The sequence below is a fragment of the Canis lupus genome, chromosome 22, assembly GCF_003254725.2.
Source record: "Canis lupus dingo isolate Sandy chromosome 22, ASM325472v2, whole genome shotgun sequence".
Taxonomy (NCBI): Eukaryota; Metazoa; Chordata; class Mammalia; order Carnivora; family Canidae; genus Canis; species Canis lupus.
In genome coordinates this window covers 45,840,707-46,417,422 of record NC_064264.1, presented here as the reverse complement: position 1 = coordinate 46,417,422, position 576,716 = coordinate 45,840,707, and the positions used below count along the sequence as shown (strand labels likewise).

The window sequence follows — 576,716 nt, the reverse complement described above, 5'->3', positions numbered from 1 at the left end:
ATGAAGAGGACTGAACAAGCTGGATGTGGCTAACTGAGCCACCATCCCCTGTGGGAGAAACCTCGATCCATACTGCCCTGGTCACATGCATTGACAGAGACATGCCTCGCTGGGCTGGAACCTTAAGCTCTGTGACACTGGCCATTGTCTTCCAGATAAGAATTACTTGAGCTGGATGGGCAGTTCAGTCCGGAGTCCCTCTTGGGGAAAAGACGCAAGATCCTTGAGCTCCCTCTAGGGGACAAGCTCTGTAAACTAAAATGGAGGGATATTTTTGGAATATGGCTAAGAGCCTTCTCTAAAACGTCTTGAACTTTTGGACAGGGTTTGGCAAACCACACCCTGTGAACTGAATCTGGCATACTACTTCTTTTTGTATGGCCAGCGAGCTAAGAAAGGTTTTAATATTCCTAAATGATTGAAAAAAGTCCTAAGAATATTTCACGACACATAAAAATTGCACCCCACTTAAGGCTCCGCGCTGGGCATGCGGCCCTCTTAAGAGTCTGTCTCTGGCCCTCTCCCACCTAAAAAAAAAAAAAAAATCAATGGTTTTTAGTATGTTTACAGAGTTGTGCAACCATCCTCACAGTCATTTCCGAGCATTTCATCACCCAGGGAAGAAATCCTGTGCCCACTGGCACTCTCTCCCTAGAGCTACTGGCAAGCACAGATCTACTTCCCGCCTCTGTGGATCTGCCTGTTGTGGACATTTCATATGAATTGAGTCATACAATTTGTGATGTTTGGTGAGCAGCTGCTCCCAGTTAGTCTAGTGTTTTCAAGCTGTATCCATGTTGTAGGAATGTATAAGTCCCACTCTCTCACGCCTTTGTCATTGCCACCTGATGTCCCATTGCCTGCATGTCGTGTTTCACTTGTCTGTTTCTCAGGTGATCACATGTGGATTGTTTGCCCTTTTTAGCTATAGATGGTTTTTTAAATTATTTATAATAGACTTCATTTTTTTTTAAGATTTTATTTATTCATGAAAGACACAGAGAGGCAGAGACGCAGGCAGAGAGAGAAGCAGGCTCCACGCAGGGAGCCCGATGTGGGACTTGATCTTGGGACTCCAGGATCACGCCCTTGGCCAAAGGCAGGCGCTATACCGCTGAGCCACCCAGGGATTCCCTAGACTTCATTTTTTAAAAAACATTTTATCAATTTATTTGAGAGAGAGAACAAGCAGTGGAGAGAGGCAGAGGGAGAGAGAGAGAGAGAAGCAGATTCCCCGTTGAGCAAGGAGCCTGACTTGGGGCTCAATCCTGGGACCTGGAGATCATGACCCAAACCAAAGGCAGACACCTAACCGATTGAGCCACCCAGGCGCCCCGACTTCATTTTTTAGAATAGTTAGATTTACAGAAAAATTGAGCACAGAAAATGTCATAGAAACCCCCCTCTCGGGATCCCTGGGTGGCACAGCGGTTTGGCGCCTGCCTTTGTCCCAGGGCGCGATCCTGGAGACCCGGGATCGAATCCCATGTCGGGCTCCCGGTGCATGGAGCCTGCTTCTCCCTCTGCCTGTGTCTCTGCCTCTCTCTCTTTCTCTCTGTGTGACTATCATAAATAAATAAAAGTTAAAAAAAAGAAACCCCCCTCTCTTACCCCTGTACACAGTTTTCCGTATTACTGACATCCTAAATGAATATGGTACATTTGTTGAGTTGATGAACCAATACTGATATATTAATTAGTATTAAACTCCATACTCTAGTCCAACGTCTTTAGCTTTTAGCTAATGTCACTTTTCTGCTCCAGGATCCTGTCCAGGATACATTTTATTTAGTTGTCCGTCTCAGGCTCTTGTCTGAGACAGTTTCTCCAACTTGTTTTCAGTGACCTGGACAATTTTGAGGAGTGCTTGTCAGTAGGATCCCTGTCTACTGGAATTTATCTGGTAGTCTTCTCGTGCTTAGACTGGGTTTATGGGTTTGGGGGACAAAATCCTCAGAGATAAAATACAGTTTTCATCACGTCATATTAGGGGTAATACTGTCTTCATGATTTATGATTGTTTTTTCTTTTAAATTTCTTAATATATATATATTAAAGATTTTATTTATTTATTTGAGAGAGAGAGCAAGAACACAAGGGAGGATGGGAGGGAGGGGCAGAGGGAGAAGCAGGCTCCCTGCCAAGCAGGGATCCAGATGCAGGCCTCGATCCCAGGACCCTGGGATCAGAACCTGAGCTGAAGGCAGACTCCTAACCAGCTGAGCCACCCAGGCGCCCCTGGATTTATGATTGTTGGTGCTGACCTTGATCACCTGGCTGAGGTAGTGTTTGTTAGGTTTCTACACTGAAAAGTCACCCCCTCTCCCCTTTTCATACTCTACTCTTTGAAAGCAGTTGCTGTGTTCAGCCAAGACTTAGGCAGGCAAACTATGCTCCTCACCCTTTTGTTTTTTCAGTTAACATATTTCCTTCTGAGGGTTTTCACCGCTGGTAACTTTGCGAATAACATAATAAGCAAAAGGTAGAGTTAAAACACCACGGCCCTAATGTATTTTGGGACACAGTTACTGGATGGGTGCTGGCCTTGGCACTAAATTCTCACAAGAGCCAGCTGCACCCCATCCCTCTGTTTCTGACAACTGCTATGTGCCCGTTGGAAAATGTAAGACCCATTGTATAAGGTTAGAAAGTCAGGTTTTCCTTTCCCTTTTTCACCCTGCATGCATATTCTACTGGAAAAAACTGGAAAGCAGGAGGAAGAAAATTGGAAAACCATTAGGTGAGAGAAGTGGAGAAGCACAAGTAGCATCTAGAAGGAGAGTCTGATTTAAGAATGGCTATAGTGTTTCCAACTTTATTCTCTGTTTCATCTTATTAAAGTGTAAATATCTGGGGGCGCCCTGGTGGCTCAGTCAGTTAATCATCTGCCTTCGGCTCAGGTCATGATCCGAGGTCCTAGGATTGAGTCCCAGGTCTACGGACTCCCCATTCAGCAGGGAGTCTACTTCTCTGCCTTTGCCCCTTCCTCCTGCTCTCTCTCTCAAATAAATGAATTCTTTAAAAAAATAAATAAAAATATAAACATCTGTACCAGTGGGTTTGCATCTTCTTTTCTAGCAACTGTCAGAAATCCAGAAGTCCAACATGCAGATCAAGTCCAACATAGGCACGTTAAAGGATGCACATGAATTTAAAGAAGAGCGTCCTCAGTATTCCCAGGATTTCCAAAATGTGATGCAACTCCTTGATAGTCAGGTATGTACCAGCGGGCAATCACTGAAGGAAGGGGCCTGATTGATTGATTGATTGATTATATTTTTAAGATTTTATTTATCAGAGAGAGAGAGAGTGTGTGCACAAGCAGGGGGAGCAGCAGAGTGAGAGGGAGAAGCATACACCCCGCTGAGCAGGAAGACCAATTCGAGGCTCAATCCCAAGATTCCCAAGATCATGACCTGAGCTGCAGGCAGCTGCTTAACCCACTGAGCCACCCAGGCACCCCAGAGGCCTGGTTTTAATTAGTGAAGCAGTTTACAGCAAGCATTACCTACAGAAAAAGGGTTTGTCTCTTTCGCTGACCAAGGAGCTAATTCTTTTCTTCTTATGTCTTAATACATAATAATAGGTGTTCATTAGATACTTGTTGATTGACTAAGAGATATAGATATAGAACAGTTGGCAAAATTGTTTCATGTTTTTGCTAACCTAGTATCAACTTGAATTGCTTGGGATTACCTTAGAGTTTATTTTTCATATTTCAGGTGTAGGTCCCACTTTCAAAAGGCACAGAAAGGCATATGGAAGAACTAACTTTATTTCCAGAGCTTAGATATATGGCTACACTGGTGTCCTGAACGTCTTTGTCATTTATCAAACCTAATGATAGTGGCCCTCTGTAATCAGCACAGCTGTCATTTTGGCAATTTTTGTCATACTAGTTTAGGAGAACATTGTTTTTTTACCAGGAAACAAATAGAGATCAAAGTTTATGAATTCAAAATTTTGTTTAAAGAAAACAAACAAAAATATAAAAATAAAATAAAATAAAATAAAATAAAAAAGAAAACAATAACAAGGGTACCTGTATGGCTCAGTGGTTGAGTGTCTGCCTCTGCCTTTGGCTCAGGGTATGATCCCCGGGTCCTGGGATCGAGTCCTGCATCAGGCTCCCCACAGGGAGCCTGCTTCTCCCTCTGCCTATGTCTCTGCCTCTCTCTCTGTATCTCTCATAAATAAATAAATAAAATCTTTTAAATAAATAAATATTTTAAAAAACAATAACATTTCAAAAAGTACACGTGTTTTTGAAATTAGGACAACTGTCCCTGCTGCTTATTTTGTGGTCCATGTCTTGCCTCCCTCCCCCCAGTCTACTTTCCACCTCGCAGCCAGGCTGACCATGTCACTGTCCTGTCTTACCCTCCCATGGCTCTCTATTCTGCACAGAACCAAGTCTGCAATCCTTTTTTTTTTTTTTTTTTTTAAGATTTTTAAATGTATTTACTCATGAGAGACAGAGAGAGAGAGAGGCAGAGACATAGGCAGAGGGAGAAGCAGGCTCCCTAAGGGGAGCTGGATGCAGGACTCAGTCCCAGGACCCTGGGATCATGACCTGAGCCAAAGGCAGACACTGAACCACTGAGCCACCCAGGGTACCCCCAAGTCTGGAATCCTTAACCAGTAACCAGAGTCCCTGAGGATCTGGGCTCTGTGCCCATCCCCCACCATTCTTGGCTTTACCTTGATGGGTCCAGCTGCACCAACAGCTCATGGTTCCCAGAACACAGCTTTCTGCATTCTGCTTTTGCCCCTGTGGCCTACTCCTTCAGCTGGGGCAATAGCTCTTCTAGAGAGTTCTCCAAGGCCTTGCATTTCTCTAGTACCCCCAAGCAAGAACTGCTCACATACATATTATAGGGAAACTCTGTATTGTCAGCTTCTCTTACCTCCCATGCAGGGCAAAGCTCGTCCCCTAAGCACCCCCCCCAACCGGCCACGGCAGCCCAGCAAGGTCCCTGGCCCATGGTAGGAGACCAGGAATTGTGTCTGTACTGAACTGTTGACAGTTGCTCTCCAAAAGCTTGTCCTTCAGGAACTGAAGGGCCCAGTTATGAAATCCCAAGATCCCACCTAGATTTCTTATTTCCTTCCCATGACCTGTGTTGTTGGTTCAGAACCCAAGGTCTTAGAAACCTCAGTATTGCCTTTCAGCTCCTTAAATTGGTACATTAGCCAATTTATTTATTTTTAAAAATAGTATTTTATTGGAACACAGCCATGCCTGTTCATTTTTGTACTATCTACGGATGTTCTCCTACTGCTAGTAGGAGTGACTGTGTCCTGGGGCCCCTGGAGCCTAAGTAGTATTTACTATTAGCCCCTTTGCAGAAAATGTTTGATGACCCCTTGCTGTAGAGGTTAAGATTAAAACCAAGTGCAAATGTGTTCAAACATGTTTGAGTCTTTATCGTCTAAAAAAAATGCCTGCTAATATTTTACCAAGAAGGTAGTTGGGTTGCATAGGTACCCATTAAAAGGAAGCTTCTGTTTCAAGTAGATTTTATAGTGACCGTTATACATAAATGACTCTTATTTTATGGTTTTGTAGGAAAGCAAGTGGACCGCCCGAGTTCAAGTTCTTCATCAAGAACATAAGAAAGAGAAGGGTCGGGTAAGACTAAGATGCCAATGACCTGTCAGTGGGCCATTTTTTTAAGAGAATATATACATATATGTATATTTTAAATATTTCATTTATTTATTTGAGAGAGAGAGCATAAGCATGAGCTGGGGGGAGGAGCAGAAGAAGAGGGAGGAGCAGACTCCCCACTCAGTAGGGAGCCCGATGTGGGGCTCAATCCCAGGACCCGAGATCATGACCTGAGCTGAAGGCAGACGCTTAACAAACTGAGCCACCCAGGAGCCCCAGAAGAATATATATATTTTTTCCTCTACGACAAAGATATTATTTGTCCACTTAACAAAATGTGTGGAGACAAGTGTGACAAAAATTAAAATTACTTATAATTTGATAACCAGGGATCCCTGGGTGGCTCAGCGGTTTAGTGCCTGCCTTCGGCCTAGGGTGTGATCCTAGAGTCCCGGGATCGAGTCCCACATCGGGCTTCCTGCAAGGAGCCTGCTTCTCCCTCTGCCTGTCTCTGCCTCTCTCTCTCTCTCTCTCTCTGTGTGTGTCTCTCATGAATAAATAAATAAAATCTTTAAAAATAATAATAATAATTTGATAACCACTGTTACTACTTCCTTGTAATTTTTTTGGTCTGTTTTTTATGCCATAAATGTTGCATTTCTCCAGTATGGAAATCCATACATGTAGTCCTACAAATTTTTTTTTTTTTTTTTTTTTAAGCATGTGTGAATGCGCATGTGAACAGAGAGAGGGCCTGGAGAGGGAGGGAGAATCTTTTTTTTTTTTTTTTTTTAATTTTTATTTATTTATGATAGTCACACAGAGAGAAAGAGAGAGAGGCAGAGACACAGGCAGAGGGAGAAGCAGGCTCCACGCACCAGGAGCCCGATGTGGGATTCGATCCCGGGTCTCCAGGATCGCGCCCTGGGCCAAAGGCAGGCGCCAAACCGCTGCGCCACCCAGGGATCCCAGTCCTACAAATTTTGAATTGTGCTTTATAACTCTATATGCTTTTAGCTTAACATGTCATAAACATTCTCCTGTTTTAAAATATTCTTCAAAATCATGATTTTTTAACAGCTGTAGAATGATCTTATGGATGTTTCATAAGTTATGTAGTGATACCTTCATCGTCAAACACCTCGTTTCTAACTTTTTCACACAGCAGGGTGGTGGTCTAAACAGTCTTTAAGAAAGGCAAAGATTGCTCACGTTAAAATCACTTTAATGAGGGACACCTGGGTGGCTCAGCGGTTAAGCATCTGCCTTTGGCTCAGGGTGTGATCCTGGGTCCCGGGATCTAGTCCAGCACCAGGCTACCTGTAAGAAGCCTGCTTCTCCCTCTCCCTGTGTCTCTGCCTCTCTCTATGTGTCTCTAGTGAATAAATAAATAAAATCTTTTAAAAAATCATTTTAATGAAAACAACTTGATGATAATTTGGCTTTTCAGCTGAGTGCGTCGCAGATTTAAGTGCATCACAAATTTAAGTGTGAAAATGCTATCATGCTGGTGTAGGAAAGCTAAAGTACTTTTATATGTGATTTTAAGAGAGGAAAACTTCTGTTTCTTTTTTCACTTTGTATATATTTTGTAGCTCTTTGTTGTCCCCTGTATTTGAGCCCTTCCGGCTGCTATAAAAACATATGGTAGACTGGGTAGCTAACAAACAACAGTGCATTTCTCAGAGTCTGGAGCTCCGGGAATGGAACAGAAAGTGTATACAGTGAGGTGGTGGCTGTGTGTGGGTGTAAGGCCCATATTGATTTCTGCAGCTTTAACCGCCCTCTGAGCTGCAGAGGAGATAGCCAGCTTTGTACCTGATATCTCCATGCGCTTCCTGAATGTAACATTATTCAGATGATGTGTTTCCCCTTTGTTCAGTGGCATCCTGGTCAGAGAGTGAGATGCACGCTTTAGCCCTATCTCTCCCTCAAGAATCAGTCCCCACCATCAGCAGGGCCCTTCACGTGTCTCACATCCATATCCCTCTGCACATTTCCATTGTGCCTCCCTTCCCCGCTGAACCCCCACTGTTTCTAAAGGACCTCGTAACCTGTCTCGGTTCCAACCTACCCCTTTCCCAATTTGTTCTCCAAAGAGCAGATGAGACCATCTGGCTGTTGGCCACCACTACAGCCTCATCCCGATCCTCTCTCGGAACCAACTCTTTCTGACTACAGTAGCCTTCTAGTCACTTAGAGAACATGCCAGCCTCTTTCTCTTCCCACACAGAGTTTTTGCTGCTGGTGTGTCCTTCCATTTGCTCTTTGCGTGGCTGGCTCCTTCCCCTCTGTATTAGCATTCTGTGCCGTGTAGCAGATTACCAGCAATTTGTCATACCACGGCACCCATGGGTTAGGAGGGCAGGCACAGCCTGGCTAGGTTCCATGCTCAGCATCTCACAGCTGCATTCAGGGTGTCAAATGGGCTGTGTTCTCATCTGGGGTCTGCCGTGTTCAGGTTATTGGCAATATGTGGTTCCTTAGGGTTCACTGTAGGATCAGGACCCTCAGCTCCACAACTCACTATTCGGCTATTGACTTCTTTAGGCCTGCAGGGGAGAGACTGGCCTGAATAAGATAGGCCCATGCAGGATGATCTTTCCTTTCCTTGATTCAGAGTCAGCAACTTAGTGACTTTAATTGCAATCTGTCAGGTCCTTTCACACTTGCTGTATTGTGTTAGTTAGAAGCACATCTTAGGGGGCACCTGGGTGGCTCTCAGTTGGTTGAGCGTCTGCCTTCAGCTCTGGTCGTGATCTCAGGCTCCTGGCTCAGCAGGGAGTTTGCTTCTCCCTCTCCCTCTGCCGCTCCCCCTGCTTATGCTCTCTCTCTCTTTCTCTCAGATAAATAAATAAATAAAATCTTAAAAAAAAAAAAAAAAACAGAAGAGGCACATCTTAGATTCCACCCAATCCATGCCTTACTCTGCTCATGCTGCTGTAACAAAGTACCATAGACTGGGTGGCTTTAAATAACAGACATTTATTTCTCACAGTTCCAGAGGCTGGGACATGGCAGGGTCAAGGGTGCTGCCCAATTCACTCCCTGCTAAGAGCCCTGTCGCCGATGGCTGCCTTCTCTCTGTGTCTTCGCAGGGCAGGGAGAGAAGGAAAGAGAGCTCTTCTGGTTTCTTATAAGAGCACTAATCCCATCATGAGGACCCTACCCTAATTCATCCAAACCTAATCACCTCCAAAAGCCCCACCTCCTAATACCATCACATGGGGGATTAGGGCTTCAACATATGAATTTGGTGGAGAGGTGCACAAACGCTCAGTTCATAACCCCGCCAACGGAACAGGATTAATCAGGGCGTGAGCTCTGGGGGTGCATACTTGAGGGCCCTGTAGAACTCTGCTGCCACGGCCCCCTTTGGCCTTGGCCTCCAAGTCACCTGACACCATCTAAGCAGGTAGCCCCCTCCCTCACAGTTCCCACCACTTCACATGTGTAACTCCGATCACTGTCTCCAGTAGTCATATTCATTCACTCGTGGATGGTGTGTCTCTCCAAGCGGATCGCTAGCCCCATGTGGGAGGGCCTATGTCTATTTAGGGCTTTGTCGCATTCCCAGTGTCGACTAAAGTACCTAAAATGTGATTGGTGTTCGCTAAATATTTGAGGAATGAATGTGGAAAGGGGATCGTTCAACCTTGTCTTTATGGATGAAGAAACGCTGATTGTTGGGTTTAGAAAGAGTCATCTGTTGGTTTGAGCACGGTATTTGAACCCCGGGCCCTCTGAAACTCAGGGTCTTGCTTGTCAACCTTGTTGCCTTGCCTATTTGTCATGCTTTAGGCACTGAGCCAGCTCCGGAGGAGAATAGGCAATGACAATGTAGCGCAATTGCTTTTCCGGGAAAACGTTCCAGCTTCCCTTCAAGACCAAGGTGGAAGTTCCTCACCAAAGACACACTTCAGAATGACCAGAGGCTCTTTCCCAAAATATGTATGCGCAGCTCCACTGCCTGAGATTCTGATTCATCCTGGGGTATGCCTATTGTAGGGGGAGGAGCACCCAAACCCCAGATGATTTCTGCTTTGGATCTGTGGTTCGAACCACTACTCTTAGAATTTGAAGTTCTACTTTTATCCTTTGAGGCATTTTATGGTCTTGGTATCTAGGGACAGAATTTGGGCTTCCTTACCAATGGGGATGACGTTTAGTCCTTGCTTCTTTAAAACCTTTTGTGTTCCAGGCAGATGTAGGAACTGTCAGTTCAGTGGCTGTCTGGCAGGAATAGAATGCGATTTGCAGATTTGTACATGTGGCCACTGCAAGTTATGATAGAAAGAATGCCTGATGGTGGTTTTGGAGGAAGGAGGAGAGGCCTTCCCCGACTCTAAGTGAGGGGCATCACCCCATGTATTGGGAGTGTGGGGTTTTTGTGCCGCCGCTAGGCTACGCTGCTCCACTGTCATTCGGTTTTGCTAGTTCAGAAGCTGCTTTCTTCTTCCTTAATTTCTCTCAAACCCTAACAGAGGGAAGGATTCAATCAGGTTTAGTAATCTCTGCCTGAGACCTAACTATTAATTATTCCACATGATTGCTGCCTACTGGTCCTACAATGCACATATTGTGTTTCTCTGTTTAAGGGAAGTTGTGATTGCCAAGTTTTTATTGCTTTACCTGGGTTCTTGGCAGTCTTTTTTTCTTCTTTTTTTTTTTTTAAATATCATCGGTAGGAGTTCAAAGGGAGTCACAGATAAATGATGGCATGCCCTTTTGACTTGACCGAAGACTCCATGGAACTTGGGAGGTTGTATGGTGGTCACATACAAAGGGAAATGATGGGGTTTTGTGCTCTGGAAGAGAAAAAACATAGTACTTGAAATGACAGGAGGTCACAAGAATGGGTTCGAGGGCCACAGACTTTCAGAAATAATTTCTGGCTTTTTCTTGCTTAAACTATCATGTTCCTCACTCAGCGAACTCTTTCCTATGCTTTTCTGGTCACTTCTCAATCCCAGTACCCAAGTGTTAACCTCCCTCAGTTTTTCCTGTGTCCTCTTTCTTCTGGGGGGTCTGGAGTGACACCATATATTGCTGATCCCAAACCTCTGCCTGGAACCCTGGGCATTTTCACTGGCTTTTCCTTTGATTTTCCAGCTCTGTTTCCCAACCTGCTTTGGGGCATTCTTTCCATGGTCCACAAAAATGTAGGGAAGGTTCTTGATAGTGTTCTCCTGGAGGAGATTCTTAGTATCCCCTAGAATATGAAAGACTATTTTTAATCTTCACTCAGGGAACCTTTTCTTTTAAAAAAAAAAATATTTATTTATTTGAGAGCAAGAGAACATGAGCAGGGAGTAGAGGCAGAGGGAGAGGGAGCTGCAGACTCCTTGCTGAGCAGAGAGCCTGATGTGGGGCTCGAACCCAGGACCCCAAGATCATGACCTGAGCCGAAGACAGATGCTTAATGGACTGGGCCACCTGGTGGCCCCAGGAAAACTTTTCAACCTGGCTCAACCCAGTGCTTGTCTAGCCTCCTGAGTGCACAGAGCGTAGGAGTGGGAAGACCCTGCACTGTATTGATTAAGAGCATTAACTTTTTGTTGCCGTTTTGTTTTAAATGTAAATAGGTTTTTTGTTTGTTTGTTTGTTTGTTTTTAGGTTCATAGCAACACTGAGCAGAAAGTGCAGAGAGTTCCCTTATACTCCCTGTTCGCTCTATACACACAGCCTCGCCCATTATCAACATCCTGCACCATAGTGGTACATTTGTTGCATTTGCTAGGCCTACATAACACATCATGGTCCCCCAAAGTCCATACTTTACGTTAGGGTTTACTCTTGGTATTGTACAGTCTCTAGATTTTGACAAATGTAAAGAGACCATTTAGAACATGTAGAGTGGTGTAGCCACCACGATAGCATCAACAGAATAGTTTCACTGCCCGAAAAATCCTCTGCACTCTGCCAATTCATCCCACCCTCAATCCCTGATTTTTTCACTGTCTCCATAGTTTTGCCATTTCGAGAATGTGCTATAATTGGAATCATAGGATATAGCCTTTTCAGATTGGCTTCTTTCACTCAGCAACATGTATTTAAGATTCCTCTAAGTGTTTTCATGGCTTCGTAACTCATTTCTTTTTAGCACTGAATAATATTCCATTGTCTGGATGGACCACAGTTTATTTATCCCTTTACCTACTGAAGGACATCCCGGTTGCTTCCAAGTTTCAGCAATTACAAATAGAGTTGCTGTAAATGTGGGTAGGATTTCATGTGGATGTAAGTTTTCAGCTCCTTTGGGTAAATGCCTGGGACTCTTACTGCTGGATCGTAGGGTAAGGGTATGTTTCATTTTGTAAGAACTGCCTGTCTTCCAAAGTGACTGTACTATTTTGCATTCCCACCAGTGATGGATGAGTTTTTGCTGCTCTCCATCCACACCAGGATCTGGTGTTGTCAGTGCCCTGGATTTTGGCCACTCTAACAGATATGTTGTATTACTTTATGATTTGGTGATTTCTTTTTTTTTTTTTTTAAGATTTCTGTTTATTTATTTGAGAGAGAGCACATGTGTATGTGAGAGAGCACTAGCAGGTGGAGCGACAGAGAGAGAGGGAGAAGCAGACTTCCCGCTGAACAGGGAACTGGACATGGGGCTCAATCCTAGGATCCTGGGATCATGACCTGAGCCGAAGGCAGACACTTAACTGACTTAGCCACCCAGACTGCCCCTTTGGTGATTTATTTCTTAAGAAATAAATTTCTTTTAGCCTGGGACAGGCTACTTGATTGTTTTCAAATACTGTTTACTAAGATGCTTCATGATTTAGTCACTAAATCTGAGAGCAGTAACTTTGCAGCCAGATAATGAAAGTTCGAGTCTGGGCTCATTACCTCCCTCTGAATTCAAGACCATCTACTTTACCTCTCAAGACCTGAGATCCCCCCTTCATACATGGGAAACCTGCATCCATAAGGTTGTGGTGTGGCTACAACAAGATGAAGTGCTTGATGAGTGAGTGTTACAAAACACCAAACAAGTTGGGAAGTGCTGCTTCTGGAGCTCTCTGCACCCCTGGAGGCACACTCGCCACCCCCTTGGCTTGGTTTGCACTTCACCTCCCTTTCCAGGCTGCAGGCCCGGAATGTCCTTGCTCCAGTGACCAAGGTGTCTCTCCCCTCTGCCTAAGCGGCTGGTGAAATTGTTCTAAGAATCTTTGCCTAAATAATTGAAAACACATTCTTCTAGGATTTTTTTGATGTCCAGTATATGATCTTCCCTGACATGAAGTCTCTGAAGATGAATCTATGAACCTTTAGATCTTTCTGTTCTCTGCGTCCATCCCTCCCTCTTCCCTTTCTTCCACCATCCTTTCTCCATAAATATTTATTTATTTTTATTTTTTTTGAACAGGAAGAAATATGCCTTTTATTAGAAGTCTCATATGTACAGGGAAGGCTCTTTCTCACAGCTCACGGAAGGCCGTGAGAAAGAGCCACTGTCGTCCAATCTCCATAAATATTTATTATGAACCTACCAAGGGCCGGAGGTTGTGCTTGGTCACCGGACCTACAGACCTGCATAGCCTACGCCTTGGTACGCAGCGACCAAAGATGTATTCGGTGACTTGATGGGCATAGATAACCTAAAGCCAGCAAAGATCACAGGGTGTGTAGGTACAGATGGCAGGATGGAGACATTTTAACATGCTGTTTGCAGACACGCGCCTTAATTTTTTTTTTCTTTCTAGCTCTTGTCACACATAGAGAAACTTCGAAACTCCATGATAGATGATCTAAACTCAAGTAACATCTTCTATAAGAAAAGGATAGAGGAGCTAGGCCAGAGACTCCAGGAGCAGAATGAACTGATTATCACGCAGAAACAACAGGTATTTTGGGCTGTGTATTGGCACTAGTTTTCTTCAAGCAGGGCAATTTACCTCAGAACGTTCTGTTTTATTTTAGAGCATTCGTAAGTTGGATAAGATAAAGGAGGTAAAATAGCTTCTTCCCTGTGATTGTTTGTAAAAGTCAATCCAATAAGATATTTTTTTCAAGGTATTTAAAATAAAAACTGTAAAGAGCAAGCAAATGTATTTGATTAGAATTTAGAATAAATTTGAAGGTAGAGAAGAATTTGTCTTTGTGCTTACTTTGAGAAGCAGCCCAATCCAAATGCCACTTTTATAAAATGTTTGCCTTCATATCTTTTTTTTTTTTTCTTTTTGCCTTCATATCTTTAAAGTCCATCTGTCCTCATGAAGTGGAGGACTTCATGAAAAGGTTAATTTACTAAATACAGCATCTGTCCATTATCCAGTATGTCCCTATTTGGCTTCAAACTTGCATCATTAAAAAAAAAAACTTTTTCTTTGCAGATTAAAGAATTTACCAGTAAAGCATTAAACAGTGTCCGTGAACCCAAAGGTAGGTAAGACCAGGAACCCAGGGCTGGAGGTGAGGTGGGGCTCCCGGTGGCTTCCAGGCACTAACATGGCATTCCTATGGTGATTTCAATTTGAGTGATCTGTTACCACAATCCAGAAAGTTGAAGAATTTTAAATACCTAGACTATCATCGAATGGTCTTAACATATTTTTTTAAATCAGAATATCGTTAGGTGTGGTTACATGCTTAGTAACCATACCTCTGGGCTGATGTGCGATGCATTGGAGATAGAGTTAAATGCACCAGGTCTAGAGACAGACTGGGCTCAACTCCCGTGCCTGGCGCTGTGTAGTTCTGTGAATGCCTCCCTTTCCGCAGCTCTAGGGGTGGGGCATTAAGAGGCTTCTTATGAGGATTAAATGGGGGAACATATAAAAAATACACCTGTTAGGCACACACTGGTGTGAGCTGTCGTGAATGACCCCAACGTCAGTTACTCTAAAGTACTTGCGTCATTGTCAGCTATGGCATTTGGGGGTTAAGGGTTTGTTCTAAGTGTAGCAGAGGCAGACAGAGACTACTGACTGTAGCGGCGATATAGCCACATACCTCCTGCTCACTCCGGAATGAGTCTAGAAGGGAGACTGGAGTCGGTAGTGCCACCAGGGTCTCCCGATAAAGAATAAAGTTTTCCTTTGCCTGCACTCCTTTCAAATAACCCATGTATTGGTTCCTGCTCATCTCAGGTCATTGAAGGATACTTGTCTACTTGAGGCGGGGGTTGGTAATGGGTGCATGAGCTGCATTTCCTTCTTGTTTCTAGGAGCCCCTGGGAGGCTCAGTGACCTACATACGGGTTCCTTTGTGTTTTGAGATAAAGGTTTGGGGAGGGCCATGGTTCCCTGCAGCTCCTCTTCCAAACAGTGAGAGTTCAGGTAGTTAGCAATACATGTATAATTACTTAGCATAAATATTTGACTGATAATAATTTTAGGAAAAAGTTTTGTAAGGATTTATGTTAAATGTCTTTACTCTGTTGGGTGAGTCACCATATATTGGTGAATTTTATTTTATTTTTTCTAAGGGAAGAGATTAGGATAGCGCTGGCAAAATGTAACCCATTAGCTGATGATTTTTGTCATTAATTAATTTATTTTTTTTTATTTCAGGGAATCCTTTAACCTGGCAAACTTCGGAATCTAAGCCAACTGCCCCAGCTCTACCTAGTAAGTGTCTATAATAGGGTCAGGATCCTAAAGATATTTTTAAAGTGCTAAACCAAGATACAACTTATTTGTAGAGGCTTTCCTTTGAAAACCAATGTGTTTGGAGATTACATATGATCTATTTTGATTCTTGGCTTTGACCTAGCTCCAAAACCCAAGATTGTAAATATCCATGTGATTTTGTGGTGACTTGGGTTAGCCATACCTATTATTTCTCAGTTCACCTAATCAAGGACAGCTATAAATTCTTGGCATTGCCTCAGTTTGTACTTGGGGGTTTCCCAAGGCAATACACCATGTGACGATGTGACTGGTGGCCGTGGCCGCCTCATTTTGGCATCTCTGAGTCTTCAGAGATGACCTAATGTTCTGTCAGCCTCTCACTTGAGGTGGGCTCAGCATGTCTGTCCCTTGGAGCCGTCAGGATTTGGCTATGATCCACAAAGACATAATTCGTGCAGTGTAGAAATGGGCAGATTGTTTTCCTAATAATAAGTAGTTGAAATATTTTTTATTATTTTACTATTCCACTCGGGAAAGTGTAAGGGTGAAGGAAGCTAGGGAGCAGACAGTCCTGGGCAAGAGAGGACATGCGTGTGAACACGGATCTGAGTACCAGGGGAGGGTCCAGGCCGAGGCTGGGCCCCGAGTGACAGTACCACTCGTACTGGCCCAGGACTGTAGTGAGGAAAGGGCACTGAGGAGCCGGTTTGGGAATTTGGCACAATTGACTGGAAAATGCTAATGGTTTTATTCTCTCAGTCTTCTCAGGTGCTTCTGGAAGCCTCTTTTGTTTTTTAAAGATTTATTTATTTAGAGGGAGAGAGTGGGGGAGGGGGACAGAGAGATAGGAAGAGAGAATCTTCAAGCAGACTCCCTGCGGAGCGAGTAGCCTGATGCAGGGCCTATCCTAACACTCTGAGATCATGACCCAAACTGAAATCAAAAGTTAGATGTTTTCCTGACTGAGACACCCAGGCGCCCCATTTCTGGAGGCCTCTTGATTGTTCTGGAAGCTGAAGAGGTTGAGAGGTGCTGCGGAGGGAAGGGCAGTTTGGTCCCAAGAGTAGGGCTGAGGAATAGAAGCCAGGCTTCTATCTTGTGGGGAAAAAAAATACATTTCATACAGGGATGGAAAGGGTAAAAGGCATTAAATTGCTATTGTTCACACTTTAATTATACTTGGCACAATATTGGAACAATCTTGTGTTCTTTTTTTTTTTTTTTCAATCTTGTGTTCTGATAAAACTTTATTTACAAAGACCAGTGGTGGGCTCACATGTCCCATGGATTTATACTCTTGCCAACCTTGATCTAGATTATGTCGGTCACCAGTGGCTTTGGGGGTCTTAGATTTCCAGCATTGTTAGCAATCTGTGCACAGTTAGGAGTTGAATGCTTTCATCAGCAGTCATTGTAAAGACAAAAATGTGTCCCAATGGAGGATGCTGAGGTTTATGGCCATTATTTTTCAGAGTAGGAGTGGAATTAAAGAGTCGTTAATAAGCTAGTAAAAGAGAACACTAACAAACAAACAAACACACGGTCCAGAGACGAATCTCAGGTAAGCATTGCCAAATATTGGAAGGAAGGCTATGGAATCTACTTTTCTAAACATTTTAAAGTAGAGAGAATTTAGTCTCACCTGAATCAGACTTTTCTCCAAAGGCTAGGGCTGAGTTAATGCCTTCTTGTGGTGTGTTCCAGCCCAGTGGTTGGATTTTTAAAACTGGTTCATTGTACATGAATGTTCATACCAGCATAACAGCTGAAAAGTGAACACAACCCAAATGCCCATCAGTTAATGAATAAGTCTATAAAATGTGGTCTGACTGTACAGTGGAATGTTATTTGGCCATAAAACTGTATGCTACTAACATGCTACATACGATATGGATGAACTTTGAAAACTGTATGCTAAGTGAAAGAAGCCAGGCACAAAGGGCCACAATGTATGAGTCCATTTAAATGAAATGTCCAGAATAGGCAAATCCATTGAGATAGAAAGTAGATCAGTGGTCCCCAGGGGCGCCATGGGGAAAAAGATGTGGGGAGTCATGGCTAATGGGCATTTTCATGTGATGAAAATGTTCTAAAATTAGGTAGCAGTTATGGTTGTACAGCGCTGATTATCCTAATTGTGTAATTAGAGTTGTATATTTTATGTGGAATTGTATGCTTTAAAAGGGCAAATTATGTTGTAATAAAATAAAGCTGTTACAGAGTATGGGTTTAGGTTAGCTGGTGGTTGTCGTGTGAAACATTCATTCTTTATGATATCTATGTATCTTGAGTAATTTGCAGAGTAGTTGATTATCATCAGGTTGAGATGCTTTCATTATAGGAGGGTGTGAGATTTTCTCTTTCTGCTGTTTCAGTGAGTGCCTCTGCCGCACAGACTCTAGATGCAAAACCGAATCTAATGGCACATGGTAAGTTCCAGCTAAGTCTCAGCATTTAATGTGCAGTTTCCGCCCTGAGTCAGAGAACTTATTAACTAAAAGTGCTTCTGTGAGGGTAATTATGGAAAGCAGAATGTGTCTTAGTGAATGCCAGAGCAGTTAATAAAACTGCCATCTTCATATGTATTATTATGGTAAACTGCGAACATACCTACCAAAGTCATAGAGTAAAAAATGTCTAGGTTGCTGGACTCACCAGCAAAGATGTTAACGTTGAGCAGTACTTGGATTATGTATGGTTTTTGGTGGAAAGTAGTGGGTGTTGGGTAAGAAGGTGATTTTCTACTAGATCAGCCAACCAGCACATGCCACAGGGCATATGTGACTGTTTGTATAACTTTCAGTACAACAGCAAGTCACCTTTTTTAAACAAATAGTCTCAGCGATTGATTGGAAAAATCTAGAAAAAACATGTGATGGAAAACAAAGGGAACAGTAGGAACCAGTCCTTGGACCAGGGCGCAAGGGCGATAGTTAATTACGTGATCCAATGGATGGGGTGAATGTGGGTAGCCATATTTTATTTTTATGCTGTTAGGGCGCTTACATTTTTGCATGTATATTTTTAGTACATTGCTTTCCTACGTCTGCTGGACATTAACTGAATTAAGATGCGAGGGGGCCCCACTTTTCTTTTTCTCTACAAATGCTTCTGGAATGTAAATGATTACTTCATTCCGTTTTGCTGTGTAGCTATTGAGTTAGACTTAATTCCACAGTCAAGTCAGACTGTGCATTTAGAAATATTGGGGCTCATATTATCATGGCCTTTTGTAACCATCCTTTTTTGTTCATTGATGGATTCGTGATGGTGTTTATTACCCTTTGCTTTTTTTCTTGAGGTCATCTCAGGCAGGTTAATACCGTTGAACATGTGCTCCCACTATGTAATGCGTAAACTCCTCACTTATTGGGCTTTTTTATGTACAAGTGTTTAGGACATGTAGGTGTCCTCCCTCTGGGCCAGCAGCACAGGTAAAATGTGTGTGGGACCTACGTAAGTTTGCTTTAATATTGAATCACAAGAAAATGTCCCCTGGCAAGTGCTCTCTGTTCATATTCTTTCTGTCAGGTCTAAAGTCTCTCTCTTGCCTTCTTTTTCAGGGTTTATTTTTCTCATGCATTGCTGGCCACTTCTCTGTACTTCAAGGTGTTATAGTTTCTTTTCTTTCTTTGTCTACTTTGTTATCATTAGCCTTTTGTGTGACAGTATAGGAGGACTACATTTCCTTTGCTTCATATTTCTGGCATCCAATAAAGGACTCCTATAGTAGGTATGTTTAGCTGTCTGGAGTTAATTCAAGAGTCCTGACAAATCCATCAGCTCCAAAGCACTGTGTTCCTTATGGACTTTGCCCTGATTGGAGCTGGGCTGCGTGAACCAGCCATGCCCCCTTGCTGGCATCTGCTGGGATTAAAGTGCTAGTTTTAAATGCCAGCCAGACCTGGCATGAGGCCTGCAGCCTTTGGATTGGGATCTGAGCTGATTTGTGAGCATCTCAATGGGCAGGAGCAAGGAGGAGGCTTGTACAGGGACCCACTGACCTGCCCCCCGCCCCCACCCATGGCAGTGTCCCCAACTGTAGGGGGTGGGGGTAGGGGGGTGGGGAGTGTTAGTCTGTATTGCATAACATTATTTAGCTCAGTTACCTCCCAGTCTTTCCTTTTGTTCCATCTCAGAGCCTGATGAGGCTCTTTACCATGAAAACTGTCTTAGGTTGGGTTCCCAGGAAAATAAGACTGTGAGGTGGAGATTTGCAGGTAGATATTTATTGGGCATGCTCTTAGACAATCCCTGTGAGAGAAGCAGCAGTGGGTGGCAGGGGACTCTGAACCCAGGTGCACTGCTGCAGAGGCCTCTGCAGATCTCACCAGGAGCTTTAGAGCTGGGATGGGCTCTTCAGAATTTCCTGGGATTGAGTGATCAGTTATAAGATGTGGGTTGTCCCAGAGAGGCAGCAGGGTATGGGCTGCTCCTTTCCACTCAGACAAAGCAAAAAATAGAAGCAAAAGGTAACAGGAAGGTATTAGATGTGAATGAATGGTGCCCAAGAATTATTGGGCTGAGCATAGGGTATACAGAAGAGATCTGAGGGAAGTAAGGTTGGTTGAGACTCTTTATGGCAGGCAACATGTGCCAGGGTAGTTGTTTGGGCCATTCTTCTGGCCTTACATAGCTGCTGAATGTTCTTGAGGCAGGGCACGGCCGGACGGGAGGACTGGGCTTGGGGAGGCTGAGCCTGACTGGAGTGTACTCAAAGGATTAGAGCTGGAGAGACTGACTGAGGATTGAGAGTGGTGGCCTATGTGAGAGTCGCCACCTAGGAATTGGGGTTGAGGTTTTGAAATAGGAGGGAGCAGACATACCAGCAGTTCCGTGGAACTGGTAGAAAAGTGCAGGTGCTAGTGACCAGGCAAGAATGAGGGAAGGGTTAAGAACACAGTGAGCTCACACTGACGGTGCCATTTAGAGTAGTCTGGAAGATATACCCCACAATTGCCAGCAGGAAGGCACCGTGGTTTTGTGGCCAAGAGTCTGGACTCTGAAGGGAAGCAGACGGTCTGGATTCACAGTTGACTCATGAAGCCATAGGTTTGGGTTTCCTTGTCTGCCAAATGGGAGAACAGTAATGGCTACTATCATGGGCCATGGATGGTAAGGATCAACTGAAGTGAGACCTTTGGAACAGAAACCACTGAGCAAGCACCGGCCAATGTTAGCATCTAGGAGAGGGCTGACAAAGTGTAGCTCGGCCAGCCAGCACCAGAGAGGGCTCGGTACAGACCTGGGAGGTCATTTTCTGGAGGTAATGGTAGGAGACTAACATAAGGATTTTTCTGGAAGCCTCTGGAGAGTTCAGAGGGGAGAGACTCAAGTCTTCGAGTCCGTCAGCTCTCAGCCTAAAGATCTCAACTTAGGACAAGAACTGGGTCACTTGGAGGTTGGACCTGTGGCTTACAAAGCATAAGAACGACAGGCCCTTCACTCCACATTTGGACATCAGTTTGCTAGTTTAGGGAGCTGGGGTCTGGGGTACCTCACTTTCTCAGCCTTCATAGTAAGAGCCTGGGTCCCCCCCTGGCCACAGAACCCCACCATCTTCCCCAGAGCAGCTGAGGTCACAATTTTGATGCTTTGTCTTGACTCAAGTGAAATAAATTCTAGTGCTATCCTTATAATGATAACAAATATGCATATGATGGTTTGGGGAGATTTTATAGAGCTTTTCCTCATAACTTTATTTTTGTCATTTTCATAAAGTACAATAAAGTATAAACCATGTGGGACACCTGGATGGCTCAGCGGTTGAGTGCGTCTGCCTTCGGCCCAGGGTGTGATCCTGGAGTCCCAGGATCGAGTCCCACATCGGGCTCCCTGCATGGAGCCTGTCTCTTTCTGTGTCTCTAATGAACAAATAAATCAAAATCTTAAAAAAAAAAAAAAAGTTAAAAAATGGAAATTAGCTATCCTCCTAAAATCCCTCTTTTCAGCAGTTCAAATTAGTAAATAGTCTATTTGTATAATTTTACTTTTTTAATTATTTTTCTTGAAAGATTTTATTTATTTGAGAGAGAGTGAGTGTATGTGAGAGAAGGCAGGGGAAGAGGGAGAAGCAGGCTCCCCACAGAGCAGGTACAGGGCTTCATTCCAGGACCCTGGGAGCATGACCTGAGCCGAAGGCAGATGCTGAACTGACCGAGCCACCCAGGTGCCCTAATTCTTTAATTGAGATATAACTGATATACAACATATTAGGTCAGGTGTACAGCATAATGATTACAGTACAATAAAATGATTGTAAGTACAATGATACTTGTATATATTGTGAAAGGATCACCATAGAGTCTAGTTAACATCCATCACCAGACATAGCCATGGGTTTTTTTTTCTTTATATAACTTGAAAATCTTGATGCCAAATAACAAATTTGAAAGCACATTTCTGATGTTCCATAGCTGTGGTGCATGGATGGAATTAAATGCTCTTTGTATGATCATGTTCATGCTTCACAATTAAAGTAGGCTATTGTTTCCTAGTAGGCTGTGTTCTGAATGTTCATTGGAAGGCAGTTTATTTATTTTAAAGATTTTATTTATTTATTCATGAGAAACATGGGGAGAGAGAGAGAGAAAGAGACAGGCAGAGGGCGAAGCAGGCTCCATGCAGGGAGCCCAACGTGGGACTCGATCCCGGGCCTCCAGGATCATGCCCTGGGCTGAAGGCGGCGCTAAACCGCTGAGCCACCCAGGCTGCCCTGGAAAGCAGTTTAAAATGCTTTTCTCCTAGTCAATGTCAGGTAGACTGGGTGGCAACAAGCTATCAGAGCCTGTTTACATGCACTTAAATATAACATGCGTTTATTTATTTGTGTATACCTATATATGTGCATATACGTTTGTTGATGCCTAAAGCAGAGTACCAGAAATACCTTTTGGTCAATTAAAAGCTAGAACTTCAGAGTCTCCAAGCTGAAGATGAGTGAAGCATGCACTTTCTCAGCTAGACTTCTGGTTGCATTTTATCCCACGTCTAAAGCCTGACTGTCTGATAGTTGAAACCTGATCTTCCTCAGGAAGGAACTTTCCCTCTGTTGATAGGGTGGCTATTGGCTTTATCCATGCTGTCGGTGCATTTGCCTGTGCGCAGTCACATTACCTGGGAAATCACCCAGAGGCCTCGCCTCCCCGGGCATTGTTCTGGGATGGGATTGGGGACAGCCTATCTTCACGTGTCATCTGTCCGCGGCCTCGCCCTGGTGGCTCTCCAGGAGCAGAAGTTGGTGTTGAACTGTGGTTTAGGGATGCAGAGGTCTATAAGAATAGGGTCCTAGTCCTGCTACTGACCCTGGGGCCACCTGTCCTTCACCTCCTGGTCCTCCCACCTGAAGACCCTGGGGCTAGCAAGAAGGGGGAATCCTAGGGCCTCGGGCATTTTGTAATGTTTTTACCCTTGGGAGTTGAATTAGTTTCATTAATTTTCTCTCTAGCCACCTGATCAAAATATTTTATAAGGAAAGTATTTTGGGGTATAAGTGAAGAAGATCTTTTGTAGTTGTGTCCTTGTGCCTCAAAATCCCATCAGGCATGAGGTTGCTGAGTGACAAACTGGACGCCATCATTTGAAAATATCATTTCCCAAGAGGGGAGCTAATGGAAAATACATGGAGAGAGCAGATACCTGCAAAAGGATCCAGGCCTAACGGACTGCCTGCATTTCCCCCCAGCAAATCCTGCTGTTGTAGGCATGAGTAAAATACTGTGCAACTATAGCTTTCAAAATTGTTTGAAAGGAAACTAATTTTACTTTGCTGTTGTCCTGTTTGTACTATTCTTATTTCTCCTCGTTAATAGAGCAGTCTTTCTCATCGCACATACTGGAGCCCATAGAAGAACTTTCAGAAGAAGAAAAAGGTAACCAAGGCTCCATCAGGGTTTCTACCTGCATGGATTCTATTCAGGTGCTAAAAGCCAAGCCTTGAAATTAGGATCCAGTGGTTTTTATCACAGCATATCAAAATTAGGGGAGACGTTTAGGTTTGGGAGATTATGTTTTTAATCCATCTGTAGTATTCTATCACCTTTATTCCTTTATCATGCTGTTACATTTTCCCCTGCTTTGCTGTATTCTTAGCATGTGAACAAGACCTTCCTGTGTCAGGGAACTTGGGGGAAAAATGTAAGTCCTATGTCAACGCAGATGTTTTCTGGTCTGAAGACAAGCCGACGTGAATTCGTTGTATACCACATAATACAAAAATATTCCCAGCACAGTAATTACTTCTCACACCCTGACTCTATTAGATGAGAGGGTGAACTGCCCAATTCAAAATTATTTTAATAACAAGAAAACCATAGTATTTAAGCTCTCAATGTAGAATACTTATGTGCAGAGTAATGTCTTTTTTTTTTTTTTTAAGAAAAAGAGATTTATTTATTTATTAGAGAGCTCAAACACAGATGGTAGGGGAGGTGCAGAGAGAGAAAGAATCTCAAGCAGGCTCCACACCCAGTGCAGAGCCTGACACGGGGCTCAATCCCATGCCCCTGAGATCATAACCTGAGCTGAAATCAAGGGTCAGAGGCTTACCTGACTGAGCCACTCAGGTGCCCCAGAATAATGTCTTTATGGTGAAATTTGAGAGCTGTCCAAGGTTTGGGAAGATAAAGTTATTGTGGCTCACTCATTTTATTCAGCAGCTCTCAAAATGCTTTTCTGTCAATTTTTGAAGTTTATGAAAATAATTCCCCATTATTAAGAGTATTTTCTAATGCCAGATATGTAATCCTAAAACAGTTATACTTGAATCTATTTATCGTTTTCTCCTTAACAGTGGTAATGCTTCACCATATATCACCTCTTTAGGAGAAAGCAAATTGTTAATATTTATGTGAACTCTGGTTTTACAATTTGTGTTAGGAAGAGAATTAAAATTAAATATTCCAAAAAAAATTAAATATTCCAACAGGTAAATTTTTAATATTTATTGTAACTTCTGTGGTCTCTGGATGACTTTTTCCAAATTATTTTTAATAAGGCTACAAATTGAGAAGTGACTAAATCCAGCACATCCATAATATCTACACGATGTTTATTTTCCATTTAAGATCTTATTCTCTGCAGAATCTATGAAATGTGTCAGGAGGCCCAAAGTTTTGAAATTGGAGTCTCAAGTCAAATGGTTCACACTCATTAAAAAAAAAAAAAAAAGTCAGATTCTAAGAGACCATCCTAACTGTCCATTGTCACCACTCGGGGCCCCACTTCTACCCACTGCATCCTTTTGCCTTTGCTTTTTTTTTTTTACGGTTTTATTTTATTTATTCATGAGAGACACACAGAGAGAGAGAGAGAGAGAGAGAGGCAGAGACACAGGCAGAGGGAGAAGCAGGCTCCATGCAGGGAGCCCGATGCGGGACTCGGTCCCGGGACTCCAGAATCTTGCACTGAGCCATCCAGGTGTCCTTAGCCTGTTTTTTAGAATTCTTCTATCCAGATCATGTAAGGTATGAGTCTGGGATCATTGGCAGCAAACACCATCACTGGTGGTCGTCCCGTACGGAGAATCAGATTGGGAAAGAAAATAATCTTTGCCATCCTCCATGTGTTCAGACACAGCCCTAGTGAGAGACAGGATGAGGGCTGAGGGCCACTAGAAAGCCCTGAGTCCCAAGCACACTGTTACAGAAGCCAATGACCAAATGAATCCTTCAGTGCCTCCACGGAGCCAGCATGCTGGCAGCAGATTAATTACTATCAATAAATTCCTCAGCTGTGCTAACATTTTGCAGATAATGCCTGTCTAGCTACATTTTGGCAGTGGTTCACAAAGCACTGTTGCTGTTACCCAGAAGTAGTGCCCTTACTTTTTGACAGTCCTGGGGAGGCATATTTGATCTTGCTGTTCTGTAGGATATTAGAATGGGAGGGCCAGGAGGGGTCTTACAGGCCATTTCATTGTTCAGAAACTTGAAACACAGGAGGATTGGGAGATTGCTCCAAGCTGTTGATCTTAATTAGGGACAGGGCTGAAACTAAAGTCCAGATTTTCAGCTTTCTGTAGTTTGATGCAAAGAACAAAGGGATCGAGAGAGGCAGGCTGGTCCAGGACTAGGAGGGTGCCTTTGGAGCAGTCTCTTTACCTTTCTGGTTTTAGTGTCCTCATGTGAAAAATGAGAAGATTGCTTACTAGTTGATGAAGTCCCTTCTGACTCAGAAATTCTGTTTTGATTTTTTTACTCTTTGCTTTGTGCTGTTATTATTTGCTCACCTAAAATGGTATGTTGTATGTCTGATATAAATGATCATTTGTGTGGGCTCTTGTGCATTGGCCACCTGCCTGGGTATGCTTTAAATTTTTTATTTAGGGGAAATGCTGATCTCTAGAAAGTTTTGTCCTATTGATCTTGGTGAGCAATATATGCTTTGATTCAAATCTTCAGTTGTGATTGACTTTCCAGGGATTAATTCTACCTTTACATTAAAAACTTTTTTTTTCCCCTGTCCTTTCTATATTCTTTTTCTTGCTTCCACTGGTCAGGCCAGGTCTTGTTAAGAGTCTTTCCTATGAAGAGTTTTCTAATTATTCATAAATGAATCCAAAACAAGTGTCAACATATAAAGTGAATCTGAGGGCAGAGGGAAATGTTTAATTTGCAGTCATTCTGGGAAACTCCTGCACCAGAATGAGCTTGTCATCAGGGTTGAGGATGAACCCAAATTTAGTTCGCTTGACCCGTCCTGGAGCAGTCAGAGCCTGGAGCCTCTCTGGCTGTGTGTCCATGCATTTCCTTTTATATCCTGGGTACTGGCCAAAAAATGCCCTTTGTGTAAACAGGGTGGATAGGTGTGTCTATTTCTGTAGTAGCGCCAGGACTCCCAAGCAATCTCTTGGTACCTCTTCTCGTTTTTTAGCCCTAGATAGTTGTACACTTGATGACTAACCAGCAAGCCAAAGCCAGCGGCACGGCCATGGCTGCAGCTGCGCTCTCTAGATTTTGATGTATTGTTCCTAGGACAGAGTGCTTTTTTTTTTTTTTTTTTTTTTAAGATTTTATTTATTTGGAAGAAAAAGAGAGGATGGGGGAGGGGCAGAAGGAGAGAGATGATGCAAATGCTGATGCAGAGCTGATATACAGCTTCATCCCAGGATCCTGAGATTATGACCTGAGCTGAAATCAAGGGTCAGGCACCCAGTTGACTGAGCCACCCAGGTGCCTTCAGAAGTGCTTTTTTCTTTTTTTAACGTGGCTCCAGAATACTGGAAAACATTGGTGAGAAAGCAGCATGAATGCTGAAAATATAAAATTTAAGATTATTTCTGATTTTTATTAATACATAACCTTATAAAAAATAAATTAAAAAATACATAAGCTTATAAAATTTCATGATTCCAGTTTAGCAAGCTGCAGTGCCAAATTATAGAAAAGCATTATCGTTGTAGGACTTCAGCTTTTATTTAATGTACACACAGTAATTTGACTAACTTTGCCCTAGCAAAACCATCTATTAACAGAAATATTCTTTTTTAAAAAAATATTTTATTTATATATTTGAGAGAGCGAGAGAGAGCATGAGCAGGAGGGAGGGCAGAAGGAGAGGGAGAAGCAGCCTCTCCGTTGAGCAGGAAGCCAGAGGGACATGAGGCTTGATTCCAGGACCCTGGGGTCATGACCTGAGCCAAAGGCAGATGCTTAACCGACTGAGCCACCCAGGCGCCCCTGAACAGTAATACTCTTCACTGCTGGAGTTGAACTAGGGTTTGGAGAATGTCTGAAATGTGGGACATTTTGTGTGCTTATTCTGACAATCGAATGCTGTGGGTCCCTAAAACTCCCATCTACTGTGGTGGGCGAGGCTGTGCCTCAGAATAGGTGGCCCTTGCCACTCCCGCCCTACTAGGTGCTGGCACTCGACATCACCTTTTGGGTGAAACGCCCATGCCCGGAGACTAGACTCCAGAATGGCAGCCCTGTTGTTGCGTTCTCCAGATCTGGCTTTGGATGTTCACGAAGGGTCTGAACAGCCCAGTAGGGAGCCTCTTACATCAAGCCCTCCCTCTGCTTTGACCTAAGACTCCATCCTTCAGGGTCATGTAGCCACACCCCTTCTCCAAACGCTCTTGAACGCAACATTTTATAGGGGGGGAATGAAAGAGGAACAAGGAAAGAAAAGTTAGGAGAATCTGACCAATTATTTTTTCTTTGCCCTTAATTATAGATTGTTTTAAACAGAATATACTTTTCCTAAGACTCTTGTTAACCTCATTTTCACTTTGGTAAATATTTTGGGAGGGATAATTTCACATTTTGAAATTTTATATAAACTACTGAATTTATTAAATAAAAGCCTAACTATTTGATATACATCGGGCTCCTGGGACACCTGGGTGGCTCAGTGATTGAACATCTGCCTTGGGCTCAGGTCATGATCCCAGGGTCCTGGGCTTAAGTCTGGCATCAGGCTCCTCGCAGAGAGCCTGCTTCTCCCTCTGCCTACGTCTCTGTCTCTCTCTGTGTGTCTCTCATGAATAAATAAATAAAATCTCTAAAATATATATATACATGGGCTTCTTCAAAAAATTATACATAAATTCTAACAATTTAGGAAAGGAATTCTTCAGGAAGTAGTAAAATAATTTTAGGTTGAGCCACTGAATTTCTAAGGAATTTGTTTTATCTACTGTGCTTCTATACAGGCATTTCTCTTGCATTATTTTACCTGGTAATAATTTGGTTAAGTGGTCAAGAAAGAGTCTTTAAAGGCGCCGAAGTTTTGAAGCCAACTTAAGACAGTTTTAAAAGTTGTGATACTCTAGCATTATATATTGTGCCGAATGGTCAGAGTCCAAAAACTTTAACACATTACAAAATGCTTGCTTGCTGCTTTAAAGTGGTGTTTTGCCAGTTTCTGCTGAGAGACTTTATGTATTTAACTTTTATAACATACTTCATAAACCTTATTTCAGGAAGGGAGACTGAACAGAAATTAAATAACAAGATCCATTTAAGGAAAGCTTTGAAGAGTAACCCCTGCCTCACCAAGGAGATAAGGAGAGTCCTGGAGCAGAGTTTGCTAGAGAAACTGGAAACTTTGGGGATTAATGCGGTAAGCTCGTTCATTTCAGGAACATTTGCTGGCTGTGTTGTATTTTGTTTTCTTAGTAGGAAAGGATCAGAGAAGAGAAGGGATGTGTGTTCTGTCCTTATGACTCATTCTATCCTGATGGCCCACTTTGCATTGTTGATTAGTATACACACACACACACACACGTATACACACCCCTCTGTGCATTGGGTCCTGGGCACTCACAGCCTGGTACCACTAACCAGTCATGAACACTCTCCTCTCTCTCCCTCTCTCTCTCTCTCTCTCACACACACACACACACACACACACACACACACCCTCTGTCCCACTGCGCTGGGAGCTCCTTTTGAGGCCAGATCCTGTGTTCTATGTTGGGGTGTCCCTTACCTCACATGCAGCAATTAGAGACAAAAGCTTGGTACAGTTTATGCTGACAAACGTTCATGAAATGAAGACCACCCCAGGATAATTAGTTTAACATTTGATTTCTTCAGGATATACGTGGTATTCCAAGTGATCACTTCGGTAGGGTGCTAAGAATGGTAGAATCAGCAAGACATGAACAAGAAAGACATATACCCAATATTCAGCAAATTCGAGAATTCCTTGAACATGAGGTCAGCTGTAAAATTGAAGAGAGAACCTTACTGTCCTTGGGTAAGCCTGTTACCGACTGCCATTTCATTTCTGTGCATAGGAATGACATCCTATCAGCTTTCATAGTTTTAAATGGTTCGCAGACTACTTGATTGGCAAGTCTAATACTGTTGGAGTCATCATTTGTTGGTCTTGGATTTTATTTTTATTTTTAAAAATGCCTATAGTGTGGACTCTAGACCCAAGAGATGGGCTTTTGGCTTCAACTGTCAGTGAAGACAGTATTGTAGTATTTTCTTGTGCTTTTCACTCACTGATCATAAAGGCCATGGAGACTCATTTATGACACTACTATTCCAGATAAGTGCAGTGCTTCTCAAATGGATACCCTTTCAACTGGAGAGATACCAAAGGCGAAACAGCTTCCGCCCCGAAGCAGACCACTGATTAGACAAAGACCTGTCTTTACTGATAGGACGTCTGCTCCAAAGTAAGTAGATTCAATCCTAACATGTCTGTATTAATGTTTATCCTAGTCAGCTTGGGTGGCCATAACAAAATACCACAGACCAAGTGGCTTAAACAACAGAAATGTGTTTTCTCACACTTCTGGAGATTGGAAGTCTGAAATCAACGTGTAGTAAGGTCAGGTTCTGGTGGCAGCTTGCTTTCTAGGCTTGCAGATGGCCACCTTCTCATTGTGTCCCCCACGGCAGGGAGAGAGAGGTCTGATCCGTCTTCCTCTTCTTAAAAGGACACTAATCCTTTATGGGAGCGCCACCCTCATGACCTCAAACAAACGTAATCACCTCCCAAAGGCCCAGCCTCCAGAAAGCATCACCTTGGGGGTTAGGGCTTCAGTGTGTAGATTTTAGGGGGACACAGACATTTAACTCACAACAGTGTTTGCCCCAGCAGAGAGTCATGCTTACAGTCCCTGCCAGCCCGTTACTGGTACCAACACACTTGTTGCTGTTCGTCTGCTTTAGCGTGTGTTCAAAAGCAAGACTCCCCAATTCCATAGAAATTTATATTAAATTACATTATTCACCCATGCTGTTTAGAAACGGCTTTCTGTTGTTTTTTAGAATTAAGAAAAATATCGTTGAAGATCATTTTCCCAGAAAATCTTCAACTATTACGTGAGTACTTGGGAGTGGGGAGAGGGCATTTAAAAAGTTATTTCCACTGAACATTCGTTTTATTGTAAATTAGTATGTGTACCACAATTAACTAAAGCCCTACTTAAAAAAATAAATAAATAAAATAAAGCCCTACTTATTAAACATCATAATTAATTTGTTACTCCTTTGTGACATGTCTTTGTTTCTTTATCAGATTTTATGTAAGTCAAAGCACTTATCATCTTGTGGCCCCCACTAAGAAGTGGGACCACCCAGCATCCTTTCCATCATTCACTTTAGGGTCCCGTAATTTTCAATAAGCACAGTAAATTAAATGAATGATGTTGTCTTTCAGTGGCTGGGTCCCTGATAGTGTAGTCAGATGATATTGTAGTATCTCCGTCCTTGTAGAAGTTGATAATGGCCCTAGACCTTACGTCTTAGGCCTTCTTAGGATACTAAGAATCATAGTCAGTCATAAACAGTATGCCACTGATTCAGTTGCTTACTTGCTAAAGCATGTTTTCTTATCTGTTCAATGGGACAATGCTGCCTTTTTCACAGGACGGTTGTACAAATTAAGAATATATGAAAAGGGTAAAAAAAAAAGAATATATGAAAAGGGGCACCTGGGGCACCTGGCTGGCTCAGTTGGTGGAGCACACGACTCTGGATCTCAGGGTTGTGCATTCAAGCCCCACATTGGGCATGGAGTCTACTTTTAAAAAAATGTAAAATAGATAAAAATAAAAAGCTGTATGTTTAAAAAGGAAAGAGCTTGGCCTCAGGGCGTGGCACTTAATAGGGACTTAATACATTATAGGTATATTATTGTTATTAATTATAAGTGAAACTCATTTTATTATAACTGAATTTCATCATTGACTTTTTCTGGAGACATTAATGCTATAAGTATCTCTTCTTGAGGCATTGTGATATATAGTGGAGACAGTATAAATAAAATATACTGGAGACAAAAAACGATTTATCTTTCAAAAGCACTTTTTGTGTACATAACCTCATAGAAAGAGCCTTATTTCATGGGATGTAGTATAATTAAGTCTGGAATTTAAGTGCTCAAAGAATATTCTTAAATGAATGTACACTGCTCTGAACTTCTATCTCACTTTATTTTTCATTCTTTTAAATTCTTCTTTTTTAATTGTGGGAAAAAAAAAAAGCACTCATGCAACAATTTCCAAGTGCACATGCTACTGTCAGCCTTATGTGCATTCTGCCTAGACAATTGACTTTAATTTTTTTTTTTTTTTTTTTACTTTTTATTTAAATTCTAGTTACTTAACAGCACAATATTGGTTTCAGGAGTAGAATTTAGTGATTCATCACTTCCATACAACACCCAGTGCTCATCCCAACAAGTGCCCTCCTGAGTGCCCATCCCCCATCTGGCCCGTTCCCCCACCCACTTTAAAATGGGATGCTAAGTCATGTGATGAAGCAAATGCGATGTGTAGGTAAAAGCACTTTGTAAAGTGCAGTGCTATTATATGTAATGATACTATTTTAAAAGATGGAATCGTTGGATTGCAGAAAAGATTTCTTTTCCCCAAATCCTGAAATGCAAAAACGGGGCCCCTGCTTGGGTTTTCATTTGTTTAGGACCCCTCCATTCAGTTCAGAGGAAGAATTGGACGCAGATGACTTCCTCCAGGCATGCGCATCCCCAGACCTACTTCCGGTGCAGTCCTCCAAAAGCAACAAGAGTGGCTTTGGAAAGAACATTGTCAAAAGTGATACTGACTGGACCGAGGGAAGTGAAATTGAGGATTCTGATATTTCTCCCAAGCCCACAGGTGAGCTCTGGTTATCGAGAATCTTTCTGGAAATTTTGTTCAGGACAGTGGTTCCCAACTGGAGCATCAAGCCTTGGGAGCAGGAGCTGGGAAAGCACTCAGGGAGAGGATGGGGCTAACCCAACCACCACTGCTGCCTAAGGAAGACACACACACAGGGCTTAGCCAGTATTGATGCTCAAGTGGAAGGAGAGGAAAGAGTTGGGAATGCCTATGTGTATTCATTTCCTAGGGCTGTTGGACCAAAGTCCTACAAGCCTTGTGGCATAAAACAGAAATTTGTCTCCATTCCAGAAGCTACAAGGCCAAAATCAAGGGTGACAAGGTTGGTTCTTTGTGAGGGTCAGGAGGGAAAGATCTAGTCTAAGCCTCTGTCCTTGGCTTGGAGATGACCATCTGCTCCCTATGTCTCATTACATCCCCCTCCCCCTGTTCGTGCATCTGTGTCCAAATTTCCCATTTTTATAAGGACATCAGTCATACTGGATTAGGGACCACCCTAATGAACTCACTTTAATTTGATTCCCTCTTTAAAGGCCTTATCTCCAAAGAAGGCCACATTCCAAAATACTGGGGGTGAGGACATCATCACTTGAATGTGGAGGGACACAGTTCAACACACAAGGAACGGCTGGCTGTTCTCACACTCTGTGCTGCCTTGGGAGATGGGGCAATTCTAAAGGAACATAAGATCCAAGTGATGCACTGTCAATAATTTGCCAAAGGGGAAGTTGGAGTTAAGGGTCATTTCTTAAAAAAAAAAAAATTCTGTTTGATAAAGTTGAAAAATTACATATTTTAAACATATCTGATATAATTAATTTATTATATACAATTTATATTCACCTATTTAATCTGTAAGATATAACTAATTTTAAAATATTGCTTTTGAAAATACCCACAGGAATATTCCACTCATACAGACTACCTCATTGAAATTAAAGTTTCTGATCATCGCTTGAGTGAGACCATCCTTCTTTGATTTAAAATGAACATTTTATTGCTTCTAGTGTAGGGGATCATGATTTTTTTCTAAAAGAAATTATTACATGTATTAATGTAACTTTTTTCAACCACCAAAATACATCAGTTGATTTTAATTTAATAAACATGATTATTTGCAAAGTTCAGACTCTTTCAAAGTGGCTTGTTCGGTTATTTTAGAATCAAAGAAAGATAATGATTTTTTTTTTTAGAACTGTACCTCTTTTCTGTTGGTCACATAGGAACCTCCATTAAAACACTAACTGAAAAAGTTGAAAAGACGGTCTCAAATCACAGAAATGTAAATAAGCCAGTTGGAGGGATTAATGTTGCCGAGGCGTTCATCAAAAAAGAATTAAAAGAAGAACTAAAGGTGAAATCATTTTTGTTTGCTAAATATGCACCAAGAAATTCATCTTTTAACAAATATTCCATAATTGCCCTTCTTGTAGTGAAATGTAAAACAAATATAATTATTTAGTATAGCAGCAGTTGAGATTTGTACTGTATCTAGTTTGCAGTGTTACTGCATTTCTTTCCATGCCATAGGGAATCAAAGATACTGAAATGATAATGGGCAAGAAGGCACCCTGTGCTTACCCAGTTTTACAGGTTTTCAAACTCCTGTCACATGTCTGGCTTGACAGGTATAAGTATTAGGTAGCTTGCACAAAGAAACCTGTGACTGGCTAGAACCTGGGGCCTCAGATCCGGGTCTGCCACATGACCTGGCAGTAGAATAGGGACTTTTCAGTGCTTAGCCTCACTTAGGCGCTAGAGTTGGTGGAGAAATCCATCAGACATGAGGGCGGAGCCTGAGCTCTCCTCCCTGAGTGGAGGAGAGGTCCTGACACATTATGAGCGGTTCCAACCCCCAAGATATCAGAAGGGTTTCCATGGAGGGAGAGATCCTGTTGTATTTCTGGGGGCAGCTCATCTGCATTGACGGGGTCTTTGAGTCATAGTCACTAGTTTCTGAGATTTAACTTTTCTTTTTTTAAAGATTTTATTTATTTATTCACAAGAGACACAGAGAGAGAGAGAGGCAGAGACATAGGCAGAGGGAGAAGCAGGCTCCCTGTGGGGATCCTGATGTGGGACTTGATCCCAGGATCCTGGGACCACAACCTGAGCCAAAGGCAGACAGACGCTCAACCACTGAGCCACCCAGGTGCCCCTAAGATTTAACTTTTGTTTATTGGTAAGTCCAAAGCATTATGTCCTGCTTTCATTAGTTAGTGCCATCAGTGTTGTACAAGCCAAAAATGACAGGAAGTCATCATCATTCAAGAGAAAGCTAATGTGTCTTCCTTAGAAAGGGCGAGGTAGAAATGTGTGCTACTTTCAGATAGGCCCTTGTGGGATGTCACCCTGCAGTTCAATGTCAGATCATCCCATAGGTCAGAGCCTCAAACCCAGCCTCACTCCTACTTGGGGAGCACCCTGTTTCTGGGATTTTCTAAATTTATGGCTGGTGGAGTAGGTAGGAAACCTGTACATCCCCATGGCAAGAAACTAATAAAAGAGGTGGTTCCGCCTGCTTTAAAAACACAGCTTTTTAAACAGACTTGTTTAAAAAGTTAAAAAAAAAAGAAAACACAGCTTTCGCACAGCCTGGGTGGAGACCCAGGATTGAGTTCCACGTCAGGCTGCCTGCGTGGAGCCTGCTTCTCCCTCTGCCTATGTCTCTGCCTCTCCCTCTTAAAATCTTATAAAAAAAACACACACAGCTTTCCAAATTTGTTTCCTTGCTCTCTAGAAATTACCAGATGGGGATCCTCTGAGATTCCCCAACTTCAAATTAGTGTCAGCAGCTCAGTCTAGCCAAAAAATGACCAAGGGGCACTAACATGTGCTGCATTTTTAAGAAACACTCATTACAGGGGCACCTGGGTGGCTTAGTGGTTGAGCATCTGCCTTTGGCTCAGGTCATGATCCCAGGGTCCCCACAGGGAGCCTGCTTCTCCCTCTGCCTATGTCTCTGCCTCTCTCTCTGTGTCTCTCATGAATAAATAAAATCAGAAAGAAAGAAAAGAAAGAAGAAAGAAAAGAAAAGATAGAAAGAAAAAGAAAAGCACTCCTTATTCTCCATGTATTTCTTTCAGTGTGCAGATGTGGATGATGATGACTGGGACATATCATCCTTGGAAGAAGATAAATCTCTGGGGAAAAAAACTGGGCAAGAACAGAAGGAACCTCTACCTGTGAAGAATGAGTCAAATTCTACTCAAGTGCCAAATGCCTGGGGTGCACCTAATCTGAAGGGGCCAAAGGGAGAAGGTTTGCTGCTTTAGTGTCTTGAAGCTCAGTCCATTTTCCAGTTATTTGTTTCATCTTTATAACTATCTAATTAAGCTATGTTAAAATATCATCAAGCAGAAACACTGTTGGTATAACAAATATCTTGATGTTTGCACAAAGCATACTTGTTATATTGTGTGCTTTGTGCACATTTATTCCTTTTTAAAGTCCTTTAATCTGTGTACATATTTAATTTGGACCTAATCTTTAGTCTTTATATTTTCACATTGGTTTTGAAAATGTCCATACAAATATTTTCTTCATGTAGCTGCCTTGCAGAAATTAAAATTTTTGATCCTACAGCTGAATGGGGCCGTTCTTCTGGCAGTCTTCCTGTATTAATCTGTTTACACTATTAAATGTTTTCCTTTATTTCCTTGGAAGAAAGATTTCTCTTGCCACATTGCTGCTAGTGGGATGAATTACAAATGAAACCAAGAGTTGATACCGTTCCTGGATGAGTCCTAGGGTCTGGCTAAGTCCAGTGACTTAACTCTCAATATATTTAATTTTTTAAATTATGAAATAATGATTTTTTAAGATTTTATTTATTCTTGAGAGACATAGAGAGAGAGGCAGAGACAGAGGCAGAGAGAGAAGCAGGCTCCCTGCAGGAGCCCGATGTAGGACTCAATCCCAGAACCCCGGGATCACGACCTGAGCCAAAGGCAGATGCTCAACCACTGAGCCACCCAGGTGCCCCCGATCTGTAGCTTTAAATGAATACGTGCAAACCTCTCCATCTGTCTCTTCCATTTTTAGCAGGATCTCTTGCCCCTTCACTTTGTAAGATGAGCCACTGCTGTGTCTTTCCTTCCCTGCAGGACATGAGTCGTGCCTTTACTTCCACGCTGTGCCCATCGCTAGGTTATCTGTGCTGTCTGAAGTGTTTTTCCGACAGAACCTACCAGGCTGTGCACAGTAGTGACCGTCGGTACACAGGGCCAAGAGGACGCTCGGAATACCTTTCCTTCCTCTTCTCCCCTGGCCCTGAACTCATGCCCCTTCAAAGAAAACCAGTCTAGAGGCAGAATTCAAGTAGAAGTCTCCACGTGGTACGGTTTAGGGACTCAAGATCCTTCTTAACGAACTTCATACTGAAGCTCATCTACCCTGGGAAGATCTGTATTTACCATTTCATTTCCACTGGGCTTCTTACAATTTCATTCTCCTTTCTTTACACCTGTCACTCAGAGTCAGTAACAACAACAAAACGTCCTATTAGCACAGCTAAGGATCCTATCCAGGTGCTGAACCAGGGAAGGAGAGATGCTGAGTGGAAGCCTCTGGACAAGGGTCCCATGAGGGTATCCTGGTTGTGTGGCTGTTTCATGGTCAGATTGCACTGGAGCCTCCTCCACAGCCTGCGGGAGCTGGGTTGTGTGGACTAGCCCGCAGACCAGACACAGAGGGACAGAGGACGGATTCTTCTAGGCCGGTCTGATCATTGAGGCTCCCCTTCCTCCATGTCTTTCTCCCTCCACAGGTCTTCAAGATGAATCCAGCACACTGAAAAGCAGCCTAGTAACTGTGACGGATTGGAGTGACTCTTCAGATGTGTAACAACCAGAGCCTGGGAGTCAGAGGGTCCCGACACCAACAGGATTCGTCATCTGCCCACAAGATCCGAGCACTCCTGCCTTACAGCATTTCCCCCAATAACAAGGAAGCTGACTCAAAGAACCAGGGTCTCTTGAACAGCACCTAATTCAGTCCTGAAAAACAAAAACTTTCCACAGTATTTTGAAGCATAGAGAGTCATTTAAGACTTCTGCTGCTTAAAAGTAATGTGTCATTGAAGTCATAAAAAGTGTTTTCTTCAGAACGGTACTCTAGTGTTTAAGTGTATTTTTTCAAGTAGTTTTTAAGTGAATTTTTTTAAAACTTACAGGTTTTGGTTTGAATTAAAACTTTTTTTTATATATATATATTTCTTATGTCCATTATCACACTGCAAGTGTTTTATTACAAAATTCTGTTAGTACACTTACAAGTGAAATAGTGGAATCAGTGAAATTTTCACAGTAGCTTGGTTATTTTTCATATAGAAGTAAACTTAGAATTATAAAAATATAGCCCATATTAAATTTAAAAATAGGCCCACATTAAATACATTTTCCAGAAATACGTATACCACATGCAGCTTTGAGCTGTTAAGCATGTTGTTATCAAACAATTATTTTAGAACTTTACCATTTCTGCAGTATAATCCTTACCTTGGATATTTTACGAATAAAATGTAGCTGTTTTCAATGTCAATTAATTTATCAGAACATGAATAGAAAAGAACATTGCTGAATTCCTATGTGTATGTAGGTTGGTTTTTTTTTTTTGAATGCCCAACCCATTATTATAAAGTACCTCAAAACTAATTAGTTCTGTTCTTAACAGTTGTCAGTGGTCAGAAAGTTCATATAAACTGGTTTTCCACATTTTTCTATACTTTGTGGTACTATCTGTATTGTTCCCCCTCCAAAGCAACATTTTAACTAATGGTCTGTTGGGTTCTGGATCTCTTTCAAGTAAAGCCCTCCATTACATCATTGTGACTGCGGTTGAGTTATTAAGGATGAGTTCTGAGCTACGCTGACCTTGTTGGTGGGTTAGGTTTGCCCTGTTAGCTGTGCCACACGACATCCTGAACGTACTCATGTTCTACATAAGAGCCCGAATAAACGCCAAATCAAATTTTCATGTAGTAGGACAGGGATAAGCAACACACCCAAGCCACTCTGAGCCTAAGAAGGCACCCGGCCACACTGCACTCCCTCAGGTACTTTTCCAACAGATGTTTATTGAGCTACTTGGGTCTGTTTTGCTTTTGTAGCATGCATCATTCATTCATCAGAACAACTTTGGGACACGGTGATTATCATAATCCTCATCCTGAAGATGTGGAAAATGTAGAATTAGGAAGTAACTTGCCAAGGGGGCATACAACTAGAAAGTGCAAGACCAAGTGTTATCTGGGTCTCCATTCCAAGCTCCGTGTCTGCCCCCTGGTCTTCACACTTGATGGAAGGAGAAATGGGATGAGCTTCTGCTAAGCAGACCCAGTATAGAAATTAAGTTGGCATATCTGTGTCACAAAGGTCACTCCTCTAACTCATTTCTTTAGTCCTACGGCACTGTTCTTAGGGATGTGGTTGTTTTGATTTTGTTTGGACCTTGTATTTCCCCTCACTGATGCACAGCTAACATCTTTGTGGTCCTGACAGAGCTTTCCTGTCCTTTCACCCTGTCCTCCCACTAAATTCTTCAGGAGCTAGAACACGTCAGTACAACCTGAACATCACCTTCACCGGTGCAGCTCTGAAAACACTTGGTTTTAAACACATACTCATAAAATCCTGCCCCCACACAGGGCATCTAAACTTCCTTGTGGCTTTCAGTTCATTTGTGTCCCTAGAAGATATATTATATATTATATATATTGTATTATATACTTTTATATTCTTATATTTACTATTTCATATTTATATAGATTTTTATAGATCTTACATATTATATATTCACATATATAATTTTTTTAGTAACAAACTTGTTCATTTCCTCTTCCCATTGAACATCTCCAAATAATATTTTTCCCTTTTAAGTCTTGCATGGCTATGTTCAATTCAAGTACCTTGAAAAATGGTCAGTCTCTCCATTATCCAGCCTGGTTGTACACACAGGGCCCCCAGAGACGCACCAGAACTTGCCCATCGGTTCTGAGCCAGGCAGGTGCCATACAGGCTCTGGGACCTTCCTCAGTTGGCTACAACTTCAGCCATGACCAGCATCTCTAGCTGGGCTCATGCTGACATTCCAGCCCAGTATTCCAGCTTTCTGTATCAGAGAAGCCTAATCAGCTCTTTAAGGTGGATATGCCAGGCAATGGGCATTGATGTCTCAGCCCCATTAGCCTTTCCTTGAGCGGTTCACTGAGAATCACACTGGGTGACAAACAGGGGTCAGAAAGCAGGGGTCCGGGATCCCTGGGTGGCTCAGCGGTTTGGTGCCGCCTTCAGCCCAGGGCCTGATCCTGGAGACCTAGGATCGAGTCCCACGTCAGGCTCCCTGCATGGAGCCTGCTTCTCCCTCTGTTTGTGTCTCTGCCTCTCTCTTTCTCATGAATAAATAAATAAAAATCTTAAAAAAAAAAAAAAAAGCAGGAGTCATCGCTACACAACCAGTAACCTGTCCATTCAACTCAAACATCCTTTGAGAACTGTCTCAGACTGCCCTCCCACCATTCACAAGACACACTCCTTACACACCTTCTGTTTAATATAGGAAAAGAAACAAGGAATGAGGACAAAGAATGCCATGTCTGAACGATTAAGGAGAGGCTATGTTACAAATACTTGATCCCTCAGTGCTAAATACATGTTCTATAAGTGTATAAAATATATACAAATCCTGTAAATAACCTGTTTATTTTTTATAGAAAGCCTCAACAGAAAATGATTAGAACATTTACATCCATACAATCAGAAAATTCTCCAAATTCATATTTTAAAAATAGTTTGAGTGCGGATTAGAGGAGGGCTTTGAGGGGATCATTGTGTGAACAGTTCACTTTTATAAGACAGCTTGCAGCAGTGCTCTTTTCAGACATAAGCATTTTTATCAAACTGTTTTGAAGGGTTTGTGGTTTTAAAATCTCCTTCTGCACCAGGATACTTTGTCCGAGAAGACAGAACGGATGTGGCACCATTGTATGCATATCCCATCCTGCAAGGCAAAACACAGTTTGGTAGCTCCTATTTTACATGGAAGGCAGAAACCATTCTCCCTGCTGCTGTCCCAGCTAAGTTTCAGGCTCTCCCTGATTACTTTTAGCTAGCTTTCTCTCCTCCTCTATCACGCCCACCTCCTCCCCCACCCCCTAAATATCTCACTGTCATTTCTCAACAGTGTGTCGATGTGAATCTCAGCAGAAGAAACTCGTGGCTTGTTCATTAGTTCAGTTTTACTCGTAAACCTCCTCTTCCCAGACCCTAGGGGACCATAGTGACCTTCATCGGTAATTTCTGCCTATGTGAAAATGATGAGGCCAAGGTGAAGAATATGCCCCACAGTAAGACCTATCCTGCTTACAGAAACGGCTCAGAAACGTAAGCAGGACAAGCTCTGTTTTTTTTAAATTAACTTTAATGAACTATACATTCTATTCACTGTATTATATTTAATATATTTGCTATATGTTCCTTTTACCAATTCTAGTTTTTTGACATTTCTAAGAATCATGTGAGCTATCTATAATTTGCCCTACCTGTAATCATTTTAACAGGTCATGTCTGTCTCTTTTTCATACCTGGGGGGTTTGTTGTTGTCAGATATTGAAAAGCAGAATATGACACCACCAATTATGCAGAGTGAAGCTCCTGCCCATCCAATAAACAAAGCAGCTCCTAATTCATACCTGTGAGGAAGTATTACACAAATATTACAGCTTACTTATTTGGGAGTAAACAGTATCTAAGACTAGTGAGCCAATGTTTATACTAGATGCTCATCATAAACTTTTGCTACTAGAGCTTGTAGGAAGTAATAGCATCTTGCATCTGTATCACGCTTTAAACTTTACCCAGTGTTTTTCTAGCCATCACTTGATTGTATCTCCCCAACTGCCTAAAAGGAAGATGAAGTGATCCCCGCAGGCCAAGCAGAAGCAAAGCCAACTGAAAAGCCCAAACCTCCCAGCTCAGCCAGTATCTTTCCTCTGGGCTCTGTCTGAAGCTCACAAAGCTTTCCATCTATTTATTCTGCTATGCAGGGTAAATTATTTAGCAGACTCCAGTTAGAAAACAGCAGGTAGCTTTTGCTTTCAGCTTAATTCAGTTCAATAGACACGGATTTGCAAATCACATACAAGGTGTTGAAGGATGGCAAAATATTCCAGCCCCAGAGAGGCCACATGGGCATGAGGATTATTTTGAGCTGAAGGCAACAACAGAAAAGCACATACAAGAAAAGCTCTCTGGCCCTTCCCACACACCCTGCAGCAGGATACACATCTTTAAAGATGTTCCCCCCCCCCACCCCTCCTGCCAGGAAGGACTGAAGTCAACCACCAGAGACAACCGTATACCAGGGGGGCATACAAAAGGCACAGGGGAGTCTTCGTAACAAACTTTACTAACTAGTCCTGTCTTCCATTAGTTCCCCCACAGATCTGTGTTCCTACAATTTGCTGCCCCAGAAGCTCAATATCCTTTTCCCTTGTCTTGTCACTTCTCTCTGAGCTTACTGTTCTTTTATTTGGATGCCATAGAAGCCCGAGTTCTAACCAGCCTTTTGAGCATTGGGTACTCCTACACATCTGCATGATGCTCATGTTAACCAACTCTGTTTTTCTCTTGTTAACCTGTCTTTTGTCAGTCTGATTTATACGGTCTTAGCTGAGAACCCAGGAGAGTGGAGAGGGGAAAAAGTTAAGTTTTTCCTTGTCAACAGAGCCCATAAAAAGTCAGTGCTACATACAGCGTTATCTTGCTTCTCACCACAATCTAGTGGGGAATAAATACAAAATAACATCATTTAGTGACCGACAGCTATCTGGCTGGCCACAGTACTCTGCTGATGCCTCAAGCAGATGCAAAGATGAACAAGATCAACAAGACAGCCCCTACCTTGGGTAGGTCCCCACAAAAGGTACAAATAATGCTAGAGTAAACAACAAAAAAAATCATTTACAGTGGAGGGCTAGAGGAAATGGTTTTAGGGGAAGAGCACTCACCGAGAAAAACAAGTAAGGAATGAAAAAAGTATGTCAAAATGTTAGGGCTCTGTGTTTTCATGTTTGGCGATCCTTTTTATGAACAACAGGCTTTTTTGTTTTAAAGATTTATTTATTTGAGAGAGTGAGCAAGTGAGAGAGAGCACAAGCAGGGGAAGGAGCAGAGGGAGAAGCAGACTCTCTGTTGAGCAGGGAGCCTGATATGGGGCTTGATCCCAGGACCTGAGATCACAATCCAAGCCAAAGGCAGATGCTTAAATGACTGAGCCATCTAGGTGCCCCAGAATAGCGTTTTTTAAATAAAGAAGTGATTCTCGAGAGTTTTTGGCCCATAGATTTCCATCACAAGGCAAAAACTGATGGATACTACCCCCAACCTAATGGGGATAAAATGAAGTCCAAGCAGGAGGAGTCTCTTTTGTTCATGCAGAATCCACAGAAGAGCTGAGACAGGAAAAAAAGAAGTGAAGGTAAGAAGGGGCAAGGCAGGGCCAAAGTGGGCTCCTTCCCCAGCCTGTCCCCTGAACCAGGTGCAGGGGCAGGCTTAGGTCTCAAGGCCATACTACACTGCTGAGAGCAGCTGGCATGTACTGCCTGGGCCTGTCCCAAGTTCTGCCTCATCTGTTTCTCTGTGCCGTGTCACTGGCTGAACTCCTGGCTGGGCATGGGTAGGCTCTCTGGTGTGACCGGAATCACAGCAGCAATGGAAGAGTGGCCCCAACTGCCAGCGGGGTGCAATCTGGAAGCAACATTCACAGAAGATCAAGAACGTACAGTCTACTCGCTCATTTCCAGATCTACCTATGGTGACAATTTCATAGCCTGAGCGCACAACTGGGAAGAGGTGATGCACATGATACATGCTGCCCTGGGGTCCCTTCTTTTTAAAAATATTTTATTTAAATTCAATTTGCCAACATATAACGCCCAGTGCTCATCTCATGTGGTCCCTTCTTTTCTCACTCTTATGTTGCCTTTTGTGGGAAACCCCATTGGTTGTTGAAGCAAGGAACAGCCACAGCAGAACAGCTACAGGTAACCACCTCGTCCTGCCTTAGAACACTATGTTCTGGAAACCAAGAAATTTCCCCAAGTGCTCCCAGCAGAGGCAATGGTAGAAAGAGAAGATTGCTGCAAAGTGGTACAAAACACCTTCAGTCTACACACACACAAAAAAAACTGGCCCAAAAGGACTCAAGAGTGAAGTGTACCATTGATAAAGAGCTGACCAGACCAAAAGGGTAAAATTCACTGTCCTATGAAAGATACCTTCATGAAATATCATGCCATACATCTAAGAAGGATATCCTGAATTTCTACAATCAGCCCTCCTTTTATGATGTTTGAATGCAACCATGCATATAAAACAAGCAAAGTGACTTCCCGGTTGTTAGGTGCAGGGCATCTGACCTCTTTAAAACATCTGCAAGTCCTAGGGCACCTGGGTGGTGCAGTCAGTTGAATGGCCAAGTCTTGGTTTCAGCTCATGTCTTGGTCTCAGGGTCATGAGATTGAGCGCCACATCAGGCTCTGCTTGAGATTTTCTCCCTCCCCTTCTGCCCTTTGTGTGTGTGTATTCTCTCTCTCTCAAAATAAATAAAATCTTAAAAGAAACAACAAGCCTGAAAGTCCCATAGTAGTAAGCTGGCACTGGATGCCCATCATGCTGTCACAGCTAAAAGTGAGCACACTGAACATTTCTACTTGTAGGACATTATCATGGGATGACTATTTAATGATACTTTCTGTTTTTCTGTTTTTGTCCTCCTAGAGTTCAGGCTGTCTTCCCTGATGAAACTATGCCTCAGTATTAGTCTTAGTGTAAATAACTCCTGAAGCAACATTCTGAGATTTTTCTTAAAAAAATATTTAGCTTTCTAAAATATGATTCAGTGCTGGGTACCATGGTTGATTAAAAATAAGCTTCTAGGGCAGCCTGGTGGCGCAGAGGTTTAGTGCCGCCTGCAGCCCAGGGTGTGATCCTGGGGACCCGGGATCCAGTCTCAGGTCAGGCTCTCTGCATGGAGCCTGCTTCTCCCTCTGCCTGTGTCTCTGCCTCTCTCTGTGTGTGTGTCTCTCATGAATGAATAAATAAATAAATAAAATCTTTAAAAAAATAAGCTTCTAATTATTAATAGTGGCCAACCAAGGGTGATGGTGATAGAAAATCATAAGCCATGGCTCTTGAGTCATCTCAAACAGGAGTACGGGGTTGGCCAGGCATCCGGCACTTAGCCCGAGCAGCTCTCGAGCCTGCCCTCCATGACCCCCCGTTCCTTGCCCTTTCAAAGCTCCATTCTCCTTCCTTTTCTCAGACACCAGAGGATTTAAGCATCTGGTTTTCAAGTCACCTGCCATTTTTTTTGGTGGTGTTACTCATATTTCTGAAAGACCAATCTTCCGTCAGGATGTCTGCAGTGATAAATGTCAGTGAATCTTTTAAAAACCTCAACTGTTAGTAGAAAGTAAAAATCCGGGGATCTCTGGGTGGCTCGGCGGTTTAGTGCCTGCCTTTGGCCCAGGGTGCGATCCTGGAGTCCCGGGATCGAATCCCACGTCAGGCTCCCGGCATGGAGCCTGCTTCTCCCTCTGCCTGTGTCTCTGCCTCTCTCTCTCTCTCTATGTCTATCATGAATAAATAAATAAAATATTTTAAAAAAACTCACTCAAAGGAGCATGCAAACACATATATGATGTCATCACAAATCAGAATAAATTACTCAGGCAGGCCAAATGTCAGGACTTGTATCTTTCTATTCATTTAAGCTCTTAAAACTTCCTGAAGAACTGTGAGTTTGTGTATTCTTGTTTTTAAATATATTTTCAGGGCACCTAGGTGGCTCAGTCAGTGAAGTATCTGCCTTCAGCTCAGATCATGATCCCAGAGTCCTGGGATCGAGCCCCGTGTCAGGCTCCCTGCTCAGCGGGCAGTCTACTTCTCCCTGTCCCTCTGCTGCTCCCCCTGTTTGTTCTCTCTCTCTCTCTCTCTCTCTCTCTCTCTCTTTCTCTTTCTCTGTCAAATAAATAAAATATTTAAAAATAAGAAATATATTTTCATTTTTCTTTAAGTCAGTAAATACAGATTCTACTCCAAGAATAATATTTCCATGTGAGTTCCTTGTGTATTCTCTGAGAGACAAACAGTAAACAGTACCAGCTTAGAGCTGAAGTCTTTAAGAGACTCCATGTCTACACCAGTAATTTTTAACAGCTGGCTTTTGTGACTCAGTTCTTTCTCTTGCAGAGATGTTTGCTTCTGCATTCTATGGAAAGACACATATAGCTGACCTACTCATCAGGGACTTGAATTCACACCCATCAGTGCTTGTGATCTGTGATCTGGCAAAAACTGGCTGGCATTACTGAAAGCCGGGATTGAGAGAGAGCAATGTAATATCCACTCAAATTTCTTCCAAAGCATGCCTCTTTTGACACTCACTGGGAAGCTTAGTCTCTACCTGGAAATCTTCGTTTTTTGGTAACGCTAAGAAGCTAACTTTAAAACCTCAGAAGATCACCACATTTCAGATGCTCTGCTGCAGGTCTTTCTTTCATTAGCAATATCCTCCTGGCGCCAGACCAGCTTCCCCAACTCAGAGCACACCCTCTTTATTGGTCTGTTATGATAGCCAACATCTTTTTCATTATTCTGAAAAGCTATAAATTTGCTTAGCACCAGACAGATCCACTATTGTCATGGTGAGGACAGAACTTCAGTTCATGGATCAAAACATTGTTTTTAGAGTACCTCAAATAATCCGCTCGGTTGATAGGACTAATCAAAAGCTGCCTGTCTGACTTCAACTCATTTATGTAATTGAAAGTAAATTTAGTAAATAGGGGAAAACTGTACCTCTATACAGAGAAATGAAAACACAGATTAATCACCTAAAAATTCCCACAAAAAAGAACCATAATGTCTAAGGCATTAAAATGTCCTCTGCGGGCAGCCCTGGTGGCCCAGCAGTTTAGCGCCGCCGTCAGCCTGGGGTATGATCCTGGAGACCTGGGATCGAGTCCCACGTCGGGGTCCCTGCATGGAGCCTGCTTCTCCCTCTGCCTGTGTCTCTGCCCCTCTCCGTGTGTGTGTGTGTGTGTGTGTGTGTGTGTGTGTGTGTGTCTGTCATGAATAAACAAATAAAATCTTTAAAAAATAAAATAAATAAAATAAATAAAATAAAAGAAAAGAAAAGAAAAGAAAATATCCTCTGCACTGTTGGGTGAAATCATTCTCATCCATCTGGCTGTGCCTGGGGCCCTAGAGAAGTAGGACCACACCCGGAGGCCTTAATTCTGATCACCTCGCACTTGACCTCATACTTCAGCCCTGTAATCTTCACGGGAATCTGAGGGAATGGATTAGAGAACATCTCTTATTTGCACCTCCTCTTTTTTCTTCCTTGCACCCCAGCCCGTCATGACTTATTTGCCATCCACAGGCAGCTCGTGTAGCCTACCCGGGTCACCACCACAGAAATGACAAGCTGGCATTGTGCTCATCATGTGTTTTGAGATAGACGAGAGAGACACAGCTCTGCTCTCAAGGATCTCAGCGTCTAGCGGGGATGGTCAGATATGAAGCAAATAATGACACCAGATTGTAATGAAATTTAACAGCAGCATCAGAAGAGCATGTTTTTGCTCAGTCCCAGATCCACAGAGATGTGGTTCAAGTAAATGTTTACAACAATAGCTACTATTACCGTCAGCTCACTGTACTAGGATTTTGGTGTGTGTGCCAAGATTTTTTTTTTTGCATAATTATATCCAATCTTCATCACAATCCTGAGAGATAGGTCTTGCTATCTCATTTTACAAGTGAGCAAACTGAAGCACAGGGAAATTTCACTTGACCCATACCTCGGCTAAGTAAATAGCAAAACCAGGATTTAAAACCCAGAAATGTGATTCCGAACCTTAAGCTCTTCACCACACTCCTTCTTCCCTTTATGTATACTTTAGCTACATAAAAGTTTTTATCAGTCTGAGAAGATACAATCAGTGTAATGTACTTTTGGTTGTCATTTCAGAGAGAAGGGAGCTTTCTCTCTCCCCAGCTCACTGCCTTCTCCGTGGCTCACGAGCTCCAGGGTATGGAATTTTGTCTGAATTCCCCTCAGGCTGTCTTCTCACCCGGCACAAAAAAAGGTGAGTGTAGCAATGAAAATCATGGCATGGAGGACTGGGGAAAAAAAAAAAAAAAAAGAAGAAGAAGAAGAAGAAGAAGAAGAAGAAGAAGAAGAAGAAGAAGAAGAAAGAAAATGCAGCACCTCCAAAAACAAAACAAAAACTGGTTAGCAAAAACAAACAAACAAACAAACAAACAAAAAACAAACAAAAAAAACACCTTCTTTAAGACCCCCCGAGGAGTGAAGTGACCTTGCTAAAAGTCACAGAGCCAGGAGCCAGGTCTTTGACATCCAAGATACGGTTTATTTTTTCAGATTCTATTTATGTGACACAGAGAGAAAGAGAGTGAGAGAGAGAGAGCATGCGCACAAACAGGAGGAGCAGCAGAGGGAGATGGAGAAGCAGGCTCCCCACACAGCAGGAAGCCTGATGCAAGACTCCATCCCAAGACCAGCTCCCCCAATTACCACCTGAGCCGAAGGCATACATTTACCAAGGCATATGTTTAACCAACTGAGCCACCCAGGCACCCCTAAGATAGTATTTCTTTAAACATATTGTCCTACTCATTTTAACCAAGAGTGGTAATAGCCAAAATAAATACTCCAGTTACTTGAAAACAACTATCTATCATCAAGTTCAAAGTTTAGAAAATATACCATATATTATCAATGTGAACATTTTTTTTTCAAAGATTTATTTATTTATTCATTCAGAGAGAGAGAGAAACAGGCAGAGACACAGGCAGAGGGAGAAGCGGGCTCCATGCAAGGAGCCCGACGTCGAACTCGATCCCGGGTCTCCAGGATCACACCCTGGACTGCAGGCGGTGCTAAACTGCTGCGCCACCGGGGTTGCCCTCAATGTGAACATTTTAAAATTTAATTCCCCTGGTATGCCATTCTTTTAAAGATTACTGCCTAAAATAAACTTTCTTCAATTCATAGGCTTATATAATCCAAGGTCTATATCACTGCATGCATAGATTTTCTATTAAAGAAGTATCCTACAGGTATTGTCCACAAACATATTCACCCTCATTATTCCACACTCTTCCTCTGGGGGCCCAGTTACTAGTCTGAGTTGTGCAGTGCCCACCCAGCCTGTGAGCCTCCCCACCCTGCTCACAGTCTAGTTGCCCTTCCACAAACCTCTCGGCTAACAGTTCTCTCCCACTGCCTGCAAGATGCCATAGGATTTCACACCCATGGCTTCCCAGGAGGCTTACAAAGTAGTAGCAGGTGCTTCCCAAATGGTGGCTAAAGTAGGATGGGTCATTTAAATAATAAGCATCCACTGATATATGGAAACTTCATGGAGAATTCTCACATTTAGGAAACTCAATATATAGACTGATATTTTTTTTTATGCCAAATCTAAATTGCTCTTCCGTGGCCAGATTAAGATAGACATACATACATTATCTTTCTGTTATGATTTGTCAACCAGGTCGTTCAGAATTCTACGAACGGTATAGCTTCCTAACAGGTAATACTTATTGGTCTTGGTCATGCTGCTGTAGTGAACGCTTTAGATGTGTTATATTCTTCAATCCTCTTAACACTGAGAAGCAGAAGGCACTAGCTCTCTTATCCAGACAGACAACTGCATCTCCCTTCAGATCTCAGAGGGGGAAGGACAGGGCCAGGAACCGAGGGGAGATCTAACTCTGAAACCTGACTCAGCCTATCTGCCGCCAATCCCCCTCCAAGGGCCTGTAAGGCACACAGTGAGTTATCTTTACAGAAGTCCTAATTCTTGCCAAGTATTCAGGGAAATTTTTTAAAAACATCCACAGTATAACTGAATATACTGGTAGCCAAGGTAACTTACAACCTCAAAGAAACATCTCCTGTCCCCAAAGTTACATAGTTCAATTCAAAAACAAATCTGTTGTTTAGCAATGTCCATGCCCTTGAGCGCCATTCATGAGGACATTGGAGGGGCTTATGGGGTTTTCTTTGATTTCAAGTGAGAAATGATGTGCTGAGTCATAATGCTCAAAGTAGGTGCAGTAACTCGTTTGCGCACAAACTGTGAAGTCTGCATAAGAGGACATCCCAGAGGGGACTGTACGTCCAGACAGGAAATTCCTAAGACAATAGATGCTGCCTTGCGACCCCTGAGGGCACGGCCAGCGCTGCTGAGTGCAGGTCAAGAATCCATGTGTGCACAAGTGGGTGTGCACATCTATCTGTGTTGAAACAAAAATATGCAGATGAACTTGGAGCAAAAAAAGCATGGGTCAATTAAAAATGTATCCCACATTTTGTTCAGAATCCTCCACAGACTACCTGAAAGTGTTTTAGGATCAAACCAGGTGTTGGGGGGAGAAGCATATAGGATGGTTCTCAGGAGAAGGGTCTTAAGAGCGTCTATGCATTTGACGGTTTCAAGTGGTTGCAGATCTCTAACTCAGTGCTAAAAACCAGGTGATCAGAAAGAAAAAATTATTCAAGCCTTATTTCTTTTAAATGGTCCCATGCTGGCTTCCTTTCAAATCTGCCTTCTGTTTGAGAGCCAAGCATCTTATGATGGTTATCATCTCTACCAGGCCTCCAACATTTCAGGATCCATCTCTCAATGGCTAACCTTAATATACGACATAAAGTAGTGAGCTGCAACATTAACATTCTCTGTGTAAGGGTCAATATCCTTGAAAATAATAGTTAACATTTACTGAGTCCTTACTATGTGTGATGCATGGTTCTAAATAGCTGAATATTTATTGTCCCCATATTACTGATGAGGAACACAATAGCCAGAAAAGATAAGTAACTTCCTTCATGGTTTCACAACAAATAACCGGCAGAGCTGGGGTTATTCACAGGCAGCCAAGAGGTACTGGATCCAGGTCCTCACTCTTAAACAGTATGTGTATGCTGCCTCCTGTCCCCATTCCCTTAAGCGTATCTCCACCGGCATACTCAGTTTTTCCACTCTAAGGGAGATGCAGACAGAGAGTCGATACACCACGGCTGGCTGACTGACCATCCTCGCTAGAAGTGTCATGGAGCATGGACTAGGCACAAGAGATTCCCCAATCAGCAAGATGTGGTCTCTGCCTCAAGATGCTCCTGGTCTGATTTGGGAGATGGAGCAGTAAGCGCGTGCCCTGAGAACAACTCAGTAGCAGGACACCAGTAACTCGGGGTGGAGGGGGGCGCAGGGTACCTCACCCAGAATGCAGGCCCTGCAAGATGAGCAGGAGTCAGCCAGTATATGAAAAGGAGAGGGAGAAGAGGGTTAGGCAGGTAAAAGTAGAGTCACCAGAAAGCATGGCAAACTGGCAGGAACTGCAACTGCACATGCTGGTCGGTAAAAACTAATCTCAGTTGCCAGACGCTTGATCTCCAAGTGTATTTATAAGTTATGCTAGCATCACAAAAGCACCAGAGCAACTGTGGTGATCTGAAGCGGCCTGTGCCACAAGCAAACACAGTGAAGGCACAGGGTTAACACTTCTCAATATTTAACCACTGAACTGTTTTGTTCTTAATATCTGTCACATCCATGGAAGCCCTTATCCAAGAATCTCTGAGCTCTTTACCAACATCAATTCACTCTCCAAATAATCTCATGAGTGGAGGAAACTTAAATAAACAAACATCCGTAATTCATTAAGGACAAAAGAAAGAAGTCAAATATCTTAGCAAGGTCATGCAGTGAGATCGATATTCATTTGAACTTCACCCAGGAAAATGCATAATTTAGAAAGGTACTCCTTGAATTATCTATTGTTCACCGAACTGGACGGATGACAAGAATGAGAGAATTTATCAGACAGTAGACAGCTGTTTATTTCTAACTACTAAATAACCACAATGGTGGGGGGGAGCCTGGGTGGCTCAGCAGTTGAGCATCTGCCTTTGGCTCAGGTCATGATCCCGGGGTCCTGGGATTGAGTCCCGCATTGGGCTTCCTGCAGGGAGCCTGTTTCTCCCTCTGCCTCTCTCTGTGTGTCTCTCATGAATAAATAAATAAAATCTTAAAAAAAAAAAAACCACAATGGTGAAAAGATTTTACCTAAGTAAAGCTTAAATCCTAAAGTAGAAACTAAATATATGCCATGAATGAGTGCTAGAGATAAAATAAGTCTATGGTTTTAAATACTCTGAAAATAATAGAAAATCCAGGAGGAAAAGGCCCAAATGTGAAAATACCTAAGCCAAAATATTAACAATACCTCATATACTAAAAGAGAATGAATCTAAGATTACAACTCCTTATTTCCTCAATTAGGGCAACTGGTTCAATGCTCCAACCTTGCACGGATTTGAAAAGAAGTTTCTTTGTGTCAATAAATTCTTACTTGGAACAGTTTATTTAAGAAAACAAATCAAGACATTTAGGAAGTTCATGGTTTGGACAACAAAGCGGTGGTGGGAATAACTGAATTAAATTTCATCCTGCTAGGGGGTACCTGTTACCATAAACTTGCAGGAAGGTAGACTTTTTTTTTTTTGGATTTGGTAGGGTTTGTTTTAATAAAACAGGAGGAAGTTGGTTTGAAATCGCCCAAAGGCAAGAGTTGGGAAATCGTTTTCAAGGCTTTGCAGGAGCCCATCCTGAAGTCATAAAACATAATCACAACTTGAATGAAAGCAAAGAAGTAAAACAAAAGCGAAAAAAAAAAAAAACGTGGAAATGCAGAACATGAAGAGTCCGATGTAACTCTTTAAAAGGAACTGCAGCTGCTGTGTCAAGTGAGGGTAGCCTGGGAGAAGGAACTTCCCAAATACCTGGTTGGAGAGGAATGGTTTAGAAATACAGAGCCTGGAGCAGCCAAGGGGATACTGCGTGCATTGCTATGGCCTCCAACCTTCTTCCGGCGACACCAGAGGCCACTCGTGTTTTCTCATCAGTGAAGTGCCTACGGGGTTCCTTGCACATAGTAGGACTGTCTTAGTAAGTCTGTTGATGAGCTTAGTCGTGTTTCTAATTTAGGCAACCAAGGTGGAATGTCCCAGAAATCCACAGAGAAGATTCAATTAATATCGCATAGAATCAGGGTACCTGGGTGGCTCAGTTGGTTAAACAGCTGCCTTTGGCTCAGGTGCTGATCTTGGGGGTCAGCGGGGAGTCTGCTTCTCCTTCTGCCCCACCCCCTATTCCTGTTCCTGCTGCTCTCTCTCAAGGGAATAAATAAAATCTTTAAAAATAAAATAATTCCCTTTAAAACATGTGTGTGTGTGTGTGTGTATACATATATATATACACACATACACACAATATATATATATTGCAGCATCTTAAGAAATACAAAACAACAACAAAACTAGGTTCTGTACCGACTGTTTTCCAGTGCATTTTAGGGCTCAGGTGTGGATCAGCTAGAATTTGCTCAGCAGAAATTTAAACTAGCATACATGACAAGCAGCTGTCTTCACTCCTCCTAAAGGCCAAACACACCCGTGCGGACCTCAGTCATGCCTCCTAGGGCTGTGGGGAGAGAGGTCGCTTAGAGGTAGCTAGTTTTAAGAAGAGTGATGATGATAGCGTTGAGGACAGTGAGTGTGCCCTCTCTCTTCTCCAGTGGGCTGAGACAAAAGAAAGCTTTTCTGCTAATCCTGAAAGGACCAGCTCTGCAGATAAGAATTTCACTTACCAGGCACTGTGTTAGGTAAATAAGACAGTGACGGAATACATGTTTTCTGACCTCAAGGAACTTACTCTCGTGCAGGTCAATGAGGACACCAAAGAAAATCAGAACCTTCCTACAGCCCTACCCTCCCAATCCCAGCCCACCTAGGGCTGCCCTACCCTTAGCCTTGATTCTCCAACACACTCCTAAGTTCATACACAAATCAAGTCACAGGCATTAATGACTAAGTTCTAGCAAACTCCGGCAGAAGCCAAATCAAAATCTTGCTTTAAAGATTTTTTTTTAAAGATTTTATTTATTTATTCATGAGAGACACAGAAAGAGGCAGAGACACAGGCAGAGAGGGAGAAGCAGGCTCCACGCAGGGAGCCTGATGTGGGACTCGATCCTGAGTCTCCAGGATCCTACCCTGGGCTGAAGGTGGCGCTAAGCCGCTGAGCCACCCAGGCTGCCCGCTTTAAAGATTCTATTTTAGAATCTATTTTATTTTATTATTCGGCTCAGGTCGAGATCCGGGGTCCGGGAATTGAGTCCCACATGGGGCTCCCTGTGGAGAACCTGCTTCTCCCTCTGCCTATTTCTTTGCCTCTCTCTCTCGGTCTCTCATGAATAAATACATAAAATCTTAAAATAAATAAATAAAAATAAAGATCCTATTTTAAGGAGCATTTTGGGCAGCTCCATCGGTGAAGCGTCTACCTTTGGCTCAGGTCATGATCTTAGGGTCCTGGGATCAAGCCCTGAATCCGGCTCCCTGCTCAGTGGTGAGTCTGCTTCTCCCTCTTCCTCTGCCTCTGGGATCTCTCTGGCTCTCATTCTCTCTCAAACAAATAAATAAAATCTTTTAAAATTTTTTTTTAAAGATTCTAAGACCTGGATCCCTGGGTGGCGCAGCGGTTTAGCGCCTGCCTTTGGCCCAGGGCGCGATCCTGGAGACCCGGGATCGAATCCCACGTCGGGCTCCCGGTGCATGGAGCCTGCTTCTCCCTCTGCTTGTGTCTCTGCCTCTCTCTCTCTCTCTCTGTGTGACCATCATAAATAAATAAAATTAAAAAAAAAAAAAAAGATTCTAAGACCTATGAAATTAGTTCATTTTGTGTGGATCGCCAATTTCTAGCTTATTAATCTAATTTTCATCTCTCTGTCCTCTACTAAAGGTGTTGATGAAAACAGATGAAGTCAAATTAATTGATTTGCTGGCTTTTAGAGGAGTTTGTTTAAATGAAGTCTATGAATGCCTGACGATGTCACCTGCCACTTTTATGCCTTTTCTACCCTGATGAGTAATTAGAATCCGATCACAATTAAAATTCTCAGGTCTTGATAATTCCTTCATCTGAATGGATTTTATGCAAGCCATGGAGTGCCTTTGTGCAAGGCACCACCAGGGATACAGACCTGAGTGCACTCCTATCTCAAGGAGCTAACATGTTCTCAATATGCAGGGGTATTAATAATAAAGTTTATATTTTCTCTCAGTGTGTTTTGTGAAGGGCCTGTTACTTGTAAATATTACCAATATTTACAAGCTGTATTGCTTTTCAAAGTACCTCACTCTTGTGTTTTTAATTACATAAGGTAAGCTGCCAAACTGTAGAAGTGCTCTATCTTTAAGTCACTTCAGAAAAGAGCTAATAAAAACACCTGTAATGATAAGCCATGTCTTAAGTACTACACACAATTAAAAAACAATCTTAAAAAAAAAGCAATCTTAATAGCTAACACAATACAGTAAAGGAGAACATGGTGTGTCCTCTTTCCTAATCAGTTCTATTATATATATATGTATATATATATATATATACTATATATATATACACACACACACACACACACACACACACACACACTCTTAACTCCCACATTAACTCAATGGGAAGAGTGCTATTATTATCCTGATTTTACAGATGAGAATATAGACAAAGAGAGCAGGTGCAGATAGAATACCGAGAGGTCATTAGGGGGAATGGGATACTTCAGTGTTGTACCAAGAATGTGGAAACGAGGAAAACTTCTTAGAGTCCCATAATCACTGAGCTGCGTTTAACCAAAATCTGAAAGAAAATCAGAAATTCAAAGAGCACCAAACTGAATTAGGTGACTGAGTATATAACAAGCACCGAAAAAAAAAAAGAAAAATCACACAAAGGACAGGCTTAACTTGTGAGGCATTAGGAATTAGCCTTGAGCTTTTCAGGAAGGAAAATGATTTTTTTTTAAGATTTTATTTATTTATTCATGAGAGACACAAGGAGAGAGAGAGAGGCAGAGACACAGGCAGAGGGAGAAGCAGGCTCCATGTAGGGAGCCCGACAGTGGGACTTGATCCCAGGTCTCCAGGATCATGCCCTGGGCTGAAGGTGGTGCTAAACCGCTGAACCACCCGGGCTGCCCTGGAAAATGATTTTTACGAATCTGACAAAGATATCCTTAATTGTCTGGAAAATAGTGACAGCAATGTAGAACAGATAATCCAGAAAAGTGAGCAATGTCTTTAATAAAATAAACCATGAGAAATACAGTTTTGTTGTATACTTAGGATACCAAAACCCAAAATAAAAATGTATCATGTAATGAAAATTATATTTCATTTAAATATCACTAACATGCTTCTCTACTCTTTAGGAGCACAGTCTAGGTTTTCATTTCAATATTTGGTGTCATGCACACCTGTGCAAACCTCATTATCAAACATTAGTTAGGAGAAAACATATAAATCACAACATATTTTTCCAACTCAGGCAGGGGAGTGAAAATTATACTGAGGCCTAAAACAGTTATTTTTCTTTCCTGTTTAATAAGATTTAAAATAGTTTTTAAAAACATACAAAAGAGGGGATCCCTGGGTGGCTCAGCGGTTTAGCACCTGCCTTCAGCCCAGGGCATGATCCTGGGGACCCAGGATCAAGTCCCACATCAGGCTCCCTGCATGGAGCCGCTTCTTCCTCTGCCTGTGTCTCTGCCTCTCTCTCTCTCTCTCTCTCTCTCATGAATAAATAAAATCTTTAAAAAAAAAACCATACAAAAGAAACTCCCAGGATAAAAAATATATATAGCATACAGTCACAAAAATTATGAAATCGAGTATTATAAATCATGCATCTTAGAGCAAGCATACACCTGGTTTGATTTATTCCAATCAGACATTACTGGTTTAGTCTAGGTTCCCGCGTGCATATGAATTCACACATTCATTTTCAAAAAGGTCATACCAAGAGAACCTACTTGGTAAGGCTGTTGCAAGAACAAGATAAAATAACAGAATATTTGGAATGCTCTACTTGGTACACGGTAGGGGCTCAATATGTATTAGCTATTATTTTCATTATATATGCATTTATTATTTATGAGTAAAAGATGCTAAAGACAGAACTAAAAATTCCCTGAAGACTCTTAAATCCACCAAAAAAAAAAAAAATGGATGCACACCTGACCAGCAATTTTAGCAACTATTTTTTTTTAATTCTCTAACACTTGTTCTGAAGACTGAAAGAGAATCATCTGCCCAGCTGCGCATACACATGTATACATATGTGGCTTTCTATAGAGGAATTCTCATGGATGACAAAATACTGCATATATTATTATTATTTCTAATTTGGTATCCCTGGGGTTTTCCCAAGGCAAAGCAACAAGCCTAGGGAAACTATAAAAAGCAATAGCCCATAGTTAAAAAACAACCACTTCCAACACACTGATCTGTAAATGCCGGAGCATTCACCTGCAACCCAGACCGGTCATATCTGGGTGGTGTCTGTGCCACTCCAAGAGTATTTTTTTAAAATCCTGCATCATGTACAATTTCTTTATAAAGGTTTATTAGGTAAAGCTTGTTTAGGAACTAACTTTTTAGTTTCAATATCTGGTGTCATGCACACTTGTGTATATTCTGTTAAAGTATTTATTTATTCATGAGAGAGACAGAGAGACAGGCAGAGACATAAGCAGAGGGAGAAGCAGGCTCTCCGCGGGAAGCCTGATACGGAACTCGATCCCAGGACCCCAGGATCAGGACCTGAGCTTAAGGCAGATGCTCAAACAATGAGCCACCCAGATGCCCCAGAAACTAATTTAAAAGGCTAAAAAGGGGGGGGGGGTAAGATACTTCATTTAAACGTCACTAACAGATTTCTCATCTTCAGGAGCACTGTCGCAGTATCCCTGTCAGTGTTTGAAACCACAAGGGAAACTGGCCCAGATACCAGCACCTGCAAACATCAATCTGGATGGACATCAATCAAGACCAGGTCTTCATTTTCTGTTATCACACATCATCATCCTTTCCTCCCCACCTTACAACCTCTCTTCACTTTCCCTCTACTTGACCCAAATTTAATGAGGTACAGTGGATGAAGTTTAAAGTTTTAAGTTCTGCGCCTTGAGCCTTTTACAGATAAGATGCTATGTTACACCAATGCGGTAATTAAATGCATCTTTAGCCAATGCAGCACATGATAGGTTTACTCTTGAAATGAGGTCATCGAACATTGTCAGTGTATCTCACTTTCATGAGTGAGTGGTGTAAGGAATGTATGTATCTCAATTTAGAAGATTAATTTGCATACATCCCCTATAAGCTATTGAAACATAGCCTGAAACATAGAGACTGAAGAGAAGAGTACTTACTTCTGCTCAACATAGAGAGGATCAAAGAACTCCGTTGTGATTTTGTTTGCATACAGGGAACAGCCAGTCATTGAACATAACCCTACAAAGTATCAGAAGGAAAAGTATCCTGATTAGTGTCATATCATTAAAACAGTGAGGTGCCTTGCTCTGGAGAAAGTTACTATTTACCTGACAGTATGAATACAATCCCAGCCAAACAAGCAATTTTAGCTTTGGCTTTATCTGAGCCTCCGACTTTGGTACACTTCATTCCAAACAGGGCAAAAATGGAACCAAAGAAGCCCAGGCTGACAGCAGCGATCATAAGTCCTCTACATGCCTGGATGTAACCTGCAATTACAATAGGTCATCTACATTAACATAAAACATGTAGCCGTCCAGGCAGAAATCCTCATTTTGCCCTGTCCTTCTGAATGATGGCTCAGTTTCCTGAAAAAATAACCATAATCATAAGATAAACAAAGAAGGAAAGCAAATTATTGTATGTGGAGTGCCTGTTCTATGTTATGCACGTCTAACATAGAACGTCTAAGATTGGTGGATGCATAATCCTCCAGATCCCTTGAGTGGTGGTGTTCTCACATTCACGGGTGAGAACACAGAGGTATGGAAGGTTATAGGGTACACCAGAGATGAGTCAGTAAACGGCTGAAACAGCTTCCATCCAGTTCTGACTACAAAATCCATGTGATGCTCCCCTTCTCTGTAAGAAACTTCAGCTGCCACCATCACCACCCTCCTACTCCTTTGCACGTTGGACCTTTTAAATAGATGTGTGAAGGGACACCTAGGTGGCTCACCAGTTAAGCATCTGCCTTTGGCTCAGGGCGTGATCCCAGGATCTGGGATCGAGTCCCACATCAGGCTCCCTGCAAGGAGCCTGCTTCTCCCTCTGCCTATATCCCTGCCTCTCTTCTCTCTCTCTCTCTCTCTCTCTCTCTCTCTCTCTGTGTGTGTGTGTGTGTCTCATGAATAAATAAATCTTTAAAAAAATAAATAGATGTGTGAATGGTTTTAACATTATAAAATTTATAATCGGGCAGCAAGTCATTCCGATATTCGTGAAAGCTGATACATAAGACCAAGTGAAATACCATCATAAACCGTGATAAGTCTAAATCAAGAAGTATTTTAATGACATTTTATTATTTTTAGGGCACACAGAATACTGGGTATAGAAAAGCACAGTTGTTTACTAAAATAATATTCCACCATTATGAAATTAACTGTGTACATATAAACGGATGCTTTCCAAACACCCTAAAATCTTGTTCTATTGGATTGCCTGCTCATCTGGCCCCACCCGCCTTTTAAATACCTATTCCTATTTGTACAACGAAGGTGGGGTAAACTTCAAGGAGGCTTTTGTCCAGACACTAACAAGTTTTAAATTGATAGAATCTAAACCCATAAACTCTTAGCACATAAAGTCATTTTCATTTCAGCCTGAAACAGCGCCAACATTTCAATCTGAAACAGTGATGGCATATCTCAGGCATAAGTAAATGTTTGTTGACTAAATGAACGTGCATGTACATCAGGCTTACATGTAGAATTAAATTTTCTACTTTGAAAAAAACTCAAATACAGCAAGTCATTTTTTGGTAGTAGTCAGGCAAAGCCCACAGTAAATAATAATTGTAAGACCACCGTAATTACAAATTCAAGAAATGATGTTGGCAGGTAGCCTCCAGGCCATGTTCCTTTGGGAAAGAATAAAATTGTAAGTTTTAATCCTATTGCTAGCATCCACTTTGAAGAGTACACAGAAGATGCTCTGTTCAAATGCAACAAATTTAGACCTCCACAAATGTAGACTGCAATGAAAATGATCTTCTATTTTATGGCATGAACTACTCTCGGAGACAAAATAGTTCCAGTGATGGCAAGACTATCAAAAACATTAAAACAAATTTATTATTAGCACAACAGGATAAAGGAGGCTTATTTCGGTAGCAATAATCATGCTACAAGGCTATCTGGGTCTCGGCTGCCAAATACTGACCCAGGTTTTTAAAATATTTCAACACGCAGTCCCCCAGCCAGAACCCAGGGGGCAGGTAGAAGCATAGATGGAGAGGAAGGCTGTTAGTCCCTTGCCAAATTAAAGACCATCCATCTATCGAGATAACCACAACTGTCTCATCATTTACCACCAGAGCTCCTGGGACAGTGCAGTTTCATTTTTTTTTTTTTCCTGAGATTTATTTTAGTCCATGGTTTGGAGGTATGTTAGCTGCTCCAGTGCAGTCACTAAAGAGACAAAACAGTATGTGGGAGAGGTAGCCTTACATGTACAAAAAAAGTTATCCTAGAAAATGTTACCATTTACTCTAGTAACTAATCGTATAGGCTTTATGAACAGAAAAAGCAGGAGCCTGGCAAAAGGTTAAGTCTCACCATCTGATCATTTAGGACAATGGACTGTGTTTTTCCAGATGTAAATGGGGGTATGAATCTCAAGCTGGTGCATTCAATCCTTAATATGACTTAATATGAAAATGCCAGTACTCTACATTTTCTTCAGCCATGACTCCTAATATTTCTCTCTGAGGTTCTCACTCTGTTCTCCCATCTCAGCTCTCATGCCTGCAGCAGCACTGGTCTCTTGGCACAAGGATGAGAGAAGAAATACTGTTTCTGATGTGGTCAGGTCCTTCTGTACCAACCAAAAACCTGGCCTGGAGGGAGAGGTACCTCTCTCCAGCCTACAACAGTAGCAGGTTGGCAGCAGGCACTTTACCAGCACAACGGGTGGCTAGATTTTCTGAAACAAGAAACAAAGAGCAGGGATTGGGGTTCGGCAGGATAAACCACCCCCTGGTTGCCAGCTGTTAAGTGGAATCCAGGTGTTGCTAAGCCTGGGTTGTGTAAATTAGGAGCTACCAGTCCTGAAAACACCCACAGACTCAGGCCTTAGGTGACTTCCAACAGACTCAGAGTTTATCTTTTGCAAGGCAGACCTCTACAACCTTGCTTTTTAACGTTTCCAGAGGGCAAAACTTGTAAGTAATGCCATCAAGTGAAGTGGTAGTAAAAACCTAGTCAAGGAGGCCATTATTTTTGACAGGTCTAATTTACTGACACCTTTAATAGCTAATTAACACATTAAAGTGCTGAGGCATGAACATATTTACTTAGAAGTTCTCTGCAGTATAATTTATAGTTAACTCTCTTGGAGGAAATGGCAAACATTTCCACTAACAAAAATAGATGGCATGTACTAAAAACAACCTGGCTGAAAATGATTCTCGGATGAAGTTCACATGGTGCTTTGAAAAGAACAGGAGCCAGTGATAAACAGAAATCACTAGCTTGGGGCAGCCCTGTGGCACAGTGGTTTAGCGCCGCCTGCAGCCTGGGGTATGATCCTGGAGACCTGGGATCGAGTCCCATGTCGGGCTCCCTGCATGGAGCCTGCTTCTCTCTCTGCCTGTGTCTCTGCCTCTCTCTCTGTGTCTCTATGAATGGATAAATAAAATCTTTTTTTTTTTTTTTTTTTTTTAGTCTTTTTTTTCAATTTTCACTTATTTATGATAGAGAGAGAGAGAGGCAGAGACATAGGCAGAGGGATAAGCAGGCTCCATGCACCGGGATGCCCGATGTGGGATTCGATCCCGGGTCTCCAGGATCACGCCCTGGGCCAAAGGCAGGCGCCAAACCGCTGCGCCACCCAGGGATCCCAATAAAATCTTTAAAAAAAAAAAAAAAAAAAGAAATCACTAGCTTGTTCAACTGTGAGATTTTCAATTAGTAAAATCCAGCAACTTTAAATTAATGAATTCTGTTTGGAGAAAACCTTCAAGGTGTCCCTTAACAGTTAAGTGATTTCCAAATGATGTGTACCTTATTCTCCATTTCAAACGAGCAAAAATGAAAACATCCACTTGGTGGAGACAATTCCTAGTAGCCCATGTGCTAGCTAGCTGCAAGATAGAAGGGAGACAAAAAAATGTGCTTTTCTTATGCTGGTAGCTTTGTGTACTTTTCACAGATCCTCTGGAAAAAGAGTGGAATGGGAGGAAGGCATGAACTCTGAGTCTCAGCTCTGGATCTCTTATTTACCTTCTGTGTCTTGATTACGTTACCTTATCTTGAGACTCAGTGTTCTCATCTGTAAAACAGTGATAACAGCACTTCCTTCACAGGATGAACGATACAAAGAGTGTCTGGGGTGAGTAGTAAGAAATTCATCAAAGCTACTCTTCCATCATAGTAAGATTGATGCTAAGCAGAACTTGGGGGTGGGGTCTTAACATAAAATTAAACCTACACATTTAGCTTTTCTCAGCCTCATTTTCCTTATAGGGAAAATGAGGGTTACAGCGATACCGCCCCCCAACCCCCAAGGATAAGAAATCAGAGCTTTGACCTCATGTAGAAAACTTGGGGAAATGTCTCCATCATCTGCATCCAAGAAGCTCGTTCTTCCATCTAACACTAAAGAGAGCTGTGAGCCTTCTCTCTTCTTGTAGTCCCTTTTCAATCTAGAGCTTTTGCCTGGTTTAAGGGGAGACCTGGCAGGTCCTTAAAGGACCACAGGCCTGTGGTCTCCACAGCCTACAGTAATGTAGTCTTCTCTGCCACTTCAAAGTAGTGTCAGGAAGTCCACTGTGCAGTGTGATGTTGGCAGGACCTGCCTCAGAACCAACATCCAACAGATGCAGCTGCCCTGGACATGGGAGACAGCTTACAGAGGGGCTTGCTCTGGGAAGGCCAGCTTGGATGGTAGATCCACTCCTCGCTATGTGAAAACATAGCTGTGTGATTAAACCCCCCAAAATGCTATTCTGAGAGACAGAGAAAAAGTGAGGTTTATCACTTTGGGATAGGCAAGGCCTTCTCATGCCACAGAAGGCATAGGCAGTAGGAGGAAATGCAAAACTATGATCATAGTACACATTTCAAAATTCTGTATAAAAAAAGGGATCATAAATTTAAAGACAAGCAATGGGCAGAGACAGCAACATATATAACAAATCAAGGATTGATATCCAGAATTTTCAAAAACAAATCATTTATGGGGCGTCAACCTGCCTCAGTCAGAAGACTCTTGATCTTGGATATTGTGAGTTCCAACCCTATGCTGGATATAGAGATTGTGTGGATAAAGAAATAAACCTAAAAAACAATCATTTAGGGGTGCCTGGCTGGCTCAGTCAGTGGAGCCTATGACTCTTGACCTTGGGATTGGACATCTGAGCCCCACATTGGGTGTAGAGACTACTTAAAAATAAAATCTCTTAAAAAAATCATTTATATCAAGAGGAAACAACAGACTGTGAGCATAAGATAAGGGCAGGTGGGACGCCTGGGTGGCTCAGCAATTGGGCATCTGCCTTTGGCTCAGGGCATGATCCAGGAGTCCCGGGATCGAGTCCCACATCGGGCTTCATGCATGGAGCCTGCTTCTCCCTCTGCCTATGTCTCTGCCTGTGTCTTTGTGTCTCTCATGAATAAATAAATAAAATCTTTAAAAAATTAAAATTAAAAAATAAAAATATGGGCAGGCAATGCATGAAAGAGAAAAAAAAGTGATCAATAAAGACACAATAAGGGCAGCCCAGGGTGGCTCAGCGGTTTAGCGCAGCCTTCAGCCCAGGGCCTGATTCTGGAGATCCAGGATCAAGTCCCATGTCAGGCTCCCTACATGGAGCCTGCTTCTCCCTCTGCCTGTGTCTCTGCTCCCCCCGCTCTCTGTGACTCTCATGAATAAATAAAATCTTTAAAAGGAAAATAAAAATAAAATAAATAAAGACAATAAGATGGTAAAAATCACTGATAAAAAAAAGGAAATACCAATGAAAATCATGATACCATAATTAAAAAAAAATAACAGGATAATATTTTACCCATAATACTGAATGAAAAACTTAGTGAAGAAAATATAGAGAAATAGGCATTCTTATATGTTGTTGGTAGACATTTGGCAGTATAAACTGAACATTAAAATGTGTCATCTACTGACCATTTCTCAGTTTCTACTTTATAGAAATCCACATGGGCCCAAAGAGATGAATATTAATATTTTCAGAACACCACTAACAACAATGAAAAGCTGCAAACGGTCCACTGTCCAAAAATGAGAAAGTGGTTCAATAAAGCAGTCTGTCCAGACTTAGTAACTCTTTTTAACAACTGTGTAGCATTCATTCTATATGTACTGGCTTGGAAAGATAGGTTATTAATTTTAGAACATTGTAGAACAATAAGGAGGATAAGGTCATTTGTGTTTTTTAAAGTCATTTTCTAAACATAATGAACACACATGAAAGGCCATTCTGCAAGCTGGGTTGTATATGTCACTCCCCCTTTCTCTTCTCCATCCTCAACTTCCTCCAAAGCTTCACAAATGAGGGCTATGCCCTCCTCCCTCCTACTACGCAATGTCTCCATGCCAACTCCACTCTCACCTCAGATACATAATGTGACAATTTCACCATTCTGCACCCCAATGCTCTTCACAGAGCATTTATTTCTCGCTCCTCTCTCTTGTTCCCCAACCATCTTACAGAGGAAGCAGCTATATCTGGCATGCTATCTCAGGTAACAATACAGTTCACAGCAGAAGACCCCCCGTAGGACAGACAGCAACCATCAATTCCAAATTCCTGAATGTAAACCACAGAAACAAGAGCCTGCCTGTTCAAAGCATCTACCATGAAATGTGTGCTCTACAAGCACAGGAAATTCAACAGCAATTCTAGGGGATCAACAGGGTCCCAGCTACTACTTTTACAGAACAGGACAAAGACTTGGGTGCCACCCCATCTAAACCAGGTGCATATTCCCGTAGATGGAGGTTCCATCAAACACCACATTGAGCAACAGTTTGCTTTTCATGGCATTCATCATCTTAGGGGAATTAATTCTTGCCTTTTATTGAATCAGCTATGCAAATAAAAACTTGCGGTGGAGTAATAAAAACAAACTTTTTTAAGGAAAGAAAGAAAGCACCTTAAAACTAGAGATAATGCAATGACTATCCTTAACTTTATGCCAGGATCTATTTCATCGTGTGCTATAAAATCCCGAAAGAATGCCTGTTTCTCTATCCTACGACTCGATCAGTCATTCTAACTGGGTTGACACATACTGTTCTAACTGGGTTGACACCCACTGTTCTCTTGAAACTAAAACAGAGCCAGTTTTCTATGTGACCATCTACCCGTTGCTCTAATGCAACACCGTATAGAACCCAACCAAGAGGAACAATGTAGAAAACAATCTACAAAAGAAAAACCGGAGAGAGAGAGACCCGCAGAGCAGATGAGGGACGCCGCACACAGAACCAGGCAGTCTCTGCCACAAGATTCTTGCCAGCCAGGAGTCTCTACCCAGGCGGCACACGCAAGGGCAATTTATTTTCCTAAAACTTGGAGGAAGCATTAAAGCCCAGGAGGACACCTTTGTTGAAGCATGGGGTTGTTTTCTAACTGGGGCGGGGGGGAGGTACTGGGGAGGCGGGGATGGGATGACACTCCCTGCAATATGTTCCTTTTCCCCTTGCCTGCTTTTAACAGAACGAACAAAATAGTTGGAGAGTTAGAACAAGCAAATCTGGCTTCGGCAAGCCGATGATACCACTTGGGTCAGGATCCAGCTCTGTCGGGGAGTGATGGGTGAAGGAGGCTTCGCGTTCCCAACAGTCCCCGAGAGTTGGGGGGGGGTCCCACAATCGTGTCCTCGCCTCGCAGGCCTGCAAAGGTGCTTCCCTCGGCCACCCGACGCCTGAGTCGCCCACCCCACCCAGGGGTGTCCCCCCTCCCGCCCCGAGGTGCCGGGGCTCTCCGGGGCTCTCCGGGGCTCGCGCAGGCTCTGGGGGCCCCCTCGGAGAGGTCCGGCCCGGGAGTCCTGCCGGGGGTTGTGGGGCCAAGAGGGCATCCCGCTGCCTGGCCAGGCAGGAGCTTGGGCCGGGGGCAGGGCCGGGGGGATGCAGACCGTCCAGCGCCAGCATGGAGGGGAAGTCCTTGCAGTTGGAGACGCCCGTGGAGTCGGTGACGCACGTCTTCCACAGGTTGGCCCAATAGGTGGCGGTGGTGATGACCGTGCCGTCGATGGTGGACACCTTCCAGTAGTCGGTGGGCAGCGTGGAGGACACCAGCACCCACCCCGAGATGGAAACCATGAAGGCGATGATCTCCGAGGCCGTGCTCGCCATGCCCATGCCGCCCGCTGCAGCCGCGCTCGCGCTCTCGCTCCCACTGGGCGCCGCGACCCCCGCGCGCCCCGGACCCCGCCCCCGGACCCCGCCCCCGGACCCGCCCCCGGACCCGCCCCCGGACCCGCCCCCGGACCCGCCCCCGGACCGCCCCGTCCAAGGACAGGCGCTAGGGGGCGCGCACGGGGCGGAGAGGGGGGCGGGCCGCCCTTAGGGTCGCTGGCCCGGGTCTCTCCAGCCAGCCGGCCGGGCGCCTGCGCATCCCTCGGCTCCCCTCGCCCCCAGCCCCCGCAGCTCGCGGAGCGGCCCTCCTGGGCCACAGACTGGCAGCCGGATGGATGTGGACAACCTGCTGCGCCCCACCCCTTCCCCATCCCCCCTTCCCCTCCTCCCTCCCCGTCTCCCCCTTCCCCTACCCAACCCCCCCCCCCCCCCCCCCCCCCGCAATAGCTTGGCTTCTAGAGTACAGTGTAAAAGCAGAGCAGAAAAACCCTTTTGTGAGCCCTGAAAGGACACGGTCCGATCACGCCGCAGCCCGCGGCCCGCTGACCTCTATACAGGTTTGCATGCCACGCTCCTCTGCGTGACCCCGTGCGGCCTGTCACGGAGGGATGCCTGCAGCTCTGGGCTTGAAATCGGCCGTGCCCTAAAACCCTGCAGTTCTTTTTTTTGGCCTCGTGATATGCAGAAATTCATCGTAAAGAGGTGCCTGGCATAGGCCTAAATTCCAGACAGCGGCATATGGAGAGCAGAGGCTCCATGGGAGCCTTTGCTGCAGTTTCCATCTTGAATGTTCCAGCCCCAAAGCTGGCCTGCTGGTGCTAATGCACCACACGTGGGACACGCATTTAAGACATTTTTCCTGTGCGAGCGTCCGTTGAAGCTCCCAGTTCGGTGAGTCTGTTCTACCAGCTGATGGTTCTGTCACAGTGAAAACTGTTTTGTATCTTGTTCTACTTTTTTTTTTTTTTTTTTTTTTTAGAACTTCTACCTTTTGCACCTAATTGGAAAATAAACGCATTCATTTCTTCATTGCTGTCTCGAGTTAAACATAAGGATCAGGGTGTACTTTCAGTTTCTGAGGTCACAAACCTGGGCATAAAGGAGAGAACAAAGACACTGGCTTTCCTGTGGGGTTATTTGTTCATTTAAAGTTCTTGCAGTTCTTGGTATAAGCTTTCAGGATTCACTTCTTGCCAAAAGTAACCAAAGGTCTAAAACCAATAAATCAGTCCTCCACGCGAAAGCTAGTTGCTAACCCTCTATTTCACATTGTCATTCATTGTGAAGAGTTTCTCAATGCCTCTTTGTCACTTTTTTCGTAATATCTATATTTTTTTCTCTTTTTAAAAAAGATTTTATTAATTTGATAGAGCAAAAGAGCACAAATGGGGAGGGGAGGGAGAAGCAGACTCCCCTCTGAGGAGGGAGCCTGATGCGGGGCTCCATCCCAGGACCCTGGAACCATGACCTGAGCCAAAGACATTTAACCAACTGAGCCACCAGGCCCCCCGTATTTTTTTTCTTTAAATTTTAATTCTGATATAATTAACATATAGTGTTAATATTAGTTTCTGGTATACAATATAATGATTCAACAATCGTATACTTTACGCAATGCTCATCCCATTAAGTGTGCTCTTGTCACTTTTTGTTTTAATCAAATGAGTATAGAATGAGTTGAGAAGTGTTAGATGTCTATGGAGAAGAGAGGAGGTTGGACAATAGAATCATCAAAATCTACATTTGGAAGGGTCATTGGTGGCCATTAGGATACACTCTAGGCATAGCCCAATTATTCTATTTCTTGAGATAGTATTTGGTTCATGCTCAAACTTCAGGTCCATGGAGTTCAATGCACAGATGTTCTGATTATGTTTTATATTGTATTGGCAGCATTTTAGACAGTTTTTCTATATAATGGGCTCAAACCGGTCTCTTTTTCTTCCACCCAAATGCTGTCATCTGTGCTGAGACAAGACAGGGTAAGTTCTACTCTTGAGCCATGTAGCAGCCCTGGAAGGTGTGTTTGTGTATGTGCAGTCATGCCATGCTTTGTATGAATGAAAATAAAGGTGAATGAGGATGATTTTTAGATGGGTGGGATGCAGAAATGGTTCTACTTCTGTACTGCTCTTGGTCTCAACTTGTCCTGGTATGTCAAGCTTAAAAACAGTTTGGGAGGGGCCTCTGGGTGGGTCAGCAGTTGAGCGTCTGCCTTCAGCTCAGGTCGTGATCCCAGGGTCCTGGGATCAAGTCCCATATCAGGTTCCCCACAGGGAGCCAGCTTCTCCCTCTGCTTATGTCTCTGCCTCTCTCCCTATGTCTCTCATGAATAAATAAAATCTTAAAAAAAAAAGCTTGGGAAGCACCTAGCCAATGTCATCCTTCTCATCTTTGCTGCCTTTCAAATTGATCACCTTTGACTATTAACTACAAAGTATTCACTATTCTTTTGTATGATTTGCCTTTTTTTAAAGATTTTATTTATTTATTCATGATAGGGGGTGGGTGGCAGAGACACAGGCAGAGGGAGAAGCAGGCTCCATGCTGGGAGCCTGACGTGGGACTCGATCCTGGGACTCCAGGACCATGCCCTGGTCCAAAGGCAGGTACTAAACCGCTGAGCCACCCAGAGATCCCATGATTTGCCTTTTTAATGTGCTCTTATCATGTCATTTCTTGCCCTCCTAGCTATTTTCACTATTATTTCTATGCCATATTTTTTTCTGAATGATCTGCCTATTTCTAAACCAGTTTACTATTCCAAAAACACAAAAAGTCATGAACCAGGACATTCTCTATGAAGTTTCCTAAAATTCAAAATTGCACAAATTTTGGTTTTGTACTTAATTTCTTTGTTTGACAGTCTCTTCTTCCTCATGGTAGGTACTCACTAAAGTTATTGATTCTTTTTTTCCAAGACAAAACCCTGAGTCATTTTTGACATGCAAAAAAGTATAATATGTGACTCTGAAGACTCAAGCAGTTCCTAATTTATCAGTAGGTTGGTTATAAATTTCATTGGACCCAAAAGCTCATTGTTTCAAAGAAAGAACTATGAAGAATGGTGCGGTGTTTTAGAGCAGGCCCTGAAAATTTATTTAACAGATTATATAACTTTCCCTCTTGTACTTAAAAAAATCCATAAGCCCAGGGAGACCTGGGTGTTTCAGTCAATTGAGCAGCTGACTTTTGATTTCGGCTCAGGTCATGATTCCAGGATCTTGAGATTGAACCCCTCATCAGGCTCCACATTCAGTAGGGCATCTGCTTGTGGATTCTCTCTCCCCCTCTCTCCATCTGCTCCTCCCCACTCCCACCCCCAGCTCATGCAGGCTCTCTCTAAAATAAATAAATAAATCTTTTTTAAAAAATCCATAACCAAGATCACCATTGCAACATAATTTCCAGAGGAAATAAATTCATAATTCCAACTTGGAACTCCAAGAAAGACTTTCTCTCTCTCTGCTGCATCATCAGACCAGAATCTTTGGGGGTAGCTCTGGTTGTGATTTTTTCCAAAGCTTCTAATGTATAGCCAGGCTGAGAACCACAAGTCTGACTCATTGAGATGCATATATATATGCAAATACACTGTTAATTTAGTAAAGCAGATGGTGTGCATTACAAAGAGAAAGACTATTCATCTCTTGGCTGAAAACTTTGAAAAACAAAATTCTTTTACTGTAGAAACTATAGCCCACAATCTCAACTTCAAAGGGGTTGAAAAGACCTCAAACAGTCCATAAATTAAAACCTGGATGGCAGTGCTATTAGCTCCTTCGCCAGCTAAAACAGGCTAGGGTCGTCACGCCTGTGGATTTGATTCATTTCTTTCACTTTTATCCTTTGTCCATTCTATGAGGTTGGACAACCTAAACTCTTTCTTCCCTAGCACATCCTGCATAATTGCCAAAGAGTTATTTTTTAGAGCCCACAAGTCCCTGACCAAGATGAAAATGTTAACTTCCTCTAATACCTAAAGAATATTATGTAGTGAATCAAGCATTTATTTTATTTTTATTATTTTTAAGGGTTTTATTTATTCATGAGGGACACAGAGAAAGAGGCAGAGACATAGGCAGAGCGAGAAGCAGGCTCTTTGTGTGGAACCTGATGTGGAACTTGAACCCAGGACCCTAGGATCATGACCTGAGCCAAAGGCAGATGCTCAACCACTGAACCACCCAGGTGCCCCTCAAGCATTTATTTAAAATGTCTTATAAGTATTTCAAGCCTATTTAGTCAGAATAAACCTAAATATAGTATAGACAACAACATAATGCCACATAAGAATATTCAGAAAATGAAAATGGATTGAATAGAGATTTTTATTTAAATCTCTAAATAAATGGCCTGTTTTGCTTTAAGATTGTAGAGTCCCCCCCCAAAAAAAATATTGTAGAGTCCCAAATAACCTTTGCAGGTAATCTGCAAACCCATTTATAGAGTACCTTTCCGCTGATAAACGCTTCCTTATTTAGGATCCAGTTCACTGAAATTTTTAATGTAATTATTCGTGACAGTCTGTTCTTAATTGGAATACAAAGTGAATATGGCTCGAAAGTTACTTCTCCAAATTACTCAAAGTAACATCTGAATTAAGGATAATTTGGTCTTTACAAAAAGCTAGTAGATGATTTCCAATATGAAACCTCCTAATTAATCTATAAATTAATAAATTTGACATGGAGACATCTAATGTCCTGAAAAATATTCTGAACCTTTCCATTGTGAGAACCAAACCACTGAGATTAGCATTGAAAGTTATTTCCTTGGCATTATTATGATTATTAAGGAAAAATAGAGATCCCCTTCCCCCCAGGGTTGTTCAATAGGAGTGAAACCAGTTTAGCTGACTGAACAAGAGATTTGCAGAAATTCTTGAGATTCAACTCACCTGCCAAACAACACAGGTGTGCCTTTTAACAACTCAAGGATTTTCTAGGCATCAAATTTGGTTTCAGTATATATTAGCTCCTTCCTAGAGTCCAGGGAGGTGGATGCTGTTAATCAGGTGGGAAGAAACTACAGTCCTGATAAATATGGTATTAACTAAAAAAAAAAAAAAAAAAAAAACTGCCCAGGAGCCAAATATTGTTACACCTTGTTAGAGAAGACATTAATGTCGATACTAAGAGAGTGAAACAGCATATCTGGTTCTTATTCCTTCCATTTCCCCTAAGACTCTCAGTATCTTAATGCCCTACACTAATTCTATGATATTTGTAATCTCCTTAGCATGAAAGCTACAGTGATAGGAGTATTACAGGAATGAACACTCGTGTTTATCACTGCATCACTAACCATATATTTATGTGTCTGTTTATATATATATATATGTAATTTTTCTGCACATTATGAGGAAACAGTGTTTAATTTAGCATTTGGTATCCTCTGAGGCTGTACTGCATCTGAATGTTTTGATGGACCTGTTACAAGTTGGTGATATGTATCTTGTGCATTTGTTTTTCCTGCATTACATTTAAAATGCATTCATTCCCAATTCTAGGTATCTTAGAGCCATCTAAATTCCTCTTGAGCCCCTGGACCGGGAAGCTCCCAGCTGTCTTGGTGCATACCCCTCCAGACTGAAATGACTGTCACTCAGGGATGCTGGAAACTTCCAGTGCTTGCAGATGGGTTGCTTGTATTTTGCTGGTCAGTTAGCATCTCATGGGTCCTAATAAAACCTTCCTGGCTCAGATTGGGCAGCAAGTAAATCTGTGTATTTTGGGCAAGTCCTGTTTTGTTTTTTGGTTTTTGGGTTTTTTTTGTCTGGCTTGCATTTATTAAATGAAGGAGTTGTGCTGGATGGTCTCCAATACAACTTTGAAGTCTGAAAGTCTCTGAGTGATTCCTAATGAACTTGACAAGCCACAGATCAAGTGAACAAGGAGAGAATAGAGGCAAGAGTTTTCCTTTGGTGGACTCCCTGCTTTCTTTTCTATCAACCATCTCCTGCCATTGGTCTCCCTCGGTTCCTATATTGAAAGGGCTCTATGTGTATGGGTGTGTGTGTTGGGGGGCGGGGGGGGGGGCATGAGGATAATGTTATTTATTTTCAATTTCTATTGTTGTTTATTTAAAAATGTGATAAAGCAAGGTAGTTCAATTCACTAATGAAGAAGAGTGATGTAGGGGACCTAGGGCAGACAAGGAAATAGGCAAGAGAAACAAAGGGTTGAGTAGCATGGCCAACAAAGAGGAGAGAAACCAGGAAGCCAGAGGGGGATTGGTCCAAGGGTAAGAAATGGGGTCAGGGGATGTCCAAAGAGAAGTGTGCAACAGTGGGAAATATAACCAGATGATAGTTAAAGGTAAGAAGTGATGGACAGGCTATATGACAGAATAAAGGTAACAGAAATGTAGAGGTGGGGGCCAGGTGAACCCCTCCAGTGGCCAGGAGGAGGAAGGTCATAGTGAAAAAGGAGATGGTGAGTATGGGGGAAAGTGAAGAATTGCGTCCATGGCCCTCACCTTCCCACATGAGTGTGTGTAAGGGCGGGAAGCAGAACATTCCAGTGACCATTACACTGAAGACACTTTTCCCTCTCTGTGGTCCTCAGAATGGAGCTGGTGAGAATTATTTACTCCATAATTCTCAGGAGCACCATGTTGACTGTTTGGCTCACTTCATGGGAGACATTATTGGAAGTTTACAATGAATTCTTTGGAGGTCAAAATTGCAAATTCTTATGGAAACATACCCAGAAGGAAATAATTAATGATGAATTCTTTCAAAATGTAGGGTTTCCCTTATTTTTATCTACTAAAATGTGTATGGGTACCTTTTAAGAACCAGTCACCCATTTAATAACCCCATGGAGTGGGTTCTGTTTTCGTTCCATTGTAGAGATGAGGAAACCAAAACACAGAGAGGTGAAGTCACTTGCTCTAGGACATGGTGGAAGCAGAGTTTAGTCCTGGAGTCACACTCTATTGCACTACATTGCCTCTTACCAACACAACTCTGTAGTTGTGTATTCCATCAATATCTACTTGGTATATGACCAAATACACACACACAATGAATTAAAACAATTCTAGCTAATTTATATTGATCTTTATTTTTCCAGGAGAATGGCTTTTATAATCAGAAGTATTTGAACAGGATACCAAATTTCCTTATTTAATTTCATTGTGTGATTAAGTCTTGTAATAGATGAACTGGAGTTCATGAATCTACTGTTTAACAATATCTCAGGTGATGCTGATTCACTGTATCACAGTTGGGGTCTGGAACACTTCTTAAAATGTATGTGTTTGTGTGTAGACATATGTATGTATATATATGTACCCATACACACACACATTATAAAAAGTTCATTAGAGTACTCTGTTAGTTCTGTTTTTTCCATGCCTTGAGTCCTGTAGTATGCTCTCAGCCAGTTAGAATTTAATGAGCACCCAGCCTTTTCTCTTACTATCCTGAATGGGATGTCTTCTGTGGTGTATTTACCTTGCTGCCTACATTGTTGTATTTTGTTTTCTGATAAAGTTTTGACACACATTAGCTAACAAAAAGTGTGCTACAATAAAACAACAGGGGGCACCTGGGTGGCTCAGTCAGTTAAGCTTCTGCCTTCAGCTCAGATTATGATCCCAAGGTTCTGGGGTGGAGCCAAGCATAGGGCTCCCTGCTCAGTGTGGAGTCTGCTTCTCACTCTGCCGCTGCCCCTACTTGTGCTGTCTTGCTCACTCTCTGTCAAATAGATAGATAAATAATTAATGGAAAAGTGTTGCATTCAGATGTAAAATGCAAGACTTTCCCCCCCTTTTTCACTAGGTACTTCTGGGTTGTTTCTGGAGCAGCAGTATCCCACAGCAGGGCAGGATGGATCTTGTTTTTGCATATCCTCACAATACTTGTTCTAACTATATAATTATTATATTACTTTAAAATCCGAATTTCTCCCATCTCCAAAGTTCATGTGATTATATTTAAATGATATCTTTGTCTTTCAGATTCTGAGGGCATTTAAAGATATGTTTTTAAAGACAGAAAATATAAATACTGAAAAGTTCCAGGGGCACCTGGCTGGCTCAAGCAGAAGGGCATGCAACTCTTGATCTTGGGGTCATAAGTTCAAGCCCCATCATGGGTATAGAGATTACTTAAATAAAACGTAAGTGCTTACTTCAGCACGAATAATAAAATTGGAAGGATACAGAGAAGATAAACATGGCCCCTGCATAAGGATGACATACTAATTCGTGAAGCATTCCGTATTAAAAAAAAAAACCCCAAAACCCACATCCATTAAAAGAAAAGTTCCAGACATTATCCACAGTTACAAGATAAGTCATTATCTGAATATTTTGGGGTCCATTACTATTTGTTGTGCTTCACTGACCTCCTCTTATCTGATTATGAAAGAAAAGCAGGTGGAAAGAGAGAAGTTTGGAGTATTGCACTGACATATCAGAGAAGTAGCTGTGTGTGTGTGTGTGTATCAAAGAAATAAAGAGATGGAAGTAAAAGGAAAACAAGAGTGACAAGTAGTAATAAAGGAAGATGTTCTCTATCTTTTTCAAAGATTTATTTATTTTAGAGAGAGGGGGCACAGAGGGAAAGAGTCTCAAGCAAGACTCCCTGAAGTCCCCACAATGTGGGGCTCAACCCCACAACCCTGAGATAATGACCTGAGCTGAAATCAAGAGTCGGACATTCAACTGACTGAGCCACCCAAGAGCCCTGGATGTTTTTCTCTTTAAAACATTGATTGGGAGGGAAAGAGAAGGGTAGGTGATGATGAAGAGGCTTTTTCAGATGAGCTTGTATGTATGTGTGGAATGAGAAGAGATGCAGGACCACAGACCAACTTCTGCCTCACTGGGCCGCTTCAGCCCTTTGTCTCAGGTATAGAGATTTATAGCATTGGAGAGCTAATGCATCTAAGGAGCAGTAGTTCGTATTTGGGGAAATGAGGAAAAGGGAGAACACAATGACTGAATTAAGGATTAGTGCCATGTTAGCACGACCAGTTCCCTCTTAATTTTTTTTCCTTTAGAGCCAATTGTCCAAGTTTTGGAAAAGAAACTTGTAGCCAGTGTAAGAAGTGAGGACTTACCACCATGAGATGCTCAAATAGCCCATATGGGTTCACTCAATTCTTGCTTCTATTCTGAGCACAGTATTATTCCTTCATGGAAATAATTCAAAAGGTACTTACTGGGGGGCTATTGGGCTCTAGACATCCTTTCCCATGTTGTAGATAAGGTGAACGAAATAGAACAAGATCTCCACCCACATAGAGCTTACCTTCTGCTGGAGGAGGCAAGAATAAGGCAAGAGGAATGGTTAGTCTATCAGAAGATGTATGCTAAGGAGAAAGAAATTAAGCCAGTAGGGAGTGGGGGTGTTCTACCCAAGTGTGTGTTGGGGGGAGATTGGTTTTTAAACTTTAGGTGGCCAGAGGAGCCTTCCCTGGGAAGAGGACTTTGGAGTAGAGACCTGAAAGAGGGGACTAGCCATGTGGCTAGTTTTCTGGGGAGCACTCCCAAAGCAGGAAACACATCTGACTTGTCTGAGCCACACTGGAGGGGCCAGTGTGGCTGGAGCAGAGGAGATGAAGGAGAACATAGTGGAAGATAATAACAGAGAGGGAAGAGGGTCTGTGTATGTGGCCCTGTATGCCCATGTGTGTGTCTGAGTGTCTCTGCATGTGCTTATCTGTGTGTTCATGTGTCTTTATGGGTCTGAGTGCGTCCATGCATCTTTATGTGTTTGAGGGTATATATATATGTGTGGGGTGCACATATGTGTCAGCAGTCGGTGGAGGGCTCTGTAAGTCCTAATATTGACTTTGGCTTTTACTCAGTACACTGGCAGGTTTTCTGAGAAGAGGTATCCAATTTAGGTTTTGGGATCACTCAGAATAGGGTGTTTAGGAACAAGGATACCAGCTGGGATGCTAGCCCCACGATCTAGCTGAATGACAATGGTGGCTCTGATGAAGCTGGTAGAAGTGCGGTGGTGAGAGATGGTCAGATTTTGCATTTGGGATCTCTTTTGAGGGTAGAACTGACAAGATTTGCTGATGACTGGCTGTCAAGTATGAGGGGGAAAGAGAAGCCAAGGAAGACATCAGGGTTTTGGCCTCAGCCACTGGAAAGGTGGGCTTGTTTCCTGCCTTGAGGAAAACTCTCCATGATCGATGATCGGGTTTAGGGGTAGAAAGGAGAGTTCAGGGCAGCTTGGGTGGCTCAGCAGTTTAGCACCGCCTTCAGCCCAGGGTGTGATCCTGGAGACCTGGGATCGAGTCCCACATCGGGCTCCCTGCATGGAGTCTGCTTCTCCCTCTGCCTATGTCTCTGCCTCTCTCTCTCTGTGTCTCATGAATAAATAAAATCTTAAAAAAAAAAAAAAAGAAAAAAGAAATGAGAGTTCAGCTTTAGACACCTTGAGTTAGAATGCCCAGTAGACCTCCAGGAGGAAGAGCCAAGTAGGCAGTTGCATCTACAAGTCCAGAGTTCAGGGCACAGCTTCAAGCTTATAAAGTATGCTCTGGAGCCATCTGTGGTCAGGTGGCATTTCAACCATGAAGCTAGCCCAATCCTCTCAGGCGGAGGGTAGATGGGAAAGACATATTTTAGGAGTTGAGGACAATCCGACAAAAGACATTGGGAAGGCACAGCCATCCAGGTGGGAGAAGACCCAGGGCAGACTCTGGAAGCCCCATGAATAAATTTTTTTGAAGAAGTAGAGTGATTAATAGTGTCACATACTGCTGAGGGGACAAGCAGATGACAAACTGAAGGAGGAAGACCTCCTTGACAGAGTGGTTCTGTGGAGACGGTGGTGCACGCACCAGATGGGAGTAGGGTCAGTGGAGGATAGGAGGAGAGCAGGAAAGGTAAGCAGCTCCTTAAAGAGGAGAGAAATGGTGGCCGGGGCTAGAAGGAAAGTGCATCATGGGGCACATGGGTGGCTCAGTGGGTGAGTGGCTGCCGCCTTTGCTTCAGGGAATGATCCCGGAATTGAGTCCCACCTCAGACTCCCCGTGGGGAGCTTGCCTCTCTTCTGCCTGTGTCTCTGCCTCTCTGTGTCTCTCATGAATGAATAAATAAAATCTTTTTTTAAAAAAGGTAAATTTGAAAAATTATCCAAGTTTACTGCAGAAGAAAAAATCTGAACAACAATAGTTTTACTATTTAGAAGTTGAAAACTGTCATATTTAATACAGGTTCTCCTCAATGATATATCTGTGCTGATAAAATACTTATGAGTATATTACTAGGAGGTTTTTGTTTCAGGTTCATGCAGAGTCATCTTTATAAATGACTTTTGAATGGTAACATGAAAAGAAAGGAATAGAACTGTATGCTGATAATACAGTAGACAGACACACCTCTTTTCGTGGTTCAAAGCAATAGCTGTTTCTATGTTTGATTTAAGGTTTGTAAAGAATTAATAAAAAGATCTAAAGAACAAAGTTGATGTCATGTTTTGCCTGCGATTATTACAAACTGCCACACCTCTAGGATTTGAGACATAAATCTTTCTGACAAACAAATATGACCTAAGTCAACTACTTCCCCACCATACAATTCATCCACATATGTAATCCTATAGAGTTAAGCAATGTTTTGTTTTCTAATCAAAACATTATGTGAAAGATTATATTGTAATTTTTTGACACAGTAAATAAAGCAGCAAATGAAATTTGGTTAAGCAAACTGAATGATATTCTCTTTGTTAGTTTCTGGATTTTATGTACTATAGAGGAGAAACGCAATAAAATACCATTATCTTCATGTTAATTTCCAAATAAGATGGGTAGGATCAAATAAATTAAAGCCCCAATGTTACAGAACTGTGTATACAGTATTATGGGCATTTGATAAATAGTCATTGAATTTAATTTATTGGTCAAAAAGGATGACTTACAATTATCAGATGGAATGCTAAGCATACTCTCAAAAACTATCTGTAAATGTCTACATTTTTATTCTTTCAAGTACATAATCTTTAAATGAAGAGAAAGTCCTATTCTTTCAAATTTTAATCTTGTAACAAATATGGGGCCTTAGTTTACACTTCAAATGATCAAATTAATCCTCAAAGAATTGCTCTTTTAGTCTCTTAAAACCCATTTGTATATACATATATAAATAATATATTTGTCACTAAGAATTTTTTTTCTATAGATGGTTTGGGATCACACAATATGAATTTAGGAAAATGTATGTTTTTTCATTTGTTTTGCTGTTTTTGTTTTAGTAATTTCTACATCCAACATGGAGCTCAAACTCACAACCCTGAGATCAAGAGTCAACATACCTGGGGTGCCTGGCTGGCTTAGTCTGCAGAGCATGTGACTATTGATCTCAGGGTTCTAAATTCAAGCCCCACATTGAACTTAAAACCTTGCTTAAAAAACTTAAAAAATAATAATAAAAGAAATAAATAAAAATTAAAAAATCTTGGGTGGCTCAGTCCATTAAGCATCAGCATTTGCCTGGGATGGAGCCCTGCATCAGGCTCCCTGCTCAGTGGGGAGTCTGCTTGTCCCTCCTTGCTCTCCCTGCTTGTGCTCTCTTTCTCTCTCTCTCTCTCTCTCTCTCTCTCTGTGTGTGTAAAATAAAATCTTAAAAAACCCTGACTTTTAAAGTATATACATTCATATTCTAAATCAAATAATCCTTGTATATATGAAATAATGGAGTTTGAATACAATCACCTCCTCCTGCCCTAATTCCTATTAGTAGCAAACAGAATATCATTTTTATGTATAAAAAATAGTCAATGCAGGGTTATTTTGTTTTGTCTTGTTTTTATCATTACACTTGAGAGCAATGTTTGGAAATAAATAGCCGTGGACTGGCATTTACAGGACCTGGCATCCAGTTCTAGTTCTGTCAGTATTTTGTTCATTTACATTTACCTTGGCCCATTGTGAATGGGTTGAAGAGGTTCTGTAGAATTACGCCTGGCTCTAAATCGAAGGAGGAAATAAAAAATCCAGTAGAATATTGTTTCCTCCTCCCCTTCAGTGTCGACAAAGGGAAAACAAGAAGGAATGGAAGAGACAATGGAATAGAGGAATAGGAGAGAAAGAAGGATTCAAACGAACACAAATGACTAGAGTGTGACGCAATCGTGGTCCACATTGGGAACCGGCAGGAGAGTTAGAATCACGGAGAAACCTTCCTCACCATTCCAGAGATTTACCCTTCATTCTCGAATTTCGCTTACATTTGCTAATCCTTACCCCAGCTGCCCTACTCCTTCCTACTTATGGTCTCTTGCTTATATTTGCCTCTTTTAACTGGAAGCAAAGAACAGTAGCCTACAGCCTGGTCTTTCCAAATTCCTCCCTGTCCCCAAGTGTTAGGAAGGAAAGGCAGAGTGAGTTTCAGTTTTATGGGCAAACAGCCTGATTCCCTTCAATCTATTCTAGGGCATAGTGTCAATGTTTATTCTCATGGCTGGAATTAAACAATTTGTAGAAGGTCCCACAGCAGGTTAATGCTGGAGCCAGGTTTATCATGCACAGCTGCTGAGTTCTCATTGTGCATGTGTGGCCACAGGGCCACAAGGCTGTTCCACGTGGTATTCCAAATCTCACACTTGTCAACTGCAAGTAACTTCCTATGCCCGTGGTTGTGAGCAAGTTTTATTAAACATAACACATTCAAAAGAGCCTAAGTGTCAGAACCTCTAAGCATTATTTAAAAAAAAAAAAAAAAGATTTGAGAGAAAACCTCCAAACTTTATTTTTTTTATTTTATAACCTCCAAACTTTAAAAGGACTGCATAGTTATTTAAGTTCTAAACAGTGTCATAGGTAGTAAATGGATATTGTCAGTGTCCATGAAAGAAGCAATATGCCAAAAAAAAAAAAAAAAGCAATATGCCAACAAACATGAAATTTAACTAAATTACTCAAGCTCTTAAGTTAGAGGTTTGATGATATTTTTATAGGTAACAAAGGAAGCCAACTTTAAGAATTAATATCATTTCTCATTCAAGAGCACTAGCCAACACCTGATTTTTGTTCAGCTTTTTCTAATATTTTCAAATATGCCATGTGTTTCCTATCTAATCCAGACTAATAACTGAGAGGTAGTCTTTTGTAACTTAATATATATCCTTCTGGATTTCAGTGGTAGACCGTTCTTAAAGGTAAATGTCTTTTTTGTTGTTTTTAAATATTTTATTTATATATTCATGAGAGACACAGAGAAAGAGGCAGAGACATAGGCAGAGGGAGAAGCAGGCTCCCCATGTGGGACTCAATCCCAGGACATGGGGATCATGACCTGAGCTGAAGGCAGACAACTACTGAGCCACCCAGGCTCCCCAAAGGTAAATGTTTGTTAAAGGATCAAGATTATCCTTTGAAAGCTGAATAGGAACCAAAAGAATCGTTAAGCATTTAAGCTCGAAATAATGAGCATCTTGTTATTTTCAGTTTTCCTTAAAAAAAAAAAAAAAAGTGTGTAAGTGTTGTCATGACAATATTCTGGAAAGGTAGAAAATACAACATCAATAAGAAATTAAGCTTTTATTACCCATTTACCTTTATATATTTTTACACCTTTATATAATGCAACAGCCTTCTTCTGGATGCACACTTATGACTGAAATAATTTTTTAAACTTTTATTATAAAATTAGATTTTTTAAAACAAATTGATTTCAGCATATGAGTTTTATATCAGTGAATGTGGATGCCTTTTAGAGTCATATACCAACTGGGAAATGGTCATTTCAGAGAAGACATATTGAAAAAATGCTGTATTCCCAAATGTTTCAATATAAATATTGAATGGAAAAACAGATTCAAAATCCAGTCCTATCACCAGCCCCCTCAGGCTCTCTTCTGTATTGTTGTAGGCTGTGTTTGTGTCTTTGACTCCTTCATACCTTCCACTCTGACATAGCTGTCCTTAAACATTTTTGGTGGTTGATTGATGTGGTTTCTATTATTGAAAAGCAAGAGAAATTTTCAGATATGTAACAAAATTTGGCATCATTCAGCAAGTTGAGTATTTAAAAAACATCTTTTTGGTGGAGGCTATAGAGAATGAAATCTAAGGGGGGTAAGGGTGTTGCCATAAGGGGTACAACAGAACAAGGATGTTGGCTATAGCAGGGGCAAAGGAAAAGGAGGAGTCATGGGCTCCCCAAATCCAGAAAATAACTGATCTGGACTGTGCCCTAAAGAAGAAATTAGATAGGAGATTCACAAAAAGAGGAAGCTGGACGAGATGCAGCATGGGAATCTCCAGGTGAGTACACATATCAACCTTGTCATTGGATGATGTGCATAATGAAGGAAGTTTTGGCCAGACACAAGCAGAACTCAATGTGATAAATTATAACTCTGATCATATAAGAAGAGTAGGTATGAGCACTTGGTAATTCTTAGAAATAATTTAGCAATGGGTCTTAGATTTATAATTAAATTAAAACTGGAAATAATGCTTGGTTCTTGTTGTCATGTGGTTCCTTATCCACATGCAATTCTTCTTGGCAAGGTCATTGGTGCATAAATAGGGACCATAAATTTAGATTTTGCTTTCATTTTGTGCTACTTGCGTGTTGTCACTGGAGGATATAGTTGTTTGGGTCCTCATTAGTAGTCCTCAGTGTCCAATCAATTCCCAAAAAAAGTTTCATTGATTCTCTACTCATAGTTGGTTTCATTTTGAGGGCTGGAAGCCAATCAAAATGGTGAGGTTTCCCCAAATACATGTTCATTGTTACTTCCACCAGCAGATTACTAGTTAGGTACCATAGAGAAGCTGTATTTTCTATAACTGTAGAAGCAAGAGTAAGCTAATAAATGCATGGGATTTTCAGATTTGGAAGCACCATCTGGGGAGTGAAGTTCTGCCTTAATCTATACATCTCAGGTACAGAATTTGACTAAGTGGATTTCTGTTAAACTGAACTTTAGCACACCTTTGCTATATCACTTCCCTGAGAAAATATATCCAAGTCATGGTGAGATTCAACCTAAAGTAAGAACTGAGGTCAGAACTCACATTATCCCCTCCATTCAGCAGTCATAGGGCTTCTTGTATGTGAGAACAGCTATACATACTGAGTATTTAAAATATGAACAATTCCAGCTGTGATCAAAACAAAACAAAAACCTCCTGATTAACTATTAACCACTCACAAACAAGGTCTGAACTGTATTACTTCCCTAATTGTTCTTTGAACCCTGGTAAAATGGAAACACCCTAAAATTAGAAGATTGCAAACAAACTGGGTTTTTAAAATCCCACTTAATGTTTAATTTTAAAATGCCTATCTTAATTTGATTTGGCTACCCAAAATAGAAAAATGTTGGCTCCAACTTAGTCTGGCTCTTCTCTGAAACTACTCTTGAAGATGCAAAAGACTCTTAATTAGCACTCGCACAATGGGATTTAATTCATATGCATATGCCACAGAAATAATGTTTCTGCATTAAATTACAGCAGCTGTGAAATTTAACTACTACTAGGAGCCAGCAAATTTTGTGATATATATATTTCATGAGAAATCTGCGCCCTCTTTTGGATAAAAATTGTCAAGACAGTTAAATGTGAACAACAAAAAAAAAAACCGTACTCAATGGCTTAAAAATAAACAGTCTTGTTTTAAAGACCGTGGGAAAGAAAGAGAAAGAACAGATGTTAAAGACATGGTAAAAACAATATTAGCAGAGCTGCAAGGCAAAGATTTTGCACTGCGAGGCAAAAATGGCTATATGAAGAACCCAGAGCTAAGAATCCATAGTTTCTTTTTAAATCAAAATGTGTCAGGGATTTTGCCCTATGTTAAATTACAAAGTAATGTTCATTACCATCAGTCTTCTCTAGAAAACAGTGGCAAGCATTTATCTTCCTCCTGAGACTACAATATTTGTATGGGTAGGGACAAATAATTCTTTGGGTGATCTTTCTGCCTGGATGAAGCAGAGCTCAAGGAGTTGTTTCTTTGAGATTTAGAGAAATATACAAATATATTTAAAAAGAGACCATGGGGGAGGAGAGATTTTGAAAATTTTGTTCATTTTTCTTTTTTTCAACCAAGCATCTCAGTGGAGTTGTCTGTTGTCATGATCTCTCTCCACCATCCCATTGACTTCTCAAGCCAGTGCAATGCAGTTTCCTACTTTTCTCTCTCCAGTGAAACACCACAAGCCAAGGGGACAAGTAGCTTCATGCTATGGGATTCAGTAGATATTTTCATTCCTTACGTTGCTTGACCTTTCTGCACATTTTGACACAGTTGCCCAATTCTTCCTTTGTGAAATACTTTCTTCCTTTGGTCTCTACGACTCTCTTCTCACTTCTGTTTCTCTGCCTATCCATGGTTCTTCGTCTGTCTCCTGCTTATCAGCTGGCATCCCCAGCGTTCTGTGCTTGGCACTTTTCCCTTTTCATGTCACACTCTTTCTCTAGGCAAACTAGTGGCTTCAAAATAGAATTCCCTGACCCAGTCCTGACTCCCAGTCCCTGTTGAACATCTTTCTCTTGGGAACTCATCGGGACTGCAAACTTACTGTGTCCAAAATCAAATCTCTGCTTCCCACCTCCCTCTTCTCCCTTTATATTCTCTGTCCCAACTCATGGATGATATTTGTCTACCACTCTCTCCAGCAAGTAATGATTTTTTTTGATTATTTTTTTAAGATTATTAATTTATCTGAGAAAGAGGGGGAAGGAGGGGCGGGCAGTGCTTGATCTCACAGCCTGAGATCATGACCTAAGCCAAAATCAAGAGCCAGACACTTAACCAACTGAGGCACCCAGGCACCCCAGTCATGATTCATTATGAGTCCTGATGGACCCCTCACTTCTCTGTACTCCACATCACCCCATCTGGTTGACTCTATTCCTAAACCAGTTCTTGAATCATTCTCACCTCTCCAGGCCCACATTACTCTTCTTGATTCTGGCCTTCATCACCTCTTCTATGACTATCACAGCGGCTTCCTAAATGGTCTCCCTGCCTCTCATCTCACCCCTCAAAGCCATCTATCATATGAATCCCCAGGTGGACTTTCCTAAAAGATAAATCTGATGGTTTCTCTTTTAAAGCCCTTTACCGGTTCTCTAGTACTCACAGTGTGAAATCCATGTATTTTATCATGACATACAACACACCCCAGGATCTGCTGCCCATTTCCTGCTACACCTGACTTTGGATACTCACTCTGTTGGGATTATACCAAAACCACTTCAGTGTTCCTGTGCCCAGATTGTCTTGTTTTCTTAATCTCTTTGGAGAATGGCTTTTCATTAACTTTTTAAGATTTTATTTATTCATGAGAGACAGACACACGGGGTGGGGGTGGGGTTGGGGGGCAGAGACACAGGCAGAGGGAGAAGCAGGCTCCATGCAGGAGCCTAACGTGGGACTCGATCCGGGGTCTCCAGGATCACACCCTAGGCTGAAGGCGGCGCTAAACCGCTGAGCCACCTGGGCTGCCCTCATTAACTTTTTAAACAAAACAGCCCTCCTCCCCCGCCAAAAAACAAAACAAAACAAAACAAACAAAAAGACAAAACAAAACAAAACAAAAAAACTCTTCCTCTTTCAGCAGGCCAGTTGTGAGAGCTACTCTCCATTCTTCTTGGTAGTATGCTTCCATTGTTGCATCTAGTACACAGAATTGAAGTTTTTACCTATTTTTCCACTGGACAGTAAGCTATTTGAGAGTAAATATAGAATCTGATTCATCCTCACTGTGGTTTTTATTGTAACCATATTGGCTACCATTCTTTGAATGCCAAGAGAAAAAAAACATAAGGTTTGAAAATATTAAGTGAACTGCTCAAAGCCATGTACCCAGTTAGTTGCAGCATTGTGACTTAATCCTGGGTTTTTTAGGTCTAAAATCTGTGCTCTTTTTAAAATAATGCACTACAAATTGGAGGTTTCCTGGTAATACTGCTAGTACCAATAATAAGTATTATATTATCATGAATCAATAATTCTAAAATGCTATATATAATGATCAGTTTCTGAAGAACTGAGAGTTCAATTCAACAATTTGATATAAGTAGTTCTTTTTAAAAATTTTACTGGGATGCCTGGGTGGCTCAGTGGTTGAGCATCTGCCTTTCAGCTCAGGGTGTGATCCTGGGATCTGGGATCGAGTTCCACATCTGGCTCCCTGTAAGGAGCCTGCTTCTCCCTCTGTGTCTCTGCCTCTCTCTCTCCCTCTGTGTGTGTGTCTCTCTCATGAATAAATAAATCTTTAAAAGAAAATTTACTGAAGACATTCATAAGTTTGACATAAATTTGACAGTATAAACAGGTAGACCAGATGACCCAAAATCTCCTTTCCAACCAAAGATTCTGTACTCTATAAATATTTTCCTTCTTTTGGCTTAAAAAAAGTCTTTCATAAATTTTTTTTTATTAATATGGTAGTCTGGCAGTAACTCATATGGTTGTAACAATATGGGTATTTTTTTCCCTTTCCTATAGAGAGAAAAACAAAACAAAACAAAACAAGAAACCCAACAGTTTCTAGTTTCTATGTATTTTCCTAATGTTACCTCCTATATAACAGATGCTGTGAATTGCTAAGGATATGATTGGAATTAAAAAGGAAATACAATTTATTTGTCATAGAGTTTAAAATCCAGCAGAGATTACACATTACTCAAATGATCCCTCCAGTGACCATATAATTATGAGCTGTTTCAAATGCTCACGAATAAAGGACTAAGGACTACAGTACTCTGAAGCTGTAGAAGAACCTGATCTATGCTGTGTCAGGGAGAATGTCTCTGAGGAAGTGAGCTGGGTCTGAGGCTTGATGAATGAGGTGGAATGCTCAGGTGTGGTGTAGGAGGAGAGCCCTGCCAAAACAGCCAGCAGTCTGCATAGGGATTTGTAGGTAGGTAGGAGGTCAGAGGGAGGTGAGTGTGGAGGGAGGGGTCACGCTGGGGCTAGCCATCAGCACTGCTGGGCCCTGTGTATTTATCCTTCACTTGAATTTCCCCATAGACCTGAACTTTGCTCCATTCTTTGGGGCTACCCAAAGACAGTGTGGACCATGCAGGTAAGATCTAGGTCTTCCATGTCTCTGTGTCTCATAGGGTGTACAGATTGTGAATGCTCAATGAATACTTCTTAATTTATTTGACCTAAGATTCTTCCCTTCTACCTTCTTCTAGCTCTATAACTGGAAGACACTCAAAAATACCAACCTGATTTTTTAATGGATTAAGTAAATTAAAAATAGTCTCAGCAAAAAACAATTCTGCAAAATAGTATTAGGAAAGTAGTGCATCTAAAGATCCCTAGAAGACCAATTCTTTCTCTTAAAATCTTTCCTCTACATTTTCTTATGAAAAGGTATAAATATATAGCAACGTTGAAAGAATTTTATAGTGAACATTCATTGCTATGGATTGAATTATGTCCCCTCCTAAAATTTATGTGTTGAGGCCCTTACATTCAATGTGACTATATTTGGAGAAAGGGCTTTTAGGTGGTAATTAAGGTTAAAGAGGTCATAAGAGTGGGCTAAGTATGATAGAATCGGTGGCCTTATAAGAAGAGGAAGGGTGGGCAACCCGGGTGGCTCAGCGGCTTAGTGCTGTCTTCAGCCCAGGTGTGATCCTGGAGACCCAGGATTGAGTCCTACGTTGGGCTTCCTGCATGGAGCCTGCTTTGTCTTTGCCTCTCTGTTTCTCTCATGAATAAATAAATAAAATCTTAAAAAAAAAAAAAAAGAGGAAGAGCAAGTTCTCTCTCTCGTGTAAGCTCACAGTGAGAAGATGGCCATCAGCAACCCAAGGAGAGAACAACCCTCAGACACTGATCATGCTGGCACCTGATCTTGGACTTCTAGCCTCCAGAACTGTAAGAAAATTTTTGGTTGTTTAGGTTACCCATCTATAGTATTTTCTTATGGCAGCCCAGGCTGATTCATATACCTATATATTAGAGCCACCATCTAGATTCTACCATTAACATTTTACTTACATCTCTCACTATGGTTATTGATTTTTTTTTAAGATTTTATTTATTTATTCATGATAGAGAGAGAGAGGCAGAGACACAGGCAGAGGGAGAAGCAGGCTCAATGCAGGGAGCCCGACATGGGACTCAATCCCGGGTCTCCAGGATCATGCCCTGGGCTGAAGGCAGGAGCTAAACCACTGAACCACCCAGGGATTCCCCTGGTTATTGAGTTTTGTGACCAGTTTAAAACAACTTGCCCTCCTCCATGTCATAAAAATGTGCCCCTATAATTTCTTCTAAAGCTTTAGGGTTTTAGCTGTTATATTTAAGCTGATGATGTACCTCTAATTAATGTTGTGTTTGGTGTGAGTTAGGGGTCAGGGCTCATTTTTCCACACTCTCCAGGTATTTTGGTACCATGTTTAAATTTCCATTAAACTGGGGACACCTGGTGGCTCTGCCTTCTGTGGTTGAGCATCTGCCTTCGGCTCAGGTCATGATTCCAGATTCCTGCAGTTGCAGGCTCTCCATGGTGAGCCTTCTTCTCCCTCTGCCTGTGTCTCTGCCTTTCCCTGTGTGTCTCTCATGAATAAATAAAATTTTTAAAATTCCCATTAGATCGTGTTGGTGCCTTTGCTGGAAATCAAATGCAAGTATGTGCAAGTCTATCTTTTTAAAAAGTATGTCAGTATAGAGCAGTTGATATCCAGAGTTTCTTCTTAAGGATTATCTCCTTATTTAACCTTTACACACCATACTCTGCATGAGAATTACATAAGGAGTATATAATGGATTCTAATAGCCTATTAGAAAAAATGAGAACTTGTAACTTTGAAGTATGAATCAGCTTCTCTTTCTTTCAAGGATTTTACATTCATATTGATAATTGAATATATTAGAATCCTTTATTTGAAAATGGAGACCTTGAAAGTACAAAATAAAAAACTATGTTACTACTATTATATCCTAATTTGAAATTCATCATTTTAATAAAGACCCATTTCCTCATAATGTAGTCTAAAGTGGTTGAATGACAAGGCATGCTTCTGGGAAGACTTTAGTATACGAACTTAGATAAGTGACTTCCTTCCTTCATTTATTTATTTTGTTTTTGTAAAGAAAGAAATATGAAACAGAAGAAAAAAAACTATCTATGGGGACAAATGTTAACTAGATTTGTAGCAATAATTTCACTCTTTTTTTTTTTTTTAAATTTATTTATGACAGTCATACAGAGAGAGAGAGAGAGAGACAGAGACACAGGCAGAGGGAGAAGCAGGCTCCATGCACCGGGAGCCCGATGTGGGATTCGATCCCGGGTCTCCAGGATCGCGCCCTGGGCCAAAGGCAGGCGCCAAACCGCTGCGCCACCCAGGGATCCCCAATAATTTCACTCTTGAATAAATGCAGTGGCTAGGGGTGCCAATTCCTGTGACTCAAAAGTCTGCTTATAACTTCTGATTCCTGAAAAACTTAATAGTCTGCTGTTGTCAGGAAACCTTAATGATAATATAACAGTCAGTTAACATATTTTGTATGTTATATACATTATATACTGTATTCTTACAAAATAAGCTAGAGAAAAGAAAACATTATTAAGAGAATCATAAGGGGACACCTGGGTGGCTCAGTCAGTTAAGCATCCAACTCTTGGTTGGTTTCCACCTGGGTCACCATCTCAGGGTCCTGGCATCAAGCTTCACGTCAGGCTCCACCCTCAGCATGGAGTCTGCTTTAGTTTCTCTCCCTCTGCCCCTCCCTCCCCTCACGTGCTCTCTCTAAAATAAATCAGTCAATCAATCTTAAAAAAAAAAAAAATCATAGGGACCCCTGGGTGGCTCAGTAGTTGAGCATCTGCCTTTGACTCAGGGCATGATCCTGGAGTCCCAGGATTGAGTCCCACATCAGGCTTCCTGCATGGAGCTTGCTTCTCCCTCTGCCTATGTCTCTCCCTCTCTCTGTGTGTCTCTCAATAAATAAATGAAATCTTAAAAATAAAATAAAATTCAAAAGAATCATAAGGGAGGGAAAAGACATTTGTGATACTATACTGTACTTATTGAAAAATATCTGCATATATGTGGACCTACACAGTTTAAACCCATCCATGCTGCTCAAGGGTTGATTATATTTACAAATATTGAATCATTATGTTGTACACCTGAAACTAGTATAATGTTATATGTCAAATAGAGCTCAATTAAAAAAATAGAAAGAGGGGTGCCTGGATGGCTCAGTCGGTTAAGCATCTGCCTTTGGCTCAGGTCATAATTCCCGGGTCCTGGGATCAAACCCTGCTTCGGGCTCCTTGCTCAGAAGGAAGCCTGCTTCTCCCTCTCCCTGTGTCTGGTGCTCCCCCTACATGTTCTGTCAAATAAATAAATCTTAAGAAAGAAAGAAAGAAAGAAAGAAAGTTGTTTTTAGATTGTTCCTACAATACGGTGTTGTAAAGATTAGTGAGTTTCAGGGAAACACTTTTTTTTTTTATAGATTTTATTTATTCATGAGAGACCCAGAGAGGGGCAGAGACACAGGCAGAGGGAGAAACAGGCACCATGCAGGGAGCCTGACGCAAGACTCGATTCCGGGACTCCAGGACCACGCCCTGGGCTGAAGGCAGGCACTAAACCGCTGAGCCACCCAGGGATCCCAGGGAAACACTTTAGTAGAACATATAGACAAGACAGTCAAAAAATATATGGTATGAGATCGTTGATAAACACAAGGCGTTTTCATTGAACATCTTCGGTAGCAGGTATCCCTCCTGGTGTAAAGCTTATAACCAGTGTATTAACATTCTCCTTAATGTGATTTGGAGTTTGGTCTCTGCACTAATGAAGGTAGCAAGAACCAAACTACTCCTTTAGATGGACTACACTTGGGTAGGTGAGAGGAACAATGGATGTCAGTCTCAGGGCCTCTGCTAAGCCTGCCAACACAGGTGAATTTGCCTGCTCTTGACTCCGGTAATTCAATAGCTTCTTTCCTTCCGGTAGGGATTGCCTGGCCACTTACAGCCTGCTATGAGTCTTTGTCCCATGCCACTCAAATGTTGTGGTTTAAACACAAAGAATTTTAACATCCTTCACATCCCAAAATAAACAGCAGCTCTGGAAATGTCATAGGGCTTTTGCTGCACAGGAAATGGATTTAAATAATTCATAGGGCATTATGAAAACTTTCTGATGCCCCCTCTTCCCTCTAGTTTCAAGAATAAGCAAGTATGAGTGTTTGGAAATGTGAACCAAATAACGAACTTTCTAGTTGGTGATAGTGTGCATTAAAAATCATTATATGAATGTAGCCTGGTGTTTTAGTATCTGAAACTTATAAACTGAGTATATATATATATATATATATATATATATATTTTTTTTTTTTTTTTAAGTATAACAAGCTCAGTGTTTTAGACAATAAAAGGGACTTTCCAAAACAATTATATTGGATTTGACTCTAGGATAATTTGCTACGATTATTAAAAGCAGTACCAAATGATCAGATCTAATAAGCTAGTCTTGAGGGACACCAGTCTTTTGCTAAACCAAGAAACATGTTAAATAGAAAAATATTGAAACAAATAATAGAATAGAATCCTAATTGTATCTATTATTTGTATATCAGCCCTGGGTACAACCTGAGATTTCTGCACAATTCATGCAGAGAAGTAGGGAAAGAAAAAAAAAGATTAGCAGTGTCCTACAAAAGACTTTTGGGGAATGGAAAAGGACCACTCGCGCATGAATGCTGCCTCATGAAGCCAAAAACAATAAGAGTTACAGGAAAGTCAGGTGTCTAAATTATTCCAGCCTGGAGGCAGGCTCACCTAAATGCTAAGAACTTTACTGTGAGGGACTAGGTCCCTATGCCCTTGACAATATAAAAAAAATAACATGTTAATAAGGCTAATGGTTCTTAACAATTCCTTTCAAGTCCTGTTTTCTATGTAACATGGCACATTCTTTGAGAAGAAGCGTGTTTATTCACTTCAATTAGTTGGAAATCTCACTTGCCATGGAAGAAATATTTCAGGAGCTCTGAGGAAAACATTCCTAATCGTTGGAAAAGAAAGTACCTCTGACTTACTGGGTGAAGAAATAAATCCATATGCAAAGCAAGAAGAGATTGTAATAGCATCTACTGAATTTTCTTCTCCTGATTATTTTGACTGTTTTTCAGTTAGGAACATATAGATAATAGCATGGGTCTATGTGATCATAGTCACACAAAAATATGTTAGAAAACACTAGGTGTGGGCAGTCATATCTCACTGAACCAACCAGTTCCACATTCAAGAAGAAAAAAATCTTTGTTTCCAGCTTTGTTTCAAAAAGAAATGAAACATGCCAATGGCCATCAATCAGCCATGTATGTTGGCACCTTTTCTAATTCTCTGAACAATCAATTCATGCTATGTTCAAGCTCTAGAGATCAGTCTGTGTGGTGTCTTAATGACCTAGCTAATTCCTCTCTTTGAGTTACCAACTTGTTGAATGAGCCTTTTTTTTCCTTGCCAACTATCCATTTAATAAAATGGCCTATTAACGCAGTTAAATCTCATTGACTGATTTTGCTATGGTGTGTGTTCTTGTTTCTGCCACCATGACCTCCACACTTGGCTGGTGGGGACATGCTCCCTTTCTTTAGAGTTAGCTTCATATCAATTTGACTGTCAGTCCCTTGGGAGAAGCAAATCATCATATTTATTTCTATTCAGGGGTGACTCGGTGGCTCAGTTGGTTAAGTGTCTGCCTTTGGCTCAGATGATGATCCCAGGACCCTAGGATAGAGCCCCACATTGGGCTCCCTGCTCACTGGGGAGTCTGCTTCTCTCTCTCCCTCTGCTCCTCTCTCTGCTCACGCATTCTCTGTCAAGCAAATAAAATCTTTTTAAAAAGTTTATTTCTGGGACATCTGTGTGGCTCAGTGGTTGAGCATCTGCCTTTGGCTCAGGACATGACCCTGGGGTCCTGGGATCAAGTCCCCCATTAGGCTCCCCGCAGGGAGCCTGCTTCTCCCTCTATGTCTCTGCCTCTTTATTTATTCACGAGAGACATAGAGAAAATCTTTAAAATAAATGAATTTTATTTCTATTTGTTCTTACTCATTATCAATATGTTATTTGAATTTTATTTTTTACTTAAAAAATTTTTTTTAAAGATTTATTCATGAGAGAGAGAGAGAGAGAGGCAGAGACACAGGCAGAGGGAGAAGCAGGCTTCATGCAGAGAGTCCAATGTGGGACTCAATCCCGGGACTCCAGGATTAGGTCGTGGGCCAAAGGCAAGCGCTAAACTGCTGAGCCACCCAGGGATCCCCTGAATGTAATTTTTTAGCAGATGGTTCATTCATCTAGCTCTTGGCTTCTTTTAGCTGATACCCTTTTTTGCTTATACTGTATGTGAAAACCAAGGAATATTTGACACCAAAATGTTTGACTCACTTGCATATAATGGCATTATAAACAGTCACATAGAGGAAGAAAAAAGATTTTGAACAAAGTATGCAAATAAGTACTTCACGTACCCTCCAAACATACCTTTAGATCATAGTACTTGATGACAGAATCAGAAAATCTCCATGTTGCCACTGAACTTAGAAGTTAGTAGCTCAGCATATATTCAATTCAACTATAGCTTATGGGCAAAAATCTTCCCTTACAAACACCACATTCCTCTTAGGGTGAAAGGCTGTAATTGGTACTGGATGAAGATGTGCTTTGACTTTGGATACACAGAATTGTGCATGGCTGTAGGGCGATACACATTTGCCACAGACTGGCTGTTTTAGATTAGCACTTGAAACAACAAGGTAGACTGCTGGATAAAGATGATAGACATACATATTTACATTTGCTTCCTCCTGAAACTCCACTAAAAAGTTAACAAGGGTGCGTGGGTGGCTCAGTTGGTTAAGCTCTGACTCTTGGCTTTGGGTCAGGTGAAGCCCTGTGTCAGGCTCCATGCTCAGTAGGGGGTCTGCTTGAGGATTCTCTCTTGTTCCCCTTCTGCCCCTCCCCCACTCTCTTCTTCTCAAATCTTTTTTTTTAATGGTAGTAAACAGAATTTTTAAAAATTGCATAAAACCGGGCAGCCCGGGTGGCTCAGCAGGTTAGCACCGCCTTCAGCCCAGGGTGTGATCCTGGAGACCCAGGATGGGGTCCCAGTCGGGCTCCCTGCATGGAGCCTGCTTCCCTCTGCCTGTGTCTCTGCCTCTCTCTCTCTCTCTGTCTCTCATGAATGAATAAATAAAATAAAAATAAAATAAAAATAAAAAACTGCATAAAACCAACAAGACCAAAGAGGTGGTAGACGAAACAAGAACATAAAATTTTGGAAACTGGAAATAAGATCCACAAATAAGCTGCCTAACAGAGCTGAGACGGTTAAATCTTAAGCTGGCAGTGAGGAAAGCCAAGAAACAACCCAAATTGTATTGTAGAACTGCCCCAATTAGAAGTCCCAGGCATCTTTGGAAGGAGACAGATGTGGGGCTAAAAACAGGAGGAGTAGTTGAAAGTCTATTTAGAAGAAATTTGACACTCATATTTTCTACTCAATCCTACTCAAAGGTTAAATGCAAATGGAGTATGGGATAGTACAGGTACCCAAAGGTAGATGCAGGTCGTCTAGCCAATATTCAGTAAGTTATTCTACAGTCAACAACAATCCAAGAACCTCAGTTGCTTTCAACAATAAAGGTTTATTTCTTGCTCACATTATATGTCACTTTGGATCAACAGACAACTCACAGTATCAAAGAAAATATGTGCAAATCTGATAAGGGTCCAGTATCCAGAATATATTAAGAACACTTACAACACGATAATATAAAGATAAATACCTCAAGTTAGAAATGTACGAAGGACTTAAATAGACATTTCTCCAAAGATAAGTGACCAATAAACACACAAAATGATGCTTGACACCATTAGTCATTAGGAAACGCAAATCAAAACCACAACGAGATACCATTTCATACCCACTAAAAATGGTTGTATTAAAAAAATGGAAAATAGTAAGTATTGGTAAGGATGTGGATTTATTATAATTTTCATGCATGGCTGTTGAGAACCTAAAATGAGGCAGCCACTGTATAAAATAGTATGACAGTCCCCTGAAAAGTTAAACATAGAATTACTGTATGACTTCTCAGTTATTCTCTTAGGAATATACCCAAGAGAACAGAAAACATGTTCATACAAAAACTTGTATACAAATGCTCTTAGCAAATTATTCATAATAGCCAAATGGTGGATACAACCCAAATGTCCACCAACTGATGAATGTAGAGACAACATGTGGTATTGGGAAATTGGGAAGAAATGAAATTATTGTTATTCACAGATAACATATGACTATCAGTATAGAAAATCCAAGAGAAGACACTTGGGTGACTCAGTGGTTGATAATTTGCCTTTGGCTTGTGATCCCAGAGTCCTGGGATCGAGTCCTGCATCCAGCTCCCCACAGGGAGACTGCTTCTCCCTCTGCCTATGTCTCTGCTTCTGTGTCTTTCATGAATAAATACATAAAATCTTAAAAAAAAAAAAAAAGAAAATCCAAGAGAACCTACAGATAAACTATCAATGCTAATAGGAGTGTTAAACAAGTTTGTTGAAAAAAAAAAAAAGTTTGTTGAATCCAAAGTCAACATAGAAAAATTAAATTTCTATGTAAATGCAGCTAGCAGTTAAAAAAATTTTTCTTTTCAGGGCACCTGGGTGGCTCAATCAGTTAAGCATCTGTCTTTGGCTCAGGTCCTGATTCCAGGGTCCTGGGATGGAGCCCCTCAGAGCATCAGGCTCCCTGCTCTCTGGGGAGTCTGCTTCTCCCTCTGCTTCCCTCCCTCCCACTCTAGTGCTCTCTGTCAAATGTTTTTAAAGATTATTTTTTTCCACTAAAAAAAGAATTAAAAATATCAAGAGATTAGAATTTTAAGAGATATGTTCAAGATCTTTTTGCAGAGAGCCTTAAAATATTGAATGAAATTAAAGATTAAAATAAAATATATTATCAGCCTTGTCCTCACTTTATATGGGACCTGGGGCAAGAACACAAAGGAAGGCCTGCATAATCTATATCTAAATACTTAATTATAAATATAGCCAACAAATGACAAATAAAACAATCTATTTTCCTACATTGATGAATATATCATCATAACTACCCGGAAAGTCAGATTTGAATTTTGAGATTTATACTCTTCAGAATTCTGTGCTGGGATGTAGCCCCTGGCTCACAGCCAGAGGCATTCCCTAATCTCACTTTTCTTTCTATCCCTTGCTCCATTTTATACTACCAGGAGGGGACATTCATATGCATATGTGGACACACCAATCCACACACCCAAGCTCCATCCATATCACCTGCACCCCTGACAACCACTTGGCCATCCTTTATAATCCTCAGGAATGAGGGTATATGATTTCTCCGCCTTTAGGAGGAGACCCTAGGGAAGAAGGCGGTGGTCCTACAAGTGAGTGTGAAGCCATTTCGGTAGGAAATTTCAGGATCCTGATACCCAGATTATAGTCTAGAGGAAGGGAGTGATGACTCTGAGCGACATATCCCATTGACTAAATAGACTCTCAATTCCATGGGAAAGGGGCACAATCCACAGAAGGCGGGAAATTGGGGTCCATGGCAGAGGCCTCATTTACTTGAGTCTGAGGACAAAAGGAAACGTAGATAAAATTCAATGTCCTTATAACCTGCAGCCCACTGACAAAGATTTGAGGCAGGTAGAGTATAACACTCCTCCAGGAAACTCCCAAAGGTCTTAATATTAATGCCTTGCTAGTGGGGTGGGGGGGGGAGAGCTACCTTAGCTTGACAATAGCAAGGCCTCCAGTATCCTGGGAGTCTTCTTTAGCATATGAAAATCCTTTTGGAACTTCTCCCAGCCCCAAAGGATATAATTTGTAGTTATAAAAAGTATATAATTTGGATCCCTGGGTGGCTCAGCGGTTTAGTGCCGCCTTCGGCCCAGGTCATGATCCCAGACTCCTGGGATGGAGTCCCACATCGGGCTCCCTGAGCGGAGCCTGCTTCTCCTTCTGCTTGTGTCTCTGCCTCTCTCTGTGTCTTCCATGACTAAATAAAATCTTTTAAAAAAGTATATAATTTGAGTTACACCTCACAATCCTGGGACAGTAGCTCTTTCTGCCCATGGGTCCTGTCTCTGTGCTTTAATAAAACCACATTTTTGCACCAAAGACATCTTGAAAATTCTTTCTTAGCCATTGGCTCTGGACCCCAACACTGCTCCAAAAACACATCAGATAGATGGATGGATGGATAGATAGACAGATTCTTGATGTTAAATAGCAAATCTTTCAATAAATGCTGCTGGGACAATAGGATATCCATATGAAAAAATGAAATAGGTTTCCATATCACATGGCACACATAAACAATTCCAAGGGGATTGTGTGCTTTACGTGAATGGCAAAACAATCCAGAATGCGGGATGTTCTACAAGACAAATGGCCTGGTCTCTTCAACAAAGAAATGCCATTTAAAACAAAACAAAACAAAAAGTACAAGAGAAACCAACGAATACAATTTTAAAAAACTTTGAGAGTCAACCAAATGCAGCTTGTGGACTTGTTTGGATCCTGTTATATATGAAAATGGCATCAGGGTGAGGAGGAGGAGGAGGAGGAGGAGGAGGAGGAGAAGAAGGAGAAGAAGAAAGGAAAAGGAAAGAGGAGAAGGAGGAGGAGAAGGAGGAGGAGAAGGAGGAGGAGGAGGAGGAGGAGGAGGAGGAGGAGGAGGAGGAGGAGGAGGAGGAGGAGGAGGAGGAGAAGGAGGAGGAGGAGGAGGAGGAGGAGGAGGAGGAGGAGGAGAAGAGAAGGAGGAGACTAACTTTTTTAGAAGCTAAAATAAAATGGTAGCACAGTTCTGTATAATTGTATTGAATCACTAAGCCCAAACTAGGTCAAAATAATTCCAAAAGACCTTACCACCCCCAGCTTTTCCAAATCTTCAAAGGCCTGAGGCTAACCTACAGCACCCAGCCTTCCTCCGCAGAGGAAGATGTCTTACAAAATAAGAGGAACTTTGCAGTTAATAGTTCTTGAGGAATTAGTTTTTTAATTTCGAGCCAAATGCTTCTGTAGTCTGGGAAGCTTAAAGTTCTGGCGTTTACTACTGAGATTAAAGGAAATCTTTGGAGATGTGGCTGTCACTGGAACAGAACTCCCTACATTGTATAAAGTAATAGAAATTGGCAGAAGCTTTACAATCACGCAGTTCGAAAAGTTTCTCATGTACCCCTACCACTGAGAGATCAAGACGGGGGCCCACTGGATTTGAGCACAGGTAAGTATTGGAATGTAACCAATCAAGGCAGGGATAATGTGTTAGATTCCATAATGTGAATGAGTCTAGGTTTCCTAATTGTTATAGATGGACAATGGAGTTTAAATTCTAAGGCCATTTTTATACCATTAAGTTTATTTTGAAATTTAGACAAATTGCACTTTAATTTTCTGAACTATGACCATGAAATGGCTAGCATTCTTTTAGTAGCTGTATGATTAAGAAGGTACACTTTTGGAATTTAACATTAATAAAAATTTTAAAGCTTTAAAATAAAAATTCTAATGCCAGTATTAGAAGTTTTTTTTTGCTGGGGATCCCTGGGTGGCTCAGTGGCTTGGTGCCTGCCTTCGACCCAGGGCCTGATCCTGGAGACCCAGGATCAAGTCCCACATCAGGCTTCCTGCATGGAGCCTGCTTCTCCCTCTGCCTGTGTTTCTGCCTTTCTCTGTCTCTCATGAATAAATAAAATCTTAAAAAAAAATACAGAAAAATGAGTTTTGTTTTTGTGGAGTCATCTGATAGAAAATATGTATTTAAATATTAAAAGTTGCTTAAATTATATCTAGAAATCTTAATCTGCTATCATTTCTTTTTTTAATTTATTCATTTATTCATGAGAGACAGAGACACAGGCAGAGGAAGAAGCAGGCTCCATGCAAGGAGCCTAATGTGGGACTCCATCCCCAGACTCTAGGATCACACCCTGGGCCAAAGGCAGGCACCAAACTGCTGAGCCACCCAGGGATCCCCTCATTTCTGATTTTGTTAACATGGTGGTGTCTATCAGGCATATGGATGCACTCATTTGAGCACATGCATACATGTTCAACTATATACACACATACATATGTTGTGTTCCTCAAACTACACCTTGAAGGGAAACACATAAGAGCAAGTCTTTAAGTTTTTATATGCTTTTCATATCTGATTTGCATAGATGATTTCCATATGACTCTTTTACTTCCCATCTTAATCTTTAACTTTTCCCCTCTTTCCTCTCCGCCTAGACCCTAAGATGCTCAGAGTATTTTACAGCATATTATCTTAATTTATATTTAATGATAATGCCTTCTATTAACCCTTCATTTGTGGTCTTAAAACTCATTCACGTGCCTTCAACAAAGTATTGTTCCTTGGGGCAGTTTGGTGCTCTGGGAAGATTTACAAACTAATAGCAAGAAGCATAGTAGCCTGAGTTAGCAGCTTGTTTGTGCCCCCCTCACTACTGTACAGCCTTGGGCGAATTTCTATGCCTCTTTAGCCTCAGTTTCCACATCTGTAAAATGGAGATAATTCAGATCTTTTAAGATCTGTGTGATAAATTGGACCATGATTAATAGCTAACTGCAGGGATCCCTGGGTGGCGCAGCGGTTTGGCGCCTGCCTTTGGCCCAGGGCGTGATCCTGGAGACCGAGGATCGAATCCCACGTCGGGCTCCCGGTGCATGGGGCCTGCTTCTCCCTCTGCCTGTGTCTCTGCCTCTCTCTCTCTCTCTCTCTCTCTCTGTAACTATCATAAGTAAATAAAAATTAAAAAAAAAAAAAAAAAAAAAAAAAAAAAAAAAAAAAAAAAATAGCTAACTGCAGCAGAGACTGCCATAGCAATCCTCCTTCTTCTTAAAAAACTAACTGACCCCAGGGGTGCCGGCGTTGGGGGCGGGGGTGCTCAGTCAGTTAAGCAACCTACTCTTGATTTCAGCTCAGGTCATGATCTCAAGGTCCTAAAGATCTGAGTCCCACCTCTGACAGTTCAGGGATGAGGGAGGGTGGGTCTGCTTCTCTTCCTCTCCATCTCCCTCTGCCCCTCTCCCTCCCCCTTCCCCATGTGCCTTCTCTCTCTGAAATAAACCTAAAAAAAAAAAAAAAAACACGAAAAAACTAAACTAACAGACCCCAGTCTATGATGTTCCTGCCTAAAGTGTGAAGCCTGGATACAGTGGCTGCAACAAACACCTTGGGACCAGACATGAGAAAAAGGCCTAGAGTCATAGAGACCTTGCTTCTGCCTTCTCAAGCCTCTGGACCAGGCCTGGGCTACTAACCTTCAGATTTCTTGTTTGGCAAGAGAAAAATACCTCCCCTGATCTACTAACCTCTAATGAGCTTGCATGATGTCCCTAGCACTGCGCCAAGCACCTGACATGCATCATATGCTCTAACCCGGGTCAGCCCTTCTACAGGAAACTGACGTGTAGAGAAATTAACCAGTTTACACAGTGTCACATGGCTTTACTGATTGCTGTCCTATACTCACGGAGGCCTCAGCAATTGATTCAGTTATTTATTGTCAGAAATATGATACAAGATCACACCCTAAACCAAAATATTTCTTATGACCATCATCTGCCAACAGTTCTATAATTCTGCTTACATCGATATTGCTGAGTTACATAGGGTCCGTTGAGCAGCCACTCTGTCTCAGAGCAGTCACTGGGAAGTTGTACTTTCTAAAAGCAGACACTATGTATGGCATTTTCTCCCCTTAATGGCAGAAATCGGTAAGTAGAGGTTTGGTAAATGTGCTCATGTAAATAATTATGGATATGATCTAAGACAGGGCTTTGGGACATAGCTCATCGATTTTTCTGCATGTTAGAGTAGATCCAGGACTGTTGGAGTAAAATGATGGCACTGCCCTCAAGGATTCTCTGTGAGTATGAAGTAGTGATAAAAACATTGGTTTCTAAACATGTAGTGATTAGGCACAATTCTAACTATTTGAATGCTTATGTTCGTTCTGTCCTCACAAGTCTGGCAAGTAATATAATAATCTCCATCTTTCAGGGGTTCCTGGGTGGCTCAGTCAGTTATGAATCTGACTCTTGATTTCAGCTCAGGTTATGATCTCAAGGTCGTGGGATCAAGCCCTGAGTTGGGCTCCACCCTGGGTGTGAAGCCTGCTTAAGATTCTCTCTCCCTCTCCCTATGCCCCTTCCCACCTGCTCTCTTCTCTCTCTCTCTAAAATAATCATCTCCGTCTTTCAGGTGAGGAAACCAAGGCCAGGAAATGTTACTTGTCCCTCATTTCTTACTTGCTAATAAGTGACAGAAAAGGAATTTGAACCTTAGGAATACATCGTTGCTTATTGAAGCATATATACTCAATCTCTTGGTTGGTAGCACAAATAACTAACCTGCAGGTCTCATTAGAAAACTCATTGCATGCTCTAAAGTGTGGTATCAAGATGCATTGAGAATTTACTAAAGAATATGAAGTATATCCATCTCCTTGACTCAAGTCAAACATGGTCATTTAGGACTACCTTGCTTTGGATCGCTTTAGAGTTGACATGACTATGCTTTGTCATTTTCCAATTGACCTGCTTTGAGGGATGGTACAAAAAAAAAAAAAAATTTTGTGTGTACTGTAATGATCTTGTTGGAAGGGTTTTCTATTCCATCTTGCACTGTCATTATACGAATGAAGGAAGGACAAACAATCCAACATGAACCAAAGAAAAATTGGAAATTATGGACTTATAGAATTGAGAAGTCTGGATGTGCTTTAAGGACTGCTTGCTCCATGCTCAAGCGATGTCAGCAGAATTTTCTTTCTCATTCCTTCTCTTTATCTCGACCCCATTCTCAGATAAGCTCTGCTCCTGAGGTCTCTAAATAGCAGCAGAGGCCCCAGCATGCATGCCTTCTCAGGTGCAAGCTCAAAATCTCTCTCCCCAAAGTGCAGATGGTCTGATTAGCTCTAACCGGATCGTGTGCTTCTCTCTGAACCATCCCTGGTGGCCAGGGGGATGCAATGCATTACATGGACTTGCCTGAGTCATGAACTCAACCCCTGGTTGAGCGGAAAGATGGAGTTATCTACAAGATATGTACCGATCGGGGTGAGTAGAGAATGACCCCCCAGGGGAAGATTGTGTTTAGTTATCAGGCAAGAACAGATGAACACTGGGCAGCAAAATTAGCACACTCTACTACACCCCACTTTATATATCGGTAGGAGCAATTCTGGCTTGATTTCATGGGCACTGACCAGTGTACCTGATCGTGTCCCCCATATGGTATCAAGCTTTCTCCTTACTATATTGGCTGACCCACCTCCACGGACTAAAAAATCTATGATGTGCAAGCGGGAACTTTCATTTTCCTAATATCATTTTTTCCTTATATTTCTTGTCTCATTCATTTATGTTTTCTTTTATATTTTGTATATCTTTATAAGCTACTTTAAAATTCTTTTGGGGGCAGCCCGGGTGGCTCAACAGTTTAGTGCCACCTTCAGCTCAGGGCGTGATCCTGGAGACCCGGAATCGAGTCCCACATCAGGCTCCCTGCATGGAGTCTGCTTCTCCCTCTGCCTGTGTCTCTGCCTCTCTCTCCTCCCCTCTCCTCTCTCTCGATGTCTCTCATGAATAAGTGAAATCTTAAAAAAACATTAAAAATAAAATTCTTTTGGAAAAAGAAATACGTGAAGCCTTAGAGATGTTATTTTTAATATCAGATATGTTAATACTGTCTAAATGTCCAAGCTGAAGATTCCAATAGCTAATATCTTCCCAGAAAAGGCTGGTACAGCTATTAATATGATTCCTATTTATAATTCTACCAGAAAAAATAGAACATATTTTAGTTTCCACCTGGATCACTTATCCTCTATTTGTCTCATTGACAATTGTCTATTTAGCTTTTAAGATTCAATTTATCAACTTTCCTTCCTTGATTGCCCCCTTATCCCCTCACCAGATCCCCAAGGTTAGTGGATTTTCATCCCATCTCATTTCTATCATTTGTTGTAGGAAGAGCTCTCAGAGGGCAAGCGCCACCTTATTTATGTCTGTATCTCCAGCCCCTGGCACAGTGTAGGAATAAGCTCTCAGCAAAAGTCCATGTAAGAAAGGAAAAAGGCAGGGCACCTGAGTGGCTTAGTGGTTGAGCATCTGCCTTCAGCTCAGGTGGTGATCCCAGAGTCCTGGGATCGAGTCCCACATTAGGTTCAGTAGGCAGGGAGCCTACTTCTCTCTCTGCCTGTGTCTCTCTCTCTCTGTCTCTCATAAATAAAATCTTAAAGGAAAAAAGTTGAGAAAAAAGGAAGACAAGGACAGAAACAGAGGAAGGGAGAGAGGGAGGGAAGGAGGAAGGTAGAACTGGTGGATAGATGGATGGAAGGAAGGAAAGAATGAGGCCAGAATGGCTTCAGCACAGGTGACCCTGGGTAAATATGGTCTATGGATGTGGTTAGTCACATATCTGGCAGGAAGAAACTTCCCCTCCTACATGAGTCCTGATTAATTTAATTTATACAGTACAGGATTCATACCATAAGTATGAAGACTGTAAGAAGATAGGATTCCTTCATTGTCCATCTATGCACAAAGATCCAAAGTCATTCTGTTGGCTGCCTGGCAGGTTTAGCTGCTGCCCCAGATAAGTCTTTGGGAATGGCTGAGGGACCGGAATCTTTGTATAGTATTTGTTTTGCCTAATAACAGGGGCTTTAAGGGTTTTTAGAAATTGGTTTTCTCTGGGAATCACTTAAGTTTCCCATTTCCTTGTAAATATTTTTAGTAAAAACATTATCTTCTTGGATTTCAGAAGAAGTTAAAAAAAAAAAAAGCTTGAAAGCATTCACTAAGTAATGTGCTCTTAAAACATAAGCATTTACTGGAAGGTAATGTCCTCTTTAGTGTGAATCCAAACCTCTGGGGAACACAGACCTGAAATCTACTGCTCCTTCTCTGAATCCTTTCTGCTTCAAATGATCTTCAAAATTCTCAGAGGGTTTCACCCATCTGAAGATTTAGAATGTAATGATACTATATCGATATTATGGCTCTGCACCACCTGATACACTTGAAAATATCCTATTACTGTGAGGTGCTAGTACTTTCCTACACTTAGTTGGTATACATTTACAGCAATTCTTTATAGTTTGACATTTTGAAATTGTAAAACATCTTCATTTTTAAAACCTTTTAAAAACAGGCCAGCTACAAATAGAATTTAAATAAATAAAAAGACTGGACCAAAAAAAAAAAAAAAAAAGAATTGGAGGAGATTTGCCCATTAAAAACAAAAAACAAAAAAAACAAGCTTGGGATACCTGCCATTTTCTCATCCAATAGTTCTGCTTTATATTTAATTGGAAGTATAGTTGACATACACTATTATATTAATTTCAGGTGTACAACATGGTGATTTGATAATTACATACAAGATATTTACCACATTAAGTATAGTTACCATCTGTCACCAGACAAACTTATTCCAGTAGTTAATAAGAATGCATTGATCTGCCTGTCAGAAAACTCCCTAGTATTCCTGAAAGGAGAAGCCTTACAAAAACACTACATGGGGCCCCTGGGTGGCTCAGTGGTTGAGTATCTGCCTTCGGCTCAGGTTGTGATCCTGGGGTCCTGGGATTGAGTCCCACATCGGGCTCCCCGCAGGGAGCTGGCTTCTCCCTCTGCCCGTGACTGCCTCTTTCTGTGGGTCTCTCATGAATAAATAAAATTTTAAAAACAAAAAAGCCACCACTACAAAATCTGCCCCCCCCCCAATACCTTGCCAAACCTTCCTTACCCAATACAAACAAAAAATAAAACCAACATACTCCAGGCTCTCCCTCACCTGTTTTAATTCTGATGAATTGAATATTTAAAAATGGGTCAAATAGCAACACAGGACCCATTGTCTTCATGATGGCCAGTAAGGACCACAAGAATTAAATCGCCAAATAAATCACTTTGGCTATTGGAGCAAGGAACTCAACATTTTCACAAGTAAGTCTCTTCCATGTGAGGATTTGATAGCATCTAGTCAGTGCTTACATTTCAAAGAAAAAGAAAAAAAAAAGTTTCTCTCAGAAAATTGAAAGGAAAGGCTTAATTGGGAGCCAAACAGGCACAAGTTCAGTGGAGGACTAGAAAGGAACTCTGTTCTCAAGCCAGCTGAGGTCCAGAGCTTCAGCTGGTGGCAGTGCTCCCTCTGGGTGAGTGCTCCACAAGCTGGCATCAGGAGAGCCACGTGGGGACCACCCCTTCCTGGGTGCCTCCAACCCAAAGGAGAGGGCTGGCTGACATAGTACAGAAGGCGAACCCAAAGTTTCTTGAGTACTACAGATGCTCTTCCTCAGGGATGCTGACTCGTAGCCTCATCTCACACAATGGAGAGACTCACATTCATGCACAAAAAGTAGTCTTCCTTTTCTCTTGTGTGTAATATTTTCCTTTCTTGAAAAATATTGCAATGGGTACAAGTTGCAGCTCTTCCTCGACAGTACGTCTCCTGCCTGTCTACTCCTTCTGTCTCAGAGCAACCCCTGCATGAGTCCATGTGACATCACTTCACACCTCAGACACCATAATGGCCTCCACACTTGCCCCATGGCCCTAAAATTCATTCTCCTCACAGTAGCCCGAGTGAGCTTCCCAATATAAAAATCATCACGTCACACACACCTCTTGCCTGCTCAAAACCCTTCAGTGGCTTTCCAGTTCTTTCGAAAGAACACCAAAAATGCTTTGCCTTGAATTACAAAGGCCAGTATTATGTAATCCATGGCTCATCTTGGCCTCAACCCCCCTAACATGCTCTTCTCCAGCCATCCCCCACAGCTCACAATTCATAGAAGACCCTCCAGGTCACCTGCCTTACTGTCTTTGTACTCTTGCAACTTTGAAGTGTCTAACTGGACTCTTCTCAAACTTCAGGTTCCTTTGAAATGTTACCTCCTTAGAGAACCTTCCACCATCCTACATAAAAATAGCCCAGTTCCACTACCCTGTTGTCGTGTGGTGGTAGATGTTTAACTGCTGGCTGTTGAGGAAAGGGAGAGAATCCCTGATTGCTAGTGCTTATTTCTGTGGTGTAAATACTACTACATAGTTGAAGCTACCAGTGTGAAGCCCCGAGCTGGCAAAATTTCTGAAACATAATAGTCACCTCTTGTGAGCTGGCGTGAGCTGGTTCCAGTGGACCAGCATATTATTGTGTATCACACATGACTGCTTGTTCTATTTATGGCACCCAAGAAAAGCGGTACTTGTGGGGATTTGTTTGTACGTTGGTTGTTTTGGGGGTCTCTAAAGCCTAAAGACAGAGATTGGCATGTAAGGTCTATGAGGGAGGGTCCATCTCAATCCTAGCCCAATTCTATCAGTGCAGTAAGTTTTTAGAAAATATTTATGAGGTGAGGTGCCTGACTGGCTCAGTCAGAACAGTATGTGACTCTTGATCTCAGACATAGGGACACCACCTCCCAGCTCACCTGAAACCACAGGTGGCAGAGAGAAGATGGCACCAGATGTCTGGGAGTGGATGGCACAGGGCTGTAGCTGCCCTGTTCCCCCTGGGAATTTCCAGGACAGCAGCCTGTGTGGCAGAAATGAAGCGACTGTCCCTGGATGAAGTCGCCTACCTCAAAGGGAGTGAAGGCTACGCTCACCCAGCTCTCTCCCTCCATGCCTTGGAATGGGTTGACCCAACACATTGCTCCCATTTACAAGACAGCAAGAAGAGAGGGAGGATGGGAGAGAATTTTACATTAAATGTCTTTTCCTAGCTATACCACTGGCCTGGGTCTGAACCCCACTGAGAGGAATCCTCCGCTCTTTTTCTCACCCATGCCTCCTACAGAAGACTCCTGCACAAAGGAATACTTCTCTGTGAAGCCAGCTCCCTTCATATGACGCAAGTTTCTCAACACTTGTTTCTGTTAATAAACAGACATAGGTTTGAAAGATCGCCTTGTTTCAGGCCTCTTTTTCTTTCCTTTTTGTTCTCTGCCACTCTATTTGTAGGTTTTGCTTTTTTCACGTAAAGAAAAACCCACAATAGCTTGGACAAATGATACTAATCTGTATTTATAGTATCTTATTTTACTTAATGCTGTTTTTGGTTTTTACAGCTGACTGACTTTCGGATGTATAAAAAGATTGGCCAAGGTTCTTGCAAAACTGGTTGTCAAATGCTAAATTTTGTAGATGTTCCAAGAATCTTTGAGCTTTAAAAAGTGAACCCTGAAGTGAAAAATGTTTTATATTTGTCAAGCCTAAGAATTTTATAGAAAATATCACATTCATAGGGTATTTTTATTTTAGAGTTTGACTGCTTTATGTTTTTTAGCTAACACAGCCTTTCTAATGTCCTGAAAGCTTTCTTGTCACCCGTGTTATATATTTGGAGACCTGAGGTTTGAATAAATTGCCCAAGATAGAGAGACAGTCAGTCACAGAGGTACATCTCCAACAAACTTCCATGTCTTATCACACAAATTTCCTAACATAATTTAATCAATTTGCCAATATTGAAAGCTTTCGGGCAGCCTGGGTGGCTCAGCGGCAGCCTGGGTGGCTCAGCGGTTTAGCGCCGCCTTCAGCCCAGGGCGTGATCCTGGAGACCTGGGATCGAGTCCCACATCAGGCTCCCTGCATGGAGCCTGCTTCTCTCTCTGTGTCTCTGTCCCCCACCCCCATCCCTCCTGAATAAATAAAATCTTTAAAAACAAAAACAAATAAGCAGTCAAATGCTCCAGAATCAGTTGTGTGTAGAGATAAGATCCTTACCCTTAAGAGGTTTACCTCCAACCTGGGAAGACAGAAAACATTCTCTAATTGATGCTAATACAAAGAACGGGACTCTTGGGACCAAAATACAAAGTTCTGCAAAATGGCAAAGTGAGGAAGGAATTCACACACATTAAGGTGTGCTCAGAAAAGGCAGGAAAACCAGAGCAGGCTTCTAAAGAAGGCTAGCATTCCGTGAGGTCAGTAGACAGGGAATGCATGCATAGGCGAGAAAGGGGAAGATGGGCTGAAGCCAAACTCAGGGATAGAAATTTCCAAATTTCTTCCAAAGGGGAAGTGGAAGGACCACCACCACATTCAAGGGGACTCCTCTCCATCTCAGCAGTGGTGTGCTGGAGCATGCTGCAAAGGCTTTCCCATTGCTAATGTTGTAGGGACTTTGAGAGGCTAGTCACAACATGTCTACATGTAGTTGGCAAGGTGCCCAGGTGGAAGTATTGACACCACAGAAATGGCAGATGCTACAGATCAGCAACCCCCACCCCTCACCCCCACCCCGTGCCCACCCCACCCACCACCTGAAGATACATGGCTTCCCGTCAAGGAACCATCATGTTGGTGGTGTGTGAGGAAGAGAAAGGAGGTCAATAGAGGTCAATAGGAGTGGCCAAAGAAAGGAGTAGGGAGACTGAGGCAGAGCAACAAAGACAAGGTGGCAGGAAACCACCATGGACTTTCCAGAAGGTAAGGGCATGACCTGAGGAACCAACAGGAGAGCAGAAGCACTTACTTTATATCTTTAGGGGAGGGTAGAGTTGCTTAGAGCTCTGTATCATACGAGAGCAGAATTAAGAATTCTTTACAGGGCAACCCGGGTGGCTCAGCGGTTTAGCGCCACCTTCTGCCTGGGGTGTGATCCTGGAGACCCAGGATTGAGTCCCACATCGGGCTCCCTGCATGGAGCCTGCTTCTCACTCTGCCTCTCTCTCTCTCATGAATAAATAAAATCTTAAAAAAAAATTATTTACAGATCCGGTAATAGGCTGCCTTACACCTAATGTTTTTATGAAGCTGAAATTTTTGTGGCTGCCCTGTGCAGCCTGACCACTTATTTCTGTTATTGGAGCAGATTCTGAACAATTTTTTTATTTTTATTTTATTTTTTAAAATTTTTATTTATTTATGATAGGCATGCAGTGAGAGAGAGAGAGAGGCAGAGACACAGGCAGAGGGAGAAGCAGGCTCCATGCACCGGGAGCCCGACGTGGGATTCGATCCTGGGTCTCCAGGATCGCACCCTGGGCCAAAGGCAGGCGCTAAACTGCTGCGCCACCCAGGGATCCCTGAACAATTTTTTTTTAAAAGATTTTATTTATTCATTCACGAGAGACACAGAATGAGGCAGAGACATAGGCAGAGGGAGAAGCAGGCTCCCTGTAGGAAGCCCGATATGGGCCTGGATCCCGGGATCACAACCTGAGCTAAGGGCAGATGCTCAACCACTAAACCACCCAGGTGTCCAGATTCTGAACAATTCTTAAAGGATTTTGGCCCTACCTGCAGACACTCCCGCTGCTCACCTCTGACTGAAGCCATGTCGTCATTACACTCAATTTCCGTGCAAGGCTGTCAGCTGGGTCCTCATGGCCTGATTCCTGTAGGATATATATGTCCAGATTTGGCTGGCTGCATTGTGTGGTGGATTTCCATATACTTGCCACCATTGGACAAACCCAGCCCATCCACTACTGCACTCATGATCTCTCTTCTGACCCTCACCTCTTCTCCATTACAAACTTATTTAGCATCCTCTAAGTAGTTACCTCAAATAAAAATGTGGGTGTCATTTCTGGCTTCTCTATTTTTCCTCACTGCCCACATCTAATCAGTCAACTTATCATTAGTGCTTGTTCCCCATTGCGAATGCAGAGCACACCCAGTACATTTTCACAGTGCATTTGCACAGTCTGTGCCTTCAGCCTGGAATTCCCACCAAACTCCCCTAATTTCTGTACCTACTTCATGACTTCACTAATTCCTACTCATTCTTCAAGATATAGCTCAAAATCACTTCTGGAAAGAAATTGTCCATGACACCCAGATTGATCGATGGGTCTCTCCTAGACCCTTCTCTGGGCTCTCTGCTCCTGTGGCTCCTGAGTACATTTCAATCACTGTCATGTCACACAGTTGAGTACCTGCCTGTTTTTCTTATTACACAGTAGGAACCATGTCCTTTTAGGCCTTCTGTCTCCTTTCCCAGGCACTTAGTTGATGTTTAAAACTTGCTTGCATAATTATTGGTCTTGGACTTGATTTTCCTTTTAGCTGGGGAAGGTAGCTTGAATACAGGGATTACATGTGATATAGGAGGAATACAATAAAGGGAGTAATGCATACTTGGCTCGTGAGGTGCCATAGTGTAAGGGTCGGAAAGACAAAGATGACGTGTTTCATGACGATCACTTTATCAAGGAGATAGATGCAGAGAAGAGGTGGAGAGTGATGTAAGACTAGATGTGGCCACAAGGACAGTAACAGAGGCCTCAGGCCAGGCAGCTCCAGAGAAGGGAGATGAAACACACCGGGGGGATAGGAAGTGAGGACAAGGCTGAACATTTGTTAGTTCTGGGTGTGCCAGATGCTTTACACACGTAATTTAAGTTATCCGTGCAACCATTCTATGACATGGGTTTATCTCTAAGAAACTGAAAATAACTGCCAACAAGAAAAATGAGACTCAGGTTCAAATGCCAGAATGCAGAGTCAGACCCACTTAATGGCTCCTGTAAATTCAAACCCTGGTTCATTCCCTCATAAGACCACCCCTTACTGATGTAGAAAAGCATGTGGAATAAAGAGGGTGAAATTTAAGTTGAGCCTCCACCCCAGCCTTCCCTCAACTCAAATATTTATCCATGGGAGGTGGCTGGAAATTAGGCTGAGAGTTAAAATTCATATCTGAATTGATGGAGCATTTTTCCTCCCCAATGGAGAAACTTGGGCGTTTTCAAAGGCAAACACATGTTCCTATGGTTTTTTAAAAAAATAGCTTAAAAAATATCTTATTTATTCATGAGACATGCAGACAGCCAGGTAAAGACATAGGCAGAGGGAATGGCAGGCTCCTCGCAGGGATCTCGATGTGGAACTCGATCCCAGGACCCCCGGGATCACGACCTGAGCCAATGAGCCCTCCAGGTGCCTGAGAGAGAGGATTTGACCCGGTTTCTCCAGGGATCTCTCTCTCTCTCTAAGTAGGCTCCCACCATGGTGCTCAAATTCACAACCCTGAATTCAAGACCTGAGCTGAAATCAAGAGTCGATCACTCTACTGACTGAGCCACTCAGGTGCCCCCTAGTGATCTTCTTTCAACATTAGTGGAATCGAGAGCCCAGGCCTCGCATCAAGATGAGACAGATGACCATCTCTTCCCATAATGATGCTGAGCATTGGGTGGGCTGGGCACCAGCGCTGCTGGGTGTGGAGAGACGGTGACCCTGGGAGGGTGTCAGTGAGGCAGTTTGCTGTGCCAAGGAAATGGGAGTTCCCCTGGCCAGCTCACAAGAAAATGGTGTTTCCTTGCCCCAGAAAAGATAAGAATGTTCATGTTAGCAAGACATTCTTGTTTCTGGATAAAACAGAAAAGAAATCAGCTACTGGGGAGACTGCACTGGACTTGGCCCACTGACAGGACCAGGTCCATATTCCCCTTTATTGGGCAAGAAGGGCTGCCATTAATGAAGAGCTAAGGCTTGAGATACTGGGGTTTACAGACACCAGATGGGACTGAAAAGGTAGAATTTCCCCAGGAGGCAGAAGGAGTGGGGGGATCTTGAGGAGAGAAGTAACAGACAGGCTGTAAAACCTGAGATTTCAGAAATAAGATGAACAGTGAGAGTAACGCAAGAAAGATCGGGTGGGAAAGAGAAATGTCCATGGGGGAGGACACCTTCCTTCAGAGGCCTGAGTCTTCAAGGATGAAGGTTTACCTTTTATTTGTCCTATCCTCACTGGGCTTACTCTTTTGAGATTTGCCTGGCCTTTTTTTTCCTTTTTTAAAGATTTTATTCATAAGACACACACACAGCAGCAGCAGCAGCAGCAGCAGCAGCTGCAGAGACCCCTTTGGTTCGCTAGCAGCAGAGAGCATCCTTTGAAACACTAGGCAGTGAGAGTGAATTCCCTCTGCCTAGCCTACCAAGGATTAACACATCCCCTTCTTAAGCCAGGACCTTAAAAGGAGTTTGCTACAAGTGAAGTTACAGATGTGTATGATTGTATTTCATCCAAGCATTCATAAAGGTCAACCTCACTTTGCAAACATGTGCTTTGCCCACTCCCTCATTAGTGCATTAAATGTTCTTTCTCTCCCACCTATAAGTGTGCCCATGTATGGTCTTCCATATCTTACCATATGTAAGTTGCTGTAAGCTGACAAACAGTTGAGAGCTTTTGAATGGTATTTCCTTCTCTTGCTGCCAACAGCCATCTTGGTTTCTCTCAAGGAGCCAAAAATATCCTTCAGATAAGCCACAAAGAGACCATTGGCCTGGGCTAGAACCAAAATCAACTTCCAAGGACCATAGTATTTAAACTAATGAGAGCTAATAACAGTGCACTGAAGAAAGTGAGTCAGTCAACGACCTAGAAGACCTCACTGGGCTTGTTGCAAGATATCCCTTGCATATATTTCTATGCATGTAAGCAATAAATAAACAATGTGGCTATAATAATGCCTGTCTTTTTTAAAAAAAGATTTTATTTATTTATTCATGAGAGAGGCAAAGACATAGGCAGAGGGAGAAGCAGGCTTCCTGTGGGAGCCCAATGCTGGGACTTGATCCCAGGACTCCAGGATCATGACCTGAGCCAAAGGCAGATGCTCAACCACTGAGCCACCGAGGTGCCCAATACCTGCTTTTCAAACTCATGCGTTATGCTAAATTTCTATAGAAATGGATCCAGGAAATCTGATTTTATCATTTTAGCACCTTGAAATTGGTGAGAATTTCTGATGTAATAATATTCAGTGGTGATTTATGCAGATAAACAAATGGATGCTTTAAAGAAGGTGTAGGGATGCCTGGGGGGCTCAGTGGTTGAGCATCTGCTCAGGTTGTGTTCCCGGGGTCCTGGGATCTAGTCCCACATCAGGCTTCCCCAGAGGGGAGCCCTGCTTCTCCCTCTGCCTGGGTCTCTGCCTCTGTGTCTCTCATGAATAAATAAAATCTTTTAAAAAATGTATGAAGGTCACATCGTGTTCTGGTAAACATGATTCGTATTTCTTGCAGAGGACTTGTGGAAGAATTAAAAATATAGGCAGAGAGAAGAGAATGTTCTTTCTCTCCTGCCTACAAGTGTGCCCATACATGGTCTTCCATATCTTACCATAATACACACTTCACTATTTCCCTTTCTGATAATGCTCCAGCATGTTAGGTTCTGGGTTAACTAGTTTCCACCAAGGGCAGGCTTTGTTAAGAACTAAGTGGGGATACCCAGGTGGCTCACTGGTTGAGCGTCTACTCTAAGCTGAGGTCATGATCTCGGGGTCCTGGGATTGAGTCCCACATCGGGCTCCCTGTAGGGAGCCTGCTTCTCCCTCTGCTTATGTCTCTGCCTCTCTCTAGCTCTCATGAATAAATAAATAAAATCTTTAGAAAAACAAAAACCAAAAAAAAAAAAAAAAAGGCTTCTTTTCCCTTCTTTCTACTGGAAGCAAGAAGGGATTTTTCTCCAACATTTACTGTGGGAATGTGGTTGAGCTCCTGGAGGCAAAGCTCACAAAACTGCAGGGGCCCTGTTAGGACTGGGTTCCTCTGGAGTTTTTAACTCTAACTGGTCTGCACTGAGCCTCCAGCAATCCCTCAGTTATATATCTGGTTTTCCTGCCTGAGTACTGATTCCCAAAGTGGGTTCTGCTCACTGAGCCTGTGCTCAGGTAAACTTGCATTCCCTGGATTGGCCTGCCTAACTCTCCGGTCTTGAAGATCAGAGGATTTGCCCTATATACTCCCATCTCTTATGGATCTAAGAAATGTCATTGATTTTTCAGTGAATTCAGCTTTTTACTTGTCAGGACAGAGTGGTGACTTCTAAGCTCTTTACATGGGAACTGGAAATGGGAAGTCTTCTACTCCCCTTCTCTATTTCTCCCTCTTTAGTTGCCATGCTTCTTCAGGAACCATCTTTGCTTACTTTGTTGGTTTTGTTGACAACCTTTCTTCAAATGGCTCCTAATTTCCAAATCCAGGGTATATTTGAACATGTGCATTTTCCAGTAATGCCACGTAGCATCCATAACCACTCTTTTTACAGCAGCCTTTCCTTTAGCCTATATGAAAACACTTTAGAATCTTTTTTAAAAGGTTTTATTTGAGAGAGAGAGAGAGAGAGAGAGAGAGAGTGCAAGAGCACGAGCAGGGGGAGAGGAAGTGGCAGAGGGAGAGGGAGAAGCAGACCCTGCCTGAGTAGAGATTTCAACACAGGCTCTATCCCAGGACCCTGGAATCATGACCTGAGCCAAAGGCAGACGTTTAGCCAACTGAGCCACCCAGTTACCCCATTCTTTATACAGACATGAGATTCTATTTACTAAAATCTCTTAATTACCAACATAGGCCACTTCCTGTGGTTTAGTCTTTGGCCTTCTATTTTTCCTCCTTTACATGCTCTTTTGGTGAACACATCCATCCTATGGCTTCTATTATCATCAATATGCAAATCTACATATTTAGCACGGATTTCTGTCCTGAGATCAACAGCTTTAGCTGCATACTGGAGAACTCAAGTGGACAAATACCAAAGATACAGACCTAATATAAGCTCCATTTGTGAATACATTTCTTCTGACCTGGATGGGAAATATTTCAACAAGTTCAACCGCATCACAGAGTGATGCCCACAAGAAACTACTATGCTTGAGTGAGCACTGGAAACCCAGGAGACTGAGTTTTACCTCCCACTATTTCAAACATCCATATGGACTGCATCCATCAGAAATAGTTGAGGCTTCAGAAACAGGGCATCTTTGTTGAAAGACCCTTTTTACTGAATAGAATGCATTGGGAAAGTATGCATCTCCCTGACCTAAAACATGCTCCTAAGCTGGCTCCTAAGCTGGCCCAGCATCAGGGCAAATTTCTAGAGAAGGAAACCATCTCCTGGGGCTTCTCAGACATGACCAGAGGAAACTCCCAAAAGACTCTAATAACCTAGCAGATGGAAGATAGAATATTGAGATTTGATATATTATGGTACTTATAATCTCATTTATACTCTCAGAGTGATGATTTTTTAGGCACTTTTTCCTAGATGAATTGCAGATAGTGATCTAAGCCAGGAACATAAAAGTTGAGCTAAACTTTCTTCATCTCTGAAATCTAGTGAGTACTTTGTAAATCTATCCTTTATAACTTGTGCAGAAGAAAACTACTAGAACACAAAGGATGCAGGGGAAGAGACTACTCTTATTGAGTTCTTATATCTGCCTGGGTGGCTCAGTCAGTTATGTCCTACACTTGATTTTGCCTCACATGATGGCATCAAGTCCTGCATCAGGCTCCACACTCAGCAGGAAGTCTGCTTGAGATTCTCTCTCTCTCCCTCTGCCCCTCCTCCCACTTGTACTCCCTAAATAAATAAACTCTTTAACAGATTCTTACATTAAGTGATATAAATTCAAAGTAGACCATAAAGATGTGTACTGTAATTTCTTAAACAAGTATTCAAAAAAATAAACCAAGAAGTATAGCTAAAAAGTCAATAGAGCTAATAAAATAGAATACTAAAATCTATTAAATCAACCAAAAAGGATACAGGAAAGGAAGAAACCGAACAAATAGAGAAAATTCCAGCAAGATGTACACTTACACCCAACCATATGGGTAATTATGTTAAATGTAAATGGACCAACCATTTCAATTAAAAGGCAGAGATTACCAGAGTGGATGGAAAAAGAACAAGACACAGGACACCTGGGTGGCTCAGTGGTTGAGCATTGGCTCAGGGCATGATCCCAGGATCTTGGGATTGAGTCCTGCATGGGCTACCTACAGGGAACCTGTTTATCCCTCTGCCTAGCTCTTTGCCTCTCTCTCATGAATAAATAAAAACTTTAAAAAATAAAAATAAATTAAAAAAGAACAAGACCCCATTATATGTTTATGAAAGATGCCCTTTAGGGATCCCTGGGTGGCGCAGCAGTTTAGTGCCTGCCTTTGGCCCAGGGCACGATCCTGGAGACCCGGGATCGAAACCCACGTTGGGCTCCTGGTACATGGAGCCTGCTTCTCCCTCTGCCTACGTCTCTGCCTCTCTCTCTGTGACTATCATAAATAAATAATAAAAATTAAAAAAAAAGATGCCCTTTACATATAAACACACAGACAAGTTGAAAGTACAAATATGGAAAAAGATATTCATACAAATACTAATCCTAAGAAAGCGAGGGTAGCTGTACTGATTTCAGACAAAGGTTTCAAGACAAAGAATTACTAGAGAGTATTAGGAACATCTAATAATGATAAAAGGTCAATTCCTCAAGACCAAGTAAATCTGCTCTTGATAGTGTCGGTCTCACACGCTACCTCCTCTCTACTTCATCTCATGTCTGGCTTAGTTTAGTTCTTTTGGTTCCTTGGCAGGATGAGGTCTATCTTCCATTCTAATCCACCCTGTGGATTCAAGTTCATTTTTAAAACAAAAATCGGATCATTCGTTTAATTAAAAATCTCTGATGGTTCCTAGTCACTAGCTGGATAAAGCTCAAATCCCTTCTTTGGCTTGTTATACTTGTCCCAACCCAGCTATCCAGCTTTGTCTTTCATTGATCATCACTCAACCTTGACCCCATTCACAATTACTTTTGTTTCAGAACACACAATGCTTTCCTCAGTGCATATTTCCTCCCCCTGTCAAAGATCCCCCTTCTTTCACTTCCTCACACATCAATTATGCATCCTTTTGTATTTGGCTATAAGCTATACTTGAACTGGCCCCTGTTATCCTCTCCCTCCTCCCTCCCTCACTGTACCACAACCACACTGGCCACAAATACACCACACGGAGTCCCATTCTAGGGTCTTTGCATTTGTTGTTCTCTCTTCAAGGCATGCGCTCCTTGCTCATTAGCTCCGAGGGCTTACTATGCATTCAGGTTGCTCCTCATGGAGTCCTTCCCTAACCTCTCTCTCTCTCTCTCTCTCTCTCTCTCGCTCTTTTTTTTTTTTTTTTAAGATTATTTGAGAGAAAGAGAGAGAAAGAGAAACAGCATGAGCGAGGTGGGGCAGAGGGAGAGGAAGAGAGAATCTTAAGCAGACTCCATGTTAAACATGGAGCCTGATATAGAGGTCGATGCCAGGACCCTGAGATCACGACCTGAGCTGAAACCAAGAGTCAGACACTTAACTATGCCACCCAGGTGCCCCCCAACCTCCCATTCTTAAGCAACACCCACTCCCCCAATCACTATACATCATGCTGTTTTATCATCTCCACACTTTTCATCATTGCCTCAAATACCCTTTTCATTTATTTGCTTATTGTGTCTCCCCATTCCACTAGAATGTATACTCCATGAGAATGGGGATCTCATGGGTTTTATTCACCAATGTATCCTCAAATCCTAGAACAGTACCTGGCACGCAGTAGGTAGTCAATAACAATGAATGAATGGCAGGTGGATGAGCAGATATCTAGTATAGGGAAACTTTTTACTAACATTCAATTCCATCCAGCAGGCTTCAGACCCCAGTCATTTCCAGGGCTCCTGAGGCTGATTCCATTTGCTTTCCCTTTGGCAGTTCCCCTCCCTGGACTCTCAAAGCTTCCTGCGAGCCCCCCACCTCCACCAGCAGCAGCCCTGGTTAGGTCTGTCTACATAGTGTCTGTCTGCCTGACTGTCAGACTACAGCCTAACTCACTTAGATCCTGTCTATTTCTCAGTGCCTGTCAGAGGCAATAACATGGTGTTTAAGAATTGCTACTGATCATTTGTGAAGCCTTTTTAGCGGGGTGCCACACATTTTCATCAACATGTTAAAAATCTGCTGCTTAGTCCATTGAGATAAACAGGTACACAAAATGTGGTGTGTACATACAATGGAATATTTTTCAGCTTTTAAAAGGAAGGGAATAGGGACGTCTGGGTGCCTCAGCAGTTGGGGGTCTGCCTTTAGCCCAGGGCATTATCCTGGAGACCCAGGATTGAATCCTGCATTGGGCTCCCTGCATGGAGCCTGCTTCTCCCTTTTTTGTATATTCTTTTATTGGAGTTTGATTTGCCAACATATAGTATAACACCCAGTGCTCATCCTGTCAAGTGCCCCCCTCAGTGCCTGTCACCCAGTCACCCCAACCCCCTGCCCACCTCCCTTTCCACCACCCCTTGTTCATTTCCCAGAGTTAGGGGTCTCTCATGTTCTGTCACCCTCACTGATATTTCCCACTCATTCTCTCTCCTTTCCCCTTTATTCCCACTATTTTTTTATATTCCCCATATGAGTGAACCATATAATGTTTGGCCTTCTCCGATTGACTTACTTCACTTCTGCTTCTCCCGCTGGCTGTGTCTCTGCCTCTGTGTCTCTCTTGTGAATATATAAATAAAATCTTAAAACTAAAGGGAATGGATAAACAGATAAACCTTGAGGACATTATGCTCAGTGAAATAAGCCTTGCACACAAAAGAGCAGATAATGTATGATTCCACTTATATGGGATACCTAGAATGGTCAAATTCAGAAACAGACAGGTAATGGTGGTTGCCAGGGCTGGGGAAAGGGTGAATGGTGGGTCATGAGTACAGAGTTTCAGTTTTACAACATAAAGTTCTAGAGCTGGGTTGCACGACTGCATGAATGTACTCATCACTACTGGGCTGTACACTTAATAATTATTATAATGGTCATTTTACATGTTTTTACCACAATTTTTTACCACAACAAATTATTTTATAAAGGGAAGAAATACATCACCATACACATATCAAAGAAACTTAAATTCTCCTTGGAAGATTTTCTACTCTGATTCTACTTATGAATGTAATGGAAAAATCTAAGTAATGAGGATCTGGGGATCTGCACTGTGCATCCACTGAGATTTCAATAAAATACTAATGAGCGGAGGGAGGGTGGGGGGGAAGGTGCCAATGATGTCAGGCGATTAGAGCTGGATTGTGAGCTCCAAAGTACTTGCCTCAGACCATGCCTCTGACCTTTTAAGTCATTTCTCGGGAAGAGCCTGACTCTCTAACTCCTTGGGTACTCCCCAAATCTCCAACAAAGAATCTCCATTTTTAGATTGTAAAATTTTCTCTTGGTTGGCTTAAAATAAAAAAGATGTATTCATGAGAGAGAGAGAAAAAAAGGGGGGGGTACATAGGCAGAGTGAGAAGCAGGTTCTTCGCAGGAGCCCAATGCGGAACTTGATCTCAGAATCCCGGGATCATAACCTGAGCCGAGGACGGCTGCCCCACTGCTGAGCCACCCAGGCATCCCTCTTGGTTGGCTTTTAAAACTCAGCTTGCGTTCTGTTTCTGTGTGTGTGTGTGTGTGTGTGTGTGTGTGTGTGTGTGTTTAACATATTCAAGTTCACTGTCCTCTCAATTTAAATTCACCATCATGGGCCGCCTGGGTGGCTCAGTGGTTGAGCATCTGCCTCCAGATCAGATCGTGATCTGGGGATCCTGGGATCGAGTCCCGCATTGGGCTCCCTGCAGGGAGCCTGCTTCTCGCTCTGCTTTTGTCTCTGCCTCTCTGTGTCTCATGAATAAAGAATTCTAAATAAATTCAGCATCATTTTAGTTTTCTTACGACAGGCCTTCCCTCTCTCCTTTGATTTTTTTCTCCCAGAACTGCTCCCCCCGCCAATCTAGTATTCATTCAGTGGTTGGTTTTCTTTTGAGAGAAAAATGTTTGGCAGCTTACTCTTTGGCTACAAAAATGTTGAACAGGTTTTGAGCACTTGGGTTTCCTGGCTGGCACGAATCCCTTGCCTTGTTACATAAAGGGACCCTTACACCCTTGAGACTCCAAGGGAACATTTGTGTTGGAGTTTCACTGTTCTAGGGCTATTGGGCTATTGGGCAAGGTACATATGGACGGGTCATTGCTGTGTACATTCAAAGATGACGTGGACAGCAGTGTTATTTACCACAAGTACATAGCAGGGGGTGGTGGGCAGGCCTGCTGCCCTCGTGGTGGGGCCAGTCTGTCCTTTGCAGACTCACAGTTCCATTTCCTGCCAGGGCTGTGGTGTCTGGCACGGAGCCTTGGCACTGGCATCAGTGGCCCCTTCTCCCTTAAACCCAGCCATACCACTTCAGATTCCTGGCACATGTCTGCAGTGTCCACTCTTGCTGTTTCTTCAGCACTGTATTGCCCTCTGGGAGCCTGTAGCCTAAAACAGAGGCTCAACCCTGACTCAGCTGTAAAATCCAGGATTCAATCTAAGCTGAAATTAAATATAGCCTTATAATCATTCATTATTCTGTTTATTAACAATTGATCCTATAAGTTGTTTACTGATATAATTCATGGTCAATAACAATATTTCATGATTGTGGCTAACCTTTTTGGAATGCTTACACTGTATTGTATTCTACTGCTATGTTTCAACTCATTGCACCCTCACAACAACCCTAGGAGGTATGTAACATTATTTTCCCCATTCTATCATATCAGACAGTGAACTATGGCAAGGAGAGTTGGAGAAACCCATGCAAAGTCCCACAGCTAGGAAGTGGAGCTGGGATCGAAATGAGGTAGCCTGGTTTCCTACTCATGCAGTCCGATTCCAGAGCTTGCATTGGAGTAGATGTCCCAAGGTTTGTTTTTTAAGATTTTATTTATTTATTCAGTGAGTGACACAGAGACACAGGCAGAGGGAGAAGCAGGCTCCATGCAGTGAGCCTGACGTGGTACTCGATTCCGGGTCTCCAGGATCATGCCCTGGGCTGAAGGCTGCCCCCAAGGTTTATCCTGTACAACACAATACAGATAATGCAATGAGAAAAATGAAAGGATGTTACAGACTGTACATCTGTCCCTCAAAACTCCCATTTTGAAACCCTAAGCCCCAGGGTGATGGTTCTTGGGGATGGGGCTTTCGGTAGCAATTAGGTTTAGACAAGGCTTGCTTTTTCTCTCTGCCATGTGAGGACACAGTGAGAAGACCATGTCTGAAAGCCACAGAGTGGACCTTCACCAGAGCCCGAACCGCTCTCACCTTGACTTGAACTTCCCAGCCTCCAGAATGGTGGGAAATACATGCCAGCTGCTGAAACCATTCAGTCTACGGTATTGTTATAGCAACCTGAGCTGTCTAATACAGGGGAGGGTGCTCCTTAACCAAATCAATTTGGGAAATGCTCTATCTTCACTCTCTATCGCTTTTCCTATTAGGAAATCAAAGGCTCTGAAAAGTCCTGCAGCTATTTAAATTTGTTTAACCCAAGGTGCCTGGGTGATTCAGTCATTTAAGCATCTGCCTTCAGCTCAAGCCATGATCCCAGAGTCCTGGGATAGAGCCCCTCATCGGGCTCCTTGCTCAGTGGGGAGCCTGTTTCTCCTTCTTCCTCACCTGGGGCTCCCCTTGCTTGTGTGCTCTCACTCTCTCTCAAAATCCTTTAAAATAAATTTAACCAATTGCTTCTCAAACTTACTTGACTTGGAAAGACTTCATTTACGAATACTTAACCAAACACACTTGGAAGGTTCTCCTGGGGTAAATGCCTCAGCACGCTTGTTTCCAGGTAGAATGTAACTGCCCAGTGAAAACAGAGCCTGGTGTAGGAAAAGGTTTGGTAGCATAGACCAAGAGGAGAGAGGCGATGCAGGCAGAGCCTAAGAAACACAGAGCAGAGGACTGCATCCAAGAGGCAGGGAGTGGCTCTTAAAGAGAAGAGCCCAGGTATCCAGAACATCAGGGAAGGTAAATGGGGAGATGTACTATGAAGAAGTTTTGTTCTCAGGTAAATCCGGTGAGAACTAACTTTCAAGAGCAAAGTGTAGGGCCTGCCCTGGACAGAGGATTTGACTTGAACAGAAAGGCCATTACAGTATTGTGTAAATTTGAATCTAGGAGAATAGGATAACAAATCTCAGAATTGTTGTATCATCTCCCTGAAAAAGCCAGATGGGATACCCATTAGAAAAATAATACAGGGGCACCTGGGTGGCTCAGTAGTTGAGCATCTGCCTTTGGCTCAGGGCATGATCCAGCGTCCAGGATCGAGTCCCACATCAGGTTCCCTGTGAGGAGCCTGCTTCTCCCTCTGCCTATGTCTCGGTCTCTGATGCTCATGAATAAATAAAATCTTTAAAAAAATTGTCATACAGACTGATATCCTAACATTGTCTTAATTTCTTTCTAGGGAATTACAAGTGACCTCAAATAAAGGGCCAGAGAATAAGAAGATCTTTCTGGCCATAACAGTAACCAAAACATGTTTGCTAAAGGTCTTGAAAGGACAGAAAGGGGGATTAATAGCACAATTGGGTTTTTGTGTCCTTAAAGTGAAAATATTAATTCTAATTGAGTAGCTAGATATTTTTAATAGTTTATGCTTCTTGCAGGGTAGGTAGGGTAGAGGGGAGAGGGGGAAATTACTGGCAGAATGATGGCAAATACATACAGAAAACCATCAAATTGCTGTGGGATTGCATAGTAAGATGTCATGCCTCCTGTTAGATGAGGGGGAACACGCTAGAGGAAGTTTGGAAAAGAAACCATTTTGTTCAGAGGTAAGTGCACTTAATTCAGACAGGACATTTGTAATGAGTATGAAACACACGAATCAACTGTGCAAATAGATTCAATTTACTTTTTTCTTAAGAAGAACATAAAAACACAGTGGCCTCGATGATTTAACACTGAAAGTGTTGACACAGAACTAAACCTCAACATAGAGCAGTGGGCTTGCCATACTCTTCATTTAAAACAAATTGAAATTTGCTTGACATCAATTTTTCCTTGGAATTGGAACGTACTGAGATTTTATACATGTTACACAAGAGCAAACAGCCTATTTCGTTTTTTTGTATTCCTACGTTCACCTGTAATTGCAAATTGCATACAAATGTTTTTCTCTTGTGTAAATGCCAAGGAAAGTTAGTAGATGCAAAGGGAAGTTAGCAATGCCATCTATTGGTGAGATGTGGTTTGACCACATTTACTGGGTACAAGACCTGGAGTTCCTATGGGGGCAAGGAATTGAGTAAAAAGAGATGGGACAGGTATTCTGTATTTCAGAATGGTGGTGAATCTATCTTTTATGAGACAATTAGAAATTCAAACACCTAAAAAAAAAAAAAAAGAAAGAAATTCGAACACCTAAATGGTATTTAAATAATTATGGCTAATTATTTTTAGGTTTGATGTTGGCATTAGGGTTATGTTTAAACATCCTTACCTTTCAGAGATTTGGGGCCAAGTCTGACCCCACTATCTGTTTAACCTATGATCTAAGAATAGTTTTTACAGGGTCACCTGGGTGGCTCAGTCAGTTAAGCATCTGCTTTGGCTCAGGTCATAATTCTGGGGTCTTAGGATGGAGCCCCACATCTTCCAGGCTCTCTGCTCAGCAGGGAGTCTGCTTCTACCTCCCTTTTTGCCTCTTCCCCCAGCTTTTGTTCTCTTTCTCTTGCTCTTAAAATAGTTTTTACACATTTTTGGTTGAAAGAACCAAAAGAATGATTTATGCCATAGGAAAGTTATATAAAATTCAAATGTCAAGGTCCGTAAATAAGGTTTTATTAGAACATGACCATGCTCATTTATTTCCATTTTATCTATGGCTGCTTTGTGCCATACCAGCAAAGCTAAGGAGCTGCAGAGAAACCATATGGCTCATAAAGCCTAAAGACTTACTCCCTGGCCCTTCACAGAAAAACCTTACCCACTCTGCCCTAAAGCTTTCCTGTTTTGTTTTTATTTTATTTGAGATAAAGTTCATGAGAGAGAACCTAAGTGGGGGGAGGGGCAGAGGGAGAGGGAGAAGCAGGATCCCTGCTGAGCAGGATTCTGGGCTCCATCCCAGGACCCTGGGATCATGAGCTGAATCCAATATGCAGACACTTGACTGACTGAGCCACCCAGGCATTCCAGAGTTTTCCTATTCTAAGTATGGCCAGTGAACCAGCAACACTAGCTTTGCTTGGAGGCTATTAGGAACACAGAATCCTGGTCTGTGCCCCAGACCTACTGATCCAGACCTCAAAATCTTCAGACCTCAGTTCCTACTCACATTAAAGTCTGAGGAGTACTGATTTAGAGGCCTCTGCTTGGGTCTTATCGTTTGGCTGTACCCTCACAAGAGTGCAGATGGCGAATAAGGACAAGGTGCTGTGTCTATCTGGGGCTCCCTTTCCCCCCTTAGAGGCCATACTCTGAGCACCCAGAACTCTAATTCTTGCTTCCAGAGCATACCTTCTCCCCAGGGTCCATCTCTAGCCAGATAGGCGGTCAAGATATAGCTGTTTATGGGGTGGGAAGAAGGTAGCCTGAGCTTGGACTTGAAGGCTGGGTGTTGTCTTGCTTGACCAGCAGATTCCTCGTGGCACAAAGAGGTCAGAGCCAGAGGTGGGAAGAGAAGGGAGGACTGCTGGCGACTGGGATTGGCTTTCCCTATGCGGTCAACCTTCTGACTTAGAGCTCCAGATTCCAGGAATCCTAGCCTCCCAGATACTTGCAAAGGTACTTGACTGTTGGCTTGATCTAGAACTTTTAAATATTTAAACATATAGTATGGGCCTTTATTTGTGCCCTCGAGGTAGAGCCCACAAATGTTAGTGCCAGGTGTGTTGCATGCTTCTCAAAGTGTGCTCCAAGGACCACCTGCATCAGAATTCACAGTGTTGTTATTTTAGAAAATTCAGACTCCCAGGCCCTCTTTGTGTCCCCCTGAATAACAGTCTTGGGCCTGGGAATCTGCATTCCAACGAGCTCCCCTGGGGATTCTGATCCACACCAGAGTGGTAAAAGCACTTGTAATGGGGCGCCTGGGTGGCTCAATGGTTGAGCATCTGCCTTCAGCTCAGGGCATGATCCTGGGGTTCCAGGATGGAGTCTCACATCAGATTCCCACAGGGAGCCTGCTTATCCCTCTGCCTCTCATGAATAAATCTTGGGAAAAAAAAAAAAAAAAAAGCAGCACTTTTCATGAAGACAATGGATAGGAGGTAGCCCTGAGCAGAAAGCTTCAGGGGAGAAAAGAGAAAGGAGGCCAGGTAAAGGAAAGATGCTTTCATAATTTGGCCGGAACCCCCCACCCCCATCCCCGCCCCCAAAGAGTCTGCTGTAGGGAGAAGCTTTCTGCCACAATAGGGCAAGGGTGTCCTCCTGCCAAATGTGGGGCTCTCAGGCTGCCCTACAGAGGGAAGTATGAGTCAACGCACAATAGGGAGCAAAAGGAGGGGGGGAACCTGGAAGGACCCTCTGCACTCAACTGGAGTTCATGCTGAAGCCACAGTGCACAGTTTTGCCCAGGTGAGACCTCCTGGGTCCTGCAGGGGACATGGGAGCTGCTGAGACAGAGTGTGCAGTCCCACCAGCATGGTTTGGATCCTGCATCTGTTATGTGCAAGCTGGATGGCTTTGAGCAGGTTATTGAAGCTCTGTAGGTTTGCTTCCTTGTGTGTAAGGGGAATCCTAGCACCTCCCAGGCTCCTGTTAGTATTAAACATGATAATTAAGACACGTCCTTGCCACACAGAGCTGGATAATGGCTGACTGCTGTTTACTAGAAAGCTCGTTTCCTTATTCCTCTGCACTTCCTGATGCTTGATAGCATAAGCACTTGCCACTGGCTGAGGAGACGAATTTCCCTAAACCCCAAGCACAGGAAAGCCACTTAGGCTCCAATCACAGCCCTGTGTCAGACCAGTGCTTGGCCAGAGACATGGACCCCCCCCCCCCCACCCTGAGCTTTCCTGTGACAGAGCAACTCCTGAGCCACTGCCTAGCTGCTCACTGTCCACAATTCCTAGGCTAACCCCCCACCCCCCCACCCTCCCCACCCCATAGAGAGCACACCTGGGGGAACTCAGGTTTGTGAGGAGCCCAGGATTTGTACAAAACCGGAGACAGCTGTGCCAGGCTGAAGATCACCACTAGGGGGAAGCAGAATCCAAGCACCCGTGTGAGGAGTGTGCGAAGGTGTGGAGAGGGGAGGGGGCAGGAAGGGTGGCAGGAGCTTAGCGCCCCCCCTCCCCACCCCCCTCACCCCTTAGACACCTAAACACGCCCTCCTGGTCCCGCACTGGATCACTTGATCGCTGTTTAGTTTCCTCATCCAGGTTTGGTCCATTATATCTTAAATATCACATAGGGCAGCGGCTCACAAGCTTGCCTGCAAATATGAATCACCTGGGGAGCTCTGTAAAATCCCAGGGCCAAAGTTTTATCTCCATTAAGTCACAATCTGAGGTGGGGAGGCAGGAATCACTTTTTTAAAAAAATATTTTATTTATTTATTCATGAGAAAGAGAGAGAGAGAGAGAGAGAGAGAGAGAGAGAGAGAGGGAGGGAGAGAGGCAGAGACACAGGCAGAGGGAGAAGCAGGCTCCACGCAGGGAGCCCGACGTGGGACTCGGTCCTGGGATTCCAGGGTTACGCCCTGGGCCAAAGGCGGCGCTGAACGGCTGAGCCACCCGGGCTTCCCAAACATGATTTTTTTTTTTTTCCAAACATGATTTAAAAAATCTTAGGGTCTTCATCTTTATGCAGGCTCCATGCCCAGCATGGGGCTTGAACTCATGACCTCGAGAGCATGCTCTAGACAGCCAGGTGCCCCAGGAATCAGTGCTTTTTAAAACACCACGGGTGGTTCCACTCTGCAGCCACGTTTGAGAACCGTTGTAGACAAAAGATCTCAGGTCTTCCCACGTGGCTGCTGGCTTTCAGGCTAGAGGCTGCCTCCAAGAAGCTCCCTAACTAACCACACATTCTTCTCCTCCATCTGTCTGAGCCTGTCTGTAATTGGCACCAGCGCTGTTCATAGTTGAATGGGATACAGATCCCCTGGGGATCCTGCTAATCTGCAGATGCGATTCCACAGGTCACAGGTCGAGGTGGGGCAGGGATTCTGCATGTCTAACTGCGCTCCCAGGTGCTGCCCCACTGCTGGTGCATGGGCCACATGTTGCAGGGCTTATGGGATAGCAGCCTCTTTCTGCACGTGTGCCTTTGCACTGGTCACTAGTGTTCCTTTTCTGCCTTCCCTGCTACAGTGGGAAGAGTGGCTGGCTTCCAGTCTCACATCCTGCCTCCCCAGCCACCCCCCGCAAGCTGCCCATAGTATGGACCAATACCCTTCACACACACACACACACACACACACACACACCTCAGTCTAGGACTCCTGCATGAATAAGTGAACAAATCTAGTGAGAAACGCTCTGAACTTGTTGCTGGAGATGTGGCCTGCCACCTAGAAGCTAGGAGCACTTGCCCAAGGGTTGGCTTCTCCGAGACTCAGTTACTTAACTTGTGTAATTGATCTGGTAATTTCACTGTGACGACCAAGGAGAGAATAGGTGTTAAAGCTCCTTTTCACCAACGTGGTGGCATCCTGTTCTCTATCCCATGCTGTCACCATTGCCCAGGGGGGCCAGCCTTGCCCTTCACACTCCCTGGGAAAGCAGATCTATTCTGAGCTTCCTCAACCCAACTTAGACTTTGCTCGAGTTCCATATGTCTAACCAAATGCCTACAGTACACATTCAATCTTGTAGACCCACCCATGTGCCATATTTACACATGGAAAATTAAGTTTATCATTCCTTTGCTTCTCCCAAGCCTTGCTCCTATGGATCCTCCTGCCATTGACTCGTGCTTTTATGGGAGCATGAAAGGATAAGGAGCTGAGACCCTACCCACAGAAATAGAACTAGAAGAAAGGAGATGGGCAAGGGGTCACCTTCTGGAGCTCCAGTCTAGGTGCCCCTGCCCTCTAGTGCAGCAAGCAGCACAGCCTCACAGAGGCTTTGAGACCTTTGGGGCAAAGAGCACTCAAACCCTTTCAAACCCTGCTGGCCACTTCCCTGGCTTTTCAGAGGAGCAGGGAAGAAGCCCACAGATGGCAATAATCATGAGTGGGGGCAGCTGACATGGGGCTGGCCCAGGTTCTGGCACTCTCTTTTAGGGAGTAGCTGGGGGATCTGATGGAGAACATGGAGGTTCATGCCCTCCCAACTTTTAGCTGCTCAAGAGAGTTTGGATCAGCAGCTTTGTTAGCTCCTCGTATGGGTTGAATTGTGTTTCCCTGACCCAGATTCAAACATTGAATCTCCAATCCTTGCTGCCTTGGAATGTGACCTTGAGTTGCAGATGTAATAAGATAATGCCATTAGGGCAGACCCTATGCAATATGACCGGTGTCCTTATAAAAAGGAGAAATTTGGACACAGGGAAAATTTGTGAGAAGGATGGCAGAGATAGTGGTGCTGCAACTGCAAACCAAGAAACACCAGATTGTCAACAGACCAGCAGAAGCTGGGAGAGGTGGGCACCTGGGTGGCTTAGTGGTTGAGCATCTGTCTTTGGCTCAGGGCATGATCCTGGGAGCGAGTCCCACATCCTGCTCCCTGAGGGAAGCCTGCTTCTCCCTCTGCATATGTCTCAGCCTCTCGGTCTCTCTCATGAATAAGTAAAAATCTTTACCAAAAAAAAAAAAAAAAAAAAAAGCTGGGAGAGGCACAGAACAGTGGTCTTCACAGTCCTTTGAGGAGATTGGTCTCCAAGACTTCAGACTCCTGAGTCTTGACTCAGAGAATACATTTCTGTAGTTTATACCACCACGTCTGTGGGGTTTGTTGTGGCAGCCAAAGGAAACGAATGCATTCAGTTCCCCAAAAGAATAGGCTGGAGCCACCATTGAGCTCCAGTCACTCCCTCTTCCTAACCAGGTTACTTCTCCTACCAGGGAGCTTCCATAATCACTTGGCTCTTCCCTGGTCCCTGTCCCTACAAATACGGAGAGCATGAAGGAGCAGGGAGTGAGTGCTGGGCTCTTTCACACAGGCCCTGAGCTGCTGCTGACTGACCTCAGCTGGGGGATGGCTTTGAGTGTCCTCGGACACCTCGCTGCTGGTACATTTCCTTGGGGTGAGGCAGTGGTGGTGGTTGTCCTTGACTACTTAGACAGCAATTCATCCTAAGCTGAGAACTCAGGTGTTTACAGGTTAATGTTCTTCTCCACCAGGCCTTGTGATTTACCACAGTCATACATCACTGGGAGACCAGTCTTACTTTTTCCACTTGCCTGCTCCTGCCCGGCCCAGGACTTCTCCCTCTCTCATATGTGTCAAACGCCCTCCAGACCACCTTGTCCCCAACCCCTCTTCATCTTCTCTACCACCAGAATGCTCTTCCCCAAAGGCAGAAGAGGAAGGGGTAGGTGAGGCTCAGAGCCCTGCATGGATCTATCTCCTACTCCTCCCTGCTCACTTTCAACTGGCGCTTTCCTCTCCAGTTCCACCAAGACACAGCCTATGGACCTCCTGCCCTTTGTGAACACGTGGCTCCTTCCTCTTGGTTCTCACCTGTACCTCTCCCTGCCAGCTAACCTGTCCTCACCTACGCCTTCCTCTTCTGCAGGCCCATCGCAACCCCTGCTAACCTCCATCAGAGCCTGGTCTCTTGCGTTAATGTTGTCCTTTTTTGTTTTCTCCACTCATGGGTGAGTCCCTTGAGGGCAGAGGTTTGTGTCCTCCAAAGCTGGACAGCCTGGCATGGAACAGGGTTTTTAACAGTTTTTCTGGAATGAACCCATCAATAGTTCTCAAAGTGTGGTTCCTGGGCCAACAGCACCAGTGTCACCCAGGAACTCATTACAAAGGCAAATTGTGGCCTCAGCCCAGGCCTGCTGAGTCAAACTCACAGGGGAAAGGGTTTAGGTATTACAAACCCTCCAGATGATTCTGATAGACACTCACATTTGAGATCAGCTGAATTTAAAAAATAAGAACATAGTGAAATAGGATGTGCATGGAATTTGCTATTGTTCAGCTTAGACTGAATCATGACAGGAGTGCTGATGGGCTGAGGGGGGAGTCCTCTGGTCCCCATCACTGGGAGTCACTGGGCATTATGGCAGCCTGGGCACCCATTGCCCAGCTCTCCCTCAGCTCCTGTTCTATTTATTTATTTTTTAAATTTTTATCTATTTATGATAGTCACAGAGAGAGAGAGGCAGAGACACAGGCAGAGGGAGAAGCAGGCTCCATGCACCGGGAGCCCGACGTGGGATTCGATCCCGGGTCTCCAGGATCGCGCCCTGGGCCAAAGGCAGGCGCCAAACCGCTGCGCCACCCAGGGATCCCCCTCAGCTCCTGTTCTAATGTGTTACGTGGTAGCTCCTTCTGAGGGTAGTTGTAATAAACACTAAAGTCTCAGAAGTATCCCAGGCAGAAACCCAATGCATAGGGGAAGCCCAAGGATTCCAAGCATCAGGATTGCTATACTCCAGCTCAACTCTGTGGTCATGGTGCCTGTTGCTCATCTTACATTCTTAACTTAAAAATATTTTGTCAACCTCCCACCCGTCCCCTGCCTTACCAACCAAAAAAAGCCAAGAAACAAAAACAAGCTTGTGGATACAGAGAACAGTTTGGTGGCTGCTGAAGGTAGGGGTGGGCAAAATGGGTGAGGGGAGTTGAAAGGTGCAAGTTTCCAGTTGTAAGATCTGCGAGTCCTGTGACTGTAATGTATCGTATGGGGACTATAATACCATAGTTTTTAAAGATTTTATTTGTTCATGAGAGACACAGAGAGGCAGAGACACAGGCAGAGAGAAGCAGGCTCCATGCAGGGAGCCTGATGTGGGGGACTTGATCCTGGAACTCCAGGATCACGCCCTGGGTCAAAGGCAGACACTCAACTGCTGAGCCACCTCGGCGGTCCTATAATACCATATTGTAGATCTGAAAACTATTAAGAGATCTTAGGGGCACCTGGGTGGCTCAGTTCATTAAGCAGCTGCCTTTGCTCAGGTCATGATCCTAGCGTCCTGGGATTGAGCCTCTCATTAAGCTCCCTCCCTCCCTCCTCTCAAAATCTTTTTAAAAAGATCTTAAAAATTCTTAAAAAAGATCTTATAAATTTCACCACAAAAAAAACTTGTGATCATTTCACAACATATACCAATACTGATTTTTTTTTTTTTAAGATTTTATTTATTCATGAGAGACACACAGAGAAGCAGATACACAGGCAGAGGGAGAAGCAGGCTCCATGCAGGGAGCCCGATATAGGACTTGATCCTGGGTCTCCAGGATCACATCCTGGGTGAAAGGCAGGCGCCAAACTGCTGGGCCACCCAGGGATCCCCCCCTGAATTATGTTTTATACCAGAAACAGGTCAATTAGAGCTCAATTTTTTTTTTTTTAGATTTTTAAAAATAAGCATTCTCTCAAAGGAATTAGAGTCCTATTGCCTTAGATTTGCTATATTACCTGTATTCTATCCTTTTTAAAGATTTTATTTATTCATGAGAGACTCAGAGCAGCAGAGATAGAGGCAGAGGGAGAAGTAGGCGCCCCATGGGGAGCCTGATGTGGGACTCAATCCCAGATCCCCAGGATCACGCCCTGAGCCAAAGGCAGATGTTAACCACTGAGCCACCCAGGTATCCCAAGTATCCTGTCCTTTTATTTTTAAATTTTTTTTTATTTATTCATGACAGACTCAGAGGCACAGGGAGAGGGAGAGGGAGAGGGAGAAGCAGGCTCCATGCACAGCACCCGACGTGGGACTCAATCCCGGGTCTCCAGGATCAGGCCCTGGGCCGAAGGCGGCGCTAAACTGCTGGGCCACCAGGGCTGCCTGTATCCTATCCTTTTAAAATTTAGTCTAAAGTAGTGGATGATATGGGGTTTTCTTGGTCTTTAATTTTTCGTCTCTTGATTTTTTTTTTTTTCTAAGAGAGAAAGAGCATAAGTGAAGGGAGGGGCAGAGCTAGAGAGAGAATCCCAAGCAGGCTCCATGCTCAGCATGGAACCCTGCATGGAGCTTGATTTCATAACTCTGAGCTCATGACTTGAGCCAAAAATCAAGAGTCAGATACTTAACTAAGCCACCCAGGTGCCCCCCTTGAATGTTGGTTTTTAACTGCTCAATGAGAAACCCTGATATGCCATTTAAGAAGCTGGGAAAGGACTCCTTTAGGACTGAAGAATATATCTACAGGTCAACTTGGAAATATTGTGAATATTTTGAGAGGGTGCTGTGACAAGCCCCTCCACCATCAGATGTCTGCTTTCCTCTTGCTTCACTTCAGACATTCTCTCTTGCAGCCTATGCTGCAAAAGATCTTAGCCTCATTCAGATCCTCAAGTTCACTAAATTTTTGTTTATCTGGACCTTTGGACCAGTCTTTCCCCTGCTTGGAAGCTCCTTTTTTTTTTTTCCTCCCCGCTTGGAAGCTCCTCTTCACGCCCCTCCCCCCCAAGATTTTATTTATTTGAGAAGGAGAGAGGAAGAGAGCATGAGAGAAGAGGCCAGAGGGACCAGCAGACTCTTGCTGAGTGTGGAGCCCATCGTGGCATGTTGTCCCAGGACCTGATCCCAGGACCTGGAAATCTTAAGCAGAAACCAAGAGTTTGTCACGTGACTGAGCCACCCGTGCCCCCTCTGCTTTTTATTGACTAATTCTTCCTTCTTCTGGGGGAAAGTGAAATATCCCTTTGCCCCTGAAGACTTCTTTTCCATGAGATTAGGATCCTCCCTTTCGCTGATGTCCCCCTTCCCAATTATCCTTTATCTGCTCCTTGTTCTCCTTCCTTCCTTCTTAAACCCCAGCACCTATCTTAGAGCGAGGCACACTGTTGGGGGGCACAAGTATTTGTTGGATGACTTTGAAAGCACACAGGCTCTAGGGAGATAACTTTCCAAGCCCCAAATGAGCCCACTTACCTCTCTTTTATACTTAGGCTAAGACCTTACGTGCTAATAAGCCTCAGGTGGGGAGAGGGTGTCTGAAGAAGAGACAAGTGCATGATTTAAACAGAAGACAGCTGGAAAAAGAAGAAAAGAACTTGACAGTTCAGGAAGTGCATGGCAAAAGGCAAGTTGCTGTGATTCCCACAAAGTCTGTCCTTTTGTTTGTGACAAGGGGTCCCTAGGATGAGAATGGCATGGAGACTTTCCCCAAAGGGCTCCCTTCCACTTCTTCTCTGATATATTGTCTCTGTGGGCAAGGCTATAAATAGAACCGAACTTGGAGGGAAAGGCAAGTTGTGTTGTGTGCCTCTGTATAAATGGTCGCTACTCTTTACCCCAAAACAAGCCACTGTCATTGGGACATCACAGAAATTACAGAATAAAACCTCTCATCCAATCTCAGGATTAGAAAGGATACTGTGTATCACCGTGTCCCCTCCTCTGACCTCTGCAGGAATTCCCTCTGTAGATCTCCGATAACAATTCACAGCCTCCTATCAGAGGCACCTGGCTCCATATTGGATTCTAATTATTGGAAAATCCTCTTAAGCTTAGTGCTTTGTATGTGGTCATGGTTTATTGAGTTAGATAAATAAACATAAAGGAACATTAGCAATCAGGACAGTAGAAATTATGTTAAAGTAATGTGTTTTTTTGATAAACAGATTGTAGGAAAATTGTCTGAAATGTTTGACAGAGTCTTCAGTCTTCCTGTTGTGCTAGATACATGCAGATGCATGTTCTCTTCAATAAATTACTGGACAAGTAAAAAAGCAAAAAAAAAAAAAAAAAAAGGAAAGAAAAAAGAAAACCAAAAAAGTAGTCCATAAAGGCTGTCTTACTACATACTCAGAGCCAATTACTAAATATTTACCAAATGACTGAGCAAATTCTCATAAACACTGAATATCTTTTTTTTTTTTTAATTTATGATAGTCACACACAGAGAGAGAGAGAGAGGCAGAGACATAGGCAGAGGTAGAAGCAGGCTCCATGCACCGGGAGCCCGATGTGGGATTCGACCCTGGGTCTCCAGGATCAAGCCCTGGGCCAAAGGCAGGCGCCAAACCGCTGCGCCACCCAGGGATCCCAACACTGAATATCTTGAGTCTTGAGACTAAACTTTCAGACTAGATCTCCCTTGCTCATTGGAACAATGATCATACCCTTTACCAACAGGAAAGCAAGGGAGCAGAGTACAGTGTCATGGAATAGGGATGGAAGATGTTTCCAGTCCCACCTGCTACTAACCAGCTGCTCCATGTCAGGCAAGTCACTAGACTCTGCTGGATCTTAGTTTCAACCTCTGCAAACAGAGGTGATTAAACCAGGTGACCTATAAGGTTCAGTAGCATGCTAACCCTCCTTGGCTGTAGGACTTTGCCCTTTTCCTCCTAAAGACCAAAGCCTCGGGAGTGAAATGAACTCTCAGCCAGTTGGGTAATTGATCATTAGCAAAGGTCTAACTCCTACTAAATACTAAGTTAAAGCAATTATTGTAAATATAACTATGCGCATATCCTTCCCTGAATTAGCAGAAACTTGAGTTAATAGTTGGCTACATCACTCCGCTCATAACCTCTCATTTCTGCCTTCAACGTTGGCTAAAACTCCTTGGCTGTCAGCTGAATCTGGACTTTTTAAATATTCTATTTTTAAACCACAGTAGTTGGACTGTACAGTTCTGGTAGGGTATTTACCAAGGGAAAAAAAAAAAAAAACCAACCCTCAGACTGCAAAGAAATCTCAAATGATTTTCAGTAATTAATTTTTAACATGATTTCCCCCTGATATTATATTTTCTGATAGTAAGGTACAGTTATTATGAAAGAATAATAACTATATTTAGTGGCAAAGGAAATTAAGTATTTTTAAAATTAGGAGCCAAGATTTTCAGTGCAAGGAAAAAAAAGCTCTAAATATCAGATCAAAACACTGTATCCTGGGACACCTGGGTGGGTCAGCAGTTGACCATCTGCCTTCGGCTCAGGGCATGGTCCCAGGGTCCTAGGATCGAGTCCCACATCAGGCTCCTCACAGGAAACCTGCTTCTCCTTCTGCCTGTCTCTGCCTGTCTCTGTGTGTCTTTCATAAATAAATAAAAATCTTAAAAAAAATCCTGTATCCTAAGTTTGAATTAGAAATTTTAATAAGAATATGTATGTATTTTTGGTTTTAAAAAATTATTTTTTAGCAGTGCCTGTATGGCTCAGTGGGTTAAGCATCTGCCTTTGGCTCAGGTCAAGATCCCAAGGTGGCATTGGGTTCCCTGCTCAGCGGGGAGCTTGTGTCTCCCTTTCACTTTGCTCCTCCCCCCCAGCTTCTGCTCTCCTATATGCTTTCTCTCAAATAAATAAATAATATCTTTATAAAAAATATTTTTAAAAATTATTTTTTGCTCTATATGTTGAAAAGACCTAAATGCCTTGAGTAACTCATAGCAATGAGCACCTTAGCACCCAGAGTGTGCTTTCTAAATATCATCTCACTAGAAGGAACAGAGCTCCTTGGCTGATTCAGGGTCAGGGATGAACCTAAAATATCTTGTCATACCAGCAAGCAAGGAAGTTATCAAAGACCACAGAATCATGCCCAAAAGGCTGAGGAACCAAGCTGAAGAGCCCATAGGCCAGAGATTATACAATTTCAGCACCAAATTTAAAAAAAAAAAAAAAGAAAGAAAGGACTATAAGAGATTGAAACACATTGAATGTGTTAAAAATCTGTGAATTAAAAAAAAAAATCTGTGAGTTCATACAATTACAACAGACACTCCTTTGAAGGAAACTAGGAATCCAACTCATTATTCTGAAAACTAGGAGGGACACTTGGCTGGCCCAGTTGGTAGAGCACATGACTCTTGATCTCAGAGTCATGACAGAGTCATGAGTTCACGCCCCACATTGAGTGTAAAAATTACTTTAAAATTTCTTTTAATTTAAAAAAAGGGTATATATATATTTTAATAAATAAAAATGTTAAAAACTGAGAAAGACAAAATAATTGCTTAACTGCAGAACTATATTGAAGTTGTTATACATGGTAACCAAATAGTTTTTTTAAAAAAATAAATTTACTTAATAAATATTTTATTTATTTATTCATGAGAGACACGGAGACAGAGGCAGAGACATAGGCAGAGGGAGTAGCAGGCTCCTTGCTGGGAGCCCAATGTGGGACTTGATCTCAGAACCCTAGGATCATGACCTGAGCCAAAGGCAGATGCTCAACCACTGAGCCACCCAGATGTCCTGTAAATTTCTTCTTTTAGAAGAATGCAAGCTGATAAGTCCAGAGGGATACTAGAATTTGAATATCTCTATTTTGCAGCCTCTAGTGAAATAATGGATCAGGGCAAATGGTTATAGGAAATACATCCCCACAGGGATACAATCAACAACAACAAAAGAATGTGGGACATTCTACAAGCTTGTAGAAATTAATTGTTCTGCAACAAATAAATTGCATAAAGAAGAAAGAGGGATGGGGATCCCTGGGTGGCGCAGTGGTTTAGCGCCTGCCTTTGGCCCAGGGTGCGATCCTGGAGACCCGGGATCGAATCCCACATTGGGCTCCTGATGCATGGAGCCTGCTTCTCCCTCTGCCTGTGTCTCTGCCTCTCTCTCTCTCTGTGACTAAAAAAAAAAAAAAAAAAAAAAAGAAGAAGAAAGAGGGATGGGGAACCTGTAGATTAAAAGAGATTTAAGGGGGATCCCTGGGTGGCGCAGCGGTTTGGCGCCTGCCTTTGGCCCAGGGCGCGATCCTGGAGACCCGGGATCGAATCCCACATCAGGCTCCTGGTGCATGGAGCCTGCTTCTCCCTCTGCCTGTGTCTCTGCCTCTCTCTCTCTCTCTGTAACTATCATAAATAAATAAAAAAATTTAAAATAAAAAAAAAAAAAAAAAAAAAATAAAAGAGATTTAAGGGACATATTAACCAAACACAATATAGGGGCCTTATCTGGATTCTGATTTAGACAAACCAACTATTAAAAAAAATGTAAGAGAGAATCAGGTCTATTCAGAACATTACTTGGATTTGATAGTGTTATGGAAATACTATAAGTGTGAAGGGTGCAATGATGTTTATGATACTATGCTTTTAAAAGTCCTTATTTTTCAGATAGAGACTGAAATATATATGGATAAAATAATTTCAATATCTGATGCTTAAAAATAAGTTAGCAGGGGGGTACCTGGGTGGCTCAGTCGGTTGAGCATCTGACTTGATTTCAGCTCAGGTTGTGATCTTGTGATCGTGGGATCAAGCCCCCTGTTGGGCTCTGTGCTGGGTACAGAGCCTGCTTGGGATTCTCTCTCTCCCTCTCCCTTTTTCTCTCCCCCTCCCTTTCTCTCTCTCTCTCTCTCTGCCTCTAAAAAAGAAAAGAAAGAAAAGAAAAGAAAAGGAAAAGAACAAAAGAAAGAAAGAAAAAGAAAGAAGAAAGAAAGAAAGAAAGAAAGAGAAAGAAAGAAAGAAAGAAAGAAAGAAAGAAAGAAAGAAAGAAAGAAAGAAAGAAAAAGAAATTAGCAGGGGTTGTAGTAAGACTGAGGAGCAGAGGGGATAAGAGGAAAAAAAATAGTCATGTGTTGATAATTGTTGAAAAATAGGTGAGCAGAACATGGGGCTCATTGTATGATTTTTCTCCACTTTCATATGTTATTTCCATAATAAATTTTTTATAAGTAAATGCTTTTTTAAAATGCTTATCTCTACATTGGATTTATGTATTTTTTAAGATTTTATTTTTAAGTAATCTCTATGAGCCCCAGGTGGGTAAACTCACAACATCAACACCGAATCACAGGCTCCAGTCAGCGAGGTGCCCCAGGAGTTATATTTTTCAGGCACTAATCAAAATGTATTTCTTTTTATCTATTACAAACATATTTCCATTTGCTCCTAAACTATATGATTTTAGTTCTCCTCCTCTAACTCATAAAGAGGGTTCCTGTTAGTTTTAAGTCATATTTACTTACTTGCAGTGATTTTTTAAAATCTATTGAAATGCATATTCTATAGTGTAAGCTCCCATAGCACCTCATCACATTGGGGTAAAATGCAGGTACCCCCTGCTTTAACAATTTAAGTTCATCACAATCAAGTTCCACCCCACATGTCACATGAACTATTCCAAAAAGCAGAAGAAAAGAAATCCATCCTAACCCATTTTATAAGGTCAGTTACCAAAACCAGACAAAGACATCAAAAATTCTCAACAAAATACTAGCAAGTTGAATCCAGCAACATATAAGACTTATACACTTAAACATGGCAAATATTATATGATATATATTTTATCACAATTTTAAAAATAGCAAAATAACAAAAAGAATTATACGCCATGACCAAATGTGATTTATCTCAGAGAAGCAAAGATGGTTTAACATCAGAAAATCAACTAATGTAACACATTTTATCAGCAGAATGAAAGACAAAAATCACATTATTCTCAGTAGATGCAGAAAAAGCATTTGACAAAATCCACATTCATGGACCCCCAGATTAAGAAGACCTGTTCTAGGAGTACCTGGGTGGCTCAGTCATTTGATTTGACTCTTGATCTCAGCTCAGGTCTTTTTTTATTTTTTTAAGATTTTATTTATTTATGAGACACACACACACACACAGATGGAGATAGAGAGAGAGAGAGAGGAGAGGTAGAGACATAGGCAGAGGGAGAAGCAGGCTCCATGCAGAGAGCTCGATGTGGAACTCAATCCCAGGACCCTGGGATCACTCCCTGAGCCAAAGGCAGACACTCAACCTCTGAGCCACCCAGGTGTCCCTCAGCTCAAGTCTTAATTGCAGGGTCTTGAGTTTAAATCCCACACTAGGGATCCCTGGGTGGCGCAGCGGTTTGGCGCCTGCCTTTGGCCCAGGGCGCGATCCTGGAGACCCGGGATCGAATCCCACGTCGGGCTCCCGGTGCATGGAGCCTGCTTCTCCCTCTGCCTGTGTCTCTGCCTCTCTCTCTCTCTCTCTCTCTGACTATCATAAATAAATTAAAAAAAAATTAAAAAAAAAATAAATCCCACACTAGGCTCCATGCCCATAACATTAAAAAATAATAAATGAATGAATGAATGAATAAATAAATAAATAAATAAATAAGAATATCTGTTCTAGAAGGTCTCTAACTACAGCAGGAAGACCCTTGGGCTAGAAGGTGCATGGGTCCCAGGGGTCACAACTGGGAAAAATGTTTTCTTGAATCTGTTGGAAAGAGTCTTCTTGAATCTGCCTTGATCATGAAGAATGACAGCATGAATGACTTTTCCAAGATTTAAGAGGAGTGTTGAGTGTAAACTCTTGAAGATAGGAAGCTAGTATATTCTATCTTTGCTGCCTATCATGTCTATAATTATTTACCTGCTAGTTGATCAATGAGTATTTTGGGGGCGCCATAATTCAAGAACCTTCGGATGGTTTGAAGGTTGAGGGCAAGTGCTTTAAACTTAGACTTAGCTATGTGATTGAAGGCAATCTTTTTAAACTTTAAGTTCTGGGATTGTTAGATTTTTTTCACCTCTGAAACTAGGAATCCAACACCATAGGATGAGAATTTTAAAAGATAATACCTATGACATGTTCTGCATGATACCTGGACCATGGAAGTATTCGTCATCTCAACATGCAAGACTGTGTAAATCATGGGGTCTGTCTTTCAATTATCATATTTGCCACTTCGGGATCCCTGGGTGGCGCAGCGGTTTGGCGCCTGCCTTTGGCCCAGGGCGCGATCCTGGAGACCCGGGATCGAATCCCACATCGGGCTCCCGGTGCATGGAGCCTGCTTCTCCCTCTGCCTGTGTCTCTGCCTCTCTCTCTCTCTGTAACTATCATGAATAAATAAAAAATAAAAATAAAAAAAAATTATATTTGCCACTTAGATCCAGGTTAGACTAAAGGATTTCATAATACCAAGTTAAAGGGACCAATATTCTCACTTAAGAACTAGATTTGTTGTTGAAAACAGCAGTGGCATGAAATGTAATTCAGACAACTTCAGCAGTTGTGCATCTAAAGTAAACATATAAATGGCATCAAGAAAGAAAATACAGAGCAGCCCAGGTAGCTCAGCGGTTTAGCGCTGCCTTTGGCCCAGGGCCTGATCCTGGAGACCCGGGATGGAGCCCCACATCAGGCTCCCTGCATGGAGCCTGCTTCTCTCTCTGCCTGTGTCTCTGCCTCTCTCTGTGTCTCATGAATAAATAAATAAAATCTTAAAAAAAAAAAAGGAAGAAAGAAAGAAAGAAAGAAAGAAAGAAAGAAAGAAAGAAAGAAAGAAAGAAAGAAAGAAAGAAAACGAACGAACAGTCTGGGTGTTGTCAAAATAGAGGATTTTTCTTTTAAGATTTTATATATTTATTCACAAGAGACACAGAGAGAAAGGCAGAGACATAGGTAGAGGGAGAAGCAGGCTCCCTGCAGGGGAACCCGATGCAGGACTCAATCCCAGGACCCCGGGATCACGACTTGAGCTGAAGGCAGATGTTCAACCACTGAGCCCCCCAGGAGCCCCCCAAATAGAGGATTTTTCAGGGCAAGTCACTGGCCTGTATTTTGGGATAGTGACTTTGTTCATACAGGAGCAAAGTTTGAACTCCCTTCAGTTCTGGCTCACTGCTATCAATAATGTCACCGTGTTAAATCTGTGTAGATGGTTTTGAAGAGTGCTTAAAGATACAACTGTTAGCCAAGGGTGCAAACTCAAATGGTCCCATGGGCAAAACAACTGAGGGAAGCTAAATGGGCTGTAACAGAGAAGGGGCCTATTACTAGAGGTCTATTATTGGAGACCATGCCCTGTCTAGAAAGCATTTTTATTCAAGTCATTTCAGAAGCCCCAGCAAGCCAAACAAAAAGATTGTGAAGGCCTCGGTCCTCGGCAAGCAGCTAACAGCCTGTGATGAGTGGAACAAGCATGAATTAGGAATTTCTCTTTTGTATCCCTGAACCCATAGATTGTTTTTTTCCCTTTCAGTCAGATCAATAGTGGGGACGGAACCACTAAATGCTCTGAATTGTAAGCTCACAGGGTTTTTAGAGTTGCTTACCTGTTCACCATTGTGGGTAGTACTTGAGCACCATTTGTTTTTGTGTCTTCTTTTCTGAGTATTTGATGCCTCAAATATTTCCGGGTGCTCTGACCTAGAAGCCGACTCCTATGCCCAGCCATTAGCAGGCACTGATTTATTTTTTCCCCTGCTTTCATCTTGTGAGTGGCCCCCAACTCTCTGTGAAGGGGAGTGTGTAATAGAACCATCCCAACCCCTGCCCAGTGCTACCGACACACTCATTCTGGGCCTCTTGGTTTCCTGTGATACCAAAGCCTCCACCATGATGAAAGTTATTTATTCATAAAAAAGTATTTAGAGAAAGATCAAAGAAAATCAATTATAGTATTGATAAATGTAAACACATTGCTTTAGAGGCTGAATGAAGAAAATAATTGTAAATGATTACAGGGATGGTAATCTGGAATCAACTCAGTAATGTCATACTAAAGGGTTATTTTTTAAAAGGTAAGATCATGACTCTCAGGCAAATATTAAATGGCCATCATTGCCTATTCATTTATTATTATTATTATTAGGGGGATGCCTGGGTGGCTCAGTGGTTTAGCACCTGCCTTTGGCCCAGGCCGTGATCCTAGAGTCCCAGGATCGGGTCCCACGTCAGGCTTCCTGCATGGAGCCTACTTTTCCCTCTGCCTGTGTTTCTGCCTCTCTCTCTGTGTCTCTCATGAATAAATAAATAAAATCTTTTAAAAAATTATTATTATTAATTTGTGAGGGAATCGGTAAGATATTACAACTGGTTTTTATATTCTCTACCTGACAAAATTCTTTTACGTCTCCTTGAGCAGGGATTGCTTGCATTGCTATGGATAGGAATCATCCTGCATTACTGTCAGTTTTCTACAAGTTAACTTCTGCCTCACCAGAGCGAGAGAGTAGCCTAGAAAACACAGGGGCTTTCACCTCCGTAGGATAACACAGTCCTGCAAAGGATCATAATCCAACATTCCACCAAAAAGATGTTCAGTTACCCTCCTGCGTCTTCCACACCCTTCACAACTGTTCTCCCAGCTGTGATCATCTCTGAAGTTCTCCCTGTCTCTGTCTCATCCCTGTCCCTTGATCCTTCCTCCAACTCACAAGAAATCCCAGGCATGGGTAAATATTTTCTATGTTTATCATGGACGACCTAAAAATGTTGGGGAGCTTGTGACCATTTTACAAGGTTGTGGGAGAAAAGTGCCCAACCTGGTATGAGAATTTAAATCCCATATATATGGGCAGCCCTGGTGGCTCAGCGGTTTAGCGCCGCCTATAGCCCAGGGCCTGATCCTGGAGACTCAGGATCGAATCCCATGTCAGGCTCCCTGCATGGAGCCTGCTTCTCCCTCTGCCTGTGTCTCTGCCTCTCTCCTCTCTCACTGTGTCGCCTATCATAAAAAAAAAAAAAAAAAAAAAAAAAAAAGAGCAGGCTCTGTGGTGCCTGGTGGCTCAGCCGGTTAAGTGTCAGCCTTTGGCTCAGGTCATGATCCCAGGTGTTGAGATCCAGCCCCGCATCAGGCTCCCCACTCAGCAGGGAATCTGCTTCTCCTTCTGCTCTGCTTCTCCTTCTGCCTCTGCCCCTCCCCCCCAGCTCGTGTGTGTGTGTGTGTGTGTGTGTGTGTGTGTGTGTGTGTGTGCGCGCGCGCTCTCTCTCTCTCTCTCTGTCTGCTCTCTCTCAAATAAATAAAATCTTAAAAAAAAAAAAAAAGAGCAGGTTCTGCTGCTCCACATCTCACAGAAGGACACAGTGTTCAAGCATTTACACTTGTGGCAAGAATGATTATTTCAAAGGCAGAGTTGCCTTCAGGAATTTGGCTTAGGAAGTTGACACTTTTATTTCAGAGCTCTTTCTTTCCTGGAAGAGTTCTGACCTCTGAGTGAATGCTGAGTTTCCTAAACCATTAATAGGTCAGGAAAACAGCCCTGAGGTACCATGTGGGAGTGTGGAAAAACCATGAAGTAGAATTCTGGAAATTCAGCCATAAAACACGAAAACCCAAAAACTTTGGAGGTGATGGTGAATGGGGATCAATGGTAAGGAAAAAAGGAAAAAAAAAAAGGAAAAAAGTAAAGTGATCTCTGACATAAATAAAGTCCTTGAAAAGTGTCTTTCCCTCTACTCAACGATTCCATTGTGAGGGGTAGACATCAAAGACTTGTGAAGGTCACACTGTCACTCGAACAAAAAATGCAAAGTATCCAGAAAGGAGAGAAGATGAATGGAAGTCACTGCCTAAATGTTCTTCCAACTGTGACATATTGCACTGATGGCTCCAGTTCTTTTCTTCTTATAACCAAGCCCTTGGACACCTGATTTTGCAGTTCCTTCCATCAGGATGAGGGGTGTATTTCTCCATTCCATGACTCTGAGTTCAGCCATATGACTTGCCTTGGCCAACTGGATATCAGAAAACTTGATACAAGAAGACACCTACAGAACCACGTGTGGGATTCAGCTTGTTCTGCTCCGCTTTTTCTATGAAAAAGGTATACCCAGGCTGGCCTACTGGTCCCAAGGGGTGGGCAGGTAGGGCAAAACCAAGTTACCCTAGCCAATCCCACCTAACATCAGCTGGTCCCCAGTAGATCCTCCAGATGTGTGAGATCCCAGCTGAGATCAGCAGAGCCATCCAGCCGAGCCCAGCGTAGACTGGCTTAACTTCACAGATGTCGGAAACGAATATTTATGGTTGTTGACCAAGAGGATCTATGGCTGTTTGCTACACAGTGATTTTCTGACAATGGCTCATTCATATGCCAATCCATTTTTGTGAGACCCTCATGAGATGAGAGAGATTTCTGTGAATATTTCTACTTTAGTGGCCGGTTCAGTGTGGGGAGTTTGGCTTCCTAAGAGGTCATCAGAAGGGTAAGAGTAAGATACCATGACCTCAAATCTGGGCTACCTTTCCTGTTTGGGAGGGATTTTTATTTGGAAACCATTCAAATTCGAAGCTAATAGCATTCCCAGGAAATCCGAGAGTCAAAAAGTGATATCTGGTAACTTGGAGGAACCAAGGTAATTTCCACTTACAAAGTATTTGAAGCCAGAGTAGAATAGAACAAACAGTGGCACCAACAGGAAATCCCCCTACATCAGTATGTGCTTGACCAAGTACAAGGTCAAATAGATAACAAAGATTCTTCTGTCAGTTATCAAGAATGTACAGAGGGGTGCCTGGCTGGCTGTCTCAGTCAGTGGAGCAACTCTTGATCTTGGGTTCACAAGTTTGAGTCCCACATTGGTGGCAGACATTACATTAAAAATATATAAATAAATACACCTTTAAAAAATAATGGACAAAGCACAGAGCCCCATACACCTTTGTTTTGGTTTTCCCTGAGCAGCAAACCTGTCCTTTTAAAGGTAAAGGATCCATTGCATCCAAAACTAACTCCACAACATAGAAGATGGTTGTTTCATCAGAAGCAGATTTTGTAAGTTTTGTGAAACTGTAAGGATTTAATTGAGTTCAACAAATATTTTTGAGCCACTTTTTAAATGCAGGAAACCAGAGTAATCCCCAGAGCGTGGAGGTGACTAGGCATTAGATCTGCCGTCCTATTCCCAGTTTAATATGGAGACCTCCTGGAGTGCCTGGATGGCTCAGTCAGTTAGGTGCCTACCTTTGGCTCAGGTCATGGATCCCAGGGTCCTGGGATCAAGCCCCACATCTGGCTTCCTGCTTGGCAACCTGCTTATTCCTCTCCCTCTGCCCCTCCTCCCTGCTACTGCTTTCTCACTCTCAATCTGTCTCACAAATAAACAAAATCTTTAAAAAAAAAAAAAAGAGTCCTCCTCAAGAGGTAGGCAAATGCACGACTGACAACAATAGAGCTGGACACAAGGTGGCACAATGAAATGCTACTGGGAGACAGAAGAGCAATCATAGGACAACACAAAGGAGGCTGGAAAGGAAGTGTTTTCCTGGGGAGCATAATGCGTTTCGTTGGGACCTGCTATTGATGGGCTGGTAGGGCCTCTGCATGCCTTCTGTGCACGGACGTCAGCTCCATCTTTCCCTACTGGCCCTTCTGCTTCAGTCTCGTCTACAAATTTAAGACCTTTAGATAAATGTAAAAAATAAGAAAGAAGAATTGCCAGAACCTAAAAATAAGTTGCATTTCAAATAGTAAGGCAAGGGAGGGGTGTCTGGATGGTTCAGTTGGTTAAACACCTGACTCTTGATTTCAGCTCAGTTCATGATCTCAGGGTGGGGAGATTGAGCCCTGCACAGGACTCCGAGCTGTGCGTGGCATCTGCTTGGGATTCTCTCTCCCTCCCCCTCTGTCCCACCCTCCACCCCGAAGCAAGGCAAGCAAGTAGAGATGGCTAGGTGACCTGCTGTGCAGATAGCAAGTGTAGTTTATATTTAAAGGATGTGAAATTAAAGTTTAACCCCAGATGACACACACTTTCATCGCACCTAACATCATGTTAAATAAAAGCCTCCTCTGGCTTGTTTGTACCTGTCTCTGACAGTTTGGCCCGACGCAGTCCTTTTCATCGCATTGGACGGCATCTGTTTCCAGGATCGAACCAGAGACTTTCTGCTAAGTCATCTTGAAGTCCAACTTCACAGGCACAACATGTTGCTTCATAATTAAATTAAAGTCGCAGGATGTTTTGGATTAGAGGGATCTTCCTTCAACCAGACCTGAGGTTAGTAAGAGAGTGTGACCGGTCTTGGATAGAATTCCCTCATCCAAAACATCCGGAACATTTCACTGGATTAATTTGCAACTCACGGGGAGATTTTTGGTCCAATTTGCTAAAGATTTTCTGTCTGTTTCCATTTCTCTTTTCAATTCAGGTCAATATGAATTTATTCATCTCTCTTATTGAAAATGATATGAAAAGTATTTCTGAGTCAAAAGAATAAAGAAAACAGCAGATCAAATGCAAGGAAAGGAAGAAAAGTAATGAGTGAATAAATAAGTTCGTTCATGAATAAAGAATTTATTCATGAATAAATAAATTCATTCATCCAACAAATGAACTTCCAGAGCTCGATTTTTGCCATGCTCTGAGCTCAGGAAGTATCATGCAATAGAGAGAGAGAGAGAAATAAGTTCCCATTTCTGTTTTCCAAGAGTTTAGAATTTGTTTTATTCTCTACTAAAAATTTACCATTAGTCTAAATTCAATGTATATTTGTGTTTAATTTAATCAAAAACATCACAAAGAAATAAACACGAGCAATTTCCTTGCACCTTTAAGAAGATGCTGAGGGGCACCTGGGTAGCTCAGGGGTTGAGCATCTGCCTTTGAAGTTCAGGTCATGATCCTGGGGTCCTGGGATGGAGTCCCGCATCAGGCTCCCCATAGGAAGCCTGCTTCTCCCTCCACCCAAGTCTCTGCCTCTCTGTGTGTGTCTCTCATGAATAAATAAATACAATCTTAAAAAAAAAAAAAGATGTTGAACATTCAGTGTGGGAAAAGACTAACAAATAATAACGCAGCACTAGATTGGATATGTAAGTTTTGGTTGGATTGAATCCCATGGCCACTAGCCAGTAGGCTACAGGAAGTGGGGGGAGGGGAGCTATAGGAAATAATCCTTAGTACAGTATAGCAGAGGTACATTTACCTTTGAGCATTGCCGTGAGCCTATGTAGCTTTTAAGAGTAATTACCTTGAGTAAAAACTAATGCACAAGGAGAACCAAAAGTTCCTATAGTTGTGAAACACGTTGAGAAAAGTTCCATGTAATCCATCTATGCCCCAAACTTGGCTCCTTGTTTGTCAGACTTTATAGTTCTTCAAGATCCAATGAAACAAAGTATGGAAAGCAAAAGAAATGCCCTGATGGAATGTTACAGAAAAGGTTAAGGTATGTAAGGCTGATGAACATTACATATTCATCAGGAAAGGATGATTATTACATATGTGGCATTTAAGGGCTGCTCCACTGCCCCATGTCCTAGTCTGTTCCAAATGTTATAACAAAGTACCACAGACAGGATGGATTATAAACAGAAATTTTTCACCATTCTGAAGGCTGGAATTCTGAGATCAGGGTGCCAGCATGGTCAGGTCTGGTGAGAGTTCTCTTCCAGGTTCTCTCCCTGTACCCTCACATGGTGGAGAGCAAAGAGCTCCTGGCTTATAAGGGTACCAATCCCTGCAAATCCCTTCACTAATCACCTTTCAAAATCCCACCTCCCAGTACCATCACATTGGGGGCTAAGATACAACATATGAATTTGGGGGTGGGGAGACACATTCTGCCCACTGTACCCTCCTTGTTTCCTCCTGCCTCTACTAGAACCTCAGCTCAATGAGAACAAAGACTTTGTCTTGTTTTCTGTGTGTCTTCAGTGCCTAGAACAATGAATAGTACATAGTAGGGACTCAATAAATATTGTTGAATGAATGAATGAATAGATGAGTGTTTCTCCTGCACTGCCTAAGAGAAATGTTGGATCCAGGGCTAAAGACCAGACAGAAAGAACTTCCTTGCTTCACAGTGACCCTTATGATCTCTGACTCCCCTCTAGTGCACTTCAGCCAGCCAGCGAGCACTGTGCACGGAACCTGTCTTGTTTTCTGCTACTTGTTGGAGTTATAAAGATGAAAAGAATAAGGCACAAGCTCTCAAGGAGAACACAACCTTTGTTCTAAGAGAGAACTCTGAGGAAAGGTGAGAAGAGAAGGGAACTGATACATCCCAAATGTGAGACACAGAACTAGCAGGGTTTCTGGATAGGGAGGAATCTGAAAGATCCCTGGCTAGTGAAATGAATTTTGATTGGACAAAGGTGAACTGTCGATCATCAAAAAGATCAAGAAATAATAAGGTCTAATATGTCCTCACTCCTAGGAGTCCAGGACCATAAGTAAGATTGAGTTCCAAGCTATAAGAAGCTAATATGAGGCAGGAGAAATGAAACAAATATACTAGAGATAGTGAGACAAAATAGTATGAAATTGGAGCCATAGGAAAAGTCTGATCATCTCTAAGTTAGATTCAAAGGAGGAAGCATATTTTCTCTTGCTGCCTTCCCTGTTGTCATGTTATTTCTGACGTGTGTAAAATGGTAAAGGGAAAATAAAGGCAGTTAGAGGCTGGAGCCTGTCCTCTTAGATCTGTGGCCTAGCACAGGAGATAGAGTACATTCACCCATAACCAGACCTACACTGGGGCTGACCTGCCCTGGCTCATACCAGCTCTGAGAGCCATTTGTCAAATTTTCAGGAATTTTGCATACGTGTCTTAAAACACAGCCATTTTTAAAAAATGAAGCATGTGTGAACTTACAAAGAAATAAATTATATTGAAGACAAAGGTAATAAATTCTCAAAACTCATCTCTTCCTAAATCATTCTCTATGTTCTTGAGGCTTTTAAGTCTCTTATATCTACATAGCTGTGTGCTAGTACATGTATCTCCCCAACTCTGCATTCAGGGTCATCATATACGCGGCTTGAAATTGCCATGGTGGGAATATTTACACCATTTGCACCACAAAAATTGGTAAATGCTACACACCAAGACTCAGGGCATTGTTTTTATTTTCTAGTCTTAAGAAAATGATAGAGAAAATGCTAAAAATGTAGCTCAAACCTAAGACTGTGTCATGTCTATAGTCAATGCACTCTGAACAGCACAAAAAATTGTGGAAATATTCCTCCAATATTCAACATTATTATCAAAAACAGAAAGAAGTGAAAACTTGGGAGAGGGGACCAGGTGCCCTAGGAGATCACAGGCTCCACCTTGGCTTTGTTTGTCCAGCTGGCCCCCAGGGGGAGAAAAGAGGTGACTTTCTAATACTAATGAAGCCACTAATGAGCTTGGTCCTATGGTCTACTTCCCAGGAACCAGCATGCAGCATGGGTTCCGAGAACCACAAAAGGATGTATGGAAGATAGAGTGAGCCCAGGAATCACCAAAGCCTCCAGAAATGGGAATGTTCAACTTTTTTTTTAAAGATTTATTTGTTTGTTTGTTTATTTTAGTGGAGGAAGGGAAGAGGGAGAGAGAGAATCTCAAGTAGACTCCCCACTGCATGCAAAGCCCAATGCAGGGCTGGATCCCACAACCCCGAGATGGTGACCTGAGCTGAAATCAAGAATCAGTCACTTAACCAACTGAGCCACTCAGGTGCCCTAAAGAATATCCAACTTATTTTGTGGCTCCAGGGTCTAAGCAGTGCAGAGCAATCTGTAAAGAAAGCAGAAAAATCCCACCAGCAGAAAAAATTCAACCAGCCAGGGATTTCTGTAAAAGAACTTTTTTTTTTTTTTTTTTTTTTTTTTTTTTTACTGGGACTTGCAGGCTTGGAATTCAAACTTTTATTGTGAAGGGAAGATGGAATTAGACCTTGCACTTTATCCCTTTGCATCTGAAAATCACATACTGTGTACAGAGCTGGACCACATCTTTGCTGTCAGTATCTACTCAGATTCACAAATTCTCACTGGAGTCAAGTTTTCTGAAAGGAACTGGCACCCTGACAGCCTCCATACATCCCCACATCCCACTTTCATCCTTCCACATGCCCACACCGCCACCTCTGCTACCATTACCACGGAAGCTCTGAGATGAGGCCAGGCTGCAGAAAGGGCAACATTTTCCTTCCCAGCCTGCAATCAACCCCCAAAAAGGGTTGGGGGGAGGAGAGAGAGAGAGAAGCCCAAGGCTATGACCTGGTCCCAACATCAGCCTTCTTTAAATTGTTGGAGAGGACTGCACCATCCTGGCCCACTGTGGCACCAATGTAAACCATATCCTGACCTTGCCATCCTGGCTGTGCATGCATTTTGTGGGAAACACCTACCCAGAAGTGAACTGAAAAATTGCTACCAGTCTTGGGATCCATGGGACAGTCTATCTGCAGTTAACACAGAGAAGGAGGAGAGAGGGAGACAGGGTAGATATAGGGACGTCCAAGGCCAGCAATAGTGGGAATATGACCTTGAGGGAGAACCAACGGCCCTGGAATCCTAAGTGGGAAGAGCTTATGCACTGCAGTGTTGTTGGGAGAGGTATGCAGGGGGCCAAACATAGGATTACAGCAGGTAGATGAGATAATTACTAACATCACCAGGGAAGTTCAGAAATATTGAGAGCAGGGCCTCCAAAAAAGTCTGGTTTCTGCCGGAACTGCGTTTAAATTGGGGTATAAGTGTATAGATGATAGCATTGGTCCTCACGGGCTGCTATAGTGGACAGCATAACTTTTACACATAGGAAGAATAAAATAAAAGATGTAAGATGTAAGAGAGGTTAAAAAGTAAATAAATAGGGGATCCCTGGATGGCTCAGCGGTTTAGTGCCTGCCTTCGGCCCAGGGCGTGGTCCTGGAGTCCCGGGGTCGAGTCCGGCATCAGGCTCCCTGCATAGAGCCTGCTTCTCCCTCTGCCTGTGTCTCTGCCTCTCTCTCTCTCTCTATGTCTCTCATGAATAAATAAATAAAATCTTTATTTTAAAAAGTAAATAAATAAATCAACGCTGATTAAGAGTCCAGATTTATACATAGGCAGCAAAGACCTGTCAAGTAAGTCAGAAATAAAAGATCATCACAACTACTTTAAGAAGTTAAGGAGGTACAGTGGAGTTGTGAGGGAGTGTGTGGTTGGGGAACTGGGTAACTAAGAGAAAATCCTGACAGAAAAAAAATTCCAGGAAGGAAATAACTTATTGTTAGGAAATGATTTCCACTGCTCGTCACAACCATTTGAGTTAAAATTAAGACACGTCAAAGTAGGACTATTTCCAAAGCAATCATCCTCAGACCTATTTTGTAATACAGATAACCCAAACGGTACCCTGCTATCTCCAGAAGGTTAGGACTTCTAATTTAGGCTGCTTTCAGTGAATGGCACTTTATGTTTACCTTGCACTTTCTATGGAGTTGCTCATAACGCGCAGATACTTGAGCCCTCACAGAAACGGCCACGCAGTCCAGCCACGCTTCGGAATCCAGCAGACGAGGAGCTGGAGAGGTCTTTTTTCTGCTGACTGTGGTCATGCATGGCTGGATGATTTATGGACAACACCAGCAGCCACATCCATATCTCAAAGTCATTAATTACCAAGAGGAAGACTCCGCCCAGAGCCACTCAGAGGATAGAAAATCCTCAGAGGATGAGTCTGTTCAAATAATCAGAGTCATTTTTATCACATTCTGATTTCTCAGTTCACCTTTCAAATGTAGGCTCTTTTCTCCAGTCCAGAGGGAACATTGGGAATGGTCCTGAGATTTTTCATAATGTTAACATCTGAATGAAAGGACCAGATGTGATCTTAGAAGGAAGGGAAGTAAGACCAGGGAGAAGGCTATGGATTAAGGAAATGTCCCAAATTTCAAAGCGGTATGTGCCAGAAATTGCCATTGGTAAGCTTGGTTGCAAACCCCAGGTAAATTCTAGAACAGATAACTGAAGAGATGGGTTTAAAACTCTAACTAAAGAAAGAAGCCAGGGCAGCCTGGGTGGCTCAGCGGTTTAGCGCTGCCTTCAGCCCAGGGTGTGATCCTGGAGACCTGGGATCAAGTCCCATGTCAGGCTCCTCTGCCTGTGTCTCTGCCTCTCTCTCTCTCTGTGTGTGTCTCCCATGAATAAATAAATAAAATCTTAAAAAAAAAAAAAAGCCAGCATGATTCCTAAGGGTAAGAAATGCCATATTAGAACCTATGTCTTTTGATGAGCTTAATAAGATGTGTCACAACTTCTATCATGCTATGCTTTTCTACAGGAAGGAGAAATGTGGGCCTGGTAACCACCAAGATAGACTCAGTAATGAGTCAGTAATGGGAGCCAGTCCCTGCGGAGCCAGTCCCTTGCGGTCCTATCCTTGCAGCCATTCATTCAACCCAACAAAAAATTCACTAATTCGGCACGCACTCATAGGGCATAGATTTGGCGCAGGGCACTCTTCCAAGCAGGGGAGAGAGAGACATTGCTCAATCTCTGTTCTCACAGGGTTTAGAATCCAGTGGTGGGAAAGGACAAGTGCATGAGTAACTACAACACAAGCCAGAAAAACAAAGTCACAATAACGAAAGTACCAAGTGCCCCCGGGTGGTGGGGATGGATGGAGACAAAGGTCCCTTCTGGTTAGAAGATTAAAAATGCTTTGCATGAGAGGTGGCATTTGAGGTAGAAGCTGAAGGGAGAAGGAACAGGGGACAATGAGGAAAGGCATTTGCCCCACACAGCGCGAGTAGAGGCACAGAGCAGGAAAAAAATTACATACCAGGTCCAGTCTGGTTGTAGCAGGGAGACTAGAAGGGGGAGTTAGCACTGCTGTGGGGCCTTCCTCTCCCTGGGAATTAGCCACCGGGTGTCCTTGGTGGGTAGGCGATCCCTGGGTTTGGGAGTCATAGACTGACGTTTGGATCCTGCCACGGCCACCCCTTAGCCATGAACTTGAGCAAGTTACAGAACTTCTGTAAACTCTAGCTGCCTCATCTATAGACTGGATGTGACTGTAGTGCCTGACCTCAGAGGGTCACTCTGGGGATTAAATGAGATGCTGAGTACCGTGGGGACTGGCATGGAGTAAATACTCCCTAATTGCAGCTGAATAAAGCCCAGAATTAAACTGGAAGCTGCTCAGCCTTTGCAAATTTTACCTGGCAGTGTGGGACAGCCTTGATTAGAGCAAGTAGCAGAGCAGAAAATAATGTCTTTCTAATATCTAGCCTCGATCTAGTTCAGCAGGGAGCACCCAGAGGCTGAGCCCAGGTAGGCAATAGACCGAGCCAGAGACAGGCAAACTGCCCCACAGGGAGAACCCGAGAGTGGGGCAGGCACCTACAGAATTTGGCAGGTGACCTGGATGTGGGGTCTGAAGACGCAGCAGGTGAACATTAGGGGACTCCAAGTTTCCAGCCTAGGTGATCAGCTGAGGGGTGGTGGTCTCATCCAAACCAGCAGGAGAGTCAGGAGGGGTGTGAGGAAGATACAAAGAAAATAATATAGAGCTCAAAAGAGGGCAGGATCAGTGAAAGCCTGGAATCAACAGTTTGGAAGAAGCAAGGAAGCACAGAGGTGTGGTCATCCTCCCAGATTTGGAATTCTGGGGCAGGAGTGAGGGAGGGTAGGAGGGGTCTACACCTCTATAGGAGGAATCCCACAGAGACCACAGGGAATATGCTGAAGGTTTTTAGATGATGCTAAGCTGGGAGAGTGGCTAATGTAAAGATGACCAAGTTAGGATTCGAAGTTTTCTTGAAAGGCTGGCTAGAATTGTGGGCCGGAGCAAACAACAATAATAGCTAACTCATATATCAACTCCTTTAACCTTTCTCATAGGGAGGATACTATTATTAGCCTCATTTTAAAGATAAGGAGATTGACACAGAGAGGTTAAGTAACTAAGCCAAGGTCACACAGCTAGTAATGGCAGATCTGGGATTTGAACAGGAAGTCAGGTTTCAAGGTCTGAAAGGAAGGAAGGGAGGGAAGGAAGTGGGTAGGGAGGGAAAGAGGAAGAAAGGAAGGAGGGAAGGGAAGGGAAGGGAAGGGAAGGGAAGGGAAGGGAAGGGAAGGGAAGGGAAGGGAAGGGAAGGGAAGGGAGACAAGATGAGAAGAGAGGAGGGGAGGAGGAAACTGGTCATTATGGAGTATTCACAACATGCCAGACCCCAAATTCCACCTGAGGGAATGCTTACCAAGCTAGAAGACCTGAAAGGAGGTAAGGCAATTTAAAGTACATCTAACAGACAAAGATGACAGTGTGGTGGAGCCTGTACTCCAGGGCTGTGAGAGGTACTGAGGACGAGGCCAGAAGCTAAGTTTTCCCTGCTGCCCCTGCTCCTGTGTAAATTACTTCTTATTCTAGTGCTGATGAGAAGTCTTCAACTGTTTCTGTGTGGTAGACGCACATTTTTTTTTCTTTTTAGAGAGAGAGAGAGCATGCAGTGTGTGCAAGCCTGGGGTGGCGGGGGGTGGAGGGGATGGGACAGAGAGACACAATCTCAAGCAGACTCCACACGGAGCGTGGAGCCCAACACGGGACTCGATCCTTACTACCCATGACATCATGACCTGAGCCAAAATCAAGAGTCGGATGCTTAACTGACTGGGCCACCCAGGTGCCCCTATAGAGTCACATTTCTGTCCATGAAGACCTTGGTCTCCAAGTCTGCCTGTTGACTCTGCTAGCTGTTGTGTGTGATATGTGTGAGGCTCTGCATGGTGAGTGGTGTGTATGTGTGTGTGTGTAATGTGTGTGTAGTTTGGTGTGGGGCCTGCATGGTTGTATATGGGTGTGTGGGTGTCTACGTGTGTGTGGTACCTGAAGCGTGAATGTGAGTCTGTGTATGTGTGAGAGAGAGAGAGATGTGTAGAGGTACCTGCATGGTGAGGGTGGTACAGATGTGTAGTTAGCTTAGAACCAGCTGCGTCTACATGCGTGTGCCCACCTGGCATGAGTATTCTAGTGTGAATCTGCTCTAGAATTCTAGCAGAGAGATGCCTGGGTGGCTCAGCGATTGAGCATCTGCCTTCCGCTCAGGACATGATCCTGGGGTCCTGGGATCCGGAGATTGATTCCCACATCGGGCTCCCTGCCTGGAGCCTGCTTCCCCCCGCCTGTGTCTCTGCCTCTCTCTGTGTGTTTATTCACGAGAGACACAGCGAGAGAGAAACACACACACAGAGAGAGAGAGAGAGAGGCAGAGACACAGGCAGGGGGGAACAGGCTCCATGCAGGGAGCCCGATGTGGAACTCGATCCTGGGTCTCCAGGATCACGCCCTGAGCAGAGGGCAGACATTTAACCCCTGGGCCACCCAGGCATCCCAAATAAATAAAACATTAAAAACCAACAAACAAAAACTCTGCCGGTCCTAGCTTGAATCTGGGATAGAGGTTGTCGGTGGGATAACAGGAGTTATTTTCCCAGATGATATAAATGGATTCCAGATAATTCCAGTAATCGTGTCTGCTGGTCCCTCTTTGTGGCTTCACCGCCTGCCAAGCCCATGCCCCTGACTCTGCATTCTGCTTCATTCCTCCCCCCCTTGCTTCTCCTTTCTCCGCACTCACAGCTTGAAGACAAACTCCAGGATTTCTTCCCAGGGCACAGGGTGGGAGAAGAGCACGTTCAGGTGAGGGAGCAGATTGGTTGAGTCCAGAGCTGAGGGCTCAAAGAAGCCGTTGAGTCAGGGCTGAGCAGCCAGGTAGGCTGGAATTAGTGGGCAGGGACAGTCATGAGACAGAAGGACTGCCTGGAACCCAAACAGTAGCCAGGAGAGCAAAGTGAGGGGTCTGAGGTCCAGGTTTGAACAGGACAGAGGGCATCAGCTGATCTCCGGGAACTGGGAGGTTAGGCACAGCAGTCGAAGAGCTCAGAGCTGGGGCCCAGAGCCAAGGAAGGATCTGGACACAGCAGAGAATCAGTTTAGTGGGGACACTGATAGGAGTCCTACCAAGTGGGCTGAAACCCCCCAATAAGCCTGGTTCAGTGTATGCTGGTGGGTGAAATAAGAACTTCTGACTGTAGTAAGATAGAAAACAGCCTTCATTTCCTTTTCCCCCCTTGCCAAAGGTCCACATTTTGTGTTCTGGAGAAAAGTCAGTTTCCCAACAGGATAGCTGGTCTGGTTTTTATACATGGACCATATTTGGTACACATGAACCAAAAATATTGATCCAAAGAAATTAAGCTAAAGGCAGGACTTGTGCTCTCAGATGCCCCAGCCCCCACTACTTAGCTTTCTGCCTGGATTTAGCAATCATTCCTTCCCCCAGGGATTAGGTGGCAGCCCTCAGGTCTGCTTAGGACCCTTTAAAATATCAATTTAGGGATGTCTGGGTGGCTCAGAGGTTGAGCACCTGCCTTTGGCTCAGGGCATGATCCTGCGGTCCTGCGGTCCTGGGGTCGAGTCCCACATTGGGCTCCCTGCATGGAACCTGCTCCTCCTGCCTGGGTCTCTGCCTCTTTGTGTATCTCTCATGAATAAATAAATAAAATCTTTTAAAAAATCAATTTAGATGGAGAATAACATACTCATTATATTAACTCTAACATATATTAATACATTATTTAAACATAATATAACACTAATACAACATATATAACAGTTACTGCTTGAACAGGTGTTCCCTTCTAGGGCAAGGACAAATTCTGTTTATTGCTGTACTCCCCAGTGCCCAGCACAGAGCCCAACAGTTGTCCAAAAATATTTAAGTCAGTAGTGAATCAGGAAGATTGGTGTTTAAATATTTCTTTCTCTTTTGACATGTTCCCAGAATCTCAGATCTCAAAGTGGAAATGACTTTAGAGATTACCTATTTTATCTTCCTAGCCAGTGCTGGGATTATTTATACCATCATTTTAGCAGAGAATCATCAGCCTCCCCTGGATACTTCTAGCCAGTTCTTTTATTTATTTATTTTTATAAATAAAGAGAGAGAGCATGTGCATAAGATCGGGGGAGGAGGAGTAGGAAGAGAAGGAGAGAACATATGCAACTTCAGAATATCGGGGGGCAGGGGACTAATGCCCTCCTCGTTCTGATGTTCTTATGCTATTAATGGCCCCTGAGATTGCATTAATCTTTCCATCTGCTCTGCAAGCAGCTTTCTCTGTCTCCATGCAGGAGTGCTCAGGGATGTCCTTGACACCTCTGGTCCCTCTCAAGGTGCCACATTGCTGTTTTACCAGTTCTACCCCTAGATATCTTCCTCATCTGTTCCCACTGCCATCCCCTTGGCTCAGGTTCTAACATGAAATACAGCAGAATCTTTCTAAAATGCAGGCCCCCATGGGGCACCTCCAGCATACTGTTTGCCCAGAAAGTGTCCTTTGAGTGTGTCTCCTTTAGGATGAGAGGTAGTCTAAGTAATGGAATCTGTGCAGGGGAGACTCAATAGAGCTGATTTGTCGCATGTATGGTCAGTTGGGCAATGAGCAGAGGGGCAGTGAACTCTGTGAAAAATAAACCTGAACTCTCAGTGGGTTGAGCATCTGCCTTTGACTCAGGTTATGATCCCAGGGTCCTGGGATCAAGCCCGTGTCGGGCTCCCCACTCAGCAAGGAGTATGCTTCTCTCTCTCCCTTGGCTTGTGCTCTTGCTCACTCTCTCAAATAAATACATAAAATCTTAAAAATAAAATAAAATGCAGGCCTTATAGGTATTCTCTGCTCAAAATGTCTCAATAGCTTTCCACATCCTCCAAGACAGTCTTAATTTTGTCATAGAGCTTAAAGGTCCCTAGGCAAGTTCTTTCTTAATACCTGCAGATTGGTTTTTCCCACCTCCCTGAACAACTTCTGTTTCCAGCCATTGCAGAATGTGGCTCTTCCCCCAGGCACGGGTTCCCTCCTGCTTTGAGGCCTTTGCTTTGTGTGCCAGACATTCGCTCTAAATGCTCTACGCAAATTAACTCGCTTAATTCTCATCACCACCCTCTGAAGGTGATGATATTATTCCCATTCTACAGATGGAGGAGCTCATGTGTCAAGCATTTCGCCCAGAGTCATGCAGTTAATGAGTTGTAGAACTGGATGAGTCCCATAGCCTGAAATGCCCTCTCTTTCTCCTTGGCAAACTTCCATCCATCTTTCAAGACGGATCAAGTGCTATTTCTTCTGGGAAGTCTGCCTACCCCGTGAACTTTACCACCAGATAGCACTTATCATTCCGAGCTAATTGTTTGCTAAATGACTGTCAGCAAATCCACTGAGGATAGGCTTATATCGTTTCCCCACTGAGTCCCCCAGACCTAGATTCTGTGCCAGGAATCTAATGAAGGCTTTGATGAAGGCACTCATTAGTGAATAAATGAATTAACTGTTTGCAGGGTTCCTTCGTAGTTATAATATGGCATCACAGCAATTTGCCAAATTGTCAACCTTTGGTAATCAATTTTTCCTGTAATACATACAAAAATCTGGCCAAAGCCTAATTGTAAACCAGCTGGCTCCTGAATGCCAGCTTAATTATCCCGAGTTCTGTTTAAGAGCAATAGAGCTTTCTGAAGTGCTCTGGATTTACCTAAAAATGCACAGCAGCAGGACGTTTTGAAATTACTAGCTCCAGCGTACTGTTTGCCCAGAATGTGTCCTTTGAGTGTGTCCCCTTTAGGATGAGAGGTAGTTTAAGTAATGGAATCTGTGCAGAGGAGACTCAATAGAGCTGATTTGTCGCATGTATGGTCAGTTGGGCAATGAGCAGAGGGGCAGTGAACCCTGTGAAAAATAAACCTGAACTCTTTCCACACAAAATATTTACCAGGAGAAAACAAGTACTGAAGATCAGATAAGCATGCAAAGCCCTAAGGAGAAGCAAAATAGCAAAGCCCTTGCCTCGCTCACCTATCTTTGCAAACACCGAAGGAGCTAGTATCCATACTGAATTAACTATACTTAATTTTTTGCATTCTCAGCGCTCTGGCATCCACGGCCTCACTGTGACAGGTCAGGGAAAGGGAGACCACCCTCCCACAGCTAACCAATTCTCAGAGATAACAAACAAGTGCATCTCTCATATGCAAATCAACAACTCCAAAGCCCACACCCCCTGCTACCTTCTTTGTCAAGCCTTCAGGTGGTGAGCCTCTCACTCAGCCCTAATCAGCGGGGCCAAGTAGAGGTGACTTAGGACAGCCCCACCACCCCAGAGCCCGCTGAGATTATTCAGGCTAGCCAATCCTGAGCCGGCTGAGCCTGATTCCTCTGCCTCACTCACTCCTTCTCAGGAAAGCCACAGTGAAGGCATTTGGCATGTTCCCCTCTCCTTCCCACCTCCCAGCTGGCTCTGGCGCTTCCCCAGTGGTCTGGGGTAGGAGCCATGCCTCTTGCTTCTAGGTATCGGTGAGTATAAAAACTTCCTTCATGGAGCATTTTGTGTCTGTGTGTCTTACCATCCCTGATTAAAACAAATTCCAAGTACATTTTATTTTTTTTTTATTTTTTTTTTCCAAGTACATTTTTAAAAAAGATTTTATTTATTTATTCATGAGAGACACACAGAGAGGTAGAGACACAGGCAGAGGGAGAAGCAGGCTCCCCACAAGGAGACTGATGCAGGAATTAACTGTTAATTAATCCTCGATTAGTCTTAGATCCCGGGACCCTGGGATCACAACCTGAGCCCAAGGGAGATGCTCAACCACTGAGCCACCCAGGTGCCCCTCCAAGTACATTTTAAAACACATACTAGTCTATTTCATGTAATAGGACTATTTTCCTTGATCTTTCCACAAACTTGAAGTATTAACTGGATACCCTCCTTTTCCTCCTCATCCTATAGATAAGAAAGGGAAATGGTGAATTTAAGTGACTTACACAGGGTCATACAAGAATTAGTGGCAATTTCCTGGTTAACTGTAAGGTCACTCCCCAAACAGCAGGGCATAGGAGAAATATACAATTCTGGAATCATGGTATCATTTCCTGTCCTGTTTCCTGTCAACTGTTTCTGCCAGAAATGGCTAATAATGACCTATTTTCACCGAGCAACAGGAGAAGCTGAAGTCAGACCTATATTAATTAATATTAATTAATGCTGTAGAGTTAGATCTCTTCCCTAAATGTACTTATAAAATCTGGACTAAAGGGGGCAGGAGATACTCTATAAAAAAAAAAAAAAGTACAGAAGAGCAAGAAAAACATCTCTGAGAAAATCATGCACACATTTGAGTATATGATAAACTGATTTATTTTCAACAAAACCTGTACAAATGCATTTTAAAAATTAGCGGGGCGCCTGGGTGGCTCAGTCAGTTAAGCGACTGCCTTCAGCTCAGGTCATGATCCCAGAATCCTGGGATCAAGTCCCCCTTCCGCTCCCCTCAGCAGGGAGTCTGCTTCTCCCTCTGCCCTTCTGCCCAGCTCATGATATCTCTCTCTCTCTCACTCTCTGTCTCTCTCAAATAAAATCTTTTTTTTTTTAAATAAAATCTTTAAAATAAATAAATATGGCAGAGCTGGGACTTAAACACAGCTTTGGGAGCTAGTACAAAATGCTGAACATTTCCCCCCAAAATCTGTAGGTGACCATACAGAGTTATAAATATGTTCTTCCATGAGCCCCAGTGACTTCATCCATATAATGGGGGCTATAGAATATCATCTTTGTGATAAAAAGTAATGTGAAAGCACTTTGTAAAATGTGAATGTCGTTCAAGTCAATATATTAAACTGTCACAAAGTTTTTCCTAGTCCTCAGAGTTAGCAATATTTGAGGAAACTTTTGTCCTTTTTATCTCCCCAGTGTATGAACACAGCTTTGGTTTGGTGAAGCTCTACCTCCTTAAGTGGAGCACAAAGAGAGGCTGCTCTCCCCATTTCCAGAAGATGCATCGTGTGACTATTGCAACGAACAGGCCCACATCTGTGGTGAGAACCTACTTCTAAATGCAGCATGGCCTCACCTTAGGAGGTACAGCTAACCCTAAGTATAAACAGCGTGAGTCTGATGAGCACAGTATTCTTTGCATCATTATAAATATGACACAGGGTTCAGAGGCTGCCTTCTATTAGGCTTCACATTCCAGGAAGCAGCTACTGTAGTCTCAGTTGGAAGCAGATTGATGGAACAGAAGTAATGTTCATCTGCCTACAATTGAGATGTGAGCTCTTAACACACTGAAAGATATATTCATGGTAATGAGAGCTACCCTCCATGGTGAGCGTCTCTGCCTGACATTGTATAAGACATTTGCCTATGTTGTATTGTTTAATCACCATTTAGCAGGTAAGAAAACTGAAGCAGAGGGAAATTAAGGCCTTTAGTTAGTACACTTTGAGTCCATTAGAGTCAAGTTCCAAGCTCTAATCAGGAAGGATTTCTCAAAATTTTAATCTGCATGGGAGACAGACACCTGGAGATGTTAAAATGCAGACTTTTTTTTAAAATGCAGATTTTGATTCAAGAGGTCTGTGATTCAGAGCCCGAGATTCTGAGTTTCTAGCAAGCTCTTAAGTCATACAGATGCTGCTGCTTTGAGGATCATACATTAAGAAGCAAGACTCTAGAGGATCCCTGGGTGGCTCAGTGATTGAGCATCTGCCTTTGGCCTAGGGTGTGATCCTGGAGACCGTGATTGAGTCCCATATCGGGCTCCCTGCATGGAGCCTGCTCCTCCCTCTGCTTGTGTCTCTGCCTCTCTCTCTCTCTCTCTCTGTGTGTGGTTGTGTGTGTGTGTGTGTGTGTGTGTGTGTGTGTGTGTCTCATGAATAAATAAATAAAATCTTAAAAAAAAGGAAAAGAAGCAGGGTGCCTTCGGCCCAGGGTGTGATCCTGGAGTCCCAGGATTGAGTCCCGCATGGGGCTTCCTGCATGGAGCCTGCTTCTCTCTCAGCCTCTCTCTCTATGTGTCTCTCATGGATGAATAAATACAATTAAAAAAAAAAAAAAAAAAGAAATAGCAAGACTCTAGGTCATTATGTGTCTTGAAAAATGCCTCTTGCACCTCATCATAAATCCTAGCCTTACACATGGCTCTTCTCCATTTAAGCACTTCCCCAGAGATGTCGCCCTTTGCCAGAGCTTGGTGACACAACAGGAGATCCCCTCTGTCTCTGTTTATTTTTTTTAATTTTTATTTATTTATGATAGTCACACAGGGAGAGAGAGAGAGGCAGAGACACAGGCAGAGGGAGAAGCAGGCTCCATGCACCGGGAGCCCGACGTGGGATTCGATCCCGGGTCTCCAGGATCGCGCCCTGGGCCAAAGACAGGTGCCAAACCGCTGCGCCACCCAGGGATCCCTCTGTCTCTGTTTAATGTTACAATTTAACTCCATGAAAATTTTCTTCTATTTGTTCAATCCGCAAAACTTTATTGAGTGGCTGCTAGGAGCCAGCCAGAGCGGTGGGTACTGAGGATACCAGGATCCTGGCCCCTAGGAGACTATTAGGGAGACAAGTCATTCTGAAATCTCCAGTGCTTACATTAAAAAACACTCTGCAGCCTACAGACAGATTTCCAAGTCCAATCATGAGTGCTTTGGCTCTAGCACCCACCTTCCCCACAGCACAGGCACATTTCAGTGCTAAACCTTCCATTTCTCTTGGCATAGAGACAATTCTGTGGTGTCTCATCTTGTCCAGATTCTACTGTGAAAATACAATTCACCAATCCTGCATCAATATGCATTTAAAATTATGCCATTTTTTTGCTGGGACAAAAACATGTTGAATTTGGAGGGTGAAAACTGCCAAAGACAAAACTTGAGTTTTTCTATATGATTTTAAATAACTGGGATCCCTGGGTGGCGCAGCGGTTTGGCGCCTGCCTTTGGCCCAGGGCGCGATCCTGGAGACCCGGGATCGAATCCCACGTCAGGCTCCCGGTGCATGGGGCATGCTTCTCCCTCTGCCTGTGTCTCTGCCTCTCTCTCTCTCTGTGTGTGTGACTATCATAAATAAATAAAAAAAATTTTTTAAATAAATAAATAACTTTCTAGGCACAATGAACATGGCAAGAAAATAAGTCTAAAATTAAAATTAGCTTTAGCTTTAATTAGTGAAATCAAATCTAAGAAAGCAGTCAGAATCTTAGCAAACGGACACCTCTCCCGAGATGAAAGGTAAATGCTTTCCAAGAGTGCCAAGGTCTACCAAATGTGTTATTTGTAAAATATTTTGAAAGGATTGAAATTATTAGAGTCAATTTTCCCTCACTGGCAAGGTCATTATTTTCATTTATTACTGTTGTTTGAGATTTATTTACTGTTACTTAATCACAGACTAAGCACACATGTCAACTAGCAAGAAATTTAGTTATGACGTCCCATGGCTCCCAGCTGTTCCCTATATATGACTAAACACCATAAAAAACTTCTTTTCTCTATGGAATTCCATTCCTTTACCCCCATATGGCATGGCTATTAAGGGGATGAGGAGGGGGGGAGGAGATAGGGAAGGATGAGAGAAGAAGATTCATGTTCCTCTAGGCAACCAGCATCATCTGACTGCCAGCTTCCAGAATAGTGTTTGGTTTCATTCCAGTGAAATCCTGGCACCTTTACTTGGTCATTATTCATTGAGGCATTTGAGGTCATTTAAACCTATCTCCACCCAGATGCAGATAAGATTCTAAACAGAAACACAGGAAGCCAGCTAAGATAATAGATAATGGGCAAAAAAGAAGGGCTAATCTCATGAGCAATTATCTTAGAGGAGCCTTTTATAGTTCTAATTCTTCCCTGTACTACAGTAAGGTGGTGAAGCATTGCAAAGCCCTCAAACTGAACCTCAGGTTGACAGGTATTTCAAGGGACTCTTGGAGTCCAGTTGTCTCAATTTACGGAGAAAGAAATTTATGAATGAGACCCAGAGAGATTCATTTGCAAAGTCAAGATCTTGCAGCTAATTAATAAAAGAGTCAGAGTTTCAGGGCGCCTGGGTGGCTCAGTCGGTTAAGGGTCTGGTCTGCCTTCAATTCAGGTTGTGATCTCTGGGTTCTGGGATGGAGCCCAGCAGCAAATCCCTGCTCATTTGGAGTCTGCTTCTCCCTCTCCCTCTGCCTGCTGCTCTGCCTACTTGTGCTCTCTCTCTCTCTCTTTCTGTCAAGTAAATAAATAAAATCTTAAAAAAAAAATGTCAGTTTGAAGTGTGATCCACTGATTAGTAATTCAGTGATCTTCCTTTTTGTTGCCTGAGTCCTTGTCCTAAATCACCCAATTCACAACACTGTGGCCTTCCTCCATGAGTACAATTTTGCCCTCGTCAGGAACCATCTGTCTCGTTCATTATTTTGGTGTTCAGCTATGTTGCAAATATCTACCCAGAGACCACTATGTGCCAGGAGCTCAAGAACCTCACAGTCCAGGTCCCTGTCTTTGAGGTAACCGCAATGCAGCTTCGGTCCCTCCTTGTAACAATGCTTTCTGGACCCAGCCTTCTGTGTCAGAAATCACTGCTTTCCTCCCTAGGAGAGACTCTTTGCTTTCATAGTTGAAATGTCCCGATTTACAGTGACACAAAAGAGGAACAAGGGATGCCTGGGTGGCTCAGCGGTTGAGCATCTGCCTTCGGCTCATGGGATCCAGGATTGAGTCTCCCATCAGGCTCCCTGCGAGGAGCCTGCTTCTCCCTCTGCTTGTGTCTCTGTGTCTCTCATGAATAAAATAAAATCTTTAAAAAGAAAGAAAAGAAAGAAAGAAAGAAAAGAAAGAAAGAAAGAAAAGAAAGAAAGAAAGAAAGAAAGAAAGAAGAAAGAAAGAAAGAAAGAAAGAAGAAAGAAAGAAAGAAAGAAAGAAAGAAAGAAAGAAAGGAGAAAGAAAACTCAAGTAGCTTGCAGGCCATGATGGAGATGGAATTACAAGTGTCCCTAGGGTGTCTTCCTGGAAATTCATCCCATAGAACTGTAGTCAAAGAGGGTCTGTACTTTTCACCGTAATTATAAATGTTCCCTGTCCAGAGAGGTGCTGGCTTACATCAAATATTTAAAGGCTCTAGGAATGGAATGCCTGGGTGACTCAGTGGTTGAGCATCTATGCCTTTGGCTCAGGTCGTGATGCTGGGGTCCTGGGATGGAGTCCCGCATTAGGCTCCCCACGGGGTGCCTGCTTCTCCCTCTATGGCTCTGCCTCTCTCTGTGTGTGTCTCTCATGGATAAATAAATAAAATCTTTTTTAAAAAATAAAGGCTCTAGGGATGCCTGCATGGCTCAGTGGTTGAGCATCTGCCTTTGACTCGGGTCATGACCCCAGGGTCCTGGGATCAAGTTCCACACTGGACTCCCTCCAGGGAGCCTGCTTCTCCCTCTGCCTATCTCTCTGCCTCTCTGTGTGTCTCTCATGAATAAGTAAATAAAATCTTTTTTTTTTTTAAGATTTATTTATTTATTCACGAGAGACACAGAGACACAGGCAGAGGGAAAAGCAGGTTTCCTACAAGAAGCCTGATGTGGGGCTCGATCCCCAATTCCGGGATCATGTCCTGAGCCAAAGGCAGACACCCAACCGCTGAGCCACCCAGGCATCCTGTAAATAAAATCTTTTAAAAAAAAATTTTTAAAGGCTCTAGGCACTGCTAACCTAAATGTGTCACTGAAACACCACAGCCATCCTGAGATATCTAAGGGAGGTAGCCACAAGAAGGTATGACTCTGGCAATGAAGTTACATAACCAGCAAGGCAACAAACAAACCAAAGACCTGGCAGCCCAGATTTTCTGTTTTTTTTTCTTTCAAGGAGGCTTAATCTGGCCTAAGTCTAAGAAGATTTGTCTCAAATTGACATCGTAGGCTTAAATAGTTTATTATTTTAAAGTGCAATATAGCCATTTTCATTCCTCGTTGGTTTCTGAGTTCTGTTCTCAATCTGGAATTTCTGTGACATCTGAGAGCCTACTGGCATCAAGGCTTTCCCGATACCCCCGTTGTTATGTTTTCAAACTGGAGTAAAGGAAAAGCAACCAGCATCGTCAGCAATGATTCCATGTGAATAAGGAAATCCCAGTGTGAGCCCCGGTTTCCTCCAGAAACATGAATCAGTGCTCCTGATGTTGAAAATAGATTTCTGCAGCAAGTTGTTTATTTTATAAAGATTGTGATTCAGGATGAAGAATGGGGAGATATTATGTTAAATTAGTTTTACACTGACAAAGCATTGTCAGTGGACCACGTTTTTCAGATTGCCTCTCATGTGCAGGGTACAGCAGATATAGAAACCATGATCATTAATATAGAAAAACAGAATTAGGGCAATAAAATTTTAAGGGGGCAGGGATGATTTGGAGTACCACAAACTATATAGTAACTATAACCTCTTACTTGCTGTTTTCTAAGATGCATTTGGGGAAGTAGCTATTGGAGCCATACAGAAATCTACCACGGTTCTTTAGTCTACTTTGGAGCTAAGGCTGAACGTTAATTTTTCAAATAACTGAGTTTCATTAGAGAATAAAGAATAAAGGATAATAAGACAAAAAAAATTTTTTAAAAAGATGAACCCAGTAGAGGTGCCCTAGCTGGCTCGGTCAGTAGACCATGTGACCCTTGATCTCAGGATTGTGGGTTCAAGCCCCATATTGGGTATGGAGATTACTTAAAAATAAAGTCTTAAAAATTTTGTTTTCTCCTTTAAAAAAAAAATCATGAACCCAGTAAAGAACAAAGAACTACACTTACCCACATGACATATCTTCTACTTCCTGCCCAAGATGGGAGTGGGCCAAAGGGGGCCATCCAGAAGGAAGAAATATAGGAACATGCAGAATGACACTACTGGTGGCCATAACACTTTTTTCCTTTTACAATTTCACATTGTACCTAGTGAAACCTTCCATAGGAGAAGGAGCAGTTCTGAAATATCCCAAAGTAAGTTTACAAGTTGGAACTGAAAAGAAATATAGCACTAGGTGCTTAGGAGAGTTCATTCTTTGAGGGCCTATGTGGGGTCTCCAAGCTCGAACATTTCCGTTGATTATCACTAGGATTCTCCTGGATTTAACTAAGTATTCTCTCTTTATCCTTTGGCATGCACTACACACTAATGACATGAATACGTGACTCAAGATCCCAGAAAATATTATGCTTTAGTAACTTCCTAGTTAAAATTTTCTTTCATTTTCTTTACTGGGGCCAAGGTACAGTTTTGCCATTTGGTGTGAAAAGACTATATTTTATAAAATGCCAGAGGCAATTTCTAACATGATAAACCCACAACTTATGGCAGATTTGTAAACACCTCAAATAAGCAGAAAGCAGAGGTAGATAGTGATTCTTATAATGATATAAAAGCAAATAGCTGTTTCCCTGGAGGTAACCTGAAGTATGAAAATGCCTTTAAAGAAAAAAAAGAAATTCCATCTATAAGATACATATACTTGTAATAGAGTTTCTAACATGTATAACGATAAAAGCTTGCTTACATATCTTTTGAAAAAAATAAAACCAAGTGACAAAAAAGCAGAGTTCAGGCATTTTCTTTCACTGACTACTTTTATTTTTATTTTATTTTTTTAAAGATTTTATTTATTTATTTCTTCATGGGAGACATATACAGAGAGAGAGAGAGAGAGAGAGGAGCAGAGACACAGGCAGAGGGCGAAGCAGGCTCCATGCAGGGAGCCCGATGCGGGACTTGATCCCGGGACTCCAGAATCATGCCCTGAGCCAATGGCAGGCACTAAACCGCTGAGCCACCCAGGGATCCCCTCACTGACTACTTTTTAAATTCTTCTTGCTCTGCTATTGTACCATTAAATATTATTTTTAAAAATAGAAACCCCTCTAAACATTTTTTTCCTCAGTACTATCCTTCTGAGATGCTTCTATCACCCTAAATGTATGTATATGTATATGTGGATGTACTTTGTGCTCAGATGGCCTGAGGAAATCTAGGAATTTGAGATAACATAATTTACTGATGGCATGTGTGTGTGTGTGTGTGTGTGTATACTATATGTATATATACCTGTCTGTAAGATTCCTCTATGATGTGAGGAAATTGGAACTAGCTTTTAAAACAGTCGCTTCTGGGAGTGGCTAGGTGCCTCAGTCCCTGAAGCAGCTGACTCTTGATTTCAGCTCAGGTCATGATGTCCAGGTCCTGGGATGGAGCCTGACCCCCAGGGCTCTGCACTCAATGGGGAGTCTGCTTGAGATTCTCTCTCTCCCTCTGTCCCTCTTCACGCCCCCAACCCTGTACTCTCTCTCTCTCTCTCTCTCTCAAATAAATGTAATAAATCTTTAAAAACGAAAAAGTTGGGCAGCCCGGGTGGCCCAGCGGTTTAGCACCGCCTTCAGCCCAGGGCCTGATCCTGGAGACCAGGGATAGAGTCCCACGTAGGGTCCCTGCGTGGAGCCTGCTTCGCCCTCTGCCTGTGTCTCTGCCTCTCTCTCTCTCTCTCTCTCTCATGAATGAATAAATAAAATCTTAAAAAAAAAAAAGAAAGAAAAAAAGAAACAGTCGCTTCTGCCCCCGTCCCTTGGAGTCTATCATTCGCATTAGGTATTTGTAAAAGATCCATGAAATTAACTTTCCTTTGCCATATAAAATACATGATTTAATTCTTTCAGCCCACATTCATACAGTCATCCATCCTAGGCAATTCCTGGCACTTTTAATGAAGCACTCAGTCTTTCCAGAATCAACTGTATGCAGCTGCTTCTGCACAGTGAGGGGAAAAGTGACATTTTACTTCTACCCCAAACAAAGCCATTATATTTACCTTCTACTTTGAAGATAGTAAAGTGCGGTCGGCAATGGAAAGAACCCAACGCGTTACCTGCGCAGTTCATCCACAGACCCTGGTAAACCCAAGTGGCCGTTATCACCGATGATGCTCGGGTGGTCACTTTCCACTCATTGGACGCGGTGGCCGCGACGAGAGCTCCAAACCCTCCGACGCCGAACACCAGAGCTGAGATCTGCGCCCTGGACATGTCGCTGTGCCTTCTCCAGTGACGCGGGCCAGACAGAAGGCTTTGGTGGGCTAGGCATGCAGCGGGCAACTAGCGCCCGGACAGGTGTCACAGCAAGTTAACGCGCATAGGGGACAGCATTTCATGCTCAAATGGCCTGCAGGAGTGCGCAATTCAGGATGAAGTCTGGTTTACCAATGGCATTTTAAAGATAGCCTAAGATGATCTTTCTAACTTCCTACACGGAGATTTACTAAAATTTCGTAGATGGATTTTAAAGGTTTTGATTGTGCAGATTGTTCTTTCCTGGCACCATAGTTAATGCTTAATTTTCTGTTAGCCTGAAGCTTAACGAACCGTGCAACAGACAGATATGGCAAAGTACAAATTATACAGTAACAGTTAAGGCTTATTTGACCGATTGCTTTAGTCTCCACGTTCTTCTGAATCTTTACACAAATGGAATCGTGTTGCAGGTATTCTATAACCTGTTTTCTTTTCACATGACATTACGCCTGGGAGATTTATCTGTGTTCAAAAATGTAGTTGTCGTCCATTAAATATTACAGCTGAAAGAGAGTCCTTCGCTGAAGGATATACTATAATTTATCCATTTCCTGGGGGATGAAACATTTGTGTTGCTTCTCCTCCACCCCTTGATAATAGTTGGAACAACTGTAAATGTTCTTGAGCATTTCTCCTTGTGCACCTGCGCCAGAGTTTCTCCAGGGTAATTTTAGAACTGCTAGGAAGTAGGAAGGAAGGAGGAACTACTCTTTCAACTTTATAGATAATACTAAATTGCCCTACTGAGTAGTTCTAGCAGGTTACCACCCCATGACCTTGTTGCCTTACTTCATAATGTGGTATTGGGGTGTTCTCAGAGTTGCTGGGGGAGGGTTTAGGGGGAGTGGGCTACTCTGATGAGTGTAAAGGTATCACATTATGATGACTATTTTGTATTTGCTGATTAATAATGAAGCTGAGCATATTATATATTTCTTGGTTCCTTGTGCTTTTGTCTACAAAGACATTTGTAGCTCTTGCTCATGTTATCCCCTGAGTTGCTTGACTTTTTATTTTTTATTTTTTTTTGCTTGACTTTTTATAATTTATTTTTAGAGAGAGATATATATATATAAAACGAACAACATTTATATATATATACATATGTATATATAAATATCCTGGATTGTAATCTTTTTATTAAAAAACATTATATTTCTTTATTTATTAGAAAGAAAGAGAGCGCAAGAGTACAAGGAGGCAGAGGGGCAGAGGGAGAGGGAAAAGCAGACTCCCCACTGAGCAGAGAGGCAGATGTCCAAGCAGGACTCAATCCCAGGACCCTGAGACCATGTCCTGAGCCTAAGTCAGACACTTAACTGACTGAGACACTCAGGTGCCCCTGGATTGTAATCTTTTAAGTATTATTCATGTTGCAAATATCTTTCCCCTGTTTGTGGTTTGTCTTTATTTGGCTATTGGATAAAGACTCTGAATTTAATGTAGTCAAATTTATCAGGCTTTTACTAAATGATTTGTACTTTTGAGATCTTGATTAAGAAATCATCCTCAGGGATGTCTGGGTGGCTCAGTGGTTGAGCATCTGCCTTTGGCTCAGGGCGTGATCCCAGAGTGCTGGGATGGAGTCTCACATAGGGCTCCCTGTGTGGAGTCTACTTCTCCCTCTGCCTGTGTCTCTGCCTCTCTCTCTCTCTCTCTCTCTGTCTCTCATGAATAAATAAATCAGTAAATCTTAAAAAAAAAAAAAAAGAAATCCTCCTCAGAGATAATAAATACATAAATACATTACCCTCTACTCTTATTTCAAAGTTTTAGCTTTGACATTTAAGTTCTTAAATCATCCAGAATTGATTTTTCTGTTTTATGATTTGGGATCTATTTCATTTTTCATTATGAGAACCCAAGTTCTCTGAATATACTAAATGGTCCCTTGTTTCCTTATTGATTTGCAGTATCACTTCTATCATACCAGATATCAATATTTGCATGGTATGTTTATGGATTCTCTAATATCTTCCATCTACCTGCTTGTCTGTTTCTGCACCCTTTCACTACTCTCTTAATTATTCTCATTTTCTAAATATTTCTTGAGATCGTGATGATTTTTCTTACTTTGGTCTTCTTTCTCAAGAGTGAGACTTTTTTTTTTTTTTTAGCTTTTTGCTCTTCCTTTCATGTTTTAGAATAAGTTTATCAAGTTATACATGTACATACTTACTGGGATGTTAGTTGAAGGAAAGTAAATAACTTTACAAAGTTGAGTTTTCCTGCTAATGAGTATCATATGTCTCTTCATTTAACTAATTTTTAATATCATTCAGTAAAATCATATACTTCAAGTCTTGTTACATTTTTTGCTAGATTTTTTTAAAGATTTTATTTTTAAGCAATCTCTATGCCCAGCATGGGGCTCAAACCTACAACCCCAAGATCAAGAGCCACTTGCTCTGCCAACTAAGCTAGTCAGGCACCCTATACTAGATTTATTCTTAAACTTAGGACTCATTCTAACATCCATTTTATCTAACTATGATTTTTCCAATTCCCTTCTTGTATATACAGTTGGCCCCTGAACAATGGTAATTAGGGATGCCATGCAGTCAAAAATCCACATAAAACTTTTGACTCCCCCAAAACTTAATAGCCTACTGTTAAACTGTTAACCAGAAGCCTTACTGATAGCATAAATTGTTGATTAACACATATTTTATATGCTATATGTATCATATACTGTATTCTTACAATAAAGGAAGCCAGAGAAAAGAAAATATTATTAGTAAAATCAGGAGGAAGAGAAAATATTTACAATACTGCACTGTATTTATAAAAAAAAAAAAAAAAAAAAGGGATCCCTGGGTGGCGCAGTGGTTTAGCGCCTGCTTTTGGCCCAGGGCGCCATCCTGGAGACCCGGGATCGAATCCCGCGTCGGGCTCCCGGTGCATGGAGCCTGCTTCTCCCTCTGCCTGTGTCTCTGCCTCTCTCTCTCTCTCTCTCTGTGTGACTATCATAAATAAATAAAAATAAAAATAAATAAAAATAAAAAATAATAAAAAAAATAAAAAAAAAAATGCAAGTAGACCTGCTCAGTTCAAACCCTTGTTGTTCAAAGGTCAACTGTACATATTATCTTTCTTCTTTCTGCATTTTTTAATGAAGCTTTTTTCCACATTTCAGTTTTTCTACTCAATTAGAAGTTACACATTATTTGTATTAATAGTTACTCTAGAAATTTTAGTGCATATTTAACTTAATAAAATCAATCATTGTCTTTACTCTCTTTCTGAATAATATACAGACCTCAAGATGTTTTAAGGTTAATAACTCCTCTTCTGGTGATGTTATTACTTTATTTCTGTGTTTGATTATTCATCTCATAAATTAGAGTTTCATTTCCACAAATACTAGCCCCATGCCTATTATCATTACTCTATACTGTCATTTTTCTTTTTTTGCTTGCTATTCCATTTTGCTTCTCAAAACTTCCTTGTGAGTTTATTATTTTTCTTCTTCCTAAGGTCTTTCCTTGGGAGGTTTCTTTATGAGGGGCTAGTTACCTGTCTTAGTTTTGTTTGTCAGATAATTATATCTCTTCTGTGCTTGCTTTTGGTGGATAATTTTCCTAGGTATACAGTTATAAGGTGACAATTATTTTGACCCCAAACTTGGAAGATATAGTACCATTTTCATCTGGTTTCCATTTTTTTTAAAGATGTTTCTTTTTCTTTTTTTAATTTTTATTTATTTATTCATGAGACGAGAGAGAGAGAGAGAGAGAGAGGCAGAGACACAGGCAGAGGGAGAAGCAGGCTCCATGCAGGGAGCCCAACATGGGACTCGATCCTGGGTCTCCAGGATCAGGCCCTGGGCTGAAGGCGGCGTTAAACCACTGAGCCACCCGGGCTGCCCCAGGTTTCCATTTTTGCTGTAGAGATATCAAGAATTGGATTTGTCATTTCTTTATAGATTAATTCATGTTTCTTTTTGGCTGATTTTAAGATTTTCTTTGGTTTTCACAGTTTTGCTTTGACTTTCTAAGTATGAATCTTTTTTGGTAATCTGTGGGACCTACTGAACTTTTTAAATCTTTTTTTTTTTTTTTTTTTTATTTATGATAGTCACACACAGAGAGAGAGAGAGGCAGAGACATAGGCAGAGGGAGAAGCAGGCTCCATGCACCGGGAGCCCGATGTGGGATGCGATCCCGGGTCTCCAGGATCGCGCCCTGGGCCAAAGGCAGGCGCCAAACCGCTGCGCCACCCAGGGATCCCTGAACTTCTTAAATCTAATGATTCATATCTTTCATCAATTCTGGAAAACTCTTGGTCGCATCCTTCTGCAGATGTTACCTCTGCCACTAATTCTTTATCTCCTTTCTTAACTCTGATAAGATTTATTTTTGTTTGTCCTGTTTCTTAATTTTTCTTTAATATTTTTAACCTCTTTATCTCTCAAGGCTGCAAGTAATTTGCTGTTAACCCATCCAGAGACTCTAATTTCTTTTCTTTTTTTTTTTAATTTATTTATTCATGATAGTCACACAGAGAGAGAGAGAGAGAGAGAGGGAGAGGCAGAGACACAGGCAGAGGGAGAAGCAGGCTCCATACACCGGGAGCCCGACGTGGGACTCGATCCCGGGTCTCCAGGATCGCGCCCTGGGCCAAAGGCAGGTGCCAAACCGCTGCGCCACCCAGGGATCCCGAGACTCTAATTTCTAATACAATCCTGAAAGTATCTATAGGGGCACCTGGGTGGCTCAGTGGTTGAGGGTCTGCCTTTGGCTCAGGACATGATCCCAGGGTCCTGGGATCAAGTTCTGCATCGGCTCAATCGCAGAGAGCCTGCTTCTCCCTCTGCCTATAGCTTTGCCTCTCTCTGTGTGTCTCTCATGAATAAATAAATGAAATCTTTTTTAAAAATGTCTAGAGTTTCTATGTTATCCTTTCTTGTATCTTCCTGTTTCTTTTGTTAAACCTTTTGTTCTTTAGTCATAATTCAAATGCCCTACTTTGTTTCTTTTTTTTTTTTTAAGATTTTTTTTTCTTTATGAAAGACACAGAGAGGCAGAGACACAGGCAGAGGAAGAAGGAGTCTCCTCACAGGGAGCCTGATGTGGGACTCTATCCCCAGACCCAAGGATCACGCCCTGAGAGGAAGGCAGATGCTCAACCCCTGAGCCACCCAGACGTCCCGCCCTACTTTGTTTCTTAAGTATTAAAGATAATTTATATTCTATATCTCATTATTCTCATTATCTGCAGTTTTTGCAGGTTGACCTTTTTTCTACTGACCTTCTCACTCGTGGTGGTTTGTTAAAACACGTGCTTTGTGATTGTAAACTCATGTTCCTGGCAACTTTCTCATGGAAATATTTTGAGGCCTGTGTTAGATATATGTTCCCCCAGATAGAATTTATATTTGCTTCTGCCTGTTGTTTAGGTGAGCTATCAATCCAGGACTACATTTTTCTTAAAGATTTTATTTATTGAGAGAGAGAGAGAGCACAAGTGGGGGAGAGGGGCATAAGGAGACGAAGAGGGAGAATCAGACTCCCCACTAAACAGGGAGCCTGATGTGGGGCTCAATTCCAGGATCCCGGGATCATGACCCGAGTCTAAACAGATGCTTAACTGACTGAGCCACCCAGGTGCCCCCAACCCAGGACTACTTTAAATTATCTTCTTTTACTAGTCATCAAGGTAGTGTGAATTCTAGCCCTACATCCAAGTGAATGTCAGCTTGTGGTTAGGAATTCTCAGGTAACTTCCGTTTGTCCCTGTACTCAGATCCAATGTTGAGACAGGACTTTCCCCTACCATGACCAAGGAGGGCAGAGATGGCGATGATGATGGGGGTGGTGAAACAGTGCTTTTTAATTTTCCCCTCTGCAGTTATTACTTTAGGGTGGGAACAAATTTATGCAAAGTTCTCTGATCCAGACTACAGTGTTGCATAGCACTAGAATTCCCAGTTATGGTCAATTGGGAATTAAAATCTCGGTGACCAGGGATCCCTCAGGGTAGCCTCAAAGCTGGCTTACTTTTCTGTATTTGTGCTTTCTCTCCATTTTTTTGGCCTCTAAAGATTTCCTTTGCTTTCTTACCAGCTCAAATATGCATTCTAAAATATTTTTCAGGGACGCCTGGGTGGCTCAGTGGTTGAGCGTCTGCTTTGGCTCAGGGCATGATCCGGGAGTCCCTGGGATCGAGTCCTGCATGGGGCTCCCTGCATCCAGCCTGCTTCTCCCTCTGCCTGTGTGTCTGCCTCCCTCTCTCTGTGTCTCTCATGAATAAAGAAATAAAATATTTTAAAAAATATATTTTTCAAATATTTTTTCTAGCAACTGTATGTGTTTTGTTTCAGGAAGGTTATATAGGAGATTTAATCCACTCTGTGCCAGAAATAAAGGTCACCAAATGTTATCAAGGAAATACTTGGTGTTGCTGCCTGAGAACCAGAGGTGGTCCTGCTACGGCCACAGCTCTTTCAGCAGCCCGACAGTGTCCTCTCATTTAGTAGAGCAGCCACCACCCCCGCACAACAACCACAACAACTGTGAGGAAGGCGAACAGCCTTTGCCCCTGCCAGGCCAGCCGGGCTCAACAGTTCCTGGGTGGAGCTACCCATGAACGGCAGCAATGGCAATGGTAATGGCAATGGGAAAAATGGGGGGCTAGAACATGTACCTTCCTCATCCTCTATCCACAAAGGAGACATGGAGAAGATTCTTTTGGATGCACAGCATGAATCAGGACAGAGTAGTTCAAGAGCCAGTTCTCAAAGATGGGCAGATTATGTTTGATGTGGAGAAGCACACCAGCAGGGACCATAGCTCTCAGTCAGAAGAAGCTGCAGAAGGAGAGAAAGAAGTTGATGCTTTGAAGAAAAGTGTAGACTGGGTGTCCGACTGGTCCAGTAGACCTGAAAACATTCCACCTAAGGAGTTCCACTTCAGACACCCCAAACGCTCCGTCTCTTTAAGCATGAGCAAAAGTGGGGCCATGAAGAAAGGGGGTATTTTGTCTGCAGAATTCCTTAAGGTGTTCATTCCGTCTCTCCAGCTGTCTCATGTCTCTCCAGCTCTCTCATGTTTTGGCTTTGGGGCTAGGCATCTATATTGGAAAGCGACTGAGCACACCTTCTGCCAGCACCTACTGAAGGAACAGCCCTGGAAAAGCGTGTGACCGGTGAAGTGCTGTATTGTCACAGTAGTTTATTTGAACCCGAGACCATTGTAAGCAAGACTCAACCTACCACCCTATTTTTACATATCCAAGTTCCAGTAACTCTCAAATCCAGCATTTTATTCAAACTCTGTTGAGGCATTTTACTAACCTCATTCCCTTTTTGGCCTATAAGACACTTTAGAATTTCCTAACAGAGGTTACTGTTATTTAGAAATTTGCAAGGGCTTCTTTTCCACAAATGCCACCAGCAGATTATAATTTTGTCAACAATGCTATTGTCTCTTTTTAGTGCCACCAGACTTAGACCTGCCTCGTTCATGGTATAAATTTTACTCTTGCAAGATGACTACCATCTCTCTCTTAAAATGAGATCAGGTTAGCAAATGATAGAACAGCTTTCTTGTTACTGTTTTTTTTTTTTTTTCAAGACAAAGCAAGCTTCCCTAAGCTTGAATTTATAGTTGTTTAAAAAGAAAACAAAATAAGACACAAGAAAAAAAATACCTGGGCAATAAAAAATTATTTTAAACAACAACAAAAAAAGGGAAATACTTATGTTGAAAAATATCTCTAAAAATCAAATAATCTGGGATCCCTGGGTGGCGCAGCGGTTTAGCGCCTGCCTTTGGCCCAGAGCGCGATCCTGGAGACCCGGGATCGAATCCCACGTCGGGCTCCCGGTGCATGGAGCCTGCTTCTCCCTCTGCCTGTGTCTCTGCCTCTCTCTCTCTCTCTCTCTGTGACTATCATAAATAAATAAAAATTAAAAAAATTTAAAAAAAATCAAATAATCTGGGGCACCTGGCTGGCTCAGTCAATAGAGCACGTGACTCTTGATCTCAGGATTGTGAGTTTGAGCCCCACATTGGGCATAGAGATTACTTAAAAAAAAAAAAAAAAAAAAAAAAAAAAGATCAAATAACCTGTCAGGAAAGAACAATAAATGAATCTATTCCAAATGAAAGGAATCCTGGAATTTCAGATTTGTGCAAATTTTGCTGTGCTACCTAATCTCAATTCATATTTAGCTTCTTTTGGAAATTAGCTACATATGGAAAGAGCTCCCTCTTGAAAAAAATAAGATAGTCTGATAAACTTCTCTTTCAGTACATTATATTTTTCTTCATCATACTGTGAGTTAAATTCCCAGAAAAGGTATGCCTGATCCTACAATTAAGATGAAAATCCAGGGGCACCTGGGTGGCTCAGTGGTTTGGCACCTGCCTTTGGCCCAGGGTGTGATCCTGGAGTCCCGGGATCAGTCCCACATCGGGCTCCCTACAAGGAACCTGCTTCTCCCTCTGCCCGTGTCTCTGCCTCTCTGTGTTTCTCATGAATAAATAAATAAAATATTTTAAAAATAAATAAAAATAAAATACTTTTTTAAAAAAGATGAAAATCCAGCAATTTAAAATGAACCCCCCCCCCAAAAAAAAAACCCCACCTATTTTCTTATAGCATTAAAATAAGATTTCGACTAGAGGGGCACCCAAGTGGCCCAGTCACTTAAGTGTCTGCCTTCAGCTCAGGTCATGGTCCTGGGGTCCTGGGATCTAGCCCCACGTTAGGCTCCCTGCTCAGTGGGAAGTCTGTTTCTCCCTCTCCCTCTGCTCCTCCCTCCAGCTCATGCTCTCATTCTCCCTCTCTCTCTGCTTATTCTCTTTCTCAAATAAAATCTTAAAAAAAAGATTTCAACTAGATTTCTTAAAACCTACGAACATTAAGATCCACCTCTTTGGCCAAAATCTTGATTCCAGGGCTTAACCAAGGCACTGTAAAACATTCTTCTGAACAGCTAATAACTAGCAATAAAAATTAAATAATTCTGGGACGTCTGGGTGGCTTAGCGGTTAAGCACGCCTGACTTCAGCTCAGGGCGTGATCCTGGAGTACCGGGATCGAGTCCCACCCACATCAGGCTCCCTGCATGGAACCTGCTTGTGTCTCCCTGTGCCTCTGCCTATGTCTCTGCCTCTCTCTTTCTGTGTGTTTCATGAACAAATAAAATCTTTTTTAAAATTTAAATAATTCTGCCCATAAGTAGTTATTAGTCTCTTACTCTGTCTTCCAGAATTTTGTACACTTTGATTTCTTTTCACATGTAAATACATAGTGCAGTCTCCTTTTTGACTTCAAGATTCACAGGATTAAAATCTGAGAAACAAAAGAGATATACCACCCGGACGAATCTGAAAGTGTTTTGAGCATAGGACCACTTTTTTACTTCAACGTCCCCTGGGGAGAAAGGAAGAAATTACTTTTCTGGAAAATTTCAACCAAATTTTGTTCACTATCCCATTGTCAGAATTACTAAGAGGGACGCCTGGGTGGCTCAGCGGTTGAGCGGCTGCCTTTGGCTCAGGGCGTGATCCCAGAGTCCCTGAATCGAGTCCCACATTGGGCTTCCTGCAAGGAAACTGCTTCTCCCTCTGCCTATGTCTCTACTTGTCCCTCATGAATAAATAAATAAAATCTTAAAAAAAAAAAAAAAAAAAGAAAAATGCTCAGAGAAACCAAATTTTTAAATGTTCTTTGATCATTTTTAAAGCTTCCTGGAATTCAAAGGGTAATTGCAGGTGGGGTGGGGTGGGGGAAGAATCCACTGTAATTAATCTTAGAAAAATAAAAGGGGGAAGAATGAAGTCTGCAAAGGCAGAAACATTAGAAATAGCCAGTTTAAATCACAAAACAGCTGGAGGGCTGTCAGAGTGTGGGGAACACAGCTGTGATTGAAAGGTGGGGAGGGGATGGAATCTGTGAGCTCTTCCAGGCTAATAAATTTTATGTCACAAACACCTCCTAAGCCAGCTTGAGGATTATGACATAATACCTGTAGAGCGCAGTGAAAGCGTTCAATGGACATCATCTATTGTTATAACGATTTTTCCTAGAAAAATGAGGATATTGAGATTAGGGTCACCAATCAACCCTTTTGGTTTGCCCAGACCATCTACATTTTACATTTTAGTACTGGATGCCTGGGGCCCCGAGAATGCCCTCAGCCCTGGGGGAACCAAATGGTCCCAGGTGCTCAGCTTTTATTGGGGTGGGGGAGGGTGGAAGAAACGGAATGAATTCCTATTTCTCACAATCACACCGTAATCTCCTGTTACAGGCCCGGCAAATTTCCTGTTTCAACCCTACTTGCCCTCGTACAGCCACCTGCCTGCAAAAAGAAGTTGATCCCTGCGGGGGGAGCCTGGCAGGCACCTGGCCTACCAACCCCGGGGCGTGTCCTCTGCACCACGCGGCCCCCCCAGCAGGGGCCTCGGACAGGGACCTTGCTCTTCCAAGCTGGGATCCGGGCGTTCTTCCTCTCCTTCCTTCTTCCCTTTCTCCCTGTCTTCCTTCATCGTGTGTGTTTTCTTGTCTAGCTTTCTTTCTTTTTTTTTTTTAAGAATTTATTTATTCATGAGAGACACAGAGAGAGAAGCAGAGACACAGGCAGAGGGAGAAGCAGGCTCCATGCACCGGGAGCCCCATGCGGGACTCGATCCCAGGACCCCAGGATCACGCCCTGGGCCGAAGGCAGAAGCTCAACCACTGAGCCCCCAGGCGTCCCTCTTGTCCAGCTTTCAATTCTGATTTTCGGTGCCGAAGGTTGGGCTAGCCCTATGCCTCCTTCACGATGTGTCATCCTCTCTGCCTTGTATGAAGCTGCTTTCTTGCTTAATGAGTTCTTGTTTTTAAATCCCCATTCCTCATTTCTATGACTTGGGAGTTTCTATGGGTCCCTACATCCCACCAAAACAGCATTATTGCAACTCCTACACTGTTGTCAGATTAGTGGGTGTAAAATGAGATACCACTGCTTCAGTTTGCATTTATCTGGAAACATTGAGCATCTCTTGCATGCTTTTAACTTTTTGTTTGTTTCTTCCCTCTTCTGGCTTTACCCATTTTTCCTTTAGGACTCCTATGGATTTGCAAGCATTCCTTGGACACTAGAGAGTCGCCCCTTACCAGTTCTAGACATTGCATAGTTCTTCTCTCAACCTGGCACCCATTCACTTGGCCATGGTGTCCTTGGGAGACCAGCAGCCTCACAATTTTAATGAGGATCACATTCCTCTGTATTCTATGCTTTTCCAATTCTTAAGGAATCCTCTACTGCCGTAGGAGAGCAGGATGTTCTCTGCTGTATTCTTTTGCAGTCCATAAACTCTGGTTCACAATTCTGAAATCCAATAATCCAGTTTCACAAAATTAGCATTCTATCAGTCAGCAGGAAACAGATGGCTCACTCACATGGGGTGATTTGAGGAGCCTTTAAGGGACTTAATTGAAAGTGTAGAACAGGTATCCTCAATCTCAGCAGTATTGACATTTGGGGCTAGATAATTCTACCTCGTGAGGAGCTGTCCTGTGCATCGTAGGATGTTTATCAGTGGCCCTGCTCTCCGCTGCGTGTCCCCCAACAGTCATCACAACCCAGAGTGTCCCCAGACATTGACACATTGTTCCCAGGTGAGAACCACTAGTGTAGAGAGCCCAAGTGGGACAGTCCAGTGCTCTTGGCTAGTACCAGCCTGAGGGCCATTCCCCCAAAGTCAGAAGAGGTGAGAGGAAGAAACCCGGTGACATAGGAGTGCTGTGGGGAAGCTGTCTTACCAGAACTGGGGCCTTGGGGGAGGGGGCGATGCAGCCAGAGCTAGCCTGGGAAACCCTGCTGGGACGAGCCACAGACCTCCTCCTTTCCTTCCTCACCATCTTCTTTCTGCCAGAGGGCAAGGGAGCCTGTTGTGAGATCCCAAGAGGCTGCCTTCAGGACAGAGAGCAACATGGAGATGGAAAAAAAGTAGACCTAGATACTCAGCACAGCCCCCCAAATGTATTTGGTGGCAAGATGCTACCAGAACCAAACTGAATCTGTTTTGGTCTTTCTATGATTTGCCAAAGAAATACTGAAATGTTTGATTATGGGATGCTACCCTAGATCCAGTTGGGGGTATTATGCAATATATATGGTATATATACTATCTTACCCTTTTAGATCTGAAAAGGGAGTGCCTGGGTGGCTCAGTCAGTTGGGCATCTGATCCCAGGGTCCTGGGATCCAGCCCCACTCCCTGCTGAGTAGGGAGCCTGCTTCTCCCTCTTTCTCTGCCACCACCACCCCTTGTGCACACATGCTATCTCTTTCTCAAATAAATAAAATCTTTTAAAATAAATTCTCAAAAAGTTTGAATTCCGAAACACGTTTGGCTATGTGCATTTCAAATACAGAATTGTGGAAATGCACCTTTCAAAGATAAGTCAAATTTATCAGGAGTCTCTCGTGTGATTTAGGGTAAGGATCTAGTTTTATATGTCTCATATAATGAGCCAGTTCCCCCCACAGCACCTGCTAAACAATCCCACCTTTTTTCCTTTTATTGTGACTTTCATCCTGTACATATGCGCCTATTTCTCTATTCCAACTTACTGATCCATTTGTGTATTCTTCTGTTAGTACTACCCTATTTTTATTACTTCTACCTCTAGATATATCCTAACATCTGGTAGGAAAGTCCTCCTCTCTCTCTCTTAATGGGAAGTAATTTTTATTGTTTTATCAGGTAGACTTTGTATATACATATGATTTTTATTTTTTTAAGATTTTATTTATTTATTAGAGACACACACAGAGAGAGAGGCAGAGACACAGGCAGAGGGAGAAGCAGGCTCCATGCAGGGAGCCTGATGTGGGACTTGATCCCAGGACTCCAGGATCACGCCCTGGGCCCAAGGCAGGTGTTCAACCTCTGAGCCACCAAGGCATCTCTGATAGAAATTTTATTAAAGCCAGATACCATATATGGGGGGGAGGAGTTTTTTGGAAAAATTCTTAAAAAGCTACCTTCAATAAAGCATCCTGGAGCACATCAATCCTTTATTTTTTTTAGGATTTTATTTATTTATTGGAGAGAAGAGAGAGAGTGCAAGCACAAGTGGAGGAGGGGCAGAGGGAGAAGCAGACTCCCCACTGAGCAAGGAGCCCAATGGGGCTCAATCTCAGGACCCCTGGGATCAAGACTTGAGCTGAAGCCGGACGCTTAACCACCCTGAGCCACCCAGGCACCCCTGAGCACATCAGTTCGTTAAAACATGGTAAATTGTATATTATAAAAAGTCTTTGATATGAAACACACAAGCTCATACCTTAAATTTTTCAATCTTCAGCTGGAACCTATGGCCTCTCTTGGGTTCCTGAAGACATAAAATTGCTTCAAAATATAGCAGATCAAACATCACACACATCTGTGTGAGGAGTGAAAGTAGGCTTAAGAGTAATGAAAACTAGGAGCATCTGGACGGCTGTTAGTTAAGCCATCCAGACGCTCCTCCCCCATGCCTGCCCTCACTGTCTCACACTCACACACACTCTCTCAAATAAATAAAAAATCTTACAAGAAAGGGACCTGAATCTACATGATTCCCAGTATTTTGTCATGCTTTTCCCCCTCATTTTAAAAAATATTTGCTTTCATACCTAATTTCTTCAAGAAAGCTCTCAAAACTATATAAACCTTGATTCAGGTGGACCTTGGTTTTCCTACATATTTTGGAAGAAGTTTATCAATTCTTCACAACATCATAATGCAATAAAATTTTAGTGTTCTTAGGCATCAATAAGATAAAGGAGACTATGCAAATAGAAAGAAAGTAGATCTCTAGACATATACTTTCATTTTTAGGTCTTGAATTACCTGGAAGAAAATATTCTCTATTTAGACTTAGGTAAAAATCAACTTCTTAAACCCTTTGGTCAAGATATCACCCCCGGGGCATTCCGATGGCTCAGCTGTTTAGCGCCGCCTTCGGCCCAGGGCGTGATCCTGGAGGCCCAGGATCGAGTCCCACGTCAGGCTCCCTGCATGGAGCCTGCTTCTCCCTCTGCCTCTGTCTGTGCCCCTTTCTCTCTGTTACTCATGAATAAATAAATTTTTAAAAATCTTTAAAAAAGAAAGATATCACCCACACTAGGTATTCTTAAGAAGTCTGACTGAGAAATAGTGAGATGCTGATAAGCTGACACTGGGCAGATAAGGGTATTAAAGAGGTGTTTTCCATGTTCCTATGTATACCTTAATGAAAGTCGTGATGAACAATAACTATATTTCTTGTTCTGTGTCACTGAAAAGTATCTAAAATCAAGAGGTATATGTCCCACATCTGTTTCTCTATTATACTAATGTAATCACAAGCCATGATTATAGTTTTATTACAGGAAATCATAAAATGTATTGTCTTGCCAAATGTGTTTTCACTTTGCCACCCTCACTTTATTTTTTTTAAGATTTTATTTAATTATTTGACAGAGAGAGAGCACAAGCAGAGGGAGTGGCAGGCAGAGGAAGAGGGAGAAGCAGACTCCCTGACCAGCAAGGAGCCCAACGTGGGGCTCCCCAAGGCAATCGCAGATGCTTAACAGACTGAGCCACCCAAGTGCCTCACTACCCTCGTTTTAAAGTGGCTTTCAAGCAACTGTAATGGACCCATTCTAGGTGGTAGATTGAATGGACATCTGCTAAGGCAATCAGTGCCTGGATAAATTAACAAAGCAACCTGACCTAGGATCATGGTGGTATATTAAAAAAAAAAAAAAAGAAAAGTGTTATTGGGATGCCTGGGTGGCTCAGCGGTTGAGCGTCTGCTATTGGCCCAGAGCGTGATCCTGGAGAACCAGGATCAAATCTCACATGGGGCTCCCTGCATGGAGCCTGCTTCTCTCTCTGCCTTGTCTCTGCCTCTCTCCTCTCTCTCCTCTCTGTGTATTCTCATGAATAAATAAATAAAATCATTAAAAAGTGCTACTGAATTGTCACTGCATTCGGTAAGTCTGATGCATGGTACACACATACAGAAAGAGCCAGATTTATAGATCTGAACCGAGTTTATCAAACAGCCAGTGTCTTTGCTCAGCCCTCCCTACTTTCAAATTGTTCAGTTGCCACCATGAGTAGTGACTGGAGCTGCTTGATCTGGCTTTTCCCCAGGACAGAAAGACTCAAGCCTTTCTACTTGTAAACAAATAAACAAAATCAGGAGTTGTTCTAAGCATTTTTGTTTGCCAAAAGTCAGGGAAGATCCTTCATTAGGTCCAGACAAGCATGAGCTGTGCTTGTTCTCTTGTGTTCGATGCTGCCCAAATCTGCCCTGGAATGCACAGTATGGAGACCCTTTGGGTACATTCCTCCTGCATGTCCCTAGGAGGATGGGTGAGGGGCCAGAGCAGCACTGACACATCAGGTTTCCTTCCCCAAACCACAGCATTAACACAGACACCCTGAGGGACGCCTGGGTGGCTCAGTGGTTGAGTGCCTGCCTTCATGCTCAGGGCATGATCCTGGAGTCCCAGGATCGAGTCCCACATCAGGCTCCCTCATGGAGCCTGCTTCTCCCTCTGCCATGTCTCTACCTCTCTCTGTGTGTCTCCCATGAATAAATAAAATCTTTTAAAAGAACAAGAAAACACAGACACCCTGCAACATCAGAGGACTCAGAACACTGAGCCAGCAGCCAGCCTCCTCTTTAGCTCCCAAGTGAACTACAACACGATGAAGATTGACCACAGTGGGAATGATTATGTAGAACAATCACAAACACTCCAAACCCCAGTCCTTACACACATAGAATGCACTTTTCCTTCTCTTTAATTGTGAACTAGAACACACATTCATGAGAGTCTTAAACAGAATTTCGAGATCCTGAGCGGCTAACACAGGTTAAGCAGGGGAGCTCCAGTGTCCCTGTTCAGAGAACTACTCCGCTCTGACACTCACCAATGGCCTGCCCTGTGTATTTAGCACTTCCTTCTAATCTCAGATCTATCACCATATTGTTCTTGGCACACATCAGTTACCTGGCATGTCTGACTCTGTCTATATGGGTCTGGGATTAACTTTAAAATATATATATTTTATTTATTTTAATTGAGAGAGTGACAGTGAGAGAGAGAGAGAGAGAGAGAGAGAGCATGAGGAGGGGGAGCAGCAGAGGGAGGGGGAGAAGCAGGCACCCTACTGAGCAGGGAGCCCAGAGCAGGGCTTGATCCCAGGACTCCGGGGTCATGACCTGAGCCGAAGGCAGAAGATTAACCAATTGAGCCACCCAGGTTTCCTGGGATTAACTTCTTAAAAAGCATTTTATTTATTTATTTATTCCGGGGATGGAGAGAGAGAGAGAGAGAGAGAGAGAGAATAGAGAGCCTGCCACAGGGCTCCATCTTGTGACCCCAAGATTGTGATCCAAGATCAAGAATTGGATGCTCAACCTTACTGAGCTACCCAGGCATCCCAACTTTTTTTGAAAATCACCTTCCAGACCTCTTTCCTTCCTCATTGGTTAGCACATCACTGGATGTTACTTACTTTGGGCTGAGCCCTGGAACTCATGCCAGTAGGATTGAAGCATGGCGAGATTACTCCAGAACCCTATGTATCGTCTACAGCTCCTTGTACAGATAGAGAAACAATACAATGTGAGTTATGGTGTGTACTGTGTCAGCCGGCTAGCTCACAGAAAACCTCCCTAACTTCCCCTGAGAAACTTTCTGGCTTCTCTAAGAAGATTAAAGATCCTTCAAAGCAAGTTTACGCTAGCTCAGTATTTGGCACCAGTCGACAGCTCCTACCAAAAATGAATCCTCATCTCTGGACTACCTGTCAAAACTTCATCCTCTCTCCACACATTCTTCTGAATTAATACGGATTTGAGTAAATTCTAGACAGGATTTTGGATGGTAATTGCATAACTTTATCATCATTTGGTGTTGGAACTGCCTTTTCTTGATTATTTTGCAGTGAATCAATCCTCAACCTAGAATCTAAACACAGAATTTTATGTTACATGGAGATGGGTTGCCATTTGATGCCAGTCCCATTGTCAAGCCATGTGCAGCAAATGCTTGAAGAGGTGAAGAGAGGGAAATGACAGGTGTGGCCAGGTTAACATCTGCTTCTGTAAAGGCCCCCACCCCAGGCGGTAAGTGTGAGGAGCAGCGTCCAGAGGCAGCAAGAAATGGGCAGGGGCTTTGGGGATGGCAGGACCGGATTAGACTCATGCTTACCAGCAGGTGTGATCTAGCACAAGTTTATGTATTTGTAGCTTTTAAAGCAAACTGTAAAATATAGACTCACATAAAATGTACCATTAGCCATCTTTAATTTTTTTTTATCTTGTTTATTTGTTCATGAGAGACACAGAGAGAGAGGCAGAGACATAGGCAGAGGGAGAGGCAGGCTCCATACAGGGAGCCCGATGTGGGACTCGATCCCAGCATCCCAGGATCATGACCTGAGCCAAAGGCAGATGCACAACCGCTGAGCCACCAACATGCCCCCCATTTTAGCCATTTTTAAATGTACTCTTCTGTGGCAGTAAGTACTTTCCCATCAGCAATCACTTATTAATCTTCCCAAACTGAAATTCTGCACCCACTAAACAATAACTGTCCCACCTCTAGCTCCTGGCAAACACCGTTCTACTTTCTGGCTGGAACTTGACTGCTCTAGTCACCTCTCATAAGAGAAAATCCAGGGACGCCTGGGTAGCTCAGCTGTTGAGTATCTGCCTTTGGCTCAGAGCACGATCCTGGGGTCCTGGGATCAAGTCCCACATCGGGATCCTTGCAGGAAGCCCACTTCTCCCTCTTCCTTTGTCTCTGCCTCTCTCTGTAGGTCTCTCATGAATAAATAAAATCTTAAAAAAAAAGAAAATGCACAATATGTCTTACTTCACTGAGCATGATGTCCTCAAGGTTCAACATGGATGAAGCAGGTGTCAGAGTTTCCTTCTTTTTAAGGCTGAGTAATATTCCATTGTGTGGATGTAACTTCTTTTGTTTATCCATTTGTCCGTCAGTGCACACTTGGGTTGTGTCCATGCTTCAGCCACTGTGCATGATGCTGCTATGAACACAAATGTGCAAACATCTGCTGGATCTCTGTTCTCAAGCCTTCTGGGTGTTTACCTAGAAGTAGAGTTTCTGGATCATATGGTAATTCCACACTTCATTTTTGGGGTATATTTTTAGTTTATTACTAAAGCAGAATATTCTGTTAAAAAATGACCAGAAGTGTGTTGTTTGTTGAATTTTCACAAACTGGGCCCTGGGTAATGAAGAAGAGAACCTGTCCTGCTCTTCTGCTTTTCCCCCACATCACTAATCACCACTCACCCAACTTTGAGCAACACAGATTGATTTTGTTTCATTATCAAACTCTTTAAACTCTTTAAAATGGGGACAAAAAAACAATCATCTTAGGGCTGTTGAGACCATTCATTTACCCACTAAAAGTGCCAACCTTGTACACATGTCTTTGCCACGAACACGACAGATAAAATCTCTCATGGGTGTAATTAATAAGTGCACGTTAAAACCAAGCACTTGGCACACCTGCTTATCAGCCTCCTGGCAGCAGAGACGTGAGGACAGGTGTCACAGCTGGAGCAAGGGGCCCAACAGACAGCGGGTGCAAGGGACCAGTACACCACCTGCTGGATCAGAGGCGCAGAGGCGTGCACACGTGGCCACAGCTGGAGCCGGCTAACAGCTCTGTGCTTTATCTTTCTATTCTTGGGCAGAGCACACATAGGCCAGAATGGAACAATGCTGGGCGTCACCAGTGTGTGGTTGCTGTAAGCATGACACGGCTGGCTGGCAGCTTACGGCAAGCATGGTAACTTGATTATTCTGTCTTTCTATCTATGATGAATATTGTTCGTTCTGTTATATATTCTTTTTAGTCTACTTATCTTCAGCATGCCTTTCAGATTGCCAACTTACTTACTATCTATATTTAATATATCCTATTAGTTTTGTCTATATGTTGTGGGTGGCTTTCTTATGCACAGCTATACTTAATGCTCAGGAGTTTCATCCATCCTGCCTATCTTTCTTGTTTTCTGTAGCAGAAGTGACTATTATAAAATAATATAGCAAATACACAATACAATACTTGACAGACAGCTTTGGTCTCTATCGAAGACATTCCCAGCACTCACAACCACATACCAGAGGTTTGGAGAGAACAAAGCACCTTCATATTGTCCTGAAATCATCTCCCCAGGCAGGGGATTCAGTCATGACTTGCACAGAAGAGTCACAGAACGCTATCAGATGTGCAAGTAAGGACGAGCACATGTGTAACCGGGCTTCGATACTACTGTCTTATGTTTGAAATTTATTGAAATTGGGAATATACATACATGGGGAGGTTAGTTCTTACAATGCGATATTCTTCTGAAAAGTGCTACCATCACAATATCTCATGCATATGATTGTACTTCTGTGTCCTTCAGTAATGCCAGGAAAAGAGCTGTCTGTGTTATGTGAGTAGTAGAGTCCTACCACGTCCTTGCTCCCCCAACTCCACCTTTTCTATTTCCATTGACATGTGCACTTTTTGTTCTTTCTGTATGAGTCCATTCAAATGGAGCACGAATTTATTTGAGCAGATTTATATTGATGTTACTCTCTTTAAAGAAAGGAAAGGGTACGGCTGGGTGGCTCAGTGGTTGAGCATCTGCCTTCAGCTCAGAGCGTGATCCCGAAGTCTCAAGTCCCTGCATGGAGCCTGCTTCTCCCTCTGCCTGTGTCTCTGCCTCTCTCTGTGTATCTCTCATGAATGAATAAATAAAATCTTTTAAAAATGAAAGAAAAAGAAAAAGAAAAGAAAGAAAGAAAGAAAGAAAGAAAGAAAGAAAGAAAGAAAGAAAGAAGAAAGAAAGAAAGAGAGAAAAGGGAAAAGGGAAAAGGGAAAAGGGGGCATCTGGGTGGCTCTGCTGGGTGTCTGCCTTTGGCCCCAGTCTTGGTTTCGGGGTCTGGGATCGAGCCTCACATGGGGCTCCCTGCTTAGCAGGGAGTCTGCTTCTCTCTCTCCCTCTGCCTGCTGCTAACACCTAATTGTGCGCACTCTCTCTCTGTCACATAAATAAAATATTTTTTAAAAAAGAAAGAGGGGGGGCAGCCCAGGTAGCTCAGTGGTTTAGTGCCGCCTTCAGCCCAGGGCATGATCCTGGAGACCCAGGATGGAGTCCCACAGTCGGGCTCCTGTGCATGGAGCCTGCTTCTCCCTCTGCCTGTGTCTCTACCTCTCTGTCTCTCTGTTTCTCATGAATAAATAAATGAAATCTATTTAAAAAAACAAAAAAGTAAAAAAGAGGGAAGAAAAAGAAAAAGAAAGAAAGAAAAGAAAGAAAGAAAGAAAGAAGAAAGAAAAAGAAAGAAAGAAGAAAGAAAGAAAGAAAGAAAGAAAGAAAGAAGAAAGAAAGAAGAAGAAAGCAAGAAGAAAGAAAGAAGAAAGAAAGAAAGAAAGAAGAAAGAAAGAAAGAAAGAAAGAAAGAAGAAAGAAAGAAAGAAAGAAAGAAAGAAAGAAAGAAAGAAAGAAAGAAAGAAAGAAAGAAAGAAAGAAAGAAAAGAAGAGGAATAAACTGCTAGAGAGCTCTGATACATATTTTGTCACCCAAAAATAAAGCCCTAAGCATCCCAGAGATGTAGCATTGATCCGCTCAGTTGCCCCGTGTGGCCACGAGATGGCGCCATGGACCACGAAGACTCCACCGCGGAGTCCGGCCGTGCCTCGGGCTGGAGCTGGCTGCGCAGGGGGCAGGGGTAGACGGAGAGGCGGGGAGCCTGAAGGGACAGGACGGGATGGTGACCTCGAGGAAGGCTGAGAGCGTGGAGGGAGTGCAGAGAGTAGAGGTCAAGAACGCAGACTGCGGGATCAAATAGCTGTTTCCAAAAAAAAAAAAAAATAGCTGTTTCCCACCCCCTACCTCCCCCACCCGGCTCTGCCAGTGCACTTTAGTTTTCTAAAAACTAGCCCAGTGCACTTTAGTTTTCTTTTTCTTTTAAGATTTTATTTATTTATTTATTCATAGAGACAGAGAGAGAGAGAGAGAGAGGCAGAGTCACAGGCAGAGGGAGAAGCAGGCTCCATGCAGGGAGCCCGACGCGGGACTCGATCCCGGGACCCCAGGATCACGCCCTGGGCTGCAGGCTACAGGCTGCAGGCGGCGCTAAACCGCGGAGCCACCCGGGCTGCCCGGGCACTTTAGTTTTCTTAATGAGAAATAAGAGGACCTGCTGGTGGGGCACCTGGCTGGCCCTCGGGAGAGCCTGCCACGCTTGATCTTGGGGCTGGGAGGTTAAGCCCCACAGTGGGAGTGGAGTTTACTTAAAAAAAAAAAAAAAAACCAGTGAGAATTTACATACACAAAAAAGTTTTTTTTTTTAAGTTTGTTTTTTTAAAACAGATTTTATTTATTTGAGGAAGAGAGAGAGGGAGAGAGGGAGAAAAAGAGAGTGAGAGGAGGGGGGTAGACTCTCCGTGAAGCAGGGAGCCTGATGTGGGGCTCCATTCCAGGACCCTGGGATCAGGACCTGAGCCAAAAAGAGATGCTTTAACTGAATGATCCACCCAGACATTCCAAAGTTTTGAGTTTTTTTTTAATTGGTCATTTAAATTGTTTTTTTAATTTGATTATAGTTGACATATGATGTTACCTAAGTTTCATGTGTATACAACATTGTGAATCAACTTCTCAGTAGGAAATCAGAGAGAGGGACTCCTGGGTGGCTCAGTGGTGGAGCTTCTGCCTTGGCCCAGGGCATGATCCTGGGGACCTGAGATCGAGTCCCGCATCGGGCTCCCTGCATGGAGCCTGCTTCTCCCTCTGCCTGTGTCTCTGCCTCTCTCGCTCTCTCTCTCTGTCTCTCATGAATAAATAAAATATTCAAAAAATAAATAAAAAGACTGATGAATCACTGAACTCTACCACTGAAGCTAATAATATACTCTGTTAACTAATTAAAAATTTTAAAAACCTTCTCTACACCTTATGCCATGTGACCATGCAACACTATTCCAATATCATCGATGATATTCCGTGTGCTGTACCTTTTGTTCCCATGACTCACACATTCCATAACGGGAAGCCTGTCTCTCCTCCTCCCCTTCTCCCATTGTGTCCATTCCCCGACCCATTCCCCACTAGCAACCATTAGTTTGTTCTCTGGACTCATGAATCGGATTCTGCTCCATGAAGGACTCTTTAACTCAATTATCTCTAACACTTCTCATCTGTGGGAAGGGGAAATGGAAGGCGTGATCTGTTGAACTGATTTATCTGAGCCCCCTCACTGGATCCCCCCTTCCCAGGTCTCTCCCCATCTGTCCGCAGTGCTGCAGGAACAAGTTATGCCAGGGCTGCCAGGGCAAAGTGCTCATTCCCCAGAAACTGCCCACAAAGCTTGGGACTGGTTTGCTCTCCTCTCCCCAACCAAAATACCGCTGGCTAACACATCTTAAGGAGAACAGTGTGTGTGTGTGTGTGTGTGTGTGTGTGTGTGTGTGTGTGTCTGTGCTTGAGGGAGGTTGGTTCAGGTTAAATGGTTTAACGATTTGTTTATTTGGGATGAAGAGGAAGGAAAAGGTCAAAGAAAAGGAAGTTCATGAATCCTACTCAGCATGACACTGCTTTTTCTTCTTTAATTTCTTCCTTTCTTTACATATGTGTAGAAAAGCAAAACAGCAACTGGCTTCACAGCGTGGATCATTTTATAGATCCCTTTCATATTTGCTTCCCCCTTAAATAGTTGTTTATTGGCAGTGGGCTGGAAAGAGCAACGGAGTTAGCATATACAGACACCACCACACACCAATGTCACACAGGAGGCTAAAGTGATGGGAAAGAGCAGCCTGGAGCCCCAGGTGAGGCCCTCTCTTCAAGAGTGAGGGGGGGCGCTGGGGTGTTGAGGGGGCAGCCTTAGAACACCTCCGCTTAGTAGGCATGGTTAGAGATGAAGAGGGACTCGCTGGCTGCAGCCCCAGCCTGACCACTTGGGGTGTACTTGTCCTTGACAGGCGAGGCTGTTGGCCAGGGCTCGCTTGATATACTGCTCCTGGGCAGCCTTCAGGTTCTCCTTCTTTCCACCCCAAGCCTTCAGGGCAGAAGCCTGTAGGGCTCGGCCATTGGAGAAGGTCAGGGCCCATGGCTTCAGCAGGAGGCACTTGTTGATGGCATTGAGGTTGATGGATGCCTCCTCCTCACTCTGGCCTCATGGTGGAAAGGTGATGCCAGGAACGGGGGTTGGGGTTGGGGGGTGGGGGGTGGGAGGGGGGTGCCACTGTGCGGGCAGTGCTGTGACAGTTGCCATGGCAATCTCCTCATGAGAATATTTATGGTGCAGGCGTGGCCTGGGGTTATCATATTGGGCTTCAGCAAAGTGCCTTCCAGGTAGATCTGAGTGCGGTGGTCACTCAGAGCCTTGTAGAAGGTGCAGCCAGCACCTTCTCGGTTACATACTGACAGCGCTTCAGGTCATGGTCCCCATCGGGAGGATCTCGGGCTCCACAATGGGCACGATGCCATTCTGCTGGCAGATGCTGGCATAATGGGCCAGAACGTTGGCATTTTCCATGATGGCAAGGGCTGAGGGGGTGTGCTCCCCGATTTTCGGCACCGGTGCCACTTGGCAAAGCCAGCCCTGTCCTTCTTGTACTGGGCACAGCGCTCAGCCAGCCCGTCCAGCCCTTGGGGGGTTGTCTCGCCATTTGTTCCTGCCAGGGGTACGACACCTTTGGCCACCTTGATGCCTACACCACCACCTTGGATTTGATAACTTGGGGGAAGGGACGCCCATCGTCGGTCTTCTGGTACAGTGTCTGGTGGAAGAGGCTGACGCCCCCAGTGCAGGGGTTTACACCGTGGTGGGCGGTCAGCAGCAGCTGGGGGTGGAAGCGCGGCCTCCCCTCCGGGTTCTCAGGCCCATGGACCGCAGCCGCTTGGCGATGCTCCCAGTGGGCTCATCTGCAGCCAGGACGCCCTTGGCGGAGCCACGATGCCGTGAGCGATGTCAGAAAGCTCCTTCTCCTGCTCCGGGGTCAGCGCTGGCCATCGGTAGGGCATGTTGCCAGTGAGTTCCTGGCACGGGAGGGGGCGGGTGTGCAGGGTGCGAGCAGACTGCCCTTTCATATTTTAAAATTAATTTGTGGGGGCACCTGGACGGCTCAGTGGTTGAGCATCTGCCTTTGGTTCAGGTAGTGATCCCGGGGTCCTGGGATCAAGTCCAGCCTCAGGGTTTCTAAGGTAAGCCTGCTTCTCTCTCTGCCTATGTCTCTGCCCCTCTCTCTGTGTCTCTCATGAATAAATAAATAAAATCTTACAAAATACATATACTAAAAAATTTTAAAGTAAATTAATTTTTAAATACTTGAATTTCCATTAACAATTGAATAGTATCATAGGCTGTAAGAATGATAAAAAATAGGGATCCCTGGGTGGCGCAGCGGTTTGGCCCCTGCCTTTGGCCCAGGGCACGATCCTGGAGACCCGGGATCGAGTCCCACATCGGGCTCCCGGTGCATGGAGCCTGCTTCTCCCTCTGCCTGTGTCTCTGCCTCTCTCTCTCTCTCTCTCTGTGACTATCATAAATAAATAAAAAATAAAAAATAAAAAAAAGAATGATAAAAAATAGAGACTCATAAAAAAAGAGACTCCTAAGAAAAACTAATCCTGGCTATCATTTGGTTGACATTCTAATATGTCATTCATTTTGAATGAAAGCTATGATTTCATTTGTGCGGTTTACAAATATAAAGAAGTAACAATTTTTATACATCAAGATGCTTTTTTACTCAATTGTAAATACAACAGTACCAACTAGACTGCTCCACACTGTCTTGTCTGCTGAAGGCAGAAGAAAAGTAGTATCAAATTGCAGTCACCAGGGCATCTGCAGGCTCAGTGGTTGAGCGTCTGCCTTCGGCTCAGGGCGTAATCCCTAGGTCCTAGGATCCAGCTGCACATCCAGCTCTCTGCTGGGCAGGGAACCTGCTTCTCCCTGTGCTTCTGCCTGCTGCTCCCTCCCTACTTGTGCTCTCTCTTTCTGTGTGTCAAATAAATAAATAAATAAATAAATAAATAAATAAATAATTAAATAAAATAAAACAAAACACACACACAAAACAAAAACCAAGGGCCCCTGGGTGGCTCCTTCAGCTCCCTGGGGTCATCATCTCAGGATCCTATGATCCTGCCTCACATTAGGCTCCCTGCTCAGTGGGGAGTCTGCTTCTTCCTCTCCCTCTCCCTCTGCCTCTCCCTACCCGCCCCCCAGCTCATGTTCTTCTCAAATAAATTCATAAAAAATCTTTACAAAAAATAAACATACATACATACATACATACATAAAAAGCAAAACAAAAAAAAAACAAACTGCAGTTGTGGAGGCCAAGAAAATTAAGGCCATTCCACCTCAAGTTCAGCATTAGCACAAGTACAGCCATCCCAGGCCCCTGTGAATAAGAGCTGAACTGCCCTTGAAAGCCCCATATCAGAATAAGAACACAGCTTAACGCCTGTGGCAGGAAGTCCCATATCAGAACGAGGACAGAGCTTAACGCCCTTGAAAGCCCCATATCAGGATGAGAACAGAGCTTAAGAAATTCCTCCACCCCTTCTGGAGGTCCCCTAGACCAGCCCATAAAAACCCAGCTGGAACCCACCTCGGGGTCCAAGTCCCTGCTCCCCTGTGTCGGGTATAGTTGAACCCAAGCTCGAGCTTGTTAATAAACCCTCGAGTACTTGCATTGGTGTCGGCTCCTTGGTGGTTTCTCGGATTCGCAATCTTGGGCACAACAGCAGTCATTTGTGTAGAAAGAAAATGAATATGCCCCATATGCCTCTTCTACACTTCATCGTCATCTTAGAGGCTACTCTGGGTTTTGTTCGAGAGTTACCTGGCAGACGGTTAGATGATGAGAACCCCACTCTCTAGTTTGACTTAGACCCTGGGGGATACCGGAGCCAGAATCCCAAGACACCTGCTGGGGTGGGAGTGAGCCCCCAGAGCACTGGGAAAGCCCAGAACGACTTCCTCTCCCTTCCAATCCAGCACACCCAGAATACCCGTCTTAAAGAGTGAGTCCAATGAAAACTACACCTTTAATGCACAGCTGTGTTTATAGGTCTTTGTGTGTGTGTGTGTGTGTGTGTGTGTGTGTTCAAAATGTTTTTGAATAAAGCACAGTGTGTAATCCTTTCTTCCTTCAAATCACAAATTCAAAATAGTGACATTGTAAGCTCTTCAAATTCTGGCCAAAACAGATCTCTTGGGGTTTTCAAAATTCACAATGGTGAAGCAAAGCAGAAGTCTTCTCTTTTTGAGAATGCTGTTGTAATTCTGGGGGCACAAAATGATAGCAGCCCAGATTAGGCGGTAGTGAGAGGCAGAGAGGCAAGAAATAGTTTGTAGGTAGAAACCTTGGGGCTTGGAAATGGACTAGAAAAGGCAGGGGAGAAAAGAAAGTATCTATACTGATTACAGCGGATCTGGAGCAGGTATTGGGCACGGGGAAGTGCCATGCAGTGCCATGAGGAAGAAAGGCAGAGAATGCTTTAGAGGGGGAAGTCAAGGACTCAGATTTGGACCTAAGAAGCTTGACATGATTTCTGCCGGGTCCCAGTGAGCAGATAAGTGATCAGTGGGACATAAACACGTAGAGCTCAGAAAAGATGTCAGGGCTTCCTTCTGAAGAGGGAATCTAGAAAGATAAGGGAAAATTAGGAGAGGGTCTTGTCATGGAAACGTGGAGAAGAGAGTGCTTCCATGAGCCCAGTGGGGAATGGCATCTGGCGCCGTGAAGAGGCCAACATAGGAGGATGGAAAACCATCTACTGGATTTAGAACATGGAGGTCCCTGGTGAGCTCTGCAAACCTGGGCTGTGTGGCCTTAGGAGGTGAAGACAGAAAAAAATAAAGGAGGTGAAGACAGTGAATGACTCAATGTTGAAGGAGTAAAGTTAAGGGTAGACAATTTTTTGAAAATGCTTTTCTGGAAAAAGCAGCAGATACAAGGCAATGACCATAGGTGCTGAGGGCTTAAAAGAGTTTGTTTTGAAGGTCACTTGGGTGGTTCAGTGGTTGAGCATCTGCCTTTGGCTTAGGGTGTGATCCTAGGGTCCTGGGATCGAGTCCCTGCATGGGGCTCCCTGCATGGAGTCTGCTTCTCCTGCCTGTGTCTCTGCCTCTCTCTGTGTCTCTCATGAACAAATACATAAAATCTAAAAAAAAAAAAAAGAAAAAAGTTTGGTTTTGTATATTAATTGAAATATAATTGACATATAATTGTATTAGTGAAGGTGGACAACAAAATTATTTGATACGTGTATATATTGCAAAATGATCACCACAATAAGTCTCATTAACCTCCATCACCACCACTCACAGTGACACATTTATTTCTAGAGGTAAGAGTTTTAAGATCTACTCTCTTAGCAACCTTCAAATATATAGCACTGTATTTTTAAAAATACTTATTCATTTATTCATGAGAGACACAGACTGAGAGAGGCAGAGACACAAGCAGAGGAAGAAGCAGGCTCCATGCAGGGAGACTGATGTGAGACTCGATCCCAGGACTCCAGGATCACACCCTGGGCCAAAGGCAAGCGCTCAACCGCTGAGCCACGCAGGCGTCCCCAGTACGGTGTTATTAATCGTAGTCATTATGCCTTACTTTACATTCTCAGGATTTGCCTATCTCAATACAGGAAGTTGGTAGCTTTTGACCCCCTCACCATTTCTCGCACTCCCACCCTCTGCCTTGGGCAACCACCAACCTGTTCTTTGTATCTATGAGATTAGGGGTTTTTTAAGATTCCACATATAACTGAGACCCTACAGTATTTGTCTTTCTCTGTCTGATTTATTTCACTTAGCACCATCCCTCTAGGTCCATATTTTCGTTTTTAAGATGAGAAAATTCTGTGTGTTTATGTGCTGATGGGAATGATCCAGTAAAAAGGAAGAATTTGATGATGCAGAAGAGAGATTGGAGAAAAGCACAGAAGCCAAATTTTGAAAAGGCTGGAAGGAATGAGGTGGTTCATATTGGGTGAATTTGCGGAGCTCCTGCCTGTCAGAGAACCTGGGGAAGGGTCTGACCTGAGCTGGTTTGGTTATGCACAGTTGAGGTTCTTTTTGCCAGGAAAGGCAGCTGAAAGACGTTACACAAGATCAAGGTTAGGGATCCCTGGGTGCCGCAGCGGTTTGGCGCCTGCCTTTGGCCCAGGGCGCGATCCTGGAGACCCGGGATTGAATCCCCCGTCGGGCTCCCGGTGCATGGAGCCTGCTTCTCCCTCTGCCTGTGTCTCTGCCTCTCTCTCTCTCTCTCTCCCTCTCTCTCTCTCTGTGACTATCATAAAAAAAAAAAAAAAAAAAAAAAAGATCAAGGTTAGCCAGACTCCCCACCCCAACCCCCACTACCCTACCCCCACCCCCCACCACACAAAATTAGGATGAAGATAAAGATATTTACTGGGTAAAGAGTTACTAGCAAAGAGGTCACAACATAGTTCACGCCAGTTCTACAAACACAATCCAATCCTTGTTCTGTGACCTAGTAGGATCCGTAGGTTGCATTTTTGTGTCTGTTCCTTGCTACTGGCCCAGCAAGCTGATGGCTTGGCCATATGGTTTGTTTTGGCCAAGGAAAGATGACTGGAAGCCATATGTGTTGCTTCCATGTAGAGGTTTTAAGATCCTTCTCTTGGTTCCACCGTCATTCTTTTTTTTTTTTTTTTTTTTTTCCCACCATCATTCTTTGTCCCAGTATATCCCAGCGAGGACTGCTTGGAAGGAAGGAAGAGCAGAACCCTGGTCAGCCTACAGCCAGGATACCACAAGCCTTGATCATTGTAACTGAAAGTCCGGAAATTGTAACATAGCATGAACTAGGAAAGGCTTACCAATACATAGGAATTCCAACCTACATATTCCAATTCTACAAAAAATTCACTTGGGCAGCTTTGCCAAGGCAACGTTCTGTGGATTTTCTTTGGGATGGCTGTACATAGGAAGCCACATCTTTAAGAGCTGCAGGCTAGAGGGCAGCCCCGGTGGCGCAGCGGTGCCTGGGGTGTGATCCTGGAGACCCAGGATCGAGTCCCACATCGGGCTTCCTGCGTGGAGCCTGCTTCTCCCTCTGCCTGTGTCTCTGCCTCTCTCTTCGCTCTCTCTGAATGAATAAATAAATAAATCTTAAAAAAAAAAAAAAAAAGAGCTGCAGGCTAGAGACTTCTGTGGTTACTTTTCCTGTGCCCAGGTAAGGCAGGTAGACAGGTATGGGGAATGTTCTCCAGCGGTTTTCACTGGTCCATATGTATCCGATGCCTTTAACATCTCCAAGCAGCAGCAACTTTCTAATATCCATCATTGTATTTAAGAGGCCAATAGGGTGGCTCAGTGGTTTAGTGCTGCCTTCAGCCCAGGGCGTGATCCTGGAGATGCAGGATCCAGTCCCACGTTGGGCTCCCTGCGTCGAGCCTGCTTCGCCCTCTGCCTCTCTCTCTCTGCCTCTCATGAATAAATAAATAGAATCTTTTTTTATTTATTCATGAGAGGCACACAGAGAGAGGCAGAGACACAGGCAGAAGGAGAAGCAGGCTCCATGCAGGGAGCCCAACGTGGGACTGGATCCCGAGTCTCCAGGATCACGCCCTGGGCTGAAGGCGGCACTAAACTGCCGAGCCACCGGGCTGCCCAATAAATAAAATCTTTAAAAAATAATAATAATAAGAGGCCAATAAAAGCCTGTATCTTAACATCCAACATATTAATACATGAAGGGTCAGTCTAAATAAGAAAAGGCCAATATCAAGATTTGTTGTGGCCACCCCTGGAGCATGGCCCTTCCTAATATAATGCTGGACACCCTGGACTTGGCCCCTTTTTTTTTTTTTGAGTCTGTAACCCTTTATCAACAGCAAAAATAGGAGGTTTTTGTCATATGACACAGGTAGTAATTGGCAATACTACAGATTTATTATAGGTTGAACAGATCAATTTAAAAATATAATTTCTAAAAAAAATAAAAATAAAATAAAATAAAATAAAACTATAATTTCTTGGGACGCCTGGGGTGGCTCAGTGGTTGAGGGTCTGGTCTGCCTTTCGCTCCGGGTCTGATTCTGGGTCCTGGGACCGAGTACCACATTGGGCTTCCTGCTTGGGGCCTGCTTCCCCTCTGCTGTGTCTCTGCCTCTCCTTCTGTGTCTCTTATAAATGAATAAGTAAAATCTTTTAAAAATAATAATAATTTCTTGGGATGCCTGGCGGCTCAGGCGGTAGAGTGAGCAACTCGACCTCGAGCTTGTGGGCTTAAGTCTCACATGGGATATAGAGATTACTTAAAAATAAAATATTTTAAAAATAAAAAACTTTAAATGCCATTTATTTACTTAGAGGCAGGACAAGTGACCCAGAAGATTCTCCTCTCAGAGTTTTGTTGGGGGCATGGTGGTCAGTGTCCCTTTCTGTTACCCCCAATTCTATTGCTTTGCCTCTCCCTCTCCATCCCATTTCTGCTGCTGCAACAATGCTTTCAGACTTCATATATACCTTTTTATCTTCAATTCTCTTGCTTCCCACCTTGAAAAGAATAAACTTTTCTCCTTTTTAAAAGAAAGATTCTATTTATTTATTCATGAGAGACAGACAGAGAAAGAGAGAGAGGCAGAGACATAGGCAGAAGGAGAAGCAGGCTCCCTGTGGGGAGCCGGTGTGGCACTCGATCTCAGGACCCTGGGATCATGACCTGAGCCAAAGGCAGAGGCTCAACCACTGAGCCATCCAGGCGTCCCAAGAATAAATTTTTCAATTAACAAAGTCATCTATTGTTAGCACAACTGTAAGAATGTGAAGCCAAGGAGAAAGCCCCCCAAAAGTCAAATGGATGATGGAAAAATCAGCAGAGGCTCATGCTACAGGTAGACCTTGAGGACATTTGCTGAGTGAAATGAGGCAGACACAGAAGGACAAATACTGTGGAATTCCACCTCCATGAGGTACCCGGAGTGGTCAAATTCACAGAGCCAGAAAGGAGAGGGGTGGTCCCCAGGGCCTGGGGGCCAGGGTATGAGTTGTTATTTCGAATATGTAGTTCAGTTCACAAGATGAAAGGCATTCTGGGAATCGATTGTGCAACACTGTGAATGTACTTAACATTAATGAACTGGACGCTTAGAAATGGTCAACATGGTAAATTTTATGTTACATATATTTTACCACAGTTAAAAAGAAAGAAAGAAAGAAAGAAATCAATCTGTAGAGCCTCTCCAGGAAGCTGGGCTAGGACAGTTTATACATGGTGAGGAAAATACCAAACAGCAGCAAAACACAAGCTGTAGGCCCCCTTCTGTCCACACAGGTCACTTCTGTGTCCTGGTAGTGCCCAGTCTGAGTTTACCCAGTTTGACACTAGGAGACCCATAAAGCTGATTCAATGCACCTGCAGACCAGGATTCAACACCAAATGTATGTTAAAGAAACTCTTCTGTGCACTAGAGCTTTTTTTTTTTTTTTTTTCCAAAGACATCCTTTTTTCTTCTCTTTTACATCAGGAAAGCTTGCCAAACCATACAACAAAGAACAAGTAATTAAGAACTGATGTTGTTAACAAGCCCTATCTGTTTTCATTCATAATAAGAAAGCTTTCAATATCCCTATGCGAGAAGGTCTTGATTTCAATGATAAACCCAGAACATGGAAAGGATGGGATTAATTGAAGTCCCTTTGGCCTTTGCCCAAGTTGGCTCCCGCAAAGTTTGGCAAGATATAGGGACATCTCTCGAAGAACTCAGATTAGGCAAGGGAGCGCCCTGAGGAAGTGGATCAGATCAATTAGAACTTGCCCTGAAGGTCACAGGGCAACCTGTCAAAAACACTGCGGGTAGCTGCAGCAAAATGCCTCTGGGGCCTAGAATGGAGAGAAGGCACTCTCCCTGCACATGCCTGCCTGGCCTCTGGGATGCATCAGTGCACCTGTACTTAGGAGCACAATCTCCCAACAGGGACACAGCGAGTTCTTCGCTCTCTTCCCCAGAAAAACAAGGACTGAGGTCAAGAGAAAGCTTGCTGTGTCTACATAATGAGCCTCTTGAGTTTGGGTGACCTCATGACTGATAGGGAAGATTATGACGAGACTGAATGAGTGTCCTCTGGATCCCAAGCCAGTCATCCCCCTGCCCTGCACCAAATCACCTTAACCTTCTATTCCTGTCTGCCCTTGGACTTTCCCCTCAAATACATTCAGGTCTCCCAGAGTTCTGTCTCAGAGCTGAAATATTTCTTTCTTTCAATTTTATTTTTATGTTTTGGAAAGATTTTATTTACTTATTCATGAGACACACAGAGAAAGAGAGGCAGAGACACAGGCAGAGGGAGAAGCAGGCCCCACACAGGGAGCCCGAACGTGGGACTCGATCCCGGGTCTCCAGGATCAGGCCCTGGGCTGAAGGCAGCGCTAAACCGCTGAGCCACCCTGGCTGCCCCTCAATTTTATTTTTAAATAATCTCTATGTCGGGATCCCTGGGTGGCACAGCGGTTTAGCGCCTGCCTTTGGCTCAGGGCGTGATCCTGGAGACCCGGGATCGAATCCCACGTCAGGCTCCCGGTGCATGGAGCCTGCTTCTCCCTCTGCCTGTGTCTCTGCCTCTCTCTCTCTCTGTGTGACTATCATAAATAAATGAAAAAAAAAATTTTTTTTTTAAAATAAATAAATAATCTCTATGTCCAGCATGGGGCTGAAACTCACAACCCTGAGATCAAGAGTCATGTGCTCCACCAGCTGAACCAGCCAGGAGCCCCAGAGCTGAAGTCTTTCTTAAGCCAACTTATATGTTGTTTAAAGTATATCCCTTGAAAAAAAATAAATAAATAAAGTATATCCCTTGAGGGGATCCCTGGGTGGCTCTGCGGTTGGGAGCCTGCCTTCGGCCCAGGCTTCTCCCTTTGTCTGTGTCTCTGCCTCTCTCTCTCTCTCTCTCTCATGAATAAATGCAATCTTTAAAAAAAAATAAAGTATATCCCTTGATATTCGGGTGGCTTTACTTACAAGGGTAAAGAGGTGGGGTGAGGATGGAAATGGCATGAGGGTCTGAGGTATTGATTTGTTATATCTCTCACCCTTTTTTTTTTTTTTTAAGATTTTATTTATTTATTCATGAGAGACACACAGAGAAAGGCAGAGACACAGGCAGAGGGAGAAGCAGGCTCCATGCAGGGAGCCCGACATGGGACTTGATCCCCGGACTCCAGGATCACGCCCTGGGCTGAAGACAGGGGCCAAACTGCTGAGCCACCCAGGAATTCCTCTCTCAGCTTTTAAAGTAAGGTACGTACCATACAGCAAAGGCAAACACGGTAGCATTTTCACCAGAACCAGGGCCCCTACAATTGTGACAATTGCCTTTGGTGGCCTACAACCTCCATTTGGTAGCATCCTCCAACCACCGCAGGCCTTGGTATGTTCATACCTCTCTTCAAAATTATTTTTAATTTCTAGGAGTACCTGGCTGGCTCAGTTGGTAGAGTATACAGCTTTGATCTTGGAGTCATGTGTTGAGCCCCATGTTGGGTATAAAGATTGTTTAAATCAACTTAAAAAACTCTTAAAAAAAACCTCTTAAAATAATTATTGTTCATTTCTAACTTTAGATGTTGGGTGATAAGCAATCTGATTAGGTTATTGAGTAATAATGACAAAAGAAAAGGAGTGGTATCAAGATAAGATGGAAGCTATTGATCTAGCATTTCAAAGGAAGAAATGAATGATTCTATAAACCCCCATCATGTAAAATTCCAAAGTGTGTTATTAAACTGATGGCTTGTGGGATGCCTGAGTGGCTCAGTGGTTGAGCATCTGCCTTTGGCTCAGGGCAGGATCCTGGAGTCCTGGAATCGAGTCCCATGTTGGGCTCCCTGAATGGAGCCTGCTTCCCCCTCTGCCTGTGTCTTTCATGAATGGATAAATAAAATCTTAAAAAAAAAAGTCTTTATCTGTTAACAATGCATACTGGAATGTCTGTGAGTTGTGTAGATGCTGGAGGCACCCCCAGCAAAAGTGGAGTTTAGTGAAACAAGATAGACAAAATGTTAGTAATTGCTAAAATTTATCTCATGGAGGTTCATTGTAATACTCTCTCTCTTGGGATGCCTGGGTGGCTCAGCGGTTGAGCATCTGCCTTTGGCTCAGGGCATGATCCTGGAGTCCCGGGATCGAGTCCCACATCGGGCTCCCTGGATGGAGCCTACTTCTCTCTCTGCCTATGTCTCTGCCTCTCTCTTGCTGTGTCTCTCATGAATAAATAAATAAATCTTAAAAAAAAAAAAAAAGATTTTCTTGGAAAATACAAAAAGCTAAACAAAATAGGGATCCCATTAAAAAATTAATAAATTTGGGCAACCCAGGTGGCTCAGCAGTTTAGCGGCACCTTCAGCCCACGGCCTGATCCTGGAGACCGGGGATCGAGTCCCACTTCAGGCTCCCTGCATGGAATGGAGCCTGCTTCTCCCTCTGCCTGTGTCTCTGCCTCTCTCTCTCTCTCTCTGTGTGTGTCTCTCATGAATGAATAAATAAAATATTTTAAAATAATTAATAAGTTCATTAAAATGTTTCATATACTTAATAATTATCTGTTTGATGGGCACAGAGTTCTACATATCTATTAGATCAAGCTTAATAATTTTATATCCATGTTCATTTTGTGTTATTTTATTTATTTCTTCATGACAGACACAGAGAGAGAGGCAGAGGCATATGCAGAAGGAGAAGCAGGCTCCATGCAGGAAGCCTGATGATGCGGGACTTGATCCCAGGACCCCGGAATCACCACCTGAGCCAAAGACAGATGCCCAACCACTGAGCCACCCAGGCATCCCTCATTTTGTGTCTGATCTTGAGTTTCTTTTTTTTTTTTTTTAAGATTTTATTTATTTATTCATGAGAGGCAGAGGGCAGGGGGAGGGAGGCAGAGACACAGCAGAGGGAGAAGCAGCCTCCCTGATGAGCAGGGACTTCTGACATGGGACTCGAGTCCCATGGGACTCTAACCCTGGGATCATGACCTGAGCTGAAGACAGACGCTTAACCAACTGAGCCACCCAGGCACCCTTTTATTTATTTTGATTTATTTTTTAGATTTTTATTTATTTATTCATGAGAGACAGAGACAGAGAGAGACGCAGAGACACAGGCAGAGGGAGAAGCAGGCTCCATGCAGGGAGCCCGATGTGGGACTCGACTTCAGGTCTCCAGGATCAGGCCCTGGACTGAAGGCAGCACTAAACTGCTGAGCCACCTGGGCTTCCCCCTTTTGATTTATATATGTATATATATTTTTTTGATTTATATATTGATGCAAATCATTAGATGTGTACAAATTCAGAACTGTTGTAACTTTCTGAGATTTGAAAAAAATCGTGCAATACTGATTCTCTTTATCCTTTTATCTTCTGGTGGTGCATTAGCTTGGGCTGCCACAGCAAAATACCATAGAATAGATGTGGAGCTTCAACAACAGGAATGTATTTTCTCAGTTTTGGAGGCTGGATGTCTGAGATCAGCATGGTTGGGTTCTGGTGAATCATCTTTTCTTGCAAATGGTTGCCTTCTTGCTGTGTGTTTCCATGGCCTCTCCTGGTGTGTGCTCACAGAGAACAGGAGAGAGCTCCAGTCTCTCTTCCTCTTCTTAAACATGAATCTTATGGGATCTAGGGCCTCTCTTAGGGTATCATTTAGCTCTAAGCCACTGCCAAGATCCCACCTCCAAACAATCACACAAGGCCTTGTTCAGGGCTTGAATATATGAATTTGGGAAGGACACAAACATTTAGTCTGTAAAGTTTCATTTTGCTATCTCAGCTTTATTGGAGGGAATGATTTCTTGATATATCATTTTCCTTTATTTTAAATCTTTAATTTAAGCATGTCTGGGTGGCTCAGGGGTTGAGCATCTGCCTTTTGCTCAAGTTGTGATCCCTGGGTCCTGGGATCAAGTCCTGCATCGGGTTCCCTCTGCCTGTGTCTCTACCTCTCTGTGTCTCTCATGAATAAATAAATAAAATCTTGAAAAAAACCAAAAAAACAAAAAACAAAAAACAACCCAACCTTTTGATTTAGTTATGTTTGGGGTGGATTTCTCATAAGTAGCATAGACTTAGATAGTGTTTCTTATCCAATCTGAAAATCTTTTGGATGATTGATAAATGTAATTATATAATGCACCTATTACATGAATGATAAGTAGAAAACATTATACTTACCATATTCCATTGTCAGTTTTTATTCTATTTGAATTGGAAGCTGCTACTTTTCTTCAATTCTGGGCCATTCTCAGCCAATTTCTATTAAAAAAATTCCTCCTTTACCTGCATTCTTCCTTACTTCTCCTCACATTTCATACTTTTTAGCCACCATTTCTTTCCCTTTCTCTTTTTCCTTAAGTACACTGTGTGTCCTGCATGGGGCTTGAACTCAAGACCCTGGGATCAAGAGTCACATTTCTACCCACTGAGCCAGCCACACGCCCCTCCACCATTCCTCTTAATCATGCTTTCGTAAACTCCTCTCTTCATTTCTTTGTGTCCTGGTCTGGATGGCTTCAGATGTCTCTTCCAAGTTACTAATCTGTTTTTCAGCTATGCCTAAATTGCTATTGAATCTGCTAATTGAAGTTTTTCAAATTCTCATGGTCCTCAATGAAGGTTGCTTTCTCTGTGGGAACTCCATGTGTCGTGATTTGTAACAGCTTTCTATCTAATGGTTTGCTTGTTTTTTTTGACAGAGAGAGAGAGCAAGCATATGTGCAGGGGGCTGGGGGAGAAGGGGAGGGGAACAGGAGAGAGAATTTCAAGCAGGCTCCACACTAAGCCTGACCTGGGGCTCGATCTCACAACCCTGAGATCATAAGAGCCGGGCAATTAACCAGCTGAGCCACCCAGGTGCCTCCTACCTAGTGGTTTTGTTTCTGCCAGGTTCAGGGTGGAGTGGAGGGGGGTATTCAGTGGTTCTAGTTAAATCTCTCTTTCCCATCCTCCTTGCCTCCCTCTCTCTCCTCTCTCTGCTAAGAGAAAAGTCCTGGGTTTGTAGAAGTCAGGACCTAGTTGGGAAAACAGAAACCATGCTTCTATTTTAAACAGAGGGACTTAATACAGAGAATTAACAACCTAGGCATTGAAAATCTAAAGGCGAAACGGAGATGCCCAGGTAAGCCCGAGATTAGGAACTGCAGGAAGCAAATTAAATTCCCTTGGGCTGAGGGAACAAAATGAAAGAAGTGGGATGACCAGAGCTAAAAATTTGAAAGAAGGACCCCACGTGCTACTATTCAGACTCCTGAGGGGACATATCACAGATGGAAGAAGGGTAGTTGCCAGAGGGTTGGGGGCAGAGAATAGGAGTTAGTGTTTAATGGATACAGAGTTCCAGTTTGGGGAGATGAAGAAGCTCTGGAGACGGATGGTGGTGACGGTTGCAGAATATTGTGAATGAGCTTAGTGTCACAGAACCATAGGCCGCCAAGTGGCTGAAATCTACGAACGCACTATAAATCAATAAATCCTGGTCACTGTTACTAAGGGAAAAAAAAAAAAAAACTTCTGTTTATCAAAATGTTTTTGCTAAGTCATCCTAACCTTTGGATTTCCAAAGAGAAACACAAAGTAGATTTTGCTGGAGTGCCTTCTTTCCTGGAATTTCTGATTCTATTTGATTGTACAACTGCCAGAAATTAAGATGCGGAGGAAGGTTAACCATTCTCTACAACCCTGTTACTAAATTTTAATGCCTGCGGATTTCAGATGGAATCCTGCCACAGGTAGGGTCATTTATTAGGCAAACATATATGAGCAAACAAGAACATAAGAACAGTTCACCTGGGGCAGCCCGGGTAGCTCAGAGGGTTAGTGCCGCCTTCAGCCCAGGCTGTGATCCTCGAGACCCAAGATCGTGTCCTGCGTCAGGCTCCCTGCATGGAGCCTGATCCTCCCTCGGCCTGTGTCTCTGCCTCTCTCTCTCTGTGTGTCTTTCATGAATAAATAAATAAAATCTTAAAAAAAAAAAAAAAAGAACAGTTCACATAACTTGTCTGTATTACTTTTTTTTTTTTTTTTTTTTTTTTGCCATCAATTAGTTTCTTTTTTGTTGTTGTTTTTAAAGAGAGAGAGGCAGAGACACAGGCTGAAGGAGAAGCAGGCCCCATGCAGGGAGCCCAATATGGGACTCGACCCTGGGACTGCGGGATCACGCCCTGAGTCAAAGGCAAGCAAGCGCTCAACCGCTGAGCCACCCAGGCATCCCTCAAATGTCTTCTTGTGATTAAATCCAGACTATGCATTTTCAGCGAGAATGCTACAGAAATGTGTTGTGTCCTTCTCATCTATTGTATGTGTTAGTTAGCGTTTTCCAGAGAAGCAGAACCAATAGGATATGGACACATATATAAAAGGACGTTTGTTATGAGGAATTGTCTTACAGGATTATGGAGGCTGGGAAGCCCCACCATCCGCCTTCTGCAAGCTGGAGACCCAGGAAAGGGTGTGATTCAGTCCAAGTCTGAAGACCCGAGAACCAGGGAGCCAATGGCACAAATCTCAGTCTGAGGGCAGGAGAGGATGAGTTGAGCTGTCCACCTCAAGGGGTGAGGCAAGGGGAAGGGGGTAAACTCCTTCTTCCTGTCTTTTTTTCTATTCAGGCACTTAAATGATTGAGTGAGGCTTACCCACACAGGGGAGGGCAGTCTACTTTCCTGAGCCCACTCATTCAGACTCCAATCTCAGCCCAGAGCACTGTGTTATCTGGGCACCCCTCCCCATGGCCCCCTGGGCCGGTCAAGTTGGAATCGTATTGGGAGATATAGATACATTTAGGATGATTTAGGATGATCTGGATATGTTTCAATACTGATGATATCAACTTGATCACAGCATTCTCCACTATAAATTTACTATTTTCCCATTGAACTCAGTAAGGGTCTTATGGAGATATACTTTGAGGCTGTGCAAATATCCTGTTTCTGATCATAATTGTGCCTACTAATTTTAGCAATTGTTTTTGCCTGCAACGATTACTACTGTGATTTGCCATGTGGTGATTTTCTAGCTTCTAGTGTCCTTTCTACACTTATTAGTGGGAATTTACTATTAAAAAGAGTCCTGCTCACGTCTCAGAGAGAATTGGGGGGACTGTGTCCCAGCTGGCTGGTTTGCTGGTGGTGATGCTTCATGGTCACCTTTGTCCAGAAGAGAAATCAGAGGTCAATGAAAAGGTGCTGGCTTTCTGACCCTGCAGAGAAGAAATTGGTTATCAGTTTTTCATATTGTTCCCTACATTTTGATGTGATTGCACTACCATGAATTTAATGATATCACTCCCATTGTTGAATAGTGCCTACACAACAGACTACTGAATGAGAGTAGGGTAGAAGCGCAATGAACATCTTGCATTCAATTTTCCCTCCTTGTCAGAAGCAAAGAAAAGACACACTTCTCAAACCCAGCATGAATGAGATGATGACCTTTATGAACTCTGATAGCTTTAGATAATCTAACAAAGCCTTTTCACTGGACTTGGGTAGAGGCTCAGCAGGTGCCTTTGACTCAAGAACAAATTTGATCTGAAAGGGATTTTGGTTTCTATTTTTTCCTTCATAGGAGTAGAAAGCACAACCTTTCCTCTCTTACAGAAAACCACTCTCCAGGTGGAGAAATATGGCCAGGATCTTTTATTGGATGAATTCCAAGTGTTTTAGGGTTGGGAACTCACAACCTCTCATAATACTTCCTTGCAGGGAGGCAAAGGCTAGAGAATCATTTTGTGTAAAAACCAAGTAGAAGGAGGGCACTAGTAATAAAAAAGAACAACCCACCTTGCAGAAAGGTGGGTTGATGGCTAGACCTGAGATAATTGCAGCACTCATTGGTGAGGTGTGCAAATAAATAAATAAAATCTTAAAAAAAAAAAAAAGCAAATTAGATCGTACTTAAAACCTCTCAGTGGTTTTCCACTGCTTTTTTTTTTTTTTTTTTTCAAAAAGAGCCATAGGCTTTTTAAAAAAGATTTTATTTATTTATTCATGAGAGACACAGAGAGAGAAAGAGAGAGGCAGAGACACAGGCAGAGGGAGAAGCAGGCTCCATGCAGGGAGCCCAACGTGGGACTCAATCACGGGTCTCCAGGATCACACCCTAGGCCAAAGGCAGATGCTCAACCACTGAGCCACCCAGGCATCCCATCCCACTGCTCTTATCATGAAGATTAAAAAATAAAATCCTTACCTTCTTGAATCTGGCACCCATTCTCCGAAACGGACTTTATCCCTTTTTTTTTTCCTAGAAAGTGTAATACTTCCTCCTACCTCACAGGGTCTTCCACATGTTCTTCTCTCTTATAAATCATTTCCCTCCCTCTTACGAGACTCTCCCCCTTTTACTTATTATCTCCTTCTAATCCTTTAGAAGATCTGAGCTCAATCCCTCCCTGAGCACCATGCTATAAAGCAGCCTGAGATCAAAGTCCATGTGGAGAGAGGAACCTGGCCATCCAGCTCTTCCAACCATCCTGGCCCCTCAGGCTACAAGGTGAGGGAGGCCATCTTGGTCACCCCCCAGCGCCCGCTGGGTGCAGGCAGATGGGGGAGCCCAAGTGAGGCAGCAACAAAACTGCCTCATCAACCATCACAATTGTACTAAACTAACAAACAAGTTATTATTTTATTGTATTTGTTTTATTTTATCTTATTTTATTTTTTGAGAGAGAGAGAGAGAGAGCACTCGCATGCATGGGTGGGGAGGAGGGTAGAGGAAGAGGAGACAGAAAGTCAGGCAGGCTCCTGTTGAGCATGGAATCTGAGGCAGGGCTCGATCTCATGACCGGGAGATCATGACCTGAGCTGAAATCAAGAGCTGGAAGCTCAACCAACTGAGTCACCCAGGTACCCCTAAGTAACCACCAATGTCTTGGGGTATTTGCTATGTAGTAATGGACAGTTGATTCATTCCTACTGGAATTCTTGAGTTATGCATGAAAGACAGCTCCCTGATATTGTGTGGAATATTCCCTCCACCTCCCTGCTCTCTTGGACAACACTGGAGTTTCCGAGTCACTGTCTGCTTGAAAGATTGATACTCTCATACCAGCAGGTCAGTGAGTAGAGGGGGGAGATGGCTTCTCCCTTCCCATTTTGTGCTCTTCGCCTCCCTAAAAATGCAACATTGTATGGGGCAGGGACCTTCTCATTTAGTTAACTGGAAGTTGGAATAAATTGAAAAGAGTATTTCAGTGCTCAAGTTTTTGACAACTTGTTTTTTTTTCCCAGAGGAGGAAATGGAAATCCCTTAATTTGGCCCCTCACAAAAGGTCCTTTGGTGGATACTCCCCATGCCAACATTGACCCCCTTACCCTTGTTGGTTTTGTTTTTTTTTAAGATTTTTTTTATTCATTCATGAGAGACACAGAGAGAGAGACAGAGACACAGGCAGAAGGAGAAGCAGGCTCCATGCAGGGGACCCCGATGTGGGACTCCATTCCAGGACCTGGGGATCACGCCCTGAGCCAAAGGCAGATGCTCAACCACTGAGCCACCCAGGTGCCCTACCCTTGTTTTTTTATTGAGGACCCTTCTTCAACTCTTTTCATGTGACTCTTTGCCCATCGTCTTTGGGAAACCACCCTAATAGAGACACCTCATCGTCACCTACATCAGTTTCTACTCCCTTAGCTAGTAGTGCAAGTCTCAAGTGTAAACCACTCAGTCTAGGGTGCTGGGATGTTCTTCATGCCCGCAGGTCAGTAGCATAGGGGTGCCTGAACGAGAAAATGCTCTGGTGTTGGTGGCTTCCCAGTCTAGTGTGAGTATGGTTCTCTAGGATGATGGATTTCCTTCAAAAATCCTTGGGGCACCTGACCCCCAGTTAAGTATCTCCCTTTGGCTTAGGTCATGATCCTGGGGTCCTAGGATGGAGCCCCACATCGGGTTTCCTGCTCAGCGAGGAGCCTGCTTTCCTTCTCCTTCTGCCCTTCCCCCTGCTTGTGCTCCTGCACACTCTCTCTGTCAAATAAGTAAACAAAATATTTTATTTTTTAAATTTACAAAGTCTTGTGTTAGCTTTCCAGGGAAGGTACATTTTATTTAATTTTTAAAGATTTTATTTATTTAGTCATGAGAGACAGAGAGAGAGAGGCAGAGAGAGAGAGGCAGAGACACAGGCAGAGGGAGAAGCAGGCTCCCTGCAAGGAGCCCTATATGGGACTCCATCCTGGATCCCGGGATCACGCCCTGAGCCACCCAGGTGTCCCGGGCAGGTGCATTTTTTTTTTAAGATTTTATTTATTAAAAAAAAAGATTTTATTTATTTATTCATAATAGACATAGAGAGAGAGACAGAGACAAAGACATAGGCAGAGGGAGAAGCAGGCTCCATGCAGGGAGCCCGACGCAGGACTGGATCCCAGGTCTCCAGGATCAGGCCCCGGGACAAAGGCAGGCGATAAACCACTGAGCCACCCAGGGATCCCTGGGCAGGTGCATTTTAAAGTTTGTTTTGGGTCATGGGGTACCTGGGTGGCTCAGTCGGTTAAGAGTCTGACTCTTGATTTCAGCTCAGGTCATGATCTCAGGCTTGTAAGATCAAGCCCCTCCTTGGGCTCTGCGCTGGGTGTAGAGCCTGCTTAAGATTCTCTCTCTCACTCTCCCTCTGTTCCTCCCCTCCTCCTGCCTCTCTCCCTTTCTAAAAATAAAATAAAATACAATTTATTTTGTTTTTAAAATCAAGTCTGCTGTAAGATTTCTCTGGTTTTTTTTTTTTTTTTTTTTGAAAATTTTATTTATTTATTCATGAGAGACACAGAGAGAGAGGCAGAGACATAGGCAGAGGGAGAAGCAGGCTCTCTGTGGGGAGCCCGATGTGGGACTTGATCCTGGGACCCTGGGATCACAACCTGAACCAAAGGCAGATGCTCAACTGCTGAGCTACCCAGGCATCCCTCTGATATGAGGCTTCAAAGAAAAGATGTAACTGGGGTCCCCATCCACTCCTAAGGTGGACAATTCACGCTTCATCTTCTCCCTTGCTGTCTTATCCTGGCTCACAGATCCCTATAAGCCTGCTACCTCCTCTGACTTTTCAGACTCCAGGGTGGAGATGAATCATTCATAGCACACACTGATAGCATGGAAATCTCCTCTGCAAAGCTGGCATCTCACCCAGCTCCTATCATGAGGCAAGGCTTGAGCCATACTTGAAGGGGTTTCATCGTGTCCACCCCCTCTCCCTGCCCTCTCCATGGAAGTTTGGAGGTGGTGACAGTTGGTGACAGGGATCTTCAACTCTGCCTCTAGTTCCCAAGCCTTTGCTTTTCCTCCATCCTGGGTTTTATTTTATCTTATTTTATTTTTAAAAATATTTTATTTATTCATGAGACAGAGAGAGAGAGAGAGAGAGAGAGGCAGAGACACAGGCAGAGGGAGAGAAGGCTCCATGCAGGGAGCCCAATGTGGGACTGGATCCTGGTTCTCCAGGATCAGCCCCAGGCCGAAGGCAGTGCTAAACTGCTGAGCCACCCGGGCTGCCCATCCTGGGTTTTAATCTCTCTCATGTGGAGGAAAACTTGGTTGACTATTCTTTTTTTTTCTTTTTTTTTATGATTTTATTTATTTATTCATGAGAGACACAGAGAGAGAGGCAGAAACATAGGCAGAGGGAGAAGCAGGCTCCATGCAGGGAACTCAATGTGGGACTCGATCCCGGGACTCCGGGATCACGAGCCAAGTGAAAGACAGCTGCTCAATGGCTAAGCCACTCAGGTGTCCCAAAATGTTCAGATTTTGTAGGTCTAGTTTGGTGCCTAAGAATCTGCATTTCTTACCATCTCCCAGGTAATGTTACTGCTGCTGGTTCATGGGCCGTACAGGATAGAGAGTTTAATCTATCTTTAAAGATTTTTATTTATTCATTTTAGAGAGAGTATGTGAGCAGGGGGAGGAGCAAAGAGAGACAGAGAGGGAGATAATCTCCAGCAGACTCTGTGCAGAGCCCAATGCAAGGTTTGATCCCAGGACTCTGAGATCATGACCTGAGCCAAAACCAAGAGTCAGATGGTCAACCAATTGAGCCACCCACATGCCCCAAGAGCTTTAATCTATCTTTAATCATTATTTCAATTGAGTCCTTAAAAACTCTCCAAAAATTAAAATAGTACTGATTAATGTTTTACTATTGCTCCCGGGATGTCTGATTTTGTTTAGAACATATTAAATAAAAATTCTGGTCTCTGTAGTTATCTCTCTCTTTCAAAGATTGATAGTACTTATTAGCACAGGAATCTGGAAACTTTATCTGATAAAGAAAACTTTTGTTTACTTGAGCTCCAGAAATCAGGCCAGGGGCCAGCGTTTGTAAAGCTGATTTAGGTTTCCATGGCAATTTCAGAGCTTTGCCACTTTTGCTGCTAGGTGCGACAGGAAAACTCTAGAATAAATAAATTTACCAGGCAGCTTCTGTTTTTGTTTGGTTCCTCTGCTTCCAGCCTGGTATGACACAACTGGCTAACATCCGTATTGTGTCTACAAGCTCACACAGGGCCAAGGTGGACATTAAAGCCCTTTGTGAGCTAAACTCTGTTTGGCAGCTTCTTAAGGCTTCCCTATTATGTGTGTGTTGTTTTATTAGAGGATTCCTCTTCCCGTTCAACAGTTTCTGATGGGATCTTCTGCTTCCTTAAACAGCTTCTGAGGTCTTCGGGGCCTGTGGTCTAATCTGTGTGGCATACGCTCATCTGTATAATCTCTCTTGTCTTCTTGAGCACCATGGGAAAGGCTAGCATTGGAGCTTTCTGTAGTCCTGGAAGGCAAGGCGCCTTCACATAACAGAGTGATGTGTCATTTTCATGTTCCCGTAATGCCTTTGATTTCATGTTGCCCTTCCTCCTTTACCACTTGGCATGGAAGCACTAGGAAGCCGCACAAAGTGCAGAAAGGAACGAGAGACTGGAGTCCTAAGGATTTAGTTTGAAGGGCACTGGCACTGGCATAAACAGTGCAGTTTGCAAGAATAGTCAATGAAGGGACGCCTGGGTGGCTCAGCGGTTGAGCGTCTGCCTTTGGCTCAGGGTGTGATCCTAGAGTTACCCAGCATGGCCCCGTTAAACTGTAAATTCTTGAATGTCCTCAGTGGAAGGGACAGTCAGTGGGTGATCCAGAGGGTATCACAGCAACCATGTTTAGATAGTATGTGAAAATCTGTTTTTAGCTAAAATCTGGTTTGGAAATTACTCTTCCTGGTGAATGAACTGACTTTTTTGTTTGTTTGTTTTTAAGATTTTATTTATTTATCTGAGAGAGAGACAGAGAGACAGCAAGACAGCATGAATGGGGAGGGGGTGGAGAGAGGGGAGAAGCAGTCTCCCCACTGAACAAGGAGCCCAATGCTGGGCTCAATCCCAGGACCCTAGGATCATGACCTGAGCTGAAGGCAGATGCTTAAGTGACTGAGCCACCCAGGTGCCCCTGAACTGGATTTTGAACCCAATTCAAATTGCTACAGTGGAAGGAGAAGCGATCTACAGAACCCGTGACACTGTTCCTACAACATATGCAGGCATCTTCGTCTGTTTAACAATAGTCCATCCCATAATCTTTGCTAGGCACCTGAAGTCTTTCAGATGCACTAAGTCTGGGCAGCCCGGGTGGCTCAGCAGTTTACCGCCACCTTTAGTCCAGGGTGTGATCCTGGAGACCTGGGATCGAGTCCCACATCGGGCTTCTTTTTTTTTTTTTTTTTCCACATCGGGCTTCTTAAAAAAAAAGAGACGTGCCCTAAGTCTTCTAAAGGTTCATGTGGCTTTTCCACATGGGTATTTCTTCATGGGTATGTGGTTGCCTTATATTCTTATGAAGTTTAGTCAAGATCACCTGAGGATGCCAAGTCAAGACTACAGGCTGTAATCCTCAGGTATGAGTGGCAGTGGTCAGTAGAGACCTCTATCCTCTTCTAGTGGGAGTACGTTATCTTCTGTCTGCATATACTGTGACATATTCCTCAAATGCATCCTAACACTGACAAATAAAGATTCATCACATCCCCAGATAACCCATATGTAGGACAGTGCAACATCTTTGCTGAGCAACCAATGTGATAACTGGAACACAGCTTTATTATGAAATAGGAAAAGCTTGTCTTTGGCCATTGTGGAACTTTTTTTTTTCAGTATAGAACTTCCTCCTGCCTTCCAGGAGAGATCCCCTGAGGCTACCACGAAGAGAGAGACATTACAAACCACAAAGTTGTAAGGCTCAGTGTACCCAGCTTCTCCTTCCTTTGCAAGAATTTTTTTTTTAAGATTTTATTTATTTATTCATGAGACACACAGAGAGAGAGGGGGCAGGGGCAGAGACACAGGCAGAGGGAGAAGCGGGCTCCGCTCAGGGAGCCTGACGCGGGACTCGATCTCGGGTCTCCAGGATCACGCCCTGGGCTGAAGGCGGCGCTAAACCGCTGAGCCATCCAGGCTGCCCTCTTTGCAGAATTTAAAGCAAAATTCCCATGAAAGCAGAATTGAAGCATCTGAGTTGAGCTTTGTGTTATCCCAGCAAGAAAGTTCAAGTTCAAACTGAGGGTTTCCTGGACAATTAAGCTGTAAAACTGCATCACTGAACTGACCTTCTCTACTTACACATCTAAGTCCCACATGGTCTTTTTCACATCAAGGTCTGATGTAGCCCCCAGAAAGGGACTGATGATCAGGTTCAGAGTTAGCACAGAATCCAACCACTAACATAAGGAAAAACAAACACAAAAACACAGATGAAAGGCTGTTGAATAGTCCACAGAATGTCCAGAAGGGAGGATAACCAGGATTGGAAGCTATGTCTATAGGACAAATATGTCCAAGATTGTGTCACCCAATTAGGCTTGTAAAGATGCCCTTGTGGGAGTGCCTGGGTGGCTCAATTGGTTAAGTATCTGCCTTCAGCCTAAATCATGATCCCAAGGTCCAGGGATTGAGCCCCACCTCAGGCTCCCTGCTCAGTTTCCTTCTCTGCCCCTCTCCCTCTCATATAAATGAATAAAATCTTTAAAAAAAAAAAAAAAAGATACCCTTGCTACTGCTACTGGGCATAGACATGGCCCCTCGCACTATTCCTGGGATGCTGGACCCTGTTATTGGAGCTGTTTTCTCCACGCCTCTGGAAAGTGGCTGTGGTGACACTACCTGGGCAAGAATGAATTCCAACCAGAACTGCTCCTTTGCTTCATTACTTCCTGAGTCAGAATCTTGTGTGGGTGAGTCCAATTAGCAGAGCTGGAGCAGGTGTCTGGCCTAGTGGGCAGGTGAAAAGACGTTCCTGGGTGTTTCCCTTCTTCTCTGTTGGCCCAGCTTCTGTTCTGCTTCTGGCACCTGCATACCAGAATACTGTATGCAGTCCTGTGATTTAGAAAACGTGCATCCAACCACCTCAGGAAATGAATTTTAGGCCTTTCAGGAATTCTATTCTTCCCTTGTCAGTTATTGCCCTAGGAAGGGACATGTGTTCCAATGTTAGCCAGTGAGATGGAGAGATAAGTCAGCCACAGGGGGCATCTCAGAGGAAACTTCTTAAAAACTGTTTTTAAAAAGAAACAAGTCAGAGATAGGCTTTTTCCTTTTCTTTTCTGTCTCTATATGTTGGTGTTGAGGAAGGATAGAAGACAGGCAGGCAGACCAAACCAACCTTAAAAGGTTTTTACACCCACCCTGGAAGGAGCCTTCCACCCTTTCCCACGTGATAGGTAGATAACAAAAACCTGACTAGATGACAGTCTGCACGGAGGGTTAATCAGATTAAAACAGCCAACAAGCCCATAAAAATCCCTAGACTTAGCAACTCCAGTGGCAGCCCTCTGGGGCCCCCTCCCTCTTCGGGAGCCTTGTTCTATCACTCAATTAACTTTGCTTAACTATCACTCAATAAACCTTGCTTTGCTGCCCACCACTCTGTCTGGTTTACCTTTTCATTCTTCAAAGTAGGTGACCAAGAACCATGGGCACCAGGAAAAGAAATCCTGCTACAGTGTGACAGGATGTAGTGTAATGTTTGGAGGCTTTGCAGCCTTCTTGTGACCTAGAGGCAAGGTAACTGACATTCAAGGATGACAGAGCAGAAAAGTAGAAAGGAATAAATAAATAAAATCTTAAAAAAAAAAAAGAAACAAAGCATTCCAGGTTTCCCCCCCAAGAAGCTCCTGCTTTCCAATTTAAGTTTTAGTAAAATGGGGTACCTGGGTGGGTTTGGTCAGTTAAGTATCTGCCTTCAACTCAGGTCATGATCTCGGGTCTTGGGATTGAGTCCCACGTTGGACTCCTTGCTCAGAGGGAAATCGGCTTCAACCTCTGCCTACTGTTCCTCTTGCTTGTGCTCTCTCTGACAAATAAATAAAATCTTTAAGAAATATATATTAATTTTGAGTAAAACAATTGAGGAAATCAAAAAGTTCTCCATCATGAACTGAAGTTCTAAATGATCTCTGGTTAAGTCAGCCTAGTAAGTTATAAATGTGCATATAGAGAGATGTAATTTTTAAACATAAAACCAGCAGATTCCAGAATGAGCTCAAAGTATTTTGAAAACTGGGATCATTATTTCTTAGAGATTCTTCTCTAGAGCAAAAAGAAACATTCTTTTTTTTTTAAGATTTTTTTTTTAAAGATTTTATTTATTTATTCATAGAGATGAGGGAGAGAGAGAGAAGCAGGCTCCATGCAGAGAGCCCGACGTGGGACTCAATCCAGGGTCTCCAGGATCACGCCCTGGACTGCAGGCGGCGCTAAACTGCTGCGCCACCGGGGCTGCCCTTTTTTTTTTTAAGATTTTATTTATTTAATTCATGAGAGACACAGAGAGAGGTAGAGACCTAGGCAGAGGGAGAAGAAAGCTCCATGCAGCGACCCCAATGCGGGACTCGATTCCTGGTCTCCAGGATCACATCCTGGGCAGAAGGCAGATGCTCAACCGCTGAGCCACCCAGGAGTCCCAAAGAGAAACACATCCCTAATTTCAGCAGGAACGGCCTGGTTCCAGAAGGAATCGGACCAAAGTCCTGCACGGATCCAGTACAAACAGTCCACTTCCAAACAAGAGTGGGGCAGAAGGCTAGCACCATCCCAACAGGCACAGTCTGATTCCAAAAAAATGTTGAACCAAGGGCCAACACAGTGCAATCTGGCACAGTTCCAACAGCAATGGTCTGACTGCAAAAAGGGATCAGACCAAAGACCAATCAAGTACTGCCTAAGGAAAAAAAAATGCCTAAAACAGATCTCTTGTAAAGTTTGGAGAGGTCTAATACAAAGAATGGAGCTCAAAATCCAGGTGAAACATACCCTCAAACTCCAAGCTTGGCAAAAGAACATGAGCCCAGTTGGATCTGTGGGCTCCTGTGTGCTCATCAGCCTTCAAAGCTGGTGGGGGCCTTCTCTGGATCCTACCTCTGGTCACCAAGTAATGTTTTTTGTTTGTAAGATTTTATTTATTTGATATAGAGAGAGCACAAGCAGGGGGAAGGATAGGGGGAGAGGGGAGAGGAAGAAGCAGACTCCCCGCTGAGCAGGGAGCCCCATATGGGGCCTGATCTTATGACCCTGAGATCATGATCTGAGCCTAAGACAGACACTTAACCCAGCCACCTGGGCGACCCTGATCACTGTGTAACATTAACCTTAAAAAGAAAATTGCCAATTATTTTACCAGCAAAAATGGATTTCTTTGGGAGGAGCAGAGAATTACAGCTGGTGACAGCTGTAATTTTACTAGGGTAAAAGCATAGGCAAGTCCCCAGAAGAATGGAGAGGACTGTTTTTTTACTGAGGCAAGGGGGGACTTGGGAGGAGCAGTTGTCAACAGAAAGTCCATTGGATTGAAATGCGAGAAGTGTAACTTCTCATTTGGCTGGGCTGTTGCCGGCCGAGGAAAGCCTTCCTTCCTCCTCCAGGGGTAGTAAAGAGTGGTATCCAGAGTGAGGTGGGTCTCTTCCTGTTGGGATTGCCATGGACAAGGAGTGAGAGGCATGAACACAGGAAAGGGAATGAAGCCTGAGAAAAATCCATTAAACTTGTCTCCAGTATGTTTACCGCAGTACAGTCCTGCTGGGGAAATACAGGAGACAGTGTGGAACACAAACCTCAGTTTCCCTGAAGTGTGAGTGAATTGGGGAGTATTTGTTGTAATAAAAGGAAAGGGAAAGAATGGAGTCAGGAGGGGACACCTGGGTGGCTCAGCAGTTGAGCGTCTACCTTCGGCTCAGGGCATGATCCCATGTCCAGGGATTGAGTCCCACACTGTTCTCCTCTTGGGGAGCCTGCTTCTCCTTCTGCCTATGTATCTGCCTCTCATTCTCTGTGTTTCATGAATAAATAAATCAAATCTTAAAAAAAAAAAAAAGGATGGATTCAGGAGGCAGAGGGAGCACACATACCCTACCACTCTACTACTAGTGATTCCTGGGATCACCTCGCATGTATCTTAATTGCATTCAAATTCTTGTCTCAGAGTTTAGTTTCAGGGGACTCAAACTAGAGAACAGAAAATATTCATATGACATGAAACCGTATCAATTATGGACAAGAATGCATGAGACTAAGAAACCTCAGAAGAAAATATTCCATAATGATAATGACTGTAGGATTGGAGTATTGTTGTTGGGGTTTTGGGTCAAAAGCCAACAGCCAAGAAAGAATTCTTGACACGTCTTGGGGCCAAACGGTGGTTTTATTAAAGCACAGGGTCAGGAAGGACAAATATTTTTTTTTTTTTTTAAGGACAAATATTATATGGGGAATATAAAAAATAGTGAAAGGGAATAAAGAGGAAAGGAGAAAAAATGAGTGGGAAATATCAGAAAGGGAGACAGAACACGAGAGACTCCTAACTCTGGGAAACGAACAAGGGGTGGTGGAAAGGGAGGTGGGCGGGGTGTGGGGGTGACGGAGTGTGGGGGTGATGGGGTGACGGGCACTGAAGGGGGCACTTGATGGGATGAGCACTGAGTGTTATTCTATATGTTGGCAAATTGAACACCAATAAAAAATAAATTAAAAAAAAATAAAGAAAAGCACAGGGTCAGGACCCAGGGACAGAAAGAGCTGCTGCCCTGGGATGGGGAGGAGCAGCTGATTGTATAGTTAGGGGTTGGAGGAAATAAAGACAATAGGAAGTTCCGAAAGGATTTTCTTACGTTAAAGAAGACTCTCAGGTTGTAGGAAGCCCGGCTATTGTCAAGCTAAAGTGCTTTTTCCCTCTAGCAAGGCATTAACATTAAGACAGTTGGACGTCCCCTGGAGGACTGCTGTTCTCTGCCTACCTCAAGTATTTGTCAATGGGCTGCAGGTTATAGGACATTTAATTTTATCTACATTTCTTTCTGCCTTTGTTTCCCACATCCACAGTGATTACTTCTACCCTGTGCGATTATCAGTGATTGAAAACCAAAAAAAATATGTTTTCCCCAGGGGTGGGGGTGGGGGGAGAAAAAACCCCTTTTTTAAAAATTAAAGATTTTATTTATTCATGAGAGACACAGAGAGAGAGACAGAGAGGCAGAAGGAGAAGCAGGCTCCCTGTGAGGAGCCTGATGCAGGACTCGCTGGATCTCTGGCCCCTGGGATCAGGCCCTGAGCTGAAGGCAGACGCTCAGCCGCTGAGCCACCTAGGCGTCCCAAGAAAAAAAACTCTTATTTAGAGATCTTATTTATTTATTCATGATAAATAAATGAGAGACATGAGAGAGGGGGAGAGAGACACTGAGAGAGGGGGAGAGAGAGAGAGATAGAGAGAGACACTGAGAGACACAGAGAGAGGGGGAGAGAGAGAGAGATAGAGAGAGAGAGGCAGAGACACAGGCAGAGGGGGAAGCAGGCTCCATGCAGGGAGCCTGATGTGGGACTCGATCCCAGGACTCCAGGATCATGCCCTGGGCCGAAGGCAGGCGCTAAGCCGCTGAGCCACCCAGGTATCCCCAAGAAAAAATTTTTCAAAAAAGATTTATCTTTATTCTAGAGAGAGCACATGTATGCACAGACACATGCAAGGGGAGAGGAGCAGAGGGAGAGGGAGAGAATCGTCAAACAGACTCCCCAGTGGACGTGGAGCCTGCATGGATGGGGCGGTGGTGGTGGAGGGGCTCCATCCCAGGAACCTGAAATAGTGACTGCAGCCAACACCAGGAGGCAGACGCTTAACCTACTGGGCCATCCAAGTGCCCCCAAGAAAAAACATTAAAAAAATTTTTTTTAATTTTTTTATTTATTTATGATAGTCACAGAGAGAGAGAGAGAGAGAGAGAGAGGCAGAGACACAGGCAGAGGGAGAAGCAGGCTCCAGGCCGGGGGCCCGACGTGGGACTCCTTCTCAAGTCTCCAGGATCACACCCTGGGCCGAAGGCGGTCCTAAACCGCTGAGCCACCCGGGCTGCCCAGAAGAAAACATTTTAAAAAAGGTACCATTAGGACAACATATAGATTAACGGAGGTTTTGTGAATTTCAGAAGTCAGCCTTGAAAGAACAAAACCTGTTAGTGGGATCCCTGGGTGGCGCAGCGGTTTAGCACCTGCCTTTGGCCCAGGGCGCGATCCTGGAGACCTGGGATCGAATCCCACGTCGGGCTCCCGGTGCATGGAGCCTGCTTCTCCCTCTGCCTATGTCTCTGCCTCTCTCTCTTTCTCGCTCTGTGACTATCATAAATAAATAAAAATTTATTTATTTTTTTTTTAATTTTTTTTTTTTTAATGATAGTCACAGAGAGAGAGAGAGAGAGAGAGAGAGAGAGAGAGGCAGAGACAGAAGCGGGCTCCATGCACCGGGAGCCCGACGTGGGATTCGATCCCGGGTCTCCAGGATCGCGCCCTGGGCCAAAGGCAGGCGCCAAACCGCTGCGCCACCCAGGGATCCCAATAAATAAAAATTAAAAAAAAAAAAAAAAAAAAAAAAAAAAACCTGTTAGTAAATAAAACCATCACTGATGTTAGCTTTCTTAGCAATTAGTAGCAAACGAAATACCAATATTCACACAAAAAACATACCAAAAATTCAACCTTCCAGGAAATGTAGAATCAGTGTAGAATTATGCTTCAGACCAAACCTGACATTACATAAGGCAATTGTTGGACAAAACATGATATTTTTCATTTAGAAACAATTTATCCTTCATTGAAGGTGTAACTGTATTACCATCTTATCATCTCACTAAATCCTTGCAATACTGCTATGAAGTCTGTAGTATGATCTTTATACAGACAGTAAAGTTAAGAGTTTAGAGGAAGATGAAGTGATTTCTCCAAAATGGAGGAAAAATAGGATTTGAATCCAGGCATCAATCCCAAAGCCCATGAACTTCCTGACAGATTGGCTGCCTCCCTCTCCAACTTCAGGTATTATTTTAGGATGGGCAACAGAAAGGGAAGGAATGGTCATCCTGTCAACGTTTCTGATGTGCTTGCTGAAATTCAGAACCACAAAGCTAGACCCATTTGAAGACAGATTACCGAGGCAACTGTTGCCTTAGAGCAAGTTGAAATGGGGTCACCAGAACCATTCTGGGTAGAATGATTGGAATGCTGTGCTCTCCAAAGCCCAGAGCATGGACGCAACAATGAGAGCTGCAAAAAAATCAACTTGTCCAGCAGAGACATGGTTTTTCAAAAACTGCCCAGGCCAAAAACACACAACTTTAAAGTATATCTGAACTTCCAGAACTAAAAATGGCACACACAGACTGCATAATTACCTACAGTAGAATAAATTCTTGTTAAGAATTAGATATTTCAGGGACACCTGGGTTGCTCAGCAGTTGAGCATCTGCATTGGCTCAGGGCGTGATCCCAGAGTCCCGGGATCGAGTCCCACATCAGGCTCCCTGCATGGAGCCTGCTTCTCCCTCTGCCTGTGTCTCTGCCTTTCTCTGTGTCTCTTGTGAGTGAACAAATAAAATATGTAAAAAAAAGAACAAACAAATAAATAAATAATGATCTATATAAAACCCATCTGAGTATGTCAAGGTTTAGATGAAGAAATTAAATGTGGTCAAAAGTGTTACTTCTGGAATGAGCAACAAAGCACGGTGTAAACATACAATGGAATATCATTCAGCTCTAAAAAGGAAAGAGATTCTGATGGGTGCAATAACATAGATGAGCCTTAAAGACTGTGACATTGTTTTATTTATTTATTTATTTATTTATTTTTAAAGATTTTATTATTTATTCATGAGAGACAGAGAGAGAGGCAGAGACACAGGCAGAGGGAGAAGCAGGCTCCATACAGGGAGCCCGACATGGGACTTGATCCCAGGACCACAGGATCATGCCCTAAGCCACTCAGGCATCCCTGTGACATTGTTTTTTTGTTGTTGTTGTTGTGACATTGTTTTTAATTATAAATATATATTTGGTCCTGGGGTGCCTGGGTGGCTCAGTTAGTTGAGCATCTGCCTTCAGCTCAGGTCATGATCTCAGGGTCCTATGACCCATCATCAGATCGGGTTCCCTGCTCAGCAGAGAGTCTGCTTCTCCATCTCTCTCTCCCCCTCCCCCTACTTGTGCTCGCCTTCTCTAATAAATAAATAAATAAAATCTTAAAAAATAAATATATATTTGGTCTCCATGCTTTTCCTGGCACAGAGCTCTAAGACTGTGAAGATGTCTTTAATACCCAGTCCTTCTTAAGTCGTTTTCCTAACAAGCCCTTTTCAACCACACCTAAGTGTTAATGAGGTGACTTCTGGAATGCCCCTAAGGATGGGGGCTAGCTGTCAGGGAAACCAAACACTGATTAGAGGGTCAGTACTTTCAGTCCCACCCCCTTCGTAGGGGAGGTGAAGAGTGGCTGGAATTTGAGGTCCATCACCAAAGGCCCGTGACTTAATCAATCATGCCTACCAAATGAAGCCTCCTTAGAAAACCCTAACTGAGTGACACCTGGCTGGCTCAGTGATTAGGCATCTGCTTTTGGCTCAGGGCATGATCCCAGGATTCTGGAGTTGAGTCTTGCATTGGGCCCCCTGCATGGAGCTTGCTTCTCCCTCTGCTTGTGTCTCTGCCTCTCTCTGTGTGTGTCTCTCATGATAAATACATAAAATCTTTAAAAAAAAAAAAAAAGTAAAAAATAAATTAAAAAAAAAACCCTACCTGAAGGAGTTTGGGGAGCCTCTGGGTTGGTGAACATGTGGAGGGGCTGAGAGGGTGGTGCACCCGCAGAGGGCTTGGCTGTTGCCCCATACCTTGCTCCATGCATCTCTTCCACCTGGCTATTCCTGAGTTATATCCTTTTATAATAAACTGGTATTCTAGTTAGTAAGCTGTCTTCCTCATTTCCATCAGCCACTCTAGAAGATTACCAAACCTGAGAAGGGGGTTCTGGAAACCCCAATTTACAGCCAATTGGTCAGAATTCCAGGTGGCAACTGGGACTCACAATTGGCTTTATGAAGTGGAGGAGGGAGGGGCAGCCTGGGGGGACTGAGTTCTTATCCTGTGGGGTCTGACACTAACTCCAGGTAGATTGTTTCAGCGTTGAGTTAAATTATAGAACACCTAGCTGGTGTCTAGAGAATCAGAAAATTGGTTGGAGTGGAGAAAAAACACACACACATTGGTGCCCAGAAATATTGAGAGTCACAAAAAGCCAAATACTGTGATTTCACTTATATGAGGTACCTAGAGAAGTCAAATTCACAGAGACGGAAATTAGAATGGTGGTTGCCAAGGCTGGGTCCCATGGGGGAGAGGGAGGAGTGGTGGAAGATGAGGGGTTACTGTTTAAAGGGGACAGAGTTCCCTTTGGGGAAGACGAGAAAGCTCTGGAGATGGATGGTAGTGATGGGGGACAACAGTGTAAGTGCGCTTAATGCCACAGAACAGTACACTTAAAAGTGGTTAAGGGTACATTTTATGTTATGTGTATTTTATCATCTAGGGAAGAAAAAGAATTCTTTTTCTTCTATGCTTCTAGGTTCTCTAGTTGGAGCCTTGAAAATTCAATTGATGTGAGACGAACAAACAAGAGAGAAAGTGTATTAACAGGTGAAACATGGGAGAAATCCTATAATAGGCAACTCAAAGGGGTCATTAGAACCTAAAGTAAATATATGGGGGAAGCTAATGGAACATAAAGTTCTTTCCCAAGATTTGTTTACAGACCTGACTTGGTGCCCATGTTCTCCCTTCCTCATGGACTTAACCCTTTCCAAGAGAGAGGATTTATAATAGTCTTCATTTGTTAGAAGTTTCTGCTTCTAGTCAGGCAAGGGAAGCTTCAAGAAGGCTTTTACCTATATCTCTTAATTCTCGTTTATCTCCAGCTCAAAATAATCCTTATGCCAGACAAAGGGGCATCTTACAACCATCAGTTTTTATAAGTGTTATTTCTGGGGCACCTGAGTGGCTCAGTTGGTTAAACGTCTGCCTTTGGCTCTGGTCATGATCCAGGGTCCTGGGATCCAGCCCCACATCCAGCTCCCTGCTCAGCGGGGAGCCTGCTTCTGCCTCCCACCACCCCTCCCCCTGCTTGTGCTCGCACTCTCTCTCATAAAGAAAATCATAAAAAAAAGTGTTATTTCTGAAAGTAAGATGCAAAAAAAGGAATGCTTTCACTTGTTTCTCTTTTTTTAAGATTTTATTTCCTTTAAGTAATCTCTACACCCAGTGTGGAGCTCAAACTTACAACTCCGAGATCAAGAGTCACATGCTCTATTGGCTGAGGCAGCCAGGCACCCCCTTTCACGTGCTTCTTAGAGTCACAAGGTTGTTTTACATGCTCTCAATGTGTAATATTTAATGGAGCAGTAGGGATGTTTCTCTATGAGTTGGGATGTAATGTGCCCCAGTCATCCCCAGAGGGCTCTAAGGAGGGGACAGATCCAGGCTTTCCCCTGCCTGGGGCCCCCTCCCTTTCATGTACCAGGATCCTCAGTTAAAGCTGAGGTCATGAAGGATGGTCAGAAGAAAGGCAGGCAGGGACAAGGGCACCAGCCCTCCCTCCCCTCGCCCTGGGAGGAGACCATTCTTTAAAGGATTTTACACCTCCGTGGAAAGAAGCCCTCCACCCTTTCCCATATGAATAGAAAAAAACCTGATTGGATGACAGTCCACGGAGGGTTAATTAGATTAAACAGCCTGCCAACAAGCCCGTAACAATCCCTAGACATAGAAACTCAGGTGGTAACCCTCTCAGGTCCCCTCCCACTTCGGGAACTTTGAAATATTGCTCAGTAAACCTTGCTTGGCTGCCCACCACTCGAACTGGTTTACCTCTTCATCCTTCAAAATCACGTGACCAAGAAGGACAAGGAATCCTGCAACAAAGGTCAAGGTCATTGGAAACAGGACCCATTTCTGCTTATCCTTCCCTTGCAGCTTGGGCTGGCCCAGCAGTCCTCTGGCTGCCGAGGGAAAGCTGGTGCTGCGTAGCCCATCCACAAAATGGGAACTTATAGAGATTTTGGCTTTAGGGAGTCAGTGTCCCCAAGTATCTTAAAATAGGTTCTGCCCTGAGAATGATGGAGGCCTGATCCTCTGCTTCTGGGATTACATTAAGGCTGGTGCAACCATCATACAGAGATTTTTTTTTTTTTTAAGATTTTATTTATTTATCCATGAGAGACACAGAGAGAGGCAGAGACACAGGCAGAGGGAGAAGCAGGCTCCATGCAGGGAGCCCGATGTGGGACCTGATCCTGGGTCTCCAGGATCACACCCTGGGCTGAAGGCAGAGACAAACCGCTGGGCCACTGGGGCTGCCCCGTACAGAGATTTTGAAATCAAGACTTTTCTCCAATCAAGTTGGCCTCACCCAAATAGGCCTGGGCACACAGCACAGCATAAAAGCCCCAAGCATCAACTATACTGCCCCACAAACCCAACCGCTTTACCTAATACTGGCCAGCTTCTGAAGGGCTCAGTCTGTAATATTCTAGAGTCTGATGCCACTCATCCCAGACCCCACCTTCACTCCTTCCGACACAGCAGAGACTTGAAGCCACTCGATGGGAGAAAAAGTCTTGTTAAACCTTATTCTCTAAGATATGGGCCTACGCCTTACATAAAATTTCTATGGTTCTGGGACGCCTGGGTGGCTCAGCGGTTAAGCATCTGCCTTTGGCTGGGGGTGTGATTCCGGAGTCCTGAGATTGAATCCCGCGTCGGGCTTCCTGCATGGAGCCTGCTTCTCCCTTTGCCTGTCTCTGCCTCTCTCTCTCTCTCTCTCTCTCTCTCTCTGTGTCTCTCATGAATAAATAAATACAATCTTAAAAAAAAAAAACCAACAATTTCTATGATTCTAAACCCAGGGATCAAGGCTACATAAATCACCCACAGGCCTGGAAGGCCTATTTGCTACACAAATATATAATTTGCTACACAATTATATAATTAGGAGTTTATAGACTTTTTTTCTGTACAAAGGAGATAATTTCTAGTTAAACAGTCTTTTTCCTAGAACAATGGAGCCTGCTCATTTATCTAATTAGGGAGCAGCCTTGCCCTGTGGGGGCCAAGCCTCCATTTGAAACCAATGACCACATGTGTCTGTAATCTGGAAGGAAATTGAGGAGAAATAGGAATTCTATTTATTTATTATTTATTTATTTATTTATTTATTTATCTATCTATCTATCTATCTATTTATTTATTTATTTATTCATGAGAGAGACACACACACAGAGAGGCAGAGACACAGGCAGAGGGAGAAGCAGGCTCCATGCAGGGAGCCTGACACAGGACTCAGTCCTAGGACTCCAGGACCATTCCCTGGGCTGAAGGCAGCTGCTCAACCGCTGAGCCACCCAGGCACCCCAGAAATGCTAATTTTTAAAACCACATAGGGTCTGTCCAAAAGAAACGTTCTGCCAATAAATTCAAAGGGCTTACAGAATAAATGTGCTTAAAGACAAAACAGAGGACTAAAAGTGAGTTGGCATCTCAGGGAATAAAGACAAAAACCTATGCTAATAGTTCAGTGCCAACAAAGTCATGAAATACAGTGCCCTCTAATTTTGGACGATACTTGAAGGAATTTGGTATATGACAAAGGCAGCAGCAGCTGAGATTCTTGACTATATATATATATATATTTTTTTTAAGATTTATTTATTTGAGAGAGAGAGAGAGCTCATGTAGGAGGGGCAGAGGAGAGGGAGAGAGAATCCCAAGCAGACTGTGCTTAGCACGGAGCCAGCCTGATGCAAAGCTTGACCCCATGACCCTGAGATTAACACCTGAGCGGAAACCAAGAGTCAGTCACCTAACTGACTGCACCACCAAGCACCGCGAAGATACATTCTTCAAAAAATGGTGCTATAGTAGTAATAAGCTAACAATCTGAGAAAGAAAATTTGGTACGAATTTACACCAAACATGTATATATGAATTAAAGATTGAAATATCTTTAAAATGGGGGCAGCCCGGGTGGCTCAGTTGTTTAGCGCTGCCTTCAGCCTGGGGCGTGATCCTGGAGACCGGGGATCGAGCCCTGCATCGGGCTCCCTGCATGGAGCCTGCTTCTCCCTCTGCCTGTGTCTCTGCCTCTCTCTCTCTCTTTCTCTGTGTCTCTCGTGAATAAATAAAATCTTTAAAAAAAAAAAAAAGAAATATTCTTAAATGAATCTATAAAAATCCTAGAAATAAACCGTATCTAATATCTTTCTAAAAAGTTGGACTCAGAAGACTTTGATAAAACGGCATAAACCCAGCCACCATGGAGAACGAAACTGTTAAAATGGATCCAGTAGAAATAAAAGTTCACTGCAGGGTGAAAGGAAGGGGAAAATTTTCTCTACTTTCGGTCTTCCAGCTGGACTACAAATTAAATTTATAGGAGACAGATTATCAGGAGAAAAAAACAAAGTTTTAAGATGTGCACACAGAGGCCCAATAACCAGAGACCTAAAGAGGCAGGCAGGCAGGCAGTTTTTATACTTTTTAGACAAAAAAGGCAATAAATCTGTGAGGAATTGACAGGATGAGAAAACTTTGGGAGCTTCAATTAGCAAGGAATTTTAAACAATATTGCTGGCGTCATAGATTAGGAAAAAGTAATAAGGATTGTCTACACAGCCTCCTCAGCTCTAGATTTTCCATCTCTGGTGATAAGGATGCCTCTTGACCTGGTACAGGGAGGGTACTTTTCACACGGAGATTTATTTCCTGCTTTCAGGAGGACCAAGAGTATCTGAATGTCCTCAAACAGTCTCTAAAGTAACTTTTATTTAAAATCATCAATATCCTGGGGTGCCTGGGGTGGCTCAGCTGGTTAAATGTCTGAATTCGGCTCAGGTCATGATCTTGGGGTCCCGGGATTGAGCCTTGAGTCTGCCTCCCTGCTCAGTGGGGCAACCTGCTTCTCCCTTTCCCTCGCACCCCACCCACCATGCACCCCCTCTAACTGCTCATAGTCTCTATCAAATACATAAATAAAAAATATATATATTTAAGATTTTATTTATTCATGAAAGACACAGAGAGAGAGAGAGAGAGGGAGGGAGAGAGAGAGAGAGAGGCAGAGACACAGGCAGAGGGAGAAGCAGGCCCCATGCAGGGAGCCCGATGTAGGGATGTAGGACTTGATCCCGGGTCTCCAGGATCATGCCCTGGGCCGAAGGCAGTCGCTAAACTGCTGAGCCACTCAGGGATCCCCCTAAATAAAATCTTTTAAGTAAATAAATAAAATAATCAGTATGCCAAACTGATGCCATTTGAGGCATTCTGCTGTTGTCCCCAACAAGGGCAAAAGTCACATAAACAGGAATCAAAATGTAAAAATGACAAAATGACAAGCCAGGAAAAATAATTGCAGGCTATACACTACAGGTAAAAGGGATTATTCCTTTAATTTAATGATGATAGCATATAAAACAGGAAGTAAAATACTAGCAACCCAACTGAACATTTAGCAAAATATCCAGAAGGCCCTCCTCCATAGGGAGAAAAAAATGCAAATCACTTGTGAACCCGAGAAAAGATGCTCAACCTTGCTCATAATTAGGGAAATGCAAATTAAAACAACAATAAGATGCAATTTTTCACTGCACCCAGTACAAAAGATAAAAAGATGTAAAGTAAAAAAAAAAAAAAAAAATGATGTAAAATGTTGGCTAGGTCATGGAAATAAGTACCTTTATAAATCTTGGAGAAAGTATTTTGTTTGGGGATGCCTGGGTGGCTCAGTGGTTGAGCATCTGCCTTTGGCCCAGGTGTGATCCTGGAATCCCAGGATCAAGTCCCACATTGGGCTCTCTGCCTGGAGCCTGCTTCTCCCTCTGTCTGTGTCTTTGCCTCCCTCTCTCTCTCTGTGTCTCTCATGAATAAATAAAATATTATAAAATAAATAAAATAGCAACTTAATCATTTAAAAACAAAAACAAAAAACCCCCCCAAAACCCTCCAGAGTGTGTTTGCCTGCTAGCCAGTCCTTAGAGTAGTGAGCTTCCTTTTTATGTCCACACATGGCAGTGTCCCCACCTGGCCCTTGATTCCTCAGGGTGTGGGAGGGAAGGGAGGGTTAAGTGTTGGTGTGTGTGCTTCTCTGAGCACTCAGGGCCTTATCCTGCTATTGAGTCTCCTAGGGTATCAGCAGGATATGGCCCCAAGGATTTTCCTCTCCCGGTTTCCCCAAACAGAAAATGCCATCCTTTGTCTAAACAGTACTTTGATGGATTGTGGATACAACCATTTTAAAACTTTATCTGGATTAGATGAAAATATCCTTCAGCCACTTAAAATTTAATTTGTGGAGGTAATGTTTGTTCACTCTTGGTTCCCAGCCTAGATGCAATTTGGCCTCAAATACCTTTCAAAGGGCTTAGTCCGAATTTAATTTCGAAGTAGTCTTTATTTTTTGTAAGTTCTTGGCACTGTTTGTAGTGCATTTCCATGTTGGTCTGTGCCTTTGTTAAATAGAGTTTAAAAAAAATTTTTTAAAGATCTTATTTATTTATGAGAATAAATGAGCACAGAAAGAGGCAGAGACATAGGCAGAGGGAGAAGCAGGCTCCCTGCGGGGACCCTGATGCCGGACTTGATGGCAGGACCCCGGGATCACACAGAGCCAAAGGCAGACACTCAACCACTGAGCCACCCAGGTGTCCTTGGAATGCTTATTTTAAATGGTGCCTTGAGGCCTCCAAATATTTTCAGGATTCTAAGTGTGTCTTTTTGCAAAAATACTATTACTAAGTTAACTGAGACAAATGATCGAAAGGAGTCAAAATGGCCCATGCAGCCTCTTCTCCCCCCACACTACCCTTTTTGTCAGCAGCCACTTTGTGCTCAGTCTGGCTCCTGCCATTTCCTCTGTGGTCTCTGCTGAATTTCTCTTTTGCTCTGTATTTCCCCCCTTCCCATCTCTCTCTCTTTTTTTTTCTATTAAAAGCTGCGTCTTTGAAATAAAGTCTTAGGAGGATCTAAATAAACCCCAAATTTGTTATGTTCACTGGACTAAGACCAAGTTAGGAGTCATAGATAGTTCGGTAAAGTGACTGAGGACCCTTATAAGTTTGCCGAAGAATTTAGTAGAGTTGTTCAAATCTAGCAACTGGTTTCTCAAGATTTATATCAGTCCACATGCTTGTTGGTGAGGGCCAGGCAAACATTGGGTGAAACTAGTCTGATGGGAACATCCTGAAACAGATTTAGAGAAGCAAACACCTAACTTTTGGCAAGATGCTGAAACATTTGCTGGAAATCTCCACTGACCAATATTAGTAGTTTTTCCTGAGCCTGCAGATTAGAACAAAATTCAGGCTGGTGCATAAAAGCCTAATGAACCATTTGATGAGTATTACAACCAATTCCAAATTGTCTTTTAACAAAGTTCTGGTGTTGAAGTGCCTGAGTAGCTCATTCGGTTGAGGGTCCAAATCTTGATTTTGGGCTCAGGTCATGATCTTAGAGTCATGGGGTTGGGCTCCATGCTTGGAGCCTAGTGGGCTTGGGATTCTCTCTCCCTACTTCCTCTACTTCTCCTCCTGCTCATAGGCACTCAGATAGATAGATAGATAGATAGATAGATAGATAGATAGATAGATAGATAGAATCTTAAAAAATAAACAAACAGAAAGTTCTGCTCTTCCTTTAGTTGTTGAATCCATCATTTAACTCTGTTTATTAAAGGGCTAAATCCAGATCCTTATCCTCTAGTTAAAAGGACAAGGATGGAATAGGAACCTGTTCACTTTTAGTTAATTTGGAAAATCCGTGCCCTCCCATCCAAATGAAAGAAACCATTTAGTTTCTGCTATTACTGGAAAGAGCCTGGGCCCTCGGAAAAAGATCCTTACAATTTAAGCACTGCGGGCATCTTCAGATTTCTGGTTAGACTTTCCCAGTATCTGGGTATTCAAGGAGCTCCAGGGCCTCTTCCCAATCCTCCTCTCTTCACTGGCCTCAAGAAGCCCCTCCAGATTGGGAGTGATTCTTGAGCTACCTTCTTGGTGCCCGACCCCACTGCTCTTGAGAAGCCCCAGCCTTGCAGGACACAGAGTGGAAGAGTCAAACCTCATAGCTTTCTCTCTGAACCTCTTCCCTCTGGCAGAGGCCCTTTGAGAAATACATTTATCCTTGTAGTTCCTCTGCCTCTATTCATTTATTGGGCCAAGTTTTCTTTTTAAAAAAATTTTTTTTTAAATTTTTATTTATTTATGATAGTCACAGAGAGAGAAAGAGAGAGAGGCAGAGACATAGGCAGAGGGAGAAGCAGGCTCCATGCACCGGAAGCCCGATGTGGGATTCGATCCCGAGTCTCCAGGATCGCGCCCTGGGCCAAAGGCAGGCGCCAAACCGCTGCGCCACCCAGGGATCCCTGGGCCAAGTTTTCTTAGAAAAGAATCATGCTGGAATTTTGTTTCTCCCTAAAGGAGGAGATAATGTGAAAATTTGACCATGATTATCAAAATAGCCAACTAGGTAAATTAAATGCCCCCTTGACATCTTTTATTTGTTCTATTTTTAAAAAAGGTTTTTATTTATTTGACAGAGAGCGAGGTAGAGAGAGAGAGAGAGAGAGAGAGAGAGAAAACAAGCAGGGGGAGGGAAGAGGGAGAGTGAGAAGCAGGCTCCCATCTGTGCAGGGAGCCTGATGTGGGCAGGGCTCCATCCCAGGATCCCGGGGATTATGAATTGAGCCGAAGGCAGATGCTTAACCAACTGAGCCACTGAGGCACCTTATTTCTTCCATTTTTGATGGTTCTGTAGCTGAATCTGGAGACACTGATTGTTCTGTGGGATCAGCTGCCCTTCTCATTATGGACAACATCCTCCACTGATATTGGTGGAATCCCCAGGGCACCTCCCATCTAAATTCAAATAGAGCCCTCTAAACCTCTTCCCATAATGAATCAAAACTCTAAAAATAAGCCTTTCAAGACCCCAAGTTCATAATAGATTACAAAGCCCACAGCCTCTGTATCCCTGCAATAGGCCCTCTAATATGCTGATTTTACTTCTGAGATAACCCAGTGGCTGAGATTGGAGGTTTGTCTACATTTTCTGAGCAATAAACGACATTATTATCCTTGGCAGTCTGTTTTTCCTGGGCCCCGTGTGCTCCTGACATCCTTTCCCACTGAAAGCAAATTTTTCATGATTTATAGAGTGCACTTTTAATATTCCAGCTGATAAAGATAACCAATATTTTTGCTTCCTTTGGGAAGAACAGAAATACACCTGGACAGTAATACTCTACGGTTTTATAGACAGTTCCTTCTTTTTTTTTTAATTTACTATTATTTTTTAGTTCCTTCTTTTCACACACCTTAAAAACTGATTGGGATGATAGAATGTTCTTGGCAGGCTCTACTTTCTTGAAATATGTCGATGATTTACTTCTGTGCTCCCCTCCTCAAACTTCATCCCAGGAGACAGCATCCACCTGTTAAAGCTTTTGGCTTTAAAGGGACATAAAGTTTCCAAAATAAAATTACAGTTTGCTCAAACTCAGGTTTAATACTTAAGGCATCTGATCTCAGAAAAAGGACTATATTTGGATCCAAGTGAACCCCTCATGCTGACAGGTTACCTTTGAATCCTCATGACAGTATATAGAAAACTCTCCTACCCAAAGCAGATTGTTCATGGCTTACTGATAGTTCTCATTTAAAGGATGAAAAGGCTAGGGGTGCCTGGGTGGCTCAGTAGGTTAAGCATCCAACTCTTTTTTTCTGCCTTTAATTTTATTTATTTTCATGAGAGACATAGAGAGGCAGAGGCAGAGGCAGAGGCAGAAGGAGAAACAGGCTCCTTGTAGGGAGCCTGATGCGGGACTCCATCCCAGGACCCTGGGATCAAGCCCTGAACTGAAGGCAGGTGCTCAACTGCTGAGCCACCCAGGCATCCCTAGCATCTGACTCTTGATTTCAGCTCAGGTCATGGTCTCAGGGTCATGAGATGGAGCCCCCTCTCAGCTCAGTACTCACTGTGGAACCTGCTTAAGAGTCTACCTCTGAAAAAATAAAAATAAAAAAAAGTTTCCCTCTGTTCCTCCACTGCCCCAGTTTTCCCACACTCTCTCCTTCTCAAAAAAAAAAAAAAAAAAAAAAAAAAAAAGGATGAAAATGCCAATACTGTAATGGCTAGGCGATTGCAATTCCTTTTGAAGCCATTGAAACACCACCTTTCCATTTGGCTACTTCAGCCCAAGAGGTGGAATTATATGCCTTTAATCAGGCTTGTACTTTAGCTGAGAGTAAAACTGCAGACATTTATACAGGTGGTTGATACGCTTTTGGGGGTAGCTCATGACTTTGGGATATTATGGAAACAATGAAGTATCCTTACCTCAGATGGGAAAATATCAAAAATGGCTCCTATGTCCAAAATTTATGTTAGATGCCACACTTTTGGGGCTGCTCTGGCTCTTATTAAGGTGTCTGGGCATTCCAGACTCAACTCCCTGAGGTCAAAGGAAGCTATCTCACTTGAATCTCTGTGCAAAACTGTTCTTGGATGCCTGGGTGGCTCAGCGGTTGAGCGTCTGCCTTCAGCTCAGGGCATAATTCTGGGGTTCTGGGATCGAGTCCCATGTAGGGCTCCCTGCATGGAGCCTGTTTCTCTCTCTGCCTATGTTTCTGCCTCTCTCTGTGTGTGTCTCTCATGAATAAATAAAATCTTAAAAAAAAAAACAAAACAAACCCTGTTCTCAAGGAAACCAATAGCCAGACTTCTGTCATAGTCTGAAGGGATGTTTTCCCAAATGATAGTTTTGGGAAAAAAATGATAAAATACCCAACAATTGGCCCCAGAGAGGGAAAAAAATTTTAGAAATCTAATAACTATTGATCTGCTAAAAAGAGAACTCTAGTTGGACCAAATAACAATCTGTTCTCACCAGAAATTCTAAAATCACCACTACTTACCACTGTACATGTAGTATGCTATTGGTCTACTGACAAAATGATAGCATCCAAGAACAAATATTCGTGGGGAAATATTAATAAGGTCATAAAAAGTGCCTACCTCACTTGTCCTACCTGTCCAAAGTATGATCCATGGAAACCTGTCCATACAAACTGGTTAGATTCATACAACTTCTCCTTTTCATGGATAAATATGTTTTAGTCAATTGTTTGTGTGTTTTCTCACCAGACCAGATCTTTCTCTTAGAGACAGGTTAATGCTTCTTCTATTAGAAAAGATTATCTCTGCTTGAAGAATCCCTATCAAACTTCATAGTGATCAGGGAACCCATTTCACTGGTCACATGCTTCAACAGGTTTGTGCTGTTTGGCTGGGTTTACGCAACTTTCATTGTGCATATTGTCCTCAATCCTAGGATTAATCAAACACACTAGTGGCACTATTAAGATTCCACTGGCAAAGGTTGTAGACTGCAAAATACATTGGCTGAAACCACTGCCTGTTGGTCCTTCTAAATCTCAGATCTACCCCCCCTTGGGAACTCATAAACTCACCCATTGAGATAGCTATGGAATGTCCAATATACTTGGTCTCTGCTTCTTTGACCTAAAGTTGATAAAGGAGATATATTTCAAAAGTGTGAGGCCGAATTGCTTCTATTAAAAATAGCCTTTGATATTTGGTATAGCAATCTTTGGTAGAACAATCTTCACAGTGCACCCCTGGGAAACAGATAACCTTTATGCATCATATCTTGTAGCTTGGAGATTTCATTTGTTAAATACCTCGAGAGAGACCCTTCACCTTCACTAGAAAGGTCCCTTTTCAGGAACTGGAACCAACTTTAATGCTGCCAAACTCCAGGATAGAGACTCTTGAATTCATGTAATACACCTGAAGAGAGTGCCTAATCCTGATTGGATCTGCATCCCACCTGCTGTCCTGAAAGTCAAGATTTACCAGAATTGAGGCAGATGACAACTGACCAGACCACTTCCCCAAGATGTTCAGATCAGGCTTGTATGCTTTTTTCTCATGGTTGCTTCTTTCTCTCTATCTTGTGGGATCAGAATGCCTCTGTGTGCATTTCCCAAGCCCTTATGAAAGAGGGAAAACCCTTTGATTATGGGGTTTTAGAAACAGACTCCTCATGATCCTGGAAGAAATTAATTTTTCATTTGCTTTTTCTGAAGGGGAAGAAGGTCTGGAGTTCACAAAAATCTTCTTTCCTCTGGACTATTTTTCTTTTTAAAAACTTTATTCATTTATTTTGAGAGAGGGAAAGAGTGTGAGTGGGGTTAGAGGGGGAGGTACAGAGGAAGAGGGAGAATCTTTTTTTAAAAAAGATTTTTGTTTATTCATGATAGAGAGAGAGAAAGAGAGGCAGAGACACAGAGAAAGAAGCAGTCTCCCAGAGAGGAGCCTGATGTGGGACTCGATCCCGACCCCAGGATCATGCCCTGAGCCAAAGGCAGATGCTCAACTGCTGAGCCACCCTGGCGTCCTGGGGAGTGAGAATCTTAAGCAGATTCTACACTGAGTATGGGGCCCAACTTGGGACTAGATCTTATGACCCATGAGATCATGACCTGACCCAAATTCAAGAGTCAGATGCTCAACTGACTGAGCCATCCAAACACCCCGCATCTGAACTATTAACTGACTTTGGATTCTTACCCAAATTCATGGTCTCTGAATTTACAATCTTGCAGGCTATATTATCAATAACATATGAAGTTCCAAACAGTTATTTTGAGATAACAATACTGTTTTGAGACATCTTTGACATTTTAAGACATTCTGCTCTTTTGCAAAAAGTTCATCAGCTGCTGCTTCATATTTATATCTGTAATGTTTCTTTCTAGGTAGACTTGGTTAATTCCTGCAGTGTGTTCTTGCAGTATTCACTGTTTTGCTTTCACAGCTGCTTTAAACAGACTTCCAGAAGGCATACATGACTATGGTTTGCCTTCATAAGGGGAAACTTTCTCCCTTGTCAGATTAAGTGTAAAGAAATATTTCAGTTGGCTACTTTCAGACCTCAAATCCTAATTTAGAACCATCACACAATTTGGAATTATGCTACTTCTTCTGTTTTTTTTTTTTTAATTTTTATTTATTTATGATAGTCACACACAGAGAGAGAGAGAGAGGCAGAGACATAGGCAGAGGGAGAAGCAGGCTCCATGCTCCGGGAGCCCGATGTGGGATTCGATCCTGGGTCTCCAGGATCGCGCCCTGGGCCAAAGGCAGGCGCTAAACCACTGCGCCACCCAGGGATCCCTACTTCTTCTGTTTTTATGTGTAATAATTTAAATTTTGTATTTTGTTGCCTATCAAACTTCTTTTTAAAAATTTTTGAAAATATTTTATTTATTTATTCACGAGTGACACAGAGAGAGAGGCAGAGACACAGGCAGAGGGAGAAGCAGGCTCCATGCTTGAGATGGGACTTGATCCTGGGTCTCCAGGATCCTGGGTCTCCAGGATCAGGCCCTGGGTCGAAGGCAGGCACTAAACCACTGAGCCACCTGGGCTGCCCAAATAAAATCTTTAGAAACAAACAAACAAAAAAACAAAACAATGTTCCCTATAAGGTGATGCTGGCTCAACAGCTCCAACATTTATGACCTTAAGAAGATACAGACTTTAGATGGAAAGTGCCTGAGATTTTTCTCTCTCCTAACCTTTCTTGTTACTCAAATGTGGCCTTAAGTAATCTCCAAGAGCTTTGCGCTTTCCTTCTGTCATAGCATAGGAAAACCAGGAAAGGTCCTTCCTGTCTACTAAGGGACAGAACCACTAAATATAAAGAACTTGAGTATTGATTAGAGAGGCTTTCAAAGAAAGATCTTGGGGACGTCTGGGTGGCTCAGCAGTTGAGCGTCTGCCTTTGACTTAGGGCATGATCCCGGGGTCCTGGGATCGAGTCTCACATCGGGGTCCCCACAGGGAGCCTGTGTCTCTGCCTCTCTCTGTGTCTCTCACGAATAAATAAATAAAATATTTAAGAAAAAAAAGATCTTGATTATAGGGGGGAAATGTGAAAATTGATAGAAGGAACTCTTGTTTAGAATGGAGTTTGGGAGGCTGGCAGGAGTGTTCATGCCCTCTCACTCCTTCTCAATGGTAGTCGAGACAGAAGTAGATTCACCTTGCACTGGATACTACTCTAGTACTCCTGCAGGAGGAAGGCTTTCCTCTCCCCTGACAACAGCTCAACCAATGAGAAGCCACTGTATACAGAACTCCCAGTTCGCACTAACAGACTTTTCATTTATAATAGGCACTCCCAACTGCCTGTTTTCCTCTCTTAAGGAGTGTCTTCTCCTTTGTTTTGGGGACTTGCCTGTGGTTTTGCTGTAGCTTGCGTGTGCTAGATTCTCTCTGCTATTCCCCAATAAACAGATTTTTGCTGGTGAAATAACTGGTAGTTTTGTTTTGAAGGTTAACATTGTACACCAGCTCATGTCAATCTACTGATGGAAGAGAGTGGAGGGACACATGCATTCCTTGGCACTCCAGGCCTACCTCCTACTTAGGCAGAGCTGACCCTGGTGATAGGGAAAGTCCCTAGGCAGAGCTGTAGGAAGGCAGGGTCCTGTGAAATGATAATGGCTAAGGCTGATGCCCTGGTGCTGGCAGCATCCAACACACCACCTTTTTTTTTTTTAACTGTTTTTTTTTTAAAGATTTTATTTATTCATTTATGAGAGACCCAGAGAGGGAGAGAGGCAGAGACACAGGCAGAGGGAGGAGCAGGCTCCATGCAGGGAGCCCGATGTGGGACTCGATTCCGGGTCTCCAGGACCACACCCTGGGTTGAAGGTGGCACCAAACCGCTGAGCCACCCAGGCTGCCCTGGATTTCATTTTTGTTGCTCACATTGTATTAAAAACCTTAACGGAAAGGTGTGACTGCATGGATAGGAATCACAGATACCGGTGTCAGTAAGCTTTGTGAAGATATGAAGCATACATTTCATTTAGATGCAATTTGCTTCTTTTATACATACAGTTTGCCTCAGAGTGCAATTGAAAATAGAATAACCAGGGGCAACTGGGTGGCTCAGTACATTAAGCTTCCAACTTTTTGATTTTTTTTTAAAGAATTTTATTTATTTATTCATGAGAGAGAGAGAGAGAGAGAGAGAGAATGGCAGAGACACAGGCAGAGGGAGAAGCAGGCTCCATTCAGGGAGCCCGATGTGGGACTTGATCCCAGGTCTCCAGGATCAGGCCCCGGGTGGAAGGCGGTGCCAAACCACTCAGCCACCTGGGCTGCCCAAAGCTTCCAACTTTTGATTTCGGCTCAGGTCATGATCTCAGGGTTGTGAGATGGAGCTCATGTTGGGCTCCCTGCTCAGCAGGGAGTCTGCTTGGGATTCTCTTTCTTCTTCTCTCTGTCCTTCCCCTGCTCTCTCTCTCTCTCTTTCTCTCAAGTAAATAAAAAGATCTAAGAAAGGAAAGAAAGAAAGAAAGAAAGAAAGAAAGAAAGAAAGAAAGAAAGAAAGAAAGAAAGAAAGAAAGAGAGAAGAGAAAGAAAAAAGAAAATAGAATAACTACAGGGGATGCGGGAAGTATCTTCTCAGAAAACAAAAAATAATTCCAAAATTTCTTTATGTACAGAAAGTACTTCAGCTTTTTAAATCCCTGAATATCCTACAATGTATGTGGATATCCAAAATGATTGAATATTAATAATATGTAATGCAAATTAATTTTATTAATGTATTTCTTCAAGTTCTATTTCTCTTAGTTTAACTGAAGCCACATTTAACAAACAAATTTTAATGAAAAAAAAAATGGGCCCAGTGATGTAATATGAAAGGAGTGGAAAGGAGATTATGATAACTTTGGTAGTGTTTCATGAATTATTTTTAAAGATTTTATTTATTTATTCATGAGACACACACACACACACACACATACACAGAGAGAGGCAGAGACACAGGCAGAGGGAGAAGCAGGCTCCATGCAGGGATCCTGATGTGGGACTTGATTCTGGGACTCCAGGATCATGTCCTGGGCCGAAGGCAGGCACTAAACCGCTGAGTCACCCAGGGATCCCCCATAAATTATTTTTCAACAATTGACAGGAGAAAGGCTATATCTGGCATTCTAATTTTCTTTTTTTTTAAAGATCTTATTTATTTATTCATGAGAGACACAGAGAGAGAGGCAGAGACATGGGCAGAAGTAGAAGCAGGTTTCCTGCAGGGAACACGATGGAGGACTGGATCCTGGGACTCCAGGATCATGTCTTGAGGCCAAGACAGATGCTCAACCACTGAGCTACCCAGGTGCCCCTAACCATTGGTTTATTAAAGGACATCTTGTTTTCCTCCAAGTTTGGGCAATTTTGAATAAAGATTCTATAAGTATTTCAAAGATTTAAAAATTCTCATCCTTCAGAATTAAACATATGCTCACCCAGCGTAATTCTAGTATATATCCGAATCAGAATGAAGAGGTACCGCCTTTGGTCCACATTATGATCTCTCCATCTTTGCCTTAATTGTATTATTGCTAGTTAATGTTATCATACTAATTTTCTCCATCTGCCTGCCATTTATTTATTTTAAACAATGCAGGAAAATATAATAAAACACTCAAATGGTTCTACAAACAAGTTCTTTATTTATAGTGCAGAAATGGTTGTCTAATAGAAACTGAACAAGTTGGTAAGCTGGGATGGATGGCAATGTTCTATACTCAGTTGCTGGATACAATTCTAAATTTGAAATAAGAAAAGTGGTTTTAGGACGTGCCTGGGTGGCTAAATCAGTTAAGCATCAGACTCTTAATTTGGTTCAAGTCATGGTCTCAGGGCCATGAGATTGAGCTCCACATCAAGCTCTGTGCTCTTTGGGGAGTCTACTTGAGATTCTTTCCCTCTTCCTCTCCTGTTTACCTGTGCTCTCTCTCCTTTTGTAAAATAAATAAATAAACCTTTAAAAAAATAAAAGAAAAATGGCTTTAGGGTAGCAAAGTAAAAGTTGAGGTCCAATAGGACACACAGATGGGTGCTAGAAAGAGCCTGCCTGGCTATTTTGATTGAGAAGTAAAGACTTAAGCTGTCTGGCTGTTGAAAAATGAAAAATTGCACACATACACCCCAGTTGGTGAAATATGTAAGAACTTTTGGTCCAGAATTTGGTCTGTTTAGAGAGAGAGTTGCAACTCTACTAGGTACTAGCAAGCACATAGTTTGATTCTGAACTTTGCATAGATATGTGACATGGGCTAAGTGGGTCCTTATAGACCTGTTTATCTGAAAAGGTAACATTTCAGACTTTCTTTTCCTTTTTAATATTTTATTTATTTATTTATTTATTTATTTATTTATGAGAGACATAGAGAAAGAGGCAGAAACATAGGAGGAACTCCAGGATCATGCCCTGAACCAAAGGCAGACACTCAACCGCTGAGACACCCAGGCATTCCCATATCAGACTTTCTTATTTCTTAGCAAAGCTGCCAGCTTTGGGCTAAAGGTCAGCTGCCCTTTTCACTTGTTTCTTATCCAAAACTATTCCCTTATCTTGTTTCCTCCTTCTTGCAGACTGGGGTCTGTGGTAAAATAACCATTATCAGGAAAAATCTAGCGAAATACATTGTAGGAAGTTAAGAAAAAAAAAAAAAAAAGAAGTCATCTTACTCACTAGAGCTCAGTCATAGTCAAATGTTAGGAATCCAGAAAGAATCTACCATTAAGTCAATAAAAGGTATTAGCCATTTAGCGCTGTAAAAAAAGAATGAATACACAAGTCAAACAGCTGGCTGATCCTGAGTCCATAGATGAAGTGAAAGATAGCATGCAGTCACCATGAGTCAGAAGTGAAGGAGGAGAACTGGCAAGCCAAGTGTAACACGCTCTCTGCTAGGATCCCTCACCACTTCTCCATTGCTTTTACTACTAATCTTAAGATACACCTTTAGAGGGACACCTGGGTGGCTCAGCAGTTGGGCACCTGCCTTTGGTCCAGGTCATGATCCTGGAGTCCCGGGATGGAGTCTCACATCGGGCTCCCTGCATGGAGCCTGCTTCTCTCTCTGCCTATGTCTCTGCCTCTCTCTCTGTGTCTCTCATGAGTAAATAAGTAAAATCTTAAAAAAAAAAAAAAAAATAGATACACCTGTTGTAAGTTCTGCATCTATTCTGGCCAACTGTTCAAACTTGCAGTACCATTTTTTCTGTTCCTCTTGCACAATTGTCTCTTCACTTAAACCTTCTATGTTCTTCCTTTAGGTAGATCTGAGTTTCTTTCTTTCTTTTTAAAAATATTTTACTTATTTATTTATGAGAAAGAGTGAGAATGAGCCGGGGAGAGGCAGAGGGAGCAGTAGATTCCCCGCTGGGCAGAAAGTGTAATGGGGGCCTCAACGCAGGGCTCCATCCCAGAACCCCAGGATCATGACCTAAGCCAAAGACAGATGCTTAACTGACTTGGGCCACCCAGGCACCCCAAGATTTTAGTTTCTGAACTACATTACTTTTCTTCTCTCTAAAGAACGTCTTTGCTGAGTGAAGTAAGTCAGTCGGAGAAGGACAAACATTATATGTTCTCATTCATTTGGGGAATATAAATAATAGTGAAAGGGAATATAAGGGAAGGGAGAAGAAATGTGTGGGAAATATCAGAAAGGGAGACAGAACGTAAAGACTTCTAACTCTGGGAATCGAACTAGGGGTGGTGGAAGGGGAGGAGGGCAGGGGATGGGAGTGAATGGGTGACGGGCACTGGGGGTTATTCTGTATGTTGGTAAATTGAGCACCAATAAAAAATAAATTAAAAAAAAAAAAGAATGTCTTTTAACATTTTTTTGCCAGGTAGGTCTAGTAGCAAAAAATTTCCTCCCATTTTTGTTTGTTGGAGAATGTCTTTATTTCTCCTTCACTCCTGAAAGATCACTGCATGAGTTGTTTTTTTTTTTTTTTTGTCTTTTCTCACCACTTAAATTTTCACTCTACTGTCTTTGTTTGTGTGGTTTCTGAGAAGTTGGATGTAATTCTCATTTTTGTTTCTTCTATAGGCAAGGCCTTGTTAAAATTTGAGTATTGTGGTATATTTCAAAATAGTTCCTTTTCTCTTCCTCCTGCAGGAAGCCTGCTGGGATTGCTCTCTGATAGTAACCGTAGGAACCTGGTAAAACTCCTGAAAATAAATCTCACAATATTGAGGGAATTCCTCCATGACTGGGTCCCCTTGGACTTTTTAACCTCTAGACTTGTTTACCCAGAGCCGCCAGAAGTTCATCGGCTGCAGTTCAGGTGCCTCCCCACCCTTTCCTGCCAGTGGAGCCTGGGCAAGCAGCATTACCCTGTCTTCCTCTCTACTCTTGGGAGAGGTGGTTTGCTGTGTGTCCTCTCCTCTCTTAAAGATCCAAGAATAGTTCTCTCTCTCATCTTTTTATAATGCTACACTCTCTCCCTAAGTTATATAATCTAATGCCACCAGTTTTAAATTTTGGACGTTTTGGTTTTTTGCTCCCCAATTTGCAAAAGGCTGGTTCCTTGGTTTTCATGTTTCAGCTCAAGTGTATCCTCTGAGTAATATTCCTAACTGCCCAACGTAAATCAGTTCTCCAGCCATATCCAAACACTTTTTTTTTCACTGCCTGTTTTCCTTCATAGTCCTCACCGAACCTGAAATTTTCTTGTTCATTTATTTACTTCCTTAGTGTCTTTTATTGTCTACTGTCTATTTCTTACCACTTGACCCTCAGTGCTTTGTGGGGAATCTGATGTATGGTGGGCGTTCAAAAACTACTTGTTTAAAAGTTATTCATGATTGATAGATAGATTGGTTTTAAATATTTATTTATTTATGGGGGGCGGGCAGAAGCTGAGGGAATGAGACGCTCTCAAGCAGACTGGAGACCCTGTAATCATGACCTCAGCCAAAACCAAGAGTCAGATGCTTAACCAACTGAGCCACCCGGGTACCCCTAAATGGGGTATTTCATTAAAAAAAAAAAAAAAAAAAAAAAAAAAAAAACTTTGCTAGTTTGATAGGTGAGAACAGATATATTTATATGTTTATGTTTATTATTTATATTATTTTACTGTGGTTTCTTTTTTATCTATTCTTTTTCTAGATTGCAAGCCTGCTGGAAGTAGAGATTTCATCTTTCCAGGTGTATCTTTTTTCTGGAGACATCTTTATCAAGTTTGGCAGTTTCTGGACAACTCATCTCAGTAATGGGTTGGTTTTACAAAAGACTAGAAGCAAAATAAACTTCCAATATTATCATATCTTCAAGAATGACCAAGTAAAATGTGTTAATCTAAATAGTCTTTGTGAGCTGTTTTGTTTAACTCTTTACATCAGTGGTACTTTGATAGTTTCATAATGTAGACATGACTAAGATCCAATGGCAAGTGATACAAGTATTTTATTACTATTTTTTAAAAAATATTTTATTTACTTATTTGAGAGAGAGAGAGAGAGAGAGTGAGAGAGAAAGCACAAGAGCAGGAGCAGAGGGAGAGGGAGAAGCAGACTCCCTGCTGAGCAGAGAGCCCAATGTGGGGCTCAATCCCAGGATCCTGAGATCTTGTCCTGAGCCAAAGGCAGACTGAGCCACCCAAATGCCCTGAGTATTTCATTCCTATTAAGAAAGTTCTGGAACCTACGGATAACTTCTTTTTACGAACTAGAGCACATTCAACGTAATTTGTGTAATAACATGAATCTTACTCATTTGCTTTCTGAGTGGGAGAAGTGAGTGGTGAGTGGTGTTAGAGCCTAACCTTTGGTTACAGCAATGCTGTCCACAGAAATATACAGTGAGCTACAGCTGTCATTTTAAGTTTTGTAGTAGACACTTTATTTTTTAATTTTTTTAAAGGATTTTATTTATGTATTCATGAGAGAGACAGAGAGACAGGCAGAGACACAGGCTGAGGGAGAAGCAGGCTCCATGCCTGGAGTGGGACTTGATCCTGGGACTCCGGGATCCTGTATTGAGGCAAAGGCAGATGCTCAACCGCTCTGAACCACTCACATGTACCATATAGTAGCCACTTTAAAAAGTAAAAAGGGGGATGCCTGGGTGGCTGAGTGGTTGAGTGTCTGCCTTGGGCTCAGGGCGTGATCCTGGAATCCTGGAATCAAGTCACACATCGGGCTTCCTGCCTGGAGCCTGCTTCTCCCTCTGCCTATGTCTCTGTCTCTCTTTCTGTGTGTGTCTCATGAATAAATAAATAAAAATATTTTTTTAAAAAGTAAAAAGGACTGAGTGAAATTGAAATAATTTTTAGAGATTGTCACTTATTTGAGATAGCAAGAGAGAGCAGGAGCAGGTCAGGGAGGGGCAAAGGGAGAGGAAGAAGCAGACTTCCAGCTGATAAGAGAACCTGATGTGGGACTCAATCCCCGGACCTTGGGACCATGACTTGAGCCAAAGACAAACAGTTAACCTACTGAGTCACCCAGCTGCCCTAGCAAGATATTTTTTTTTTTAATTTTTATTTATTTATTTTTTTTGCAAGATATTTTTAAACCAGTGTGTCCAAAATACTATTGATGAGAGAGCAGAAGGCTAGCTAAGGACCCAGCACAAGGTGACTCAAGCAATCCACCCCCTCCAACTCCTGGGTGGACTCTCTTAATGTTAATACCTTACTAGAGGGAAAAACAAGCTTAGCTTGATAATAGCAAGGCAGGATCCTGAGGGTCTTCTTTAGCATATGAAGGTCCTTTTGGAAACCTCCCTTTTTCCTTCTCTCTCCCAATCCGGCAGTATATAATCAATTGCTCCTCACAACCGAGGGCAGCTCTTTCTGCCCTTGGGTCCTGTCCCCATACTTTAATAAAAGCACATTTTTGCACCAAAGACATCTCAAGAATTCTTTCTTGGCCGTGGGCCCTGGGTCTCATCTACATTCAAAACTACATCCTTATCATTTCAATATGTAATAAATGTAAAAAGTCATTAATGAGACATGAAAAAAAAATTTGGGGGGTGCTTGGGTGGCTCAGTGAGTTAGGCATCTGCCTTGGCTCAGGTCAGGGTCCCAGGGTCCTGTGATCAAGCCCCGCATTCGGCTCTCTGCTCAGTGGTCAGTTTGCTTCTCCTCCCTCTATGATCGCTCTTGCTTTCGCTCTTCCTCAAATAAATAAATAAAATCTTTAAATAAATGTTTTTGTGTTGTCTTTGAAATAGATTGTGTATTTTTCCACTTATGGCATATCTCAATTTGGATCACATGCATTTTTTTTAAGGTTTTATTTGTTTATTCATGAGAGACATAGGGAGGCAGAGACATAGGTAGAGGAAGAAGCAGGCTCCCTGTAGGGAGCTTTATGTGGGACTCAGTCCCTGGACCCCGGGATCATGACCTGAGCCAAAGGCAGATGTTCAACCACTGAACCACCCAGGCATCCCTGGATCACATGGCATTTAAGTCTCTAAAAGCCTTGTGTGGATAGTGCTGCTCTATCGGACAACCCAGGGTTTATAGTATTTGTTAGGACTTCCATGGGTGCAAGGCAATGGATACATTTTTCAGCCATTGGAAGGGTATTTCTGTAGGTTTCCATAGTAGCAAATCTGAGATAAGGATTTGAGTGGGTTTGTTGCCATTTATTTTGGAGGTGATCCTAGGAAAACATTTGTAGAGAGTGGGGGAGTGAGAGAAAGGAATGAGGCCAACAGGGAGTGTATCAGTGTGCACGTTACTGCTTGGGCAGCTGGGCTCCATCCTGCTGGGCAGCAATGGAGAATTACTTAAACTCTCAGACTAGACTGGGTCATTCTTCTACCAGCTCCCCGTCATTGGCTGAGGGCGATTACAGGGTTTTGGCTTGCCTTGCACATGGGCCCAATGTGCTTGCATAGCCAGAAAAAGACCCTTAAGCAGAGAGTAAGCTGCCTTAGACCTGGAGATGTGCACAGAGGATATGAAGTGGAGAGTGTGTGGCTCCTTCTATAGCAATAGGGATCCTATTAACTTTAGGAAGCCTAGAATTTCATACCACCAAGACTGTCCTTAGTATTACTCATGTTGTTCTTATGAATTCCTACTGCCTGGAATAGTTCTTGGCACACAGTAAGTGTTTAATAAATACTTGTTGACTGTATGACTTTCCTTTGGGTAACTGCTTTATTCTTTCGGGCCTTTCCATGTACATGGGAGACATAGCTATCAGTAGTTATGAGTCATATCTTTTTAATTCTCTGATCAGAAAGGAAAGTGAGGTTTTCTCTTTATAGCTCCAGGAAAAAGAGAGAGAGAGAGAGAAAGAGAAAGCCAGTTGGCTGGTTTGGGATGTGAACTTGTTTCCAGGCCCATCCCTTTGGCCATGGCATTGGCATATTATGATTGCCTAGATTTTTTTTTTTTTTTAAGATTTATTTACTTATTTATTCAGAGAGAGCGAAAGAGAGGCAGGCTCCATGCAGGAAGCCCCATGTAGAACTTGATCCTGAGACTCCAGGATCACGCCCTCAGCCAAAGGCAGACGCTCAGCTATGGAGCCACCCAGGCGTCCCTGCTATGGTATTTGTATCTAAGTTTTTGTGTGGACATATGTTTTCATTTATCGTGGGTAGATTGTGTTGGGGTACATCATCAAAAAGACATGACTGCCAGTTGACCTGTGAGCAGCACCCTAGGAATCAGAGTCTTCTCACCCCCTTTCCTGTCCTTGAAATGTGGGCTCCACTTGATTTTCCCACTCACAGAGGCTACTCCAAGGATAGCCTTGAGATAATGATGCAGTGTTGGGAGAAACTGCATGTTAAATGCGACTGAACTTAGTTAAGATTTTATTCGTGGGTGTGGGGAACCATTTGTCTTGCTGCTGCCCAAGACGAGCCTTGTATCTAAGTTATCTTTGCTACTAACACTGGTGCCTTCCAACTGGAATGACCTGCCTCTTTCTTGGGTGTCTCCTTGTCCATTAAGCACTGGGGCCAGTTTCAGATTACACCAGAGAAGCTCTTGGGATGGTTCCAAACCAACGGTATGAGGAATAGAATTCCTGGGTAATGTAATTTTACAGTTGTACCACTTTGCATCCCCCACCAGCAATATGAGGGTTTCTTTTCTTTTCTTTTCTTTCTTTTTTTTTTTTTTAAATTTTTTAATTTTTATTTATTTATGATAGTCACAGAGAGAGAGAGAGAGAGAGAGAGAGAGAGAGGCAGAGACACAGGCAGAGGAGAAGCAGGCTCCATGCACCGGGAGCCTGACGTGGGATTCGATCCCCGGTCTCCAGGATCGCGCCCTGGGCCAAAGGGAGGCGCTAAACCACTGCGCCACCCAGGGATCCCTCTTTCTTTCTTTCTTTCTTTCTTTCTTTCTTTCTTTCTTTCTTTCTTTCTTTCTTCTTTCTTTCTTTTTTCTTTCTTTCTTTCTTTCTTTCTTTCTTCTTTTTCTTTCTTTCTTCTTTATCTTTCTTTCTTTCTCTCTTTCTTCTTCTGTTCTTCTTTCTTTCTTTCTTTCTTCCTTCTTTGTTCTGTCTTCTTTCTTCTTTCTTTTCTTTCTTTCTTTCTTTCTCATTCTTTCCTTTCTTTCCTTCCTTCCTTCTTTCTTTTTTTTTTTTAAGATTTTATTTATCCATTTATGCGAGACACAGAAAGAGGCAGAGACACAGGCAGAGGGAGAAGTAGGCTCCTCGAGGGAGCCCGATGTGGGACTCCATCCCAGGACCCCAGGATCATGACCTGAGCAGAAAGCAGATGCTCAACCACAACCATTGAGCCACCCAGGCCTCCTATAAATAAAATCTTAAAAAAAAAAAAAAAGCAAAAAAACCTGAGACCACGTCTCAGTTTTAATTGGACATTAAGGGAACGCGAGTATTTTTTTACAATATTTTATTTATTTATTCATGACAGACAGAGAGAGAGAGAGAGAGAGAGAGAGAGAGAGAGAGGCAGAGACACAGGCAAGGGGAGAAGCAGGCTCCATGCAAGGAGCCTGACGTGGGACTCGATCCCTGGTCTCCAGGATCACACTCTGGGCTGAAGGCGGCGCTAAACTGCTGGGCCACCGGAACTGCCCAGGAAATGCGAGTATTTTAATTGTAACTCTGCCAATATCTTTATCTAGAGGCTCTTTGCCATTTTTGTCTTTCATGAAATTTTTGTTGCCAAGAAAGGCAGGATTACATTTTTTTCTTTCAGATGGAGTTGGTGTAGTGCATTCTTGGTTATCAAACTACTCATTGTTTGAGGACTTTGAAATGGTAAATATTCATGGTGCGTAAAAAAGTGTGATACATAACTGTATTATCTAAATTACATTAAAATGCTTACTTGTATAGGGGTGCTTGGGTGGCTCAGTTGGTTGAGTGTCTGCCTTTGGGTCAGGTCATGATCCCAGTCCTGGGACGGCTCTCAGAGCCCTCTGTTGGGCTCCAGGCTCAGTGGGGAGTCTGTTTCTCCCTCCCTCTGTTCTTGCTCTCTTTCCCTCCTTCTCAAATAAATTAATAAAATCTTTAAAAAAAGTAAAAAAAAAATGCTTACTGTGTAGATACACATATGGGACCTAGGACTCAACTGTGAACTGTGTTATGGGTAACTTTGTTCTTTGTTTCCTGTGTTTTTAAGTTTACTTTTATGCACGTTAACTTTTGAAAAATAACTTTTTAAAAAAATCTAGCCCCCCCAGCAAAGAAAACCCTTTTGTCTGTTGCCTTATGTTTTATGAAGTATACTTAAGAGTTGTGAGGCTCACAATAACTTTGTAGGAAGAGTGGGGAATTTTGATTCTTGTTTTAGACCTGAGAAGAATAAGGGTCAGGAAGTTTAGGTAATGAATGAAAAATCTAGATCCTTTGTTCCCTGGTTTCAAGTCCAATCTTCTCTCTAGAAGTCAACACTGGCTTTCAGTAAATCTCCTAAATACTCCTGTTCATGTAGGAAATAATGATAAAAGGTTTCAAAAGATCTTCGTTAAAAAAAAAGACTCAACAGAAGCTGAAGGGATTGCGTGTTTTTGGCAGTTTGGAACTTGAGAGTTGCAGGGGCTGGAGAGAGGGGTTTGGGGCAGGGTGATGAAGGAAGCCATTAGACTTCTAACTTTAGCAAGCACAATCTTCATTAAAAATTTTTTTTTTAAAGATTTATTTATTTTAAAGAGAGAAAGATCATGAGCGGGAAGGGCAGAAGGAGAGACAATCTCAAGCTGGCCTCACGTGGAGTGCAGAGCCCACCTAGGGGCTCCATCTCACAACTCTTGAGATCAGGGCCTGTATAGTCTGAGTCTTAACTAATCCAGGTGCCCTGAGGTCTTCATCTTAGACTTAGACCTGGTACCTGAGCATTTACTGGGCTGGAAAATTCAGGGAGTTTCAAAGAGAACTGTAATCAGGGGCAAGCTGATTATTTAGATTTATAGATTGCATTATCCAAGAAAGAGCTAACACAGAAAGGAAGTGAATAATCATAGTTTTCTTAGAATATTCAGACATAATTGTCTTCCTTTTTGAAATAGAAATTCTTAAACATACATGAAATATCAAGAGTATTTTAAATCCCCATCACCCATCAATTAAAAATTATCAATATTTTGCCATTCTTACACATTTGACTTATAAAAAATACTTGAATATAGTAAGGGTTTCTTTAAAAGCCATTCACCCGCCCCCCTTCACCACTTTACCGAGGTATAATTGAAGATCAAAGAGTGTATATATTTAAGTTGTGCAAACTGATGGCTTGTTATACATCTACACAATGAAATATATTTTTTAAAGATTTTATTAACTTATTCATGAGAGACAGAGAGAGAGAGAGGCAGAGACATAGGCAGAGGGAGAAGCAGGTTTCTGACTGCTGGGAGCCGGATGCAGGACTCTATCCCAGCACCCTGGGATCAGGACCTGAGTGGAAGGCAAAAGCTCAACCACTGAGCCATCCAGGTGCCCCTTACATTATGAAATATTTACAATCAAGCCAATCAACATATCTATTACTTCACATCTTAACCATTTTCCTAAGTTGAGAAAACACAAGATTTACTCTCTCAGCAAATTTCAAGTATATAACATAGTACTACCAATGAGTCACATTGCTGAATACCAGTCCAGCATTTATTCATCTTGCACAACTGAAATTAGAAGCCATTTTTTTAATTCAAGTGTAATTAACACATGGTGTTGTATTAGTTTCAGGTGGACAATATAATGATTCAACAATTCTATACATTACTCGCTACGCATCATGGTAAGTGGACTCTTAATTCCCATCATCCAATTTCACTCATCCCTCACCTACCTCCCCTTTGGTAACCAAAAAGCCATTATTAATAACACCATTTTGGCCAAGGTAAATGGGAAATGATCTTGGGGCACCTGGCTGGCTGTCAGTAGAGCATGCAACTCTTTTTTTTTTTTTTTTTTTTTTGAGCATGCAACTCTTGATCTCCGCCTTGGGGGTATTCACTTAACTAGAAAAAAAAAAAAAAAGAAAAGAAAAGAAAAGAAAAAAAACAAAACGTGATCTTGGGGCACCTGCCTTTGGCTCAGGGCATGACCTCCGGTCCTGGGATCCAGTCCAGCATCTGGCTCTCCGCAGGGAGCCTGCTTCTCCCTCAGCCTGTGTCTCTGCCTCTCTCTCTCTCATGAATAAATAAAATCTTTAAAAAGAAAAAAGTGATCTTGCTGTAAGTACTATGAACTGTCCTTTGTATTTTCTTCATTCAGTGTTGAAGGGAAGAGAATTTGCTTAGCACTGGTAGGATGGCCACCCAACCACTGAAGACTTCGAGTGGGAATCCGAGATTTTGTTTATTCAGTTCTGCAATCATTGGTTCATCCAATGTGCACTGACCATCACCAGTGGGGGACAGGCCATGCTGGACTCTTGAGTTCAAATCTAGTTTCATCATTTACTGACTCTAAGGTAATGGGCAAGTTCAGTCATTCAGCCTTTATCTTTCTCATCTGGAAAAGAGGAATCATAACATCCTCTGGACTCGGGCCTCGTTAGGGCTAGAGGTGCGGTAAGGTCCCCAGCAGGGCACATCACCGTATTCTGTAACCTATGTTCTGTCGGCCGTTTTCATTCTGCCTTCAGGTGAGGGCACGATGAAGGACCTCCTGCGGCGGGCCCTCTCTCCATAGCTCCCCTTCCCAGTCTCGGAGGCTGGCAACAAGGTGGCGAGAGCTCCTCTGTGCAGTGCAACCTGGGAGATGCCAAAAGCCTGCGGCCAGTGAGCGTGCATTCGTCTTCCCGAATCAGAGGAGTCCTTTCACTCCCCTGTTACCTTTCTTTAGGTCTTGCAGCTCTTCAAAGAGCTGCGCGAACTCCTGCTGCTGTCCGAGGTCAAACGCTTGGCTCGCACCTCGGCGAACCTCACACGGCAGCCCCGTCTGGTCCTGATGCGGGCAGCAAGCCCAGGAGGTGCGCTAAGGCCTCGGGCCGCCCTCCCACGTGTTCTGAGAGCTGCCCCGAGGGGCGTTTCCGAGCCGGCGGTTGGGCCGAGCCGGCGCCTCCCCCCGCACGGCCGCTGGGGGCTGGGGCTCGCAGCGCCAACTCCTGCAAAGTCTGCAGCCAGGTGAGAACACGTGTGCGCCTCCGCGCCCGGCCCGCGGGCCACGAGCTCGGCCGACTCGCCTCCGACCTCCGCGGGCTGCGGGCAGAGCGGTGGCCGCCGGCCCGGCCCGGCCCGGCCCGGCCCGCGCGGGGCCGTCGCTCCCGGCCCCCGGCCCCCCGCTCCCGGCCCCCCGCTCCCGGCCCCCGCCGCCGCCGCGAGGCCCGGGGGGCGGGGACGGGGCGGGCCCGTCGGCGCTCAGCTCCCGGAAACGGGTGGTTCCCGGGCTCCCGCCGCGAGGACCGGCGCGCCGCGCGAGCTCCAGCATCCCCGCCCGCGCCTCCCCGAGCAGCGCGACCCGGCGCCAAGATGCTGCCCGTGTACCCGGAGGTGAAGCCCAACCCGCTGCAGGACGCCAACCTCTGCTCGCGCGTGCTGTTCTGGTGAGCGACCTCCCGCCGCCGCCGGCTCCCGGGGCGGGAGGGCAGAGGGTCGTGGCGGGGAAGCGCTCGCCGCCCGTGGGCCTCGCCGCGTCGGCCGCGGGGCCGCGTCTGCTTCCCGGCGCGCAGGGTGGGCGGGAGGGAGCAGGGCCGGGTGGCGGGGGCTCCCCGTCCTGACGCTCGCGGCCGCGCCGGCCTCTGGCGCCTGGGAGGAGGAGGAGGAGGAGGAGCAGGAGCAGCAGCAGCAGCAGCAGCAGCGCAGCAGCTGGAGCCCGGGCACCGGCGGGGCAGCGGGGGCAGCGGGGGACCGAGCTGCCCGGGGACAGGGACTGCCCACAGGGAGACCTGATTGGACCCCCCCTTCCACCTATAGTCGGCTTCCCCGGCACGGCTCAGGGATTCGCCCTCCTAAACTAAAGCGGCACCTTTGTCTTCCTAGGCAAGCCGCTCATGAACAACCCTGGACCATTGCCATCCCCCCGCAGCGTCCCCACCTCTTCCGATAGCCCTTCCGTGACCCTGAGCTGCGGCCACACCGGGCTCCCCGTGTGTGTGTGTGTGTGTGTGTGTGTGTGTGACCGTGTCTCCCTGACCGTCCGCGCGCGTCTCACACTCTGTGTTCTGGTATCCAGTCGGGGCGACTTTCGTGTGCTTAAAAAAATCCTTTGTTTTCTATTTAATGAATGGGAACACTTCTCTCACACATTTTGCTTTGGTCAGGGACATACATAACGACGGTGGAGTATGTTTTTGCACTGACGCTTTCGCAGGTATTTCCATTTCCACCTTGGAGGACCGCCCTGGAGATGGGGTCCTTGAAGCCTGGGGGGTGCTTCCCCGATGTCTACCCCTTAGAGAGTAGTGACCCATGCTGTTAATGCAGGTGGTTTTGTCCAGGAGTCCGATGGCCCTACAATCACTGGAGGGTCCCTGAGCTGGGAGAAAACAAACAGGTGAAAAGTGGCTTGGGAGATAGAGCTGGCGGCTGGTTTTCCATGTGGTACCTGGGACTACTAGGTGGGCCGGAGCCTGTGGGGTTTAATTATACTTGTTTGATTATTAGATCTTTTGTTTCTTGACCCTAAACTAACTCCAAAGCTTTAATCATTCCTACATTCTGATATTTACACTTTTTATAGAAAGCCTTAGAGATCCCGAGGGGATGACTGCTCTCTTAGGCTTGTTTTGATTGTGGTGTATTTGGTAAGTGTGGGGACATCTCTTGGCCGATTGGCCCCTCTCAAAGAAGAGTATGGGTGGAAGAAGGAATTTGGGTGTGGTTATCATAAATAATAATGAAGTAGGCAAATGTCTCCTTCTGGCAGGACAAGAAACTCTGTAAGCACTTTATTTTTTTCATTTCAGAGAGAAAGCACACAAGCATGGGGGGCGGGGGCGAGGGAGAAGCAGACTCCTTGCTGAGCAGAGAGCCTGATGTGGGGCTCCATCCCAGGACCCTGGGATCATGACCTGAGCTGAAGGCAGACACCTAACTGATTGAGCCACCTAGGCACCCCAAGGAAGCATTTTCTAGTTATAGATTTTTCACAATATATGTGCATAAAAATGGGAAGGTGAGGACTTTTGATTGATGACTTTGGTAGGCACTCATATGCAGTTTCCCTGCTGTGGGGAAAGATTGCTTATCCCTGTTTGCACCTGATGGTACTGAAGCAGAGGCCAGTTAAGTGGCCTGGGATCACCGAGCTGTGTATCGGTAGAGCAGGATCCCAAACCAGGCAGTCTGGCTCCTGAACCTGTGTTTTCAGCTGCTGTACTGAGCTGCTCCTTTTGGGATACTTGATCTTAAATGCATGGAGAAGGCTATTCTAAACACAGCTTTTTTTTTTTTTTTTTTTAAATTTTATTTATTCGTGAGGGACACAGAGAGAGGCAGAGACACAGGCAGAGGGAGAAGCAGGCTCCCTGAAGGAAGCCCGATGTGGGACTCGATCCCCCGACCTGGGATCAGGCCCTGAGCCAAAGGCAGGTGGTCAACCGCTGAGCCACCCAGGCGTCCCAATAGCTTTGTACTTGTAGGCCGGACTTTTCTTAAAAGTTGGTGCCGATGGAGGTGAGGTGTGCACATAAAACCTATTAGCATGCTTTAGGCAGCTGTCCTCAAAGCATCGCTCTCACACCTTCATCGCCACCACCTGGGAGCTTGTTAGAAATACACATTCTCTGGCACCCATTCCAGACCAATTCTGTTATTGGAAACTGGAAGGTGGGCTTAAATCGGTGCTCCAGGTGATACTGATGGAAGGTTGAGCCTGGCTCACTGCTTTAAGCCTCTGTCTCCATTGGCATTGTACTCCATTTCTTTTTTTTTAAAGATTTTATTTATTCATTCGTGAGAGAAACAGAGGCAGAGACACAGGCAGAGGGAGAAGCAGGCTCCATGCAGGGAGCCCGATGTGGGACTCGATCCTGGGTCTCCAGGATCACACCCTGGGCCGAAGGCAGGCGCTCAAAGCTGCTGAGCCACCCAAGGATCCTAGTTTATTTCTAATTATGGTGTAATGCATATCCATGTCCATATATTTTTCTCTATTTCCAGAGGTGGAATAACTGGAGAACGGCAAAACTATTTTGGACCAACTGACCCTCTAGCGATTTGTGTGCATATTTCATTGTCAATTTTAAGTACCTGAATTTTTTTTCTAAGTCAAAGATTAAAAATATCAAGGTTTTGAATTTATTTGATTTATAGAAAAGGAGCTTTTTTTTTTTTTTTGTATCTTTGAATTGTGTATTAGATTTTTTTCCTATGAGGCTCTCTTCTCTTTCTCTATTTAACAGTCTATTTACATGAAAGAGAATGAGAGAACACAAATGGAGAGCAGCGGACACCCTGCAGAGCTTGGAGCCTGATGTGGGGCTCCATCTTAGGACCCTGAGATCGTGACCTAAGCTAAGGGCAGATGCCTAACTGGCTGAGCTACCCAGGTGCCCCGAGGCATTTATATTTTTGAAATAGCTTGCAATTGTGCTTATATTTTTTCAGATTTTTTTTGACTTTTTTTTTAAGATTTTATTTGTTTATTAATGAGAGAGAGAGAGAGGCAGAGACACAGGCAGAGGGAGAAACAGGCTCCATGCAGGGAGCCCTACGCGGGACTCGAGGATCATGCCCTGGCTGGAAGGCTGGCTCTAAACCGCTGAGCCACCCAAAGAGCCCTCATTTGACTGTTAATTTTGATCAGAGATTCTTTTTATAAGAATTTAAAAAAAGATTTAAGAAATTATTAAATTTTTTTATTTTTTATTTTTATTTTTTTTTATTTATGATAGGCACACAGTGAGAGAGAGAGGCAGAGACATAGGCAGAGGGAGAAGCAGGCTCCATGCACTGGGAGCCCGACATGGGATTCGATCCTGGGTCCCCAGGATCGCACCCTGGGCCAAAGGCAGGCGCCAAACCGCTGTGCCACCCAGGGATCCCGATTTAAGAAATTATTAAGTAATCTGTACATCCAGTATGGGGCTTAGACTCACAACTCCCAAGAGTTGCATGATCTATGGACTGAACCAGCCAGGTGCTCCTAGGTCAGAGATTTTAAATTTATATATATCTAAAAATTGAGCTTTTCTTTTGGGTTTTTCCTGTTTCCTCTGTAATATATCTTTCTCAGTTTCCAGCATCATCTAAATCTCCATAAGCATTTTCTAATACTAAAGTCAGCTAGAATTTCCTTTTGTATTTGGTATGAGGCCCCATTTTTTCCAAAACAGCCCATTTTCCTATCATGGTTTATTGAATCATTCTTCCTCTTTCCCACTATTGGAAATAAGTGGTGTAGGCTTAGCCAGCTGAGCAATAGATGGTCGTGTCCCCTGAGACTCCCTGGACGCATCCCTGCTCCCCTGCTGTGCAGATGTGTTCTACATTTATGTGTCTATCCTCGTTCCCTCGGTTAGCAGCTCAGGACCTATCCCCAGAGAAGGGGGTTGAGGAGGGTTTGGGCCACATGCATCAGGCCACTGGAGAGTGGCTACATTCTCACTCTTCTGACACTGGCTCAATCTGAGAATGATCACCTTGAAAAATGAATGCTATTAGGGTGACTGCCACTGGTGTCAAATGGACTGGAAACTGCTCAGAGCTGAGGAGGGAAGTGCAGATGCTGAGTGCTGTCATGCTTTTCAGAGGGTGGCTACATTAGGCCTTCAGTGCATAGTGGTCATCAATGCAGTGCGAGCTTTCATTTTATTTCATTATTTTTTGAGGATGTTTTATTTATTTATTTGAGATGTTTCATTTAAAACTGAGGTTTTACACTATTTTCAGAATACTATTTAAGATTTTAATTTTTTTTTTAATTTTTATTTATTTATGATAGTCACACACAGAGAGAGAGGCAGAGACACAGGCAGAGGGAGAAGCAGGCTCCATGCCGGGAGCCTGATGTGGGATTCGATCCCGGGTCTCCAGGATCACGCCCTGGGCCAAAGGCAGGCGCCAAACCGCTGCGCCACCCAGGGATCCCAAGATTTTAATTTTTAAAAAAATTTAAGAGAGAGCTGGAGAATGTGCCCACATGAGCATGAATGGGGGAGGGGCAGAGGAAGTAGCAGCCTCCTCACTCAGAGCCTCAGTCTGATGTGTATCTGGGGGTTTTAGGACCTTGAGATCATGACCTAAGCTAAGGGATTTTAAGGCCTTAATTAAGATCATGACCTAAGCTGAAGATACTGAACCGACTGAGTCACCCAGCTGCCCCTTAAGATTTTAATTTTTAGTATTCTAAGCCCAACATGGGGCTTAGACTCCCAACCTGGAGATCAAGAGTTGGCAAGCTCTACCGACTGAGCCAGGTGCCCCCAGAATGCCTTTTGTTTTTATTATTTATTATTTATTATTTTATTTTATTTTTTTTAAAGATTTAATTTATTTATTCATGAGAGACAGAGAGAGAGAGAGAGAGAGAGAGAGAGGCAGAGACACAGGCAGAGGGAGAAGCAGGCTCCATTCCAGGCTCCATTCCATGCAGGGAGCCTGATGTGGGTCTCAATCCTGGGTCTTCAGGACCACGCCCTGGGCTGAAGGCAGCGCTAAACTGCTGAGCCACCCGGGCTGCCCTGTTGTTATTATTTTTTAAGATTTTATTTATTTTTATTAATTTGAAAAAGAGCGTGGGCAAGTAGGGGAGGAGCAGAGGGAGAAGGCCAAGTGACTACACGGAGCCCAAGGATTCCATACCACTTGAGATCATAACCCAGGTGGAAACCAAAAGTCAGACGCTTAACTGAGCCTATGTGCCTCTCCAGAGTGCCTTTTAATATTAATCTCCTGTTGCTCGTTAACAATCAGAAATCCAAATTTTGTAGGAGGCTGGGTTAGCTTTTCAGGGCCCGTTATCTGGCCTCAGCCTGTTCCTGTCTTCATTTAGTTTGAGTTTTTGGCAAATATATACAATAGCTTCTGCCCCAAACAAGATAGCCCCTGCAGTGAAATAAGCAGTAACAAAATTAAATATTTATCTCTTAAAGCTTCTGTTTGATTTTTTTTTTTTTTTTATCTTTAGAGTTTTGCATCTGCTCAGCCTGAGAGGAGTTAACTAGTGTTCATTCAGGTGTGTCAAGTAGGTAATTTGCCCTTGAGTTCTCCAGGGGATTCCCCCCCCCCCCCCCCCGCCCCGCCTTCCTGTATCTCGCAGGTGGTGGCTGCTGTGTGGTGCGTGGAGTCCAGGGACATACACAGCATGAGCCTTTATCCTAAATCTCTCCTGTAACTTCTCCATGGGGCCAGGAAACTCTGCCTCTGTGGGTTTCTTCTGTATGTGAACTCTAAGTCCCTGCAAATATTATATGTTTCTGTGCTGATGAATTGTGTGAAGGTGGTTGCCAGTAATACAATGGGAAGGTCTGGGTTTGGAATGGACTTGACTCTTCTTTTTGGCCCTGCAACATCTGTGTAGCTACCTGTAAATGAATAATCTGAGCCTTGAAATTGGGAGACTGGGGATGATTTTTAATGCAAAGTCACCTAATCTATGGTTAAGGCCTCAGGTGGTTATGGGAAGGGGGCTCCTGAAGAACTGGAATTTAAGTTTGAGATTCATTAAAAGATTGATCCATTTTTATTTTTGTTTAATTTTTAAGGATTTTATGTCTTTGAGAGAGAGAAAGAGAGAACAAGAAGGAGCAGGGGAAGGGGCAGAATGAGAAGTAGGCTGGATGTGGGACTGGATCCTGGAACCCTGAGACACCCTGGGATCATGACCTGAGCCAAAGGCAGATGCCCAACAGACTCTGAGCCACTCTAGCATCCTATTTTTAGTTTCTAAATATTTTATTTTTAAGTAATTCTCTATGCCCAAAGTGGGGTTTGAACTCAAAACCACATGATCAAGAATCATTTACTCTACCGACTGAGCCAGCCAGAGGCCCCAAAGATGGATCCATTCAAAGATCTCTTTACATTATATACATACAGTGAGATAACTAGCAGAGGGTAAGATTATTTTTTTATTTTTATTTTTTATTTATTTATTTTATTTTATTTTTTATTTATTCATGAGAGACACAGGGAGAGGGAGAGGCAGAGACACAGGCAGAGGGAGAAGCAGGCTCCATGCAGGGAGCCCGACATGGGCTGGGTCTCCAGGATCACACCCTGGGCTGAAGGTGGGGCTAAACCACTGAGCCACCTGGGCTGCCCCCCCCCCCCCTTTTTTTTTTAGAAGTTAAAACTCATGTTTACCTATTTCAGCAGTATTTTTCAAGATACCTTAAAAATGTAGATGAGGGTCCTTCCCTCTCTGTAAGTATTCTGGTTGGTCTGGGTGGGACTTGGGGGATCTGCATTTGAGTTCCCCTGGGCACTTAGAGCCCTCTGAGATGGGTCCGATTAGAGAACAATACTGTCATCCCTAATGGCTATTGAGTGATTCCTATGGGCTCAGACTTTTTTGCTGTGGTAACATCTCAGTCCATTCTCAATCTTATAAGGCAGTGAATACATTTTCACATGTGAGGAAATGCAGGTGCAGAGAGGTTGGGTGCCTTGTCAGGAACAGCTTAGCTAGCGGGTCTCAGTGCACCAGTGGGTTTTCTTCTCACATCCTCAGCACATGCAGTGGTCAGAATACTCCAGCTCTTGTCTGCCCAGCTCTAGCTCCGACAGGTAAACACTGGTTGACCGAATGAATAAATGAGTATGCGGACTCCAGCAGACATTTACAAGTCATGTTAGTGAATGAATATGCTCTTTACAGATGCTTGCATCTGAGACATGTTTTCCTACCCTCTCTTCATCGTGCTGTCTCTTGAATTGTCAAGTATGTTGTTGGCCATCTGTTTTTTTTTTTTTTTTTAAAGATTTTATTTATTCATGAGAGACAGATGGGGAGAGAGAGAGAGAGGCAGAGACACAGGCAGAGGGAGAAGCAGGCTCCATGCAGGGAGCCTGATGTGGGACTCAATCCCGGATCTCCAGGATTAGGCTGTGGGCGGAAGGCAGCGCTAAACTGCTGAGCCACCCAAGCTGCGCCCCCCCACCCCGTTTTTTTTAAGATTTTATATGAGAGAGTGGGAGCGAGCACGTGAGGGGGTGGGGTAGGTGAAGAGCAGAGAGACTAGCAGACTGCATGTTGAGCGTGGAACCTCATGTGGGGATGCTTGCTTGAACTCAGGACCTTGAGATCACCACCTGAGCTGACGGAGCCACCCAGGTGCCCCTGGCCATCCAGTTCTTAAAGAGGGAACCTATCAGTTCTTGCCGACCTTGCTGACATCAAATGCCATTGACTGAACTTTAGGCATGCCCTTGGAGTTCTTTTGGCAAGTGTTTCCGAATGTGACTGTGAGAGCAGAAGGGAATGCATAAAGGTACCCACACTCCTGGGGCTTGGGTCCCACTCCTCGGTTCAGTGTCCGCTTATGCTCTTGGCTTCTCTTCCTCCTAATGGGTCTTCCTGCCACTAGTCTTTCCCCTAAAATCCATGCCATCCTTGCGCTTAAGAACTTCTCCCATTTCTATACTGCTTTTTAAGAGAGGTTCTATTTATTTATTTATTTTATATATTTATGTAGAGAGGTTCTTAAGGGTGACATTCAGAATCCTTCTGAACCTGCTTTTTGAGTCTCGTCTTCCACCATTTCTCTCATAACTGGACTTTTTTTTTATGAGGTGAGGTAGATTTTCTAACTGTTCTGTCTGTGCAGGGCCTTCAGAGCCAAGATTGGGGTCCTGATTGATGATGGGCAGCTGCCTCTGAGTGAACCACTGGGTTGGTTACCAGGATTGTAGGAGGCTAGTGGGGGGAAAGCAGCTGATGCCTGTATTGCTTCATAGCACCATTGCTGGAGGCCCATTTATACACCTCTGAGCCCTAATCCAGGTGAGATACAGTGGAGCAGTGCCCCACCTGGAGCTAAAGTATCTGGGGATAAATCTATGATGTGATCATAGGCAAGTTTCCTCATCTGTAAAATGGGAATAATCATGATACCCATCTCATAGGGTTGTTGGAGAGTATTAAACGAACCACATACTGGTAAACAGTGAATAAATATTAAAAGATAGCCATGTTAGGCAGCCCCGGTGGCCCAGCTGTTTAGCACCGCCTTCGGCCGTGATCCTGGAGTCCCAGGATCGAATCCCACATCGGGCTTCCTGCATGGAGCCTGTTTCTCCCTTTGCCTCTGTCTCTGCCTCTCTCTCTCTCTGTGTCTCTCATGAATAAATAAATAAAATCTTAAAAAAAAAAAAAAGATAGCTATGCCACCTTCCTCTTGTTACTTAAGCATTTGTAAACTTAACATTTCTGTTTGTAAATTGCCATAGTTTTATTTACCTGATAGAGGATAAATGTAAATTGCGTAGTCTTATTCCTTACTCATAGAAACATAATCTGGTGGTAAGGGGGGAAGTGTTGGCATCCTGAAATCAGAATTTTTTAAACAGGATTTTGAATGATTCATGCTAAGGTTTGGGAACTACTTTTCTGAGCTCATTCTCAGCCCTTAAAATCCATTTCTGTTTTGAGAGTACAGTGGGAGGCCAGGGGTACTGATCCCAGTCCCCTTGTGGTTTGGTAATTCTTTCAGCCAATATTTGAGTGCCTTTTTTGTTGCTGAATTCAAATCCATAAAAATAACATTCCTGTTCTCAAAGAGCTCACACAATCTAGTCTACTTAATTCTGTAAATATTGTTAGCTACTGAACAAAACAAGCCCCAAATCGTAGTGACTTAGTTACAAAACAAAGCACACTTAATCTCATGTTTGTAGTCCTTTTTGGGTTGTTAGGGGTGGAGAACTACACTACATACTTACCCAGCAGCTGGACTTTTTATATCCTGTGGCTCTGTCCTTGGGTCCTCTCCATCAAGTCCTCTTCATTCAACTGGAAAGAAGTTGTTTGTGGTTGGTGTTTGCGTCCCTGGCTTGGAACTTGGAAGTGACATACATTATTTACACTCAAATTTTTTTGGCCACGTGTCAATCACATGGTTGCCTGTGACCATGAGGTGGGCTAGAAAGTGTGGTCCACGTGTCTAGCAGTGTTAGCTATGAGAGTTAAGTCAATCCCTACAGGTCAGGTGGGCCCCGTTGCAGATCTATGACATGTGCCCAGGTAGAGGGTTGCGTAAAGAAGGTGGGGAGTCTTCTCAGAGGGGAGGATGGGCATATGTAGAATTGTGGAAAAGGGGGAGTGGCTCCTGAGACCAGTGATAAAGTGTTGTAGATGCCCCTCCCCACCACCTGAAAGTGTTTGATACAGTCATTCAAGGTCTCACTCCTGCCCTGTGTCATCCGAGCCGACTTTCATACTTAATCTCCTCCCCAGTCCTGTATTCAATGAAGTACATGGGCTTCGCTCTTCTAGGGCTTCGCTTCTTATTCCATTTCCTGGTTCCATGGCCACTTCTGTGCTGGCCTCTTCATGGGGCTATCTGCTCTTTTTCCCTCGCCTTGCTCCTGTCTGCCCTACTTACAATGTAAGAATCACAGGGTTGGTTGAGAGAGATCTGAGTTTATACTCACTACAGGAATCCCTTCCAGACATTGTGTAGTGGGGAAATTACTGCTCTTACAGATCTTCATACTGGAATACCAGGAGAATGCTGTATTGAGCCAGTTTTCTTTATGGGTGGTTTCTACCCATCTGTGTATCTCTCTTTCTCTTTTTATGTCAACATACAGCCAGTTGACTCTCCCCTCCACATGATAGCCTGTGGATCTATGAAATCTTTCAGAGAATTGTCTCTAGTTCTTAGGAACTGTCTTTAAATGGCAGGGTTTTCAGACCCTCTTCCATCTGCCTGAATTATGGTTTGGTTTATCAATGTCTTTTTTTTTCTTTTTAAGATTTTATTTATTTATGGGAGACAGAGAGAGAGGCAGAGACATAGGCAGAGAGAGAAGCAGGGTCCATGTAAGAAGCCTGATGCAGGACTCGATCCTGAGACTGCGGGATCACACCCTGAGCCAAAGGCAGACAGACGCTCAACCGCTGAGCCAACCAGGGCGTCCCTATCAATGCTTTCTATTGTGTCATCTAGAACTAGACCTACTATTCTAGGTTTATTCTAGCCAGAAATAGTGTTTTAACTAATTCAGCGATTTAACAAATAATTTTGAGTGCTTGCTGTCCTCCAGGTAATGTTCTAAAGGAGTTGGCAAACTATGACCTGCAGGTCAAATCCAGTCTGCTGTTTTTGTAAATAAAGTTTTGTTACAACATGGCTATGCTCATTTATTTATATATTGTCATCTGTGGACTACAGTAGCAGGGTTGAATAGTTGCTACAGAGACTGTATGACCTGCAGAGCCTAAAATATTTGTGGTTTAGTTCTTTACAGAAAATGTCTGCCCACTCCTGTTCTAGATGTTTGGGATATAACAGCAAAATAGGTAATAGTCCCTACCTTCCCTTGACTTAAATTCTCTTGAGAGAACAAATAATAAGATAAATAAGTAAAATACAGTGCTAAAGAGAAAAAATGAGGCAAGGAAAGGGTTCAGGAGATTGTGTATACGATAGGGAGATGACAGTTTTAGGCAGGGTGGCAAGGGAAAGCTTCATGGAGAAATCATGCACCTTCTTGGGGTATGGCCAGTGCAAGAGAGGAGGTCTTGCGGACTCTATTGGCCATTGGAAGACTTTGGCTTTACTTGAAGTTGGGACCACTGGAGAGTTTTGAGAAGAGCTCTGATGAGGTCTGCTCAGGAGTTAGTGAGATCACTCTAGCTGCTGTATTGAGACTAGACTAAAGAAAGCCACTAACAGAAAGCAGGGAGACCTGTAGGACATTCACAGTGGATCAGGCAAGAGGAGAAAGTAGCTTTCACTGGGAGGGTGGTAGGAGTGGTGGTGGGGAGTCGTTGGGTTTAGGGAAGAACTTATTTGAAGGTGGAGCTGGGCATCTTCGGATATTAGACTGTGGAACTTGAGAGGAAGAAGCTGGCAAGGTTGCCTCTGGGTTCAACCTGAGTCCCCGGGAAGGATGGAGTCCCCATTTAATGTCTTGCTGAAGCCTGCAGGGAAGAATGGGTTGGAGAAGACCAGGGGTTTGGATTTGACCATGTTAAGTTTGATAATGCCTGCCACACATTTAAGTAGAGAGGTCATGAGTTGGAGGCTCAAGAAAGAAGTTTGGGCTGGTGATAAGATTTGAGTATTGTGAGCATTGTATACAGTTGGGTCACATGGGGTCAACTGACATCATAGTCCATGGGGTTTATCCCCACACTGCTGTTTTACCTCTGTTTAAGTTGGTGCCATTTTATTGAGGTCAGGATTTAGCATCCTTTTGTTGTCTGTTGAAAATTCTTTGAAATATTTGTAGTTTTATTTCTAAGTGCCAGAAGGGGTAGGTCCTGGAACTGTCTTGTAGGTTGTGGCTGATCCACCTACAAACCCTTGCTAGCAGATTAAGGTGGCCACAGGTGTTGGAGGGAGGTCGTGTTGTCTGTCTTATAAGAGTCCAGAGGTATCTGATGTACCAGGCAGTCATTCTGAAATCCCACAGAGGAAGGAATTAAGGATAGGTTGGCATGATTTCCTCTTAATGAACACAGGTTGGCTCTTGTCCTAAATAGACTTACAAATTGCCTCCTTCAAAAGATTGTTGATGTGTATTATTTCTGTTAAACTTGCTAGTTCTATTTTAATTTCTTACCAGTTAATGCATAACAGTTTCTCAACCATCACAATGATTGAATTACCTGGGCAGTCATACAGTTTGTATGCCTGGCCCCTCTGTAGGCAGACTTGAATGATCATCTCTGGGTGGAACCTAGGCATTAGCATTTTAAAAATATTCCCTGTGAGGTTCTTTTCTTTTCTTTTCTTTTCTTTTCTTTTCTTTTCTTTTCTTTTCTTTTCTTTTCTTTCTTTTTTTCTTTTCTTTTCTTTTCTTTTCTTTCTTTCTTTTCTTTTTCTTTCTTTTCTTTCTTTCTTTTCTTTCTTTTCTTTCTTTCTTTCTTTCTTTCTTTCTTTCTTTCTTTCTTTCTTCTTTCTTTTTTCTTCTTTTTTTTTGTTTAATTTATTTATTCATGAGAGAGAGAGACAGACAGACAGGCAGAGGGAGAAGCAGGCTTCATGCAGGGAGCCTGACATGGGACTCGATCCCAGGTCTCCAGGATCATGCCCTGGCCTGAAGGCTCCCTGTGAGTTTCTGATGGATACTGAAGACCGAGGCAGACAGCTTTCCAAAGATCAAACACATTTCTGTGCATATATCCATTCTTTTGGTCAAGGTTTCTGAACTGGCCTCATCACCAAACCATGAGATCCTTTGCAAGTTCCTCTCTTAGCATGAGGACAACTGGTATTGTAGGGTATATTCATCCCTGTGAGGACTCAGCAAGTGATGGGGGTGGGGGGGGGGGACGAGAGGGCTTGGCAAATTTGGGCATCTTAGAGATACTTGGTCCTTGGGTCTTTATAGTATCTCCTTGTTGAAGCCAGCTTTGTCCTCATTTTGGCCATGTAGAACATCATGGGGTTTGAAATTCAGTTATGTCTGACAAGTTCCAGATCTTGAGCTTCTGCCTCCATGTCTAGCTGTTTATTTCCTTTCCCGTGGTCAGACAAGGATGCCTGGGTTGAGTGAGTTTAGGGAGGGTCACTGAGTGGCTGGCTATCTCACACTTGTCAGTGAATATGAGCACCTGTGTAGCTCAGTAGTTGAACATCTGCCTTTGGCTCAGGATCATGATCCAGGGTCCTGGGATGGAGTTCTGTATTGGGCTTCTTGTGGGGAACCTGCTTCTCTCCCTCTGCCTATGTCTCTGCCCCTCTCATGAATATGTACATAAAGTCTTAAAAATAAAAGCTTGTGAGTATAAAATTACTCACCTAATAAATAAACTATTTTTATTTGGATATGTTTATGGGTGTGTTCTATGGGTCAGGATATGACTGACATTGTAGGATAAACCCAATGGACCACTTTTAATGTCTCCTCTTGAAGCCACTCTTCACCATAGAGGCAGTGAGCACTTTAACAATAAGAAAGGTGTCTGTCTTAATTTTTTTTAAAGGTTTTATTTATTTTTCATGAGAGACGCAGAGACAAAGACTGAAAAAGGTTTTATTTATTTTTCATGAGAGACGCAGAGACAAAGGCTGAGGGAGAAGCAGGCTCCCCGCAGGGAGTCGGATGCGGGACTTGATCCCAGAACTCCTCGATCCAGAACTCTGCAATCATGCCCCGAGCCAAAGACAGACACTCAACCGCAGAGCCACCCAGGCCTCTTGTGTCTGTCTTATTTTAAAAAGGGAGGTTTACTGACGGCCTAAAATTTGATTCCAGGATCCTTAGACTATGACTGAGTGGAAGTCAGAGGCTTACTGACTGACCACCCAGACACCCTCCTGACTGCATTTTAAATGAGTTTTTCTTGGGGGGCCTGGGTGACTCAGTGGGTTAAGTGTCTGCTTTCGGCTTGGGTCATGATCTCAGGTTTCTGGGGTCAAGCCCCACATCAGGCTTCCTGCTCAGCAGGAAGTCTGCTTCTCCCTTTGCATCTGCCTCTCCCCCATCATGCTCTCTGGTTCTCCCTTGCTTGCTTGCTTGCGCTCTCTCTCTCTTCAAATAAATTAAAAATTAAAAAAAAAAAGTTTTCCTTTACTCAGTGTCACAGGAGAGAGCCTCAGACTGGAGCCAGAGGGACCCAAGTGCTCGTCCATGATCTTGCACTTACTGGTTGTATGACATTAGGCAAGACACCATCATTTTTGGGCCTTAGTATTCTCTTGTACACGTTGGGAAAATTAAACTTACTTTCATGTATTCTGAAACTTTGTCTTAAGTATAATGAATAAAATCCTCTACACTTCTTTTTCTTACTCACTTGCAGTGAAGCAGGGCAAGTCAGCAGGGGGGTAATATGGAAGTGGTGCAGTGTGTAATACACATCTCTGATGAATGGAGAAATGACCTGTTAAGACTTGTTAAAAAGAAAGGAACACAGGGGAATGTAATTTATACTCAGAACTGGGACACTGTGGAAGCGCTTGGAAAATTATAAGTGGTGGTAGCTACATCCTCTAGAAGTTTTCTAGAAACAGTACCTCCCAGAGCAACCTGGCTGAAACTGCCCAAGTCAGCTTCAGCACTAACCTTCTACTAATGGTGCTGATAACCTTGATCTTGGACTCTATCCCTACAGAACTGTGAGAGGCTAACTTTTTGTTATTTAAGTCACTCTGTCTATGGTACTTTGTTATGTGGCCCCAGCCGCCTTAGGCACCCCTCATGTCCCACAGATGTCTTGGTTACAGTTGGTGCCACTGATCAGAGCTGCTTTGTACTGTGGTCATTTGTCCTCTGTCCTGTATTAAACACTAAACTCAATGAAGGACTTAGACTTCACAACCTTAACCTTCTATTGACCTGCTTGGTATAGACCTGCTGCCTCATAAATTCTGAGTTGAATTCAGGTAAAAATACCCCAAAACTTCAGACTTGGAGGCAGTACCCTTAAAAATGCTTCAGAAAACCAAAACCAAAAACGCTTCAGAGTACTTTAACTCAGGAGGAGGATGAGTTTTGTCCCCGGACTGGCAGACTGGGTGTACCAAGTATCATTCTTGCTCTTGAAATTCAATCACTCATTCTTTTTATTAAGATTTTATTTATTTACTCATGAGAGATAGAGGCAGAGACATAGGCAGAGGGAGAGGCAGGCTCCATGTAGGGAGCCTGGTATGGGACTTGATCCCAGGACCCCAGGATCATGACCTGAGCCAAAGACAGATGCTCAACCATTGAGCCACCCAGGTGCCCCTTGATCTATCATTTTTGTGTTCATTTCCCCTGAACTTGGTTCGTGCATCTTTGGTGAAGGGCTGTCTAGGGTAAGTACGTTCAGGAAGGCAGTGAGGTAACTCAGTCTCGTGCTCTGAACTTTCTCTATTGCATGTGCATGGAAGTTTGGGAAAGCCCCATGCAAGTCCTTAATATCTCCAGTATTTTTTTTTTTTAAGATTTTTTATTATTCATGAAAGACAGAGAGGGGGGTGCGCGGGGCAGAGACACAGGCAGAGGGATAAGCAGGCTGCACACAGGGAGCCCGATGCGGGACTCGATCCCTGGACTCCAGGACCACGCCATGGGCCAAAGGCAGGCGCCAAACCGCTGAGCCACCCAGGGATCCCCATGTCTCCAGTATTAATAGCTGAACAAAAGAGTTGCCTCTGTTCTCAGGCATATTCAGAATCCTCTGTGCTTTGCCCCTTTTGGATATAATGTAGTCCTGTTGTTTCCTTGAAACAGATATTTTTTTGAAACAGATTTTAAATACAGAATCAGTCCCTCTGAGTAAGCCAAATTAGATCATTCCCCCCCCCCGCCCCGCCCCGTGGGTGAGTTTTAATCCCCTCTGCTAGGAGCTGCTCAGAAAGTAAATTGAAGTCTTGAAGGGAAATTCCTAAGGCTGCTTCAGGGACCCAGTTCCTCAGGAGGGAGGGATTCCTTTCCTGTAAGGGGGAGGCCCAGCTTCTAAGAACTGCTTCCAGGAAGGATGAGGTGTAGCAGGAAAGAATCCCACAGAGCAGCAGACTCCGACACACTTTTGAGAAGGGAATTCATTGCCTTTGATTTCTGGGAATTGGTGTTTTTTCTTTTTTTTATTCAGGGCAGACCGAAAGTGAGTAAATGCTCCCTAAGGCATGAGGCTGTGGGGAAGGTGGTTTGTGAGGGGGTGAGGGCTGTGGCAGTTGGGTTGAACCCCGGCTGGCAGACTGGGGATGAACCAGGGGCAGGCCGCCCCCCTCGACAGAAGGTCACGTTCAAAGCCATTAGGCGGTTTCCTCCCCGTCAGGAATTTCAAGGAAGGGGTGACCGGTGAACAGTGATGCGGCGCCCTGTGCACCCGGGCAGACCAGGCCGTGCGTGTGGGGAAGGTAAACACGAGGGAGGCTGGCGTGTCCTTCCACGGCCGGCCGTGGCCTCCCGGAGGAAGGCAGGAAGCCAGGCAGCCGCGGCTCCTCCCTGTGGCTCCTGCGGAGCTGCCGGCGGCTGGAGGTCCCCCTGCACACTTCCTGCCAGTTCTGTGCTGGCTTCCTCCTGCTCCCACCTGCTCTGTTCTCTTCAGCCTTCTCTGCTGTGTCCCCCGCACCCCGCCGCCCCCAAATGCCAGCCCTGTTTCCTGGCTTCCACAAAAACCCATCTGCCGTGGGGGTTGGGGAGTTTGGAAGATAGGGGTGGAGTGTTGGGTGGGCTTTGTGCCCCCCACCTCTCTCTCAGCTCCCTTTCCTTCTCTGAAGTAAGAGGCAGTGTCTGTTCCCCACCATCCCTCCCTCACATCTTGGGCACAGCCATTCTGGTCACTCCAGAACATTCCTGAACCATGTTCTGCCTTATTGTGTAAATACCTCTAGCATGAGGTGCAGCGCAGCTGCCATGACGGTGATCATGTCTAACGTTCACGCGTTGCCAAGCGGGCCGCTTTCTTCGCCTCCGGCTAAGGAGACTGAGGGACAGAGGTTACGTCTTGTGCCCCAAGCAGCACAACGTAGGAAATGGAGGAGATGGGGCTGTTGGAATGTGGGCCTCGGGTGTCAGAAGCACGAACACGGGCCGCAGAGGTCCCGCGAGGCAGAGCAGGTGCGTGTGAGCCTGAGGAGCTGGTGTGGTCTCGGAGACGCTGCTTGGTTTCCCCCTCCCTAAATCCTTAAAAGAGGCACACCTCCAGAAGCCTCCTGCCTTACAGACGACTTCTTTCCTCAGGCGTAGCCATCTGGCCATCTGGTGTCCGCGTTTCAGGCCCAATCTTAGCTTCCGAAGTGGCCCCTGACTCCTGGTGGATTTTAGCCTTAGGTTAGATTGTAGAGAAAAGAAGTGTTTGTGTTCTTTTATAATCTAGGTCTCCCATTTTTTTTTTTTAAGATTTATTTATTTGAGAGAGAGAGTAATGGGGCAGGTGGGGGCAGAGGGACAGAAAGAGAATCCCAGACAGACTCCCCGCTGAGCCTGACTTGGGGATCGATCCCACAGCCTTGAGAGCAGGACCTGAACTGAAATTAAGAGTCTGACACCCGACTGAGCCACCCAGGTGCCCCTATATCTATCTGGGTCTCCGAATATGCCACCATCCTGTGTTGTTCTGGCATCTTTTTATTCCAGAAGGAAGTGGTTTGGTGTAGTAGTCTTCCTCCTACCCTTTCCTCCACAAAAGGAAAAGATATCATTCCTTGATTTGATAGGAAATCAGGTCAAGAACATTTTTGAGGGGTACCTGTGTGGTGCAATGGGTCAAACATCCAATTCTTGGTTTTTGGCCCAGGTGGTGACATGGAGCCTCTATACTCAGCAGGGAGTCTACTGGAGAGTCTCTCCCTTTGCCCCTCCTGCTTTTCTCTCTCTCTCTCAAATAAATAAATCTTTTTTTTTTCAAAGATTTTATTTATTTATTTATTCATAAGAGACATAGACAGAGACAGAGACACAGATACAGGCAGAGGTAGAAGCAGGCTCCATGCAAGGAGCCTGATGCAGGACTCGATCCTGGGACTCCAGGATCATGCCCTGAGCTGAAGGCAGGCACTAAACCTCTGAGCCACCCAGGGATCCCCTCAAATAAATAAATCTTAAAACAATTTTTTTTGATTCCCTGAGGTCCTAGGGCTGCTGCCAGCCTCACTGTTTTTAATTTTTCTTTTCATCGGTACCATGTAGTTCTAACTCTTGGTTTGCCCAGGACAAACCTGGTTTATACCCCTTATTACATTGTAATTATTAACAGCACCTCCTTTTATTCCTAGGAGTGTCTTAGGTTGAATGATAAATAATATTGCTCTAAGTGAGCTGAAGTTCATATTCCATAAACTGTACCCCTCACCCCACCATGGCACTTGGGCAGGAAATGTGGTCAGGGTGATTCCAGTATCTACTATACTTGTACTAGGAGTAATCGCTTGTGAAAACCTATGATCGTCCCCACCTGGGAGAACAACTTGTGGCCTGTGCTTTGTTAGAATGCTGGCTATGAAAGCTATAGGGAGAGCGTGGAGCCCTGGAGGTGACCCCTTGAAGACCAGGAGGGTCCTAGCAGGCTGTGGGAGCATTGATGGGAACGTCTCACTAGTGGTCCAGTTTGTGGAGCTGGAGGGGTCTCCTGGGATGGGTGTGAGTCCAGCCAGTGAAGACCACTGTACTCAAGCACTTAGCTTCTTAGTGTGAGGCAGAGAGAGCAACCTGGACAGGAGATCATGACCAGGGGGCTCTGGTGAGCAGTTTGGGAACCTGGGAAGTCCTGGGTAAGGGGGGAGAGGCTGCAAGTCCCCCGAGATGATGTGGACCTTCATCTTGGCGGGGGGGGGGGGGGGAGGCTGGCTTAGCTGATAACTGATCCTAGAGCTTTTGGATGGGCTGAGGCCTCTGAGGGGCCCTTGATGCAACCCAGCCCTTGGAGTCTGTTGAGCCTGGAGGAGGCTAAGACGCGGTGCGTTGGCATGTTGACATATTGGCACTCGGCGGTGACTGTCTTGGCTGATTAACTGTGTGCCTTTGGGCCACGTGCAGTCTGAGCCAGTTTCTGTATTTGTCAGTTGAACATGCTAGTAGTAACTCTGGGTAGATGGGAAAAGTCCTAAAGCCCAGCTTGATTCTTTAATTCAAGAATTCCTCTCCCAGATTCCTTGATTCATTCCCTAGATGACGTTTTTTCATGATCTTGGCTCAATTAGAGGCAGATGCTTAGAGTTTCAGGGTTTTTCTGTAAGTGCCTTAGACCTTAGGGCTTCTCACTTGCTGACTTCTTGCTTAGGAACATGCGCATCCGGCTTCCATCCAGGCGGTCCATGCCTGGCCGCCTCTGAGAGCCCTGCCTTATCACTCCAGCTAGAGGAGCCACCCCCATGCTCGCCACATCTGTTTTCATTTTCTTTCTTTTCTTTTCTTTTTTTTCTTTCAAGATTTATTGGTTCATGAGAGATGCAGGGATACAGGCAGAGGGAGAAGCAGGCTCCTTGCAAGGAGCCCAATGCGGGACTCGATCTAGGATCATGCCCTGAGCCAAAGGCAGATGCTCAACCACTGTTGAGGCCTCCCTGTTTTCATTTTCTATCTGATAGTTATCATTGTTAACCTGTCTTAGTGTGTTGTCCTCTGCTTCCCTTCCTGAATGTGAGCTCCATAGAAGATGCTCCCTCTGGGCTATAATCTAGAAAAGTGCTTGTCACATGGTGGGCTAGCACTAAAGACTTCATTTCAACTAGTGAATGTTAACACTCCTATTTCCCACAGTCTTGTTGTTGAGAATCCTGGTTAAAAAAAAAAAAAAAAAAAAGGTGAGTTGCCTCTTTTTTTTTTAAAGTTTTAATTAATAAAGGCATTGTACACATGGTGTACTTGGAGAGAATATGAGGGTTGCTTCCATGGGGATGAGGAAGGAAGATGCCGTTTGGCTCTGGCCTCTTTGGAGGGAGGAGGAGAAGGAGCGGCATCTCCTTCTCTTGGGTTACACAGTTGGGTACTCACTGTTCTTGACAGCTGCAGGATGTGTGTGAGGGGGAGTGGTCTGTCTGCCACCTTTCCTTCCTTATGATGAAGTGCAGGTGACCTTCATGGAGGGATGAGGAGCTTGCTAGAGGGGTTGGTATAAGACTGGAGAGACAGGACAGACAGGAGCCAGGGGTGACAGCCCATCTGCAAAGCATGTCTACAAGGTATTCCCTGCAGTCTCTTTGTGCTGTTTTCAGTTGCTTTTTGCCCCCCACCACTGACTTTTTGTGTTTATAGGAAACATTTTTCAAAGTGAATGGGAGAAGATCCTAAGATGATGAAGAAAGCTATTTTAGTGTGTCCTGAGATTCTCGATGGAGCTTTCTCTCTTCCACATCCTACTGAATGAGCCCTTTAATAGACCATATACAGAGGCTTTTCAAAGGATGTTTTTGTTCTTTCTGAATACGCAGCTAGGGATGGTGTGTTTGTAATTGACCTAATGCTTCAAAGAATGAACTGGTTTAGCTGGAATACCATGGACATAGTATTGCCAAGTAGAAAAGCATAGGATTTATAATTAACTTTCCCCCTCTTAACTCTGAATAATAGGCAGAGGGGTTCTTACATTTTAAATTGGTGTTATCGGGCAGCCCGGGTGGCTCAGCAGTTTAGTGCCGCCTTCCGCCCCGGGCCTGATCCTGGAGACCCGGGGTGGAGTCCCACGTCATGAAGCCTACTTCTCCCTATGCCTGTGTCTCTGCCTCTCTCTCTTTCTGTGTCTCTCATGAATAAATAAATAAAACCTTAAAAAAATATAATTTGGTGTTATCGTTTTGGACCACGGTTCTCTGTATTGTGTGTAAAATATGGTGTGCTGGTCTCCTGTTTTTTTGGTACTATTCTTTTTGCTTGTCAGGATGTGGCCAAAAATGGCATATTGGAGGTCTGGAATCCGAGCTTTGCAAAGGTGCCTAGAAAAGAGTGGAAGGCATGGCCCAAAGAAGGATTGGTTTGTTGTGGAAGAGCGGCTTCAAGTTCAGAGCCAGCCAGAGCATGGAGGATATTTTTGGTCACACCTTCACTTCTGCCTCTGGGCTGTGAAGACCTTGTATGTTTTATTTGTGGACTTTAAGCAGCTGTTATTAACTCGTGGATAATTACCAGAAATATGAAGTCAAATCAGTGCTTATTATTAACCCTTTGCCTTTTCACCTAAGAACTTAGGGTGGCGGTGTTATAAAAATTAAAAAGGAGGCTCGACTACTTTGTTATTGAATCTACTTGAAGTAAAATCATAGCTGTGCAACCACCTGCCCTGTCCCGCACTCCTCATACTGTTTCCCAAAAAATAATTTTGGATTTTATGGCAACCATACAAGGGGCTGAAAATTCCATCAGAATGTTCGAGTAGGGACTTAGATATTAATTCATTGCTTTGCTGGATGATGCTCTAGAGAGAAATCTGATGGCCAGGACAGAGAAGGGAATTTGGGCAGAAATAATAGCTGAAGCAGGTTTGTTAGGAAAACCCATGGGCATCTGGGTGGCTCAGTTCAGCGTCTGACTCTTGTCTTGGCTCACGTCATGATCTCAGGGTCGTGAGATCGAGTCCCGGGATGGATTCATGCTCAGTGTGGAGTCTGAAATCCTTTCTTCTTCCCCCTCTGCCCCTCCTGCGCTGCACGTGCTCTCTCTCAAATCTTAGAAAAAAGAAAAAACCCTGGAGTCAGCCAGAGAGGAGGCAGTCTAGAGAGCAAGAGGGTTCATGGTGCTAAACCAAAGTCTCATTAGGTCCTTAGCTTACTCAGTGGAACAGAAGGACATGCACCAAATACTACCTCTGTGGACGTGTTGTTTAGTTTTAATTTTTTATATTTTCAGTGATTATCTCTGGGGAATTGAAGGCATGCATGACTTTGTCCGATAGGAGACTCATGACCCCAAGAGAAGGGAGCAGACACCAAAGAAAGTGATAATGGGAGACATGATTCAGGATTTCACACCTGAGCCCAGCGGCCCTAGCCATGGTGCTGCTGGGCAGTGTGGTGCTGCCCCTGAAATTTGCTCTTACCTGGTGGGAGGCCAGAGATCATCAAAGCTGAAAGAATCACCAGGAAAAGAAAATGTCTAAAAACTATAACACCACATGCTATTTGGAGACTTTAGGGGAGGAAAAAGGTTTGGAAATTTTGGGGGGGAGATTCCAAATAAGGGAACTTGTTTCAAATAAATTGCTTTTGAGTTGGTTAGGATTAAAAAAAAAAAAAAAACTGATTGAAGTAGATGCTTCTTCCTGAGTTTTTTTTCGGCTAAATATGTTTTCCTTGTCTTCCTTGAAGATGTAAAATAAATGAGGTCACACATTTGAGTTGTTTCTGTGTTAAGTAGAAGGTTTTTTTTTTTTTTCCTAAGATTTTGAGAGAGAGCACAGTAGAGAGGAGGGGCACAGGGAGAAGCAGAGGGAGCCCCACTGGGGGCTCCATCTCAGGACCCTGAGATCATGACCTGAACCGAAGGCAGATGCTTAGCTGACTGAGACACCCAGGTGCCCCTAGAAGACAGTTAGGTTTGCCCAGGACACACTGTACACTAGGTGCTTTGGAGGAAACAGCAAAAGGTAGAAAAGCACTTATAACCCTGTGGGTCTTCTTGACGACTCAGAGTAGAGGGGATTGCTCTAGAGCTCGTGTTTATGAAATTTGTGGTAATTTCAAGAGAGGCTAGGCTGGGGAGGGCTGTTTTTGTTTTCCCTGTCTGTGAAAGTTTTGTCTTGGGTGCATAGAGTGATAGCTTCCTAAGTGCTGTACTTGACTGCCAGTACCCGGTGTGCCCTGCTATCGACATTCTCCGCTGGGGTCTAGGAGCACTTCCCCAAGGAAGTTGCCTCAGCTGTGTACTTGAGGTAGACCAACCTGTGCTCTTGGAGTACAGTCAGTAATCTAGATTTCTCAGGAATTCAGATTCAAATGGGTTTTTCTTATTGGGCAGAGTTTACTTAGAGTTCTTGGGTGGGTGGGAGCTTCTTGGCTGTGCAGCATGTTTTCCAGGCTTTTACTGACTACAGATCTAGGGCAGAGGGTGTCCTGTTCCTGTCCTACAGGTTGATGTGAAGCTGAGCGAGCCAGCCAGCTGAGCCAGGGGACTGCTCTGCTTCTCTTAGGCCCCTGTCTGCTATATAAATAGAGAAGGAAGCTAAAGTTAACTATGCTTGAACTTAAACCGGAGAAAGTCCCACTGGAAACCAGAGTGTCTCAGAGTATCTTGGGAATTACTGCCAAGTTTTTTTCTGCTTCCTGCAAACTTTGGACAAGCATAGTAATGTTTGCGTGCAGGTTTTATAAACACTCGACTGCTAGGATGCTGAGGGCTAAGGTGATACAAATATTTGCCGAGGTTTTATGGACAAACCTTCTGTTGATCATCTCTGGGGCCTCCAGCAGTAAACAGCCTCCTGCATGGCTCCTGTCTGCGCAAGAGCTGCGTGGCTGGTGGAGGCCGTGTGACCTTCTTGTCCTCTCCCACCTCATGCCAGCAGCTGCAGTTTCCGTGCAGTCGCAGTGACCTGCCTTCACAGATCCCACTGTTGACAGCCCTGTCCTCTGACTCAGGGTGGCAGATATTGTTGTTGATAGGAGCCAGCCAGCCCGTATCACATTGCCCACACTAATGTCATCTGTCTGCAGCTGTCTCGGCATACATTACTAGCTGGACTGGAGTTAATCATAGATCTGGGTTGACCTGTGTTACAGGTCAAGAGCAGTAGGCCAGCTGGCTATTTCTGGTTGGGTCTTTTCTGCTGTGCCTTCTGCTATGCATCCTGTGATCACTACTACTGAGGCAGCTGAAAGGAGAACCTCTGGTGGAAGGCTCAGCCTCAAGCCTTGCTACTGGAAGTGTGATCTGCAGACTAGTGGCCTGGCCATCACCTGGTGCTTGGGAGAAATTCAGGGTCCTAGGCCCCACCCCAGACTTGGTGAATCTGAACTTGCATTTTAACAGATCCCAGGTGATGTGTATGCATGGACCTAGGCCAGACTCCTGTTGGTTAAAGTTGGGTTGCTACCTCATCCAGGTTTGGAGGATGGGAAGAGGGAGAGTGTGAAGAGGTGTGCACATAGTTCAAAGGCCTGAGCCCTGTGACTTGCATCTCTTCCTCTTGTGTGCCACATGGTCTCACCTAGCTGTAAAGGGGGTCTAGGAAATAGAGTTTGGATAAGGGGAGGAGGGGGGAGGGTCAGACTCACAAATGGGCCAAGGAGTGGACTAGGTGAGCTAAGCTGTGGGTTTGGTTCAGTGATCAATTGATGCCCATCTTTCCTTCCACTGTTCCTTTTCCAGTACTTAAATCACTATCAATTAAAATTTTTTTTAGAAGAAGTGCATGCACATGAGGGTGGGGAGGGGCAGAGGGAGAGAGAATCTCCACTTCATGACCTTAGCTGAGATCATGACCTGAGCCGAAATCAAGATGCAGATGCTTAACCGACTCAGCCACCAGGTGCCCCTAATTTAATTATTTAAAAAGTCTGCTTGGAACAAAACTTTGTTCTTAACCATGAATGACACCTATTTAATTGTTGGATAGCTCACTTTCATGGAGAAAATAACCAACCTCTAAGACCTACATAAATGTGGATTTTCCTCTTGTCTCTCTGCCTCCCTTCTTTCCTGTCTCCTTATCTTTTACGATGGAGAGTGACCAGCATATACGACAGTAGAGGGAACAGTATCATGAACCCTTGAGTACCTGTTTTTAGCTCATGGCCAGTCTTACCCCAACTCTGTTACTCCTGTCCTGGATGTTTGTGCCTTTTTTTTTTTTTTTTGGAAAAAAGTGTAAGTGTGATGGGTGACCAATAGTGTTAGGGCTGATTGTGTGTCTCCAAAACTCATGTAGGAACCCCAGTGCCTAATACCCACTGTATTTAGAGATACAGCCTTTAAAGGAGTGATTAAAATGAAGACCTCAGGATGGGCCCTAATCTCGTCTGATAGGCCAGAAGAAGAGAAAATTTGGACTCCCATAGACCAGGGGGCACGCACACAGAGGAAAGGCCATGTGAGGACACAGGAAGTGCCATCTGCAAGCCAGGGATAAAGGCCTTAGGAAACCAATGCTGCCAACACCTTGATCTTGGACTTCTAGCCTCCAGAACTGTGAAAGTAAATTTTTGTTGTTTAAGTCCTCTTGTCTTTGGTATTTGGTTTTGGCAGTCCTACCAATTGAATCTATATATATATTTTTTCCTCTTAAGAGAGGGTAGCAAAACCTACTTTTGTTACTGGGTCACTGGATACATTTGTTATGTGATTTTTCACAAAAATTTCTAGGAAATGGTCAATATGATTTTTTTTTTAAAGATTTTATTTATTCACGAGAGATAGGTACAGATATAGGCAGAAGGAGAAGCAGGCTCCTTATGGGGAGCCTGATGTGGGACTCAATCCCAGGACCCCAGAATCACAACCTGAGGCAAAGGCAGACTCAACCACTGAGCCACCCGGGTGCCCCAACGCCACAGTTTTTAATCTTTATTTTATAAAACAGGCACAGAATATTATACAAGATAAAGACAAACATTAGGGAATTGTTATAAAGCCCCTTGTAACCACCACCCAAGTTCTAGAATGAGATTTTGCCAACTTTCCTTTCTCACTCTCCCCCATATCCTGTCCTAATCACAAGCTCTTCCCTTTCCTCAAAAAGAACTAAAAGTTGCTTTCAAACTCCCTAGGCTATATCTTTTAAATCTTAACAGGTATATGTTTCTTTTACTTTTTATTTTATTTGTAAGTAATCTCTACAACCAATGTGGGGCTCGAACTCACAATCTCATGATCAGAGTTGCATGCTCTACTGGTTGAGCCAACCAGGTGCCCCTGCTTTGTCCTATATTTTATGAGTGTGCATACTTTAACAGTTTCACAGTCTGTTTTTAGAATGCAGTATTTGAGATAAATACACCTTTAAGTAACACCAGTCCTATTTCTTAAAACATCTCTAAAATGTTCCATCATGTTAATGTGTTTTAGTAATTTATCTGTTTTTGAGCATTTACAATTTGGCTACATTTTAAAGTAGGATTTTAATTATCGAATTTTTTGGATTCTTCTGAACCATATAATCATTCTTCTCAAAAAGACATGTCCAGTACCTTCTCTGCCTTGGCACTGGGGAGAGAAAGTGCTGGCCTTCTTTTATAAGCTTTAAAGCTTGATTCTATGGAGTAAATTGTCAAAAATTAAATTTTGTGGCAAAGGATACTCTGGCTTTCTAGGTTTAAGAATGTATTCCTCAGTTGGTTTTTCTTTTTTTATTTTAAGATTTTATTTATTTGAGAGAGACAGTGTTTGCAGTACATGAGTAGGGGGAAGAAGGGATATTTGATCTATCCTTTCCAGGTTTCCTCAGGTCAGGTACCTAGAAACCTGGGATTTGGGTCCTAGTTCAATTATTTAACTGACTTGACATCTTAGGCCAGGTTTTCTCTCTGGGATTCATAGGCTTTATTTAGCACCAGATTTTCCAGGATGTGTTCTGTAAGTCCCTATGATCAAGGAATCATTTACCACCTACCTTTGTATGACTGTCTTGTGTGGAAGCATAATTAATTCTCCATGCCACTCTAGACCAAACCCATGAGGAGAGCTTATTTTAAACAGCTCAAATTCTCTCAGGGCAGATTCTCAGTCTTTAGAAACAGAACCCCAATGAGTGGGTCCTGGGTTTATTGTTGATGAGCTTCTCAGGTGGTTTCATTGCAGATTATTATTTTTTTTTTAAAGATTTTATTTATTTATGCATGAGAGACACAGAGAGAGAGGCAGAGACACAGAGAAGCAGGCTCCACGCAGAGAGCCCCATGTGGGACTCGATCCGGGGACTCCAGGATCATACCCTGAGCTGAAGGCAGACAGACGCTCAATCGCTAAGCCACTCAGGCATCATTGCAGATTAAATGAGAATTCTGTCCTAGAGTTAGAGTATGTGGTCACAAGGGAAGGGAAGGGAACTTTTAAGACATTTCTGGTCTTTTGATTCAGTGCTGGCAGAAGTGTTCAAAATGACAGGCTGGTGGGTACCAGGTCTGGGACTAAGTTTTGTATTAGGTGAGGATGGGGTGGCCATAGGAGAAAAGGGGTGGTCAGAGCAGGGGAGCCTGTGGTGAGCTGACGCCCAGGCCAAGCAAAGGAGATGGTGTCTTGATAGGAGTGCCTGGTCTTGAGCACTGGGGCGAGCTCCCCCTTCACAGGGTTATGGCCCCAACTATCTGGAGTTCATCTAACCCTCACAGGTGAAGGATGCAGTCTTCACCCAAGAAATTTCCCCCAAACTTTGGTGTCCAGAGTTTCCATTGTGGTTTTATTATGTAGGCGTCATCAATAGAATCACTGAGGATGCAATTGATTTCAATCTCTAGCCTCCTCACACAGAGGTTGGGCTGGTGTCAGGTCATGTAAAGGCCCAACCCTCTGATCAGTCACATGGTTTGTCTTTGGAACCTCCATTCTGAGTCATCTGTTAGCATAGACTCTCTGGGGACCACGATGAATCACCCTTGTTAGCACAAACCATCAGAGTCCACACTCTTGTTACTTGTAAAATTCCAGGGATTTAGAGGAACCAGGACTTAGTCCAGCCAAAGTCTTTCTCTCTCTCTCTCTCTTTTTTTTTTTTTTTTTTTTTGCTCAGTTTTGAGGCATGATTGACAAGATGGTAAGGTATTTACAGAGGACAGTGTGATGATTTGATATAGGTATATGTTGTAAGAAGATTCCCCCACCGTCTAGTTCATTAACACATCCATCATCATCTTCTGTTCCCTTTCCCCCTTTTTTGGTGGAAAACAATTGAGTTCTCTCCTAGCGAATTTGAATAATATGGAACAGTGTTAGCAACTATAGTCACCATATTACAAATTAGAGCCCAGTGTTTACTCATTTCATAGCTGAAAGTACGTACCATTTTATCGGTCTCTCCTTATTCCTCCTACTCCTGGCAACCACTCTTTGCTTTCATTTAGATGGCGTTGACTTTTTGTTTTAGATTCCACATACCAGTGATACCATGTGGTATTTGTCTGTCTCTCTCTGACTTACTTCTTGTAGCATAACGCCCTCCACATTCATCCATGTTGTCACAAATAATAGGATTTCCTTTCTTAAAGATCAAATAGTATTTCATACTGTGTGTGTATACAGAGCACACACATATATATACATATACGCCTTGTCTATTAATATTAATATTAATTTAATATTAATATGAAGTACAGATATTATTTTGAGATAATGATTCTATTTCCTTTGGATACATACCAGAAGTAGGATTGCAGGACTATATGGTAATTCTATTTTTAATTTCTTGACGATCCTCTTTTTCTATAGTGGCTGTACCAGTTTACCTCCCTAACGATTATGTATGAGGATTCCTCTTTTTTCCACATACTCTCTAATGCTTGTAATTTCTTGTCTTTTTGATAACAGCCATGTTAACAGTCGTGAGGTGATACCTCATTGTGGTTTTGATTTGCGTTTCCCTGATTAATGATGTTCAGAATATTTTCATGTACTTACTATCTGTATGTCTTTAGTAGAAAAATGTCTGTTCAGATCCACTGCTCATTCTTTTTTTTTTTTTTTTTCACTGCTCATTCTTGAATCAGATTTTTTTTTCCTGTTGAGTTGTAGGAGTTCTTAATATATTTTGGATGTTAATCCCTTATCAGATAGATGATTGGCAAACACTTTCTCTCATTCTGTAGGTTGCCTTTTCAATTCTTGACTTCCCTTGCTGTGCAGAAGTGTTTTCTTTATTGAAATGTAGTTGACATACAATAATACTAGTTTCAGGTGTACGGCATGGTGATTTAGTATTTATGCACATAAGAAGGTAATCCAAGTGACTAAGATTTATCCAAGTGACCAAGAGAAATCTAGTTACCATCTGTTACAGTTGTTATATATCTTTAACTATATCTCCTATGCTGTATATTCTATCCCTGCATCTTATTTTATAACTGGAAGTTTATACCTTTTTTATCCCCTTCCCCCATTTTGCCCATCCCCTCATCCCCGCCAGTCTGGCAGCAACTAGGTTGTTTTCTGTAGGTGTGAGTCTGTTTTGTGTTATCTGTTTGTGTTTTAGATTCCACATATAAGTGAAATCCTACGGTATTTATTTTTCTCTGTCTTATTTTAGCATAGTATCTTCTAGGTCTATCCATGCATGTTGTTGCAAAAGAAGCTAAACTAAAGGGAACAAGGAAGGGGTTTATATGGTTCCACTTGTTTATTTTTGCTTTTGTTGCCTTTGCTTTATGGTGTCAAGTCCAAAATATGGCCAAGACCAACATCAAGAATCTTACCACCTTTATTTTCTTCTAGTTTTACTTTTTTTTTTAAAGATTTTTATTTATTTATTCATGAGAGACACAGAGAGAGAGAGAGAGAGAGAGAGAGAGGCAGAGACACAGGCAGAGGAAGAAGCAGACTCCATGCAGGGAGGGAGCCTGACGTGGGACTCAATCCCGGGTCTCCAGGATCACACCTCGGGCTGCAGGCTGCACTAAACCACTGCGCCACCAGGGTTGCCCTAGTTTTACTTTTTATATATTTTAAAGATTTAATTTATTTATTTGAGACAGAGAACACACGATCATGATTCATGAGGAGGGTCAGAGGGAGAGGGAGAAGCAGACTCCCTGCCGAGCAGAGAACCCAACACAGGAGGTCGATCTCAGGACTCTGAGATCATTACCTGAGTCAAGGCAGGTGCCTAGCTGACTGAGCCACCTAGATCCCCCCCTTCTAGGAGTTTTATAGTTTCAGGTCTTATAGTCAAATCTTTAATCCATTTGAATTAATTTTTGTATATGGTATAAGGTGGTTCTTATACTTTGCTTCTTCCTGCGGCTGTCTAGTTTTCCTAATGCCATTTGTTGTAGAGATCATCTTCTCCCGATTGTCTGTTCTTGTCTCCTTTGTCATAAATTAATTGACTATATGTCTGTGGGTTTATTTCTGGGTTCTCTGTTCTCTTGATTTGATCTATGTGTCTGTTTTTATGCCAGTACCATACAATTTGAATTACTATAGCTTTGTAATACATTTTGAAATTTGAGAGTGATGCCACCACTTTTGTTCTTTCTTAAGATGGCTTTGGCTGTTAGGCTTCTGTGGTCTGTCCAGATTTTTTAGTTCTTTGTGGCATTTCTGTGAAAAACACCATTAGAATTTTGATAGGGATTGCATTAAATCTATAGATTGCTTTGGGTAGGATGACTATATTAACAGGATTCTTTAAATTCATGAATACGAAGCATTCTTCCATTTATTCATGTCTTCACTCATCAGTGTCTTACAGTTTTCAGAGTGCAGGTCTTTTCACCTTTTTAGTTAAGTTTATTCCTAGGTATTTTATTCTTCTTGATGCAATTGTAAATGGGATTGTTTTTTAAATTTCTTTCTGCTAGCTTGTTGTTCCTGTATAGAAACAGCAGGTTTGTGTATATTGATTTTTGTTTCCTGAAGCTTTTTTTTTTTTTTTAAAAGGTTTAAATTTTTTTTTAAGGTATTTATTTATTTATTTGTGATAGTCACAGAGAGAGAGAGAGGCAGAGAACACAGGCAGAGGGAGAAGCAGGCTCCATACACCGGGAGCCCAACGTGGGATTCGATCCCGGGTCTCCAGGATCGCGCCCTGGGCCAAAGGCAGGCGCCAAACCGCTGCGCCATCCAGGGATCCCTGAAGCTTTACTGAATTCATTTATCCTAACAGGGTTTTGGTGGAGTCTTCAGGGTTTTCTACATACAGTGTTATGTCATCTGCAAATAGTGAAAGTTTTACTTCTTCCTTTCCAATTTGGATGCCTTTTCTTTTTTCTGGATTAATTGCTCTGGCTAGGACTTCCAATACTGTGAATATGAGTCATGAGAGTGGGCATCCTTGTCTTGTTCCTGATCTTAGAGTTAAAGCTTTCATCTTTTCACTGATGAGTATGAAGTTAGCTGTGGGCATAGAGCTTTGATTGTCTTTGAAATGTTTTTAAAATCTGGTACTCTTTTTTTTTTTCTTTTTTTAAAAGAAGATTTTATTTATTAGAAAGAGAGAGTGTGTGTGTGTGTGTGTGTGCGCGCGCGCGCATGTGTGTTTGTGTGTGTGCGCGCATGTAGGAGCAGAGGGAGAAGGACAAGCAGACTCTGGGCTGGTCTCTGGAGCCTGATGTGGGGCTAGATCCCAGGACCCTGAGATCATGACCTGAGCCAAAATCAGGAGTGTTGCTTAACTGACTCAGCCACTCAGGCGCCCCCTGGTACTTTCTTTTAACTTTTAACTTTGAAATTATTTTTTGACAGAAAACTCTCAAGAATGGTACACAGAACTCCCATACTCTTCATCCATATTCCCTAACATGAGATTTTAACCATATTTGTCATTCTGTCCTATTATTATCCTATTATCCTTTTTATCTGAAGTGTTTGAAAGCATATGGAAGACATGATGCTCCATTACCCTCTGTATTTCCTAAAAATAACATTTTCTTGCATTACTGGGGTATTGAATCAAAATTCAGAAATTAATGTTGATACATTATTACCATCTAATTCTCAGCATAACCAGTTTGCTTATATTACCCATTTTAGGCTCAGGATAATGCATTGTATTTAGTTTTCATATCTCCTCAGCATCTTTTTATATAGAACAGCTCTGTAATGTCTCCTGTCTTGATATATATTTTTAAAGATTTTATTATTTATTTGACACAGAGAACACAGGCAGAGAGAGAACCAGGTTCCCTTGCTGAGCAGGGAGCAGACATGAGGCTGGATCCCAGGACCCCAGGATCATGACCTGAGCTGAAGGCAGTCACTTAACCAGCTGAGCCACCCAGGCATCCCTATCATTGACATTTTTAAAGAATATGTAGATGATTACTGTATAGAATGTTTGAGTTTGCCTGATGTTTCTTCATGGTAGGAATATCAAGACGTGAATGCTTGCTTAGTGCAATCCTTTGCACACGATGCCCACTTGTCTCATTACTGGTGCTGCTAACTTTCATCACTTGGCTAAGATGGTGTCTACCAGATTAAAATTAATTACTAATTTCTAAAAACCTTTTGAACACTTACTGTTTGAAGTTAGTATATTAAGTAATGTATCATCAGAAGCCACCCCTCCTCCACAGGATCATTAGAATATAGTAATGCAGTTGATTTTGGTCTATTACACATCTTCTCACTTGCCATTAGTACCTTTGAGTTGGACTTTCTGGCTTTGTAAAACTATCTGTATAGAAATTTTAGAACTTTTCTCTACCTATGTTCCCCGCCCCCCACTTTTCATAGCTGTTACTAGTATGTGACGATGATAAAATAAGATACCCTTTTAGTATCTTGAATTCAGTGTGTTTTGGTGGTAAGCAAAGTTGCTCATGGATGTAGTTTTTTTAGATATTTAGTAAATTATAGACTTTAAAAGTATATATTAATTTAAATATAATTTAAATTTTAATTTTAAAGAATTTTAAAGAATTTAAGAATAAATCTGATAGATGCTTCAGTTTATATTAAATATGGATATTTAAGTTTTTTTAAAGGATAGTTTGAATTGCAGTGCTTTTTTTGTGTGTTTTGATAGAGTAAATTAGTAATAGGATGCTGAATTATTAATTAATTAATTAAGATTTTATTTACCCATCCATGAGAGAGAGAGAAAGAATGAGAAAGGCAGAGAATACAGGTAGAGGGAGAAGCAGGCTCCACGCAGGGAGCCATATGTGGGACTCAGTCCCGGGTCTCTAGGATCACGCCCTGAGCCGAAGGCAGACACTCAACCGCTGAGCCACCCAGGCGTCCCAGGATGTTGAATTTTAAACTGATTTCTGGGGCATTTGGGTAGCTCAGTCAGTTGAGTGTCTGCCCTCAGCTCAGGTCATGATCTCAGGGTCCTGGAATTGAGCCTGCTTCTCCCTCCGCCTCAGCTACTTCCTCACCCTACATGTGCTTGCTTGCTGTTGCTCGAATAAATAAGTAAAATCTTAGAAAAACCGAAAATACAAAAAAACTATGATTTCTGATCATGTAGCTTATCTTTATGCTGGAGTGGCAGTCCCAGAGTGAGGACCAAGCAAAGGGAGGTGAGATTTGTTTTAACTAGAGGAGAAGAAGGCTCAGAGAGCAAATCGGATTAAGTTTACTTGCATGAAGGAATGTGGCTTATTGTACTTTTTAAAAAAATATTTTGTTTATTTATTCATAAGAGACACAGCAAGAGAGAGGCAGAGATATGGGCAGAGGGAGAAGCACGCTCCATGCTGGAAGCCTGACGTGGGACTCGATGTGGGACTCGATGTGGGACTCGATGTGGGACTCGATGTGGGACTCGATCCGGGGCTCCAGCATCACTCCCTGTGCCGAAGGCAGGTGCTCAACCGCTGAGCCACCCAGGTTTCCCCTTATTGTACTTTCTAATTGTTTCTTTCAAATTCAATTCTTGACTGGTTTCCTTACCAGTCAGGAAGCTAAGTCCATCATCTACAAAGTGGCATGAAAATTTAACTATTTGCCTCTTAGGGGATAATGGATAAGGTTCATTTGAAATGCAGCTCTGGTGGCTCAGCGGTTTAGCACCTCCTTCAGCCCAGGGCATGATCCTGGAGACCCGGGATCGAGTCCCACGTCAGGCTCCCTGCATGGAGCCTGCTTCTTCCTCTGCCTTGTCTCTGCCTCTCTCTCTGTGTCTCTCATGAATAAATAAATAAAATCTTAAAACAAAAAAAAAGGAATGTAAGAAAGACCTTTGGTTACCCTGTTACAATACCAAACTCCCTGCAGTTTATAACCTGCTGTTCTAAGTAGCATGTCTTTACGTGTCTGGATTTGTTTTTCTGAAAAATTCCTCTTTCTCACCTTGTCTCCTGGACTCTAAATGATTCTTATGAATTTTATTCAAAAGGTTGTTTCCTGGTAGCTCTCCCTAACCTCCTTTGAGATCCCCCCCACGTGCACAAGCTTTCCACTCTTCATTATACAAATGGTTGCTAGACCTGGTCAGTGACCAAAATGGGCAGGGCTTGGGGGGCCTTTTGAAAAGGCCAACCAATTGGGTTCTATCTTGGCTTACTCTGATTCAGTCATTGGATGGGGTTTTGATATCTGTTGGTCTTGGTTTTAAAACTCTCAAGGCCGAGATTGGGATTTTGGTATTTAGCCAGGATTGGGACTATTGGTATAAGTACCAGAGGAGAGCCTCTTGATTGTCATAGTGGGAGCACACTGCGCACGGCACATTCTCAAACTTGAGCCTGCAACTGCATCACCTGGAAGATCTGGTAAGGTACAGAATGCTGGGCCCAGCTCTATAGAGTTTCTGACTCCTGGGTCCTGGATGAGGCCTGAAGGTCTGCATTTCTAACAAGGATGCTAATGCTGCTGGTCTGGGGATCCCATTCAGAGAATCTCTGCTGTACTGGAGATTGGTTATGGGTGAATGGGGATATTGATCTCTAATCTCTATGGAGACCTGAAAAAAGCCAAGAAGTTCATCCTCTACATAGCTCATGATCACACTTGTCATGTCATACTGTAATTCTTCAACATAAATCCCTCACTCACTGGACCTGGACGGTGTGCTTCTGGAGGGCAATCGGAGCAATGAAATAATAGAAATAGATTTATATTAAAAAAAAATAAGAATGGGTTTATACCAATATCCTTGATTCTGTGGCTAAGGGACTGCTGCCAATGCCCTGTGGCTACTCTCTGGGGCCAGCACCAACATTTGAAGTCAAATTTTATGGTTCCTGCAAAGACAAAAAGCTCAGGACAGTGGCTCTCACTCGGGATTTTGCCAGCCAGGCAGTGTCTGGTAACATTTTTGGTTGTCACAATGTGGGGTGAGGAGATGTTACTGGCATCTTGAGGATAGAGTCCAGGGATGCTACTAGCCATTCTAGAACACATAGGACAGCTCGTATGACTAGGAAGCATCCAGCCCAAAGTGTCAGTTGTGCTGAGCTTAAGAACTCCTACTTTGGGATGCCTGGGTGGCTCAGCGGTTGAATGTCCGCCTTCGGCTCTGGGCATGATCCCAGGGTCTGGGGTTCCAGCACTGCATCGGGCTCCCTATGAGGAACCTGCTTCTTCCTCTGACTATGTCTCTGCCTCTGCTCTGTGTCTCTCATGAACAAATACAATCTTAAAAAAAAAAAAAAGAACTCCTGGTTTTAGGGGAAGGGGCTTCAAAAACCGTAGTGTGGGTCTTACCATGAGATCTGTGTCTCTCTCATTTGTCCCTCACTCCAGGCCCTGCTCTTGGGGTCTCCTTGAACCTGAGCACCCTACCGCCCTCCACTCCTTGTTCCTCCCACCTTGGCCCTGATGGACTCCCCAGGCTGGGCTATAGGATCTTCCAGTGACAGGTTGGCTGAATCTCCAAGGAAAACTAACCAAATGACTAATAATTAGCCACAGCTAGAAGGTTTTAAAAATATATCTTTTCAACAATAAATGACTTATTTGATCTGGAGCCAGGGCATTTGTTGAATGATTTACTGACCTCAACTGACCTGCACATTCCCTTTCATACAAGAGCTCAGAGTTTTACGACTCTTCTCTGCCCCCCCTTTTCAACCAGGGGAGAGCCATTTATCCACTTATTCAGAGTTTTCAGTGACCCATCCTGTGCCATGCATGAGGAACACGAGAGAAAGACCTCATCTTGCCCTCATGGAGCTCTTGTTCTAGCAAAGGGAGACACAAAATAAATGGATTTTTTTTCTTGCAACAAATAGTTTGTAGCAAATGGGTCAAGACAGAAGAGGAAAATACATTAGAGAATCCATGTGTGTTTGGCCTCTTAAGGGCATATAGGATAGGCCTTGTTGTGGAGGTGACTGTTTGGGAACTGGCGGAGAGAGTGTAGTGTGGAGACAATGGGGAAGAACATTTGTTCCCACAAAGGGAACTTGAAATCACGGCAGGCCAGCATGGCTGAGATGCTGACTGAGGCGGACAGGGCTGGAGCTTGGGCTGGTGAGCTGGGAGAGACCCGGTCATGCCTGATAACCCATTAGGAGGTCAGGTGTAATTCTGCTGCAGGAGAACAACATGGTCTAGTGTTTTTCAGAAATCATTCTGGCTTTTTTTGGTAGGAAGACCAGGAAGCCCTGGGGCAAGCAGGCAGGTCAGTTAGCAGGCTGTTGTAGCTCTTAGATCTAATGGGGGGAAGTAGAGGTGCCAACAGGTAGATAGGATCATGAGGTAGCAGCAGTGGGACTAGTGGATGGGTTGGCTGAGGAGAAGGGGGAAGCATCGAGTGATTACTGGGTTTCTAGTTTGAGCTGTGGGCTCTTCGACCTTGACTTTTTTTAAAGTAAAATTAAGCAAAGTCTATTGAGCAATAGTACAAAGCTTTTGAAGGAGGGAGAGGGACCCCAGAGGGCTGCCCTGAGGTTGACATTTATAGAGATGGAGAAGATCAGTTTTAGCAGGGAAATCAGGAATTCCAATGTGGATCTTAAAAGGGAGCTGCCTCTTGGCATTTGAGAGGAGATGACAAGTAGTCACGTAACTTGTAGGAATCTGGAGTTTGGTGGGAAAGGCTTGGCTATCGGTATGGGCATGGTAATGGGAGGCAGGGGATGGACAGCTGTCCCCTAAGGAAAGTGCAGGGCTGCACTCCGGTCAGTGGCTTGCAGAGTAAGTAAGAGGAGGGCAGGTGGAAGATGACAGCCACCGGTGAGCATTGGGGAGCTCCCAAAATCTCTCCTTGATCAGAAGATTGAGAGACAGGTGCCAGAAGAGATGTGAAAAAGGGTGTGAGTGGCTGAGATTTGGGGTACCCTTTGCTTTGAGCGTAGAAGTCACAGTGATGCAGGGAGTTGGGGTGGGGGTGAGGAGCCTGATCCACTAAAGTTTGAAGAATGATAGGGACAGAGAATGTTCTAGATGCAGCAGTGGTAGCGGATGCTCTGGCTTTTGGAAGTGTCAGGTGTGTTCACAGCTAGGAGGCTAGAAAACAGAATTGGAAAACTGAAAGGCTGCCCAGAGACTGCAGGAAAGTTGTGTCCCCAGGGTCCAGCCTGACTCTGCTAAGAGCAAGGAGCCAAGGGTATTGGGGAGTTTACCAGTCATTGCAGGGAGTTTCAGGGAGTTTCATGGAGGGCTGGGGACAGGGGCCAGACTGTTGGTGGCAGCTTGGAAGGAAGATCTTTGTTTATGGGGTTAAAGTGTCCTCCTAATCCAAGCGTGAAGGATGTATGGTCTTCTTAGTGCTGGTGGTGTGGGAAGATGTGTGGGGATAAGGGCCATGATGATGAAGAGGTGTTAGAGTAGCCGGTAGAGAGGAGGAAGACAGGAAGGCCAGCCATGAGCTCTGAAAGCCCCAAAGTCAGGTCAGAAGGCTCTGCAGGTCCACAGTACGGAGAGAAGGTGGTGAAGAGAAGGTGGTGCGAGGAGTGAGGAGGCTGGTAGAGGGAACACAGGAAGCTGGGGCAGTGATCCATTTTGAGGATAGCTCGCCTGCAGGGTAGGTGTTCCAACCTTGCGCATGATAGATTCTTACATGTGACATCTGTACCCAGGAACCACAAGGTACTAGGCTCTGTGTTTGGTCATGGAGATCTCAAGTGTTTATGTGAGTCGTCGTTGCCCTGAAAACCTTTGGCCCTTGTTGGTGTCCATGGGGCTCAACCTGGCTTTTTGGGATTTGGGCCCTGAAGGGGATTGCAAATATCTTTAATAAATCAAGAACTGGGGGTGAAAGAAGTTTGCTTAATTGAGTAATTTCATCTAAGTTATTAGAGCTTTTTTTAAGGGGGCCCACATGTGATTAAGAGTTATGTCATCGTCAAGGCTGGTATTTGTCTGGTGGGTCTTTTGAAATGTTCAGAGCACCCTCAGCTGATGCCCTCAGCAGCCTTGGGAAGTGTTCTCCCCATTTGCCGGAGGTCAGTACAGAGAGTTCATAATATTTGTCCTTCATGACTACACTATTTTGCATCCCTACTGGCTGTGTGCAAAGGCTGCCAATTTCTCGCCACACTTGTTATTTATTTATTTTTGATTGTCACCATGCTAATACATGTGAGATTTTATCTCACTGTGGTTTTGATTTCCTTTTCTGTAAAGATGAGCATCTTTTCCTCTGCAAACAATTTTAAAGAGGGCCTTTCAGGGCAAGGTGTCATCATCTGGGTATGTTCCACTGCTAATTGCCTCAGAATTTTCTATGGGGAATAACCATGCATTAAGTGTCCTCATACATTATTACCAACCTGTTTGATGGTAAAGCTCACAGATTGGTACTTTTGTCTGGGAAGGAAATTGAGACAGAGTTACTGGGTGATCTGCAAGCAGTCCTGGGGATGCTGACCTGGAAAATGGAGTGAAGAGTGGTCCAGGACTCTGGGGTCCCCAGTACCTTTGTTGGACTAGAATCCCAGTTTTCTAGCTCCTGGGTTGGGGTTTTTAGAGGCACTGAGCTACCAGTATGAGCAAAAAAATATTAAGCCCAGTTTCTTTTTTTGCTGCTGCTTTTTTTTTTTTTTTTTTTTAAAGATTTTATTTATTTATTCATGAGAGACGTAGAGGCAGAGACACAGGCAGAGGGAGAAGCAGGCTCCATGTAGGGAGCCCGATGCGGGCCTCGATCTCAGGTCTCTAGGATCACGCCCTGGGCTGAAGGCAGACACTTAACTGCTGAGCCACCCAGGCGTCCCTCTTTTTGCTTCCTTTATGATTCCCAGACATTTCATTTATTCAACAAAAACCTAGAGCCTCTTCAGTACCCGGTGTTAGTACTAGGGATAAAGTGTGAGTAAGAGAAATAGGATCTCTATTTTCACAGGTTATCCTCTGACATCAGAAATTTCCTCTGTGTGGGATGCCTGGGTGGCTCAGTGGTTGAGCGTCTGCCTTCAGCTCAGATCATGATCCCGGGCTCCTGGGATCTAGTCCTGCATTGGGCTCCCTGCACAGAGCCTGCTTCTCCCTCTGCCTGTGTCTCTGCCTCTCTGCCTGCCTGCCTGCCTGCCTCTGTCTCTCTGTGTCCCTCATGAATAAATAAAATCTTTAAAAAAAATTAAAAACTTAAAAGAGAATAACATCAGTTTAAAAAAAAATTTCCTCTCTGGCAAAATCAGTGAAATGGTGTTCAATGTTAGGCTGGCTCTGCATGTTAATTATTGTCATTTACATAGCATATAGTGGATTTGTATAGGGCTTTTTTGATACTCTGTCCAGTTTTTTTCATTATTAGTAATTTGTAGAGATCATTTGAAAGTATATAAATACTCCATATCAAACTTGCACCCATGAGTTTTGACTTCATTGGTTAAGTGCATTATTTGTTTGCATTCTAGAGTTTTCCTTCTCTCTCATTTATGTGGCAGGATCGTTTAATGGACAGTGTGACTCATTGCCATTTATTTATTTGATGCTAGAAGTTTCCCAGAAACTTCTGAGATAGCCCATTGAGCTGTCTGCTCTATCCTTTGGGCACATGCTTGTGATTCCTTGAGCACTTCCTTATTTTATGGTGTGAGATGTTCCAGGCCCATCTTGTACTTTTCTCTGTCTCTTCTGTGTTTGTGTCAGCCTACGGAAGAGCTGCTGTTGCTAGGAATGCCTTGGGCACTGCTCGCCTGAGCCCATCTACTTGTGCAGCCCCATAGGCATTTCGCTTTTGCAGCCAGTGCCGTGGCCAGATCAGGCCTAGCGATTCATGTGGTTGCAGGACTTATCTCAGCAACAGCCTTTAGGGAACTTTAGAAAAGACAAGATTGATTACTCATCATGTGTTCTAGCTCGTGCCCGGCGTGCCTGGGGCCACATGGCCAGGTCAAAGCTGGGAGGAGTGGGGCTGGGAGCACACCTGTGCATGGACACACCTGGATCTGGGGTTCTGTCTTCATAGAGTCGAGGGTGGGGGTGCCTGGGGTTTCACAAGTTCTCCTTTTATTGGTGAATTTAAAACATAAGAAGGAACTAAAGCACAGAAATGAAAAAGCAAGTGGTCAAATGGCCAGTTATCTAGGTCAACTGGGTCTTAAAAGAAGGAGAGAAGAAGGACTGCTAACCATGGGTGGGTGGCCTGGCGCTTTGTCCAGTGGCTGGTGGTGTCTCTGTTTGAAATGGAGGTCTCTGAAGTGGATGAAAAGCATTATGTCAGGCATTTATTTTATTTTATTTTTTTATAAGGCAAATTCCTATTTATTTTTTTAAAAGATTATTTATTCATAGAGACAGAGAGAGAGAGAGAGAAAGAGAGAGAGAGAGGCAGAGACACAGGCAGAGGGAGAAGCAGGCTCCATGCAGGGAGCCTGATGTGGGACTCGATCCAGGGTCTTCAGGATCACACCCTGGGCTGCAGGCAGCGCTAAACTGCTGCGCCACTGGGGCTGCCCTATGTCAGGCATTTAAATTACAGTAAAGGTAATTGTCAGGTGCATCCTTAAACTGACCCAACCTCAAATCAGACATTTCTTCTAGGAGACCTGGTTCCTTTTAGGGAAGAAAGATATTGAAACTCCCAGATCTGGGTGAAGGGGACAGGAAGTCCCAGTGATGCCTTGGGCTACATGGCGACTATAGTCAGTAATGCTGTATTCCATAATTAAAAGTTGCTAAGAGGGTAGCTTTTAAAAGTTCTCGTCATAAGAAAAACAATTTTTGTAACTGTGTATTGTAAAAAAACAAAAGAAAACAAAACCTGAAAACCTCCCAAATCTGAGCACAGGGATGCTTTTTGCTGCTGTATGTCCCTGCTTCCTGGGGCATCTCAGTGGATAGAACTGTGTGTGTATGTCCTACCTATATATCTTTACATTTAAAATGGAGACTTCCAAAAAATTGAACTATAATTGTCATACGATGTCATGTTAGTTTCAGATATACAACATTGTATTTCAACAACTCTGTGGGTTTTGCTGTGGCATGTGGCTGCTTTCTGTGTCACCACACACCACTGTTATAAAACCACTGACTCTGTTCTGGATGCTGTGGCTTTCATCCCGTAACTGGAAGCCTGGACCGCCAACCCTTTTCATACATCCCCTGTCCCTTCCCTCTGGCAACATCAGTTCTTTGTATTTATGGGTCTGTTTCCGCTTTTTGTTTGTTCATTGTGTTTTTAGATTCCACATATAAGTGAAATCATATGGTATTTTGTCTTTTAGACTTTGGGTTTTTTTTTTCTTACACTTTGTTTTTTTTAAAAACAAACCCCCTACAAACCCCTGGAATGTAGGATTCTAATTAGACAGATGTATAATTTGGATATGTTACTTTTCGCTTTTCTCTTAATTTTTAACAGGTGGTTGAACCCCTTGTTTAAAATTGGTCACAAACGGAGATTAGAAGAAGATGATATGTATTCCGTGCTTCCAGAAGACCGCTCCAAGCACCTGGGAGAAGAGTTGCAAGGGTAAGCCACAGGCAGGAATGAAAAGGGTAAGGAGAAATGAGAATTTTGAAGTGTGTGTCTGATGGTTAGATGGGTTTTGCCTCCCCCGGCCCTCCTGGAACCTCCGTTTGTTACCCACCTACTCTCAGGCTGTCTCCGAACTTAGCCTACTTTTCTGACTGAGGAAAAAAACCCCGTGTTTCCTGTGCTTTTGTGGAGTGGAGGTTGCCAGTGGCAAAGGCCCTGGATGCCAAGATCCGTCCCCAGAGGTGGGATCCCTGGAGGAGGTTGTCTGTACTTGTGTCTGCCTTCCTGGCCTGCTCTTGGCACTAGTAAATCCACCAAAGCTTGGCAGCGACTGGTTTCCTGAGACTGGAACTTTTCCCCTCAAGACATGTTTTTCTGGTGCTTCAGATCCTGCATCACACATCTTTCAGGGGCCATTTAAACAATTAGCCTGAGCTGATGGAGCAGCCATGGAGTGCCCTGGAATCAACCCCGAGCTCTGGCTCTGCTGCCTACACTGTTTGGCCCTGTGGTCGGGTGTCTGTTTCTCACCATGCCTTGTTTTTCTCCTTGCAGGTACTGGGATAAAGAAATTCAGAAAGCCGAGAAGTCGGACGCACGGAAACCTTCTTTAACGAAAGCAATCATAAAGTGTTACTGGAAATCCTATTTAGTTTTGGGAATTTTTACGCTAATTGAGGTAACAGCTTTCTTATGTGGTGTGTTTTATTTCAGTGTGTGGGGATGGGTACTGAGGCAGGCAGCCCTTTTGGGGGAAAGAGGCATAGGATCTGAGGATAAAACATATGTAGGATACATGGTGTAGCTCAGTGGTTGTATTCATTGTCAGAATGGGCAGATACTTAAGTGGACCTCAGGGGGATTACTGTTTTTCTTCTAATGAATTAAAAGGCTGTGATATGGAAGGGTGGTGCTGAGAATTAAGTTTTATGCCGAGTGAGGATATTGTTGGTGCGCAGTAAATGTTGTAAATGCTAAGAGTGATCCTTGACCCAAAGAAGACTCTACAACCTCAAGGAATATGTGCCTCTGGTTTGGAGGAAGTAAATGTGGGTCAGAACCCAGAATAATATAGAACATTTTATAGATTCTTAGCAAATAATAGCTAATTTGACCAGGTGAAATCTGATAAATGTTTTCTTCAGAAGGCTTTATTGCCTTTCACCTTCCAGGGGAACAGAGCCCCAGGGCCCTGTCTGGGCTGGAGCTGGCCAGAGCTCTCAAGAGCACATGTTTCTCTGGGCTACCCCCTTTCCAGTAGGACATGTACTAAAGCCAAAACCCCCTCTGTGGAGGATCTCTGGCCTCATGAATTCCGGAGGATTCCTGGCCCACCCATTCTGGTTTCCTGTCCCTGGTTATTGGGGTGGATTGCTGGTTGGAAGGTGGGGCTTTGGTAGTATGACATTGCAGCTACTGTAGGGTGATGTGCAATGGAAACCCAAAGGCAGAAAGCCATGAGGTCAGTGACCTCCATTATCCTGATGGGCCTTAGTCAAGATCCTCCAGTAAGACAGTGTTATCCCGGGCACAGGGCCAGTGAGACTCTACCCGTTCTGGGCTGAGGCCTGCTGGAAGTATGCCACCTGGGTGGCTGTGCTCTCTGTGGTACTTGAAGATGGCCTTAGGGACATGCGTGGTCCTGTGAGTGTATGAGAGTCGTAGGGAGAGAAGTTGCAGTTGCTGTGAAAAGTGGTTTTTAGGTGGAGAAAGGTGGTGAGTGGGTTTTGTTGGGTGTGAGATGGGTAGGCGGGTTGATTTGTATGTGGGATGGGAGCTCTGGGGTAAAAGGCTGTTGTTTTGAAGGGCAGCCAGTACGTAAGTGATCCCTGCCCTGTATCACTGGAGAAAACCAGAGAGTCTGTCCACTAACAAGTGATAGATAGTGATAGTCCTGGGAGATAGAAGCTGGCCTCATTCAGGATGTTGGTTTCTGGGGAGCAGAGTACCTGGCAAAATGGGGGCTCATCCTCAGTAGTATTAGTATTTGTAGCAGCAGTGGTGGTAGGATCTCATGCTCAGTAGTAGCAGTGGCAGGGGTCGTGGTAGTAGTGGCACTGGTGGTTTCTCATTTTTTTTTTTAAAGATTTTATTTATTCATGAGAGAGATGGGGCGATGTGGGGGGAGGCGGGGAGAGACACAGGCAGAGGCAGAAGCAGGCTCCATGGAGGGAGCCTGATAAGGGACTTGATCCCGGGTCGCCAGGATCAGGCCCTGGGCTGAAGGTGACGCTAAACCACTGAGCCACTAGGCTGCCCGGTTTCTCATTTTCAGTAGTGGTATTGCTAAGTACCAGCAGCAACAGTAGGTCTCATACTTGGTAGTAGCAATCATGCTATTACTAGTAGTATTACTACTACTGCTAACAGCAAGAGTAATACAGACTCATACTCAGTAGTATTGTTCCTAGCAGCAGCAGTACTGTTCCTAATATTACTGCTGCTGTTAGCAGTAGGGGCAGTAGAGCCTGATACTCAGTAGTATTACTAGCAGCAGAGCCTCATGTGCCGTAGTAACAGCAACAGTAGTAGTTCATGCTCAGTGGTAATAGTACTATTAGCAGTTTCAGCAGCAGCTTATACTTGGTGGTGGTGGCAGTGGCAGCAGCAATACTGGTAGTTATGTAGTAATAGTAGTAGTGTAATAATAACTACTTGAAAACTATCAGAAACTGCTGCAAGAACTTGACGTGTAATATTATTTTTATTCCTTTGGCCAAATCAGGTGTTGTGTGTTATTTTCATCGTCGTTTTAAGAAAGAGGCCCCATAGTGCCAGGTGGTTAGACAGTGTGCCAGGGGTCACACAAAGACACAAATCACAAAGGACAGAGTGGAGACTCAGTTGTGGCTCCTCCGACTTCCAAGGCTGATCATCTCCATGACGGCACATCCTGTATCAGGAGGGCTTTCCTTGAGAACTTTGACTTCAGGGTCTCAGACGCATGCAGGTTGAACCTGGCCTGGGACAAGTTATAAGTGTGCTAAGAACTCCTTGGACAGGAAGTCTGGTTGGGGACTGTGCATTTTGGTAGAGCTCAGATGACGATGTCCCTTGGCTGCTGGCAGTGATGAGGGTGTTGACAGCAGCAACAGCATGGCATATTTAGATTGACCAGGAGCCCTTGAGAAAGCCACCTTCTACTCTTTACCGTCCCCACACAAATGTGGTTGTGGCTTCCCTGGTGTCTGAGACCTTAAACATCCATCCACATTTGTAAGACCCCATTCTATTTTTTTTTTAAGATTTTATTTATTTATTCATGAGAGACACACACACACACAGAGAGAGAGAGAGAGAGAGAGAGAGAGAGAGAGAGGCAGAGACACAGGCAGAGGGAGAAGCAGGCCCCATGCCGGGAACCCGACATGGGACTCGATCCCGGGACTCCAGGATCACACCCTGGGCCGAAGGCAGGCGCTAAACCGCTGAGCCACCCAGGGATCCCCCTTGTAAGACCCCATTCTAGATGAGCTCCTGGAGACTGACCAGCAGGAAGACTGCATGAAGGGGTGTCTCAGATGGGACTTGGATGATCTTGGCAGAGGCTGAGCTCTCTCTGTTGTTACTCAGCAGATGCCTCTGGCTCCCTGCTGAGAGCTGGTGTCTATGAATCTCCCAGGGGGTGTGGGAAAAGCTGAGGACCCTAGGTCAGTCACTGGTGTGGAGGTGCTTTCCCATATGCAGGGTGTGCAGCAGGCCTGAGAGCACGGTGACAGTCTGGGGTGGAATCAGACAGTACTGGTAGCAGACACATCTGGTGTAGATGATCAAGACACATCTGCTTGATCCTTCATGCTGTGACGAGGTCAGTAGCTTTGTGATTCCAGTACAAAATGAGACACAGTGGCCTAGATGAGCATGGTGACTAGCACACGTGGTGATCATTCTTCTTCGTGTCTTGAAGAGAACACAGGCGAGGGCTCATACTTAGTCCTGGTGCTGGGAAGCTCAGGCAGCCCATGATGTTAGAGCTCAACCACAAGTAAACCTTGAATTTTTTTCTGGCAGCAAGAGGCCTGAAATCCAACACAAATACCCTTGTTTTTCTAGACTTGCCTGTTGACACACTGCTGATTGAGAGACATTAGAAATGATTTTTCATGGTGGAGCTAGTAAGGATCTGTTAGAGTTCAAAATCACTTTCAGGTGCTGTTTTGGGTATTCAGTGATTAGTGAGAGAGTTACTGAGTTAGGTGGGATGAATTCTTCTTTAATGATTGATTTAATGAAGCAGCTTCCCATTTTGTGCTCTTCGTTTTCTGCTGCGTGTTGGGCTTTGTATTTTAGGTAGTGTAAGATCTAAATTCAGCCTTAGGATTTTGTAAAAAGCTTAAGGCTCTGTGGTTTCTAGGCAGTGCAGTGTTACCAACCAAAGCGTGGGCAGGGCCTTCCCTGGGCACTGCTGGCAGCTACCAGTGGGGAGAGGCAGAGTGATGCAGGCTAGGGTGAGGCTTTGGAGGTTGGATTTCAAAGAAGTGAAAATCTTAGTCCTGTGAGAATTGAAGAATGATTATAAGACTCGCAGAAACAAGAACACAGTGTTCTTGCAGGCCAACACTAACTCAAATTGAAACAGCCAGTGAGCTCCCGGAACGCTTGGCCCCCGTGTGTACTTCCATGGGGATGCGGTGGGGACCGAGCAAGTCTCCTCCTGCTCAGAGCCCTGAGGGTAGGGAGGAAGAGCATGGAGGCTCTTTATGGGGCAGACAGCAGCAGAGGCTACCTCCTCACAGCATCTGGGGCCTTATCTGGGGAGAGATGTTGTCTCGGCCTGCTGGTGTGTTAGTGGGGTGGCCTCATATTACCATGTGAATTCTCTTAGTCCCCCTGCCCTGAGAGGGGAGGGGTGATTGCGTGGTAGGTCTTCTACCTGTGACCTCGGAAATGGCCCCAGGTGGCTGCCAGCATTGGACAGTGACCTGGCCTTGGCCTGAGGTCACTTTTGCTGAGTTTTTCTCAGGTCTAGGGGCTATAGGGAGGCAAGTGTTTGTCTAAGTCTTCAGGCCAGAACTCAGCTGATAGGCAAGAAGTCAACAAAACCCTTTGAGCTTTCTCCCATGTCGTTTGTGCCTCGACTCAGGGCTGATTGTTGGAGGGCTGTCCCAGGCCTTTGCATTTATGTCCCAAGGCTGTTCCAGGCACCACTCACCTCTGCTTCACCCAGGGGCCTGAGGAGTGGCTGCTGGGAGCAGACAGGGCAGGCCACGAATAACCACCAAGACCCAGACAGGACGAAGGAGATGAGGAAGCTGACAGGAGACCTGCAGGAAAGACCCGCTGTGTACACCCTGCCTGTTCTTGGGTGTGGAGCTGTATCCACAGTGATGACCCCGAGTTACAAACAAGGTGATGCTTACACCCTGCCTGTTCTTGGGTGTGGAGCCGTAGGTCAGTTGTATCCACAGTGATGACCCCGAGTTACAAACAAAGGTGATGCTTCTCATCCATTTTCTTTGAGATGGCAGGGAAGTGGGTGACTCATTTTTTAAAAATTGTATTCATTATAATGGTTATATTATAAAACAAAAATCTGTGGGTTGCCTGGGTAGCTCAGTCGGTTAAGCGTCTGCCTTCAGCTCAGGTCATGATCCCGGGGTCCTGGAATCGAGCCCCAAGTTGGGCTCCCTGCTCAGTGGGTAGTCTGCTTCTCCCTCTCCTGCTGCTGCTGCCCCTGCTTGTGCTTTTTCTCCCTCTCTTTGTCTAATACATAAAAAAAAAAAAAAAAAAAAAAAAAAACCCTTAAAAAAATTCTGCTTAAAAGTGAAACCTAAGGAACCGTCTAGAAAAGTTGGCTTTTATGAGCAATTTTAAGATTTTTTTGTTCTTTAAAAAAAAAAAAAAAAAAGAGAGGGTTCTTGTTCTACCTTTGTTGCTTGTAAGGGAGCAATGGGTTTTCCAGGCCCTATGTGAAAGTAGCCCCTGCTATTAAGAATGGAATAGGTCTCTTCCTAGGATTCCTGTATAATGAGAGTGATCTTAGTTTATACATATTTTGATGCTGGCTTTAGGACACCGAGCTGTTATATCTCATTTAGTTGTCTTTGGATCCCTCAGAGGTAGACAAGGCAGGTATTTCGATGGATAAGGACAGGGAAGCAGAGGAGGGCATAGGTCAGGTGACGTGTAGGTGACCCACCTGATTTCTGGAGCAAAACATTCTGATTGCTAAGCCAGTGCTCTTTGCATTCTATCCTGTCGTCTCCTTCTGCCAGGGCACCCACTGATGATGGTCAGAGAGCCAAGAGGAGGTGTTTTTTCTCTGACAACAGTTCTGTGCTCCTAGCAACTGCTTCATACACTTTTTTTTTTTAATATTTTATTTTTTTATCTCCCTCTTTGTACTAAGAAGATAAGCCTGGCCCTAAATCACAAGAGAATCTTGACAACTGAGAGAGAGTGAGAGCGTGCGCGCAAGAGAGCGCACAAGCTGGGAGGAGAGGGGAGAAGTAGGCTCTCCAAGAGGAGAGAGCCCAATGTGGGGCTCTATCCCAGGACTCATGACCTGACCTGAAGGCAGACACTTAACTGACTGAACCACCTAGTTGCCCCTGCTTCATATACTTATATACACTGTTTTTCCCCCTTTGCCCCTGTAGCTTTTTAAGAACACTTCAAAAATACAGACATAGGATACGATGGAAGGGTTGCAGAATATACCATCCCAGAATATACCTCTTTGGGATACAGATTGTTTTGAGCTGATTGAAAAAAAATTTTTTTAAATTGGCTTCATGCCCAATATGGGGCTGAACTCACAAGCCTGAGACCAAGAGTCTCATGGTCTACCAGTTAAGCCAGCTGGGTTTTCCTGCGCTGAATATTTTTTTTAAGATTTTTTTTTTTTTAATTTATTCATGAGAGACACAGAGAGAGAGGCAGAGACCTAGGCAGAGGGAGAAGCAGGCTCCCTGCAGGGACCCTGATGTGGGACTCCATCCCAGGACTCCAGGATCACACCCTGAGCCGAAGGCAGACACTCAACCACTGAACCACCCAGGCGTCCCCTGAGCTGAGTATTTTTGAGAAGCATCAGTCACAGAAGTTCTGTAGACACAATGGAAGTTACTCTTCTGTAAGGGACAGATATACAAAGAGGGAGATATCTTTACAAATGTAGGTTTCCTTTATAAAATTATCTTCCTCTTTGTGCCAAGGGTGGCTTTAAATCACAGGAAAATCTTATCAACAGAGAAGTCTTTTTAAGACGAATTGAAGATGACTTTAAGATGACTTATATCTGCACAAGAAGCCTTATCCTTGTTTGCCTTTTTTCCTGTTAAACTTCCTCCTTGCCCCCCACCTGCCTCCATCGAGGCTCTGGCCTCTCTAGGCGTTGAGCAGTTCTCCTGGTGCTCTCCTGTGTATATGGAGGTTTACTGGTGATAAACTTTTGTTTCTCTCCTGTTTATCTTTCTTTTATTAAGAGCATCTCAGCCAAGAGCTCAGAAGGGTCGAGGGAAATGGCTTTTTCCTCACCTGCAGATGACACTTGTATGTCACCCTAGGCCAGCTTCAGTGGCTATCCACTCATGAGAGATCTTTTTTTTTTTAAAATATTTTATTTATTTATTCATGAGACACACACACACACACACACACACACAGAGGCAGAGACATAGACAGGGGAAGAAGCAGACTCTATGCAGTGAGCCCGACGTGGGACTTGGTCCCAGGACCCCAGGATCACGCCCTGGGCCAAAGGCAGGCACTAAACCGCTAAGCCACCCAGGTGTCCATCTCCTGTATAATCTAGTGCCATTATTTGCATCAATATTAACAGTGATATTAGGTATCATCAGTATCTAGTGCTCAAGTTATTTTTTCCCTTGCAGTTCATATCTGTATCCAAAATTAGGTGCGTTTGGTTCATAGAGGGTTTATGGGTTCCTTTCCATTCCCTCTCAACTGTAGTTTTATTTTTATGTTCACATTGAATACTTGAAACCAAGTTGTCTGTCCCATGGAGATTCTCACCGTCTGGATTTGGCCTAGTCCTTATTCCCTGTATCATTTAACATGTTCCTTTGGAAGCCTTACATTGGTGGTTAGATTTAGAAGCTTGACATGACTCAGTATTTTTTTCTTCCCTCCTCCATGGCAGATGTACTTTGTAGGTCCAGTGGTGTGCCTCGCTTATTAGGGACATCCTGTCTGCTTGTCTTTCTTGTGTGGGTGACGTTAGGAGCACTATTCATGATTGTTGCTCAAGATCCATTAATTTACTAGATGGTTGTAAAATGTGGTGATTCTGATTCTTCTGTGTTCATTCATTGCTTTTCCTCTGTTGACCTTAAAAATAAAAACTGCCAGGTATTTTAAAACATGGATTTTTTCAGGAATGGGAGACAGTTGCCATCTGGAACAAGCCCATTCTGACCAAACTGGAGGCAAGTCTGCCAAACACTTTTATAGGGGGAAAGCAGGAAGTTGGGAGGGGCTGTTCTAAACAGGCTCACTTTTTTGCTGTTATGTTTCACTTGATCATTTTTTTCTTGTTTGATGGCTTATTTCTATTTTCCATGCTTTCTTTTTTTCTCATGGATCCGGGATGGTGGAGTTGGGCAAGAAATGTTTCAGGTACATGGGGTAGATGCAAGTTTTGGCATCTAGCCATGTAATTAAGTTATCTTAGGAAGCAAGAGGTAGGGCCTAAAGGTCAGGTCCTTTTGGGAAGCTGAGTTCCAAATACTCTGTTGAAGTACCTGCTTCAAAGATTGAACTCCGGTAGAGCCTTGACTTAGGGAGGGTTGTGGTATCATATTGGGATCTTCTAAAAAATCCCTTATGATTTCATAATCCAGAAGCATTCCCATGAAGGAATAATAAAGATTGTATTCTCAGTTGGTTTGTGGGAAGAATCTTCACCTGCCTATGCAGAGATGCCTATGCATCTCTCAAAAGATGGGAGTGTTTGGGGATCCTTGGGTGGCTCAGCGGTTTAGTGCCTGCCTTCAGCCCAGGGCCTAGTCCTGGGGTCCTGGGATCAAGTCCCACATCGGCCTCCCTGCCTGGAGCCTGCTTCTCCCTCTGCCTGTGTCTCTGCCTCTCTCTCTGTGTCTCTCATGAATAAATAAATAAAATCTTAAAAAAGAGAAAGATGGGAGTGTTTGCTCAAGCAAGTTTTTTTTTTAATTTTTTTTATTTTTAATTTATTTTATTTTATTTATTTTATTTTATTTTATTTATTTATTTATTTATTTTAATTTAATTTAATTTAATTTAATTTTATTTATTTATTTATTTATTTTTTTATCAAGCAAGTTTTGACCTTGCTCCTTGCTCTCCAGAAACTTTTAATTATGGTTAGTTTCAGATTTAATAATACATATTTTCCCAGTTTTATTTCTTAGTATTTGGGGGTTGAGGATGCAGAATGGACAGGTGAGTGGGAAGGTAGGGGCTAAGAGCTGGCATTACTCATTTGTGAGCCTGTTTGTTTGATGGATTATAAAGTGCTGTCAGAAAAATCCAGGTGCTTAGGTGGTAGTGTCCCTCCGTTAGGTTGTAGTTCTTTCTCACTGTGTTTGCTCCATCTATGCATTTTCTCTCTGATGGGTAAGTCTGATTATATTTTCCGGTAGCAACGCTCATTTTAGGCTCAAATGGAGAGCTGAGGAACAGTCAACAAACACCTGAGTCCCAGACCGGATCCTAAGTGTGATGCAAGTTTGAGATGGCAGGTGTTATCTCTGGTCTCCTGATGGATAGCCCCAGGTTGGCGAGCTGCTGACTTGGGCTGGGACTGCCCACGTGTACAGTGTGATGTTCTTGCTTCACTCTGTAAGCCTCCAGATTTTCATCTCGGTATTCCCATACACGGTCTGTTTTATGGCCCGCTGTATTTGGGTTGCTTTCATAAACTCTTGGGACGAGTGATTGGGCATGCTGATCAGACAACAGTGAGCCTTTGTGTTCTTGAGATCTGATCATCTTACTTCTACAGTGAGCATCATTTCCTTGTAGGAGAAAAAGTGCCCTGACCTCCTGAGCGGTGAGGCTGACGGGGACATCTGTGAAACGGGTGTGTGCAGGAGTGTGCAGTGTTGGGGGTTTCATGTCATACCTCTCTGAGGGATGGCAACATCTTTCTATAAAATATCCAGAAGGGGCACAGTTGGTTTAGAAGAAAATGCATTTTAGTTGTGTTTCAGGTTTGGTTTTTTTGGGTTCCCTTGGTGCCTCCCTCCCTTTTAAAACTTTATTCATGAGAGACACAGAGAGGCAGAGACACAGGCAGTGGGAGAAGCAGGGTCCTTGGAGTTAGCGTGATGTGGAACTTGATGCTAGCATTCTGGGATCACGCCCTGAGCCGAAGGTCCTCAACCACTGAGCCACCCAGGCATCTCTCCCTTGCCCTTTTGTGTTATGGATTCTTCACTTGGGAGAGACAGAACAGAGGTATCAGAGCCAATCTGTTGGTTGTTTGCCATATCTGTGTTAATAAGGAGAGATTACCCAAGAGGAAATGTTTGTTTCAAAGTCAAGTTCTTGGAAGATCTCCAAACTTTTGACATTAGATGAAGTGATGCAGAGGGCCCGTGTGTTTGCTTTTGGTGACATGGATTTGCATGGACTGTTTGGTATTCCTTGATGCCAGAGGAAGGTGCCTTACAAGGGTAGAAGTAATTTGTGGAGTAGAGTGGCCATCTGGCAGGGAGGGGTAAGCTTTGCCAATTCTTTGCCATTAGTTTTAGGGTAAAAAATTTCTTTCCCTAAGTCTTATTCAAGAGGTAAGCCCCAGTGCTTCCTAACACATTGGTGTAGGACTTCAATTTTTTTGCTTTGGGATATAGATGATTGTTAAAATTCTTCAAAACCGATGCCTGTAATAATACAGCTGATGGTGAACCATTGATGGCATTATTTTTAGCTTGCCTTCTGTTGTGTTAAATTTTTGACTCTAAGACCTAGTACTCAGCTTCTACGGGTAGAGACATATGAAGGCAACACTACCACTGAGAGCCTGGGAACCTCTTGAACCTGGTCCTTTTCCTTTAAGAGAATTTGGAGACAGCACTTCATTCTTCTGATCTGCTGATATGTGGAGTTTTGGGTTGGGAAAAAGTGGTGGGTTCTTTATTTGATCTGTGTCTGTGCAATCTCAGTTTACCAAGGCTGTTTTAATGCAGAAGGGAGTTGCAAGAGCTTGCTTCTCATAAGCAAATCATTCTTGACTTGGCTTTGTGCTGGGACATTGACAGTGTAGATGAAATGGGTAGGCTGTGAGCTGGGGCTGCCCACCTGTAAGCACATGCTTTACCTGTCTTTTGCCACTTCTTTTCCTTATTCATCTTAGGCCAAGACTTCTCTGATACTTGCCAAATGTATTCTAAACACAGGCTATAATATTTGTTGAGCATCCACAGTGTACCCAAGCACAATGTACTAAAACTTTATTGCTTTTGCACTTAGAATTTTGGCTTACGGTTAAACTATTATCTCTTATTGTACATAAGAGAGTAGTTCTGTTTTTCTTTGAGATTAGTGGTGAACATAGCACTTTGTTAAAATGCCTTTTTAACACACTAGTAATAAAAACAAAGCTGTGTTAAGAAAAACTGGTATGACCTGTATTTCTAATTACAGCTTTTCTCTCTTCTCTTTAGGAAGGGACCAGAGTAATCCAGCCCATATTTTTGGGGAAAATTATTAAGTATTTTGAAAACCAGGACCCTAATGATTCTGTGGCTCTGCACGAAGCCTACGGCTATGCCACGGTGCTGACCGCCTGCACACTTGTTCTCGCCATACTGCACCACTTATACTTTTATCATGTTCAGTGTGCTGGCATGAGGTTAAGAGTTGCCATGTGCCATATGATTTATCGGAAGGTAAGTGTCATTTAGTATCAGCATGTATATCTCCCCAGAAGCAGCTGAAACATTTTGGAAAAGTTCATGAATTAAACATTTTGTAAATAGAATCTTAACTTTTGTTTATTTAATTTTTTAAGGGCAGGGGTGGGAGGGACAGAGGGAGAGGGAGAATCCATGCCCAGCGTGGAGCCCAACCCAGGGTTGGTCTCATGACCGGGAGATCATGGCCTAAGCCATAATCAGGAGTCTGACATATAACCATCTGAGCCATCCAGGTGTTCCTAGAATCATTTAAACCTTACCAGAGAAGCTTATTTTATATCGGGTGAATTAATTTTTTTTCCTTTAAGTGAACTTTACCGATACACAATGAAAGTTTTCTATGAGATCAGGTCCAGGCTGCCTTTGATCGCATTTAGGCACAGGCTTTTCAAAGTATTCTATTGGTAATGGAATCTAATTAAAAAGTAAGTATTAAATTGATCTAGGTGTATCAAATTTCCAGAGTTTTCATGCATGAATCTCATAGTTGTATGTGTGGATTAAGTTGTATGTGTTGTTGTTCATTAAAACTTTCATGTACATCAAAATTGTATTTTATAAGTGACCTTCTGTGAAATTGGGTGTATAACGTTGAATCTAAAAGATTGTATTTGAGAAAAGGGAAAATTGTACTATTTAAATGAACTACTTAACTATGTTTAATATAATTGTTAAGGAAAAATATAGAGTCCATTGCAAACATATTCACCAGTTCTGTAGTTACTTTTTTTTTTTTTTTTTTAAGATTTTATTTATTGGGACACCGGGGCAGCTCAGCAGTTAAGCATCTGCCTTCGGCTCAGGGAGTGATCCTGGAGTCCTGGGATCTGGGATTGAGTCCCACATCAGGCTGCCTACAAGGAGTCTGCTTCTCCCTCTGCCTGTGTCTCTGCCTCTCTTTCTGTGTCTCGAATGAATGAATGAATGAATGAATGAATGAATGATGAATAATAAATAAATAAAATAAAAAGGGTTTATTTATTTATTAGAGAGAGCTCATGCTTGAACATGCTTGAGGGAGGGTAGTGGCAGAGGGAGAGGGAGAGCAGGGAGCCCAATGTGGGGCTCCATCCCAGGACCCTGAGACCATGACTGGAGCTTGGAGTGGAAGATGGTTGCTTAATCCACTGAACCAGCCAGGTGCCCTGGTGTTTTTTTTTTTTTTTTTTTTACTAGTATTAAAGAAAATAGTTGATGTTCGGGATGAAACTTCAAATGTTACATTGTTTTTAGTAAGTTTGGAGATTACCTATGTTCTACTTTATATTGCTTTCCCTTCAGGTTACTATTTTACTCACGATTATCTTCTTTAGTGTGCATTATAGTAGTTTTAAGGACAAGACCCAGTTTGATGTGTTCAGTGTTTTTGTATTGAGAAATGCCATAAAATTTTCCCATAGTTTACGCTGGTCTTATGTGTTAGGAAGGTAGTGAGGATTTCAGGTGTCTTGACCAGGGACTTTCCACAGACATACCAGTGAGAACAGCTGAAGGGCTCTTGTACAAACTCGATCCTGGATATCTCTTTGCTTTGGGCTGTTTGGTTTAAAAACAAAAAAACACTTCGTTTTAACTGTATTGTATACTTGAAATTTGCTAAGAGAGTTCTATCATAAGTGTTTCCACCATACACTCAAAAGGATAACATGTAAAGTGATGGATATGTTAATCAGCTTGACTGTAGTACTCCTTTTCCAATGTATATCTATATCAAAATTTGATGTTGTACACCTTAAATATATATATATATTTCAAGTTTATTTATTTATTTTTAGTGATCTTTACACCCAGTATGGACTCAAGTTTATGACACCGAGATCAAGAGTCACATGCTTTTCTAACTGAGCCAGCCAGGGGCCCCAATAGATGCAATTTTTATTAAAAAAAAAAAAATCCGTATGGAAAGTTAAAACCAAACAATTTAAGTGTAAAATAATTGCTTCTTTTACCTAGTTGCTACATGTCTGGAGCTTCTGTTTCTTGTGAATACTTTTCTTGGAAAAATGCAAGATGTCTTCTCCACATCTTACTCTGAGCAGAGCCTTAGTAATATTGGAATTGTGTGACTCTAGAGGGTTTCTCTGTCTGTGTAGGCTGTGATGGGTACCTTCAGTTCCTCTATTGTGATGTGGAAATGGTAGCACTGCCTATATGCTCCAGTGAAGGCGCCTTCCTTGCTGTGCTCCTCCTCCTGTTTGTTATTCTATTGTAGTCTCTTATACTACTAAGGAGCATAGTCAGATTTCTTTATGAATTAGCTAGATCATGCTTAGCTTTCATAAATAAATAGGAAATTTTGCTAGGACTCTACTGTGAAAAGGTTAAACATGGGAGCCAGGTTTGAGGTGATGGTTCAGTCCAAGAAAGCTCTTTGCTGCCCTGGGTGAGTTAGTTCACCTGTTTTTCTTCCTCTAACCCACTGAGGCTTTTGGGAAATCTGATCTGATCTGACGTATCAGCTTACCTGAATGTAAACATCTCCCAAAGGTGTTAATTTGCTAGCTTGATTAGCCTCAAAGAATTGTCCCCTTATAAATAATTGTTTGGGTTAAACCATGGGCGGAACCTGAAATTGCAGAAATGTGGGAAAGACAGATTTCCTCAGGCATTTTCTTGTGTCTAGAATCTTGCTAGGTAAAGAAATAGGACACTTTTTCATCACAGGTGGGCTGATTCCTTCAGGCAGAAGCTGGCACCACAAAGTTCTGAGAGGCCTCTCTGAACATTTGTGCCTTATACTCAGGCACTACCTCCTAATCCCTGGTTCTGGGAGGTTGTGTGTCCTCACTGGAAGAAGCTGCTAAATTCCTAGTTGAGATCTGTAATATTCAAGGATATCATGGGATATACCCTATATAAAAATGACTTGTCATTTGTTTACCTTAGCACAGCATTGGTAAAACTACACCTGGCTTTTGAGCTTTGTTTTTTGTTTTTTATTTTTTTTAAGATTTTATTTATTTATTTATTATTTATTTATTTATTTTATTTATTTATTCAGAGAGAGCGAGAGAGAGAGGCAGAGACACAGGCAGAGGGAGAAGCAGGCTCCATGCAGGGAGCCTGACGTGGGACTCGATCCTGGGTCCCCAGGATCACACCCTGGGCTGCAGGCAGCGCTAAACCGCTGCGCCACTGGGGCTGCCCTGTTTTTATTTTTAAAGATTTTATTTATTTGTTCATGAGACAGATTTGTTCATGAGACAGACAGACAGACAGACACACACACACACACACACACACAGAGGCAGAGACATAGGCAGAGGGAGAAGCAGACTCCTTGTGGGGAGCCCGATGTGGGACTCGATCCCAGGATCCTGGGATCATGATCTGACCCAAAGGCAGACACTGAACTGCTGAGCCACCCAGGGGTCCCTGTAACTCCTTTTTAAAGTTGAATACTATTCCACTGTATGGATGGTACCATGTTTTGTTTACCCATTCACCTGTCAGTGGGCGTTGGGCGATTTGTCTCCAGTTTTTGGCAATTGTGAATAATGTTGCTGTGAACAACATGTGGGTGCACAAATACCTCTTCAGGTTCTTACAGTTCTTTTGGGTACATTTGCAAAAGTGGAATTGCTGGATAATGAGATATATTTTTGAGGAACTGCCATACTCTCTTTCACAGTGGCTGCATCATTTTACATTCCCACTTGATCATTTCTCTGTTAAATTTGAGTACTAAATGAAGAAGAGTTTTTATGAACTATAACGTTTTGTTTGGATTGGTGGTTCTGGTTGGTGGTCTGTTGAAACAACCCATGGTGATCTATTTAAGTTCCTCAAATCTCTAGGACTTCAAATTTTTTTTTTTTAACCAAATTAAGGGATTTTGCAATAACACAGGCTGCCTTTTTGTAAAGTCAACAGACTGGCATGAAGAACACAGATTCCTCACTGTAGTGATGTTTTGAACATTATACTTACTTTATTTTTTAAAAAGATTTTATTTATTATGAGAGACACAGAGAGAGGCAGAGGTATAGACACAGGGAGAATCAGGCTTCCCCCAGGGGATCCTGACGTGGGACTCAATCCTGGGTCTCCAGGACCACGCCTTGAGCTGAAGGCAGGCACTCAATCACTGAGCCACCCAGGCATCCCAGTACTTGCTCATTTTAGAATGTCACTGCCAGTCATGGGTCATAGTCTCAGGATGGGTTGCTTTCACCTCTACAGTGGGACCAGTGGCTAATTTCTTGCTTTGTTCTTGTCCAGGACACAGAAAAAGCAGGAAATGCCCTGCTTCAAATCTCATTGGTTACTTTCCCAGCTCAGAGCACACGATGTTAGGGCCATTTGGGGGGAAGATGATAGCTTCAGGTATGACGAGCCCAGATTGAAGACTAGAGGATGATCCCCAGCCCCATCCTAGTAGAAATGGATCTCAACTTTGCCAACCTGACCTGGCTTCAGGCTTGAGTGGATGCGAGCCTGAATGTTAGAGGACTATAGTACTAGAGCACACAGGATGGCATTCTCAGTAATGAGGATGGTTTTATCCTGTGATACAGATTTTCTTGTATTAAATAACACATATGGCACAGAGCTGTTTCCTTAAGATTTCAAGCTTGACTAGCCCTGGGTTTCCTGACGAAGTCTCCTGTTTGAGGAACTGTGGTAGTTCTTATTTTGGACCTTAATGATTGCTTTGCTCTGAATTCCAGGTAAAGTCAGAACTGTCAGCTTTTGAGTTCATGGATGCTGTTCTCTGCTTCTGGTTCGTTGGTACAGACAGACTTCTTTGCAGAATTGGGTCATTTGGACCATACATTTTATTTTGGCTAAAATCTCATCTTAATTGTTTGGATAGAGAGAGTACTTGTTTTCTTTGAACTTCTCCCCCCGCCCCCCACCCTTTCTTTCATGATGATGGAAGTGTTTTCTTTTTTATTAATTCAAACTCAATTAGTCAACATACAGTACATCAGTAGTTTCAGATTTAGTATTCAGTAGTTCATCACTTGTGTATACAACCCAGTGCTCATCACATAATGTGCCCACCTTAATGCCCCTGACCCAGCTTACCCCATCCCTTCACCCACCTCCCCTGCAGCAACCCTCAGCTTGTTTCCCAGAGTTAACAGTCTCTCATGGTGTCTCCCTTTCTGATGACTTCCCATTGGGTTTTTCCTCTCTTTCCCTATGATTCTCTGTGCTGTTTCTTAAATTCCATATATGAGTGAAACCATATGATAATTGTCTCTGATTGGCTTGTTTTGCTCAGCATAATAGTACCCTCCAGTTCCATCCATGTCTTTTTTTTTTTTTTTTAAGATTTTATTTATTTATTCATGAGAGACACAGGGAGGGAGGGAGGGAGGGAAGGAAGGAGGGAGAGGGAGAGAGAGAGGCAGGTGCAGAAACACAGGCAGAGGGAGAAGGAGAAGCAGGCTCCATGCAGGGAGCCTGACATGGGACTCGATCCCAGGTCTCCAGGATCACCACACCCTGGACTGAAGGTAGCGCTAAACCGCTGAGCCACCCGGGCTGCCCAGTTCTATCCATGTCTATATGTAAATGGTAGGCCATCATCATTTCTGATGGCTGAGTAATATTCTATTATATATATATACCATATCTTCTTTATCCATTCATCTGTTGATGGACATCTCTGTGCTTTTCCATAGTTTGGCTATTGTGGGCATTGCTGCTATAAACACTGGTGTGCAGGTGCTCCTTTAGATCACCATATTTGTATCTTTGGGGTAAATACCTAGTAGTGCAATTGCTGAGTCATAGGGTAGTTCTTTTTAACTTTTTGAGGAACCTTCAAAAGGTTTATCAGAGTGACTGCACCAGCTTTCATTTCCACCAACAGTGTTAAAGGGTTCCCCTTTCTCTGCATCTTCACCAACATTTGTTGTTTCCTGTCTTGTTAATTCTAGTCATTCTGACTGGTGTGACAGATGAAAAAAATGCTCCACATCACGTGGGTTCAGGGAAATACAAATCTTTGAACTTCTAAGATGAGTGGACTCACTGCAAACATCCTAGTTTCTTTGTATCATTTATTGTCGATCTGTCTTGCAAGAATTTATATATAATAAATCCTCATTGTTCATAGATTGTTTGCAGATTTGCCTACTTGCTAAAGTTTATGTATGACCCCAAAATCAATACGTGAAACTCCTTCGCATCATTTGTCGGCATGCACATAGTCATTAAAATTTTGAGTCACCTTATGTACATATTCTCAGCTGGGGTCAAGCAAGGTGACACACTGCCTTCTGGTTTCAACTGCCATACTGTAAACAAGTGTTCTTTTCACGGGCTATTCATATTTTAGTGCCTGTTTTCTGTACTTTTGTGCTTTTTTTTGGTGATTTTACTGTTATAAATGGCCCCACACAGAATGCTAAAATGCTGTTTAGTGTTCCTGAGTACAGGAAGGCTGTGATGTGCCTTCTGGAGTAAATATGGTACATATTATGTAGAAAATGCCTGTGTTAGGTAAGCTGGGTTCAGATAGGAGTTACTTACTGTGCTTTTGGTGTGAGTCAAATATTAATGAGTCAGCAATGGATACTATATACAGTGTCTTTAAACAGAAACACCTGAAGTTATATGTATATTGATCAGTTGATAAAAATGTTATTAAAGGCTGGCATGAAACCTATTTTCCCTAGGAGCAATTAGAATTCACTAATTCATGATCACAGTGACTTTACCTCAAATACGGAGAATCTACTACTAATATTTATGTAGTGCATCTCAGGGAGATGTAGGGAAATGTTTTTACTTACTTTGGTGTTTTTTTTTTAATTAGGTGATGTAGTTGCATTTTTAGAATTCTGCATTGTGGAGAAAAAGGCATGCTTTTTGTATCTATATCATTTAGATCTCACAGTTTTTCTGAGTGGACCCTTCTCCTTCCTATCTTTTAAGAGTCTCTTCTCTTGGCCATTCTACTGCTTTCTAGATCTGTCTCCTCCTTGGCTGTATTTTAAGATTGGCAGTCAGGACATCAGGTAGGTGTTCTTTATTACAGACTCTGAGAAGGAAGTAGAAGGGGCCTGTGCAGGGTGCACAGCTAGCTTGCTAACTTCTCCTGAGTAAAGACTGCAGCTCTTTGTAGAAACAGCTGGAGTTTTAAAAAAAATTCTGGAGAATATTGACTGTGAGAAGGGACAGGTCCACCAGACCCCCCTCTACCTCCTCTGAATGGACTCCCTAGACTGTGGAAAGGCAGTTGATAAAAAGTTTGTTAGCCTCTCAGCCATATGCTGTGAAGTCCATAGTTCTTGGACAGAACTTTATTTTTATTCAAAGCTACTTTTGTGTCAGTGTAGACACTCTGCATTGCTTAATGTGTAGGCTGGACAATAATGAATTCCAGATATTCAGTGATTCTGAGATCAAGATTTGCCTGCTCTACCAACCAAACCAGCCAGGCTCCCCTAAAATCTTTCTTTTAAATATATTTTTCCTTCCGTTTTTCTTTTACTTACGATATCAACTTGAGTTGGACCTGTGCATTTTGGGAAAAGTTAATCTGTAGAGGCAATTTGTCAGTGTTCTAGTTTGCTAGGGAAGAGGTAAGAAGAGCCATCAGGTACAAGTTTAGTTTTCTGTTGTTAGAGGAGTTTGAACCCACAAAGCAAGTTACAGAAGGAGAGGTTTGTTTGGTTTAGATCTCTTTCATTATTTTTTTAAAAACATTTTTATTATTTGAGAGAGAAAGCGAGAAACAGAGCATGAGTGGAGGGGGAGGGGCAGAGGGAGAAGCAAATTGCCTTCTGAGCAGGGAGCCACATTCCGGGCTCTATCCTAGGACTCTGGAATCATGAACTGAGCTGAAGTCAGATGCCGAACTGACTCAGCCACTTAGGTGCCCTGGTTTATCTTCACGTAAAGGGGAAATTCCTGGTCTGGGAGTTAGGAGTATCTAGAATGGATTCTGCGCTCAAGTACTTTATAGGGGGTGGGGGTGGGTTAGTGCAAACTGGAAGGGAATGCTATAGCTCAGTGGTTCCCAGACTGTGGTGCACAGTGGATGTATGTGGGGAATTTTTTTGAAACAACACTGAGGATGGATCCCTCTCCCCAGGCATTCTTTTTTTTAAAAAAATGAATGAATGAATGATTGAATGAATTTATTTATTTATTTATTTATTTATTTACGAGAGAGGCAGGGGCAGGCAGGCAGGCTAAGGGAGAAGCAGGGTCCCTGCAGGGATCCTGATGCAGGACTCCATCCCAGGACCCTGGGATCATGACCTGAGCTGAAGGCAGGTCAACCACTGAGCCACACAGGCATCCCTCTGGGCATTGTGATAATAGATATTGGGGTGGAGTCATTTTAAAAGATGCCAAGTGATACTGTTAGGTCATCAAATACATATTCAGTTTTTACGTTATGTCTTATAACTAAAAGCTTCCAGTACAGAGGGGTAGCTTATGGGTCATAAGTTCAGCCTTGCTTGGTAGTCAATATCCCTTTCAAAATTGCAGCTCAAGCATGCTGGTGTTTATCAGGCTTCGGTGTCTTAGAATCTGTACTGGGAATCCCATACACAGAATAGTCAAGTGTTGACTCAGGTGCCCGAGTACTTTGTAGAAGATGCTGCGGTGGCCTGGATAGGGTAGGGATTGTGAGCATGGGCTCTGATAGCATTCAGATTTGAGATCCAATCCCGGTTTTGAAATGTGCTAAAGAGGAATATTTTAGGGAAGTGAATTCATTTCTTAAGGTCTCAGTTATGTGATCTTTAATGTTTTAATTAGTTAATCGGAGCCTGTGGCAGGGAGGCGCGCGCGCACGCGCGCACACACACACACACACACACACAGACTCAAGCCGACCCCCCACCGAGCGCAGGGCTGGCGGTGAGACTCCATATCCTGACCCTGAGACCATGACCTGAGCTGAAATTAAGAGTCGAACACCTGACCGACTGAGCCACCCAGGGGCCCCTCAGTTTCCTGATTTTTAAAATGGTAATAAAGAATATTTGCTTCACATGAGGTTGTTTGTTGAGCACTGGATAAAATAAGTCATGTAATGTACATGGTACAGAGGACATTTATGAAATTTAATTGGGGTGGGGTGCCTGGGTGCTTCAGTCAGTTACGTGTTGTATAGTTTTTTTTTTAATTTTATTTATTCATAAGAGATACAGAGAGGGGCAGAGAGATAGAGAAGCAGGTTCCCTGCGGGGAGCCGGATGTGGGACTCGATCCCAGCAGAGTCTCAGGATCATGCCCTGAGCTGAAGGCAGAGGCTCATCCACTGAGCCACACAGGTGCCCCATGTCTTGCTTAGGTCTTGGTCCCAAAGCCCTTCTACCCGGGGAGCCTGTTTCTCCCTCTCCCTATGCCTGCTTCTCCCCCTGCTTGTGCACTCTGTCTCTCTCAAATAAATAATATCTTTACAAAAAAAACTTTAGAAGAGGAGGTTGTAAACCTGATCAGACTATATTGTTGCATTGCTTTTCATAAATCCTTTTTTCTTCTTCCTAGCTATTGCTTTGGGCTAAACTGCTTTAAGATTAATTTTTCTCATCTGTATAGTGAAGGTACCTGATTACATTCCGACTAGGAATGTGCTTCTTTACTCTTCTTGTATCTTCTTTGTGAAATACTTAAGTATTTGACCCCTCTCTTTTTTTCTTACATTGGGGTTTTTGTCTTACTGCATTGTACGAGTTTTGTATATTCAAGATTCTTGTTCTTTGCCAGATGTAGAAATTGCACACATTTTCTTTGAGTCAGTGGCATGCCTTTCTGTGTGTTTTTTTTTTTTTTTTTTTTTAAGATTTTATTTATTCATGAGAGAGAGAGAGGCAAAGACACAGGCAGAGGGAGAAGCCGGCTCCATGCAGGGAGCCTGACATGGGACTCGATCCCGGGTTCCCAGGACCAGGCTGGGCTGAAGGCTGGAGCTAAATTGCTGAGCCACCCGGGCTGCCCATGCCTTTCTGTTTTATTAATAACTTTTGAGGAGTGGAATGTTTTTGTTTTGATGAAGGCCTGTTTATCAGTTTCTTTTATGGTTATTGCTGCTTGTGTTCTATTAGAGAAACCTTTTTCTTTTTTTAAGATTTAATTTACTTACTTATTTAGAAGGAAAGAGCCCAAACAGGGGGAAGTGTGGGCAGGGAGAGAGAGAGAGAACCCCCAGTAGAGTCCACGCTAAAGGAGGGAGCATGATGTGGAGCCCGATCCTACAACCCTGAGATCATGGCCCCAGATGAAATAAAAGAGTTAGATGTTCAACCGACTGAGCCACCCTGGTGCCCCTCCGAGCTTTTCTTAAATATAGGTCTGCAAGTGATGAATTCCTTTTTTGTTTATCTGAAAATCTGTTTTTTTTTTTTCCCCCGTGTTTCTGAGGATACGCTGACTGGATATATTGTATTCTGGAATGACAGTTCTCTTTTAGTATGTTAAGATATTGCTTCATTGTCATCTGGTCTTCATAGATTCTGAGAAGTCATTCCTTCTTTGTGTCTTAGCCTTCCTGCATGGTTCTGTTTTCTCTCTGGCAGGTTTAAAAAGATTTTTCTTTTCTCGTTTAATTGACTTTTTTAAGGAGATTGATAATGACCCAAGGTGTGACTCCCCTTGAATTTATACCTTTTGGGGTTTGCAAGAATTTTTTTTAAAAAGCTTTTATTTATTTGTTTGACACACAGAGAGAGCACAAGCAGGAGGAGGGGGGACAGAGGGAGAGGGAGAAGCAGACTCTCTGGTAAGCAGGGAGCGTGACATGGGGGTGGATTCCTGGAACCTGAGATCATGACCTGAGTTGAGCCAAAGTCAGACACTTAACCTACTGGGCCACCCAGGTGCCCTTTGCTGAGCTTTTTGTTCTTAAATTTGATACTTTCTCTAAAAATTTGGGAAATGATTTGGCCGTTATATCTTTTGAAATATTTTGATCGATTCTCATTTTTTCTGTCTTGGATTCTCATTTTCCATGTATGTCAGGCCATTTGAAAATGTCACCTAGTTCCCTCTTTTCTTAATTTTATTCAATTTTCTCTCTGTTCTTCACATTGGATAGTTTTCTTCTGATCAGTCTGACTATATTCTCTGATAACTTCAAACTGTTACTAAGCCCAACTAGTGGGGGTGGTTTTGTTTTGTACTTTTCAATTATAAAATGTCCACATAGCTCTTTTATTGCAGTTTGTATTTTTCTGCAGAGGATCTGTTTACTCATATTGATAAAGATATGAGTTCGGGGCAGATGGATGTAGGCAGGGTAAGATAAGGGAAAGGCCCAAAGTCTGGCTCCGAGAAATCTGTAGGCTCCCATAAACCCCAAGGACACTGAAAGGCCCAAAGTCAGGCTCCTACCCATCCCAAGAAAACAGAGATAAGGCAATAAAAATAGAAAAATAGTAAACCTGGCTCCCTAGCTCCCAAATGTTAGGGAGTATCTTTCTTTGATGGTTACTAAGTAATCACAGAAACTCCCTGGACCACAAAGAAATAACTCATGAAGGTGTTATCAATAGTCCCTGCTCAAACCAAGATTGCACAAGAATCTCAAGGCTGTGGGCTCCCTGGCTAGGTTCTTAATAAAAGACGGCCACTAAAAGCCCCCAGTGGCAACCCTGTCGGGACCCCTCTCACTCCTGAGAGCTTTCTCTGTGTATCTACTTAATAAACGTGTATCGCTTCGCTCACTCTCCTTTGTCCCCAAGATTCATTTTTTCGACTGTGTGAGACAAGAACCTAGCTCTCCTGTATCAATATTTCTCTAATTCTGTGAACATAAAAATTTAAAAAACCCAATGTTCGGGTCAACTTGGATTTGTTTTTATTTATATATTTGGGGGGGGGTTGTTTTTTATGATGTAGGTTACTTTCTTCCTGTGGTTTACATTTTCCTGTTTTTTTTTGTTTTTTTTTTTTTTTTGGTTTGTTTTTTTTTTTTTTTTTTTTTTTTTTTTTTAGATTTTTTTATTTTATTTATTCATAGAGACAGAGAGAGAGAGAGAGAGAGAGAGAGGCAGAGACACAGGCAGAGGGAGAAGCAGGCACCACACAGAGAGCCTGATGTGGGACTCGATCCCGGGTCTCCAGGATCATGCCCTGGGCTGCAGGCGGCGCTAAACCGCTGCGCCACCAGGGCTGCCCATTTTTTTTGGTTTGTTTATGCATGTCTAAGACTTAAAATTTATTGGACATTATGAATGCTACATTGGAGGTCTGCATTCTTAGAGTCTTTGGAAGAATGTTGAATTTTGTGTTAAAAGGTCATTTCCTGGCTGGTTGCTTTAAGGCTCCATAGGCTTGATTTATACTTTGTTGGCTTATGTTTTTGGGAATTCTAAGATATATTTTCCATGCTTCTCTAACTTGCAAGCTCAGAGTCCTTCCTAGGCCTTGTTATTCATATTTTCCAGGATAAGTCTAGAGCAAATAAATATGCTTTAGAGAAAAGATTCTGAACCTTAGCACTACTGGCATTTAGGTTTGTGCAATTCTTTGTTGGAGGGTGGTGAATGGAGGGGACCCCGTGCATTGTAGGATGCTGATCAGCAGCTGTGACCTCTACCCACTTGATGCCAGTGGCATCTTTCTAGTTGTAACAACCAGTAATGTCTCCAGACATTGACAGATGTCTCCTGGGAGGTGGTGGCAAATTGCTCGAGCTGAGAATTTCTGTTCCAGCGACTGGTCTTTAATTCTAAGGTGTGGTCTTCCTGATGTCTGGGCTGCATGCCAGGCTTGTTAATGATATATTAATAAAGTTTCTCTACTGTGCCCTACAGTGACCTTCCAGTGTCTGTGTTCTGCTTGCTACTCCACGCACCAGCTCCTTGGTGAGCTTTAGGCAGTCTTGACCTGCGTCCCTGTAGCCCATCCCTTAGGTCAGGCCTTGACAGCAGTGTCCCTCCTCACCCCAGGACTTTAGTGATCCTTTCATTTGTTCTCAAGGATGCCAGCTACTGCGGCCAACCACAGCCTGACCTCTGCTTCCTCAGCTCAGTGGCGCTGCTGCACTGTTTGGAAAACTTCCTTCAGCTCCCTGCCACAGTTGAAAAGTGGTCCCCTGGCCCAGAACCAAGACAATGGTAGCGTTTGCCTCTTGAGTGTCTCTATGCTCAGGAATCTGTCTTGCACTACCTGTTGCCTGGACACATAGTTTTGTCCAGTTATGTGCTTGCTTATTATGTATGGCAAAGGCGGTGGTAGGATTGGTGCACGATCAGTTTCTCAGCCAATTGTCAGAGCAGCTGTCTGCTTCCTGCTTTTAATAGCTGGGTGTTTATGGGCCTTGCAGCTAGGAGAGCTCTGTGTACACTGCAGGGCAGGGTGAGTGTGTGCTAGAGCTCTTCAGCTTCCTTGCAGATCATGGGTGAGGAGGACTTATGCTAGGCTGCAGGTCAGGCAATTCTGTTGAGTCATCTTTGTGATTAATCAAAACGCACAACCTGGGTGTAATCCCAGACAGACCCACTCCCTCAGAATTAAGAGAAGCCCTGGAAATCTGTGTATTTAATCTGTACCCCAGGGATTCTTAGCAGGAAAACTCAGGAATCACCCTACTAGAGACAGGGTAGGGAAGAATGGTCAGGGCACAGTGGTTGATGTGGAGTCTTCTTGGAAAGTGAATGGACAGCACAACTGTCTGCATTCCTTTCCTCAGGATTGATGCTGAAAACATGGCTGATACTTAATTTAAAAAAATAGAGTTAAATTTTTAATTATATATGTTGCTCTGAAAATGCTTATTTCTTTGTCATTTTAAGATATTTCTGTAGGCTTATACTTTTTGTTTGGTGGCTACCCCCCCCCCACAGTCTTAAGAGTTAATAATTCTTGTTTTATTAAATTTTTTTATTTTTTTATTTTTTATTTTTTATTTTTTTAATTTATTTATGATAGTCACACACACACACACACACACACACACACACACACACAGAGAGAGAGAGAGAGAGAGAGAGAGGCAGAGACACAGGCAGAGGGAGAAGCAGGCTCCATGCACCGGGAGCCTGACGTGGGATTCGATCCCGGGTCTCCAGGATCGCACCCTGGGCCAAAGGCAGGCGCTGAACCGCTGCGCCACCCAGGGATCCCTATTAAATTTTTTAAAGTAATCTGTTCACCCACGGTGGGTCTTGATCTCACAACCCTGAGATCAAGAGTCACAGGCTACTAACTGCACCATCCAGTTTCCACCACCACCCCGCCATGAAAAAAAAAAAGTTTTAAAACAGATTTTATTTATTCATGAGAGACACACAGAGAGAGGCAGAGACACATGCAGAGGGAGATGCAGGCTCCCTGCAGGAAGCCCAATATGGGACTCTATCCCAGGACCCTGGGATCACGCCCTGGGCTGAAGGTAGGCGCTCAACCGCTGAGCCACCCAGGCATATCTAAATTAATAAATTTTAAATTTTTGATCACAGTAAAATACACAAAACTTAAAATTGACCACATGTTCGATTTTTGAGTGTACAACCTGTAACCTTAAGGACATTCTGCATCATTGTGCAACCATCAACACTATCCATCTCCAGGACTCTTCATCTTGTAAAGCCTGAAACTGTACCTATTCCAGCAGTTCTTCATCCCCCTCACCCCAACCCCTGGTGACCAGTGTACACCCATCATACTTCCTGTCTCCATGAAACTACCAGGTTAGGTGCCTCATGTGAAAGGAATCAGGCAGTATTTGCCCTTGGGTGCCTACCTTATTTCACTGGGCATAATGTCTTCAAGGTTAACTTAATTTTTTTGAATGGGTGCAGGCTCTACATTTACTCAGTATTCATTGAAAACATTACAGTCCCCCCCCCCCCCCCGCCCCCAACGGTGGCAATACACTTTGAGTTACTTGTGTAGGAAAAGCAAGGCATTTCAGAGAGGACTCTACACAGAACAAGCAGTGATGTCTGGATTATATTTTGAAGTCCTTGTCTTTTCCTTTCTCCTCCCTCTGGGACCCATTAGCTGAGCTGACCAGGGTTATTTGTTTGGTATCTCTGCGATCTGATCGGCACCCAGCTGCTATTGGTTCCACATCACTCCCCTGAGTTAGGAGACTGGGGTGATTTGGCACAGTGGCATTTGGTGGAGAGAGCGATGGGTTGCTTTGTGAGAGAGCGTTTTTTCCTTATGCTCCGGGCACTTTTCTCTTCATTCCTTAGTATGTACTCACTACAGATATTAAGGCATTGCTGCTTTTAGTAAGTTTGGCTCTAAAAATGAATGCTATGTATATCATGTGTTTGATAGCATTTCTTTGTATCATGTTTTTTTGTACAGATTTACTCATTTTCTCACCAAACCTCAAGCTTGATGTTTAGAAAGGAATGTGTAATTAGTAACTGTGTGTGTATGTGTGTGTGTGTATTTGCTCTCTTTTTTTCTCCTTGTCAGTGGGTTTTTCACACTTACCATATTGTTACTTCTTCCTGTCACCCCACCAGCTCACCTTTGCCACAACTGTTCTGTGTTGTTGGTTTCTTTTATCCCCTCTCTTATTTGGGAAACCAGTCACATGGGGCTTCTATTTCAAAGCAAGAAATTGATGATGGAAGGGTCTGAGTAGGGGTGGTGGTGGTTGGTGGGTGTCTATTGTTATTTGGGGATGTGACTGCACTTTGATCATACTATCATCATGAAGCGTTACACATTCAGGGACTCGTGGCCATTAGAGGTGATAAGGTCAAGGAATGTGGAGTCAGTCTGACCTCAGAGGAAATATCACTGGTACACAAGTGGTTCTTGGGGTCCACATTGTGGCCCTTCTGCTCAGAACTAAAGTCTGTATGTGTCTGTCTTCTTGACTCTCAATAGATCAATAGATGTCTTCAAGGTTAATGGTATAATGAAAAAGAAAAAGTGGCCAACGAAGTTAAAGGAAAGCTAATGGTATCCCTGAATGTAAATGCCACAGCTTGCAGAAAGCTTTCTGTACAGGTGTGCTGGTTGTGTGCTAGCCATGGAAAACCAGGCCAAAAAAAAGGGAAAAAAGGCAATGGAGCTATCAGATTATTGATGACAGCAGGTTGTTGATTTTGTATGCACTTCTGTTTTCATTTTTTTGAATCTCTTCTACAGAGCCCCAGAGGGAATCTGATTAACTTTACGGAGTTGTCACCCATTGTATTCATGGGGATAGAGGGTATTAGGCTGACCTTGTGACCCCATAAAAATGAAGTTTAATGGTTTTAGATCACACAGTCTTGAAAGTAGATGTAGCAGCATTACTAAGCAACTCTAGGCAACAATATTGGGAAAATACAGGCAATTTTCTGCTTCAGGTGAGCTAAACATATTCTTCATATTCGTCTGTTACAGTAATACCCAATGTCCCTGGAAACCACATTATCTGACAGACTCAGCTCTGAGGTAGGGCCATGAACCAGGAAGTAAACCAAAAATAGAAAATAGGTGACATAAGTACTTGGTATTTTGTTCTGAAAATCCTTTAGTTTCTATTCAGAGCCTGTTCACTGTGATTTCACTTAAAATATTATGAGGTTATATCCTAGTTTGGAAACAGTAGTAGGTACTGGTGAAAGGGATAGTTTGACATCCAGGAACAGAATGGAGTTATATTGTATGCAAACCCCCAAAGGCATGGTCATCTGGGGCAGTCTGTGAGAAGCATCCTCCACATGCGCAGTGAGGGTCGTCTTTGAGTAAGAGGCATATTGGTGATGAAAAATCTGCATCATGAAGGTGGTGAACCACAGTTTCTGTTTTTAAGGACTGTTAGAGAAGTGGTATCTATGTGTGCATACTTGGGTTTTGTGTTTCACTTGTACTGAATAAAATAAAGAAGAAACCGTGTATTTTTTATTTTATTTATTTTATTTATTTTTAAAATTTATTTATTTATTTATGATAGTCACAGAGAGAGAGAGAGAGAGAGAGGCAGAGACATAGGCAGAGGGAGAAGCAGGCTCCATGCACTGGGAGCCCGATGTGGGATTCGATCCTGGGTCTCCAGGATTGCGCCCTGGGCCAAAGGCAGGCGCTAAACCGCTGCGCCACCCAGGGATCCTGAAACCGTTTTTAAATGAAGGACCAGTATTACTTAATTCTTAAAAAATTGATTAAAATTGTTTTGGTTCAGATTGTATATACAGTTCTCTTATTGACCCCAGATGTATTTTCATGCCTTCCCAGAGAAGAACCAACTATAAATGGATATCTAGTCTGATGGGAGTTTGCATAACACCATCAACAGTGTTTTTTTTCTTTTTTTTTTTTTTATTTATTTATGATAGTCACAGAGAGAGAGAGAGAGGCAGAGACACAGGCAGAGGGAGAAGCAGGCTCCATGCACTGGGAGCCCGATGTGGGATTCGATCCCGGGTCTCCAGGATCGCGCCCTGGGCCAAAGGCAGGCGCCAAACCGCTGCGCCACCCAGGGATCCCTCAACAGTGTTTTTAATGGCCACATAGATTCTATTATAACATTAATTAGAAATTTGAATTATTTCTCAGTTTTTTATATTAACAGATGTCCATGCAGTGAACTTGACCAAAGCAAAACCTTTGTAGACATCTTTAATCTCTCAGGGTATATATATTTCAAGCCTTTTTTTTTTTTTTTTTAAGATTTTATTTATTTCAGTGGGAGGATATGTGCAGGGGTGGGGGGAGAGAATCTCAAGCAGACTCCACTCAGTATGGCGTGGTCCCCACCCTTGCCAATATTATAATTCTTATTCCTGCTGAAGTGCTCTTGATTTAATAAAAATACTAATCCTAGGCCTGGTATATACAGTGCAAATATTAGTTTCTTTGTTTGCTTTTTTTTTTCTTCTTTCATGGTGGAATTAACTTGCTTTCACAGGGAAAATAAACCAAATAATATCCTCTTATAACTTGTCAACTCATGGAAATGTGGAACCAAAACATTAGCAGAAGGATGATGCATTAATTTGTACACTGTTATTCTCTATACCTGACATGAACCAAACATAAATTGTCTACATTAATGAAGAGTGGTAATTTTGCTTCATTAGAAGAAAAAACACCTAGAGTTCTCTGTCAGCCATGAATATGTGCAGCCTATTTTCCCATCTGCAAAATAGGAATAATTCCTTGCTTTGTAAGGTGGTTTCCTATTCAGTTGTATGAGTTGTAGTAATTGTTCAATAAAGGGCAGGCTTTTCAATGATTTTTGCTTATGTACACGAATATGATGAGTCTTTTTTGCCCTCAATGAGCTGATTGTTCCTGGGTGGCAACAGATGTATAATTGATAACACTAGATGCTCTTCTGTAGGTGTGAACAGAGTATATATGTGTTTGTTTCTGTTTCTTTGATCTTAATCTTAGGGAGAATCTTAGACCATCAATTTCATACCTTTCTTTTTCATGTAAAACTTTTAAAGCCAGAAGTTTCTGGTAAGACTTGGTGTAACTATATCCTACAAATTGTGATACGTTATGTTTTTATTTTCATTTATTTAAAAATATTTCTGATTTTCCTTATGAAGTCATCTTTGCCACATGGTTCTGTATGAATATCCTGCTATTTCTCAAATATTTGGAGTTCTGAGAGCTATCTTAGTGATTTCCAATTTAATACTTTTGTAATCAGAGAACATCCTAACATTTTTATGTTTAGAAAATTACTGAAGGATGCTTGGATAACTCAGTCAGTTAAGCATCTGCCTTCAGCTTAGGTCATAACCTCAGGGTCCCAGGATCAAGCCCTGCATCTAGATCCCTGCTCAGTGAGGAGTCTGCTTCTTCTCTCTTTGCCTGCCACTCCCCCTGTTTGTTCTCTCTCTCTCTCTCTCTCTCTCTCTGTCAAATAAATAAAAATCTTGGAGAAAAAAAAGAGAAATTTATTGAGATTTATTTTATGGTCCCAGCATATAGTGGTCTATGTTTGCAAATATTCACTGTGTACTCGAGAAAACTGTCCTGCAGTTGTTGGGTGTGGTGTTCCATTAATATCACAGTAACATGATTAGTAGTGTGTTTCATATCTTCAGTGTCCTTAAAATTTTTTTGTCTACTTTTTTTTTATTAATTACTGAGAGAGGGATGGGACACCACCTGGGTGGCTCGGCAGTTGAGCATCTGCCTTTGACCTAGGGCATGATCCCAGAGTTCCTGGATCGAGTACCACATCAGGCTCCCTGCATGGAGCCTACTTCTCTCTCTGCCTATATCTCTTTTTCTCTTTGTCTCTCATGAATAAATACATAAAATATTAAAAAAAATTATTGAGAGAGGGATGTTGAAACCTATGATTGTGATGTTTTGTCATTTTTCTCTTTGGTTCTGTTTTTGTCTCATAAATGTTGAATCTCTGATTTGATCCATACACATGTATTTTATTTTATTTTTTCAAAGATTTTATGTATTCATGATTAGGAGAGAGAGAGAGAGGCAGAGGGAGAAGCAGGCTCCATGCAGGGAGCCTGACCTGGGACTCATCCCAGGTCTCCAGGATCATGCCCTGGGGGCTGAAGGCAGTGCTAAACTGCTGAACCACCCTGATCCGAACACATTTAGGAGTAATGAATTGATATTGCTTTTATGAAACATCCCTCTTAATCTCTGGCAGTATTCCTTGTCTTAAAGTCTGTATTGTCTAATACAGCCACACCACATTCACTGTACCTATTGTTTGCATGGTCTATCATTTTTTTGTCCTTTGACTTTCAACCTGTCAGTGTATTTTAAGTTCATTTTTCTTCTATAGCAATTTAGGTATGTCTTTTGTTAATCCCTGGTAACCATCTTTGGCTTTTAATTAGAGTGTTAGTGTAAATATTGATCTGATTTGTTTTTGGCTTTTTGCATTGCTATTTTTTTTCTACTTGTTTCTTCTATTTTTCTTGTTTCCATTCCTCACTTTTATTTTGGTGGTATCAGAGTTTTTGGATTCAATTTTGATTCCTTTATTAGCTTTTTTTTTTTTTTTTAAAGATTTTATTTATTTATTCAGAGAGAGGCAGAGACATAGGCAGAGGGAGAAGCCCGCTCCATGCGGGAAGCCCGATATGGGACTCAATCTGGGATCACGCCCTGAGCCAAAGGTAGATGCTCAACAGCTGAGCCACCCAGGTGTCCCTGTATTCTTTCTCCTTGATCATGGGTCACATATTCTTCGTTGCATGTTTAATAACTGTTTACTATTTTGGATGTTTTAACTGGTTAACATTATAGGGACTTTTAGTGAAAGCGTATTTCGTTTTTTTCCTATAAGCAATTCCTGGGAGATTGTTTCAGTAGATCTGTCTATCTACTTAGGTGACTACCTACCTTCCTACTTTATGTATCTCTGTATCTATCAGTGGCAGATATTTATCTATCAGTGGCAGTATTTAAACTCAGTTAAAAGTACATGACTCTTACTCTAGAGTATGATCTTTATTACTAAGCCATGGCCCTCCTGGTATCTAAATGGAGTGTCTTAGGTGCTTTTGAAGATCTTGTATCCTGTTTGGATAGAAACTTCGTGCCCTTTTGCATGAACTCTGGAGTCTCCCTTGAGCTCACAGCTGCCCCGAAATCCATTTGCTAACTCAGTACAAAATCTCTGGGGGCCTGCGCTTCTGCTATTCTGGCTTGCAAATTCCAGACATATCTGCAATTTGGAACAGGTAACTCTTCCTCATTGCCTCAGTGAAAGTGTAGTTCTACTTGGGCAGTAAATGTCTCTGGGCAGAAAGCCAGGCTGGTCATGGGTCTCTGCTCTGGTATTTCCCTTTTCTGGAGGCTTATGGTCGTGCACTGCCTGTGTTCGTGCCTGAAACAGTGGCTTCATAGGTTCTGTCCAGTTTTATAGTTTTACAGTTGAGGGTGAGGGCAAGTCCAGTACTGACTACTCTGATGGCTGGAAGCAGACATCTGGCAGTTCGCTTATAGGCTATGTCTTCCTCATTAATAACATTAATGACATTACATGATTTTTTTTTTTTTTTTTTTTGCCTAGCTAGAGTATGACTGATTTTTCTCTGACAGATTATTAATTTCTCTGCTGCAGCATTGCTGTTAACCTAGGTAGGTGAACATTGGATCCAGAATCAGTCTTTAGTCCATTGCTACACTTGGTCACATAGCTAATTAAATGACAAGTCATCCTGATGGTTTGCCGAGAAGAACTTTGCCTTTTGCACAAATTGTCAGTCGGCACCATCTTGTCACGTGGTTCTCATTGTCAGCTTCAGTGACAGGCTGTGAATGGTGATTCCACATGGGTGCAGAGTTGTCTTTTTTTTTTTTTTTTTTTAATGTTTGAGAGAGTGCAGAAAGAATGAGAGCAAGAGAGAGCAAGTGAGTGCACGAACATTGGGGATGGACAGAGGGAGAAGGAGTAGAAGGCTCCCCACTGATCAGGGCCCCAGATGCGGGACTCAATTCCAGGACCTTCGGATTACGACCCAAGACAAAGGCAGACACTTAACCAACTGAGCCACCCAGGTGCAACCTCTTGGTGCAGTTGTCTTAAGGTTTTTTGAAAATGATCAGTTTTAGAATCAGTTTTGTGTTCTGTTCTTAGTTTAATTGTTAACGATTAGTTATCAGATACGCACTTCTATAATGTGTTTTCTGCATGAGGGATTCATGTGTATTTGTATGTAAAATTGATTTTAAAAATATTTTCAGGGGCAGTGGGTGGTTCAAGGGTTGAGCGTCTGCCTTTGGTTCAGGTCGTGATCCTGGAGTCCTGGGATCGAGTTCTGTATCAGGCCCCCCTGTGGGGAGTCTGCTTCTACCTCTGCTTATGTCTCTGCTTCTCTCTCTGGGTCTCTCATGAATAAATAAATCTTAAAAAAAAAAAAAAAGAATTAATGACCCTGTCCAGATGTATAGTCTGTCTCCTAAATTTTTTCCTTAGATAGCCTTCCCACTTTCATAGAATGTGGCTCAAAATTACTTGAGTTGACTCCCAAGTATAGATCTTTTTATCCTCTGGGCATGTCCAGATTCATCATAAAATGGGGTGGGAGAGTCTGCTTATACCTCGTGTAGCTCTGTTGTTCCTTGTGGTATGTGGCTGCCACCATTCAAAAGTGTTGAAGCCTGAGCCCAGGTCCTCTAGAGCCCTGCTGTCATGGAACACTGTGCTTGCGGGAAGTCACACAAGACCTTGTAAAAAATATACTCCGTTTTGCTTGTTTTCTAAGTGTGGCATGATATCACTGTAGGAATATAATCTTCTACTCCTTTCTTCTGTTTCAGGCACTTCGCCTTAGTAACATGGCCATGGGGAAGACCACTACCGGCCAGATTGTCAACCTGCTGTCCAATGACGTGAACAAGTTTGACCAGGTAGGCTGCCCCCTTGAGGGATCCTTTTTCATTCCTGACACCTTCCTTGGTTTAACTCGGCATTTCTGATGCCAGTTTTTGGTGTAGAATATAAGATGAGGATACTTTTTATTCAATTTTCATTTCTTCTATGTGCAATTTAGGTATAGCACTACTATGTGTTTTCTGGTGATAGGCATTTTGTGTTCCTAATGTGTTTACAGCATACTTCAACAATGCATGTTTACAGCATACTTCAACAATGCATAAGCAGACAGTTCCTGTCCAGCTTGTTTAAATGTTGCTAATAGTCCTTCATAAGTGGCCTTTCTGGGCACATGTTGTTGGTATTCGTGGCTGAATTACCATTATTATGTTTTGTTTTGTTTATTTTTTTTTTAAGATTTTATTCATGAGAGAGAGAGAGGCATGCTGAGACATAGGCAGAGGGAGAAGCAGGGAGCCCGATGTGGGACTTGATCCCAGGACCCGGGGATCATGAACTGAGCCAAAGGCAGATGCTCAACCACTGAACCACCTAGGTTCCCCTGCTGGCTGAATTCTTTGGCCTGCTCTATATGATGACATCTTGGTGGGGAGGGATAGTTCTGTGCCCTGTAGAGTGCTATATAGGAAAGCCCCCACCCCCTTTTTTTTTAAAGATTTTATTTATTTAGAGAGAGGGCAGGAGCAGGGAGAGTGGCAGAGAGACAGGGAGAGAGAATCTCAGGCAGACTCCCCACCGAGCATGGAGCCCAATAAAGGAGCCCAACAAGTGGCTGGATCTCATGACCCTGAGATCTTCACCTGAGCCCAAATCAAGAGTACGATGTTTAACTGAGCCATCCAGGTGCTCCATTTTTCTAAAGGATTCCTTTCATTCATTCATTCATTCATTCATTCATTCATTCATTCATTCATTCACTTGAGAGCGACAGAGCAGAGGGTTTTTTTTTTTTTAAGATTTTATTTATTCATGAGAGAGAGAGAGAGAGAGAGAGAGGCAGAGACACCACAGGGAGAGGGGGAAGCAGGCTCCATGCAGGGAGCCTGATGTGGGACTAGATCCCAGGACCCCAGGATCATGCCCTGGCTGAAGGCAGACGCTACGCTAAACTGCTGAGCCACCCTGTTTAGGTTCCTGTCTTCTTTCAGAGCAGATTGTTTCTGTACTGTGTTCTCACTGGTTTTGTGTTTATGCTGTCTTAAGAAAGCATTGTCTCTTCTCTTTTAAGGTGACAGTATTCTTGCACTTTCTGTGGGCAGGACCACTGCAAGCTATTGCAGTGACTGCTTTGCTCTGGATGGAAATAGGAATATCCTGTCTTGCCGGGATGGTAGTTCTAATTATTCTTCTACCCTTGCAAAGCTGCATTGGGAAGTTGTTTTCATCACTCCGGTAAGAGAAACACTGGTTTAAAAAATGGGTAATATGCATTTATTAATATCCATGGTCTGGCCCCTGCTTTTGATGAAAAACAAATGTCTTCTGTGATCTCTTGTTTGTGTTGATTGTATCGGGTCCAGGCTTAGCCATGGAGGCTCCAGCCTTAAGCTGAGGGCTACTCTTGAAACTGAGATAGTGAAGGCATCCACTGGCTCCTCCTGGCTAGCTTTTTGGGCCCTGTGCCTCATTAAGTTGTGTCTTCCAGCAGAATTTACATATGATGAAGTTATTTCAACATATATTAAATGATAGTATAATTTAAGTATCTACTTAGCGGTCCATTTCTGGCTGCATGGTTTTTTAATATATTTTTTTAAAGATTATATTTATTCATGAGAGACACATAGAGGCAGAGACCTAGGCAGAGGTAGAAGTAGGCATCCCTCGGGGAATCTGATTTGGGACTCGATCCCAGGACCCCGGGAATACAACCTGAGCCAAAGGCAGACGCTCAACCACTGAGTCTCCCAGGTGCCCCGGGCAGCGTATATTTTTGTTATGCTTATGTTAGAGGTATTTTCATGTGTGCATGTCTTTTTTTAAATTCAGTGTGACCAATAAATTACAAGCTTCCCAAGGGCAAGGTCAACCTCAATTGTGTCTTTAGATGTCCAGCTGTCCTAGCAGCATATGCGATAGAAAAGTGGCTGGTGATACAGAGTTTGATGATGATGAAGCAGGTTCCAGAGGCTGGAAATGGGTCACTGTCAAGATTTTCAGTTGGATGATGATGAGCTGTTTGAAGCACATCGAGTTTTCTCTTCTGTTTCTTACCTTGTGGTTTTCTCAGCATGGAATTTGCTCTGCGATGGAGAGATGTTCTGTGTCCTTGGAGTCCCATTTCAATGCTACTAGAACTCAGAAGCTTTTCCTGCTCTCTCCTTTGCCCAATTAGAATCAACAGCCCTTTCTTTTCTGCTCCCCAGTACTTCGTTCTACTATACTATACCACAACCAACTGTAGTATTGTTAGATTCACAGGTTATTTGCCTTCCCTACCCAAGCATGACCTCTTGGAGCAGGCGATTTATATCTGACTCTCTTTCGTGTCTTCCTTAGTCCCTATTGCAAGTTTTCTAAGATACTACTTGAATTGGGATGAACTGTTGCCTTCCAAACTGAAGTCTCTTCCATTTGTATTTTGAGTCGAGCCACCTGTGTTGTCTGAGTAGAGGCGCTGGAGGGAATCATTTGATCCCTGGTCGTGGGCTGTGTCTGCTGCTGATAAGGAAAGTGGGGCTGTGGCTCATCTCTCATGTCTGTCCCCTTAGGAGTAAGACTGCAACTTTCACAGATGTCAGGATCAGAACCATGAATGAAGTTATAACTGGCATAAGAATAATAAAAATGTATGCCTGGGAAAAGTCCTTTGTGGATCTTATCACCAATTTGCGAAGGTACGGTTCTCTGTATATTACCCCATGTTTTTTTATTTTTCTGTCTCCTGCTTTTGCTGAAATATTTGAGGAGCCTTAGGAAGTTTTCCCATTAAAATGTGAACTAAAACACTAAACATACCCTGCCCCATGCTATGCAACATATTAATTTGCTCTCCCATTTACCATTTTCTTTATTATTATTATTATTATCTTTAAAGATTTTATTTATTCATGAGAGACAGAGAGAGGCAGAGATACAGGCAGAGGCAGAAGCAGGCTCCCTGCAGGAAGCCTGATGCGGGACTTAATCCCAGGACTCCAGGATCAGGACCTGAGCCAAGGCAGACGCTCAACTAATGACCCACCGAGGTGTCCCACCATCTACTTCCTTTCTTTTCTCTTTCTTTAAAAAGAGCTTTTATTTATTTATCTGAGAGAGAGCACGAGAGAGGCTTCTCCCTGGGGCATAGGGAGAAGCAGACTCCCCTCTGAGCAGGGAGCCCAATGTGGGGCTCAATTCCTGGACCCTTGTATCATAATCTGAGCCAAAAGAAGACCCTTATCCAACTGAGTCAACCAGGGGCACCCCCCACCCCCATTTAGGTATCTTCTTAAAGAGAGCGTGTTTCTACTACAAAAATGAAATTCCACGTATTTCTTCATACCCTGAATTCCAAACAGTAACGATATTATTTGCTAATATGACAGTGGCATTGAAACTATAATTTATGTGAGCATTGCAAGAAGACGAAGATTGTAGAGATTGGGCCAGACTATACCTCAGTTTTATTTGTGCCAAACAGAAACAGAGCCATGAGAATAGCCCCATGCCTTTGCTCAGTTCTGCATGTACTTTGTAGGTGCATCTCCCTCTACATCAAATGCACTCAGCTTTGCATCTTCTCTGGTCCCCAGCAAGCCCGACTAATTTAGCTCACTTTCTGCGCCCCCCCGCAATCTCACTGCCTGGCTCCAGTCATCAGTCATGTGCATCTTCCCCAACTACACTGCTCTGAGGGAGGCACCTCTTTGTGCATCCATGCTGGCTGTTTCTGTCCGATGCACACATTTTCTCTTCCCCCCTATGAATCATGAGCTCTTAGGGGGGACAGGCTATGTGCCCATCTGTCCTCAGCAAGGTGATCAACACAAGACTTCTGTCATTTGATGCCTGCCTGTTGAATGAACATTCATACCTGGTCTGAGTGACCCAGGCAGTTTTACAGAGTGACATTAAGCCTCCATTTAGTTGAGGTGAGCGACATTGGCATTTAGCCCTGGAGCCTGTGCTGTAAGATAATTCCATAAAATGGGAAAGTGATTTGTCTTAATCCTGTTCTCTACCTGGAAATGGAGCCACATGCAAAAGATAGTTGAATTTATGACTTGGATGTTGTTGCTTCCTTGAAAACCATTATCCTCTACTCTTTGCCAGGAAGGAAATTTCCAAGATTCTGAGAAGCTCCTACCTCAGAGGAATGAATTTGGCATCATTTTTCGTTGCAAACAAAATCATCATTTTTGTGACTTTCACCACCTACGTGCTTCTTGGCAACGTGATCACAGCCAGCCGTGTGTTCGTGGCAGTGTCGTTGTATGGGGCTGTGCGGTTGACCGTCACCCTCTTCTTCCCCTCGGCCATTGAGAGGGTGTCCGAATCAGTCGTCAGCATCCAAAGAATCAAGGTTCGGTGACAAACACCTTTTTTACGTTATAAGTGTATTTTAAGCAAAATGCCTGTTCTGAATTGGGGTCACCATGTTATACTTAGGTGAAGCCTGGCAGTCATTCAAGAACGTTGTGTGTATTCCCCTCTCAGTCTTGGTAGAGTACAGGTAGCTAAGTTGCTGATCATTTCTGGCCGGCAACATTAAATAGCAGTGACACAGGGATTGTGAGGTACAGGTGATAACTGCTGGGTGGTTAAAATGTCTAAAGCAGCAGAAATTTCACAAGCAGATTTCATCCCACGTGCCATCTTGAAGGACTAGGGCAGTGACTGTAAGACTGGGGTTGGAGTGAGGGGAGACCAATTTCTCTCTGGGCTGGGATGGAAAGAGCTTGCAGAAGGCCCTGCTCCTTGGGTGAGGATGAGTCTCTCTGAAAAAAGGTGAGTTCTGTCCTTCATAGATGCCTGGTTTGTGGTTTCTGAGTAGGCCTGTGGATCTCCTTTCACGTTTTCTTTCTGTCTCACTCTATTTCTGGGAAAGTCTTCCATATTTTATCATACCCTGCCCTCAACCATACCCACTACCTCCTTTTCCAAAATAGCTGTCCCTACGTTGCTCAGGGAAAGTAACTTGTATCTTCAAGATGCGGCCCTCAGGTATTTTTAGGTTTATAAATAAGCCTAAAATGAAAATAGATTGGCTCAGTGAGGCAGACAGGGCATGATCTTGAGTGCCTCACTTTACACAAAAGTCTGGTTTATTTTGTTCCTGCTTCTCCACAGTGCTGGATATGTATTAAAATACGTCTAGTGAAGTTTGATGGCTCTGGGTTTGATTTTCGTCTTCTTTTTCTAGTTTTGTCATAAAAGCTGAGGTTTATTTTATTTTATTTATTTTATTTTTATTTTATTTTATTTTATTTTATTTTATTTTACTTTATTTTACTTTACTTTATTTTATTTTACTTTATTTTATTTTACTTTATTTTACTTTATTCATGAGAGAGAGAGAGGCAGAGACACAGGCAGAGGGAGGAGGAGTCCCTGCATGGAGCCCGATGTGGGACTCGATCCCCGGTCTCCAGATCATGCCCTGGGCTGAAGGAGATGCTAAACCCGTGAGCCACCCAGGCCACCCTGAGTTTTTTTTTTTTTTTTTTTTTTTTTTTTAAGGTTTTATTTATTTGATGAAAGCAGGAGCACGAGCAAGGGGAGCAACAGGCAGAGGGAGCGAGAGAAGCAGGCTGTTTATGAGCAGAGAGCCCAACATGGGGATTGATCCAGGACCTCAGGATCATGACCTTCAGCCTAAGACAGATGCTTAACTAACTGAGCCACCCAGGAGCACCTCTTATTTTCTTTTAGATCTTAGACTCTTTTTCAACCTCTGTTTTCTATAACCCTTAAAAAAAATTAGATCTTGAGTGCATCATAAGCACCTAGAGTTCTTATTAAAATTGAATTATAACATGTTGGAGATTGATTCCCTGGGTCATGCAGAGCCCAAGGTATCTGTGTCTTAGTCAAGTGTGCCCATGTACCTGGAAATATGCCACATGTGGGGAACATTGCCCCCCTTGTGGAAAAAAGCCAGGATGTACTTAGCAAGTTATAAAAAATGTCAGGATTATGTTAAGACTAAAATCAGGTGAGAGGAGAAGCTAACACCTGTCTTGGTTTATGCTGGATGTTTTTGGAGGGGGCATACGTTGAGGATTCATTCCATTGCTCCACAAAATAACTGAGCACCTACCTTAATCCTGGGGCGGTGCTAATGTGTATGTAGAATAATAATGTGCAGATATCCTTCCTACTTGGAATGCATGTATCATCAAGTAGGGGTAAATAAATACTCAAAGGCACTCACTGTTAAGATGTGTTTCATGGCATTAGTCGTTGAAAGGGATAGTCTGAGCTGCCTTGAGGTGCTTTGTAAACATAATTTTGGAGGTAGAGCTTCCTGGGAAGGCTGAAAGAGGGACCAGGAGAGTTACAGTTATGGGTGGTTAGGAGGGGATGGGAAACGTTTGGGGGAGGTAGGGGGCTGATACTTTTCATTATTGTGGGGATAGTTATGTGACAAAAAAGCTCTTAAAAAGTGCTTGGTGCACCCAGAAGGAGGTCCATGTATTTGAGGAGCCAGAAATGTCTAGTGGTGCACAATAGAGAGTGCTGGGAGGTCTGAGCAGGGCAAACAGCACCCTACAGACTACATTAAGCTGTTTTGGTTTTGCTTTTTCAGAGCTCCCTCTGGCTGCAGCCTGGGGACTGGATCAGAGAAGATGGGGGTGGGTATCTGGGATAGAGCAAGAAGATGCATCAACAGGCTAATGCAGGAGTACCTGGGTGCCTCAGTGGTTGAGTGTCTGCCTTCCGTTCAGGTCGTGGTCCTGGGGTCGAGTCCCACATCTGGCTCCCCACAGGGAGACTGCTTCCCTCTGCCTGTGTCTCTCTGTGTCTCTTATCAATAAAATTTTTGAAAGAAAGAAAAAGGCAAAGGCAGTCCGGGAATAGGATGACATGGTTTGGATTAGGCTGAAATTGATGGAGGCCTGATAGCCACTCAGGAGAGTATCTTGGGTCCCTGACAGAGGTAATAGGTAATGATTAGAATGAACTGATCCAGCATTCCCTCTTCTTCCTTTCCATGCCACTCACTTAGATGTGTTTTGTGTCAGCAGGAGAGGAAAGGTATGCAGAGTTCACTCCCCAGGTAGTCAGGACCAGGCAAGGTTTGACTTGTAGGGTCAGAAGCTGTGTTGGCATACAGGAGCTTGCTGTCGACAGTGTCTTTTGCAGCCCAGGATTCAGTAGGCAGCGCAGGCATGATTTCCAAAGAGCTTGTGTTTGTTAGCTGTAGGAGCTAAATCCAGCAGACCTCCCCCTTCAAGATGGTTCTATGGTCTGCAGCTCTGGGCTAAATTCTCATGTGGGCTGTCTAGCGTAGTATCTTCTTTTCTACATATACTTTTTCTTTTCCTTTCCTTTCCTCTTTCCTCTTTCCTCTTTCCTCTTTCCTCTTTCCTCTTTCCTCTTCCTCTTCCTCTTCCCTCTTCCCTCTTCCCTCTTCCCTCTTCCCTCTTTCCTCTTCTTTCTTCTTTCTTCTTTCTATTTTTATTTATTTATTCTTGAAAGATACACAGAGAGAAAGGCAGAGGGAGAAGCAGGCTCCATGTAGGGGGCCCGATGTGGGACTCAATCCTGGAACTCTAGGATCACGCCCTGGGCCGAATGCGGGTGCTAAACTGCTGAGCCACCCAGGGATCCCCGTCTACATACACTTTTCAATTTCCTTTTTCCCATGTACTTAAAATGAAGGATTTATTATGAAGTTACAGGTCTAAGAAGTTCCTTCTATTTTTCTCTTAGTGACATTGGACGAGTCCAATAGGATTATAAAAGATCTTGTCTTCAAAGCACTGGAAGTCTTAACAACGTCTATGCCCAATAAAGTGTGTCTCTGAGGTTATATTGTTCATAATGCTGCTTAGGCTTTTTGCCTACCAGCCACTCTGAAGTCAATCTTTCTGGCTTGAGTTCTGATGTCTGATACTTTCCTGCATGACCTGTTCTGGGTATGCACTTCATGGCTTTAATGGTAATTTAATGTCAGCCTTTTCATCAGCTTGAGTACTAGAGAAAAATCCAAATAGTGCTTCTGGCACCTTTACAAGCTGTTCATGTGTTGAATGGTGTCTCATTTAACCATTGAGAGACTGTAACTTCTTTCTCCACTCAGACCTATTTCTGGACAAATGCTCAATTGATTTATTTTCTTACTTTGTGCATAGTTTTCCTTTTCTTTTTTTAAAAAATATTTTATTTATTTATTCATGAGAGACAGAGAGGCAGAGACACAGGCAAAGGGAGAAGCAGGCTCCATGCAGGAAGCCCGATGTGGGACTAGATCCTGGGACCCCAGGATCCTGCCCTGAGCCTAAGGCAGACACTCAACCACTGAGCTACAGAGGTGTCCCCTTTTCTTTCTTTTCTTGATGGTGGCGGAATTTCTATTCTAATATGCATGTACTGAATATTGAACTTTATGTCTTGTTAATAATTTTATGGTAAAAAATTGGAATTTTATTCTGTCTAGGCAAGATTCATAACTCGTAAAACTTTTTGTTTGTTGCTGTGTTAACTCATACTCTGTAAAACTGTAGTGATGTAGTCAGTGGTCAGATTCCATTGAACCCGCCATATGGTCTGTTGGCTTCTTTTGGGGATATCCAAGACTTCCCTGACACAGGCGTGGGCAGCGAGCCCAGATGAGTGAGGAATGCGTGAGCAGGCCATGCCTCAAGTAGCTGGGTCTTTCAGAGAAATGCATAGGAACACATTTTTCTTTTCCTGCACAGAAGAAACTTTGCATATTCAGCTTTTACCGGTTCTTTTGAAGTTGAGTATTGTAATCACATTTGTAGCTTTGTGAATAGTAGACAATTTCGAATGACTTGAAGAGTGTTTATGATTTTTGTAGTAGGTGACTTATATGTTGTTTCCCTAAGAAACTTAAACATGCTTAGTTCGTTGCTTCCTACATGGGTTAGGGTTAGCTTTGCCCATGGGAACTAGAATACGCACATTAAAACTGTTTTCAGAAGGCAGTATTTTTGTGTGTCGGTTTGTGTGTGTGTGTGTGTGTGTGTGTGTGTGTGTGTATGTGTGTGTGTCAGTTTCTTAGGGCTGTTATAACAAAGTACCACAAACTAGGTGCTCAGTGCAACAGAAATCTGTGGCTTCATCTTTCTGGAGGCCAAAAGTGTCTTAAAATCAAGATGTCTTCAGGGTCACGATCCTTCTGAAAACCCGATAAGGGAGAATCTGTCGTTGAGTTTTCTGACTTCTGGTGGTCCCTGACAGACCTTGGCATTCCTTGGCTTGCTCCACTGACTGAGCCAGCCAGGCACCCCTCTGCATTTTCTTCTTTTAATTGACTGTTTTATCTTTTTTGTGTTTAAAGACTTTATTTATTTGTTCATGAGAGACACAGAGAGAGGCAGAGACATGGGCAGCGGGAGAAGCAGGCTCCATGCAGGGAGCCAGATGTGGGACTCGATCCTGGGACTCCAGGATTATGCCCTTGGCCGAAGGCAGGCGCTCAACCGCTGAGCCACCAGGAGTCCCTGCATCCTATATGGACACCAGTCAGATTGGATTTAGAGCTTACCTTATTCCACTATGACCTTACTTTAATTACTAACGTCTGTAATGACCCCATTTGCAAAAAAACATAAAATTTTGAAGTAACTGGGGTTATGACCTTTTTTTTTTTGAAGACAGTTCACTCCATAAGAAGCTCCATTGCTGGTGTTCTGTTCTCTGGTGTTAGAAACCTAGACACTTTTTTATCATTCATTGTGTGTGGTCTTGGCTAAGCTGGTGACTGACTTCCAAGCCACTGTGGGGAGGGAGGAAGGTTCCTGGACATTGTCAGTTTCCAGTGGCCTGAACTTAATCAAGTGGCTACACATAGCTCCAGGGGAGGCTGGGAAAGGGGTGGTGGTGTGTGTGTCTCTTTTCAAGGCTAGCATTGTCAGCTAAAAATTAGGGTTTTGTTTCCACAGGAGAATGAGAGCAGATTCTCATGGCCATTAACAGTCTCTGCCACATGGTCAGTGTTTTGGTGGTATAGAGGTTATTAGTTATTTATTCCATTTCTGTACCAGTGCAACTTTTCTCATTGAATTATGTCTAGTGTTTATAGAGCAAGAAGATTTCCTTAGATAGGTGATTATGCTACCTTTGTAACAGTTAACAGGACTTCGTTTTATTAGATTGCACTGGGTAGCTGCTAACTAGTGTGGAAGTAGAAGATGTGACCATTTCTGCTGCCCAAGAAGAGTTGCTAAGGAGATTATGAAAAGTGCTTGTAAAATATTTTGTAAGAGATAGAAACTTGTTACAGGGATTTTTTTCAAAGAATTACGACAAGGGATAGTTAATGATGAATGAAACATTGATTTCACATGTATAGGGAGAAAGTGTACCTAAATGTCCCATGAAAAGTCACAACAAATAAATGAGTAGAGCCGCATTTTTCACTGAGAGTCTTTGCCACTGGTGTCGTGTTCGCAGCCTGTCCTTTCAGGCCAGCTTGATTCCTCAAAGCCAGGGGGATGGCCCTCATCTTTGTGTTCCTAGCATCTCACGTACTGCTTGGCACATGGTGGGATTAGGTAAATATTTTTGGAATCATTTCCTACCAACTCCCCTGTTTATTGTTAGTAACAGAGAAGTAAAACAATAAAAATGTCTAGGTTCTAAATGTGTTCACTATTTGTTTATTTTTATATTTTTAAAAGATTTTATTTATTCATGAGAGACACAGAGAGACAAGGCAGGAGACCTAGGCAGAGGGAGAAACAGGTACCTGTGGGGAGCCCGATGAGGAACTCTATCCCAGGACCCCTCGGATCATTACCTGAGAGCCAAAGGCAGACGTTCAACCACGGAGCCATCCAGGGTGCCCTCACTATTTCGATCTCTGTTTTCTCTTTAGGGAGAAGAATCCGTATACTTGTTGAGAAAGTGACAAGATAGCTTTGTAAACTGTTTGTATATATATACATGATCTATTTTATAATTACATAGGACATGCTGTGTTGTGATGGGAGTCAACCGTTCAAATATAGTGGGTAAAATGATACCTGGGCTGTGTAAAATGCTACATTGCAAATTACCAGGAAGGCAATTACATTTGCTTATGCCTTGCTCCTGCAGTTCAACCAGCCTTTCTCCTTATTCTGCAGAACTTTCTGTTACTTGATGAGATATCCCAGCGCACCCCTCAGCTGCCATCAGATGGGAAAATGATAGTGCATATTCAGGACTTCACCGCCTTTTGGGACAAGGTAACAAATTTTCCATTACAAGGGAGAAGGAGAAACAGGAAGCCTGGTGCAGGGCTCCATTCCAGGACCCTGGGATTATGACCTGAGCTGAAGGCAGATGCTTAAGCACCTGAGCCACCCAGGTGCCCCAGGGTACACAGATTTAATAGAGAATTTGAAATTATTCTTTTTCAAACCGAATAAAATGTAACTGGCATCATTTACTTGAAAGTATGTTATAAAAATTCTCAATCAAGAATAAGAGATTAACTATGAAATCAGCCCCAAAGGCATTTGACATATTGTTCTTTATCTCATCTTTAAGAGAACTTTCCAAGTATTATCTCATGTTTTGGGAATAAGTATGTAAGTTTGCAATGTCAGAATTTACAGGGTTGGACAGGTGATAGTGTGCCACATGAGCTAAGTAACAAATACATTACAGATTCTTACAGATGAGGGACTTTGGTGAATTGGTGAATGTTTTTTTACCTTGATGCTTTCAGACCATCTCTTTACCTGTTGAGTGAAGCCTGTGATGTGGATCTTTGCTCTGGGGTAGGGTGATGGCTCCCCTGTTCTAAACTTCTGGAAGGTGCTGTTGACTTTGGTGACAGCCAGGGGTGGGGAGGAGGCAACAGGTGGGCATAGGAGGTGCCATGATTCTCAGCTGGAGGGTTCGGCTGTGTGGCAAACTGACAGGTAGAAGAGGTGCGAGGTGTCGAGGAGTTTGTTTCGCTTGGTCTGTTTATGACATTTAGGCACATGGGGAAAACTGGATAGCCCGCTGCAGGCCCAGTGCCACCTCTCTTGTCAAAAACTGAAACACTTTCTTAGCCTGCTCCTATGGTCTTCTGTGCACATGCTCCCATCAGAGTCTGGGTTAGGAACACAGAACTCAGTCCTCAGAAATGAGTGAATTTGTAACTGAGCCAGTGAAAGAATAAACAATGAGGGCAAATGGTGGTGTGTGAGGCAACCCCGAGATTACCAATGGCAGGCGGCTGCTCCCATCCCTCGGGCTGGAGGGATGTAGGGAGGAGGTGGCCCCTACCAGACGGTCACCCATGTGCAGTGGAGTTCAGTTGCCTGGCCTCCCTCAGGAGTGGGGACCATGGTGGGGAGGGCCTGTTCTGTGGGCCCTGGCACCTCAGGGATGAAGCAGCCACCGTGGAAATACCGCTGGAAGCACGTGGAGGTGCTGGTGGGTGCACCTCTCCCCTCCTACCTCTGGCCCCAAAACCCGGTGTTCTCTACAGCTGAGCTGGTGTTGGTTTGGAAGGTTGCAGGAGCCAGTTCTGGGCATTGCAGGGGAAGGCCGAGGAATGGTGTCAAGAGCCCCACAGATGCGCAGTTGGGACTTAGGCCCACATCCCCTCAGGGTTCCCTCCTTCAGGGCTGCCAGGGTCCTAACTCTGGAGCCTTTCTGTCTTTTCCTGCCCGCAACTAGGTATCATGCCCTCTGCTCCATGTTTGCCTGCTTCTCCTTGGATTCCCAGCAGTGCTCCGGACAAAATAATAGTTCCCAAACACATGATGCACCGCTACACTTGTCCACTCACACACAAGGGGCCTTACCTGACCTCACCCGACACTTTCAAGCAGGAGGGAATCAGCTGCCGTAAAGTAGATAGTTAGTTGTCTTTGCGATCCCCTTGAAGCACTTTCAGGAAGCACCGCTCCGGTTCTGTTCTGCGAATGCCATTGAGCTAAAGAGCACTAAGCTTGTTAATAGGCACATTGTGTAATGACCCGTCACCAAATCACTTTTGTGGCACATTGTGCTACACTGTAAAAACCTAGCAATTCTCTTCTTCCCAGACTTCCTAACATGTTCTCAGACTTTTTTTCCTGCAGCTTGCATTGTAGCGCAGGACATCCCATTCTAGTGGTCTGGCCTTGACTGTGAAAGGATTGTGCTTCACGCTGGGGATGATTAAGGCCTGTCAGATTAGGTCACAGAATAGGGAGCCTTGGGTCTGGGAAGGCCACAGACACTGGGGGTTTGGGAGAGAAGCTGAGGCCAAATGTATCACATGCTGGGCTCTGAGAAGCAGAAGGATGTGGATCTTCCAACCAGGTGCACTGGATAGCTGGGTTGGTAGGTAGGTGGGCAAAGGTCTCACCCACCCGGTTTCATTCATTAAATGAATGCACTTGGTTTTATGCCTGTAAACTTTGAAGTGATATGGTCCAGTGGGAGCCTCTATTCGACTTTGTGGTTCACTGCTGCATCCCCTGGGCCTAGCTGGAGTCTGGAACTGGGTGAGGGCTCAGTCTGATGCGCATTGCATCAGCTGCTTGTCAGATGCTGCCCCCTGCTGGCCAGCGGTTGATCCTGAGGTCGACACGGGGAAAACACTCCTAAAAAGAAACTGGGGTGTAGGGGAGCTAGGAAGCCAATATTGGTATATGGCTTATGTTTTTGTGGTCGTAATTGAGGAAAATGTAGTAAAATAAGTACTAGTTAGGAGTGGAGAAGCTTAAAAAAAAAGTTTCTGTGTTTTGAAATCCAGCTTGTTAATAATAGTTTTTATAACTCTGATAAAATCTGGGCCCAGTTTTTCTTTGGTGATTAAATGTGATTATCATAATTTTTAGTAGGTACCCATGTTATAATCCATTATGTCCTGAGAAAATTTTCATTTTGGAAATTATCCAGACCTTTTATTTCTCCTCCTGTGCCTTTAGTCTCTCAGGTATTTTACTAATGGCATTACCCATTCAAGATGTAGAGAGGTCCCGAAGCTCATCACCAGAAAGTTCAGGTCTGCACCTGTTTGTGGGAAGATGAGCTCAGCTGGCCAGACTGATGTGCTTTTTGATTATCCGTGGGTTGGATTCTTCCTAGCACCATCCCAGATAGTTGTGTTTGCCAGGGATGGTCTGCACAGCTGCTGTGTGCATTTCTCTGCCCTTTGTTTTGGAAAAATCCTTTTCTGGAATGTAGAAGGCGACATTGCCTTAGATCAACTCTTGGTCAGTTTCCTGTGATATGTGAAGACTGCTTTTGTAGAACACAAGGCCCCTCCATACAAGCTTTCTTCAGAAAGGGTTTGGGTTTCAGATACAATCACTAGATCCTCAGTCATGGCACTGTGCATGGTGTGGACTCAGAGAAGCATCCCACGGGAAATTACATGGAGATCATAGCAGTAGGAAAAATTTAGATGATCCCTGAATAGTAGCTCTTTTTTTATTTGACCTTGAATTTTCCTTTTTTTTTTTTTAAGATTTTATTTATTTATTCATGAGAGACCCAGAGAGAGAGGCCGAGACACAGGCTGAGGGAGAAGCAGGCTCCATGCAGGGAGCCCGATGTGGGACTCGATCCCGGGACTCCAGGATCACGCTCTGGGCTGAAGGCAGGTGCTGAACCACTGAGCCACCCAGACATCCTGATCTTGAACATCTCCTATCAATCTTCTGACAGTTTCGATATCTGGGTTTGGACAAACATTCTTACAGTTGGTGACTACTACTGGGATTTTATAATCTTAACTTAAAACCATCTCTTGGGCTGTCTGGGTGGCTCAGTGGTTGAACATCTGCCTTCAGCTCAGTCTGGTCCTGGGATTGAGGCTTGCATTGGGCTCCCCACAGGGAGCCTGCTTTTCCCTCTGTCTATGTCTTTTGCCCTCTCTCTGTGTCTCTCATGAATAAATAAATAAATAAAATCTTAAAAAAAAAAATGAAACCGTCTCTACTTATTCGTACCCTCTGCCCTTTGCTCAGAAGATAAAATACTGATTGTTGTTGAATGAGACACAGAAACCTTCTCCTTTTTATTTACTGTGCTCTGCTAAACTTTTTCTTCCTCCAAGAATATGCTTTGTTCTTAGCAGTTTATTATTATTTTTTAAGATTTTATTTATTTATCCATGAGAGAGGCAGAGACACAGGCAGAGGGAGAAAGAGGCTCCATGCAGGAAGCCCGGCGTGGGACTCGATCCTGGGACTCCAGGATCATGCCCTGGGCCGAAAGCAAGCGCTAAACCACTGAGCCACTCAGGGATGGATCCCCAGCAATTGATTTTCTAATGTTTCAAAGTTCTATATGGAAATGAATCTTCTGGGATCCCTGGATGGCTCAGCAGTTTAACTCCTGCCTTCAGCCCAGGGCATGGTCCTGGAGTCACAGAATCGAGTCCCACATCAGGCTCCTTGCCTGGAGCCTGCTTCTCCCTCTGCCTGTTTCTCTGCCTCTCTCTCTCTCTCTCTCTCTCTCTCTCTCTCTCTGTCACTCATAAATAAATAAATAAAATCTTTTTTAAAAAAGGAAATGAATCTACTTTGGTCTCTTTAAAGAATAGTTTGAAGTGTGAAGCTGTAAAACTGAACTTTTTTTTAAGAACAGGAATACTTAGAATTTTCCTAACACTGAATCTCTTTGTCTTAGAATTTATACAATGTTCAGGAATACAACTCCTGATCAGTGTGATTTTTGCTTTGTCCTTTTCCCTTGTGTCTGATTCTGTGATGTAGGCATACCTCCATGTGTCTTTTGCAGTAGAAGTACTTTGCTGCCCCTGTTTAGCTAGGACAGGTAATGCATGCTACGGATATAAAACTAGGACTTTACCACTCTGGCCCACAATATCTTACTAATTTATTCATTGTTTTTTTGGTAAAATTTGAGCTCTGAATATAGCCTCGATACCCCACTGACATGAGTCTCTGCCCAGAGTGACCTTATAGTATAAAGTGCCTTCTTGCTTTGTGAGCATTACTGAGATTTCTTCCTTATCAAATGAGAATGGAGCAGTTATTAGAGATTTCAAATTACTATTAGTGAAGGGTCCCAGGCATGCCATGTGCTTATGCTGCCACCTTGTGGGGGTTAATGAGATAGAAGATTAAAACCAAGGGTCATAGCGTAAATTTAAAAAATCTTCCATACTAAATACAAAATAAAACCACGACGAGCTGCCACTTTTTCTTGGTTAGAATGGCTAAAATTAACAAGTCATGAAACAACAAATGTTGGCAAGGATGTGGGGAAAGGGGAACCCCTCTTAAACTGCTGGTGGGAATGCAAGCTGATGTAGCCACTCTAGAAAACAGTATGGAGGTTCCTCAAAGAGTTAAAAATAGAGCTACCCTACAACACAGCAATTGCACTACTAGGTAGTTACCCAAGCGAGAAAAATAGGATCACCTCGGTGGCTCAGCGGTTGAGCACCTGCCTTTGGTCCAGGGCATGATCCTGGAGTCCCAGGATCGAGTCCCACATCGGGCTCCCTGCGTGGAGCCTGCTTCTCCCTCTGCCTGTGTCTCTGCCTCTCTCTCTCATAAATAAATTAAAAAAATCTTTAAAAAAGGGCGAAACCAGTGTTTCAAAGGGTCACACATATCACAATGTTTATAGCAGCAATGTCCCCAATAGCCAAACTATGGGAAGAGCCCAGATGTCTATCGATAGCTGAATGGACAAAGAAGATATGGTATCTATATAATGGAATATTGCTCAGCATTCAAAAAGAACAAAATCTTGTCGTTTCCAATGACGTGGATGGAACCAGAGGGTATTAATACTAAGTGAAATTTTTTTATAAAGATTTTATTCATGAGATACACACACACACACACACACACACACGCGCGCGCGCGCAGAGGGAGAAGCAGGCTCCATGCAGGGAGCCCGACGTAGGACTGGATCCTGGGACTTCAGGATCATGCCCTGGGCCAAAGGCAGGCACTAAACTACTGAGCCACCCAGGTGTCCCACTACTAAGTGAATTAAGTCAGTCAGAGAAAATAAAAAACCATGTGATTTTACTCATGTGGAATTTAAAAATCAAAATAGATAAACCTGGGAAAGGGAGGAAAAACTAAGAGAAAATCAGGGAGTCAAACCATAAGAGACTCTTAAATCTAGGAATCAAACTGAGGGCTGTTAGAAAGGAGGGGGTGGAGGGGATGAGGTAACTGGGTAATAGGCATTAAGGAGGCATGTGATGTAATGAGCACTGGGTGTTACATGCAACTGATGAATCACTAAATTCTACACCTGAAACTAATTACATGCTATATACTAACTAAATTGAATTTAAATAAAAAATTAAAAAAGTATTGTGACTAAAAACCACACCTATACTTAATATTCAGTTAACTGTATTCTTTTAATGTTATTGTGCACCAAGAAGTTTTCATTTCAAGAGAGTGCCTTGTTGTTTCTACCACTTAAATTCTGTATGAGTCTAGAACTGGGTTCATAATCAAATTTGGTAGGAGAACAGGTTTTCCAAAAGGCAGCTCAATAAATCCCAGAAAATAAGAGTTGATTGAAAAGGAATCCAGGACATAGTATCTTCAAATAAGAAAGAGAGAGATGTGGATAATGTTCACATATCATTGGCTATTAGGTTATTTTCTTTTTGAGGAGATTTGTGTTACTTTATTGAAATGGTCATATTTTTGTAAACTTTAATTTGTAGGCATCAGAAACCCCAACCCTAGAAGGCCTTTCCTTTACTGTGAGACCTGGGGAATTGTTAGCTGTGATTGGACCTGTGGGAGCAGGAAAGGTAAGCCTTGATGCCTTTTGAAGTCTCACTGCCATGCTATATCCCATACTGAAATCTTGGGGTTGGGCTATGTGTAACACTGTTTTGAACTGGGCATATCTAGAATGGCATTTCTCAAGATAGGTTCCATGGAGCATTCCTTTTGTAAGAAGGTTGCACAGCCAAATCAATTTGGTTACCGTATGTTGTGTTTTACATGGTACTACTTCAAGTCATGCACAGTTTACAAATGCTTGTCTGGAAGTGAGATGTGTCAGTGAAGGAAATTCTTTCTGTCACTGCTATCTGGGATAGTGACCAAGAAAATGGGACTTCTTTCTTCAGAGCCTCTTCTATTGGAAGTCTGGAGGTTGTAAGGCACTTTTGGAAAGTGTTAAACATTTCCTTAGAGGACTTTCCCAAGGCATGTTACTGCCCAGTGAGTAATTGTGCAACTAGATGCATGCCACTGTGCTAGGAGCAAAGGATACAAATGTAAGAAGGCTCAGACTCCATTCCCCTCTAGAATCAACCAGGTCCTGGGGTAAGACAGATCTGCCAAAGGATTATTTCAGCTGTTCGTTAGGAGCATTCTGATAGTGCTAGGCACAGACACACCACGTTCATATGTTCTAGAAGACTTGAAGAGGTGTACGTGCCGCACTTAGTCTTGTGTATCTGAAACAAAATACGCAAGGTAAATATCAGATGTGTAAATCATGGGGTGATTATTTACAAGGGTTATTTTCTCTTTGGAAACTTAGTTCAGAGTTTCTGATGCTTTGGATAGATTATTTCCACATAGCTTTTCAGAAAGAAGGATCTTTTTTTTCTTAAATGGCTTCTTGTTTTGTTGGTTTGTTTATTTATTTGAGAGAGAGAGAGAGAGGGGCAGAGGGAGAAGCAGGCTCCATGCAGAGCCTGACGTGAGACTCTATCCCGGGTCTCCAGGATCGCGCCCTGGGCTGAAGGCATCACTAAGCCGCTGGGGCTGCGCAGATACAAGGATCTTGACAAGTAAAGGGTCCCTGCTGCAGGACCACTTGCATCAAACCTCAGATTTACAATGTGTGTATCCTGCTGGCCTTCTCTGTTAAGAATGGCTAACAGTCCTTAAGTGTTGGAGTATAGCATTTTATTTGGGGGAAACGCTACTGGGCAGAGCAGGTGGTTAGACTATTTTGTGAGTATTCGAATTTTATATTGCGCTTTCCATAGCTGTACTTGATTCTACGGATAGTAAAGGAGCTCCGACATGCATGAAAGCCCCGGGCTGGGGAAGGCTGAATCACGGGCTTGTTCCGTGGAGAGTGCTGCCTGCACACATGCGCTTATTTCCAATCTGTTTCAGTCCTCGCTGCTAAGTGCTGTCCTGGGGGAACTGCCCCGGAACCAGGGGCTGGTCAGCGTGCACGGAAGGATCGCCTATGTTTCGCAGCAGCCCTGGGTGTTTCCAGGAACTGTGAGGAGTAATATTTTATTTGGGAAGAAATACGAAAAGGAACGATATGAAAAAGTAATAAAAGCTTGTGCGCTGAGAAAGGTAAGGACTTTGGAATTACATGTGTTTGAATTTCAAAGAGTAATTGTGTTGTTTTAAATGACAAGATTTAGTTCCTTTTTTCTTTTTGGAAGATCTTTGGACATTACTTAATGCTTCAAGCTGGTCTTGGGGTGAATGCACCATAGGTACCTGCCCACATACTACTCTGCTATTTCAATCCTGATGTAAGGATGACATTCACAGGATGATTTTAAAGATTTTATCTCTCTCTCTCTCTCTCTATTTAAAGTTAGCAAGGAGTGAGGGGCAGAGGGAGATGGGGGGGGACTCTCATGTAGACTCCATGCTGAGCACAGACTCCAAAGTGAGGCTCAAACCCATGACCCTGAGATCATGACCAGAGCCCAAATCAAGAACTGCCTAACCGACTGAGCCACCCAGGTGCTCTGAGTTTTATTCACTTTTAACTTTTTATTATTCATTTATTTATGTATTTTTATTTTTATTTTTATTTATTATTTTTTTTTAATTTTTATTTATTTATGATAGTCACACAGAGAGAGAGAGAGAGAGAGAGAGAGAGAGGCAGAGGCAGAGACACAGGCAGAGGGAGAAGCAGGCTCCATGCCCCAGGAGCCCGACGTGGGATTCGATCCCGGGTCTCCAGGATCGCGCCCTGGGCCAAAGGCAGGCACCAAACCGCTGCGCCACCCAGGGATCCCTATTTATGTATTTTTAAAAGATTTTATTTATTTATTTGTGAGACAGAGAGAGAGAGAGAGAGGCAGAGACACAGGCAGAGGGAGAAGCAGGCTCCATGCAGGGAGCCCGATGTGGGACTCGATCCTGGGTCTCCAGGATCAGGCCCTGGGCTGAAGGCGATGCTAAACCGCTGGGCCATCCGGGCTGCCCCACTTTTAACTTTTTGAAGGGATAATTCAAAAATTTGCAGATGCAGAGACAGTCATGTTATTACCCCTCATGTACCCAGCTCCTAGCTTCAGCTGTGCTCTGCTGGAGGTGGGTCTGTCTGTACTGGCACCCCTACCCTTTGCTGCCCCTCCCATACCCCGAATTCTATTGTCGAATATAGACCTCATATAATAGTTCATCTGCAGATATTTCCTTCATCATCGCTAAAAGATAGTTCCTCTGATAAGAAACATTATTGTCCCTAAAAAATGACCCAAATTCCTTAATATCATCAGCATTTTGGTCCAAGTTGACATTTCGTTAGTTATCTCACCAGGAGATCTCCAGAGCAGTTGGTTTGAATCAGATTCCACATGAGGTTTGTGCTTGGCACTTGGTTGATTCATCTCCTGGGTCCCTTTTAATCTATAGGTCTCCTCTCCACTTGATTTTTCCCATGTGATTTATTATTTAAAGAAAAGGAAATGCTTTAAGATTTCTTTTGAATGCTACATCATTTCACAAGCGGAGAGATTTTCAGAAATGACATTGTTTTGCAGAAAATGGCAAGATGAAATGTTTGTCATTGGGATTTTAAGTAAAATTGATGAATGAATGATGAACATTGAACTTACGTGATAGAATATAATTTAGCAAAAAGGGAAAAAAAAAAGCAGATACCTATAAATACTAGGTGACTCCCTTTAGGTTATAAAAATCAGTGGATAATAGCGTTAAAGGGCTCTCCCCAGGGTCAGTTCAATGCAGTCTGGACATCCAACTGTTCTTTTATACTGTGTGGAAAAGCCTGAGAAAGACTTTTAAAAGTAGGGCATTGAAGGCTCCAAGCCAGCTTTGTGAGGAAATTGTAATTTTGCTTGAACATCATAGATTTTATCAGGTGTGTAGCATTTATTGATGTGGACAAAACATAATTGCTTGTTTAATGGGCTTTTATTTATTTTCCCTTGGTCACTGTTAATGAGAGATTATGTGTTTTGAGACATGACCTCAAGGTAGCACTGATTGGCTAGATTTTTGTGAAATGGTGTATATTGTATAGGAAGAGGCCAAAAGCAAATGTAAAAATTCCCATTTATTCAGAGTCATGTGCTAATCATCTTTCTGCCTGTCACACCTGCATACACATATCTGCACACAGGCACACATTAAAAACATGAGTTTTTAATCTTTTATCAGGGCCTTTGATGGCACCATCCTCATTGTTTAGTTCCTAAGACTGAGGCTTATGGAGATGAAAAAATTAAGCCAAACATTCACAGCTCAAGTTCAGATTTGGCATGACTCTAGATTCCATGCTTTTCCACTGGGCCAAGATGCCTCCCATCTGAGGAAGTTTGTATGGAGGAGCTACTTTGTTACAGTCAGATAATGGAGGTGGAGACCAGTGTGACCCTGGTGGGAAGCCAGACGTGGAGAGACCGTGGCCACGGTAGACCACCTGCAAAGTTGGTGGGTGATTGCTTGGTATCAGTAGTAGTATTGAGGAACAGTTTTGTGGATGCATGCAGCAAAATGGGAGTGATTCAGTAGTTAAAATCCAGAGCTGGTTTCAAAGGTGTCCAGTTTGAGCATATAACAGCATTTACACAGAGTAGCAGCAATTATTCCAAAACGGTGAAGTCCTGAGGCATATAGCATTATCAGCTAATTATGCAGATTGCTCCTTGTACCACAAGGATGAGTCTCTTCAATGCAGTGGCTGCTAGATGTGGCCAAAGAGGCCAGCGTGTTGTCCACATAACTTCTGTTGTGCCCTTTTGGCTATTACAACCCTAACTAGCTTCTAGTAGGTGAAGTTTTCCTCCTCATACTTAACACCTCTGGCTTTCTGTTCATATGCCACCAGGTAACCTTGATCATTGTAATTACCCTTTAAATACAGGTGGCTGTGTGTGTGTCCAGGAGGAAGAATGTTTAAGACAAGGGTCTACATGGCTAGTAACATTCAGACAGTTAAACATAGTGCCCAGATCATGAATAGCATTTTCACATACAATAGAATTTAAAACTTATGTCTTAATTTGCCTTAAAACACCGAGCCTGTTGCAAATGATAGGTTGAATATTGGTCCCTAACATGACAAGATAAATTATATTCAATTGCCAAAGAGGCTAGGGGGAGCATTCCTGAAAAGAGGGTATGTAAATTTATTTTTATCCTAAATAGGTGTCACTTTTTAAATAATATGTAAATTATATATATCTGATATTTTTTTTGTTGGGGGGGGGAGCATAAAAATTGGATAATTGAGGAAGGTGGAATGTTGAGTTTGCAATGAACACAGCTCAGGCATTTTCTCTTTACCTTCATCAAGTTCAGTTCCTGATGCCCAGGTTAGACTACAAAGGTCCAGACCAGTGTTTACCTTGCATTTCTGGTGATAGCGCAGCCCTGCCTTTCTCTTCCCCCATGTTTGAACATCTCTGGAGAAAGGGAGCTATTGGGATAGTGGCTGTGATCCAGTGTTTTCCATAGACACTGATGCTTTCGCCAAAGCGACATGGGACAACTGGACCAGTGTGTGGACCGTGTTCTAGGGCAGTTCTGTAGGGCACACAGACTCTGGTGGAAAGGAGGTCCTGCAGGGTGGGCTGTTGCCTTGATTCTTGTGTTCATGGCTCGATGTTTATGAACATGGACTGTTTCTTATTCTGCTGTATGGCTTGGGGTCATATAGTCAGGTCCTCTTGTGCTCATTCTCTCCTTGGCAGAAAAGGAGGCCCAGGGTATAGATGTAGTGAAGAGTCCTGCCTGGTCCCTGCTTTGTCACTTTCAACACGTCTTGTTTGTTACCTACCTGGGTCTTTCCTGTCTGCTGCAAATGACATTGGGTCAGAAGATTTTCAAGAGGTTTTGCTGCAGTTCTGAAATGCTATCTATCACTCTGTTTAGGGTTGGTAAAGGCTTTAAGAAACCAGAAAACCACCTGATGAGTTACGCAATCCTTTGCTTATCTCTTGGAATCCATGTGTCAGCGGATGAGCATAAGATGGCCAGGGAGATAGGGGCTTCCTGGAATGATTTTTGCCTGTAGATACAGAGAATGCTTATGTAGTAGGATATAGGATAGCTTTGGCCTTTAGATATCTTGGGTATTAGCTTGGGGTGACTGTTTCCTTTCGTATTAAATGGAGGTGGTATCGGACTACTTTCAGGAGGACCATAGGCAGGCAGTACCTCTAACATGCAGAAATGTTAGGTTTTTGATAAATGAGGGCTGTTATTACTATAATAGCCCTTTTCTCTAAATTCATACAGACATAAAGGATTTTTCCTTGCTGCCTCCCTTAAATCCTGGAATCAAAATAAAACAAAAAAGGCTAACATTTCTCACGTTAAATGTATTGCTAATAACTAATAACTAGGTGTATTATATCAGATCTAATTAAGTTAACTTAAGTCTTTCTGTAGAAAACATGAAATACTATGGGAAGATAGGAAGTAATCATGTTTAGCAGCATTGATTTGGGCTGATGACCTACTCAAAGTGACAGTGTAGTGGGTTAGAACATCATTGAGGGAGCACCTGTTTGAATTCCAAGGCCCTGGAGGCAGACAGGTGTGAATTGAATCTCAGTCTCTGTTTAGCAGCTGTGTGATTTTGGTTCACTGAACCTTACAAAGCTTCAGTTTATCTATAAAATGGAAATGATTATCCTCCAAAAGCGTTTCTTAGGATGAAAGGCAATAATGATCTTATAGCACCTGATTGCTAGGGACATCCCAAGAAGTCACTAAATCTTAGAATCACATACAAGAGATATTAGCTCTTAATTTTAAGAGTAGCCAATTTTGGGTAGAATCATATCCATAAGATGTGACACCTTATGTGACATCTTAAACAGAAGGTGTTTGAGTATACAATTTCCATTATTTGATTTGACATTTGTGTAGGTGCTCTAACCTTGTGCATTACGTAAATTAAAAATATTCTAACATATGCAATGTATCATGATAGTTGCATCTTTTAGCACTTGAAGACTTTTTTTTTTAAAAGATTTTATTTATTCATGAGAGACAGAGAGGGAGGCAGATACACAGGCAGAGGGAGAAGCAGACCATGCAGGGAGCCTGATGTGGGACTCGATCCCAGAAATCTGTGACCACGCCCTGAGCCAAAGGCAGATGCTCAACTGCTGAGTCACCCAGGCATCCCACTTGATGAGGTGTTTTTTGTTTTGTTTTTTTTTTTTGAAGCATTTTTAGACAATATATCCTTGAAGTAATAGCATTGGTAAGTTCAAGTGTAATATTTTCCTACACAGATCACTTGAATTTATAAGCCCCACTGGTGCGCTTACAGGCTTATAGTTTCTTCTCATATTTACTGCATTTCTGCCAATTTGGACGTTTTCTTTTCCGATAACCTTGAGACATTTTCTTTTCTGATAATCTTGATGGTTGTAGAATGATTATGGTTCTACAGTTTTTTATCTCTCAATTGGGATAACTTCTCACATGTAACCAAATAATGAGTACAGAGGGGAAATATGAGACTAATCTAAATATAGAAACTAAGTTTATTGATAGCTCTGTGTGTGTAGAGATCTTCAGCTCTTAACTAATTTTTATATTTTAAATACACTTTTAATTTTAAATACTTTTATTTTTTTAAGATTTGACAGAGAGAGAGAGAGAGAGAACACAAGCCAGAGGAGTGGCAGGCAGAGGGAGAGGGAGTAGACTCCCCGTAGAGCAGGGAGCCTGATGCAGGTCCCATTCTCAGGACCCTGGGATCATGACCTGAGCTGAAGGCAGACACTTAACCAATTGAGCCACCCAGGTGCCTTTAAATACACTTTTAAATATACTTTACATAACCCATTTGGGGCAGCATGATGAGGAATGAAGAATAAAAGACTACGAATTGAGAGGAGTGTGGTTCAGATTCTACATTCCATTTAAGAGCTGGTCGTCCTTTGACCATTATGCGACCTGGTGTCAGTTCCCTCACCTGTGAAGTGGGGCTCCCATTTTGCAGCCTGTGAATATTAAAGATCATTCTTTTTTTTTTTTTTTAATTTATGATAGTCACACACACACACACAGATACACACACACAGAGAGAGAGAGAGAGAGAGAGAGAGAGAGAGAGAGGCAGAGACACAGGCAGAGGGAGAAGCAGGCTCCATGCACCAGGAGCCCGACATGGGATTCGATCCCGGGTCTCCAGGATCGTGCCCTGGGCCAAAGGCAGGCGCTAAACCATTGCGCCACCCAGGGATCCATTAAAGATCATTCTTATCAGGCATCCGAGTGCCAGGCTTGGTGCGTAAATCTTACCATCCTTACCATCGAGGAGCTGGGGAGACAAACCACGCACGTGTACAAATTACGAAGCAGAATAAGGTGGGCCCTTCATGAGAAATACCGAGTCTTGAGAATGAAGTAGAAAGAGCAAGGAGTTCCCATTTCCAATGATTTCATTGAAGAGAAGATTTGAGCTGGGCTTTGAAAGATCTAGGGGATACCGATTAGGCCATGATAGGAATGCCAATCATGGAAGAAAAGTTATGAACAAAGGCCTGGAACTCTTACTGTTTGATTCTGTGATCCAGTCCTCCTTGGCCCCCAGGCTTCATGAATGGTGTCATAAACAGTCAACGGTCTGCTCCATGGTATTTCTGTGGAAGCCTCCACCTTCACCAAAGGCAATTTGCTAGGTTTCTGGCTTGATGGCATCAAACCCAGCATAGTTCTTTCTTGGCTTTTCCTCTAGTGTGTGTGTCTGCTTTTAAATGAAAACAATTATAGACAAAACAGTTGGTTAAATATAATTGAGACATAACTAACATTAGAGTACTTTCTGCTCATTGGGATGATGTGAAGTATACATTCAACTCAGGCTTTTCTTTTTAACCAAACCAGAAAATTGTGGTTAGGAAATTAGCCTGACTCAGATTTTACTTCATATTCTTTGAGATGTTTTTTTCCCTCTGTAGCTTGTCCACAAATAGTTGGCAGAAGCAGCAGCCACTCCAAGTCTTCCTACTAGGCTTAGAGAGAGTCCATTCCCTATTCCCTAACTGTACTGAATCTGAGAGTGGATTTTGAGTGCCATTCTTTAGAGAGTGGCTGAGATTGCTCTGCTATAGCCTGGTGCTATTTTGAGAAGGAAGACAAGGCAATATAAAATCAAGGCATAAAAACTAATAACAGTTTGCAAGGACTGTCAGTGAATCGAGGTCAAGTAAAATGTGGGTGTGGTGGGTGGGTGTGAGTGGGTGGTGGAAGGCAGGGAACTGATTTTAGAATGGCCCATTGTTTTTCACGGAAACCTAAAGCAGGAGCTGGTGTAGTCTTCTGAGCTTAGCAAGGAAGTAATGTGAAATAATGAATTTTCATGATTGACCAATTGTTGCCTTTCACTTACTGCCATCCAGTTAAGCTCTGAGCATGTAGGAATTCTGTGTGTTTCTGTGAACTGTCAGGGAATGGGTTGGGATGGAGATACCCTGTCTTTTCCTTTCTTTTGGTGGCATCCTTTGGGTGATATGATTCATACTGTGAATGAAGTCCCATTTTTGGTTTGATCAAAAAATATGTATCCGTTGCTAGTAGTAGCAAGGTACAGTAAACTCCTGTGTTTTCCCTATGTATAAAAGATGTTAGTCTGCATTTTTGATTGTCACAGCATCCTTGAACTTAGTCATTCTTGTCGCTCCACATTTTGAAGAAGAGGAAGAGGAGCTTAGGGAGGTCAAGGGACTTCCTTGTCATGGACCTTCCAAATGCCTCTTGTTTTCTCCCCAGATTGGTCAAAGGTAGAGACAAAGAGATGAGGGCTCATCTATAGAAAGTTGTTGCTGCATATTCTAGGTTGATGCTTGCGAGATGTGGTAGGTAGATAACCAACACACTCCACCAAACTGATTATCTATGCCAGGAAGCTGTACAGTGATAATTACAGGCCATCTAAATAAAAGATTCTAATATAGTACAATGTAATTTATTTTATTTTTTTATTTTTTTTTTATTTTTTAGTACAATGTAATTTAAATCTGATTATTATCCTGTCATTTTGGGGATGTTATTACCCTTTCCTCCTGCCCCCAGCTATTATGATTTGTCCATTTATTTCCTAAATAATATTCAGATATAATTTGATTGATTCCCCAATCATCATATCCCATCTTATTCTTTGTGGCTTTGAATTTTATCTGGCTTGCATGAAGCAAAATTCTACTTAGTTCAATAGATTCATTCAGTGTCCCTCGAACACAATTACTTCCCTTCTGTTCTTCTGCTCAGACTGATCTTTCTGCTAGTTTTCTTGTACAGATCTTGTCAGTCACTCTACTGTACCTTAAATGTGAAGACAAGGGTCAGGTGTTCACCTTTCTCCAAGGTTGGGAGGTTAAGGTGAGATCAGCAAACTGACTGGTTAAGACATACATGTTCTTTGATAACATAAGTCCTGTGGCTTCACAAACCAGGGGTGAACTGTGGGCTCTCACAAGTAGCCCTGGCTCTGAGGTCCAGACTTGCAAATCCAGGTGCAATATGACGTCTTGCCCATAACGAAGATCTTAGCTCACACCCACTGTTTCCCCCAGCTCAGTAAATGGTGTGCCTGTTCTTCCCCTTTCTCACGTGGAGGACAATACATCATTCCTCTGCCACCACCACAATCCTCGCCCATTCATTAGCAGGTCTTACAGGCTTGACCTTTGAAATTTATTCCGAACATGACCATTGCTTTCCATGTCTGCTGCTCCCATTCCGGTTCTAGCAAGTGTCCTATCTCACCTGCATTAATGCAGTGCCATTCCAATGTGTGCCTTGCTTTCACTCTTTGTGTCCTATCATCTGTTTTCCACAAAGAGGCAAGAGAGGGATTTCTCAAAAACCCTAAGCCTGGTGGGATGCCTGGGTGGCTCAGTGGTTGAGTTTCTGCCTTTTAGCTCAGAGTGTAATCTCGGGATCCGGGATCAACTCCCATGTCCGGCCCCCTGCAGGGAGCCTGCTTCTCTTTCTGCCTCTCTTTCTGCTTCTCTCTCGGTGTCTCTCATAAATAAAAAATCTTTAAAAACAAACCAAGAAAACCCCCTATGCTCCCCACGTCCCCTCTCCAAGTGACTCTGGGTGAAACACCTGGCTTCCCTTATCTTTACTCACTCATTCTTTGCACACTGTCTCCAGCTCTGCTGGGCTCCCTGCTACTCCTGGAACACAGGGCAGGTGACTTCCCTGTGCCCTTTGTGCTCGCTCTTTTCTGCAGGTGGAATGCGTTTCAGGTCTGCCCAGGTGCACTTGTCTTTGTGGAAAGCCCCTCCCATCAGAACCCTTCTCTAAGCCTCGTATAGATGGGATTTTCCTGCGTCTGTCTCCTCTGAGCCAGCTTCCTTTTTCTTCCTAGGTCTTAGGATTTGTACTCCTGCTAATTTTTCATGTTGTCAGTCTCCCTCTATGGAAACTCAAGGGACTTTGCCTTCTTAAAACCAAATTCATTGTGCCCAGAACAGTGCCCGACATATAGTAGATGTTCATTAGACATCAGTTAAGATGGTGAAATGCACGAACATTGTGGGGAAAAGCTGCAGACTAGAAGGGAAAGCCCTGTGTATTTTGGAAAGGTTCAAGGTCCCAATTTACTCACTTTTAAATAGATTTATCTCTATTGATCACGTACGTTTATGAAGAACCAGTGCTGAAAGTCTAGGATGACAGTAGAACACATTTTAAATCTTTTTTTCCCCTCTCTTTCTTTCTTCCTTTTTACTTCTTTCTGTCTCCATGCAGGATTTGCAGTGTTTGGAGGATGGAGATTTAACCGTGATAGGTGATCGGGGAGCGACACTGAGTGGAGGGCAAAAGGCCCGGATCAACCTTGCAAGGTAATCACAGTTGAGTTGCACCTGCTCCCAAGGGTGGCTAACCTGAGAACACCTGCTGCGTAGTGGTGGGGGGTGCCGGGTGCTATATGGAACACCAGCCTTGCCTTATTCCATAGGCTTTTCAAATGAATGGGACCCAAGTTGTTGAATGCTGTCACAACTGGGTGATGTGATCTGGGGAGTGTGAAGCTTTCTCCCCTCTGATGTGGTTTTATATTTTCTAGAGCAGTGTATCAGGACGCAGACATCTACCTCCTGGACGATCCTCTCAGCGCAGTAGATGCGGAAGTTGGCAGGCATTTGTTTGAACTGTGAGTTTACTTGTGTTTGTCATTTCTGTTCTGTTTGAATCCTGTAGTGCTTGGGGTAAAACGTCAAGAAAACCAGTGTACTTCAGAAGACTGTGCGTTCTGCTGTGGTGTCCCTCTGTCTCCTCCCTTCCTTCCTCAGAAGGTCCTTTTTAGAGACATTTTTGGATAATAAAGAGAAGAAAGAGATGGAGCTTACCATCTGTGCCATGAGTGGAGGACATGAAGAAATAGATGGCAGATGTCCCCTTGATATACTTGTCGTTGATAACCAAGACACTGTTGTTGGAATCAGGAACGTGATGCACAGTTTTTAAATCAAAGATTGGGACTTGGTAACGTAGGACTCAATTGCCAGTTCTTTTCCATCATCATTTTTATTGGTGGCATATTAGAAGTGAATTTTTTTTAGTGCCCACAGAGCTTCCATGGAGTGGCCTTGCTGGTTTGTGCTAATTATCCTGCAGATCAGGAAATACTTGGTTATGTCTAGAATTTAAGAATGCCTTATTCCAGTGTGGCCGAGTGGCTCATTTAGTTGAGTGTCTGCCTTCAGCTCAGGTCGTGATCCCAGAGCCCTTGGATTGAGCCCCACATCTGGGTCCTTGGATCATACCCATGTCTGGCTCCTTGTTCATCGGGGAGCCTGCTTCTTCCTCTCCCTCTGCCTGCTCCTTCCCCTAGTTGTGTTCTTTCTCTCTGTGTGTCAAATAAATAAATACAATCTTTAAGAAATTGTCACCTGGGTGATTCAGTGGTTGAGTGTCCGCCTTTGGCTCAGTTCGTAATCCTGGGGTCCTGGGATCGAGTTCTGCATCGGGATTTCTGGAAGGAGCCTGCTTCTTCCTCTGCCTATGTCTCTGCCTCTCTCTCTCTCTCTCTGTCTCTCATGAATAAATGAATTAAATCTTTTAAAAATTTTAAAACAAAAGAATGCCTTTTCCATATTATTTTCCTTATTGTAGTATGGCTTCATGGATTCTTATTAGAATTAATATGTAAGAACCCCAAATGTAGGGTTAACTTGAATTTGAAATCTGATATCTAGAATCTAGCTCATTTCGTGACTCTTTCTTTGTGTTTCTGGAATTTGTTTTCATTTGGTCTTGCTTCATCACCAATTGACTGAAGTAGAATAACTCTAGATCTTTTCTGTACAGACTGTAACCTGACATGCATGACTCATGCTCCCTGCAGAGTCTAGACTGGCGTATTTGGAAGCATTGTGAACTTGCTCTTGCTAAAATTGCATCATGTCTACCCCACAGTTATCTTACTGTTGTTCACATTGTCAGAGCCAGCCGGTGCTTTCCAGTGCACTTCTGATCCCCTAACTTATGCCCAGAGATAGATTCTCTAGCAAATTATCTTGCACAAAACCTCGTTATTTACAAAGGAGGACTGAAACAACAGACATGGATTTTCTCCCAGTCCTGGAGGCTGAAAGTCCAGATCAGGGTGCTGGCATTTTGGTTTCTCTTGAGACCTCTCTCCTTGGTTATCTGATGGCTGCCTACTTCCTGTGTCCATACATGGGTTTGCCTCTGTGCGTATGCACCCCTGGTGGCTTTCTCCTTAGGTGCTTTTTTAAAAAAAGAAAAAGATTAATTTATTTGAGGGAGGCTCAAGTACGCTTGTGTTTGGGGGATGGGCAGAGGGAGAGAATGTCAAGCAGACTCCCCACTGAGCACGGGGCCCCAAGTGAAGCTCAATACCATCACCTCTGAGACCATGACCTGAGCTGAAACCAAGAGTTGTGTGCTTAACTGACTGAGCCATCTTGGGCACCCCATCTACTTATGTCTTAGTCTCTTCTAAGAATACAGGTCAGATTAGATACAGGCCCATAGTTAAGGCCTTATTTTTATTTTTAAAAGATTATTTATTCATGAGAGACCCAGAGACACAGGCAGAGGGAGAAGCAGGCTCCCTGCGGGGAGCCCAATGTGGTACTTGATCCCAGGACCCCAGGATCACATCCTGAGCCTAAGGCAGACACTCAACCACTGAGCCACCCAGGTGCCCTGAGGCTTTATTTTTTTAACGTCCATCATCTCTTTAGGGGTCCTGTCACCAAATTACAAAGTACTGAGGGTTAAGGCATCAATGTGAATTTTGGAGAGAGGCTGGGAAGACCAAATTAAAGTCCTAAGTAGCAAAGTAAAGAGAGTTTAGCAGAGTCATCAGTGTGAGGAAGAGGCAGCCCTGGGCTCCGGATACCAGAAGCCTGGGACTCAGTGTCCCCTCAGTATTGGTTCCTAATATTCCCTCATCTGGCTGCCCATGAGTGTTTATATACAGAGTGCTTAGTTTTGGGATGATGACAAGTTCTGAAGGTAGGTGGTGGTGATAGTTGCACAACAGTGTGCGTGTACATAATGCTATTGGGAATACTATGCTTACAAATGGGTAAAATGGTAAATCATATACACATTTTACCACAATTTAAAGTAAAAGTACATAGCAGTGTCAAATATTTCAGATCTCAGAAAGCCAAGCCCCTGATGCTTGACATGGTCTCCAGAGCTTTGATCCCACTCCCCTTCCCATCCCTTCCTGATCATGAGTTAATGAATTTTCCCTTAGGAACGTGCTTTGTGGCTTGTGACTGAGTGCAGTGACAAGACCTAGAGCCTACCTTGCACCCTGGGCTGCAGCAGGAGCAGCCCCACCTCTCTGTCCCGAACGCCTGAATTCACCAATGTGTGCCACCCCATCTGGGGTGGGTCTGCACAAGCTCTCCACTCCCAGAACAGAGTCTGTTGGCCACTGTGCTTATGTTCCTTGGGAGGAGAGTGGATGCCGATCGCATTGCCAAGTACCAATGTGCTTATCACAGAAGCTCACCCAAGTTCTCCTTTGAACACGGGAGGTATTTATATAAAGTCCTCTTGCCTTTAGGGTTTTATGGCTTTGGATATACACTTGATAGGAGCAAGCTTGTTAAAATTGTTGTTTTGCTAATCAGAACCACGTTCTTTGGGGGAAACTTAGGGCAGGGAGCACGAATGCAATTTAGGAAATCACTCAGCAGCAGCTGGAGAATGTTCTCAACGAGCTAGAAAATTGGACGGAACAATATGCTCTGAAAGATGGCGGTTGTGTTGAAGCTCAGTAATGTGAAGTGTTTTGTATTAAAAGTGAATGAATTACACTTCTCCTTGCCATTAACAGTTTACTTCCGCCATGAATATATATCCAAGGTTATTAATGTTTGCAAGTTTTACAACTATATGTTGTAAACGTGGATGTGGGTTCTGTCCCATGCAGGAGGCCCTTAGCTGAATGGGTGCCAGGCTAACCTGTTTTAGCAATGCAGCTTGTCTTCTTTTAGAAAGCGTCCACCCCAGAGCCCTCAGTACTGCATACCCCCTTCTTTGAGCCAGTCCTTACCTGAAAGCCCCACAGGGCCACCTCTTCAGCTTCACTGCTTTGGCCTTTGCAGGTCCCCTTCACATGCAGGCTGCAGCTCAGCATCTTCAAATGGAGAAGAACATTCTTTGCAGTCCTAGCAGGTCCTCACCTGTGCTTTGTGCTCAGGCCACGCTGGCTTTCAAGGAGTCGCCTGATCGGGGCATGTCCCTTTCTCACGGCTGCCAGTCTGCCAATCCTGATCCTTCTGTCCAGGAGCCAGGGAGCAGTGTGCCAGGGCAGAGACGACTGAGGCCATTTCTGCTGTTCCCTGTCCTTCTGGGAAGGTGGCGTGGGGGCGGGACTGTTCTTTTCTGTCTTCCCACAGCCCACCCTGTACTGGTGCACTGATGACTTCTCCCCACCCTGACTCCACTGTGAATGCATGAAGGCGCCTTGTGCAGATCCTTTCTGTCTCCATAGCATGGCGTGGGTCTCCTACATCCAAGATCACAGTCCTCCCCTTGCTTTTCCTTCATAGCAGACATCATGCCCCGAGAGTGCAGTCTCTGCATTTGTTTGATATTCCTCCTTCCACACACAATACAGAGAGGGTTGGCTGTTTTCTTGTCTTATGGATATGAACACACTTAGAATGGTGCCTGGTAGCTGAACAAATGTCTGCTGATTGAATGACGGTAGCGAATGCCTTGCTTGTATCCCCTCTATCACAGTACATGTCCCCTCTTTTTTTTTTTTTTTAAGAGTTTATTCATGAGAGACACAGAGAAGCAGAGACATGGGCAGAGGGAGAAGCAGACTCCCTGTGGCTAGCCCGATGCAGGACTTAATCCTAGGACCCCGGGATCACGACCTGAACTGAAGGCAGATGCTCAATCACTGAGTCACCCAGGTGCCCAGTACACGTCCCCTCTTAACACAGCCCTTCTACAGGATGAGCATTACATAACTTGTTACTGAATCTTTTTTTTTTTTTAAATGACATGACATGGAAACTTTTACTGTTAAAAATTTGGCAAATACAGCATTTTCGTGGAGATTTTGGTTATAAAACATAATCGAGGAAAAATGTAAAGGTGTCACCTAATAACATCATTGTAATTCTATTCCTTTATCTTTGGTGGAATGTTAGGAAGGAAACCTTTTAAAACTTGCTTTGGTCCATCTTGGACATAGCAACCCCATCAGATTTGTTTGGTTAATAGCCCCTTCAGGGATTGTGAGTATGGAATTTTGAATAAAGGAGAACCAATTCCATTAAACACTTTTGTGTTAAGCCCAAAGAGGGGTTTACTCGGTCAACACACTTAGAAATGAAAGCCACACCAAGATCTGTCAAAAGGGAAACAATCCTTCTGGACTCAAAGAATAGAATAATAGTATGTACATGTCATTCTGGGGCTTATCTGATCTCAGGGCCAGTCTTAGAGGTTTCCCCTTAGAACTTTTCTGTCCTGAGTTTGAAGCAAAGGGCCATTTGTGGGTTAGAGAAGATGGAGAACATGCCATTCATCGAGCTGATCAGTACTCTTCCCAGAACATGCTATAAGTTGTCAGCAGTCTTATTTTGAGATGGAGGAACTGAGGTTCACAGAGTTGTAGTAGCTCACCTGGCCTTGTCTGGCTTAGAACACTCTAGTCCGGGTGCCTCCAGAACTCCTGACCTGACCCAACTAAGCAGGTTGAGTTTTGGCCCATGTTGTTGAAATTTGCTCTGCAAGGGCCTGAGGTACCCAGAGTGAGGGCCTTGGGCCCTCTGTACCTCTGGTCTGGGCTGCTCACTTACCTGGAGAGGTTGCAAAAGAGGTTGTAAAATAAGGAGTAGGTTGTATGTAGGGTTACTGTAAAAAAAACAAAAACAAAAAACTTGAGTACTGACAGGGGCTTTTATCTGAGACAGTTGGCCTGTCCTTAGAGCCAATGGATGAAATCCACTATGATTTGGGCCATTTGGATTCTCTTCTTTCATATTCACATTAGGAAGATTTTCAGTCCTAATGAAAGATGATATGCTTCCTGGATGGGACTGACTGTGGGGACATTATAGACAATAATTGAGGGCATGCCAGCATTTGTCTTGTAATAGTATTTGGGAAGAAGTGTCTAGAAAATGCTCTTTAGTGAAGGTCACTGAGAATTTAAGGATTTTTTTTTTTTTTTGGTGATTATATGCTTTATAAATCATAATCACCTAGGAGACTAAGAAAAGTGTACATGTTTTTGTATGACATAGATCCCTCCTTCTCCTATGCCTATAAAGGTATGAAATAATTAGTATTTCTGTTCAATTAGGTTTTGGAATCTCAATGTTGCTCAGTTTTCATCATGATATATATAAATGTTGAATTTTAGAGTAGGAGAAATTTTAGCACTTGGTAGCTCCTTCACTGGACTGCTTTTTAGAATTTCTTGGAAGAGCTGGACTCACACTTCTGATAAACTTGAAGGGCCTGCTGGAGTTCATTGATTTACATTTGAATTTGATTTGTATTTGCCCTGGTACTTAAACTATAGGTCTTTGACTTTGATATTGTCTTTGTCTCACTGTGTTTTCAAAATGTGTGTTTTTCAATTTGGAGTACCCCTATTAACAGTTTTTGCATACTGTATTCTTTTACATTTGTAGGTGTATTTGCCAGACCTTGCATGAGAAGATCACAATCTTAGTGACTCACCAGTTGCAGTACCTAAAAGCTGCAAGTCAGATTCTGATATTGAAAGAAGTAAGTAATTTCTAGAAGTCTGTGGAACGTGCTAGCACTCCGATGTGTTGAAAGTGAGACCTCCCAGCAGGTCTCTCCATGGATTATTCCACCACCCCCCTCCCTCGCCCCCGCCCCGCGGGTTAGTTCTAAACTCCCTCTCCTTCCTCCTATTTGCATCTTGTCCTTCCCAGAACATGACTCCAAAGACATATAGAAATTTACCTATTGCATTCCAAGCCATTTTACCATAAAGTCAATAAAATTGCTACCTCAGAATTTTAAATCTTAACTGTTCTCGCAACATTGTTCAGGATAATGATGATGCGTTTTTTTGTTTGTTTGTTTTTGTTTGGTTTGGTTTTGTTTTAGATTATTCATGAGAGAGAGAGAGAGAGAGAGAGAAAGAGGCAGAGACACAGGCAGAGGGAGAAAGCAGGCTCCATGCAGGGAGCCTGACGTGGGACTCGATCCCGGGTCTCCAGGATCAGGCCCTGGGCTGAAGGCAGCACTAAACTGCTGAGCCACATGGGCTGCCCACCCCCCCCCCTTTTTTTTTTTTTCAAAGAAAGCTTTGTTTTCCTCCTCCAGAATGTAAGTGAACATGTATTAGAGAGTAGAGATACTAAGACATGTTTCTTTTTTTTTTTTTTTTTTTTTTTTCATTTAATATTTTTTTTTTTTATTGGTGTTCAATTTACTAACATACAGAATAATACCCAGACATGTTTCTATTTGTCATATGCGGTTTACTGAAAGAGCGTCCTCTGTTAACAACAGAGGCATGGTTGGAACGCTGAGTGCCCCTGGTTGAGACATGCGCTCCTGGGAATAGCCAGTTCCTCGTCTCCCAGCAGAGTGTTTTGTGCATTCCCAGTACATGTGAAAGTCTGGGCAGCAGTAAGACCAGGCCCTGCCATTACAGCTTGCATTCTTATGGGCGTAGATGTAAACGGAGGGATTGAGGAGGGGAGCAGCTGATAGCATGACCTCCTCCCCAGGGAAGGTGGTATGTCGGGACCTGAGTGACATGAAGGGGTTGGCCACCCAGTCATCTAGGCGGAGGGAGGCAGAGGCAAGTGGTCCCCCTTATGGGGGTCCCGAGGAAGGAGCTAATCCGACATGTTGGAATGGCCAGAGGGCCAGTATATCTGAGGTAGAGTCAGTGGGCAAATGTGAGGAAGATGCATTTAGATCAGTGCTTAGCTGGCCCAGTAATGGGTTGGAATCCATTGGACAGTCCAGAGCAGAAGAGTGTTATGTTCTAATGCACAGTTTTAAAAGATCCCTCTTGATGTTTGTTGGAGGCCCAACAGTGGAAGCAATTAGTATTAAGATTTTATTTGTCAGAGGGAGAGAGAGCAGGAGCATAAGCAGAGGGAGTGGTAGAGGGAGAAGCAGGACCTCTGCCCAGTAGGGAGCCCGATATGGGACTCAGTCCTAGGAACTGAGAATCACATCCGGAGCTGAAGACAGATGCTTAACCGAATGAGCCACCCAGGTGTCCCAACAGCAGAAAAAATGAGAAGTCTCTGTGAATGTTGGAAGATGGTATTATGGGCTCAGGCCTAGTGTGTCAGTTTCTATAGCTGCCATAATAAAGTACCACAAAACTGGGGGCTTCAACAGTGGAAGCTTATCTTCTTCAACCTTCTTTTTTTTTTTTTTTTTTTTTTTTAAATTTTTTTTTTATTTATTTATGATAGTCACAGAGAGAGAAAGAGAGAGAGGCAGAGACATAGGCAGAGGGAGAAGCAGGCTCCATGCACCGGAAGCCCGATGTGGGATTCGATCCCGAGTCTCCAGGATCGCGCCCTGGGCCAAAGGCAGGTGCCAAACCGCTGCGCCACCCAGGGATCCCTTCTTCAACCTTCTGAAGGCTACCAGGCCAAAATCAAGGTGTTAGTAGGGTCATGCTCTCCCTGATGGCTCCTGGGGAGAATCCTTCATCGCCTCTTCTGGCTTCTGGTGTTTGCCCGCAGTCCTGGCATTCTTGGCTTCCAGCTGCAGCATCTTGGTCTGGACCTCTTGTCACATGGTGACAGCAGTCCTGGTGGATTTGGGGTCTACCCTACTACTCCAGTATGTCTTCAGCTTGATCACATCTACAAACATCCCATTTCTAAATTAAGTCATATCCATAGGTATCACATTTGGGCCTTGATTGTATGTTTTTGGGGGCTCACCATTCCACCCCCCACGTAGCACGGGTTTAGGGTTCGAGATAAATGAGACTTTTCCAGACTTTTGTAGGTGTTTGATGTTTCAGTCATGGCTTGTGTTTGCTCTGAGCCTTAGCACCTCAATCATTAATCTTGGTCTGCTCTAGCAGGCCCTTGCTCAGACCATCACTTCATCAAATGAAGTTCTGCCTTATGAAAGACGCTAGGACTGCAGAATCTCTGCTCTTTTGAAGCGGTTTCACAGCTCTGCTCTTCTCCTGTCCTCTAGGAATAGGAAGCTCTGAGTCCCCAGACTTGAGAACACTTAACTTCATGTGTAGAGGGAGTGAAGCGAGTCTGGTAAAACCTTGGTTTTTGCAGGATTAGGAGTATAAAGCCAATGGGCTGGATGACAATCTACTGAGCAGTGGGTTGGCCAGTCCTGGATCTTATGGGGTCCCCTTAACTACTTTTTCCGAGGACCTGACTCCCAATTTCAGTACTGTCAGAGCTAGCGTTTGTCTCCCAGTGAGCTTCCCTAGATGAGTTAACCCATCCCTACTGTCCGTGTGTGGTCCCTCTCTAGCAGCTGAGGTGTGTGTGTGGGGCATGGGGATAGCTACTCTTGTGTCCACTTTTGTCTGTACCTTGTGGCTGAGTGAAGTTACTGTCTCTAGACCACTAGTTTCTTTTTGCCTCTTATATGTACTAAGTGGAATGTGCTAAGTTAATTAAATAAGGCATATGAATTTTGCCCCCCCCCCCAATTGACCAGGCGCACTATACTGTGAATAATTTTCTAATTCTGTAGTATCAGAATGGTTCCCACAAGCTTTGTTGGATTTTTCTCTATAGCCTACCACAGTGCATGGGATGAGGGGGTGGGTACCAGGTAGGGCCCGGGCTGCCTGCCTTCGCCAGAGCTGCCCTTTGCCTAATATTTTGTTTACCACTGAGTAGATTAGCCAAGTGTTCTTTTGTGGGGTGAGAAGACTGTGAAGACACCACATTATTTTATGTAACTCTGTGAGGAAGGAGGAACACACAATTTTGTGTGTGTTCCAAGAAAAATATTTGATTAGCTAGAGCTTAAGGAGTTGCTTGATTTGGGAAAGGCTAATTGGATGTTTATGAGTGGTGCTTCTTAACCTTTATTTTCTTGAATTTGATTGCACTGACTCTGCCTTAGGTTTCATTGACCTGTGTAGACTACGAAGGCATTAGAATCACCCAATTCTAATGGCTACCTAAGTTAATGACTTTAGCAGGTAAACTATTGAATTTTCAGTTGAGAATTTTCTGAGTTTGTCGGCAGTTTCAGAATAATGACCCTGTGTCCAGGGCTACCTCCTACATGTCTTGTCCCGGTTCAGCATGTGATAACAGGGCCATGATCAACAGAGATTTGATTGGTGACTGTCCCATGCACAGGAGCTTGTGTCCACATTTGTGTCAAGCTTCACTCTTTCCTGGAGTATCCTCCCCAGTTTGACTTTGTTCTTTTAAATACATGACATGTGCCTTAATTTCCATATTGTCTAAATAGACTGTACTGATAATGCTAGGAACGTTTGTGCTTTTGCTTCTTTAAATGCCCTGGAAGTTAGTGAGAGTTCCATATTTTTATGGTATGTCTGCAGCAATTACCACAGGATTTGGCAGAGAACAGAAGAGTCAATTCTGTGTCCAGTTGAATTGAACTAGATGTATTAACCAGAATTCCAGGCGTCAGAGCAGATTTTTTTAAAGAAAATTATAATCTAAGACTGGTTAACTTTTTTCTTTTGATTAGTGTCATATTAGATTCATGTTATCAAATGCAAATGAACTGTCAAATTATTCTTTTTTTATTTTAGGGCAAAATGGTGCAAAAGGGCACCTACACAGAGTTTCTGAAATCCGGGGTAGATTTCGGCTCTCTTTTGAAGAAGGAAAATGAGGAGGCTGACCAGAGTCCAGCTCCAGGATCTCCCATCCTGAGGACTCGGAGCTTCTCAGAGTCTTCTCTTTGGTCCCAGCAATCTTCAAGACACTCGCTGAAAGATAGCGCTCCTGAGGCACAAGATGTGAGTTCTCCTCTTGTTGCAAACCCTGGTTGTCTTCTCTTCCTCATGCATCTTCCTTTTGTGACGCTCATGACATCTCCATTTCTCTCAGAGTTGATTCTAAGTTTCCACAGCCTTGTTTCATGCAGTTGGTAGAATTAGAATGAAGGGAGCAAGCTTGATCAGGGCTCTCCTTGGGTGCTGGATGGAAAATCTCATGGGGCTTAGGAGTGGGTATACTGCTGACAGTTCCTAGCAGCATCTCATACTGCTGATGGAACTCTTGAATTTACCATAGGTAAATCTTCCTTGCCCTGGTGGTACTAGGCTTCCTTTTTGCATCCAAACATTAAATTGGTCAATCAAAATATTTTATTTATTTATTCATGAGAGACACAGAGAGAGAGGCAGAGACACAGAGGGACAAGCAGGCTCCATGCAGGGAGCCCAATGTGGGACTTGATCCCGGAATTCCAAGATCACGCTCTGAGCCAAAGGCAGATGCTCAACCGCTGAGCCACCCAGGTGTCCCCAAACATTAAAGACCCCTCCCACCGAGTCCTGCAATGATTGACGTTAAATCAGTTAACTTTTTTTTTTATATGGTCGGAATGTTGTGCCACTGCAGATGACTGATGGGTATTATTTTGTTCCATTGTCAGATGGTTTTTGATGGGACAGAAGTAGAACATGTGAAGGATCTGGCAGGTAGCAGACACTTTAGAGTTAGTTCCCATCTTTCTTTCTCACATTTTGAGTCCAAGAACCACATCTTATCCATCTTTGAAATCGCGGAGGGCAGTATATACCAAGGACATCAGTTTGTTCTACGTTCTCCTGAGAGAAGTGCAGAAATGCTCTACATCTCAGGTAGTCCTCAATATCCAAACCCTCACAATCCAAATCTGAAAGGCTGGATGATTTGGATAAGGCTTCAGATTAGTTCCTCAACATTCCAGACTTGCAAATCAATTTCTGAATTCAGGAGCCAGAAGATTCAGACCACGTGCTATCCCTCGCTATCCTGAACCTTTATTTCTACTCAGTTTACTATATTTGGCCTATGTTTTGAGCTCCTGTTATGTTTCCTGTTTCTGTCACTGCGTGACACAAATAATCTACATTAGCTCCATATCATTTTCTCTATTGTGGAAAAAGCTTCTCGTGAATTGGGTACATTGTGCATGTGCTAGAAACTTTCGTTTAAGCAAAGCCAAACAGTTGTGAATAACCTTGTACAATCAATGTTTCCTTTTTGCTAATCAGTTCCTAAAACTGGGATAGCTTCACCCAGTGGTGAATACATACATGATTTGGCTAGATATTTTTACACCATTCTCCACAGGAGATAGAGGTTTTTGTACTCCTACCAGTGCAAGTTAGATAGACTTGTTTTCTCATGGCTTTGCCAACAGAACCTGGTGTTGAACTTTTGAAATTTTGGGGTATGTTATATAAAATTTGCCTCTTATTACTTCTCCCCCTTCCCTTCCCTTCTCAGATTGAGAATACACAGGTTGCTTTGTCAGAGGAGAGGCGTTCAGAAGGAAAAGTTGGTTTTAAGGCCTATAGGAATTACTTAACAGCCGGTGCTCACTGGTTTGTCATCGTTTTCCTTATTCTACTAAACATCGCATCTCAGGTAAATAGGGCATTTATTTTGTTTTGTGGCCTCAGCTTGATTACAGTACTGCTTACACTATATGTATTTACACTATTATTACCATATTTTGCAGTCCACTTGGATTTGCATGGAAACGTGCTATCTTGGGGAACAAAGTAACTGACGTTTACTGCTGTTGCTTGTATATTACAGAGAGCTTCTAGAAAAAAAAATGTCTTTTAAAGATTTTAAAATGTAATAGGCACTTACTTGACGTGTTGTTACCTGGGATGTTGGGCTTGCTATAGACCAGAGCTGGAAGAGCTGTGTGCATTTTCCAGAGCCTTTTGACTATCCCCCTAGGTGAGTGACAGTGTTGGCGTGCCAAGTGATGTGTGATGATTTTTCTCTGTTCTAGGTTGCCTATGTTCTTCAGGACTGGTGGCTGTCCTATTGGTGAGTGGTTTTACGTCTGATGAAAGGTGCCATAAAATTGGCAGGCAGCCTCTCTTTGCCACGGAGTCAGGCAGAGGCGAGTTTTTTAGCCTCCTGTCTTAATCTTCCCTTAGTTTCCAGGAAGAGAAAGAAAAAGTTCTTGTTGGTAGAGTGTAACTTTTCCATGGTCTGTCCCCACATCTGATACTCCACAGTTTTGAGAACTGAAAGTTGAATTTTTATAAGGTGGATGTACCCAGGCCCTTTGACACTGGGAATCCTTTTTTAAATTTATTAATATTTTTATTTATTTATTCATGAGAGACAGAGAGGCAGAGACACAGGCAGAGGGAGAAGGAGGCTCCCTGCAGGAAGTCCGATACAGGATTCAATCCCAGGACTCCGGGATCACGACCTGGGCCTAAGGCAGATGCTCAACCACTGAGCCACCCAAGTGTCCTAGTTGCTGGGAATCCTTTTCTGGCATTAGTCATGTCTCCCAAATTCAGGCTTTTTTTTTTTTTGTTTTGTTTTGTTATTGTTGTTCTAAATTCCATCTATAGTTTAATATTTTTTTCTCCCTTTTTCCACAGGGCAAATGAACAAAGTGCCCTGAATGTCACGGTAGATGGAAAAGAAAATGTCACTGAGAAGCTCGATCTTCCCTGGTACTTAGGAATTTATTCAGGTAAAGTTTAATCATTCGTTTTATTATCCGGGAGTCTGAGGTGCTTACAATGAGCCTGTGTGAGTAACTAGGGCTTCCAGGAGTAATTCAGTAATGTCTTAACAGATTAAGAGTCTGAGTCGCATTTACTCTGTGAATTAATTAGAATAATTATTTTTAAAATCTACTAGAAGAAAGAGGTTGAATGAAGACTCTTAATTTGCTCTGTACTGGATTTTGGAAGTTAAACCAGGATTGAGCATTCAGAAAATCAGCCACTGGAAATATGTGGCTATTGTCTATTCTAATAGGTTGCTTTAGCTAAATCTTATATCATTATTTGGATGGGCAAGGGGATTAGAAACGGATCCCCACCCTGTGATTCGGATTGTTCCAATTCTGTCTGAATAAACCCCTGGCTTTTATTGAACTTGGATGAAATCCTCTGGCAGCAAGGTTCCCCCAAATAAAAGCATTATTTCCTCGCAGGTATGCAAAGCTCCCTTCCCCATACTGCTCATCTCTTGGGCTTCACTAATTACTTAAGAGAGAAGCTAAGCAGGGAAAAAATCCAGTGTCTGGGAATTAGGATTCCTTCTCTTTCTTACCTTGAGATCACAATGTTATCGCGTCCCCAACTGTGTGATTAATTTAACATTTGGCTTGCCAGACTAATATTAAACACTGTGCTCTGTTTTCACAAGAGTGCTTAGAATATATGTGATATTACATACTTTTAAAAGGAAATCCTCATCTAAAATTTTAAATATTTTCACCGCAAATGCTCATACAAGCTTTCCGAAAGATAGAGCGAGTGATCTTTTTGAAAACCTACTCACTGAAATTTGGTATTTATTTCGTTGATCATTTGCTTAGAAACCTGAACACAGAAGCCATTTACCTTCGACACCATTGGGATGTGAGAGGTCCGGAGGGAGCCCGGAGTGGTTTTGCTACACATTGAAGCAGGATGAGGGTCCTCAGGGAAATGCCTGTTGACAGAGTTCAGGCATTTAAAGCAGCTTTGAGAGTTAAAACAACAGTGATGTGTCATCTGAAGGGGAGAAAATGCACTTGATGGCATATTTATCACAGAAGTTATCCACATTCTGTGTAGCATTGGAAATTCAGGAGATGTTAGGAAAGCGATTTTAATTTTTACGTGCATAATCGGTACTCATTTATGTCCTTAATAAAATCTGTTATTTAAGTGATTTTGTTCATTTAAAAATGCTTTGTGTTTTTACATAAAACACTCGGTATGAGCGATTAGTTGCTCACTGAGATTATTTGATGCTAACACATAATTTGTATTTTTTTGCAATTCAGTTGAGAGATTTTTCTATTTGCAACTTAATGTGGTATTTTCATATTCTTTAAAAGCCAATTGAGCATTTTCTACAAGGAAATGGTACATCATTTCCCCTGTTCCCTGTTAATTCACACGTTGGTGTCAGAGCATACTGCAGTTTTAGATTATGAAACCTGTAAATGGAGAAGGGAAGATGAACAATTTTTTTTTAATTCTTTTTCTTCTGAATTTTTAGTAGAACTTGTCAATGAATTAGAAAAGCCTAGCATGAAATTGTAGTTTACACTTGATTTTTTTCATATAGGTTCTATTTAATCAGAGAAAAAGAAATTATATTACTTTTTAAGTGGATCTTGCAAATGCATTGAACTCTTACAGAATCCTCGTGTTTTATGGAATCAGATACATAATATCTTCCTAAACTGCCTGACACGCTTCAGCTGAAAAAAAGGAGATGTTGTTCTCTGAGGGATGCTTTTTTATTTCAGGTTTGACGGTGGCTACTGTTCTTTTTGGTATCGCGAGATCTCTGTTGATGTTCTATGTCCTTGTTAATTCTTCACAAACTTTGCACAACAAAATGTTTGAGTCCATTTTGAGAGCTCCAGTGTTGTTCTTTGATACAAACCCAATAGGTAAGTCAGACACCAAGTTTCTCAGTAAATCTGTCTTCTTGACATAGTGTCTGATTCAATTTCAGCATTTGAAAACAGGAGTCACTAGGAACACCTCGCAGTGTGTCTTGATTCATTTTATACAAAAAGCACCACTCACAGTTTGCTTCTACCAGACAGAATCTGAATATGGGGTGCATGCAAGCTTCTATTCCTGTGTGTGTGTGTGTGTGTGTGTGTGTGTGTGTGTGTGTGTAAACGAGTGTTCAGTTTGCAGACTGTGATTTAGGAAATGCATTTGTTTGGCAAAATACAAAACACCCTATATTGGGTACAGCTGGAACATTGGCTGCATCATGGACCCTGAAGCTAGGTCATACTTTAATATGAAGGGTCCTCTCACAAGGGACTCTCTCTGGAATCCTGGAGCTCTAGCATATGCCTGTCCTGGCTGGTTTACCTAAAATGATAATGAAAAATTAACAAAAACCCAAGATTCAAGTGTAAACATTCTCTTCAATAAAGGCTTTAAGCTCTAGCTTTAAAGTGGACCTTTGGTTACATATTATAGGCTTTGTGGCCCATAGCAAATAGATCTGCAGTAATACTTTCCTTGGCATGAGTGCACCTTGAGGTGTCTGAGTGATTCCTCCACCCCAAGGCCTTTGACCTCTCTTGCTTCTGAAGAAGAGTTGTTCCATCAAGATTTGTTCCTATAGTTCAGGCCCAGGGTGGCTTTGTTTATGCAGGAGAGAATTGACAGGACTTGTCCAGTCAGGGAAGTGGGCTTGTGGGAGCACAGGAGTAGGCCTGCCCTGGTTCTTCACCAGCCATGTGACCCAGGACATAGCATGTTGATACTGCTGAGCCGGTGAATTGCAAACCATGATGTGGTCATGGTTCATAGTGTGGACTGTGGATCCAGCTGTCTGGGTTCACACCTGGTATTAGCTACTGATCGTAATAGCTGGTTATGGTTATAGTAACACTCAGGTGCCTCAGTGTTCTTACCTGTGAAGTGGGGATGTTATGTCCTCCTCCTTAGCAAGACATTGTGGGGATAGAGTAGATCAGTGTTTGGCACCCAGTCAGCACATACGGATTCCTAGGCTTGGTGAGGGAACGGTAGTAGGTTGGACCGTCCTCACCTGGTTAATGGAAATAAGAGCTGCCCTTCCTGCTTCACTAGGCTGTTGTGAAGATTAAAGGAGACTGGTCAGGCATGGATTTTATGCAGTTTTTTCAGCATATTTGTTTGGCCCAAGCCCCATGCTGAGCACAGGAATAGTGACCTCCAGAGGCCCCCCCACGGGCCTGTGGTCTTTTCACATCTGTGGTGAGAACGGGACTGGAGGCCTTACACATTTGACAGCCAGCACATCGTTCCACCCTGCCCATTAATTTGAAAGCTACAGTCGTAAAGTTTGGCACATTAAGTGGGTCTGTGTTTCTGTTACCACAGCCTCTGAATGCTCCTGGCCACAGTTAACCAGACTCCGCCTGTTCAAGACCTGTAGGCCTCTCCACTTGCTGATTTATTTATTATTCAAGGATTTGAGACACAGTCTAAATGTTCGAGGTCACTAATCTTAGAGCAGCACACTAGTGTTTATCTTGTCTCTTCCGTCCCAAATCTGTTAGCTGGCCTTCATCCCTTCAAGAAAACAGAAACCCAAATAAACACTCCACAGATAGTCCTGGTTTGCCCAGAATGTTTAGGGGCCATGAGTTATTAACTGTTTTTTGTAGTAGATTGAAACAATTTTTAAAAAATTAACAACATTTTAAGTGGTAGATTTTACCATTTGTTTAAAAGTTTTGTACCTCTTAAAAAATTTTTTTTGTACCATTGAAGGCAATGGGAAGAACAAGCCAAAGCTATGAATTATGCTTCATGGTAGACATCATTGATTTGTATGTATTTTTAAAACACAATTTCTTTCAAGTTGAGGGGTAGACATGTCAATTTTTAAGTTCTGTTAAATATCTTCCCAAAATGTATAAAGGTGCCCGGTGTGGTGGTGTGCTCCCTGAGTAGCAGTGTCCTCTGAGCAGCCTGCAGAGTGACCCAAAGTAGATCTTTCTCTTCTCAATAATTTGTTCTTCAGAGCACCCTCTCAGGGAGAAATCAGTTGGCTTCCTTTGAGCTCACAATCCTGACACCATCTTGGAGTTTGGAAAACAGAAGATCTAGGAAGGTATTTTGGCCAGTTCCAGGTAATGCCTAGAACTGCCCGTCCCATAGCCTCAGATGGATTTGCAAATGTCCTGCCAGAGTTCCCTTTTGTGGCCTGCTTCACTTGCCACCTGTGTCAAAATATGCTCAGAGTCCTTGATGCTGATTGTAGAAATGTCTTTTTACATTTCTTCATGGGTGCTTCCACCCCAGATGTGCTGTCTCCCTTCTCCTTTGTTTCCCATTTTGTTCATCAGGGGGATGGAGATGCTTTTTTTTTTTTTTTTTTTTTGATATGCTTTGAACTTATGCAGAGACCCATGCTTTCATTGAGGGGCCCCGAAACACCAGTTTCCACCCCCCACTGACATCCCAGCCTCGTTGACTTGGATTTAGGGAGAAGGATAGTCTGTGTGTCTGCTTGGTAGCCACGACTGTCTAACCACTTCAGAGCTCTGATTTTTTTTTTTAAAGATTTTATTTATTTATTTATGAGAGACACACAGAAAGAGGCAGAGACACAGGCAGAGGGAGAAGAAGCAGATTCCCTTTTGGGGAGCTTCATGTAGAACTCGATCCCAGGACCCCGGGATCACGACCCGAGCCTAAGGCAGATGCTTAACCACCGAGGCACCCAGGTTCCCCCAGAGCTCTGATTTTTTAAGAAAGTTCCATCTCTCCAAGCTGCATGACTTAATGTTTTTCTCCATTTTGAACCCACGTATGGTTGCCTGAAGTTTACTTAGTACATTACATAAGCAAATAAGCTATCTTATTACCCACTGATTTTTAATAACCCAATTAATCTTAAACTGTTTGGGGTAAAATTTGAATCAGCTAATGGGTTGTGTCAGAAGGGTAAAAGTGAGTTTTCTTCTTTTTGCCTTCCCTCCTCTGTGGATTTTGGTAATGGTATTGTGTGTGTGTTAAAGAGCCACATGTTTTCAGCTGTTCCAGCCTTTCACACACATTCTGCTTGCACCTTGAGTCCAAGAGTGCCTTTGTGGACGTGATCTGTGTCCCCTTGCTGTGGGCTGCACCTTGGCTGTGCCTTTTCCCTGATCAACATTTTTCTGTTGTCATCTCTGTTCTATCAGATCTTAATTCACAGATAACATCAATCTCAGGTCAACAGGAAATCATTGAGAAATTAAGAGATTATTTCCATATTCCTTGGATGAGCTGAATTTGTTTTAGTTTTTATGTCTGGCACAAGAGGGCAGCATGATCTACATTATTTCAGGGATAATGTAAGCGCGCACCTTATTGCATAAACCTGTATTTTTTTTTTCCCCGATTTAAAGCTGAAAAAAAAATCCTTTTTTTTTTTTTTTGTAGCTTGAGTTTGCATTTTGTAGTGTTGACAAAGATTTAAAAACTCTTTGTGATTTATTATGTTTGAGATATTAAACTCTTTATTAACGAATTTCTCAAAGAGTGTTGTCGCAGAACGTCTGGCAACTCAAACAAGTTCACTTGGATTTTTTTAACTTGACACATTCTTACCTAGTAACTGGAATAGGCAGCCGCTGACAACTTGGCTGCATATATTTTAATTCCAAGGGTAGAATATGGTCACTCTTGTGACCTGAGTCAAACATGAGTTTAGGGAGAAATATATATGACCAGTATTTCCCATGCCGGTAGAGTCCATAGAGATGTTTTATTCTTACAAAGTCTCTAGGATTTCACCCTTTGTTTTGGAGAGAAGATGAGTGGATAGTTGTCCTATTTCTTCATTTCTGGAAATGGTGACATAACACTTGGCTGAATGCAGTGACTGTCATGGATTCCATATAACTAAATCTGTTTGCTTCCAGTTTATTAATTTGGCTTTAAGAAATTAACCTGCTGGTGTCAGTTACTGTTGGTGTTTATTTTCTTAGTGAAATGCAAAATTAATGCTGGGTTGTGGCCACTGTTCATTTCATATGACTGATATTTCTGCAGTGACGTGTGTGTTCACTTGTTTATGCGTCTGGTATAAGGAAAGTATCAACGTATATATCATTTTTTCCTGAAAGATTCAGTTAGGCTTAAGTACTATACAAGGAGAAAAGCAAACGTACTAACTGTCGCTTTTGTTAATTTTATCCTCCCAGTGGAACGTGCTTGTACCCAGTAAGGTATGGAATGTGAATCGTGGCATAGTGAACAATGAGAGACACATTTTTGTATTGTCCTAATCAAAAATCTAGATTTGTCCCAAGGATGAGGCTTTCTAATTTCAGTGGGAAATTAGGCTTTTCCAATTCTATCCTGAATTTTTGGAGATGCATAAGTAGGAGTTTGAGCGTTGGGGAGGGGTGGGTGGTGGAGGTTTGAACAATTGTTCACTTTCTTGAACCTGCAAAGGAACTCCTTAGCATCCACTGTTAGGTTGCTAATAAATAACTCAGGGACAAGTGAAAAGTGAGCCGAAAGCACCACGGTTAGCTTCTTGTACTACCAGAAAAATCGTCTTGCCGTAGTGTTCATAAAATCAGTTGTCAACAGATTGGTGCCTTGCTGGAAAAGAGACATCGGTAGGGAAGCAAGATAATTGTAGGGATACCTCTCTGTTTATTCCGTTCAAATGACCACTGGAGTTAGTGCTAAAAGCATATTTTTAACAAGTATAATATTTCAGCACTGTCAAAATTACCTTGACGATAATAGGCCTGTTAAATTATAGCTCTATAAGTTAGGAGGGAAGATGGCTCTGCTTAGCCCACATTAATCTATGCCTGTTCACACAAGTGATTCTGCTGAGCAGGTAGCATGTTAGAACAAGAAATACTGGTCCTCAGAGCTCTGATTTATGGTAGGTGTTGTTTTGACACAGCATCGAGACGATTTACAAGGCAAGGCTTCGTGTTAAAATATTTCACTGGTGTCATCATTCGTCACCGACATAAATATTCAGTAGTGATGCTGGAAAATTGGTAATGTGCCCATTCATGCCAAATCCCTGGCTGTGTTTCCTTTCAAGTGAGATCTGTTGTGGATATGGTTAAAAGAAACTATGGCTTTTCTTCCTTGAGAGCAGAGGAGTTGTAAGAAATTGAGAGTAAGAATAACATCTCTCCTGACAGCTTTCATGTCCTCATCTTGCCTGTGTTGCCTTTAATTCTGGCTTAAGTCCTACAGGCTTGCATTTTTTTTTTCCCCTTCTTATTTCCTTGCTTGGTGTGCATTGTGAAGAACATATTTATATGTACATTGGTTAAAAGAGGCTTTTTGTGTTCAAAGGAAGAGGTTAGTCATCATCAGAAAAGCTTTGTTGCAAAACAGAAACACACATTTCTCCTTTCTTTCTTCCTTGTTAATAATAACAAATGCAAGTGACTATAAAGGGAATAACACAAAAGATTGCATCAATCATAATGATTCTCAATACCCATATAAATATTGTTTTTTCAGGTTTGAATGAAACAGCTAATAGTTTTGAAGTAGGTGTGGTAATTAAATCCTGTCGGGCTGTCACATATTAAAAATAATGTTTTTTCACATAACAATGGTTATATGTACTTAAACTCTTATCAGGGTGATATTAAGTCATATTTTATGGGAGTAGTTCATTTGCTGCTAATAGTATCATAAAAGCCTTTCTTAGGAGTTTAAATAGTTACATAGTGACATATATTTGATTACTATTGTTATTTTGTCAGTAATCTGTCCAAAGGTGATTATTATAGCTCTTGTCCAGAGCTGGTAAATATTGCACCATTTTGCTATACATTCTTAGTCTATTAGAATGTTCTGATTACTCTTTATTCCTGTTTTTTTTTTTCTTCTAATAATTATACATGGAAATACTGACAGCTTAGTAACAGAGAAAGCACTGTTTGCGGTTGTCCAATAAAATTAAAAAGATAAGATTTGGGAAGATTGTGCCCTGTTCAAAGTGGTAATCATGTAATCTCTCAGGAATTCGTAAGTATGGCATTTTATCTGCGTTGCTTTATTTCCTAGTAGAGTATATATTAGGTGATAATATGTGTGTATATTAGTATAGGTGTATATATATTAATAAGTTCTCCACTCTAAAATTTTGGCTGCAATGTTCATACTCCCAGATTCCTTGGTTTTCATTGATTTTATATTTGCGTTGTCTCAGGCTTCAGGCAACTTGCGGCTAGGCAGTACTTGGTACTCAGGACGTCACTAGTGGATCTGAATTTCTTGTGTTCATACGCACAGTAATTTGGCATTACCTTACAGGGTGTGTGATTTATAGTAATTCAAATACTGTTATTTAACATCCTGTGGGCCCCCCCATCCCATCACACAGACGATTACTTCAACTTTGTAGCTCTTTGTGACATAGTTTATTACTTTTGTGCAACCATTTCAAGGAAAACTGGAATAGTATTTCTGAGCCAGTTTCAATATGAATAAATATTGATAAATATATATAAAGCCTAGTCCTCTGACATGAGTTGGGAGTGGAGAGAAATTTGCTGGTCGAAGGTCCATATGGTTTTGCTATACTGTCAGTTGTTAGCCATCAACAATTTGATTTGGTAGCTCACCTGTGACACCATGGAGTGAACTTTGATATTCATTTTATAACTGAAATCTTTGTCTTCTGTTATCATTTCTTCCCTGCTCCCTTTACTTTAAGCATTTATTTTTTGACATCAAGGAAATAGGGAAAAATTCAGATGTTTACAATGTTGAGCCTATGGCATTTTATTCCATAAATTAAATATATCATGACATTTTATTTCATACATTTAAACATAAAATTTAAAATTTGGTTATGTTTTAAATCATGTCTTTATAGTATTTGTCCTAATTATGGTTAAATTCTAATTTAGGCAATTAATGTGTTGACTGCCAGTCTCTTCTCTTAGCCTTGGGCTTTCCATCCTCATAGAGTCTATCTATTATGTTATTGCAAAAGCTTCTGAACCCATAACTGGACACTTTGTAGCTGATTAGTATTTGTTCCTGGGACAGAAGAAGGAATGGTTTCAGGAGTCTATTGGCATCTATCTGTACTCTACCTTTTAAGAACATTGCAACTTTATAGAGTGTTGAAATAGAATTAGAGCCTTTTTATCTTTACATTCAATGTTTATATTAATTGGAACCCTTCTTTATTGATTTTTCCAAAGTAGAATTTGTAGTAAATTATTTATGGTGAACTATGTTTCTGGTCTGACGGCATGCAGAACTATGGTGAACTATGCTTCATGTCTGACGGCATGCAGCGAAAACCGTAATATATGGTTTTCTTTGGAACCTGTGGTTCATGGAAGTACACTATGCAGGGTTCCAACTTCTCCTGTTATCTTCCAGTCATGGAAATGAAATTGCCAGACACCTAATATATTTCCTTGGGGTGAGGTTGTGCACTGAAGACAAGTGTTTCTACCCAATAGTTTTACTTTATAAGCTACATGTTCTTGAAGAGATAAAGAGGAAGAATTAATTTTAAAACATCAGTAGACATTTTAAATTATTCACAGAGGGTTGAGTTGTAGGTTGAGATACGGTAAAGACCCCGTTCTGTTGGAATGTACCTTTGAAGTAGCTGTGCCAGACCCTTCTCTGGCCTCCTGTTTCACAGTTAGTAAATAGAAGGGAGGCTTAGGGAGGCTTTTTCTCTACTCAAACATTTACTGATCCTCTCCTGGTTGTAAGTTGTGTTCCCTAGCATTGGGACAAAAAGTCCATATTCTGGGGGCACCTGGGTGGTTCAGTGGTTAAACATCTTCCTTTGGCTCCGTCAGTTGTGATTCTAGATCCATCCAGTCCTTCATCAGGGAGGCTGCTTCTCCCTCTGCTGGTGGTGTCTCTGCCTCTCTCTCTGTGTCTCTCATGAATAAATAAAATCTTTAAAAAGGTTATATTTTCAAGGCCTTTGTAACCTAGATTATTTGCAGATTGTGGATTATTTCTAAAACAAGCAACCCCCCAACCCCCCAAAAAATTGAGTGTCAGTATTTGATGATTCTATATAGAAAGTAGAATTAAAGATTTATTTTTATTTATTCATGAGAGATCCAGAGAGAGAGGCAGAGACACAGGCAAAGCGAGAAGCAGGCTCCATGCAGGGAACCTGATGTGGGACTCAATCCTGGATCCCCAGGATCACGCCCTGGGCCGAAGGCAGGTGTTAAATTGCTGACCTACCTGCGGATCCCCAGAACCAAAGATTTAGTACTGTAGTAGAGCAGATATCTTGATTTACATGTACACACAGCACACCCTTACACACACAGTCTTGTGGTATATTTCTTGGCCATAATCAATTACGTAAGTCATTGGCCTTGATTGCATAAAATTTCCAAAAACTATTTTCCTGGAACTTCAAGACCAATTGTTTCAAAATGAAATCACACTAGTTGGAGAGAGAGAGGAATTTAAGAAACAAATGTATGTGATTTATTTAAGATAACAACCCCTGTGCTTGTAGCAAATCCAGCCCAGCTTTTAACCAGACTCTTGAGGATTGATACTCAAATGCTTTTCTGATCCATCAGGAACCACTGAGTGCTAGAGATTATTTCCGGGAAGTATATCCAAAAAGAAGGAAGTCAGCCCTTAATAAGTATTGACACATATTTCTCTTTAGGCTTTAACTTTTTAAAGATTTTATTTATTTATTCATGAGAGACACAGAGGCAGAGACAGGCAGAGGGAGAAGCAGGCTCCCCATGGGGAGCTGGATGAAGGACTCAATCCCTAGACCCTGGGATCACACCCTGAGCCAAAGGCAATGCTCAATCACTGAGCCAACCAGGTGCCCCTCTTTGGGGTTTTAGAAATATGTTATAGATGCTTTGATGGTGGATAGAAGATAAACAACGGCAACTTTTCCCTTAAGAAAGTTTTAATGAAATCAACCATGATCTGTTGAGTGTTCTTTTCATTCTTTGTACCCAGGATAACTCTTTTAGAAATATCCCCCTCATTTAGGTGTAAACTCTGTAACATCTAGGAAAAAAAAAAAAAACCAACAGGCTTCAAAGAACACTTTGAATGGGAGTTTATTAAATACTGTGGTTAAGTGGAAAGCTATCAGAAAATCAAGTTCTCTGTTCTGGAATTATTTCCCTTTCATTTCTTTTTTGCATTTGCATTTTAATAGATTGTATCACATGGGGATATGTTTCAGCCTCTTGAACACCTGGAAAGTCTATTTTAGGCTTGTTATGTGTTTAAAAATCTTTATCCAGACATCATTCCAAATACAGTCATACTCTTCGTGATAGGAAGATCTTGCGTCCAGGTCCACTGTTAGTAGAAATAGTACTCTAGAGCCATGTGTTGTTAGTACATCAGTGGAAAGCATTGCATCTGCTCTGAGTGATTTTTCAGGTTATGTCACTGATTTTAAGATGTTGAAGTCAATAACTGGATAATGATTTTGATTTGTCCCTAATTTTATTTTTATTAATTTTTAAGATTTTATTTATTTGATAGAGCACAAGCGGAGGTGGGGGTAGAGAGCAGCAGGCAGAGGTTAGAAACAGGCTCCCTGCAGAGCAGCCTCCGCATGTGGGATTTCTATCCCAGGACTCTGAGATTATAACCTAAGCTGAAGGCAGATGCTTTACCAACTCAGCCACCCAGGTACCCCAATTTGTTCCTAATTTAAAATAGGGGTTCCAGTAAGTGTTCTTTTGGTTTAGGGAGTGATCTCATTCTTTACTCAGTTTAAGGCATGTAGTGAAAAAGTATAGAAATTTTGAGAATGTGTTAAGCAAAAGAACGTACTTGCTTAATTTTTATTTTTTGAAGATTTTTTTATTCATGAGACAGACAGACACACACACACACACACACACACACACACACAGAGAGAGAAAGAGCGAGGCAGAGACATAGGCAGAGGGAGAAGCAGGCTCCATGCAGGGAGTCTGACATGGGACTCAATCCCAGATTCCGGGATCATGACCTGAGCAGAAGACAGGTGCTAAACTGCTGAGCCACCCAGGGATCCCCTGGTACTAACTTTTAAATGTTGATCTTGACAAACTTTGTATATGAAATGAAAATAAATGCATATTTCAGGATGATGAATAATCAGTGTTACTAGAAAATTGTTCTTCCTTGACTTCAAGATTAACTAAATAGTTGACATCAATAGCCAGAGTAATAAAAGGCAACACCTGTGTAATCCAGACTGCGGTTTATCTTATAATCAGATAAGCTACCATTTATTAACGAATTGTTGATTCTTTAGACCAGGTGACTAGATTTATCATACATACATTAGGGAATTCTAAAAATTATGTGTGTGTTTTTTTTAAAGATTTTATTTATTTATTTGAGAGAGAGACAGACAGAGACAGAGACACAGGCAGAGGGAGGAGCAGGCTCCCTGCAAGGAGCCCCATGTGGGACTGGATCCGGACTCCAGGATCTCGCCCTGAGCCAAAGGCAGACGCTCAACCACCTAACCACCCAGGCGTACCATGGAATTCTAAAAATTGAATTAAGAAGCTTTAATCCTTGATACCAAACATTCTGACCGCTCATATCTTCTTTCACAAAGGAGACACTATGGGAATGTAACATTTAGTTAGGCTGGCCTTTGAGTGTGTTGTCCTGTCTTGGTTCTTTCTCTATCAAATAAGTTAAATTTTCTAGATGAGATTAGGGTTTGAAATTTTAGGTGACGAAAGAGTAACACTGAGTATTTGAAAAAAATAGCCTATCTTTTCTGTCCTCTGAATTCTTACATCCCCCTTTTTTAAATGATTTATTTATTTAGGAGAGAGAGCACGCACATGTTCACAAGAGGAGGTGGGTAGGAGCAGATTGAGAGGGAGAGAGAAAATCTCAAGCAGACTCGCTGCTGAGCGTGGAGCTACATGTGGGATTGGATCTCTTGCTGAAATCATGAAGTTAGCTGAAATCAAGAATTGGATACTCAAAAAAAAAAAAAAAAAAAAAGAATTGGATACTCAACTAATTAGGTCACCCAGGAGCCCCCTTATGCCACTTTCTAATTTCATGTCAGATGAGAGAGAATTTTGGTTTTAATCAGTAAACATTTTACACTATTTTTAGACGGAGTGGGATGTAGGTCAAGATGTTGTCATTTCCCAGTTCTGTTGGGAATATAGCCTTGGAGTAGCTGTACCTGGCACTTCACTGCTCCATCAGGGTCCTCTTGACTGAAGCCCAATTGTCTTAACACTGATGAAGGTTGGGGTGGAGGGTGTGTGTGTGTGTGTGTGTGTGTGTGTGCGTGCGTGCGTGCGTGTGTATACACGAGAGATAATTCTTATTAGATTGTCACACCAAAATAACTTTCATATTGCTGAATTCATTTAAAGAGATGTCAGATTTAAAATTTGAAAATTAACCAGCAAATAAAATGAGCATTGATATTAGTGACACCAATTTGAATGGTTTTCTTGTATTTCCCAGTAGTGGTTTTGGACCAAAATGTAATTCCTGCTCCTCGGTCAAGAGAGCAGACTCTAGACTCAGTCTCTGAAAATATAAATCTTAACCTTGCTACTGACAAACCTTGGTTGATTTATTTCACCTCTTTCTGCTTCAACTGTGTACAGTGGGGATAGAGTAGTAGCACCAAACTTTTATATGTATGTGAGAATTAAGAGTTTTATATGGAAGTCATTGATAATAGTGTCTACTATATACCTGACATTAATTAAGTTTTGACTATTTAAGTGATACATTGACATTTTGGGGCTTTTTGCTGTGTGTGTCTTTAAAGAAAAAATACAAATGCATATGCTAATTTTGATAAAACAGTGGGGAGTTGGGAATAAGGTTCATGTTTTCCCAAATCTAAGGAAAAATAGGTAAATGACCAAAACTAAGAAGCCACAAAACAACGCTGTTGTGGGTTTTTTTTCTTTTCTTTTTCTTTTTTCTTTTTTTGGTTTTGTGTTTGTTGTTTTTCATTGGGGGCTTAGCTTCATTCTGGAGTTCATTTTAATTTAATTTGGTTTCACAATGAGAGCTCAATTTTGCATATAAGTACCAAACATCTGGTTTACTTTTTGTTTAAAAATGATATGGCTGAAGTTTATTACAGAAGTCTATTGTGTAATTAAGGAAAGACAGTTTGAAATTTATAAAATAAGTTCTCTTTAAATGGAACCTTGGAATATTTCCAGGGAAGTGGGTATACTTCTTGGAGTAGCAGGAACTTATTATTTTTAAAAATGCTATAACTGGTCAAAATGTAGAACTTCTATGTATTCACCTTTTTCAAATAGCATGAAAATGACAAATTTCACAAGTGAAAGTTAAAGTTGACCTAAGGCAGTTTTAGATTGTCAAGCCTTCAAATTTTATTCATGGGATGTTTTTAGAGCCATTTTGTGGTTTGTTCACTCCAGTTAATTCTGGGCAGTCCTTTTGCATTTCTATCAGATGGACATTCTGATACTTCAAAACTTCTTCTTGCACAAAATGTGGTTAAAGCAGCTTGGGAAGAAAATGCGATTTCTGGTTAGTTCTTATAAACTGTAGGTTATATTTTGAAAGCAGTTAAAAGAATAATAAACCCACAGAACAAATAGAGCTCTTCTATATATACTACCCAATTAGCATTAATAAACTGACAATTTAAATGTCATGAATTTCTGGCTGGCTTAACGGCATTGAGGTATAGGAAGAAACATGTAACTTTGGATGGAGAGACCCAAGTGAAGATAGAGCATTTAATCATTGAACACCTGTCTGCCAGGTAGCTGTGTTTTAGTACATAGGAAGGGAGTACCTAAGTAGTCTTGAGTCTTAGTTTTTATTCAGCCTCATAATCTCTGGCAGATTCTCCAGCTTCGAAATTTTGTGGTTCTGTTGTGTTTCCGAACTCATTTAGAAACAATTTTATAAAAAAAAAAAATAATAAAACACAAAAATAGTTGTAAAAACTCAGAGGATTTTTATGACCCTAGCTTCCATGTATCCTCCCAACATTTAAGGGCTATGTTCCTTGACAGTGGTGTCATCCGTTCGTGGTTATAATCTACTTATCAAATTGAAGATCAGCCCAAAGTATGATACATTTGGAATACTCCTCCCTGTGTTGTCATTTTATAGGAACATTGTAAATTTGACAGTTTAAATTTTTCCAAATACTGTCACTTCCATTTTCTCATTTCACCTTCAGAAGCAACAAAGCTATGAGAAATCTGCACTCTTAGGCCTCTAGAGCTTGTACCCAGCAGAGGCATAGTCCTCCTCGCCTCCTTGTTCACTCCTGTTGTTATTGTCCTCATTGGTTATTATGTGGCAACCGTAGAGTTATGATGCCTGTAATTGAAAATTAAGCACCAGATTGCTCCAAATCATTAATCAGCCTACAGATTATAATCAGCATACCGATTATAACATTTATTAAGCAGCTGCATATGCCAATGTGCTGCGAATTTTGCATAAGGGAACCAGATACCATATTCCTAATTCACCATGAGCCTTTTTTTTTTTTAATAAATTTATTTTTTATTGGTGTTCAATTTGTCAACATACAGAATAACACCCAGTGCTCATCCCGTCAAGTGTCCATGGGCCTTTTCTGAAGGTATGTCATTCATTCCTTTGCAGTATATCTTAACACAATAATGGTAGATCTTCAGGTCAAACTGAAATTGTTTAACATATCTTTTTCCTATGAACTGAATGTGGAAATCAGAATAATTAGAAATATTTTTAAAATGTCAGAAAATCCGACCTGGACAGTTCATCACATACATAATACAGGTGTTAAAAGGTGTATGCACTCAATAAGGGTCTGTTTGTGTGTGTGTGTGTTGATATATATATTCTAATTTGAGTTACAAATATGAGAATAAGAAATACCTCAAAATTTGTGTTCTTCACTTTCCTTATTCTGCTGATTCAGCTTTTACTTGTACTCTTTTTCTTTCATCACTTTTCAGGAGGATTTGAAAGTGAATTAGTCCCAGAAAGGGCTGGAGGGAGGTGGTTGGATGTTGAGAACAGTATTGTTCCTTAAAACCAGATGATCACTTTAACCTCTTCTCATGGGCCTAAATTTTTAAGGGACTTTCACTAGTACCTTGTCATGACTTTATTATGGTTGTGTGATTTTTGTTTGTTTTGAGACATACTTGGCATACAACAGTGCTTAAGTTAAAGTCATAGAGCGTATTGAGTTGATACATTTATATTGCAATATGATTGCTGTTGAGGTGTTCATGGTGTTAATGTCTATGATTATCATTCTTGTGTCATGAATAATGAAGGTCTAGGCTCTTAGCATGTTTACTGTTTCTAATACCTTTTTTAAAAAATTTTTTTAAAATTTATTTATGATAGTCACAGACAGAGAGAGAGAGAGAGAGAGAGAGAGGCAGAGACATAGGCTGAGGGAGAAGCAGGCTCCATGCACCGGGAGCCCGACGTGGGATTCGATCCCGGGTCTCCAGGATCGCGCCCTGGGCCAAAGGCAGGCGCTAAACCGCTGCACCACCCAGGGATCCCCTTTTTGTTGTTTTTAATCACTGTATCGTGTATTAGGTGTCTAGGATTTATTTATCTACCAGTTGCAAGTATGTACTCTTAGATAATCTCTCTCAAGGCTTTACTCCAAAAGCCCCTAACCACTGTTTTCCTCCCTCTTTTTATAAGTTCAGTGTTTTTCAAGTCCACATATAATAGATACCATACAGTATTTATCTTTCTCTGTCCCTCAATAACTCTGAGTGAGTTATTTCACTCAGCAGGATATTCTCAAGGTCCATTCTTGTTGTTGCAAATGCAGCATTCTCCTTTTTATCATGGCTGAATAGTATTCTGTGTGCATGCATGCGTGTGTGTGAGAAAGATCATACATTGATCCTTGGAGAGGCACTTTGTTTCTTTACTTGGTTGTGAATAAAGCTATAATGAAATGGGAGTGCAGGTATCTATAAGACAATTTGCTTCATTTCTGTCATGACTTTAGCTGATCATATGTCAGGAAAATGTTCTAACATTTATAGTATTTGGTATTATAAGAGACAATGTGGGATCATGGAAATATAGAGAGCTTTTCTTTGTCTTTCAGATCCTTATGGGGAGTGAAAACAACATAGTACTTGATATGAGTTTTTTTTTTTTAATAACTTGAAGAAGAGTTAGAAAGAGTAGTAGTTCTCAATTCCAGTCATATTAGAAGTATTGCTAACCAACCCCAAATATGTGCAAATTATTTGCATGAAGACAAAACTACCTTTCTGTAGGCTGTGTTGGGAGTGCAGTTCAGTGTTGACTAGGGCTCATCCTGACTTCAAGTGGGAGAATAATATGGCTTGAAGTCTGTTATTGGAGTGGACAGAATGGAGATCTGGGAGTATTCCTACCAGAAAACCTCAGTAAAATAATGTCCTTATTGTCGGAATCCCGTTCACTGTTTTATATGTATAAAGAAGTATGGTGGTTATAGGGTAAAATTGAAGAATGGGTAAATTCTCCGGTTGGTCTGTTTCAGATAAGCCATGCTGCTAACCTCTGTGGTTCAGTAACAAACTTGTCATGGGCTTAGAACTTAAGCAACCTGGAGCCACGGATGTATCAATCTCAATGAATCCCACTTAAAAACACATTTATTTATTGATTCAAGCTTTGATAAGCAGTTTACTTTTCAAATACTTACCTCCCCCCTCCATTCACTAATTATGGTAACAGGAAAGACAAAAAGATTCTTCCATTGAGTCTTGCTGCCTATGTCTTTAATTCTTTTGCAGTAATGTATAGTGTTGCTTTCTTAGTTGCTCTCCACAGAAGTTAAATGATACTTGGAAATTTTCAGGAAAACAGTGGCTAGGAAATCTTACTACTTTACAAAGTTCAGTATTTCATAGTGAGGTAGATTTGGGAGCTCATTCACTTTTATCAAAATTAGGATAAGGACGGGATCTAATCACAATTTTAGCTTTTTTTGGATTTCTGTTGTTGATGTTGTAAGCTTAGGTGTATAATGTAGATGCATCACTATTTCCTTTGCTCCTGGGAGAAACTCTTTCCAGTGGCTTTTATATTTTGAGAGTCTTTTTATAAAATCAGAAATGCAGATATAGTTTTCCTGAATAAAGCCTGACATTGCCATTGCCATTTGCCGTTACTGAGTAAAGCCAGTGTGACTGGCTCCCTCATTGGTTGTTCTAGCTTCACCTTTGGCGGTTTTAAGTGACCGAGGTTGTGGGTCCTTTACTCTCCATCTTGCCTGTAAAAGTTCTTGTCAAGTAAGGTCTAAAACATAGTAAAGATAGTTTATTAAAAATGTCATTAGTTCCCCTCCCCCCCATACCACCCTGTAGAATATGCACTTTAGTCAGAAAAGATGGTATATGGAGCTTTATATTCATGGTATATCTTTGTGTCCTCCCTTGATATGGCATTCTTTGTTGAACATTTTTGTTTTCATTGCTGACTTTGAGGACAAATGCGAGACAAAGCAGCTGGCTGACAACGAATGTATCCAGACTGCTGGAGAGACAAAGTGAGACCAAGGCTAAGGAATAATGTTTTGACCTGAGAAAAGAAAAATGTGGGATCCCTGGGTGGCTCAGCAGTTTAGCGCCTGTCTTCAGCCCAGGGCATGATCCTTAAGACCCTGGATTGAGTCCCACATCAGGCTCCCCGCATGGGGCCTGCTTCCTCCCTCTGCCTATGTCTCTGCCTCTGCCTCTGCCTCTGTGTGTGTGTGTGTGTGTGTGTGTCTCATGAATAAATGAATAAAATATTAAAAAAAATGCCACATTGGACTCTCTCCATTCATGTTTGGATGACATCTCACGGATTCGATAGCCTGACCCATTCGGCTGTGAGCTGGCTTGCTCCTCCAACTCCTAGTGTCTTGGTGAATTAAAGCTCTCTTACTTCCTTCTGATGAAAACATTAGCAATTTCAGATTTGTGACTAGTGTATTCAGCTAGAAGGAAACCTTTCAGTGATGAGCAGCACGCGTTTTCATCTGAGGCCTGTGGAGTCGGTGACTGCCAGAGAGGTTGGGATCCTGCAGTGATTTTGCTTCATTACAAGCCTATACAGGTGTTATTTAATGCCAGCAAGTTTCGAATGCTGGTAAGGAGCATAGTTAAGGTCATGGTCTGAAAGGACTTTGATGTCTTGCAGAAGCCTGATTTTCCCCTAATATGCATGAAAAACTTGTGCAGTATAGCTCTTAGGAGATGAATATTTGTTCGCGTAGGTTACAATAGCACGGATACCCTGAGAGTGATGGGAATGGCGGGTGGAAGGAATATGCATTTGGTGGATATAGGGTGGAAGAAGTAGTATGCAGAAATTAGCCATGGAAATCCATAAATGGCAGGCCAAGAATATTCTGCAAATGTGTCAGCTCGGTTTTGCCAGGAACAGTTGACAGAAACCAGATCCTGCCCATAAAGAATTTCTGATTTATCTTCAGAGTTAAATGATTTCCTCATAGATTTCAAGCCCTCTTCTAGCCTTCTGCTCCTTACTTTAGAAATTCCTAATCTTTCCTTAGTTCCTAGATGTTTAAAGAATGTACGAAGGGCCATTATTCTGTGTGCATCTTTTTAACTGTCCACAAAGATATAAATGCATGTAGGTTTCTCAGGGCCAGTAAGTACCCTGGTTCAGTCTTTCGTAGCCTGGATTACTGAGATGGTTTGGTGTTCATTTTGTTGATGTGTGCAAGAGAGAAGTTTTAGTTCCATATCAGGTTTTCTACACCAAGCAAGTTCCTTGGGCAATCTGTAGCTCACCATTAGACTGTGTTGCTTCTCCTTTAGAGACTATGGATAGTGCATATACTGCCCTAGCCTTCCAATGAAGCCTGGAGAAGAGAGACTATCACTCCCTTGAGTTGGAGAAATGTGGAAACTAATGGGCATATCTATTATGCAGGTTGATGGGAGTGTGCCAGGCCAGTGATGATGTGTTAGAGTTCTAGAGTTTCAAATCCTGCTAACAGAACACTTGGGAAGAAGAACCTCAGGCAGGGCAGAGGAAATGGGGTTTTTGAGTGGAATGAGGAGATGTGGGCCATGGGGATGTTGGAGGAAACACTCAGAATCCAAATCTAATGTTGGTGGTGGATCACAGGACAGGTTAGAATGGGCGCCAGAGGCCTAGAGGTCAACCTGGTGTCAATGAAAGATTTTGCTTCTGTGTTGCTGCCAGCTTCTTGCCAAGGGGTGCCAAGGCACTTAGGCAAGCATGTGTTGGTATAGATGTGATTAACCTCTCAAATACCCTGCGCTGAAATCCTTTCCAATGCAGCAGGTACCATGATGGTGGGTTGTATCGTATGAAATGGTGGGGAAATGCAATTCAGGCTGATGCTGGCTGGTTAGATATCTTGAAGCTCCAAAGAAGGGTTTTAGAATGCCAGAGCAGGATGAATTCTTTTTTTATATGTTTAGTTTAGACCATTTCTGAAGATCTGTCCTGCCTTAAAGTGGAGGTGGAGTAGAACTCTCTAAATGCATGTGTTGTTTCAGGAGGGCTTACTGCCCCATCAGGTGGGATAGGTCCAGTGCATGTTGTGGGAGTTGGACGGATTCCTAACCACCCCCCACATGGGTTGCCATCATGGTTTTATCAAGGGCTCAAGTTTCTGGGTTGCAGTTGCCATAAGAATACCCTTATTTTGAACTCATCTAGCAGTTCTCTCCCCCCATGCCCCTTTTCATTGACATCTGCCTTTAGTGACCTCTTTTATCACTACTTTGTGCAATCGATGTCAGCTTGTCTCAACATTGGCCTCCATTCTCATAATGAAGTTCTCTCATTTCCCAACAGGGCAATACTGAAAATTCAGTTTTCTGAACACATTCACTTACCCTTCCATCCATCTATTGAGAAATACTTCCTGAGCCCCTGTCATGAGTTAGAAATAGCATCCCCAAAACCTGTTTTCTGCTTGACACCACATTAGCAACTGTGTTAGTATGACTACGGTCGGAATTGTGGAAGAGGGGGCCCAGGGGCCCATGCGAGTGTCCAAGGAGACTTGAGTAGATTTGAACAGAGGCTGATGGTGCAGCATCTCTGGAGGAAGTGGCTGGAGAATGGGTCAGAGTTATCCAGAAGTGGGAATGGCGAGGTTGGGGGTGACTCGGGGCCCGACTGGTGTGGAATGAGTGTGGGCAGGAGTGATCGCAGGGCTCAGCAGCACCAGGCCAGGTTTGAATCATGCAGCATGTGTGTGGTGTTTTTAACCCCCCCATCTCTAGACCAATAGGCAGTATTTGTTTGGTAAAGTGTCTGATCACAGGGTTTTCTGTGCTCGGCAAAGCTTGGTCTCAGGGGACCTCATGATGGGATAGATAGAACAGGATATTCCCAGGATTTTCCTGTTAACTTTGAAGGTATTTTAACATGCCACAATTTTTGTTACTGAGTCCTGCTTCACACTTAACCATATGGTTTGTGACTAGTTTGATTTCTTTGGTTTTAATTTGATTGTGTTGAGTATAACCTATCTTCTCACTGCCTTATACAGAGGCAGAAACAAGCTTTTTCACACTACCGTTGATCAGGAAACTATTATGTAATGACTGGTCCTTGTGCACGCTGAGCTTTGTACACCAGAATAGGTGAACCTATTGCCCAGATTTATTTTTATAATAGAAAAATGACGCCTATATCACAGATCCTCATCAACCACGGGTCATTTAAAAAGTGAGTTGCAGTAATATTTTGTTTCTGGAATGGCATGTAAGTTGCCCCTTTGTGGGGAGGCAGCTATAGAACATTTACAGACTTAAGCTTTTTGAAAGTTGTCTTCGAGTCAGAGGGGGTTTATCACGAGCAAAAAATAGGACGTTTTTTCCGTAAAAATAAAGGCGCTTTTCCCCACCCCACCCCCCTGAAAAAAGTAAAACTTTAATGCTTAATCAGGGTTCCAGATGTTTGTATGTATGTATTTATTTGGATATTTATAGTGTTTTCTGTCAAGCAGTTTGCCTCCCTGGGTGCATTCCAGAAATTTTAAAGACATATATGGCAAAGCCACAAAGATCAAAGTCCTGTGTCTTATGAACTCTTCACAGCACTTTAGGCCAGTCCCTAGAATGATTTATATTAAAAGAACTGAGTCAGAGCTATAACCAGCCACATCATGTTTTGAGGAATGTTTCAGATGGGGACCAAAGAACCTGGTGAAGAACCAGTCCAAACTGGATTTCTTTCTCTGTCCTCTGCTGAGTGCGGGGCATTTGTTTGCAGCCCTCTTCAGTACAGGGACGTCAGTGAGCTCACTGGGGCATCCCTGGGCTCTTGTATCTCCACATCTGATCATTGATGTTTCTGTTATTCCTTTAAAACATGGGACTAAATTACTGCTCCATACTCCTTGAATATTCTTAATTCTACTACATCGAATTTTTAAAAACTGCCATTTAAAGTACATGTATCATTTTCTCTGTTTTAAAAGTACGTATTATCTCACATCTAAATGGAAAACAGCAAGACTTGTTGTAGTAACACATTAATGCTACTGACTAATATCTCTGGAAGGGGAAGCTCATTTAGCAATCGAGGCCCGACAGAGTATCAGCCAGAGGTAGGACCCCACGGCGTCTGAGCAAGAATGTCTGGAACTCCAGTGGCCTTCTTTGATGAAGTTTTTACCTGAGTGGATTAAGGATCATGGATTTGGTTTATCCACTCATTGGTAGATGTTATAAATTCGTCAGAAGCTGCTTCTGTACTTCCTGCAGGTCTTCTCTTCTGGCTGGGTGTCAGGGTGGCAGGTGTGGGGGGCAGGGGGAGGACGGGGTAGGGCAGGTGGCTGTGTGAAAAGAACATCTTGCCTGTCTTTGGGCCTATCCTGAATCTTGCATGCCATATTCTTCACAGAGCAACCCCTCTTATCCTTCACCCCTAGCCCAACTCTGGGCTTTGTCTTTCCGGAAGTATGAAATGATTTCCTCACTACCTTGGGATCCCTTTTCTAATCGTGTAGCACAGTGTTCTAGTGACAGATGCTGCTGACCTGGTGAGGTGTTTGCAGGTCGGGCATCTGGCAGGCTTGCTCTCGGGCATTCCCCATGACTCATTACATCTCCAGGTGTGTGAGTCTCTGCCCTTTCTTCTGTCCCTTGTTTGATGACCACCCTGAGTTTTGAGAGTCAGAAGGACTTTCACTTTAAGTAGGTGAATTTAGCTCACTTCTCAGTGTATTTGGAGAGGAACCTAGTGCCTTCATTTTGAGGGCGGAAGGCTGAGGAATCCAGCCTTGTCATCAGTAACTGTAACCATATTCCTCGGCTTAGCTTCCTGATGCTGCCAATTCATGCTGGGAATATGCTGGGAAATGTTACTGTCTGACCCAACGATAGTTACCTAGCCTTTTATCTATTTATCTATCTTTTTCTTTTTCTTTAAGATTTAATTTATTTATTCATGAGAGACACACAGAGAAAGGCAAAGGAAGAAGCAGGCTCCCTGTGGGGACCCTGATGCAGAACTCCATCCCAGGACCCAAGAATCACTCCCTGAGCCAAAGGCAGATGTTCAACCAGGAAACCAACCAGGCATTCCTAGCCTTTTTTATTTCTTAATTTGAGATAAAATTTTCTACAGAAAATGGCTCGTTTTCTGATATGTTTTAATGACTTGCCTGCTTTGTGTTTTTCTTTCTCAGTAATAATGCTTATACTCTCTTAAATACTTGTAAAACCACTGAATTATTTTTCTGCTTAATGAATTAAATTCATTACATTACATAAGAAAAATCACAGTATACTGACATTTATTTATTCATATATACTTAAAGATTTTAATTTTTTATTATTTAAAGATTTTATTATTTATTCATGAGAGAGAGAGAGAGAGAGGCAGAGACAGAGGCAGAGAGAGAAGCCGACTCCATGCAGGGAGCCTGGTGTGGGACTTGATCCCGGATCCCCAGGATCAGGCCCTAGACTGAAGGTGGCGCTAAACCACTGAGCCACCCGGGCTGCCCTATATTTAAAGATTTTGTTCTTAAGTAATTTCTACAACCAACATGGCACTCAAACTCAAAACCCCAAGATCAAGAGTTGCATGCTCTCCTGACTAAGCAAAGCAGGTACCCTGTGATAAACCAACGTTTAGAAATGCATTGGTTCGATTTTACAAAATACATTTTAAAACACAGGTTGATTATTTAACTAAAGGTTAAATAACTGGTTTCATAACTTAATGTTCAAAAATCTTCCAATTCTGAAAACTAGTGTTTTTTGTTTGTTTTTTGTGTGTTTGTAAGGGTTTTTTTGTTTGTTTGTTTTTAACATAGCTTTTGTCCTGGCGTCTGGGTGGCACAGTTGGTTAACTGACTGGCTTGTGATTTCAGCTCAGGTCATGATCTTAGGGTTGTGCGATGGAGCCCCACGTCGGGCTCCATGCTTATCATGAAGTCAGCTCAAGATTTTCTCTTCTTCTCCTCTGCCCCTCTACAGTGCACATGCTTCCTCTCTCTGTAAAATAAGTCAATCTTAAAAAAAAACAAAAAACAAAACAAAACTACTTTTTCTCTTTTATATCTATGAGGTAAGTGGTGGCTTCAGGCTCCTGTTTACTATCTTGTCTCTGCAATTACTCATGATAGGTATAGATAGTTGTTATGTCTAATAAAAAGCTAAGTTGAATATAATTGTCAAAATATTTTCTCTTTCTGAACATTGGCATGTAGAGTGCTAGTAACATCTCGTTTTTCTATAGGAGAATTAAGGGCTATTATTAGGATTTTACATGATCCCCAAATGTAAGATTCAGGGGGAAGAAAGTAGGTTGAGTTTGCAAACTCAAAATTTCTGTGCTCCCCATGTAACTATTTTTTGATTTTAACATTATTGTTCCCTATGACTTTGGATCATATGAGCAACAGAGAAACCATTTAAAGTGGTATAACATTCAGCATCTCATTGGTGATGGTGGTAGATGCTGAGTGGTGAGGGAAGAATGTGAATTGTGAGTTTCTTTCCTGATCTCTAGTTAGGTTCCACTGGGGCTTACTCAGAAGTTTTCAAACAGTTGCTGCATAAAGGAGTAAATATTTAGCTAATTTTTTAGCTAATAATTTTACTTAAGGCCTTTTAAATATAGACATTATAATGGATGGCATGTGCTGTCTTCCATGAAGTGAACCTTTGGGGACAGGAATCTCTATCCAAGGCTAGTTATAAAGTCCTATACCCGACCCTGCCCTGTAGGTTTAGATATAACCAGATATAATATATAATAATTGCATATATTCTGAAAGGAGGGCCCAGAAGTCTCGGGAGTAATCCTTCCATGGTATTCCCTGTGGCATTTGGTGGTGCCTTCTTCTGTCTCCAGCTCTATATTTGCATGGAGGGTTCTTTCCCCTCTTCCTGCTCACTAAGATTGAAGGCTCTTTTCCATCAATCAGATGATTCTGAGGATCACACTTCCCTCAAAATGGGTTTCTAGACTAGATACTCTTTTCTAGGATATTCTGTGGTATTTTTCTTTGTCTATAAACTAGTCTGTATCCACCTTTCTTGATCCAATGATATATTTATGTTTGCTTTTCATTCCAAGAGACACGTTCCCTGGAAGTGCAGAGAATATACATACTTCACTGTCATCTTGTATGCAGGTTCTCTTTTGTTTTATTTTGGTGTTTACCCTCCCTTAGCTTCTTGTTCTTAGGTTGTATAAACTCAAAAAAGGAGAAGGGTTGTAAGCACTTCTCAGAGGTTTTTAATCCCGCCTTTGGGTGTTGTTGACCAACCTAGGTACTATTTGGGGTTCTGAGGAACTGTCTTTGACTGGACATGGTAGCGAGTACCAGGCTTTGGATGCATGCTGCGTGTTGATTTAGTCATGTCATCTAGTGGACTGAATTCCATTGATATTTGATACTATTTTTGCATTTTAATGTGTAAGATTTTTCAAGGTGTTGGGGAGTGGACAAGACAAGGGCATCCAGAATATTGATTGTGTGAAATATTTTTTGAGAAAGGTAAATTGCTACAGCATTTTCTAAAGGTCAAGCAGTGCTTTGCAGACTAAAATGTTAACACATTCCTCGCTTTCTCCTTTTCTTCATTGTGCAGTGGGCAGGTGGCATTTGTGACTTATCAGCACCATTCTCCCACCAGCAGACAACCTCTCCCTTCACTCATTTACCCTGTGTGTCCTCCATTCTCCTGTGTTGGGTCAGGGTGGGACGAGGAACCTCCTGGTCCCCATCAGTGCATACGCCTCCCATTTCCTCACCAGGGTCTTGATAGAGGTGATTGCCACCACAAGCACTTTGGGTGCTAAGTGTACACAGGAGCTAACCATTCTAATAAGGTTATCAGGAGTAGACAGATGAGTGTGACAGAGAGGATGGATTCTAAGAGAAGGATAGCTGTGACTTTTGAATCTTTCCTTTTTTTAATTTCAAGAAATTATAAAACATGTTTGAAATTAACCATTTATCCATGCTAGTGGCATTAAGCCTATTGTGCATCCATCACCACCATCTAGCTCCACAATTATTCCATATTTCTCACCTAAAACTATGTTCCCATTAAACTCTGTCCTCAGCCTCCTGCCCATGATAACCACTATTCTCCTGCCTATTAATGTGACTATTTTGGGAACCTTATGTAAGTGGATTCATACAGTATACCCTCTATTGTGACTGGCTTATTTCATTTTGCATAATTCCCTCAAGATTCATCTGTGTTGTAAGTCATGTCAGGATTTCCTTTCTTGAGGCTGAATAATAATCCATTTTTCAAAAAGATTTCATTCACTTATTTGAGAGACAGAGATTGTGTATACACAGTATGGGGAGGGGCAGAGGGAGAAGCAGACCTCCCCAGTGAGTGCAGGAGCCTGACGTGGGGCTCAATCTGAGGACCCCGAGATCATGACCTGAGCTGATGTCTGACGTTTAACCAACTGAACCATCCAAACACTCCTGAATAATATTCCAGTATGCGTGGGTGTGTGTGCGCACGTGTGTGTATGCATGCCACATTTTGTCTACTGGCAGTTGCTTCCATCTTTTGGTGATTGTGAATAATACTGCTATGAACATGAGTGGACAAGTATCTTTGTAAGACCTTGCCTTCAGTTCTTTCGGGCATATATCCAGAAGTGGAATTAGTGGATCATACCATAGTTCTGTTTAGTTTCTTTAGGAACTACTATACTGTCTTCCACAGTGGCTGCATTGTTTTCCATTCCCAGCTTTCGTGCACCAGGGGGTTTGATTGCTCCACAGCCTTGCCAACACTTGTTGTTTTGTGTCATGATTCGTAGCCATCACAGTAGGTATGAGGTGCTTGAATCCTTTCTGTTCTTCAGTAAATGGCAGGAGCTGGCTCTGGGCCGCAGTGCCTGGCCCCCTGGAACAGTTGGGCAGCACGCTCCCAAGGACCAGGTACCCGGTGTGGCTTTGGTGCTCAGAGTGTGGCCTTTTTTGTTGGGAGTCTCCTCCTGTCGTCTTCTCTTGGCATGCTTCCTCCTTTTAATCCTACACTTGAAAATTAGATCAAACGCACCGTGTTTAGATTTATTTACAGTTTCTTAACTCCTTTCCTGTTTTCCTTTTGACAGGCTTGGCCTAAGAAGTCTTTTTCAAGTAGTAAATTAATTTAGGTGGCACGCACCCTACCTGAATTTTGTTACATGTTGGCAGTTTAGATAAATGGATATTATAATCTCAGCACATTTCTGCCCGACGCTACTGTGCCGATTTGCAAGAGTCTACAAAAGTGATAATACTCTGTCAATTTGGGTCCTCGAAGGAGAAGAAGAAAAAACAGGGCATATTTTCTTATTTGTATTTATAGGATGCCTGTGGGGACGTTGGAAATGCCATGTGGCAGTTTACATGCCTAACTACACACGAAGAAAGATAAGGAATTCAGAGGCATTTCTTGGTAGGGACGCGGAGAGCAGGCCCCGATCAGTGACTGTCAGCCTTGTTGGAGATACATCCTCTGTTGCGACCGAGGATTCCTCCCCCCTTAACTCACCATTTCGTTGAAGAATGCAGTCTATTTTTAATGACTTCATTGATTTGACGGTGGGGTTACGATGTACTTTATTTACTGCTGAAATGTTTCTTTCCCGTCAGCAGTTCATGTGAATAAATCTACTTTTTGGCACTGCTTTGATAGACTGTAAAAACTGCTTATATTTGCAGGAAAATTTGTTTTGCTATGGTATGTTTATGTACAGACTCAGTGTGACTCCCCCAATCATTTCTGTGTCACATTTGAGCTGAGAAAGAGACACATGTATGGTTGTTATCCTTGTGTACTGTATCAGAGCAGTGTAAAATAAATCCTGAGTTTCATGTCTGAGGGATCACAAAAATAGGTTTAATATTTGAAATTAATGTAAATTTTTTAGAGCTTTATTTTTCACTAATGTGTTAGGACCCCTTGTTTTGATTTATAGTTTATATATTTTTTGAAACAAAATGTAGTGTATTGTACATTCACTGTTCTAGTCTGCATATGAATTTAATATTTTATATCCAAACAAGACCCCATAAGAGGGGATCTTTATTTCCTATTGCCCAATTTATGAGCAGAGTTGAAATATACTTTGCTAATAAGTTTTCTATGAAGTTTCCTAACTTTTTCATGAAATCTATGTCATGTGTATTAAGCTTTGATTCATTATAATAAATCCAATGGGGGGCAGGGACTATGATCCATATCCCCTTCAAAAATTCATTTTATGTGAAATATTACTTCTAGAAATATCAAGTAGTACATATTTTGTTTTTACATGAAGAGAAAGGTAATTAATTTTATTTCTTAAATACTATGTTTAAATGTTGGCTAAAACTAGGAATGACCCAGCTTTTAACAACGCCAGACTAGGACACTTCTCTCTAAAGAGGCAAATAAAATCATTGACAGTACCTGCAGTATAACACCATAAACGCCAGCTTGGTGATCTCTAATTCAGATATGAATCAACAATGAAGGGCAAAAATCATGCATTTAAAAAAATAGCATTAGTGAAACTATGGGAGCGCTTATAATGCTAGTGTAGGCAAAAAAAAAAAAAAAAAAAAACAGCCTCCAGAGTCGTTTTGCTTGATAGTCTCCTTAGGAAGAAATGAACTTGGAGGAAGGTAATAAGTGTCCCTCTGAGAAATGCGATGAAAAGTCTTTGGGAATTATCAGCCAAACTTAGCAGAGTCCTCTGGGTTTTCATGGGCAGTTGTGTTATAAAGGGATGTTTAATTTAAAGGAACCAAGTTGATAAGGGAGGTGGTGCAGGAAACCAAAAATGTTGAACGGGTTTTTGCTGGCCAGACAAATTGTGTGGACCAAGGGTTATTAGAGTGGGCAGTCAGGCTGCTCCTGGCCAAATGGCCACAGCTTGCCTCTCCTCGGGGGTTGGAAGGTAGGTTCTGAGTCTGCTGTTCTTTTCCCTGCTTGCAGCGAATAAATATTCTCTGTAGGTGTGGTCAACGTCTTCCTCTCTTCTTTTTCACTTGAGAAGAAAAGAGTTGCCTAGGGAAAGTTCTAGGAACCAAGGATTCACATGCCTGTGTGCCTGGGAGCAGTTGAGCACAGCCTGAATCATGCAGTTGAGCAGTCTGCTAAGTAAGGAAGGAAAGAATATCACGCACGGAGGGTTGATGTCTTTTTATGGGAGAACAAAAGAGTTTCGATTCTTTCACTTCTGGTTCAGTCTGGCCATTGTGTGGCAGAGGGGGTTTAATGAATCATTGTTTAACTAAGATCCTGCCAAGTATTTGACCATTAAATAGCCTCCAATGTGTATAGAGTTCTTCTCTGACAGACTCTTATTTGACTGTGATTAATTGGCATTGAATTGTTATTTAATTACCTCTGCAGAAATCTAAGAACAGTTTGTGTTCTGATTAAGTTATTTGATGTAAAAACACACACCGAGCTATGGAAGTCAGCTCAATCCTTTATGTACCTTGCTGCTGACAGGCCAACCTGTGTGGCTGTTCAAAGCTCATGGAATGTCGCTAAGTATCAGAAATCCAAATAAAGTCTGGGTTTCAATTCTTTTATTTTTAACCTAAGTATGTGAAGCTTTTCTTTTATGTTAAAATTCTTTTTAAGTTTTTTGTTGGACTATGTTAAACATTTTCATGAGGTGTATTGGCTTCCTCGGTTCACAATTAAAACATGTGTCCCGTGTATGCTCATGAGATGTCCAGGGGAGGAGCCCCCCAGCTGGATGCATTGATAATGAAAAGGACAGTGTCCTTGCACCTGGCCAACTGTGTGATAGGGGTGAGGTGATGACCATGGTGGGTGGGTGGGGCTAGAGTTCTGAGAGGTGGGAGGACCTCAAAATACAAGGGGTGAGAGATATTTGAATAGGTCAAGATTCCATGTGCAAAACAGGCAATGGCTTGGTGGCTATGAGGTTGCCTAAAGTCTGAGCTTTTTTTAACTGGAGAACGAGTAGAATTACAACACATAGAGCCTTATTTCCAGGTCTGCCGACTTTTATATGAACTTACAAAAGAAGCAATAAAATAGTTGGAAATGTTACCGTCCTTCTCCCTTTAAATAAGTAGACTCTACTTTCGCTTCCAACACGGGGTTGGAACTCATAACCCTGAGATCAAGACCTGAGCTGAGATTGTGTCAGGAGTTTAACAGACTAAGCTACCCAGGCGTCCCATCCCTCTCTGCCTGAATGATATTTTTTTCTTTCTTTCTTTACTTTTTTTTTATGGGGGGAGGGGGGGGCGGTGGGAAACAAAGGTCCATTTACCCTGAACAGAGCTCAGCCAGTTTTGTGTAATATCTGTTGGCGGTTCCTGGATATTAAAATGATGCGCCGGCGAGGAGACTGGGGTGTTGGTTGATCTGTCTCCAGCACACCTTCAGTTACTTTACATAGGGTGGGTAGTGGGAGGGCCCATTGTTTTCAAGTTTAGTCATGCTCTCACGCCAGACGTTTTGCTGTCCTATTTTTGAGCATTACGAATAACCAGTGTGTGTATTGGAGATCGCAAGGGTTGATTTTGCATGCTGAGCGGTGATTTCCAATCGGGGTTTTCTCAGGGACTGGGTCTCATTCTTGTCTGTGGGCTGGTGGACTTCTTTGCTCAAGCGAAGGCTTCCTAAACAGGCCTTGCTACCACCACCTCTGTGGGAACACATCGTTGAGGTGAGACTGTTCCATGTCTTAACCCTGAGGGCTCATTCCTTCAGAGATTGGAAATAGGGACTGTGCACACAGCTTTGAAAGACAGTCGAGGCACAGTACACCAGGAAAAAAAATAACCTTCTTGGAGACTGTGTGGTGCATTCCTGTTATAGAAGTCCTGTGATGCATGGTTTCCTGTTCTGTTTGCTATCCGAGTCTCTTAACTCCATGGCCATTCTCCTTCCTAGAGTTCATGCTTTAGGAATCCCCGGAAATTATGCAAATCTATTGTGTGGGCTTTTTCCAGTGAAAAAGTTCCATAGCTTCCATCAGACTCACCGTCTTAGGGATTTTTCTACCTGTTGCCGACCAGTGGTCTGTACATCCCTGACCATATGTGGGCCATGAGGCCACACGTACTGTGATGTGAGGTCTGGGGTAAAGGAATTAGCCTGGTCTAGTTTTCCAACGTTTTTCTTCTCAATCCTTCGGAAATATAAAAATAATGATTACTTGCTATGGCAAAGCATTTCTGGCTACTCTAACAAAATGGTTTCCTGGGGGCAATCCTGGGGCAACCTTCAAGCTTAATCTCCTCCCATACTGTTCAGCAGTTAGCGATTTGACACAACAGGTCAGGATTGGGGATGAACTGGATCCTAAGCCCCTGGACTTCCCTTATCAAGAATGTGTTTTATTAGAGCCCGTGTGCACATTCATTCTCTCACCGATTTGCCCACTTGCTACTCTCTTCGTTCAGCTTACAGTAACTTGTGTAATGTAATTTTGAGGTGGAGTTATTTGAAATGTCTCACTTTAATTATGGTTAGCTAAGAGAGGCTTCTTGGAACTCTTAATCAAGAGTGATAGTCAAAGTATTTAGCATCTAGTGGAGCAGGCACTAGCTGTTTCTATCAGCCCTGCCTAGAACTTAATTGGTTCATCCTTAGTAGTACATATTTAATAGAGCTTTGAAATGTGTCCAGTCAAGTAGCTCCATGCCATGGATCTGTTGGTAAGAAATTTTCTGAATGTCCACCACACCAGTGATGAGTCCTGGCTTCCTACTTTACAGCTGAGTGTTCTTGAGTTAATTTCTTCTTGTCCCTAAGCCTCACATGCCTTGTCTGTAAAGTGCAGACTATGTGTTGCAAATAGTTTTGAGATGATGTGTACAGTGTGTTTAATAGTCTCTGGTACTTACTTAGTGGTGGTCCTATGGTGGAGGTGGGTAGTGGTATTCTAGAAGCCAAGCATAAACAAACCAAAACAACCACCAGAAGTAATCTAACTACATACCTCCTTGATGTGTAGCACCAGGCATAGGGACGAGTCGGTGTGGGGGTTTGTCTGCACATGGAGATTGAAACAGAATTGGTCTTGGGGCATCTCTGTTGCACCCTTCAGACTTTTTGCCAGCCTGGGTTGGATATGTAAGATGTCCCTCCATCCTGATAGCACCAGCCTCTCCCTCTATACTTCCTCCTTACAACCATCATGGCTTTGAAGACGAGAGGCACCCATAGAAGAGAGCACTTGGACCTCTTTCTGACCACAGGGAGTTCTCCTTGGCATTCCCCAAAGACCTGGCTTTTTCCTTTCTTGCACTTAAGTGCTCTCCTATCTCAGCACACCTTAGGTCATGCTCTTTCCATCCACTAGGCAAATATTTGCCATCCTTTTGCCTTTCCCTCCTCCTAGTTGTCACACATGTCATTCCTCATACCTGGACAGTCTCCATTCTCTGCCTTCCTTCCGTGGCCATGTCTGCACCAGGAAGACCTGTCAGGCTGGCCCTGCCTAACCCTGGAACGCACATTGTCTGGTGATACTCACCGCTGCTGCCTAGCGTGTACTTCATGCCACCTCTGTCTGTGCTCGCCGCGTTCTTTGTTACTGGAGACACTACATTCACTTCTGTGTAGCGTAGTCACATGTTGCCAACGTTAAGAGTATGAAATGCCCCTGAGGGACACCAAACAGAGTTTAAATCTAAATGGCAAGGACTGAGTTAGGGATTAAAGATACTTTCACTCACTGGCTACCAGGTGGTAGAGCTACAGAGTAAGAGGATGTGGTAGCCTGGAGAAAGGAAAACTTGAATATGTATGTAGAAAAGCAGATTTTGGTCCTGCCCTTGGTGTCTCAGAGATACTGCAATTTTTACAAGTCATCGCATTTGGGTAATCTAACTGGTATCTCCCAGGTGGGGAAAGAAATGGGAAAGATCCCATTACACAAAGAGCACACATATCCTTTTGAAACCCCTTCTCCCTCAGTCTGTCAAGGTATGTCATGGAACTTTGAAATTACTATTTTTTTAAAAGATTTTTATTTATTTTTTCATGAGAGATACAGAGGGAGAGGCAGAGATACAGGCAGAGGGTGAAGCAGGCTCCATGTAGGGAGCCCAATGTGGGACTTGATGCCTAGACCCCGAGATAATGCCCTGAGCCAAAGACAGACGCTCAACCACTTAACCATCCAGGTATCCCTGAAATTACTATTTCTAATCCCTTAATTGTATGAAAGGGCAAATGACCACTGGACTTTGGCGACACAGTGTGATGATTATTCTCGAAAATTTTTCATATTGCTAAAGGAGAAGCTGGGCTCCCTGGTTAATCGACTGCATTCTCGATTCTGTCTGAACTCCCAAATGATGCAGAAATGCTGGAACGTTAGGTTTCTTCCTGCCACCACTGGTTATACTCCTAGCTCTGTATAGCTGTGGCTTTTCCCCAGCTCTTTTGACTTCTGCCACTGGAGTGAGCAGGAAACATTTCTCAGACCTGCTCCATTTAACCTTTCTTGGCATGAAGGCAAGTACTAAGGGTGGGCAGAAGAAAACCATCAACCATAGGTAAATTGATGCCATATTTACTGTGATTAGGAAGAAAGAACCTTTGAGGGGGCTGTCTGAAGGGAACCATAGGCTTTCTCCCTCAGCGTCTGGTTAACATTACCCTCTCAGGCCTGCACACCAAATTCTGTGCTTTAAGAAAATGGGGTGGGTTACGGATGCACCTTCTGAACACTACGATTTAAATTAAATGTTGTCTCTTATGTGTTTTAACTTTTGACTTCTTAGGGGGACTTACTAGCTTTAGAGGAATTCTGTAGGCCTAGGTCATGGTTGGGGCAGAACTTCTCAGTATCTGATTACCTGTCACATTAGTATCTGTGCCTTGCATTTCCGATCCTGTCTGTGCGTTCCTTCCAGGCTACTTACCTTCTCTCCATTGCCTGCTTCCTCATCCTCACATGGTCTGCGTCTGCTCCAGCCTCCTCCCTGGCTGCCACCCTCTCAGCACTAGAGACTGCTGTCCCCCTTTCCTCTATTACCTCTGAGACACTGGGTTCCCCTGTTTTCTAGTGCTTTCTTGTTGTCACATCAGCTTCTGTTAATTGCTGTACCAGTTTTGGGAAACTCAGTCTGCAAGTGGAAATTTCAGGCAGCCTTTGAAGGAACATAGGCACATCGATTCAACAACAGCACAGGGAAAGTGACAAGTTGGACAAAACAGACACTTCATGTTGCAACATGAATTTCTGCAGTTGGGCAAACACTGCCAAAAAACTGTACGAAATATCAAAACTAGAAATAGGGACTGAAATTTGAAAACAAACCATTTATTCCTTATAGCAGAAGGGCTTGTTTTATTTATTCATTCAGAATGGGTTTGAGCTTGCTTGATTTTTCTTTTCTTTTCTCTTTTCTCTTTTCTCTTTTTTCTCTTTTCTTTCTTTTCTTTTCTTTCCTTTTCTTTTCTTTTCTTTTCTTTTCTCTTTCGATTTGTATTTATTCATGAGAGAGGCAGAGATCTGGGCAGAGGGAGAAGCAAGCTCCCTGTGGGGAGCCTGATACAGGACTCGATCCCAGGACCCCGGATCATGAGCCAAAGGCAGATACTCAACCTCTGAGCCACCCAGGTGTGTTTTTGAGCACCTTCTATGTGCTAGGCGAGTTGGTCAGGCCCTAGGGAAACATTAGTGAAGAAAATAGCATCCCTGTCCTGCCAGGTGCCTATATTCTAATGTAATTTGTGTGTGTTGAAAGAGAAACAAATGGTCTTTAGCTTTTAGAAGTAAGGAAGGGAATTTAAAAAGGCAGTGATTACATGTGTAAAGGTGAGAAGATTATTTTACAGGTTCCTGAGACAGAACATGATCAGTACCTTGCTTAATCCTTCCTTATTACTCAGAGTGTGATCCCTGGACCTGTTAGAACCCAGGATATTAGGCGGCACTCAGAGCTCCTGAGAATATACATTTTCATCAGGTCTTTGGGAGATTGGTGCATTGCTTTTACGAGTTTTGGGCTATTTCCCATCTAATGCCACTTACTCAGTAGCCCTCTAGTCCTGCTGCGTTTGCTCATGTGTATACAGCACAGAGAAGACTAGAGCTTGGTGGTCAAAATGAACCTTTCCAATCATGTCTGCCTGATTGACATTCAGGAAGATGTCATTGAGTAGTTTCCAGGTCTCACAAACTCTGTTTTGTAAGAACTATTTCTTATATATATATATTTTTTTTACAGATTTTGTTTATGTTTTTGTATAGGAGTCCATCTTTAAAGAAAAAGTGGGAAAGCCAATGGGTTTATGATATTTTATTAGCAAATCCATTTTGAGTTCCCCCTGGGCACTTGACATTTTATTATATAGTTGTGTGTGAAATGTGGTTTATGTTTAAAGAGAGTGTATAACATAGTTGTGAATGTAGGAGTAATATACTTGAAAAGTAGTTAAAGCACTGAATGGATTTATGAGATATTCTGAGAGTATACCCAGACTCTGGGGGGATCCTGAGGGAAGCAAGCTGAAAGAGTCTCTCATCAAATAAAGTGTCAGAAAAATTGTGCCTAAGACCATGAAAATTGCGTATGTGTTTGCTGAGAGTAACCCTGTTTAGTTGCAGAGTCTCCACAGTCCTCATCACTATAAGGGAAAGTGGAGGTTAGAGGCATGCTCTGCACAACAGCAAAATGTGTCAGCTGAAAGCACAATATTGGAAAACTATAGTGTGTTAGGGTGTAGGAGTGCATCTCACGTAACCTCAAGTATCCCCAAAGGACCCTGCTATGTTTAGAAACAAATGCTCAGAATATTACTTCTGGATTGTCAAGAAAAGATGTATTTATGCTCTGTATCTTTTGTTTAAAAAGATAAGAATTCTATAGTTCACATGAAAAAGGTTCTGCCAAAATGATTTCGATTAAAAAAACTTCTGTTACCTACAAGGGTAATTAGTAATTGTAAGTTGACAAAGTAACTTGACAAAATCTATCATTTCCCTGACTAATCTTAATAAGTGAGTCTCTTGTTGGATCTGTGGTGATAGCTCTAGTCAGGGCATTTGGCATGAAAATGGAATCTATTCAAGTTAGGTCAGATGAGGAAGGTTTGATTGAAGGGAAGCAGCATTCTATGGAGCCATACATAGCAGAGCCCGCTTCTCCAGAAGCCGTAGCTGGGCTTTTTATCATGGCGCTCCTGCATGTACCCAGATCCCTCTTCTTGGATGGGGAGTCTTTTTCCACTTTCCTGCTACTCTCTGACCTCATAGTTCTTGAGAGGAAACTTCTAAATGACTTGGAAGCTGGTCAGTTGCTTGGTCACCCCATGCCTCTTTGATCTGCTAGCTGTGGCCAGGCCTGTGCCTGTTTCCTTTATCTCCCAAGCCTGTCTGATAAAGATGGAGGAGGTTGAGTGAGTGGCACATACCTGAGAGCTGTATTTGTCAGCAACAGTCTTATGGAAGTGAAAAGGCTGAGAATTCTGGGTAGATGGGATTGAACAGGGATGGACAGCCTTCTTGGTGAGTGAATGGGAGAGAGAGAGGAGGCCTCCATGAGAATAAGGATCCAGCCAGCAGTGATGCACAGGTCAGGTAGGTACCTCTCTTCTGTCTCTTCTCATCGCTGTTAAAGTTTTATGGATTGGATTTGACAGATAAAGAATGAAGGATATACGTGAAATTTTTTTAAGTGCAAAGTCTTGGGAGTATTTTATCTGAAGTAAAAAATCAAAATGACTTACAAGATTTCATCTTGGGTATTGTGGTACAGGTGTAAGGTAAAGTTGGAGAAGTTGGACATGAGTATTTGCAGGCCAATCTCAAAGACTTTTGTTTAGTTAAGATTTGTCAAGCTTCAGATGTTTCTTAGGGATAGCCAAGTGCCCAAGAAACCCTGGGAGATCAGGAGTAGACAGAAAATTTGGCATGTATATGCAAAGAGTGAGTCATTAGAAGGAAAGTGAGCAGAGTTTCCTTGGACAAATTGCTGATGGTTCTAGCCTGAGAAGAAAAAGTAGACTTTCTCATGTCTTCTTTTTCTGCTGTGTGCAAATACCAGGTTGGCTTGCCAGTAACACCTGCCGCTTATGGAATATTACTGCATCATCCTGAGAGAGGCTGGACCATGGATCTTCTTGTGTCTCACAAGGAGCTTGATCTAATGGGATTTGAACATTTCTTTTAGCTTCAGAACACTCTCTTCAAAGGCCACCTCTGTCTGACCCTCTAGAGGGAGGAAGCCTGTTTAGGGAGGGCACTGGGGAAGGGACCAAGAAGCTCAGAGTGAAGGGTGAAGGGTTGGGTGTCTGGTGCTGAGTGAGGTTGCCTTCCACTTTTTCTAGGCACCCCTATAGAATCGTAGAATCTTGACAAGGTTTGGAAATTACTAGCCCTGATTACCTTTCGTGTTTCCTTAAAGCTCTGTAATCCCCTGATGATGATGATGAGGACAACCCCTTGCACCGGTGTGCCATCACACCACATAGAGGGTGCCATTGTAAGGACAGTCTGCTTTAGCCACAATGTTCTTCGATCCTGTGACATAAGGGAAACAAGTATATCACATACTGTTTTCAGGCTAGGGATTGGGTATAAATGGGCATTTGATGAGTTGTGTGAAGAGCTCTTGCTACTGAGTGTCAGAGGAGGACAACAATCTTGGTGGTTTCTTACCGATGCTTTCCTAATTCCTGCTGCTCTATTCCATGACATTCTTTGATGAGCCACCGTGTCTGACCTATTCTGACATCAGTGGTGACGGCTACATTGAACTCCGAAATCTTATGCTGAACTGGTTTTGTAGGATGATGCAGAAAATCCATGCTCCTCCAGCTCCCTCATGCCGCACAGTGATTTTTTTCATCCTGGTGACCATCTCTGAGCTCCCCTGAATACCTTCTCGTTTTAATCAGTCATTACCCCATCACATGGCATTGACCCTGGAAGGTACAAGTCCATTCTCTCTGCCCTTTTGGAGAGACTATCCTCTTTTGGACAGGTTGTTTGGTTCCTTTTTTTTTTTTCTTCAAAGATTTTATTTATTCATAGAGACAGAGAGAGAGAGAGAGGCAGAGACACAGGCAGAGAGAGAAGCAGGCTCCATGCAGGAAGCCTGACGTGGGACTCGATCCCAGGTCCCAGGATCACGCCCCGGGCTGCAGGCAGTGCTAGACCGCTGCGGCACTGGGGCTGCCCAGGTTGTTTGGTTCTACATCCCACTTACCACTAGGAGAGTGGTTCTTTTACTTCTCCTCACCAACCAGACCCTCCACACTCCAAAATACCCAGAAACTGGTCCAGATCCCGCATTCCTGGCTTCTAACTGTACAGAGCTATCAAACCAGTGACCCATTCATATCAAAAGAATTAGGTTCTAGAATCTTCCATGAAGGTAACCATGAGCACATAGCAAGAAGTTCCTAATATATAAGAGTTCATGAAACACATCCACTTTCACCTGTAGGTAAGGTGTGGCATGGCCTTTTGTGCTGGTACCCAAGACCATTTCTGTGCTAAATGGAGTTCAGAAGGAAACAACTACTGACACACTATAGCATAGAAGGACCTCAGAAATGTTGGGCTAAGTCAAAGAATTCAGACACAAGAGTCTACATACGGTATGATTCCATTTGTATGAAATGTCTCAAAAAGGGGCAAGTTTATAGAAAAATAATGTAGATTAGCTGTTGCCTTAGGCTGAGAATGGGAACAGGATGTCACTGAAAGTGGCATGAGACATCTTACGAGGAGGAACAAAACTGTCTTAGAGCTGGTATTTGATGGCAGTTTGTCAATCAGTAGCGTTACTTAAATTCATTGAATTGTATGGCTGAAATGGGTGAGTATTTAAGATACAAAGTTATATGCCTCAATAAAAATAAACCTTAATATTTTATGATATGCAAACATGCCTCCTTTTTTCTTTTTTTAAAAAAAGAATTGGATCCACATTAGACATGGGAGCTTCTTCCAAGTTTCATGTTGTAGCTTGGTTGTAAGAAGTAGAGAAATCCTACATATGAGAGAGAGGGCAGAGCATGGACTGACCAGTGATTGACTCTAGCTCAAATTACACAATCTGTTCTTTAAGATTTTATTTAATTATTTGAGAGACTGTGAATGAGATAGAGCACGGGGCGGGTGAGGGAGGAGCAGAGGGAAAGGGAGAGGCAGACTGCCACCCAAGCAGAGAGCCCAACTTGGGGCTCGATCCCAGGACCCTCGTATCATGAGCCAAAGTCAGAGCCAACCATGTGGGGCACACCCCACCCCTTTCTTTTTTCCACATGTAATGCATAGTCACTATAGAAAAAGAGTATTGATTAAAAAAAATTAAAATTACACCTAATGTATTATAGACCTGTTTCAGTCTTAATGTTCATGTTCTTCTCACTTCTCAAATAACCCGCATTGAACATTGTTGATCATTTATTAGCTCCTTGGCATAGATCCCTGGAATTTCCGGGTCATACGGGTTGTGATCCTAATGTTTATGTATACTATTCCAGTTGTTCCCAGAACTCTACATCAACCTGTGCAATGTGAGTTTTCATTATATGTGGCTCTAAAATGTGATCTGGCTGCCGGAATTGATTGTGCTTGGTGGTCTCATGATTGGTTAAATATCCTGTGCAGGATAGGGATCGTGTGTTGTGGCTCTACCCCGAGGTGATCAAAATGATGCCTGTGCTGTAATTTTAATCCCAGAAATAAAGGCATCCTGGAGACTGACCATCTGAGTCTGGACAGGTGGCAGTGGCCAAGGTAGGGTACTGTGCCTTCTCAGGGATAATTGAGGCCCCACCAGCTAACTGCATGCAAGAAGTCTGGCAAGGATATGATTAACTTTCTTCAAGCATTGGATGGGCTCTCACATCAGGAGAAATTAGATTTACTCCGTGTACTTGGTTGTAAGAGCAGAATAAGCAGAGGGTTGCATGTTCTAGGAAGGCAAGATTCGGTGTAATGTAAGAAAGGCCTGCCTAACAGAATAGTCTGAAAGTGGATTGGGCTCCCACTTCTATGTCCCCGGAGATGTTCCATTTGGATGAACAGGCATGGCATGTGTTTAGTGAAGGGAATGCATCATTTGATTTGGGGACCTTTGAGGAAATTTCATACCTATGGGGCCATGAACTTGAAATCACAGTTCTCACTGTAACTAAGTCTGTGGCAGAGACTTAGTTGTTTCTTGGGGCCAGAAAGTAACTTCTTGGCTCTTCTAATCTCACATTTTCTGCACTCCCCGGGTTAGTGACAGTTTAGGTTTTTGACAGTCTTTGACATTCAGGTCAATTATTATAGTAGCTGTGTGGAGAGATGGTTTTCTCAGTTGTGTGTTTTCCTTGTATTTTATGCTGTTTGCCAACCCATGGGTATTTTAGACTTTAAGACCCCTGCATCTGATAGAAGGTAAAAAGGATGGGTTTCAGATATCATCACTGTGTAGCCTTTTCACCTTTAAAAAAAAAAAAAAAAAAGAGCCCAAAAGTGAATGTTGGTCTCAGTATTATGTAAGCTGAACCATACTTTGCAGTGTTCTGAATCCTGACTATGTTGAAAAGTCCTTTTCCATTGAAGAAATAAATGTTTAAAGTATGTCTTTTAATATTTCTTGATGCATATTTTCCTTATTTTGGTCTTGATACTTGGAAGATAAGAAATAACGAGGTAGTTCACAAAGTCTGTAAGAATATGTGGAAAATTGCCCATCTGATTTTAGTGTTTCTAAGGCACATCTGTTTAACCGCCTAACCTTTTGCCCCTCAGATTGTGGTGTGTGGAACAGCAGAGAGGACACCACCTGGGAGCTTGGTAAAAATGCAGAATTTCAAGCCCCAGTCTCAAGCTACCGAACTTACATGTTACCAGGTTGACCTTCTGACAGGGCCTGGTAGACAGACTTTGCCAGGAGACTAGTTCAGATCCTGTGGGCAATAGTAGTGATCTCACCTTGGTGTTTTGTTTTGAGCACCTGCTAATGTACCTGGCATTGTGACTGGGTTCTTTCTCATGCATGAGCCCATGTAATCCTCAGAATCACCCTCTCAAGGAGGTATTATTAGAGGCTCAGTAAAGCTGTCACTCAACCTGCCAAAAGTGTCACTATAAGAAGACAGTTTCTGGGGTCTGTATCTCCTAAGCCTGAGTCAGAGAAGTGGAGGCCCTGGTTGTCATGTGTCGCCAAGCATGGAAGCCTCCAGTTCCTCCACCTCTTTGCCTGAGCAACCCTGAGCTTCTGGCAGTAGTTAGTTGCTCAGCTGCCAGCCTCTGGCCATTCACGATCTAGTAGGGGCTTGGTATGGAGGGCCTCAGGAGGAAGTCACCTGTGACTGACGTTGGGAAGAATTGTAGAGGCCCCACATCTCACCTGCAGGCACGATTCCTGAAGCCTCCACTACAAAAGGAACTTCAGGGGCAAGTCAAACACATTTCTCAGGAGTTGCTTATACTAATATAGTCTGTTTATGTGTAGCTTCAATTTCTTTGAATTCTGTCTTCTAAAAACTAGATATTTATTACAAATCTGTTCTCACTTTCTGTTTTCAAATCCTTTAGGATGTACTGTTCTCTTGGATTCTACAAAGGGATATACAGTATGTAATAAATGATCTTTTTAAAAAATCTAATATTTCATTTATTTATTTTGAGAGAGAGAGAGAGGGAGAGAGCGAGCACCAAGGGAGGGGAGAGGCAGAGGAAGGGGCAGAAGCAGTCTCCCCAGTGAGCAGAGAGCCTGACCTATGGGGTTCCATCCCAGGACCCTGGGATAATGACTTGAGTCAAAGGCAGATGCTTTAGTGACTGAGGCACCCAGGCTCCCCAGGAAATGATCTTTGCTTATTAGGTAATGTTTCTGTTTTCTTGCCTGCATTCCTCTGGTTCTGTTGGATATTTAAGAATGAGTCTGTTTTTCACAGTTGGTTGTACTGCAATAGATAGTGGTTTATTACCCCGTTTGTAAACTTGCAACTTGGAAGAGGCAGGATTCCAAAATTTTTCAAAATGTAAGGTGCTGTGAATCATCGTGAGGCCAAAAAGAGAGGTTATGATTACATTTTATTTAATAAGTACCAGGCAGTAAAATTTTGATAACTGAAGCAAAATTATTATGACAATTTGGATCAATTTATGTATTTTGCAATTGTTTGTTTGCCAATCCAGCCTCCCTTTGGGCGTCCTAGATGGCATTTAAAAGGAGAGCAGGTTCTAAAATCCAGCAGCGGTTCCCAATACTGCCACAAGACCTTTTGTACCTCCATTTTATTAAAAATTTGAGTCAAATTTCAACTCCCTGCCTGCTGCCATTTGGTGGTATTTTTGCTTCTTTCTAGTTATCATTCTGTTTTCTTTTTCTTTACACTGACATCAGCTTATTTCGTATGAATGCGTAATAGATTAAATACATATGCATTTAAAATATTGTTTTGATTTGTCTGTAAATTGTTTCACTTAAAGTAGGCCTATCTGGGGAAATGAGTAATCTCTCATATCCTGTTCTTGCAGGAAGAATTTTAAATCGTTTCTCCAAAGACATTGGGCACATGGATGACTTGCTACCCCTGACGTTTCTAGATTTCCTCCAGGTAAGGTCACAGTGATGCCAGGTTCTCAGATGGAAAACTGCACTTCCTGTTCTTTCAAGTCCTTCCCATGGGGGCTGAGGGTGGGCCCCTAGGCCTGACAATGTCATGTTATCTTAGTAAAGGCCTTGTTTGTAAGAGAAAGGTGTGGCTCTGATTTGGAGGCTAAGTTAACATGAGTAATACCTGAAGTGTAGGAGTGGCTACGCAGTCATGTCAAGGTTGGTTCGAAGCAGCTACATGCTGGGTAAGTGGTTCTCCATCTGCCTTCCAGGTATCTGGCATGAATTTCACTTTACCGTGAGCACATTTCATAATATAGAAACAATCACCTCTCACGGAAAGATAGCCCAGATTAACTAAATTATGCATTGTATTACCACAAAGGACAAATATTTACTGCACCATTTTGGGGGATAAAACCAGGTGTGGTTACTAACAAAGAAAAGATTAGTAATAATAAGGTGAAAATAATACTTTGTTTGCAAGGACAATAGAGAGCGGTTATTGCAGATACAAAGCCTTTAAAGGCAAGTACATTTAAGCCAATAATTTGAGTGGAAGATCAAAGTCACCTCAGAAAATGTCTTTTTTGTTTTTTTAAGGCAGCTTTTCTTTCACACGTTGATTGCTCTAAATCTTAAGGGTGTGTGTGTGTGTGTGTGTGTGTGTGTGTGTGTGTGAGAGAGAGAGTGAAATACAACAATCCCACAAATACCTTCTATATAGCATTTGTTTTGTTTGTGAACTTGAGGTTCAGAGAAGTGATATTGGGTCATATCATGCCTCATCTGCTCACTCAGTACTGTGGCACACGTGGGATGCTTTTTAAAAATTTATTTATTCATGAGAGACACACAGAGAGGCAGAGACATAGGCAGAGGGAGAAGCAGGCTCCCTGCAGGGAGGGAGCTCAATGCGGGACTCGAGGATCACGCCCTGAGCTGAGGGCAGACCCTCAACCACTGAGCCACCCAGGCATCCCCATGGGATGCTTCGTATGCTGTTTACTTCTGCCCACTCTTCAGTGATTCAGGCGGGGGAAGTTTCTTTTTTTCCAAGTGGGTTTTTCTTTTTCTTTTTCTTTCTTTCTTTCTTTTTTTTTTTTTTAGATGATATTCTAAGATCTCTGCTGCTGTTGCTAATACTTTCTGAATTTGTGTTTTACTCTCCTTTATTTTTTTTATTTTTTTATTTTTTTAAGATTTGAATAAATGAATGAATGAATAAGATGTCTTATTCATAAGAGACACAGAGAAAGAGAGGCAGAGACAGAGGGAGAAGCAGGCTCCATGCAGGGAGCCCGATGCGGGACTCGATCCCGGGACCCCAGGATCACACCCTGGGCCGAAGGCAGGCGCTAAACCACTGCGCCACCCAGGGATCCCTTACTCTCCTTTAGTAATCTAATCATGAACTCATTGTATGGCCTGGAAGTAGAAATGCTGCCACTGGGGTCTGCGATTATGTCTTCCTTCTGATGTGTCCTTCCCCGCCCCCATTCAATGCCCAGATGCACTTCAAGTTGAAAACCTAGGGACTTTTCTGGAGCCACTGTTATAAATGGAGCCAGAATTACTTAATTTGAAAAATTAGCTGTGTCATAAAAATCACTACTGGGCCCGAAATGACCACATCATTTCTGTGAGTCACTCAGAAATGCAGCAGTGAGTATCTGACTGCAAACAGTGTAGCCCCTGGGCAAAGGCATGCATTGTTACTAACATGAATTAAACAGAGATATGGAGGAAGAGTACTTTTACTGCGAAGATCTGATTTTTCCGTTCCTCTTATGCAAAAGTATTTTATAAATGTGTCCTGCTGGGTTTTGCTATGTAATTTATCCCCAAGAAACAATCCTTTGCCAAAACATTGTCACATTTTCCCAGTGATAGCTCATTACATTGACAAGATTTGAGAGAAAGGTTCTGTTTCTTCACAAGTGCTAGTTCAGCAGAGGTTGAGTTTCCAAAGTGGCTGGCACACTGTGTGTTCTGCACATAGTCAGCCATCGTAATTGGAATGGTCTGCCTATCTTTTGCATGATGTGTGGAGACACAGGGCTAGAAACTACTTGAATTCTTTATAAAACATTCTCAGCAGCCCAGGGAGAGAAAATCCTAGTATAGCTGCACTTCTCTTTAACCGGAGAGACAAGGGCCTTTTTATTATGTGCTCACTTAATCTTGGTGTGACTTATCATCCTGGAATACGGGTAGTCCCAATTAGCTGATTTCTTGACTCTTAATAGCTGAGGTAAATCTCGATTTTATTGTCTCCAAGAATGGAGTTTTGTCTCAAGGATAACTCAGTTATCAATTATGATAAAGATCTATTGTCACTTGTTTTGTTTGCAGGTGTCTTTAATAAGCCTTTCCATAATCCCTTCAGGAAGAAATATTTTCTCCTTTTAAAAATAGTATTTTCTAAATAGAAAAGCTCTGATCCCTGCCATTGTTGTTGATTCTTTGAGGGACATTTCCCAACATTCATTGTTTAAATGGTTGTCAGGAGGAATCAAGGGAAACTTCATAAACAATGCAGTAACTGGTTCATCTTACTTTGTGCGTAGAAGCCTTTCTACAGGAGGATTTGCATGCGATGAGTAGGCTTTTGACTGAGGTATCACTGGGATCATTTTGAAGTATTTGGGCCTGTTGCTATATTAGCAAGTGAAGATTTTTATTAATGCCACAAAAATGAATTTAACCTGCCCTCAAATAAAGGCCAACAAATACCAAAATGTAAATTGGATTTTTTTTTTTTTTTTTTTTTTAAGTTGGATAGGACACTGTAAGGATAAAAACAACCCGGTGGTGTTCTGGGACTCTTAATGGAATCATGTAAACTTAAAATAAACACTATTATGGTAAGCACATAGAATGAAAACTAATTTTCCAAATCAAATACATTATATTCAATTCATTTTCCCCAATCAACCAAATGTTTAAAACCTGTTAGTTATAACAGCAATCTTCTGGAAATTAATTAGAAGCCTATTAGCTCTGCTAGCTGAGCCGAATGAAGAGGGTTGCTTGTTACATTTCTAAATAGGCTCCTGAATTAAAGCAAAGCAAGGTCAAAATGACAATCAGCTCCACTCACACCTCCTGGCTTTGCTTAAGTAGTTGATCTAGCTTTTGTTTGCCTTTTTAAAGGTGGGTGGGTGTTAATTTTTTTTAAAAAGAAAATTTTACATACTTTGACTCAGTCTTATAATACATGTAAGAGTTTTAACTAGTCAGGGGAAACATGCAGGTCTCAAGAATATTACCCGTGTGAACAATAGTATCTCCTCAGTTACTCTGGGATCTGAGATGGGAATGACTTTCAGACCTAGTGATCAGTTCATGAGCTCTTCTCCAGAGTTTTGTTCACCCTTTTCACTATGGCTTTAGGACATTTCCTTGTTGCCTTTGTTTCTGATGTCAATAGCAAAAGCTACTATTGACATCGGGAGGCCCCCAGTTAGAATGTCTAACATCAGATTCTTTGGTTAAGAACGCTCTGACTCTAGCAGCTCCTCCTATGCGCAGAGTAGCTCAGAACTTGAGCCTTTCCAAAGGTAACAGGTGAGTTTCATTGAAACGGTTGAGTTTTAAAAGGACTGGGAATTTCCTTATCAAGAAGTTACCCTTTTATTATCTTGTAGGAGATGAGCCCTTTCCCAATCTCCATATCCTTTACATCTAGTATTGCTGAGCCAGAAAGAACTTGGCAGAATTTATAGAGTAATGAATGGAATGCAAACCGAAATCCAAAACTCAGATACCTTCATGAATTGAGAGTTAAGTTTTCCCCTCATCAGAATATTCAAATTAAGACCATCTCCTATAATGTTTTTCTCCTTACTAAAGATATGCATATGGCCATGCCTTTTTGGGAGAGTTAAAATAAAATAGATACTGAAATAATGTGACTACATTTGTCCATGTGAACTTTTTAATCCAGATTATGCATGTTTGATCACTTTTTCTGTAAGACAATAGTAGTTTTTTCCCTTTTGTAAGCAAGAGTTTAGGAATGTGAATCATTGGGTTAGAAGCTAATTGTTTTTTCAATTGAGTCTGAAGCTGAGAAATTGAGGAGAGACCTGAGAAACAGAATCTTACATTTGATGCATAATGACTGGAGTCTGTAATACTCTGTAGATGCAATTCAGATATCAGGGACAGCTTTTATTGCTCCATCGACTAAATGATGGAGAGAAGAAAATTCTGTTCAAAACCTGACTAGATAGACTGGTCATGTTGACCTTGAACAAGGATTTGTATTTGTGTAAATATATGGTGTTTTCGTTTTTTTGTTTTTGTTTTTTTTTTTTTTTTTAGTTTTTGGATAGTTAGCTATTCCTAATCCTGCTAATGGAAGACTGTGACACAGCGAATTTTGAAAATATGTATCATTTTCTCTTGCCCTGCGTTAAATGAGAAATCCCACAGAGCTGTGGGGCACAAGTGCGGGGTTTGCAAACCTGTGCTCACATTGGTGAAGAGCAGTTGTGAATGAAGAAAGATCCATGTTTGACCAGCGAGGCATTTTGGAAGTATGGGCCAGCAGCAAGGGAAATTTCTGAATATGTCCTAGGAAATAAAGAATTTATACAATACAAAATAACAACAGGCTGCAGGTTACCTCAGGGTTGCCCTGGGCTTATCAGATAAGTTAGCCAGTGGCTGGCAGTGCACATCTGGCTTATCAGTGTTGTTCAGACATGTTTTGTTTATTTGCTTTCACAAAAATCTGAACAGCTTTGAGTGTTAACGATATATTTAAAACCAAGTCATCTATCAGGCTCAGGTGCAGTTCTTCACATGTGAAAACTAAACATCTTTGTGAAAATAGGGTTGGAAATACAAATAGTATCACAATTTTCATCTGGACCTCAGAGGTGAGAAATCAATGATTGGGGAATTCTTTGAATAGGTCTTTGGCCTTCAAAACATGTTGAATTTGAGTAAACAAAGAAACAAAAACATAGACGTAGTAATTAAAATTCAAATTTTTAAGAGGTTGGCTGATTTCCTGATGCCATAGCATAAATCCCAGCAGCCTAACTAAATCTAGCCTTTAAATTTCTTAAAATAACGATTGATTTAATTTATAAAGATAGCATGCTAGTGTAATATTTGTAATGTTTTGATAACATTTAAGTTTTAGCGAATGATTAAAATGAACTCTAGTGATTAATTTTAATTACACAGGTATATTTTACTAGTATTTGTGCAGATCTATTGTTTCATGAATGTATTTGCAACTAGATAATGGAAAATACCCACATTGCTTCCAAAAGGGAGACATTGTATTATAACGTATCTGTGGTATGTAGACTTCTGTTCTACCAATATTTCCAGTCCATCTTTTATTGAGCACCTACCATATGCTGGGATGAGGGATGAGTGAGATGGAGCCTATATCTTCCTTCATTTGACCAAGCACTTAGTGTGTCTTGCATGCTTGTCACCATGCTGGGTTTGGTCGTGGAGTTGAATAACATTTAGTTCCTGGTCTTCCATGAGGCACACTCTTGGGAGAGAGATGGTCAGCGAGTTTTATTTCACTTATCATGGGTACCTTCTGGGACCTCCAGGTGGAGGAATCCTGCAGGTAGTTAGGAATGTGAGCATAGGATGAGTGTAGAGCCTGCATATTCTTCACTGAGCAGATGATCAGTGATGGTGTGAAGACGGTTAAGATTGCTCAGAGAAAGGGAAGCATTTTTAGATGCCAAGAACAGAACTTTATGGAATTCTTCATATTGAAAGAGAAAGCAGAGAGAAGAGAAGGCGAGTAGATGAGACCTAGAATGAATAGCAAGGAAGACAGGAGGAAAATCGGAGTTGAAAAACCAAAGGAGGATGAATGTGTTAAATGCAGAAGAGGAGGTGGGGAAGCAGTAAACTGTCAGGTTGGATTTGATGATTTAGGAGTCCACTGAGCAGCTAGAGCAGGTTTTGGATAAGAGTCCAGATTGCAGAGACTGATAGATGAGAGCAATTCATCCTTTGCCAGATTGGGGATGCTAATTTTGCAGAGTGCCCCAGAAGAAGTACTGGAAGGCAAGCTAAGCTGTTAGATCCTAGAGGTCAACTGAGCATTCAGGAATTGCCTCTGGAAGCCCGAGTTCCTACGTGGGCACTGCCATCAGCTGGGAGTGAGCTCAGGAAGGGAAAGATTCTGCTTAGTTTTGTTTTCAAGGATAAAATCAGTGCCACCTGTGTTCGGCTCTTTTCTAATGGTTCTGTTCATCCTTGATATATCTGATAAGCGTTGAAAGATACTTGATCGTTGTAATAAATTTTATTACTTTTAAGTGTTTATGCTGTATCCTCTTCCTCAGCGAATTCCTTCTCATTGCCTTAAATGAGAACTTAGATAATTCTACATTTTGTAATTATAAAAAAGACCCTCCTTTTATTATTTCTTTGTTTCTGCTGTCTTTGTCTCATGAATACTGTGGCGCATAGATTAACCTGCCTATGATCCTCTGAGATCAGCAGATCTCTTTGTTCTTTGCTTTCAAATGCCAGTACCTTTGCTTATTTTAGAACTTAATTTATTTTCTTCTCTGATCCGGAGATTGTAATATGTCATAGAAGGGTGAGACCATTCAGGGGATAACCAGATTCCATCTTCCTACCAGACCGGCTGTGCCACCACTGTCCCCACCACTTGAAGAAGGGTTCACACCCTTTCTTCACCACAGCAGCGGTATCTTAGAATATGTATCTAAATGGTTTGTTGTGCTTTGTTTGCAGATGATTTGTATTATAAAGGAGTTCAGGCCTAGAGAGTAAAATTCAGATTTCCTAGCCCTTAAATTGAATCTCTGTACAGCTCCTGGAAGGAAACATGACACGCCTGGCTGGCAGACCACTGATGCTCCTCTGTGTGTAACACCCATACCTTTGGTCCAACCTCAGATGGACCCTCTTCATTCTTCAAGGAGCAGCAAAAGTCTCTCTTCCCATTAGTGAAACTTTATTTGATCACACTCTTCTGCAATAAAACTGTCCCTATTCCTTCCACAAAAGCTGGCATTCTATAAACGTGCGTCAAGTGCAGTGCTGAACATCTTATTTCAATCTTTCTTCTGGTCAGTACTTTCTGAGCACCACCCATATTCCAGGCACTTTTCCTATGTCCTAGTGTGTATTGAGGTGAACCAGGCATCTGCTTCCAGGAATTTACAATCCAGTGTAGAAGATAGATGGCAAACAGGTAAATTTAGAAGGCAATTCCAGTAAACTCCACGTGCATTTAGGAAAAGAAAGTGTTTGAGAGTGACTCCAGGGAGTGCTTGAATGAAACATAGTGACCAGGGAAGCGGTGATGTTTGAGTTTGTTTAAAAAAGAAAAAAAAAATCGTTAAGTAAACAGCCATCCAGAAAGAACTGGAGGCAGGTAGATGGGACAGCATGCTCAGGGAAGGGAACAAGTGTAGATTCTCAGATGGGATCAAAGCAGCACGTTCCCAGGGAGAGAGAAAGACAGAGAAACAGAGAGGGAAGATGGGCAATGGGAACTTGAGGCATTGGCAGAAATGGACCACAAAAGCTTAGGGCTTTAAGTTTTCTTCTGGATGCAAAGGAAACCACTGGAATATTCCAAACAGGATGGACATCATGCTTCCACTTCAGATTGAAAACAATGTATATTTGACACTAATCATGAGATAAGCACATTATTTAATGCTTATTAATTTTTATTAAAGATTTTATTTATTCATGAGAGACACACAGAGAGAGGCAGTGATAGAGGGAGGCTCCCTACTGGGAGCCTGATGCAGGACTCCATCTCAGGACCCTGGTGCTGAAGGCAGACATGCAACCACTGAACCACCCAGGTGTCCCTTTTTTGATGTTTAAATCCTCAATATATGCCTAAGATCCCTTAAAGGGAAGGCTCTATTCCCATGTGGCTGTATTCCAAGGCTTAACCCCCCCCCCCCCCCCCCACTCCCCGTCCCTTTTTAGGAACTGAGGCATATCAGTATTTGGTGTTTCAGTCATTAATGTCATGAACAGTTATTGTGAGTGCCCAGATACGATGGTGGTTCTTTGCAGTCAGTGTGGACCTCTTGTCCCTCCACCAACCTACCCTTCTAGCACCTTGGCTCTGAAACACCAGGTCACTCCCAGCTGAGTTAACATGGAAAAATAAGGATGATGTAGGGTTTTTTTTTTTTTTTCCCCCAAAAGCTAAATTTTCTCAGTTTTTTTTTTTCCCTTTAGGTATCTTTTTTATTTTTTAAAGATTTTATTTATTCAAGAGAGAGACACAGAGGCAGAGACACAGAGGGAGAAGTAGGCTCCCCATGGGGAGCCCGATTGCGGGACTTATCCCTAGGACCCTGGGATTATGCCCTGAGCCGAAGGTAGACGCTCAACCACTGAGCCACCCAGGCATCTCTAGGTATCTTGTTTTCTAAACATAATGGGATGGAATGGTGGGTGGGTGGCAAGGAGGTGTAAAGTCACACAAAAGGTGACATGTAGTCCACACAAGCTGGAAGTAACAGTCCTCCTAGCTAACAGTTAGTGACTCCTTCCTGGGTGCCAAACCTCGTTTCAAATATTCTATGAGTATAATCTCATTTTTCTGGCAACTCCAGAAGGTATATACAATTATTGTGCTGTTCTCACCAATGGGGAAAATGTGGCCCAGAAAAGTTATATAATTTGTCCAGCATCACATAGCTAGGAAGGGATCAGTTTCAGGCTTTTATTCTGTTTTCAAGTTATACTCATTTATGCTTATGAGGGAGAAGCACAGTGCCCCTTTTTGTGTTTGGATCACATCAGAATATTCTCACTAAGGGACATTCCAGGTAGAATCACTAATAATAAATTGTTTGTCATCTGGTGTCTCTGCCTCCTCCCCAAGAAGTCGTAAAGGTGCTCAGATAATACAATCCCATGATATTTGAGATACAAACCTTGTGAAATTGTGGTAGTAGCCTTTTTTTTTTTTTTTTTTGTCCTTTAGAATTAGGATCATTTTTCTTCTCCATAAATGCTTTTTGTAATTTTTGCTTGTTGTGAAGTCTAAATGAAGAACTACTATTTTCTAGAACTTTATTCCTTAGCTTATGATAAGCCTGATTTCAAATGGAAGTACAGGAGAAATTGTGACTTGTGAGCATTAGGAAGTAGTAGATACCATTTTTACACGTATTTTGATGGATGTTTGGGTTTTTATATACATAGTTCTGTAGTACTGTTGTGTCAACAAGGAACAATTACTGGGTATAATGAAAACATTTCTTGAGATTTTGTTGAAAAATAGAAGCTTAACTCTACAATAAAACTATGAAGTGGTGATTGTACGCTGTACTAGCACTAGTAATTAGAAATGCATTCCTTCTATATAGAAAGTGGCACAAATATAAATTGTTCAATTCACATACTGGAAATAACTTATAAACTGCATATAATAGCTTTATCATTTATATGAAAAAATGAACTCTTGAGGTTTAATTCAAATGAATGGCTCAAGTAGCAGTTTAAATTTTGAATTCTATGAAAAACTGTCAGTAAGATAAATTTTAAGAATTTATAATGTAGGCAGTAACATTCTTTTCTGGGGAGATAGGAGTCTGGTATATTTGATTCCAGACAACAGAGTTTGTCAGTGTTTTTTTTTTATGTATATGTATGTGTATGCATGTAGACAGTACATATGTACCCTGATGAGTTTTCACATTGTTGATATGTGACGTTTTCAAGCCAAGTAGCTTGATGCATATCTCAACATGTAAGGCAAAGAAAATAATGTTTGTGGCTGGAGTGGAGGGTTTTCTGTAGGGCTCTATGTGAATCATGGTCTGCATTTTAAGATGCCTTGACAACTTGTCTGAAGAATAGAGATTTGAACCTATAAATTCTTGGCCTCACCCAAGGTCTGTGAGTGGGTAAGTAGGCTGTATATCATGTAGCTTTAAGCGAAACAAGAATGTGTGTGTATCTTTCCTCTTTGAAAGTGTCATTCCCATTTGGTGGATTTTCCTGGAAATCACCAAGGTTGATTGTGCAATAGTTTATGTAGTGCATGCATGGTATTATGCCCTTGACTGCTTCCTGCACAGAATCTTAATGTTTCAGACTTCTCTCTCCTCTTTGTGGTCACCTGAAGATGTTTTGTGGCAGAGGACTCCCTCGTCCTCTTGCCTTACCGGTCCCAGTCAGCATCCGCATAAGCATCTCAGGATTGGGAAGCAGGACACCCTGTTCCGTGCTGGTCTCTAGTGGGGTAGTCCTGGCCTTCTGGCTCTGCTGCTTTCATTTCAGTTCAGTATACACAGCGATGCCAGGGCCCCAGGTTTACTGGAAACCTGACAGAGTTTCCTGGTCTGATATGTTTCTCTGAGATTCTCCTTCTGGAGAATTATGAAGTTAGTGAAGCCTGCATTGAGTGACGCTGGAGGTTAAGACATTAACTCTCAACCTGCTCTTGACCCTCCAGAGGTAAATACTAGCCTTTCTTTGCTTTTTAATTCCTTCGCTACCAAGTGCTCTAGGTAAGATGGCAGAATCAGACATTGTTCTTGGTGTTTACACCATTGCTCTATTTTCTCCTACCCCTGCATTTTGCAGTCCTCTCCGTACATGCAGGAAAATGAGCTTTTAGTGACTGTCTCCAATGTTTGCATGCTCACTGCTCCTTTCTTGGCCTTGCTGTCTTTCCCCACACTCTGTCCTGATTCTTCCTAGGCTGCTTCCTACTCCTTGCCCTTGTTGCTATTTTATAATACACATGAAGTAAACTGATAAAATAGGCCTCAAATCGAATGGTTTGGAAAGACTTAGGAAAGGCTCCATTAAAAAAAAAAAAAAAAAAATATATATATATATATATATATATATATATAGGGATCCCTGGGTGGCTCAGCGGTTGAACATCTGCCTTCAGCCCGTCCAGGCCATGATTCTGGAGTCCTGGGATCGAGTCCCACATCAGGCTCCCTGTGTGGAGTCTGCTTCTCCCTCTGCCTGTGTCTCTGCCCCTCTCTCTGTATCTCTCGTGAATAAATAAATATAATCTTAAAAAATTAGTAATTAGGTATGGTAAGGCAACAAGTGAGGGAGGGGGGAGTAGGCAATTGGAGAAATACAGGAAGATTCCGTGCTGAGAGCCTCACAAGTGTCTCACAAGTCCTAGAAGCTGCATTACCGGTGATTGATGTTGAAAGATCATGAGACACTCTGATACCAGATCTGTACCTGCTTTTATTTTTTATTTCTATATATTTTAAAAAGATACTTATTTATTAATGAGAGACAGAGAGGCAGAGACACAGGCAGAGGGAGAAGTAGGCTCCATGCAGGGAGCCCGATGTAGGGACTCGATCCCAGGACCATGACCTGAGCCAAAGACAGACACTTAATTAACTGATCCACCCAGGCATCCCTATGCATGCTTTTAAATTAAACCCACACTTTCAGGTTTTGTATAATTTATATCTGAATTGGCATGGCTTCCTGGTGATCCCTGAGTCTCATGTTAGGGGAGAAGCAGCAGATACCAAGGACAGGAACCCCAGGAGAGCATAGGAAACTTGCAGGGACACCATAATGTCTAGTTTGACATTTGGCATCAGGAGAGCTAAAGATGGGTAGGTACAGAGGAGGCAGATGAAAGGGAGACTCACGTCTCTCACACAGGGATTTGGATTTGGAGTATTGGTAGAAAGCTACAGAGCAGGACAAGACCCATTATGTTGGTGGATTTTACCAGACTTGGGTAGACAAGAAGAGGCACTTGTTTGCCCAAGTCTCTCTTTGGGACCTAAAGGTAGTGATGCCCAGTGTAGCTGGTGAAAACCCTTGATTCTGATTAGTAAGTCCACACTGTGGAAGAGCCCTCCTATGTCCCCCTCCCCCAGTGATGTCATTCAAAGGCCCTATCCCAACAGAGGGGCAGTCATGAAGTTTGCATGCCATTGTGTATGCCAGCTCTTATCGGTCCCAGGTATGTTTCCTGTCCAGCCAAATTATAGTTGATGGCCACGTTGGAACTGTTCACAATTCCAAAGGAGGAAGGAAGGCAGCATAAAAAAATAAATTCTATCTATCTCTTAAATGTGATTGTACCTATGGATTTAAGCACCCTGGGAATGTTTTTTTGTCATTTCTCTTGGTTCTCTAGGAAAAGCTTCCGTTTTAGTGATGTGAGGGTTGAATGCGCTGCTGTAATTAGGATTAGATGTTAATGGTATCATTTATAACATAAATACCTCTAGAACCTCTGGGTGGGTGCAGTGGGAATCTTCCCCCGGCCCCGCCCGACAGCCTGCCTTTCTTAGTTGGCTCCTATCTCTACCTCTTCCTGTCCTTGCCCTCTGAGAGCACACACATTCCTTATCTCTAAAATAGAGAAAATGGTGTTACTTCACAAGTGTTATTGTGAAGACAAAATGAAATCATTATAATAAAATGGTTAGCACAGTGTCTAAGTACATGTTAAGCACTAAATAATGGGTAATTTCCTTAGTTTTATTTATTTTTTAAGATTTATTTATTTAGTCATGGGAGACACAGAGAGACAGGCAGAGACATAGGCAGAAGGATTGGTGGGAGAGCCTGATGTGGAACTTGATTCCAGGACCCCAGGATTGTGCCCTGAGCTCAATCATTGAGCCACCCAGGTGTCCCCAGTAGTTAGTTTTCAAGTTGCTACCTATTTCATAATGGCATTATTTTGCATCAAAGGAATTGTCACAGAGTTGTTGGTCCCATAATTATCACCACTTGAGCTTGTATCACAATGATTGTATGATCCCCCCCCAATTTTACTTTATTTATTTATTTTTTTAAAAATGATTTTGTTTTATTTGTTCATGAGAGACACAGAGAGAGAGGCAGAGACACAGGCAGAGGGAGAAGCAGGCTCCCTGCAGGGATCCCGATGTGGGACTTGATCCTGGGACTCCTGGATTACTACGCCCTGGGCTGAAGGCAGGCACCAAACCGCCGAGCCACCAAGGCATCCCCTCCCCCAGAATTTTAATGGGTATTTTTACACACAGACTCATGGAATCATAATCTGTTAAATCTCTTAATCATAATCTGTTAATCTCTTTTAAAATAGAGAGTGTTGAGCACTCTATATTTTATTTTTTCTATATTTTATATTAACAAACTTAAGGCAATATCTGAAGGCTCCCCCTCCATAATATTTGAATAAGGAGTCTCCTATATTTAGAATTCATGTCCTGAAACGATTACCTCCAAGAAGTCATCCAACTCACAAAACAAGTAAAAACGAAGGTTAGAGAGGGAAGTTTGACTTAAGCATTTTAATGTTAAAAAAAAAAAAAGTGGGGCTCATTGAGCATGTGAACTTGCACACAGCTGTCCTCAGCAGAATGCTGTAATTTATTGACGAAAACTGAATTGCAAAAACCTTTCTTCCCCACACACCCCCTCATCCAAGAAAAGAAAAAAAAAATCAACAGCTTGACTGAGCTTAAATAACTGACTTTTCATATCCTTTCATGGAACACAAAGGGCTAATCCTTGAGGCCACTTGAGCCACCAATGCAGGCAGTGGTGGGGACCACCATGGAACGTGTCATTCCCTCCTCAACCACACACAAAACACATTGACTGCAGCTTTATGAAGTGAAAATGCCCGAGAAAAAAGAAAATGTGAAGGAGGTGTCCACAGTCATTTCTTTCCAGAGGGGGAGCGAGAAAGAAAAAGCTGCTGCATCTGGATATTGAGAACAAAGCCAGCCTAAGACTTGGGTACAATAGGTTGGGTCACTTGCTTTTATAGAAGCAAAAGAGTGGAACTGCCTTTACTTGTCTCAGTACCACTGACCCTTGCATTGCATTGTGTAGAGATGTCAGGGAAAGTGTGTAGAAAGCATTCCAGCCTCTTTCATTGAACAATGACTTTGTCATTTTGAGATTTCTGTGGTGTGTTGACCCCTTCCCCCACTCCTGCCCTGAAATCCCCATTGGACAAAGGAGATTGTTAGTTAGGCAGCCTTGCCCTCATTTGGAAGATCTCTGTTTTACCGACTCTTTAAAAGTAAACTCCTCCATTTTAACCGAATCACACTGTGCTTTCACGCTTTTAAAATCAACAAAAGTGTTTTAGCCAGAGCCGCGGCAAGGATGGAATATTCCGTGAAGGTGCCAGTCCCTGCGATAATGATTCATGCAAAGTGCCAAGTTAAAGTGGGTTTCCTTGTTTATAAAAGGGAGCATTGATTATATGGGTTACTGGAAATATTTATAAACACTTGACCAATAGGTTCCTGAGATCGCGGTGATAAGGTTCACACAAGCCCACTCCTATGATTCCTTTACTTTTTTCTTCCCCCCTGAAAGATGAGATGGTTGTTTTTCTTCCCCCAGCTTGGTGGTTAGCACAATTAGAAAAGAAACCCCCGTCAACATCAGCATAGTGACAGTTAATCACCGGGGACCCTCCCAGGCTGGCAACCAGTGTTCCAATTTGTCTGTCCCAGCATGTGTGCTCCAATGATAATGTTTGTAGTTTAGCAAGAAGCTAATTAAGACCTAAAGAAAAAAAAAATAAGGATCTAATTTTTATCGAGCGTGATGGTATGGTGCAGAGCATAGAACTTTACATTATGGCATTATTGGATGATGTCCATTGCAAAACAGAGGCCACTCACAAGGCTTTCTCGAGAGCCTTGCTCGCTTGCATCGTTAGGGATGATTAAATGGGCAGTTGTTGCTAGGGAGAGGAAATAGCTAAATATTTACTTAGTTTGAGGACCTTTAGAGTCTCCATATGCTGTTCATGATTACATTCCTTCAATTCTAGCTACTTTATGAGTTTTCTTGATAAGCTGAACAAGAAAGGGATGGGCTGGAGAACTTAGATTTGGTTTTAGAAAAATCTTGCACTTGGTATTTGCTGTATGGATTTCTCTCTCAAATCTGATGTGGAACATGATTAATTATATTCTGTATTGTCTTCTGCCTTTGAGTTCATGACTCACTTGTTTCTTGGAGTCCTTTCTGTGGGTTCATTGATTTAGTGTTCTCTGATCGTCATTTGCATTGAGTCACGAGGCAGATTAGAACATCTCTGGCGTTGAAATCAAGGGCCAGATATGCCATACATCTACAGCAGATATGCCAGATGTGGCTCCGGAGCCACGTTTTGTCTGAGGCCCGCAGTCTGGCTACCATGAGACCTCACGTATGCCTTCCCCTTCCCTGCCCATAGTGCTCCCCAGGAAATCATCTTGCAACATTACGGTTGTATGTTTACAGGTTGCCAACACCTGTCTGAGCATGATCAAAGAAATGGGAAAGGAATTCTGCGTCATAATTTTCTTTTTGCCGGTTGATACTTTTATTGAGATATTGTTTGTACTGAATAGAATATCTTTTTTTTAGTAATTTGAAGAATTTTGATAATCATGTGTCTCCCTTTGACAACTACTGAAAATAAGTTGTAGAGCCTTTCTATCACCTTGTACAGAAAGTCTCTCTTGTTCCTTTATAGTTAATTTCCAGACCCCCACACCTCTCGCATTTCCACTGACCTAGAAGCTACATTCTTACTTTTGGGCTACATACATGCAAATGGAATCAGTATGATACCTGTTTTTCTCTGGCAGCTGCCCTTTTGTCAGCATCTTTTTGGGATCCATTGTATTGTATGTCACATTCTTTTTTTTTTTTTTTTTAAGTGATATTCCACTGAATGAAGATTTCACAAGTTGTTTATTCCCTCTTTGAGGAACATTGGGATTGTTGACAGTTTTTAGTAATGAACCTTCTTGCACGAGTGTTGATATGCACATGTTTTTTCATTTATTTTAGGTCAAATACCTAGAAATGAAGTTGCTAGGTCATAAAGTAGGTACATTTTAACTTGAAAGGGCTACCAGAAAGTTTTTGAAAAATAGTTGGTGAGGCCAGCATGGGTGGCTGAGTGGTTTAGTGCTGCCTTCGGCCTAGGGTGTGATCCTGGAGACCCCAGGTCGGGTCCCGTGTCGGGCTTCCTGCGTGGAGCTGGCTTCTCCCTCTGCCTGTATCTCTGCCTCCCTCTCTCTCTCTCTCTCTCTCTCTCTCTCTCTCTCTCTCTGTGTTTGTGTCTCTCATGAATAAATAAATAAAATTTAAAAAAAGACTGCTGTCTTAAAAAAAAAAAACAGTGAATTTTATATACTTACCAGCAATATTTAAAAAAAGACTGCTGTCTTTAAAAAAAATAGTTGGTGAATTTTATATACTTTCCAGCAGTATGTGGGCACCACCTGCTCTACATCTTTGCAACAATTGGTATTATCAGTCTTTTTGATCTTCGCCTTTCTAGTGGATATTGATTTCATTGTGGCTTTTAATTTGTACTTCCCTATTTGACACTGAGTTCCTTTTCATGCTTTTTTTTAAAAAAAATATTTATTTATTCATGAGAGAGAGAGGCAGAGACACAGGCAGAGGGAGAAGCAGGCTCCATGCACGGAGCCCGACGTAGGACTTGATCCCCAATCCTTGAATTCCAGGATCACGCCTTGAGCTGAAGGCAGATGCTTAACCGCTGAACCATCCAGACGTCCCTTCATGCCTGCTCATTGGCCATTCAGATATCTTCTTTTTGTGAAATATTGGCTCAGATCTCTTGCTGATTTTTTTAAACTTAAAAAAGTTCTTTTTATTGTTGATTTACAGGAATTTTTATATATATATAAAAAAAACATTTTTTTGAGAGAGAAAGCACCATCCCATGGGGCAGTGGGAAAGGTCAGAGGAAGAGGTAGAGAAAGAGAATCTTACGTAGGGTCCATGCTGAGGATGGAGTCCTTCACAGTGCTCCATCTCAGGCCCCTTAGCTGAAATCAAGAGTTGGATGCCCAGACACTCTTAAATATATTTCCTAGTAGTTTAAAAAAATAATACTAGTTTAATCTAGGCTTTTGTAAATAATTTTTTTCAAATCTGTGGCTTGCCTCTATATTTTGAAAGGAGAGCAAGTTTTAATTTTGGTGAAGTTAGATGTTACTTCCCTTCCCCTCCTCCACTCCTTTTGTGGTCCATCTTTTTTGTGTCCTGAGAAATGTATGCCTATCTTTAAGAGGTAGGAAGAAACTTTCTTGTTTTTCCATTTTAAACATTCAGACATATTGTGTAAGTTTTTGTGTATGGAATGAGTTTGATTTTTTGTTTCTCCCCTTTTATTCACATTTTTTTTTATTCTTTTTTTTTTTATTCTTTTTTTTTTTTATTCACATTTTTAAAAAAGACTTTTGTGCTTTTCACTTGGCACCTTCATTAAAAATCATTTGACTATATGTGAGCAAATCTGTGTCTCTTTATTTTGTTCCTGTGATCTGTTTATCTGTCCATATACCCACACTGCACTTGTGTTATTATACATTTTAGTAAGACTTGAAATTTAGTAAGTTTATACTGGTTTGTCAAGATTGTTTTGATCATTCTAGAACCTTTACTTGACAATTTAAATTTTATTTATTTTTTAAGATTATTCATAAGAGGTGGGGAGGGAGGGAGGGAGGCAGGCAGGCAGGCAGGCAGGCAGGTAAGCAGACAGAGACATTAGCAGAGGGAGAAGCAGGCTTCCAGGAGCCCCACGTGGAGCTTGATCCCAGACCCCAGGATCATACCCTGAGCCAAAGGTAGATGCTCAACTGCTGAGCCACCCAGTCATCCTGACTATATTTTAGAAACATTTCAATTTGTTTTTTAATAAAAGCCTGGTGGGGTTTTGATTCTTTATTTTCACTGTAGATCAATTTGAGGAGGCTGTGATTCTTAACTATATTAAATGTTTCAGTTATAAATATGGCTTATCTCTCCACTTACACAGGCCTTTTTTAATTTTAGAAGAGTTTTATAGTTTTTGTATTATAATTTTGTACTCCCCTGTTTGTATTTATTACTGATTTGATGTTTTTTAATTCTATTTTTGGGATTGTTTTTAATATATTCCAATTGCTTTTTGCTAGTGTGAAGAAATACAGTTGATTTATGTATATTGACGTTGTGTCTTTGAACTTATGAGCTCACTTTTGCATTTCTTGGAGGTGGTGATTCTTTTGTTTTAATTCTGCAGAATTTTCTACAGATACAATCATGTACCTTGTTCTTAATGATAGTTTTACTTCTTTATTTAAAATATGTGACTTGGGTTTCCTGGGTGGCTCAAGCAGTTAAGTGGCTGCCTTTGGCTCAGGTCATTATCCTCTGGGGTCCTGGTATGGAGCCCTGCGTCATGTTTCATGTGGAGCCTGCTTCTCCCTCTCCCTTTGCCTGCTCCTTCCCCTGCTTGTACTCTCTCTCCCTTTGCCTACTGCTTTCCCTGCTTGTACTCTGTCAAATAAATAAAATCTTTAGTGTAATATAATATATGAATTGCATTGCCTTTTCTACTGCTGTAGCTAGAGGGCTAGACCTTCCAGTACATGGTTGAATACAAATGATGAGATAAGATCATCTCATCATCTTAAAGCAAATCTTTTAATGTTTTTCCATTAAGAATGATGTTTACTGCAAATTTATGGGTTAGATATCTGTACCAGATTTAAAAAATATTTTTATTCATTTGGTGAGAGTTTTTAATTTTTTATAAGAATAAGTGTTGAATTTCAACAAATTTCTTCTGCATCTCTTCAGATATTTGATGATTCAAGTTTAATTTTTTAACATTATCCATTATACTGATTGATGTTTGCAGGTTAAATTTACCTTATATTCCTGGAAGAAATTCCACCTGGTCATGGTTTGACATTTTCATGTATCGCTACATTCTATTTGTTGATACTTTGTAAAGAATTCCTCTTCATGAGGGATAGTGGCCAGTAATTTGCTTTTCCCTTAAATATTTTGTCAACTTTCAGCATCAGAGTTATGTGGGCCTTATAAAAACAAAATGGGAAGTATTTCCTCCTCTTGGTGGCCATTTTTGGGTGTCTGCATTTTAGGCAGAGGTCCTCAGTTAAAGTAATCTGACTGTTGGCTGTGTTTGTATTTTATACTTGTGATTAGAGTCCATAATCAGTTGATTTGAAGGAATATTATCTTTGCTAATCTGTTTGGGCCTGCTTCAGGTAGTTGAAAGGCCTTGGGAGTTAATGCTTCCCTAAAGAAAAAGAAATTCTGCCTGTGAATAACAATATCTCCTACCCAAGAGTTCCAGTTTGTCTTTCAAACCATCTGCCCTGTGGATTTCTGGCTTGCCTAGACCAATTTGATTTTAACATGAGCATCGTTTTCATATTGTTAGATTGAATTTATTCGTATATTGGTTAGTGTTCCCAAGGCAGTTTGTTTCACAATTTTTCTTTTAATTTCTTTGTGTTTTTTCTTTTTTATCTTCTTTTTTGTTTGTTTTGTTGTTTTGGTTTTTTTGTTTTTGGGTTTTTTTTGTTGTTGTTAGGCACGTGCATGGATGGGCTCAGGGTGGGGAAGGAGGAGCAGAGTGAGAGAGAACAAGAAATTTAGTGAGGGTCCATGCTCAATGTGTGACTCAGTCTCGTGACCCTGAGATCATGACCTAAGCACAAATCAAGAGTTAAACAGTTCAACAACTGAGCCACCCAGGCACCCCTCTTTATGTTGTTTTTATATCATGATGATGCTTGACTCAAATTCTGTGGAATAATTGAATATAACTTTTTTGCACAACCTATTTGTGAAGCCATCTGGGCCTAATACTTCCCTGGGAATTTTTATATGGATTAAAAATTTTAAATTGATACAGAACGAATCAGATTTTCTGTTTTTTCTTATGTTGGTTCTTGTACATTGTTTTTCAAGAAATCTGTCCATTAAAATTTTTTACTATAGTGGTACATGGATGGTTCAGTAGATTTTGTCACATTCTTGATCTCAGCTCAGTTTTGATCTAGGTGTCCTGAATTCAGGCCCCATGTTATGCATCACACTGGGCAGGGAGCCTACCTGAAAACTAAAAAATAATTTATCAGTACAATGTATAATCTTTTATACATTTATTTTTTTGTGTGCCTTTTATATGTAGCATATATATCAACTCTGGCCCTGAATTTCAAAGCTCTAACACTGAGAAAATGTAGAAAGGAAGCTATTGATCAACGAGATACGCTTAATGTAAAAAATGGGAAGAAGTGCACTATGTTTTCTAATGTTTTCTATTATGTTAGTTAACGAATTGTAAGCTTGAAACCACCACGCACTTCTTGGGAAGTTAGCTCTGTCCCAAGATTAAGAGCCGACTGAAGGAAGAAACACCAAGTCCCAGAGCTGGCGTGGTTGTGAAAAGATCCCAGGCCACAGCAAATGGAAGGCTTAAGGAGTGATTAGTATATCTCCAGGAAAGGATAAGTTTAGAAAAGTTTAATCTTTTTTTAAAAAAATTCATTTATTTATTTGAGAGCGAAGAGAGGGTTGAGAAGAGAATAAAGGAGGGGCATAGAGTGACAGAGAAGCAGGTGCCCTACTGAGCAGAGAGCCTGATGCTAGTGCCCACGTCTTTGGGATCATAACCTGAACAGGCAGACACTTTACCGACTGAGCCACCCAGGCGCCCCTAGAAACATTCCATCTTAAGTAGAGTTTGTATAGATTCATGACAAAAATAAGATCCAACAGTGTTCCTGAAAGTTCTGATTTAACAGAGGTGGCTGGAGTTGAGTGAAGGCTGAAGAGACAAGTGACAAAGCAGGGATCTGGGAACCAGATTTAATCTCTGAGCTCCCTGAGACATGCAGGATGCCATGTATATCAGCACGTCACTGACACCTGCAGATGTAATACAGACCAAAGGTTGGTGTTAAGGGTAAGGAATGTATATTTAAGCACCTTCCATATTCATCCCGTTGCTTATACATATCCAGTCATTGAAGAGTTAAGGAGTAGGTGATGGGAATTACATTTTAGTTGTTAATACTTTGAGTTTTGTATAGCCTGTTCAAAATGTAACTGCCTCCACAAGAATCTTATATTAGCCAGCAGCACAATCTATGTGATAGTCGTTTCATTGAAACCTTATTTTTTTATCTCCTATGTTTCCAGAATAAATAGGTAGAAGAATCTTTCCTACACCCACATCAGTAAATAGCTTACTGATTAAAACCTAGGCATCATTTTTCCCCCTTTTTTTAAATCAGAAGAAAATCTTGCCATGTTTTCTTGCCAAGAAGTGAATCTTGCTTTGTTTATTGCACCTAAGTCATATCTTCTGCAAAATCAGTAATCGTTTAAGGCAATCTGGACGATTTGTACTTATCAGAACTTGGAACAGAAGTTATAAGAGGCTGACAGCAGGATTCAAAGCTTTGAAATTCCTTTGAGGTGTTAGCAATTTTAATGATACTGATTTTCATTTTTTTAATACTATAAACAAATAATAAAAGTACTGTCTACTGAGTAAGTGGCCCTGTGATTAAATACATATTTAGCTTTGTGCCTAAGAGAAGTCTTAGAGCAAGCAAGAGTTCAAATAAGAATGAGGTGAGCCAGAAGTATGGATGACATATTTATTTGCATAAAATAAGAAATACATTTCTACTGCTGTTTATAGAAAACATGTTCCTTGGCATAAGCTTCACAAAGACTAGCAGCAACAGAATCCCATGGAATTAAGTTTAAAGTAAATTGTGGGTAGATACCTAGGAATCCCTACAGGGCTAGAAGCAGTTGGGTAGTTAAATGCCAAACAGACAAACCAGTCCTTTATTTAGTATTGGGCTTGGGAGAGATATACGTTAAAATCTGTAAGATTCGGGTTAAAAGATGAATTCTAGAGGAGACCACATCCCGTGGAAACTGTTTTCACCACCATCCAAATATGAAGTATGTAGAATAGTCTTAATTTTGTGTTTTGGGGTTTTATGCATTTATTAAAGTTAAATTTAATTAACTTCCCTCCTTCCCCTCCTTCCCACCAATCCATTTGCTTCCTGGGCTTAGACCTCATCAGACTTTTGTTTTCTTATATAAACAATATTTCCTAAATCAACATTTGTTTATGTTCCATTAACAAGCATTCTTGCGGCTTTTTTCATGACCAGCTCTACTCTTAGCCAAGCAGGTTCCTTATTTCCTAGGAGCTAGGAATGTAGGACTGGGCATCTCATGGAAGAGACCAGATACAGCCACAAGAAAACTGGAAAATGCAAATGACTGGGAAAACATTAAAAAGGGGGTATTTAGGTATTAAGTTTTAAAAGCATGAATATATGGGTGGCAATATCATGCAGAAATTACAAGAACAAGTTAGCCCCACAATGACTCTGCATTATCTAACTTTGGGCAAATCCCTAAACTAACCTGAGCATCAGCATTAGCTTTCCTCTTTGTGGGTAGAGTTGATAATCCCTCCTGCTCCGATTGAATGTGTGGATGAAGTGGCATAAAGTGTGTGAAATACTGAAGAGATAGACACATGGCAAGCCTCATGAAATGTTACTGTTGGTATGGGGGCCATTAGGGCAATTGTACCTTTCTTTGGTTAAGTAGCTATGGAGGTTTTCCTCAGTATTATTTGCCATCCAACTGGATATAAAGGAATGGCTTTTCTTTCAAGATTGGTAACTGGGCTGTTTTTCAAATAAAGTAGTTAACTTTTTTGGTAAGAATTGTTTTATTTTCCTTGATTTCTTTTGTAAACCGCATTAACAGTTCATTTAGTTTTCCTTGTGGTTTATTAATCAAAAAGAGCAGCAGCTTGTAGGGCAGCTTCCTTTCTGATGAGGGTAGGCTCCTTGCGCATCCATTCTACAGGTGATGGTGAGGAAGTCTTCCTGGCATCCAGACCAGCATGCTTGCTTACCAGGAAGGCCAGTCTGGAGTGTACAGAGTGAATTTCTTGGGATTTACAAGCCCACAAGATCTATGTTTTGTATTTCCCTTGATACTGAAGCCAGTTCATCATGCATGAAATAGAAAATGTCACATTGGTCTCTTCCTTGACCATACTGAATAATCTGGCATTTGGTTTGGTGGTGTTCATTCGAGGACTCTTCACCTTTTTTGTTACTCTGCCAGACATGCCGAGCAATTTCAGGGCAGGAAGTCTTCACCTAGAAGCAGAGAAAAGAATATGGATTGAGAAAAGAAACATCTCATAAAATGTTGAGTTGTGTCCATTTATCCTGAGGGTTTCAATCTTTGGGAGGCCTACAGGTGGCACAAAGATGGAGAGGACAGAAAATGTATTACATATGAGCTCTATTGGTCATCTTATTTCAAACACGCATATTCAAAACAAAGTAGACCTCAGATATGAGAGCTGAAAAAAAGCCACAGCCACTTCTGTGCGTGTGACATCATTACGACATCTAGGGACAATATCATCTGCTGTGTTGTGTCCCTGGGTACTGCTAAGGTGTTCAGTGGTCAGAGTGAGTCATATCTCAGGGTTCTAACTTACATGATATTTTTAAGATTCGTTGGGTCTGTTAATGTATCATCCCTTCTCTTCTTGCCCCTGGCATCCAGAGCAGGCTGAAGGGTAATGATAATGGTACTTAGAATGTTTTTTCTCTAAGCTCAGACAGCTGACCACTTCATAGACTTGCTCTCATTTAATTTCCACTACGTCCCCTCAGCCTTTTATGTTGGTGAGGTATCCCAGTAAAGATGAAATGGTGAAATACGTTACCTTTCTTGTTAATGTTCAGGAGGGCTGGTCCTAGACCCTGTCAAATAGCACAGTGCTAGGCTTATGCTGTTCCTCTCCTGGTCTAGGTTGATATTCTCTGTAAGCCTCAGAATTACTCAGAATTAGAAAATGTTGTGTGTCTTCTCAAGTGAATGATTTCATACAAATATTGTTTATACTTGTTCGTGTGGGTTCATAGATTTCAAGTCAAATTCCTAACTGCTACGTTCCAGTTGGGATGCAAGCATATCAAAATGATGATCAACTTTAGATCTTGGGCATCAAGACGTGAGTCGCGTGCTTCTGAGTCAAGATGTTTCTTGCTGTGTATATATTATTGTCTTTCTGTGCCTTCGTGTGATAAGAGGTGCAGAGGCAGTGACTCGGCGGGTTGGTCATCACTATGGGCTTGGAATCTAATCAGATGGGTGGAAGGGAGTGCTGTACCTTGGATTAGACTCCTTGGAGTTTCTGAAAATATGGAAGGAAGAAATGAGATTGGCTTCAAGGAAGGCATAGGTATTTCTTTTGTACCAGAACCTTTTGTTTCCCCTTCAGAATATTAGATTTCTTGCGTGAATACAGTTTTTGTCCTTTGTCAACTTCCCTAAAGAGTTTGGCTGCAGGGGTTGCCTGGCTGGTTCATGTAGTAGAGCATGTGACTCTTGATCTCCAGGTCATGACTTCGATCCCCAAATTGGGTATAGAGATTACTTAAAAACATTTGCTAGCGGTAAAAGATTCACATATATCTATAGATACATGTGTATAAATGTAAATCTGTATAGAGTGTATTTTTTTCTCCAGTATCATATAACTACTAATTCACATGTGAGGCATGACCCACAAGTAGAAAGAAAACTCTTTCAAAAAGCATCTTTGAATTGCTTCAGAATTTGGGGACATCATATCTGAAAGACCTACATTGAGAGTTTCTGAGAATAGCATTTACTGGGTCGTTAATGGGTACCCAAGGAAAGAGAGCCCTGTGTTTTGAGCTTACCTCTGCTGCCCAGGTAATAGGTTAGACATAAGAGATCCTTACCTTAGGGAGAGCCAGATAATTGAAACTGGTGAATATTGTTCAACCAAAAGAGGCTATTTGGCTGAAAAAATGGTAAATTTGAATTTTTCATGATTAACATGATTTCAGATTTTTTTTCTCTCGACAACTATTAGGGGCAAGCCTAGTGATTATTTAATATGAGACATTGAAAGAAATGGAAGGACCCCTCCTCATGAGCATGAAGGAAGAAGCTTGGCTTCCTAATTGGTGTAGGAAGGTTAATCCAGTAGCTGAAAGAAATTCGTCATCTGTGGGTATAAAGGGAGAGAGACCTGACAGCCCTGTTTTCTCCATTCATGGTTGGATTCTGTTCCTTCAGAATTCCATGCATTTTTACTTTGCGGTTTGTATGGATACTATACTAGAGACTGGCAGAAATTGTAAAATTGCACATGAGTCTACATCAAAATTATGCAGTTTGTTTCACCGGGGTTTCTGTCCATAGATTCAGAGTTCTAGAAGTTTCCTCTTTCTTCCACTCCTTTTGCTTGCATGATTCTTTGCACAGGCACTGCTCCTGCCTTTCTCCATAACACAGCAAATATCCCAGGAGAATTTGGGACCACCACTTAACCTCCCGTCTTTCATATCTCTTATCTGTAAATGGAAATGACAGTTCCTACTTTTCTCATTCATAAGCTGGTTGTGAGGATGCTCTGAGAAAACTGATTTGAAATAGCTGTGAGATGATAACCTGTGTCTCTGTCAGGCATTAGCCTGTTAACCCTTTCCTCGGGGACTCCCTGGGTCCCACTGCCCTGACTGATGCTGTCACGAGGGCACTGGGCCTTCACTTTCTGAAAGGTCACAGGCCAACCTGTGTTAAGCTTTGCAGCATGGCTTCCTCTTGGGCAGTGTGTATGTGTACTGTAACTGGTACTGCAAGTTATTCTTCACCGCTCTTTGTTTGTTAAACTAGCCTGTGAAATTCAGTTGTAAGTTGCAGAACCTTCTAAAAAGTATTCATGGATTCTTTCCTGTCTTTCAACAGTCCTCTGTGCCTTGTGCACATTGTCCTGGGGTTATATACATCTGAGTTCACAAACATGGGAGACCTTGGCCCTGTACTCTGTGAATGTGCCCAGTCATGCTACTCAATGACCCCACTGTCCTAGCAGGCATATGCAATGTGTTGATTGCTTTCCTATCACTTGAAGTTACATACCATGATACCATACTATACATTTCCTGAGAATGATGGATACTCAGTCAGCATCATCCAGTGACTTAGCTTTCTATGCTGCTTGATTTTTTTATTAGACCAATATCATTTCTCAAGATAAAACTACCTCATGGGATTAAAGTCATGTGCAGGGATCCCTGGGTGGCGCAGCGATTTAGCGCCTGCCTTTGGCCCAGGGCGTGATCCTGGAGACCCGGGATCGAATCCCACGTCGGGCTCCCGGTGCATGGAGCCTGCTTCTCCCTCTGCCTATGTCTCTGCCCCCCCCCCCCACCCCGTGACTATCATAAATTAAAATAAAATTAAATAAAATAAATAAATAAATAAATAAATAAATAAATAATAGTCATGTGCATAGAACTCCACACCTGACACATGGCACCTGCTATTGTTGTCATCATTAGCCTTTAAATAGTTGTTTTAAGTATTTATCCTAATGATAGAAAATTTAATGTACAGATGACAAAATTTAGTGTTGTTTTGGAAGTAAAACCATTTATTGTCTTATTTTCATTTGGAATATTTATTTTAGAAATACGAAGTCCTGCAAAAATGAGGCATCGAGGATCAGCCTTTTTTTTTTTTAATTTTATATACTTGACATGCAGTCTTACGTTAGTTTTATGTGTACAATAATATAGTGATTCTTCTACTCTATACTTAATCCATGTGCTCACATGTTTGGGACCATTTGTCACCACACAACAATATTACAGTACCATTGACTATATTCCCTATGCTACAACTTTCATCCCTGTGACTTATTCATTCTTAATTGGAATCTTGTACCTGCCACTACCCTTCATCCATTTTGCCCAACCCTCAACCTCTTCCCCTCAGGCAGCCATCAGATAACTGTATTTATGAGTCTGTTTCTACTTGTTGTTTGTTTCATTTTTAGATTCCACATATAAGCAAAGTCATATGGTATTTGGTTTTGTCTGACTTAACTTCAAATAGCATAATGCCCGTGAGGTATATCTATATTGGCACAAATGGCGAGATCTTACTCTTTTTTGATTCATCTACTGATGGACACTTGGGCTGCTTCCGTATCTTGGCTATTGGAAATACGGCTGTGGTAAAAATAATGGTGCATATATCTTTTTGAAGTTAATGTTTTCCTTTTTGGGGGGTAAGTACCCAGTTAGTGAAGTTGCTGGATTACATGGTGTTTCTATTTTTAATATTTTGAAGAACTTGCATTCTGTTTTCCACAATGGCTGTACCAGTTTATATTCTCACCAGTGGTACATGGGAGTTCCCTTTTCTCCACATCCTCGCCAATACTTGTAATTTCATGCTGTTTTGATACTAGCCATTCTGAATGGTAGAAGATGATGCCTCATTGTGGATTTTGATTTGCATTTCCCTCATGATTAGTAATGTCCAGCATTTTTTCATGTGTGTGTTGGCCCAGATGATAAAACTTAAAAAAATTTTTTTAGGCATTATATGTCCTTATCTAGTCTTTTCATTAGGTTTTTAAGAAATATCAAACATTTGTTGCATTGTATTTCTGTTCTTTATTCTTTATATTAGACATGCTGATAAACTTTGAAATTCCTTAAGTAAGGTTTTTAGAGGAGAAATTAAGGACATATTAAGGGGCTCAAATAAGTCAATATTTTCCTGAGCAATATACAGTGGACGTTATATTGAGGGCAAGCTGAAACCTATCATGATGGCTAATGACAGGCTCCCTGGGCTCTGAGATTTCTGCCTTGCAGTCTTGATCAAGTTGCTTTACCTCCCTCTAGGCTTCATTCCCCATCTGTAAAATGAGATAATACTGGTATTCCATAGCACTTTTGAGGGTTAAATGAGTTAATACATGTGAAATATATAATGGGTAGCCTTATACACCTGTGAGCACTCAGTAAATGTTAATTGCAAATAGAAAACCAAGAAAAAAGAATCACCACTTTAAAAGGTAAACCCTTAAAGTTTTCTAATGAATTAGTAATTAGCCACTTCTTCTTTAACCCTAAGTATCTACTTGAGTCTTCTGGATTCCTCATCTGTGATGTCCACTGGCTGATTTCTCTGATAATATCTGATGACTCATGTTAGTTTGGGAATCAGTTACTGTTCTGAGTCTCAAACTTCCTCATTCGTTAAATAGGGAAGATTGTACTGGTCTCTCCTAGGGTGACTAAGCATTTCAATAGAAGGGATATCTAGAATTTTTTTTTAAAAGATTTTATTCATTCATGAGAGACAGAGAAAGAGAGGCAGACACACAGGCAGAGGGAGAATCAGGCTCCATGCAGGGAGCCCGAGGTAGGACTCGATCCCGGGACTCCAGGATCATGTCCTGGGTTGAAGGCGGCACAAACCACTAAACCACCCAGGCTGCCCCTAGAAAGTTTTTATTGTGTTTGACTCATTGCAAGTATGTAATAAATATAATTGGAGCCACCTATAAAATTCTATTATTTCTTTGATGGCAATGCATTCCCTGCCATTCCCATAATTTTTTGGAACAAAGGAGTTGAATCCTAACAAGACAACCCATTAAAGTCTATGTTTGAGTGGAATTCTTCATAAGAAGGCCTCTGTATATGTTTGTGCTATTTCAGACATTTCTGCAAGTTCTTGGTGTTGTTGGAGTGGCAGTGGCGGTGATTCCTTGGATCGCAATACCTCTGCTTCCCCTTGCCATCATTTTCTTCATTCTTCGGCGATATTTCTTAGCAACGTCGAGGGATGTCAAACGCTTGGAGTCTACAAGTGAGTACATAGGCTCTGAGGTTGGGATGGCTTTGTGGGCTCACTTCCATTTATGGTGTAATTAAGGAGGCCACTGAAACGGTATAAACTCTTTCTTCCAGGTATTTTCTCCAAGTTAATGTTAAATAATCAGTGGCATATTATGGCCAACGTGATTCAGTAGGGCCCTTAGGGCAAATGGAACTGGTGGCCTGACACTTGCAGCTTGTAGGGTAGCACAAGAAAGGACAAAGGATGTCCATCTGTGCAATAAAGCTCCAGTGGAATGTGAGCACTGTGGAGAGGGGGCCAATTTCTTTTTCACGACAGACTTCCTAACATAGAGCAGGCACTCAATAAATGTTTCTAAAGAAATATTTCATGTTCAATATTTCAAACTAATATAGAGGGAAAATATGGAACATTTCTTCCATGGAAGGTTCTAGAAATGGCGAAGAAAGGAAAAGATTAGGGAAAGGAGAAGACTGTGTCCTATGTCAAAAGTGATACATTCCAAGACTATATTACTATCACATACTCAAAAAAAAGTTGTGGTTGTTTAATGTTCTGAAAAGATTAGCACTGTTATTTCAGTTTTCCTCTTTATTATCACTAGTATTTCCAGTCATGGCACCATGTTTGAAGTCGTGTTGTCCCGTCCCCGTGTCCCCAGCCCCTGCTTAGGCTATTCCTATAATTGGATCTTGAATACAATTACCTTAGGAGGACACTGGAGAGCGTACTGTTTGGTATACATTTATTGTGTTTTCTATTCAACTTTTAATTTTGGAATAATGGGAAAACATGGTTAATCATAGAGGATGAGGTAATTCAGAGCTTATCTCATTGCTGCACCATCATATTTCATTATGAATAAAACATGCTAATTATTCTCAGATTGCTATATTTTAAGAAAAAGGTTATAAAGACCTAATCATCAAAAAAGAAGATATTTGTATCAGAAATCTTAGCTATGGATAGTTAGTGTAAATTAAAAAAAAAAAACATTTTATTTATTTATTTGAGGGAGAGCGAGCAAGCAGGAGTGGTAGGGAGAGGGGCAGAGGGAGTAGCAGGCTCCCCACTCACTAAGCAGGGTTCCTGATTTGGGGCTCAATTCCAGATCCCAGGATCATGACCTGAGCTGAGTGCAGATGCTTAATCCACTGATCCACTCCAGTGCCCCGTTATTGCCAATTAATACCATCTTAGCTTTCTGGAAACCAACCCTAGAAGAGAAACCTGTTGTGTCTCATTGTTCTTCAGTCTACCAAGTGGAAAAATACAGATCCATCAGGACACAGGAGTTTTTGTTTTGTTTTGTTTTGTTTTTTTTGTTATTACATGTGTGTTTCTTTTTTTTTTTTTTAAAGATTTTATTTATTTATTCATGATAGTCACAGAGAGAGAGAGAGAGAGAGAGAGAGAGAGAGGCAGAGACACAGGCAGAGAGAGAAGCGGGCTCCATGCAGGGAGCCCGATGTGGGATTCGATCCCGGGTCTCCAGGATCGCGCCCTGGGCCAAAGGCAGGCACCAAACCGCTGCGCCACCCAGGGATCCCCTGTGTGTTTCTTTTTAAATAAGTTTTGTTTTGTTTTAGCTTGTGCGGTTTGGGGGAGGGAGGAGGAGGAGGAGAGAGAGAGAGAGCGAGCGAGCGAGCGAGAGCTCCTCACTGAATTTGAAACCCAACACAGGGCTTGATCTAATGACCCCGAGATCTTGACCTGTGCTGAAATCAAGAGTTGGATGCTTAACAGACTGCACCACCCGTTCTGATGAATAATATTTTTAAATTTATTTTATTTTAATTTATTTTAAATTTATTTATTTATTCATGAGAGACACAGAGAGGGAGGCAGAGGCATAGAGAGAGGGAGAAGTCAGCTCCCCACAGGAAGCCGGATATAAGAGTTGATCCTGGATCCTGAGATCACGCCCTGAGGTGAGGGAAAACGCTCAACCCCTGAACCACCCGGGCATCCTGAATAATAAGTTTTTAAGAGGAATTTATCATAAATATTTGCATAAAGGACAATGGGTATCAATTTCACAAAAGCTATAGGATAATTTTTTAGTCCTCAGAGAACCAGCTAAGCCACTTCCTGTTCAGGTGTGTTTCCTTGGCGTGGCAGCACAGTGTAGTGCAGATGTGTGGACCATCCTGCTGATGTGATGTTACCATGGCAGGACTTGGAGGAATCCCCATTCTCGTCAGTCTCTAATGTAGACACCACGGTTTCATACCTATTGTACTGGAGGTCTCTCATGAAATTGAATCTGTCATCATCAATCTTGTTGCAAACGCATTATCTGGTTCATTAAGGTGACCTCTCGCGAGTAAGAGATTTTGCCTGGGACAAGGGCCCCTTCCCATCCATTTGGAAATGGAGAGGAGGGGACTTCCTGACTGTTTTTCCAGGAAACAACATAGGATTTTCCCAGGGCTTGATCTTGAGATTTTGAGAACATTTGCCTGGCCACTGTAGAATATTTGGAAATATTGTTGAATATTCCTGCATCCCAGTAAGCTACAACAATACATTAAATACGATATTCTTTCCTCCATGCACCCAGATAACCAAATGTTCGCAGCCGGTTGAGTAGAACTGTTGTCCTCTATTTGGCTTATCAATCTGTGCTGTAAATAACAATTCTCTTGTTTTCTCTAAGCAGTAAGTGATAGTATTTCTTGAGGCCACTACTGGACCCACCAGCAAAATAGAGGATGAAAGTGGGAATCCCCGATTGCTGTGGTTACAAGGCATAAATCTGCTTCCTCCTTGTGCTTTGAAAGGACTGTCGTAGTTCTGAGGATGATTTTCAGTTCATACTGCCTAGATGCTTCTGAAACCTCAGGCCGACCTTTAATCCACTTTAATGACAAATGTACAGTTGATGATAGTGGTTTCCCTTTTTTCCAAAAGTGAGTATAGTAGCACAGTTCAGTCATAGAGCAGTCCATAAATCCCAGATCTGCTTGATTGCATATTTCAGGCTAGCTGTCATCATTTGGCACTGCCTGGTCTATGAGGCATCCACATTCTGTGTGTAAGGAACGGATCAACTAGTAATGTCTGCAATGCTCATCGCATGGGATGGCTAACCATGTGCTAACTGTTGCAGACCATAGAAGCTCAAGTCAGCTGGTGTTCTCATGCCAGATTTCTAGGGACTTTGTTCAACTAAAGGTCATTGATAACCGGTCCAATAATGGATACGGCTGCTGGATATGCAGTAAGTATGATTTTGGGGTTTCCTAAATGTAAACTGCAAAGCCTGGAGAAAACTGCATTTAGTCACAGATTGGCATCTTGATTTAACCTGATTATTCCTCCTCTGAAACACTGTGGCAGTGATTGAAAAGCATAGCCTTGGGAGTAAGAGCTTGGTCAGACCCCCAGTTCTATCAGTTGGGGTTAATTCACTTCATTTTAGCCAGTGATCCTCATCTCACTGCCTACTTTGTCCTCTAATATATAATAGCCCTTGCCCTCCGAGGCCATCATGAGGATCATTTGAGTTGCTATTTCTAAAGTTCTTCTGGCCACTTGGAAAGATGCTAGACCCTTGAAGAATTAAGAACATAACTATCAGCAGGCCTCACCTAACATATATGTTAACCTATAGCGGGGCTGTCGACTAGGTCCTAGTGGCAGTTCCCTGCCCTCTTTCTCTTGGGGAGGGTTTGCAATCCCATAGAGTCCTCAGGGCCTTGGGACACATAGCTGTCATTCTTGTGAAATGTACAGTTGCATTTGATTGTCACTTCCGGCTAATGCCATGGGTACTGTAGCCATCTACTTCAGGATAGGCAGCTGTCATTTTGAGGAAGAAGACATTGTATTGGGCAAGAGAATAATATACCAGAGGCTTAGCACTCCATTATCCTCTGTGCCAGTTAATTTTCTTTGAAAGACTCCAGTTTACTTATCCTAGCATCCTGTTCAATCCTAAGTGGGGTGTAAAGGAAACAAGATAGTTTTTACCAGGTACAGATTCCTGCTGTCCTACTGTCACTCTTGGGTCGGAGGTATAGTCAGTGATGCGTTCTCTGAGTTCCCTGGTATTCAAGGCTGGGACAATCCCTGATTTCTGAAGTCAACCCTACCCCGAAACCCTACTGGAGGAGATCACCACAACCTTAATCTCATGAGGGAAGCCAGTTACGATGGCCACACTGAAGCATTTCATTCAAGGACTCTACTGGAGTGAATAGCCACATATTCCTTCCTTCTCAGAAACGCTATTTGTAGTTAGACTTTTCATGTCCCTTCTTTTGCTCAAGAATTGAGAACATGGTTCTTATTCAGTTCTCTGTGCTTTCTGGAGCTGGCTTTGTGGTACTTTTTTGATTGGGTCATGGGCCTGGAACTCTCCTGAGTAAGCACCCCTTTTCCACATTGACTATGTTTTCTGGGGCCAATTTGTTTTTTTTTTTTTTTTTTTTTTTAATTTTTATTTATTTATGATAGTCACACAGAGACAGAGAGAGAGAGGCAGAGACACAGGCAGAGGTGAGAAGCAGGCTCCATGCACCAGGAGCCCGATGTGGGATTCGATCCCAGGTCTCTAGGATCGCGCCCTGGGCCAAAGGCAGGCGCTAAACCGCTGCGCCACCCAGGGATCCCATCTGGGGCCAATTTGGACATGTGCTGAGGAGTGCCAAGAAGGCCGGCCTGTTCAGAGCTTTTAGACTTTCTTATTTGGAGCACGAACTCATTCCCTAAAAATACAAATTTAAAGGAAGCTAGAATGCATTGAAGCTAAAGGTTACCCAGTATAATCAGAGAGGATTGTGCGGATGCTAGAGCACAAATGTACAACTAGACCATCCTAACTGCCACCAAGTCACTGAAGGCTCTTTGTCTAAAGTAGATACAAGGGGAAATGTTAGGTCATGGCTAGGTTAAAAGAAGGTTTTTTCCTTAAAACAGCATTATAGGCATGTCCCTGGTCAGATGGGCCAGTCAGGAAAGAGGCCCACAGCCCAGTGCTTCCCATCTTCCATGGGAAAGCCTTCTCCTTCCCTGCTTGAAGAGCCTTGGGCTCTGAACTCTTAAAGGAGGTTCTGTGTCTCTACATTTGTACCAAGCATCCCCTCCGCAAATGCAGTATCCACACGCACAAAAGTACGGACTGCAGCCTCACACAGCCTTCGGATGCTAGGCTGAGGAGTCAGGCTCCAAAGTTATTTTGAGGTTTTCCCTGAATTGTTTTTTCCCATCATTTTATAAAACACCTGCAGCCTTTCATGAGATAAGTGATCTGCCCTCCCCTGTACACTGAGCGCTTTTACTAACATGTCTTCTCTAGCACATGTAGAGGCAACAACATGGTCACTCAGTGTTACCTGCTGATAAAGCACAAATAGTCCCTCGTTCCAGAGCAGGTCCCAGGCTCACAGCTGTGCCCCTTACAAGAGCAGCTGGTCAAGGCCCCCTGCGTGATGTGATGCCCAGCGCCTTGTAGCCCACCTCTTTACTGATATGCAGGAGCCAGACCCTGGTGCTTACAGTCCGTCAGCTCCTAGAAGAGATGGCAGGGAAATAGATGGCTGGTCATAGAACATCAGGCCCCAAACCGACATGAAATTATTCAGAACGGAATGGCAACTGGTGGTCAGGTTCTAGATGAGTGGTTGACGTTTGTGTCACACAGTGACCTCCAAACACCATGTGCCTAGTCTAGCAGGGCAGCTTCTCCCCCCAAAGCCGAGACATGGCTGCACAGGACCTGTGGGCACAAAAGCACAGTGCAATACCCAGGGTGTCCACTATCCCTGGATACTCTTGGCGCAACAGCAGGCATGGGGAGATGATTGGCTGGCTAATTACCTTACTAGTCACTCACCTGTTATATATTGAGGGATATGCTGACTTTATCCTAGCCCTTAAGTCAATAGTTGAAGGTGGAGATGGACAACCAGTCATAATTCAGTGTGGTGAGTACTCTTTGCAGAGTTAAATTCAAGAACATTACTACTCAAAAATGAGTATACCAAACAGAGTTTCCTCCCCAGAGGGCCGTGAGGGAAGAGTTATGGAAGGAGGCTCTGTCTGAGGGGAATCTAGCCAGGGTTTGAACTTGATCAAAGATAGGTTCAAGAGAAACTTCCATTTTCGAATCATTAACCTGAAGCATGTTGTGACCAGGAGGTTGAGGGTTGGCATGTGTTTTCCTTTCCAGGAGAATCATCCTTCCTTGTTCCCCAGGCAGCCTGTCGCAGAGCTCTGGCTATTCTGTGTTCTGGGCCATATGTAGCTGCAGAGCATGGCAAGCAGCTGGTTTCCCCACATTCAGCCTCACAGACATTCTGTTTCTGCTTCTCCAGGCCGGAGTCCGGTATTCTCCCATTTATCGTCCTCTCTCCAGGGGCTTTGGACCATCCGGGCATATAAAGCAGAAGAAAGGTTTCAGGAACTGTTCGATGCACATCAGGATTTGCATTCAGGTCGGTATGTTTCTAGAAATGGTTTCAAAGAATGCAATACGCTCCCTCTGTTGGCCCTGCTGGTCAGTATCTCTCTCTCTCCATCTCCCCCTAGCCCAGCCCTATACCCTTCCTTAGCATCCCCTCCCCTAGGCCATGGCTGCTCTCACAGTCTCCTGTGTGCTTGCTATTTGCCATTCCCCAGTCACAGTATCCCCCCCCCGCCCCATGGCTTGCCTGGTCCTTCCATTAACAAGGCCCGGGAGCTCTCTGTTCTTTTTGGGCATGGGTCAGTGGACTTTTTTTTGAAAATGTTTTAGGCTTTGTGTACCGTATTATCTATCACAGCTCTTTCGTGTTGCTGTTATAAAAGGAACACAGGCAAAGATAGTACATCTGCAAATGGCCAAGTCTGTATTCAAATAAAACTTTACTTATGAAACAGGTGGTGGGCCATTCTTGGCGCACGGGCTGTCATTTGCCAATTCTTTTTTGCATGGCATGCAAGGTGACAGAAATTGCTGAGGAAGTCAGTTTCCTGAGGATCAGATCCGCTACTCCTTTGATATGTATTATTCTTTCAGTAAGGTTTTTTTTTGCTATGTAGAAATTGCAGTTTCTGCTAAGTTTATAAAATCCTTTCCCATCTATTCCATCTTTATCATATTTTGAAGATAAGATGGCATTTTGAAAGCTACATGTTGATACTTTTAGAAAGGTGATCTTTGAGATACTGGATCCTACAGAATAAACACTGTTTGTAGGGCCCTGTAGTAAGTATGGAAGGTGCTGGAAAGAAAGTGGGACCTGTGCTTTATGTTATTAGAGAACTTGGAACAGTAAACCACATGTGAGGACAAGCTTCATGTTGAGGTCTGGCACTGTAAGAAATGAACTAATGAGTGCATTTTCCCATGTTTTTAAATTATCCTATTTCTATCTATAACTTCTGGGTTGAATTTTTCAATGCATGCTTCCCACAAAGCCACTGTGCCAGTTCCTACTCATACCATATATTGTCTTGTGTCCAAACTTAGCTTTTTGGAACCTTCAGGTTCCTTAGGTATGCAACCTTCCTGTCCATATTGTGTAGAAATCTCCTGTAGCTCAATTAAGCAAAATGCTGCCCACCATGCAAAGTAGTTAACATGGTTTTCTGAGTTTTTCATTTTTCTCATCATGTTTCACAAATCCAGAGGCATGGTTCTTGTTTCTGACTACGTCCCGATGGTTCGCTGTGCGTCTGGATGCCATCTGTGCCATGTTTGTCATTGTTGTTGCCTTTGGGTCTCTGATTCTGGCAAAAAGTAAGTACAGATGTGAATAACTATTTGTGGTATGATTACAATTTATAGCTGCGTTTACAGTTATTAAATTAAAATCTTGCCACCTTGTTTAATGCCATATACTCTCATGTTCTAATGTATTGCATTAAAGCATTTATTGGGTGTCAGGTTGGGTTTGATTCTGCAGTGTGGTCTATGAAGAGCAGTGACTTGAATCCCAAGAGTTCCTATTATCTCTGAATAAATCAAGCATCATGCCCATGTAGCAGCTAACTTTCTGTATATTCCTGGTGTAGCATCTCGTAGTTGTGAGGAGAGAAATGAGTTTTCTGTTAAGCTTTTTGTCCAGTTTAGGGCTTTAGGTTTTAACTTTAGGGCCACTCAGATCTCTTGGTAATACCTGCCTGGTATACTGGTTGAGAAAGATAGACAGGTGGAAAGAATGCTGTCTTGCCAGGTGAGTACCACATGAGCAGGTGTTGGTGTGTGTGGCATGAATTCATACTCCCTACCTTTTCCTTCGTAACAACACTGAATCACAATATTTAATAATGGAACAGTGACTATAGTAGATTAGATTCAAAAGCAGTGGCTCTTAGAACTCATTGCCTTTTTTTTAGTGGTTTACAGCCATGGTTGCTTTGGCCATGGAAAGTGAAATTAGGCAATGGGGTTCTTGGAACCATAATGCTGGGAGTCTCGATGACATTTTTTCTAACCTGTGTAATACTGTCAGGTGTGTGTCAATCCTGTTGGGATTACTAAGCTCATTTAATAGTCCTTCTGAATTGATAGTGATTTTTCTATTATATTATGGTCTCAATCATCAGATAATAAGGGTGTAATTGTTGCTATCATTATATCCAAAGTATTTAAATATTATGTAAAGTGAGAAAAGGACCTGTGCTCGGGGTTAAGAATGGGACTAACCATATTTTCCTTCTTCCTATGTTAGCTGTAGATGCCGGGCAGGTTGGCCTGGCACTGTCCTACGCCCTCACGCTCATGGGGATGTTCCAGTGGTCCGTCAGGCAAAGTGCCGAAGTGGAGAATATGGTAATGTTTATCTTAACAGTTCTGAGCCTTTTCAAGTCTCCCTGCTGTTAAATGGCATAAAAGCACTTCTTATGTAAAATATTAAAACTGTTATTTTTACTTCGCAGCTAACCAAGTTTTTTAGATCTTCTTCCATCTGTTTAAGGTTAACGTAAAATAAAATAGATACATCTTTTTCTCAGTCTTCTGTGTGCTATGTCAGCAGGTTTTATATTCACCACACAGTGTCTTCAAATGTAATAAATGTCTCTCTCTGTAGGAGGGACGTTCTGAAATCCTGGAGAGGATAGAAGCTAATTTCTTAGAGGCCTGTTTATTTTTGTGTCTTAATGGGTAATTCCTCATTCCTGATAAAAGAAGAATTCAGTGTTTTTGAGGTTGTTTGTTTAATAGATGTCTCCCCTTGTGCCCCTTCCCCTCCCCTGGCAAGTTAGCATGTCTTCTTTAATGTGTCAGAGCAGCTGAATTTGCTGATGACACTCCTTTCTGGTAGAAAAGTTCCCTCTTGAAATGGGTTAGTCAAAGGTATTGGGGTGGTTGTTTAGGAGACCTTAGCTAGTATGTAAATCATCTCTTCTTGGGAGTATTTGGACCTTCTCTTAAAAACAGTGGGGAAAAAAAAATCTTCCTGGCATGCTCTTCTAATAGAGTAGAAAGTGACTAATCACTAAAATGAGATTGGAGAAATGCCTGAGTGGCTCAGTGGTTGAGCGTCTGCCTTTGGCTCAGGGCATGATCCCAGCATCTGGGATCGAGTCCCACATTAGGCTCCTTGCAGAAGGCCTGCTTCTTCCTCTGCCTGTGTCTCTGCCTCTTTCTCATGAATAAATAAATAAATCTTTAGGAGAAAACAATAAAATAAATGAGATTGGATTATTTATCCAGTTCATCTCCCTTAAAATGGTTAACTCTTCTGTATTCTGGATTGTTGGCCACAAGCATTCCTTTCTTTGACAAAACCCTTCTTTTTCTTTTTAGGTGTGAAAAGTGGGAAAAATATAAATAGAAAATCTCTCATTCTCTAAAAATTTCTAATGGTAATTCTTTTAGTTTGAATGTAATGCTGACAGAAGTAGGTATAAGGGAAAATGTTCTAGGACTGCAAACAGAGTCGTAAATCCTCAAGTCCTCATCATACTTCTCCTGTCCTTTGGGAATATTGAGACCTGACATGTCATTACCCAGCTAGTAAGAACATTTCATTGATCATCTCTTTACACCTGTGAGAGCCTCCATTCCTAATCCATGATATGTCCTATGTCTTTCAGATGATTTCAGTGGAACGAGTGATGGAATATACAGACCTTGAGAAAGAAGCCCCCTGGGAATACCAGAAACGACCTCCACCCACCTGGCCCCAGGAAGGCACGATTGTCTTTGATAATGTGAACTTCACATATAGTTTAGACGGACCTCTGGTGTTGAAGCACCTGACCTGCACTCATTAAATCAAGGGAAAAGGTTTGTTCAAAGCATTTTGCTGCCTCAAAATTTCGGCAAAAGATTTAACACTGCATCTGCTTGTTGGCTTTTTGGTGAATGGGTCAGGGGGCACCTTGTGTGGATATAAATGAGATCAGGTGATCTTGTTCGTTAGTCTTCCTTGGAAACTGACCATGCAGTAGCGATGCCAACATTACTTTCCCCGTGTTGTAAGCTCCCTTGTGGTTGGTCAGCTGACCCAGGACACTAATTATTCATGCCTGAGAATTAGAAGTCAGCCCTAGCTCCTCATCACTAACGTTGTGATATCTAGTTCCTAACTATTCTTATTTCTGTGTATTTCTCAAATCCTTGTTTTCTTCCCCATGGAATCCTCTATTTACAGCCTTCTGTCACCATCCCTTTCCATAGATTTGCCCTCCTATAAAGCATATTCCCCTGTCCTCTCTCCCATAGACTGTTTTGTTTTGAAATACAGATCTGATCTTTCTGGGGCATCTTGATAGCTTCTGGTCTGTGTGTGCTGCTAGTAGAACCATAGCAAGGTCCCAAGTCAACCAACTCTGGAGCAGCATGGCCACCTCTCAGCCACCAGAGAAGAGCGTGGAATCTCTGACCCAGTCAGGGCTCAGGAGACAGTGAGGAGCCCAGAGACTCGGTCAAAATTGATGAAAGGAAACCCAAGGGGTCAGGGGATGACACATGGAGGAGACCACTGAGAGGTTTATGACCTGGACTTGCCACTGTCTAAATCCACCAGCTTGGGTCCCTCAACCCAGACCAGGGTCGTGAAACCAGGACAGTTAAGACTGTAGTAGGAAGTTCTTTCCCTGCTTACCTCTTTAACCTCGATTTCTTAATGATTTTTTTTTTTTAATTATTTGAGAGAGAGAAAGTGAGAAAGGGAGCATGGGCAGCGGCTGAGGCAGAGATGCATATAGCCCGACTCTGGGCTGAAACCCAGAACCCTGAAATCATGACCTGAGCCCAAGGCTGATGCTTAACCAACTGATCCACCCAGGCGCCCTCACACAAACCCGTATGTGGGTATTGGGTAGCTTCTTCCAAAATATCCTCTCCTCCCTGTCCCGTTCCCATCATGGCCACACAGCCCCTCTGCCTCAAGAGGCCCATCCCTTCTGTTATCTGGCTGGTGAAAGTCTGCATTTTTTAGTCCACTCTTCATCTGCCTCTGGGAGATTCTTAATTCTTCCATAGCATCTTACATATTTTCTTAAGACAGCATTTGTAGTATGCCTATGTTCCTAGTAGCGTTATGAATGCCAGAGGTGGAAGCAACCCAAGTTGTTCATCAGTTTATGACTGGGTAAATGTATACGCCCATACAGTGGAACATTACCCAGAGGGAAGCAAATTCTGACACATGGAAAAAACTGCTGAAGGACATTATGGTAAATGAAATAAGCTTGAGGACAAAACAGGACAAATACTGTATGATTCCATTTACATGAGATTTCTGACCTCCTTTAGTAAATAGAGACAAATAGTAAAATGATGATTGCCAGGTGCCAGGAGGTGAGGTGAATGAGGATTTAGTGTTTAGTGGAGCCAGAGTTTTGAGTCTTCCAAGGCAAGGAGAATTCTGGAGACTGAGTGCACAACAGTGTGAGTGTACATAACACCATTAAATTATACAACTACGAAATGGATAGATTGGTCACTTTTAGGTTATATGCATTTTTTACCACTATTAGAAAATTAAAAGTTAAAATTTAAAAAGAAGTAGCACTTGCGGCGTGCTTTGTAATTGGGGTTCTGTATCTCACAGTACCCTGGGGCTGCTCGTTTTCATCTATGTTCCCCTGAAAATGGCATTCTTCAGAGTACGTCATGGGTGCTGAGGGCCTGTGGGCCGGAATAGTGAATGAGTGATACCCGGACGTGAGCAAATCAGTCGCAAAAACATACGTGCATCCCAGGCAGCTCTTGTAAACAGCCCGTTACTGAATTGTGTCAAATACTTTATGACCTATTCCTTCCTTCTCTAACACCAACCCCTTTTGGGGATTGTAGCCATAATTTAATGAGTATTCCCTTGTGACACAAAGGAATAATTGTTCAACGCGATTCCCAGATGAAAGCCAGGGAGTCACTTTGTAAGTCACGTGACAAATGCTACTGATACCATTTTCGGCCCCTAGTGTAGTTATTGGAAGAAGGTGAGGGCACACCCGTCGAGAGGTTGTTAATCGTAACTCCTGATGAGGTTCTGTCCCCAACAGCACTGTCCGGGATGTTTGTTTACTTGCAGACCATGTGTCCATCTGACCGCACATTCTAGACATCATGCTCTTAATTTGTGCACATCTTAAATTTCCCGTGAGGCTGTATGCTGTGAATTACGAAACTGTGTAGTACAATTTAGAAACGTAGCAGGGGGATCCCTGGGTGGCGCAGCGGTTTGGCGCCTGCCTTTGGCCCAGGGCGCGATCCTGGAGACCCGGGATCGAATCCCACGTCGGGCTTCCGGTGCATGGAGCCTGCTTCTCCCTCTGCCTGTGTCTCTGCCTCTCTCTCTCTCTCTCACTGTGTGCCTATCATAAATAAATAAAAAATTAAAAAAAAAAAAAGAAACGTAGCAGGTTTGTAATATTTGATCTTAAATCCCCTGAAAACATAGGATTATCTGCAATTCCACAGTGTTAGCAGAGAAATGAATTTGGAGATAGTTAGAATAACAACAGTAACTTGGAATTTGTGTCTTCGTCAACTGACAATGTCCCCTTCTGCTCTGTTTAGTAACTAGCGATTATATCCAGGCTCTGGAATCATGCAGTGACTTGACTGCTTGTGTCGATCCCAGGTTTTATCTCCTCTGCACCCACCCCCTGCCTGTTATTTGCAGACACCTCTGCCCCCATCCTTTGGGTTTGCATATGATCCTGGTAGACTGTCCCAGACTCCTGATGGGGGAATGCACCAACACAGCAGAAGCGGTCCTTCATTCTCTTCCTTCTTTTTCCTCTGCTGTCCTGATTCCTCAAAGTTCTAGGAGCAGGAAAGTGTAATAGGTTCTAAGCAGGTTTCTAATTCATGGAAGAATTAATAAGAACAAAATAAAAAACTAAAATGAGATAAAGATAAACTAGTCTTCCTAGTTAGATTCTAAACACTAGCTGCATTTTTCATTTAGATGATTTTGTGGTTGATTTGATCATTTTAGAGAGTACTGGGCCATTTTAAAGCATTTTCCAGGTCTAGAGGTAGATTGATTTTGGTTTGTTTTTTTTTTCCTTGCTCAGAGCTATTACTTGGATAATACATTTTTACAGATGTGTACTAGACCTTGGTATAATGTGCAAAAGTATTAGTTTCCTACATTTTCTACTTTTTTACATAATATCTTCTCAGAAACCCCTCTCCTTTCTCTCACTTCCCCTGCTGACTTCTTTATTCCTCACTGCCCAGACTGTGAGCTTCTCAGAAATGCTGACTCTTAAGCCCACCCTGTCCTCTTGTGTCTGTATTGCCTTTGAACATGCCCCCCACCCACCCTGATAAAATCCTCTCTGTCACATAGGCAGTTTTGGATGACTGTCACTCATGATTTCTAAGATATATCCTCTGATAATTTAAAATTGGGCTCATGAGTGATCCCAACCCTTATGACTGACCATGACACTCAAAATTTCTCTGTCACCACCCTATAGATTTACTTCTGTATTTTGCAAGTTATTAATTTAATAGTCTAATTTCATTCTATATGACTCCAGTTTATGCACTGTCTATATCACTGATAGAGTGTTCCTTCTGCTATATGCATCACCACCACCACCACCACCCTTCTCACAGGGGCTTTTGGTATTGTAGCAGACTGGACCCTGCTGGGGTGTGGAATCTGAAAATGCCAAGCACAGCAATAAATTTGAGGCCCTTTTAGCACTTTAGGGGATGATCAATGAGTCTCACTGCCCCAAGCAGGGCAGTAGGTCTGTGTGGCCTGTTTCCTTGTGGCTCTGTTAGCTTCAGGTTCTCTCTTCACTCTGTCTCTATGCACCCACCGGAACATGGGTATCCTTTTTGCTCAGAGATGTTGGCTCTTTTGTTCTACCTATCTCGTTATTCTCCCCCAAACCCACATCATGCTTGCTTGCTTGCTTGCTTTTCTCTTCTTTTTTTTCCTCTTCTTTCTTATTTTTTCACATCCTGCTTTAAATGTCAGGCAGTAGCATTTGTAGAATAGGCCAGTTCCTTGATAGCCACCACACCTGTCCCCACTTTCTTCTAGCCAGCCAGAGGGACGTAATAAGGCTCCCGGTAATTCATGCATAAGGAGGCCATTGGCAGAATGTACAAGGGGCGAGTAGACATGGCTTTGAGTACCAACCTGCCCCTTGCTGGCTCTGTTAATTCAAGCAGGCTAATTTGTCTTACTAAGCCTCCCTCTGATCTTTTGACAGAAGAAAGTAATAGGTCCTCGAGAGTTGTACAGTTTCAACAAGATGTGACCCCCAGGACCATCACTGGTGCCAAGCAGATGCTCCAACAATAGTAGATGACACTATTTTGGGGTGTGACATGGCCATAACCACTTCCACTGGAGAAGTTGTTGTCTGCCATTTGCATTTGTATTTTTTTTTGCATTTTTATTTATGATTATAGTATCCGTTTGCCATGTCTGTTCTCTACGCAGCTTATACCTCAACAGCATGGCAGTCAATTTTCCATAAATTTGTCCATCATCACTTAAAGTCTCAATTCTGTACAGAATGCCTGTTTGACACAGGACACCACATGTAATAAATATAAAAGAAAGGTGAACCTCTTACAGATCCTGCAGTCCAGAAGAACAAGGAAAGTTGTATAAAATTGGCTACTGAAAAGCTAGCAGGTGGTCACAATTTTTACGAAAGTTTAGAAAATGATGATGAATGTACCTCTACTTGGTGGGAGAAGCCCACGTGTGGGAACAAGACGATCATATACAAGGAATTTGGCATTTGAGATAGACATGGTGCAATGAGTGTAGGATCTCAGCACGTGGAAATGCTTGGGAAGAGCATTCCTGGTGGTAGGATCAGCATCGGTAAAGACACAATGCTTTGATCCAGTGAATGAAGGATCAGGCACCCACAGAGCATTTGGGGAAGTGAATGACCAGATATGTAGCTCATGCTTGCTTCTGTAATCCTTACCACTTCCTTGTTATCCTAGGGAAGCTAACTTCCAGCAGTAAAGGATGGAGAGTCAGTTGGGACATTTTCTTAGGTGGGGCTTCCTGGGACAGTCTGAAAGTAACAGAGCTATCCTACAGATGATCAGTCTGAGAAGTCAGCACTCGGGACTATGGTGGGAAGAAGTGGGAAGTAGGAAGCCAGTAGCTATTGTGTACTCCTAGCAAGATGTAATGGGGAAAGTGAATCCAATGTTTGGAATCAAACTGATGTTAGGAAAACAAAGTTATAGGGGTGATTGTGTGGCTCAGTTGGCTAAGCGTCCAACTTTTGGTTTTGGGTCAGGTCATTATCTCAGGGTTCTAAGATGGAGGATCTTTGCTGAGTGTGGAGCCTGCTTATGATTCTCTCTTTGTCTACCCCTTCTCCCCCAGTGCTCATTCTTTTTTTTTTTCCCCCAGTGCTCATTCTTGATTGCTCTTGCTCTTCAAAAAATAAATACATAAATATTAAAAAAAATAATAAAAGTGCTAATGCCCAGGTTGTTCAGGGAAACAGTTGGGAGTCAAAATTGGTATCCTATTTCTGAGGGGTAGTTTGGCAGTACTTAACAGCCTCCTTTGAAAATGTTTATACCTGTTTCTCAGCAATTCTACATCTAAGAATTTATTTTGAGTAATTAGAGGAGTTTGCGAAGTTTTAGCTTCAAGGATATTTAACTCAGTTTTTTATAATAGAATATTGGAATCACCCTAAATATCCACAAATGGGGGTTTGTTAAATAAGTGATCACCTATACTCTAATACCATCTGGCCCTTAAAATATTATCTTGAACTGTTAAATGAAAACTGTTTACTACAATAGGTTCATATTAATCTCATTTTCTTTAAGCTTGTATTTTTAAGAACATACACATATACATAATCCAGAAAGAAAACATATCCTCTGAAGGATCGTTTTAAATCATGATGCTGAGGTTATGACTAGTATTTATTGACTTTTTAGATTGATTTGCACTGATTATGATTAAGGAAAGTTGGTTTTGTGTTTTAAAAGATCATGTAGCCTTGCACTCAGGTGACTCAGACTGAGTCCGCAAACATTGTGGAGGAAGAATCTTTAGGGTTTGGTGCCATGCCGGCCTGCAGAAAAGGCTGGACTTGAGGTGAACATGTTGAGCCCATGAGCCTAGGGAAAAAGTCAGGCGATGACAATGGAGAAGTTGGAAAAGGCAGCTCTTCTGAGTGGAAAAGTAGGTGTTAATTGTGTTGAGGTTGATCTCTGAAGAGAGATCCAGATATAACTATCTAACGTATTGATGTGGTTGTCAGAAACCACATGAATCAGTTGCAGTTGGGGTGATAGCACAGAAACATCCACACATTCGCAGAGACACAAGTCTTGCCTGTATCGTCATATTGTTAATTTACATTTGAGCGCACCTCAAGATACACAGAGAAACACATGAGTCATGTATATGTATGTGATAGGACCTACCCATATTGAGAACATGACCATCTGTGAAGTATAAATTAGAGTTTACCATAAGGTATAAAATGGCTGTAAAGATTATAAAATTAGGGGTGCCTGGGTGGCTCAGTCTGGTAAGTGTCTGCCTTCGGCTCAGGTCATGATCCCAGGTCCTGGGGAGCCTGCTTCTCCCTCTCCCTCTACCTACTGCTCTGCCTTCTTGTATGTGATTGCTCTTACTCTCTCTCTTTCTCTCTCTGATGAATAAATAAAATCTAAAAAAAAAAAAAAAGATTATAAAATTAGCCAAAGCCACTTTTCCTTACATTGATAAAATTAGGCTCTTTTTAAAAATGCTGTCAATAATTATACAGGGTAAGCTTTAAAACTTTGGAAGTGTTCAAATGAGATAATCTGTCAAGTTCTGAGCATAGAATCAGTGCTCAGAAAGTTCTCTTTTGTTGAATGCTGTTGAAAAATTTGCTGAATGAATTTACAAATGGTTGAAAACATGTCTTAAGCCCTTCTTTGGTTCCGGATAACTAGATGAGGTGATATCATATCTTGGGCAGCTCCCACCAGCGAATTTGTAGTTGGGTGTTGGGCAAGCTCTTTGGTCTTTAAGCAGAAGGGCACACGGGGCGGGGGTTGGGGGGAGCAGTTTCTGTATACAGGTTTGAATGCATGTAGCTAAAAACCTATTTTGTACAGTACAGTTTCATTCCTGACTAGCAATTTTCCTGCTTTATATTGATGCTTTGATCCTATTGTTTGTGCATTTAATTTCTCTCTACTCTGGTTCTAATAAACAGACTGATACTGGACGTGTATCTTTCCCAAGGGGGTAATTGTGCATATTAATTACTTTGTAAAATGCCTTTTGAACTGCGGAGATGAAAGGCCCCATATAAATAGCAAATAATATTTGTGTTTTTGTTGTTGTTGATGACGATCTCATTAAGGGTATTTCAGCTACTGGCTACTCTTTTTTAAGACACTGAGACTTAACATTTAAAAATTTTAAGGGACACCTGGGTGGCTCAGCTGTTGAGCGTCTGCATTCACCTCAGGATCTGATCCCAGGTCCAGGGATCTAGTCCCACATTGGGCTCTTTGCGAGGAACCTGCTTCTCCCTCTGTGTCTCTGCCTGTCTCAATGTGTCTCTCATAAGTAAATAAAATCTTTTAAAAAAAATAAAATAAAATTTTAGGATATTTCCTTTCGAGATAGAATGTGACCAGGTATTTAATAGCCAGAAATGATGTGCTTGTTCTACCAAAGAATAATCCCTCTCCTGTGGTAGAATTGTGAGAAAATGATTACTTGTTTATGTATAACGCTAACGCTTCTGACTTGTTTATCTCTATACTATTATCTAAGAAATCCACAAAGTTTAAATACCCAAACAGAAGGAATAAACCTAATTTAAAAAGTGACTTATCAGTGGCTGAGGAGATTGCTGGGTTTTCATTGCCACTGGGCTGATTGTATAATTTTTTACTTTTCTATAGACCATTGGATCTCACCCGAGAATGGTGACCCCTCTTCCTGCCTCAATCCCCCCTCAAGGGACTCTCAAGGAATTTGTCACTGTCTGACATTTCTGGTTGCTACAGTTTGGGGGGTGCTTCTGGTATCTGGTAGGCAGAGGGTGGGATAGTGATAAACATTTTACAATGAATGTACAGGGCAGCTCTCTACAACAAAGAATTGTCTAGCCTAAAATGTCAATAGTGGCAAAGTTCAGAAACTCTTTTTAGACACATTCAATATAGAATTTCCTTAATGGGGATGCCTGGGTGGCACAGTGGTTGAGCATCTGCTTTTGGCTCAGGTCGTGATCCTGCGGTCACAGGAAGGAGTCCCACTTTGGGCTACCCTTAGGGAGTCTGCTTTTCCCTCTGCCTATGTCTCTGCCTCTCGCTGTGTGTCTCTCGATGAATAAATAAATAAAATCTTAAAAAAAAAAAAAAGAATTAATGTGTCTTCACCAACCAGTGTGTTTCTCCTAGGTATTTTGCATATTGTTACTCTTAATCCCTCCTGGATCTCTTTACAGGTTGGCATTGTGGGAAGAACAGGGGCTGGAAAGAGTTCCCTCATCGCGGCCCTTTTTAGATTGTCAGAACCAGAAGGTAAAATTTGGATCGACAGGATCTTGACAACAGAAATTGGACTTCACGATTTAAGGAAGAAAATGTCCATCATACCCCAGGTATGTAAGTCAGGGCATTCTCACATGTTCTTTTGATAGGGGAACATAAGCTTCATTCTAATTTTACTTGGTTTTTTAAAAGAAAAATGAGGGGTTCATCCTTTCACCCCAATAGGGTATATTTTTAGCAGCAAATATTTTCATCAGATACCAGGTCTTTGTGTGTGTGTGTGTGTGTGTGTGTGTGTGTGTGTGTGTGTGTGACAGAGAGAGAGAGAGAGAGAGAGAGAGAGATTTCAAAACTTACCCAGAGAAATTTCTGGACTCAGTCTTCCCTGGTACTGCAGTTTTATCCACTGATAATCACATAATTCTGAAAATAAAATGATAAATATTTTATTTAGCATTTGAGAGGGTTTTAGCGAAACATGGGTTTTATATGTTTTAGTGGTAGAATTTTGCTGTAGGAAATAAAACTAACTCTTCAAATGTAATTGTCTCTAGGGAGGGCTTTCCATGAAATGGATGGGCTTTGAGCATTAGTGTTTTGGGTCAGGTCATTATGTGGCCTCTCTCATTTTGGAGAGACTTAGAATCTAGCCATTAGTAAATGATTGTGACCAGGTGGCAGTAGAGCATAGTGAGAAGAACTCAAGATAAGGAGTGCCATCTCTCTGGACCTGAGGTTTCTCTCCCTCATAAGACAGCACATAATTCCATCTCCCAGGACCCTTCTGATGGCAGGGTTAGTGCATGCGGGGTGTTTCTTGTAGCGCCAATACCTGCCTGCTCTGATGGGAGGAGGCTCTCCTTCATTTTTCTTATTCTGCTTCTTTACCGAAGTGTAGTTTTCAGGAAGCATTCTAGAGATTGTATTATGCACAGTATAAGCTCCTGTCATTCCTTGTGGCTCACTCATTGAGTCTCAGTAAAAATACAGGAAGTACTTATTAAACAAATAGTGTCCTCCAGTTTTATAGCCAAGGGTTAGCATAGACCCTGTGCCCACTGGTCTGAGGTCTGCAGCCTTGGGGTCTGGTCTTCCATTCTGCCCTCTTATTTGGCACTCACACATACTCAGCTCCAGGCGTTGCTGATTTTTCTTTTGTTGTCTTTTGTTTTTTCTTTTAATTTGGAGTTTTGTTATACTCTCCAATTATCTGCCTATGAAGGAAAGCTGAGAAACTCTCTCTCACACACACACAGAGTTTTGAGATGAAAAACATAGGGAGGGCAGCCTGGGTGGCTCAGCAGTTTAGCGCCGCCTTAAGCTCAGGGCATGATCCTGGAGACCCGGGATCGAGTCCCACGTCGGGCTCCCTGCATGGAGCCTGCTTCTCCCTCTGCCTGTGTCTCTGCCTCTCTCATGAATAAATAAATAAAATCTTAAAATTTTTTAAAAAAAACACATAGGGAACATAGGGAGTAAGACACAAAAAAGACATGTAAATGTGTTTCCTGACATGTCGATATGAAGAGCTCATAGATGCCTATTTATTAGAATGCATGTAGAACATGGCACCCAGGGATCCCTGGGTGGCGCAGTGGTTTAGCGCCTGCCTTTGGCCCAGGGCACGATCCTGGAGATCCGGGATCGAATCCCACGTCAGGCTCCCGGTGCATGGAGCCTGCTTCTCCCTCTGCCTGTGTCTCTGCCTCTCTCTCTCTCTCACTGTGTGCCTATCATAAAAAAAAAAAAAAAAAAAAAAAAAGAATATGGCACCCAAATGGAAAGGAAGTGTGGAGTTGTATCTTAAGCTTGAGTATAGCTGTGGGTGCCTAACACTGGCCTCTGGAATAATTGAAATTATTCTAAGTGATTTCATCATCAAAATCAAGATAACTTCTTTCACAACCACAAAGAGATAACCCCTCACCCCCACTAGAGTCACTACTCTCAATAAAACCGGAAAACTCCGGGGTACCTAGCTGGTTCAGTTGAACATGTGGCTCTTGAGTCGTGAGTTTGAGTCCCACACTGGGTGTAGAGATTACTTTCAAAATCCAAAGCAAGGCAAACAACAAAAAACACCCAAATGCTGGTAAGATTGTGGAAAAATCTGAACCCCTTTTCACAGCTTGAGGGAGTGTAAAATGCAGCCACGGAGGAAAACAGAATGGAGTCTTCAGCAAACAAAAATAGAATCACAGAAGAATGATCATTATAGAATTATATCCTATTTGCAGTTCTGGATGTATACCCAACATAATTGAAAGCAGAAATGCTAATAGATACTCACAATACTATTCTCAAGAGCCAGAATGTCCTTAGGTAGATGAAGTGGGTAAACAAAGTGTGGTCTGTTTGCACAATGTTCTGTTATTTAGCCTTAACAGGGAAGAAAATTGTGACATGAGCTCCAGCATAGAGGAATCTTGTGGACATTGTTAGGTGAAGTAAGCCACTCACAAAAGGACAATTAGTGTATGATTCCACTAGTATGAGTTACCCAAGTATTCAGTTTCATTGAGATAGGAAGTAGAATGATTGTCACCAGTGAGTGGCTAGAGGGGGGGTTGGATAGCTAGTGTGTAATGGGTACAGAGTTTCAGATTGGAATAATAAAAAGTGTTCTGGAGCTGGATGGTGGCGATACCTACACATGAACTCACTTAAAAATGATTTAAGATAGTAAATTTTGAGTTTTGTGTATTTTTACCACAATTAAAAAATCTTTAATAGCTTTCCTATCTCTAATATTTCTATGCGTTTCTTTTTTCTTTTTCCTTTTTTTTTAGTTGAAGCATAACTGCCTACAATATTACATTAGATTCGGATATATAATGCAGTGATTTCATATTTATACATCTTACAGAGTGTTCAGCACATTACATCCATTTATCATCTGTTACCCCCCCCCATCTCTCACCTCTTAATCCCCTTCAATATTGTGTCCATTAATTTTTTTTTCAAAGATCTCCCTGTTCAGGCAAAATGGAAGGAAATTTTTAGCACATTCAATCTCTGTATTTAAAGCTTCCCTGTGGCTACTAGATTCATGACTTTAGAAAATAATGAGTTGAAATTCCTAAGTTTTGTATTTTGGTTGTACCCATCTCTGAAATGGGCCAGTCGAGATTAGTTAGCAGAAATGCTGGGTGTGTCTATAAAGTACTTTCATGTCCTTGGATGAAAGGATCTAGGAACATGTCCTGAATTATTTTTAATGCTTCTTAATAAGAAATGGTTGTATGCTTGTGTACATAAAAGCACTGTATAAATAAAGAAATAACGTTAGATGATTTTTGGCTTTGCCACTAATGTTTTGGAAGCACATCTAAGCAAAGACTAAATACACCTTGACATCACCAGGTTTGGGTTCTCTTCCATAACTTCCCACCCTACTTTGGAGCATGCTGGAGGTGCATACTCCAGCGAGCGTGCTTACAAAACAGTACTAAGCTTTGTATCCATGTAGATAGTGATCACCAACCATTGTAAACACAGAGTTCTCACTTTATATGCCTTTGTCTCCAATGCGCAATATTGGTTGACGAAAAGAGAGTCTAGATAGACGGTGCAATATGTGAGGGTCCCAGGAAATCTCGCAGGAGGCAGCCAGTGGTAGAATCTTTAAGGGTGTTGACTGAGTTATCAACACGACCCTCCTTTTTATTCCTTCTCTGTCTCACGTGTGACCCTTGATGTCACTTAGCGTCCAAGCTCCAGTGTCCTCCACCATAAAACAGGGCTAGTAGTTACGGGCTAGTAGTTACTGGCTCATATATTTGTCTCAAAGATTTAACTGCAGGAGAAAAAATGTTTGTGGCCTCTCAGGAGTGCTTCATAAATAGAAACTATTGTTACTAAAGATCAGGGCACTACCCTCTTGGGTATTATTGTTACTTAAGTAAAAGCAGTAACACGTTTTGGAATGAGGCTCTTAAATTTCTCTTTGTTTTTGTGGTCGTTGGTGATTTCTTTTACATCGGTTGTTTATCATAAACCAACTTGTTTCTATCCATGTGTATATAGTGAAACCAAAAAAGTGAAGACAATATGAATTCTAGCATCAAGAGTAACGAACCTGTCCAGTGTTTTCTTCACCAGGAACAAGGAGAGATGTATCACTTGTTTTCTTTTGTTTTCTGGCTCCTCTCCCACCTGGCTTCTTTCCTGACCACTGCTCTGTACCCCACTAATGCTTTGCAGTCCCCTTTGAAGACCTGGATATGTTTGTTTTCTTCACCCTTCCCTTGTGCCTGGCTATTTCCTACCTCTCCCCAAGCTCTCTCATTTCTGTTGCTGTAGTTTTGGTTGTAGTCGTATGTGAATTGAAGTATTCCTAGCACCTAACATTTCTAGTGCTTTACATGTTTTAGCCTCGTGGCATACTATCCCTACAGTTTTATGGTGATCCTAATCGGACACATTTAAGAATTGAGGCACAGTGAGCTTCACCCCTTCAAGGAAGTGGCAGAGCAGGATTCATATTTATTGTAGGGAGATTCCCAGTTCCACATCCTGACCAGCTCACTGCTCTCCTCAGGCCCGCAACACATTGGTGAACTGTAGAACCACCACAGTAAACTGCTATATATCACGATCCTGCACGCACATGTGTGCACACATACGTGCAGAAACACGTATTTCGCAAAACACTATTATCCTTAGTGCTCTGCACTCAATTTTCTATTATATCCATTCTATTCTAGTTCATATCAAAGACAAAATGATGGTCATGAAGCACAAAATTGATTTCATGATCCGTTGCCTGCACTTGCAGTTTGAAAAAACAAAACCACTTTTCTTTTCTGTCCCCTGGTTAGCCGGACTCCTGCTCTAGGTAAGTCCCATGTCTGGAGCCTCTCTTGGGCCCTTATTCTCACCGCAGCCCTACAGGGTTAACACCATTTTCCAGGAAGGAAATGAAGATGGGCCGAGGGTGGTTCCTTATGTATCGGGAGTCAAACAGCTCTTAAGCAGTAGAATCAGAACTCTGGACTGTCTGACTTCAAATACATATACAGTATATATATATATATATATATATATTTTAACTGAATGATCTTCAGTATCTTACTATTTTTTCTATCACACTCAAAAACAATTCCCCAAAATCACAACAAAGGACAATTGAGAGCAGTGTCAAAGATAGTTCTTGTTTTTCTCATTTGGACAGTGATGGTTTTGAAAGGCTGAAACATTTGTAACATTTGCTGAAAAATCGTGAGGCACACTCTGCACTAAAAGAAAATCAATTTTTAAGAAAAGGGGTTAATGCACTTACCTGTCCTAGGCTAGCATCAGGAGTAGGTAATCGAAATTGTACCTTGCCAGAGCTAAGAGCCCTTTCTCTTTACAGCATCTAAGTTGGCTGCAGGGGTGGGAAGGTCTGTTGGCCTCGTCACTTAAGTTACTTGTCTATAAGCGCAGACAAATTCCGTCCCTCTTCCCCTGGTATGAATAGGAAGCAGTGTCTCAGCACCCTGATTTAGAGTTTGGATCAGTCTCTACAAAGGAGAATGAAGGTTTTTGTTTGTTTTGTCTTTTCTGATTATTGTTGGGGTTTTTTTTGTTTTTGTTTTTTGAGTGTACAATTTAGGTGAGCCAGGTCTGCCTCCTTCTCTGGCTGTGGCTTGCTGTGGGCCTGGGAGTGAGCTTCCATGGCCATCCCGTTTGTCCAGCTCATCCAGGTCCCTGCTGCCCATGCCGGGAGAGATGAGAAATGGAAGGAGAGGATCCCAGCCAGTGCCCACCTCAGGAGAGGCAAGGAAGTAGTGACACAAGTGGTGGTACAGTCATGGGCCGATCCCACCGGGAATATTCAAAAACAAATATTCTTTGGAATGTACCTCTCAATTTGTATAAATTTCAGCAGAAAGGAAAAAATGAAAGCCCTTCCTAAATTGCCAAAAGGGTAGCTGAAATGGGCACTTCTCTTTATGCTCACGACTCGAAATAGTTAAACATGTTCCCTACGGAGAATAGCAAGATGAGATTATATTTAGAGAATAGCTTGCTTATCTGAAAGGATCTGGAAAAGTGGATTTCAAAACTTTTTTGGATGGATTCTCTACATCTAAGGCCTTTTTCCTTTTGGCACCAAGAAAATGTTTTCAGTTGAAAAGTGATTCCATGCAAATTCATTATTTATGATTGCACCCCAAGGGTTGGCACAGATCAACAGCTATCATCTTTATCATGATTAAACCGATTCTTTATTTTTCTTTCTTTCTTTCTTCTTCTTTTTTTTTTTTTTTTTTAACATTTAATAGACTTTTAAAAATCAGAGCCAAAGCTACATATTTTTTAAGCCGTCCACCCTGCTGCCTTGGTATTTATTTCCATTTCCCTGGGTTATCTTCGGTAGGTGGGAAAGGTTAACTAGAGCTGTCTCTTTAAGACTTTTTTATTCTGGATTTATTTCCTCTATTTTTGTTTTGTTTTTGTTTTTGTTTTCGTTTTGTTTTTCCTTGTTGAGAACAGAACTCAGAGGAAAGAGGTAGTATGCTGTTACTAGTAAAGAAATACAACTGGAATCTAGCCTAATGGAGTCAGCCTTTTGTTTCTGACACTGAAGTCTTCATTAAAGCCCAGGGTAGTGCTCCCTGAGCTCCTGACCTTTTGTATCGAAAGAGGACTTTACAGGACTTAAACTCTTTTTCCTTTGTTGGCAGACAGTGTTCTTTTCTTCTGAATATGGATGATGATCAGTTCATTCAGAGGCTATAGGATTCTTTTTTTTTTTTTTTTTTTTTTTTAAAGAAAGTAAGATTTAAAGCCTCTTCGGGTGATTCTCTCATTCTTGAAACACAGAGACAAGCTACCTTAATAAAGGTCCTCAGATTAGAAATGAAAATGTAGCTCTTAGGACACAGGGGACCAGCAGCCTCTCTGGAGGCTATGTTTTCGGAGAGGACAGATTTCCTGGTTTGGGCCTGAAATGATTAAGGTATGGAAAGTGTTGTACTTTATCTGCCTGGTTTGTAACCACTTGTACTTTTTTTTGGTCTTGGACCAGGGTCATTTTAAGCTTCTGAAAGTTAGTGGGTAGGATTTCCTTTTAGGATAATGAGAGCTTTGTCTTCTAGTAGCGTCTACAAAAGGCCTAGTAAGACCGTGTTCTTAGTCTTACAATTGTGTTGAGAGATTATCAATTTACTACACTAAATGCTTTGATTCAGAGTGGCCATTTTTGGGTCACATGGCTAATCTGAACTTACTTTGGTTAACAAAGGAAAAAAATTACTATGGCACAAAAAATTTAAAAAGGTAAGCTTTTAATGAAAAACAGATTTGATGTTAAGATTCCATTTAAAATAGTACGCTGAAAAGAGCATTTGTTTTCCTGACTGTACCATGCCATGTAACTCTTCCAAAATGACGCTTAATTGTATACCCTCAGGAAAAATATTTAGGTTAATATATTTAATGTATATTATATGTTTACATGAAGCTTGTATGTCCTGCCATGAATCTCTATGCTGAAATGTTATGCCTGCAAACATTTTTACATTTATTTATAAAATGAGTTTATAGACTTCATTGCTTGGACGTGATGGTTTTGAAAGACGTGGGTACTTTAAATAATAGTATCTATCAGACGTGGGTACTTTAAATAATAGTATCTATCAGAAATGACGATTAATTTGACCCTTATCTGCTCTTGCAGTATGTGTCTACTGTGAGCACTTTTATTACCTTTTGAAGATAGTATAGTGGTTTCTTATTTGGCAAGTGGATGAAAGTTAAATGAATAGAAACCAAAATGAACACCACGCATAATACACATTGGCATATTAAACAGACATTGTTAACAAATTGCCTGCTGGTTTTAAAGAAAAATACAGCTTCAATCAGTTAACGTTCTAATAAATTATTCTCTTCTTTCATGTTTTGACTGAAATTGTATTCATTTGGAAATATATATTCAGTCTGTCGTAACAAAGAAAAATATTCTAAATTACTAAACTGTTTGCTTCTACACACTGCTAAGTGAACTTGAGTAATCACCTACTATATCCCTTTAGATTGACATAGAGATTTAAGTGGTGACCTGGATTGCAAGGGGAAGTGGTTAAACTCAACTTTTTTCTGTATGAGAGCGGTGACTTGATAATGAACAGAACCTCCCTACAGTCTCTAGATATCTCAGATGTCTGTTTAGAGCTCAACACAAAGAGCCCCAGGCTCAGTGTCAGAGAGACCAACTCCTCTTTCTGCAAAGAATCACATGTTAGTCCCCCAGTGTTTGGGCAGGTTCCTCCATTTCAAGACTTTTTCTTAAAGAGAAGATGAGGGAGGTGATGGGAGAGACCCTTCCTGTGAATGAAATAGGGGATTGGATTTTAAATGTGTATTCTCCTCTTGAATAACCACCAAAACAATGCCTCCCAAACCTGCGAACTGGGCCTTTTCATTATTTAACAAAAAAAGAAAAGTCTATATTTGAAAAACAAGTCAGGATTTTTTGTAGATTAGCTTAGGAAACAGCTCTGTAGAGTATACTTTAAAATCCAGGTGGACCCTTTATCCTAGACCTGTTAACGGATGTGAGTTTGTTTTATGAGAGGCACCTGAAGGCAAACACGTTCGGTCCTGTCAACCCTGATCGGCTTGGGATTAGTATAAGCAAAGAGACCACCTCCCACTTCTTTGGCTGGCCTTGAAGCTGATTCCTTACTCTGTCCATCACTTTACCTCCCCCAAACACCAGTCATCAGAGTCTCTCAGTTTGGGCGCTGGAGCAGATATTACTCATGGTTTAGAGCCTTGGTGGGAGGAGGACTGTGAAAAAGTGAGGAACAATGGGTAGCAGCCCTCCTTTATGGAACCCTCAGGGAATTGGAGGAGGGGAAATGAGAGTTTGTGAACTGATAATTACAAAAGAGTAAGTTAAAGTAAGATGTGAAGATTTTCTGAAGTAGAGTGAATGAAATACACTGACAGGGACCTCCTACCATGGCTTATTAGATAGTGGTTTATTATTACTATTTTTAAGTTGCTATTTAGGAAGACAGAGTGAGAGGCAGAGATGTAGGTAGAGAGTGAAGCAGGCTTCCTGCGGGGAGCCGGACCTGGGACTTGATTCCAAGACCGGGGGCTCATGACCTGAGCCAAGGGAGACACTCAACCAATTAGCCACCCAGGTGCCCCTAGTTAGTGATTTAGTCTTTGATCCTAAATTCAGTAGTTTTAAGGGAGACTTTGAACTGGGATCTTGGGATTTTCAGTTCAGTAATCATTTTGAAACCTCCGATGACCAGTTATTTTTCAGTGCTTTTGGGGCATATCAGCCACCAATTTTTTTTCAGCCACCAATTTTAATTAACTTTGTAAACAAAGTGTCCTTTTTAATTGTCTCTTAATATTTGGATTTTGCCTTCAGGTAGGCATATTTTGGATAGCACACCTAATGCATTCATTTCTCCCTCCTCAGTCTTAAAACTGAGACCACAGGGAAAGAAGGTACAAGAGGCACTATGAGTGTAATTCTTCTCTGTGGCTAGAGAGAAGAAATGTTTACCTTAGTCTTCTCAGCTTTTGAGAAGCCAGGAGGAACAATCTAGCCCCAAGGTCAGGGGAGATTTGAGACTGGTGATTCCCTTGATCCCTTCTTGGATGCCTGTGGAAGTCAGATCTTCTCTTGCTTCCGCATCTGTGCATCTCGTTGTCCTACTGACTTCCCTAAAAGTAGCCAGTTGGGCTTTGCTCTGCTTCACATGCTCTTTTGGTCTGGGTTATCAGAGCCTTCCACAAGAAAACAAAAATGGCCTACATAAGCTTAGGTACCAGATTGTCTCCTGAAACCCAGAAGGAGACATAATACTTGCAAGAATGATTTAATTGTGGCTCCTCCTGAAGCAAGTGACTAGGAAGAGCTATTTAAATTAAAGTAATATTATTATTACTCACGTCACAATGGGTTTCAAGTTATCCTGTCCTTGTAGTTAATAACGAGGTTCTGTGAGGCATGTAATCCTGATGCTCAGACAAGATAATGTGAGGATTAGCTGGTGCAAAACCAGAGGCATCTCTTCATGCATAGAGTCGCCAACTGGCCCATTAGTTCATATTCTCTTTGGACATAAACCAGGGTGTCCCATTCGCACATGGGAAGAGACTCCTAATTCCAGAAGACTGTTCTACCAATGGAGGAAGTATCCTACCTTTTGTATCTGTGCAAATGTGAGCACATTTTCCAATTTTGCTTTGAGTCATAAATGTCAACGAATTATACTATTGATATTTTCCAGGGTCACAGCAAGAGCGACAATAAACTTAACTCTCTTGATGAGTATCCTTAAATAATTGTATCCTTGTTTTTCCTGCTTAAGTAGATATTAGTAGGGAGGCATTTTTAAAAGCCGAATCCTCCTCTCTTCAGTTTTTTTCTTAAGACGACCCACTTCAACAGTTTATTTTGTTAGCAGTCAGTGGTCCAGAAGATATTTTGGGTTACACTTTGTGCAATGGAAAATTCATAGAGACACTGTTTTGTCAACAGGTGATTGTATCCTTACTATTAATGATTATAGTGAGTTTTGGTTTAAAATTTTACAATGTTCTGGAATTTAGCATTGAAGTAAAATGAAAAGAGGGCTATAGTGTTAACACTATTTTTGAATATTTAGGAGCCTGTTTTATTCACTGGAACAATGAGGAAAAATCTGGATCCCTTTAATGAGCATACGGATGAGGAACTGTGGAATGCCTTAACAGAGGTAATTTAATAAACATAATTATTTTAAGCTTGTTACCATCAGTATGTGTGTTTGTACCTCTAGAATGTTGCAGATAATAAATGGGAACTTCTTGGTGTAACAGCCTCTGTTCACTACCTGGGAGAGCATTGAAGGCTTGGACACACTTAAAATTTACCTATTAATGATGACAAAAACCAAAAATAAAACATCTCCTATTTTCACTGTAACTTTATTTCTAGAATCCAAAGCAATTCAATACATTCTCTTACTTGTCTTTAGCAAAGTACTAATCTGGGAGTTATATTTATGGGTTTACATTTTGGTGACCAGTTAGCCTACAACATTCATTTTACTTCTTCTTAAGGAAAATCCACTCAATGAAGATAGTAATAGTTTTTCATTATTGACTATAGATAAGGAGAGCATATTAATAAAATGCTTTGAAGTTGTGTAAGAAAGTGTTTATGAAAGTTAATATAATTAGAATGTTTAATAATTATTTTTGGCAAATATGTCATTTTAATACTACTAAGTAAATGTAAGTGGCAGCACCCTGGACCTTTCACTAAGTTTTCATGCTATCTATTAATTTCTACAGGTTTTTCTGTTATTTGTGTAGTCTTTACCATTTGGGTCACTTCTTTGAATTTCCTTGATCTTGCATGGAAAGGATTTTGGCTGTTAGGATGCTCTTGGTTTGTATATTTTGACACTAGTTGTTTTGTGTGTTTGCCCTAATCCTGCAAATTAATTCTAAACTCCTGGATGTCAGAAACCATGTCAGACTTCTAAACCTTAGACGTCTAATCCCTCATGGGATCTACCTCACTCTTTTGTATTTAAAAAGGTGGCACTTAATAAATGGTTGCTAAAGTATTTGATCTCTTCATTTTGAGAACATGTGACTTATCTCTTTAAAAATAATTGCACAGATCCCAGTGACTGATTGCTCACATTATTGTAGTTTTGCATCAGTGTTTGCCATTTCGTATAACCCTTCCAGGGAAAGCTCTAAGCTCTTCCAGTATGTAGATCCACTTTGACTGTGATCAGGCATAATTGGAGGCTAGACAGTTTCCTGCCAGTCATTCTGGTTTCTGAAGGCATGTCACTACTGAGTCTTACACCCTGCTTTCCAGTAACCCTAGGGATTTTATTTTCCTGCATTGCGCCAATTAGTTCACCTTATCCTTCAAGCTTGAAAGCAATTGATCTCTAATTTCATTTAAGTTTGTGAGTCTTCCTCTAGTGAAATTCTAGAAGAAAAGAGGTGAGCAGAACAGTTAGCTATCAAGTCTAAAGAAAAATAGGACGATCCCTTTCTCTCCGACTCCTATGACAAATTTCATAATTGTGATGCCATTGGGACACACCTTAATTAAACAGGAATTACTGGTAAATTATTTTTCCCTTTGTTTCAGAGCTTGCAATCTCTCCTCATAGATTCTCAGGTAGCAAAATTACTCTAGAACACACTGTCACGGGACCAGAAAGAAATGTTAATTAGGAAACAGATCCTATAAGACAGATCCTATAAAAACTATCTCAGAACTTTGATCATAACATTCTTTTCTTTTCTTTTTTCTTTTCTTTTATTTTGAGAGACACACAGAGAGAGAGGCAGAGACATAGGCAGAGGGAGAAGCAGGCTCCATGCAGGGAGCTCAATGTGGGACTCAATCCCAAGACCCTGGGATCACACCCTGAGCCAAAGGCAGCCACTGAGCCATCCAGGTGTCCATCCCTATGCTTATTTTTTTCTGCCAAAATTAAAATAAAATTTAGTAGCCTGTCAGAATTCTAAATATAATGTGATGGAAGTGGTTTTGTAAGCTCTACCTTTAGTTTCTTTTGACTACATTTGGGACTTCCTTAAATAGAAATAAACAGGATTGCTGCACAAAGTGAGGTGTGTAGTTTTCATGTGTTGCTTCTGGAATTGACCTCATTGCTTTAGTGGTACCTCTTTGAGTGAGAATTCATCCCATAGTTGTGTTTCTCTAGGAATTATTTCTTCCTGACATGTATATTTTTCAACAAAAGATTTGGTAGACTTTCTTAAAATATGGATATAGCATTGTATTTACAGTATGATTCAAACTGTTTTACTAGCATATAGATTCTGAAGCGTGTACTTAAGAAAGGCATCAAAACATAAATGTTGCTTATTTTGGGGATAATAGAAAAATTAGGATTTTTTTCCCCCCACTCCGCTTTGGCTTTTCTGAGTTCTCCAGATTTTCTCCCGTGTACATTATTGCTTTTATTCTCTGGATCATACTCTTGGCAGATGAAGTACTACAGACTTCATAGTATTTATATGGGTTTCACGACCCTATTCAGAGAAGTTGGGATCATTCTGTAATAGATTAGGTAGCACCCTTCACCTGGAATCCTTCGAATCTCCCGGCCTCTCAACTGTGGACAAAGAACCTACCTTCCCTAAAACTGTAATCAGGATGTAATATATGTGCATTTACCTGGAGAAACACCATATAGACGGTGCAGCATACAAGTGCCATTCAGGCTCTTTTCAATTTATCGTGTTCCGTCTACCCACCGTCTTCACGGCTTGCTTCTTCCCATTGTGTCCAAACCTGAGCATCATCACCAGACCTGGTATCTTTGGCAGCTCCCTTAAAGGTAGACCAACCACCCCAGTCAGATGCTTTACAGATGATGTCGAGCTGCAAACAGAACCCTAATTCACAGGGTTGACCTGAGAGCCAGTATGAGAGCACTACTATTTTTCTCCTCTTTAAGGACTTCAGTGAAGGGATGCCTGGGTGGCTCAGTTAGATAAGCTTCTGCCTTCAGCTCACTTCATGATCCCGAGGTCTTGGGATCGAGCCCCCAAGCTCAGTAGAAGCCTGCTTTTCCCTCTGCTGCTGCTGCTCCCCCTGCTTGCACTTGCTCTCTTCTCCATCAAGTAAATAAATAAAATCTTAATTTTTTAAAAGCCTCCAATTAAGGTTTTTCTTTTCTTTTCTTTTTTTTTTTTTTTTTTTTTTTTTAAGGTTCTTGTGTTTCCCACTCCTCTCCTAGATGAGGTAGACGTTTGAAGGGTGGCAGTACTGTGCATGCTGCCCATCTCATCTGGGCTCTTTTTTCATAAATTTAAAAACAGCCATAAACCAGACATTAGAAATTAGTGGCAATTGGGACACCTACAAAGCACTGGGAGTTCTTAATATAAGTAATGACTGCAAATCAAGCAATTTATTATCCAAGGGGCTAAAAGATCATAATAGATATACTGCTGAGTGTCCAAGTTTTGACACTTCTTCTAAACAAAACAGCACCAAACAGTTTTATTACTGGGATATGCAATTAAGAGTAGGGGAATGTCCTGTTAGAACTAGGGAGAAGTTGTCTATTTATGCTCCACACTGGTGGCACCTCTATTAGAGTATGAGTCTTTCTCATATAGGAAACTAAGCCCGAGAACTCTGAGCCTCAGCAGTGTGTGCATGGGGAAATGTACTGCAGCTCTTGCTTTAGTGATGTTGTATTTACATTTCTCTGGAGGCCATTCATTTTGATCAATCGGCTTCCCCTTTACTTCATTACTATTGGTTTAGTTCTAATAAAAACTTTTGTCCACCTGTTGGTTGATTGCATTTCAGAGTGTCTTCTCTCTCCAGTTCACATCAGCCTTTGTGTTTGAAAAGAAAATTCAACAAAATGTGGAGATCGTGTGACATCGGTGTTAGCCTAGTATGAGGGATCCTAGCACCTACTAGATTCAGCCCAGATACGGGGTTACTCTGACAAGGTTTACTATGATGGAAATGGGTGTCTTGTAAATTCAGCTTATTATTTTCAGTTTTGGTGTAGTTTATTATTTTCTTTAGCTTAAAAATAATCCTAGGGGATCCCTGGGTGGCTCAGTGGTTTTGCACCTGCCTTTGACCCAGGCGTGATCCTGGAGTCCCGGGATTGTGTCCCACATCGGGCTTCTTGCATGGAGCCTGCTTCTCCCTCTGCCTATGTCTCCACCTCTCTCTCTGTGTCTCCCATGAATAAATAAATAAAATCTTCAAAATAAAAAAAAAAAAAGCAAGCTAGTAAGCTGTCATCTGCGTCAGGCAAGCATGAAGTTATCTCTTCAAAGTCAAGATACCAGCCTTAAGAAAGACCCATTGGCTTCTATAGATACTGCCAACATCAACTCAGAAGGAAAAGCTAGTGAAAGCCACGATTGGTTCCATCACCTGGGGGTGTGATAGGTTTCATGAATAGGTTTCATCAAAAGAATCACCTGTATTCTTTACAAAAAGGCCCTCCTCTTTGTAGGGAATGGGGTTGATTAAGCCGAATTCTTCCATTTCATAATTTTAGTGCAAGGTCTGGCCACCACCATCCGGTTTTTATACTTTAGATTTTATATGCCTTTCATGCTAATGTTGAGTACCAATATCATATTGAAATCTAACTCAGATTTCCCATTTCTGTGGTTTGGCTTCCATCTTAAGCACAATAATTCTATTCACACAAGTGTTTCAGCATTTAGGATCGCTGTCAAAATATTGCTCACTCACCTTGTGTTTTGTCATTTGATACTTATTTCTGTGTCCCTCCTTATTGGCCACCACCCATCAATCTATTGGTCTCTTAATTTGAAGTACATTTACTGTCTGTTCTCCAGCTCTCAAGAATAGCATGAGTTTGGTTCTTATTCTGTAAAATTTCCCCAAACCAAGTATTCATGGGGCTGAGCTCTACCACTCAGTGTGATTTCAGATTATTTTTGGTGTTTAAAAGGTTTTTTTGTTTGTTTGTTTGTTTTTTGTTTTTTTGGAAATTAAAATCTTAGATAGGGATCCCTGGGTGGCGCAGCGGTTTAGCGCCTGGGGCACGATCCTGGAGACCCGGGATCAAATCCCACATCAGGCTCCTGGTGCATGGAACCTGCTTCTCCCTCTGCCTGTGTCTCTGCCTCTCTCTCGCTCTCTCTCTCTCTCGTGTGACTATCATAAATAAATAAATAAAAAATTTTAAAAAAATCTTAGATAGAAGATAGATTAATATAAACAGTATCTAAACTCGGAGGCCAGGGGAAATAAGATCTGATGTTGGACCCTGTTTTCTTTCACTGCAAAACATGAGTTTAAAGGAAATGTACTTGACTGGTCTAGCAGTATGGACTAAATTTGGGAAGGAGCCATTTCCAAAATGGTTCCAGGTTTGCTAATATATTAGGTGTGGTTTCCATTGTTTAAATTTGTTTTGTTTTTGCCATTAAAATCTTCCAAAATGAAAATGTGCTCACACATTTCTGTCTTTTGAGAACCACACTTCCTGCAATAATGAAACAATTTTTTTCTCCTTTTAGTGCACTAGCTCTTATGTACACAATGTATTCTGGGAAACTTGACTCAAGCATGATGATCCTTTTAACTTTTTTTAATTGTTTAGACTACACTTAGGGAAATAGCTGATAGCTTCAGTTTTTTGAGGGATTTCTGTAATTCCAAGGAAGGAGTTCCTGGTGGATGTCACATGGCAGAGATGGGGGATAATGATATGATTTCTTTTCACCAACTTTATTGAGGTATCATTTTTACATAGGAGAAAATTCCCCCATTATATGTGTGATCACTGATGGTCTTTGGTAAATTTGTAGTTAGTTATCATAACTATCCAGTTTTAGAAGATTTAGAAGATTACTGTCACTCCCCCTCCCCACCTCAAATTCTCTTGTGTATTTATAGTTAACTGTCTGCCCCCAGGCAAGCACCATTGTGCTTTTTTGTGTCTTATATATAAATTCCTACAGTTATCTTTTATCTAAAAATTAAGAGGGAGCATTTTAAATTATTCCTTGTTTTACCTTGAGAATAGCTTTATTCAACATAGTAGTTATTTCTTCATGCATGAACTGATGGTGTCTACTGATGGCAACACAGAACACTCTCAATTCCTTTTAAGATTGTGCTCCTAAGAATAATTCTGTGCTGAGTTGATGGTGTGCGTCTTTTTCAGTAAACAGTAACTGTAAGTAACCCTACCATCCATCATGTGACTGGACATGTAAGCTATTTCTGAGCTCCCACATCCACTTGTCTACTTTTGTAAAGATGTGATTTTTTCTGTGTCCACAGGTACAGCTTAAAGACGCTGTTGAAGATCTTCCTGGCAAATTGGACACTGAATTAGCAGAATCAGGATCGAACTTTAGTGTTGGACAGAGACAGTTGGTGTGTCTTGCCAGGGCTATCCTCAGGAAAAATCGGATATTGATCATTGATGAAGCGACAGCAAATGTGGATCCCAGGTACAGACCTGAGGTTCATGAGCCTTGGAATCCAAATTTTAAATATGGTCAATGGGAAACCTTTAATGATGCTGAGAAATGTTTCTAAGTGCTCTCTTCACCCCAAAGACACCTTGATAAATGTTACATTCTGGGAAACAGGGGAAGCAACCCAAACAAATTACACAGTGTTAATAATATTATTAGGTATCCTAACACAGCTAATTTCCTAAATTCAACTCCTGATAGTTTCAAGCAGTTTGAAGGAAGAATATTAATATGTTACATGCAAAATAGGAAGTTTCTATATAGGTTTTTTATACTCCGTTTCTCAAGAAGACCATGTCTTTGTCTCTTAAAATCATTATGAAAATGTCTTGTGATTGTTTTAAGTCTTAAGTCTGGTTTTCCCCTTTTACTGAACTAAATCCGACTCCTTTGGTTCCAGAACTGATGAGTTAATACAAAAAAAAATCCGTGAGAAATTTGCCCACTGCACTGTGCTAACCATTGCACACAGGTTGAACACCATTATTGACAGCGACAAGATAATGGTAAGACCCTCACCTGTGGGTTTCCAGGTGTTTCCATTTATGTTCAGTTTTTCAACTTAACTTTCCTTGTACAACCTGATAGAAATTTCCAATAAGTTAGTTTTCTGTCATTTTTCCTGTCCTTCCTGACAGTAACTCTGTACTTAACTATACCTTCAGAGTGTACTGTTAAATAACATAATAATTTCATATTTCCATATTAGAAGTTTCTTTGAATTGTCCTTTTCCTTGAAGATGGCCAGCCATGGAAATATTTCAAATCCAAGATCTAGCCTCCTCTTACAGAGTCATAAAATACTCATTGTCACCGTGTCACTGTTGTTTCAGTATTTTGAATTCTCTCTCTCTCTCTCTCTCTCTTTTTCTTCTTTTTTTTTTTTTAATTTTTTTTTTAAGGTTTTTATTTATTTATGATAGTCACAGAGAGAGAGAGAGGCAGAGACACAGGCAGAGGGAGAAGCAGACTGCATGTGGGGAGCCAGATGTGGGACTAGATCCCAGATCCCAGGATCACGCACCCAGAACCAAAGGCAGATGCCCAACTGCTGAGCCAGCCAGGTGGCCCAAGTATTTTGGGTTCTATCAATCAGAAAATTAGCCTTTCATTTCGGCTGGTGAGCGGTTGTTGGTTAAGTTGCAAAATTTCTTGGCTATTGAGATGTTCGCAAGATGTAATGTTAGACGGCAGTCTGAGAAGAGAGGCCCAAGTCCAAAACACCGAATATTTCAAAGAAAAAATTTAATATAGGGGATTTAATATAAGAATTGGAGGTCTGAAAAAGTGGAAGGGAGGCACCAGGGTAATAATTTTTGGACGCACCTGAACACCAGGACAGATCTCCGGACCAGAGCATGGCAGAGGAGAGACCCTGAAGACTCCTATGCTCAGATTTCCAAGGAGAGCCACTGTCCAGCTGCTGGTCACATCTGTGAGGGGCACCATGAGGCTAGTTCTCAGTGTGTGTTCTAATGGATGCTGGGGGCTGGTGCCAGGTCCCAGTCCCTGGGTTATGTTGCAGGACTGGCATAAACGATGGCACCCATTTGCTTCATTGCCCACCGTCAGTATCCCCTCTCATACCCCCTGCTGGTGGAACCCAACAGAGTACCCCTGGTCCAAAGTGTCTCTGATTTGGGATTTGCAGAAACCAGCCTCAGCATCTCAGGTGTGACTGTAGGATAGAAGGTGGATCTGAGGCTGCTGAGACTAGATAAGCATCCAGCAAATCTCTTCCCTGGTTATCCGGGGACCGCACACTTGGCAGGCTCTAAGCTTTGGTCTCTAGGTATCTATCTGCTGTCTTTTAGATTTGATTGGCTCTTTCATTCATAGTAATTTCATCTTTCCTTTTTTATTTTTCTTTCCTTATTTTCCCCCTCCCTCTCTTCATTTTGTCTCTATCTTCCTCTCTTTTCTCTTTTGTCTCCTTTTCCTCTGTTGCTTACTCGTTTTCAATAAATCTTAGGATGTGGCTTTATAAAATGAGAGGAAGTCATCCCTCAAAGGAAAAGTGTTTAGATGCAAATAATCTGGAGGAATGCTCAGGCTGAGTCCCCATTTGTGGCAACAGGCTGAGTTTTACCTGTCTCGTAGACACTGACCATTGTTACCAGACACCATGGTATCCAGTGATACTTTGATCAGTGGTGAAGCAGTAAATAAATAAAGAAGGCCTGTATAGTGTATGAGAGGCAACAAATGGAGTTAACCCGTGATTTTGATGATCTGTAGTAAAAAGGTTAATGATCAAGAATAAATAATCAGTAAGATCCAAGCTTCCTTATGTCCGGTGAAAACAAAGCTGTCTCCTTTGAATCTTTCAGGTAGTTTCTGCAACAGTCCCTCCTACGCTGCTTCTCATGCACTGTCAGGTGGGATCATTAGTGCAGGGGCTTATTTGGGAGCAATGAGAAATTCCAGATTCTCCATGATGAAGCACTATCTTCCATGTTAGCACTCCCCAGACCAGGACATGTACAGGAATGAGATCTGACGGGGCAGACACAAGAGTTGGGTATTCCCAACCTAAGGGATGCTTTAGGATGCTTTAGGATGTGGCCTACCTGGACTAGAACATCACAGTAGGAAGCAGGTCACTCCACCTGACTTCCATGAGCTACCCTGTGACATTCCATGATGGCCTGACAGTGACTCTTAAGATTCCAGAAACATTTAGCATCATGCATCCTTATGCCTTCATTTTGTGTTCTTAAGTAGTAATTGGAAAAATAACCTTTCATTGCCATTTGTTTCCCATCACTGTGTTCTCATCTCTTGGCATTGAATGGCACACATTATCCTCACAGTAGGTTGAGTGAAGCGATGAAGCTTCCCTGTCTGACGTGCTTTGTGAAGCTTTGGGGCCAGAAGCCGCAAGCTGGGCTGATCTCCCGTTCTGTTGGGGGCTGGTCCAAATAAAATCCTTGCTCCTAAATGTACCATATAGATTTATTTTTGGTTTTGGTATGACCACAGTGATGGTAGCTTCTTTGTTTCATCTCCTTCTTAGAAATACTTAGAATAAAAAAAAAAAAAAAAAAGAAAGAAAGAAAGAAATACTTAGAATACTGTGGCTCTGGAATGCATGATCGGTTAAGGAAACACCAAACGACAGAACTCCCAGACTCTTTAGCTGGTCCTTCCTTAATCTTACCCATCAGCACCTGACCCACGGCTGGAAACTTCTGTATCCTCTTTACCAGTCAGCTTCCTTGCCATTATCAGAATAGGTCAATTTGTGGAATGCATTCCTTACCAGTATCTCCTGGTAAATTTCAAGAACCTCAGATTTTTCTCTTGGGCAGTTTCTTTGTCCAAGTCCTCAATGTGGTTTGGCAGAGCACTTTACAGCCCCTCCCTTCCTTATTGTCTTGACCTCACTCTCTCTGCTCTCCTGCTCTCCCTCTTTCCTTAAGGAGGGAGTTGAAACCCGCATATTTAAGAGTTAAAACTCTGTTGTCTTTGGGTTCAACAGGATGCTGGCAGCTCGGACTAAGTCTCCAGGAATGGAAATGATGAGAAGGTTGGATTGGGGGCAGATAAACAACAATATGATGGGTTGAGCCTGGCATGTGAGGGAAGGGTTCTGAGGTCTGGTGGAGTTGGGGGAACTGAGGGGGAGAAGTCGGTTTGGAGATGAGAAGTACAAGTTTCTCTTCAGAGCTTATGACCTGTGCCCAGAGGGACCTTAATTTTGTGGTGAATTTTCCCATAGGGTTGCCGCTCCAGTGATTGGGGGGACCTTCAGTCTGGGGCTCCCACCATGGGAGGTCAACATGGCCACTTGCTTCCATCTTGGTCATAGCTGGTTTTGGTTGCTGGCTCCTTTGACAGGGAATAGCAGGATTAGACCTCAGGGGACCCAGGTGGCGTGCATTCCCTAGCCTCATCATTGGGGTCTTGTCCTCTGTACTCCATCCACTCCGGGTGGAAACCTATTTTATTGTAGAGTTTCTGATTAGCATTTGGCTTTTAATCCAGCAAAACACCATAAATAATGTTCTTTTCTCAAACTTTTAATTTGGGGTACATTTTTTTTTTCTTGCTGGCTTTAGAAATACCCATTTCCTTTCCACAAAACAAGGGATGGTCTGTTCTGTTATTCTGAAAGCTTTAGGGCCATGGAGGCGAGTCAGTCAGCTACAAGGCCTGCTCTTCTGGAGAGTGGAGAGTGGTGTGGCAGGTGTTGGTGGAGGGTGGCAGCCAGCCTCGGGGAGCGGCTGTGTAAATGACGGACGCTAATGAAGGGCATAACCAACAGCCCTGTCATCGTAAAGTCGTGTAATTGCACGTGCTCACGGTGTAATAATTACATTTTGTTGCACTGGTGAATACTTCTGCACAAAGACGAATGGATATGGTTTTGTTTACTGTAAGTAAATCAAACAAAAGGCTTGTTGGGAAACAACTGTGACCTAATTAATAGCTTTGTTTATGTGTTGGCTCTCCAAAGGGATTTACCCAGTTTTGGTTCATTAAGCGCCATTAATGTGTTAGGCTTAGAATTCTATTTTACAAAGATGTTCTTTCAATTTTAACTTTATTAAACATGATGTAGTCATAATGACAGCTAATTTAATCTTCCTCATTTGCTCAGTTGCCACAAAACAGTGGAGCAAGACAGACAAATTAGAAATCCTCTTTCTCCTAATACTCACCACTATCTCTGCGTTAAAGACGGCTTCTTCCCTGTAGTTTGAGGATTAGTTGGTTACTTGTGACCTATCTTCTCTTCAGCTGGTGGTATCACTTTTTCCTCTTCATTCTTGCGTACCCTCAACTCCTGACAGTACCCCTACCCCCCACCCCCCATCCCCCCACCCCCCACCGCATTGCTGCCTGGTTCAGCGTTTTCACCATTGAGGGTTAAGGAGTTCTAGAGAACGAAAAGCTGGGGATGAGAAGCCCAGAGGCCACCTCTTCTACTTACAGTCCATTTTACAATTTTGTAGTCTTTACCTTTCTTCCTCAACTCCAGGCTCTCTGTATCTTTTTTTTTTTTTTTTTTAAAGATTTTATTTATTTATGAGAGGCAGAGAAATAGAGAAGCAGGCTCCCCGCATGGAGCCCAATGTGGGACTCAATCCCAGGATCCCAGGATCACAACCTGAGCCAGAGGCAGACGCTCAACCAATGAGCCACCCAGGTGTCCCTCCAGCCCCTTTTAATTGAGTTTTTTCCAAAGACCTTAAACCCAGAAACGGTTGTAACATACCACCCCCCCCCCCCCAAGCCTCACCATCCACCTTGGAAAAGCAAAAAAACAACAACTCCAAACTAAGTGGAGTTTTATTTCAATTCTTTTTTTCACCTTGATGGAATTTTTCTTCCGTGAGCCTATATCCATGGCCAGAGTTAGAGCATTTCAGAAGAGAAATGGTCCTCAAACAATACACCAAGAGATTTCATTCAGGTTTTCAGAAGGAAAGATAACTACTAGGAAGGTAGAAAGCACAATCTCAGAGAAAAAATACTTGGGGAGGGGGTGGGTGCCTACATATGACAGCATGAATTTGGGGGAGCAGCTCAGGTGGCTGCTGTGACCCAGCCTTCAGTCCTCTTCCCTAAGTGATGGTGGTTGACCACTTCAAGACCTAAGAAAGGATTCTGAGTAATACTTGCCACAGTATCTTATCACAGAGAAAATCACAGGCACCCATCTGACCAGTCAGGGACCCAACATCCAAGGCTGGGTAACTGTCCCTTTGCCTCTGGGTCAGCAGCCCACCAAAAGCAAATGTCTGAAACTCTGATCCTTTCACTCTAGTTGCTGTTCAGTGGGATCTCCCTTCATTGGTTGTTGTCATCTCTTTGCTCTTTGTCAGTTTTCTCTCTCCCCATCCCTCCCTCCCAGCCTCTCCCTGCAACCACCCCGCTATCACTGATGGCATCCCACCATTTAAAATGGATTAGATTATTTTGCAATTGGTCCATTTAACTTTTATCTCTAGGACAGCTACCCAGAATATCTGCAGATCCTCAGGCCTGATAAGCACATCTTCATTGAGTTTCTGTAACTGACTGACTGAGTCATCCAATATAATGTATTTTTCCTTAACCTGCTAGAGAGCACGAGTGATTTGAGGTTGGCGTTCCTGGAGAGATGCTGGCACCATGAGATTGCTCCCACCCCTGCTCAGATGTGTGCTTTCATTTGTTGTTGACCTTGGCTATTGGAGAGTTGGGGGCATAGCAGGAAAACACAGGAACCTTTTCTTATATAAAAGATGTAAAAGATGTTAAAAATAAGAACTCAGAATTATACCTGTTTTTCTATACGTAACGAAAATCTGGAGTTGCTTCCTTCGTGTTTTAGTTACTCTCAAAGATCTGGAATCTTTGCTCAAGCCAGTAATATAAAGGTGAAATGGGTTCAGTTGGGTTCCTGGACTGCTCCCCAAGAGGCACTGTAGCACCTGGACCATGAGTCTTGGTGGCTCAGCACTCCTGTTTCTGCCAGAGCTCTCTCCTCTTTGACTGTCCCTTGTCTCATTTCTGTCTGGCTGTCCCTCATGTCTCCCCTTCTTGCCCACGCAGCAACCTGAGGGATGTAGTCCTCTGAGTCTCTGTCCCTAGTATTGCCATCCTGGTATCCCATCACCCGATTCCGAATACCAGCTACACCCACTCCTCACTTGATCTCACCCTGAAGTCCTATCAGACTATAGCACTGGGCAGTCATGTCATCATGCCCCAAATTTAGTTTCCTTTGTATTTAACTTTTAGCCAGTTTCCTTTGTATTTAATTTTGTGTGCCTACTCCTCAGTGCAGAGATGCAACAGAAAACAAGGGAAACTGCATCATCCTGCCCTTAAGGAATTGAGAGACTTGCCTCTGGACCTCTTGGCTCCTGTTCTCTGGGTCTGGAATGACCACTGTCCATCCTCAGCCCCACTTCACTTCTCTGTGTTAGCCTACCCATTCTTTCAGGCTCCATTTAGTAAACTCTCTGTCTTGAAGGTTGTCCTCAGAACCTGTGGCCAGAAATCCTTTCTTCTGCTGCTCAGGTCACCTTTGTGCTTTTTTTCTTGCTTTATAGACATTTGAGCACTTTATTCTCTCAGTATGGACTCCAGAAAGTCAGCCATTATGACTTACTTACCTTTTGCTTCCTCCACAGCATCTCTCAGGATGACATGAATGCAAGTATGCAACAAATGTTTGGGGCATAAATTCATAAATTAATGACAGGTTTCCTCAAATGTGTCTTTGCCGTGTGTTAACTTATGCTTTATTCATCCTAAAAGTTTCATAAAATTGGTTTTCTTTTTCTGTGATTATCCATCTACCAAGCACACAGCAAATAATTTGAGCCCTGAGTATGATAAAAATGCAGTGGAAAGTGGACAGGGGCAAACGTTTGCATTTATAGGCATATTTTTCTTAAATTATATGAAGTCAATATACAATATTATAGAAAGGCATCTTAGAAAATTGAATATTAAAATTCTCATCTCCCTTATTTTGCTTCTGATCATTGAATGGTCATTCCCTGGAAAATGACATGGAGAGGAAAGAATAGGGATTCAGCCCTGGGTTTGAATCCCACCTCTGCCTTCTACTGATTCGGAAGCCTACGGCAAATTACTGAACACATCAGCACCTCAGTCTTCATCTCTGGCTATGGGTTTTTTGGACAGAATGTTGTTTTGCTCATCTTTGAAGTTCCTGTTCCTAGAACAGTGCCTTGGTATTAGGTATAACTATTTCCTGGATAGATCGATGGATGAATGGATGGGAGAGTGGAAAGTAAGAAGTAAGGAATGATAAATGGGTAGATGGATTGAAGGAAGGAAGGAAGGAAGGGAAGAAGGAAGGAAACTGTGTACCCTGTCTACCTTGAGAATTAACAGTGATGTCTATGACATACAATGAGTGTTCAATCCACGGCTATTTTTATTTCTTTTCAAATTCAAAAGACCACTATTTTATTATGAATTGAATTTTTTTTTTTACTCTTAAGGCATTCATTCTTTATTACATTGCATTATATTTAATACTTAGAAGGCTCAAAGTATTTCAACCAAAATAATCTTTTGGTCATTTACATTGCTATCCCTGTTGCTTTCTGAGAGCATCATCCCCCCCTCCCCTGCTCTGCTTTTTCAGATACTGGCCGATTCTGAGAACTACTCATCTCAGTGGCATTTGTGTGTTTTCAGACAATATGAGAGAAAATGGAAAAATTTACTATTCACTCAGATTTCAATAAAGTACAAAGTTGAACATGGACAAAAATATCAGTAATACTTTCATTCCCTTAAAAATTAGTCTTTATGGTCGGAGAACTCATTTTCCACCAACTCTTTATGGGTGATTTTTCAAAAGTTGTTGCTTCTGCACAATATAAGTTCTTCATTGTATGAAGTAATTTGATTCACTTATTTACTTAGTCTTTAAGCATGTGAGAAACCTGTATTTTACAATTGCTTTTTTTCTTCTTCTTCAACATCAGGAGGAGTGGTTATGGTCTATAATGCTATGCTTAAGTAAAATTACACATTCGGGGCATCTAAATTGGCATGCCAAATTATAGGACATTTTAATTATTATGTGGATGTGACAGATTCAATTCTTCTTGAACTCTTTTGAGAAAGCTGCCCTTAGCCGTGATTCACAGTAGTAAACAAAAGATTAACAGGAAAATGCCTTTATGAGACTTAATAAATGTTTCCGATTAAATACCACAGGACAGAATTAACTTCAATCCCTAGATGTGGACAAACAACCTGCGTCCTGCTTGGAGTTTCAGCGTATCCCCTTAAGATAAATTTACTTTAAATACCACCCAAATGAAGACCTAAGTGCCACTTAACATGAGAACTGTTTTCCTAGGTACAGCATTTGGGCCAATTGTTTCAGCCTCTTTCTTCCCGACCAGACCATTAACCAGAGCTACTAATAAGTAGAAATGGAGAGTTAAGAGCCCCTTCCTCTCCCTTTCAATTTCCAATTAGTGGACATATTAATGAGCAATAAAATGGCTGAAAGGCAGGCAGCTGAAGAAAGAGAAAAGGAAGCAGGGAAGATAATTGTGAAAACTGATATTCAGATCCCCTGCAACAGGGACTGTGCTGCCCCCCATGTACCGTGCAGGTCATCATCACTGGAATTTGGAGCTCAGTTTCTTAATTACTTCTTTAGTCTTATCCAAAGAGAAAATTGGATTTCTAGAGATTTCTTCTGTGCAGAGCAATTATGCTAAAGCTGCTTAGGTAGCAGCTCTTTTAGCCAGTCTTTCACTCCCAGAATAATAAGCTCCAACCAAAGCGAATTTGACGATGCACCTTAATCTTGCTGCCAGGGGCATTTTGTCCCCTCTTACTGGCTGACATGTTCTAGGACCCTAAAGAAATTCCAGAAGCTTTTCCAAATATTTCTCAGAGATGCTGTCAGACCAGCTTGGCAATTAATTTGCTGTCAGGCCGCTGCCATCTGTATGACATCACTCTACTTTTTAGGTAAATTGACTTTGATTTTCTGAAATCAAGAAATTCCCCAACTCTGAATGTATGTATAAATAGCCCTCAAACCTCAGAGTCTGAGAGCCAAAAGCACTAACTAATCACAACCCAAAATGCCTTTGGCAGAATATAAAATGCCACAGGTCTGCTGAGTGCCCATAATCATAGTTTAAAACTTTCATTTTCTTCTTTTCCTATAACATTATAATAATAAAAGGTCGGGCTAGGCCTTTGTCTGCTTAGGAAAACGGGGTAATCAGACCATTTAAACACCAGCCAGACCTACCACCCAAATGGATTCTCTCTATTCTCCTTCCCCTGCCCCTTTCCGAAATATTGTCTGAGTTATAATATGTTGCTGCAAAACATTGTGTGCTAATGGGTTTCTTTTCTGCTGATTAACAGGTTTTGGATTCAGGACGACTGAAAGAATATGATGAACCATATGTTTTGCTGCAGAATGAAGAGAGCCTGTTTTACAAGATGGTGCAGCAACTGGGCAAGGCAGCAGCGGCGGCCCTCACTGAAACAGCAAAACAGGTGAGCTCGCCGCAAGGAGTGGTAATTAAGGTTCCTTGCAGCCGTTCACTCCGTGCAACCTGGCACCGGGGGTGCTGTAACAAGCACCCTGTGCCCTTTTCAATTATAAGCCTTCAGAGACAGCGCTTCATGGCTGGGTCTTAACAACACGTCCCAGGTTGAAGTCAGGTCTGCTGAGAATCGGCAGAATCCAGTGGGGGCGCGGGGGTGCCACAGGTGTGCACGCTTACATGTGCGGGCACGTGGGGCGCGCTGGTGCACGGACACGCGGGGACCCGGAGCACACCGTGGCGTGCTCGGGTGCGCGGGCGCGCGGGGACCTGGAGTGCACCGTGGTGTGCTCAGGTGCCTGGACACATGGGGACCCTGAACGCATCCTGGTGTGCCCAGGTGAGTGGGCCCGTGGGGACCCTGGCGTGTGTAGGCACCTGTGCCTAATTGCAGAGAGAGATCAGATTCCAAAGAGATTTCACATGTTCCATTCTGTGGGTTCAGATGTTCCCGTGGCACAGAATGTTCACATTTCCCGGACCCATTACATTTCATTCTAATTGGTGATCACCTTTGAGATGCAAATGTGGTCACTGAGCATTCAGAAAATTTCGAGAGTTGGGGGAAAAAATGTGGGATATTTTCTCTCGGGGCTAGGAAGATCTACCAGGGAAACGTGTAGGTTGCTTCTCTGTTTTATTATTTGTGAAGAAAACTGCATGATACTGCCTGACACATCCTACCCAGGTTTGTCCTTGATTCTTGGTTGTTTTGAATTAGGCCTAGTGTTCTCCTTATGCTTCCTCTGCCTTCTAGATAATGAAATTGTCATTGGGACAGTCAAGAATCTATACTATCCTGATGCTACCGTCTGAATGGTGCTTGAAGGTTTATCAAACATTTTCACAGAGATGATGTGTGCGAAAGTACTAAGCACTGTGTATGGTCAGAAAAAGGTGCTCTATGAGTAACATTCAGATTATCTGGTATCTTTCCTTTTTTTTTATATAAATTTTTATTTATTTATGATAGTCACAGAGAGAGAGGGAGAGAGAGAGGCAGAGACACAGGCAGAGGGAGAAGCAGGCTCCACGCACTGGGAGCCCGACATGGGATTTGATCCCGGGTCTCCAGGATCGCGCCCTGGGCCAAAGGCAGGCGCCAAACCGCTGTGCCACCCAGGGATCCCTATCTGGTATCTTTCCAATAGCAATAATGGAGTGTCTCATTCTACAGGTGTGATGTGAAAACTGAGAGCTGCTTTAAGGACTTGGCTAGTGTCCGGCCTTACCTATAACTCTTTCTGATACAAGGTGGGAGTTGGGGGAGGAAAGGAAAGTCAGGTGTTCTTACCACTTGAGATACATGGCTGGGGTGGAATGAGACCTGCAGTCTTTTGAGGCTCCCCATCAGAACTGTTTCTGTCTATGCATTATAATTATGGGGGTGTCTCCCTTTTCATCCTTTTCTGCATTTACCGGATTTTCACTGTAAGAAAGAATTGTGTAATATCTTAAGTATCTGGAGAATATCTGTCCCAATATCTAACAGTACTTACATATGAGAGATTTATCCAAAACACAAACTAAATTCTCTTCTGTCACTGCTTCATCTCTCATCCCTCCTTATAAATAAAGAGCTAGACTTCCACAGGGGATTTCTTTGAATCCTGCTTGCATCCTCAAGAACTCCTCAATGTGTATATATGTGCACAGTGTTATGCTGGGAACTAATATGTCATATATGTTCCTTAGTCAACCCCAGTATAAATCCAAGAATTGAAAGGAGGAGAGATCCTCAGTTTATATGCTGAGCCATGTGGAAGAACAGGATGAGGCTCTGATACTTGTCATGCACCATGTACTATGCTGTGATACAGGTTCTCTTGTCTTGGTGCTGATTTAAGAGGCCGGGACTTTCAGAGAGAAAGGAAATTGTTTAGAGTCACACAGTTGGCTGAATAATTGGTAGAATTAGAATTCAAACCAAGGGCTAGGGATGAGGAAATCTGTGTCCTGAACTTTTCATACATCTTTACAATTTACGTGAATATAGAAAAGTTACATGTAGAGCGCTGTATTGCTTTCATGCCTGAAATTGAGTGCTTTCATCTCTTAGATATCTCCCAGGCAGTGTTCCCCTCATAACACCCAGCCAGCCAGTCATTGGGGATCCCCTGTATAATCTCGTAAAACAGCCAGGAATCTCACAAACCCCTTTGTTCTTTGACCTCAGGCATTTCACATCAAACAGATGTGTCCCCACCTACAAGTCAAAACCTCCATTTTAAAAATGTGTTATCATGGTATATTATCAAGACGTTGAGTAATGAGAAATAAATCACAGATAGTTCCAAATAACGCAAGATAGTATATAGTTCAACATCCTCATTTTACAAGTGAGGACACTAGGACCCTTAGAAGGAAGGTGGCCCTACCCTATGTTAACTCTAGCTTGCAGCAGACACAGAATTAGAAATCAATTCTTTTAACATGTTTTAATGCAAGTGTAACATATGTACAGAAGTGTTCATAGATCACAGAGTTAGCAGTCTTGTGGCTCCTGGTGCAGTAATCCTTCACCTCATTTAACAATATTAATAGTGTTACATTTGGGTAATTCTTTGTGTGTATGTGTTTTTGTATGTTTGTGTTTGTCTTGCTCTCATTTTTTAAAATATAAATTTAATTACTTAACATAGTTTGTATCACCCAGTTACCCCATCCCCCTTTCCCCTCCCACAACCCTGTTTGTTTCTTATGACTGAATCTTTTATGGTTTGTCTTCCTCTCCGATTTTGCCTTGTTTTGTTCTCCTCTCCCTTCCCCTATTATCCTGTTTTGTTTCATAAATTGCACATGAGTGAGATTGTATGATAATTGTCTTTCACTGATATACTCATTTCAATTAGCATAATTCCCTCTAGTTCCATCCACTTTGTTGCAAATGGCAAGATTTTTTTTTTTTTGATGGCTGAATAGTAGTCCATTCACACACTACCTCCTCTTTAGCCATCCATCTGTTGATGGGCATCTGGGCTCTTTCTGTAGTTTGGCTATTGTGGACATTGCTTTTTTAAATATTGGGGTGCAAGTGCTCCTTCGGATTGCTACATTTGTTTCTTTCAGGCAAATACCTAGTAGTGCAATTGCTGCATGGTAAGGTAGCTCCACTTTTCAACGTTTTGATGAACCACCATACTGTTTCCCAGAGTGGCTGCACCAGCTTGCATTCCCACATTGTAGTAGTTCTTTATCATTTAACTTACATGGTTTTCTCGTGTATGATTTCACTTAATCCTCATGGTGGTTCTTTGTTATCCCACTTTGTGGATGAGGAGACAGGATTAAGGACTCCCCTAAAGCCACAGAGCTGGTCAGTGGAGAGCAGAGGGTGAATTGCTGGCTGAGGCTGAGAGCCGCTCCAGTCCACATGTCAAGTTTCCAAACCCCTCTCCTTTTCTTACATGGTGTTCAAGGTGGGGCCAGGTTCTAATAATGGCAGAATGCCTCTGTGGGATTTCAGTTGTGCCACTGGATCAGGTCCCCTCTTTGGAAAGATGGGAATACATGCCCTAGCTCTCACCCCAGTTGAAGATCTTGTTGACATTACTTCTGCATAGGCTTGGGTCCTCTTAGAACAGGCCATCAGATTGTCAGTTTTTTAAATGTGCGACCATCAAAAATCAAATGCATCACTGAGAACAGTAACAGCAGGAGGATTAGCCTAGGTCAACAAGCTTTCTATTCCTAACAGGTTGATATTCACTCCTTTGAAAAGAAAACTCAGCATGTAGGAAAAGGTACTTCCAAGTCATGTTTTCTTGACTACATTGTTGTTTCTCTTAAAATGTTGGTATAAGCAAGCTTAATCACTCTCTAATTGACCTTCACAGATGATCCATGAAAGAGTAGAGAAAGTACTTTATCCGTATATAAAGATGAAAGGGGCATTAGATGTCTTAAAGCAACAGAAAGGTATTTCTCACAGTTCTGGAAGCTGGAATTTAGAAATGAAGGTGTTGGCAGGGTTGGTTTCCTCTGAAACATCTCTCCTTGCCTTGTAGATGGCCATCTTCTCCCTGTGTCTTAGCTTGGTCTTCCCTCTGTGTATGCCTGTGTCCTAATCTCCTCTCATCTGGGTACCTGTCACATTAGATAAGGACCCACCATGTGACTCATTCTAACTTAACTGACCCTATCTCCATATATACTCATATTTTCAGGGACTGAGGGGTTATGATTTCAACATACAGATATTGAGGGGACATCAGTCCATCACCAAGGTTGAATGCCTTGGATGATGAAGCAGATCTAACTGAGGTTTATTGGAGTTCTTTTTTTCCCAGTGTGTAACAGGTGGCATCTTATCTGTTTGTGAAATCACCTGATACAGCCCCAGTGTTAGGAAATCCCAATATTCTATGCTCTAGGAGCCTGGACCAGTTTGAATAGGTGGAGGAAGGACTTGGCAGCCCCAGGGCCCTATGTGTCTCCCAAGGTCTCTGAGCCAAGGGTCCTTGCTTGTCATGCTAAGATTACAGCACTGACCCACCTTGTCATTCTCTTACTACAGTGATCAGATGAGATGGTATATGCTTACCTGTTTTGAAGAATGCAGAACATTTTACAAATATAAGAACTTAAAAAATTTTTTTTTTCTTAAGATTGTATTTATTGCGGAATCTGCTTCTCCTGTGCTAAATACAGAGAAGAAGCAGATTCCGCATTGAGCAGAGAGCTTGATGTGGGGCTCAATCCCAGGACTCTGGGATCACGACCTGAGCTGAAGGCGGCAGCTTAACTGACTGAGCCACCCAGGTGCCTCTATTTTCTATTTTAAAGTGCTTTTCTTTCTTAGATTCATTTAATGCACCTATCTCCGAATACAAGCTTGTTTAAAATAGCTGTTGCATCCCCTGCTTTTCACTTTTTCATTTCCCTTGTATCTCTTTGTCTTTTAGTATCAGATTATAGATATATCTCCTATAAATGGCATGTTATTGAGTTTAACTCTGGGATTTAATTTTAATCCTTGACCCTTTTTAACAGATGAATTTTATTCCATTGTCATTTATTGAGATCATAGATATATTTTATCTAATGCTTTCAACTTTTAGTGTTCTCTTTTAAACTTTTTAACTAGTATGTGTTTTTTAAAAGTTTTGTTAGTTTAATTTCTAAGTAATCTCCACCCAATGTGGGGCTCGAATGCATGACCCTGAGCTGAGATCAAGAATTTCATGCTTCACCAACTGAGCCAGTCAGGCAACTGTTTTTTCCCCTTTGTTCATTGTTTTACGTGTTTACGTTTCACTTCTTCTAGGAACACTTTATTATTATTGATTCCCCATTATAAACAATGACACCTCTTCTCTGTTTTTGCTCCAAATAGATTTTAGTTGTTTAAGTAGCTTTCTTTCTTCTATTTACCTTCAAATCTTTAAAAATACTTAAACCCTGTTACTATACTTACTTGTTTCAAATGCTACTTTCTTCATCTCTTAGTTGGCTAAAACCTGTCCTGTAGTATATCGTCTTCCGACTTCAGGTTGTGATCCATTTGTGGGGCTGTGGAATTCGCTTAGTTAGTCATGACCTGCGTGTCTTAAGAAATGAGATGTAAGGGATCCCTGGGTGGCGCAGCGGTTTGGCGCCTGCCTTTGGCCCAGGGCGCGATCCTGGAGACCCGGGATCGAATCCCACGTCGGGCTCCCGGTGCATGGAGCCTGCTTCTCCCTCTGCCTGTGTCTCTGCCTCTCTCTCTCTCTCTCTCTCTCTGTGTGTGACTGTCATAAATAAATAAAAATTAAAAAAAAAAAAAAAGAAATGAGATGTAAAAGAATGGAATGAAAGAAAAAGAACAGCGAATCTTTCATAGTAATAGAAAATATTTCTTGGATGTCCTTTCAGTACAGATGGTGATCTCTACTGAGTCTCAGTATAATATGAAACGTCCTTACTGTTGTGGATGATAGTAAAATTAAAAGATTATAAAAGGGTGCTGTAGCATCCTAAAGGAGGGTTGGTAGGAGTTAGAATCCTTGACTTTACTGCATGCATGAAGTATTTGCTGCATCTCTAATTTAAATGTTCTGGTTATAAAATTCTTGGGTCCCATTTACTTTCACTTAGTATGCTCTAAACTTTGCTGTAAAGTATTCTTTTATTGTTTATTCATGCGGAGAAGTCTAAAGCCAAGTGAGAAGTAACTCAGTCTTCTTTCCTGGATGCGCAAAGGACTCTCTCTCTGTTTTGAAGGTTGTTAGTTTTTTCTAGGGTATCCGGTACTCTGTTGGTCCCAAGCTTCAAGTCTTTTATTTCTGAACATTACCTGAATTAATGACTTTGAGGTTTTTTTTTTAAATTTTTTAATCTCCTCTTTACAAATATCTATCATGTATATGTTGTCTGTTCTTCCCCTTTGATCCTTGTTAATTCTTAGTTTCTAATTATGCTTGCTTTCTCAATACTGTCCTTCATGTCTCATCCATTTTTACCCCAGTGGTTAATGTACTTTTTGCTGCATTCATACAGCTATCCATTTTATGATGCTTTCATATTCTCCTCCACTTTTAGCCTCAGTCAACTCCTGTTTCATCATTTTGTGTTGCTGTGCCTATTTCCAAACTCTCGAATTTCTGTTGTCCATAGATTGCTTGTTCTACATTTTCTTTGAATGTATTGCATTATATTTCTTATATAGTTTTCATCTGGTGAGTATTTACCATATGCTTATCTTGTTCTTTTCTTCCCTTTTTTGTGTCCTTTACAGATGTACTACTATTATATTATTGTTGTTATTGTTGTTGTTGTTACTCCTACTATTCCCTTTTGAGTTTTTCGTGGACCATATGTTTAGGGTAGTGGTGGCTAGGACATTATTTCAGGCCAAAGGGAATCTACTTAACTTAGAAGCTCCTCATGACAGAGAGAGAGAATGTGTGTGTGTGTGTGTGTGTGTGTGTGTGTGTGTGTGTGTAAGCAAGAGAGAGAAATCAAAAATGCATGTTCATTTAGCCTGTCCTCCTTCCTAGTCCGCAAAGATGGGCAATTATTTGCATTTCAGTATCTCTCTTCTCCGAGGGCCTCATCCATGTGCGTTCTCCAGGCAGAGATGGTGATTCTATATGGTTCCTCCTTGACATGCCTTAGATTTCACCAGGCAGTTGGACACCTGTGTTCTCCCACAAGTGCTGAGATCTCCCACAGCCATCTCCACTCTGTCTTACTCCAGCCCCACTGGATCTAGTTGCATTTGGCAGCCCATCCAGATATCTTGCCATTTGGGATATCTGAGGACTCCCAATTTCATCAGAAATGAGCTTGCTTTATTGATTGATTGATTGATTGATTGATTGATTGAATCTCACAGTACCCTTGCTGTTTAGGATGATTTCTGAGAGGACTGGGGGAGGGGAAGTCCATTTCCATTAATGAAAAGGCAGAGGTCGTCACTAACTCTCCAGTACTCTTTAACCTTGGTGACATGCTTGCCAGTGTCTACACTGGAGTTCCACCTGCTGTAAAGATGAGAAGTGTGAGAGTTACTGGAACTGAACCAGGCCCATGCAGTGTAGTAAGAGTGAACAGACAGAGTCTGGAACCAGAATGCAACATATTGAACTGCTGTCTTCTGAATGCAATGTAAATAAAAGCTCTGTTGCTGGCCTTCATCCATGCCTAGGCAGCTCTTACTGCTCTGTTGCTTTTAGCGAGATGTGATTCTGTGATGGTTGCTTTTTTGACAAGCTGGAGTCACACACATACTGAACTTCATTTCAGCCTCCATCAGATGGTCTGTAATGAACCAAACCCAAAAGGAGAAAAAAAGGGACAAGAAACCTAATACTCAATGACCTTACCATCTGCCTGTCTTGATCTCAGACCTACAGCATTGTTTCCTTGAATCTTCCCAACAGTTTTGAGCTGGCATTATTATTATCCCTTTTGCCAAATGGAGAAACTGAGACTGAAGAGCATAAGTACCTGCTCAGAGTGAACAGTGCGTGTTAGCTCTGCAACTTTTGTGGTCTCTCGATGCTTTCCACCTCCCCCGTGACCATATGCACTGAATTTGAGGTGTCTCAGTTCTGTAAAGATAAAGTCACAACAGCCACCAAAAGACCTCTCCTGGCTGTTTTATTTTCCTCATTCAATCAGGGTGATGCTGCTCCTGTCCGGTGACCAGGGGGCCACCTCTCAGAGCGGCCTCTTAATCACACCCGCCACTTACGTGGTGTATCTTCCATCTGCAGTTTGTAGCCAGTAATTAGTTCCTATGAGGTAAGTCACTGTCTCACTTCCCAGGTAAGGCACCTGGTACAGAGAGAGCTTGAGTGATTTTTCCAGAATCAGCAATGAGTCACAGGAAGAGAGAGTAGACATGGGCCTGCCCCTCCCAGGCTGGTATGAGACCCTTCCCTCAGCTGCCTTCATAACCCACTCAGGGAAAGGGGATGCTTTCCCTCTCACTTCTGCTGTTAGCTGGAGTGTATTCCCAAACACATCAACATGGGATGAAGTGAAGGGTCATTTCAAGGATTCTATACATGGGCATTTCACACTTGGAGTGTTTAGTTTCAAGTTTTTCAGACCACGAAGCTGGGGCCCTTTCAGCAAAGCATTGTTAATGATGACATTTTTCTCTGTAAAAAAAAAAAATTACATTGAGCAGATTATAGGGAAAGGAATCAGGTTATTTGGGAGATGCCTATCAAACAGCAGAAAATGAAAATGTATTTTTATTTTATTGACTATTTTTAGTTTCGACAAGAAATAACTATTGTTCTTGGAGTACATAAATATATAACCATACAAAATATGGGTAACATTAAATTTACATAAAAAATTATCCCCCACCCCAAGTTATTATTTTTAAATACTTGCATTATCTCCGAAATAACCTTGATTTTTTTTTTACCCAGTGAGTTCCAAACAATCCTGGGGGCAGTCCTTATTTTTCTCCTTAAGTGACATTTTAATATATATATATATATATATATATATATATATATATATATAGTATTTCAAATGTAATGTTATTTTTGGAGTAGCAAGTATGCAAGCAACAAGAGAAAAGGAAAAAAAGTACACTTAATCTGAAGGTAGGTGTCCCAACAATTTTCTTTTTTGTATGTGAAGCCCATTATCTCCCATGATAACTTTGTTGACAGCATCCACAAATATATTTGGAGCCAGGTTTTATAAAATAGATCCAGAATCATATGACTAAGCGACCCAGCTCATGACATATGTCAACCCCAGATAGATGGTACATTTTCTGTTTTAAAGACTCAAACAAAACTTTTCACATTCTTCTTTGGGGGAAGAAAAAAATTACATTTGAAGTCCTTTTTCACCCAAACACATTTTGAGATAAGAGCTCACAAGTCTTGACATTATTTCATTTTGTTATGCGCATCTGTCAAGGAACTGAGATAGGATACAGCTACTAAAAACTGATGATTGTGGAACAGAGAAACTTGACAGCATTTCATTCCTTTTATGTTCTGATTATACATTTATCAGAAAACCTGTATCTCTTCTAGTTCAGCTAGAAATTGGTAGAATTCAAGAACTCAAAGGCTTGGCAAAGAACTGTCCTATTATTTGGTATCATCTTACATTTTAGAGAAGTTGCTTGGTTGAGTCATTGTTAAAGCTTTTGCTTCTCTTTTCATTATTGTGGCCCACTATCCTCAGATCACATTTCTATAGGCCCCTATAACTGCTTTGCTGCGCAAATTAAACGCTGGGATATTTCATACATATACGCCCGCATTTCAATGCTTGTCAATCAGAGTTTATAAAATATAGGGATTACAACCTGATATTAACATCCAAATCTATTGTGCTCATTTTATGTGTGAAAATGAGAAACCCTCGTATAGACGCTAGGTTCCCCAGGCTCTTTGTCACCCTGTTTTTAATTTATCTTCAGGTTTTGAGTCAGTAAAATGATTTTGCTTTATCAATTTAATGCAGTGATAAAAACCTATCTGGGAATCAGAATGATCAGAACCAAAGTGGATCTACAGGTTGTTGGGCACGAAGCCCGGCCCTGCCAAGGGTTTTAATAGGGCTACTTTCTTCAGAGAAGGGAATACATCCTGTTTGTTTTTTTTTTTTTTTTTTTTTTTTTCATCCTGTTTGTTTTTAATTGTACTTTCACCAGTGATGAGGTTCCCATCACAAGAAGTGGAGGTTGAAATGCATCACCTTGGGTTGGAGGACTTGAAAACTTTTTAACATGTTCTTTCTATACCTTTTTTTTCCCTTCCTTTTTACAGGTGTACTTCAAAAGGAATTACCCAGATATTACTCAGAATGGCCACGTGGTTATGAATGCTTCCAATGGACAGCCCTCAGCCTTTACTATTTTCGAGACAGCACTGTGATTCTACTACAACATTCAGTCTATTCCAAAGGCATTTTTAAAATAGTTTTTGCACTGTGTAAACTACATTGTACTTTTTTTACACTAGCAGAAGATATTTTACACATTCAAGATGTTTATTTGGATTTTTTCCTCCCAACTTCACTCAATTATTTCAAGCTCTAGCAGAATGATATACTATTTTTTATTTATATGTAATAGTTTCTTGTTATTTTTTTCCTTATCCAATCACAGGTGCAGGACACCAGTAAAAGCTGTCCATCAGGTTTGGTGCCTTAAAGAGACTTCAGAGCCAAAACCCATTTTGTAAGGTAGAAGACAAAGTTGTCACAGACTTTTTTTTTTTTTTTTTTTTTTTACACACTACCCTCCCAAATTGCATATTACTTTCCAGTGATATCAGGGATCCTGTTGACTTGAAGACTGTGTGAAATTTGCCATTTTTTCTGGCCACTTTCTTTAACATAACAACTAGGATCCATTATTTCTCCCCAAAGGCCTCTGTTTGAGATAGTACAGATGAAGCTAATAGGAAAAACCGCAAAGACACTTTAAGTGACGTTTTCGTGACCAAAAAAGCCATATTCTTAAAATAGGGAAGGGTGGTATTTAATTGCATGGTCTGAAGGACAAGGAAGAGAAAATAATACTTTCTCAAAACTGGAGCCCATGCTGGTGATTGGATAATGAAGGCCACATGTGTGACCTTTCTGTTTGTGTGACCCTGCCCTGGAGACCATTGCAGTCTGAGGCTCAGCATGGTGACATTTTGAGAAAAGGCCCAACTGCTAGCTGTCATTCTGGACTATCAGGCAGTAGTCTTATTTGGATTTCTGGTTTACTGACAGATAACTGTCTGAATATAAGCCTTTTGGTTTAGCCTTTAACGAAATCCCTTTTACACTGCCTGTATAGGGCCTCCTGACTTGGTGAGAAAAACCAAACATTGTCGCCAACAACAGCTGTAATTGTGCAGTGTGTTCTCAGGGCACATCCAGGAGGCTCCCTGTTATGAGCCTGCCCAGGTTCTTTTACTTCTGACCACTAATAGCACTTTGGTCTTTCCAATTAGTCAGTCAGCAAACCACTGTCCTTCCAAGGCCTGCTGCACTTTATTTGAACCATGGGTCTTTGACTTTCCTAATGGTGTCTATGGTATAGGAGTTCAAATTGCTGAAGGTGTTATGTGGACTCTCATGACCTCCAGAATAAAGGTGTAACCACCCTCAAGTTGCATATATTAAGCTGTATGCCCTCATACAGCAGATTTTTGGACTCCTCAGAGAGAAATGGATGTTTTATAGCATCAAGCCTTAAAAAGCACACACAGCAACTACACAAGATATATTGAGTGCAGTAGCTGTTTGATTCCTCATAGTTAGAAATAATATGGTGAATGTTTAGTTCAGTAAGCCTGTACCTTGTTCAGTAGTCATGGATAGTATTTCAGGAAACTGAAATGACAATGATGATAATGAGGTTTGTTAAAACATTGGAAATACTGGAAGCATGTATGTGTTTATTTGGTTTATAGAGGTTAAAGGCAGTTTAAAAAATGCATGTTTCTATATTATTTGTTTTAATGTCATAGCATTTTTTTAATGAAACAATTTGAAATAAATGACCGTTTTCATCTCCATTCAGAGACTTGTGTTTTGTTCTTAGAGGGATTACTGACTCATTTCCTTGCTATTAAACACCAGCAAGTTTTCCGGAGATCAAAAAAATATCTTCATTATCAACTGGTTCTCTTGGCTAACTAGATGTACCAAATATTCTAAGTAGCAAGGTGGGTTTCAGACAGGTTGAAACAGCTGATATTGAAGCCAGCCTGATTGTACCCCTTCCAGGAACGGAGAGAGCACTAGCTTATGCCCAAGGCTTGAACAAGTATTAAGTTGTTGAAGTTTATATTTTTTGAAAGGTGACTTTGCCCTGAATTAACAAGAAACATTCATTAAACAAACATTAAAACATTAAACAGCAAACAAAATCATAAACATTAAAACACTGTAGAACATTGATTCTCAAAGTGTGGTCCCTGGACCAGCAGCATTAGCCTCACCTGGGAACTTGTTAGAAATGCAAATTCTTGTGTCTCATCCCAGATGTCTGAATCAGAAAATGTGGTGGTGTGGACCAGTAATCTGTGTCTTAACAAGCCCTTAGGGTGGTTCTGATGCAGGCTAATAGCTGAGAAGCAATACCATAGAACATAAAGAACTCCTAAAGCTCATTAAGAAAAACACAGAAAGGCTAATTAGAGAAATGGACAAGAGACTTTGAATAGGCACTTGACAAAAGAGAATGTCCAAGTGACCAATAACCAAAAAAGTGCTCACTCTATTAGTTACCAGGGAAATGCAAATTAAAGCCACAGTGAGATAGCACTAAACACCCCCTGGCATGGCTAAAATTAAAAAGAACACCCAATGAAAGCGGTTACACCACATCAACAACACAGGTGAATTTCAAAAACTTAAACCTGCCCCCAAATGATATTTATGATTCTATTTATGCAAAGTTCCAACACAGTTTAAACTAGTGTTGAGTCATGACAGTTGCCTCACTTTGGGAAGGTGGAAGGTTTTGGTAATTGGGGGAAATTAAAGGGAGTTTCTAGGATATTTAAGGTGTCTTTTTTTTTTTCCCCACCTGGGCGGTGTTGAGATCAGTATTGTGTTATTTTCTGCACTTTTATGTTGCATGTGCCTTTTTGCAATTAAAAAGTCCTCAGCTTCGTTTTTCTTTTAAATCTCAGTGAAATCCAGTGACTAACTTGCATCTGGGAAGTTACTTGTGCTGAATTCTTAAAATAACTCGTTGAAGCCTTGTCCTGTGGCCCATAGCCCAATGTCCTCATTTGAAGCTCTTGGTACATGAAACATCAAGGTCTGCATTTTCTGGGCTAATTAATAAGATAAATTCCACTTCCTCTCTAATTTTAGGAGAAATAAAAGTAAGATTTTCCTGGGTTCTTTTTAAATAACCACTTTATCCAGATATATTGACATACAAAAAAAGGTATATATTTAATGTGTACAACTTGATGAGTTTGGAGATAAGTTTATTTTCCTAAAATCATCCCCACAATCTACTTCCTAAACATATCCATCACCTCCAAAACTTCCCTCCTAATACCATAAGTGGTTGCTGCCTTATGAAGAAACAATTAAATGCAGTGAATTAGACTTATTAAGTATTGTGATACTTTGGTTGGTCAGTGGTTAACTTATCAGCTGGTTACCTTGTCCCTGTGTGAGCTGATGAAAATCTGTTTTCCTCACAGAAGGTTTGGCCTGAGTATTTGTTTCCTACCAAATTCTGAAAAGTTTAATAACGTTCACAATCTTAGGCCTTGAAGTGTGTTAAATTTAGTACCTGAAAAAAAAAAAAATTTAGTACCTGAATGTGTAAGTCAACTTTCCACAAATCTGATTTGGAGTGTTTTCGAGGTAGATTTTTACCCTAAAAAACCTTGGGACATTCTGGCCACCACATCTCAAGAAGAAAACATTTGTAATTCCTTTCATGTAGTTCAGGGAATGCTTGACTTCTATTTTGACTAAAAGGAAAGAGATCTTTCACTTGGAATGAAGAAAACTAAGAAAGTTCAAATTAAAACAAATTCTAACAGCCACAGTAATGGTTAACCCAGTTTCGTGACCCAACTGAGTTCTCCAAAGATCTTTTATTGGAAATTGTGTCAATAAAAGGAAATTGTAGTCTTCATCAGAAAGGTATAGATTAGGGATCCCTGGGTGGCGCAGCGGTTTGGCGCCTGCCTTTGGCCCAGGGCGCGATCCTGGAGACCCGGGATCGAATCCCACGTCGGGCTCCTGGTGCATGGAGCCTGCTTCTCCCTCTGCCTGTGTCTCTGCCTCTCTCTCTCTCTCTGTGTGTGACTATCATAAATAAATAAAAATTTAAAAAAAAAAAGAAAGGTATAGATTAGATCATTCCACGAGTACAGAAGGAAAAATATTTTTGTCAAGAATTGCAATAAGTTCACAGGTTTGCTTCCACAAAATACAACAGGCATTTTAATGGGCATGGTGATCCTTATCAAATTATTTTTTCAGGGATCCCTGGGTGGCTCAGCGGTTTGGCGCCTGCCTTTGGCCCAGGGCGCGATCCTGGAGACCCGGGATCGAATCCCACGTCGGGCTCCCGGTGCATGGAGCCTGCTTCTCCCTCTGCCTGTGTCTCTGCCTCTCTCTCTCTCTCTGTGACTATCATAAATAAATAAAAATTAAAAAAAAAAGATGTATTTTTTTAACATGTGGGCATGTAGGAGGGTGGGGAGAGGGAAAGAGAAAGAGAATAATCTCAAGCCGGCTCCCTGATGAATGCAGTGCCCCATTACAGGGCTCCATCCCACAATCCTGGGGTCACGAGCCAAAATGAAGAGTTGGATATAACTGAGCCACCCAGGCATCCATCAAATTGAGTATTTAAAGGATAAGCATATTCACACACAAAGTCCTGCACTTACATTTTTTATTTGGGGATTTAGGGATAGATGTTATAAGCATATGTATAACGAATACTTTTTTAAAAAGATTTTACTTATTGATGAGAGACACAGAAAGGTTGGCAGAGGGAGAAGCAGGCTCCTTGCGGGGAGCCCAATGTGGGACTTGATCCCAGAACTCCAGGATCACCACCTGACCTTGCGATCAGTGCTTGTGGAATCAGAGAGAAGCAGGATAGGGCAGAGGGAACAATGAAGTCAGAATGCTGGCTGGATGACCAGCTAACCCCTCGGGGTTCTGGAGGTCACATGGCCCTTCAGGCTTGTCCTACTATATGCGCTAATAGCCAGACCTTTATCTTTCTGCTTTGATTGGTCACTGCGTGTGGGCTGCCCCCAGAAGGGCTGGGAGGAAGGCTAGAGGGTGACCAAATCTCATTTTTGTCAAGGATGGTCCTAGTTTATTGCCCTTGCTTATTTGCTTTGGTTGGGATGATTGTTGGGCGAAGAGCACCCAAAGAAACAGTATGGAATAATTGATGTTAGACAAAAAGAGGGTCCCCTCTTCTACCAAGAGAAGAGAGTAAGATGGGTGTGGATGAAGGTGGGTTTGTAGACTATGGAAAGGTATATTTGAAGAGCTCCTCATCTGCTGGCCTACACCAATCTGTTCTTACTTCACATACAGTTAAAAGGAAACAAGCAAAGCTCTGGAGACAGTCTTCTAGGTTCAAATACCGGTTCCTCTACACATTGGCTGTCTGGATTTGGACAGAAGATCTACTTACTACCTGCTAATTGTGGGATCTTATGGTCAGGAAGCACACTACGCTTCAATTCCTTTGTTAAGATTGAGATCGGGATGGTACTTTGCTCAGAGGGCTCTTGCAAAGATTAAATGTGACTGTGACACAGTGTATGGTCTATGGTTGTTTAAGAAATTCAAGAAAACTAGAAACACTTCAGTCATTTGACATTGCCATGATGTCCAAACTCTGGATTGGTGGGTTCTTGTCCAACAGGCTAGAGACCACTTTGAGTGTCGACCTTGCATGGTGAGGATCATGTGGCCTGAACTATACTCTAGCTGTGAGCTGTAGAATCTGTGTTAGTTTGCAGCAGACTGAAAATTTAAATAAAGCGATTCCTAATCCCAGATAGTTGAGAGGCACTCTTTAGAACACTGCTGAATATGTGCTTAGCTCTCAATAAATATTAGCCTCTATTAATTGTCACTATATCAGGCAAAAATTATTTCGTGATATTTCTTTTTTTTATTAAAGATTTTATTTATTCATGAGAGTCAAAGAGAGAAGCAGAGACACAGGCAGAGGGAGAAGCAGGCTCCATGCAGGGAGCCCGAGGCGGGACTTGACCCCAGGACTCCAGGATCACACCCCGGGCCAAAGGCAGGCGCCAAACCTGCTGAGCCACCCAGGCATCCCATTCTGTGATATTTCTGTTTAATATTTGAGCTCACAGGCTTTCAAAAGTCTCTACTGTGCATTTGCAGTATTTAATATTAAGAAATTAAAACTAATTAAATTCCTGCTCAAAGTTTTTTCAAAAAAGATATTTTTAAAAACAATACTGTGCATGTGTTTATCCCTGCTATATTATTGAATCTACAGCATGGTCTTGGAGAGGGTAACACATCAGGCCACTTTAAAAATCCTTTCAAGAACTTAAGTTTTTAATGTGTAAACTGTTGATTTCCCTTCAAAAACAGAAAGAATATGGATTAACTGAGCTTTTGCTTTTTAAATCTAATGTTCTAAGGAAAATAACCTCATTTTTCCCCAAAAACTAAAATAGCAGTCTGTTTGAAAAACAGAAGAAGCATATGTTTATTTGATTTTAGAGCTTAAAAATAACATTAATAGTTATTTGCTTCAGCCCTATAAGACCTCCATGTATACTCCAGGCCCATCTAATTTGCCTTGGGGGTCAACACTGGGATTGTAAGATTCTTCAAGAAGAACCAAGATCAAGATTTAGATATACTAAGAATGTTTTACGGAAAGCTTACATTGGATAATTTTTACTAAATTCAGTCTTTCAGCAACTATGCTCATAAAACTAGCCAACTCACAATTATCCATCCCCATAGATGGAAGCTTTGGGTATTCCAAAACAGTGTTTGATCCAAAAGTTAATCATATTTAATTTTGGAGGGCATTAAGTGAAAAACATTTCTTAAATTAAATTTCACAAACTACCTAGACAAAAATTAAAATGAGTCTCTTTGAGACAGTTTATATCATATTAAGAGTGTTGTAAGAAAGGAACAGTCAACAGAGAATTGAGGATTTTTAAATTTCAATTTATAACACAAGGGCTTTTAAAAAATCCATGAATTCATACTGATTCTAATAAAATAGGTGATAGATAAAAGGGAAAGCTTTTTTGTTGTTTTTCTGGGGGGGCAGTAAAATACTAATACATGTGGAAGGATTGACAGAAAAAGTACTACATTGCAGTCATCATTGTCAGAAAAAATTCAGATAAAGCCCAACATCAGCTGCTAAATGAATATACGATTAATGGGTTTGGGGGAGTTAGGGAGGCAGGGCATTTTCATAGACAAAGTACCTTCTCAGACTGATTAGATCGTAAGGGAGGAACTGTATCTTTAAAGTGGAAAAGTCTGGGGCACCCAGGTGGCTCGGTGGTTGAGCATCTTCCTTTCACTCAGGTCGAGATCCTGGGGCCTGGAATCAAGTCCTGCATCAGGCTCCCTTCAAGGAGCCTGCTTCTCCCTCTGCCTATGTTAAATAAAATCTTTAAAAAAAATAGAGTAGAAAAATTTGGCAGACACTGACACCCTTGCCTCTTGATGTGTGAGGCAATGACCACATCATATCATTCCTGTGGCGCTTCTGCCTCTCCACGAAAGGAAAAGAAGCACAACCTCAATTAAGTCAACAAACAAATCCAAATTGAGGACATTCTACAAAACAACAGGCCTGTGCTTTTTTTTTTTTAATGATTTTTTAATTTTTAAGTAATCTGCATGCCCAATGCAGAGTTTGAACCCATAACCCCAAGATTAAGAGTTGCATGCTCTACCAACTGAGCCAGCCAGGCTCCTCCTGGCCTATATACTCTTTAAAAATGTCAATGACAATGAAAGATTGCAGAAGTATTTCAGACTAAACGCAAAGACATGACAACTGAATGCATTGTGTGATCCTGAATCAAAAAATAAATAAATTTAATAAGAACAGTACTGATTCAATTGGTGACACTGGAATGAGATCTTTATAGTAGATAATAGAGTTGTATCATTATTTTCTCATACCATGTTATGTAAGAGAATGTCTTTGTTCTCAAGAAATACACACTGATGTATCTAGTCGGGAAGGGTTATGATGTCTGTAACTTAGATGGTTCAGTAAAAAGGACTATATTATATATATGCAATATACTGTATTACACATGATATCATATATCATCTTGGATCAGAAACGATATATCTGCCTATCTAACTTATCTATAAAGAGAGAAAGGAAATGTAATTAAAAATGTTGGAGTGAACCTGGATGAAAGATACACTGGAGTTCATTATATGACTACTGCAACTTCGATGTAGACATAAATGTTTTTCAAAACAAAAAGTTAAAAAATAAATGTTCCTCAGCTCAACCACAAAGTGAAGACTCCACATCCAGATAAGCAAGCGTATGCGGTCTATAAAACTCATTAGACATTTTTAGTTTTGTGAGTATGGTTGGCACAGCTCCCTTCCACCTGCAGGGTTCCCAGCTAGCTGGAAGCGAAAGCCCTTCTTCACCAGGGAGCATGTGGAATCAAGATGCCTCCTGCTAACAAAATTATTTTTCACGTCAGTAAGTTACAGCATTATGTGATCTTCTAGGGATATAATAATGTCAAATGCAGAATCACTATAGGCCAAATTTCCAGGACTGTTATTCACTCCATTGTTGGAGGGAGCGGTCACCTGTGGGATGCCCCTGTCCATCACAGACCCACAGTTAGGAGTGGATGCCTGGAGCCTCCACGGACAGTTGAAACAAAGTGCTGTTCATTGCTATTCGACAGAAGCACTGTGGATGATTCCAAACTATGGGTTCTGGTATAAATTCAGCTTCTCCAGAAGGCTCTCTTTTTCCCCGGGATACATAGATATTTCTCTCTAGAGTTGTACCAACCAAGCTTATTCTGGGATGCATTTTTCTGATCTGAAAATAAACTAACTCCTTCTCATTCGTTTTCTTAAAGAGCTAGTTTAACTCATCTGGTCCTGCCACCAGTGAACTTGATACGACAGCATCATTGCTATGTTGATGCGACTTATCAATGTAGTTACCGAGCCAACGTGCAAGCACGCAAGACAAGGATATTCATTCTAGAATTCCCTTCTTCCAAACAGGAAACCAATTTCAAGAAAGTAAGTTCACCTTGGCAGTTTGAAAGAATGCTGAGAAATAGGGGTGTCTGATTTTACCAAACCAATGAACATCTCTGGTCACTTTATAGCTTACTGAAATCTGATTTCTTTTACTAAATATTTCTAGTTTTTCTTCATTGCTGTTTTATGGTGAATATAGTGAAAATTATGAGGGGCCCTTATTTTCTCCAATTCACAAAAGTTAAAACAGACAATACTTACTTTTGTATCTATAGACAGTAAACCAAGCACTTTCAAAAATTCAGGTGGTGGTGTGAATTACAAACTTCCTGAAGTATCACATTGTAACACATGCTAAGGTCCTTAAAATGTCCTATATTTTGGCTCAAAAATTTGTAGGAATATACTCCAAGAATATAACTATAAATTCTAACAAAAAACCCTCACATTCAAACATTTATTGCAATATTACTTATAATATCAAAAATGGAAATAAGCTATATTCCAGAAAGATTCCAAATTTGTTATATTCATGCGATAAAGTAGTAAGAAGCCAACAAAATAGTCTTTTCAAAGATTACCTGGTTATCATTTGACCTCACCTTTCTGATAGTGGTGTATCAATCTATTGCAATCATTAGCCTTTTGGTTCTTATTGTAGACTTTTTTTTAAAAATCACTTTAACTTCACATTGGTTCTTGTGCTAATGATGTCAGTAAATACTCATCTTATAATATTAAATGAGAAAAATCATCTGACTTTTAAACATTTTGTAAAGCACATTTGTATCTTTAAAACTCTGAAATTAAGTAATCAAAATATTAACAATAGTTATTTCTGACTGGTTCTATTATTGCTTATTTTTATTTTCCTCTTTAATTTTCACATTCCAAATTACCCCCAACAAGCATGGGTTAATTCTAAGGTCCAGAAACTACGTAAAGAGAAGTCACAGTGCTTCTTTCAGTTTACATAGTGAGTTTATATTTTATTTATGAATAATGTCTTATCTGTCCACACAGACTCTCCTACCTTCAATATCTGTACATCAGATACTCCGTTAGCTCATGACTTGTATACTTCCTCACAGAAGTTTTGTATCATAGTCTACATATCTTTCCAGTGCTCCTATTCTAGCAACATCTGGCCAGTTTGAAAATTTCAACGTCATTCCCATTACAAGTACAGGCCATGTAAATACTAGACATAACCAGGCTTTGCGTCCAAAAACAGTTTTTGAACACTTTTAGGACAATCATACATTTCTAAAACCTAGAAATCTTTTTTTTTAAAGCTAATCATTTTTTAAAATTTTTTAAATTTATTTATGATAGTCACACAGAGAGAGAGAGAGAGGCAGAGACATAGGCAGAGGGAGAAGCAAGCTCCATGCACCGAGAGCCCGACGTGGGATTCGATCCCGGGTCTCCAGGATCGCGCCCTGGGCCAAAGGCAGGCGCTAAACCGCTGCGCCACCCAGGGATCCCATCTTTTTTATAAAGATATGAATGTCACGATGAAAGAGGTAAGAAAGAAACCAAGTTACCAGTGATGAACACAACCTACTTCATCAATGCAATGTCCAAACAGCGACAATAATGGTCTGCTGTGTATCACATCTAGTTTTTACTGAAATTTTGGCTTCTAAATTATATAATGGGTCTAAATTTGCTACCACATGTCTTTTGGGGAGGCACCTAAAATCAAATTATTGGACAAAGAGAAATGTTTAGGCAAATTTTCCTGAGAAACTTGATATTTCCCCATTTTGTAATAACGCTCGAGCTCTTGATTCATATATGTGGGGACAGAAAAGCAGATGACAATTAAGAATCTAAGCCAATTACTTGTTTTGGTGGAATTTGAACTTTCAGGTCTTTCTCAAGCAGGTGGGCTCCTGGGGAAAGGATGGGTAGGTAGACTGTATCAACAAGTCAGCTCAGCCATGATGTCCGTGGCTGAGCATCAACATGTACTGCCCATGGAGGAGGACAGGTTAGCTGTCTGTAAGTAGCTTTGGGTTCTCTTCCTTGCTTTCTCACCTTTGTTCCCTCTCCCACTAAGTAGAACGTGACTCCAGCTTAAAGAATATCCTGACTAATGGTCTTTGTATGGAGATAGTATAGCCTTTTTGAGAATCAGTTCCATGTTGAAGCCAGCAATAGTTACCCCTACTTGATAAAGATATCATTATATTGATTTCATCAGTGCCAGGAGCCTCTCTTTAAAGCTCGGATGTTAAGTAGGTAGACCAGGTACCCACCCATGCACTGTGATTTAAGGAGTCCTGGGAAAATCCTCTACACAGGTTTCCCATTGATGCTCAAAGAGCTATCATTGGTGGTTCATCCATATGGATACTTTTCGCTCTTTCCCTTGTGCTCTTTCCTTTAAAAATAAGAGACTGTATTCTTTTTGTTTTTTAAAGGTTTTATTTTTTGATTCATGAGAGACACACACACAGAGGCAGAGACACAGGCAGAGGGAGAAGCAGGCTCCCTGTGGGGAACCCAATGGGGGATTGACTTTATCCCAGGATCCTGGGATCACAACCTGAGCCAAAGGCAGATGCTCAACCACTGAGCCACCCAGGTGCCCCAAGAGACTGTATTCTTATGAAGGTGTAAAACATGAAGTCACTAATATTTTAGGTGAACGAGTTTACCATATTGGTTTCTCCCAAATGGAAGAAGCAATGGGCACCACACATGATTTTAAGATGGCTCATGAAGTGGTATTCATGAGCCATCTGGAAGGGAAGAACTCATCCTTAGTAAACAACAGGGAAACCTTACTAATGAAGATATTTCAACAATCATGTTGCATAATACCAAACACAATAAGGAAATTGCCAATTATCCTGTATAACACATTGGCAGTTGAATTTGGCATCACTGTGTAGAGCCAGCTATACAAATGTGACCACCACCCACTTGATACCGTTGCCTATTAAGCTGAATTATCCTTCAAATCCACTCTGGGTCATAGTTGGTGGGAGGATCTTGTAGGATGTGACTTAGAGTTGATCATTATGGGGAGAAGGAACTTGAAGAACCAGACTGGCTTAGTAAAGAGAGATTTCTTCTCCCTAAGGTGCCAAGGGAGTTTTTGAGGCCAGCCAGTTCTCTTTTATCAGAGCCTGGCTAGACATGGCACCTGGACCATAGTAGAAGAATAATCAGTGTCAGTTGAAAGAATGAATGGATTTCATGCTGAGTATTAGTTGAACAAGTTGATCCTTGTTTCAAGCCAACAACTGTCACCTGCATCTCAACATCAAAAATTCAGATGGAGTTTAAACTTTTAGATCATTGATTGGAGACATGTATTTATGTATTATGTACTAAGTGTGCTATTTATACCAATTATTTCTCCCTGTTTTTTCTCTGCTTTAATGTAGAAAGCATCTATTACCGGCAGGACCCACACCTAATATTTTCTGGCTCACAACAAGAGAACAAATGGAGGCCCACATATCATATATCTAAATAGGTAAAGCTAAAAATAGAGCTAACATAATGTTTAATAAAAACGTTTTATCCTCCCACCTTGAGAATCCTTCAGAATCACCTGGAAGGCCTGATTCACATTTAGAATTCTTGGATTCTCAGAGTTCTGGCTGAAATGAGAAAGTATGGGGATGGCCGGCCCACACCCACAGCCCACACCTGAAAAAGCCTCTTTTGCACAATAAGGACACCCCAGAGGGCACAGGCAGTTCTGTCCACCGCTGCCCCTCTTCACTGGCAAATAGGCCCTCCCAGGCCCAGGACTACTCCTACCACCAGTGCTGCCTGGTGATATAGACTTTTTTTTTTTTTTTTAAATGTAGACCTTTTGAGGATGGAGTCAGGCAACAGGTCCATGCAGGGCCTCCTTTAAGCGGGCTGGGGCCATGTGGGCAGGCCATTCCAGCATCCTCGCTGCCCTGAGTGGTCTAGATCAGTGCTTCTGGATCTTTAATGTGCATGAAATCCACTTGGGAGTCTTGCTAATGTGCTATATAGAGCAGAGGGCAGGGCCGAGAGCCTGCATTGCACAAGCTTCCAAATGCTGCGGATGCTCCTGGTGCGTGGACGGGCCGGGGTACTGAGCCCCTGAGCCGGTGGGCCCCGGAGAGCTGTGCCCCTTGGCTCTCAGACAGACACTCCATCGCCCGGGGACTGGCCAGGTCAGCGACACAGGCCGCCTGCCCTGATCTGAGGCTGGTTCGGGCCCCTGTTCACCCACGTTCCCATTGCATCAATGGGCTCTGTTCCCACAGTGCTGGCCCCGTCCTCCCCCAGCCTTGCCACGGCCACGTTTGATCTCCTACCCACTCTCCCCCAGTCGAGTTTCTCTTGGCTCCTTTCCCTGCACTGTTCCAGTCCTTCCCCCGCTTTTCTCTTACGCCACAAAACAAATGTAAAAATAACATTTCAAAAATATTGAAAAGTAATGCTGATGAAATCGTGTTTTTGTTTTCTCGGGACGGAAGCAGACAGAACCAACGACCACAGGCGCGGCCTCTCCAGGACCTGCTGTCGTGCGGTCACAAGGCCGGGTCTGCTCACCCGCTGCCTGAAATCAGGATTTCTAAACATACACGACGGCTGAATTAGAGCAGGCTGGATTTCCCTACCGCATTCTTACTTTGACAAGGCTGCGAAAACTGCTATCTCACCATCTGAGGGAATCAAATAGGCTGCTAAAAATAGCCCCTGCAAGTTTGTGTGACAAACGGGAAACACCTCTCCCCATTCCTGCCTGTTGCTCTGATGAAGCTTAATCCTTAGACTTGTTTTCAAGTATTTGCAGTGGTTTGTGTTCTTTTCTTCTTCCCAGGCTGTTTTTCTCTATTTGCCTGGGTTATTTGAACAGGTGGCTTTGCACAACCTAATGCTAATGTGAGGCTTTTGTGGGCTTTGAGATGGCGCAGGGAGTCGTTTAGGGGGGAAATGTTTCTTTCTTGCTAAGCGATTCACACCTGTTCAGATAACCACCCTGGATTAACCAGAAAGACACGCCAGAGCGGTCTTCGCGGGCTGGACTCTCGCTGGGCAGAGCAGGGCCCTGCTGACCGCGAGGCTGCACGAATCCCGCCTCCCGCATCCCGCATCCCGCGGCTCCTCTGCTCCGCACGTGACCGGCAGCCGCGCCGCCCATCGTGTGGCTGCGGATGGGGCGTCCCCCCCCCCGCGCCCCGGCAGTGCCCGGACGTGAGTGGGCAGCAGGCATCCCGCTGCGGGGGCGTTGGGGAGCCCTCCCTGGACCCGGCCGGTGTCGCGGGGCAGCTGGGCGCTCGCGGCCTCTGGGGGCGGCCGCAGCGCACCGAGGTCGCCGGTCCCTCCGCGCCCCGCCCCCCGCGGGAGCCCTGGCGGGCGATCACAGGCGGGCGGCCCGGGACGCTCGCGCGCTCCCCGGGACGCTGGCCGCGGATCACAGGGGCCCGCCTGCCGCCTGGAACATGCGATCACAGGCCGCGCCTCCGGGCCCCGCGGCGGGGCGGCCGCGGGCGCGTTCCCACGGGGAGATCCTGGGCTGGGCGAGGGCGAGGGCGAGGGCTCCCCCGGACCTCCCATGCCCGGCTCTGGGGCGAGGGCGAGGCCGGTGCTGCGCGGCCCCGAAGGCTGCGGGAGGCGCGCCCCGGTCACCCGGCCGGCGACAGCCCCCTGCTGGGGCGCGCTGCGGAGGGGCTTCTCCGAATGGTTTCCGAGGAGCCTGCACTCAGTTCCCCGGCCCCGAGAAGGGAAAGAGTGACGTGCGTGCGGAACAGGCAGGCAGGCAGGCGCGGATGCGGCTTAAAGGGATCCGACCCTGCCCACGAACCCCGCCGCGAGGAGGCCCCGTTGACACGACTGGCCCCACCCCCACCCGCAGGCCTGGACGCTGGGCGCAGGCTCTCCAGCTGCCTTCCCTGCCTGCCGCGTGCGTGTGCGTGTGCTTGTGTGTGTGTGTGTGTGTGTGTGTGTGCTGGGGCCCGTCAGGTCCGTTACCCCTACAGCAGGCACAGGAAAGCTGGCATCGGGTGTCTGAAGGTAGGGGTTTCCCATTCGATGGACAAAGGTCACCCGGGACTGTTGGGAGGTAATCACTGGATGCGATCCCCAAGCATTACCTGTAAACGAAACCAAATGGAACGTCTGCAACACAGGTAGTGCTATTTTTCACATTTACAGAGCGGATGGGACTAATTAAAGAATTACTTTAAAGTGCCACTGAATTCAGGGCAGCACGCCTCCAGGGGCATCTGCCCCATCAACAGAGCCCAGCGGTGCCACTGTAATTGCGTTGCTCGGTTTCACTGTGGTTACCTTCTTGGTGTCCAGCCACACCTCCCCCAGGGAGTGAAAGCCTCTTCTAGCTCGTGCTAGCTCTGGCCAAAGCCAATGGTTCACCCACCGGGCTACAGGTTAGAGGCACCTGGGAAGCTTCTCTGATGCCTCGCACGGCCTGTAACAATCCAATCGGAATCTCTGGAGTGTGGGTTGATTGTGGAGTGGCGTTTGAGAATCACAGGGTGCAAACCTTTGGAGGACTCCCATCCCATTGTGTCCATTGACACAAGGATGGGGTCACAGGTGGGCAGCGGTGGCTGAGGCCTAAGCCAATGAGTGGATGATAAGGTGGGTGGCTAGGAGGAAATATGGGGAACCAGAAAAAACATCAGCAAAAACACAGAGTATGAAATGCACTGTATGCAAGAAATCGGAAGAGATTCAGAAGCCAGAACCACGGAGTGTACCTTATGGAAGGTGGTCGATGGTGAGGCTGAACCCGTGTTTAAGAGTTTACTATTAAGAATTCTAGCTAGCATAGCATATGAATTTATTTTACAGGAGGAAAGAGAGCAAAAATGATTTTTAAGCCTAAAATTTACATGACAGATTTGGTCCTTGGGAAGAGAATTTTGGTGTCGCTATGGAGTGGGGATCTAAATGGAGAGAGATGAGGGCCCGTGAACTAATCAGATGGGTGCAGTGGCTGGGGAAGAAATGTGTAGGGCTGGGGAGTTACAAGACATTCCAAAAACAACGGGTTCCCTTGCCACACAAAGGAATGTGATCTTGGTATAGAATTCTTCTCTTCTTCACAGAGGCTAATAATGTTTTCTAAGGCAGAGGCACAGAAGGAGGGACAGAAATTTTCCAAACTTTGTTAAATCTACAGGACAACATGAAAAATTATAACCCGTTGGCAGATCATACCAGGAGCTCAAAAAAAAATTACCAATTAAATGCAAGACATTTCATTTATATGCTTTGTAAAAGTGGATTTATTAAGGTAAACTTTATATAACAAAATTCACCAATTTTAAATGTGTAGTTTCATGGGTTTTGAAATGTATGTGGTCATGTAACCAAGACCATAATCAACACATTTAACATTTCCATCACCCCCAAAAGTTCTCTGTACCCCTTGGAAGTCAATCCCCTTCATATACCTCTGGCTCTTGGAAACCACTGATCAGGTTTCTATCCCTACAGTGTTGCTTTTCTAGAATATCATACAAGTGGAATCATACATTGGCCTTTGAACCTGGCTTCCTTCACTTAGCAGAATGCTTTTGAAAGGCACCCACGATATTGCACCTATTGGTAGCTAGTTCTTCCTTATGGCTGGGTAATATTCCACTGTATGGACCTGTCACCATCTGTTTAGTCATTCACCAGTTGATGGACGTCTGGGTTGTGTAGTGGGTTCAAGATACATCTGCATCCTATTCCCCAGAATCTGTGAAAACTACCTCACGTGGCCAAAGATGTGAATGAAGTTAAGGATCAAGGGGAGGACTTTGTCCTGGGTTATCTGGGTGGGCTCTAAGTACCATCTCCTGTGTCCTCATGACAGAGAGGCAGAGGAAGTTTAGAGATAGACCTGTGGGAGAGACCAGAGAGAGACGCAGCCACAAGCCAGTGAATGCCAGTAGCCACCAGAAGCCAGAAGAGGAAAGATTCTCTGCCAGAGCCTCCAGAGGGACAGCCATCCTGTCTGCACCTTGATTTTGGACTTCTGGCCTCCAGATATGTAAGAGAAGAAAGTTCTGTCATGTTAAGCAATGCATGAGAATTCCAGCTTCTCCACATTCTCACCAACACCTAGTAGTGTCACTTTTTTTTTTTTAAATACAAGTCTAGACTTGAGGTCTAGCATATAGTAATGTCAATTTTTAAAAATTTAGCCATTCTAATGGGCCTGTGGTAGTGTCTCATTTGGTTTTAATTTGCATGTTTTTCCTGGCTAGCGATGTTGAACATCTTTGCATCTATTTATTTCTTTGGTGAGAGATCTGTTCAACTCTTTTGCTCATTTTTTTGTTTTTGTTTTTTCGTTTGTTTTTAAGTAGGCTCCATGCCCAGTGTAGAGCCCAACACAGGCCTCGAACTCATTACCATGACATCAAGACCTGAGCCGAGATCAAGAGTCAGGCGTTTAACCGACTGAACCACCCAGGTGCCCGTCTTTTGCTTGATTTTTACTGAATTGTCTTTTTATTATAGATAATTTATATGCCTTTAATATACACTATACAGACAATAACATACACAGATACAACTTTATATTACTGAACAACTATATAACAAACTACGGAAAGAATAAAATAAACATCTTCCAGTCTATACTTTGTATTATATTATACTGAATAGACTTTTAATGAACTCTATTTTATGTCTCTTTATCGGGTATTAACATTTGGAACAATGGGACTGAGTCAGAACTTCCTATTGGGCGCAACATCAAGTCAATTCATTTATTTTGTTTTTGTTGGAGCACAGAGGGTGTTGTAGCAAAGGGAAGGAGAACACAAATTCCATGTTTTGCAATATTTGGGTATCTTTGCAATGGGCTGCTCCAAAAATCATTAATTATTTCATCTTGGAGAGCTCACCTTCCAGTTTTTCAAGATCCAGAGGCTTGAAATTAGTCACCTTCACTCTGAGCTGTTCAACTTCTTGTTCAGAGCCTGAAGATCGGCTTTTTGTTAAACAAAACAAAAACAAAAACAAGAAAAAAAAACAAAAAAAGAAAAAAAAAACCAAAACCAAAAAAACAAAACTGCCATCTCTCAGATGCATCTATGAGAAAAGTTTAGTGATATGAATGTTCTGACGTATAATGAGCATTGAATACTGTCACAAATATGTGCTGAGATTATCGGATTCCTACTAGGCTGCTTAATTATTGAATAGACAGCGTGCTGCAGTGAATAAGCAAAAGTGCCTGTAGACCCACAGGCATCATAATGTGCTTCAGGTGACCTTGCTTTCTGGTCTCCCCAGGTGTGTTGTGTCATTTTAAAAGGTAGATTATTGGGGTACCTGGGTGGCTTACTGGTTGAGTGTCTGCCTTTGGCTCAGGGTGAGATCCCGGGGTCATGGGATCTAGTCCCACACTGGGTTCCTGGTGAGGAGCCTGCTTCTTCCTCTGCCTATGTCTCTACCTCTCTCTCTCTCTCTCTCTCTCTCTCTCTGTGTGTGTGTGTGTCTCTCATGAATAAATATATAAAATCTTTAGAAAAATAAAAAAAATTAAAAATAAAGAGTGCACATCAGCACAGGTATGAAGTATGAACCCTACGCTTAAGTAGAGCTGTGCAGTCCTGGAGGGAGAAAAGCTGGTTCCATGCCCTCACCTTCCATGAATGGTCTGTACATGACCTCCTCAGATCCAAACAAAAAGGAACACTTGGGGATCCCCATCCAGGAGATGTGGCCCTCTCGAGGCCGTGTTGGTTGGCTGGCACTGTGGATCCTTTTCTGGGCTTCACCGGGACTTCCTGAAGGGAGGCCAAAGCAGCAGGTCGCTCTCTCTTCTCTTCCATTTCCCATCTTTAGGAACAGGAAAATCCCCACTGGTCACAAAAAAAGGCTGGAAAACCCCTGGTCTGGATAAATTTAAGGGCATTCATTTCAATCTTCTGATTCAGTTTTACATACCACATAACTCTCAATACAGGTGATATTTTGGTTAGAGAAGAGAGGGAGAGAAAAGGGAAAGAAATATAGAAATATTAATAAAGACATCAGAGAGATAAAAACAAAATGACTTTGCTCCATGGTTCTGTCTCCCCCTCCTCTTATCTCCCTTTTTCTGTGGGAGGCAGCACTCTAAGATGTTCCCCAAATTCCTGGCCCCTGGTGTAAACACATATTTTCCTAGTTAGTCAATGAAACACCAATCTAGGTATTGCTGTGAGGGGATTTTGCAGATGTAATTAATCCCAAATCAGTTGACTTTAAGGTAGGGAGATTAATAGGTTGGCCCGACCTCAGTGTCTGGAAGTCAGAAAGAGGAGAAGTCAGAAGAAATGGAGGCATGACACAGACGACCTGAGCCGAAGGCAGACGTTCAACCACTGAGCCACCCAGGTGCCCCAGTCTCTGTCTCTTTCTGTCTCTCATCTGTGTTTTTGTCAAGAACCCTTGCCTGGAAGATCAGAAGTTTTACAATTAGTTAAACCCTAAATTTGCTACCTTTTCGGAAATTGGTTTAAAAGGCTTAAAATCCACATTGTTATTTTGCGACTTTAGTTATGATTTGGGGGGCCTCCAATTTTGCCTTGTTATTAGGAGGACATAAAACCAAATTCCTCTCTCCATTCTTATTTTAGCTCTCCTTCCTGTCCACTAAATAGCCCTTAATGGCAAATTTATCAAAGTCTAGGATAATTTGATTTGGCTACTCAGTGGAACACAGCATATTATTTCAGCTACTGTGGAAAAGGACAAGTGGCCATGAAATGAGGGAAAGTAGCCTGTTTCCAGTGGCTAGCAAACCACGGAGAGGAAGTGCTACTTACTTTTACAAGCCACTTTGTAGGAACGCTTTTATGTGGGAAATAGTATGACAGAAAATCAAGTACAAGCTGTGACTTTGATTAAAACTATTTTAGCGTGGACACACCTGTTCTGTGACCATGAGCAAATTACTCAGATTTAGTTAACATTGGATTATAACCTTAATTTCTAGGGTTGTTGTGGTGATTAAATAAGATCATGTGTGGGTAGCCTGAGTGGCTCAGTGGTTGAGCATCTGCCTTTGGCTCAGGTCGTGATCCCCAAGTCCTGGGATCAAGTCCCTATCAGGCTTTCCTTAGGGAGCCTGCTTCTCCCTCTGCCTGTGTCTCTGCCTCTCTGTCTGTGTCTCTCATGAATAAATAAATACAATCTTAAAAAAAATGTATAGCCTACAGTAGTTGCTCAATAAATGATAGATTGTCAAAGTTTAGACATTTTAAAGCTATTTATATATTGTCCTCAGCCTTATTAGCTCATCACCATCACCTTTGGAACTTGAAGGATCTGAACACTTTCTCAGATCTCCTGGATCTGAATCCCCAAGTGCGTGGCCCAGGCATCTTGACTTTTTAAGGGCTGCTCAGGTCAAAACCATTTTGTCGGTGGTGCTATTTATGGGCTAGCCCACCAGCACTACATTTTCTGATGAGACAGAGCTCTGTTGGCAAAAGGAGGAACTGGAAATGATTCTGATCCCAGGAGTTTAATTTTCTTTTTATACTGGGGTTGTTTGAGAGCTAGTCATGATAAAGAAACCAGGTTTCATGGAAATATGGCTGATTTTAGGGCTGGGGCAGGGAATGTACAACATGAGCCTGGAGCATCTGGAAATAGCAAGAAAGTAAGGAAACGCTCAAAAACAAAGCAATGGGGCCATGTAGAAGAGACACAAGAGCCAACCTGGAGGAGCTCTCAATGGCCAAAACTGGAACAATTTGAATGATAATATAAATGTTGGATTTTAATCTAAAGTATAAAATAAATATCCAGGAATCTATATTGATATGAAAGAATAATTGAATGATTAATAGGGAGAAGAAGTAAATGTACCATACAGAAGAATCCCAGATAATTGATGTAGATATCGTCCCTTAAGGAGAGGGAGCTTAACTCTCCACTCCTTGAGTGTGGGCTGTGCTTAGTGATTAACTATAGTGGGGTGTCATGAATGGGTCCTGGAGCAGGAAAGGGACATTAGAAAAAAATGTTGATTCCTTAGTTGTGACAAGTGTACCATATGAAGGTAAGATTAAAATAGAGGGAACTGGGTCTGTGTCACTTTTCTGTAAGTCTAAAACAGTACTAAAGTAAAATATTTATTTAAAAGTCACCTGGTAATGAGAATAAATGTGTTCATCATATAAAGCCTGAGGCTATAAGAAACTATAACTGCCATGAGAAAAATCGGGCCACGGTCAACTAAATTTTAGCATCAGTTTGATGTAAAATACAGACTATTTTTATTATTGTTTTATCAGAAGTTCTACCTTTTTAGAAACACAATCCAATTCAATATTTATCTTTATTTTACAGGAATTGGTTAGTTTTATCAATAAATACTTGTTAACTTTTACCATACATTACCCAGTTTCTGGGTTTTCATTGTTTCTGGCCTCACGCCTTCATCTTGGGTTGATTTTTCTTCTTCTTCTTCTTTCTTCTTCTTCTTTCTTCTTCGATTTTTATTTATTTATTCACGAGAGACACAGAGAGAGGCAGAGACATAGAGGGAGAAGCAGGCTCCCTGTGGGGAACCCGATGTGGGACTCGAACCCAGGACTCCGGGATCATGCCCTGAGCCAAGGCAGACACTCAACCACTGAGCCACCCAGGTATCCCTATTTTTCTTCTTGTAAAGTATTTTATGTATATTCTTTTATTGAGGATGCTGGGGTAGTGTTATGAACTGAGTGCATGTGTTCCTCCAGAATTCATTGAACCCCTAACTCCCAATGTGATGCTATCAGGAGGTGGGGCCACCTTTAGATGAGGGCTTGAGGAGTCCTCATGATGGGATTTAGTGTCCATATAAGAAGAGACCAGGGAATTTCCTGTCTCTTCCTGCTGTGTGAGTCCATGGCAGGAAGAGGTTCCATCCGCAAGCCAAGAAAGAGGGTACTTATCAGGAACTGAACCAGCTGGCTGCAGGGAGCCTGCTTCTCTCTCTGCTTGTGTCTCTGCCTCTCTCTCTCTCTCTCTCTCTGTGTGTGTGTCTCATGAATGAATAAATAAAATCTTAAAGAAGAAATTTTTTTTTTAAAGTAATCTCTATACTTAACCCGGGGCACAAACTCATGATCCCAAGATCAAGAGTCACGGGCTCTACCGACCAAGTCACCCAGGTGCCCCTCAGCTGGCATATTGATCTTGACCTTCCTAGCATCCAGAACTGTGAGAAATAAATGTTTTGTTTAAGCCACCCGGTTTATAGTATCTTGTTGTTGTAAACAAACGGATTTAGACAGGTAGTAAGCTTTCTTAGTTATTGTATATCTGCGGGAAAGAAAATTTTGCCCATCCCCTTCCCACCCCCACATCACCTCCACCAATGTTGATGATAATTCATCTAGGTATAAAATTATATATGGCAATTATTTCCCTTTATCATTTAGGAAATATTACTTCGTCATTGTCACCTGGCATCTAGTCTGCTTGGTGAGAAGTCCATGTTAAGTTTAATTGCTTTTATTTGTGAGTAATCTGCCTCTTCTTCATGATAACTTTTGTGATTTTTATTTTTGATGATATATCATTATGTTATGATATTTTAAATTTAATTTGCTATTGTTTTCATTATGAAAAGTGCCCTCCCTAATCCTCATTCCCTATTTCACCCATCTCCCCCACCCACCTCTCCTCTGGTAACCATCAGTTTGTTCTCTATAGTTAAGAGTCTGTTTCTTAGTTTGTCTGTTTCACTCTTTTTTTCCCCTTTGCTTATTTGTTTGCTTCTTAAATTCCACATATGAGTGAAATCATATGGCATTTGTCTTTATCTGATTGACTTATTTCACTTAGCATTACACTTTCTAGCTCCATCCATGTTCTTGCAAATGGCAAGATTTCATTCTTTTTTATGGCTGAATAATATGCTAATATATTAATATATTGAGATATTAATAAGATATTATTAGATCTATTGATAGAATAATATGCTAATATATATCAATATATTAATATATTGATATATGTATATATATCAATCACATCTTCTTTATCCATTCATCTATTGATAGATACTTAAGTTGTTTCCATAGTTTGACTACTGGAAATAATGATACAATAAATATAGGGCAGCATGTGTCCTTTTGAATTAGTCTTTTTAGGTTTTTTGGTAAATACCCAGTAGGGCAAATACTGGATTGTAGAGTAGTTCTATTTTTTTTTTTTAAATTTTTATTTATTTATGATAGTCACAGAGAGAGAAGGAGGCTCCATGCACCGGGAGCCCGATGTGGGAATCGATCCTGGGTCTCCAGGATCGCGCCCTAGGCCAAAGACAGGCGCCAAACCGCTGCGCCACCCAGGGATCCCGGGTAGTTCTATTTTTAACTTTTTGAGGCAACTCCATACTGTTTTCCACAATGGTTGCACTAAGTTTGCGTCCCAACAAAAGTGAGAGTGTTCCTTTTTCTCCACATCTTTACCAACACTTGTTTCTTGTTGTTGATTTTAGCCATTCTGACAGCTTTAATATAATATCTCATTGTAGTTTTGATTTGCACTTCCCTGATGATGAGTGATGTTGAGCATCCTTTCATGTGCCTGTTGTTTATCTGTGTGCCTTCTTTGGAGAAATGTCTGTTCATGTCTTCTGCCCATTTTTAATTGAATTATTTGATTTTTGAGTGTTGAGTTATATCCGTTCTTTATATATTTTGGATACTAACCCTTTATCAGATAGGTCTTTTGCAAATATCTTCTCCCATTCAGCAGGTTGCCTTTTAGTTTTCATTGTTTCCTTTGCTGTGCAGAAACTTTTTATTTTGATGTAGTTCCAACAGTTTATTTTTGCTTTTATTTCTCTTGGCCTCAGGAGACATATCTAGAAAAATGTTGCTATGGCTCATGTCAGAGAAAAATAACTGCCCATACTCTCTTCATGGATTTTTGTGGTTTCAGGTCTCACATTTACATCTTTAATCCATTTTGAGTTTATTTTTCTGTATGGTGAAATAAAATGGCCCAGTTTCATGTTATGAAATTTTAAAATGTGGATTCAAGTCAGTTGAAGTTAAAGTCACAGTGAGCAGTCTTCACAGTAGACCAACCACATCTTAAGATCTGTGAATGATTTTGATATCTGTGGTGGGGATTTTCCATTTGACACTTTCATTTTCATCCATTCTCTCTTCTTCTCTGTCCAGCTTGGAAAGAAGCACACTTGGGCCGCCTTGAGAGCTGACCGATGGAAGACATCATCTGGAGACAGAGGGACCAGAAAGGCAGGAAATGGAGGAATAGCTTCCTTTTCCTGACCTTCTTCAGGGAAGCATGTGTGGTAGTACCTGTGTCCCCCCATGATGATAGCTCTTCTTACCCACTCCAGCTCCACTGGGTGCAGACACTACCTCCTCCCTTGTACCAGCCATGTGATTGTGACAGCTTTCCATTGTCATGGGATTGCCCAATGCCAGCATCTTTGTAGAATCTGCCTTTCTTATCATGGGGATATGGTGGGCTGGAAGCAAAGATTTTCTCCACCACCACAACCACCCCACTCCCTCATAGCTTTAAAAATGTAAGATATATATATATTTTTTTCATTAGTTCATTCATTTGCTCACTCATTCATTCATGAGCATGGTGCAAGGCACTGCTACAGACTCAGGGACAGACATAAAGCATGTCACACAGGCCCCATATATCTTATCCTCTTCTGTCTATCTTGTCACTCCCTTCATACTAGCCAGTGTCCTGGTAACAGCATGGTGTCTGTTGTCTTCTTACCTTACTTTACTGATGATCCTTAACTGACACTTCTTATCTTAATGCTGTGCCTCCTTCTTTATTTAGTCAATTCTTTATAGCTTTCAAAATTCATTTAAGCAATATTTCTTCCTGGAAGCCTTCACTGATTCTCTGGTCTTCCTCATATTTCCCTGTTTCATGATTATTCTCAGAGTACTTGGTATAAAATATACCAGATACTATGCTAGATGCCTTACATGGATTGTTTCATGAATCTTCAATACAACCACATGAAGGTGATATTATATCCCCACATCACAGATTAGGAAACAAAACCTGAGCTTATTTAATGCCAGGTTCAATTTCATAGAACCAGTAAGTAGTGGAGCTGGAATTCTAACCCAGGCAACATGACCTCGATGACCATTGTGTAAAACCTCTTCACATTTAGCAAAACTAACAATTTGTCACAAAATTTTTTTATACTTGTTTCCACCACACAGTTATAATCTAGAGACATTATTTTACTCATCCATGCTTTTCTGGTGACTACCACAGTGTTCGGGAGGGAATGAAATCCGTCTCAATCAAAAGTTGCAGAAAGACTCTGTATTCCCTAATGCTTATACTTGCTATGGAGAAATTTACAAGGTGGCGAGGGCTGGGAGTGGCTTACATTCCAGAACCAACCTTTAAAAAGTTACAAATGTGGACACCTGGGTGGTTCAGTGGGTTAAGCATCTGCTTTCAGCTCCCGTCATAATCTCAGGGTCCTGGGATAGAACCCCCCCTCCCCCTGCATTGGGCTTCGTGTTCAGTGGGGAGCTTGCTTCTCCTTCTCTCTCTGCCTGGTGCTCCCCCTGCTTGTGCTCTCTGTCTGTTAAATAAATAAACAAACGAATGAATGAATGAATCTTTAAAATATAAAAGTTACAAATGCTAAAATATGCTCAAAGAACTTTCAACTTTTCCAATAAAACATTTTCTTTCCTTTGGATTTTTGCAGCAAAGCTAAAGTTGTACATGAAATAATATAAGAAATGACCAGTGCTTATACCATTACTTTTACATCTTATTATCCCCAGAACCAGACATTGAACATTTAGATAATCATGTAACATTTAATGGAATAGTAATCATGGTGATAGAATGAATGATGGGAAGGTGGAGTTTTGGGATCCTGGGCATCTTCATGAGTCCTGTCTTACTGATAAAAGCCATTCTGGCACATTGGGGCCACATGGGTCTTTTGGAGTAGCCTCCTGTTTCTCATTCAAGGACAAGACATAGGTATATATGGACTTTTCTTATTATAATATATGAAGGATCTTTGGGTTACTCTAATTCTTTGTAGGGCATGGGTTTTAGTAGAATGTACACCTGGCTTTGAATTTCAGATCTACAGTTTACTAATGTGACTTTGAGCAAGTTACTTAGCTTCTGTGAGATACAATTTCCTCATCTGTAAACTAGAGATATCCCTTAAATCTGTGACTATCAACTATCTGGTATGCATTAATATGGCCAGTCAGCTATTAGAAAATAGTAAAACTTTTTAAAAATAGTAAAAATCAGTTTATTATGAGTCTCTCTGTCTCAAGCCCTCTGTGCTTTCCCACCACCCAGCTGCCCTGATCTCTCCCATAAGACCCCCCTTCTCCAGAAGCCCTCCTGACCCAGTAAATAAGGGGTTAGTGCTTGGCACAAGATGGATCTCTGGGATCCTGTTTCAAGTTGATGGGGGCCTTCCTACACTTGTTCTGATTCACAGGTGACTGTAAATATTTTGACTATCCTCCCACCTTCACAGGATTGTTGAGTAGATAAAATGTTTTGCCATTTATAAAGCTCTTTGTACAGTTCCTAGCTCTTAGTAAATACACAAGGCATGGCATTTATAGTGGAGGTCTATTTTCTATTGTGATCTTACATCCATTGCCTCTTCTTCTGGACAGACCATATTTTCACATTTTCCATGCATAACCACCCAGGAAAAGGGATAGCAATAGCATATGAACATGCCTGGCCAATCAGAACATTTCATCTCTCCTACCCACAATGATGCGCACAGAAATGGGGACACAACCCAAAGTGGGTTCAAGGAGTCATGCTTAGCTTATACTCCTTAGAGCAACACATGAAGAGGAATTTGGAGTGGTTGCCAAGTATTCTCTAGAGTCTCTTCCAACTCTAAGAATTTATGTTAGAGAATACCCAGCTAATGTTAATAAGAGTCTTATTCAACATTCAGAAATGAGAGACAGGCTGCAACCTGAGTAGTAGGAGTACCTGTTTCCAGCAAAGCCTATGTGCGATTCTGAATTTTTCAGGAACATTAATGCATTTCCCATTCCCTTTTTTGTTGTTGTTGTTTAAATAAATATAAGTGGGTATTTTGACATTCACTGAAAGAGTCATATAGTAGTGGCTTAAGATTATGATTATTTGGCAAACATAGAGTAAGTACCTACCCTGTGCCATTTTTCTGGTTTCTTTTTTTTTTTTTTAATTTTTTATTTATTTATGATAGTCACAGAGAGAGAGAGAGAGAGGCAGAGACATAGGCCGAGGGAGAAGCAGGCTCCATGCACCGGGAGCCCGATGTGGGATTCGATCCCGGGTCTCCAGGATCACGCCCTGGGCCAAAGGCAGGCGCCAAACCGCTGCGCCACCCAGGGATCCCATTTTTCTGGTTTCTGTTTTCATCCTCTGTGAACCTTGGTTCTCTTCATCCACTCATCACATCTAGTGGCTGGCTTCATGGAAGATGAGGATGTTGATGCCTGTCCTTCGTGGATGCTTTCCTTCCTTTCAAGATTCCCAAAGAAAGATCTTCCTACTCTATTTTTTGTTACTTATTCAAGCTCCATCAATGAGTTAATGGTGTATCCTACATGGAGATTGTGAAGTCCCCTAAGGCAAAAGCCACATTTTATAAATATTTGTTGATCTCTGTAAGCAATGTGTTTCCCTCAAAAGAGTGAGTAATAGATGTTGGCTAACCCTCTTTAATGTCACGTAAAGTGGAGAAATACCCATCATTTGTGATCAAGTAAGACTGTAACTACACTGATTTGCCCAGTTGACCAGTGACTTCTGGGCACTTCGAGCCTGATGCTTTAACAGTCATTCAGAACGCTTTGTAGATATCTGATTCAGTAATAAATTTGGCCAAAATCACTCATCTCTGAAATGTCAGTTTCCTTGGCTTTTGGCCTTCCTAACAACTAAATCAGGTCAAGTAGGTAGCATTCCAGTTCTGCAATGGTCCAAATGACCCAAATCAACTGACTGTGGGAAATGTACTTATTATGTGACTAAATGGAAAATTATTATGTGTTCCCTTTTTTTCAGGCCACACCCTCTACCCATTGAGCATTTGAGGACAGAGTAATAATGCAGACTCTCTTGGCAAGCCTCTACTTGTACTTTCTGGAACTGTTCTTCCCAACCATTCAGATAGGTGAGAACTGCTCTCTCGGCACATCCAGAGGGGAAATATTTAAAAATGTCCCTGCTGAATCCTTTCTGGAAAAAATGAAGTTGCACAATTCTTTCAGAAAAGAGTGCCCTAGGGAGCTATTGTTTTTTAGGAGTCTACTCAAATTGCACTAGGGAATAACTTGTATGATTACCACACAGTATCCTCAGTCCATTTTTCTGTGCATCTAGGTAGAGAACAGATCCATGACTCATTCTTTATTCAGGAGCTTTGCATATTCCACAGAAGGGCCCCCTCAGGGAGTCTTCTGTTTGATAAGACCCCAACTCAGACATCTGATTTGATGACAACTTATTCCTATCAGTTTAATATTCCGCAAAAGAGACTTCAGCTTGGAAAATACTCAGATTACTTGGCAACCACACCAAATTTCTTTTCCTATGTCTTCCTAACGTGTGTAGATCACACAGATAAAAGTAAATCTTAAGAGCAGTCTTGAGTAGCCCTTGGTTCTCTATGGAAAATATGCAAATAGACTCTTCTATCATACAAAAGAGCAAACCAGGGCAGCCCAGGTGGCTGAGCAGTTTAGAGCCACCTTCAGTCCAGGGCCTGGTCCTGGACACCTGGGATCGAGTCCCACATCAGGCTCCCTGCATGGAGCCTGCTTCTCCCTCTGCCTCTCATGAATAAATGAATAAATTTTTTTTTTTTAAAAAGAGCAAACCAAAAACATTACCCATAATAAGTTTTTTTTTTTTTCAGACAAATCTGAATACTGGCAATTTCTCAGCTGAAGTGTGTAAGGTGAGAAAAATCATAATGAAATATCAAGTAAAAAAGAACCCAGTAGAGTCAGAGTTAAAAGCACGTGGGAACTGCACCGACAAATGCAGAACACAAAATAAGATATTCCACATGGACATTTGAAGTATATCAACATAGGTATCTAAATGCCTTAATTACTGTGTTCAAAGGAGCAAATACTAAGGTGTTACAATGGTCTCTCAAATATTTACTTTGGAGATAATTTTTCCATGCCAGCTTTTAACCTTAGGCAGTTTTTTTTAGAGGAAAAAAATCAGATGAAATCCACCCAGCCACTTCTAATTATGCAAAAGAAGAAAATAAGATGCCTTTCTTAATATAAAGAAGAAACATTGCAATTGACTCTGTTCCTTTGATGCAACTGATGTCTTTCATTCTGTCTTACTGTGTGAAGTTTTTGGTGATGGAGTTTTGATACGTAACTTTCTATATATAAAGGTCTACCAAATCTCTCTCTTGGGGTACCTGAGTGGCTCAGTTGGTTAAGCATCTGACTCTTGATCTCCGCTCAGGTCTTAATCTCAGGGTCATGAGTTCAAGACCCTTGTGGAGCCTACTTAAAAAGAAAAAAGAATCTCTCTCTTCAAGAAGCACCTTGGTGATGGTTGACTCAAAGACTCAGAGAAAGTCTGCAGATCTACAGAATAAGCTCATTCATCCATTATTCATTCATTCCTATATAGAGAACTTAAATTTTTAAAAAAGATTTACTTATTTATTCATGAGAGACACAGAGAGGCAGAGACATAGGCAGAGTGAGAAGCAGGCTCCCTGCTGGGAGCCTGATGTGGGACTCGATCCCAGGATCCCCAGATCACAACCTGAGCCAACAGCAGACACTCAACCACTGAGCCACTCAGGTGCACCTAGAACTTAAATTGATAAGCCAATGAGCTGATAATCTAAGTCACTCATCTTGTAGTTTCCAAAGACTTGGTGGATAAATGTAAAACAGGAATTGGGGAGTATTTGGGTAGCTCGGTTGGTTAAGTATCTGCCCTTGGCTTGGGTCATGGTCCCAGGGTCCTAGGATGGAGCCCCACATCAGGGTCCCTGCTCAGTGGGGAGTCTGCTTCTCCCTCTACCTCTGTACTCTCTCTCTCAAATAGATAGATAGATAGATAGATAGATAGATAGATAGATAGATAGATAGATAGATACATACATACATACATACATACATAAATACATAAATAAATAAAATCATTAAAAAATAAAATAAAACAGGAATTGGGTTTTTATACTGGAAGATTTCAGGGTAACTTCTGATCACTGAATAGAACTGACCTATTTCAGAGTACTTCCAAAGAAAATGATAGACGGCATAGAAGACGGCACAGGTTTGGTAACAGCACCCCAGCATTCCATAATGCTGGCTGTACAAGAGGTTACCTGAGGAGCTTTCAAAAAAGCTAGACAACCCTTCACCCCCACAGAATATGGCTTTAATGGTTCAGGGATGAACTGGGCATCAATCATTTCTAAAAAGCTCTCCTGTGAGAGTTCTGCTGTGTGGTCAGGATTTAGAACCACTGACCGAAGTACCATTTAGAACATTCAGTAATGGAGCAAAATTGGTAGATCTAATTCCAAGAATCCACTTACTAAAGACATTTCAATGGGACTTTCAGGATTTGGGATATGTTAAAATCTCTGTGGCAGAGAGCCACAGGGACACTATGGGAGGCAGGAAAGCCTAGGTTTGATGACTGGTTCTACCTCAAACTGCACTGCATTTCAACAAGATACTTCCTTAAGCCTGTATTACCTGAAAAATACTTCACAGGGTTTTTTTTGTTTTGTTTTGTTTTTTTGTTTTTTTAGGAAATCAAATAGTCAACATAGTATCTAGCCTGGAACCTAGATCTTAGCAAGTTTGGGAGGTTGAAAAATGATTGCCCCAAAAGATATCTATGTCCAATTCCTAGAATCTGCGAATGTTACCTAAAAAAAGGATCTTTTCTGATGTGATTCAGGACCTGGAGATGAGGTCATCCTGGATTATCGAGATATGCCCTACCTCTCATAAGGGAGGTAGAGGGAGGTTTGAGACAGATGCACAGACGAGAAGACACCCACGGGGAGAAGGCCATGTGAAGACAGAGGCAAGATTGGGGCAATGTGGTCACAAGCTAAGGAATACCATGGACTGCTCCAGCAACCAGAAAGAAGCAAGGGAAGTCATGGACCCGATCCTATCTGCAGAAGGAACCAACCCTAGCAAATGCATATGGTAGAAATTCAATGAATGCTGGCTCACTTCATGATCAGGACAGAACAAGAAGCTCTGGAAAAGAAGCATTTGGAATCATTTTCAAGTGGATGTCAAGCCCTTCTATGGAGAGTCTAAAGATTTTTCTAGAGCAGAATAAACACTCAAACACAGAGAAAAACAAACCAGGGGTGCCAGTAGTCCTTCTCTGGGCTTTCTTTCCCAGGGAGACCAGGATGGGCTTCAGAGGCATGACCCCCAGCAAAATACCTATGTGTGCCCACCAGAGGGGCTAAAGGCTGAGTATGCCAAGTGATGGCAAGGATGTGGAATCAGCAGAACTCTCACACACTGCTATGGGTACAGAAAATGGAAAACAGTATTTTTTTCTTCAAATGGCAAACATACACCTAACATGTTACCTAGCCATGCCACGCCTAGGCATTTACCCAAGAGGAATGAAAACATATGTCCACACAAAGACTTGCACTGAATTTTCCTAGCAGCTTCATTGTAACACCCCCCCCCCAATAGAAACAGATCCAAAGCCCATCAACAGGTGAATAAACAATGAAATACTGATCATTAATGAAAGGCATCAGTAAATGGTTTCTTTTAACATTGTGGATGAATATCAAAACCATTATTTTGAGTTTAATAAACCAGATACAAAAGAATATCTCCTGTATTATTCCACTGATAGAAATGTTTAGAAAATAAAAGATGTCTATAATGGCAGAATGCAGATGAATGGTTGCTCAGAGAAAGAAGGAGGGGTGTGGGGGGAGCCAGGAGGGATGGGAAGCAAAGAGGCACAAAGCAACTTTTGGAGTGATGGAAACATTAGTGCCTTCTTAGTGGTTGGGATTTCATGAGTCTACAAATTTGTTAAAACTCTTCAAAGTGTGTATTTTAAAAATGTGCAATTCGTTGCTTGTGAACTGTGTCTCAATAAAGTTGTTAGAAGGGAAATATTAGCATCCACCTCTGGGAGAGCAAGTAGGCCAGTTGAAAGGCCATTGGGAATCCAACCCTTGATGCCTGAAAGGCATGATAGAAGAAAAGGTGTTCTGGATTCAGTGTAAGCAGAGGGACAGTGAAAGTTGACATGTTTTAGAATGTTCCATAATCACAATTTAAATGAATAACGGAGCAGTGTGAAGAAGCACAGGATTTTCCCATTTCAATTAGGCCCTCAAATTTCAGTGTCAGGAGGCTTCCTGTGTGTTGCTCAAGTCTGCTCCCTGTTGCTTGGAGAGGATGCTAGTGATGGATTTATCTTCTCTGGGGAAAATGCCCTCTACTGCTGCTGTGTTTTTGTTTGTTTGTTTTTGTTTTGTTTTTATTCATGAGAGACAGAGAGAGGCAGAGACATAGGCAGAGGGAGAAGCAGGCTCCCTGTGGGGAGTCTGATGGGGACTTGATTCCGGAACCTTAGGATCACGTTCTGAGCCAAAGGCAGATACTCAACCACTGAGCTACTCAGGCATCCACTGTTTCTGTTAAATATGCCTCTCTTCCAGGGCTCAGACTGACCTTGGGGTTGGGGAGCATTCGCCTGCCTCCTGGGCCTGGGTAAAAGAAAGGCCAGAGGATGACTACTAGTGTCCTCATGTTAATTTCTTGAGTGGATGGCTTGCCCTCTGTGCTCAGTGTTTATCCTGTTCCAGAAAACATCGTTAGACCCCCCGCAAGAGGACTTGGCCTTAGCTATCTTTAAACATAGAAGAACAGTTGTTTTCCACTTTAAAACAGGATATGCTTGGGGCGCCTGAGTGGCTCCATAGGTTGCACATGCCACTCTTGATTTTGGCTCAAGTCATGATCTCAGGGTCATTGGATCAAGTCCCGGTTAGGGCTCTGCTGTCAGCATGAAGTCTGCTTGAGGTTTCTCCCTCTCCTTCTCCCTCTGTTTCCCACCCCCCCCACACTCTCTCTCTCTTTATCCCTCAAATAAATAAATAGATCTTGAAAAAATAAATAGTGCTTATAAAGGAAGTTGAAAGTATTGGAAATTGGGAATAAAGGAAAATATCTCTTGCTAGCCTTACCATTCAAATATAAATATAGATACTTTCAATGTTTTTCCTCTCATATTTCTAGTTAAGGGTTTTTACAAAAACAATCATCATTATACTACACACACAGCTTTATTGCCTGCTTCTTTTATTGTTACCTTCTGGTGACTTTCCTGTGTATTACGCAAACTTCATAAATATATTATCTTTAATGGCTGCATAATATTTCATGAGCAGATATGCCACTGTTAACCATGGCCCTGTTAGCAGAGAGTGTGAAAAACAATTAGATGGTGATTTCACACAGACAGATTTCACTCAAGATATAAAAGGAAGAACCCTAATGGTGGGACCTCTTTGATGAGTAGGTCTCAGATTGCACTTCAAGCTGAGTTATTAGCTGGTGACCCTGAAAATGCGCCATTATTTCATTATGACCTCTCACTTGCCCAGCCATAAGTCATCCATCCATGGGGCTTTTAAAAGATTCCTTCCACCTTTAAGATCCTGGGATTCTCTGATCTACCCTACTAAACCAAAGTGCCTGATTTTGGCCATCCAGGTTTCTTACCCATCCATTCATTCTTCGTATTTTGTATTGATTTGACTTTAAGTCATCAGAGTTCACCTGAGCTCCATAGGCCTTCAATAAACATTCACTTCCACAGATCAAAACAGGAAGAAAAACAATTTATTTAAATTCCTTCATTTATAGACATAGTATTTTATTATTTTTTGATTGGAGTTCAATTTGCCAACATATAGCATAATACCCAGTGCTCATCCCATCAAATGCCTCTCTCAGTGCCCGTCACCCAGCCCAACCCCCCACCCACCTCTCTTTCCACCATCTCTTGTTCGTTTCCCAGTGTTAGGTGTCTCTCATGTTCTGTCATAAGTATTTTAAAAGATCTGACTTCCTTTCTACACATTCACTTAGGATAGTTCTAATTCATTTCATGTCACACCATTGACAATGACCAAAATTAACACAACGAGTCTCAATTTCAACAGTGACATAGAAATCAGACAATGTATAAGACCAGGTGAACAAGGACATGGGAAAAAAACGCACATCTTATTAATATCTACAATTAAAATGAATCCTCAGGCTTGGAAAGGCTCCTCTGAGTTACATGGAGCTCACTGGATTCCTTCCATACGTAACAACTTTGAATTTGCAAGATTGTACACCTCCAAAAATAATGGAAGAGACTCCTGCCTGGCTGTCTGGAGCCTGATAAACAACTCCATTAATTAAAAGGTGCAAGTCATTAGCATATGTTACTACTATTACCATGTACTTCTCTTTAATATAACTTACATTTGCTTCATTATGCCCAGTTAACTTTGTGCTTCTTCTGAGCCTTTTTAAAAAAACCTACCAGTTTCTATTTTACATTTACTGAATAATATTGTTATAGAGTAAGGGTAATTTCTTTATTTCTATTTGAGGACAAATCCAATCTTAACAATTTAATTACCACTTATAGAAATTTAAGATGCACAGCAAATAATATTTCAAAAGCAAAAACATAAAAAAATAAAAAATAAAAAAAACAAAAGCAAAAACATTAGTTCTTAGAAATATAAAATCAGTGCATACAAAATGACTATTTAACCAGTATTCCCAAGTGATAGTGCTATATAGTGGTTAAAAACTTGACGTAGAATATCACATAGTGGCTAGAACAATAATACTAAAAAAGAATATAAGAAAATATAACAGACAAAATGATGGCATGTCCTTGATGGTCCTCCACAGAAAAAAATGAGGGATATAGGAAACAAAATAAAAATACAATTTCCCCAATTGTTTTATAATATTTAACAAAACATTTTGGCAAACTGTTTCCCTGAAATGGAATTAAATTTAGCATAAAAATACAATCACCTCATTTTCTTTTAGTCTTCATCTTGTTTTTTTTTTTTTTTAAGAAAGGTAGAAGCTTTAGAAAATTGAATTCATTAAATTACTATGAAAGCATATATACTTTCTTTCAATCCTGGAAATTATTTTAGGTTAGCAGAATCCTAAGAAGATCACCATTCATAATTTACATAAGTTCACCAAACTTTAAACAAGAGCCTTCTTAACTTTGCCAACCGAGTTTTACTTTATAAAGAAAATTACATTTGAGTTAGTTTAAATGATCAGAAACAGTGTAATCTATTGCTTTTTCAAGATGTTAAAAGAAAAAAAATATTTTGGCTGCTCTGAGGGCTTGGAAATGTCTTTCTTTGCTACAAAAAGCACAGTATGTCTCATTCAACTATTGAAGATACCTTAGGGTAGGAATTCATTCAATCAGGAGAGCCATTGATCAATAAGAGAGTGGACAACCCATTCATTCAGTTCCTTCATTTAATATATGTATGAAGTGCTCCCTATGTGCCAGGCATAGGAGGAAAAATAGTAATTATCGATTCTTAGATCACAATCAGATGCTCCTGAAAAGTCACCATAAAGACTTCCTGGACACTCCCCTCTAAATTTTAATTCTCATAAATAATTTTAGCAATTGCTTTCACACATGTAACATATCCCTCCATATATGTCATCAGTAATTGTTTACAGAGAGCCTCCCATGTGCAAAGAGTTGGGGAATACTCATAGATAAACAAATTACCTACCATCAAAGTGCTTAACAGTTGGCAGGCAAGGGAGACAATGTTACTAATAACAACAGTCATGGAGGGTAAAAAGGGCTAAGTGTGTATGAGGATTTGCCAAAGCTCAGAGGAGGAAGAAATTACTTCTGTTTGGGGATTGGATTATAATTACTTGTTAGATTTTCTTTCTTCCCTGCTGTAGTGTAAGCTCTGTGAAATCAGGGCATGGGAGTGTCTGTCTTAGTTGAATCCTCAAGAATGAATGCATACCTGACACAGACTAGGTGTGCAAGAATATTTGTCTAATGAATAAATGACTTGGCATTTCACTTAGGTTGTAAAAGATTATGATTCAGTTAAATGGACAGGGAGGAGGTAGGGGGCATTCCTGATGAGGGAAGAGTGAACCGGAGGGGAAGCACAGGTGCACAGTACGGCTTTACCTTTCCAGGTTGAATTAGGGTAATTAACACGGGTGCCGCAATAGAAAAATCCTAACTCTCAAGGTCTTAATACAATCATGTTTTATTTCTCTCTCAGGTCAGCACTTATGTGGGTTGGGCGTCCTCCCTCCTTATTTTGTAGCTACACTATTTGGAATACATTCCTCCAAGGTTGTCACAGGAGGGGAAGAAAGGGATGGAGGAGCTACCCCAGGTCTGAACTGCCTTAGCCTTTGCACACAGTCAATTAGAACTAATCCTGTGGCCAATCTAAGCTCAAGGGAGGCTGGGCATATGGGGAAGGGCAGAGAATATTTAGTGAGCACTATCTCTCTGCCATGTAAGTCTGTGTTTATCTGCAAATTGCTTGTGTGTGTGTTTTCATTTATATAATTTTTATTTGTCCCCATTTCCTCTAGCCTTTTCCAAATCACAAATTAAAACTCTTACTTTCTTTGTCACTCCCCATAGACTAAAGGTAAGTGCTGTATCCTGTCTAGCTGCTTAAAATGCTGCTGATAATAATGATTACATTCAAATCTCACATTGTACACATGAATAAACTGAATTTTGTTAATAAATACAAGAGATAGAGTCTCTATTATTATTTATTTGATTATAATGGATTTGAATTGGAAATTTGGCTAAAAGAGGTTTTCATTTTGAGCTAACCAAAAGGGACTTTTGCCTAATGTTTTATATCCAATCAGCCTTCTGTGCCTCAGTTTCCTGATCTGAGAAATGGGGATTATGATACTCACTTGTAATGACTCTTTGTTTCCTTGGATAGCCCTAATGTTTTGATCAAGGCTGAATCGTACAATGACTAAATACTTGATTTTTATACATTACACATAAACATGCAAAACCATTTGCAGGATGATAGGAAATTCTATGAAAAAACATAGATAAATATATCAGATAGTTAGACTGTGTAGTGTATATCATGTGTGTGGTCTTTGACATATTCCTGTCATTTATTTCTTTAATTTTGTTTTTATTTCCTGTGGGGATGGAAATGAGTTGGATTAGTCAGAGGAGTAGTCGGTGAATGTTTAAGTGAGAAGAAAAAAAAGGCGGGGCTTGGGTAAAGATTTCTCTGAAGTTTAAACTCAGAGAAAAATGGGACTACATCAAGCTGTATTCACTCTGGATTTGAATTAGGGATAGTTCAGCTGAGTATCAGAAAAAACATGGACAAATAAACAAAATCTCATATGAATTCTTTGAAAATGCTAGGGCTTTAGTGTTTGGACCTAGGGCAAATTTGTAGTTAAGAAGAAATTCTAGTGGCAGGCACCCCTAAAAAGGTAAGCCAGCAGAAAAGGCCCAAACAATTGATAGATTTGCTTCTCAGTGCCATGCATGGGAGTATTTGTCTCCTTCATCATTCTCCAACTTCAGAATGAATTCGAATTGCACAGACTTGGGGGTATCCCAACTCCAGGGATTCTGATTCTGGAGGTCTGGGGTGGGACCTGAGAATTGGCATTTCTGACACATGATACTGATGCTGGTGGTCTGAGGGCTAAACTTTGAGAACCATTGTTTTAGATCCTGGTTTGTGAAGAGGAGGTCCTGAAGGGGAAGATGAGAAGCTGCACCAAATCAATGTCCCTGGGCTTCACATCCCACCGGTATCAGTCATGGTAACTCCGCTGGCTGCGGTAGGGTCCACTCAGCACTTCTTGCTAACTTACTTTCCATAGTGGGAATGGGACCAAGGTAAGGATGGCAATTTAGATTGCTTGTGGTTAGAGTTGAACGAGGAGATCATTTTAGGCTCCAGTTATTTCACAGAATTTGGGGTCTGAGAGGGATGTTAAAAACACTTTGAGAGAGATACACTATGAGAGGGGCAACCTAGACTCGGTTTATTCCACTGGGTTGATCAATGGAGTGAGAGATACAGCTGCATATGGTACAGCCAACACAACAACTGCCTTGACCAGGTCAACATTCTCTAGGATGGTGATTAAAAAGATATCTTCACGCAAGTTTTGTAAAACTCATATAGAGACTCTTCCATGTGTGCAAATCAAAAGTACCTGGATGGGAATGGATAGGTTAATAGTTGAGATAAGTTTGGCCAAGGAACTTTGTAGAAATCAGTCTCTCAGCTAAGCTGGCAAAACAAACCTCCAAGTTGCTAATTGAATCACTGTGCATAGAGGAATCTTCCATCTTGTGTATAAGTGAGTCTCCTTTTACTACAAACAAATAGCGCTACTTAGTAATTTTTATTAATAGAGTTTCTGTGTATACAATACCACTTTCAAGTTTGATATCATATTACACAAGTGCCTTGTAAAGTATGTAATAAATACCCAAATTATAAGGAATGTAGAGATGCTAAGGCAGCCTTGCAAATCAGCATGAAAATAAATCAGGCCATAGAAAGTTTTAATCACCTTGCTGCACACCAGGAGATTCACATGCAATAAAGTAATAAAAACTGTGTAATTTCCTACCTGCCTGGCATAAGTTGTTACTCTCTAAGGGCTTAGTGGGCTTCTGATGTTCAGAAGCTAGGTGAGAGTAGTTGCCACAGATTCTTTTCATAGGGAGAAAGAGAGAGATGAGCATATGTCACTTTTCACCCAGAGCCATTCTGGCTAAACTGTGCCTATAAATTCCTTCGTTAGGCTGTACACGAAATTTACTGACCAAGAGGATATTTCTGTAGAATCCTGAAAAATATTCAGGGCAAGATTCCAAACCACACATGGCTGAGCTTTTCAAAGTACTGCTTATCAGTGAAGGTTCTTAGGCATAGCACCTCTGATTTTCCATCTTTGTTCTGATCTTTCACATGTAATTAGAGGAAACACACAGACACACACACACACATTGATTCATTCTTCAGTATAGGCATATATTTGGATTAGGCAGACTTCTTAATTTAAGGGGATAAACTAATAATTAATGCAAGTGCTCCTTTCATAGAAATTCTATGAGATTCTTGGAACCCAGGCTTTTAACAATACTTTTCTTCCTCAGATCTGCATTTAGCTTCTACTGGCTTTCACAGTCCTATGTGTTTGTCTTGAACTCCCGAGTCCTGCCGTACATTGCTTTGAGCCCAGGAACCCTGTAATTCTTATAAAAAGTTTGGCAGTCATGCCCCACTTCTCAGCAAGACTTAATAACAGTGATCTTCAGTTAGGCCTCATAAAACTAGGTTATCATTATTTGGATAATATATGCTAATAAGAATTATCACAAATAATGGAAACTAAACTACCCTTATAAAAATAAAGAAACAAAGTATATACGGTGGTGCGGCCGTCTGGGATGATTCTCCCAAGCACAGGGGTGAATTCATTAGGGTTAAATGAGTGTACTGAGAAACCTATAGTCAAGAATGGTTTCACTTGTCTGTTGCAAGCAGTAGTTTTGGTTTGTTGAACTTTGCTTTGGTTTTTATCCACTGATACTTATATATAATATTATGACACTTTAAATAGATGATATCTTAATAATCTGTACCCATATGCGTAACACTCTGGTCAGTAGACACTATCTAATTTCCTGAGAATAATGGAATTAAAGTGGATGGCAGTGATGCAAAAAGGCAATCTGAGTGATCATGAGGAAACCCCTCCCCCCTGCCAGATTCCTGAGCTACAAGACAAGAAGCATCAGAATATGGCCATGGGACAACCAGTTTCACTAATAATATTAGTCATGGCCACCATTCATTGAGTGCTACTCGAATGCCAATTTGTGGTTGAGGAAACAGATGTATAGAATAGATGACTTGTCTGAGGTCACATAGTCATGGTGGAGCTGAGGGGTGAACACAGATCTGAATCTAAAGATTTGCTGTTAACCAGCAAAACTGTACTCTCTCTCTCTCCATAGGAAAATGAGAATTTTGTCTCTGACAGGGTAGGAGCTCTGTGTGGTGACGGTGGGGCCTGCCCCTCTCTCTTCTGCTGCAGGTTTTGGGCCAATGCCCTAACCCACCTGGCCACATAAGAGTGCACCCAGGGACTCAACGCTCTGTGCCTCAGCAAAGGAATCTGGGAGGTTTTCCATGTTTTTCCTGGAGTATCTCCTTGCTGCTACCCTACCAATTTGAAAGATGAGATCTCTACTGCCCTATGGCTAGAGCTAGCTCTCAGTTAGGGGTTAGAGCAAAGAGAGAGATGCCACTCTAGGCCACTTCTGTCTGTCAGACAGGCTTAGTCACCCTATAAGGGCTGGTGGTGAAACTGGGCTAATGCTTGATGGCGTTACAAGGCTCAACACAGGGTTTAGAAGTGATCTCTGCCCTCATCAACCAAAGAAAGAACAGAAAGGAGTTTTAGTTTCTTCAAATTCCCATTGTCCCCAAAGCTATATTTCAAACATATTTACATGGGGGACGAGGACTGGCCCTGTCGAGGTACTTGGAGGGATACTCAGCCTGAGGTGGTGCTCAAACCAGACTTCACTGGGGAAAGGCTGGCAGAGAAGATGGAATAGGAATAACCTTAGGTGCTCCCTCCAACTTATACTCACTGCTGAGAACTGCAAACACGGAGCAGACTTCCACATGCTAGGCTCTCAGGGTGGGGGCAGGGTATTACCCTAGACTCTGGCTGTATGTTTCCTTCCTCCCTCCCTCCCTCCCTCCCTCCCTCCCTCCCTCCCTCCCTCCCTTCCTTCCTTCCTTCCTTCCTTCCTTCCTTCCTTCCCTCCTTCCTTCTTTTTTTAAAAAATTCTATTTGTTTATTCATGAGAGCCACACAGAGAGAGGCAAAGACATAGGTAGAGGGAGAAGCAGGCTCCCTGCAGGGAGCCTGATGCAGGACTCAATCCCAGGACCCCAGGATCACGACCTGAGCCAAAGGCAGATGCTCAACCACTGAGCCACCCAGGTGCCCTCCTTCCTTCCTTCCTTCCTTCCTTCCTTCCTTCCTTCCTTCCTTCCTTTCTTTCTTGCAGCAAAACAAAATTTATTGAGCCATAGTACAAAGCTACAAAGCTCCTGAGAGGGAGGGGACCCGAGAGGGTTCCCCAGATGTTTTCTTTCTTCTTTATAAAGAATGCAGAAAGTTATGTAATAGCTTAATACTCTCAGGAGCACTCTGGCCCTGCCCAACACTACCTGGTCAAGATAGCATGATTCACTCTGGTTATCACTCAACCTGGTTATCATTGCTCACCCAGTGCTTGCTCTGTGTTAGTGCCTAGCAATCCTATTCTTTATTTTAAAAATAGTTCAATAAATAGATGAATGGGATAAGAAATAGGTCTTCTTTGTAGCAGAATTCTGATTAATAAATGTGAGAGGAATGGTGGAAGAAGACAATTACCATTTGACAAACACCACAGTAATAAAGGGTGCAAGTAAGAATCATAGGTGGATCATGCAATTGATGGGCAAAAGTATAATGAGAAACAGTATTTGCACAGTCTCTAAGTATCTTCCCATAAGAAACTCATCATTACAATGGAAAATAGTAACCTTTTAGTGGAGAAACCGTCATATACCACCAGAATGAAATGATGAAAATGAATACCACCCAGAGTAAGACATAGTGACATCATGTGCTTGGAAAGGGCACACCAGTGCTTCAGTGGGATTCTTGCCCCAAAGACACAACCTAAATCTAATCAAGAGGATACATCAGAAAAATTCAAATTGAGGGATATTCTACAAAATAATGGGGAAGTACTCTTTAAAAGAGTCAAGGTCGTGAAAGGCAAAAAAAAAAAAAAAAAGACTAAGGAACGGAGTCAGATTCTAAGTGAGTAAGGACACTTGACAACTTAATATAATGTGTGGTCCTGGATCTTGTCCTAGATCAGATAATGGCTGTTAAAGTAGGCAACTGGTGAAATCTGAATGTCTGTAAACCAGTTAATAGTATTGTAACCATGTTAACTTTCTGGCTTTGATCATTGTTCTCTGGTTATGTAAGATGTTAACATCTGAAGAAGTTAAGTCAATATATACAACAGAATATTACTCAGCCATAAAAAAGAATGAAATTTTGCCATTTGCACTAACATGGATGGGGCTAGAGAGTTTAATGTTAAGTGAAGTAAGTCAGAGAAAGACAAATAGCATATGATTTCACTCGTGTGTGGAATTTAAGAAACAAAACAGATGAACATAAGGGAAAGTAAAAGGGAGAGGGAGGCAAACCACAAGATTGATTCTTAACTATAGAGAACAGAGGATTGATGGAGGAAGGTAGGTGGCGGATGGGCTGGGTCGGTGATGGGTATTAAGGAGGGCACTTGTGATGAGCACTGGGTATTATGTGTAAGTGATGAATCACTAACTTCTACTCCTGAAACCAATATTACACCATATGTTAACTAACTAGACTTTTTTTTTTTTTTTTAAGAAAGGGAAGAGGGGGACAGCCCTAATAGCTCAGCGGTTTAGTGCTGGCTTCAGTCCAGGGCATGATCCTGGAGACTGGGGATTGAGTCCCACATCAGGTTCCCTGCATGGAGCCTGCTTCTCCCTCTGCCTGTGTCTCTGCCTCTCTTTGTGTCTCTATGAATAAATAAATAAAATCTTAAAAAAAAAAAAAACGGGAGAGGGGAGGGGCAGAGGGAGAAGGAGAAAGAGGATCTTAAGCAGGCTCCATTCTCAGCACAGAGCCCAATGAGGGGCTTGATCTCGCTGTTTGGCTTGACCCTGAGAGCCATCGAAGTGCTCCAACAAACTAGAATTTAAATAGAAACTTAAAACATGGGATCCCTGGGTGGCTCAGTGGTTAAGCACCTGCCTTTGGCTCGGGGCATGATCCTGGAGTCCCGGGATCGAGTCCTACGTCGGGCTCCCTGTGTGGAGCCTGCTTCTCCCTCTGCCTGTGTCTCTGCCTCTCTATCTCTCTGTGTCTTTCATGAATAAATAAATAAAGTTTTGAAAAAAGAAAGAAACTTAATCATGAAAAAAATTTTTTAAAAAGAAAAAAATGAAGATGAATGAAAGATACAAGGAATTGATTTGCTGTATTTACAACTTTTCTGAAAATCAGAAATTATTGAAAATTGAGGGCCAAACATTTTTTAGAAACTTACCGTAACAACCAACTTAAGTGTAATTTCCCTAAAACCTGCTACTTAAACTTTCAAGAGTCAGATCACATGCATAACCACTTGGGCAGAGTGTGAGTTCGGGCTTGGTAGCGAGTGAAGAACCATTAGTTTAACAAACATTTACTGAGCATCTACTATGCCCCAGGACTTCCACTAGGTTCCGGGATGTCATGGTCGGGTGCGTTCAGATATGCTTATATGCCCTGTCTCCCTGGTTGTATGGGAAATTCATAGAAGATTAATTTAATATTTCTTTACTTTTCCATAGGATATCTGGAACAATGCCATTCACATAGCAGCCCCTTGGTAAGAACATATTCAACGACTGGACGACTATGTCTGTTATTCCCTTTCTGTGAGTAAACATGGGTGGTTGGTTACTAACCATTTATTGCCCATTTAATGGCAGCCTCTACCCAGACCTCTTTCTTCTGGTTTCAAGCCATCCTGGCTATTTCTCTGCACCATTAGCCTCAGGTGTTAGCCTTGTTTCCACCAATTTCTTCTTTTTTGCTCTCTCCTCCTGCAAACAGCTCTATGGGAGCACACCTTTGTCCCTGTGCTACCAGGGACTGTGGAAACACGGACGGGAAGATCTGCAAATCTTTGGCAAAATCACTTGACCTCATGCCTCTTTGCTTAGCCTCTAAAACGGGAATCCTCTTCAAGATTTGTCAAGGGCCGTGACATCCTTCTCTCCCAAGTCGAAGTACAAATGATCCCTAATGAAGAGTAATGATGAGTGGGGCTACTTGAGCGAGTTCGCTCCTGGGGAAAGGCAAGCCTATTTTGACTGTTCAGTCAGAGAAAGCTTCTTGTGCTGGAGATGCTTTTAGTCACGCTTTCTCCTGGGTAAATCATAGCTGGAAAAAGGCTTATTTGTTCCCAAGAAAATGTATCCAGAAAGTAAACAAAATCACATCCCAGATCCCTACCTTGGCAGCTGCTCTCTTTCATTCAAAGGATCAAAACCATCAGGACACACAGAGCATATTATACATATGCCTCTAGCAATTTTATGGTAGTCTGAAAAACATAAATAGGAATAAAGATTAGTTATTTTTGAACAACACCGGAATAAATTTGTCAGCCTACAGATTCAATTGCAAAGAAAAGAGGTGCCATTCCAGGGGCATTTTGGGCTAACAGGGCAGGTACCCCCTCCTGCCTTTCTTTCCTAAGGCCCAATTTGCCCTTGCAATGAAGTGCGCTGTTTGTAGGAAAGCCAGTCTGTTGATTGCACACCTGCAACGCTCAAGCCATAATTCTCAACGGCATTTTAGCGCCTCTGTTATTGTCTATACTCGAGGGTTCAGCATACAAATATAAATCTGCTACTTTGTATGCGCTGGTTTTACAGAAGCGTCTCGATATTGGCAGCTTAGGGAGAGCCAACTAGTGCCTTAACCAAGACCTTGGTATAGGACTGCGCATCCAAGGCAAAGAGGCGAGGATTTGGAATGAAGAGGGGTGCGCATTTTAGAAGAGCTCGTGAACCACTGTGCTTACGGAAACTGCAGCGAGACATGCACTGGGACTGAACAGAGCCGGAAGACACAGGCAAGCATGCATAAAACGCTCGCATTGTCGCCGTGTGCCAGAATTCAAAGCAGGCAGGGGCATGTTACTGTTGTGGGAAGGCTATCTGTAACCATTCCGAATACACATTCGAAGATGAGTATTTCAGGAGATGTAACAGAAAAGGGAAAATCCAAAGATTTTGTTACTCAGGAAGGGCACACAGAGAGGATTCCCTAAGGACTGGAAACTAAATAGAAATATGCATGCTGTGGCTGCCGATAATAGAGACTCAGGCTGTGAGAGTGGGCTAGCTAGTTTAGAGATACAGCATTCAGCATATTTAGTATGGGCAAGAGTGATAGAAAAATAATCTGTTTAACACCCCGGGTGGAGGCCGAGATGCTACAGATGGGGCTGGATACAGGATCAGCAGTATCCATCATCTTCTGGCAGGAATGTGGAATATCCTTCAAATGTGTTAAATTGATGGAGACAGACCAGTTCAGGATGCATATTTAAGAAAAGAAAAAAAAAGAGAGAATCTCCTTAAGTAACTGTAAAAAATATCAGGATCCAGCATCAGGTACATATGCCCAGTAGAATGCTAGCTCCAAACATTCTGTTCCTGTGAATAACTCCTTAAAATTCAGCTAAGCTAGCACTATTTTAGCATAATTCACTCACCCTCACTGACCAATCGACCAATAGCTGGACAGCTAAGCAGCTTTTGAACACGAACCTGAAATATCCTACAGAGTAGAAGCAGGAGTTTAAGCCGGCTGAAAATAAACACGATTCCAATGGGCACCAATTGTCTATTATGCCATCTGGTCAGAAATAAAAAATGACTTGAAGAATTAAAGGTCGCTTTCAAAGGTCTCAGGGGAAACGGAGAGTGGAACTTTTCCCTTCTGTTAATAAAGCTTGATAATGCTATCATTTATATGTCTGAACAGATCTGGGAACTTTTAAATGGAAAATCGGACAGCTCAATGTGGAGTGCAAACTGGCTTCCTTGCAGAGGTAGGGTGGTTAGTGGGAAGACTGCCCACTCCTTTTCTTTCTTTCTTTTAAAAAGATTTTTATTTATTTATTCATGAGAGACACAGGCAGAGGGAGAAGCAGGCTCCCTGTAGGGAGCCCGATGCAGGACTTGATCTCAGGGCCTTGGGATCATAACCTGAGCCAAAGGCAGACACTCAACCACTGAGCCACCCAGGTGCCCCAGATCTGGGAACTTTGAAATGGAAAATGTAGCCCTCTTGTCCTGGAGCAGCCGGGGCATTTCTCTGCATCTCAGATGCCTCGTCTCCATTTGCAAATTGAAGAACACACCAGTAGATGTTCCCACCTCTCAACTGTGCCAAGACCAAAGTGAGAGTACGTTTGTAGAAGAACTTTGTAAATTGTGAAATGCCGTACAAAGGGCTTCCATGAAAACACTGGAAAACTGTAGGTTGACAGAAAACTCTTCTCTTGAGATGGGTGTTGCAAAAGGACTATGGTGGTTTGGAAGCACACACAGAGTGAAGCTCCCCAACAGTGATTCAGGACCAACCTACAAAGTAACCTTCACCATGGACCCACCTTCATACAGTAGGCACCCTGGCAGGAAATGCGACTGGCAAGAAAACTATAGAGAAGAAAAGAAAAATTTTAAATTTATTTTTGTGTCTTTTTTTAAAAAAGATTTATTTATTTATTCATAAGAGACACAGAGAGGCAGAGGGAGAAACAGGCTCCCTGTGGGGAGGATTCGATCCCAGGACCCCGAGATTACAATCTGAACCAAAGACAGACGCTCATCCACTGAGCCACTCAGGCACCCCTATTTTTATGTCTATAACACCTTACAAACTTGGGTGCCTCCCTTCCTTTCAGATTATCTGTGGGATATTGGATTCTCCTTAACAAACTGCTCTACAGAAACGAAAATCGCCACAGTTGATTCTTTCTATTGAGTGGATTCCAACTTCTCCACAAAGGGAAACAATGAAGTTTTAAGCAGCTCAGTATTTATTCGCTCAAGGCTGTGACATCACTCGCTGCTCCACCAATCCGTGTGCAGTGGAGAAACTTCTGGTAGCAACAGTCTTCGCACAGGTTCCAGAGATTCATTTGTATTTTTCTAGAGTTTGGTAATTAAACTGCAAAGATCCCTTCTGTCCCAAGGATGCTTCTTGACATTCAGATAATGCTTAACTATTCTGAGAATTACAGAAAATGATTATAAAGAAAATTTAGTTAGTAGCTGTGGGGTTGTATAGAAGGTGCAATTGGTTAGAAGCTGAAATGATTCTGCCATTTTCATTCTAATTGAGTTCTTTTTGCTGGAGTGCCTTAATTAGAAGAAACCCAATCTTTAACACAGCAGAATAATATCCAGAGAGCCCGGGTCAGAGGTACTGGCTTGAGAACACAAATTGTTCAGGACAGGGGCCTGATGATAGACATCTATGGATAAAAGGATAAGTCATTATTTTGGCCCTGTTTCTAGATCATTACTTTAAGTGAAAAAAAAAAAATCACACAACAGGAAGATGCACAGGAACCATTTCACTAACAACAATGAAATGACAGTCATGTCATGTCTTGTTACTTATCACTGTAAGAACTGATATTTAGAAATAAACCAAGAGTTACCTACACTTTCGAAACACCTTGCAGTTTCTAAGGTGCCTTCACACAGCTTGATGGATTCTCATGCTGGAGGAGGACAGACTTGGGAGAACTGATTTAGATTCAAAATCGACTTCTCCCACTGCTGGCCCGAGTAAGGAATTTAACACCTCTGAGCCTCAGTTTGCTCATCTGTGAGAAGGTGATAATAATAGCCTTGGGTGTCATTGTGTGGATTTAGTGGGCTAATGTTTCTAATGCCCCCCAGAAAAGGTGCAGGTGCTTGAAATGTTAATTTTCCTCTCCCTGTGTGAAAGTTGATGAGTTCAGACAGCCTTTGGGAGCTGAACTTGAATGAATCAATGGGCAAAACTGTATTTGGAATTTTGTTGATTCCACTGAACAAAGAGAGTGCGTCCTAAAGCAAAGCATACAATTAAAAGCTAGTAACAAATAAGGAATTGCTTTTTTCTCTCTCCTAGCAAGGCGCTAATGGCAGGCATTAATTTTAATGAATGCAGTATAAGCTCCATTCAGGAAGAGTCTGTAACCCCAAAGCTTGATCAGTGCCTGGAGCTAGTAGGTGCTCAATAAGCATTTGTCAAGCGAATGAATGAATAAATGCCTCCCAATCCCTGATGTCTTTTCTCCTTCCTACTCTTTTCATCCAGTTTTGAACATTTCTATAATTTACACCCATACCTTTAAAATATTTTTTTTTCAGGGATTTCCCCATTTCCCTGCAAAAAGGTGAGAGACCTCCCTTATCTAACTAACCATGAACAGGTTGGTTATTTAATTTTCTGTAGATGTTCTCAATGTAGAACAACTGTTCTCTACAAATGAGCATTCAGCAAGTTGCATGGTCCCCTGCCCTTGGGAGCTCCAGTGTATGTGATTCTCTCTCTAGAGTTTCTGGCATGATCCTCATCTCCTCCAGATGGGCTCCCCTGCTTCCTCTGGTTAATGCCACTGACACAGTCCTCCCTCGGAGGTCCAGGTGGTTGTTGGTCAGACCAGCTTGATTTAGAAGTGTTTCACTAGGAGAATCATTTGGGCTTATTTCCCCAATTAACTCTAACGGTGACACTGTTACTACTATAAAGTGATAGCTCCTTTAATGCCACTTCTTATGCCCCTTTGGTAGATTTTAAAAATCAAGAGAAAGTGATATTTGTATGTTAAATGTACTCATGTGCTTGGTTGTTTTTGACATATACTTTAGGGACGGAGGAGGGGAATGACAGTAGCATCAGGGAATAAAGCCTTATACCCATCACAGCGACCTCTTTCACTGACTGCCACCCAATATTCAAACCAGAAGAAATGATCATTTAGACAATAAAACATAACTTCAGAAAAGCAAGAAAATATGGAGTGAGGATAGGAATTCCTCAGATTTCAGTGCTAATAGCCTATCTTTGGTATTATAAGACTTTAGTACAATTCACTAGCTATCAGAGAGACTGAAGAATACAAACCTGCATTTTTGCCATATTACATGACACATGTCAGACTGTTCATATTTTAAAAGGGTTTTGCATTTATTAAGTATTTACATATATTGTCATAGGTCTGGGTTCACAAATGCTGCTGCTGTGCACGCATTTTCAGATTGAGAAAATGCAAACCTAATGGCTCAGCTTCTTGACATTCCACCTTCCTCTCAGTTAAAGGGTTCCTTTAAAAATCAACAGCCAAAAAATAAATTGGCCCAGGCATTTTTAGAGCAACGATCAGAACAAACGTTGCCTTTTCTTTTTCTTTTCCCTTTGAGGTTTGCCTATGATTCAATATTTTAAAATTGAAAAACGTGCTGCCTTCATAGACACATTGGGATCACAGCCTTTGGAATGTTGGGGGGGAAATAAAAGCAAATAGAAGAAAACTTTTCCCTAAGAAGCAGGCATGCAAAATAGGAATCAATGTGAAGTCAGAATACGCTCGACACAAAACCCCATCAGAATCTCGGCGTTATGATCTATCAAGGATAACAATTTAAAATACATTTAAAAGGTCTTAGCTCATCTTCAGGCCAATACCTAGTAGTTGGTAATCAGTAGAATTCACTGTCTTTTTTTTTTTTTTTTTTGAATTCACTGTCTTTAAGCCATCATTGCCAGTATGGTTCAGATGAGTTCTAAGGAAGTTATTACAGCCAGTTGGAGAAGAAATGCATGTATTTAAAATACATTAAGAATTGCTAGGCAGCCACTGCTTTCGACAAAATAAAATGCTTTTTAAAACTGCCTGAACCGTGACCAGGGCTCTGCCTAGCACGGTGTCTGATACTCAGTAAATAGATAATGAATGAAATATTAGGCTTTGCTAATGTTGATAAAAGAAAAGAAAAGAAAAGAAAAGAAAAGAAAAGAAAAGAAAAGAAAGAAAAGAAAAAGAAACTAAGCCTCCAGAGTTGTTACACCTCCGAGCAGGTGGAAATCCACGGAGCAAACGACAGGGCTTCCCTCTGGGGCCCCGGCCCTGCTGTGGGCCGTAAAGGCTCGCACTGCAGGCTGAAGAGGCGAATCGCACCAAGCCAGAAGTTTGCCCTCCTGCCTTCTCCGAAGTGCGGCTGACCTGAAATAACACCCATCAGCTCAAGTGCAGGATTTCAGGGCAAGGGCTGGGTGCGGGATAGAATTTCAACCCCGGGTTTCGGCCGGCACCACTGCCTCCCGTGCATTCCACCCCGGACTCCTCCCCGAGCCCCGAGCTTTGTGCAGACTCTTCTTGAGTTACCCGGAGTTGGAGCAAAAGGGTATCTCCGACGGGGCCGGGGGCGCTGCCCTGCCCGGGCGCTCTCGGCTTCCTTTCTTTCCTCCCCCTCTCCCTTCCTCCCCCGGGGAAGCGCTACGCCCAGAAGGAAATTCCGGGGGGACCCGGTGGCTCGGTGCCTGCGGAGCCGCCGAGCCGAGGCTGGACGGCGCTCCCGGGCGTGCGGGCGCGGGGAGGGGGAGGGGAGGGAGGGGAGGGGAGGGAGGGGAGGGGGAGGGGTACCGGCCGCCCTGGGCGCACGCGGCCGCCGCCTGCTCCGGGCCGAGGCGAAGGGCCGGCGGAGCGGGACGCGCGGGCGGCCCGAGCAGAGCCCCCGCCCGGAGCTAGAACCCGAGCAGCTGCGCGCACCCCGCGCCGCCCCCAGCCTCCCCGCGCGCCCGCCGGTCCCGGGGCCCCTGTTCGCCCGGGGAGGGGGGGGGCGACCTCGCTCCTCCGGGGACTCGACGATTTAAACCGGCTCCCAGCGGGCTCGGGCGTTCAGCGGCGGCCCCCTCCATGTAGCCCGCCCCACCCCATCACCCGGAGCGCTGGGGACCCCCGCCCCCCGCCCCCCACCCCCGGGAGAGGCCCCGCGGCGCCGGGGAGGCCCGCACGGGGAGCCGGGGCCGGTGCCCAAACCCCGCAGAGGAACACGGGGGCGGGGAGATGGGGAGTGGGGCCTGCAAAGCGCCCCCGCGCCCGTGGAGCGTGGAAGCCCCAAAAGCGGAGAAGAAAAGGATACGCGTGTCCGCGTTCGCCCCCGAACTGCAGGAGCGGCCCCGCGGGCGGCGGCGATCGCGTGCGAGGCCCGGGGTGCCCAGGGCGTCCTGGCCGCGAGCCCGCCGAGGCCCTCCACGTGGTGCGCTGCCGCGGGGGCCGCGGGGGCCGCGGGGGCCGCCAGCCCGGGGCCGGGGTGCTGGTCTCCCGCCGCGGCCCGCGCCCCCCGCCTGCCCCGGGGAGCCCCCGGGGTCCGGGACGAGCGGGGAAAGAGACCTGTTGAAAACTCCCCACGCCAACTTGAAAGACAGTCAGCTCGCCCGAGCTAAACCCTCTCTCCACTTCGAGATTTTGAAATGCCCTGAAAGCTGCATGGCCGTAAGATTGCTGCTCCCTTAAATGGGCCAGTAATTTCCAGCCCTCTCCCTCAAATTCCTCCAACCGAGGATTTCAATGTAAAGCAATTCAAATAAGTAAAAACCACTTTATTGCTGTTGGAAAATTCGCATGCATTTATTCTGCTTAAAATTTGATATAGGGCTTTTTTTTTTTTGTATTCTCATTTATCGCTTGCCAAGAAATAATTAAGAATAGGAGCTCGAAGATTAATTTTAAATAAAAAATCTTCTCAAATGAAAATGTCAGGTCATAAAAATTCCTTTTAAATCATAACAGCATATAAATCTTTGAAATTAACCATGTAATTACAATGTCTATCAACTTTTACCTTGAGCTTTGAGCCTCTCTTTTTAATCTTCCATTCTTTTTTAATGAATAGCTATTTTGAAATTAAAAAGTACTGTTCATTACACATGCCCCACTATAATAGGGTTTTTATCATATTTGCTCTATGTAAAAATACTTGCTACTTTGTAATTATTCACACGCCGATCCTTTCCTATATTGAGTAGAAAATAAAAAATGAAATAGAAGTCAAAGGTGCTTTAGAGCTGAATGATTTACACAATTCATTAAGGACGGTGATTTTTCAGTTAGCATCAGATTAAATGGTTACTTACTCTCAAATAGCCCTTGGGGAGTTGAATTGCTGGGTAGCAAACAGATTAAAGTTTGCATTGAAAGAAAAATTGAATTCAGAGGTAATCAATAGCATAATAGGGGCAGTGAGTGGTGCCTGCTGCCTGAAATGAAATTACCATATTTTTAATCTTAATTTTCCACTCTGTTTATCTGACAGTGTGGATGTGCAATCCAAACAGATAATGAGAGAGTGGGATATTGACACTGCTGTCCTCTGGAGTGCTTGTTTTCAGTGATTAAATGCTGTGATCTGTGATTACTTTGTGCAGGGATGTCGGGGCTGCTGGCCAGAACCATGGGAGGGGCACTCACTCAGCAGCTGTAGCTCCCGGCTCTCCCAGGTCCTAATGTCTGAAATCATTTTCCACTGGCAATATTGAAAAATAAAGATTACCTATTTATGTATCTACTTCAGCTGCACAAATTACAATAATTAATCCCATTATTATTGTTGTCCTGACTCAAAAACATTTAATTAGATCAATATGTAGAGAACCTTCTCTGTAAGTTTTGTATTAATGAGCCAACAAACTTGCTTCTTACAAGAAGAAGATGTGAGTTATAGGATGCAGTATGCTGGAAAACTTTGAAGGGGAACTGTATTCTCGTTAGAGAAGCAGTAGAGAGAGGAAAACTAGGGGCTTTGTCGCAGGCATCCAGCCCCAGTGGCTGCAATTATATAACAAGCTGTGATAATTTTTAAAAATGCAAATAGTCTTCTCTGGGTATTGGGGGAAAGTCCTCTTGCACGTTTAATTAAATTAATACCTCTAGCCAAATAACAAAGATACCCAATCATAAAAATTTAAAGTTTATATAAAGCCTATATTTTCTAAGTTCATTATCTTTTGATATCTAAATACATCTTGTAGTTAGTGCAGTTCTGAGAAATACCCTGTATTGAAAGCGTTATTCCATTTTTGCGATGAGGACATTTACAATGCTTCACATTAGACAACATATTATAGATGCATCATTTGAATTTGAATTCACTTAATCCTGCTGTGGGAATAGATTTACAATAGATGATGGCTATCTACCATCTACACCAACTACGTGCAATGTACAGCCTACTTCTGCTTCCACTGGGTGAAGGCTGCGCGTGTTTGGAGAATTTGGTAATTATGCACAGTTAATTAATTTATCCTCCCTTTATACGTATGTGGACACAAATAAAAAGACATGAAGAGAAAGAGTGACGGGCAGCCCCAGCTATCTGATAATAGATTATTATATAGCATTTATTTCTCCAAATTAGAGAGTAGTCACAACAAAAAAAGTGATAGTGTCATGCCTCATTCCATCATTCCTTAACTTTGGGTAGATGCTTAATCCCTCATACACGTAATAACTTTATTTTTTTTTCTCAGTCATTTCTGATATGCGCATCTCTCTGGTAGCAGAAAGAGATCTCCAGGCTGGTCCTGAGAAACGAAGAGTGCAAAATACCTGTGTAAAGGAGGTGAACGAGCTCCATGGCTGGCTGTGAATTCAAGTTTGCTAGCTTCCTAATTCTTGTCCCTCACAAAAGCCCCCAACTTCTCTGAAGAGACAAGTGGTTAGAATAGGAAAATTTTTAATAAATTAGTATTTTAAGCCCTGAGTGGCCACAGGCAAAGCCTGCTCCAGTAGGACGTATTTACTGGGTGCCGAAAAACTCGGGAGACATACAGGCCAATGAGTCCAGACTAATGACTATTGCTGAGTTTCAGATTTTAAGCACAGACTAAAAATTCCCTCTTTCCTATAAGCCTGCCAGAAGAATTGCACATCTCGGTTTTACCACTTGCTTTAGATCTGCTATATGCTGTGGTATTTTGTAAATTGCTCTAAAGAAAGGTGACATTAGACCTACACAATAAGTGAATGTAGTCAAATCCCAGTGAATCTATCTAGCAGCGCTAGAGTGAGCTTAAAATATTTGCTTGGAGTCTTAAAAAAAATCACAAAAAGATGTATCAAGCAGATTAACAGTTTGGAGTGGTTCTTTTACGTGGAGTTTTAGTACCGTTTTGACAATTTATTCAGTATTCAGAAAAATCCATAAACTTGAATATAAACTACATACAGTCCTGTCTTCATTACAACAAACTCATCCAATTTTTTGATAACTTGTATTGTGTCCTTTAAAAAATTTTTATCAATACTTAACCATGCTGATTCTTATGGCAATGGAATATGGCTGATACATATCCATTGACATGGAAAGTAGTCAAAGTGCTATTTGAACTTTTTTTTCCTATCTCTTGACTACCTCTATAATCCAACTGAAACCTAGGTTTTCTAAGGATACAAAAGCTTTCCTCTACCCCTATACCTGCAGTCACCATTCGAAGTTTATTGAGCTTTAGAGCACACAAAGAGAGTGAGAAAATCCAAACCAATCTCTTTCCTTTCACTTTCTAAATCCTGACATGGTCCATCACCTTTTAAAAATAGTGAGCTGGCCTTACCCAAAAAGGAGAAAGGAAACAAAATCTAATGGAAAACAATGGAAGAAGGATAATCTAATCTTTAAATAAGGAGACATGTTTCTGAAAGCTTAAGAAGGGTGAGTTTCACACTGATGTCACCTTCTCCTGAAAAATGCCAGCTCTCCAGGAGGTGAAGAGGGAAATATTAATGCCATTAATCCATTGTCCCCGAATTCTTCCTAAATAGATGGGATTTGAGGGAAGGCTCTAGGTCACAAGAAGTGGAAGTATTCATGGAAAACAAATGGTTTGCTCCTGATTGGCGTTGAGTTCGTTCAACCATTAACAAGTGAGTCCTGGGAAACCTAAATGTTCCAATGAACCACACACACAAATGAGTAGCTATTACTTCCCGTAGGTGACCCAAGCCCTCCTTCTGATATTAGTTTCTTATAACCCACAGAAGAAAGAAAGCGTACTTGTTCCAAACTCCGGGAAGGAAAGTCCAGTCTGGGGACACTGCTAGGTTGACTAATGTCTTCTGTGCACTTCAAGTTAATGAAGCCAACTCAAAATGGGTTTCTTTAAGGAACGGTGGCTTTACTGGCCCCAGCACGGCAACGGCAGATCTGTTCATGTTTTTTCTTCACCTGTAGAAGCCAGAGATCTTTATGCTAACATTTGAAGCCCGAACTTCCTTGTGGCATCAGGCACAATCTTGTCAGCCAGAGCTAAAAAATAAAGCTACCAATGATCCAAAAAGGGGACGGTGACCATTTCTGTAGAGTGAAGGGGGAGGAGTAGGCCGTGAGCTTTGTGAAACCTGCTTGGGACACGTGGGTTATTTGTCACTCTAACCCCAGTCTCTAGCACAGTGCCTGACACGTGGTAGATATTAATGACCTGCCTAAAGAATGAATACACAGGTATAGCAAAAGTGTGAGAACTGTCAGATTTAAGTATCATTATGAACCCAGACCTCCAATGTTTAGGTTATGGTGAAAGGCCAGTATTCTTGGGACTGGCCGCGTTCCCTAGCTGGACTCTGTCTACAAGTTCATCGCTCCACTAAATAGCTTGGACAGTAGAAACAGTAGCCTCGCAAGTGAAAGAGTCTAGATTAAGGTAGCTAACACAGCCCCTACCACTCAGATACTCGATAAAGGACAACTGATCACCTTCCAGACACTGTCAGTTCCACCAGCTATCCTGCATATGCTTGGGTTCCACCTCCTCACCACAGTGTTCTGATATTACAATTTAGGTTTGTCCCTCCCTCTCCTCTTGGATAGAATGTGCTCCTTGAAAGCAAGAACTGAATCCTATCTTTATTTCCTCTTTCCTTGGCACAGAGAGTCCCCCCTCTGTGTCTACCAAATGAATTAAGATAAGGCTGTGCAGTATGCTGGCAAAATCCTATTCTGAGCTCCTCTTGGGTAAAAGAAAAATAACTACAAATATCCCTTTGAGAGTTCTATTTGGAAATGCCTCAGTATCCCCTTGGGAAGGTGATTATTAGCCAGGGCACCCCTGTCGTCATCTATGAAGCAAACGCATGGCTCTAGGTATCTCCAGTTTTAGAATTCTATGAATCCAAGTTACTTTTCTTGAAAATTGAGCCTCTGACTAGATTTGTTCACAAACTACAGTAACTACAGGTGAAAGTAGAATTTCCAAATCACCTTTCCCTCCTCTCATTCTATGTAGAAAAGATTTGGAATGAAAGGAAAGCTTTCCAAATCAGGATTTCTTTCATCCCATGCAGAGAAGCTACAGTAAAAACATGTTTTCTCTATAGAAACATAAGCACAATATGTACCTTCAGGAATGGCCCCACATTTAAGAGCCTGTGAATAAGTCTTTTCATTTGATTTTACTCTAACCAAGACCCTCCCACAGCCAGGAGGCCATTCTGTTTTCTTTCAGCCAGAGAACACTCACAGCTTTAAGGCAGAAAAGAGCCCATTCTGCTGTTAATGGCTATGAGTATTTGGTAGCCAGTTCCCAAGATGACAGGAATCCCCACCCCCTGGTCTTCGCGTCTTTGTGTTAGTCTCTCTCACTCTGTGAGAGAATTGTCTGTGTTAGTCTCTCTCACTCTGTGTATAGAATTGTCTGTGTGATTAGTAAAATACAGAGAAGTGGTGATGTGCCACTTCTTAAATTGGGTTATAAAAGATAGTGGCTTCAGAGCTGGGTTCATTCTCTCTCTCTCTCTCTCTCATCACTTGCTCTAAGGGAAGCAAGCTGGTTACCATGTTGTAACCTGTCCTATGAGGTGTCCACATGGAAAGGGACTCAGCCCTCACTCAGTTCAATAGCCTATAAGCAGTTAGAGAAGCCAGCTTCCATGTCATGAAGATGTTCAGGTAACCCACAGAGAGGCTTGTAAAGGTGAAAACTGAAATCCCTGCTAAGGTCTAGTGAGGACCAGAGACCCACTAGCAACCCCATGAGTGAGTTTGGAAGTAGATCTTCTCCCAGTCAAGCCTTCAGATGAGACAGCAGCCCTGGTCAACAGCTTGACTACAACCTCAAGAGGAGGTGATTCCTGAGCCACAATCACTCCGTAAACTGCTCCCAGACACTGTGAAATCATATATATTTGTTGTTTTAAGCTGCTGAGTTTTGGTGTAATTCATTACACAGCAAAACCAGTTCTCAAAATACAGGTATGAAGAGTTTTACTTCAGCATCATGCAGTATCAATTGCACATCTTTAGGAATCCTTTTTATTTTTAATGAACCTTTTCCACCTGCCTTAATGTATGTGAGTCTAAGTATTTGAAGCCGGGAAGTCTAATTGAATAATAGCATTATAAGATATGGAAGGCACACAATCTTGTCTTTAAAGTTTGTGGCAAAATGTCTTCTTGATATTATGCCTCTAATACTTAAATTTGAAGACTACTTTTCTGGGATCTATATTTAGAAAATCTCAGAGATTTGATCTGGAGCAGTAACTATTTCTCTGGCCAAAATTTAAAAAATCAGATAAGTCCAATAGACTTATAGTTTGAATGAGAACAGGAGAAACAAGATATTTGTGGGCACCTGTTCATTCATTTTGTACCACATTTTGAAAATCAGGGTGTGATGAACCCATATGGGTCCAGAGGAGAGGCTAAAAGCAAGATGTGATGATGAGTGCTATCCTTTTTATTATTTGAAAGATGGCTTTTCTTTTTAAATTCTCCACAAAATTACAGTATGATAACTAGTTACAAGCAAATGCATGCAACTGGTTTGGAGTTTTGATAGGATAAATATAATACATTGGTTCAGAGTAGAGAAATACAAATCAATTCTAGTTTAAATAGAGACATTTCCTTTATCATCTTAATCTGAGTAGTCAACAATAGCTATGAATTTATGACAACACTAATAACAACTATTTACTGAGAACTTCTGTGATTTACACACACATTTGCCCCCATAATTCAGACCTCTCTTTAAACTGAATTTGAGTAGTCGGTATTATTATTCTATTGTATGGGTGTGGTATTGAGGCTGAGGGGATTTGAATAGCTTGCCTAGGCCATGCAGTTCATACTAATGGACTGAGGACTCAAAGCCAGGCCTTTCAGAGTCAAGTTCATATTCTAAATACTATGCTATATTGCCTCCCTATGGCATTCTTTATAGGAGTTCTAGTAATGACAATATATCAGCAACTGTTGAATTCTTTAGCACGGATGTATAGCAAATCCATAACCATCACTAGCAACAAAAAATCCCCTCATGTTCAAAAAAGATTTTCTATTAAGTTCAAGGTGAAAAAAAGGAGCATCTCCTTCCCGAGAAGATGCTCAGAAGAGAAGAGGTAAAGGGTGATGGTTCTTAGCTTCTGAACCATCCTCCCCACAGGTCAGGCAAGAGAGATGCTGTCACCGCTTTATGGATACACTTTCCTCACTTGCCTGCACTTTGGAACTGTTGCCATCTCCCGATTCCAGAGTTGGCCTTTTGTCTCAAAATATCATTTCCCTTTCAGTTTTCTTATTGAGAGTAAATATGATTTTAATACATTTCTGAGTATTCAGTGCCAACCTTTAAAAAAATCTATACACATATAATTAGATTTTTTTTTCCAGGAGAGAAGGCCATTTATGTTATTCATCTTCCCCTGGAGTCTGAGCTGAAGTGTTTGGTTTTTCTAGTTAGGATTCAAATCAGGCAGCTTCGTCAGAGAATTTCCGGGCGGCAGGCTTGCTGGTGCTGGGCAATGTTTGTTGGTGGGACTTTGAGGGGAAGGGGTGAGTAGGAAGATGGCCAACCTGGCTAATACTCTTGAGCATGTTAGCATCCTCAGGATTCTGCTTTGTCTGTGGCCCTGAGGCTCTGCTTACAGCACCAGTGAGATGCAGAGAGAAGCAACACGGCTCCTATAATCACACACAGGAAGCAAGTTCTTTATTATTTAGTACAGCTTAAATAGGAACAATTATCTCCCATGACTCATCAGCTTTAATAATAATAGCTTGTCTTGTAAAAATCATAGAAAAACGGACATATAGGTATGTTTTGGGTTTTTCTGTGTTACTCTGTGTGTGTGTGTGCGCACGCGCGCACCTCCTATCCTTTGAGAAATGCTGCATAGTCGCTGCATAAATAATGTGCTTCTCAAGTGTTTCTTTTTCCTTCATATTACAGTGAACTGCCCTATTTTGAGGATGATTTGCTACGAGATTATTGCCACTACAGTGTGTAAATATCACTGGCAGATTGAGAATAGAAATATTTTTGAATGACTCTACTGGGTTCATGACTCTGTAAAGTCTCTATCTCAGGCTTAAGTTCACTTCCCTTACTTTCTAGGGTTTTGGGTATTGTTGCTCTCTTCTTTTAAACCAGGTGTTTCTTCATGACTTCACGCCACAATCCCCATTTTAAAGGTAGAGAAAGACATGAAACATTAGCACTTCATTCAAGATTGCAGAAAGATCCCATCACCTAGATTTGTATGTACTGTACTGATGTATGAGCTGTGGACCTGAACAAAACACAGCCTATGTCTACTTTCTGCATCCCTGCTCCAAAAAACATAGAAGTGGTCCCTAAACAATCATCACCAACAATCTCTAAAAATTAAATGTTATCTTGACTCCAGTAACTTTCATAATAGCACCAACATCATTAAGATAGAAAAGTGAAGTCAGTGATTTCTAAGTGGATTAAATGGGTATTAGAATACACTTTTGATTATTTCTGCTTTTGTAAGGAGGTTTTGTTTCCATTTGCCTTATTTTGGAAAGCTTCAGACAAACTGTATCTATTTGATTTAGTTATTCAAACAGCCGATGCAATTTAAAACACAATGAAATACATTTTTGATTTGTTCCTTGGTTGCCATGATCATAAACTACGTTGTAAAAGGTCTCTCTTATGTTTTAGGACACTATATTCTAATCTTCTTACAGAAATTTATAGCTTACATTAATGAATTAATAGGTAATGAATATAGTTTAAGCCACAGGTCCCCAGGCACTTTTGAAAGTGCATCCCTGTAATTAAGGAAATCTGAGCATGTACCTCCCAACCTATGCATGTTTATTTATAAAGTATACACATGTACACATTACATTCAGGGAATGAATATCACTAGGGCTTAGTGTCCTCCTTATGTTTTAGATGAAGAAATATCAGTTGTATTTTTCTTTCTGCACCCTAAAGGATTATTTTGGGCATATCCTATTTTGGAGTTGACTCATGAAAACACTGAAGAGTTTCTACTTCCAAGTGGAGATTCCCCCCTCCTTTATTTGACATATTTATTCTTTACTGTTCATGCACTCAGGTGGCATATGTAGTGTTTTAGCTGTGATGTTTAATATTAATGTAGTTTTATTGCAAGGTAAATGCAAATGAAGACCACAATGTTAAAGACTAGAGTAGAATCCAGTCCCATGATCTGGAACACAGTGAGGCAGTGTGTTTATTTCTATAAGGTTGGTGTTAGGTCAGAGGGACGACGCCATTGGTATTGTCAACTCTCTGCAAGTCTATGGGGAAGAGGACTCCTGTTTGTTCTGTCTCTTTCTAGAAAGACCTTTTGGAACCTAGTGGAAGTTACCAGGAGGTAAATTTTGCTCAAGGGACATTTTAATTTACTGACTTATTGACAACACAGGTTGCCCCATGGCAGACTGTGGTCCTCTGATGCAATGAGTCCCCCATTTCAAGGACTACATAGGTCAGGGTCAGAGCTGTTGGAACTATGTAGATAGATTCCCATGAACAGAGAAGTCAGGGATGATAGTCTATTACATGCTTTTTTGTTCTTAAGTCCTGTGATTTTATAACATTCAGAGAACAATGATTCTGGAGGCTGGTAACCTGGATTCCCTTTGCCACAAGGAGATACACTGGTGGTGCTTCAAAGTGTCAGAGTTCCATAGGAAGCAGAAGCTGGAGGGAGGTCTGCTTTCAGAACTACAAGAAGAAATCCAACTTCAGTGGGGAGCCGAGATGGTTGAGCATCAGTCACGAAGCATTATAGGACACCAGTTTTGGGGGAAGTTCTTTCGTTAGAGATCTTTGCAGAGGGAATAAAAATTATCCCCTCTCAGTCTGAACTTAACTGAGTCAAGGGTAAGCTGATCTTACGAAGTCCCCCTCATTTCTCTGGTTCTCTGTGTTATTATGACCATCTGCTATGGTTAACCAACTAAAACTACCAAAGGAAAAAGAAAAGAAAATTTTCATTAAAGAATAGGGGAGAAAGTGTCATTTTAATACTTTTCCTTTGACTTGTTTCTTTCGGTTATGAGAAATTTGCTATGAGTCAGTGGGCAGAAGCACACTAATCATGCATTATCTTTGAAAGAAGTAATGAAATATTATGTTGAGTCATTTCTCACAGATCCAGAACTAAAGGCTGTGTGTGGGCTTCTGAAGTATCTCACAAAGATAAATACACTGGCAAATAAAGATAAAAGTTCCATCACATAGGCATGAGAACCTAGAGTCTTCTTTCCGGGTGATAAACAGGGCAGCAGACCCAGTGAAATAGTTATACTTACTGAGGGTTTCTGGGAGCAGAAATCAATGCTGTGGCTTACGGGGCAGGTGCAGTGCAAATAAAGCCTCTCAGTTCTGTCCTGGGCTCAGAAAGGCATGAGATCATGCAGTTCACACAGGGCGCAAGAAAGCTGCCAGCTCTGCCCATCTGGAGGCCACTGTCACGATAAACTCCCCAAAGGAGTGAGTGCCTGGCTCCTCGGCCTTGCTTACTCAGCTCGCAACTTCCTTCCTCAGCACAGGCAGGGGGAAAGCAAACATCCTCTTTTACAGGGCCACTGGCTGTTACAAGACTCAGATCATGGGGAAAGTGCCAGTTTTACTAACTGGATGGTCGGCGTAAACTGAATAATGCTGCAATGATTTGTAATCAGAGCTGGGGTAATTCGCTCCACAAATGAAAACCTAAATGTCTAATGTACACCAACGAGAGGGCAAACTCAACCAAGACTTGGCACCCAATAATTACTAAAATTAAATTACTAAGGACAAGCCAAGTATTTGATTTAAACCTCGAGTTCCTGAAAATGTTGCCTGGAGTATTTGTTTAATCCTTCGTATGCTATAAGCCAGGAATATTGCCTCACTTTGTGGATATATTTGGTTTCTGATTCTATTTAAAATAAATCCCTTACGTGAATGCAGTTATATTAGATTAGTTGATTCCAGTGTTTCTGAGGTAGCATTATTTTTGATTTAGAGTCTTAAGGACCTCTCACATTATAATGAGAACAAAAATATAGACAGTAAGGATCAATTCTGTTTGTCATTATCCATAACTTTGAACATTTTAAAACATAATGGCATGATTTATTTATTTATTTATTTATTTATTTATTTATTTATGATTTTATTTATTTATTCATGAGAGACCAAGAGAGAGTGGCAGAGACACAGGCAGAAGGAGAAGCAGGCTCCCTGCGGGGAGCCCGATATGAGATTTGATCCCAGAACCTGGGATCATGACCTGAGCCAAAGGCAGATGCTCAACCGCTGAGCCACCCAGGCACCCCCATAATAGTGTGTTTAACTGAACTATTAGACACACTAGTGTGTTCAACTGAACTTTATTAGTTTTTGCCAGTTATTGAGAAATTGTAATGATTTAAGGAAGAACTGAGCTGAACTTTACTTTTGTGTAGTTTTTAAGAAATGCTTTTGGCAAAACCAGATGAATCTTTCCAGGGGACCCAGAGTCAGAAAACTATAGTGGAATTTAGCCATGCAGACCAAACGTATATAACAGACTGATGTAGAAATCAGAAGTGATGAGATTATAGCTTTAGATACAGGGCTGCAGTCATGCATTTGGGTCACACTGGATTGTCTCTCAGCCTCCTTGGACAAGGCCATTGTCTCCTGATTCTTATGTGTTCACTCTCAAAGAGTGGGCTTTATTTCCTATACCTGAGGATATCTTATCTGTTTTAGACAGTGGGTGATACTATTAACAGTGAAGCATCTAGTCTGAGCATTATCCAAAGATAACCATTACTAGTCATTTTTATTTATTTTTAAAATATTTTATTTATTTATGAGAGAGAGAGAAAGCAAGAGCAGGGGTAAGGGCAAAGGGAGAAAGAGGCTCCCTGCTGAGCAGGGAACCTGACATGGGGCTTGATCCCAGGACCATAGGGATCATAACATGATCCAAAGCCAAAGACAGATGCTTAACTGACTGAGCCACCCAGGTGCCCCTCACTAGTCATTTAAAAAAATACATAATTTCATATTGTAAAATTCACCCATTGGAAGTATACAATCAATGATTTTTGGCAAAGCAGGATTGTGCAAACATCACTACAAATCAGTTGTAGAATATTTCCATCACTCCATGTTTATGGAGTGTTCACTCCCTGCTCCCATCCCCTCTCCCCAAGCCTTAGGCAACCACTGATCTATTCTTTCTTTCTTTCTTTCTTTCTTTCTTTCTTTCTTTCTTTCTTTCTTTCTTCTTCTTTCTTTCTTCTTTTTTTTAGAGAGAGAGAGAGGGAGAGAGAGAAAAGGCATGTGCATGTGAGAGAGAGGGCAGAGGTAGAGGGAGAGAATCTTAAGCAGATTCCATGCTGAACATGGGGCTCGATCCCACGACCCTGAGATCATGACCTGAGCTGAAATCAAGAGTCTGATGCTTAACTCTCTGAGCCACCCAGGTGCCCTCCTGCAACCACTGGTCTATATTTTCTTGATGGGTTTTCCTTTTTGGGAAATTTCTTACAAAGGTAACCAAAATATATGCAGTTGTTCACATTTGGTTTCTTTTACTTATTTTAATGTTTTTGAAGTTCATTAATATTATAGCACATATCAGTACACTTTCCTTTTTATTGCTGAATGATGCGCCATTGTATGAACACACCACATTCACCAGTTAGTGGGTATTTATGTTGTTGCCACGTTGTGGCTACCATGAATACCACTGTTATCAGCATTCTTATACAAGTCTTTGTAGGGATGTATGTTTTCATTTCTCTTGGGAAGATACCTAGGGGTGGAATTGCTGGGTCATGTGATAAATCTATGTGTAACTTTTTTATGAGGTTGTCAAACTCTTTTCCAAAGTGTTTATGCTATCTCACATTTCCACGAGCAATGTGTGAGCATTCCAGTTTCTCGCCATCCTCACCAAAACTTGTTGCTGACTGCCTTTTTGGTGACAGCCATGCTATCTCTAATAGTCATTTAATGTGCATTAGTTCATTTAACATGTGGGCTGATTGGGGCTTGAGGGCCAGAACACCCCCCACAGAGCCACGTGATGGCAAACAGTGGTCCGTGCTCAAACCACTCCATTGCATTTCTCAGCTGGAGGCACCAGCACAACCTCCCTGAGGAGATGGGGAACTGGACCCTGGGAGAAAAGACAGGACAAGAACTCTCCGTTGCATTTGGGGATGTTTAAGAGAGATAATAAATGGAGTCATGAGGTTTCCCAGGGAAGAGAGTGCGGAAAAAGACTCATCCTGAGTAACCAGCCCATTGGCCCTGAGACTTTCTTCTTTCTCACTTCGTTCAGCACCTCCCAGTCCCCCTGACTCTAAACCTGGGTTCAGATGCCCTCTTTCTTCTTCACCGCACTAACTGGCCAAAGCCAGTTGATTCCTCTCCTGCGGGGTCTTGTGCACCGTTTTCTGTCGGTATGCCCTGACTGATCCTGCTCTCTGCATTGTCCTCGTTAGAATGGTCTCTCTACCACCATCCTCGTGCCCACCCTAGTCCCCCTGCCTCTGGCCCTTTCTCCATGGGATGCAGGCTGGCTGCCACGTCTCCAGGCTTGCTGCCCCCTCCCTGCCCAAGCCTTCTCTGCTCCCCCCAGAATGGCTCCAAACATTGACAAATATCCCCGGGCAGATGGAGGTCTCAGAACTGCCTCTGGCTGAGAACACTGCTATGCCATCAGTTAGCAGGTGTCGTGGCAGAACCCATTACACCGCATCAGCATCATCTCGGCAAGCGCTGCACCGGGCGTGGAGAGAATGCACACAAAGTTTGGATTCAAACACTCAGACAAGTGCAGGCTGAGAACTTTAGAATCAGATGGGGCTTCTGTCTCTTCTCGAACACTTCCAGTTGTGTGAGGCTGGAGGTTATCTGCCCCCCACCCACCGCCCAGCCAGCCTTGGTGTCCTTCAGTAAATGGGATAATCGTGCTCTTGGGCTTGTGGTGCAGGTTACATGATGTCATTATGTGGAAAGACCATATCCAGTGTGGGATGGAGAGGAAACATTAACAAATGGTCCTGTGAGGAGTATCCCCTGCCTGCTTGACTACAAAGGTCCCATTTCATTGCTTTTCTGTTACTGGGGCCGTGCCCAGGGCCCCACACAGAATGCCCAGTATACCTTTCTGGATGGGATTAAAGTGCTATGGTCAAGGTGGATGTATACAGAGTCTTCGGGATGCTCAGAGGAGTCAAGCAAACAGAAATGGGGAAGGTGAAGAAATGGACAGGAAGAAAACTGCCAGCAGATGGCCTCTTCCTGCTTTATCATCTTTGCTCCGGCTTTTCTCTCATTATCTGATCCGTGTTATTTAGGCAACTTCAGGAGAAAGGAAGTAGCTGCCTGCAGCTGAACCAGATGCACAGCAGCCTGGGTGATGCCGGTGCCTTTTACTCAAAGTCAAGCGTGTATATATTTGCCTTTCTCTGCTAGATCACAGCCTGCCTGACGGTGGAAGGTACTGTGGCTTGTTGACGTGAGTCTCCCTTTTCCAAAACCATAGTTCTTGACACAGGTGATCACGAGGTGAATAAATGCAAGGCTGTTGCTGACAAACATGCCGTTGAGGAGAGCATGTGTTTTACAGAGCTTTGGGGTCTGCGTCAAGGTGCCTGCGATGATGTGCTCCACTCTTGGTCACGTATTTATTGCGCTCACTTCGGCAACGTGAGTGGCTAGCATTAGAAGCAGAATGTGGGGCTTTGAGCCGGTTAGCTGGGTCAGCTCCCGCAGACCTAGCTCTCACTAGTTGCTTTTACTGGTATAAAAGAATCCTGTTCGTTACCCTCACTGCCAGCAGACCAAATGCACTGGCAGCAGTGGAACTGGGGTGCAAGTAAGAACACTAGATGGGGATCCTCCAGACGATGGAGGTGGACAGGAAGGCAAGACTTTGTACTTTAGGTAATCTTTCTCAAAGTGTGGTTTTTGGACAACCTGCCTGGAAATCACCAGGGGAGGACACTGTGCTTTTTAAAATATACTGCTTCCTGGATCCACATGAGACCTATGGATTTATTTATTTATTTTTTAAATTTTATTTATTCATGAGAGACACAGAGAGAGAGGCAGAGAGAGAAACAGGCTCCACACAGGGAGCCCGACATGGGACTCGATCCCAGGTCTCCAGGATCAGGCCCTGGGCCGAAGGCGGTGCCAAACCGCCGAGCCACCGGGGCTGCCCGAGACCTATGGATTTAGAGAATGTTGGGAAAGACCTCTCTTCCCTCCCGCTTTTAATTTTTTAAAAAAGATTTTATTATTTATTTATTTATTCATTCATGAGAGGCCGCAGAGTGAGAAAGGCAGAGACACAGGCAGAGGGAGAAGCAGTCTCCCTGCAGAGAGCCCGATGTGGTACTCGATCCCAGGACCCCAGAATCATGACCTGAGTCAAAGGCAGACACTCAACCACTGAGCAATCCAGGTGCCCTACTTTCTCTCTCTTTTTAATTCATGCTAAAATTTGAGGGCTATTCCTCCAAAGAGTTTTTAGTGTATATAGTCAACTTCTACCAATATGGTCTGTGACCCTGGGCAGATTCACTATTCTTACAGAATATTTTTTAAGGTTTTTTTTTTTAATTTTTTATTTACTTATGATAGTCACACACACAGAGAGAGAGAGGCAGAGACATAGGCAGAGGGAGAAGCAGGCTCCATGCACCGGGAGCCCGACGTGGGATTCGATCCCGGGTCTCCAGGATCGCGCCCTGGGCCAAAGGCAGGCGCCAAACCGCTGCGCCACCCAGGGATCCCTATTTCTTAAGGTCTTAAGAGACATCACAGTAGTGTTAGAAGCAGAGCTCTGGTTTGTGGTTAGAAGACCTGAGAACTGGTTCCATCAGGTGTCTGTACATTAGGCCAATCCAGCTTCTTTGGTCAGCAGATTCCTCACCTGCCATTGGGGGATCTAGATAGGTGTTCCCTGCTGGACCCAGGATTCAATGAGGCTGTGGTCTCCAAAGCCCTCTCTGCTGTTTTATAAACAAACAGGAAGAAGAGCCAACGGTTCTATAGCTTTACTCCAGGTGAGGTACTATGCTGAACACCCTACATGCACCAACTCCTCTAATCCCTCTCGATAACCCTGTAAGGTAGGCGAACCCCAATGTATGGATAGTGAAAGTGAGCTGCAGATGGGTGAGGCAAAACTGTTCAAGATTTAATGGCTAAATAAACAACCAAAAAGTTTATTTTACATGAAAAATAATGATTTCTTTTTTTTTAAATGATTTCTATATTCAAAAAAATTTTTTCTGTATTCAAAATAGTGGAACAAGGAATCAGAGAGACCTGAAATCTACTCTGAGCTGCTGTTACTAGTTACCTGACTATGGCTGGTCAGTTAATGCCCCGGCTCCATTTCTTCTTCAGTAAAATGACATTCTAGAACATTCTAAAAATCTGTTTGTGCTTTCATCACTAATCTTTTTCACTATATTTGGTATACCCATTATGCTTTAAAAAAAAAGGAGCTCAGCATGCATCAAAGAATGATTATCATTACAGATTTGCTTCAAAATTAAAATACTTTAAATTCCTACTTAAAATTGTCCATATAAGTTTTCTTTTAGACAGAGGAATAAGTATTTTAAAGGTAAGCATTATATTTCCAAGGGTTTATTTAATTTTATTTTTCTTTATGTACCTGAAAAAAAACGAGGGCGTCCTGCCCTGGACACCTCACAGACCAAAAAAGAGGCTTCCAAAAACGGCAAATAGCTCGACTAATCCAGCTGCAGTTAGAGCTTCCTGTTTTAAAATGAGGCAAAAGTTTATACAGCCATTCATCTCGCTGTGAAAATTTCATGTGTTTTTACAGATGAGTTTTCCCAATGGGTGATATAGAATCCTAGAAGTCAGCACACCCCAAATGTTTCCTTCTCATAATTATCTAAAGCACAGACGAGTCTTGAAAAGACAATTGTATAGCTTCTTGTGTTGCTTCATGGGCTTTAAGTGCCCACAAAGAGGATTCCTTATGCTTTAATTTCTCTTTATTTTTCTGACTGTAAAGACCCTTGGGGTAAATGCCAGCCCCACAATCCCGCCGTTATATGGTGACTGTCAGCCTGCTCCAATGATGCTTCCTGTTCACTAGGCCCCCTTTCATCTGCCCACAATGTCCTGGCTTTGCTGCGATTCTTAGTCAACGCCCATCTCTTCAATAGCCTGTGAATAGTATTAAATGGTGTTTATGCTAGCTATTGTTGCCTTTTGTGTGGTTTGTCTAATTCACAGAGAAAAGTCCGCTTTTGTGGTCGAAGACTAGCTACGTCATGGCACACCATGTGCCTTCTGATGGGACCCAGTCCTGCTGAGTGATAACATTGCAGGCCTGAGCTCCTTTGCAACACAATCCCGCATTCTTAGCCTAGTCAATACTCTCACAGGCAGACTGGTTTACTCTTTTTATTAAGAGGTAGGGGAAGATAAAGCACAAACAAATACCAGATCCCGAAACAAAACAGAAAAGAGGGGTAAGTTCAACTGATTTGCAACTCAGCCAGGCAAGAAGTGAGAAAGCCAGTGGAAAGGAAATCACAGATTTATTCTATTAGCGACCAGACGTACCAGGTGTACCCACCGTGGCAGCAAATACTTCCCATTTCAGGAGTAAGATTGCATTATGGTTTCAAGGTATTGTTTAAAATGACACTTAATACCAGAGTCACTACTTCACTGGGCTTTTGCTAAAGTGCTCACAAAAGAGAAAGGATATAGTATTGATGATTACATTATCCTCCGGTTCAAGAGTCTTTGCAGGGCAGGTATGTTGCTATGTCTTGAAAGGGCTTTTGATGTAAGAAGATCATTACCAGGCTCAGTGGTAATTGATCCTCAGCAGCCCTGGCTTTTGGTGCTGTGGGTTATTTCATCCTGTTGCGCCTCGTAATCCGTTTTCCAGCTATCTGCAATCTTTTTTATGCTCCTAATGGTGGCTTATATTTTAGCTTATTTTTTTTTTCTTTGAGAAGTGCTTTTCAGACAAAAAGAGTCAGGTGCATAGAAAGGGAAAGACTTTACCGTTAGCTGATGGTACACATCTTTCGGTATAGAAAATGTGTTTCTGAGTTAAGGGTCCAGCTTGTTTTCCTCATGTCTTTCTACGCCCTGACATCAAAACCAACCCTATGTAAAACTGAACCCAGACACAAAGAAGGAAAAAGAAAGACCCATAGCTTAAAAATGTCAGGGAGTCCAAATTTTCTGGCAAAGAAAGAGTGCAACCATATTATAACATTGAAAAATATAACCAAAATGGGATGATCCTAATTCCTGTCTTAAATTCTGAAAAGGAATTTTCTCTAATGAGAAAATTAAAGTGGAAAGCATAAAATTCCTCATCCCACATTCGGTCCAAGAAAATCAGGAGGTCTGGAAGTTTTTTCCTAAGATGAATCATGTCAACCCATGAAAACCCACCCCCTCGAACTCAGGTGACAAATATATATATATATATTTTTTAAAGATTCTTTTATTTATGCATAAGAGACACACAGAGAAAGGCAGAGACATAGACAGAGGGGGAAGTAGGCTCCTCACAGGGAGCCTGCTGCGGGACTAGATCCCAGGACACAGTCTCACGGCCTGAGCCAAAGGCAGATGCTCAACTTCTGAGCCACCCAGACGTCCTGGTGACAAATATTTATTGTGCCTATTAGGTAGGTTTCCAAGAAGTTGAGTTTGAAGTCTCTTGGGGGGAAGTAACAGTATAAAGAAATCCGAGATAATTCAGTACAAGGGAAGTGGGGTCATGCTAAGCCCAAGCCTGGGGTCAGGGCAGCCAGTATGAGCTGGAGTAACAGGAACGCAGGGCTGTGCCTCATTCATCCTGGTGTCTTTAGACCTATGTACAGCGGATGGCATATGACAGCGGCTAAGTAAGCGTTGGCCTTATTTAGATAGGCCTGTTGTTGGAAGGATTCAAACATACTTAAATAGGAAAGGGAAAGAAGGGGTCATTGCAAGCCAGGAAATATCTAAAGTGATGCCTGGAGACAGAAATGGACTTCCAGAGATGGGACTTGAGCCTCCAGCAGGGCAGATATGAAGAGTTACTTTTCCAGATGTGAAGAGTGCCTTTTCCAGTTGGGAAAGTCAGTGGCAACAAGGGTAATGGAGCAGTGAGCAACAGAGCAGGGAGCAACTGAACAGATGAGTGAAGTCAAAACTGGTGAGCAGGTGGGGCAGGGGAGGCAGTCGTTGTGTCCCAATCGACCACCTGTCTGACCACACTGAGCAGGGGACAGAGCATGTCTTAGAAGGGAGTAAAGTAAGTCTTAACCATTATGCTTATTAGGCAGAACACTGTGCTAGGGTCTCTAGAGGATTTCGGGAAAATTTGAGAATCATTTGTAATGATATGCCTTGCTCTCTATCCTGGAAAGATTCCAATCTCCATAGCTGGGGATAGCCAGCCATCCCATGAGGGCTCGCTGCTCTTCACGGCCGACTAAAGGAACAGAACATCTGCCCCTATAGCATGGCCTCAGCTGTGTTGCTGGCCTTTGACTCATTTTACTCACTCATTTGTTCATTCATCATGTACCTATAGAGCCACAAATATGTACCTGGCACAATTTAAAGCATCAATAGAACACTGTTCCTAGCTCCGAGGGGCTCATGGTCTAGTGCAGCACTTGGACATATTAAGGATTATTAAGTACTAATGATTAATTACTAATGTAATCCTTATGTGGGAGGAGCTTTTAGAAGCTTATAGAGAAGGAGGTGCCTACCTCTGCTTGAAGCACCTAGGAAGATTTCACAGAGAAGCTGATGTGTGAGCTATGTCTGAAGGAAAGACTGGTGGACTGCCATGGATAAGGGAGGGAGAACATTCCAGGCAGAGGGGACAGCATGGGTAACCGTGCTCCAGGTGTTCAGGACTGCTAGCAGTCTGGTGTGGGCAGAGTAGAATAGGGGAAGACACGGGGTAAAATAGGCTGGGTGAAGAGCATGGAAGATCTTGGTCTCATTGAACTCTATTTCCAAAAGTTGGTCTCTTGCTTTCTTTCATGTCACCAGCTCCCACCTTCCCTGCTTGAGAACTTGCTTGTGGCCACCACCTTCTCATAACTGAAGCTACACCAGCTTTCCTAGATGCACAATCTTACATTCTCCAGAATTGGAGGAATTAAAAAAAAAAAAACACATGATTTATTTATTTTAGAGAGAGCAGTGGGGGGCGGGGCAGAGGGCAAGAATCTGAAGCCAACTCCACACTGAGCTCAGAGCCTGATACGGCTCTATCTCACCACCCTGAGATCATGACCTGAACTGAAACCAAGAGCTGGATGCTCACCCAACTGTGCCACCCAGGTGCCCCCATAATCGGAGGCATTTTAAAAGACCTTTGGACCAGAAGTTTTTAAGTCCCCGTCCCCTGCATCAGCAGACATGCTGGATGTCCTTTTGCAAGACATACTTCTAAGGGTGCACTCATATCATTGGCTGCAGCACATATAAGAGAGCTTGGGGGCTCCTGGGTGTCTCAGTCAGTTAAGTGTAGGACTTGTGATTTTGGTTCAGGTCATGATCTTATAGGTTGTGGGACTGAGCCCCTGACGAACTCAGCACTCATCAGGGAGTTGGCCCGGAGTCTCTCTCTCTATCCCTCCCACCACTTGCTGGAGGCCCTCTCAAATCAATCAATCAATCAATCATTTAAAAAAAGAGAGAGTTTGAAATGCTGTTCCTCTCTTTCCAATTCAACTAGTGCGTAATGGGATGCTAATAATTGAAAGTGACATTATTATAGGACTAATATTGAAGCTGCAAACCTGGCCCTATTTAAACTATGTGTAACAAATTCCCTGTGACCGATTTTATAGCTGATCTCAGCCAGTACTTGACTTCTCTTATGACACCCCTGAACTTCACTTGAGTATTCTTGATGATGTAAATCTCACTCTCCCATCAGGCAATCATTCAATGGACAGCTCCAAGAAGTAGACCATTCTTTCTGAAACAGAGTAAATGTTTCCCTCTCTCTGACTGTACTCAGTCCCACTCTCTGTGATTACAGAGGATAAATATAATCCTGCCTTCACATCACAGTCCTTTAAATATCTAAAGATGATTATTCGGTCCCCAGTAACAGATTTCCTTTTCTGGCTTAAACATCCCAATGACATGGTTTCCATTCTTGGAGCAACTACATTTTGTCAATGTGGCTCTTAAAATATGACACTCAGAACTAAAACAGTTCTGTCAGTGCAGGCATACTAGCAAAACATACATCTGAGACTATTACTGTTTTTATTCTGGGTGAAATATTTCTATTAATGTAATTCAAGATCTCATTAGCTCTTCTGGCAATTCTGTCTATTGGCCGGTATTGCAATTTTCATTAAATGAAACCCCCTAAACAATTTTATTTGAATTGCCAATGGCTCAGGTGTCTCTCATCTTATAATTGCTCTGACATTTTTTTTAACCTTATTGCAGAACTTTACACTTGTCCCTATTAAATTTCATCTTATTAGTTTTGCTGATTGTTCCAAGCTGTCAAAATCAATTTGAATATATATCTGACATCTAGTATATTAACATCCATCCAACTTTGTGCCATTACTAAATCTAGTAAGGATATCCATTTTATTCTAATTCAGATATTTAATCAAAATATCAAAAAGGATGGAGCTAAACACTGACACTAGTGGTATGCCACTAGATAACCATTTTCTTTTAGGTTGCCTTGATCTCAATTAATATTAATAGGATAAAATATTTTAACCAATTGTGACTCCACCAAACCATAGTGTCATCCAGCCCACTTGGCCATAGAGTGTTATGAGTGATATGGCCATGAGTGATATTTTTGAAATAATATTATTTTGGAAGTCAATATATGCAACTCACTTGAAGTAAAATTCTTTTGGAAATGTTAATTGAGATTTTAGTTCATTTTAGTTCAATGCACCCTGACACAGAGTAAAGGTCTTTGAAATTCTCAGTAAGCAAACCAGTAAAAACAGAAACTATGAAATGAAAAAATGAGCAGTATGTTAAATGTTCACATAGAAGAAAATCTTAAAGGCAAAAAAAAAAAGTAAAAAACTGGGGAAACTATCTGGAACATAAATGACAAAGGATTGATTTCGTTAATGTACAAAGAGCTCATATGAGTTAATTAAAAAAATGAATAACCCAAAAGAAAATGGGCAAAGGACAAGAACACGCAGTTTGCTCACATATGCGTGTGCACACCTGGCCAATTAACGCAGGAAGAAATGTTTGACCTCACTCACAATTAAAGAGTTGAAAGTTAAGACACTAGATGAGATGCCATTCTTCATCTATCAGCTTGATAAATTTTAAAAATGCTGGTCCTATGCAATGCCATTAAAGGCATGCAGAGAAAAGTCCTCTCATATTATAAATTTACAATATTATAAATTGTAAATTGGTGCCACTTCTGCGGAAAGCAATTTGAAATTATCAATTAAGATTTAAATATACTTACTTTATGATCTGGCAATTCTACTTCTAGGACTTTATTCTACAAATACCTTCCCATAAGGTACAAAGAAATAGAAAAGTTGTAGAGGATGGACTGGATTCACCACTTGTCAGATGTGTGACCTTGGGCAAGTCAGTGCTCTCCTTTGGGAACTTGAAATAATAACAGTACCTGCTAACTGGAAAGTCAGGGGAAATAGGTAAGTTCTTTAAAACAATGCCAACCACATAGTAAGTGCTCTATATGTGTTTGCTTTTTTACTGCCATCATTTACTTATCGTTTATAGTTTTTAGAGTCTGTTGCTTACTGTAGAATATAAACTCTACAAGGAAGTTGGTTTTTTGTCATTTTTGTTCACTGATGAACCCCAAGGTCCTGGAACTTGACAATTAGTAGATGTGCAATAAATACTCCAGACTGATGCTGGCTATCTTCACGCGACTACGCTGTTCAGGGATTAATCAACTCCTCACGCTCTACTCTCTGACCGTTAAGAGTCCTTTGGGTACTTTTTTTTTTTTTTTAAGATTTTATTTATTCCTGAGAGACGCACAGAGAGAGGCAGAGACATAGGCAGAGGGAGAAGCAGACTCCTTACGGGGAACCTGATGCGGGACTCAATCTTAGGTCCCCAGGATCACAACCTGAGCCAAAGGCAGATACTCAACCACTGAGTCACCCAGATGCCCCCTTTGGGTTTAAATAAAACACTGAACAGCTGGTGAAATATTCTAGTTCCCAAGTGATTGCATTTTTCTTGAAAACATATTCTGGGTATGACTAAGCCTCAGTAGCCTGGTTGGAATGAATAAACCCTGAGTGAGCTGATAAAATCAAATTCACGAAAATGCAAAGCAGAGGTCCTGACCCTGAATCCATGCTCCCCTGGGGACTGGCATGAGGAAAAGAACAGCAGAGATGTGGAGAATTGGACAGTTGATCTTGGGAGTCATTCTGGTTTGTTTGTTTTTTTAAAGATTTTATTTATTTATTCATGAGAGACAGAGAGAGAGAGAGGCAGATACACAGGCAGAGGGAGAAGCAGGCTCCACGCCGGGAGCCTGATGTGGGACTTGATCCCGGGACTCCAGGAACACACCCCAGGCTGAAGGCGGTGCTAAACTGCTGAGCCACCAGGGCTGCCCCAATTCTGGGGTGTTTGAAAGAGAAGTGCATGCGGGTGGCTGTGCTTGAGGATGACTGACCTGGCTGTGGTAGGTGGTGTGTGGTAGAGGGAGGGTGAGACCAGGACACAAGCACGGAGGCAATGGAAGTCTTATCTCAGGTGATGGGGTGTTGAAGGAATGGCAAAATCGAATTATATTGCAAGTAGAAAAGGTTAGGACAGAATTTGGGGAGTGGTCCTCACACCATAAATAGCCATAAGGGCACTTTATAAGATTGAACTGAACTTAAAGAGAAGAAGTTAGGAAGGAAACCCATGTCCTCAATGAGTTAACATAGGATGTTACGTCATATTTAAGATGCTTCTGCTTGTTTTTTCCTGCATTGCTCTACTGACTCCCACTAAGCTGGTGGCAACACTACAGGTGGCATTGCAACATTTACATCCTAGCTGCGTCTAAAAGGAAGAGTCAGAGCTAACTTAGTGGTCCCATTTCATGCTCCCTCTTGGGCAGCTCCAAGTTCAAAGAAGCTCCACATATCTCTGCAGAAGGGTTCAAACCAGACACATGGCCCTATGTCTGTAAACATCATGTCTCAACTGCACTGCTTACCCTTATCTGTAAGGACATCTCCAGTCTTTCCAAGAACCTGACACATGACAAAGTTAGGGCAGGACTGTAGACTCTCTAAGCTCCCTATTGCACACAACATGGTTTTAAGAATCAGAGTTTTCCTGAAAGAAGTAAGTGAACCTTGGTTTGCAGCCTACTTGGACAATCACAAAAAGCCATGGTAAGCAATAGTTGTTCTGCTGGGACTTTACAATATCAAAATCAGACACTGATGTCGACCCCATCCATCCCTCCTCCCCCGTGTGCAAAAATTGATTTCCACTAGTTAAAATTCACACAATAAAGGAAGCCTTTGTTTTCAATTCTACTGACGAGAGAGACAATGTATGCGACCTCCTCATTGATTGACTGTTGTGTTTTCTTAGATTTACTTCTTGAGAGAATCATTAAACATAAGAGAAAATGATTTGTTTCCATTGATTGGATGATGTGTGCATCTGACAGCCACGGTTCTTGTATTAAAGTTATTGTGTCATTAATGTAATTTGCAGAATCAAGAAGAAATCACTCAGGCTCTGATTGTGTTGCCGGTTATGTTTTTTTTTTTAATAAATAAAAACTTTTTAAAGGAAATAAATCTGGTGACAGCAGTAATAGATGAAAAGGCCAACTGCTCACTTCATAAATCACCACAAGCTTAAGGAAACTTCCTCTGATTACTTAAGTGCTGAGTGTAGCAAAGCTGGGTTTCTCAAAATGTCCATTTTCATACTGTAAAATTCTTAGGGTCGCTGCTAATTGCAGGTACTTAGAAAAGATGACTTCCCATTGTTCATTTAAACTCCTTGCTCATTCTGATGGCTGTCTCGTTGCTTAAGGTCAGTATGTTACATGGAGTGTGGTAAAGCCGGGCTCAATTAGGGCTTCCCCAAGTCTCCTCTGAACTGTGTGTTCGTGCTGACTGACTTGTGTGCCTGTCTCATTCTCAGTAACTTTTCTCTCCCCTGGCGATGACTGCGAAGAAATTAATTACAACAAAAAAGGGAGGTACTGCTGCTTTGTGACCTAGCCCTGGCTGACTGCAAAACTCCAGCCTCGAAGTGAACGTTTGGGTGTTGAAGTTAAGTGATCCTTGGAATTCTCTAGAAAAAAAAATGAGATCAATAGGTGCAATTTGTGGGCCCTCTTTTCCCATTAGTGTTTAAGGGTCTTCTGCCACTTTTGGAGTGTAGGGTTGGTTGTACATATTTGTCTGACATATGACAGGTGCTAAAAAAAGATCCTCTTTTCTTTTTACCATGGAGGCTGGGCTGGTTTCAAGAGCATATGATTTACTCTTTAGTTAGAATGTCCTGGCACTCGTTTTAATGCTCAGCAGTTGCTGTCTAGAAATTCTTAATCATTTTTTGAACAAGGAGCCACCGGTGATTTGTCAGTGCCTGTGCTCATACCATTGGCCATGTTACTTTGTATGACCCTTCCATTCCAACACTGGACCTGGCCAAGTGACCAGCTTTGGCTGGTGGGATGTCAGCTAATGATACAAGTGGAAACTTGAAAGGCACCTTGCATTATTTGGCTTGCTCACTCTTGCCCTCTGCTATTTCCACGAGAAGGACCTACCTGGGCACTCCCACTGGTTGATGGACTGGGCCACCCTGGATTGGCTAACAGCCAGCTGACCTCCACACATGTAAGCACTCAGCCCAAACCAGCAAATCTATGTACCATCCTGCAGCCCGGCTCAGCCAAGTGTGACCAGAGCAACTTAACCTCAGAGACTCATGAGCCGAGTAAATATGTATTGTTATAGTCTACTGAAGTATTGTGATTGTTTGTTGTATAGCATCATTGTGGCAATGCTGCAATGTTGGCAGGGTGCATATTTCTATTCAGAAGACCAGGAAGGATGTATAGAATGATGCCCTAAAAATCCTCCTGTGAAGGTGAGACCATCAGCGGGAGATACTGACTTAAGTAGGTGAATGGAATAATCAGAAAGGCAGAGAAAAAGCCATCTGGAAGTAGAAATGTAGAAAAGGTGTGAAAATCATAGTTGAGAATCCAAGTAATGGTAGCAAAGGCATCTCTATCATCTTTGTAGCTTCAGAAACTAACAGAAAGCGTGGCACTCAGAGGGAAGGAATCGATAGATGTTAGTGGAGCAGAGTGGAACATTTACTCTCCTCTTTTATTCACTCTTCAGCACATCTCAATTCTGGTTTATAAAATCCGGGTCTACATAGATGTTTCCTGAAGCGTGTCATTTCCTTTGGGTGGTGGCTGAACAATTGGTTGTTGAAATACTTAAAAATCACTAATTCAGATTGGGTATAAGTTAACTTTCAGTTTCTCTCTACTGAACAATCCATTTTATAGAGATTATGTGAAATAATAGTGCAACTGTTATTCCAGAGCAAGTATTTTAAATATTTTAGAGGACAAATGGTTTTATTCATTCCTACTTCCCAAAGAGACATGTATGTCTATTTTTAACATTTAGTGCCTTTGAGCCAATATTTAGTTAATTCTAAATATCAAAATATGGTTTATATCTGAAGCTAATGAGCTTCATTCAAAAAACTTGAATTAAAAAAATAAACTAGTCTGATTTTTTTTCAGCAAGTGCAATTTAGTGAAGTTTTATTACTGTATAAACATTTAATCATGGAACTCTCTCGCTCATTTTGAAAGAGTTTTGTTTTGTTTTTAAAAGAATTTAATTTGGAAATCTTGAGTTTTCCAGAAAACACTACCCTGCCTGAACCATCATCAGGTAGGGATGTTATTGCAATGATTTTGGTGGGTTATTTTCCCGCTTCTGAAAGTAGGTTTATTACAAAAATGAACTTTTAAAAAATATTTTATTTTTTTATTCATGAGAGACAGAGAGGGGTGGGGGGAGAGAGGCAGAGACACAGGCAGCCATGCAGGGAGCCTGACGTGGGACTCGATCCTGGGACTCCAGGATCACACCCAGGCCGAAGGCGGTGCTAAACTGCTGAGCCACCTGGGCTGCCCCACAAAAATAAATTTTGTAGTGTTTGAAAACACTACATGAAGTTACCTTCTCACCATTTTGTCCCATCCTCAACTTGTCATTTCTTATCCTTCTTGTAAGAAAGAAGCTGCTGTGGAGGCTTTTGGAATTCCAGAATGTCCTGGAACATTCCAACAGACCAGCATTCAACAAAGCCTTAACTGGTAACTTCTATACCTGACCTTGAGGTAGATGGATGATCTTGGGATTTTAATTTCTGATTTGACTCATTCTGACAGCCTCCAGGTTATTCCTGGTGAATCTTGCTTCTTCTCTTCTCTTAGTGGCTCAATTGATGACCTCAGGCATTTAAGACTGTCTTAAAGAACCAAACGGTAAATATTTTTGGCTTTGTGGGCTATACGGTTTCTCTTGCAACTACTCAACTCTACTATCTTAGTGCCAAAGTAGCCTTAGATAATGTATAAATGAATGAATGAGGCTTGTGTTCCAATAAACCTTTATGGACACTGAAATTTACATGGTGCATAATGCTTACATGTCACAAAATCTTATACTCCTTTTGATTAAAAAAATTAAAAATGTAAAAACTGTTCTTAGCTTATTAGCCATACAAAAACAAATGGTGGTCTGGACTTGGCCCATGGCTGTGATTTGTCAGCCCCTGACCTTAGAGGTTAACTGTGCTGATGAACCAAACAGAATGCGTGCCTCCATTAAGAGCACACATGCGGGGCAGCCCCAGTGGCTCAGCGGTTTAGCACCGCCTACAGCCTGGGGTGTGATCCTGGAGACCCGGGATCGAGTCCCACATCGAGTCCCACATCGAGTCCCACATCGGGTTCCCTGCATGGAGCCTGCTTCTTCCTCTGCCTGTGTCTCTGCCTCTCACTCTCTCTCTCTCTCTGTGTGTCTCTATGAATAAATAAATAAAATCTTAAAGAAAAAAAAAAGAGCACTCATGCCAGACAAACAAGTCCAAGTTCAAATCTCAGCTCTGCCTTTTACCATCTGTATGATCTTGGACAAATTTATGAAAAAAATGGAAATACTAAGAACACTGCTCTGAGGAATGAATGCATTAATGTAGATAACACTCTTGGCACCTAGCAAATACTGCATACAAGTCAGTTGTTTTGATTATCACTGTCACCTACCACAGTTGGCAATTCTAGTTTATTTCAAAACATGCAGAAGAACTAGGCTGACCCCATGGAATTAGAACTATTGATTCTAATTTGACCCACTTGCCCTAGACAGAGAGATTCTTTAACAGCTGGCATATGGTTCACGCTCATACCTTTACAGGTGCCTCCAGATTTTGAAATTGCCAAATAGATCCAGGCATTTTCCCTGATCTACTATTTATAAATGCATTTGTCATAGTTAACCACTTTTAATATCTCAAAAAAATCCTATCACTTTATGAGGAAAAATACTAAAATACATACAGTAACCAAATTTTTAAAATGTTGATCCTTATTTTATAAAACGAATCTTGATTTTTTTCTTTCCCTTAGACCTTCTCTCTCCAGGTAATATTAATAAGGCATGTGGCAAATACTATTGAAAACTAAGTACAGATTATTTCTAATTGTTGCTGAAATAACACCCTGAGTTTATTGTTCTCATGTGTTTTTATTAATACTCAGAATGGTTAAAAACTCAATTGAGATTATTGCATTGCCTTTGCTACAAGAGAAATGTCCATGGCATCTTTCTTGATCACAGCACAGTGTAGATACACTATTCGTATCTTCTCATCTGTCTTGGGCTTCTTCCTTATTAAAATGTTATCCATCAGTAAAATGAAAAAGAACATGGAAGTAACTTTGAAATCGGGCCACGCAGCCAACACAGCCATATACGGGGGCCCCGACTACTGACTCGCCTCCCCAGGCCTTGCTCACTGGCCTGTAACAAGGTGACCTAGGCTGCAGGCTGTCATTCCTTGTACCCTTTGCATGTCCCTGGGCACCTAGCAGGGATGCCACTCAAGGCAGCCCTTTTTGGCTGTCAGAGAGAGACAGTGAAACTATTATGGACCGGTCTGGATTCTGCTTTGATTACTAGCACCCTCCCTCCACCCCCACCCCCACCCCCCAAAAAAACAGAAAAAATAATTTCACAACTGTTTATTATTTAATAAAAACACTGGCCTTGACACTGTGATGTGTCATGACTTTGCCTG

The 576,716-nt window shown here is 42.4% G+C and overlaps 3 protein-coding genes, 5 long non-coding RNA genes, 1 other non-coding gene and 2 pseudogenes across 21 annotated transcripts in view; 6 read left to right on the top strand and 5 right to left on the bottom strand.

Moving 5' to 3' along the window:
- The window catches only part of DZIP1 (DAZ interacting zinc finger protein 1), a 55,141-nt gene extending 17,539 nt beyond the window's left edge, over window positions 1-37,602 (top strand). For 3 of the 8 annotated variants that reach the window (XM_049099399.1, XM_049099393.1, XM_049099394.1), the window contains 15 exons: window positions 3,079-3,216; window positions 5,570-5,632; window positions 13,324-13,464; window positions 13,954-14,002; window positions 15,133-15,189; window positions 17,568-17,621; window positions 23,004-23,063; window positions 28,118-28,257; window positions 28,734-28,896; window positions 29,197-29,326; window positions 29,925-29,978; window positions 31,581-31,774; window positions 32,971-33,131; window positions 34,864-35,038; window positions 36,546-37,602. In XM_049099399.1, the coding sequence (XP_048955356.1) occupies window positions 3,079-3,216; window positions 5,570-5,632; window positions 13,324-13,464; window positions 13,954-14,002; window positions 15,133-15,189; window positions 17,568-17,621; window positions 23,004-23,063; window positions 28,118-28,257; window positions 28,734-28,896; window positions 29,197-29,326; window positions 29,925-29,978; window positions 31,581-31,774; window positions 32,971-33,131; window positions 34,864-35,038; window positions 36,546-36,622 (1,656 nt within the window). In that variant the 3' untranslated portion in view covers window positions 36,623-37,602. The remainder of the gene's footprint in view (window positions 1-3,078; window positions 3,217-5,569; window positions 5,633-13,323; window positions 13,465-13,953; window positions 14,003-15,132; window positions 15,190-17,567; window positions 17,622-23,003; window positions 23,064-28,117; window positions 28,258-28,733; window positions 28,897-29,196; window positions 29,327-29,924; window positions 29,979-31,580; window positions 31,775-32,970; window positions 33,132-34,863; window positions 35,039-36,545) is intronic. The other 5 variants (XM_035704459.2, XM_049099395.1, XM_049099396.1 and 2 more) reach the window with 5 other exon arrangements.
- Window positions 37,603-39,458: 1,856 nt separating this feature from the next.
- Window positions 39,459-166,611, bottom strand: CLDN10 (claudin 10). 3 transcript variants are annotated; one of them, XM_035704460.2, is made up of 5 exons: window positions 166,146-166,611; window positions 57,316-57,477; window positions 57,145-57,226; window positions 40,359-40,466; window positions 39,459-39,775 (listed from the first exon to the last, which is right to left on the bottom strand). In XM_035704460.2, exons 1-5 carry the CDS (start codon window positions 166,357-166,359, stop codon window positions 39,652-39,654), a joined length of 690 nt encoding a protein of 229 aa, XP_035560353.1. In that variant the 5' UTR covers window positions 166,360-166,611; the 3' UTR covers window positions 39,459-39,651. The 3 variants fall into 3 exon arrangements, with proteins under 3 accessions (XP_035560353.1, XP_035560354.1, XP_025297110.1); XM_035704461.2 differs by having other exon boundaries at window positions 166,203-166,610; XM_025441325.3 differs by lacking the exon at window positions 166,146-166,611 and adding an exon at window positions 65,089-65,398.
- On the top strand, window positions 65,760-71,016 carry LOC112656124 (uncharacterized). The gene is made up of 2 exons (XR_003134138.3): window positions 65,760-66,202; window positions 70,824-71,016. It is a non-coding gene; the product is annotated as an uncharacterized LOC112656124 (long non-coding RNA).
- On the top strand, window positions 73,445-73,548 carry LOC112656168 (U6 spliceosomal RNA). The gene has a single exon (XR_003134161.3). It is a non-coding gene; the product is annotated as a U6 spliceosomal RNA (small nuclear RNA).
- LOC118351916 (uncharacterized) lies at window positions 118,590-153,301 on the bottom strand. The gene is made up of 3 exons (XR_004808132.2): window positions 153,059-153,301; window positions 143,528-143,715; window positions 118,590-119,033 (listed from the first exon to the last, which is right to left on the bottom strand). It is a non-coding gene; the product is annotated as an uncharacterized LOC118351916 (long non-coding RNA).
- Window positions 166,612-172,746: 6,135 nt separating the features above from the next.
- LOC112656354 (BCL2/adenovirus E1B 19 kDa protein-interacting protein 3-like) lies at window positions 172,747-174,088 on the top strand (annotated as a pseudogene).
- Window positions 174,089-188,368: 14,280 nt separating this feature from the next.
- Window positions 188,369-190,590, bottom strand: LOC112656361 (fructose-bisphosphate aldolase A-like; annotated as a pseudogene).
- Window positions 190,591-204,816: 14,226 nt separating this feature from the next.
- LOC112656349 (uncharacterized) lies at window positions 204,817-221,810 on the bottom strand. The gene is made up of 3 exons (XR_003134282.3): window positions 221,534-221,810; window positions 205,541-205,662; window positions 204,817-204,976 (listed from the first exon to the last, which is right to left on the bottom strand). It is a non-coding gene; the product is annotated as an uncharacterized LOC112656349 (long non-coding RNA).
- Window positions 221,811-250,475: 28,665 nt separating this feature from the next.
- ABCC4 (ATP binding cassette subfamily C member 4) lies at window positions 250,476-498,041 on the top strand. Its single transcript, XM_025441091.3, is given in 32 exon segments — window positions 250,476-250,683; window positions 291,909-292,019; window positions 292,581-292,704; window positions 303,635-303,859; window positions 326,024-326,113; window positions 327,328-327,491; window positions 328,811-328,936; window positions 330,354-330,603; window positions 337,340-337,441; window positions 343,858-343,947; window positions 345,278-345,469; window positions 355,109-355,203; window positions 355,428-355,514; window positions 361,510-361,606; window positions 365,604-365,813; window positions 367,294-367,434; window positions 367,814-367,851; window positions 368,424-368,518; window positions 370,298-370,444; window positions 411,438-411,517; window positions 439,941-440,091; window positions 446,403-446,522; window positions 447,698-447,808; window positions 448,743-448,843; window positions 450,112-450,279; window positions 450,281-450,304; window positions 458,953-459,108; window positions 469,627-469,716; window positions 475,803-475,975; window positions 476,403-476,508; window positions 485,879-486,013; window positions 496,296-498,041. Coding segments are annotated over 32 exon segments (3,981 nt in total). The 5' UTR covers window positions 250,476-250,609; the 3' UTR covers window positions 496,404-498,041.
- Window positions 403,398-407,295, bottom strand: LOC112655885 (uncharacterized). The gene is made up of 3 exons (XR_003133937.3): window positions 406,605-407,295; window positions 406,332-406,466; window positions 403,398-406,089 (listed from the first exon to the last, which is right to left on the bottom strand). It is a non-coding gene; the product is annotated as an uncharacterized LOC112655885 (long non-coding RNA).
- A 12,794-nt stretch (window positions 498,042-510,835) lies between the features above and the next one.
- LOC112655997 (uncharacterized) lies at window positions 510,836-525,512 on the top strand. 4 transcript variants are annotated; one of them, XR_007405008.1, is made up of 6 exons: window positions 510,836-511,382; window positions 513,080-513,256; window positions 513,573-513,682; window positions 520,395-520,528; window positions 524,293-524,401; window positions 525,146-525,512. It is a non-coding gene; the product is annotated as an uncharacterized LOC112655997 (long non-coding RNA). The 4 variants fall into 4 exon arrangements; XR_003134014.3 differs by lacking the exons at window positions 524,293-524,401; window positions 525,146-525,512 and having other exon boundaries at window positions 513,576-513,682; window positions 520,395-522,466; XR_004808342.2 differs by lacking the exons at window positions 524,293-524,401; window positions 525,146-525,512 and having other exon boundaries at window positions 520,395-522,466.
- Window positions 525,513-576,716: the final 51,204 nt, after the last annotated feature.

Coding starts and splice junctions, on each gene's coding strand:
- CLDN10 (XM_025441325.3), bottom strand. CDS start 65,314: ATGGGCATGGCGAGCACGGCCTCGGAGATCATCGCCTTCATGGTTTCC. Junction 40,467..57,144: donor CCTCTCTATGTTGAGCAGAA/GTAAGTACTCTT, acceptor ACTTCCTCACAG/GTATGAATTAGGAGCTGCTT. Junction 39,776..40,358: donor GACAACAACAAACCCCCCAG/GTATGAAAAAGA, acceptor TTTGCCTTGCAG/GATGGGATATGCATACAATG.